The 576,716-nt window shown below is 39.6% G+C and overlaps 1 protein-coding gene across 2 annotated transcripts; it reads right to left on the reverse strand.

Moving 5' to 3' along the window:
* Positions 1-25,099: 25,099 nt before the first annotated feature.
* Positions 25,100-445,886, reverse strand: DSCAM (DS cell adhesion molecule). Of its 2 annotated transcripts, none has more exons than XM_086608220.1 (33): positions 445,829-445,886; positions 441,630-441,947; positions 437,143-437,289; positions 221,045-221,191; positions 214,937-215,215; positions 212,414-212,689; positions 209,606-209,902; positions 208,536-208,811; positions 195,453-195,731; positions 184,968-185,087; positions 180,421-180,594; positions 143,173-143,369; positions 140,001-140,097; positions 138,429-138,557; positions 133,282-133,449; positions 129,300-129,370; positions 121,583-121,823; positions 119,774-119,920; positions 117,877-118,032; positions 110,446-110,579; positions 89,308-89,461; positions 83,211-83,328; positions 82,221-82,384; positions 78,837-78,935; positions 78,074-78,262; positions 75,158-75,448; positions 69,204-69,380; positions 62,774-62,804; positions 57,080-57,195; positions 54,162-54,311; positions 50,233-50,430; positions 45,612-45,914; positions 25,100-25,440 (listed from the first exon to the last, which is right to left on the reverse strand). In XM_086608220.1, exons 3-33 carry the CDS (start codon positions 437,243-437,245, stop codon positions 25,100-25,102), a joined length of 5,622 nt encoding a protein of 1,873 aa, XP_086464346.1. In that variant the 5' UTR covers positions 437,246-437,289; positions 441,630-441,947; positions 445,829-445,886. The 2 variants fall into 2 exon arrangements, with proteins under 2 accessions (XP_086464346.1, XP_086464355.1); XM_086608229.1 differs by lacking the exon at positions 445,829-445,886 and adding an exon at positions 37,884-37,891 and having other exon boundaries at positions 25,100-25,378; positions 441,630-441,942.
* Between the last annotated feature and the right edge of the window lie 130,830 nt (positions 445,887-576,716).

A 576,716-nucleotide genomic window follows, 5' to 3' on the forward strand; every position in this document is an offset into this window, starting at 1 on the left:
GACTCAATTTGCACCAACTTCCAGTTATTAGCCATCCATTTATAAACATAGCTGCAGTGACATCTGATTGTTTTTTGATATGTCTGTTGCATCAAAAACAAAACCCAAACAAATTCTGCCTTGTTATATATCTGTATCTGTTAGCAGTTGTGCAAGATTGGCTTGCAAGGAGAGTTTTCAGAAAGAACCAGTGTTACGAAACAGGTATTTTCCTCACTGCTCTTTGAATTAATCTCAAACCTGCTCCGTGTCTTGAAAGCTCAGAGCGATGGTGCCTGTAATTCCTGGCAAACGCCACAGCACTGCTGAGGCACAGCTACTACAGACATCGTTTTCGGACTGCAAAGTGGAAGATGAATGGCAGGTGTCTGCGTTCACCAGGAGAAGAGCACAGCAGCCTGGTAACCTTCGTGCCTGCAACCGTGCTCCCGTCGGCTCCTTGCTGTCATCTCTGCCAGGTTAGAAGTGGCTGAGCTGGATGAGGGAAGGAACACGTCCTTCTCAGTTTCTGCACTGACATGGGACACATCTGCTCAGTCGAGTCCAGCTTTAAAGCCACGCTCTGTGGGGGCAGGACCTTTTCCTGGTGCCGAAATTGCGTTTTCCTGGAGGGCAAACCAAGCTGCCCCATTGCCTATTTAGGTCCTGCCATAGGCTGCGGCAGCTGCAGCAAGCCACCTTCGGACACTGCCTTGAGAGTATCCAGCCTCTTTCCCCATCGAGGAGCTCGCCTTGGTTTGGTGCTATGAAAAGAGCTCCTGCCTGAGATAGAGAGAAGTTTATCCCACTTCCAGATGGAGCTGATCCAATCCATTACTCCGAAATTATTTGTATTGCATCTACATTCATTACAGCAGTGCTTATGTTAGAAATGCTTATGTGATACCAGATGTAAATAGTTAATAGACTGAAGAGTCAGAGTTAATGGAGGCTTGGAAACACATCTAATAAAGCCCTCGACGACAGAGGCCAGGCGTTGGAGGTGGACTACTTGCAAACCAGTTTTTGCCAAACTTGGAAAAAATGAGAAATTAGTAAATGATACTGAAGGCATAACTTTTAATGAGGATATGAGACTGTTATTATATAACTCAGGATATTTATGACTTCACTTCATAGCAATTTAGGGATTTTCATTCTACAGTCAAAAATCAGTTGGAAATTGTCAATGAGGAATGGATAATTTTTACAGAATATTTTTTCCTCTAACCTGAAAAGAAAGAAGGAAAAGGAGCTCATTTCCTGACACTCTGCTTCTCTGATTAACCAGGACCAAATATTTTAGAGAAATCTGTTTCCCGCCTACATTTCATCAACCAAATTAATTGATCTAAGATAAATTTATTTCGAAATACCCTGTTCAGCAGGATATTATCTTCCAACTTGGTCCAACATGAGAGGCTCTGCATTCAGCTGAAGTTTTAGAAAAGTATTCAGCATCTCTACTACCTACCTTGGTAACAACTGCATTGCTAAAATAAGAAGCAAGTCACAGTTTCTGGGGTTAAAAGTTTTTTTTGGGGGTTGTTTTTTTTTTCTTTTTTTTTAGTGTCATTTCCAGAGTCATGTACAAAGCACTATTTCTCCTGGAAAAAATGAAGAGCCACCTTTTAAAACTTTGTTGACATGTTGATGGATGATTGTCTTTATACTTCAGTAATGGAACAATTTAAGTAGTTGGGATTTTTTTCTAGGTGCTGAGCTATAACCCTTGTCTTTTATCTTGGAACTGCTACACTTAGTGAAGTCAGAGTGAGGAGAAAAACAGGGGTAATACCTTTTCTTAGCTATGGTATTTAACTTCAGACCTTACAGGATTATCTAGTTAAGTTCATTAACTAAACTATCTGTCAGAGAACAGGTTATTTTCAGCTCTCTTCTGTGGACAAACAATCAATTGAAAAAGATGTGAGATATTTAGATATGAGGTGAGTTTCTGGCCAGTGCATCCAACTGTCACGTTTAGCTATGTATTGCCCATGTGGGTACAAATACCTGTACATTTTAAAAATTCTGGAAGACTAAAGCATTTAGATTCGATATTTTTATGTGTTCAAAATCTGTATTTCACGTAAGAGCTCTAATAGCTCCTCATGCGCAGGTGTTCAGTTCTTTCAGAAGTGCGTGCATGACCTTTAAAAGAAATTGCTCTTTGGAGAACCCTCCTGCGTGGGTTATTTCTGCTTTACAAATTAAGCTTAGTTCAAGGTCCAGGGGAAGGTAATGGGAAGTATATTCACCAAGCAGTCATTTTCTCTAATTGAATTCCTGGAGAGGAATAGCTAGAGGAACTAGTGACTGATCTGTTTGCCTTGGCATCTGGCTCAGGCGAAATGAGTGACAGAGATCTTTGGCAAGAGAGATCCTGCCTTTCTTGCATGAAAATAAGGGGTGACATGGAAAATAGGGGATCTTTTAGAGAACTACGTTTCCCTTAGCATCCCAGGATTTTTATCTAATTTTCCTATGGCTGTGACATAAAATTCAGTTATAAACTTTTACTTTGTTTTTTTTTAAAGTATTATGTAAGTTCAGTGTAACTGTAATGCATATTTGGTTTTCATAATAATTTCTTGAAACTTCTTTGCATGTGTGAGTGAAGCCTAAGCCTTAAGGGATCTAATATTGAGCATATTTCTGCAATATGGCAAGGTCATCTTTCTGCTGATATATTTAAGTTAGGAATTTACACAGCAAATGCCATAACTATTAAGTGTGAGAGAAAGCTAGAATTCTGAAAAATTAAGAGGCTTGAAAATAGAACCTGACCTTCTCTAATACAGGATTCCTGTTGTCCTCACCAAAATACATGCACGCTTTACTTAGTATTTCAGTTCACACATAGATGGTACAAACAAACATAAATCAATCAGAAGTTTCCCCCTTCTGCACACGTCTACAGTTTTCAAAGTCACCTCTTTCTTTCCTTCAGAAAATGTAGTTCAAATAGGGAATAAAAATTTTCTGCTTAGGAATCAGAATGTGAATTTGGCTATTTGAGAACTAATGTGTGGCAGTGAATTAAATCATTTTGCGTATTTTTTTTAGAGAAGATTTACTCTTATGAACAAGTAATCTGTCATCTGTTCTTTGTTGTAATTTAACCTTCAGCTAATGCATTATGTCAAATTTCAGCACATACAGGATGAGATTGTTCTAATTTTAAGACTGTCATAGTTTTTAGTATTAAAAAAGCAGCATTCACCTATCTGCATCTTCACTATCTTTAAAAGGTTTAAGAATTACAACTTAGCAAATATAAACTAATATTAAAAAGTCATTTGTTATATCTGCAGAACATTTTAAGTTTCTTTGTGCCTTCGTGCGCAGAGCTGAGTACTCTGTGCCTCAAAAATTCCTAGTTGTCAAGGCTGACATGAACAATCTGCTGGCAGAGAGGGAAATGTGCCGGAAACCTCCTGCCCTATAGGCTTTAAAGATAAACTGATGTCTCAGTGAGAGCATGCTTTGCTGTTTCTGCCGTGTATGAGCTAAACGAGCATTCAGTAATTCCTTTTCCTATTACTCTGAAGGCAGAGTGGTTTCTTCCAAAGTTAACTTCAGTATTACTAGCTACACATCATGATATGTTGTCAAACTACAGACAGTTTTATGGTACTATACTGATTATATTTATGAACACTGCTAGCAATTCACTTCAATCTTGAAAATATTTATGCAGACCTGTTCCCCTTTCAACTAATTGTATACCAAGAGACAAACTTTAGCAACACTTTGATATTGCTTTAGCTTGAGTCATCAGAAAAACAAGCTCCACTCTTTTCAACATGTCTTTGCTTACTTCCTCAGCTGAAAAAGGTGCTGATATATTGCTGATGTTGCATGAAATGCACTTGCTATCAATGTCCATCTTTTTAAGGCGTGAAAATTTTTGGAAAACAACCTTTTGTCATTGTCCAATTACAAATGAGAGCAAGCATGGACTATACCATGCTGTATTTTGATGCTACAACAGTCATATTGCCTTCTGTGTTCCCAGATTTCTAAGCAACAGAAATGGTTTTTAAATTGTTGTTCTCATAAGCTATGCTAGATCTGTATTGATGAACTGCTCTGCAGGCTGCCTTGCAATTAGCCCTTATGGTTCAGTACCATGCCGAGGAACTGGAAATGACTTCTGCTGAAGCTGTACTAAATCTCTTGGCTATTCTCTCCTCCACCATGCAAAATCGTCTACGTTCTCATTGCAGAAAGTGCATTGCCTTTTCTTCTTTTTGGAGGTGCAATTTGCCTTATGGATGGATCGTTACTACTGCGGTTACTTTTACAATCACAGTGCATGAAAGGATGTAGTTTGACCAGCTGACATAAATAAAACCTAGCCTCAAAATTAGACCATGGTCGTGCTGACTGTTCTGTTTCCCTTGTGTGTTAGACTAACAAATGGCTCCAGATGCTTTGCCACATACAGCTAGTATTTATTGCCTGAAAAATATTCATGGAATGAACTGATCATCGACCACTAAACTAGAGTAAAATAGCAGAGCAATCCTAGCCCAGCCTGCCAGGATAAAGCCTGCAGATATTTAAGTAAACTGCAGTCTTCTGGAACAGAATTAAATTTTTTGCTCTTAGGAGTTGCAGTTCTTGTGGTGCCTGAAGGCACATTCATATAAATGACGTGGAAAACTGAAGATCCTTTGGTAGTAAGGTGCACACGTGTAAACTTTTTGTGATGACATCTTAGTATTTGCTCTCCAGCAATGACATCATTTGGGGGAAATGAAGCAGCATGTGGCAGCCACTCAGGAGGCGGTGGCAGTGGAGGAAAGCTCTCACCATCACTCTCTGGTTAGTCCCAGGTCTCTGCCCTGCTCTGTCTGGTCTTCAAGTCCTCTGTCAGCTATGGGCTCAGCAGTAGGGCACAACAGAGATCCCAGCAGCTTGGTCTCTGCTCTTTGAGGTGGTGGAGCCTGGGTGACAGTCTACAAAGCTGTGGGCTGGACCTTTGCTGAAGAGTCCACTAGAAGAATGACACCATGGATGAAAGGCCAGGTCTTGGCATATAGTACAGGCTGAACCATTGCAGCAGGAAGTTGGTGGTTGATATGGTCTTCCTCTTGGTACATTAATAAAATAAAATGTGGTTCTTTAAAGCAAGGTAAGTGTAGTCACTCCATACAGAGCTCCTGGGAAAAATTCAGATTTTAAGTGTATTTTTTTTTTTTTTTGATGAGGAATTTCTGTTGACTAGGAGTGTTTTCCCACCATTTTGTCAAATGTGCCACCCACAGGCAACAGAGAGCCATAAACCCCATGAACCCTTTCACCTGCTCCCTTCCATTAGAGGATTTGTTGTCAGAAGCAAACTTACTTCCTGTTCATCTGAAATCAAATCTGGGACAGAAAATCTGCTTCGACCAGAGTAGAAACCAGCTCCCTTTCTCCATTACTCCTGGTGTGGGACTCCAATACACGGTTGCTGAGGGAGCATATAGTTCACCTATTGAAATAATAACATTTTGAGCTTTTATCCTACTACAATTCTTCTTTAGTTCCAATACTTGAAGTAATCCATGTTCCTCAAAAAAAAAAAAAAAAGACTAAACAAACAAAAAAGACAACACAATTTGACACAAAATGACAGCAATTCAACAGTTTTGACTTCCAGAAAGGTGAGATTTTTCTTTTTTCTCCTCTTGTCTCCCCTCATCAGACTCCATCTCAGCTCAGCTTTTGGCACCATTTTATGCTACTGGAGCAGCTCCCCCATCAATTCTGTGCGTGCTGCCAGCTCTGTGTTGTCCCTTTCCTTCCTGTGCCATCATTCAGTAAAGTCACGGCATTAATACCTGGGCGAAATAATGTTTGTCACCATGTTGGATAATTTTGAGAAGAGCCACTTTCAATCAGTAGCAAATAGTTTTCCATGGGGAGGACTGCTGGGTGCTCAGCACTTCTGAAAGTGTGACCACTTAATGTCCCTGCCTGTCTGTGGCTCTAGGAAACAAGCTTGAGGCAGCAGTCAAAATCATACTTCAGCTGTATTTTATATATGCAGCTCCAGGCACTTAAAAGCATTTTTGCTTTCAGCAGTGGTGGGAAGAGTAGGATGATATAAGAAAGCATAGGTACCTCTTCGGAATTTCACCAGAAATCCTAACAGAGATTGCCTCGCTCTCCCCACAGCCTGTGTTCCACATGAGCTGTTTGTTTGTTGAAGGACGACCGGAGGGAAAAACCTTTAATCACAACCCATGCCGGCTGGTTTTCAATCAGCAAACCTCCATCACTTCGATCGGTAGCCTAAGAGGGAGAGACACCGCGTTGCAGCTATCGAGCTACTCCTTCCACCGTCTTATTCAAAGCAAGCTGTCTTTGACATCCAGCCCCTGTTTTACCTTCCTTTGTTCTACTTCCCACCTTTAACCCTCTCTTGGAGGGTGAGATACGTTGTTATGACGGTGGTTAGGGTTCTCCAAACCCCGTCAGAAAAGGCAAGTGACGGTGTCTGAGGAGAAGCGGCAATCAGCCTTCAGCCATCAGAGCCCTTCTGTCCACATAAGCAGGAAACTTTTCACAATTCAAGTTTGTTTATTGCCTGAGCTAGCTAAAGGCCATGAAATGCTAATGTTAACGCTACGAGCGCATTACTGCCTCTTTAATTTATTTCAGCTAACTTCTGTTGATGGCATTTGGGTAAGCTAAACTGCCAGTTGAACTGAATTTGTTGTGCAGTTCGACGTAAAAACCATGCTGGAAATAGATCTGTATTCAGAGGCATCTAATTAAGAAAACATCATGATAGTCAATGCAAATGTTTTCCAAGGCACTGCATCTGTGCACCATGCATCAATTGCATACTGAGATCGCAATATCCATTTTCCAAGTCATAAAAGCCATCTAACGAGAAAAACATGCGCTTGGAACCTGCCTGTATGAAAGCAAGAGCAAACCTCAGGTTTTGGTGCTTGAGCCTCTGTGCATAAATTTCCTCAGTGAAAAAAAAAATAAGGAGGAAAAAAGGAAGGAAATGAGAAGGAAGATTTGCAGGGCAGGGTAAACCAAAAATCTGTGCCATGCCCATTTGCTAGAGTTGTGGTTTAGGAATGCCCGCTCCTATAGCATTAGGCTGCATATAAATACTGTTTGATATGCAAGGTGTCAACCCAAACAGATCAGTTTTGTTGTTCCAAGCATACTGACCTGGTGCAGGAATCAAGTGCTTGGGGTTCAATTTTTAGGTAGAGCAAAAATAAGGCTGAAAATGGACCAATTTATCTATCAGTTACATTATGCACAGTCTTTCTCACAAATCCGTGGTGTATTCATTTTTTTCCTTCTTTGACTTCACTGTGGAGAAAAATGAAGGCATTTGCTGTGCTAAGCATAATTCCAGATGTGAGATCAGCTCTTTGTGATCTGATCTCTTAGACGTGGTGCAAGTTACATGTGGGGTAGACTGAGCATGTTAGTAGTATGAGAGTCTCTCCTATGTATGTTACTTATTCCGTTACATACTTCTTCACTGTCTTTCTGCATCTTGCTACTGAAGGGGATAAACTGTCTACAAAAGATGAAAAAAATTGTTAGGAACATCATTAGCCATTAAAAACCTTATTGGAAAATAGAAAAAGAAAAAAAACCTGTGTTTTTTTTCTTATATATGCCAAAATTGGTAGCTACTGACATACAATAGAAATCAGCTAAACTATTTTGCGGTGTATTAAAGTGAAGTACCAGATTTTGCATAAAATAGCAAGAAAAAAATATTTCAGTAACTGGGTGAGTTTTAATATTCTTACAAGTATAACATTGTTTCTTGGCAAGATTTTGTGGAGTTTTTCATAAAGCATTTAAAATAGTTTGAAAGGATCAGAAGCGTGTAGAGTGTTTTTCCTGTGCTTCTAAAGTGTTATAAAAATCCTTAAGGATCTGTGCAAACTCTCTCTCTAAAAAAAAAAAAACTTGCTTCTAGTGACTAAACCTGACTAAAAATAACTAGTCCATCAAACTCAAAAGAACAAGCAATTTTATTCAAGTTCATTTGGGGATTTGATTATTCTTTTGAAAATGGTAAAGAACAGCAATTCTGAAAATCCAGGCAGAAAAACAGATTGATCTCCTAGGTCTGTGTAGTTGCTCTCCTTCAAGACAACAGATACCTCCCTTTTTCTTAGAGTAAATATGTCATTCCTGGCCTCTCACATCTGTAGAAAACTGCTTTTCCAGAAGAATTTATTTTTTAAAAATCACCACAAATCTATTTGTAGAACAAATGAGTCTTTAATGGTTCACAGTCTTACTTGAATATTCATGCCAATATGCATTTTTTACATTCAGGAAATAATTGTGTGGTATCTGCAAAGCGCGGTTCTCGTAGGAAACTAATTTACACTGATTCTTGACGAGATTGAGAAAACTACCATGTTTGTTAGCGAAATTAAAAGCACCATATGTTTTCATCCACCTGTCCTAGCTCTAGTCTATACAGCGTACCATTTACAGCTGTAGTGCCTTCCAAGTGCTTATAAAAGTTAAAAATCCTGACTGGCCATCATTCTTTAGACATGAACATAAAAGCAAAGCGGCCACTGCAGATCTCGCTACTTAATGCTATTCGAAACACTAGCAAAGTATAAGGGAAAATGAGGAAGAAAAGAAACAAAAATGGAGAATTTAAGCAGGTATTCTCACTTAACTGGTATGGTGTATTGTAATTCATACAAACTCAGTGCCTTTTTCACGACTAGGCTTACTGAAGTCAACAGTTCGCATTAAAGAAGGATGTTCTCACCGATGTCCTTGGTTACAGACACGTGCACATGCCCACCAAACACCTCATTTCACTACCTCCTGATGCTCCTTTAAAACAAACTTACCAGTAATTTCATGTTCCCAAATTCTGCAGTTACAGGGGTCAGCCCAGTGCCAACACTGACTGTGAGAGTATTCCACAGATGTTTTTTGGACCGTCCCGCTGGAAATTACAAGAAAAAAAAAAGTTTAACCAATGTTTGCGGTAATAGTTTTTGACAGAGCCCGTAGTCAGATATGAACTGATTGTGATTCTTTGCATAATGTACTTCTTTTCTAAAAGTACCAGTAATGCAAAACATATTGGAACTGTCTTCAGGGACTCTGTTTTTAAATTGTCTATTAAACAATTCAGTTATAAAGTGCATTTACAGATTTTTTTTCTCCAATTAATTGTTTTACAGGTAGCTATTATCTGCTGTCACATATTAAAGAACATAAGAAGGAAGGGAAAGAAAAGAGGAACCCTAAAGCATTTCTACATCATTATCCATTTATTAAAGCACTTAAGAGTGTGTGCTACGCATACATTTTTATGGGAGATCCATTACAAAAAGTACTGGCCATACTGAATTAACGGGAGCTTTGCCTTGGAGACTGAACTTCAGAGAGTGGTCTTTAGGCATAACTTCAGTTTGCTTGGTGATCTGGGACTTGTGGTTGCAAAAACTAGGAGTTAAAAGCCTTGCTGACAAAGCTAATAAGGCTGTGAGAAATTGAATTACACAGTATTGCGCCGAAGAACAATTGGAGAAAATAAAAATTCTGCTGGAAGAACTGAGAAAAATTGGAACGTTTGCAGGACTGGTATGTTAACTTCTGCTGTCTGTCTTTGCTGCCTTCTCATATTTTCATCTATTGTCTTCTTAGCTTGCTCCATAAAGAAAACAATTGTATGTAAGTGTTTCATTTAGTCTTTAATGAAGCGATTGATGAATATTCAAAATCCCTGGGTTATTGAACTTATTTATCCTGAAACCTGTGAACAGTGTGCTTGATGCTTTCCAGCTGCTGCATCCTAGCCCAAGTGAGAGGTGCAGTTGACATGTCCAAGGGATGAGATGCCATCCAGAGGGACCTGGAAAAGCTTGAGAAGTGGGCCCATGCGAACGTCATGAGGTTCAACAAGGACAAGTGCAAGGTCCTGCATGTGGGTCAGGAAAACCCCCTGTATCAACACAGGCTGGGGATGAAGGGATTGAGAGCATCCCTGCGGAGAACTTAGAGGTACTGGTAGATGAAAAGCTGGACATGAGCTGGCAATGTGCGCTGGCAGTCCAGAAAGCCAACTGTATTCTGGGCTGCATCCAAGGAAGCATGGCCAGCATGTGCGGGAGGGGATTCTACCCCTCTGCTCTGCTCTCCTGAGACCCCACCTGGAGTACTCCGTTCAGCTCTGGGGCCTCCAACATAAGAAGGACACAGAGCTGTTGGATTGAGTACAGAGGAGGGCCATGAAGATGATGCAAGGACTGGAGCACTTCTCCTACGAAGACATGCTGAGAGGGTTGGGACAGTTCAGCCTGGAGAAGAGAAGGCTCTGGGGACACCTTATTGCAGCCTTTCAGTACTTAAAGGGGACTTATAAGAAAGATGGGGACAAACATTTTGGTAGGGCCTGTTGTGATAGGATAAGGGGTAATGGTTTTAAATTAAAAGAAAGTTGATCTAGACTTGTCATAAGGAGAACATTTTTTACAATGAGGGTGGTGAGGTACAGGAACAGGTTACCCTGAGAAGCTGTGGATACCCCATTCCTGGAAGTGTTCAAGGTCAGATTGGACGAGGCTCTGAGCAACCTGATCTAGTTGATGATGTCCCTAGTAATTCAGGGGGAGTTGAACTGGATGACCTTTAAAGGTCTATTTCAACCCAAACTATTCTATGATTCTATGAAGTATACCATGCACGTTATTGCATAGTGAACTCTTAAGGCAGATGGTGAAATATGACTCATTGAAATACTGACCAGGGAAGAAGACGGGCAAAGGAGCTGGTGAATCATCTCTCCTGACTCGAGTGCAGAGATGACCTATGGTGGTTGGCTATACACACATACCTATATTGTCCCATATGTACATTTTCACCTATGTATAGAAGATACACATGATACCAGATGCAGACCCCTATGCCCCACAGACATTGGTATATCACAGGACTGTTAGAGCACATTTTTCTTTATTGACCCACTTAAAACTGAAGCATTGTATTTTTTTTTTTTTTGCACCAGGATCTCCAGTTAAGCTATTTTCCTTCTCCAAAGCTCATTTTGCTTTGTGTTAGATTTTCTCCAGCAGATATTTTTGCTGACAAACTTACATTGTTGTCCTCTAATAGGACACTTAGGAAAGTCAATAAAATTTGGGAAACCACTTTGCCCTGTCTGTACTTAAGCCAGATCACAGTGATGTTAAATGAACTCTTCTTAATAATTCATTGCAGCAGAATCTGGTTTACTTTTAGCTAGCTCTTACAGAAGAAAAAAGGCATTCGGCTTCTGAGCTTCATCTTGTAGAACTGATGAATTGCTCCAGGGCTGCTGTCCAGATGGTCCTCCAAACTGGACTGCCAGAGAAAAATTCCCCACATCTTCCCTCCCCTTTTCCTCCTGACGCCCAGAATACAATACCTCCATGCCTTGTGCCAGCAGCCCTGATACAGGAGGTGATAAATCGAAAAGGCAATTACCTGTGTATCTTCCCATTATAAAAGGAAGGGAAGTCTTTCACCTACTGATGGACAGATTTAATTAAGCCGTCTCTCCTCAGTCACCATGGACAGTAGCAGATCTCAAGCCCCCGTCTACTCACCGAACAAAGCAGCTGTGTTATGTATTGCAGCGTTTGGGATCGTGATCGGACAAACAATGCAAACACAACCTAGAAAAATAAGAGTGGTTTTCCACAGACAGCAAATGGGGACTGTTTCAGGCCTGGGAGGCGTGAGGTGTCCATGAGAAAGCTTTGAGAAAGCAGCAGTTTGTGTTCAGCTAACCCTGGCCCTGTTGTAGCTGGGAGGGGCTCAGGCAGCTAGGCAAAGCAAGGTTTTCAGGGAAGGATATAATTATTTGTTAGTGTAGCTGGTGTAAAAAAGGGAAGAAAGACAAGTTTGGGGTACATGAGACCTGAAAATGACCTGAAAAGAATTCATCTGCCTGAAAACATTTCTAGTTTTCCAGCCTTTGGTCTAACAAAAATTATAAAATTATTTGCCATTCACTTTACCTCAGTTATGTTTATGTATAAAGTAATGTATTACCTAATAACTGTATTTGAATTGAAGACATGCTGGTTATATTACAAGCATACACTTAATTAAACATGTTTGCATACATAAGTGCCTGCAACTTAAACTATGTGTTATACATAGAGATGCAAAACAATACCCACATCTGTAGACAGACATTGCCCCCTAAAAAAAAAAAAGAGAGACCAGTTTTGTTAGTAAATCAATATATCAATATAATGTCATCAGCTGGAAAAGGAATGGTATTCAATTTTACTAGCTGGGAATGTGGCCCACAGCATGAGTTCCCATTAAATGGGACCCAGGGAAATGAAGCAGTGATCCCTCTCTGCAGGAGCTGTTTGGTGAAACTTCTTGCAGAAGTTGTAGCTTCTTTGGAGGTTAACTTTAGGACAGAAAAGCTGTGAACAGCCCCCCTGAAGTGTAATGACAGTTAAAAAAAGCTTTCATAAAACATGGAAATTAGTGTCAATTATGATTAGTTTCAGGGAATATTCTCTCATGGTATATGATCAAATGGCTTTAAAAGCTGTACCTAACACCCTTGCTTTTGTAGTCCTACTGCTCTTCTATTTGTCAGTCAGGAGCTGGCTTTTGCCATCTGGCAGATGCTGTCTGGGTTGACTGGGGTCAAATTCAGCATTCAGAAGCACTTATGAGCAGCCACAGGAACACTGCCCAGGTCTCAAAGGTAGCCAAGACAAGAAAATAGAAGACTTCAGTAAACAGTTATTTAGATTACACTTCGGCTTCAATTTGTCAGCTGCCCCATCATCAGCAAGAAAAGAGAAATGGAAACATCACAAAAGATTGTAGCCTTTAAAATGTATGTGCATTTTGAAAAAAAAAGACCCCAAAGCCCTGCAGGAAAACGTGTGCCTGTGCCAGCCTGCAGCAGCGTTCTGAGCCTTCGGTGACTCCGCCGTTGCAGATCGCAGTCTTGCTGCTCTGCAGTGGGACCTGGCCTTGGGAGCCCAGGTGTGCAAGGCAGCGTCAGTCACTGCTCCTGGAGCGTCCCCAGAAGAGACCAGTGGGTGCCACCATGAGCGGGTTTGCACCACTGCCCTCGCCGTCATCGCTGGAGCACCCATCACAACCCACCCCGAACCTGTCAGCTCACAGCGTGATGATGCCATCAATTTTTAATGACAGAAGTTCATCATAAACACAGTTCTGTCTTTCCAACTGGAAGGCATTTTGGCTGCATACGTCAAAGAATTGTCTAGGTTTGTTCTTTGAATCTTCTTTTAAGGGAATTGCTCAACTGTTTGAAGAATTAAGGTTATACCTGACATCTTCTGATGTGGCCAGCACTCTCAGTTTGTGAAAATCCCGGGATGTTTTCTATCAATGTGAAAAAGCTGTTTTGAGAATTAAGAGTGCTGGAATAAAGGTGTCTTGGAGTAAAAACTACTGATGCTTTGGACATATTCAGACAGCATAGTTACCTGCATAAGGAAAATAATGTCTGTAGAAATCACGTAGTAAATACTGTAGTAGAAAAAGAGGGATAAATAGCAAGCTTTTGCTAAAAGTATAGGAAATATTTGAATTTCTTATAAATCAGTGAACTTTACAAGCTTTTCTTCAGAGCAGCATACTTTGTTATAAGCATTATCTTTTTAATTTTCTTGTTGTTTTTTTTTTTTTAAATATATATATATACACACATGTATTGATTCAGCAGATATTTTCAAGCACTCTGGGGAATGTTGAGATGTAATTGAGATTTTTCATTGCTTTTTTAAAATTGACACTTCTTCAGGCAGAATATATTTAGGTTTGGACCCAAGAGTACCCTGCTGGTTGAAAACATCAGCTATAAAGTTATCTGAAAGTCATTAAAATACCATAGATGCTCTTTTCAAACAAGGTCATTGGTTAGCAAAACATCAGGAATTTTCTGCACACTATCTAGCACATCAAAAATAACTAGGTTGCAAAGCCAACCATCTGAAGTTGGAAAATGCCAGAATTAGATACCCCTGCAGTACTAATGGAATTTGCTCTTCCCTGATGAAATGTGTTATGACACAGGTTTTGACTTCATAATCCTATATATCCTCTTTCCATCCCACTCCTCTTTATATGAATGGGAAATTACTCCTTATTTTCTTTTATGCAACCTATATTTTATTTATAATTCACTGTTCAGAGGCTGAACTGAATATAAAATTATTCGTTGGCTCCCTGGAGATTTCTTGAGTTTAATTTCATTTCATGAACACTGTCACCAGTGTCCAAGTGCTCTGCAAACATTTGTGAATTTCTCTGCACGAGGTCATGGTGAGGTGAAGTAGCAATTTCCTGCACTCTTTAGCACAAGAAACTAAGGTATAGGGAGATGGAGGACAAACTTTCACCTGATTTTTGGGACCATGCATTATGACTATGTTTGGAAAATATTTGTAGCATTACAGACATGCAAAGCTGAGGCAAAACTCGGTGGATGGCTGGATAGTAGCACGTGTTAAAGCTAAAGTCAGAAGTTTCCCCATGACCCCCAGCAAGGTGTGCAAGTGAAGAACCAGGGAAGAGGGATTTCTTTTTCAAATGTGGAAATATTTGTCTCCTTCCCAAGGGTCAGGAGAGAAAAAATTCAGTATTTTGCTATCAACACCAAGGAGGAGAGCAGGTCCTTACAAATGAGGCACTCCAAGTGCAATTCTGCTCCCACGGGAAATTCTCTTTTGAAATCACAGAGTAATTTAGTCCAGAGCAGGCCTCAGGGATTATCGCTCCCCTGCTCAGAGCAGGGCTAGCATAGCTCAGGTGACTCAGGTCTTGTCTGCTCGAATTTGGAGTACCTCCAAGGATGGAAACGCCACAGCATCTTTAGTCAACTTGCCACCGAGCCTAGTTCAGCACAATCGAGCCCTGCATGAAAACCAGTGAAGGCTGAAGTCTTGTGTCTACAGAATGACCTTGAAGAAAGCATCTCATCCCTGCAGCCTTCCCTTCCTCATAGGTATGATGGGGGGCGTATAAAGCGTTCAGGCTTCCGAGTTATTCGGTTACCCTCCTGATATGTGCTGTAGAAATGCCAATGAAAGACTACACCTGCAGCTTTTCCCCTATGAGATATACAGCTCCTGAGTCTGTAGTACTAGAAATGTTGTTGTACCCTATTCAGAGGGGAGAGTCCCATCTTCTCAGTGTGAATAAGATTAAACGAAAAACTCAGAGACATCTGACCTTAATATTCAGCCATCTTTGAGGCGACATCATGTCACTGTCAGAGCCACAATAATATTTGACACTGCTGCTGTTACTAAATGTTGAAGTTTTCAATTTTAATTAAAACTGCAAAAAGTAGAAACTGTACTATCAAGCATCATCTTGACACAGACATCAGCTGTGCGTAACTTTGTCTACATGTCAAGACCTCGTGAATTTAAAGTAGTAGCAAATTTTGCCAAGGTCTTAGCTCTTGGTCTCCATCATTGTTCTTCTCCAAAAGGTCCACTTATTTTCTTTATTACACACTTATCTGCCCTCTTCTTTTATCCTAAACACCTACTAAAATCGTTGGGACTTCAGTGATGTAAAAATAGGTAGGATTTTGTCCTGTCAGACCTGAGTGTGTATTTTACTGGGACTATGCAAACTTTGGAGATGAGTTTCTGTTATTGAACCATGTAAGAAACAAGCCAATATATTGCTAGGTAAATGGGCAAGACTTGCTCTTTTCTCATGTGGTGCAGGCTAATGTTCTTTATTGAGCTCTAAGAACTGCTTCAGAGCTCACATACTGGAAATTGTCTCATTTGCCTACAGGTAACGTGCTATATTCCTTCAGGAACTGAGCTTTTTGTTAGTGTGATTGGAAGTTGCCCCAGGGGCTGGGTTATACCCCGATTTCCATGGATCTTGAGCTCTCTGGTAAGTTCAGACACCTCAGCACCAGCTGATTGCTCTGCTGGTTCAGCTGCCTGGTTGGCTGAGCAGTCACTAATTTGCATGGTAAAATTTCAAGCCTCTTTCAGGCCCAGTACACACAGCTAAAGAAGTGCTTTATGGGAACCCTCAGTGAAGTGCCAGGCAAGTTGTTTTTACCCTGGGCTCAATATTGGCTAATTTCATCAAGCCTGCTGAGACCCAGTCCTTGTCCAGCCTTGTCCTGGCTGCTCTGTTTTTCAGACAATGAAGCACAGAGAAAACATGCCAATGTGATAATTAGACATGGCCAAAACCACTTTCTGTTCTTCAGATATCAATGTTGGAAACGTTTCCATTTACCTCCCAAGGCAGAGAAGGCAAATATGTAGCTTGCCAGGAGAACGGAATTCTGAAAGTTGTCTGCCTTTATTTTATAATGAAAAAAAAACAAATCCAAAGGTTTCCTTTCTGTTTCCAGCCTGTTATGGCTGTAGATGATGGCTTGGGCTTCTTCCAGGCAATTGAGGGAAGCTGCCAGCATCACCCAAAAAGTGTGGATCTGCTCTGGTGTTGGGAAGAGGCTCACCCAAAAAGTGTGGATCTGCTCTGGTGTTGGGAAGAGGCTCTCGAAGCTCCCAGCTAGTAGCTGAATCCCCACAAACCTCTGCTAGACCCTGAATCCAGGAGAAAGAGGCTACCAACATGTGGATGCCATGAGATGTCTAGGCCTGATTAGTAGATGGTTTGTTGGCTTCAGAGCCTCAGACTCCAGTAACTCTCATTTATCTAGGGCCAACCGATTGAACTGTCAGGAGACCAGCTTGGTTTTATGCTGTATTTGAAAGAGGCTTATGAGAGACTGTCATGAAAATATTGTGTCCACCAAGTGGTCTTTTCCAGTGAGAACTCTAATAATCAGGCTATGCTGAAACAAGTCTATTGAGAGTAATCATAATTAGTAGCAGTAGTATTTTGAACAAACATATTCTTCATTACATTGTCAGCTTCAGCATAAAGCTTTCTGCCTGTTACTGAGGAGGCAAACACTGACCATCTCCATATCTGCTCTGTGTGCCACCTATGGAAATGGATGTGGTTTTGCTGTGCTGTGTGAGGAGGGGATGGGACAGTGTTGAATATAGCTCCCAGGGACCTCCTGTGTGTGCATGAGTGTCTGAAAAGTGTTCCACAGCTGCAAAGGGGGATCATAGGCTTGCTATACTTTCAAGGTTGATGCAGAGAATGTTCTAGCACTCAGATTTCATCCAATTTTTTTCTTTTCTTCCAATCCTAGTCAATGTAAATGACACCCTTCATCTCGACCTGAGCGTCTGCCCCTAAAAACCTCTGACTTGTGTTCTTGTGCTGAATGGATTAAGAACCTCAACTTCCTGCTGTGAGGAGTAAAGAATAAAATATGAAGGTATAAAAATAACCAGGAGACTTTTTCTGCTGGATAGGACATTTGCTAAAGGACGGGCCATAAAAAGTTAAGATCTGTCTATGCACCCACGCACAGCTAAGACAAACACTTGAGACTGATGTGGCTGGAAGTGGCTGATTGCTGTGATTTCATGGTGCTATAGCATCTTTCCCTGCTCCCTTCCACCAAGTGCAATGCAGTGGTGTTGAAAGGGTTGTGATGATAGTTTTCACGTCAATTTTGACCTTCTCTGTGCAGATGACGAAGCGTGTGTGTGCGTATGGGTACACGCGTGCATGTCTGCACGCCGTAATCACAGATAAGTTACTCACGGTGCAGGTGGCAGCTGGCTCTGTAATACCAGACTGACCAGAAATAACCTGCAATCCCACCCATTTCCAGTGCACCAACTCTCTCCGTTTGGTCTGGCAAACCATGCTTAGTTGTGCTGTACTCCTGCCCTGGGCCAGTGAAGAGCAGCTTAAATCCCAAACACACCCTGCATGTTGCAAGCCACCCATGGGAGAAAATGCAAAATTGGGTGGTCACATCTACTCTTTTCAGCTGCTAAATTCCAAGTCTTCCTCAAAGGAAGTCTGCCCTGAAACTAGCTTTAACCTTTCTCTAGAGTTTTGTCTTGGCTCTCTTCGAAATGACGGGAAAACTGCACAGTTATTTTTAACAGCACCTCATCAGTTCTGTGTTGCCTATTGCTTTGCTTCATGGCTCCTCCACTTGAGGTGATTCTGCTTATAAATAGTGTAAAGGGTTCACCTTCAAGGATGATGATTTAATTAGAAGTGCAAAGAGCTATGACCCAACATGTCAGAGACTAATGGATGAGCTTTTGTGGTTGGTGGAGAGCAGCTTGCCAAGGTATCCATTCATTTCTGTACATGTAAGATGAAATGCAGCTGAAGCTGTTGGCATTTTAAAAGGAAAAACTTTAAATTAGATTGCAGGGAAGGATAGCAGAATAAAATAAATGGCTTTTGGTGCTTCATCTGTTTGTATGTAGGTTCAGGTGTGATTATGTAGTCTGCTATCAACTTTAATTAAGCTTTCCCTTTGATCCTGACCTTGGGGTTTAAATATAATTTGTTCTACAGGAAAGACAGGTCGTATGAGCTTGGTGTTTTAAAATTCAGATTGATTTAGGTTACATTTAATTTAAATTTCCTTATGGAAACATATAATTTTACTATTACTAATGTTGGAGTGATTACACAGAGGCGAAGAAGCTGGTATAGAGAAGAGCCTTACAACCCTCTAATGCTTGTCTTCATGAGCAAGAGTATCCCTGTCTTGTGCTTTTGGTATAACGTTATTTAAATCCAATGGAGTCCCAATGAGCTCCCACTTTCCTGCCAATCTCTGGCTGGCCAGACAGACAGAAGGTGACAGTTAGATATCAGTCACCAGCATGCTGGTGTGCAAAAGCACAGATGGGCTCCAGTAGACCTGCCCTCACCAGAGAATAGAGGTGAGGTCCTTAATGCTACCAGCCTATTCATCCTCTCCAGTATAACAGGAGCTCTTTTCTTGGCATGGGAGCGATGTGAGCCCCTTGGGAGGGCTGGGAGTTGCAGCCCTAGGTAAGGCAGGCTTGCTGGGTGACCTAGTCAGGACGGCCATTCAATTTCAAGCCCCCGGACTGAGCCTTATCCATTGGAGCTGAGCTGTCCATCCTTGACTCTCTGAGATGTTTGGGAATGGTGTGCCCCTGGTCCCACTTTTCTGGTTTTGCAGAAGTGGGGTGGTGGGCAACCCAGGAAGGGGCACATGCTCCATGGGTGCAAGAGCTCAGCATGAGGCAGCAGTGGTGGCTGGGGCAGCACAGAAGCCATGGCATGAGAGGGGCTGGGAGATGCCAGAGATGCTGCCAGCAGAGATGAAGTGAAGACGTTCCCTAGGATCCAGTGGCAGACACTGAATTTCTGCAGCGTTGAAAGCCTCTGAATATTTAGGGCCAGATGGGACAGGAAGAAAGCATGAGGCCTGCAGGGGGATGGGAAGAGAGGATTTTCAATCCCTCCAAGAACTTGGTGTGTTTTCTTTAGGGAAAAGCTGCAGGATCAACCATAGCCAGGCTCTAGCTGGTGGAACATCTATCACAATACATGTTTCAATGTGTACTTGGTATTTCTGAGCCCCTGGCTGCAAAGCTCCTTCCCTCCCCACACCACCCAAGGCCTCCATTGCACTACAAACAGCGCTGAAACCACTGTTTTCTCTATCAAACTGTTGAATCAGGTGAATTTTATTATCCCACTGGGACTGGAACTGTTAAAGAACACATACTGGAAAAACTTCAGGTGCAAAGATGCAGCTTAACTGAACTCAGGTAATATTGCAAAATCATATTACTGCATGTTACAGTTTTGATGACATTCCCTTTATAATGGCATTTCTGCAGGTTTTCCACCCTGTTTTCCCGTTGTGGTGTGGATTTGTCTACTACCTCACCATTATGTGATATCCTTTTATGAAACACCTGTCTTACTTGCTTTCAATTAAATAAAAAAGTGCAAAGGTTTGAACTGTGGAGGGTTTTTTTATGTTTTCAGACAGACTCAGACATTGAAAACTTGGCAGTTTCAGTGTAAAACCAGTAACTTCCACGATTTATCTTAAAGCAAGTATTTTTTTGTTTCAGTACTGTGAGAAATTGGTTTTGACATTACTCTTCCGTGGGCAAGAGTAGGGATGAGTTTCTTTCACACTCAGTCCCAGAGATTTTGAAATCTTTTATGTGTACATATTTCCCATTAAAAAAAAAAAAAAAAAAAGTCGCTGGCTAGAAATTCTGCGTGTATGTTTCTAGCCCAGTAGCGTCAGAACAAATACCTGCAGCAGCCTTCCTCCTGACAAGCACTTTGTAGAGAGACGGGTCTTCACTTTACACTCAAACGATTGCTCCAAAAGGCAGCAAAGCCTCTTCTCGCCGAGCCTGTGTCCGGCCAGTCAGGGTCATCCCTGATGCTTGTGCCCTCTCCTACCATCAGGCCTGGAAAGTATCAAGAACCTTCAGCAGGTACCTGCGAAGGGTAAAATCATTCACTTTGGAGGGCAGAGATGCCTAAAGCAGAGCCAGGAGGAGGTTGCTGCAGGGTGGAAAGCTGGTATACCAAATGCTCCTGTGCTGAAAACCAGCTGGGAAGTTTACAGGGCCCTTATCAACCCTCAAAATAGCTACAGATCCTTTTTATGTCAATTCTAGCATCTTCTTGTCCTGAAATCCTGAAACAAAGGAGCATAACATTCACTGTACAAAAAGGAAGAATAATTCAGAAAGTACAAAAAAACCCCAGGGAAGCACACTGTATGACCCACCCAGCAGTGTTAGCGGTGTGCGCTGGGCTGCAGCACATCCTGCAGAGGCATTTTCTTTCTGGGAGGTGGTGAGGTTCCCCTTGGGAGGCTCAGGCAAGCCCAGAGAAAATTAATGGTGAAAAGCACTCTCTTTTCTCTGCTGGAATGCCTCATAGTTGACCACGAGAGCCCATTAAGCAACTGCTGTGACCTAAAATAACCTAACACTAAAACTATGAACGGGCTGTCCAAACTAGATGCTTTTTTTTTTTTTTTCTTTTTTACCTTTCCTTTCTTTTAAAAGAGAGATCCCTTCTCTGGGAGAGCTTTTCATTCTACTCAGGAAAATGGTGTGCTGGCAGAGCACGCCTTTCCAGCTGCCCCCTTTATCCCACCTCTTTGCTGTTCATGTCTTCAGAAAACAAAAGACATCCCCCCAAAAAAAACCACCCAAGCCCAACCAACCAAAAAAACCCTCTTCATATATACCTGGCTGTGCAGGCAAAGGATGTTGGGCATCAAAGTCTGAAGACATTTACCTCAAATTACTTAACTTTAGGAATCAGGTAGAGATCTGTTGCCATTCACCCACCTGCAAGCCAGGGATGAGTCTTATCCCCCCAGCTCTCTGGGAAAGTGGGAAGTCTGGTTGCACGAAGCTCCTCTGGACTCTCCATTATGTCCCGGATAATAGTAGCCTAGAGTTGCCTTTTTTTGTTTTTCTATTATGCTATTTGGTGTAATAATACCTCACCTTGCTTATAGTTGTAACTCCTCTTAGCTACGGTAACACTGCTATGGAGCTCACCTGGTTAAAAAAGTAATCATCAAACAAAAGACAAGCTCCAACCTAAAAACAAGGAGAGGGAAAGACTGTGCTAAGATTAACATAATTGTGTTAATCAGACAATTTAAGCAAAGCAGTAATGGAATAAAGAAGGATAAATGGGTTCTTAGAAAAGGCAGGAGTGAGGGAGTTGCTAACTCATTTGAGACGAAAAGGGAGAGTTAATTACTATCTGTGAATCATTAAAGGGTTAGCTGACGTTGGGGCATGGGGAAAAGTATAATGTGAAAAGAATGAGTCTCTCTAAGGAGGAATGACTTTTAGTAGACAGAAGACAGGGAAGAATTTTATCTCTTAAATTCATCTTTTGAAGTAAAGTCTCCTATCACCCTCAGGAGCGAGCATGGAGTCACAGTTTTGTGCAAGATGTGCTTACATTGATATCTTGATGTTCTGGTACTTTAGGGCTTGTCTTCTGAGGTCTCATGCTCATGACATTAATATTTTCCAAGAAAGTATTTGGTGCAATGGGGGAAGTATATCGCATGCTGGGATGTAGACATATAGGATTCGTGGATTTTGATGGTTCTTTCACAGGGAAGAAAATGGTGCTGGTAGAGACACACCAGCACATTTTTGCTCATCTTGGTCCTGCGAACCAATGCATCCTGCATTGGGACTTGACTACTCCCAGCCGTATTGATCTGAGAAAAGAGGTTACTTCTACCTCCAAACCTTGACTAGATAAGAGTAGGACAGATGGTTCCTTAAAGCTTCTGTTACATGTCTAACTAGCTCTACTGCTCCAGCACTCTTTGGAAAATTAAAGGCCAATAAAACCCCCAAGCCAAGGGAACCATACACGTTTACAGTTAGGCGTACTGAAGAGCTGGCTGGATCCAGGGCGTGGAGCCAGACACCCTGCAGGTCTGAGCCTCTGTGTGTTAAGCAACAGCCTGGTTCCACTCTGATTTTAACCAGCAGGAGACTTGCCATGAATTTCTTTCAATATGGGGCCCCCAAAGGCGTCTTCACATCATAAGAAGGATGGATATTACCAGGCATATTGAATACAGATGAGGTGGAAGTCTTGTTAAGTCAAGGATGATTGGCACTTTCCAGATTGTCAGCCAAACATAGATTTAGGGAGATATTGGAATATTTCCACTGTCAGCAGTCACTGGGAGTTTAAAATGTGAATATTTCCCCCCTCATTACTGTCTGTCACTAAAGGCAAGTTTTAGTGGGGAGTGCTGCCACAGGACCCGCCATCCCTGTGCTTGAAGGCAGCCAAGAGCCACAGGAACAAATGGATCAAGCCTTGGTTTTGCCCAAAAGCTTTTCGCCTTTTTTCAGAGGACAGGAAGGAAACTGGAATGGAAGATGAAAGTGGCCTGGGACTCAAAGATCCTGAATGCTACTGAGAAAATCAATTTTTATTTGTAAATGCAGTACCAATGCCTCATCCAGCTCGAGCTGAAAACACCTCAAAGTCTCTTGTGGGAATCAAAAAGAATTGAATTGCCCAAAAATGCAATCTTCAGTAAAATTTTATTTTTCTGTGGAGTTTTTCAATCAGAAATAGTAAAAGAAATTTCTCTCTGTATGTTTAAATTAGATTCTTATTAGCAAAATGTTTCTCTATGGAAAAAAAAAACAAACAACACAACAAACCAAAGCAAATGAATAACTTAAATCTTTTTTCAACACATAGTTTTTAAATTCTGTTGAAAATACTTCATGGGTAAATCTTATTTATTTATTTATTGACTATGGAGGCAAAAGGTTTGGTGATGTTTGTTAGGGTCTTTTTGTTTTGGGGTCTTTTTGTTTTGGGGTTATTGGTGGTGTCTTTTTTTTTTTTCTAATGCACTTTATCACTATATTGGTCAAATAGGCGGACTAGATGGGAAATGATTCTTTACCTGCATGACATCTCTGCACTCCTCGATAGGTCGTTAAGAAGTACATACCTCAAGGATGTCTTCATTTGGCTTCTTCTGTAGGACTTTCCAGAACTTTAGCACTCAGGCTTGACAGAGCTAAGGATGCCAGTGCACCTTGATTCATTTCGAGACACTTAAGTACTTTGCTAACTTAGTGCCCTTATAACAGCACAATTACACTAACAATAGTAATGAAACAATTACACACAACTGCATTTTTCTATTTTAAAACAACTTGAATGGAGCATGGTGCAGAAATGTTTGAATCAGCAGTGCCCACGCTGTCACCAGCCAGTGAAATTGCAGGAGGTTCTCAGCCTGCCCGAGCGTATCAGGTTTTGTTGCTTCCAAACTCCAGTTGATGTTTCTAGTCAGCGCTGAACAGCATGTTTGTGTTAGCGCTGATCTGGGATGCTCTGCACCATGTTCTCCTGGTCAGGGCACGCAAAGGTAGCCAGAATACACACAGGAGGCACTTAGTGAGGCGGCTTGAATGTTGTTGCGTTAAACTCACCAACTGAAGTATTCAATAATTTATGCTTTGTATAAAACAAGCAATATTACTTCTCATGTAATCAAAAGATGCAACAAAGTAATACGAGCTGACAGTTCCCCCATAAAAAGATTTTTTCCTCTTAAGAAAGCCCTATTGATCTTAGACCTGGAATAACTCTTTCCTCCCCTTTCTCCTTTTTGAGAAAAGCTGGGGTTTTTTTCCCCCAGTCCTTACGTGAGCAACTAATTTTTGTGAGCACTGCTCCCAAATGGACTAACAATCCATTCCTAGAGAGTAAGTAAAGTAACATCAACACATTTCTTCTGATCCAAAAATAATGAAGCTGAACGAAAGCCTCTCGGTGGCAGATGAAGCAAATGCAGAGAGTCTCAGGTGAGTTTGATTCAGAGCACTTGGGACTTGTGCCATTCTGCCTCTCTGCCCCATGGTAGCAAAAAAGCTGTGGGTAAGTGAATCCCAATTTTTCCCAAAGGTATGACCCCCACTTTCCTTTTCTACCCAAGGCACAAGAAGACATTGTTCAGAGTACAGTACTGACACGGCTATTAGACTTAGGGACAGCCAAGTACAGCAGAAGGCAATGGAAGCAGACATCACAAATAAAGGCAGAAGACCCTTTTATTTCGCATAGACAAAATGCAAAGAGTGTCTCATTAAATTAATATTAAAAAAAAAACCAAATCCCCTCACTCCACTGACATCACTCATCCTAATTAACAACAAAAAAAGAACAATCAAGGACCCATTTTCTAATTAAAAAAAAAAGTGCAAACATGACAAAAGACTTTTTGTTTTTCCAAATCAATGTTCCTGTTGAATTCACAAATAGGGTGATTTATTTTTTTGTGTGTGTTTTTTTCCTTTTTAAATCTTGTCTGATGGAACTTCCAGTTAAAATGTTTTAGTTAAGTCTCCATGCACTTCGTAGAAAATCAGTAAAAACACAAACGCTTGTGAAGATCAGAAAACTGGACTCTTTTACCCAAAAATTCAGATGTCCAGTCAGATGAAGCTCACACTCAGACAGAAAAAAAGCAAGAGAGTCTTTGCACTGTCTGTCGTTCATATTATTATTTTTTTTTGTCAAATATTTTGGCAATCTTCTTCTTTAATTATAAATATTGGAATTCAATAAAAAAAAGGTAGCTTTCATTGGATTTTTTTTTTCAGTGTAAATATTTACAGCCACTGTCCAGCCATGCTCTTTTTTGTTATACCAGGGTGTAAGATTTTGCGTAGGGATTGTTTCCTTTCAAGTGGCCTCGGGAGTCCAGCAAGGATTCTTGGGAGCTGCTCATTTTTGCTGCCTGTCCCAGCTCCGCTCCTTCTCGCTGAGGTAACGTTGCCACAGCACCAGGTTGCCATGACTGTACTTCTCTTGTGGAGGATGTCTCCATGGGTATCGGCTCCAGGACGGTGGGGCGCTTCAAGGTTCGGCTTTTCTGCGGCTCCAAGCAGGCTTGCCCCAAACCCAGGTCTCTGCTCGTGCCCTGCACGCCGCGGTTCAATAAAAAGTCCATCCTAAGGTAGGGTGGCAAATGCATGAGATCACCTGGAGAGGAGAAAGTGACAAACAAGTCCTTACTTATGGTCATGCACCGTGCTAGACTTAGTGGGGGAGTCAAGCTGATGGATCTGGCCACCAAAGCAGAGTGTCTGTAATCAATCCAGCTGCAGCATTTATAATTGATATATTGGTTGTCAGCCATTTACTATGCTATGATCTTATAGAATTAAGGGTCAACAAATTCTTTTTGGGCAGATCCATAAGAACTCACTAGTAATATTTATTTTCGTAATGGAATGGCTAAGATGAGAGGTGCGAGGCGTTTTACATGCACTCACAGCATGAGGAAGATAAACTGAAAAGTTTTTCTCAAAACCCTAAATGAAAAGGTCTTGGTTTTCATTTGTCAAAACTTGAAAAATGTGGAGGCTAGGTAGATTTCCATTTCTTATTTTCCATTTTAAATGAAAACTTTCACAATCACAGTTCATGACCCCAATCTAGAGTAGAATGACTGAGTCATTTAAAATGGATGCATGAGTGTTAGTGCTATAGTTTTAAAGAGATTTCTGAATAAAGCGGAAAAGCATTCTTGTTCTAATACAGCAACGTTTACCTGCCATCCATCATCACTGTCTTTAAACCACTAATGATTTTCTACCACTATGGCCATCAATATGCTGCTGTTCTCTGGCAACAAAATGCACTGGGGCTGGCACTCTAGCTCTTGCATCAACCTTCCTCTGTGTTCTGTATTGTCGAGGAAACCTCTTATTTGTTATTTCCCCTGATTCCTTGGCATTTCTATGTGAGCCTGGTGATGGGAGCCTGCTCAGTCGAGAGGATTTGCCTTTGCAAAGCTACTGAGTTCAAACAGGTGCCTTGGACTTGCTGTCTGGAATTAGGCAGAGCAGAGCGCTACCTTCCACGTATCTGTACATGACTTAGACCTGCTGCAGAAATCGGATTGGCTTATTTATTCTAGCCCTGCCTGTTAGGCATTCATAAAGTCCCCTCAAGGAAATGAGAGGCAATCAGGCAATAATGACATTGCCTTCTAACAATATTTGATGGTGTAACTTCACATATATATTAAAAAAAAACACTGTTACAGGCACATTCAAGAATAGTATTTCCCCTTCTTTACAGTTCACTGCAGGTGCACAGCTTCTTTTTTATGACTGATATCAGAACCATAGTCTCATCTACAGATGGGATGCCTCCCGAATGTTTAAAGTAGAAGACTCTTGGCACTACTACACCTGTGTTTACATGAGCTATTTACAGCAGCAGAAATTTAGGCTGACCTGTGCCAACGGCGTAAACAGTAGACCAGGAAAGCACTTCTTCGTAATACAATAATATATAGCTATTTTTCCTAACCAAGCTAAAAGCTGCCCAGTGACCTAAAATAAAACAGGTCCTTTGCTTTCTCATATAAGTCAAGGCACTGCAAATCTTACCTAAAAGACAAACAGCATCTGGTCTATCCATAATTTCAGGTCACAGACAAAGACTTGCTGAGAAGTTACCTTTGGACAGAATCACTGTTTATTCCTATAGAAATCCCCTAGGCACTGTGTGACACCATATGTTTTATTCTAGCTACATGGTACACAGTATTTAACCCCTATAGAGTAAAAGATGTGCATATCTCAAGATTAGACTGACATATGCACCATGGCAACATTTATGTAAGGTTGGAGAGAGAAGGGGAGGTTTGCACTTGTAATCATACTGATTGCCACTTGAAAAACGAGTTGTGGTAACATTAATTGGTTTTACCCCTTTACCTTGTTTTCCTACAGTACCTTTCATGCCCCACACATTCAGGTATGAGACAGCAATGAACATGCTGCTGGAGTAAAGTCCGTCAGGATATGGACAGAGGAGGCAGCAGGCGCAGGCAGGTGCCGACTCACTCCACTGCACTACAGGCATCAAAGTGAGCTGCCTGCGGGTACCTCCGTGCTGCCCAACAGCTTCACTGCCCCCTTGGCACCCAGACCCCACTCCCTTGGCCACCCATGCTGCATCCCAGTTATTTTGCTTCTGGGTTCCCTTTTAGACTGAGTCCTTCCGAAACGCACTTGTGGGGGTAGTTTGCTCCAAAGACCATTCCCTGTGAGCTGCAGGGAGAAGACAGCCTGGATGGGAAATGCTTTTATTGCTTGCTCCCTGTGGCTGTATCTTTTGCCGCATCGCAGGATCCTAAATTAGAACCCCTACTTCTACCTGCTCCTCCCCAGTGGGGAGTGAGATGAGCACCTCCAGAGCGTGGCAGCAGGTGGTGCTGCCCTCACATACTCATCTCTGCTAATGAAGACCTGCTAACGAAGGTGGTGGGGGCCTTCGTTTGGCTGCTTTGGGTGTGGGTTATCACTGGGCAGACCCCAGCAAAGGCAGGCAGAAAAGCACACCTTGAGATTGCAATAGTTTCCGTAGGCAGGAAAACTTTGTGATTAATTATAGTATCAAAGTAGTACCTTCCCTCATGCCAGGGATGTTTAGAGAACGCTGGGGTCATAAAGTGAGGTTTCTCTTGTGCTCCCACAGTTGCCTCCCATGTGACATAGTGGGGTTTTGGTGTTGTGGTTTAACCCACCCAGCAACTAAATGCCATGCAGCTGCTTGTTCACCTTCCCCCACCCCTGGGGAATGGGTGAGAGAATTAAAAGGGAAAAGGGAAGGAGACTCATGGGTTGAGATAAGAACAATTTAATAACAGAAATAAAATAAAATGAAAAGTAATAATGATTAAAATAATAATATATGATAATATATAAAATGATAATAATATATACAAACAAGTGATGCACAGTATAATTGCTCATCACCCAGTGGCCAACATCCGGCCTTCCCCAGCTAATGATCCCAAAACAGGCAAGTCCTGACACCACAATCCCGGGAGAGGTGCGAAAAGAGAGTGAGAGAGAGAGCACTCCGAGAGTCCAATAGTCTGAGAGAGCCCCAGACTTCCTGGTCAACCCTCATCTATATACTGGGCACAACATTGCATGATATGGAATACTCCATTGGCCAATTTATCCTTCAGTCCTAAATCTAAGACCAAATCATAAGGGGAGTTGTGGAACCTCTGTCCTGGCCATGGTCCCCCCCAGCCTGTTGTGCTCCTGTACACTGGCAACAACACGGGAAGCTGAGAAGTCTTTGATGTCTCAGTGCCAACTATAAACATCAGTGCACTATCAGCATTCTTCTCACAACAAATCTCATACTAAATCCAAACCACAGCACTCTTCTACCTGCTAAAAAGAAAACTAACTCTGTCCTAGCCAAAACCAGGACACTCAGCCCAGACAGAAGACGACCAATTTTCTGCGCTGAACGCCCATCCCTGTTGGCTGCAACGACAGGCCTTTTCCCAAAGCTGTCTATCACCCTGACACCGGCCGTGATGGGCTGCTGCCAGGCGGCACAATGCCTGCTGCTTTCTTAAGACCAGTCAGGTTATTCCTCTCTTACTGCTTCATTTTCTCTTTTACAGCCAACTTTCCGGGAAGGAGCCGATGCAGAGCAGAAGCCGGAGCATGGCTCATTGGCAGTCCCCCGTGGTCGCCTTGGACAGCCGCTTCCGTATCTTAACATATTGCTGCTTCTTGAAAGCGACGGATATGCACCGACTATAAAAAAGATGAGTGCTGAACCTTACAGAGATGAAGGCTGGTTTTCAAGCTGCTGTCTAGACGTTTCTCAGGTGTATTAAAGAGCTCCAGGCTATGTAAAAAAGACCTTTTTTTCCTCCCTAAATCTACCTAAGAAAGCATAGTCAATAATCTGTGTAAGCAACATGCAGTCATTTTCCTGTAATTTTCTAGATGTCTGGGGGCGAAGTTCCAACAGGATTGCAGTAATGAGAAGCCAGAGAGTGTAACTTGTTCTCCAAAGCTGGATGCGCACTGCACGATCTCTGACATGGCTTACACAGAGCACTCATTATTTTATATGATGTACATTTTCCTGTCATAAAAAGTGCCACTGCTCCTTCTTATCTGCAAGAAGCATCTTTCTCTGCAACTGTTTATAAAACAAAGCAGATTATGCAAATCACTGGAAAAGTTTGGGGAATGTAACTTTTTCTTCATTGCTAGGATTGAAACAGTCTCACAGGATGAAAAAAGTCTTTGATTTCTCACAACTAATATGTTTATCTTAGAAACACAGTCTTTGAAATATAACCACAGGGGTTCACTTTTGCCATTCCTACATCAGTTCTGAAGGTATTTTTGAGAAGATTAAAAGCCTCTTGCCATATCTGTGGAGCTACTTGGAAAGACTTTTGTCTTCATCCTTCTGGACACAACAGTATAGACATTTTTTTGGTTTCTTGCTATTTAGCTGAATGTTATTTTTTTTTCAGGCAAAGCATTATGAAGTTTCAGGATGGTTCATTGCCTTTGATGCTCTAATTACCTCTTTTCAGCTCTGTGTGTGCCTTATTAGTAATGAAAGCAAACCTTTCAAGTGCATGAGGACTGCAAATGAGCGTGTTTAATAATTCATGCATTTTTGCTTAATCAGTACAAAAGATATTCTAAAACTATAGTTTTCTGATCCATTTTTTAAAAATGGAAATTTGCTGTATTTAGAAACACTGATTTCGTACACAAATAATAAACATCCAGTCAAATCTGAATGTGCCAATTTATACCAGATCTACCTCAGTCTTTTTTTCTCTGAGTGGCCAACCCTCTAATGAATTATTTAGTACACTACATTTAAGAAAATGTTAGCTTCAATAAATATTTGTAAACAAATGCTAAAAGTCACTTGCTATGTTATTTGCCATAAGCAACATATTCTACCAAAAAGACAGCATTTTCTGAGTTAATGCAGCACTGGACAAAAGTTATTTACCCTTATTTCAATACAACTAAGTTGATATAAAATGTTTTGCAAAAACGATAGATATTTTTATCCTTTTTCTGGAGGTCAGCTTCAGGTATGGAAAAGGTTGGGATGAATTTGACAGGCTACACAGAGGGAAAAATATCGCTGCTCAACTTTTCTGGGATTTTATTCAAGACAGCTATCTTGTTTGCAGAACTAAACCAAGCTGAGATGCACTCCTTTCTCCCCAAAGATTTACCTCATACCTCTTTCAAATGTCAGAGAGCTTGCATGTATTTTTGCTTTCAGAAAAATCTAAGGATTTGTTCTATATTCAATACAAGGATCATCACAGACTGCAAAAAAAGCTGCTCTTACCAGGTTGTCGCGTAATAGGTATATGTATTTTCTCATGAATTGTAACTTCCACTAAAATAAAAGCAATTTGTCTTCACAATGCTCCAACACAGATAAGCTCAGTGATGATCACTGCCCAATGCTTTTCAAGCTTTGGTTGCCACGTGAAGGAAATTCCATGCTATTTGAAAGATTATTTTAGAAAAGTTTGTAGAGTAAGGCTGGTGACTATGACAGGATATTTTGATTAACAAAGGTAAGAACAAGACTGGGTGAAGAGGGCATTCGCACAGCTTACTTCAATAGGTGAAGGGGTAAAAAAAAGCTCTTAAAGATCTCTCTGGCATGATCTTTCAGGATCAGAGATCATGCCAGAATTGAATCCATACAGCTCTGTTAGCATGGGTAAGGCGCCTTGCTGACGTAGTTATGTTGATTTGGGATGCAAGTATACAACTTTTCGTGACATTGTGGAGTGCTGGAGGGTGTACAAGAGCTGACAAAGACAGAGTGCCACTGTGTTGGGCAACTCTTGGCTTGTCCTGAGTTTGGAAGGAGAAACACTGATGGGATATTGGGTTTTTCTTTGAAAGGAAGCAAGAGAGACAGAGCTGTTGATGGACAGCTTTAAGTTCAGGTTTATGCTGATTAAAAAGTTTAGTGGGGTTTTCCAGCTCACTAGCACAGTAACTAAATCAGTGATTTGCTGATACTCACAGGCTCTTTTTTCAGGAAAAAGACTACCTATAGGAAAAGCTTATATTAGAAATGAGGAAAGGGTGGAGGGTCTGCAAGGCCAAGGTCATAGGTTTGATGAAAAAAAGAGCACAAGCGATGTCCAGAGGTCTTTGTCACTTCAAAAACAGATACATCATTAAAAGCTAGCAGGCCAAGCTTTCTTAGACAGAAGCAGCTTGATCTGAAGCTGGAATGATAGCTGCAATAACATTTCTTACAACTGCTGCTGTTACTGTTTAAAATCGGCTAGTGCTCTCTCACTGCCCGACTTCTGTCCCTGTATCCTGCAGATACACACAGACTGAACCCGCAGAACAGTCTGCACCATCTTCCCACGCCAGCAGGCTAAAAGTCAGACCCGCAAGGCTCTCAGCACACTGCAACATCAGATAGAAACATGCTTAATGAGCAATAAAGCCAGCTCTCTGGTTACTTTGGTCCTGTGTCCTGCTCAGGCAAGCAAGGGGCTAAAAAGGATCAGTCCTGCACCTCCTTGCTTGGCTGATACAGGTCTCAGCCTGATGGTGCCTCAGTGAAGAGGGCTCTGCCCTCCTGCCTTGTTAGCTGGGAAAAGTGGCCGGCTGCAAAGGGAACCAAAAGGATCCTTTCCAGATGCAGAGTCATTCCTGCCTTGAAGCGGGGAGGTGGACAGGCGCAGGGGTCAGCTGCTCCCAGCATTCATTTGAGCTTTGTGGTGCCTCCCTTGACTCAGCACCCAGCTGAAGGGTCAGGAGGACCCTTGGAGAACCTTGGAGGATGGAAACCTTGGACCTTGGAAACTTGGAGGATAATGAAATAAAGAGAATTGAAGCGATAGGCAGGCTTTACCTTATGCCTGTGTTTGTTTTATTTTTTTCCCTCAGGATCTGTTCAGTGTGGAACCGCCTTCTCAATGCTCTTTGTTTAATAATTATTATTTTCTTGTATATGTTGCAGTAAAATGCCACAACTGAACAATATAAGATTTCTGAAGGATGCTTTGAATAACAGGGCTCCACTCTCTAGAGCCAGTATTGATCAGCAATGGAAATGGAGGTGAAATTTCCCCATGCAAATTACTGACTGCTTGAATGAACGGGAACCTCAGCTTGCTCTCAGTCAACAGGAGCACACCATTAGCAAGTTCAGCAGCTCACAGACTCCTTCTGAGCCCTCTTTTTCAATACAACAACTGGATTTAATAATTCTGCAGCCCTCCAAGGTGAACCAGAATAAAAGGCAAAAGGTCCAAGCACTCTCTTAATTTAGAGGCTTAGCAAGCAGCCAAGCAGCAGAAGGGGAGAGGGAGGAGGGAGGCAGCAGGACACAGATTTCTCCTTAGCAAAGATGCTGCTGTGAGAGCAGGCAGGCATTCTTCCCTTCTTCAGAATAGCTTCAACCTCTGCTTAACTGCATTAAAAAAATGATCAATGTGGGGGACACTTTTAAAATGACTGAATGCATAACGTTGGATATGGCCAACGGGGTGTCTGGGTGTGATTCGGCTGCCAATCTGCCTGTCAGGTCCCATTTGCCATACAGGCAATGGCCACAGCTCTGCCCTCGGTGGCTTTGTGACTCGCATCGTTACATCTTTTGGGCAGTGTGTTTTGGCAGACAACATAAAATCACGTCTTTACACTATTCAAATTTGCGGCCACGTAGATAGGAAACAGCTAAAACACTTTACAAAGATATGCCAAGTTTCCCATTTCTAGATGGAGAAATCGGAATTCCCTATCAACCCTGCAAGGTTGTACTTTAAATGGGCAAGTTTAATCTTTCTTTCTCCATGAAAACTGTACCCTCATAGATAACTTCAAGATTTGTAACACTTACTCAAACGTTGCAGGTTGCAGTCTGCTAAAACTGGCATTTTCATAAAAGTATTAAAAATACCAGCTATATTTCATACAAAAAAATAAAAACAACAGTTGCTGATTTATACTTACTGAAGATTAGGTTTAAATGACTGAAAATATGGATTCCAACTAACGTGGATAATTTTTTTTAAAAGATGATTCATTTTGTTATTTAGATTTAAACTTCCTAATTCCAAGAAAAAGTCTGTAATCAATGTGTCTTAAAGCAAAAGGATGCCTGCTGCAGTGTAACTGAGATCATGCATCTGTACTACACCAACGTAACACACTGTGCATCTGTCTAACTGAATGCCAGGAGACTTGATTATCGCATTGTTGCCTACTCTTGAAAGGTCTAATGAAACAGAAATTGAAGCACATTTTTGATTTGTATTTCTCTAAGCAGAACTTTGGTCTTTCATACAGTGCTGCACTTTTAAAAAACCTTTCAGATGCTTTGTATCTTTCAGAAGTAACTTTAAGGAGAACTGACATATTTTTAAGAGCCTCTCTGCTACTGAGCTGGTGGTGTAAGGAAGACAAAAACTGGTTAAATCCAAGGGCCAGATAGGTTTAGATCCTATGGCAATGCCATGTGGATGTTCAACCTCACAGTGCTGGTGTGCCTGTAGAACTGAGGCCTTTCTGTTTCTATTTAATGAAACATCTAAGTTATAAAAACTTGCAAAAGGGACCTGACCATGTAAATCAATACCCACTCCAAAACTAAAGTCAGAAAAGCTGTCAATAAATAATGAAATGACGACAGAAGAGTAAAGTACTGGTGCTCTCCCTTTCTGTCTTCACTCTGTCACGCAAGCTGCTTCATACATTTTTAAGGATGCTTTGAGGCAGCACTCTCCTGCCCAGGGGCTGAGCTAGGGAAGCCGTGCTGAAGCCCTCGCTCAGGTGCCTGTAGTTAGCAATGTTGGAGTTTTAAGACTTCTTTGCTGATCCAGGGTGCAGTGAATGGAAACCGTTCAATTATACATCCGTTGAGGGTTAAATCAATTGTGACTCCATGGAAACTGGCATCCTTCATGGCTTTATTCCTGGGGCACCTTGGGATCCCAGATTCAGCACAGAGGCTGGAGAGGTGAGGTGAATTTGAACTGTACTTACGGTTCACTGAAATCAGTGGGAGCCACTCTGTCGACCTCAACGGGCTCTGTGAACCCATGAGTTCACAGCTAAACCTGTCTGTGCCGAGGCGACCGGTAAGCATAATGCTCTACTTATAGTTAACGGGGGAGGTCAGACTACAACAAGGAAACCTGTATCAGTGCTGCCCTGCTGCTCTGCTGAAAATATATTCATGGATGAATTATACCTTGGTCTCCACATTTCCATCAGTTTGAATCACCTGAGTGATGCTGACAAGGTACAACACTGCATTTTTGTTAATTAATCCGCTGGGACCAGAAGTTCAGCTCTCACCTTTAAATTCAGGATGCTGGCACGCAAAGGTGAACAATACTGCAATACAGCCATATGTACATACAGCTATGCTTTAAAGGGCAGCGTATAAAGAAGCTCTTACACGAATGGCAAAGACTATCACTACAGTCGGATTAAGAATGCATTGTTAAAACAAATGTTTGATTCCGTAGTGATATCAGCTGTCACTTTGCTTTCAGAAAATAGCACAAGTCTGGCCTTTCTTGCAGGTACGATTTGGTTTACGTTTTCAGATGCCTATAGATCTCCTATAGATCTCAAATTACATTGAGGTCGTGCGGCACAAGGGAAATTAGCAGAGCCTGGTGTGTGTGAAGTCAGTTAAAGTGACAACAGCTGTAAATGACCGCAAGGACCTTAAAGGTCAGTTCTTGCTAGTATGGAAACAACTGCTCCTGGTTACCTTGGGCTGACGGAAAGGCCACGCAAAAGTCACACACTATATCTCAACACTATCAAGTGAAATGCTTTGGCATTTTCAAAATTAAAATGGCATGAGCAGGCCAAATCTAGTTTTTGTAGAAGTGAAGTTTAAACTGCGGACTTTTAACAGAGCTGTTCTAAAAATCTATTATTTTAATTGAAGTGGATGCAGCGTCTTTGGTTTGATTTGGAACATTTCCTGATAGTTTCAGAAATTTAACATTGCAGTTTTGACTGTAAGAACATGAAAGTAGCTGAAAATTTACTGATAAATGTAATCCTTGCTTTAGGCATAAAACTCTTCACTAACCAGAGTTGAAACCAATGCATTGAAACCTACAGAAAACATGGGCAGTCTATTTTAATAATTGCACCTGATGAAAAAGAAGACCATGAAGCAAATAATCAGCTTTAGAAAAACTGAATTAAATTAAAATTTAAAAAAAATCTCACTTTTAATAAGAAATACTTTATTGGTGACAAAAAGATAAGAAATGGGCATTCTTGAAAGGAGTTGTCCCTTACCATGCAACTTTTAATCTAGAAGAAAGCAAAACAAGTCCAATAGTATTGCAAACCAGCACAGTTTGGGATACTGTATTTTTCTAAAGTCAATGTTAATTTTTTAAATCAAAATAACAAATAAATTAGATAAAAATAGGAAAAGATAATTGTGCTGCTACAAACTCCTAGTAGAGCCCTTGAGGAACTGGTACCAGTTGTTTCTCTCCTTTAATAAAAAAAATCAAATAAACCTTCCTAACAGCAGTATCACTGATTCATAGACGACAGTTGTAAAAATAAATTGCTTTTCTCATCAATGAATTGAATTTAGCTTTCAGACATCTGGCACACTACTTAAAATTGAATTTTCACATTACAATTAGGCAGAAACTTTATATTCGCAACCAAACAGCTGCCCTATTTAACCTCATGATTCACACTGATATAGTTTTCCTATAGAACCTGTTTTTATTGTACATTTTTATTGTACTGGAAAGGTTAAAAACTTTGCAGTGTGAACCTTCTTCTCTGTAAATCTACCAGAAAAGCAACATGAGACAATGATTTCAAGTATGTAGTCATGTCAAATTAAATACAGAATTAAATGGTTTTCATCCCTGCAGAACACTCAGCTTTTCACAGCAGAAGGAGAAAAAGCAGCTGATGTTCTGCAGAAGTAAAACCTGAGACAGGATAAAGGCAATTTACTCTCATCACTGATGTGCTTTTTCTATGATAAGAGGCAAACGGCACGGTCTGTCTCTTAGTGACATGTTCTTAGCTTTCCAACAGAGCAACAGAAAATAAAAGGAATGTGTTCCAGGCATAGGAGAATTTAATATGGAAACCTTAGAGATGCTCATCTAGGGGAGTAATTTCAGAATATGTAAGTAAGTATACATAAAAGTAAGTTAACATACATGTTAAGAATATTTACTACGGTTAAAAATGTAGTCAAGGAGTTACTTTTCCCACTTACAACTCTTCTGCCTATCTTGCTGTTTTCCCACCTGCCTAATTTGATTTGACTCCTTACGTAATTTTCTCAGAACTGGACCTTGGTCACCAGCTGTTGAGTCAGGATGATGATTTCTTCGTTCTGTATACACACTATATATGCTGTGTGTATATACACAAATATATTACATTGTATTTGAAAACAGACAGTGCAAGTGTGGAACTAAAAAAGAAAACAATCCATGTGCTATCCTTTTCTTACTTTGCTGCAAGATTTCTGAACAAAAAAGGTCAAATGTAGATTCCCCTGTGTCTTCAAGAAATTCAGTTTTGGATCTGGAAACTGTGGATCTGTACAATTCTACTTTCAGGCAATGCAGAATAATATAATAGGTACGGTAAAAGCAGGGAAAAGGAGGCCAAAGGTGAGCTGGACACCCTAAGTCAAGAGTCCCAGCCATTACTGAATCCCCAATGCCCGAATTTGTATCGGGTTCAGTTACTGCTGCAGCTTATAGAGCACTGTCAGCAACTTTTCAACAGAAAACAAGTCTCTAAATAGACTCCATCACTATGTCACACTTGTCTGCATCGCGTGGAAGAGGGAAATAGCTCCTTCACCTTTGATCAGTGGAAAACAGTTCACATCTTTTTATCTCAGGTTACAGGGCTGACATTGGAAATATACTGTGCTTTCTATTACTGCGTGCTTCATATTTTCCTTATTGTGCTAAGCAGCTTATTTTTAGCTGTAGTGACTGAATACTGGAAAAGAAGATTTGTTTCTTGACTTGGGTGTTTAAAACAACATTTATGCCCCGCAGGTGATGTCCATCCTCTATTTTAAGGGACTCTTGTAAAAAATTATTTAATAAAGTACTTGCATTCTGTAGCTTAAGGCTTGTCCACAAGCTAAGCCTTTGCCATTCAACTCTGCAGGATTAGTCAAAGCAGCAAGAAATTTGTAAATTGGGTCAAGAGTGCTAATTAAGGCATCTTAAATACTGAAAGAACTTGATCATTCAGCAAAGCTGGAGAGGTTAGACCAGTGTTGTCATCTCCTCTAGTAAATATGCGTAGGCTTAGGGCTGCACTCAGGCTGCTTGACTTAGGTGCCCAACTGTAAAAACCCAGACCAAAGACGTCTTGCTTACTGAGAGCCTGACTGAGAGCAGGCCTGACCTGTCCTCCTGCTGCTGCGAGAAGGTAGTGGCTGTTGGCCAAGTCTCCTCCTTTGGGATGAAGAGGCTGAGCAGGAGGGCTGGCAGACGGAGGATGGAGCTCTGCCCTTGCACATCAACCAACAGCGTAAAGACAGCAGGTGGAAAATGCTTCCAGTGGAGCAGGGGCTTAGCAAACTGGTGCTCCTGCTTTGTGCAAGCGTAAGAACCCAGGAAAGCACTCGGATTCCCTGTGGAAGAATGGAGTGTTCTTGCCATTTTCATGGCTATGAAATCAGTCTCTGGAAAATCTTTTTTTTCAGAGTCTGCCTGACTGCAACTGCCTTTTCTCCCCACCCACATGCCGGTTTCCTTCCAAACTGATTCCTTTCATCAGCTGAAAGTTTGTAGGGAAGATTCTGAGATATAGAATCTTGTGATGCTTTAAATGGATTTCAAAATCGCCTAGTCTGATAGACAGCGAATGACTTGTCTGGAAGCGTATCTGAGATGCTGTTAGTCCCTCAGGGTTTATATATTAATGTGATCTACAAAGAGGCAAGGAAGAGGGATTGTCAAAATGAGCTTGCGCTTGTTTTGTGACATCAGGTAGACAAATTTCTCCCTGGCCCAAGTCAAGCTAACCCATAAGGTTAATGTCATATATTTGAAGAGGTTCTTTTTTCGTGCTGATTAGCATCACAGCAAAATTTAATCTGAGGGGTCTCAGTTTTTCAGTACCCCCATGAAAGGGAGGTTTCTGCAAATAGCAAGAGACCTGATGAAAATTTTCTAGATATATCCTATTCCAGGCACCAGTCAGATAATATTTCTTTCAGGCATGAATTCCATTGCCAGAGGATGCAAGTAAGTTGTCTGTCCACAAAAAAAAGATATAAATAGCACTTGGGAAGCACAGAAATATCAAAATATTTCCCAGGTAATAGCTGTTCTTCTCAAGCACAATAACTTAGGACTAAAGAGAGGAAAAAACCCAAGAGGCTTCTTGGTTGAGGCTATTACCGAGATTTAAAATTATAATAACGGGAATCTATTTTTAATAAACTGCTACTGCAATGTTTATTGCAGTTAAGGATAATTGTTATGATAACTCAATTCGTGCTTAATATTTTTATAACAGAAAAGAGAAACTATAAAATGTCTAAAAACTATAAAAACCTCTACAATTATCTTCCATTTTTTTACATTACAGACTCTTCGATGGCACAGTGGGAGGAAGGAAGAGAATATATTTATTTCCCATTTCTGTCCCACCAGTTTCTGAATGCAAGATTTGAATGATGACTTCGGAGGATGAGGACTTGACTCATTGTTACCCAGGTAAACTTTGGGTAACAATTGTTGAAATTTCTGAATATTTATATGAAAAAGTGCCTCAGTCTTGATCTGGAAGGATCTAGTATACCATTGAGATGATAGACAGTATGCCAATTCCTTGAGGATCTGATTTTTCTAACCAAACTTCTGATTAGTGACAACTGTGGGGAGGAGAACAATAATCATAATCTCAAACTTCTGGGAGTTTTGATACTGAGAAAGATGAAATTCTAACAATATATTGACATCATTTTTATACCATGAAGAATATTAACACTACACAGAGGTTAGAAATTGAAGACCCGCTTTTTTAAAGGATGTGATTTATCCCACGTGTTTAAAATACTGCTGTGCTATCTCTACTGCTTCAATTTTCTCTTTTTATGTGTCTCCTGGGATACATGACCATTCCGATGTTGTTCTGGGAAATGTTACCATCTGCAGTGGGTCAGCTTCAAGGGCTGGACAGATTAGATCTGTCAGCTCTGTGAAATCCACAAAAAGCTATGTGCAAGTCTGCATCCATCCTTTCATTTTTCAGGAGCTATGCAGAAGCTGTTGTTAAGCAGAAATTTCAGTTTACTTGGTGGTTTTAAATGTGTTATTATAAAGGCAAAAATAATGATGTTATTGTTGATGCTGAAGCAAAACACACAAATCTCACCTTTTTCCAAAAATCTATCTGTGGAGTTGTAAAAATCAGAATGCAAGGATGCATAAGACATGCTTTCAAAACACCAAATATAGGAATTAATTTAAAAGTCTTCTCTGTTCCATTTCCTGTAGCTATGACTTTTGAAAAGTTTAAGAAAAATGCAACTCTTAAAATATTATTTTATTGAAGACTGTTTAATAACACCTTCTCTATATACTTGAAAGTTTTGGCCTGGTGTCAAGACGGTGATACTGCTGCTTGTACAGACAACTAGAAGTAGCCTCATGTCTAAGAAAGCTGATTGATATTCAAGGATTCCCTCCTCCACGCTCAAAGAGCAGAAACTTAGGCAAAAATGCCAGGAGGCCTGCATGGATGAACAAGGACCTCCTGGCCAAACTCAAATGCAAAGAGGGAGTACACAGAGGGTAGAAGCAGGTACAGGTAACCTGAAGGGAACGCAGAGACATTGTCCAAGCATGCAGAAATGTATTTAGGGAAGTCAAAGCCCAACTGGAGTTGAATCTGGCCAGGGATGACAAAGACAACAAGAAAGGCTTCTGTAAGTATATAGGTGACAAAAGGAAGGCCAGGGAAAATGTGGCCCCACTGCTGAATGGAGCAGGGAAACTAATTACACACAACATGGAAAAGGCTGAGGTGCTGAATGCCTTATTTGTCTCAGTCTTTACAAGCAAGACCAGCCTTCAGGAATCCCAGGTCCAAGAGATTAGTGAGAGAGTCTGGTGCAAGGAAGACTTAACCTTGGTGGACGAATATCAGGTCAGGGAATACTTAAGCAAACTGGACATATGTAAATCCATGGGCCTTAATGAGATGCAACTATAAGTACTGAGAGAACTAGCAGATGCCACTGTGAGGCCACTCTCCGTAATCTTTGATTGATCATGGTGGTTAAGAGAAGTGCCTGAAGACTGGAGAAAAGCAAATGTCACTCCTATCTTCAAGGATAAGAAGGAGGACCCAGGAACCTACAGGCCACTCAGCCTCATCTCCATCCTTGGGAAGGTGATGGAGCAGCAATCCTAGAAACCATTTCCAGGCACATGAAGAACAAGAAGGTGATCAGAAGCAGTCAGCGTGGATTCACCCAGGGCAAGTCATGCTTGATCAACTTGATAACCTTCTGTGATGAAATTACTGGCTTGGTAGATGAGTGGAAGTCAGTGGATATTGTCTATCTTGACTTCAGTAAGGCTTTCGACACTGCCTCTCATAAGATCCTCATGGAGGAGCTGATGAGTTATGGGCTGAACGAGCAGATGGTGAGGTGGACTGAAAACTGGCTGAACAGTTGGGTCTAGGGGATGGTGACCAGTGGAACAAAGTCTGGTTGGAGGCCAGTAACTAGTGGTGTACCCCAGGGGTCAATACTGGGTCCAATCCTGTCTAACAACTTCACTAATGATCTGAATGGTGGGGCAGAGCACAACCTCAGCAAGTTTACTGATGATGAAAACTAGGAGGAGTGGCTGGTACACCAGAGGATTGTGCTACCATCCAGAGGGACCTTGCCAGGCTCAAAAAATGGGCCAACACAAACCTCATGCAGATCGATAAAGGCAAGTGCAAAGTTCTACACTTATGGAGGAATAATCTCATGCATCAGTACATGCAGAGGGTCACCCAGCTTGAAAGCAGCTTTGCAGAAAAGGTCCTGGGCTTCTGGTCGACATCGAGTTGAATATGAAGCAGCAATATGCCATTATGACAAAGAAGGTGGCCAACTGTAACGTGAGTCGCAATAGGAGTGTTGGCAGCAGGTCAAGGGAGGTGATGCTTCCCTCAGCATTGGTGAGGCCATAACTGGAGTGCTGTGTCCAGGTCTTGGCTCACCAATACAAGAGAGATGTGTAGCTACTGGAGAGAATCCAGCTAAGGATTATTAAGATGGTCAAGGGACTGGAGCATCCCTCCTAAGAGGAAAGGTTGAGAGAGCTGTGACTGTTCAGCCTGGAGAAGAGAAGGCTTGGGGGGTATCTCATCAATGTATACGAATACCTGAACGAAGGGTGTGAAGAGGATAGAAGTAGACACTTCTCAGTGGTGCCCAGTGAAACAACCAGACGCAATAGGCACAAACTGAAACACAGAAGGCTCTGTCTGAACATCATGAAACATTTATTTACTGTGAAGGTGACTGAGCACTGGCACCCAGAGAGGTTGTGGAGCTTTCACCCTTGGAGATACTCAAAACCCAACTGGACATGGTCCTGGACAGCCTACTCTGTTTGGGTAGGGGGAGGTTAGACCAGATGACCTCCCGAGGTCCCTTCCAACCTCAACCATTTTGTGATTTTGCAATGCAATAAGTTCAGCTGAAATGTAGAGATGTGTACTACGCAATACGTTTGACAGTCTGAATGATAAAAGAATACCCATGCCAAATATCCAGATCGTTCTGAAGTCCTGATGCATGTCTCAGACTCAGTATGCCAAAATCACTTTGTTTCCTTATTTACTGTTTACTGTGACATTAGATATGATTGCTTTAATTTCCTTTATAAAATTATCATTATTGTTTCATGACAAAATCATTGAATTTTAAGCTCCCATGTCTGAGCCAACTTCATGAAACTGATTCTTGTTTCTATAAACTAAATGTCAGAAAAAAGGTGTAAAAATGCAGAAGTAAGAAGCAGTTTTGACAGCTGACCTGAATGTGTATGTGCAGCACCAGCTGACTGGAAGGGAAAAGGTCTATTAGAAGACTTACAAGGGTATTAGAACATAAGGCAATCAACTATGACGCATTATTAATTATGGAGTTAGAGTTGTACATAATGTGTAGAAGCTCAGAAAAGACAGTCCTAATTCATAGCTATAGTGCTAGAAATTATAAATTACTAAGCTTGCCTAGAGATCTGATGAGCCATCCAAATATAATTCAAGGTGATGGGGTGATTAAATGTTTTGTTTCAATTTCTGAATGGCAATGGTATGGAAGTTGGGAATAGCAGGGCGATGTCAGACCCCAGAATGCAAGTCACTGAATCTTGATGACCCCTTTTTATCCTCCAATGAAACAACATTCAGGTTCCCTACTCCTAATCATTAACTATCTCAGTTTGGAACAACCCGAGGTCTCAAATGCTGCCTGTTGATAAAACATGTTGTTTGATCAGCAGGCTTAACTATACAGGTGCAAGAGGTGCATCCTATGGGATGCTCAGGAAAAGCAAGGGAACAATCAATGACATGAGTCAGGAAACTCTCAGAAACCCACAGGAAGGTTTTCTGAAGCCAAGCCTCAGGTAGTCTAACATTTTGCTTGCTCATATCAAACACTTATGGTAGCAACAAACTAAGAAGTAGGAGCTGTAATAGCTCATTTATGGCTGACAAAAGTTTTCATCAATAAACTCTTTCGTTACCTTTCTTGAGTAAAGTTGCAGCCTTGCCAATGGGTAGATTCGTTGCAAAATGTCCCATTTATCAAAATAACTTTGTGTTACAGTCTTTCTGAGACTGTCTTATAGTTGTTGAGGATTATTTTGAAAAACAAATACTACTCATTGCAGACTCCTAAACCTTAATTGCAACCATAAAAGTTGCAGCAGGTAGCATTACAGGCAGTTTGAAGAGTGAGATCAGAAATTAGGAAGGAGGTGGCATAAGTTATTGAAAGTGACATTGTACACGAATGAGATGGAGTTGGAGAAGAAGAAAAGCAAAACACCATGAAAACAGGTAAAAGTTATCTTGAAATAAAAGATTGACTTTGAGGAAGAATAAAGATGTAGTAAAGAAGCACAGTCAGTGTTTCATCTCAGATGTCCTCATCTACTTAACCTAAATACTTTAACTTTTTTATTTTTTCTCCGTGTTCCCAAATGTAGCATTACTTTGATTAATTATATTTGAATTATTATTTCTGCAGAATTTCTGAAGTGATGGGTAAAAGAAAAAGGATGCCCCAAAGTCCTCTCCTCACTGATTTGAACACTAAAAATATTGGTCTGTCTGCTACTACTGAAAATTTTTTCTGCTCATATGTTTTGTTTAAAGCCCTTCATAAAGTAAACTTTAATAACATATCATTCAATATTGATGGGCCAATGTTCAAGTTGCTCCACTGGAACATTCCATTTTTTTCAAAGTATTGAAGCTAATTATTAATTTCATAACACATTTCATTTCCTTACTGCAAAGGAAAGCTAAAGCCAATCAATAAAAGCAGGAAGAAATTCAAGCCATTTAAACTAACAGAGCTAAAGATGGCTACAAGTCTACTAGTGGGGCTCTGATGATGTTCCAACCCTGGAAGCTTTTAACACAGGGACAAATTTTGGTGCTGTATAGCCTCAAGAAAATCAGCTTTATATAGAATATATTAGAATATTTCAAAATACTAAATATGCATAAATAATGTATTTGGAACATGAAAGGAAGAGAGTAAGCTATTTGCTATAGAAATGATAAAAAATGTTTGTTGACTGATTGGAAGGAGAGGACTGGAATTTTGATTTAGCTGTGAATGTAAATGCTTCCCTTTAGCAGAGTAAGTACAAATATTTATCTTACTTTTTTTCAAGTTAGAAATGAAAATTATTTCCATATTTATCTATTTCTACGGCTCCTGAGTTTGTGGTTCTGCTCTGTGACTACACAGAAACCAGTCATTTCTCTCACTATTTTATTTCCTACTTACCTTCCCTCTTATCTATTTGTATGATACACTAATTTCCTGCCTTGTCTGTTATAACTTCCTACCTTCTGCTTGGTCTTTTTCTTCCCATGTTCTTCTTTTAGTTTTCTCTTGCAAAATGCTTTATGCTTTTTTTTCAGTGTCAGGTCCTGCTTTTGAATAACATTCCTGATACCACTGGCTATCTTCCATTCCTCTGTCCTCACAAAAACTGCTTTTCCATTTATGGTGTATATTAAGAAAAGACTGTAGTTTATTCATTACTCTTTTTCACATAGATAAGCACTACTGACTACTTTCTGTGTATATAAGTAGCCCCACCCACACTGGCAAATGTATATACTAACTAAAATAAAATAAAATAACCCAGCATTTTCAGAGAGCACACAAATATAATTGTGCCTTTTTCCAATTCAAATCCTCCTCGAAGGTGTCACATCATGTATTCTGTAACAAAGACTGACAAATCTTCTGAGAAGACTTTATCATGTATTTGATCTCAGAATATCACAAATAATCTACCTATGCTATTGTGCATTAGGGTGTCACTAGAAACAACATTTCTTGTGAAGTGGAAATTTGATTAAGTGCGGTAGATGGATGTTCCTCAAGCACCTTCAGTCGGTAAGAATTTGGAGCAGGTTTAAATTCATCTGAAGCTAGAAGGTTCCATATCCCTTGAACTGTTGCACTATCTTAATATTCTCCGTTTTTAATTCTACCCCCTTTAGATAATCCTAGTTTGATATTAGGAGATGTCAAAGACAGAGTATAACAGCTCAAGAACCTCACTGAAGGGTTATGACAAGCTACAAGGCAGAAGGGATAGTACATCTTCTACAATCTGTCCTTATAAATGGGTCTGATTGATAGCAAACCTTTGCTCTCAAGCACAAAGCATTGCTGAAGACATGCTTTATTAGTGGGTGGTTTGAGTTGGAGTTGGGCATATGTACCCCATATGGTTTTGTTTATCCCAGAAAGATCTATTGCCTGATGGCTGCAGCCGTGTAGAGGAATGGATTTGATGGCCTAGATAGTCCCTGTCTGTTCCTAGATTTCCAAGTTCCTCATTTTTCTGTATGTGGGAGTATATACTCAAATGCTGTATTAGCTGAGATAAAAAGCAATTATCTCTGTAAGTAGTTACAGGCTATATTGTGCACCTTTTTTCTTCCTTGTGATATGGCCTCTCCCATTAACCAGACTAGGCACAGGCTGAAATGCTCCCCCTGAGGACCAAAATGTTACCTCTAATGTCTCACCTGGCCGATGTGCCTTTGGAACTGCCATGTTCATCACTCGCCCTCCATCCTGAGGTTTGGGGGGTGATGCGGTAAACCTGCAGATCCCCGACTCTGATGGCGTGCTTGAGGTCAGGCTGTCTGTGTAGTCATTAGTCCCTGCCGTGAGCTGCTCCGATGATGTATCTGATATGAAGCATTCTGTAATGGTGAACTTGGCATGTCTCAGCTGCTCTTCCATTTTTGCATGCTCATATGCTCTCGCTAGCTCTTCATACGTTGAGGAGGCACTTTCTGTGGAGACCATGCTGCTTCTTGCTCTATCTAAACATCAGAAATATAAATAATGGAGGAAAGAAAACTTCTGCACAATCCTTTCTGGAAGAAAAGCTATGAACATGATAATATTTCTTAATAAAATGCAGGACCCTTAAAATTATCAAGGAGATTTAAATGAGTCTGCTTTGCTATAAATGACTGCACAATTTTTAGTTTAGTCAGTTACTTGATAATTACAGATAATCTAAAGCGAAGTCTTATTCTGCTAGCAGCATTTTGTGGCGGCTTAGCATTAAATTCGTGGTTTAGAAGATATAACCTTTAATACATTAAAAAGGCTACTTTTATATTTTTTTACAAAAAATCATTTCTCTGAAAATTAAATGCCTTAAAAATGTTAGAAATCTACAAAAGAGATTTAACAAAATCTGAGGAACAGCTTCTTTATCTTTTTAATGCATCTCAGAAATATTTCTGTGAGGTGATGTCTAGGTGAGAAAGGATAGTCTTTCTGTAACTGTTTCAATCTTGCACCTTTTTTTTTGAGAAAGCCCTGAGGACTAAGGTCAAATACAAAGGCAGTGTCTCTCAGACATTGTCTCTGACTGTCTCAGACACCGGGTAAAATACTAACTCATTTCAAACGAACAAACATCTTAAGAAAGCAATATTGTTTGGTAGCTACCAGCCTGCAGCCATTCACGTGCTTTTTTCAATGATGGGGTCTTCATATTTGACACATAGGCTATTAGGATCTACAAGCTGTTCTTTTCTGCTCATAAGTTTCTGAGAATATCAATATTTCTTAAACAAGCACTATATTGAAGATGTAAATGCAGTGCTCATTTCTGTAGGGACAAATCACTGGTCTGTTGCACCCATCACACTTCTACCTCAGTGAGCTGGAGGAGTAGAGGCCTTTCAAAAGTTCCTTGGGCAGAAGTCATGTTTCATCACAAGATCTGCACAATTTCAGACATTGTCGGTGATGTTCAATAAACAGGAACAATGTAATTGCGAATTCATAAAAATGGGACTCCTATAGCAGCCAGAGGCAACTGTGTTTTTATTGCAAATCTTTATCTTTTTTATTGTGTGCTAGGATCCTTGCATCAGTTTTCATTGTGCGCAACGAACAACACTCCTGCCACTTGTAAACAGAACCATGCATTATTTCGTAGAATCATAGAATGGTTAGGGTTGGAAAGGACCTCAAAGATCATCTAGTTCCAACCCCCCTGCCATGGGCAGGGAAATCCTCCACTACACCAGGTTGCCCAAAGCCTCATCCAACCTGGCTTTGAACACTTCCAGGGATGGGGCATCCACAACTTCTCTGGGCAACCTGTTCCAGTACCTCACCACTCTCAATGTAAATAATTTCTTTCTTATATCTAACCTAAATCTGCCCTCTTTCAGTTTAAATCCATTGCCCCTTGTCCTATCACTACACACCCTTGTAAAAAGTCCCTCTCCAGCTTTCCTGTAGGCCCCCTTTAGGTACTGGAAAGCTGCTATAAGATGACCCCGGAGCCTTCTCTTCTCCAGGCTGAACAGCCCCAACTCTCTCAGCCTCTCTTCATAGCAGAGGTGCTCCAGCCCTCGGATCATCTTCGTGGCCCTCCTCTGGACTCGCTCCAGTAGCTCCATGTCCTTCTTGTGTTGGGGACTCCAGAGCTGAACACAGTATTCCAGGTGGGGTCTCACGAGAGCTGAGTAGAGGGGCAGAATCACTTCCCTCGACCTGCTGGCCACGCTCCTTTTGATACAGCCCAGGATACGGTTGGCTTTCTGGGCTGCCACCGCACATTGCCGGCTCATGTTGAGCTTCTCATCCACCAGCACTCTCAAGTCCTTTTCCTCAGGACTGCTCTCAATCCATTCTCTGCCCAGCCTGTACTTGTGCATGGGATTGCCCCGACCCACATGCAGGACCTTGCACTTGGCCTTGTTGAACTTCATGAGGTTCTCACAGGCCCATCTCTCCAGCCTGTCAAGGTCCCTCTGGATGGCATCCCTTCCCTCCAGCGTGTCCACAACACCACACAACTTGGTGTCATCTGCAAACTTGCTGAGGGTGCACTCAATCCCACTGTCCATGTGGGATTTCAAATGAGAAATAGTTCTACAATATGCTATAACTTACTTAAGATTTTGAGCTGGCTAGAACTTAAACAAGTTAGAGATGGTTTCTTTTCCCCAGGAGATATCATTCTGTTTTTCACATTTGATTTGTAAATCAGACCAAAACAATGTCTTTCCAAATTTCTGATCAACTGGAAACTCCTGGAAGGCTGCAGTTGCCCAGTGCCATAGAACAGTGTCTGTAAATATGATGGTCATAAAAATGCCACTCTGGCATGAAGGTCAGGACCTGCAACTTCCCATATCTCATGCCCTGGGGAGACTATTCCAGGAAGAATCTGCTTGAACATCTACTTTAGATTTGATGAAAATTCATCCAAGCCCAGAGTGAACTTCATGAAACCCAGATTCATCAGAAAATTTCTAATGACCTCTAGTTAGAACATTTAAACTTAGTTACAGCTATGAACTGCTGCAATACATTTCTCAAGCTTAAAAGTTACTGCTTCCAGTAAACCTGGAATTGTTTTGATATGAAGTGCTAAATTCTGCCAAATATCAATTGCATCAACTAGATTTAGAAATCTGAACTCCATATTGGAAAAGTGATCAAACGTACGTATTGTTCAATTGATTCTTGAACACATAATTTGGCTACATCTATTATAATGTTTATTTGGAAATCTTAACCTTCTAAAGGACTCACATTAAACGGAATCTATTTCTTTCCCACAAACCAAGTAGTGTAACAGAGCTACATTTTGACACAAGAAACCCTTTCTTGAGCACGATCTAAAGCTTGCTATCCCTTACATAAATGAATGTGTATTCAAGGGTAGACACAGAGCAGGAAAGCAGCCATGTTAAAACATAGACTACAAAGTCTGGTTACAAAATTGCATGTAGTTTGTCTATCAAACCACACAGCAAATTGAATTCTCTGCCCTTTGCCATGTTGGAAAATATCCTTGGGTGACAAAATGTTGGAACATATGCAAGTGCACCTGAAACATGGAATGTCTACAAAAAGGTTTTCTGAGATCACATTTGCTATTTATATTTATTAGATTTAATCCTTAAAGCCTCATGCTAATTCTGCCTGAAGAAATCAGAATGAAGTCTGTCAGCTGGCTAGAGGTATGTATTGAATGCCATTATCCTATGGAGACAACATAGGGGTCTGCAAGTTTAAGAGGATGAATTGGGAAAAGATGAGAACTTCAACCTATAAACGACTGGATGTAAGGGATGTCAGATGCTTGTTTACATAGAGAGAATAAAACTAGTCATCCTGATTTCATGGTGAAAGACCAGCTACACCTATCACTTTGTGGCTCTAACACAACACTTTTTCATGTGACAAACACTCTTCCCCTAAGATCAGGACAGAAGGAAGGCGATTCCTTCTGAGGAGGCCAGAGTAAGCCTGGAATAACTTCTGTCAGGCAGCCCTTTGAATAGTATTTTATCTTTCTTCATATTTAACCTTAGATTTGCTTCATGACTATTCTTCTGCTTAATTATTTACTCATGCATTTGTCCTTTTTTTATCACTTTTTCAGCATAGGGCAGAGAAGAAAGCTTTTTTTTTTTTAATTTTTTTTTTTTCAGTTACCATTACATTTATAATGTGAAGACACCTAGAAGAGATGAAGACTGCAGGCAGAATATGTGTTCAGCGTCTCCCCACTTATCATCTAGAGGAATAAAACTTAAGCTGTTTCTCAGGAAAATCAGAGCTAGCTGCTGCAGTATTCAGTGATATGAATGGATTTTGACTTGGACTCTGTTTCCAGATTTTTCCCTCTCGTTTTCTCAGCTTAGAATAAACGCTGTGAAAACATTACATGAATGGGAAAAGGAAAATGCTAACCTCAATGTAGCTCAAACCTTAAAATCATTCCACCCATGACTCAGGCATATTCTTGGTTGCTAATACTGCCCCTTCCTGGTCAACGCTATTTCATGCAGCAAATTCTCCTACTTTTTCCTTCAGATAAAGGAAGTACAACACTTCACCTACAGGAGAAATTACCGTCACATCTTTCAAAGGATTCCAGTACACGTGTCTAGCACAAGAAACCACGGGCACGATATTTGGCATCATTAGCACTATATGCATTTGTGGCACCTGTTATAAATAGCCTGCAGAAAAACACCCTAGCAAGGAAAAAATAATGACACCTAAGCACCAAATGAAGGACATGAAGGACTGAGAAGGTAACTGCAGCTACTGCTGTCCTGTTTTCACAGCGCAGCCCTGCAGAGAGCCCCGTACCTGTGTCTTGCGAGGGGCTGACGCTGTAGCTGTCGCTTTCCTTGTCCACCGATCCTGCTGGCCTGGGGGTGGGCAGCCTCCAGTCTGTGGTGAGGGTGTGAGCTGATATGGTAGGGTGAGGTCTGTTGAGGGTCCACTGACTAGCATAGCGGTTGCGGGCTGTGGGTCCGGTTTTGGCACTCCTCCTTGTGGTAGGATCTGTGATGGATAACAGAGAGGATCTTTGCCACAAGGCTCTTGAATTGGTAAGGAAATAAGCCCTGTCAGAATGAGATGGTCACTGAAATCCCACAAGTGGAAAAAAAAGCGAACCGTGAAAGTGCTGTTCATTACGAAACCGCTAATGTTTTTTCGAAATACTCTTTCTAATGAAACCATACATTTAAAAAAGGGTGCAGCTGAAGAGCTGAGAGCCCCACCAATCTCCCATTTATGCCTTCATTACCCCTTTACTCCAACATAAGCAGTTCTCCAGTACTAAAATCACTTTGAGTTGTGAAAGAGCACAAGGCAAGTGGATCTGGTCAGGGATTTCACACCATATCTCAAGTGAAGTCTAAGGCACATTATTAGCATAAATGTGCCTTCAGAAACACCCTACACCAGGTACCTGCCCTCAGTTTGTAAAAACATGTGCTTAGAAATGTGGTGATATAATTTCCTATTCTGGACATTTTACTAATACTTTCACTATATTACACTATTAATCAGCTACATATTCCCTATTTTTTTTAACAAGTAGCCAAGACATAAAATATAACCTGTAATAGTGCCATCAGATTTTCTGTAGGAACAGGTTCATAAAGATTTGACTGTTTTAAAAAACTTGGTAAATAAATTCTTAAACTTTAAAAATCATCTACTGCTTGTTTAAGGTCAGCAATGTTTTATTTTTTATTATCCTAGAGATAATCTGGTTACCAAGGGAGTAAAATCGAACTATCTGCCAAAACTGACCTCCTTAATTTTGTTAATAAACGGCTCTTCCGTAAAACTGAGGCTTGTACTCCCCAACAAAGCAAGTGGAATAGAAAAATCATTGTGTGGCAAATAGAAAGTGACTAAATCAGCACTGAAGGATTTCTCTTCAGAGCTTCTGAAAGGATATTACTAACAATAGAGAGAAAGGGTATTAGAAATGAAAAATTCAAATCTATTCAAATGTTCTTTGACATTCAAATGGTGAAGTTGTCAGTCTTTGAGGTAAGAGACTTTAGTAGATGCCATTTAAAGAAAAAAACAATACCCAGATAATGACTCTAAGCATTGCTTCTGCCTAAGCATTGGCAGTAAGAATTTGTATTCTGCTGCTTCAAAGAAACAAGGTATTTATTTACAAACACCAGCTATGGCCTGATCATTCTCCTGTTTCACATCTTCCCCTTACAGCAGTGGAAAAATACAAACCCAGTGCTATTGATAATTGATCCTCCTGGTAGCGCAACACACAGCCGCCTCACATGGATAACATCCAAAAATGCACTTGGCACGGCGTGACCAGCCTGTCAGTACAAACCACCGCTTATATCAGCTGTGGAAAGTTGGCATACGGCTCTCCTGTAGCCATAAGTGAGCCTCGTGCCTGCCTCGAGGGAAGACATGAAGGAGAGAAGAGTGCTGGTGGGAAAACTCTCGGCACGGTGCTGGGGCTGCTTGGTGTGTAGAAGGGAAGGATTGGGGGTATCTCATCAATGTATATAAATACCAGAAGGGAAGGTGCAAAGAGGACAGGGCCAGGCTCTTTTCAGTGGTGCCCAGTGACAGGACCAGAGGCAATGGCCACAAGGAGAAACATGGGAGCTTCCCTCCGAACATCAGGAAACACTTTACTGTGAGGGCGGCTGAGCACCAGCACAGGTTGCCCAGAGAAGTAATGGAGTCTCCATCCTTGGAGATATTCAAAAGTTCTCTGGGTCTGGCCCTGGGCAACCGGCTCTAGCTGACCTTGCTTTAGGCAGAGGGGTTGGACTAGCCAGTGCCCGGAGGTCCCTTCCAGCCTCAACTCTTCTCTGATCCCATGACTCAGTAGGCTTTCTTCAGTAATTTGAAGGGAGAGCCTGCTGCCAGCAGGCAGGAAGTCAGTGCTCGTCCTGCTGAGCATGTGCTGAGCAGCAGCTCTGCACCAGCTGCGCTGTGCCTGCATAAGGGACTCTGTAGCACAGACGCAGCGAGCTCCAGAGCTGCCGGTGTGACAGAAAACAGCGCACATCTGGTGCCCCGGTTATTAAGCCAGTTCTGCTGTCATATGCTGGAACAACTGTAGAGAGCTGAGGTCAGCAAGGCAAAGGTTCACAGAGCATACCTCTTTTATAAATAAATGCGAAAGAACTAGAGAACCACTTAAAAAGTGCTGTAAGGGAATATTTGCCGATCAGCGAGCATGAGTGTGCTCAGGCGGGAGGATCCACAACCTCTGAGCCACCCAGCTGGGCGCCGCTCCCTTCTTCAGACAGAAAGCTGTGGGTCTCAACAAAATCTCATAGCCTAGCCTCTATCAAAACGATATTAGTGTCTTAAATCCAGAGAACACAACCTAACAGTCTCTGACCAAGCCTTGTGCACTGCTGCAATCAGATCTTTACTGCATAATAAAAGTGATGGTGGATTTCTATTTCCAAAGCCTGGCTGGACATAGATCATACTGTTATAGATGAGTTAAACCCCGGGTTAATTTGAGAGAAGACTCTCTCTGACTTCAGTGGACTGGACCACATAATTGCACAAAAAAAGGGATTAGGAATGGAAGATGTTGATACTATAAAATGCTGTGGTGTGGTACAGGCAGGCAATTTTGGGGTGGTGCCTCTTTCCTTGTTTGAAAAGCCAGAGTTGGAAAACAATGGAGAGTCCACTGTTTACTCAGACGAACTTGATCTGCTAATGTGACAAAAATATTATGTATTTTGCTCTCTAGCCCGCATGTATGTGAACTAAAGAAACAAGATAAGAGTGGTACCAGAAAGAAAATAAATGTCATATCTTGACTCTTCTAATTCAAATGTCATGACTCTCCATAGATGAAAAATGGTGGTACTAAGCTAGTCCTCAAGAAATAACCATCCACAGCTTAACATTGTCAGAGTTAGAAAAGCAGCAAGGTCAGAACTAGAACAGCTATCATTTATAAAGACTGGGGTGGAAATTAAGGTGAAATGAAGATTTTTCAAATAATCTGCATTTTAGGTGATGCACAATTGAGCTTTCAGCATTTGTGTTCACCAAACACAAAGTAAACAAACTCTGAAATGATCATGGGATAGAAATAATACAAGAGATTTTTGAAACTGCACACTGCTAGCAAACTACACTTTGGTAATATTCCTAACTCATAAGTATTCCTTCAACCTAGTGATTTCCATTTACATAGATATAGAACATATTCATGAGATAAATTAAGAAGAATCGATTGCAGCAATATATTAATTTATGATAGTATTTTAATCACTATAAGAATAACTCAACATGAATATATCTGGGAAAAGTAATTTACCATAATAACTAAAACTGGAAATACAACTTTTTCAGAAAAGCAATAGAGAGAAATGTATTTCTTGCCTGATGGAGAGGTAAGGAGAAAAGATGTATTTTGAAATACGATAAAGACTGATCACCAAGGAAAAAAAAATTAGACACTAAAAGCCATTAAGCTAATTTATCCAATAAATTCTAGAAATTAAAATCTAGCATGCATTTGGTTTAATGAAAGCAAGGTATGAATTATTTCAAATTACACCTACATTTCAGATGCATATGCAATTTTTACCATATTGAATCACTAAAAGCAATTGTGTAAGAAATGTTCTCTAAATAGATTTCTCTCAACTTTCACATTGCAGAAGAAATCCCATGAGGATGCAAATGCTGGAGCACAGCATTAATTTTCTTATACCTTTCTCCTTTCCAGATAACATATTCTCTTATACGCTTACTTGTTCCTGGCCGGGCATCAGAAACATCCACCAGTGGTCCCGTAGCTTGTGACACAGACTGGTAATGTACTGTGTGGGTGACAGTCAGTGATTTCTGCTTAGATGTCTCTCCAAAGTCAGCATCAGTGAGAAGAACTGTTGATCTGTCATCTGTAAGTAAAAAAATCCCCATCAGATAATGATTAATGAATTTTGGGTTTGCCTTCATAAGAGCTTTTCAGCAATTCGCCAGACTTACTTTCAGCTGGACGCCACCACTGACAGTGGCATCTACTTCTTCTCTGCAGGAGAGAAGATGGCTTTGAAGTGTGTACCACAGCTTGGGAGCCTCTGGATTTAAACTCAAATTTCATGCAAAACTAAAGAATAAGTGTAATTTTCATGTCTGTTTTTCTGATTTCACCTTAGAGGTGTGCAATTGAGACAAACTATTAAGCATCCTTCCAAAAAGCTAATTTGTGTGTAATTGTATTTGGCACTAATTTCTTCTTTCCCATCTTTTGAACACTGCCCTTTCCCCCTTCATTTTCAGAGTTCAGCTGAGCTTTTCAACAACATATTCAATTTATTTCTTTTTATTAATATTATTAGTAATGTCCTCAGTGGAATCACTCATGTCTTCCCAAAAGGAGGTCATTAGGTAATGTTGCTAACTAAGCCTCTACCAGTCAACCTCTTCTTCAGAGACAAAATATTGCAGAAGGGATGTCCATGACTCAAGACTGTTCTTAAAGAGCTGCTTATTTTTAAGCACGTGAGTACCATAGTAAAGACAATGGAAATATCCTTGCAGGGCAGCTAAACATCCTTAAGTCCAGTGTTTCGCTGTTCTGGAAGTTAAGAGCTAAGACCTACCAGCTCTCTCTGCACCAAACCTCCCTACTGTAGGTTTGAAAAAGAAGCTTTGGAGAGCTTTAAGTGAATCATATAAGTTTCTCTCAACACAGTCAGTCTAGACAACTACAGGCTTTCCTGCAGCTGCGAAGAAGGGTGAGAGGTAAAGCCTGACCTTGGGAAGAACTGGAAGAAAAAGGCAAGCACTGACCTTTACTGCTGTATGGTTCTGCTGCCTATTGCTTCTCTATGAGGTATGATATATTTATCAAATTTCTACACAGACCTTGATCTCTGCAGAAATTCAGTGCTATACATCACACACTTTTTTTTTTTTTTTAGTTAAGATTTCTGTATTGTATTTCTTTCACTCCAAAGAAGAATCTGGTCCACTTGATCATGGAAGGTTTAACAGCAATAAATCTTCCACTGACTTTGTGCTTGCAGAACAACTATTTGCATGCTATCAGACTTTTTTGTTTTGCATTCTTTAAAGCCTTTATATCCATCCATAATAGTAATAAAAGCCAGAAGAAGTTCCTACTATGCTATGCTATATAGCTTTGTAAAGTATTTCTAAATGGACTGGCAGCAGTGAGGCTCTCGTACGTTTACCAGCCAGCAGAAGTCGATCTGCTTCTTCTAAGCATTCTTGTTTTTTGAGTTTTTTTTTAGCTTGACAAGACACCATTAAAGACAAACAGTTCTGCACAATAACATAACTAGCATTTTTTACCCAAAGAAGGCCATAAATAGAATGAGCATTATGAAATCAAATTACCCTGTCTCTGGCAAAAGATGAGCTCTTATTCAGGTTGGGAATAAAGCCTCTTGGCAGTAAACTATGTCAAAGACTGCCAAAGTGCCTGCTTATTCTGAGCGCTTTGCGGAGAGCTGACTATTACCAAGGCACTGATCGCGTTGCTACAGTTAAGGCACTAATGGTATTTCCACTGAAACTCACTATTGCTCAGCAACTGTAACTCAAAAGTAAAAGCTGTCTTTGGGATGAAGCTTGGCACAAAAGACTGCATCACAGAGGCAAACTTTCAGAAACTCAAATCAGGATTAAAAAAGTCTGTATTTCAGGTGAAGCACAGGTCTCCTTTTCAAATCTGCAGCACAAAATGTGAAATGTCCCCTGAGGCCACCTCCCCATGCCAGACTGACAGCAAGTGTGACAGGGTGCGGGGGCTAAAACAGTTTGTCCCTCCCCAGTGTGGGCACGGACAGGAGATGCAGAGACGCTGCTCCCAGCTTGCAGAGCTTTCCCCTCCAGTCATTCCGTCCCTGAGATGCAGTTACATTCTCAGACATCACAGGCTTCTTCTACACAGATTTTGATCCAAAAAAGGTAGAAGTCTAACAAGATCAGTCATTTTGGAGGGTCTTGCCACAGTGCGTACCCCTACGGTCACAAGATCAGGCTGTATTTTTATTCTGTTGAGATTTCAGACACCTCGTGTTTAAATTATTTGGAAAAAAACCCCTATGTCAAACAATTCTGTTTTTCATGACAGTTCAGCTATGTGCCAGCCACATGAGAAATCTGTTTTCTGTTTTGTGAAACAGTTTAGATTTGAATTTTGCATATACACACAAAAGCTGAAAATTGATCAAAATGTTAAAATATCATTTCCTATGAACAGGTGGAAACAATATGCAACATGTAAGTTTTAGAAGTTGTCTGTTGCAGATCTTTAAATACTGATATTGTAGTTTCAGAATTTCATTTTCCCTATAAGTAGTGCCAGTGATCCAACTGTCTAGTCAAAGCCAAAAGAGAAATCAAAATGAAAATCATAAAACTGTCAATCTTCATTTACATTTTCTTCAAGTGGCTCTTTCCACAAGCTTCATTTTCCTAATGTCCTGCATTATTTTAAATACGGTACTGAGATTACTTAAAGTGGGAAATGATTCAAAGGGGAGAAAAAAAAATCAATTCAGTTTTCAAATGCGGCAAATTACTTTGTAGCTCTTTTTTCTTGATGTGTGCAGTGGAGAGAAGTTGTGGAGTAAAGCAAGTCCACCTAAAGTGCCTGTTACATTAAGTAGTGAAAACAAGCCCAACAGAAGTTTACCAATGGTCTCCATCGTGTCCCTCTCCTCGATCAGAAGCTGTGCTCTGGGAATGTCTATGTGCATCCTCAGTGTTTGCTGCTGCTTATTAAGTGTATCTGATGTCCTGGTGTTCTTGCTAAAAAAAAAAAAAAGAGAAGTGAATACATTAACATTCAGCCTAAATGAAAAGATATTTGCAAAATTCCTCATTTTAAATCTGTCCAGCTGAAAAAATGATATAGCCATAATCAGCAAAACACTCATATATCTTATTTTCCCCTTTTCAGAACAAGTATATGGTATTAATTTTTTGCACCTGATAAGCACTTAGAGGAATGCACAGTGTTGAGTGATTTGGTCTATTCTTTATCAGTAGGAATCTCCTGAAAATGTCATATAGTTTTATTCAAGTGTTGTCGTATACTGAAATTAGTAAAAACACTTTCCAAGATGGACCTTTAATCTCATTCTTCATGAATATTAGTAAAGAGACATGCAGTTGATCAAACAGGTTGGTAGGAAAAGGATGTCTTGACTAATTTCTAATTATTATTTTTTTTTCCCTTTTCATTATTTTTATTAGATAAATTCCAAATATCACTAGAATTGATAAATGAAAAAGTAAATTAATAACTAGGGATTCCATTAATAAATTGCATAAAATAAATAAAGGGTTTAGTCCCATTGATGTTCCGAGACCAAAATTGCAAATCTTGTTTATGTTCATGGATTATTTCTAATTGATTGATGCAATATTCTAAAAAAGAGCATAAACCAATTATTCTATCATCATGTAAATTGAAACAATTTCATTTTGAAGTTTGTGTACCAGAAAATGACTTCTTAAATGAGCTGTCTACTAAAAGCAAATGAAAATAGATAGTAAAATTGAGTGCTGCGATCATTTCTAGTACAGAGCTTGCACCAAGAAACCTTCAGACTGCACTGAAAATCCAGGAACTTTTTGACCTTTTAGATTTAATTACTCTTTGGAAGAGAGGAAATATTTGCAAATACTTCTTTTTGCAGAGAGGCTGAGGAAAGTTAAGACAAATCAGCCAGTAGTGTGATCCACGTGCTCACACTTCAGAGAGATTTAAAATACAAGTGGAGGCGCATTTTCTAGTGCAAAATAGCTGTAGATCACTCTGTTTAATTCTCCTTTGGCAAAGAATTATTATTGTTGATGGAATCAACAGAGGACTATTAAGCTGCTTGATGATAAGCTCATTTCTGCCCTGAGTGTGGGCTTCTACACAGGAGACTAATGCATGTACTCACATCTCTAGACAACTTGCCTTAACTTCCTATTCTGTCTCCATGTGAGCAAGACCTAACTATTGCAGGCTTGGAGGTTCTTCTAGAGTCCTTTTCAGAAGGAATTTTCCTGTGACATGGTCAGTAATTCTGCTTCGAATGGAAGAGTGAGATCTGCAAGGCACATCTCTCTGGCTGATTCTCACCTTCTGGCTTTCCCTGCTCTTGTGGTCTCCAGCATTAACACTACCTGTGCATCTCAAACTTTAATGTCTTTGTCTTTACCTGGATGGTTAGGTGGTACTGTTGCCATCATGTACAGATGGATAGCTGAAATGCATTCAAACAGCCTACAACTAGTGCATTATGGAAGCAAAATACCAGGAGAGCTACTCAAGGGCTGCCAGACTTTTCTCCATATATAATCACTGGAGAATATCAGTCACGGCGTCTTATTAAGCAGATAAATTTTCAAAGACATTTAGGATCCTAAAATGCAGACTAATTCCACACTGACATTCTCGAAGTCTCAGTAAAGTCTCTGCATGGATTAGATGCCATTCTCCTACTGGTTTCCACTCAAGTTTCTGCAATGTTAAGAGAATCAAAGACCAATATATTATATGCATGCCAAATATGCTTGGATACATGCCCTTGAAAAGTTGGACTATTTTGGGCTTGTCCAAGATCGTAGACCAAACCTGTGATTGAGTAGGAAAATGAATGTCTGAGATCCAATTTCAATTAATAATCATTAATCCAGTAGTTATTGGATACATGCAATCATACACATATAGGATCTGTGCAATACATAATCCAGTCTAATAAATGCATCATTGCACCCCTCCTCTATTCATCAGGAATGCAGGAGACAAAGGGATCAAATCAGACATCTTCCTACTATCTCAAAGCACTCAACTGTACAGAATGTTATTGTTTGAAGCACAGGAAGGAGAAGGACAGTTCCCCAGGTTTTCAGTTATATTCCTCATCTGCCAAGAGAAAATTCTGAATCCCATTCTTAGCTCCAGGGATAGCTTTATGCAACATACATGGACGGTCCTTCAAGCCAGAACCGGAACCCAGACCTCTCTATATTCGGGAAAATTCCCTACTATGCTCAAGAGTTATGCCTTGTTTCGTGTGATCTCTCTCCTCTTTACTGGTCTAAATAATTCTCCTGTATGCAGCAGCACGGTGACATGGAGTGTCCAAACACAGAACAGGCAATTGGCAGTAGCAAGAGGGTTGATGTTGATTAGCATGCCATCTCTTCCCGGCTGAAGGAATTTTGAATTATTTTCTGCAGACCACAATATCTCAACTTTCAGGTTATAAAAACTTACAGTGCCAACAGCAATTAAATGCCTCTAGGACTTGGCAGTGAGGCAAAGATTTTTAGGACTGCAATTTTAAACTTGGGTGCACAAGTATTTTGCAACCTAGGAAAATTCAGGCATCAAAGTATTGTAATAGTCTGGTGGATGAGGAGTCCAATGATTAATTCTTTAAAGGGAGGAAGCGTATCTACCTATATTATGCTTAACCTACAGGTATAAAATTCCCAAACTTAAATATGTGCTATGGCTATTCTTTACCTGTCAGACCTTGTAAGGATCCGTATATACTACAATTCATTCCCTGTGGTTCAATGAATCTCTGAGCTCCTGATTGTTAGAGACTGGGAGCCTGTCTGGGAAACAGTATGCATTTGCTATAGTCTTTTATTCTACCAGGGTGTCTGCTTTGGCCACTATGAAAGAGAGATACTTGAGTACGTGGGCTTTTAAGTCTGATTAAGTACAGCTTTTACGTACAGTTTGTGGATAAATGGGCCTTTTTCCAGAGGAAGTACAACGTATAAGGTATTTTGAAAGAGTGTGCATAGTTAAAATAATACCCTCTTTTAAATAATCTTTCTGGATCTTTAATAAAAAAATACTTACTTAAGTGACTGAAAATTTCTGTATGCACAGGACACAGTTAAACCTATCAAGCTAGTTATGTAAAGGGATTAAATATGGTGCTCTGTAAACCCAGAGTCATTCTGGGTCCTTGGCAGAGAGTCAGGCCACCTCATGGTCTCCTGATGCCTAAGCTGGTTGTTGTAAATCTTGTAAGTAATCAGCCTGACAGAAGAATATGTGGGGAGAAAAGATTCCTCACCTTGTGTTCAAAATTAGAAAGCTCAGTCAGTTGCTATACTGACTCACAATGAACTGTTGCAAAAAAGTTGGCTGGACAGATGCTTTCACCCAGAAGAAACATAAAAAAGCTGTGATTGTGCAGCAGCAGGGATTTTTATTTGTGAGTTTAAGGCATCAGCAACAAGTTGTGCAGCTCCCATTAAACTGCTAACTACTGGGGCTTATCCCACTCCCCAGACATTTGACTTACACAGCCAAAGCCAGTGACTTTCAAAGCAAACACTAAAGCTCCATTCTTAATCCGCTCTACACACGCTCATAAAAATCTCCTCAAAGGGAAAGATACACAAAGTTCTCTCCATCCCTCACACCTTCCTACCAAGCAGGGAAACATCTTTTCTGCTTTCAGTTCAAAACTTAAACAGCAAGGCACAATCCACAGCATAGCCTCTTTCTTGATATTTGTATCATAGCAGATTTTGGTGAAATCTAAAAGATAGAAAGTATCAGGAGCTTTATATGTGACTTTGATTATTAACACGCCGAATCTTCAGGACCATCTAATGACGGCAGGTAGCTCAGGTTTCGGTTAGAGGTATTTCACGGATTTACCACAAATGACAGAGTATTTAGCCTGTAGAAAGTAGGCTGCCTAAACCAGCATCACTTTAGAGAGCTCCAAGTTATAAAGCATTTTCGAGATCTATATCCCCTATTTCCTCTAAAGTCTTGTTTTAATAGTCATTTACCTTTGTTCACATCTTTAGAAGAGAAATATAAAATATAAGTATTTAATAAAAACAAGATTATTTGTTAATAAATGAGATGAGAGAAACTGACCTGATCATATTTCAATGCTGGTGAAAGGAAAAGCAAAAAGAAATGGTGGCAGATGAGTTACCTAGAAATACAGCTCTAAACTAAAGGCTGGGAAGGGACCCAACTGCTCTCTGAGTGCATCAGATGGGGAGGGCGAAAGAAGCTCTTTAATTTGAAGGTTGACATCAGTAGAGGAAAAAATGGGATCAAACCAGGCACTTACGTTGGTAGTTTGATAGAGTTTTTTAAGCATCAGAGTAGAGAGACTCTGGAACGACCTTGCAGAGGCAGTGACAAGACTAGTGAAGCTAACCATAGGTAAGGCAGAGGTTTACCAGTTTTGCGGAGGTGTTATGCGTGGTTGTCACTGGGACTGAATATCTTCATCCAGGAGTCTCAGCCAGTCTGTGCTCAGTTTCTTTAGAGAACAGACTTGCTGCATATGCTAATCTGTGCTGTTTTCTGTGACATCAAAAAATATCACAGCATAGCTTCCTAAAGTTGCTTAAATCTGCAATCTGCTGCTAGCAGGGGTTTCTAACTGGCAAATAGGAAGGGTATGACCTGACCTACATGACTGGTCTTGTTAACATCAGTGGGACTATTCAGATGTATTTGCAGACTGACGGCGTAGAGCTGAGTTTACACTAAAACCATCTGTCACTATGTCTTTGGTAAGTATATTCTTACAATAGCAGGTGGAGTTTATCAAGAGTGAGGAAGTTTAGAGTACAGTTCATTTGTTAAAATATCTATGACATTCCCAAATTTGTTGCTTAAAAATAAGAAGATTTTCTAGCAAACCAAAACTCTTTTGAACCTAAAAATAATCCCTTGGTGATCCCATTTTCAAATATATGCAGCAGTTTTGAAGTTGAATATTTTCCCCAGACAAAACAATAAGCATCAATGATATGAAATTTCCATCTTTGAAAGAACTGTGGTGCTAGAACAGTCATTCTGTTGCAATTCAACAACTGAATTGGATTTCTGGATGCTGAACTGATGGAACAGAACTGAAAATAATAAATAGATTTACCTTCTCGTCTATGCCTTTGGGTATAAGCAGCTAGCAAAAGTAAATCACATAACTATAACTGTAAATATAGAGATATTCACATCCAGGCACTTAATGCCTTCAATCAGATGATCTCTGAAGAACAATTACTTTGGTACATATTATGAAAACTTTTTTCTGAATAGGAAAAATGTCCAAATGGACCTACATATCTTCTATAATTTAATCTACTAATACAAGAGTTCTCAGTTTTTTACCATTGTATTCCCTCACAGATACTATTCACAAATCGTCTTTTTTTTTCCCATTTCTAACCAACAATGTGTCCTAGCTCTTAAACAATCAAATGGAGTGTTTTGAAAATGATTTAAGAATAGAAGGTTTACTTCTCCATTTGTCGGTATAATAATTTTTAAATATGATGCCATAGTTGACAGACATTTTTCCATTAAAAACATTAAATCTATTCTTACCTCATAAGCATTTCAGCCAAACTTTTTGCATCTAGAAGAAAATAGAAGAAATGTTATCACAAATGAAAATCTATTTGACAGATGGATTATTAGGAAGTAAGTGATTTGAATCAGCCATGTATAAGACTACTGTTTCTCAGATGAGTGGCAAGCATAAAATCATCTCTATAAGTCCCTACTTTTGCTGAAACTGCATTTCACTGCATTACATCCTTCTGTCCCGGATGGCCCTGTGTAGTTCCTCAATAGCACCAAAAATGCTTAGAGAAGTACAAGGTACCATTGGCTTAACTAGAAAAAAATACATAAACTTATTAGAAGTAGAAAGAGTTTAACAAATTAACAGGGATCTCTGTTCCTTCATGCTACAGTTAGCAAATGAACAAGTGAGGAAGGAAGAAGAGGCAAGAAGACAGAAATATTGACATCCATCTCTGCCCAGGAGCCAAACCCAAGCTGGATGAGCAATTGCCAACTTGCCATTTGCAAACCAGACCTGGCTGCACGGAGGTCTGAGCAAGGGAGGTCTCCAAGGAGTCAACTTGTTTGGTTGCTCTCAAATATGAACGCGTTTCCACTAGCAATAATTCAAAACTACTACTAGGTCTTCTGAGGACTGTCTATGCACGAAACAGGAGGTAGCTTATTCCCACATGGATCAGCCCTGCAAAATGAGGTGCTGCTGAAGGAGAAATATTCCTCTTGTTGTTGTCATTGCTGTTATTATTAGAATAAAATCCTTTGGGGATATAATTTTTTCTGGTACGTATCAGACCAAAGGACAGCTGAAGATTGGTTCAGCCAGTATTCTTCAGGTAGCTTTCTGTAAAACTTTATCAACATAATAGAATAATTTCTGTATTATTATTCGGCAAAAATAGACAGCTATGCTTTGTTCTCCTTCAATCTGCTGCTAAACAAACTTACTTAAAAATGCTGACTCCAGAGTCCTTAAGTGTATCACACAGCAACAAAGCAGCCTTTTGTGCAAACAAGTGAAGCAAATCCAAGAAGAAAACAATTTCAAGTCTTCAGTGAACTCTCCTATTATGTGAAACTTTGAATTTCTTATCTCCTGCTTGTAAATTAACCAACACCTGCCAAGAAATTTACTGAATTTGTCTTTGCTTTCTCCACCTCACATCTGAAACCTTTTTTATTCCTTAATTACCTCTTGGCTCTCCTATACCTACAACAATTTCCTTTCTTGTGATCCTATTAAATATCCTGCATTTAAAATTCAGAGCATGCAGGCAGAAACAAACCACCATCTTAATGCATCACTCTGGCTACATTTGTATTCATTTTTAAAAGGGATGGACAAAGGACCCCTTCCATCCAGTTTCCACATTCTGTTTCTCTGACACTGTGGCAGAGTGCCTGTCTTGGGATTTAGTCCTCACCTGCTACTGGAGAAGCTGAAATTCTGTTTCCCCTAGGTCGGTTTGCTCCACTCCTTTATTTTTTTAACCTTCCTCTATCTCTTTTCAGCACAAAGTATGGCAGATTCCTGGTGGAGGGAAGGACTCTTCATTTGAGATATTCCATCTAATCCAATCAGTGCTCCATTTAGGCACTCAGAGTTTCTATTTTTCACTTTGCTTGGGACTGCCTTTTCCTGTTAACACTCTTGTATGTGGTACTAGATAGTAGCTGACAATGTCTTTACCATCAGTCATAAACCAAACTACCACTGCTGTTGCTCCTAAATGATGTCAGAGTTAGTTTTGTGACTAATTTCTAAGGATCCAGGACAGGACTCAGTTCTTTTGAAGAATACAAAAAAAGTTAAGCTCCGGTTCCAAGTCATGTCTTTTTTCAGCAAACTTTGTGATGCTTCTAGCACTAGGATCATGAGAGACTATGCACACATTCTCCCTCTGGCACACCAAATAAGAATGATTTAACATGCAAATATTGTTTTCATTCAGCCAGCAGCTTTTGTGAACTAATTGTTGCCTCTTTAAGTGAAGACTATGGATGCTTGTGCAAGTAATTCACAACTCAAGAAAAACTGAAGGGATAAAGTTGAATGTTGATTGACCCAGTGTCATTCAGTTTGCTTTTTAGATTTGTTTACCAGGATTCAATGACAAAGAACCTCCCTCACATGTTTTCAAGTGCTGCGCAGCATACCGCTGCGTTCCATGCTGCATCTGGAAAAAAAGTTGCCCTCTCAGCATTAAATGTACGTGGCACACATTCAAATGCATGTTAACATATATGCATTCTTGGTCAAGAAGGTGCAAAAGAGATTGTGCATCTTCAATCAAAAATAACATGAGATGTCATGCAAGATCATGTTACGTGTCAAAAGCTGAACGAGGAGGCACTGCAGAAAAAAGTAACTCCAGCAGCACAGTTTAAAACTACTAATTATTCAAGCAGATTGCTACAATAGTCAGCAGCGTTACTGCAGTTAATGATGGCTGTACTGGGCACACAGGTTAGTGTAGGACTGGACCAAAACAAATGTCCCAAGAAGATAAAGGTTCTTACACATCTGTCAAAGCAAAACCAAGAAACTTAAAAGCAACTGAATATGATAACATTGTGTCCAAAACATCAGCTACAAGAGAAAGCCTAGTTTCACAAACCAATGAGTAGAGACTACAGATTGTAATGTGTATTTCCCACATTACAGTTTTGATCAGTAAATTGAGAATACTTCATAAAATGAGTCAGTAACCCTGTCAGTGTTCTATCTCCTTGCTTTCAGGTGGAGAAAACAGGGCTCGGGGAGGCCATGAATGACAGAGTGAAGGGGGTGATCTCCTGCCCCAGTCAAGCATCACCCTGTGCCTTAGCCAAAAAGACAAGCTTCTCCTCACCGTGGGTGTGAGGCATGACGGCACCGACAGGCACCCACTGAGCGACAGCCCTCACTTCCATTTGTTGGGGCAGCTGTCTTTAAAATTCTGAGCACATTTGGCTCATCCCCTGGGAAATCAGAGGCCGTGGTACAGTTTTAAATTGCATGCTGCTCCTTTTGAACTATCACGCTGCGCCGATACTTTCTGCTTGGCCTAAGGTGAGTTGGATATAAAAACAAAGGGAAAATTATTACAGTAGAGGTGGAGATAGGTCAGTAGTAAGGAGAAAGAGTGGTAAATCGTCAGGTTTCTCTGTTATAATATATGCTGACCTACTGAATGGCTGCATGAATTCCAGCAGTCAATTGACCTTCTTGTGACCTGACCTGTGGAACCACTAAACCGGACAAAAATTAGGGCTTTCCTGAAAACTACGCTTTCTTTCTAAACAGAGTACTCCTGGAGAAATAAATCATACTGAGCATGACCCAGGAGGAAGACAAAGGTTCACCTGTCCCTGCATGGTAAAACAAGGAGTAAAAGGATTAAGAGTGGAGACACTGCTGTACTCATGCTACATTAGCCCCCCCAGAAACTGGAACCAAAAACCCATTGTTTGCATTGTAGAATGTATTGCAAATAAATCTGCAATTCCCACTCCTCTTTCTCAAGCAGGTTCAAAGAAAACACATATCCCTCAGTCACAGAAGTAAGAATTACATTTGGAACTTGCATAAATTCTTTTAGAAGGTCTCACTGTGGAAACTGCTATTTCTGATGTAGACTAGAGGAAAGTCGATGGTAGAATCATGATTTAGGAAAAACGAGTCCCACATCTCAAAGAAACCCCACCAGGTGACACATACCAAGTGATAACAACAGGATTTCAATTCCAAAACTAATTCAGATGAAAGTTGAACACAACAACTAGTAGAGGAAAACATTTTTTTTTAGTCAGGAGATCAGAAAAACTTGTACACAGGATTTTTTTAGAGAACTTACTACAGAGTTCTCTGGAAGAGCAATACTGATTTTTGGTAAGACTTTTAGAACATGAAGTAACCTCCAGAAGAGCAGAAAACGGCTAACACGGCATCAGACTTCAAAAAGAATGCACAAAAAAAAAAATCCGAATTACGGAAGTCCTATCAATCTGACCTTGGCAATGAGCAATATGACAAAAAAATGGAATGAATCTTGATTAAACAAATGAAAGGAGATGGAATAATTGAGGCCAATCAATATAGACTTGTGGTCAATCAGCCATGTCAAACAAAGTCAATTTTTTTAAAATGAGATTAAACTTCACTGATCATTGATGACGTTGAAAAAACTCTCACTGAGCTACAATTAAATAACATTAAATATTATATCTATATTTCTCTGGAGTAAAGGTTTGGTACATCAAAATATTTTAACAGCAAAATAGCATGATGCAAAAATTAACACAGCAGTCATTTTAAATGGGTTTCAGCATATTCAAAATACAACTTCAGGCAGAGAATAATTGTTTAGCATTTAATCATGCACCATGGGACATCACACTGTTGGTACTTTTCTCAGTGGTCTGGAGTAAATGAAATAATATCTGATAAAAGTCTGAAAATGACACAAGAATTAGGTAGCTAAAATATAATGAAAATGTCGGGTCACTAAGGCATAATGTACTGGATCATCAGGTAGGCTGGCCACAAGTTAGTAATGTATCTGTATTAGTATAAAGTCATATATCAAGAATACAAGCCATTGCTATGCAATGGAGGATGTTATGCTGTTGCACTGTAATCAGAGAATTGTCAGATGATCTCAATGGATAAGATGTTCAAAACAAACTCTTAAAATAATGCTGTATCTGAAAAGGTGATCCTTGCAGATAAAGGCAGAAAACCATAAAGGAAAAGAAAGGATATTGCCTCTCTATCTGATGTCGATATGTCTGTTGCTGGAATACTAGAATACACAGATGAGAAAAGCTACCTAAAGATTGTAAAGGGACCAGATAAAAGCCATGAAATTAATAAATGATGGGAAAACTACAGAGAAAAGTTAAAGAAGATTCATCTGTTTCATTTACCAATGAAAACATTAAGAAATTACTTAGTTACGACCATGTAAAAGGAATATCCTCAGAGACTGAAAATATGATGCAAAAAAAGAACTTCAGTCTCTGTACAGAAGACAAAAGTATAACAGGACCAGATGGCTGGGATGTTGAGCTGTAGCTTGACAAATTCAGATAAGAAGTGAGACACAACTTTTACAGAAATGGTAGTTAAATAGTGATGGCTTTTATCAAAAGTACTGATGAATTCTTTGTCACTGCCTATGTTCAAGCAAAGATCAGATATTTGTCTGAATTCCTGTATTCTTGGAGGAAATAATTCAGAGATGTCTTATGTTATGCAAAAGCCATACTGTGCAGTGATCATCAGCCTTCTTTAAGGGACTGTAACTCAAGAATCTATGAATACATGTAAATTAACCACGAAAAACTAGATGTGCACAGCCATCATTTCCTGGAGCCAAGAAGCTCAAAACGTCCTGCTCATTAACTGGATGGAATTCCACAGTATTTCTGAGAAGACAAGATAACACTTTCTTCACCCTTAACCCACCACTTTTTTGATGAAAAAAACTGTACAGAGGTAAATGACTTAAGAGATTTTCAATGTGAGTTATTATACAAGCTAAAGCATCCAGACGCTCCGATTTCCAGAGCTGTGTATGAACCATGAGGCTAGATGTCCTCTTTGATCTACAGATTTGCCCATGCCTAAAAGCCCTGTATCTCTGTACTTCTTTTTTGCAAAAACATTCAAAATATTGTTACAAAAGATAAAATGAGACCCAAAAGAGAAACGAGTAGATGCTAAGGTGAGATGGAATACACAAGGTTGGCCCGGGTTTTAATATATATCATGATCATATTTTGGTTAAAATACAAATAACTAAACAATTTGGCAGCTCTCAGAAATGATTAGACTTATTTTTGCAGATGACAAATTGCTCTAATGTTTATTCTGTCTGTGATTTGAAATGCTTTTTCCTAAATACCTTCAGCGTATGGTCTTGTGTTGTGTGCCAGTGCAAAATCTACAGGGCCAAGTTCTGTTATAACATATCATAGGGAAAAAGATGTGGTAACAAATTTGGTTGTATTTTCTAGCCTACTAACATGTGGCTACTTTCATCTTAAATTTTGTGAATCACGGTTTGCATCTGCTGGAAAACTGAAATCCTCCCATCTTCAGAACAACTTATTTTACTCTTACAAAAAACTACAACTTTAGGTTATCAAGAACATTCACAAGGGAAACAAACAACAACAAAAAAAAGGAAAACAAAAAACCCCACCAACACATGAGAATTATTTTCCTTTCCCCCATGCAAAATAATAACAATGGATACAAGAGTAATTTTTTAGAAACTTACTACCAAATGAAAAAGAAGGAATTTCTGTAGAAAACACATATGCTTTGCTGCCTCATGTCTGTTATGTATTGCAGGAAAATGACACCAACTGGGGATTGAACAGTTTGGTGACGTGCAGTCCCACTTCTACTTTCACGTTTGGGAGTATGCGCAGGTAGAAATAAGTGCCACAGCTCTCATCTTACCTCGCAGCCTCTTCAGTCTCTGCTCCCTCCTCCTCCTCCGCACGATGAGCAGCATCACAAAAAGCAGCAAGACTCCAACCAAGATACAGGAGATGGTCACCAGCATCTTCAGCCCTTCATTGGTTGCCAGCCCTTCCTCACTTTGCACAACTGACTTAATGAGTGGAGGGATTGTACCTGGAAACAGTGTCATGATATTAGATGCCTATTAACGAAGACAAAAGATTGCGTTCTCAGGGAATATGGCATGTAATATGCTTCGGCTGCATGCAGAACATTAAGAAGGACTTGTCATGTTCAGGGTGGATGCTATGTTTGCATGTGTAATGGCTTTGCACACATAGCCAGTCACGCTGGTAACAAGCTACTGACTGCAGAGACACAGATTATCAGAAATTGCTAGGAGGTGCATTCATTGACGAAAGAAAACCATGCCCATTACACAGTCAAATACTATGATTAATTTTAAGTCATATTAAATCATTACAAAGCTGTAAGAGATCTCAGAATTACTACCTATCTGTATTACTCCTTACGATGGGAAAATAGTACTGTTGGAACATATTCATACTCTCTGCTGGGCTTTCCTTTATAAGGAACGTATTTGACAAAGTTCTTTCTGTGCTACATACATTAGATGAATCCTTTGCACAGAAACATTCTTATATCATGTGTCTAAGGGGTGTAGCAGTGATATCGATCTAAAATTCTGATAGCTGATCTGATGCTAATTTGCTAAAGAGCATCTGACAGTATACTCATCAGTAAAACAGAAGAGTAACACTGGATAGAAACAATCAAATTTTGAGAGTGAAACGAGGGAAATGAATCTACAAACTACTGGCATCAGCAGGCAGCTCACTTTTTCATTTTGGGACGTATTTGCATTTTGAATATACCTGGCTTCCTGGTGATATATAATACTTGAACTTTTCAATTCTTTTTTTCTTTACTTCTAAAGGACGTGAGAAGAATGCAGCACTTTCTCTGGAAGGCTGTTTAGTCATGGAAGGCTTCTCACTCATTTCCTGATTACTATTAAGCTGCTGAATGCAAGCACAAATGAGGCTATAAAATGCAGATTTGTTTGAAATTAGTAGAAACACGCAAGTATTGTGAACTGTGATGACTTTCGATGGAAGCTATTAAATTTTAACCAGCTACTGAAACATAAAAGTGGCTACCTACTTGCTAAAAGGATAGGAGGGTGAGATAGAAAAACAGGCACATCCTTTTTTACATTTTAATTGCTGCATTGTGTGATAGCTATATCTGATTATGTACCATACAGTATCAGAAAAAAAAAATTGTGATACGATGCACCACAATGTGAGTGCTATAAACACAATGAAAATATAGAATTCTAAGCCACGTTTTTTCAGAAGAGCTATTTGAGTTGCATATGATGAGAAGAGTAGTTCCCCAAAGGGATGGAGATAAACAAAAAAGCTACAACCATCCAAACCTATATCAAGCACTTCAGAAAATTTATTTTCTTACAATCACATTTTGAATATTTTTCTACTGTTCCACTGCAGTTCTTCCCCATAGTTTTCCTTCTTTTTCTAATTTTCTGTTTCTTGGAATAGACACACAGCAGGATTTTTTTCATCTTGTCTTAACTGAGATATGCTCTTTGTACTACTCTAAAGGCAAAGAAAATGATTAGATGAAGAAATGGAAAGAACCTTGAGCTCCTGAAGGTAATGCTGAAGCTGTCTTTAACTCCTCCTAAACCCTCCTGAAACTAAAGGTCCAAATTTTGCTCTGAATTAAAGTCACACAGACCATTGTCTAAGGAATGTTGGGTTCAATATTATCTAAAATTACATCTTGCTCTCCTTAATACTTTGACACAAATCAGTTGAAAAGTGGTCTAAATTTTAGTTAAATCTTAAGTGTTTAGGTAAGTGATTATCATTTTCCATAGCTCTTCCAAGTAAAGTGTAAACGTCATAACATTATATACAGGCAGTACAAGCTTAATTAAAAAAAAACATACTGCAAATTTATATAGAATCATAGAATCATAGAATGGTTAGAGTTGGAAGGGACCTTAAAGATCATCTAGTTCCAATCCCCCTGCCATGGGCAGGGAAACCCTCCACTACACCAGGTTGCCCAAAGCCTCATCCAACCTGGCCTTGAACACTGCCAGGGATGGGGCATCCACAACTTCTCTGGGCAACCTGTTCCAGTGCCTCACCACCCTCAGAGTGAAAAATTTCTTCCTTATATCTAATCTAAATCTGCCCTCTTTCAGTTTAAAGCCATTTCCCCTTGTCCTATCACTACACAGCCTTGTAAAAAGTCCCTCCCCAGCTTTCCTGTAGGCCCCCTTTAAGTACTGGAAAGCTGCTATAAGATGATCCCAGAGCCTTCTCTTCTCCAGGCTGAACAGCTCCAACTCTCTCAGCCTGTCTTCATAGCAGAGGTGTTCCAGCCCTCGAGTCATCTTTATATCCTTCACAGTATCCATTCATAGATATCCAGCATCTGTATTGGAAATTACTGAAAACTAAACCTGCTATCCATTGAGAATATATCATTTCAACACTTGTTGTCATTCTAGGTGTTGGCTAGGTGTGCAACAGTCAAAAAGCTTTTCTCAGAACGAAGTCCCAGGCAAATTGTGAGGGTTGGTTTTTTTCCAGGTCAATTCACCATCGCTCTTGGTTAGCCTGCTTTATCGGTGCTTCATAGAACTTGTAATTTGAATGTCTCTGACTTTATTTTACCCTATGTTGCAGCCCTTCCTGAATCTCCCATTGCACTTTGTGACTTCAGGATTCCAAAGTGTTTTCCTGTGTCCTAACTGTACTTCACGGTAGGAAGTCCCCTGGTGGGCTAGAACCAATTAGCGTAGTTTAGAGCAGCTACCAAGCTGATCTGATTTAATGTCAGGGCTACTGAGTAGCTGATCTCTGAGTCAGGAAGCTGCTTTGCAGCACCACACACTACAGCTGCACATTGCTAAAAATATCTCCTTAAGTACTGAGCGCAAATGTTCTGAAAAACAAGGTGCGGGAAGGTCATAAAATCTGTAAGCTGAAAATGGTTAGCTGAAATATCTATGAACGGAAAGCAAAAAGTCGCACGTAGATCTGTCATTAACCTTTTGACCTAATTCACCATGAAGAGATTTAAGGTAAAGGATACTTAGCCATGATATTTCTCAGGAGCTCTATCACAGATAACAACCAGCTACTGCAGTCCAAACAAAATGACTGAAAGACCACAGAACTCAAGGATTTCTACAAAGTTTACAAAGGCTTTATCTTAAGACTGCTAAAGCTCCTAAGCTTGTTCTTAGCATTTGGTATCCTAGAACTTTCATACAGTATTATCTAATCTTCAAAGTACTGTCCTGTATCTGTTTTATCCTAAGGTCAGCTGTGACCCCTGGAAGCTGGAAGGCACTAATCTCACATCACAAGATGAATCAATGGTAGAGGTAGGGTTAGCACTCAAAAGCAGCGCTGGCCAAAAAGTTTCCACTGGCACGCTTTCTGTAAATGAAAAATTCACTCTCTATGAAAGCAAAAATTTCTGCTTGAAGCATTGATAGAAAATGTTGATTTCTAATCAACCTCCAGTTTCCAACTCTGAAGTGCCTTAAGCCTATGCAGCTTCCCAAGGAACAAATGAATGGGGAGCTTGGACTCTGTAGGGACAAGTTTTGCTTCAGAAGCACTGAAATAGTTCTTCTATGAAATGCCTATGTAGGAACAGACTATGTTAATTCTCATTAATGATAATAATAGTAACCAACTTATCATTTTAGTTTTGCATCAAATGTAACAAATTCAGAAAAGCTGAAAACTGAAATTTGCTTTTCCAGTCATGTTTTTATTTCTCAACCTTGGGGTCAGTATTTGAGATCATGTTGCCTCTCTAAGGTGCAACAGAATCCCAGTAAAGCATGCTTGCAAACAAAACCATCAATGCAATAAATGAAAAATTTTCTAGCTGACCACTAGCAGCGGCCCAGAAAATTTAATGCTACAAATATTTTACTGTTTCATTTCTCACTTTTAAAGATGTCATACAGCAATACACAAAATCAAATGGCATGCAGGTCACAGTATGTGAAACCAAGGTAAGCACCATCACCTAACCAAAAAGCAGAGTCTGACAACACTTCAAATCAGTTCATTGTAAGCGTACATTTGATTTCACTGCTATCAGTGGGAGTTTAAGGCTCTGGACCTGCATTTTCATGTCATCTCTTTTTAAGGTATGGCTTAAGACTGTTTGCCCCAGCCATATGTATGTTACAATAACTGTGGATGTGAAAAAAAAAAAAAGATCACTGAGAGTTGGATGCTATCTGTAGAAAAATACTGGAAAGAAAAGAGGATGGGCTAAGTGAAATGGCAAGAAATTAACTCACAATGCTTGAAACAGTTATTATTGACAGGTAAATAAATAACAGGTAAAAACAAGTGCTAAGTCTACCTGGCAAGACCTGGCAGTGTTTGTGCAGTAACTACTTAGATCTTGGTTTCCTGTAGGCCCTAAAGTGCTGAGGCAAAATCTTCCTCTTCATTTTTTAGACTGTCTGAAGTAACATGAGGACTGTGTGGCAGTTTACCAAAATGATATTTTCTAACAAAACCATGAGGGAATGTGCTTTGCAAATGGATGAGCCATAAGGGCATGTGTTGTTAATTATCTGCAAGAACTGATGAGTACCTAGCGCAAAGACTGGGATAGCATTAGAGGACATGTAAAATGCTGAGGTTTAAACCCTGCCTGATTCATATCCCACACTTCTTACTGGGAATTATCCCTATTGCTTGCTCTTCCCTGAGCCATACATGAGTATACTCTCCAGTATCCTGGAGAGTGCTAGTTTGAGTGGGACAAAACTGTGGCAAGGACATGCGTTACCAACACAGAGTTATGAATGATTAGCAATTTGGTGCTGTTGCTGGACAGTTATCAGTTTTTGTTTGAACTTGCTCACTAGTCCTGTTGTCTAATTTAACAGTACATATGTCGCCAAGTGGTTGCACAATACAGCACAATATCCCTGGCAACAGAACATAATTTTACACTGGATGTCTCCGGAAAAGCTCTGACAATTCACACTAGAGCAATTCAAAAGATTGCCATCTGGAGCCATCTGTACTGCCTTCTTGCCAGAAATGCAGCCATTTCCCACTGTAGAGCCAGCAGAAGCACACATGTGCCACCATCACTTTCAATAAACATGCCAGGATATGAGCTGGAGTGACTGACAAATTGGCAAGTTTGCTCTTGACCTCCTGTTCTGGCTTTTGCAGGGTGGGCAGTAACCCCTGGCAGAAGGGCAGGATACAACAATTCCTTCATCCTCTGTGCCCTGCTTCTGGGCATGACAGAGCCATCTGTCATGGCCGTTAGTTTCACTCTGCCCTTTCTGTAAATAGGGATAATAGCATCGTCATTGCTTTGCCCTTGGAGGATGTCGTCTGGAGGCTTTCCCTGAAGACAAGCTAGTTAGCTGCTCTGTTGTGTCATATAATGGGTTTTGAGCTATGTCACAAGGACATTGCACGGAATAGCAACAAGGCCAGTCATTGCTGTGAATGGATGCAGGAACCAATTGTATGTGAGACAAAAATTTCATGGAAGAGATGCATGAAATACTAGCAAGTGCTTCTGTGACCACTGGAACTAATGACATCTAGTGTCCTATGGTTACGTATCTCATGGTTGATTGACTTTGGTGCTAGAGCTTTTCCTCAGTGAGGACAAATAAACAATTCCTATTTTCTGCCTGGCAGCCCATCGTCATGAAATCAGTAGGCATTTTATGTCTTGGAGACTGTTACCCCTCTGTCAGCATGGCTAGCAGATTCAAAAAGGGTTTTATGGGGGAAAAAAGAAAGACAGACAAGCAAAAAAATCACATAAGAAACTAGAGTAAAAACAGTATCTCAGACCTGGAAATAAAAAGATATACTTACTGCCATCATAATTGAGTGTTGCAAATTTGGCTTGTTTCTCTGCACAGCCAGCGCTGTTGCATACTCTCATTTGCAGTTCATACCAGGTTGCTTCCTGGAGGTCATACAGAATGTAGGACTTTGACAGGGATGTCCGCTGAGCGGTTGTCCAGACTGTTGTCCCAAATGGCCGGTACTCCAGGGTGAAGGAGGTGATGGGGCAGCCACCATCATTCCAGCCTATCAGGTTCAGCCTCACTCTCGTGGTGTTGATACTAGCAAAGAGTTCCTGTTCCTTCGAAAACTGTGGCTCTAGATGCAACGATATATTTCAAGTGAAATGCTTAAGTATTACAGATACAGCACCCCAAAAATAAAAAATCAAGCGAATAATTTCTAGGACAATCATAACTTCATCTTAAACTTAATGTTTTTATATTCGACTTTTCCCTGCCATCCCTTAAATGTTTTTTTCACACTTTGTGCCAGACTCACAAACGTAGATTTTTAAATCCATATGTGAAATAAATATCCATACATCTCTGCATGGGCCTGAGTTGCTGGTTTGCATGGACTGGTATGAGACAACTTGTAAATCTCGTGCAGACACTTCATATCAGTAAATGCTTCTGCCCACTACTATGCAAAAAAGAAAGAGTTCAGAACACCATGTAGAAATACAACAGAAGACAAATACACTTGAAGATTGTCCACTGCTGCTCTAGTCTTCTTTTGAAGTGGAATTGAACACAATTTTGTTTGAGAGTACAGAGGCATTCATTTGCAGAAAATAACAATTTTGAAGAACTTGCTAGTAAAAATCATTTTTCTAAAAAAATATTACTACCTTGACATGGCATACAATACATTTGAAAACAATATATACTTTGAAATTTGCATTTGGGAGTCAAGATGTCTCCATTCAGAAAGAGGATGACATTTCTATTTACTTGTCCTGCTTTGGGATCAAATGTTGGTTTCTGTTGATATATACATTAAAGTTTTTTGTCAGTTCTGCATAATTCAGGAGTAGTAACTAAAAATGGCAACTTAGAATTGAAACAATGACAATAGGTGGGCAAGACAGGTCATCAATAAATGTTATTTATATTAAATATTACTGTAGAGCACTTAAAAGTATTATTGCTATTTGCTTAGCAGAAACAAAATATTTTTACTATTGGAAGTTTCACCTAATGTGATGAAAGTTATCTATAATGTGCTTTTTTATTCTATATAATAAAGGATAACTTATCCTATGAGAGTCTTTTTGCCATTCTTGTGCCTTGACAAGATACACTGAAATGTACTCTCTTTTCTAAATTCTACAGGAATCTAAAAGAAACTGGTGATTCCTGCCATGTATTATGAATTATTTCAACTGGCTCTGTTAATAGCTTTGGACAGAGATGCTTCTGGAGCTCTCATATGAATGAGAATGATCTAGGCATTCTAAATCACACAGTGTCTGGTTCAGTCAGTAAACGTAACACAGGTAGTTTCCTGGCATGTATATCAAGTCCCAGAGAAACTCCAAAGGTTGGGAGATCTGCTTTCTCCTGAACCATTCGCTGTTACCTAAAGCATCTGTAAATCTTACACTTCATGCAAAGAAAACCAGAACACTCATTTTCTCCTTCTCTAAATGTCCCTTTCTTTAAAGTCAGTAAATCATTCTCCCTGACTACTGATAATCTCAACATGTACACAGCTGATCTGCAGTCTCCCCTGAGCTTCAGCAAGTCATACTAATCACGTCTACTATATACCAGCTCTTCCCTATGCCACTGGGTGTCAAATGACATGTCCACCTTGCTATGAGGCTTGGGAGATTTGCAACAGCACAGGTGTGATGAATAGCATAAAGAAGGGCAGATGTACCTATCACAGTAAACTATCTTTATTATGAAATTGCTCCAAAATCAGAGTATTGCTTACAATCGGTGAAGAGATGCAAGATGAAGTGATCTTCCGAACATTATGCAAAGCTATTCCACTCTGTTGACTTAGAATCATAGAATCACAGGATTGTTTAAGTTGGAAATGACCTTTAAGATCATCTAGTCCAACCATTAACGTAGCACTGCCAAGTCCACCACTAAACTATGTCCCTAAGGATGGCATCTACACACGTTTTAAATACTCCCAGGGATGGCGACTCAACCACTTCCCTGGGCAGCCTGTTCCAAAGCTTGACAACCCTTTCGGTGAAGAAATTTTTCCTACTATCCAATCTAAACCTCCCCTGGCACAACTTGAGACCACTTCCTCTTGTCCTATCACTTGTTACTTGGGAGAAGAGACCGACACCCATCTTAGGGGTAAGACTTTCTAAAGTGTCTCTTTAAGTAGGTCTGTTGCAAAATCTGCTCATAATTCAGATACATACTGGCAATGTGGAACTACCCTCAGCAACTGGGACCATAGAACCCATTGCCGAATTAGCTAAGAATTCCACAAATGTTCACTGTTTGTCCTTGCAGAGCTTTAAGCAAACTTTTCCTTTATTTTTGACACTTATTCTTTCCAAAGAGTGCTACTTGTACAGCTCCTGCAATATCAGCTTGGGGCAGAAATAAGACATTGGCTCCATTTTCTCTAAACATAAATATACTCCTTATCTTTCGTCAACATGCAGACAAACAAAATCCTGAATTTTTACAACAGGAGAGGAAACAATCTCCTTATGGCAATAGCAGTAGCTGGAATTGCTATAGCCTATGATAGTAGACACACCCTCTTCCCAAGGAAGGAATGTCAGCTGGTACATTTTTCAGGTCCTGCAGTGACAGTCTCTTCTGTTGCGGCATGGACACAACTGGAAATGTTTCCAAAGCCAATAATATTAAAATACCTGAGCCTGTCTTCTCATCAAACCAAGATCCACAGGAGAATGCAACAACTTTAAACAAGCAAAAGGGATGGAAATCAACATACCTTTTCCAAGTGTTTTGGCCTCAATGATCTCGCTGATACGTCCTGGCCCCACTCCGTTCTGAGCAGTTAGAGTAAACTTGTACCAGGTGCCACATTTCAGCGTTTCTAAACGGTAGGACCTCTCACTAGGGCTGATGGGAAAACTACCCCACTGCTCACTGTTATCCTCCGAGTACTGCAAAATATAACCTGGAGGAAAAGCACAGATGGCAGTGATAAGCCAGACACAAACCTCAAATTCTGCGGGTAAAATTACAAGTCATTTTAAAGACTTAATAAAGCTAGAAAAATCCCATGCACAAGAAGACATACAGCTCTCCTCTGACTAAAAGATACCAGAAAATACATTTTGCCTACCCTTACAACAGCTTAAATACCACTTTTATGATCTTTTCAAAGGAAAAAAAAAAAGAGAGATATATTTCTAAATATCCTTCAATCAGCAGCAAAGACCAGAAGATGAACCTGAACCCTCAAAAATGAATGGTTAGAGATTACATGTCTGGAAAATCAGAAAGAGTAACTGTCATAACAGCTGAGGGTACGCTGGAAGAAAGTGATTAAATCTGTGATTAAACCACCACAAAGAGAAACTGCAATTTACAGAAAGCTGTTATCACCATGATGGTGCACATTAAGCACTGACAGCAGTATAGATTGCTTTGTTTTTCTTTTTTTTTTTGTAGCCATTCATAATTATATAATAATCCTATCAACATATGATAATTTAGGAAGTAGTTGCAATTAACCTGAATTATATTACCTCGGATAGAACTGCCACCATTGTCACCAGGTATCCAGGAAAGAGTGATAGAGGAAGATGTAGTTTTGGATACAGTGAGTCTTGGCTGGTCTGGTGGAACTAGATGGGAAACAGTTAAAAATAGAAAATAGATTCAAATGATTAGATGTGATCTTAATCTCTTCTAATAGTCATTTATCAAACAATTGTTTTGAGTTACAAAAAATGCAAATGATTTCTGTTAAAGTGTCTGTTTAGCTGACATCCTTGGTTAAGACAAGAGCAGACGAGCTCTCATTTTTCATATTTAATTTCCTACACTATTTTGTCTTTCAGTTCTTAATCCTTGCTTTTCTCTGATTTTTTCGTATATGTCCTATCAGATCTAAATGGCATCTGAGCTACCCAACCATTATTTTTCATTATTTTTTACATCTGCTTTAGGGAGAACTTGAATTTTTAGTGGTGGGAAACAGATGTCTACTTGCAAATGATGTTCTACTCATGTATGTGTCTGCAGGCTATTATGGTAAAAGCAAAAAAAAAAAATAGTGCTTAACAAGAGTTTCTGCAACTGTGAGTGTCAACTAGGTAGCATAGGTAGATTTGTGACTGGAGGAAGATCTATACCTCTTCCAGATCACACCATCTGACGCTATAAAGAAAACACAACTCTATCAGCAAAGGCTGAACAAACCTGGAAACCCTTCAGTTCTGCTCCTCCCCATAAACATTATGGCTGTGGGACACAAGAATCACATGGTTCTCAGGACCAGCTCCTGACTGAGAGCAGGAATAAGTCAGAGGTCTCACTTCCCATCCACTGCCCAATGTTCACTTTCCTTTGAAGCAAAATCTAACATGGAAGGGCAGAGAAGGAGCCATGCTACAGCCCAACAGGTTGTCCAGGGTAGGGAGAACTGGTACTGGGATTTAGGAAAGGGAATTGGAACTGGAAATGGGATTGGGAACTGGGATAGTTTAGCTTCAGCCTAAGTGACTCCAAATTGCAGCAGTGTATAGTGGTTGGGTTTCCAGAGCTCAACATTCAGGGGCAGAAAGTGGCAAAGTAGCCAGCTTTTTCTTCACCTTGACAAATCTATCATGAGTCTATCGTATAAAAGGTGTCTGCTGAGCCAGTATGATCATATCCTAGTTATAGTCTGGAGAGCTCATCTTTGAATTCTGCATGAATCATTTAGCTAGTCCTGATGTACAAGGGAGGTAACCAGTACCATGGCACAAAACCAGTAAGGCCGTGGAGGATAACGTTTGTTAAAATAGAGATGAATGGCAGGTGAAACTCCAAAGAGCTGGTCAAATTAGGACTAGAGCCCTGAAGGGTAAGTGTTTACTAACACTTCAACCAAGTGCTTTACATCTGCAATTCTAGGTTCAGAAAATGAAAGGAGGAGAAAGGGAAGTTCCTGTTTCAAATCCTTTGTACTGCTCTGGTCATGCACAGCAGCACTGTCTGGCTTGTCTTGCAGATTATTTTCTCAGCAAGTGTTACTAGAGGTTACTCCAAGCTCCTCAGAGACAGAAAATAAAGCTTTGCTGCCTCAAGAAGGAGTGAGACATGGACAATGTCTGTCATAGCAAGGGATCTGAGAAGCTGGGATGGAAAGTCAGGGAGAAGAGTTGTCAGAAAAGTCACACCTCCTCCGGTCACTGCCACTGCAGGAGTGGGAAGGGAGGGGTGGTGTCAGTGACTGCTGCTGCCAGGAGCTGCCATTTTCCTGCCGTAGTTACTGCTTGACAGACACCAGCCCATAAGCGAGGCAGTCCAGATGCTTCGTCGTGTCCCGCAGTCAGCTGCCAGAGGATGTTGCCTGCTTTGCCTGTGCCTAAGGGGTAGCTCTACCTGCAGAGGGAAACTCCAGGAAAAGCCCTCTGCTGCAGCTCACGTGCAAGTCATCAGATGACTGCAAAATAATAACTGCTGATATGAAGTGGAGGCTGCTGGTTTACAGCTGTGGACTAATTCAAAGGGAAGATGATTTTACTGCCCTCACAGGGCTAGAAAGTACTGAAGAAAACAAAAAAGACAGTTTATATTCTAAAGGAAAATTCCCTATGTGAGATGGATTTGTTCCATTATTCTGACTGACTTGGCTGATTCCATGGAGGGAGACTATACACACTACGCTGTGAAAGATTTAATGTAAAACCTTTCATCACAGCTTCACCCTACCTACAAAAGATGGTGGTCCCACACATTAAATGTCAGTCTTTTTCTGTCCCTCAGGGAAGCAATATTGATTTGCTTTTAGTTACTGCAGTTCAGTAACAGCAAGGATATGCAATTACAAATGTACCTAGTGAAATATAAATACAAGGTTTCCATTTGATAGGGTTTTCTCTCCCTACTTCCCGTTGTGGTCGTGATCCAAACATTGCAGAAGAGCATCTTTAGGATCTGTTGGATCGTAGGTAAGTTAATATACACTACAGCATTTGTTTCAGGGCTTAATGGAACAATTTATGCACAGAGAGATGGACTGCGGTTGAAACATTCTCTTTCTGTGTTCTCATACGTTTGCGCTAGGAATTTAGATTGCGTATCAGGGGACAGGAGAGTGACTGACCACAGCGTGGCCCATATTCCCAACTCAGATATTTGTTTCCCGCCAGTACAACAATGTACAGTCAACTGAAGCACTTGTAAGATCTGCTGTAGTGTAAGCAAGTAAGGAAATCTCCTGCACAGTGAATTCTTGGTGTGTGATACACATGCTTTGCTTCATGTTACTGTTAATTTGTATTCCTACGTTGTCATTGTTTTTATACATATCAATACCATAATGGATACATTATATACATTTCAACATGCATATAAAAAGTAGCTAGTAATATGCGCTAGTTGAGGGTGTACTGATGTTTCATTTTAAATGCTTCCTCATATTCTCCATTAATAAAATTCTGCTCTGATATAACAAAGTTTTTGTCCAAGGTCTCAAAACAGAGGCAGATTTCTGTTGATACCTTTTTCAGAAGCTAAAGTACAGGCCTTCACTCTTTCTGAATTTTTCAATATTTAAATGATACATGTAATATTTGTAAGGAGAAGGTGTAAGCTGTTATTTTCTCTGTGAAGAATTAGAAAATAACTGAATGCAAACATTCAGTTGTCAATCCTACAAAAGTTTACATAGAGATCCAATTGCAAGCGTGTGAATTGTTTCACCAAAAGGAAAACATTTGCTATATCATAAAATGTTGATGGCTGAGTCGAAATGACCTGCATAATATTTTAACTTATTAATTTGGAAGAATGAAATTTGTATCAATACACATTAATACTAATGTTTTACATACACCTGCAAACAGACATACCTACACATTACCAGCACATAGCAGTTAATAGCTGTGATAACAATTAGGAGGTAGATCAAATAGTCTTACCTTGTACCTGCAAATTCAAAATTATTTCGTCTGATCCCCAGTTGTTACTGGCCACACAACTGTAGTATCCAGAGTCTTCTGCCTTCACGGTGCGGATGACAAAGCTGCCATTGCTAAAGATGCTTCTTCGCCCATCAATCATCACTAGACTGGGTGTCCCGTTACTACCTCACAGGAAACAAAGTGCATACATTAAAGAAGTTACAATCAAAATTACTCAGAATTGGATTTTTTTTTTTGAAGCAACTAAGAATGGAAAGAAAGAAAAAGGGGGAGAGGGGTGTCCTCTTTAATGAAGACAGCAAAGGAATATTATCTGTTGGGAAACATCTGCCATTTGCTTAAAGAACGCACATATCCTGGCCTCAACTTGAGTGAAAATGGAAATTCACTCCTTCCTTAACTATCTGCTCTTTCATAAAACTGCCAGAATAAGAGTAAAGGCAGTTGCTGTCTACAAAGTCCATTTTTATAATAGCGATTTGTACCAATGCACAAGATGGTTTCATAGCACTGCAGTATCACTGCTTACACAGTGCTTGGATGAAAATTATTTTCCATGTGTGTTTCCAAGTGAGTCAAACTCTGAAACTAAAGATCAAAACACAATAATGTAAAACAAGATATGTGCAAGACAGGTACGCTGCACTCCACAGCATGATTCAATGCATCAGACATTTTGCTTTCTCTGGCTAAAACTGTTCTGCGTGCCTGAAGTTAAACAGAAAAGATCCCTAGGTTTTACATTTTGAAAGTTTACCTTTAGCCCTTCTTCATAACATTTCCTCTCTTTTGATACATTCTAATCACCACAGCCAATGAGTTTTAGTTCGAGGAATTTCTGAACTCCTTATTTACTGTGACTGTGTGCAGTTCCTGCAAACAGTCCTTCTCTTTCCTGACACAGTCACCCAGGATCACCCACATTGCAGCCCTCAGGATTTTAAACAAATGGGCTTTATTTGAGCTATACATTTAGTTGCTGGTTACCTATCCTTCATCCATTTGACTGTCGGAGCTGGGTCTCCCACAGCTTTGCAAGGGAGGACAATGTCCTTCATCCAGGGAGTTGTCACCGTGCCACTGAATGTCAAAATCCTGGCAGGAGCTGAGCAAGAGAGAGCAAGAAAGGCTGAAATGAGGTTTTTGCTCATACAGCCTTTGGAAGGGAAACACAGACATCCAGAATTAAATTTGGAAAACCAAACCAATCTGTTTCAAGCTGTTCTTTTAGGAAACTAATTCTTTTTAACTCATAGTATAAGCACTTACTCAAGCACAAATATTATAGTTTTAGCATCTGGAAGGCAAGTAGCTAAAAGAGAGATGAGGCAGAAGACTAGAAGAATCCTTGTGGAGAAAAAGAGCAAAACCAGTTATTGATAGTCTGTATCGATTTGTATATATTTCATACTAGAAATTATGGATTAAAATTATGTCCAAGGGATGCTTCTCTTCAAGTTTCCAGCAGGAAGTGTCCACAGTAGACAGGTATCTTACGAAAGCTAAATTACTGATACATCACTCTTACAATATTTGTGGTATTAAGCAAAATAAACCTCCATGTATGAATGCGTTAGTACATTGCAAAGAGACTATCTGAAGCCCACAAATACGAACAAACTCTTAAGTCAGTCTAGTTTGTGTCAGCTTTCATATCACTTAAATATATCAACAAAAATATCGCTCCTGTAGCTTCAGATTATAATATACAGGAATACTAGGGTTATGTTATAGCTTTATTTTATGTTATTACTCAAGAATAACCCTTGACAGAAATAGACTTCTTGTTGGACCCTAAATATACATTTCAAAGACACACACTGAATACAGATACATGAAATACTGTATTTTTAATTCTGATCTACTTCAGCCATGTACAGAGATCAGAATTTATATTTGCACCAATTAGAAAAGCATAAAATTGAGAGCCAGCATCAAATATAACTAGGACAGTTAATCTCAGAAAAAAAAATAATCATGCATTAAAGAACAGGCCTTGAAGAGTTAAGTGAAATTACTTGAGTAGGCTGCAGTGGGACTTGAGATATTTATAAAAAGAAAAGATTTCATAAATTATATGAGTAGTTTAGATGGTGTTGTCTATGTTATCTTCAAGTGTTGCTGAAGATTAAGCTTATAGAGGTATTTTTCTCTGGTCAAAATTTTAACTGAAAACACAAGAAGTAGCAGTTTAAAGACTTAGAGTAACGGGCAAAGTCAAGGTTAGGTACTCTTCAAAAAGCAGCAGGAGATGCTGTCAGCTGTGACTATCTAAGAAATACATCTGTACACATATGGACTGCTCCTAGTAGCTGCAATGCATTTTTAGCAATGGTGTTTAGAAACTCGAATTCTTGTTCCATGCAAAATTCCTTTTGTAACATGAAGCCTGAAAACTCATTTAAAATTAACTATTAATCCTTTTCTTCCTGGCTTTCCCACCTCTCCAGCACTTCTCGAAAAATTCAGCTATTTCCAACTGCTGCCAACTGCTTACTTTAGGTCAAAGCATATGTATTGCAGGAATCCTGCTGAAGCCTTCAGCATGACATGACACCACTGTTAGCAGATTTTCTGTGATAGACCTTTACTTTGAATAGTTATTTTGACAGTGAATTCTGCCTCCAGTCATAGGTTGGATATCAGATCTCCAAAGCCCAACCTTTATGTTGTAGCTCTTGGTTTTAAATATCCTGAGTGTCCCATTTTACAGTGATGTGTGGAAATAACATAAACCTCAAAGAAGCCTAAGCCAGTGGTAAGGTCACAGACCATAACACAGAAGTGCACATTACAAAAGCATACTGTACTATTTTGGGGAAAGTACCCGCAGCTTTCTATGCATTATCCTATTCCTTTCATGTACTGAGTGCTTTTAAAAGACATGGTAGAACAGCATGAAAATTCTTAACTCCAATTTTCTTTATAGGTTAACTTCTAAAAATGTTCTGAGAGTGCTAACAGGTACATGAACAAAAGAAAACTAGAAACAAAATAAATGTCTAGTGAAATTCATCTGAAAGCAGTAAGTTTGAAATGCTAACAGGCATTCATGAGGTTAAAATATCTTGAATCTCACAGACCTCTCCCTTTTGAGCCAAGGGAGTTTTATGAAGCATGTGGGCAATTCAGCTGCAGAGCTTACCTCTTTGTTACAGAAGCTATCCAGATGCTTACAGACTACCCACAAATTAGATGGCATGGCACTGGATTAGGACGTGTCTGTTCCTATTTTTCGCAAATTACCCAATAATTAATTGAAGATACAGAGGTGTCTTCACAGACCAGTACACTTTCTGATGCTAATGTGGTTTTCTGCATGTTTGTTTGTTTATATTTTGAATCCTATTAGCTACACTTACTACCATAGAATAAGAAACAGTCAGACATTCTTTGGTTCTTTTTTTTTTTTTTTTTTTTCTCTAGAGGACACACTGAATTTTAAAGGCAAAGTGTAAGGGGAAACTGAACAAGAGCTATGACAATTCACTACAGCTCAGTTTAACCTGAATACTAGAGCCATCAGTGAATATCCTGGGTCTGGAGCCTCTTTCATTTAGTTTCTCATAGAAGAATATTCTATGTATTCCAGTAAGATGAACCATTAAAGAAACAGACCAATGGGATGTATGTACTATCATGTGAACACCACTTGTTGTTTGAAAACATTAAACACACAAAGCAACATAGACTAGGATGCAAATCTGTTCAACTTTAGTGCTCAGGTAGTCCACAAGAACAGGGGAAAGTCAGCATTAAAGTCAGAGATTTCTTCCCAGAGGATCAGATTGTTATGGGTTTAGATCTGTTATCATCATGTTCCTGGCAAATGCCATTTTCCATCAGTCATGGTCAGGAAATAGGAGGAACAAGGTACATGCAAGGTTTTCTGTCTTTTAGATATATTTGATAGGCTAAACCCACAACTTCCAAGTCTGCAATGAAGCGTAATTTGGGGAGGGGGCACATAGCTTGTTTACATGGAGACTGACTTTGCATTGCCATGATTATTTTCTGTTTGTTGGGGTTGATTTTTTTTTGCTTATTTTTGTCAGTTAATTACAGAGAATGACAATCTGTTCTGAGAAACAGAGACACTGAAGAAAGAAATGTTAACTTGAATTAAGCTTTCATTTAAATTGGACTATCCATTTCACATCAAACCCCTATGTAGACATTCTCATTGTTCCCAGAGGAGTTCTTAAAGGGGTTATAATTAAGTTGACATAATTCAATTCAAAGTTAACTCTCATTAGCTGTCATGATGGTATCATTACTTGGACAGTTACTGTGAAATAAGTGGAGAAAAAAAGGAAGCAAACAACTTCATAAGAATGGCCTGTAGGATGTTCTTGCACTGGGAACTTGTGGCAAAATCAGGCAATAACTGCTTCTAACCCTCTGACTTGCTACTTGCTTCAGGCGTGCTGAAGGTGAGAAAGGTCTTCAAGGCCATTAGCTCTGCCCATCCTTCTTCTTTGTGCATCCACTGCCCCTATCACTGATCACCACTTTCCCTCAGCTCTCTAAAAGGCCCAGTGATGCTTTCATACAGGAAATCTTGCACACGATGCAATAATTTCTAACCTGGCTACATTCAAGTTCATAAAATTGCTCTCTATCAGCATTTCAAGTGTCCATCACAACCTCCACAAATGGAATATTCATCACTTTTTCAGTCCTAAGTGCATGTAAGAGAGGCTTGTACTGAGCATGATCTAATGCAGACTTTATATCGTAGTATCACTACTAGCTCTAACATTGACTGAATGCATTCTACCATCCTTCAAAATAAAGTCTTGTTCACACTGGCAGGTCTATTTTGAAGTAATTAATTATTTTTCCTTAAAGTCCCCTTGTCTTTTCATACAAGCTATTTTTAAGTTCACTTATTTGTCATCATGGATCATGTTAAATAAGCTTTGGAGGAGCAGAATTAATTCCAGTTTCTGGTAAGCTTGTTCAGTTGAAGCACATGTGAGTCAGTTTGTAATGTCTCTATTTTTAGTAAATTGAAAGCACTCACATACTACATTTCCTCATAACTAGAGGTTATGCATCTCGGTACCTACAAACTCTGCATTGTTCTGCGTACATGCATCTTTTCTGAACACGCCCCACTTTTTTAAATGCATAGGAGATGGAGAAAGAGAACTTCTAGTGTAATATGTGCAGAGGTCCCTCCACACTCCTGGCTTTGCCTGCATCCTCGATCTATTAGTATGGCACCACATTGTTATCTAATTGGTTTTGCTCTTATTCAAGCCTCAATGTTTATGTTTTCTTTTTCTTTTTTTGTTTTATTTTCATCATCACACATTCATTACCCACAGGTTACAGCTCGCCTAAAAGGAGGACCACACAAAAGCCTTTGTCCTGTTTCCCTGAGGGGTTTTTCATGGTCCTCCTTTGCAGATATCCTTTACACTTCTCATCCACCTTTTAAGATCTCAACTTTGGTCTCTTTGATGTTCAAAATGCGGTATGCAGTTATCCTACAAGAAATTCAACAATGGAAAAGCTCCAGGCTTTTCAGATCCTTCAGACCTTCATAGCCTTTCAGCCATCTTTCAGGTCACTCCTCTAACACTGTATAGTTACTAAGAGAAAAGTTCTGAAAGTCTGTACAAAAAATGCCAGAAAGAAGCAGAAAGTAAAGGTGACTCTTATCAGTTGACAGAAAAAAACTGTAAGCAATGGTATGGGGAGCAAGTATTTCCCTGCTTGTTCCAACCTATGCCTCCTTACCTTGCGAGACCCTCCCCGCATTTACAGTTAACTCTTCCATTATGAGCTACAATAGTAATGTAGTAGTTACTACAGGTTTCTCACAGTAATGTTGAAAAATATCTATCTTGTATGATAAAAACTTTAGCTTAGAGAAGGGTCAAAGAAAAGACATGCAAGTTCTCATCATAAGCCTGAGGAAACCTATTTGCAACTTCTACATCCTAGGAAGCTATGTCATGTGTTGAAATAGTACCCTTCAAACACCACCACTGCTGTTCATTGTTATAGCTCTGATAGTTAATCTACCATCATCAAACTGGTTATCTAGTACCTAGGTAGCTTCCCTATGGTGATGGTATATGCTCTTCCATGCAGGAAGTGTTTTCACGTTGGCATTTGACTGAAATTCTGCAAAGCTTTTTTAGAAAGCATCCATCATCATAAAGTCCTAGACACTTTATTTCACATTACTACATCATTAGCCACATGACTGAAGAATCAGAAGACTTGTGAAACTGTGAAGTCAACTAAATGTATATATCTTTGCATCTCTAGGGACCTGTGCAATACACCATTTATATTGGCACATTCTGTGATGTTACCAATTTGAGTGGAAAAAAAAATCAGTCTGAAGACCCCATGTAGATATTGAGTACTGATGGGACTCTTCTCACCTTGCTGTCTAAAATGTCAGGTCTCTGTTTCCAAGCTAAGGTGCCATAGTGTTAAAAGCATCATGTCTCACAGTACGGGTAAGGCAGAATTCATGGGCCCAAGTAATATCTTTTAATAGAACAATTAATACAGCTGGGAAAAAAATATGTAGGATTTGAGGCACATTATCCCTTCTTCATATCTGAAATAGAAGCAGTAAACTTCAAAGCTAATGCAAGTTGAGAACAATTGTTCAGAGTTTAGGTATGTTAATCAGACCATTTATACAGAAGATAGTACTTGTGAAGTACAAAAGAGGTATTACTAAGGAAGAGAATGATAAGTTATCTTGTGTGGCAAGAAAAAAAAAGAGACACATTCAGAAGGGGAGGGGGATCATGTGAAACCTTCTGTACCCAAAAAAGAAGATAAAAAATTGCTCCAAAAAGCAATTTATTTCCTTCTAAGGTAGGAGGGATGAATTACCCCCTAGAGAAGCACGTCATTCTATCTCTGCTGACTACAGCAAAGCTTGGGCAATTAGCTAAGAGTTGTCACCTAACTTTTGGAGAGAACTGAAGTTACTCCTGACAAATCCCACTCTCGGTAAGCAATGAGGCATAAAGAAGCCACGTGCCAATTATGACAGTAATTAGCATTGCAAAGTTCTGGATTGCTTTAAAAAGCACTGTCACCGTACCTTTAGCTAGTGGTTCCACAGTGATAATCTCGCTGCTGTTGCCTCTTCCCGCAGCAGTCACTGCTACCACCCAGACACTGTACTGGCGATTCCGGCTCAAGTTGGGGATTCTGTAGGAAAACGAGTCGGGAGAGGCTTCAAACTCGCTGATTACCTGTGATGGAAGAGACAAATGTTTCCAGACTAAAATCAACAGTATTTGGAGAAAGTCTGCTAAGCTGAGTGCTATCAAGCCTGTTACTTCAGAGTACTCGGAACGAGTATCAACTGCTCCAAACAGATGGCAGATGGTGATAAACAGCAGACACAATAACTTGTAGCAATCAATTTATATTCAGTGAATTTGAGCCTATATTTTGTTTACAAATTGTTTTTATTCAGATTAGGACTTTTATGCGTTGGTTTATTTTTAGGGTTGGAAGAGCAATTTAAGTGAACATATTTGACCAATTTTTACCACCAATAGTTCTGACAAACTGTCATGGTTTGATGTTGGGGGGTAGCTCCGGGTGGCAGAAGCTGCCCATCAGACTGGACTCCCATCCCCCTTGGGGTTTGAGCCAATCTGAGCCTCTGCGAATTGCCCTATTTATGTCGGGACAAAGGAACCGGAAAGGTGTGCCTTTGCCCAGGAGCAAGGAGAAGGGAGGGGGGCACGGCCCCGCTCCCGGTGCCCAGCTGGGCGGCAGCCGGTGCCGGGCCGTCCGCTGGTAATGGCCCCAACGGAGCTGCTTGGGTAACTTGGGGAGAGCTCTGCTCCCGGGGTGCCCACCGGGCCGAGTTTACCCAGAAAAGACTGAGATCTGAGACAAATGCCACACTGACACTAGGTAAGTGAAGATGGAACAGGACAACGTGTGCCGCAACTGAGTCCCCCTTGCAAGCGGCCCCTTTGCAACCAGTCCTCAGTGGAGCAAGCAGAGACCCACTCGCAGCCCGTGGAGGATCCACATCGAGAAGAGATGCCAGAGCCTGAGCATGGTAAGCATCTAGAGTCCGTGGGACAACCTCTGCCAATGGGGAGGTGCTTTGTTAAAGGAGATGCCTGAGCCTCAGACTATTGTGAATCATGGGCACAGGTCGAGGCGCATTTACGCATTTTAAGTCTGTATGGAGACGCATTTAAGGTCGATATGACGACCCACGCCAGAGCAAGTGGCAACAACTCCTTAAAAGTCCAGGACTGGTAAAGCTCACACTTGGGGCAATCCAATGGGGCAAGGATTGCCTCCCAGCGGGTAGGATTCACGCTTTTGCCATGAATAGGGGATCCACTGGATCAAGGGACAAATGGTGTAAGGACTCCTTCTCCTTTAAGAGAAGCGGCAGTAACAGCATGGAATGAACTGACCTGCACTCCCCCATTCCCTGCCCTCTGCGCCTCTGGGGGGAGGAGATAGAGCCGGGAAGAGAAGGCAAAGGGGGGGAGTGGTGTTGTTTTTTAAGACCTGGCCTTGTTTTCTTGTTATCCTCTCAAGTAACCGTTTTTGTGTGCTTTTCTCTTTGTAGGTAGCTGTTAATAAACTGTTTTGCTTTAAGAAAACAGCCTCTTTTGCCCAGGACCGTGGTTGGTGGGTGCTCCTCTGTTCCTGTCTCGACCCTCAGCTCTTTTATTGTATTTTTCTCCTCTCCATTTTACTGGAGTGGGAGAGCTGCGTGGGGTTTAGTTGCCGGATAGGCCTAACCCATGACACAAACCGATTTTATTTTACACAAAACTTTGCCAACAGAGGATTTGGTCCTGCATCTGCTGTGAAATCTGGAGTCTTCTACTCTAGATATACGTCTTTGGTCACTTAGAACGGTTGTGCTGGTGTTCCTTATCCCTGTGTTTGGTAGCTTATTCCTTCAGTAATGGAGTGAATCAAGAAATAAAAGTGTATTCTTTAATAGACTGTTCAAACTCCCCCCAAGTCTAGTTTTGTTTAATCACAAAATTACTTCCATTCAAAGATTTCCAGCAGAAGGTCATCTCAGCTATTTAGCCGCATTAGCCGGGAAGGACAAGCGCTGGAAGGAATGCCAGTTGAGACTATTCTTGCACTGTCACTCAAGCGCCTCGGCCGCGGGCTGCAGTGAAGCCGACCGGCTGCTAAGCAGTACTTGTTTATCTGTGAGACATTCCGTAGTCTGCTTGAAGTGACCTGTGCAAGGAAAGGTGCAGAGAAATACATAGATTCCTCCACGGGACATGGGCTTTGTGCATCTCCGCACATCCTTCACAGAAAGCTCAGCTCCTTGGTGGAGGCAAAGGGGAATCTCGTCAGCCCTGAACATGATTACGATGTTCAGCGTAGCCAGTTTTACTTATGACATGCACGGGCTTAGTGATTCTTGTACGTAAAAATAGAGGGATAATGAACCATTAGAATGAATAACAAAGATTCACTTCCCTGGGCTATACTGAGCATGGAAATGGCTAACTAACACTAGGCTAAAAATAATTAGAACGTTAATGACGTAGGGAAAATGATTTTACTAGGAATCAGCATTAAACATAATGCAGCAGTGTAATCTAAACTTGATTCAGACTGACAGAAGGTGTGCCAGGAATCTCTTTGATATACAAATATTCGCTGGTGGTAAAGGCCAATTTCATCTGATTAGCATATCAAAAGGCAGGTTGACCTGAAAGCATGGGAACATGTAGTCCTTCAAAGTGAATTTCAAATAAATAAGGGATGTTTCTGAGATACCATTAAACACCTTTCCAGTGTGAACTGGTAGCCAGTTTCAGCTATTGAATGGGTCACTGCATTTCTCTATTCTTGCGCTGCCATCTTCTATAGCCAGGGGAACAAGAGACTTCATTTCATCTCACTTTCAAAATCTAGAGTGAAGACATCTGTATTTAAGTCAGTCACCTTGACTCCCTTCAGAGACCATGCAAAGAAAAGGTAAATTCTAACGCAAGGTTCTTCTGGCCTATTTGAGACACATACATTGCAGTGGGATGAATCATGTCCTTGACATACCTACGTTTCCCCATCAACTATAGAAATGTCCATATAACTAGCCAAGGTATAGTTGTCTGTGCTGAAGGCATCTGAAGTTAATGAGCTTGTTAACTGAAATACTTAACCTCCTGGCTTTTATACAAATCTGTGCTTCTGTTAGCTTCTATAAAGATATATCCTACTTCCTCCATGGTGACTAACTTTTCTGGAGAGACTGGTTTGCTCCAGCTAACAATTGTCTAGGCTCAACACAAACCCAAATAGGGACCTTGCCATACTTTCTAGCCAATCTCATCCCTCCTGACAAAGTGCGAAGTCAGTCTGTCCCATTTAGCAAGCACTTGCCTGGGTTTCCACCTCTGATATGAAGAGGTCAGTGCAGGCAGACACTTCTATAATTACGTGAAATATTACAGCAGGTTTTGAGAACCAGCTGTCTTGGTATTTATACAAGAATATTGGGCAAATGCCCGTGGTTTGACAGGCTGGATCTTTGTGAGGTCATACATAAAATTAATGTATTGATCATGGCACAGGAGCCTGAATTTTAATATTCATGAGGCAGCATTTCCTAGGGTTAATTTGAAAGTCAAACAGGCTAGGCTGTCTCTGGCACTTAGACTCCACTCATTAATGCAGCTATCTAACAGAAGCTACTCTAAACCCTCTATTAACATGGGACGTGGATACAGCATTTAGGAACAGCTAACCATTACAGACTTCCTTATTGCTAAACTTTAATTCCAGCAAGCATTAATCCGCTTAAACATTCACTGCTATTTCCATGACTCCCATGGTTTATGAAAGGGGCATATGGCTGCCTTTAGAAGCCATTCCTAATACTGCAGATGTCCTGCTTGAAATGCCTTGCTGCTCTGCTCCCCTCTGCAATATGGGAATTGACTCCCTGGGACAGTCAGGCAGACATACACCCTGTATACAATTGATAAACACAGCTCAAATCTGGTTTGAGATTTTATGTTTGGGATAAGGTGAGTAGCTAAGCAGAAAAGGAAAACCTTAGGCTTAAAGCTATAGCACTGGCTCTGAGGATGAAAGTTAAATACAAAACTGAAAAAAACAAACAACCCTCCAAACTTCCTCCAGTTGTAATATGGTCAGATAGAAGAGCAGGCAAAATTGTCTCAAAACAGAGGAGCTCTCTCTCCCTGGAGCTCCAAAGATCACAGAATCATAGAATCATAGAAGGGTTTGGGTTGGAAGGGACCTCAAAGATCATCTAGTTCCAACCCCCCTGCCATGGGCAGGGAAACCCTCCACTACACCAGGTTGCCCAAAGCCTCATCCAGCCTGGCCTTGAACACTTCCAGCGATGGGGCATCTACAACTTCTCTGGGCAACCTGTTCCAGTGCCTCACCATCCTCTGAGTGAAAAATTTCTTCCTTATATCTTATCTAAATCTGCCCTCTTTCAGTTTAAAGCCATTGCCCCTTGTCCTATCACTACACGCCCTTGTAAAAAATCCCTCTCCAGCTTTCCTGTAGACCCCCTTTAAGTACTGGAAGGCTGCGATAATATCACCCCCGAGCCTTCTCTCCTCCAGGCTGAACAGCTCCAACTCTCTCAGTGTGTCTTCATAGCAGAGGTGTTCCAGCCCTCAGATCATCTTTGTGGCCCTCCTCTGGACCTGCTCCAGCAGCTCCATAATCACAGAATTAGCTTCTCTAATTTCTTTTAAAATGCCTTGTCTTCAATTCCGTTCTTTCACTCACAGAGAACCAACATCATTCACACATTTGCAACTGTAGCTATTCCAAATATTAATTCAATTATTCATGGAATTAATTTATTAATTGAATCTGGTAAACATATCTTCACTAAATTAATGATGTTTATTTTCTTAAAACAAACTGCTATAGTAACAGATTTTGGTTTCTAACTGGTTAACATACACCTTCTTTTTCCTCAGCTGACATTCCCTTTTAAACACTTGAGGATGCTCCAGTGACAAAGAATCGATTTTACTTTTAACTTTTGCCTGTCATTTCAATTAGACTAACATGCCAGAGTCTTTCATTACACAAGAAGAAAAAAGGGAGCTTTGTCAGCAAAGAGAAGATTAAACAACTGAAATAAGAAATATTTTAAAGGAACGTCACCTTGTCACATATTGGTCTTTGCATGTGCCAGTGTGAAACATATACTGCTGTTTTATCCCAAAAGCAGTAACATGCTTGCTCAAGGGACATTTTTTCTAACTGTTGTTTTTTTTTTTATTTGGCTGGGTTAATTTTTTTATTTGGCTGGGATGATGGGTTAATTTTTCTTCTGTCTTTAGCTCAGTCTCTAAGAAGCACAGATAGGGGCAAGTCTCTAAAAATCCAGTAAAGGCTGTGAAAAAATAAAATTAAATCAAAGTCCTTTATCAGCGTGCAGTCAGTCTACTTCCCAAACTATGCAACAGCAAGAGATGCTGAGGAACAGCCACTGCAGGGAGCATCATTTTCCTCTGAAGCATCTTCAGTTCTATTGGTGTACACTGCTTTGTACACTTTGCAGTATGCCGTCTCCTGGCATTTCTGACTCCTTTAAAAAGCAATTAGATAGGCAATGTGCATAAACTCTGAACCCCCTGGCTGTTTTTTTGTTTTGTTTGTTTCTTTGTTGTGTTCTTTAACCCAGCCTGGGAAAACTTCCAAAGGGTGCTCTTGAAGAAAAATATGTCTGTAACAGTTTTCCAAGCAATCAGGGAGATTCCCAAGCAGAGAGGTAAGGTAACAGGTAACGTTTACTGTGGATTGGAAGATTATTAAGTCAAAGCAAGCCTGTACTTTGCCTACAACAACTGCATCTAAACAACTTCTGATGTAAGATAGGTGAACTATCTCCTCGTTCTCTGCAAGTTGGGAGGAAAATTGGAGGTGAACTGAGAAAACCATATGGAGACTTTAAGGACATGAGTAAAAAGCAAGAAACATCCCAGGTTTGTGTGTCTGCTGTGAAGTAAGAGCATATACTAGTTGGATACCTGTATATTGGCTGCTTTATCTTGAAAAGCAAAAATACATATATATACTACCTAGAGTGGTATCTGTGTTTTCACTATGAATTTAAGTATACAATATGACCATAGCACCATCTAAAAACAGGGCTGGAAGGACCTTGAGAGTTTACCCAAGTCTATCCTTTTTCTTTAAACAAGGTTTAACTTTATTTGCACAATTTCAGACAGATGTTTGTCCAATCTGATTTTGAAGACTTACAATAAACAGAGATTTTGCAACTCCCTAGGGGGTAAGACCTATTCCATTGCTTAACCAGTCTCACTATTAGAAAGCTTTCTTGAAATCTAGCTGGAGTTTCTTGCTGCAGTTTAAACCCATAGCTTCTTTTCTAGTCTATTAGGAACATGGAGAATAGATTATTACCTTCATCTTTCTACCAGTCTTTCATCTACATGAAGTTTTATCATTCCTTTCCCCCTCAGTACTCTTATCTTTTTACAACTTAATAACCCTGATGCTTTCAACATTGCCTAGAAATCACATTTTCTCTGATGGTTTCTCTAATAATATCTGCTGTGATCCTTCGGACAGTCTAATGTTGGTCCACAGCCTTCTTGAATACAGTTTCCAAACCTGTATTCAACAATCCCACGGTACAGCATTTGGCTTTTCACAACAGGATTATAAAGGTAGCTAATATTCATCTTGAGATGCACAATAACCTCAAAATCCTTTTCTGAAGAATCTAGCCAATTGCTCTCTACCCAGTACTTTTGTAGTTGGTTATTCATAGTACCCATTTTCTTCCACTTACCCATACTAAATTTTATTCAACCTTTTCTGGACCAATTTCCCAGTTCATTAAGATCTGTCTGAATTCTAGTTCTGTCTCCAGTGTACTTGCAGTCCCTCCCAGCCTTATATCTCCTGCAAATTTAATAGGCACTCTTGCTATTTCATTATCCGGGTCACTAATGGAATCACTGAACAGAAGTGAACTCAGGAGAAATATCCATGCTTGTCCCTCCTGCCCACAACAATGAACCAACAGTTTCATAGTCTCCCACAGAACAGCGATCAGTTTTATATCTAGCCTGAGCTCTTTCAGTGAAACCATGCTTGCCTAGCTAGATTTCTTTCAATAAACATGCATCCTTTGGGCTCATCTCTACTGCTAAATGAGAGAGAGTCATGGAGTGTGTTGAGCACTTCACCCCGATGATCCACAGTGCTTTTTAACTTGGTCTCTTGCTCAGTTTTGTACTACTCTAAATAGCTCTCTTCAAACCAAATCTGATTCAGAGGGTCTAGTGCTAAGCAGTGTAGGCAGACGTCAGGCAACGTCACATACTCTTGCGGCCTGGTGCTGCTCCTTGGCCCTTGTTTAATGAGCACTGTCCAATTAGCACTGAGTCTCATCAGTAATTAAAGCAAGTTTTTAGTTCTGCAAGGCCAAACCACAAAGATCTCCATCTTTTTGCTCAACATATCACAGAATTTTCTACCCTGCTCCACCTCAGGCCCTTGTTGCTCCTGGAAATGAATTTTTAGAGACTCTTGGACTGATAAGTTATCCAGAAACGCGAGCTACGACAAGTTGTTTCTACCTGGGAGCAAGCTGGGTTAATATGAAATCAATACAAACTGTGTTTATAGAGAATGGACTTCAAGTTCTGAATCTCTGAACAGAATAGACAGACCACTGATGTGCCCTCTCAGTGAACTCCCTAAAGATGTGAAACTCTGCCCGAGGTGATGGACTAGGACTTTGCTACAGGATTTCTGGCTTTTGCCTTGCTTCCTTTCACAGACAGACAGACTGGCAGAGCTTCAAATAGCCACCAATCCTGGACCACGGTTTTCAGTAAGACTCTGGATACCACTTTGGTCATATTATGGATTCTGTTCAGGTCTTGCAATTTTGGCTCATGTTTTGAAACATGGCATCTGTTTTTCACTCAGTGTTATTGAAGATAACTGTTGCAAACAGAAGCTGTGCACAAAACAGAATACAACTTCTGTATAAAATTTTGTCTTTTTTTTTTTTCTTCTTTAAATGTGGAACTGAAATGTTACAAAGTGCAAAATGGGAATTTTGGAAACAAAAGAGGCAGCTCCCTGCCTTCTCACTTGCAGGAAAATCTTGTAAATTCATTTCTAGGAATTAAGCCTGGAAGACAGCCCACTGCCTGGACTTCCAGGTAGCCAAGGAATCTGTTTCTTGGGAGCCACTGAGGTGCACCACTTGCTTGCTCCTTTGCAGCAACTCACAGAGAGTCCATCAACCTCCTGGGGCTCATGATCAGGGAAGCAGCACGTGATATCAAGGACCGATGACCACAGGAGGGTCAGGAGACCACGTTCTGCGCTGCCAGGAGTTCTGCTGCCTCCTTTGGTGGCCCCAAAAAATCACCAGGTTTGTTCAGAGCATTTCAGTCATCTCACAAATTGTATGACACCGTCAGTTCCCAAGTGCTCTGTCCCCTGTATGATCCAGAAGGACTTGGGATGAATTCAAATCTGCTGAAATACACTGCAACTGACATCAAGGACTTATTATTAGACTATATTGATATACCTGTGTGTAAGACCAGGTAGTGCGACAAGACCAGAGTTTTATGAAAAAATCAATATCAAATTTGTTTTAGTAGGGCTTTGCAAGGAGACCTTTTAAAAATCATATAAAACAGCACATCATCAGAATTAATTTATACTCTGTCACCTCTTCCCTGAGATCTGCTCTATGACAAAAATAAGAAAAGCAAAAAAAAGGAAAGCTGATGAAGCCATTAAAAGAATGAATACACTATGTTTGAGAGCTGGAAACAAAGCTGTGAAATAGCTATGAAAAAGCTGTAAACATACGGTATATTAAAAAAAATGTATTTTAAATACCATTCAAAATAATTTTTTTAAAATAACCCCCAAATTATACACCACTTCTATACTATATAAAGAACAAGAATTAATAAACAAATATCTTCATGCTGTAAAAAGTACTGTACAGACATGGTGACAAATACTGCTTGTAGTACACAAATCAATGAACATACATTTTAAATTCAACCTTACAGATTCTGCTGACTCTAAATAAGCTTCCATTCAACAGTAACTTTCTCTACTTAGTCAACTTCTGTCAGTGACTTCTCCCCTCTCTTCAAGAGACTTTCAGCATCCTTTTAATTACTGAAGCCTCTACAGTGTGTAAGAGCAAATCACTACTGACTTACAATTGCTTTCGCTCTATTTTCCATGCCTTTTATTCAAGTCTTTAAACTGGAGAGGAACTGAGGGTCAGAGAGTATGATGTAAAGCCACCTCACACTGAGTTAGATTTTGGACTGATCCTATGTAAAATCAAATAAAACTTGCGTCTGTCTGAAAAAATTGTGTGGAAAATACCTGGATGCTGGGAATTTATGTCAGCTAATTCTGGTTCTTTATAGTTTAACATAATGGTGTGTACTTTCATATCATCTAGTTTAAGATGCATATCATCTGGTTTAAGATAACCACGTATACTTTCTCTAGAGTAAACAAAGAGAAGGGAAGCTTTTGGAAGAAGATTCATCCAGCTTCTTCCATACATCTAGCTTCTTTCCTTTAATGAAAGGAAAGTGAGAATGTTTCATTTCATTTTATTGCTTCGTTCTCTTTACAGATGAATGATCTGATGATTTTAAGACGAATGAATGTTCCATTCATTTTATTAACTTCATATTTCATTTCATTTCCTTTAATGAAAGGAAAGACTTGATGACCCCAGAATCAGCATAGGCATCTCTCTTCAAGATGTCTGGAGTCAGGTGAACTGAGTCGCCCCTTGAATCTATAAGTTACAGAGAAAGAGCAAAGATGACTCTCTTCTTTCACAGGGCAACCCTCAGAGTCTCCTGTGTATGCTTTTGATAGGATATCAGTAATACATGGGAAAGAGTATCCTCCAGGTGTTTTCTGGAAGATTCTGCATGTGTTTGTATTGAGGAATAGATCTCAAACATATAGGACATAAGAAATCAAGATATTTGGCCTAAGCGTTTTCCACTGGGACCTTTCAAAACTATGTGTTGGAAGGCTGCAGTCTATACATTTGTGGAAGAGAGGAAGGAAACTTGGAGAAAGAGTCTGATTCACATCACTTTTTCTACTGAACAGAAAAAAACTGCCTCTATAATACACTCTCACTTGGGAAACTGACTATAGTTTTTCCCTCAATACGGTGCTCTATAGATTGTCAGAAAAAGGTGTGTAGAAATTTGAGAAACAAATGAATAGTCTAGTCGCTACTGCGGCTGCTACTACTGCTGCTGGTGGTGGTTCTCTTATCACAAGACTGAACAGACAGAATGTACAGGGGAATAGTGTCTTGTGCAGACATCATATGCCTGTTTAATTTGACAGCAGGTTAAAACATGTAATCTTTTTTTTCCTCTTAGTGGGTTTAAACCAAAAGCAACAAATGAAACAAATGTAGAAGTCTAACAGGCTTAAGAGTACGTTTCTCACAGAAAAATAAGTATACCAAAAAAGATCAGTAACTGTCTGCCCCAAACAGTGCCAGATGTTGGTCAGTTTCCAATATCAATTCCATTTTCGAGTAAATTGACTTAGGTTTTGGCCAAATATAAGATCATTTCCTTCTTCTCCATCATTACTCCACATCTGTTCAGCTCCCTTCATCTTCCAAATCCAATTGTCTCACAGAAGTATTTCCAGGACAAGATGAATCTTGGCTGGGCTTTCAGCTTTTGTATCTTTCTAAACCCTTTGGAGAAGTCCAGAATTGCAGGTAACAGTTTTCAAAGATTCTTTCAGACACAGATCACTGCCAGTTACCTGGGGCTGACCGTAGGGTTTGCAGTATGAGAGGACTCTTATTCATCACCCCTATTTTGGCATTGGGGTCTGCCACATGTTGTGGATTGTCATCTAACTAACCCAGCTAATATAGTTATCATGACAGCATCATCTGGGATCTTTGCAGAAACATTCTCACTCCATTCATCTGGTTCAACAGCATCTTGCTCTGGAATTTCTTCTCCTTTTGGTCCTCAGGCTTCTGGACATTTGAGACTTCAGTCAAGGTGGGTTTTAAGGGAGAAATTGTATCTCTTAGCAGAATTCCACAGTTTGATCAACTAACATTTCAGAACTATTGCCAGGATTCAAGACCAGAGAATAAACTGGTTCTTCTTATGAGAAAAGTAGATTTTTAAATTTGTACCTGGATGGTTTGCAAGCTTCTTGTCATATTTACCAGTCTTCAGGTATTTGTGCTGGAAAATGAAATGCAATCTGAAGTCTCCCTCAAATAGAGTTTCACTGCAGATTTGAACACATTTTGATTCAGGGGCTTTGGGAAGCAGCTTCACAGAGGTACTGCTGCTCCACGGAAATTCACTTCATACTGCATGGTAAGAAATTTGGTGTCAAATAGAAAGAGCTTTAAAAAGTCTGACCGCTGAGCACTCAGAAAACTAGGATGGGTATGAAGCATTTAATCAAAGGCAAGGGAATTCACATTTAAGAATCACAATCCCTCTTGTAATGTGCTGAACAGTTATGGGTTTGGTTTGGCATTAACAACATGTTTATCAAACGTCATCCCCAAGAGAACCCAGCAAAAACTTTGAGCAGCACAGACAGCTTTTCGGAAGAAAGCAGCAGCAATTACTGTTTGGGTAATGCAGCTTTTCTGATGGAGAAACTGTACACTGCACACACACGTAGAGCTAAACAGAAATACACACCTTTGCAAAATGGAGAACATTGCCAACTACGGAGAAGCCAGTCCACTCTGCTTAGACAGGAACATGCTGCATCAGTGAAAATGTACCTCCAGAGTGGCAGACACCTGTGCCACATTTCTCTTTGTCGTGGTGTTGGTGTGGGAGGCAGGAGCATACGGTTATAACAGTGCTCACAAGCTAACAGATGAATACATGGATGAGGAAAGCTTGAGTGGGCTTATGTTCTTGCAAGAAGGGACCCATTCAGAGGTGGAGGAAGCCAGAGTGCTGCTGACTGGTAGAGCCATTGACACACCAGTTATCACAGCAAGTATGCAGAGAGGCCTGGTAACTCTGCTCAAGACTGCATGTGGTGATGAGAACCTAAGTCACATAATACAAAGAAGGAAGGACGGGAGAACATGCTCAAACTGGTAGTGGAAAGTGGCGGTCAGGATATTAGAAGGCTGAAAGTTGTGACTCCTGACAACAGGAAGAAGAGTCTTGATCCACTTGCAGATTTTACCACATCAATGATAAAAAGAGGACTACGGAAAATGTGGGCTATTTCCAGAAGAGAATTGGAGACCTGGTTACCCAGGATATGGAGAAAGCTGAGGTACTCAATGACTTCTTTGCCTTCACCTTCACTAGCAAGTGCTCTAACCACACCGCCCAAATCACAGAAGGCAAAGGCAGGGACTGGGAGAATGAAGAACTGCCCACCATACAAAAAGATCAGGTCAGAGACCATCTAAAGAACCTGAAAGTTCACAAGTCCACGGGACCTGATGAGATGCATCCAAGGGTCCTGAGGGAACTGGCGGATGAAGTTGCTAAGCCACTATCCATCATATCTGAGAAGTCATGGCAGTCCAGTGAAGTTCCCATTGACCGGAAAAGGGGAAGCATAGCCCCCATTTTAAAAATTGTAGAAAAGGAAGACCCAGGGAACTACAGGCCAGCCAGTCTCACCTCCATGCCCGGCAAGATCATGGAGCAGATCCTCCTGGAAACTATGCTAAGGCACATGGAAAAAAAGGAGGTGATTGGTGACAGCCAACATGGCTTTACTGAGGGCAAATCATGCCTGACAAATTTGGTGGCCTTCTATGATGGGGTTACAGCATTGGTGGATAAGAGAAAAGCAACTGACATCATCTATCTGGACTTGTGCAAAGCATTTGACTCTGTCCCGCATGACATCCTTGTCTCTAAATTGGAGAGACATGGATTTGACGGATAAGGAATTGGCTGGATGGGTTGCACTCAGAGTTACAGTCAACGGCTCGATGTCCAAGTGGAGGCCAGTGATGAGTGGTGTTCTTCAGGGGTCAGTATTAGGGCCGGTGCTGTTTAACATCTTTGTCAGCAACATGGACAGTGGGATCGAGTGCATGCTCAGCAAGTGTGGTGTAATCGACACTCTGGAGGGAAGGGATGCCATCCAGAGGGACCTTGACAGGCTTGAGAGGTGGGCCTGTGCGAACCTCATGAAGTTCAACAAGGGCTGGATGCTCTGGGGAGACCTTATAGCAGCTTTCCAGTACTTAAAAGGGGCCTACAAGAAAGCTGGGGAGGGACTTTTTACAAGGGCATTTAGTGATAGGACAAGGTGTAATGGCTTTAAACTGAAAGAGGGTAGTTTTTTATTAGATTTAAGGATGAAATTCTTCCCTTTGAGGGTGGTGAGGCACTGGAACAGGTTGCCCAGAGAAGTTGTGAATGCCCCATCCCTGGAAGTGTTCAAGGCCAGGTTGGATGAGGCTTTGAGGAACCTGATCTAGTGGAAGGTGTCCCATCCCATAGCTGGGGAATTGGAACTAGATGATCTTTAAGGTTTCTTCCAACCCAAACCATTCTATGATTCCATGATTCTATCTGCATATTCAGAACACATATAACGCCCTGTGCACCGGGGAGAACGAACAAGACCCATCAGAGGATTCATCAGAGCCATCTGAGCCTTAACTTAGTGTCTGCAAAAAAGGAAAAAGGCACGTGATAGTTATTGGAGACTCTCTCCTGCAAGGAATGGAAGCACCGATCTGCCAACTTGGTCTAATGTCTCGGGAAGTTTTTACTTGGTAGGCTTTAACATCTGAAATGTGTGGAGATATTGTCAAGGCTCATCCAGCCCTTGGACTATTTGCTGCTTTTCCACTTGGGCACCAACACTGGCAGGGGTGATATGAACCATATCAAGAGTCACAGTAGAGTTGGGGAGATTACAGTGAAGAGCAGGGGGCCCAGGTGATGTCTCCTCAAGTCTTTTGATGTGAGTCAAACCAGAAGTGAGTCAATTGACGTTGCAGGGTTGGTCTAGTAGGGCTTTGTGTTCTATGACTGCAGGACCTTGTGGAATGAGAGCTACTGAGTGGGATGGGATATATCTGGCAAACTGCAGCAAGACGATCTTTGCAAAAGGCTTTCTAATGTAGTGATGAGGGCTTTAAACTAGGTGTGGTTGGGAAGAGCTACCATAACAGAGAAGCAAGGGCACAAAGGGGCAAAGCAGATGTGTCTAGGAGACATTACAGAAGAGGATCTCACTTTTTCCCTGTTAGAGCAGCACGATTTAGGATCCATCTCAAATGCCTGTACAGCAATGCATGTAGCTTAAAGAACAGTAACTGGAAGTCTGTGTGCAGTTGCAGAGCTACAGCCTCATTGGGATTATGGTGACATGGTAGGATAGCACTTATGACTGGTGTTCTGCAATAGAGGGATGCAGTCTCTGCAAGAAAGATGTGTAGGAAGGTATGAAGGAGGGCTTGCACTTTGTGTAAGGAAGCTTCTTGAATACGTTGAGTGCTGCCCCGGGGAAAGTGAAAAAACATTTAAAGAGCTTGTGGGTAAGGATCAGAGGACAGATAAGTATTCGTAGTGTTGTAGTAGGTGTCTGCTACCAGGTTGGTAGCAGACCTGATCAAGAGGAGGAGGCAGATGAAGCCGTCTTTAAGCAGCTCAAGAAAGCCTCACAAGTGCACATCTTGGTACACATGGGTGACTTTTACCACACTGACAACTGTTGGAATGGCAGTAAGACTGGAAGCAAGCAACCTAGGAGATTTCTGGAGAGTACTGAAGACCATTTCTTGATGGAGGTGATCAATGAACTGACTATTGGAAATGCTCTTTTGAACCTGTTATCCACAAACAAGGAAAAACTGGTGAAGGCCTATGACAACTTCGGTTGCTGTGACCGTAAGACTGGAGTTAAAGATCCTGAGAGGAGTGATCTCATGGGAAACTGTCCCAAAGGGGATCAGAACAGCTGGCTAATCTTCAAGGATAACCTCCTCAGAGCACAAGACTGGTCTTTTGCAATATATGGGAAGTTGAGCAAGCACAACAGAATGCCAGCGTGGATGAATACATAGATCCTGGTTGAACTCAAACACAATTTTTTTTTTTTTGTGGAGGACAAAAGCAAGGAAGGTTTCTTTAAGTACATCAGCAGCAAAAGGAAGGCTAAGAGGAGTTTAGGCTCTTGGTTCAATGAAGCAGGATACTTAGTGAAAAGGAATTTGGAAAGAGCTAAGGTACTCAATGCCTTTTTTTGCCTCACTTTTTACTGGTAAGGGTTGCCCTCTGAATCTTCTTGAAGAGTATTTGGGAGTGAAGCTGTATTCACAGTAGAGGGAAATTGAATTAGGGAGCACTTAAGCATCACTTAATTAAACATACAGAAACCTATGGTACCAGATAGGATGCATCTGAGGATGCTGAAGGAGGTGGCTGATGTCATTGAGAGGCTAATCTTGGATGTATTTGAAAGGTGATGGCAATCAGGGCAGGCTTCTGATCACTGAAAAAAGACAAACGCCACACTCATCTTCAAGAAGGGCAAGGAGGATCTAGGTAACTACAAGCTGGCCAAATTGGTCTCAATAGTATGGGATGGTTATTGAGCAAATCCTACTAGATGCCATTTTTAAACACATGAAGGAGAGGAAGGAACAGTTGACAGGGATTTACCAAAGGTAAACCACGCTTGACCAGCCTTATTGCCTTCTATGGCAAGGTGACTGGCACTGTAGACAATGGGAGGGTGGTGGATATTTCTCTCAGCTTTAGCAAAGGCTTTGAACCAGAATTCCACAGTCTCATTGTTAACAGATTAGTGAAATATGGTCTAAATAAGTGAACAATAAAATGGATGGAAAATTGTCTGCACTGCTGGGCTCAGAGTTGTGATCAGTGGTGCAAAGTTCAGCTGCTGAAGAGCAGGGTTGTTGTTCAGGGGGACCTAGACAGGTTGGAGAAATGGTGTGACCAGAGTCTCACGAAGTGCAAAAAGAGCAAATACAAAGTCCTGCATCTGGGATAGAATAACCCCATGCACTAATACAGCTTGAGGGCCAACTGTCCAAGAGGCAGCTCTGCAGAAAAGCAGGTCTGGTATTAGCAACTCTACATTCACAAGAGTGTAGCCAGCAGGCCCAGAGAGGTAATCCTTCCCCTCTACTCAGCACTTGTGAGACTGCATCTAAGTACTCCATCCAGTCTTGCGCTCTCCAGTACAAAAAAAAAAAAAAAAAAGGACAGGCTGAGCCAGTTGTATCTGTCAGCCTTAAGAAGAGAAAGCTCAGGAGAGACTTTATTGCCACCTACATATACGTCATCAGATGATACACAGAAGATAGAGCCAAGCTCTTTTTGAAGCTGTAAGGAAGGAAAAGTTTCAACATGGGAAATTCTTATCAACTGGAGGGAAAAAGTTACCGTGAGACCATGGTCAAATATTGGAGCTGAGGCCCAGAGGAACTGTGGGAACTCCATGCATGGAAGTGTTCAAGATTTTACTAGACACATTCCTGAGCAACTTGATGCAATTAAAACTTGCTTTGAGCAGGATGTTGGACTAGGCGACCTCCAGAGGAACCTTCCAACCTAAATTCTATTATTCTATGGAAGTTTAAAAATGGAAATCCAGTTGGCCAAAATATGTATACAACAACTGAAACCAAACACTAGAAGAGTTAATGTGCAACTCTGAGAAAAAGAAACACATTAGATGGACATCAAGATGTTTCTTAAGTAAGACAGGGAAAAGGCTCCAATAAAACTTCTGTGACATTTTAGGCCATTGGCAGTACTGTATGTCTTTCACGTCTGAAGACTTTCTACGCACAGTTGCCCAAACAATTTCTGCTTTTAGCCTTCACTATTAGGAAATCAGAGAGTGATAGCGAGGTCATCTTATTCCACATCTTAATATGAGTGGAAAGAAGACAAGAACCAACTGACAATGTCCTGAAAAGGAAAATCGCCAAGAAGGAGAGCGGTCTCCGTTTATTATCCTTTTATAGTGCAGTTCTACTTACATGACTCCTTTCCATTAATCTCCAGGCATCCCATGGAGAAAGCAGGAGACTGATGCACAATTTAATGACCTGCTTTGTTGGAAACAGCAGGATAAGCCTGTTTAATATGTTTGCTCTTATTAGTGAAGACTGACCAACAGCTCACCCCCAACAAAACCCCAGCAGCAACAACAGCAATAATGACTGCACTTTTTTAATCAACAAAGCAAAAGAGATTCTAATCTGTGTATTTCTGATTGAGTGATGTCATATTGTTCATTGACACCCAAATGATATGTCTTCAGCTCTTAACATCTCTCTGCTTTCCCTGTCAGTTATAATGCTTTCTCAAGCCCTTCCTGTGCCGGGAAACCCTGCTGCTTAACATTCATTCTCCTGCCTTCTTTCTGTTTTGCTTTTTACCTGTTCTGAGATAACAGTTTCCCAGGCTGGCTAGCCATTGCTTGCTTTGTGTCACAATGACCTTTTCCGGGCACTTTCTGTCATCTAAATTTTATTTTATCTAATCTCATTGATTCCTCCTTATGTAGTGTACCGATCTGAATGCAACAAGACGTTGGTGGGTTGTTTTTTGTTTGAAATCACCTACATCTCATTTTCTCTTGGCCTTTTAAACGACCTGGCAGTACACATCTACAATCCAAGGCAGCAGGTGCTGGAGCAGCCACCTACAGCAGCACCCACCACAGTCTGGTAGGAACCGAACCACTCTAGCTTCGCTAGATTTCAAACCATGTGTGATGTCTATGGCACTGCTGGGAAAACCTACACTGACAGGATGGGATGGCAGCCTGTGCTGCAGCTGATAGAACTGCATGTTGTTTCTCTGAGGCCTGGGCAGAATGAAGGTGATGAGCATCCTGCTGGTATGCTGGGGATAAGCACACTTAGAAGGAAGGCAGCCAACATGGGACCACTACATGTGGTCTTGAGAAGTCAGCTCCTACAAGGAGTCAAGTAGGGTCAAGAACTGTAGGAATGTGGTCTGAGAGTTAGCAGAGAGGATAACTGTTTTAACTTAAATTTTGGTATGTTTTGTTTCTTATGTTTAAAGAATGAAGGACCCATTCAGTCATATTTCTGTATTTTTTTTTCTACATTTGCAGAATAAAAGAGAAAGTTCTGCCTAATAATGCATATACAATAATATGGGCACAACAATTTAACAGTATGATGTTGGATCCTTGTTTGCCCTTTATCTTGGCTAGAGAATAGATTGCAATAGAGAATAATTTTGTTTTTCACTCATGAATCATATTTGTGGCTTGAAACATCCCAGGCAAATACTGTCCTTAGGACTCAAAATATTTAAAAAGGAAACGTCTGCATCCTTCAGTACAGGGCCAGCAGAAGTTTTAACAGCTTCTGCCCTTGCAAAGCAAAATGAACTGTGCAAGAGGCAGCAAATCTTCATCTTATAATATCTCAGGGTCATATGAGGGTTGTGCTTTATAATAAAAATGTGCACAATACGATCAACAGAGTTAATTTGTTTTCCTGTTGGTGACCTAAACACCAAAGCAGTGTTCTTGTGTAAAGGGCTGTCTTGTTAGCCTATGCATCTAAAGTGTACTGTATTGACTTGTTCTCAGCATACACATACTGCTTGTAAAATGCAATATGCAAAGAATATAGCCTTCCCATAAATTTACCTTTACTGCTGTCCTTTCCTATTTCTCCTTATTGATGCTTAAAAACTGAGTTTGCCTTTCTGCTTAAATCGCAGACTTTTAGCAAAGTTATTTTGCAGCTAGGGGTTTGACTGAAGGAAGAAGTCTTTGGGAATTTTTTATGGCTCTATACCTCCAACTACAGTGCTTGCTACTTATGGTGGCAGAAGAGTTGATAAAGACATAGGTCTTCTGTTTATTCCTGTCCTCACTTTAATTTAAGATCACTTTCTCTGTCAACTACTTGTCTCTGCCAACAGTGAATCATACAAGAATTTCCTTGGGATATATAGACTGTATCTGCACTGGAGTGTTAGCATTGAGCACCTCTGCAGCAGACTCATTTCACTCCAAAGCTATCTCTGAATAAAATAACTTTTTATTTCACAATCCTTTTCAGGATTAAAGATAACAAAGCATTTTGTTAGAAATAAAGTTGGGGGAGTGTGTCCTATATTATGTGTCCTGAGGTTGAGCTTATTTAAAGATGCCCAACGTGGCTCCTGGAAACTGACCACTGAGTGCGATCATGGCCTCACTCACCACACTGGACTGATACGGAAGACCTGCTCAGTAAGCCACAACCCATGCTGATATGCAAAACACTAGCGAGAATGGTACAGGGACCATCCTCATAGATACATAATGTACATACATACACATGTATATGTATATGTATATGTATATTTGTATGTACACTCACACATACATCCCTTCATGCACACAGGTAACAGCAAGGTAAATATACGTGTACATACTAACAAATAACAGAAAACACAAACACCTCCAAGTGCCTCTACGCTGTGCTAATGTATACAGTGATACCCTCATGTCATGCCATAATGAACAACACAAAAATATAGCAGTAAAATTCAGTACAGGCCAAAACGAGCAAAAAGCTTAACTATTCTTGTCATTGTCCACCACTGAGGTACTCAAAAAGGCAGTCATGCAATAAGCAGTCTTAAAACCACAATTTTGTATATGAGAGAACTGCAGATTAGATAAAAAGAATTTTAGTCGAGGATGTTTATTTTCCTAGTGATGTGAACATACAAAAAATTGTTGCTAGCAAAGCCTCGGGAAGAACCACTGCAGCTTTGTGCATGGCAAGTATCTAGCAAGAGCCAGCAGCACCACCTGGTGTGTGCCATACAAACGTACAAACACGACGAAAAAATCTCTGGCTAGTTTCCATTTAAATGGTATGTTCAAGATAGTTTGATTTGCATGGCTACAGTTATTAAATTAATGGAGTTAGGAGTCTGGAGTCGTCTTAGAAATGAAGTAAAGATCTCCAACTCTTGGCTTTGGATGTGACTAATAAACCTTGCTTATAGTAGGATATATCAATTTAAGCACAGCCATCAATGGACATGTGTGTTTTGCCCTGTATCCCCTTGAGTACCCACAGAATCAGTTCACTTGCTGGAAGAGTGGGTTGAGCGAGGCTGTGTCGGCCCACAGGGTCCCGTTCAGACATACCTTCAGGCCTTCCTCTCTCTCAGCCAGCTTTGAAAACAAGCCTAAGGCACTTTCGGAAATTTCCCTGTCAAACTCCTCCCACTTCTGAAATAATTTTTTTCCTTGTTTGTTAAACTAAGATTACATTCTGCAATTTGCAATGCCACCTTTGATGGGAAGTCCTGCTTAAAACGAAATCAAAACCTTGGAGAAAACCTAAATAAGTACTTTTTCAATGTGTATTAAAATAAATATGCATGGGTGTTTACAAAGAGCAATTGGCCCTTGTGTTTAAAGACAGCTGGATTCCTTTGTGACTCAGAGAGAGAGAAAGATCCCTGATATTCACTTCTATTTTCCTCTAGTCGTTTTCTCAGCAAGTAATAGCATGTCGACCTAGAGTGGGCAAATACTCCAGGCACAAATAAGTTTATTTACAAGTAAATACATTCGTTCATAAGTCATTATGCTCCTTCACATATGAACACCCAAGCTAAAAAGGTAGGAACTTAGATGAAAACAGAAGTCAGATTCAGCAATTGGGCATGTAAACACATGCCTTTAGCTACAACAAGTCTCTACATAGCTTGCAGCCAGTCCTGTAAAAGGTCACTGAGTAAACTCTAAAAAAATCAATGCCTCAAAAGATACTCAACTTCAATCGTGAGTTTTGACATGATTTGTAAGTCAGCACATACTAAGTTTTAAGTACTGTAAAACTTTTATAGGTGGGAAAAACCAAAACCTACTCTCAATCACCCCTTAGCCCCAGAATCCCCCTTCACCTCTGCTTAGGGGAAAGACCAAATGGCAGCAAAGGAAGTGACAAGGAAAAGCATCAAGCACTGAGCATCTACAGACACAAAATTTCAGTCTCACGAGTCAGTGCTGCAGGCTTTGAGCAACCTGATCTAGTGGAAGGTGTCCCTGCCCATGGCAGGATAGTTGGAACTAGATGATCTTTAATGTCCCTTCCAACCCTAACCATTCTATGATTCTGTGGTTGCCCTGTGACACTTACTGTGGGGTAAGGGTGTGAGCAGAAGACCGTGTATTTCCGAATGATGCCGTTCAGCTTGAGGGGAGGGAGCCAGGACACGAAGACAGTGGAGGCCGAAGCTGCAGCTGCTTTAACACCAGCGGGAGGACCTGGAACTGTAAAAACAAGATGTGTTAGAGTGGTCCAAGGCAGGCACTCAGTTATCTGAGTGTAACATAGGAGCAAAAAAGAAAAGTGAAGCGTACTGCTTTGGTAACTGTGGACCAAGGTGGACAGCTTGTGTTAGGAAGCAACCTCCACGCTTCCCATGCCAGAGGAGAGGGTTTGGAGTGCTGTGCCCCCATCCCTAAGAGGGGAAAGGCTCTGCTTCAGAGGTCTTCGAGGCAGAAGCTACCTCTGACAGTTAAACTTTTGTGAAGCATAACCCTTAGCCTGCATGCATCAAAATACATTGGCTGTGGCCAGCGAAAATTGCCAAAAAATATTTTTATAAATTGTCAGTTTTGAAGGCATAACTCATGTCAAATGATTATTCGCTGTATAAATAATATGCATGTGAACAGTATAATTAACACACACGGTAGAGCTGTGAATTTAATGAAGTGGAGAGCAAATGAGCTGTAATCCCATGCAATTAGCACTGCCTGACATGACCCAGGTCTAGCCAGTGGTGTGACACATGAGCAGGCATATGGCCACACAGTCTCCTTTCCCCCAGCCTTGCCCTCAGCAACTCAGACTTCGTATCTGGAGCTGCAGCATTTGAACACATAACTATTTCTCTAATTACAGCAGCTATCTGCATAAGCCATCAAAAACTGTCACAGAAAAAGAGAAAAAAAAACTCCTTTCTAAAAACACATGGAAAAAACTTCAGCCAGGAAATGCTAAAATCTTGGTACATAATCCTAACTGTATCTCTTCACACACTTGCATTTTGAGAAAGACTTTAATTTCATGAGCATATGTTATTTTTCAAACACACGTTACACTGTACAATGTTCTCCAACTTTGGAAGCGCTCTTATACTAATGTGAAAAAATTCCTGCGTGCTAGAATATCACATTACACATAAACTGGTACTTAAACAAAATAGCAAGGGCTACAATTAACATTAGAGTAAATTGTTTTAAAGTTTCCTGAAAAAAACCCACCTCTTTTGTCAACAGGAAATTATTTAAAAATATTTTGTAATTATAAAAATAAGTAATTTGACATATATTTTTAGTACTGCATGTGCAGAATATTCATGTTAAATTATTAATATAGATATGTTGTACTGAAAATTACTACATATGGTATTAAAGACAAAATGAAACATTTTAATGGACTCTGCAGAATTTCTAGTTCATGAAGAATCTAATATTTTCGTCTAATTTCAAGCAAAATAATGAAAATGATAGAATTTCCAGTAAGACTACCACTCCAATGTTTCATTAGCTTTCTCTACTTTCACAGAAAACAGTTGTTGTGCAATACAAATGGAAAAACCCTTGTCCAGCAAGCTGATCTTTGTAGAAGGATCGTTAATTTTGTTTTTATCTCATTTAAGTAAGCAGATATTATGGTGGTAAATAACTTTGCCTATAAAGAGAAACCAGACAGCCTCGGGTCTAAATTTGCTTAGCTTTGTTGTCTAGCTACTTCAGGTTGTAAAAAGCAAACAAGGAGAACTTCAGTTTTATATCTATACAGGTAGTATTGGAAGATGTAAGAAAACTGACAGAGAGGCACCATTCAGTGCAACATTTCTATGCATTTTCTATTCAAAGTGTGTCGAGAAAGCTAATAAGGCATCAAGTGAGAATGTCATGATTATAATTGCATGCAAACCCAGCCCCTCGCTGCAAAGGGGCTAATTCAGTTAGCAGTGCTATCCAATGCAGAGTAAATATTGATGCTTGACAGCATTCAACTTGTTATTTATACCCTGCTCATTAGAAATGCTATTTGCTCCTGCTGCTGAGGAGTGAAAGCTGGCTCTCCAGGGTAATTACTCAACCCACGGGAGGATTCCTTGACGGTTAGTAATGTTTTCTGGAAATCACTGCAAATAGATGTATGAGGTTAAAGTAATTTATTGTTAAATTAGGGTGTGATCTATAGGGACAGGTTTTGATGGTAATTGGTCATGGCTGTCAACTGCTGAGGGATTAACTCAAAATTCATCTAGCATTTTCCAGTCAATGGACATATGTGGAAAAATATTACTTGTCATTGGGCTGCTGTATTTCTATCTAGCATACAGACCAGCAAAAAGAGGGGCTAGAAGGAAGTCAGGAAGTCATACAGTCAAATTTCTGAAGCTTTTCTAATCCAAAGACCTCTTCACCTTGTTGTGGAGTGGTTGGAATCAGGCAACAGTTTTTGCAGTGATGCCAAAATTATTCTGAATGTTCAATTCTCTTTTTGTCTTTGTTTGCTGGGTTGTGCACGTGAAAATGACTGTGTGTGGGGAAGTGTTTACATTTCCTTAGCAAGAACACTGCAGACTGTCATCTGATGCCTTACAGACCACCACTGTCCTCTGTCCAGAGGGTAAAGTCATTGTTCAAACTCATCTCCTGGGCCTAAACAAGATTATTATGAGTTAGCTCAGCATTAACCGAAACATTTGTTACTAAACATGGGTTCCTTGAGTATCTGAAAAAGTTGTGGTGGGGAAACGTGGTGCCTGCCTTATCTTGGAGAGGAAAGATCCCAGTCTTGCTACGCTGACTTAAAGTATTTCCTCTCATTGCCCTTGCATCCTGTAGCCTTACTAGCTTCAGTCGGTACAAGACAGCAGTATCAGAAGACCTGGTTCATCTTATTGAATTCTCCATGGATCGTTATTGAGCACACTGATTCCCACAGATTTCAGCAGACAATGTAAATGTGCATAATACCATAGCTTCTTTTTTTTCTATTGTCACCAGGGATAAAATAACGGCAAGAAGCTGGAGGACAACCAGGGCTGAGCACAGAGAAGCCGATGACTGCTTCCAGACAAGTTTGCAACCTTCTAAGGAGTAGATTTGGCAAATTTAAGATCAAAGATGGCCTCATTCTCCAGCTAGCAGGGCTTTGAAAGACATGGAAATAGCATGCTGCTTTCATGTGGAGGAGAACGCTTTGTATTCTTGACAGTGCAAGTGAAATGCTAACGCAGAGAAGGCAATTATACTGATAGGACTAGTCCGTGAAACAGCATTTAGATGTGCTAGATAATGGGGAGGAGCTCCAGGAAGTTTCTCATTCCCCTTTTCATAAGCAGAGAGATTATCACCATTTTTCTTCACAGTACTGAACAGCAGGGAAGCAAACGCACAGAGCGCAGTGCCATTCAGAGCAATATCACCAATTTATCAGAAAACTGAACCCTGCTCTATAATAGACTTCTAATTCTGCACCACACAAGACTATCTTATTGACTGTTACATTTATGAAAAACTAAACAAAATAAGCTCCTGACTGCTGCTGATAGTGCCTTTGTTCATGTAGATATCCCACCTACAGTTTAGATCTATGCCAGCCAAAATATATTCCAATGTGCTGTCCACCCCTCATTCACTCTGAACTCACCTGATATTAATCACACTATTTCTATCAAATCCTGTCAGTTTCACAAGGGGAACATTTATTATTCTGTACCTTTTTTGTTAGTCAAAAAGATAAAATTGGAGATCTCTGACGATAAAAAGAAATGATTAAGAGGGCATTAAGGGTAATTTTGATCATGGCACCCAGGTGATGAAGTGCACAACCGCCCCCACCAGCTGAACGAGCCCAAGCAGAGCTCTGTTCCAAAGAGTACTGAACATGCCCTTGATTGGATTTATGCTTACTCATTTTAGAATAAAGTTTCATCAGATGGTGTCTGTACATCTACCCCTCTCACACCAATCACCAGGAAGCTTGGTATCCAGAGAGAGAAAGAAGAGGAGGAAAATCTCTCTGGATTCAGGCAGAGTCTTACAAAGAGGCTGGCAAAGGGGTTTAGTGTTATTCCTCCTTGCCCCCCACAGCTAGTCCCTGCTCCTCCCTCACTGCAGCTTTCCACTTGCTCTGAATGCAGACCTCAATGGCAGAGGAGAGCTGGAAGGACAGCACTGCTGCACTGAGCAAAGTCTTCCGTGAATACACGAACAGCCTTCCATGCATAAGAATGCATTTTCTCAGAAGAAACAGATGCAAGAGAGAAACATGCATCCTTCTGCATCACAGAAACCCCAGAAGCAACCTCTTGCCAGACACTCAGTAAAAAGCAGGGTAGGGGACAAAACCACAATGAATTCTTAAAAATTAGGCATTTCTACTTGACTTATTTTTCTGCCAGGAGGAACTTCAAGAAGAGCAGTGTCTTCTTCTGAAGGCTAACTGGGGAAAGAAAAAAGCTAGACAAAACCCATAAATATGATCACATTGAAAGGAAAGCTCATTTCCTATTATTTGCTAGAGCTGTTCTCATTTCCTAAGTTGATCAGCAGCAATGTCTGACCTCTGGTGTCTAAAATCAGTATCAAACACTACAAGAAATCGAAGCATCAACTCCTTGCATCCAAGCTGATTGCTTCACTCCCTGGGTTACCCTTATTTTGCTATATTAGAGATTTCAAACCTGCTAGAGAAATTTTGGCCTGATATCTCTAGCTGAACACCAACAGAGAAGTCACAGGAGGCCAAGATCTGCCTTTCAACAGCAGCAGTGGAACACGCTGCACCATTGATTTTACAAAGAAAAGATTCTCCTAATGTAAAAGAAATGAAAAAAGAAAAATAAACTACTGATGTGATATGGCTTTAAAGTAATAACAATGTGGAGGGCTTGGCAGTCACTTAAAAATATCTCAGACATACCGATTTGGTGGAATATCTCGTGTCATAATTTTATCCAGAGAAAGTCTGGGAGCAGAATTAGAAGGCTTCCGTATCTAGGCTCTGTTAACATTTTAATTATTTGTATTTCACATGCTGACAGAGTGTTCAAACTAACTTTAGCGCAGGATCTTTTAGGTACACCGAAATTAGCCCTACTGAATAATCTTCTGCAGGATCCTCTTTTCCTTAGAAAATTACAGAAGAAATGTCTGTTCTTTCTGAGGAATGAGACACCTGTTAGATACATACAGTTTGACAATGTGAATGCTATTTTGCCATTTAACTTCCACAGTCTTAAGGATGTCTAGACCTGGGACTTCGGTTTTGGCTTACGTTTAACTGCAGTCCTTTATGTATTCCACTCCAAAGCTTTATTGTCTTTAATAAAAAGTTGTGAAGCTGAAGCAAAACATGAAACAATTGTATTTTCTGGAAACACCTTTCAGTTTAGTTTTCTGAACAAAAGATTTAATGAGTGGAACCACCGCGAGGCATCAGAAAACATCTGAAAATGTTAGTCACGCTGCCTCGGGGTGAATTATTGCTGAACTGCCAGGAGGATTAAAGATGAGAGACGAGCCTTTGCACAGCATCCAAACACAGTCAGAGTCTATGTGCTTCACAAATCTCAGGACCTGTCTGATCTCAGAAAAAGAGAGAGCAAAAGAGTCACCAAGAATTAGGAAGAAGCAAACTAAGATGAGGTGGGTTAACAAAAAAAAAAAAAAGACAAAAAACTGGAGGCTTCCGATGTTTCAGAACTGTGGCAAACTGGAGGCAGGTCACGGGAGATGGATGGATGTATGTGTCTGGGGAGGGAGCAGCAATGGGCACACTAACCCCTCAGACAGGAAACACTGTTAGAAAGCAGCAAGTTATCCATTGCTCTCCCTGGTCAGCAGGACAGAGGGAAGTACTCAACCCCCTCTGCGGCAAGAGAGAGCTTTATGATGGATTCTTAACTGGTACAAGATACCTAGGGAGGCTATGGAGTCCTCATCACTGCAAATTTTGGAGAAAAGGTTAGTAAATACCAGTGATGGCTGAGATGTATCTGATCCTATTTAGAGCAGGGGAATGGGCTTGGTGAAGTGTCAGTACACCATGTTTGTGTTGTCCACAATGAGAGACAGGGGTCCTGCTGGCACCACTTCTGCCATCTGATCAATTCCAAAAGCTGAAGGAACCTCACACAGAGACAAGATGTTATCTGCACCCAGATATGATGCAAGATCTCAGTGATGCCAACATCTAGCAAGTCCAGGAAGTAGACCTACATTAACCAACATTGTTATATGCCTAAATTTCCTCACATTTCCAGATATAAGGCATTCATTTAAATTTTTTGTTGTTAATTCAAGTTTGGTCAAAGTAATGGAAAGTATTAAGTACAGGAAAACAGAACAAGGAACAAGTAATAACTCACTTGATAATGTAAGAAAAAATTTTAGAAGTCCAATATTCATTTATACTGCATCCCGTGGATACAACTACAGTTGGGGCCAGGTGATCTTAAAATGTATGTAAATTTTAGAATGAGTCCCTTCATGTTTTATTGGAAAAAATTAATAACCTTTATTAAGCCATTTTTTTATTGGCAAAAAGGTCAAACATTTATCAAGTCAGTTAATCTACTGAACCTACTCTCTTGGTACTTTTGTAAATCTCATTACAAATAAAAAATTTGACAAATTTATATTTATGCATTCATGAATGATCAGTAAACTGGGTAAGTAATTAAAAAAAAAATCCATTGAAAAAATTTCTTGAAAAAATCTTGCATAACACACAGGAGAATTTACCAATCAAACATTATTCAAGTAACTTCATTGAAAGGACTCTGTGCATTTTTATTTCCACAAAAAAATTCTTGATCCAGATTTTCAAGTGTTTAGGGATCTAAAGATGGATTTATACATCTCATGGGATTTTCAAGGCCTTAAAAAGGTTAGGGACAAAACTGCCGCTGAATTTGAAATTCTAGTCGTTGAGAAATATGTGGCATCCTACTAAGGTAACCTGAAGTGATTTCCACAGTTAAAGACAGAAGAAAGTGATTATGAAATTTCATGTGTGTGTGTGTCTGTGTGTGCTTAGAAGTTTCTTAAAATGCTTAGTCTATGAACAAAGGCAAGACATTTTTGTTCTTCATTTTGCTTTTGAGGGAGGAGGTGTTCGGAGGAATTTTTTTTTTTTTTAATGTACTGAAAAAATTTTCTCAGAAGCATGTAAGTTATATAAGATTGTCCCACAACAGTCTCTCCTCCTTTCCCCATTTTCAATCACTTCAAAAGAATTAACTCAAGCCCTCTCAAAATTCTCAGATAAGATCCTGAAGTATTTGGGGAAAAGAAAAAAGAAAAAAAAAGTGAAACTTGCTCAGATCATTAGTGTTATCTACAAACTTCTAGCTTACCTGAACTGGAGTCTTGGAATCGGTCAGATTGTTTTCAAAGCTGTGTGCTCCTAACTCAATATCTTCAGACAGAAATCTCACTCTGCATATTTGTGTACAATATTTGCACTATTTTGAAAGTCTAAAACATACAAAAATTTTGTGGCAGTAGGAATGGAAAATATTTTACTCCTTACCATCTTCTTTAGTGCGGGTGAAAATTTGTTCACTTCTCACTCCATCTCCAGCTCTTGTAAAAGCCAACACCTGAATGCTGTAGTTGGTGTATTTTTCCAGGCCATCAAGCTCCAGTGATGGCTGTGTGGTAGTCACATTCTTTATCTCTCCTAGCTCTATAGAATAAAAAGGAAACTGAGTTATTGCCAAGTTCGGCCTTCTCCCAGCTATTAATACCAACTAGGGGAATCTTGGGGATTAGAGAGTGTACTGGAGAAGTAATGCTTTATTATTATAAAATAGTAATGAATTATAATAAATTAAAATAAATTCCTTTGTGTCCTCACTTCTTACCATTCAAAGCAGATCCAGTTTTAATTTTCAAACTTTTTTTTCGATATTTTTTAAATACAGGAAAAAGAATTGAAAATTTCTGCAAGTAATAATATTTTTCATAAAGAATAGATTATAAGAAGAGATTATTGGAAAATATTCCCTGAAGCAAAAATGAGAAAGTCAGTTGTCTTCATAAAGATTTTCTGGTTTTGAGAAAGACCATTTCTCATACGGAAAAATAAAAAAAATAAAGCCCCTTTATTTCAAAATATGTAGCAAATGCTGCTGCAAAGTACTTGATGGCAGTAATACCAACTAACAATAGATTTAAACACAGTAAAATCAGATTTATTTTGCAGAGAGACGATGCCCTTCATACGAACCTTTTTTTGCAGCAAGCTAAGAAGTACAACCCATACGGCAAAAAAGCTTTAAACATATTTAGGGCAGAAAATAAAGCTGAAGAAAATCCATGTTTAAGCACTGCATGAACGTCATCTGTTTTCATCAGGTTACAGGACATCACACAGGAGCTTAGATGTGCACTTACAATATTCACATAGGATTTGATCCAAAGACTACAGGTATCACTGAAAACATTTCATTTTATGTCTGTCATGTCTACATTCTTATGTATGCTTCTCATACATTTTTAATCTTTATTTTAAAATGTACAAAGGAATTGGTCGTTTATTTCCCAATATTTTCGACTCTTAACATATTAGCAGTAACAATGAGCCTCTGGGTTACAGTTCCACTCTGAGTTCCCCTTGCCACACTAACAGAGGCCGGGACTTGCAAAACAGTTACGTGTTAGAGTGAACTATGATTCTGATGGATGAAAGCAAAAGAAAGGAGACAGCTCGTTGCCCTAGAGCTGTGAAAATTCAGCAGGGCAAATAAGAATAAAAGCATGTGCATCTCAAAACTACTAATATTTAATTTAGAAGAAAGGACCATACGTAGAATTATCATCGTGATAAATTGCAGATTAGTAAGGTACCTCATTTCTCCTTTGATCATTTCACTCATTCTCTGCTCAGGAGTCTATTTCCCTAGGAATTATGCTAAAAGTACAAAACATAACCACAACAGAAGAGGCTGGCATGAAAATAACAAGGCTTTTCCAAAAACATTTCCTTCTTTTGCTTTCAGCTATGGAAATGAAACGCATCCTGTCAAAAAAACAAGCAATAACCTCTAGAGTAGGCAACTAGCTAAGCAAGCAGATAACCTACCAAACTAAAATAAAATACAGGACTGAGTAGGTATGTCCTAGGTTCAAATCATCATTCTTTATAAAAGAAGCCTGCTGGACTTTGTAACTGAAACAAAATTTGCTCAGGTCATTTTGGGTACTATGGCAGGTCTACAGAGTGTTGCTTCCCTGAGGGCCTCTCCAGGCAGCTTTGCAATGCCTACTGCCCTGTCAAAGCTCTATGGAAAACGGCTTCCTTCACAGGTAGATGAAGCTTTCTCTAAACTGAAGAGAAAAGGAAGTACAATGCCTTCACAGCAGAGAGTAAATGATATAAAGGCCACATAGGGCTTGTTACTTGGTAATAGCTTGATTTCTCTCACCTCCGTCCAAGAGATTGGCCCAGTAGATAACCCTGAATCCTTGCAGAATCCCATTCAGGGTTTCTTTCGCCAACGTTGACCAAGAAATAGAGATGGTTTCTGGTGATGTGGCAGTGGCATGCACATTCCCTGGAGGGCAACTGGGCACTGGAATAAGAAAGTCACCATTTTTAACTCGAATACAACTCAATGTTTACCCTTTGGCTACCTTTCAATTATCCTTGCTATCCCACTACTCGTTATTTAATTAGCAGTGACACACTGTTAACAATGCAAAACCTTTATTCTTGCAATCCACATGTTTGTGCAAGTGCAGCTGGTTTCCCTGGAATGACTTTTTATGTACTGCTTCCTCACTTGCTGACTAGTCTTTTAATAGGTTTTTTGTCATTTCTTGTGAAAGAGAAATGTGTCCTAAGGCTGAAATATGCAGAATATTCTGTAAGCAATTTAAATATACTTTTTAAAGTTTGCAGTCAAATTGCCATCTTTCTGGACAGTTCTAATGTCCCTTTAAATTTGGTGGTGGGGGAAAGCAGGCATTTCTTTAAAAAATATTGGAAAAAATGTTCATAAAATATTTTCACTGACTTTTAGAAAAATTGGAAAAAGTCAGCCAAATCTAAGGCATTTTCTGTTGGCCATTTAGTGTCAAAGCAGTACAGTAGTATTAGTATTTGGCATTGCTTTTTAGAGCTCATGACATCTTTAATTCTGAAAGGGATGCAAAATTGAGCAATGACAAAAAAAAAAATGTCAGGAAAAGTAAGCATGCTAGATTCTGAAGGAAAAAAAATACTATTTACTATAGCACAAAATATATGCATGTGTTAGTGTACTGCCTTCTGAAGTCTTTCCGTGATCTGTCTAGGTCTAGAAACATTTAGAGTGAATGAAAAAAAAACCAAAACAGCCTTCCGTGAAGCATATGCCTCAAAATTTATAGTTCTTGAGAATTTTAAATGTGTGCTACTTCATTTTGCCCATGTAAAAGGTCAGATTCTTAGCTGGCACTGACTTTAGTATACTGATGCCAATTTACAGTAGCTGAAAATCTGAACTACACTATCTTTTAGGATTATTATTTGCTTTTACACTCCTCTAAAATACTGAGCCTCTTTTTGGGTATGGAATCATTCTCTTTTTCCACTAGAGGACTCCCTCTCATTGTTTGATAAGTACTTTTTATGCAATTTGAAAAAAAAAAATAATCAAAATTGTTCCTTGGATTAGACAGGTTGAATTTTGTCTGAAATAACAAAGATTTTTCGCTTATTAGTTTGGATATCCTTGAAAAAAACCACACATCTTTCTTTTTGCTGACAAGATAAAGCACTGTGCAGTACAAGAGCACTAGATTTCACAGCAGATTCATTTGAAAACAAAAGAAAGTCAACAGAATTAACAGTATCACCTTTCAGAGTTTTACTTCTTAGCATCTCAAAACTATGATGAGACCACTATGAAGCTACGGTGAGATTACAAAATTTGCAAATGTGTAAACACCAGAGCAATAGGCTTCTTAATGAAACCTGTGATCTTAGTTAATATCATTCACAGCAGGATATATCACATTAGTAGAGTTAGATTTATTTACCTGGATGATTCTGCATCTCTTGCAATGAAAATTGCACATGCTCATTGGCCAGCCTCTTTCCATCCAGCTGTCTACCATATCTAACACTTGTAAAGTCTGGTCTTCTATTATCCCCACTATAAATATCACTAATCAAGCAATAAATGTAACAAGGTAAAAAGAAATAAAGAAATAATAATATGTCCCGTGAAAACTGTTTGCCTAGGACCTACCATCCTCAAGAGTAGTGGTGATGATTTCCTGAGAAGAAGGTCCTATTCCAGCCCGGTTACAAGCCTGGACTACCATGCCATACTGGGTGAATTTTTTCAGGTTATTCAGCGTATAAACTTCACTGTCCCCAGTGGTATCAATACTGATGATGTTGAACTGGAAATTGCCCCCTGCACTGTACTCCCGATAACCTATCTGGTATCCACGAATAATTCCATTTTGCAAGTGCTTCTTTGGAGCCTAAACAGAAAACGAAAGATTACATATTAAGCACATGTCTCCAAAGTCAAATTATTCCCCTTAGAATTTTTGAAATATACGCAAAGTCAGCATTTTTTTCCTACTGAATGCAAGTCTATTTCTAGGTAACAATTCAAAAAAACTCCCTGCACATGAAGTAGTAACTTTTTACCATGATATATAAATTTCAGGTGCAGTCTGTTCTAATTTATGCATTCATGTGCCAAAAGAAAGACCTTTAAATGCTCAGAGAAATCTGATGAGATATTCTTGATTTATGATATGAATTTAGAATGTTTTGTTCTCTTATCAGATGAATCAATCAAAGCTGAGTTGATAAGGGTATATTTGCATCACAGGCCTACCATTCACTACTGTGTTTTTGCCAGAAGCCTCTGCCATTCACTCGCTAAATCTTTAGTAAGGCATTTATTGATCTGCTGAAGGCAGTCACATAAGTTTATTCAGCTAGATGGATTAGGAAAATTTTACGCTGTCCTTTGAAATATGCTTCTGTTCATTCAGTGTGCAGTGTGGAAAGATGATTAGATAATGAGTGCTGAAGGCAATAATGAATTGGAAAGCAGGGATTTGCATACTGAATAGCTACTAAAACAAGGTGTACAATATCTGGCATTCAAGTATATGGACATTACAAAACGGTTGGCCATAATTATGTGCCATATTTCTCAGCCACAGTGAAAGATTCTCTGCACCTGACTACCGGAAGTAATTTCTGTACTCTGCAATATAAAATGTAGTCGAGAGTAAAACAAGGGTTGGTAACTCAGGGGAAAAGCCTGTTATTGATAGAAATACCTATTAAAATTCCATTTGAATAGTACTGGACTAATTTCCGCATGTGATAAAGTGCTTGTCTGATTTTCTACATATACGAGGTATAATTAGTATAAACATTTTAAGACACAGTTTATAGTCTATAGACAAAAAAGCTCTTTCAAATCCTCCAAATCTCTTTCAAATTCCGACCAGATGCCCATGAGCTCATCTGTTCCACTGACCCATTAAAAAGGTCTTTGTGATGCAGTTTATCAGCAGTGAGTTAAACCGGCAGAGGCAGCAATTTCTGCTGTTACTATATCCCATTAAATCTACTGAGGAACACATTCTCAAGAAGAATACTCTTTTCTGCTACAGGACCTGTCCGTTTCAGCAAGTTTACAGTCCACTGGACAAAAGTCTCACCGGAGCTAATAAAACCAGCATGGGGTTTGTCTTTCATCCACTACCAACAAACCACTGCTCTGCAAAAACCAGCACCCTTTCTGTATTTAAAATGTATCATTGGATGGATCTGACTGATTGAATTATGTCTTCAGAGGCTTTATTTTTTTGCTCCCTCCTGCCTTCAGAAGCAGAAACAAAACTTGAAGCAAGGATATAATTTCCACTGTAGCACTTCGCTTCCTCTGGTACCGACAAGCTCTGCAAGTATGGTGCTGTCTGTTCAGATGTAGATGACTGAATTAGGAGATTCAAGTCTTGAGCACCTTGTAAGGCACACTGCAGGGATTAGAACTGTCTTTCTGGAATCTAAGAGCATAATTGTCTCCTGTTTCCATACTCCTCTGCTTTGCTGCCAAAACCACCCCAACTTCTTTAGAAATATGTAGGTATTTTATTATCAAAACATTTTGTTTGCAAGCGCATTACCTGTTCTGAAGAACTGCATGGCTTCATGATTGTTAAATGATTGCAAATGGTGTTTTTTTTAAGCTGGACTGTGGAGTGGAAACTAAGGCCAGGTTATTTTTATTTTGTTTGAGATTCAGATATCTTCATAAGATAAACCGTTTCATTCCATCCGAGAAGAAAATAACTTTACCACATTTAAATAATTAAATCTTCCAGGGTGAAATTTTTATTAGTTGAAGGACTTCAAATTCTGTTACTAGCCATAGCATTTTGCATAGCTTATACATTTTATAGGCATTGCCAGTGTTGATGAGAAAGGGCAAAAAGACTGAACTCACATAATCTAAAAGTTTCAAACTGACTAAAGGACAGCTTGGAGAAAGCAGCAGACAGCTCAAAAAGGTGTTACTACAGGGAGGGCTGCTTTCAGGCAACGTTGCAGGTCACTGTCTCTTTCCTAAATGTGTATCAGTGTGGAGGCACCAGTTTAATCATGTCAGGACATCAGTTCTCTCCATCAGTGCTGGATTCCTTCACAGCTTGGCAAATCCTCAAGTCTGCGTGGAGGTTTCTTGTCTCAAACATTAGCACATACACTGCTGCACATCTCAAGCTCTAAAGCCTCTCCTAGGTATAGGCTGCAACTGGAACATTCCCATGAGTTACCACGGGTGGCTTTTGAACAAAAGTTGTTGCCACAAACACACATTGCACATTGAAAGCACAAGCAACATGCATGAAACACATACACCACATAATGTAGTGCAGTTATGGCTTTACGCATGGCACAGACTGCCTACTTCCACACACAGCACACATTAAGATGCTGTATGTATGTATACTATATACCATAAGGCACGCATTGTATACCAAGAAAAAGTGAGTATTCACCTTGTACATAATAGATCACAGAGCATATAGCACATATATTGGAACACATATCATACTGTAAAACAAATGGAACATAATGATGAAATCGAATCATACATTTACTACGCATTGAAATGCTCTCAGACCAGGACTATGGCCAGAATAGCCTCTTCACTGGGAATTCTGCAATTATATACTTTCTCGTTTTATAGAATTTGAATTGGAGTAAAACGGCAAATTTTGCAGTTTTCACGGAACTTTCACAGAATCTTTATAATTGCTTTAGGTCAAGGGAATTTTTTCTTTAAATGAAATATCAACATTTTAAGTTTGTTTTTTTTTCACTTTGAAACATTTTACAATATAAAACAAGATAAAAGTCACTTTGGAACAAAGCATTTGAATGTTCTGTTCCACAACACTTCAAATGTTCCTTGTTAGTACTATCTAAATGCTTCATTTTGGATTGACTTTTTTTCACAAATAAATCATATTTGATATATATGCCTTCTTGTGTATAGACACATTTTTTTTGTGGAAAATTCAGTGAAGTAAGATTTGTCCATGACTAAGTGTTCCTTGGGAAAAATGTTGTTAACCTTGTCAGTAGTCGTAGAACATTATGAAAAAGTAAGTTTCAGTCCATGATCTTACTGCTTATCTCATGAAATCCAATATTTGTAAAAAAGAGTATCAATAACTTTCGTAAAGCATGACATTTTTCAGTTGTGTGCATGTGTATATGCATAAAGAGAAGGAATATTTCCCATGCTTAAATTTAATGGGTTTTACCTTGTAAAGTATTACAAGAAAAAATATTAATATTTTCATGCTCTTTTCTAAATGAAAATTCCTGTTTCATTCCCATTCTCTCTGTACCATTTCAGACTACCAAAAAATGCTGAGTATTAGTTAAAAATTTAGTCTGAAGCCCGGAGTTCTATATGGACACATAGAAATGGGATTAAATAGATCACAGACCCATAAAACTTTGCTTAACTAGGATTTTCTAAAAGTGGGCTAAGAGAAACTTTAAAGGAAGATTAATGACTGTAGCAAACTGCAGAAATGGAACTTAATACAAGACGAAAGACAATAGATGTGCTATTCTTTGCTCCTTTTACTGTTATTGACACTGCCTGTACTTAAAGGAGGTTTGCCAACTTTAAATAAAACTATGCTTCTCAACACAATTCCTTTTGTACAATGTCATCATAGTTCTCATGGCAAAAGCTCCATACGCCTCCAAAATAAGTGACCAGATTATTACTGTGTTTATTTCCTTCCTTTTTTTTTGCCTCCATGACAGTTTGGGATTGATCTGATGGAGTATTTCCTTCTTCTTAAGTACTTTGCTTTGCACAATGCAATGAGTGCCTTCTGCACAGTGGTGCATCGTAGGCACCTACCCAGAAGTCAGGATTCATCATGTCTGTGGGACCATCTTAAAGTACCTTGTTGAGTAATGGACTAAAACTGCTCAGGCCAGGAGACAACTACAATAATTCAAGGGAAGTGAATGGCTCACTCCTGGTTTGGGACTTCTTAAGGGGACTTCTTAATCAGCTGTTAAAAATTGTCATTCAGGAAATAATTCTTCCAGTAAAGGCAGGACTATGCAAGCACTAGCTTTTCAGGAAGGAAGCTCAGTGACTTCACCTTTATCTGCAAAGTAGCTGCGAGGTTGAGGAAAACAATTAGGTTTCAACTAAGCCCAGCACCGCAGAGAAACTTAGCACCCATCAGATGAGCTAACCTACCAGCAGATAAAGCAATGACTGCAAATCAAGGCACAGAGTTTTCAAGCTGAGTGCACAGGGGCTTGACAGCACAAAGATCACACTGAGCAGAATTTCAGGGAGCGTCAGTGGTGCCTTCTGCTGTCCATCCCTTCTTAGGCAGACCTCCAGAGATTCTGCTGCTTACAAAACAGCACCTCATGGGATCTTGTGGCATGACAGGGCCACAGGCTACCTCTGGCTAGACCCAGCAGTGCCTTCCTAGCACTTTACTAGAGGACATGTTACTGGGAGAATCTCACAGAATCACAGAATGTTAGGGATTAGAAGGGACCTCAAAGGATCATCTAGTCCAATCCCCCTGCCAGAGCAAGACCACCTAGATTAGATCACACAAGAACACGTCCAGGTGCGTTTTGAACAGCTCCAGAGAAGGAGGCTCCACAAGCTCTCTGGGCAGCCTGTTCCAGTGTTCTGTTACCCTTACTGGGAAGAAGTTCTTCCTCATGTTTAAGCAGAACCTCCTGTGTTCCAGCTTATATCCATTTCCCCTTGTCCTATCATTGGATGCCAGTGAGAAGAGACTGGCTCCATCCTCATGACAGTCACCCTTTCCATATTTATAAACATTAATGAGGTCCCCCCTCAGTCTCCTCTTCTCCAAGCTAAAGAGACCCAGCTCCCTCAGCCTTTCCTCATAAGGGAGAGGCTCCACTCCCTTAATCATCTTTGTGGCCCTGCACTGGACTCTCTCAAGCAGTTCCTTGTCCTTCTTGAACTGAGAGGCCCAGAACTGGACACAATATTCCAGATGCGGCCTCACCAAGGCAGAGTAGAGGGGGACGAGAACCTCTCTCGACCTACTAACCACACCCCTTCTAATACACCCCAGGATGCCTTTGGCCTTCTTGGCCACAAGGGCACATTGCTGGCTCATGGTCATCCTGCCGTCCACCAGGACCCCCAGGTCCCTTTCCCCTGTGCTGTTCCCCAACAGTTCAGTCCCCAACTTGTACGGGTACATGGGGTTGTTCTTACCCAGATGCAAGACTCTACACTTGGCCTTGTTGTATTTCATTAAATTTCTCCCCGCCCAACTCTCCAGCCTGTCCAGGTCTCTCTGAATGGCAGCACAGCCCTCAGGTGTGTCAGCCACTCCTCCCAGTTTAGTGTCATCAGCAAACTTGCTGACCATGCACTCTTTTTGCATACACAAAAAATGACATACACATTTTTTGTCCTGTAGCTGCCTGCATTCATCTGCATTTATAAAATTTAATGGCAAATCTTCAGAATTGCAAATGACAGCTATAAACTCCAGCAGTGGACCAATGGTGCTTATCTTCTCTTGTTGCTTTTGAAAATAGCCCCCAAAGTGAACTTTAAAAAAACAAACAAAACCTTTCAATTTGCCTACCCATATATCCATAAAAACAAGTTCATGCATAGAAGCTTGGAGGTTATAGCTGACTAGATCGGATGGCAGTCACATTTCTTGAGTGCTTTAAAAAGAAACAACCCATTAAGCTTTTATTTCAGTTGTTGAGAATCACTGTACATCTGCATTGCTTCAGTAGGTACTTCCTTTGCTCTGCTGACTGTGTGCTGCATTTAATCCATGCTTCATGTATGCCTTTTATAAATACATTGTTGTGTTTCACTTCAACCAATAAGTAAGCCTATTGCTAGTGACCACAAGCCTTTGGGTTTTGGAAACCCTTTGATGAAAACCAACACTGATACAGGTTTAAGATGTGGACAAGGTCCGAGGATCAGCACTGTGTTTGTGACCTGTGCATAAGAGGTCTGATAAAGACTACTGCTTTTGAAGCTTAGTACTGAAATGTCTCATCAAAACAGAATATTTAATCCACCATTTTCAAACCATCATAGAGCTACTAAAAAAATCTTGGCAGCTGAGGTCCCTCTGTACTGGTTGGATATTCAGTAGTTATATGTCCACCTGCACTGTACAGAGATCATGCACTATAGAAACCTGTATTTTCAGTAACCAACTCAAAACTAACACAGGATCATGCTGGTTATTTATTGTATAAATAAAAAAAACCCAACCAATAAATAAGCAGCCCATAGTTATTAGCCCATAGTTAGCCCATCCATCCATCCATCCATCCATCCATCCATCCATCCATCCATCCATCCATCCATCCAGATTGGATGAGGCTTTGGGCAACCTGGTGTAGTGGAGGGTTTCCCTGCCCATGGCAGGGGGGTTGGAACTAGATGATCTTTGAGGTCCCTTCCAACCCTAACCATTCTATGATTCTATGATTTACATGGTTAATGAATAGCAGCTCACCGTTACTATCCTGACTTTCTGGATGGTTCATATCAGGATGCAAATAGACTTTATCCACATTTACAGGAGTAATTAATATCACTATAGAAATCAATGACTATTATGCCACCATCCTACTCCAGCACTTAATACTACATATTTAAGAATCTTAAGTATACGGAATTATCAATACAATTTGGAAACTGCCATTCATATTGAGATCACACTATGGTAATGAAACAGCATTTTTCTGTCCTTTACAATATACAAGCAGTATATAGCACAAACCCATTTAAAACTTGGATTAAGTACCTCTGATATCATACCAGAAGCATTTAAAATATTCTGTGGTTGCCAAAACACGGGACAAAACCTAGAAAAATTTACTTGAGTCACAAGACATGTCAGATTTTTAAATAAAATCAGTTGTTGATATCTTTAAATCAGTTGTTCTGATTCATTTATTCTCATGAACTATACTGAGACACTATATTGCTCTCTCTGTAAAGAAACGTCTTCATTAAGATTCTGTCCCAAAGTCCACTGAAACAGGAAAAAAATCCCATTGGGTCTAATGGTTTGGGAAAATTTTGCCCAAAACCACCGTGAAATTCTGTCAGTGTTTATTTTCCAAGCAAATAGCCTTATCTATGAAATTGGAAGGAAGTAGGAAATGTTATTGTCATCAATACAGGCAAGTGGCTGCTGCTATTATTCTCCAACAAAAGGTTCTTTCTTTGCACAATACACCAGTCTTAATCGTCAATATAAGTTTTGTCGACAAAGGTATCTGCAAGGTCTCTCCAAAATAAAATAACTGATCCACAGTTGTTATAATACTCTCATCAGTGGAATCTTTTTGAATACACAAAAACACTGTCAGACTCGGTATTCTTGACTGTGTGTATTTACCTTCCAGGTGACCCTAATGCTTTGGGAAGATATAGGTTCAAGCTGGACATCCTGAGGTGGACCATCAGGAGCTGCAAAGAGAGAAGAGACAGGGATCAAAATTGGCCTTCACAGCACAGAATTCAGCACGTCACGTGGTATATCACCATCTTAACACACCAGCATCACAAGGATTTGGGCTGAGTCAATGTCATAGGGAAAACTGAATATATCACTTTATTAAACAAAAGCGGAGCCTAGCATCTTCCTTATTCAGGTGTCCTCTCTGGCCAACAGTGAAATACAACTTAGCAACCTGACAAATAAGAGAAGAGTCAATAATAGTGACTTTTCTTTTTTAGTGACATGCTCACAATCATGTTTCTGTTTTGCATTTAGGCAAGACATATTTTCAGCAGTCAGAATCCCGTAGGTGATAGAAAGGCAGCAGAACCCATTTGAAAGCAGTGCAGACATGAGTTCCTCAGACAGCCTTCATCATGTTGCACACATTCCAGTGGGATTCCCTTTGTTCACAAGAGATTGAGTACATTCAGTCAAATATCAAATACTTTATACACAAAAACCTGCACACTTTACCCTTTCCCCCTCCCCAGTGTAAGTATCCCAGCCTGGAAATCAGGCAAAAAATAACTGCTGGATGGAAAAAGCGCACTGCAGCTCCTACCTGCATCAGAAGAAGTTTCATTTACTATTGATACACTGCCAAGGGTGTGCATGATGCTTTAAAGGTGAATGAAAAAAGAAGGCCCTAAGCCTAGGGGAACCTCTTGTCAGCTGGGCAGCTACAAAGCAGATCAAGAATTGGCTGGGACTGAATGGAGGGGTGTGAAGTAAATTGCTTGCTCAGTGAGGTAAATCACTGTAAAAGAAAGATCTGAAGAAAGGAACAGAGTAATCTCAAGCTGCTATAGAGAGTTCTCTTGATGCAGAATATGGCCTCAGTAAAAGGTATTAAATTAAGTTTAATAGCACGACAAAGGAAGTAAAGCAATAAAAGGGTGAGATGAGGCTGTTAAAGGTGGAGCAGTAGTAAATGACAGCTGCGGTGAAAGGAACTGGAACATTTTACTTCAACTGAGGAAAGCAGAGAGACCCAGAATACAGCCTATAATATGTTTAAGTTATTATATACGCCCTATTCTGTGCCATTCTTGACTGTCCTTCATATGGGAAATTTCCAAAGGTTGAAAGAACTTTATTTCCATTCCCCTTGCATTAATATACGAGAAGTCCACTGGCAAAAATGAAAACTCTATAAATTTTTTTAATCCTATCCTTGAGTCTGTCCCTCTGTTGACAAACATGAATGTCATTTCTCTGGGTACGTTATAATGTAGTGAAATTTGAGCAAAGCATTTGACTATAAAAGTAGGTTTTAAAATGTGCCCCTTAAAATCTTAACTTTTCCTTGAAAGACCCCAAAAGTTTTTACAGATCTGAGCAGTTAAATGTTTCCAGCATACCATTGTGAAATGTTAAATAAGTCATTTATTTTACATACTTAACGTCATACAGAGTTTGTGACAAAGACATAAAGAAAACCCAGATATCCCAGTTTCCACTATTGATGTCAGTATTAAGCAACAACCATAATGCTTTTGTTTTTCTGATAAGCATTATTGCAAGTGTGTACCTGCAGTCTGTTTTCCAACACAGGAGCTAACTGTGGTTGTATGGAGGGAAAGATGTGGTCTGTAAGCTTTGAAATCATGCCATACTCGACTATCCTTTTGTCACAGAGGCCCTTCACAGTTTGCTTTCTAATAACCAGTGCTGGGCAACTCAGGTCACTGTAATATGTGATAACACAATCTGCGTTCTCTTGCCAAGCATGGTTTGAGCTGTTCAGTTTTTATATTCTTCCTTGGATCTTTATTTTGCTCCCTTCTCATTACCTTCTCTCTCATTCCCTACACCCATGCTGTTCTCTATTTCCTGTTGTAAATCAGAGAACAGAAGTAAACAGTGATCAAAAACTGATGCTCCTGTACGTTGCACACCACCTGAAATCAAAACCCAAGAGACACACATGACACACTCTGACTAAGCCTGACCTCCTCTCTTCCAATTGTTCCCTAGGTAGATCAGTGACTTTTGAATACAGTTCCATACTGCTGGTCTTTTTCTCCAAAGAGATGGCTCCTTAAAAGAGAGCGACAAAAGAATCAATTATTCTGAAACTTGGTTACAAAGAATTGAACGAAACGTGATGTTAAGGTTCCACCCTTTTCATGGGGAAGCTGTTTTTTTGTTCCAAGGCCAGCTGCTGATCCTGACAACTTAATTACCAGGCAGGAAAATCTCAGCAAGTAAGAAATATTCCAAGCATGGTGAATAAGAGAGAGTGAGAGAGTAGATCCCAGACCCACCCCTCTGCTTTGATGTATATGCGCAAGGAAGGGTGGGCATTTTGGTGACAAAGATGATGCTGGCTGGAAGAATGGAGAGTTGGTTTTCTCTAGTCATTCACATTGAACAAAGGAAGAGAAAAACCCTGATCAAAGGATAAATATTTTGCAAACAAACTATTCACTGTTAGTAAAGCTATTCACTGAAGGCTTATAAAAATATGAATACTCTTCACTCCTTCCCTTCCACTAGCATGAAAAAAGATACCTGGTAAAAAAAAATGCAGCTCATGTTGTCTTCTGCTTACTCTGCTTTGCACTGAGAGCCCTTGTGTCCTGCTCTTATTCAAAAAGTCCCCCGGAATCAAAAACATGTTCTCCTGACAACAGGTATATTTTCACTGTAGTAAATGCACCCACAGAGAAAATGAGTGGGAATTACACAGTTGTATTCATATGAGCTGAATTGAAAATCGGTCACCTAGTGCTTAAAGTCTAGACCAACATGAATCTTGAAAAAGAAGTAGGGTTTTCACTGCCAGGACACCATCACGCAGATACTTGCATTACAGTTTTCCTCTCAAAATCCCCAGAGACGGAAGCATTGCTGACTTAGCATAAGATAACAGGAAAAATAAAATTAGCAAGATAAAATTGTGTTTTCAAATAGAAATAAGCAAGCTCATGTCTGGTCAAGACATTTCAGAGTAATTCCACCCAGTTTCATGGCTAAGGGTGTTGAAGCTGCTTGGGTTACTCTCAACTGTACACCTATGTACATTGCATATAATTGCAATGTATACCTGGTGGAAGTATTTATGACCATTCAGCATTTTCATCCTAATTGATGAAATAGAGAGCTGTAGCCCTCCATCTTTGACCCCTAAGTCTTTTCCACTGTCACAGGTAACGTGTAGGCCTTGGGACATGGTAGCATGCACAAGTTTGTGCTATCCTTATCCATCTGCCACTCCTGCTAGCTGAGAAATAACAATAAGACGGCACTGGAAGGCAGCGATTTGAGTGTATGAAAGAGTGGCTTCAGCTGTCATAGTGAAAAAGTCTGCATAGTCCTCCTGGTATAGAAACCTGTAGCGATGCAGAAGAATGCATGGAAACAAAGGACAGGGGATGACACTAACTAATGGCAGCCAACTGACTTGTACAGTATTCAGAAAACTAAATAGTGGGTGGGGTAGCAGATGGAATACCAAAGGAAGATATGATTCATGTAAATCAATGTTCTCAACTGGGGGTACCTTAAATTAGTTACTTATACTAATACCTGGGCATCTAAGAAAAGCCACAAGACCCATAGAGGAGGAAGCACCACTAAGAATAGAATGTTGTTGATTGAGTTGCCTAACTGTAGATATAGGTGTGCTATTTCCAGCACCTCAGGCTGAAAATATGTAGCTCAATGTCTTTTTTGACCACTAGATGCCACTGAACGGTTTTAATTACAGGCCTGCACAATGAAGTTGCAAAAGTCACAGTGTTTTATGGGAACAATTCCGTATTTCTTTCGGTGCAGCTGCAGCAACATAAGTAGCATTTCAAGCAAAGGTTCCTCACATCAAAAAGCAGTAATTCCCAGCACAATTTAGATGCTGCAAAACCAGAGAGCGTACCTGCTTCATCAGTAGTGATGGTGAGCTCATTGCTGGCCTCACTCTTGCCGATGCGATTCTTGGCATACATGCGAATGTTGTAAGTTGAGGAAGGGTGGAGGTCGATGATAGTGGCTTGGTTCAGCTGAGGGGAAACATCTTTGGTTCTCTGAACAGAATCCCAAGAGTCTATTTAAGAAGAGATTAAAATAAAACAGACAAATAAAAGATGACGTTAATGTCGCTAACACAAGCATGCAGTCAAACCATCTTGCAGAGTGGGATACTGCCATTGCTGAATTAACCCAGATAACGTCAGCTGCTACAAGCAAATCGTGTGGTCGCCTTCCTTGACAGCACTCTTGACTGCTCCAAGTGTGGTGCTGTGAACAACGGGAACTTGGCCTCAGGGTCACCAGCAAATCCAACAAAATAGCTATTTCTTTGTCTTTTATCAAGAGGGTGGTGAGAGCAGCTAAGATTTCCCAGCTTTGCGTGCATGCCTGTGTGTGTACATACAGTTTTTTTTACCACTGCTACATGGGAACAATGGTGAAAAAGGTGAGAGTTGCTGCCCCGCAGAAATCCTCACTCAGAGAGAAAGTTGGTTGTGCTCCAAAAAGGGGGGAAAGGGAGTTAATAAACAGAAATGGGGGGCTCCTAGACTAGCAGAGATCAGGTAGAAAGTTTGATCCCAAACTCCAGGAGCTCAGACCATAGGTGAACAGTGAGCATGAGCTTGGAGTATTTTGCTGGCTTAGTCGTGGGGCTCAGCACCCTCCAGGACTGATGTTATTTCTCTGACTCATGTTAGGCTACAGGAGCAGTTCAATACAAGGGGAATGTAGAACTCTTTTAGTTGTTTCCATGTATCTGTAAAAGGAGGAGCACATTGTTATTATTCATTCTAACTATTCATCTGCCTGTTATATTTTTAATGAATTCTCCAGATGTATAATAGGAAAAAGGATGGAAATTGGCTAAACATAGTCATCCAAGCATTCAATTGCTGCAAACAAAATAACAGGATCTATCTGTTTAAAGCATCTCTATGTCTTTTATGAACTGTCATCCTTCATTTCTTTCTTACTGCAGGCGATGTTCCTCCTTTAACCTCTGCAGCATCCTATGGGGGATGTCACTGAAGGCTCTACAGGAGTGTCTTACAGTATGGGTCACTGTAGGCAGGATTGCGGAAAGCTCAGCAGATAAGAAAGACTAGTTTAAAAATAGAAAGCTCACTCAGATACAAAATATTTGCACATACTGTGCATATTCTTTTCTACGAGCTTGCTAAAAGATGCACAAGTTGTCACAATGCCATCTGCAGCTTGGCTGGTTACAGGGCCTGTTTGCTTGTCTGTGTGGCTTCTTTTACTCAGAAAACATTTAGGAATCAGACGTTTAATTGCTAAACAAATTCTCTTGAATATATTTTTCCTTGGTAACTGAGTATGGCACAGCTTCCTCTGTAGGACACTTTCAGAAGCTCTAAAGGAGTTACCTGCAGGCAGTGCAGCTACAACTTGCTTTCAGTTTGCTACAACTTCACAGAATTTCTTAAACTTTACAAAATTCTAACCAGCAGTTACACTCCATTGTGTTAACTGTTATACAAGCACAGAAGGAGACTCTGTCTGTTCCAGTGTACCATGCCAACAGGAAAGGAAGTTTAAAAAAAGGCTCACTTGATATAGAGAATGTGTTGAATGTCACCTGATGAGGATAATAATTTCTTTTAATATAGTCTGTATGTTACTAAAATGCTTTCACTTGGTTGGTTGAAATATGACCTTTGAGTGGTAGGACTCTGTAGTACATATTAACTGCCAAAATAAAATAAACAAATTTGAAAAATTCTTGCGACTCTTAGTAGATTGAGTAATGACATACAATGGAGAAAGAGAGAGACGAAAACTCACAGTCTTCTGTGCTTCTAAATGTAGGTTTCAAGTGTTTATTTATGACTAATGCATGGACTTCAATAGTTTATTTTGAAACATGTATCCTCTTTTTGAAGGGGAAAACAAAACAACAAAAAAAATCTCTCCAAGCTGACCCAGTCCAGAGAGAAATGAATCAATTTATCTCCCAAACTGCTTTCAGTTTTGAAAAACTTAAGTCTTAATAAGAAAAAAAGAAAAAAAAACAGTTAATTTTGGTTTTATTTCAGCAAACCCTATAATTATTTGTTCACGTCCACATGGTAAGTAACTGAGTGAGGTATCGACTATTGGCTCTTCTGGTTTTTATTGTTGCTCCAGAGAGCTCTAAAATCTACTTATCCAGAAAGACTGAAAAAGCCACAGAAAACAAGCAGCAATGGGTTAGCAGAAAAAAAGAAAGAAACGTTAAGAGTGGAATTTTTAATGTGTTCTTTATTCCACTCATAAAACATTACTCTCAGGCACTTCTCAGTGTTATACATAATGATCTATGGAAAATTTACGGTTTTATGAAAACCAGCAGCTTTCTACCCGTTCCTAAAACAAAGGCTGAAGCTTCGGGGTCACCCTGCGGCAGACAATCGGGGCTCAGCCGCCCTTCGAGGCTGACCTGGGGGAAGGGCGGGCCGGTCGGTGCCAGGCCCGCGCCGCCGCTGCCATCCGGTGCCCGCTGCCGGTACTGCACCAGCCGCCGCTCCGGCGGCAGCTTTGGGGGAACAACCGCCTCCCCCCGGTTACTAAAAAAAAACGCCCCCATATAGCAAAGTCCGTGCATGATGTGTGGTCACCTGTGCATTCTCTGAAACGGAAAAGTTCTGCAGTTTTCCTTCTTGAAAAGTCTAGATGATGCATCCTGTCGTAAACCCAGTTCTGAGTCCTCAGGGCAAGTAACACGGGTGGAAAATTCTCACTGAGCACAACTGTGCAGTTTACAGCTTTACTTTCGCCTTGGCAGGATGTTTCCTGAGCTTACCACCTGGATTGTGAATCTTTTACCTATGTTTTCTTCTGTTCCTTTGATATCTGGAAACTGTGAGAAGTTTTCCTCATAGCCTCTTCTTTGTTTTCTTACTTTCCCATGTGAGTTCTTCAGTAACTGTTTTTGGCATTTCATCTTCTTCATGATTTAATGAATGACAAAAATTGTGTGCAAGAATTCAAAAACCTGATCCTAGTTTCTCCAAACACTCAGCCTCTGATTCTAAAAGAGGACGTTTCAGTTGTGAGGTGAAGATAATCTGCGCTTTTTAGGATGTGATCTCCAGTATTTGTCTTCACATACAGACAAAGAAATATTTTTTCCAACACCAATTTTGCCACTCGCTATTTTTAATTTCTTTCAAATTTTTAATCTTTATCATTATGTTGTGTCTGGATGCTTTTATACAACCTGATGGCGCTCCATTTGCTGTCTTGCTATGGATTTATCATTCCATCTTACTTAAGTTTGCAATGCAAGTTCAGAGTGATTACCACTTCGTCTTTGCCTGCATTCTGCATCATCACTTGAAAACATTGAAGTAAAACTAACAATGACGTTTGAGAGCTCTGAAGTTCCTTTCCACCACTGCTTCAATCAAAGGAAAGCAGCTCAGTCTTCCTAGACAGTTTTATGCTGAGTTACATGATTAGAAACACAAGTGACGTTTTAGGGCAAGAAAGGAACCTGTCAGGCAAGAATGACTTTCAAAAACTGTTCTGAAGCAGGTGGGTGGCTGGAAAGAAAGGAAAAGAATCAAAAAGAAAACAAAGCCCACAAACTTTTAGGTAAATATGTCCCTTGAAGGCATCCTTGCCTAGTCTACCTCTCCAAAGCTGCGACTCCGGGGCACAGCCACAGTGGAGCATTATTATTTGCAATCTTTCAGCTACCAGGCCCACCTGTTCATTACTAATTTCATTTAGAAAGCCAATGCAAAAACAGTGACTGATGATCTAACACTCTTGAAAATATTTTATCTAGCAATAAAAGCATCACACTATTTTTGCCTAAGTAAGTAAACCACAAGGGAAATCCACAATGTAGACAAATGGAAAACAGTAAAGATGAGTAGATTTTTTTTTTTAATTTGGTGAATTTCATTAACAAGTACATTTTTATATCTCAGAATTAAAGGGAGAAGACTAGAAATGTACTATAGCTGCTTTGATAGAATGTTTCGCTGATAACCACACATAGAACATTCCTATTAGTGGACTATGTCCCCTTACAAATACTGCAACAAACTCTTAACATAAAACAGTTCAACATAATTCTTCAATGTCTTTTTAATCACACTTAAACTATGGAAATATTGTTCCATTGTGATTTTCTATCTATCCTATCTATTTTCTTCTCAAAGCCTGACTCAGGGACAGTACTTGTCAATGCGCCTAATTTTAAGTATGATCTCACATCATAAACATAGTTCCAATAGACATTGAATGCTTTTAGATTTCAATAGGCAGTGAACCTTTTGGGGGCTCAATACATAACAGAATAGGACTATTTTCCTGACTTAGGGGGTTAACGTTTTTTTTTTTCCAAGCATTCACCTCATTCATCTAATAAGATGATCATTGATGTGATTATGTGGTGACCTAGCAGAAAGGTATCTGCTCCGCATTGGCCTGCCAATATGTGCCACTGGTCTTATCCTTCGGAGCAGTTCCAGTAAGTTACTGAAAACTCTCCATGGTACTTCAGCACACTACCACACAGCTTTCTTCATCTAGAAATTCTCATAACTACCCATTTTTATTGCTACCTCTCCAGGGTAGATGCCATGTACCTGTATATCAATAGAAAATACCTTCTAAAAATAAGCACAACAGGAAAAGATTATGTGCAAAGGGAGGTATTTTTCAACAGGGAAAAAGAAGAAAATGAAAAGAAAAAAATTCCAAATGAAGAAAAGAAAAAAGCAGGGACCAAGAATCAGCTAGCAAAACCATCATACCAGCTGCCACCTAGAATGGCTTGTTTTACAACAAAATTTGTCCCACTTATGTGTAGGTTTCTCTGGTAAAAGGGAAAAGCAGCAATTGCTAACCTTAATGTCCTTACCTAAAAAAAAAAAAAAAAAAAAGTAAACAAATGAAGATAAATCTTACCATGGAAGATTAAATAAACCATGGTAAAAATTTCCATCGGGCAGTTTCAATTTATGAATTACATTTCACAACACAACTTCAGTGACGAATGACCAGCGACGGGGATTACTTCAGAGGATTATTTCTTACCCGACTTGTTCTTGCACTCGATATCGTAGCCGGTGATTGGGCTGTTTCCATCGAATCCCATGGTCCATCTGAGGGCAATACTGCGCGCTCGCACCTCTCGGATTTCTATTTCAGGAGGGTCGGGGGGCTCTGAGTAAACACACACACATGGTTTTAGACAGAAGAAAGCCTGTACTCATAACGAGATAACATTAATGAGCGTGGCACTGACATAGCGTACTGGTGGTAAGCTCTCATGGCATTTTCTCTGGTCACTCATTAGTACCCTGAGCCAGTTAATCACCTGCTGAAGAATACTCAATAGAGGGAGGAAAGGTTACTTTTCATCTAGAAGTCACTGATGTAATCTTGAATACTGACTTCTGCTTAACCTTCTTATACGCAACATAACGTTGCATTTCCTTAAAAGCACTCCACATTGGACTACTCATGCTAGAAAAGATTTTTGCCTTGAACATCACATTTCTCTGATACTTCTACAGTTTTTACGCAAAAGGTGGTGGCAGAAATATGAACACTAAACCTAAAAGTGCTAAATTTTTTGGAGGAAGGCACTGAAATTTCTCTTTCAGTATGTTTAAAAGTCTTCATTTAATAAAAGAACAATTTGATAACAGTTTAAAATTACACTAAAGCCTCTTTCTGCCTCTAGAGTTAAGGATGTAAATAAACAGCATTTATATCGTTCTAATGCCCCTTAAATTGTCACAGCAGTTTAAATGAGCAGCGATGTAACTGAGAACCTGCCCCAAACTCCACCTGAGTTTTTCAACAGGGCTGCCTTAGGCATTCACTGACATCTTCAGTTACCTGAAATGAAGAGTGGGGAGAAAGAAATTTGCAAGTCCTAGAAATTTGTTGTGTGCATGCTGAAAGGCACCCAAGCATCAGAACAAGCACGGCAAAGAAATAAGCAGGGGCCAGTGGCTGAGCCCTGTCTATGCTCTGCATCTCAAATACTGTCACCTCAGCCACCCCAGGACTTGCTGCCCGTCTGGTGGAGCGACACCCTGCGGGAGGGGAACCTCAGCCCCAGGCAGCACAGGTTCCTAGAGTTTGCACTGTGCAAACTGATTACAATTTATTTTGACTGATTAAACTTGAACTATTTTGTTTAAAGATCCACACTAGATGTAACATTTCTTCAGAGATAAAGTCAGATCGCTTTTTCTTTATTTCAGACTTGGCTTTTAAGCACATTTGTTCCTTATAAACAAATGCAACCTTCTACCTGTCCCCCCTAAAAGTAACCCCCTCATATCCACTGTCCCAACTGAAGATGACAGTTTTAAGTTTCTTTAGTAGATTGGCAGCTAGTGTATTTAAGACAAATTCTCCTTATTAATTTGTACAGATCTAGAAAGACTCAAGCTTATCCTTAATTTTGACTGAATCTATGATGCTGGAAAATGAAAGACTGAGCATCTTAATGTGGCTCCTCATTTCTTTGACAATGAGGAATGCGTTTAATTAGGACTCAGAGCCTCCCTCCCCCAACACATCTCTGAGGACGGCATACACTTACTGTACTACAATAGCTGTGTTTTTTTCCTTATGTTGTCCTCTTCCTACCTTGCACAGTGAGCTGAATTATTCCACGATCCTCCCCATAAGAATTGATGGCATGGCAGGAAAAGAAGCCAGAATCTTCACGCACAGTTGGCAAAATCTATAGGTGGTTTGAAAAGAAGTGATTGATTGAACAGCATGCAGAGAAAATAAACCAACAGCTCTTCTGTATGGTGTAAGAAAAATTGTACAAACTGTTTTACTTGACAGTAATAAATAGATACTGCATGTTATACACATACATACATATGCATAGTAAAGCATCCAAGATACTGAGACTTATCCAAAACTAGTAACACCTGGGTTGAGGAAGCAGGCTATCAGCTCTGCATGTGTAGTCAGGAGTTGGAGCACCACCTACTCCTGCAGCTTCACATTAGGAATCTTGTTTCCTATTGCTCATAAGTTTGCCAAGTATTTAGCAGTTGGCTGAAATTTTCCATACAGAATGGGGCCTCCTGCTGCCTCCAATTTTTTCCAGTTATTTCTGAAAATAACTCAAGTGGCTGAAGTCTGTGTGGAGGAAATAAAGGTTCAAACACTGGTGGTGAACCCTGTAGTATTCAGCATGGTGCCTCATAATAAAATTTTAGGTGGTCTTTCTTTTCAATTTGTTATTTAATAACATGGAAAGTTATACATAGTCTTTACATACATGTTTATAATGATATTTTTCTACAGGACCACTGCTTCATTCAATGTACAACAGGGAGAGGTTTTTTTTAAATGAGCAGACATTCCAAATACCATTTTCTTCTCATTGTTCAGTGTGCTGCTCCACACTTTATTTACTGCACACAGTTCAAACTGTGCCCTGAAGACAGACTTATTCATTTTCTCACAGCCTTTACTGTGGTATTCACCTATGCAATACGCATTTCAGAAACATGAGTGAATTTATTTTCATAAACCCTGACATCATGAAGAGCATTACCACCACTTTGCATGGGAAATTAAGGAACCAGACATATGACAATGTTTGTGGCTGCTTGACAAGTTGCTGCCTATTAGCTGAGCCATGGTAACTCCACCTGCTCTTCATTCCTCAGCAAAGCCAAGGTAATATGAGCACAACTCTCATTCAGCACTGGTTCAGATAAATGGATTAATTTCCCATTCGCTACAAGGATATTGGAGAGTTATCCTCTGAGCTGTGGTAACTTGTCAAGCTGTGTTAAGTTGCGCATGTGGCTGGGCTTTAAGACAGAAAAACAAAAAAAATCAGAGCCCAATTTGATACATCTAGGGCCTTCTTTCCCCCCCTCAGAGTCCTTAGCAATAAATAGCATTTCATGTGTTCATAACAGCTTCCATTGAGTTAAGCTGCAGCTATGAGGGCTTAGTACTTCTGCAAATCAGACCCCAAGGGCTCAAGGCAAGTACCTAGAAAACAAAGAACACACAATTATTGGCCACCTGTGAAAAGTTTGGTTTCAATGATCAGCCTTGCATCACACAGTGTCTTTCATTACTCAACCCTAATTCAACTCCAGAGAAAACCAAGTCATGCCTGACTGAGGCAGGGGTCCTGCAGAAAAAATAAAAGCTGAGTATACAACTAAAGAGCACATCATCATGCACACATGCAAAAGCACTGAGTTAAAAGCTTCAGAGACAACCTTACTCCTGACATTTGCTATTTTGAGGGAATTTCATGTCTCAGAAGACAAAGGTTTTGTGTGTAACATACATATGGATGTAGAACACCACTACCGTACACAACTGCTTCAGAAGAGAATTCTCCAAGCAGGTCTCCAGCCTTCCAAAAAGAAATAATGCTGTGCATCCAGGAATTATCTTATTAAAGTCAATAGGACGAATGAGGGCAGAGAAGTCTAGAGGTCTATCCTATAATTAAATATTATTTGCAACACAAATATACCAATATGAATGAAGTCACACATAGAACTTAATTCATCCTCAAAGAAATAAATGACAAAGCTCCCTCATAGAGAGCAAAACCAGATTTTTAATGGGTATTATCCAACACAATTTTTGGCTAGTAAAGAAAGAGGTATACCTTAAGACTTACACTAGAATATAGACAATCACCAGAGAGTTAGAGAATTATTTCCTTGAGTCTGGTAAAAATGTTTTTAAGAAAGTGACTGAAAAATGGAAATAAAGATTTCTGAGAATCTATATGACTTCTTAAAAAATGATTTTAGATTTCATAAAGGCACATGTAAAAATATAAATAAACGGACTGATAACTTGCTCATGTTGGTAAATTTTAGATTTGAGTGGAAAAAGCTGCATCCTGGTATACTGAGGGCAACGTCATAGCCTCACCCATTGTAGGGGACACCAGAAGAGCAGGAGTTTCCTTTGTTTCCATGGCATCTTGGAGAAACTTAAGTCCCCAAAACAGCAGTGCCACTCATGTAGCCCCTCAATCTAACCCAGATCAGCCACTAAGGAGTTAGTGGAGTCCCACATACTGATTTGTCAGGCAAGTCAAGATGCATGACTCCCAAACCTTCAAACAGCTCTGTGCCACAGAAGCAGAAGTGAAGATGCAGACTTTAACTGTTTGCCAGGTGGCTTGGTGACTTCTGCTACTCTGTACAATAAGTGGCAAACACTACTGGCAGCAGTGGATATACTATTTACGTATCTACATGTACCTTTTCCTTCCATCTCACTTTCAATACGATGACTAGCCTGACTTTGTAAAACGGTCTCGCAAACCCCACAAAGTGAAAGGGAGGGAGAAAAAGTACTTCAAAAAACCAGCATTTTTATCTCCAAACAGTTCAATGATTTTGGTGAAAATAAGCCTGACACACATCAGAGCTAGGGGTCAGATATTCACTCAGTGCTTATCAGCAGCGTACTCAAAACTGAGCTGTGCTGCTAAGGCATGAGCCACGTTCCTCCTGAGACAGAAAGGACAGGGTGAGGAGGGGTGCTAGAGGGCAGGACCTGTGAGCCAGGCTCTATCTCTTGTTTCCTGTCGAGCATGGGAAGATGGAGACTAAATTCTCTAGGGGGTGGGATACAGAGGTTTCCTCTACCTGCTTTTGCTGTCATCTCTCCAGGGCTGCGCCATGGGTGGAGTGAGTGGTGGAGTTCTGACCTTGTAGGGCAGAGGTAGCCACGTGTCCCTACCACAACCAAATCAAGCAACATTCTCACACATGTAGATGAGTCATGGGTCACTTTGTTTTCTTACCTGCAGAGTAGAGATCACTTCATCTCCAACTTCCTTGGTGGAAACAAGGTAACGGGACATTTCAGGGTTAATGATTCGGTCTTCTTTTTCCCAACGGACTATGATGGGTTTCTCTCCATGTGCCGTGCAGCTCATTTCCTTCTTTTGACCTTGTGTTGCCAAGGTGGTATTTGGATAGGAGGTTATCATAGCTGGAACTAAAACCAGACAAAACAAAAAGAGATCATTCTTCAGTGAGTTGACTAGTCTGATGATGCAGGGTTGGCCCTTCAATCTGGATCTCATTCAGCTCGTTTGTATTTGACCAGGTGGCAAAAAATGTAAGAAATTATTTTACTTTCATGTCTGTGTAAGAGAATTTTCTTAAGATTGAAGATAGGCCTCAAAGGGAGCTTAGCAGAGAGAAGGTGGGACTGGACAGTGGGGCTGTAGAGACAGGAAGATGCAAATCCAAAGGAAGCCTGGCTCCATTTGTTTTGCTGCTCACAGGACAACTTGTAACATAATTAAAATATTCACAGTACATAAAGGTACTGTAAGTAATAAGCATTCAGATATAGCACCAATAAAGAACTAATAAAATATCTTATTCCTTCTGATGAGCTACTCTCTTATTTGCTGACAGATATATGCTCTACCATTTTATATGACAGTAATGACCTATCAAAATGAGGGCTCAATTAAACCAGAAGCTGTACAAAATTAAAAGAAAGGCTCTGCACCAAAGAGCTTACAGTCCACGTATGTGTTGAGTGCATAGTTAAACTGTACTGAACTCAAAGTATAATTAAACTGACAATAAAACTAGCTAGATTTGAGTTTTTATTGTATTCAGAATGTATTTGCAGAACTGTTTGGAGATAATTTTCAACTTCATTAATCATTCAGGTCTTCAAAAAATTTTAACGTTGAAAAAAGTACTCTCTTGCTAGCAAGAATAGGCTTAAACTCCAAGTGCTTTCACATTTTGGGATAAAAATCTTCTGGAAAAGGAAGAAAAAGTCCTCAGAGTGTTTTATTGCAAACTCCTCAAATCCTGTTGTTTTTGAAACAGGATGGTCTCTTTGGTGTCCTCAGCAGCCTGTCCTTTCCTTCCCACATGATTTGTCCACTAATGAATAGCATCTGGGCATTTATGAGTAGGAAGAATCAAAGCCCATGAGTCTGTCTTGCAGTTCTGGCCCTCTTCCTGCTCAGAAGAAGCTGGAAAGCCCTGGACAGCATGCAGTACTGCTCTCTTCCGAGTGAATCTGTCCACTTCTTTCAAAGTATATAAGGTTGCAGTAAAGAGTCCCTCCTCTAAGCTCTTGCACTCCAGGGCTGCCTCCTGTAATAGTCCCACTCTCCTTGTTTTTATGCATGAACACTTGTCTCTTCTTATCAGAACACCTCAGTCATTCCATCTGAACTTCTCTGGGTCTCTTTTTTAAGATGACATTGGACTGGGACCTGATTTGAGGCTTTCCTGGTCTTCTCTCTTGCATAGGTTGCATCTATTGCTACCAGACAGCAAAAAAAAAAGAAAAAAAAAAAAAGTAATCCTATTTAAATGAATTACTATAACTGCTATTCTGAAATGTTAATGCTTCATGGCACGACCTTTTCACATGCCAGAGTTGTTGGTGCTTGGATATGACAATATGTCAAGATGCAGCCCTTTTTGTTTGAAGGCTTCCTGAACCAAAACAAACCGATTTGAAAATTAACAGGGCCGTGGAGCTGTGAGTTAGAGATATGAATGGGATCTAATTACAGGAAGACCTCTTAGAAAGGTCTCATGCAAGACATGAGGCTCTTTAGGCACTGATACGTATTAGTGATGAAGTATGTCGTTTAACTGTTTGGATACTAAGTATCGACTAGTTTTGTCAAGGAGGAGCATTCAAATAGAAGAAATGATGAATAATCAGAACAGAAAATTACGACAAGTCTGATTCTGTCTTCCAGAGAATGAAAATATCTTCATTTTTATCTAGTGTCTGTTCAAGTACTAGTACGCACAAGGAGGTTACTTTCAGAAGGTCACTTTTTGTGGCCATCTGCTTGTTGCTTCCAAAGACAGAAGCTAGCGTACCAGGCCTGTGCAACTGCAGGCCCGTGGGCTGTGTATGCGCAGGTACGTGCACTTGAATGGATCTGCCCTCATCTGCAACACCTGAAATAGACCAATATATCCTTTTATGCATTTTGTTCATCAACAAGAGACTCAACTCAAATGAGTAAGGAGTCCACATTACCATCATTAGCTTGTGCCACCACCTTTCTTCCTTCCATAATCTTCCAAGCCTCCTACATGTCCCTTCCTTCATCATTTGATGCAAAACTCCACATCTCTGTCTTTTTACCTCGATGCAATACACTCCGGTCCCCTTCACCTCTCCCTCTCCTCTTCCTGCTGCAACTTCCTCAAGTTCTCATGTTCCCTAAGCCCTACAGCAATGTTTTCCTCCTCCAGCCTCACTTCCCATCCCTAATTAAATCATGCTGACCTCCCAAGTCACGTAAGTGATTTTCTCTACAGTTGCAGTCCTCCTTCTCATCAGTATCTCCTACTTCAAGTTTCTCTGGTGACAGAGGGAGCATGTATTTAGCCCACCCATGAGCTGAGGGGTGGTGTGTGCTTCCCCATGAGGTACCTGAGCTCCTGGGATGCCTCTGTCCCCAGGTGGGAGGTCTCTGTGTTTCGAGCAGGTGAGTCTTGCACTGGCAGGTCTACCCTCCTCCTGCTTCACAGGTAGGCGTACAGAGTGCGTACCCACAGAAAATGGGACTTTCAGATTTGGATTTAAATCCCACGGATCTCAAAGAGTCTGTCTCAGAGACGCCCTTCTCCCTTTCAGGTCTCCTAAAAAGTTGTCTACAAAGAGTCCCTGATAGCTGACAGTACCAAACCAAACACCGTGACTATCTTGCTTCCTTTTTAAAAACCAGAAGCTAGCTTATGAAGCTCAATTTTTTTCCCAACAAACTTTCTTAATAAGAGCAGCATAAAAACATGTAAAGAAAGACGACTTTATTCCTCAGATACCGCTTTATCCCTGCTTATCCTTCCCTTCCTCTCACATAATCTTCCACACGGATTCCTTATTGCCATAGCAATACCTCACAGCTAAGTATTTCCCTTTCCTCCAAAGCTGATTTTTTACTCTTCACAATTTATCTCCAATGATCCTAAACTATAAGCTCTTCTTTTTATCTTCCTCTGTGTCAAAAGATTTCTGATCACAAAGCCGCATTCCCAAGGATATTTTAGGCAAAGTATTTCTTCATCCTCCAACTGTCTTTAATCAAATTAGTGATGCAAATAACTGAGATAAATATGCTTGCTCTTTACTGACAAAATAATCTAGAAAACTGTAAATAAGCAAACTAAATCTGTACTATATATGCATGAGATATTATTTCAGGACGTCTTAAAAAAATGAAGGCATTTAGAAATATATCGAGATAATTCAAATGTCATATTAAGTGTGTGTGTCCTTTGTATCTCTTCAAATATACATGATATATACACACATATAATGATACGTATTTAGGTAAGAGAATTTTGGAAGGGAAGGACATGTTTCTGTGCGTGGTCAAGGAATGCATGGCGTGGTGTTCCAGGATTTTGGAGTAGGCTTCCCTATGGGACAAATTAATCCAGTTCTCTCTCCTCCGGGTTTCTCCATGTCTTTTTCTGAAGCACGCCATGTGATACTGGACATTGTTAAAGGTCTATTGGTCAAAATTGGACAAAATAAAAGCCACAGTTTATAGATTGTGGCAATTTCCATTTTCAAGGTACAAATATTGCTGCCAGCAGCATTAATCTAGGATATTTGTCTGTTTAATCTTTCGGAAAGCTGATCTGTTTATTCCTTTTCCTAGGTCAACCCATTGTTTTCTCCTTTCTTTGGCAACCCAGGAAGGAGTAATCTCATTGCTTTATAGTACTAACAACTTCATCATTAAAAATCAAAATGCAAAATTCAGTGTTCGAGGTTACTCTTAAGAATCATGGAACTGGCTCAGACAAAACAAGAACCGTGTGCCCCACTCTCAAAGAAAACTGAACCTGGACCTTTCCTGAGATTCAATAAAAATTAGTTAATCTGACTTTCTTTTCTCTGTGACTGCCCGAGTGTTTCATCAGGAACTGAATGGAAATAAAAATGAAAACATTTAATTACCTTGACAAAGACTAGTCTCATTATCCAGAATAAGGAGGTTATTGTAAGGTAAGTGAAGCTTCAGCAAAATAACAGAAACTTTTGAATCCTTTCAGAATAAACTTTCACAAATAACTAGAAAATCAAAATTCACATTCATTTTAAAAATTATGTAGGGAGTGGGGTGGGGGGATAACTGTTTTTTCTCTCTTTTAGCTCATAGACGGAAATAGCCATGTGGGGAGAAGGCAAATTAAAGAGCTCCCTATCTTTTAATTTGTAATTAAACAATAAATATCCTTGTAGCATCCTTAAATGATTCTAAGACTGACTGAAGTTCTCAGTATGTTTAAGAACTATATCTATTTGTAGCCTCCAAATGGTATTTTTCTAGCAACCTGCCTATGGTGAGAAGAGAGGAATATAACACAGCCAACACCACAATCGATGGGGAGATGCCGTGTGACACTGTTCAATGTGTTTTGAGCTGTTTTGAAAGACAGATTCTTGATCATAGCCAAAGATAAATGCAGATTCAAGTTGCTCTTGAGAAAGAGGATGGAAAAGATGCAGTGGATAAACAAGTCTCCTGACACAATGACCTAGAAATAATTGAACACAGTGAGAATTTAAGAGTCTGCTCGGTAAGAGACATATCCTGGACTCTGTCAATGATGTGACTCCTGACATATCAACTTGTCTCACCATGTCTCCACTTCTCTTGGTCTGAAGATCTCTGCTCCGGCAGAGTGTCATCCCATATAATTTGGCTCTTTCACTGGAGCATGGTCGAACTGGCCGGTTTGGGAATATCTGTTCCCGTAGTGGGATTCATCTTGCAAGCATCTATGCCAAGCTAGGCATCATAGACTTCCTCGATGGAAAGAAAGACACTTATAGAGTGCTGTTCATCTAACCAGATGAACTATGCCCTCAAAAGCCTCTTCTTTCACTGATCATTCAGGAACCTGCAATGCCTTGCTCAGTTGCAGAGATGTGCACATCAGTGCTGTAATGAGGGAAGATGAATGCCATCTGTTTTTCTTGTGCAGCTTCTAGAACAGAGGACAATGGCCCTTTGATGCAGTTTAAACAATTTTGCGTAAAAATAACATCATGAATGAGGATAGGAGTTGTGATAAGAGAAAACTGCATTAAAGTTGAAATTAATATATATTGACAAAATGAATTAAAATTCCAATTTAACATTTAAGCCAAATTCAACATGTCCTCTCGTGTTGGTCAGCTACAGTGAGAATACTCTCTGTCCATGACAAATGAGATTTTTCCACCTCACAATCACAGAATCACAGAATAACAGAATCACAGAATGTTAGGGATTAGAAGGGACCTCAAAGGATCATCTAGTCCAATCCCTCTGCCGGAGCAGGACCACCTAGATTAGATCACACAAGAATGCGCCCAGGTGGGTTTTGAACATCTCCAGAGAAGGAGACTCCACAACCTCTCTGGGCAGCCTGTTCCAGTGTTCTGTTACCCTTACTGGGAAGAAGTTCTTCCTCATGTTTAAGCAAAACCTCCTATGTTCCAGCTTATATCCATTTCCCCTCATCCTATCACTGGATGCCACTGAGAAGAGCCTGGCTCCATCCTCATGACAGTCACCTTTAACATATTTATAAACATTAATGAGGTCCCCCCTCAGTCTCCTCTTCTCCAAGCTAAAGAGACCCAGCTCCCTCAGCCTTTCCTCATAAGGGAGAGGCTCCACTCCCTTAATCATCTTTGTGGCCCTGCACTGGACTCTCTCAAGCAGTTCCTTGTCCTTCTTGAACTGAGAGGCCCAGAATTGGACACAATATTCCAGATGCGGCCTCACCAAGGCAGAGCAGAGGGGGACGAGAACCTCTCTCGACCTACTAACCACACCCCTTCTAATACACCCCAGGATGCCTTTGGCCTTCTTGGCCACAAGGGCACATTGCTGGCTCATGGTCATCCTGCTGTCCACCAGCACCTCCAGGTCCCTTTCCCCTGTGCTGTTCCCCAACAGTTCAGTCCCCAACTTGTACGGGTACATGGGGTTGTTCTTACCCAGATGCAAGACTCTACACTTGGCCTTGTTGTATTTCATTAAATTTCTCCCCGCCCAACTCTCCAGCCTGTCCAGGTCTCTCTGAATGGCAGCACAGCCTTCAGGTGTGTCAGCCACTCCTCCCAGTTTAGTGTCATCAGCAAACTTGCTGACCATGCACTCTATTCCCTCATCCAAGTCATTGATAAATATGTTGAACAATACTGGTCCCAGTACTGACCCGTGAGGGACTCCACTGGATACAGGCCTCCAACTGGACTCTGTCCCATTGACCACTACTCTCTGGCTTCTATCTTTTGGTTAAAATCTTATACTTCTGGCTACAATCAAATTCCCTCTTCCTCAGTCGACTTACACTTAGGCAAAGAAAGGCCATGCAAATATTTTATTTATATATAAGGGAGACCAGCTCTCACACTACAATTAGTTGATTTCTATTTGTTAATTTTTTCTTCAAATTTAGTAGACTTTGAGGAGTCAGTGAGTGTGCTGCTAAAATTCTTCCCTTAACTTCATTTTTCTGTTTCTGATAAATGACATTTTTGCTTAATTAAGTAGGATCTCTCCAGAACTCAAAAGGTGTCCTGAATCTAGCAGAGAATTTTAGACCGATAGGAATGCTCAAATACTTCAATTTAAGCACACAACTTCTTGGTAAACTGTGACCTCTCCAGCAGGTGAAAATAATGCTCTTAGTCCTCATACTCAAGAGATACCCAAGACTAGAAAACAAACTGCATGTCTCAAAGGGTGAAAGATATATGTTAACACAGAAATAAACATCCTATTTTTATGAATACGAGTTATTTTCCCCTAAATAATTGACATATAATTAATGACAACAATTTTCTATCAATATTCACTAATTTTGAAAATGAACTTGATGCTTGTGACCTCCTCATTTTAATCTGTTGTGAACGTTCTCAGAGACATGTACTTTTAGGATAAATATTTTAAAAAATCAATTTAAAATATTTCAGTATTTAATGAAAGTGAATTTTGAATGCAATACTTTATTGCTTGGAATTAGCAAAGAATTTGTTATGTAAACAATGCGACTCTCAAATAGAAACAATAAGGGGTGAATTACATAACTGAAGAGTATAGCATGAATTTCAAATTCAAAAAGCAAATGTTTTGAAATTAATTGCTGCTGAGGTTTCAGACTAGGAAAAATAATTTCAAACATGTAAATGTGAGAAATTTGAAGAGAGAAGTAAAAATTTGATGAATTAATATGACAGACTGAATTATTTACTCAGCTTTAGTTTTAGGAGTATACGGTTTATATTAAATATATTCAGACAATTTATTGATAAATTTATGCCTGAAAATATTTTTGAAACAAAGCAAACCAAATCAGATGATTACCGTCTACCCCCAATCTGCCCTAAAAGGTGGGCTAGTAGCTTTTTGTATGCTTCCATTAATAACTATTAGATGAATGGATTTTTTGGACAATAGGTAAGAGCTTCATAAGCAGTTCTATTAGCAACATAATTTTCTGACAGAACGGTATGAAAAAGAGCACTTCTGTAGAAAAGGAGACTGTGCAGAGCAGAAACTGCATCTTTATGTTTCTATTTAGAGAAGAGTGACATCCATGAGAATTATTATATATAAATAATAGAGAGAAATTAAACACAGACATGACTAGTCCATGTTCCAGCTAACTAAGTTTGCATGACAAATCCCATATCAAAACAAGAGACTCAGTGGTATGTAAAAACTGCATTATTAGGATATTAGGACATTCATACAAGGTAATCTTTGAAAAAAAAATCCAAAAAGTAATAAATCACTGAGTGGGAATGAATAAGGCTTCTGTAGACCCTAAAATACCACTTCAGCTAGACCCTAAAATACCACTTCAGCTAGCTATTCCACTGATATAAATGAAGTTACTTTGATTATAAGTATCATTCAAACATATGTTTCCAAGATAGAACAGGCCTTGTTTGATGCTAAGCTTTAATAAGAATGACAATGATGTCTTGAGCACTTGGCAGCTTCACCAGCGCCTCATGATCTGATTGAATATGTCAGGGTAAAGGCTGTGAACATTTAGGGTTCATATCTTATTCAGTCAGAAGCGGTTTCAGGTCACATTATAGGAAAAGAAGTTGATTTATTTTGCATGACAACTATGAATTTTAACCAAAAGACACATTAATAAAATAAAAAGGTCTTTTCTCTCAAATCACAAAGGCAATTCTTTCCTCTTCCTGAGGTCTTTTCTTGCATTAGTTTTATGTTTGTACAGTGAAAACCGCTATCTTCAAATAATACACATGAGACCAGCAGCTGCTTATATTTCTTGGTCTTTCCTTTGACTTTGACATGGTTCTGAAATGAATGTGACTTTCTTTTTCTTTGCCATGCAGCTTCAATTCCCATTTTGTCTAACTGCACTTCCTAATAACCAAGAGAAAGAAAATGGGAAATGATAAGCTGACAGCTTTGTTCCCTGCAGTCAGTTATAGTAAAAGCCTGTGGAAATTTGTGACAAACTATGGTAATCCACATGAGGCACTGGAAAATCAGTTTCTTCAAAGCTTGGCTAATTGTTAAAACAAAAATAAGTGATCAAAGATCTTTAAAAAATTACATTAGCGTGTATATAATGGTGATTTATGAAGACTTAGACAAAGGCCATCTTCCTATCTTCCTTCACAAGAAATTAAAGGACAATGTTAGCGTTACCATCATCGCCATTGTTGGAAAGTACAGATGCCTAAAAATTAGTAATAGAAACATGTATCTATTAAGGATAAATTTCTTGGACCACTTTCTTTTCCAAATCAATTATGATCTTTCATCACCCTGTATAAAAGTCAGGCTGGAAAGAGTGGGAATGCTAAATAGTTAAAACTAGCAATATATAATTTTAGATAATTTCTCCAATGCTTTGATCTTAAATTGAATTCAGTCTGCCATCAAGATGGCATCAAGTTTTAATGTTAAATGAGAGGGTTACTGCTATCATAATTGTAAAGTACAGCGCTTTAATTTTTGTGACTTACTGAATGCTAATCAGTAAAAAACAGAGACTAGAATCACATGGGAGAGCGCTCATTTTCTTACAAGTTGTTATGCTTTAAACTTTCCATTTGTGCCCTTTCCTTAAAAACACCCGAACAGTTTATAGGTTTAAAAGAAAAAAAAAAAGGGCAGAAAGTCACTGGAAAACACAAGCTTTAATCAGGATATATTTTACGACCCAGCAATTCCCATGGGTCTTTTAGATTTTGGAGGCTGTGAAGTGACATGTGTAAATGTCCCTCCCAGGGGAAAAGAAGCAAGCACTAATTGAGGTATTGACGAGTTTAAATGAAGCAGAAACACACTAAGAAACTCTGGCTGCAACAAAAATCAGTATTGGTGAGCAGTGCATGCTGGGACATTAATGGTTTTCATTCACTGTTCATTCATGCAAGTAAGTGTACTTTTAAGCACAGTGACTTGGGTCTGTAACAGCTCAGTTCTGAGCTAAAAAGCCATGAAATACTATCTGCCGATGTATAAGAGAGCTCTGGTAGAACTAGTCTTGTCTAACCTTCCAGAGTGAATGATGTTTTTATTGTCTAGATAGATGCAAAATGACCAATACCTTCTGATACTCTGATGATGGGAGCAGAACACAAATGTATTAAAATCAGCAAGATACAACTCTATATATTTTTGTAGGCCTTCTCTATATACATACATTAACACAGTATGCATATACTAACAGAAAGGCATTATTGCATTCTATATATACACAAAAGCATTCCCCTGTGCATGGAGGTACAGCACATTCACAGAACTAGTCAGTGGAATTCATCTCAATCTAACTTCAGGTGCCTAAAAATTAGTCATCCAAGCCTTCAGCTAGTCAAATGAGAACTTCTTCTGCAGCAGTCCTTGGAGGGAAACAAGAACTTCCAGAGGGCCATTCATTTTGCCTTAAAGATGATGAATGGTTTCTTACTGATGATAAAACGAGCTCAGGGTGAGCTGCTTAGACTTTTACAACCAAACTTTGGAAGTCTAGCTTAAAGTCAGGGGAAGCCAGTGCTAAGAGTCTAACCTTAAATTCTACGTTCTCTTAGCTGAGGAGATTCAGGATGCCAAAAAATGTTGCTATCTCAGGAAAGACAGGAAAGGAGATCCAGCTGGGGAGAATAAGATCCTAATAAAAAGCTCTGAAGACATTTATTTTAATGGACATCAATCTGGTTTCTCCAGTCAAAGTTCTAATATCTGCCCCTTGTCACAGACCATCTGGGAATGGTTTGGGAATGGTCTGACCGTCTACGGAGTATTAGCTCTGCTTGCTGCTGAAAAACAACAAAATTGATTCCTAACCTATTCTATCTTTTATTTTCCACTGTAAGGTCTATTTTCTACTTTTCTGCTCAGCATGCAAGCAGCTTCTGCAGGGAAAACAGATCTCTTATGTTGGTCAGTAAAAGGAGAACATTTCTAGAAGAGCAGAAAACCACTGTTAATGGCTGCATAGTCTAGGAAAAACTGGTAGTTAACTTGTGCATTTAACAATCTTTTCAATAGATGTCTTATGGAAGGAGGGAAATACTCGTAAAGCAAAGCAAAGAGGGCTTAGATAAACACAATATTTATAAAATAAAGATATTCACTATAATACTTCTGTGAGTTACATTTACCCATGAATAAGCAGCGGCTCTTACAGTAGAAAATCAGAAAAGAAAATTCTCATTTACTTTGATTAAATCTAAAATTAGGATCCCCTTGGGGATTTTTTTTGTGCCGTTTGCATTCATTGCTGTCATGTCATTGCAGTGTTTCATCAAATCTAAAGGCTAGGCCTTTCCACTGAACAATTAATAAAGGTTCCAGACATACACAATGGCTGACAATATGGCTCCAGTACCCAAATGCCTAAGGCCAAAGGAAGTGGACCCTAATTTGAACCCAGGTTATGGTTATTTTGACTTATTCAAAGCAGCCAATATGCCCATCCATCTGTGAGCCAGAGAAGAGACGAAAAGGAGTTTTAAAGCCAAATTTTACACTACTGTTCCTGATGTTTATAGTGTCCTGCTATAAAACTAGGGTCCTCCTATATAACTGGGGCCAAAGTATGTGTGTGTGCTTGCATGCATGCATATGCATGTGCGTGTGTGAGTCAAGAAAAGAAGGAAAAAAAAATGTTTCCCATGGAGTCAAATAAGGAGAATTATTTCATTACCTGGAAAAGAAGACAAAGCAATCCTCATTGCCTTCTTCCCTTGACCTTCAGCTGTCCTCTGGATTTCTCTTTTCAATACGCTCTTAAAAAAAATGTTTCTATTTCTCTGGAGACCGTTTTTACCCCTCGGCCAAGGAAAGGCATCGTCAATACTAGTGTTTCAGGCAGAAGTAAATTATAGCCATCCATCTCATGAACAAAGCACGTGGCACAGGGCTGCAGGTCTCTTTCCTCCACAACACCTTCTCACAGCACCAGTGTCATAAGGAGTTGAAAGGACTTGGTTTAGTTTTTTCTTTTAAATTGTGTTTCAAATGCATAGGAACTCCCATTCCCTCTTCCATATACAGAATGAACATTCAAAAGCAGAGGCCAAAATGGCAGCGGTGATAATGTAACCATCAGCAAAGTAAGGAGGAAGTCATGCTTCTAAGTATGATTTGACATATTGTATACGATGGATGTTGAATATGATAAATGAAGCAGCTAGCAACACAGTCAATATGAAAATACTTTTGATTTTTTTTAAACCAGATTGTCAAATGTTTCTTTTTTAATTACATGCTTAAAACACACACACACACACACACACACAGAGACGCATACATACACACATCTGTACTTAGATCTAAACTTGCCACCTAAATTATTAAAGTATCTTTATACAAAGAGTTTAGCTTTAAGAAATCCAGGAGTTCTAAGTGCTGATTTGGTGATTTTGGGTTTTGTTTTTATTTTTTAAAACTATATTCCATTATAAAAGGAATAATCACTTTACAATGGAATATTGTGGGTTTACACATTATATAACAACCTTATTAGTCACATACATACAGAGGTCAATTACTGGTCAAAAGATGAGAAAAAGAAACTACAAATACTCAGAGTAAGCAATATAATCAACGATCACTGCCTATATGAGGACACAACCTTACATTTAAATGCCGCAGACTCTCTCTCCCCATTTTCTGCTTTTCTAGCACGACAAACATTTCACCGTATACACATGCTTGGGTGAGGCCAACAACACAAAGGAAGTAAAACAAGACAGACTAAAACTGTTAGTTCATTATCTTCAATTACTTCAATTAATAACTGATTTTAGTTGAAAAATGAAATATTTCCTGTAACAGACTGAGAAATACTCATCTCAGTATAGCTTATAACTTGGCTGTAAGGGCATCAAGATGTAAGAATGGCCAAGCAAGGCTTTGAAATTAATTTCTCTGCATCACATCTACCCACTATTTCTTGGGATACCCTCTCACTTTTTATGACTACACAGAAAGAAAGGGTTCATTGGTCCCTGGTTATAGCACAGTGCTGCCCAGTAGACTGGGTGGGTGGCTCAGGCTTGGAGAGGTGTGGTCAGGACTTTCACATTCCCAGCTGTGAAAGTAGGGTGCCCTATATTTCCTTGGCTCCACAACAGGTGATCCGAAAATGGTGACAGCTACATTTGAAACAGGAGGCTCAGGATTTCCCAGCCCCCTGTGATGAAATTGAGGACCCTGAGTGTGCCTGTGGTTTCACACCATGGGTGGGATCAAGCTCTGAGCTCCACAGTTGCTGGTCCAGTTTTTACTATCATCTTCCTGAGACATCTGGGAGGATTTGTAGTCAGGCATGGCTGGTCTGGTCCCTCAGATCTTGGTTCCTGGGCAATAATTTATGTGTGAAATCTGCTGATTGGGAGCAAATGGATGGAACTTTCTGAATATTTCTAAGCATTTATTTTCAACTATTGTTTGTGCAAATATCTAACATTTTATTTTTCTGTCCATAAAAACATTGGAAATTATACAGAGAAGTGAAATAATTTTCAGCAAGCCGTCATTCATAATTACCACTTCCCTATGACAGGGAACTCTTCTGTTTATTTTATTCATAAACAAATGCAAGAGCTGTCAGCTGCTGTGCAAGCTTCCCTTCTTGTTAATCTGTCTCTGTTATGAAACTGGATTCAGAGTACCAAACACTTTTTAGACAGTAATGCTACTTCATTCACCATAAATCCAGACAGATTTCAAATTCTAAGAAGTAAAAGGCACTGCTTTCCATTATCAGCTTCACAGGCTCTTCAATTCCTTGTGTGACCTGACTAACTAAACACATAGTCAATGGCTTAACCAATTTGATAAACCTTGTTCACTTTTTAAAAAAAATTGTAGAAACTCTCTATTAAGCAATAGTTAGAGTGACTTATCTTATAAAAACTATGATATAAGCACAGAAATGGTACAGTTCGTTTCAAACCTCGGTACTATAGCTTCACTTACTCCAGGAGCTTTCATCAAATGACATCTCCTAGTTAGAGGTGATATAAAATGCTGAAAGCACGAGAAGAAAAAATGTGTATTACAGTTCTAAACTGTATACAAAAATCAGACCAATATGCTTACAAAAAATCTTCAGAATGCAAATTCTGACAGAAAAGGAAAGAAAATTAAGAAAAATTAAGAAAATTTATGAAAATTCTCAAAATGGAATCTTTTTTCTAGCCAAACAACACTAGTACAATTGCTCAAATTCATGAAGCTAAAATCACTCTAAGGGACATGGATTTCCTGGTGGTCACCTGAGAATACATTCCTGACTCTTTAATTCATTCAATGAGGAACTGAAAGCATAGTTTTGCCAAGTAAAATACAATGCAGAAGGTTATGGCATTATTGAATCAGAGGCAAAAAATCTCTTATTTACCATGAAGTAAAGTTATCACTAGTTTCTAGTCAGCTTCTTGTTTAATGAATTTCCCCATGGATAAATGTTTCTAGGTTTCTTACTAAAAACAGACTGCACGATTGATGGGTATACAACACACTCTAGTGTTGTATATCTATGCTATTTCTTCTCTGCAAATAACTACTCAAACCCAGCTCGTTTTTTGGTAGCTGCTTGTAATGAAAGATTTATCATATTACCTAAGTTCCTGTAGAAAACATCCTGAGATTTTATCCTTGCACTTCTGCTCTCTTAACTGATGGAAAATCTGGCTGTTCTTTAAAATTTGGCATGAAAAATCCCTTGTTGTTAAAGAAGTGCTACACCTTTATCCCACTGAATTTCACTGAGAATTCACAGTTGAAAGATGCTGGAAAATGACATAACTTCATGACTTTTTAATTTTCCTTACTAGTAAGATAAATTAAAATAATAACAATATCAGCATGATGCCAAACTAGTAGCTGAATATAAATGTTCTAAAAAGGTGCTGCCACTGTCAAAGCAGCTGCAACTACAACTCTAAACTGGGACAAAACCACCAGATTCATTCCCACGTTATCTCAACTACTTATGCAAGGAAAAGGGTGATAAAAGCAGGCAGCTTCTCCACCCCAGTTTATTTTCTGTTCTTTCTTTTCCCTCTAGTAAGTGGATCATTGATCACATTGGATACTTTCAGGACAGCTTGTGGAACAGATTTTTCCCCTCAATTCCTAGGAAAGAAAATGGGGGACTATTCAACCAGGCTGCTTTGTCCAAGTCTCCAGATCCAGCAATTGGCTCAGGGAGTTTGTTCCCTTTTCCATTAGTATTGAATCCTACAACCTGTATGATGGAAGTCTATTTTGAAGACTAAGTGTTCAGACACTACTGGCGGCAGACTTGAAATTATGTAAGAATGAAAGTATATACAGAACAGTAAAATATCCTTTCTGGATTAATCTTATATGGATTAAGAAAGAAACCTATTTCAAATGACAAATTCAAGCATCCAAAATTGCAATAAGCAAAATAACTGAAACTTCCAAACAATCTCCTATTTTTTTGTGATCATATTTGATAAGAAATTCTTTAGTTACACAAATGTTGTTTTCCCACAAGATAAGGTCTCCTTTAGTACAGGGGGTACACAGTTCTTAGCATTACGCAGTTAGTGAATGATGCTACTTCTCCTATTTCTGCCTTATTTTTGATCATGCACTTGGTTAGAAAATAGTAAATTAAGTGAAGCAAGAAAGATGACTGGTCTTTTGGCTAGACTTGCTGAATGCCACATAGGATACTCTCATTTTACTCCATTTTCTGTGGCAAAATGAAGGTTTCCTAGACAGTTACTTCCCACCTTCTTTGACAGATGTTATATTCCTTCCTTTATTTCTAGGTGTTCAAGTTGCTTTGCGAAATTACTGAACATCCCTGAACTCAACTGAAGTCTTCCTAAAAATACACCCTGATTACCTAGACAGTGAATTATTTCTACAGATATGTAGAATGTTTGCTATCTTTTGAGATAGTTACATAGCTAAAGGATAACTCATAAATTTCTTTAAAGTTTTGTAGTTCCTGAAATGTTCCTGTATTTATACTGTGTACTTGACTCAGTTGTTCTGTATGAGCAGCATCAACCAAGGAACAGAGTGCCCAGAACTAGTCTTACAACAAACAGCTCATTAAGAATCTGAACTCTAGTGAACTGAGAAAAAAAAAAAAAAAGCAATAATATTCGCAGCACTGAAGAAAGGAAAAGCCTTCTTAGCCCTATGTCAGTTAAATGCATTTTTAATACTGCTGCTAACAAATAATCCTTTTATTTTCTTTCCAAAAGCTTGCAAAGTTGCTCACAGCTCAAGTAACTCTTCCAGTTTCTATTGTCAGCTCTGCCAGTCTCTCATAAATCTCACTAGTCTCTTACACCTCTCTTTCCAGAGCTCATGTTCCTTGCCTCAGATTTTGCTGGAATAAATCCCTATAATGTCACACAGTTTTTCCACCCCCACTAAGTCTACCCTCCCGACTGAGCAGGCCCCTGTTGTGTTTTTTAATTAGATGGTGTCCTTTGCAGAGAATGGGACTTTGAGGCAAAGAGGTGAAAAAAGGGTCACTGGTGATTTATTGCATGTATCAGGGCTGCGCTAGCTGGTAACTGCAAGACAGTAAACTTGAATAATTAGTTTTGTAGGGAGCATTGGAAGATTCGGTACTCCAGTTCAGGTGGAAACAGAAAGGAAACTGAATCATTATCTTAATTTTATTGAAACCTCTCAGGAAGTGTAAAAACAGGGCATCTGTCAAGAATTCCTATGTCGTTATTACTGTTAAGAAAAGTTATCAAGAGCAGCCTCGCAGGTGGTTTTCTCTTTCTCTTTTGGGATCACCTAGAGCCAAAAATGTAAACTAAGATGTTGCTTTAGAGACTAGCCTTTCAACTTTAAATTTTCTAAAATATTTGCATGTCAGCTATCTTGGACTTGCTTCAGGGAGGCTGGTTTGCTCATATGTATTTTTCATATAAAGCAGCCTCAACACACTTTTTGAAATTCAATGGTTTGAGAAAGACAATGGAGGAATAAAGTTTGAGTGGCACCCTTCATCTACATTGTTACTGATGGCTAATTACTGCATGACTAAAGCATTATTACTGTTATCATCAGAGCATCTAAAAACAGTCATGTGGATTAAAAAAAGCACAGCTCTGCAAGATGATGATATTGTCAGCTCTTCTAGGGAGCTGTTCGTCAACAGGTCTCATGTAACCCTACAGAGGAGGCCGCATTAGGGAAGGAGAGCTCCTGGCAGCCCTGTAACAAGCACCTTGTGCGACCCAGGAAAACTGTTTAACCTTTCTTCAACTGGTGAACCCATAGCTCTTGGCAATTGTGCACAGTTCACTTCCAGAAGTACTTCAGTTCGGTAAAAGAAAAACAGGAAAATCAAAAATATATAGCTCAACAAACTGTCACTTCCATAGCTCAGAAGGAAAACTTTAAAAGATGGTAACAGCCAAAACTCATAGGTAACAAAAAGAAGTTCAGTCTTTCTTATTGAACTGGGCTGTGCAGAAGCAAAGCAGGGGAGGGTTTAGCAGTGAAGTGCTGTGGGACACCTGCCAGCCCCACTGCCTCACATAGTGGGAGCAGCTCTGTTCCTCTGACTGTCAACAGCAAAACCCACGTGCTGACCACGGGCTTGAAATTGTTGCTGTATCACCACCTCAGTTCAGGGGTGTAAGTGAGATCGTTCATACCTTTAGAGCTCAAAACGTAGGTGAAACTCTGGTGCTGTAGAAGGCCAGAGGAGCTTTGTCACTGACTTGTGCTCCGTCAAGGTTTCGGTTGCTGAAGTAAGAGTTATACTGGCAACTTTTCTACAATCCTACTATCCAGTCTTCATACAAGCTAAAAGAGAGGTGCTAAATGAGAACTAAATTGTAGAATATGAAAAAAATTAATTCCTTTCTGTTTATGTTTAATAAAAACACGAAAAAAGAATCTCACAAGGTCCTTAATATTGCCTATTACTATGCAGATCCTCAATTCATGACTAACGCATTTGAATTCAGTCACAGGGTATGCTTTAAACAATTCAGTGCTGCATTATGTGCTGCACTTGAGATGTTCAAGATCATAATTGTTTGTTCCCTTCAATATCCCTCACCCAAGAAGCTAATGAAAATTTAGTCATGATGATATTGTTTATGACATACATAGCTGTGACACATGATAATTTGACAATCATTTCAAGACACCATGTGGTTTCTTTTGACATTTTGTGACAGGCTGTGTTATCAAGCACAATTGTTTGCACAGGAAACAACTGTAACACGTGGTCTTTGGGACATTATGTTATCTCCTGATAATGATGTCATTAACATGTGTATACTATAATTAGTGACTACAAGAGTGATTCATTTGAGTAAGGCTTATGAATCCATTTCATCTAAAAAGGGAAAGAAAACCTATAATCATTTGGGCTCAGATCCTGAAAGCTACTTACTTGCAACCTGCTGCAGCTACACTGGGTGACCCATTAATTGAGGCATATTAACCAAGAAGCATTTATTTCTCAGTTATATTACAGAAGCTTGGATTAGAATCATTATCATAATGATTGTTCTCATAGAGATCAATGAGAGAAACAGGAACCTAGCAGTGCTCCAAAACCCTTTGTCACCCTACCTCCTACGAACGGTAGCCAGGAAATAATTACAGTTCATCAGTCTACACAGCTAAAATAAAGAAGCTGAAGACACATAGGCAGCAAATGCACTGCAGTTAATAGAAAGCAAACTGTCTTAAAGGCAGTTCAGACACGTGAAGCTTTCTTATGTAAGTGTGTCCTGGTTTTAGCTGGGACAGAGTTAGCTCTTCTTTTTAGCAGCTAGAAGAGCTCCGTGTTTTGGTTTTACTCAGAGGCTCGCTCTGAGAAGAATGCTGATAGCAAGTTGATGTTTGTGGTTGGATGTGAGACTCCAAGGACTTTTCAGTTTGCCGGAGTGCAGAAGCACGGCGGGATAAGGGGGGAGCATAGCTGGGACAAGGGGGACACGATTCCCCTTGTGATTTGTGGTGGAACTTAAGATTGAAGGCCAAACTGGCCAACTAGTATTCCATATCATGCAGCGTCATGCCCAGTATAAAAGTGAGGGTCAGCCGGAAAGAAGGGCTTTTGCGCTTTGGCTCTTTCGCCGCTTTTGCTCTTTTGCGCTTGCTGCGCTTTTGCTCTATTGCCTTTTTTTTTCCTCTTTCTTCCAGTACTCCCACTCTCAGAGTACTCTCTTTCTCTCTCTGCCCCTCTCTATTTCGAGGCCTCACGTTCGTCCGGGATTGCAGCTTCGGGATGAGACGGGCTTCAGATAAGAGGGGGTGGTGAGCATCTACACTGTGTATTACTTATCTGTATTAAATTGTTCTTATCTCAACCCATGGGTTTCCCGTTTCTCCTTTAATTCTCTCCCTCATTCCTGGGGGTGGGGGAGGGTGAGTGACCAGCTATGTGGGGAGGTCCAGTTGCTGGAGCAGCCTAACCCACGACAAAGTGTAATAGTTTCTGTCCCTCACTATTATAATGGGCATCCTCTTGATTATATATTGACTGCTTGATGTCCTGATGTTGGTCATATCATGGGTTTAGTATAATGTTTGTTGTGCTTTCACTTCAAACTCAATTCTGCTTTTCACTCCTTATAGCTTCCTGAAAAAAAAAAGATAAATTTAGATCCCTCTAAAATTTGTTTTCAAGCTTCATGTTTCACTCCTGTCCCTTAAGGCTCGGAAAATCCCACAGAGACTTTTTTGGTTTATTTGAATTTTCGGAAGGCTGTGTTTAGGCACACAAAATATTTTCATGGCAATATTTGCATTCAGAAACAGTCATAAAAAAATAGCTGGGAGTGAATGAAATTTCCAACCTGCCGCAGACATAGTCCTCAGGAAAACTGTCTACAATGTGTCTAAAGGGATTAGAATGAGACTGGATCTCTGTGAAGACATTTGAAAACAGACTGCTCACAGAAGCTACAACCGATGAAGGCTGGATCATGCTGAAACCTCCAGATAGAGAAAAAGAAGACAGGAGGGAGATGGGGAACTGTGAGCAGAGCTGTTCCTCCCAGCAGCCTCCAAAGCACAAATTTTGAATGGTGTTCAAAGATGCATGAAGCACTAGCTAGGCTTTTACAGAATAGGGGCAGTGGGATATGTTTCTGCAAAACAAAATCAATAAATGTTTTTCTGAGAGATACCACTGCCTTCTCTTGGTTTCTTCTCTCTTCCTGTGGCAACAGAGGAAAGTGGTTTGGGAGACTGAAGCATAACTCTCCTGTCCAACTGCTTCCTAACTACACAAGGTCAATCTCTTTGGCTTTTCTGTTGTCTCTTGCACATGGTTTCTACAGAGAGACAGTACAGATTATATGAGTATATTGCATAAATAATGATTTATATGCATCATTAACTTTGCTCTGAGGCTTGGAACACTAAATATGTACATACGTATCAGCCCTTCTCACTCTGTAACTCCAGAATAATCATCACTGCGTCTACTTTAGTGTGCACTATAATTTTTTAAGTTAAAATGAATAAAATAACAGTATCTATTTTCATGATGTAAGCTACAAAATATTTTAAAAGTCAACAAATGCAAAATCAGAATTTCTGGAACAATAAATTAGACCACCATTAACACCAGTTGACATGAGAGGCATAATAATGAATTTAACGTTCAGAAGTCATTCTCTCTACTTCATGAAGATGTTATATCTGTACACGTTTGTTCCATACTTGTACTGTTGCCTTTCAAAAATGTTGTGATTATATTAAAAATAAGCAAAGTATGATTGTTCCTCCTAAACAAAGCTCCTGATTCAGAACCAAGTGTGCTTTTCCTTCTATGCAAATCACAAGAATTGGAAAGTTCTCAGTCTTGAACTACAGAAATCTACTTTCAAAGTCTACAATTCACATAGTATTCATTTAACTTTTTAATTGCGGTATTTTTTTATAATTATTGATTATAACATCACACTGAAAGAAAATGCTTCCAAAAGGAGAAGTAAAATGTATATAGCCATACAAAACTAGCGAAGCTGTAGAAGCAATCAAGGAAGATATATTAAGCATTTCTATTGTAAGTGGATAATTTTCACATAGTCAAAACAGGAATGCCAGAGTTTACTGTAAATTTAGAACTCTGATTTGACTCACTAGTTTGAGGAAAATGTGCTGACAGAAGATTATTCCCAGTAAATAAGATTTATACCTTTTAAAAGCTATGCAGATTGGCTTAGCATTTAACACTGTAAAAAATTTAGCTGGAAAACATAGTTTTCTTCAAAATACTCAGTGAAAACAATATGAAGTTACTTTTGTATTCATTATTCATATTTGTGTAGTGCGTGCATATATATGTATATGTGCAGAGAGAATGCATGCATATATATGACTGCAAGAGACACAAACATACACATTTAAAAATTTGTTCACCCTCATACTTTGAGTAATCACGTTGGCCTTTTCCATACAAAGTCCTCTGAGGATTTACACATGTGGATTTTTTTCTCACCTGGCCTCCACAGAGACATAAAAGTGGGTTTCCAGTGTATAAAGAAAGAAAAGAAAAGAAAATAATATAAGACCTTTAATGGAGTTGTATGAATAAACCAGATTCAAAGCGAACAGGCAATTTTTGCTGGGAAAACATCACAAGGTACGTAGAGAGCATGCCAGGCTCAAAAACCCTTACATGACTTGCACAAAGGCTCTGCAAAGTCCTCACTCTCACTTACTATCTTGCTGAAACTCACAATGATGTAAAATACATGGATACAGAGTCCATATCTTAAACTTCTTTGGAGTATAAGAATTAATAAGCAACTCCCTCTAGATCATTGTCTCGACAATGACAAATACATCTGCCTATGTAACCAATGGTACATGGAGAAAACTCCCCACTATTGTTATGGGGAGAGACAAAAAAGAGCACCGATCCCCCCTGACTTGAACCAGTTAGATGGTTTATAACGCTTCATATAGTGCGACTCTCCCTTTTCCCTTTTCTGGGCACGAAAAAATGAAAATAAGTTACTCTGGTTGTAAGAGTATAACTCCTCGACGTCACTTGCATTTCAGCATATATGTAATGTTGCTGGGTTAGCTTACATCACACTTCATGAGAACCAGGTTAATGCACTGCTAAGTCAAGCTGTCTTGGTATAAGCAAGCTGGAAGTATGTGATGTATCCCCTAAAAAACCTCTTAACTCCTGTGTGTTCCAGGCAAAAGTATCCCTGGATGGCCGTAAGTTAAATCCCTGGTGCTTTCAAGCTCCTACATTCCACACACAGAGCTTGTGCATTCAAACACAGGAGTTAGAAGAGAAATTTGTTTCAGGTTTACGCTTTGGATTTCTCCTGTCTATTCATGTGTCCTCTGCTTTTGAAAGTAAATTTAACTAAGCTGCAAAAAGTCAACTTTTGCTACAGAAAATAGTCCGTGTGAGAAATGTATACTAATATAGCTGAGTAATATTGCTATTAGAATATGCTAGAATAATCAGCAAAACAGAAATAACCTTGATCGTGGACAAGATCTAAGGAACTTAACTGGGAATTGCAGAAGACAGCATGCATATACATTGGATACGCATATAAGCACATAAACACATAGTTTAATTGTAGCATCAGAAGAATTTACTGTGCATCAGCAAAGCCACGGTACTGCCCAGGTCCACATGCCTACCCCACAGCAAATGGAAGGAAATCTCATCTCTTTAATTGTCAGCTAATTACTTTGCATATCCCACATGCTAGGCAGACACATGGACACCTACCACAGCTCAGCAGATGCAAAGATCCCAGTTCGTCCATGCTCACTGGATTGTACATTTGAGTCCCTTCTTCCAGAAGGGAGGCTGATTTATTCTGCTACTGTACCTTAACAGGTGAAATAACTAGAGAGTGATGGTTAAAAGCACATGACAGCCAAAGAAGCAGCCCTCGTCATCCTAGCCAAACTAAACAGTGGATAGAGCCAGACTTCTTCTGGCCAGGTTGATCTCTCTCCTTTCTCACTTTTTGAACACCTTTTTAACTGTTTCGGGAGATCTACCAGTTTCACACTGAAGCGCCTAAGACCAAAAATGAGAGCGCTAGTACCTCTGTGCGACGAGTTATTCTGATGGGAATGCTGAAACAAAGTCAGTCCAGAAAGGCAAAGGTCAATGTAAGCAATCAAAACTCAGAAGTCCTTGTCCACCTCTGTCTCTCCACCAGTGAGTTCCCTGAAATACACCTGGAAACAGACACAGATGCTACATGGAGTCAGCAGAATTCCTGAGGTCACCCAGGATTTCTACGCACTCCTGTAACGGTCGTCTTCATCATTCAGATGCATGCCCATTTTCCTTAAAAGCTAGGAACTTCATTTAACTATTATTTAAATCTTAGAGATAGGCATTTAGCAAACTGTAATTGGATTTTCAACAACAATATGCAACCACTTAAGAAAAGTCTGTTCTTCCTTATTTCAGCTTGGCAAGTCACCACTTAAGGATCTGATAGCAGGAGATTTTCCTTGCTGAAAGTATGAGTTTATGTCCCTAAGTACATGGCAAAGAGCCAACTTGTACCAGTTGTAAATGCAACAGTTAACGCTGCATTGCAAAGTAAGACAAAAATAGCAGAGCATTGCCTTCTTATGGAGCACTTACAGTAATGGGCACTCATTTTAAAAGTCAGTTTTGAGATAAGACCACAGAAGTGAAATCCTGCGGCACTACTGTGTGTGTACATGTGTGCAATTACCAAAATCAATGACGTGTAATTAAAAGTCAGGAAAAATAATCCTCTAACAGATGCTCCTTCTACTGCTCTGAAGATTTGCAACAAAACGTACTTAAGTAATAGCTCTGTTGAGATATTCTTTTTTCTCTCTCTCATTTTGTGGTCACAAGTTTATAACAGCTAACTTTCAGAAAAAAAACATTTGATCCTTTGAAACCCTTTGTTCTTTGTGAGGAAAGAGATGGAAATGAGAGGAGAACAGGATTGTTTCTCAGGTATTTATCTCTCAACATGATACATTGATTAGTAGAAAAATGTTCTTGTTAGGTCACTGATGATATGATTTAGGAGTTTATTTTAACTAATACAAGAAAAGTTCAGAATGGGGAAATGGAGCTGAGAGAACTTGGAGTGCTGACTGAAAGCCAGACTACTGGCATCAATTGCTGTTTTGCTATTCGTTTCCAAAGACTTACAATATTTGTTGAAGCTTGATTGCATATATTTACAGAGTATGGCATACAATATATATGCAAAGACTTTTTCTTAAAAGTTCAAGCCAAATTTTAAAGTAACAACAACAAAACACAAACACAAACCAACTCCTAGCAACATACACTTAAATTCCTAAATAGCTATCTGCTTTGCTAAGCATCCTTCAGCATGTCACAGACTACATGAAAGACAATTGTATACATACTATTTTTATAAATCAGGGTTCTGCTTTAAGAATGAAGAAATGGCTTTAGAAACATAATGTTTAGGATGCATTTTTTGGAGAATGTAACTTTAGGGATTAAATTTAATGCAAAAAAAAATTAAGAGAATATCACAGACAAGAATTGTGTTTAATGAAGGCAGGATTCCCATCATAGCTCTAATTTTTTTTTTTCTGCTAAATAACTAATGTATAATTGGTTTTGCCACAAAAATTCGCTATCAGTCACCTCCATCTGATCAGCCACAGATCATTTCATGTGTCTCTGAAAGCTGCATTACAGCTAAGTAAACAGCGTAAGAAGTAAATTCAGGAAAACCCTATACCGTCTAACCACATCTGGATGGGTTTTGTTCCTTTTTGCATTCTTTCTTTTAGATGATCATCAAACAACACCTTTATGTATGAGTGCCCACATGTTCATGCACACATGTACATACAGATATTGGTAACTGAGGCCGTTGGTTGACTTACACAGATCAAACAGAGAAAGAGAACTCACAGGACTTTTACAGCATAATGGTAACACATGATATTTTGCAAAATTAAGTATATAAGCTTTTGGCACAAGAAGTTTCAATTGTTAGAGTGGGAAGTTCAAACAACAATGTCTCTGCCAATACCTGCTCACGCTGGGCCATTTCCTTGATCATCTAAGAACACATCAGCTTGCACAGGAAATAGGTCGGGGTGAAGACTCACAGCTACCTCAGCTAAAACAATTTCACAACAGCAATCACAGGGACCTACTTGTACCTGCACAGACGGCTCTGTTCTGGTGCTCTGATAAATGCAGACAGTGGGAAACTTTCCTAAACTTCTAAACCCTTAATGGCTACTGTTGCTTACTCTTTTGCAAAGTCATCGGGAGGGTTTGCACATTTCTAAACAAGACAACAATTTTAATGGAAAAATATCATTTCATAAGTCAAGAACTGTAGCTGGAACTGTAGCATTTATTTCGTCCCTGAAGAATCATTTCTTTTTTCTGAATTTGATTGTGTGTTCACCTACATCCACTCAGTTACATGACACTGTTTTCCCAGAGGCTACCAAGAACTTGCTAGATGGAAGCTAAGCACTGAATAAACGATGATAGAGAAGGTAAAATGAATGTCATGAAGATGTACATACTGCCTAGACAACACAATTCCTACAGGATCAAATATTCTAACTCAGTACAGAAAAGAAAACAAAAAGCGAGTGTAAGACTAATTATTCTATGGCCTGATGGAGACAGTTAAAAAAAAAAAATGGATCGGGTTGGATTAATCATAAGTAATTAGGCCAACAGTAAGAGCCCATTCTTTCATTAGCTGCTGGTTTGACAGACCAAATCGATTCCTTAACCCTGCAGGATCCTAACAAGATTTATCTACAAATGGAGCCATGCTTCTTTTGTTATCTATACCATGAAGACACTGAGAAATCAATTGTTGCGGCCATAAGAGGACACTTTCTTTTTTTTCCTTGGAAACATAAAAGCGACAAATTAAGATATGTTCAAGCATCACATACCAAACAAATATCGGAATGAATAACGTGGGTGGGAACTCACACGCTGATGCAGAGGTAGAATCTTAATGGTTAGGAACGCAATCCAAGGTGAAGGAAACCTGTTTCTCATAAAGTAAATATATCTACACTGCGAAAGAAAATCTGCATTTGCAAATCCTTCCTTCTGGTTATACCTGACATGCACAGCAGAACGGGGCATAGGAAGCAATGCCTTAAATTCTCCTGTATACAACGTCTTCACCCTTTACACAGCTCTTCTTCCTACTTTGCATTTTCTGTTCCTTTTGTATGCCTCCCAGATGTATGTTAAAATTTTGGTTTTATGTTGATTACCACAGAATCTGTGTACAACATTTATACTGAGTAATTTATACTGAGTACCATCATAGGATTTTCTGAGGATTATGAACAAAGCTACCATGTAATTCTTGAAAAGCTATTTTGAAGAGAAAAAGAAAGTACTACCAAAAATGACACTTTCTTCATATTTGAAGGCAAAATTGTTTGCTTTAAAAAAAGCTTAAAATTACACTGAAGGAATCAGTTGTAAAAGATTGTCTTTGGCTAATAAAGACATTTGATATAATATTTAAAAAGAAATAAACTCTTCTTATCCAAAGCATAAAATACTTGCATATAAACTACCTTTTTTGTATATTATTTTTTACTGCAGGAGAATTATACTGAAAAATGTATGCAACTGATTTGCTGTCTGTCACAGCTGAAACTCAAATGTAGTTCATAGATAAACATTTTTTAAGATATTGTAAATATTTTTTTTTTATTGTAACTCCATGGCTCTTTCCTGTTTTATGAAAAAATAAGGTTTTTACATCAAATTAAAGATAGAGATAAATAATCAGCCATAATAAATAAATAAACAAATAATTATAAAGAATCATAATGCAGGTCATATGACGGCATTCAATAATAAGAAATAGTGAATAAGCTTTTGAAACATAGGTGTTGTGCTGAGAAAGACTGTGCTGAAAAGATTCAAAGTGCAGAAGAATTCCCGATACGTAAGAAGAAATATTCTAATTTAAGACTGTCCACTATTTCAGATAGCATTCTACAAATCCTACTCATATGAGAATAATAATGGGGAGCTGTGAAATGAATAGATAGGAGAATGAATATGAGATATAAAAAACTTTAAAAAAAAAAGGAGGAAGTCATGGCAGAGATGTGAGATTTGCAGAACGGTAACAGCGAGGAAGAGGAAGAAGCACCACTGGGTGTGAAGGGAAAATGATGTGAGACATTAGAATACTGTCCTCTTTGAGCCTGAGGCTTTGTCCTATTGCAACATGGTTAGTATGTAAATGAGATGTACCTTAAAAACGGCATGACGAGACACAGAGAAAGGAGATGAGGGAAAAGGAAACATGAGAGTAGGATTGAGTGCACCCTCAGCAAGTTTGCTGAGGACACCAAGCTGTGTGGTGTAGTCAACACGCTGGAGGGAAGGGATGCCAGCCAGAGGAACCTTGACAGCCTGGAGAGGTGGGCCCATGTGAACCCCATGAAGTTTAACAAGGCCAAGTGCAAAGTCCTGCACCTGGGTCAGAACAATCTCAAGCACAAATACAGGCTGGGTGGAGAATGGATCCAGAGTAGCCCTAAGGAGGAGGACTTGGGGGTGCTGGTTGATAAGAAGCTCAACATGAGCTGGCAATGTACACTTGCAGCCCAGAAAGCCAACTGTATCCTGGGCTGCATCCAAACAAGTGTGCTCAGCAGGTTGAGGGAGGTGATTCTGCCCCTCTACTCTGCTCTCGTGAGACCCCACCTGGAATACTGCGTTCAGGTCTGGGGTCCCCGAACATAAGAAGGACATGGAGCAGCAGGAGAGGGTCCAGAGGAGGGCCACGAAGATGATCTGAGGACTGGAGCACCTCTCCTATGAAGACAGGCTGAGAGAGTTGGGGCTGTTCAACTCCTCTGGGGAGACCTTTTAGCAGCCTTCCAGTACCTAAAGAGGCCTTACAAGAAAGCTGGAGAGGGACTTTTTACAAGGACATTTAGTGATAGGACAAGGTGCAATGGCTTTAAACTGAAAGAGGGGAGATTCAGATTAGATATAAAGAAGAAACTCTTCCCTCTGAGGGTGGTGAGGCACTGGAACAGGTTGCCCAGAGAAGCTGTGGATGTCCCATCCCTGGCGATGTTCAAGGCCAGGTTGAATGAGGCTTTGAGCAACCTGATCTAGTGGAATATGTCCCTGCCCATGGCAGAGGGGTTGGAACTAGATGATCTTTGAAGGTCTCTTCCAACCCAAACCATTCTACGATTCTGTGATTCTATGAAAAGGAAAAGAGAAAGGGAAAAGCACAGTACTAGCTTTTCTGAAGTGGAAATATTCATGTGTACTGCACACACCTGTTAAATTAATTTACATCCCACTATTGCTTTACAATGCTCTCTTGATTAAGTTTATTTAATCTCAGTGAGATGTAGGCCCAACTCTTGATGACACTGCAAATATAAAAATAAGCAATGATAGATCATGCGTGTACTTCCTGCACTAGAAGCCAATGTTAAACTTAGCAAACACACTGCATACATCCCCTACCCTACAAATGAATCTAATATATTCACAGCAGCATCTGTATTTTAAAATGTTACTCAGGAATATTATTTGGCTTAACAAAACAGAAGCATGAAAATACACAGAGTTATATACACTATAAACATTAAATGCCCCTTAAGGTAAATATTAAAAAAAAATTATACTGTGTACCTATATACATGCTACATTTGAAATCAGTTTGACACTAGACAAACCAGTAAACATCACTACCGAATTATGGGCATGGTTATTGTTTAGTCATTACTCCTCTAACACATGGATTAAAGGAAAAAAGAATTAACCTAACAGAAGGATGTCTTAACACTATTTGTATTAAGATACAGTTTTGTGCAGCGAACTTTGAGATTTAGAACCATTTCATGATTTGCATAGTTTACTATTTTAAGAAAATATTTGAAAAAAAATTTAAAAGAACCTTTTTTGCTTAAGTGTGGTGTGTTCTGATGAGAATTTCTAGATGGACCAGTCGGTGGATAAGGAATTGGCTGGATGGTCACACTCAAAGAGTTGTGGTCAATGGTCCAATGTCCATGTGGAGGCCTGTGACGAGTGGTGTTCCTCAGGGGTCAGTACTGGGGCCAGTGCTATTTAACATCTTTATTGGAGACACGGACAGTGGGATCGAGTGCACCCTCAGCAAGTTTGCAGATGACACCAAGTTGTGTGGTGTTGTGGACACGCTGGAGGGAAGGGATGCCAGCCAGAGGGACCTTGACAGGCTGGAGAGGTGGACCTGTGAGAACCTCATGAAGTTCAATAAGGCCAAGTGCAAGGTCCTGCATATGGGTCGGGCCAATCCCAAGCACAAGTACAGGCTGGGCGGAGAATGGATTGAGAGCAGCCCTGAGGAAAAGGACTTGGGAGTGTTGCTGGATGAGAAGCTCAACATGAGCCGGCAATGTGCGCTGGCAGCCCAGAAAGCCAACCGTATCCTGGGCTGTATCAAAAGAACTGTGGCCAGCAGGTCGAGGGAAGTGATTCTGCCCCTCTACTCTGCTCTCATGAGACCCCACCTGGAATACTGTGTTCAGCTCTGGAGTCCCCAACTTAAGAAGGACATGGAGCTGCTGGAGCGGGTCCAGACGAGGGCCATGAAGATGATCCGAGGGCTGGAGCACCTCTGCTATGAAGACAGCTTGAGAGAGTTGGGGCTGTTCAGCCTGGAGAAGAGAAGGCTCTGGGGTGATATTATAGCAGCTTTCCAGTACCTAAAGGGGGCCTACAGGCCCTACAAGGGCGTGTAGTGATAGGACAAGGGTCAAATTGAAAGAGGGGAGATTTCGATTAGATATAAGGAAGAAATTTTTTACATTGAGGGTGGTGAGGCAGTGGAACAGGTTGCCCAGAGAAGTTGTGGCTGCCCCATTCCTGGAAGTGTTCAAGGCCAGGTTGGATGAGGCTTTGGGCAACCTGGTGTAGTGGAGGATTTCTCTGCCCATGGCAGGTGGTTTGGAACTAGATGATCTTTAAGGTCCCTTCCAACCCTAACCTTTCTATGATTCTATAAATGTTCAAATCTAATTACTGTGTCTACTGATTCCTCTCCCATCTTTGAGTTCCAGATTCATACGGTAAAGGTCATCACAGCCTCTAAATGCCATCACATCCAGCTTCAACCACTTAGTGCTGCATTGGTGTGCTCTGAATACGATGCTCTGAGTTTGCCTAGCAAAGCTGTTCCACTCGAAGGAGCCAGCTGAGCAGCTGCGAATCGAGCACTGGCTCACACCCTCGGGTGGTCTCTGCCTTCTCTCCGAAAAGAGGCTTGGAGTTGGCACAGTGCCCAGGAGGGGCACAGTGGCAGAGCTAAGAGCAGAGCTCTCAACCTTTTTGCAGCCTGAGGTGGAAAGGAAGACAACAATGAACATGAGAGTTTTGAGGATGTTCCACCTGTCCTATCAAACTAGGAGGAGTAATGTTTACTAAACTAAATCTAGTAGATGAGTAACTCTAAAATGAGTAATCCTGAAATTCTGGCTGTCAAGTGTCTTATGCTTACTGGCATGTATTTTCCTTAAAAGGTTATTGAGACATATTGTGTTCCAGAAGGGTATTCATTCACATTTCACATCAAGGCAAGTCTGAATATGAATAGTTATGTTTTAAATTCTCTTTCAAGAAAATGACCTTCCAAATTATCAGTAAGAATAATTTCCAGAATATTTCCTCCAAGATAACAACCTTTCAGGATTATCATTTATTATATCTTAGCACAGTAGGGTTTGCAGTATGGTGCCAAATACAATATTCTGAAATTTGTGGGCTTACTTTCTCGATGACGGCTATTATGAGTGGATTATCGATCTAGCTTGTATAAATCACTGCAACACCACCATCTCAACTGGAGGCGGAGAACGGGGCAGACACTATTTTCAAGTCTTGTTTGAGCAGCGTTCAGAGATAAGGGAGCTGTAATCTTTGATCTGAAATGACCTTTGTTGCTCAGAAGTCTACTGACCACAGCTGGCCAAACCTGGACACAGAGTTCATTGCAGTCTGAGCACCATGCAAAACATTCTCTGAATGAACTAGTACTTTAACAGGACACAAGAGGTATTAAGATTGAGAAAAGAGGACACACTGTTAAAATATCTGTGGTTTGGCTGTGTTTAAGTATTACAGATGTGTTCAGTAAAGGGAGAAAATAAAACAGCAGCTAGAGTACATAGCTTGTGAATCGTAACTCTTACAAGGCCTTCTAAGAAAAGTGAAGATGTGAAGGCGTTCAAAAGATGAAATCATCACAACTTTGTTAAACTGGTCAGTTTTCAGGAAAGCCTCAATATTCGGTATCCACTATGAAAATTTCAATAGAACGAAAGCTTCTGAAAACAAACCTCACCCATGCTTCCTTTTGAATGTTGCTATTTGGGCATCATAAAGCTGAGAGAGGCAACTGTTCTGAAGAATACACAATAAATATCATACTGTTGATAGAAATGGAAAAGATATAGCAGAGCCTATGTGCACCTTCTAGCTAGCTGGAGAGAAATCTATTTCACTTTCCTGCTAGAAACATTGCTGTGCAGCCAGCCTTGAAGAAAAGAAAAAGGACTGCTGTATTCTTTTTTTCCTTGCACTCGACTAGAAAATTTTCTTTTTTTTAAAAAAGTGAGAATTTCTTACCTCCCCTCTTTCACTTAAATGAGAGTATTGCAAAGATTTGCATACAAAAGCACTTGAGTATTTGTACTGCAGTACCTCTGGCAATTATCTTACAAGAAAAAGCATTCGTTTTAGCCAATTGCCACAGGCTTGGGATTACTGAGAGAAGTAGAAAGCATTCAAATGTACAGAAGAAAAGGGATATTCCAGCTTTCTACCAGCTACCTTGAACATACTTCACGTTTAATTTCACCCTGTTGCCACAGGCACTGTGTTGTTATGACAGCTGATCTGCCATTGAATAGCTGTAAAGGAAAATCAACAAAGGATCGCTTCAGCGATTTTCAGTGCAATTTATTGGAGCTTGTATCTTGCGGCTGCTGCCGCCTGTCGGGGTAATGACACATGATGGGTGATTAAAGTGCAAGTCCCTAAATCAAAGCTGTGCCAATGGTCTGAAGAGGCAGAAAACAGCACTCAGACCCTGTTCATTTCTCATAGTGGGAGGACCTCATTAGGAAAAAATTGGGCTGTTTTACTAACCAGAGAAAGTATTTGTGTCTAGGGAGAATTTTCATGTTTCTGAGATTTACCATAGTTTTCTTACAGCATCTTTTAGGCTGTGCATTTAATGAAAACAAATAAGTAATTAAAACAGATAGAGAGTATTACAATTCATCACCACTGACTCGAAATTTAAACTGAGCTGTACTGTAGTTTGTTCACATCCTCATATTCAACACAGTTTTTGCCTCTGTTTGCCAAGAAATAGGTGGTGAAAGAGAAAGCTGCCTGTCATGAGGGTAAGGGCAAAGATAGGCAGGGGCAGCTTGCCAGCTCATGAGAAAGGGTACTTTGGGATACATGAATAGTTTCAGTTCATCAAACTTATTTTTGGTTCTCTTTCCCTCTAATTTACTCTTTCATTCTGAGGAGATATGCAAGTAATCTAGATGTTTTTATGAATATTGGCCAAATTTGTTCATTGGACAAAAATGCACCCTACCTGAGGTGACCGCAAAAGATGAATGAAGAAGGAAGTAAGTAAAATCCTGATATGTTTAAAGATGGCAGAATGTCAGGAGAAGAAAGTGAAGCAGAGAACACAATCATACCAGGGGACTTGGTTTGCCACAGAAAACACTATTTACAGACTATGAGACTGTGAAAAATGGAGTAAGGACAGATTAAGAAATATCAAAATAGCTGGGCTCACATGAATTTGACATAGCATGACTGCTGTTCTTCCTACAAGCATTTTTTAAAGGTGTCAGAGATGGTGATTTTTACCTTCCTTTACAACATATAATTGGATAATCTACCTTTGTAAATACAGAACAGGCAATACCACCCTTACTGACACCTTGTGGGATATATGCATTTTTAATGAGAAATTGGACATAAACAAAAGGCTAGCATCTATGTATAAATGTTATTGTTTGCATACACAAGGAAAAGCAGCAATTGGACAGATTTTGACATTCCTCTATTCTCGACAAGAAATCATATTCCTAAAGACTAAAATGTGCATTTAGAGGCACCCTGGAGAGCAGAGCAGAGCGAGTTCTCCATCACAGCACGCTGGCTCTACTGCAGGTGTTGCAGCAAAGCGAACTCATTTGACTGGCCAGATGGGATGTGGGCCTTTATCCTGCCCAGATAAAGTTTCACTGAGGAAGCCAGGCATAGACTTCTATCCACTTTAATAAACAAACGCTGAAGTGCTTCAACTGTACAGTGGAACAACTGTTAGCTAGCAGTGGAGGAAACAGCTTCGCTAGATTCAGAATCCCCCTTCATAAGCATATTTTGGGCTTGTTTGTCTTTATAACTACTGTCATGTTTTATTTCTTTTGCAGTAGGAGCTAGTTATATGACTAAGGTCTCTCTGTTTCATGAGTTGTCTGAAGATGGAGAGAAACAAATCTTGCTTGGAAGAGGTCATGGTCAACGTGGATGAGGGGCACTATAAGGGAGGCACAGGTAGCAGAGGCAGAGGGTGGTGAATTACCACAGCCAAGACCCAGTGTAGCTGCAGGAACAGGGCACTAGACTCACTTTTACACTGTGACCAGGCTTCCTTTCCTAAACAACCTCTTTTTCTGTTATTCTACCAGCTCTTGACATAGATAGCAATTTTAGATTTTTTTTTTCAAAAAATATTTAAGTGGTGAAGCATTAGAAGTATTAGCTGGGATTAGTATGTTCCTGCTGGAAAGAGGTGTGGGTCTGACTGACAGGTTTAGGTTTATGTATTAAAACACATTACATATAATGCAAATAGTTGAGAAGCATATTTGACAGGAAAGTGAATGAAACAATTCTGTTTTCTTGGCAGACAGGACGTGTTAGAAATGTTTTGGTGATCAGATTCCACAGTTTCCACATTGACATGAAAATAAGAGATGGATTTAGGAAGGGGCAGGGCTAACATGATTGCCTCCAACAGATTATTTGCATAGGAACATCCATACCTTAAGGAAAGCTTGTTTCTCAGGAGGGAATTTTTTCACAATACTGTTCTATCGTGTTATATATAGCCCTTAAAGTGAAATTAGGAAGTGTGACGTTTATTCAGATGAAGGCAGGCAGTCAGTCCATTTTAAGCAGATATCTCTTCCCTTGTGACTCCCAGGCAACCTTTAAATAATTTTAGTTCTTCCCTTCATGTTAAAGGTTCATTAGCTTTTATAGAAATTCTTTAGAAGTCTTCTCATCCCAAGCACCAGGAATCATTTCTCAAGACAGCACTAGATTCCTTATTCCAGATCTCTCTCATAATTTTCTAATATTGTATGTCTTAGTGAATAACGAACTTGATAACTACTTATCCTTGGTTCAGAAGAAGAGAAAAAAAAATCACTGATCATGATTTTTATGTCTATTTCTTGAAAAGGAAGGGAGAAGGATAATAGTCTCTAAGTGAAGACTCTGCTTTCACAGCTGCCATTCTAGCCCTGTGGTTCCTGATTCAGCATCGACTCTGGCAGCTCGCTCTTTTCACATTTTTGTTAGTATTCCTGAAGCCTCTTTCATTTCCTCTCATCTTTTTTCCTTTGCACTCCCTCCTCATACAATCTCCTTTCAACTGAGAAGCTGGACCAGCTTCTCTGACGTGAAGGTGTCACACAATAAAAACACTGAAGCACTAAATATATGTGTTTCTGTTACCATTTCCTTCTTAGCATTAAGAGTCTTGTTTATAGCTGGAGCTGGCTTTTCGCTAAGGAAAAGTCTGTCAATTTTAGAGGTACTAAGTCATGGAAGTATATTAGGTCAGTGTTAATTCTGCCACTCCTGAACTACTGAAACAAAAATTTGTCTACCCTCTTTTGACATCAAAGGTCAATAGCTTTTCTGTTTACATACAGGTGACACCTGGAAACCCTGGAAGAGTAAAGCATTCTGTTGCATTTAAGAGATTTGTCAGAGGATCTATGAAAGGCAAAAATTTATCCAGAAATGTAACTAACAGAGTAGGTGGAAATTTTTATCAAGCCTGGAGGAGAAGAATCATCATCTGAGCAGAAGAGGAGGTTTTTTAAGTTCACAGTGGTGCTATAAATGGTTAACATCTGTATACACAAAGTATCTGTGGTACAAGGGACAGTTAAGAAACAGAGGAGGAGGAGGCTGTAAGGGCACTGCTCCCATGTCTTTCTTCTGAGAGGGAATTTAGTTTCACAATCAGTGACTAAATCCATCTAAGCCACTCTACTTTTTCTGTCAGGTGATTTGAGCTATGGCTTGTGGACAACCCACATATAGACTGAAGGAAGATGGGAAGCCAATTTGTCACAAGGAAGCCACAACAAAATGTACTGATGCTAATCTTTGCTTACATTTTGGAAGGCTGTTTCTTACCAACTTTTGTCACTCAGAAACAACTGCCTGGGCCAAATCTCACCTTCCGCCTCTGAGTAAAGAAGGTGTTTAGGGTGACATTGTGGAGCAGGATCAATTAATCAGTAACGTCCTGAGTTTCATGAAGGAAGCCCAAGGTGTTTATCTAGTAGTAGGGCTATCACTAAGGACTAGGGTCCAGGAACAGGCTTGTAGGAGAGAGGGAAAAGGAGCCAGAATAACTACAGAGAAGAATAAAACCAGGAATGACAAGACACGGTACCAGGCAGAATACAGGCAGATACAGGCCCTCACTTCGGAGTCACTCCACCTGACCAGTTGCAAGTATCATGTGCCATAACCACATCACCGGAAGCAGAGATCCAGCTGTACCTGAAGCCTACCATGGCACGTCTCCACTCAAGTCACTCCCCAAAGCAGCTTGTCCTCAATGTGTGCTTGATTAAAACTAAAGCTGTGCCTCTTCTACACACGCACCAACACGCTAACAGTGTTTGCTCTAACAGCCGTGCTGGATGCAGTACGTGTGTTAGTGTGGATGTGTGAAGGTGTGCAGACGTGCTTGCCTGCCATCTCAGAGCCGGAGGGGTTTTCATTAGATTCAAACAGCAACTGACTCTCCAGGGAAGCTCCTGCTCTTATTTGATAAGGGATGCTCTTTTATCACACATGAAACTGCATGCAGTGATCAGACAGGCAGTGTGCATAGCTGCCAACCAGAGGAAAGCTGTTCTTCTGTAGAGTATTACAGCAGTGCATTGCTACTACAGTTGAAGATTGGCCCCAAAATGGCCAGTTATGGAAGCCACAGAAGCTAGAACTTCTTCTGATCCACAGAAAAAGTATGCAATTAATATACTTGCTTGAGAGGTTGTGATATTGTTATTTTTCAGAAGACAAAACCAATATGATAAACCAGAGAGGAGAGAACATCTGAGGTACTGAGGCTTGCAAATCTAATAGTTGACACTCTTCCTTTCAAAGCACTTAGTTACACATTCTCGGACATTACAAGAAATGAACAACACTCCTAAACCTAAACATCAGTGGCCTAAAGTATAGGTTTCCAATGGAGAATAAGTTGGATTTTCCTTCCTTCCTTTCAGAAACCACCCCCCTATCTTTTTACGTTCAAGGGCAAAACTTTTTCCAGCTAATTGACATCTCGTAACTTCAAAGCACTCAGTCACTTTTCAAAAACCCTACAAATATGTGCATGGCTTGGTGATCTCCTTCCATAACGGTTTAACAGCTCATCCAGGAACGTTAGGCATGCTGAAGTGTCAACAGTCTTTTTTCTCTAGTGAGAAATTATATTATCTCTACAGCTTTTTTTTCATAATATTTCCTATTTATTCTCAGATATGTTTATGTTTGAAGGAGTTATAGCTAACATGCACCTAAAAACTAGATTGCTTTAGTCTCTTGTGCCTAGAAAGAGCAGATGGATTGAGTTTGTGTATGACCTCCAGATTCAACAGAAGCAGGTGCATCCTCTGAAAGTTATCTGCCAGTGGCTGAGTCAAAATGACTACTGTGGCTGTATCTATAATATCTTATAGTATGTTATAGCATCTTGTGGTATCTACTGTTAGTGTACCTATAGTATCCATCTATTGTATCTTGAAAACTGATTAAGGGACTTTTTAATCCATATTTTCTTCAACTTCTGAGATTTTTAAGAGTTGCTGTAGGTATTTCTCCTTTGTTATTGTTTTTTAACCTTGACCAAAGAATTTTCTCACTTCCCTTTCATTACTCAGCTGTAGCTCATAGATACGATTCAAATTTTTGAAATGAGATGTTAATCCTTTTCATCTTTAAGTCCCCGTTTCTCCCTCTACTAAACAAAGTTTTTTATTAACCATATTAACTTCCAGGTGCTACCACATACAGATAAACACCAACATTAAATGAAAACCAACAAAAAAACCCTCCCCCCTTCCTCCCTCCAAACTAAGTGTGCAGTAGAGAAGCCTATTTCACTCAGTGGCAATATCTGGATCACAGAGAAGTGTTTTAGTTCTTACTTTTAACAGTGAGGTACATGGACTTGCTGACGTCTGCTCCCACATCATTGCTGACCTTGCAGAGGTAGTATCCACTGTCTTCTTCCAGCACATGTTTAATCAGCAAAGAGCCATTTGTGAGAAGCTGGATACGACCATTCAATGCAATTGGCTGGAACTGAGGAACTCCGGCACCTAAAGCAGGACCCACATGGTAATAGGTTAGTTAGGGAGGAAAGCATGTCCCTTTTTTAAAAAAATAAGGCAGAAACTATAGTTTTCTGTTCTTAGAGGCTCAATTCAATTAAAATACGAATGGCTTCTGGCATCATCAGAACAAATGGAATGGTTCTTTGTCAAAACTGAATTTATTCAGTGAAATAAGAAAGACTTTTGGAATTTAATAGTAGAAATAATTTGCCCCTGTTAAAGGTAAAGGGGCAAAAGGAGCACGAAGCAGGAATGGAAGAACCAGAAAGGGGGGGAGAGAAAATGAAGGATTTTTTCAGACTGCTCAAGGGTAAAAAGGCACATTTGTTGTACATTTAGAGGCTGATAAATTATTGACAATTACAGCTGAACAGTCATACACATATGCATCCCTTATGCACACACCAAATGAATTTCTTATGACTAAGAGGGATGTCTGTTGTAGTAAACATGGCATACCCAAGGGACCTCTAGGACCTTGTTTATGAAACTCTGGATAACATGGAAAACCACATCAGTGACGCTGTTGCTTGTTTCCTGCTACAGCTGACTGATGATGACACATAAAATCTCTGTTCTGCCATGTTTGTAGCCAGCATTTATTCCAACTGTTAAAAAAAAAATACAAGGAAAGAAAGAAACATACAAAAAGCTCAGATCACTAATCAGGCACGAAGTACCGTGTTTGGTGGTAATGTGAAAATGGAAGGTCCATAAAAAGACAAGAAGCCAAAGATTTCTGTATCAACTTTGGTTTTAAGAAAGAACCCACTTTTCTTTGGAAATAAGACACTGGGTGATTTAGGGAATAGGGAACAGGATACTGCTATACTGTCAGGATGCCAAATTGTCTAGAAGCCCACCACAGTTTCAGGTTCCTCCAGCATTAAGGACTCTCTAAGTGTACAGTAAGATATGGTTCTTGTAACAAAGGGTTTTACAACCTGCTTTAGCAGCAGGGGATGGGATTTTTCAGGGAAATCATGAAGTAGTCTTCTTCAACGGAATTCTCCTATACCACTTTCAGTACACGAAGTTAATATCTGTCAGCATAAATTACTATACGCAGTTGGCTGAGTCAGCCCAGGAGGAAATACGATGAATAAATACTATGGGGAATGATTTAGGATAAAATAGCAAGCTATAAGAACCTATGAATACAACATCTAGAATATTAAAAAAGACCAGACATGCATACTAAAAGTCCGTCTAGTCCTAGAAGAGTTGCTTCAGGGACTTACAGTTACACTGAAGGTCTGGTGGCCAATACTGTGAAATTCGAAATGTTAAAGGGATAATGTTTTTACAAAAATCAGTTGCCACTGTGTTGATTTTTCAACTATTTCAGTCACATCCATATCCCACTTCCCCTTTTGCCTATTTTTTTCCTTTAATAAGCCATTTTTCCTGTCTTTTAGTTGGAAGGTACATTTAGGCTTCACTAACTCTACCTGTCTGCAATTGACTACTCAAGTAGATTGATGCAAGACCTCACTTTTTACATTTCTTTACAAGAAAAATTCTGGGGACATGTCACGGTTTGAAGTGGGGGGGGGGGGTAGGTGTTTTGTTAAAGCAGATGCCTGAGCCTGAGACTATTGTGAATCCTGGGCACAAGTCAAGGCGCATTTGCGCATTTTAAGTCTGTATGGAGATGCATTTAAGGTCGATATGACAACCCACGCCAGAGCGAGTGGCAACAACTCCTTAAAAGTCCAGGACTGGTAAAGCCCGCACTTGGGGCAATCCGATGGTGTAAGGATTGCCTCCCAGCAGGTAGGATTCACGCTTTTGCCGTGAGTAGAGGATCCACTGGATCAAGGGACAATGGTATAAGGACTCCTTCTCCTTTAAGAGAAGCAGCAGTAACAACATGGAATGAACTGACCTGCACTCCCCCATTCCCTGCCCCCCTGTGCTGCTGGGGGGAGGAGGTAGAGCCAGGAAGAGAAGGCAAAAGCGGGGGAGTGGTGGTGTTTTTAAAGATTTGGCCTTGTTTTCTTGTTATCCTCTCAAGTAACCGTTTTTGTGTGCTTTTCTCTTTGTAGGTAGCTGTTAATAAACTGTTTTGTGTTAAGAAAACAGCCTCTTTTGCCCGGGACCATGGTTGGTGGGTGCTCCTCTATTCCTGTCTCGACCCTCAGCTCTTTTATTGTATTTTTCTCCTCTCCATTTTACTGGAGTGGGAGAGCTGCGTGGGGTTTAGTTGCCAGATCAGCCTAACCCACGACAGGACAATATGATGTTCATAGAAGAGGAAGGGCTCACACTTCTGAAGAGAGCTACAACTGGGCAAAATTTTGCATAACAGTTTGCAAAGGCTTCTTACTCTTCACATGCACTGTCACTGCTATTACAGCCAAAAACCTTCCTGAGCAGTAACAGCAGTTTATCACACACAATTGCATGGATGAATGTGTAAGAAAACTGTGTGCTCATGAAGCACAGAATCACAGTCTGGTTGAGGTTGGCAGGGACCTCTGGAGAGGTATGTGGTCCAACTCTTTTGCTCAAGCAGGGCCACCTAAAGCTGGTTGCCCAGGATCATGACCTTTGAATATCTCCAAGGATGAGACTCCATAGCCTCTATGGGCAACCTATGCCAACCTGACCCAACTCAGTCACCCTCATAGTAAAAAAGTGTTGCCTTATACTCAGATGGAGCCTCCTGTGTTTCAGGGTGTGCCCACTGCCTCTTTAAGTCTGAAGGACTTAAAACAACAGACTTTTGCTGATTATGGGGTGTCTGTATTGATCAATGTCATTATTCTTTAGAGACAGCAAGTCTATTTCCATTACCTATCTATCCTGATGTACAAAAAAAGTGAACCCTTTTTTTCCATTTTTCATTGACACAAAAAGCCAATGACACTGACTTGTCTGCAGGTGTACATACACCCTTTCTACTCTGTTGTGGCACCTACAGATGAGCTATGATCTGATTGCTTTACTCCTGCTGGCCTCATCTCAGAAATTATTCCAGAATTTGGCACAAACTTTTCTCACAAACCAATTATATGATGTACCTTTTTAAAGGAAGACGTAGCATATGCTCTATAGACCTGTACAGCACCTTAGTTAGACTAGGTATTGAAATTGCAGTCATCTATTAGCAAAATACAGGCTTTTGTAAAAGTACTGATCTTTTCATCTAGAGTTATTTTGGCCAAAAAATGAAACTGCATTTGATGGCTTTACCTACATCACATATTTAATAAAATTTTCTTTGACTTAAAGACTTTGGAGCTTTTAATGGAAAACCTTTAAAACAGTCACTTGATGGTAAAGCGTCACTAAAATCAAACCACTATCCCTTTCTTCTTTACTGAGACAGGCTGCTTATCTCTTTGCAGTTAATTACAACTCAGCTAGCTTGGCATGGCCTCCTCCTTTAGCATACAAAACAGTAAAACAAAATTACTTCTTGTGACCTATATTCATAATTTAAAACCCATATACCATTGAGATTAATGACATTTGGAGCTCTGCACCCTTCTTGCCATGAAACAGAATTTATCAATAAAAGCAAAACAGGAAAATTGGTCTTTAACATGAACATTTCTCTTCCCCCATCCTTTTTCTTAAAATATAATTTAGACTTAGATCCTAAGGAAACCAAAAATGACACGGAGCATTACATAAGGATTTCTTTTCAATAGGACCTAGTTTTGTTTTTTAAAGAGTTAACCTATGTATATTGGATACAGAGTTTGGAGAGTTTGTTTTCTTGCTAAAACCAACCAGAAGACAACTGGCCAGAAGATCCAATCTAGCAGACAGCACATTTTAATTGAAAAGCAGTCAGTTTCCTATGGTTACTGAGGGTCAAGTGGGGCCAGTTTTAATGCTCTGTTACATGAGAAGAAAATGTTAAAGCATTATGTAAAGTGCATACTGAATTACTGCTTATGCTAATGCTACCTGACCTTTCTTCTTTGCTGAAAAGATATGATTGGCCATGTTATCATTGATTTTGAAGGGAGAAAAAAATCAGCCACATGCTGCTAGTGAACCTTGTTCTGAGGTTGTTTCAATTAAAGCAGTATCTCTTTTCTCTCAGCCGTCCATTTCATCCCTTGCCCGCTGAGGCCATCGCTAACACAGGCACATATTCACAGCTTCAGGATATCTCTAAGGTAGACCAAAAGTCCTTCTACCTCAGCCTTGCATCTGCAACAATGGCCAGCACTATGTGCTTAGGGAAATGATAGAACAACAGTATAAACATGACTAATACTTCCCTTATTGCACCCTGCCAGCCTCTGACAACACGAAGCTTAAACCAGTAACTTACAGGTGAGTAAACTGTTACTAAACTAGAATTAATCTGTCCCCAGTGATCACAGGAGGAATCCTACCTTTTGAGTACTTCCAGACAATGGTAGGAACAGGATAACCCTCTGCAGAGCAGTTGAGAATCACAGCTTTTCCATAGATCCCATCCTGGTCGCTGGGCTGAACCACAAACCTGGGGGGCACTGCGGAAGGAAGCAAAAGGAGCTGTGAGGATTTGTACAGCTTACCAGGTAGCTCAAAACGGTAGACCAGTCAAACAAAGAGGCATAACATTGTATAGTCGAAAGCAAAAATTAAAACGAGATTTTTGATGATCCAGTGACATAGCAAAATTGGGTTTACATGATTATTTCCTTTCTGCGCACAATCTCCATGTATTTCTTGCCAGGCACAACAAAAGAACTGGTCTTGATAAGATACAAAAATAAGTTCAAAATCACTTCACGGGAGAGATTATAAAATGGAATAACAGATATATCAAACTGTCATGGTCAGAAAAGAAATGCTTTCTAACAAAGGGAGAGGTTTGACAGTTGTCTAAGAACAACTGAAGTTTTCTGTGTTTGATTTTTTATAACAGTGAACTAGCAAGTTTTAGAAAAATAATTAAATTATGTAGCATAAATAACCTTAAAAAACAACAGTTTTTAACAATAACTTCATATTAAAACGAACCATAAATTCTAACAGGACTTTTCTTTCCAAACAGCCATAAAAAGGTTCAACACAATTTGCTTGCATTATGTTGAAGAGAAGTCTTATTCTAAGGAAGCATAAAACCACTGCAATGAGTCCTCCAGACATAGGCAAGTACATGTATATTTGTACACAAATAAGAGATGGTCATCTCAAGGAAAACCTCTACATGCTCCAAATACAGATACATGGTGGACAAAACAACTTGTGACAATGCTAGACCTACGGTTTACCATGAAGACCTGATGCTGGATGTCAATGTCTCAATAAAACCTGCAGATTTGACAAAAGTTTGCAAGAAAAGCTGAAAACTGTGAAGAATGTTGAAAGAGCCACAAAAGATACTGACAATTAAAGGTACTTGATGATCGTATTAAACTCAGTTGAAGTCATAGATTTTCATTGACTTCCTGTCCTTTGGCTCAGACCATGAAGAAGTAAATACCTGAGAAAAAGAGTAAATTATTTGTGCCCTTATCCCACACGTTATTCTTTTTTGTCATTTCTTACAGTGCTACAGAGAAAATATAGTAAGGTGACTGAGCCTGTGCCAGATTTTTTTTTTCTTCTCTTGAGTAGAGCAACACATTGAGATCTAATGCAGTAAAGGAGAAATCCTGACAGTTGCTTGCTTTCGTCGTCCCACTGCAGCATATGCACATGGGGGACACACATGCACTCTCATGGGTTCACAGCTCCTTAGGCCTAGCCAGTGTCAAGTTTGTCTGAACGTTGAGAGGGCAGAGCAGAGGGCCCAACCATTCCTCCTCGCTCTGACCCCACCTCGGTCTTCCCAAAGCCCCACTGGGCCCCACCACCTGACTCTCCAGAAGTGCTAAAAATTAAGAAAGGAAGTATGGGAGAGGGCTATAGCATGAGGAAATGTAAGGTAGCACAGAAGATGATCATCAGTGCAGTGATTATTTGCCCTGGGACCCGAAAAAGCTCGTAATGGCCATGAATGCAGCACTACTTATACATCAGAAAAAAACGCAGAAGCACAAAGAGGTAATATATTACTTTAACCTTTTTTTCAGTATATACACTCTCATAGTTTATGCAAATAGCATCTCCCATTATACCAGAGTCCCAAGTTTTCCTTAATGAGAAACTTGAGCTGCCAATGTTGGTATGGACAGGACTGCTAAAAGTTGGAGGTATCTAGAGATACTCTCTCCAGGTGCAGAGAACCCTCCTTCACAATGGCTTGAGCCTTCCTCGCTGTGCCTCTGTAATCCAGAGTCCTCTCCAGGTTTCTCTTTCCACCTTCATGGTTACAACTGTTTCTTTTGAAAGATGAGAACAATCTTACGAGAGCAAACAATCCCTTTAACTGGAACCTCCTGCTTACTGAATTCTATAACTATAAAGCAAAGCTGTTTATTGCCTAAATACGCACAAAGAAGCTCCACTTCTATTTAGAATGTGGCTAGAAGAAACAGAAGGAACTAACAGCAACACAGGCAAGAGACACCTTTGTACTAGAAGATGTATTTACTGCTGTCAAACATTTCAGCTTTCTGAACAGCTGCCACACTGACAAACATAAATCATATGTTAATTCACAATAGGTAAGCATCAAACATGAAATCCCAGCAACAGCGGCCCTGGGCAGTCACCCACCCTGTTCTAATTATCTACTCACAGAAGACATTTCCTTCAGTAGCTCTTTTCTCACTGTTCTATATTCATTTTATCACCAAGTACTTATTTTCCAAAGCAGGTGAAAAGTACAATTAGTTGCACAAATGTGTTTGATTTTATGCAACTCAGCACGGTGGCATCAGATTGTTTCATCTGGAGAACTGTAAGTAAATGTGTATTCACAACTTCTGAAAAATCAATTACAAGCTGCTTATCCATAAAGAGAGTAGACCAAAAAAAGAAAAACCCAAAACACAAAACCGCCTCAGTTGTATCAGTCTTATGGGTGAATGGTTACAAATGGTGCAATGGAGTGGTTGATAATTACTAGCCTCATCTACCACTGAAAACTGTGAAGAGCATAATGTATTTTAAAATCTCTCTTCCAATACAAAATTTTTGTAACTACTTTGTTTTATTTCCCTTCTTTTTGAAAAATATTTTCTTTATATTCTTCATTTGCTATGGATGACCCAAAAAGTGCTAAATTTTCAGGAAATAATTTATTATATTAAATGGGTAGGCATAAGCAGAAATTTCCAGAAAAGTTAAGCAAGATTGCCTATTATGGAATAAAGGCTAGCAATCTTTAAAATACTATTTGCATTAAAGCTATCTGTTAAAAAAAAATTTTGTCTAATCCCTTTGGGCATATAGAGATAAAAATGGATGGAAGCCAAGTGTAGCTGGTATTTGAGTATTTCTAAGGAAATGCATCCATAAACATCTTTAATGAACTCATGTAGATACTCGCAATGTGCTGTGCCTTTAACACGGACAAGCTCTGAACAGGCTTTTTATCATACCAATTTCACTCTATTTTGGGTATGCATATAAAATGTAATTTTTTCTCAGATATTCTTGGTATTCTCATTTTTAATCACTATTTTTAATATAGAATTTGATATCAGAATGGTAACCATGGAGATTAAATTTTGCTGTATAAGCTCCAGAACCAGGTATATGATTAGCAATCATACGGTTTCCTTATACTGCTCCATAAACAAAACACATTTCAACATTACTTGGCAAAAACTCTGCCCACACCCAGTAACAGAACCAATTTCTATATTTGGTAAACCTTTGGTCTTCCTTTAGGACTACTTATGAAAATGCCAACTACTGCTCTGATTTTGAATACATGAACCCTTGACACTTAGTCTTAAGATTGCCAATAGAAATCAGAAAAATGCTGCAGCAAAACAAAATTACTCATTCAATGACCTTTCAATTGTTTCGGTATTGCTGTCTAGGTAAAACCACAGGATATTTCTCCTCACAGAAAAGATTAAAAAGTAAACAGAGGAGACCTTTAAGTTTTTCTTCCTCACTGATAGTTTGCTTCTCAATTTTCTTTCAAATGAATAACTTGTTCAGTGCTACGTGCTACCATATTTTGGAAGACAATGCAGTTAACTACTTTATCTAAATTTTGATACTTAGCTTTAGATTACGAAGCTGCATTCACTTTTTCATTATCTTTCAGGAATTCATTAGCTCTTAAAGAAAATTTGCTTAGTAAGAACTTAACCACGTTAATTTGTCTAATATGATTAAGTAGAGTTAATGGAGAAAAGAAAGCAATTAGTTCTCCTCTCTCTAGCTGTAAAGTTGTGGGCCTCATCTGCCCCTTTAGATATGAAACACTTACAAATAGCTCACAAATATGACTGAAGAGTTCTACTTTTATTATCATCCTTGTTTCAGCAGCACAGTCCCTTGAGCCCGTAAAGGAGGGCATTTAAAACTGCTTTAAGAGTGAGTTTCTGTTAGGCTCTCTCATTTAATGCAGCCCACGGATCTGTGACGAGAAATGAGCTGTTGAATTGTTTAGTGCAAGAGCAATAAGTTGACAGATGCAAACTATTTAATGGCTGAACTCAAAGGACCTAAAAAAGGTGTTTTCCGTCAATATTATGACTAGCAGTCCCAGGCTCTCACAAAGGGAAAAAAAGAATGAGAGCAATCAGAATAGGATGTTGAAGATAACGTGAATGCTACAGTGCCGTTTTAAAAGAAGGAAAATGCTTTTGTTATCTCCTTGTGTGAAACAATCCTGATAAGAAGAGAAAGCAGAAGTTGCCCTAAGAAAATACCGCTTACCAGCGTCACCACTGCTTGCAATGATGGGCTTTACAAGCTACTAACTAAAACAAATTTATGAGTGCGCGCAAACATTCCCTGATTTAATTTTGCTTTATGTCAATCCAAGAATCCTTTCTGACTCTGCTTTATGCCAGGGTCCAGATGACAAACTCGCACAATCCATCCTGGACTTCAAATCTATGCAAGTGCTTCTGGCTCCAAAGTACAGCGATTAGTACATCACACTGGAGAGCAATTCTGAAGGCTTCTAACACGAACTCCTCTGGTGGGCTACTGGAGTGAGTTAAGAAATAATCTATGACATTGGCCCAGAATACAATGTTTCATTTTTACATGGAATATTTGTACTTTACATTTAGATCATACTGTCAAAATGATGGAAGAAATTTAATCAGCCAAAGCAACCATTGATGTATTAATGAATGAGATCATTAAACACTGTACTTTAGCAAAGATGAACAGTTATTAAATTTGGTCATTGGACCTAAGGGGTCGATTTAGCTGGTTTAGTGAAACCATTTGCTATGCAGTTCAAGAAAAAAGATGTACTTTTGCAAAATGAGACAGTGCCTAGTGGTTTGTGTTGATCAGGTTTGTCTAATGAGAACATTAAATAGGAAGTGAATTATTCAAGAATAATCTTCTAAGCCGCAGTGTAAACAGCAGCAAGGAAAGTAAATTAGTTTTGACACCAGCTGCAACCGTAAATCTTTTTCCCCTGCTTTTCTGTCACAAATGTATTTGCCGCATCACACCACCACCACCAAACATCAGAAAGCTGACAGATACTCACTTCCTATCTGGAAGATTCAAGGCTTGGGGACTCCTCATTGGGTGCCTAACTATCTAATGATATTCGACATTCTTGGCAAGTGCAAAATGAAAACACATTTACACTTAACATACTAAGTGCATTAAGGGGGTTATTAGGTATTTAAAGACCTTATCTCAATTTTATCTTATGATGTGTTCAGAAATAGGAATTTTAAAATTGTGATTTACGCACCCACTACTATCTTTGAATTCTCTTTTCTGGTAGTATCAGAAAACTTTTAAACTCATAATGCATTTATGATCTTTTTCTTTTTGGTTACTAATTAAAATCTTCTTCACTGCTTTTTACTTCATAATTACTTCATTCCCATTTTCAGAAACCTTACAGAAATGAATAACACATGATAAAGTGTATGTAGATTTTTAATCACTCTTTAGAACGCGGCCCTAATGAGTAAAGCCTTAATTAATTCCACATGATGAAATAAGTAGTTGACAAAGAAGGTATTTTCCTAATTTCTATGGATGGCTTTCATAACAGGATCCTATTCCTTCCTTTTTGTTAATAGCATGCCTAGTAAACCAGAAGTGTGACAAGAAATAAAATAATCAAAATAATAATGATTTATGAGTTTTTGAGAAACTCTCTGTCATGGTTTAACCCCAGCCAGCAACTAAGTCCAACCAAGCTGCTCGCTCACTTCCCACTGGTGGGATGGGGGAGAGAATTAGAAGGGTAAAAGTGAGAAAACTTGTGAGATGAGATACAGACAGTTTAATAGGGAAAGCAAAAGCCATAGGCAAGGAAAGCAAAACAAGGAATTCATTCACCACTTCCCATGGGCAAACAGGTGTTCAGCCATCTCCAGGAAAGCAGGGCTCCATCACATGTAACAGTTGCTTGGGAAGACAAACGCCATCACTCTAAACACATTCTCCTTCCTTCTTCCCCTGGCTTTATATGCTGAGCGTGATGTCATCTGGTATGGAATATCCCTTTGGTCAGCTGGGGTCACCTGTCCCAGCTGTGTCCCCTCCCAGCTTCTTGTGCACCCCCAGCCTACTCCCTGGTGAAGTGGTATGAGGAGCAGAAAAGCCCTCGACTCAGTATGAGCGCTGCTCAGCAATAACAACAACATCCCTACATTATTAACACTGTTTTCAGCACAAATCCAAAACATAGCTCCATAGTAGCTACTATGAAGAAAATTAACTCTATCCCAGCCAAAACCAGCACACCTTTCCAGCTTGCAAATTTTTGATGCATTTCCAGAGGAACTGCAGAATGGTATCTGTCTAAGCACAAGATTTTGAGAAGGAAAGCCCTGTTTTCACTCACCTGGACTGCTTAACCTGCAGTCCCTAGATGCAGTGAAGATGGCGGACTTCTCCAAGTGGCTAATTAATGAGCTTTTAAATGATATTCTGTAAACATTAGGACTAATCAAGCTTGCTTTTCTGTGAATTTGTGACTCGTGGTTGAGTACAGACCCCAGTTGGAACATTTCTTGTGTTTGCACAGGGGCTCGCCTGAGTAGATTCTCTGGTGTCTAGTATTACACTCAGTAAAGGTGTTTCTAATCAATCACCTCATTCCATTGAGTTTTTAGGCTTTCTGTTCCACTGGAGGCATTTTCTCCTCTTCCAATTTGTCTGATATTAGCCAATAAATGGTAGAGAGAAGTACTGACAGATATCTCTCCAGACCACGTGATTCTATCTCGTTTCCAGGTCCTCTCCAAGAAACCCATGGCAGAGAGAACTGGGATTGTCCTCAGGTCTTCTTACCCAGGGCTGCACCGCTGCTCAAAAGCTTTCTCCTCTCGCTTGCTTTCTCTCAGCAAGCTCCTACCATCTCCTATGTTATGCTCTGCAAGGAAGCTTTATGGAAGTTGGTTATCTTTCTCTGATATTTAAGCCATGGAAAATCCAGCCTTCTGGCCAAGTATTTTTAGGGTTCCTTATTGCCCCTTGGTTGCTTTTATGGAGCACAAAACAATGGGAACAGCAGTGAAAATTTACTATAAGGTGCCCACATATTTAAAGAGACCAGTGCTTGTTTTATTTTTGCCATTAATAGTTCTGGCAAAATAGCAGTGCAGCTTAGATATGAAAAATAATATTTGTAGGAAGAATATGGGAAACCTATTGAGCAGACTTACTTAAAACTTAAGAAAAAAATATGAATGCTAAAAAACAGCAGATACATGTGATCTAACAGAGAAAATACTGAGGAAAAAAATATCTCAGGTTGTAAAGCCAAAGAATCTATCTGGCTGTATGGATTCTGCAGAAGTTTGTGTATGCACTAGTAGTTCAAATGTAGCAACAAGCAGTTGGTCTGTGTTTCTTTATTCATCTTAAGAATGTACTGGATTTAGACTCTAATTCTAAGTCTACCCATGTATTGTAAAATGATATGGACCCCCACTAACTTTGGAAACGTGATAGCCTTCAATGTTTTTAAGTCTGCTTTTAAAATGAATACAAGGACAGCATAGATACAGGAAAAAGGAACTTTGTGGGGAACAGTCATATTTTCTTTTACTTTCCTTTCTTATTCACTGTCTACTCTCATATCAAAATGCACACACTTCATATAAATAACATATTCCCAGAATGCATCCCCTGACATTTAGGAAAGCCAACATGTAGGTTTAAAGCACACTGCTGAGAAACCATCATACAATGTGCATTAGAAACAAGAGGAGTTGAAGCATCATTTCTTCTCCCTGTATTTGGACAAAAAAACGCTAGTTGATTTAGAAAAATATCATGTTTCAGTTATACAGCATCTATGAACAAAAAGATGAGGAGGGATCAGAAAGCTTGGAGAAGAAACAGACAGCAGGAAATCAAGTATATACTTAATTGCATATAGGTCAGGTTGGATGCAAGCGAGCAGTGACCCACAGTGATCCTCTGATGCCTGTCTGTCTTCTGACCTACGTGGAATGAGACAGCTGAAGCAGTTCAGTATGAGGGAAAGAGGTCAGTCCAGGGTTTTGGCAGGAAATTCAGGTCAAACATCATGTTATATTTTCCCCTTTCCCTCTAAGTGAGAACTATTATCCCAGATGCATAAGCAAAACTGATTCAGATATCACCATTTAAATTGACATAGAGAGAGATGAGGAGAGGAGAGAGGCTTAAAGGAAGCTGCTGCAGAGCACTAGCTGGGCAGAAAAACAAGCAAGAGGGCAAGAATGAAGCAGACCTCACAGTCTCTTAAAAAGTTGCAGGACTAAGACTGCAGAGATTCCAAGCCTCTGGGTAAAACAGAATGAAAAGCTACCCTCTGTCATGTCCATGGGTTTATAAAGATGCCCTTCAGACATAGGCACCCAACAGCTGTCATCCCACCACCGGGGCAGAGCCCTCATTAGGAGGTGCAATCAAAGCAGCAACACGCAAGGGGAAAATGGAGGTGTTGGTCTCAGCAGTGTGAAAGGGGCGTGAAAGCAGGCTCCCCAGAATTTCTCCCCTGAACAAGGAGGGAAAGTGAATTCATGTCAAACAAGAGACCAAGAGGCAGACATGTCCAGGTAACAGAGGTCAGGCCAGTCAGGGGCTTTCCAGAAGAGGAACTGCCCACCAACGGCAGAAGGCAGGGATGCTGCAGACTGGGCAAGCAGGGTGAGCAGGGACACTTAGTGAAAGGCAGGGCTTGCCCCGATCAGTGGGGTACAGAGCAGAAATCCCTACACTTGGGCTCACTGGAGTGTAGAGAGTCAGTTTTCAGTGGTACTACCTGTGTCAACATTTTTTTTTTTTTTTTTCTGGAGATCATCCTACCATCGCTGTTTTGATGAAACCCTTTACAGAGTTGCTAAAGTGATTCATTCCCATCACTTCAAGCACTAAGTATAACTGCAAATCAGGAATGATCTCAGCCGTTACTACATGCAGCATTTCTGCATAGGGCAGACACAACATGTCTGTTGTGATGGGAGGTTGTCAACTTTCCCTTCTCCAGTAAAAGAGAAATGAGGAAAATCTTTTACTATTAGAATGACGGATAGGGTTAAAAAGCTAACAGAACAGCTCAGGAAAAGAATAATTAAATGCATGTAGTTAATTAAACCACTTAATTTAAGAATTACTGAATACATAGGGAAAGTAATAGGCATCTGCACTGAATAATACAAGATTAAAAGTAGTGGGTTTTTTTTAAATCATTAAAGTAATATTCATGTCAAAAGTAGTGAAAAAGCAAGGGACATATTAGTTGCTGAGTTTTAGTAATACTAGCATTAAAAAAATAAGCATATACATTCAGTAAGTGGAAAACTAGGGAACAATCCATTAAAGGTAGTTCTAGGACAGTGGGAAGATTTGGCTCAAAAGGAAGAGCTGTTCAGAAAGTTTTGCTTCAAATGAGTTTTTTGAGGGAGAAAAAAAGCCCGGAAAAGATGGCAAAAAACCCTGAATGGCTTTAAGATTTTTCTTGGTAAACTTACAGAAGGGGATACAAGAGGTAGTGATCTGCAACAGGCAGAAAAAAACGGTCATTTGCAGTATTACAGTATGTGCCCTCTTTCTCCGAGGAGTCTAATGGCTTGATAGCAAGAGGGAGATGGTGGAGAGGGAAGAGTATAACTGTCTTATTTTTAAAAATTGAAAATTTTAAACACTTTGAAAAACTTTCAAAAAGAAAAGGAAGCAATTTAGTTTTGTTGAAGTTTTGCACAGTAAGTTTGAAAAGGTATCACAAGGCATAATCTCTAGGGAACTTGGCTGAGGTGTGACTTGAAAGGTAAAAGGTGTTGAAGGCAAGGTATCTCTCTAAAAGGTCTCTTCCACATAAAATGTTTCATTACTGAAACTATATTGACCTCTATTTCAAGGCAAAATGTTATGAAGTCAGCATGAGCAAAACAATGGTGCTAATTGCATAATAAACCCAAATAAGAAAAAGAATAACACAGTAACAGAGGAGAGTCTTTTCCCCATGAAATCAACATCAATGCTTTGCTTTTTTACTGACCTAATGTTATATGAGAGGCTGATCTAAATAAAATATTAGAATAATCAGACTAAAACAATAAGAGAGGAATTTGATACCATTTCAAAGGCTTGATCCCAATGAATGGGCCTCACAAAATTTTTCAAGAAGTCAGTCCTGTGACTCCCCCATCCATCCTGTGCACTTTTAGATAGAAAAAGTCATATTAGTTTATGTGCTTCATTGCTCTATGTGCTCTCTGTTATGGAGAGGGATTACCATATTTTCCTCTTTTTTATACTTCCCATCAAACAGATGTCATCACAAAATACTGATGAATTCTGCTTAATTGGTGCCCTTCAAACTAATTACATCTACTTACCTCTCACAATTAATTGGCTTTGGTGCTCCACAGCTGCTGCATCATTTCTAGCTATACAGGTATAATTCCCATTGTGCATCAGCGAAAGATTAGAAATCCTTAAGGAGCTGGTGAAGTCGATGTTGTCAATCGTCACCCCAAGGCTGGCTGGGATTGGCCTGCCGTCCTTCTGCCAGGTGATTGTGATGGGCAAATCCCCGGAGACCACCACGCAGGGAATGAAGACCCGTTGCCCGATGGAGAAGCGTGGGAACTCAAAAGGCTGAATAAAAGGCGGAACTGAAACAAAAGAGAAGAGAGGAGCTATTACAGTTACAGTCTTGTTTCTGAAAATAACATAATGGAACAGATGTGCAGTGCTGAATATGTAAAATCAACACCTTTGACAGCCATAGAGCATTAAAAAATCACATCTTTTGCAAATACTTTTTTTTTTTCCTTGACTACCCAGTGCATAAGCAGAAATCACAAGCAGTGAAATCCCTGGCTTCTAGAGACATCAGACACCACTGGCAGATTCCTGCAGGAGTATTGAGCACCTCTTCAAGAAATCACACTGCCAGCTTATGACTCTCCAGCTCTTTCAGCAGAAGGATTGCCCGGACAGTCCAGGAAGAGCTCCGCAGCTTTCAGAATGTGGTACAAGAGTCTTGCTCAGAGTCACAGAATAAACCTGGAGGAGGTTCCAGCTTTATCTTTGGGATGTGATGAAAGGGAGTATAAGCTTCTCTAACTGTTCCTGGCACTTGTTCCTTAGTGTTTCAAGTCAAAATTTTCAATAAGATTGAGTGGATGTACAAAATGAAAGGCATATACTGTACTTGTAGGACAGCAAATTAAGTTAAAACTGATTTCTAAACAGAGGGCCAGTACAAGTCATAAACTCTCAAGCTGGTGTTTAACTCCTGCTAAGCATATTTTGCTTGGCAGATTTTATTTTTATTTTTTTTTACTTATTAGTCTGTAGCTGAACCAAAAAACATGAAAGAAATGCTCTTGCTTTCTATCATAGGGAAGAATTCCACTTCTTAGAAAACATTTTGTTTTCAGCTTTTTTTAATAAAAATGAGGGAAACGGTTGGATTCAATAAACAAAGCAGGAGTTAAAGGAGGTGTCTCATGTTCTCTGGGTTGTGGTTGGAATGTTTACTAACAATTTGGTAAACTGAGAATCAAATACCTACCCAGATAAAGGAACTGAAATCTTCTCCCCTTCTCGGGAGCATTCTAACAGCCAGGGCATTGATCTAAGATAGGTTTCTATCAGTCACTCCTGAAAAGACTATAAAACCAACATTGCAAGCAGTACTTAAACAGCCATTTATCAAGAGAAGGTTCCTAGAGGTTATGCACCTTACTTAGATATAGGAGTACATTTTCCTATTCTTGCCTGAGAGATTACTTCTATATACTCTGTAGTACACTTGAACATCTTTAACAGGAAAGATTGAAGGATACACACAGCAGAACATTTATACTGCTGTATATTGGCTAGCTTCAGAAGAAAATGGAGCTGGTGGCTTTATCTAATTGTATTTCTTTTGTCCTTTCTCCCTTAAGCAAATCTAAGGCTGTGTTTTCCCCAGAACTGAAGCAGGAGAGATGCAGAAAAACTCCTCAAAGTGGTTGCAGTGTATACCAGTCCGTCGACTTCCCCAGCACCATTTTTGCCACTGTCTTATTTCTGGGATGTGGGGATAGGTATTTGTGATCATTACTATGGTAGTTCAATGCATTTCTTTTGGTCATTACGTATGTTGGCTGCTCTTCCATCAGGAGTAAGTAAGTTTATCATTTAAGGGAGTGATACAAACCCTACAAAGAGCAAAGGCATCCTTCAAAGGCGTGTTCAAATGCTTGTGCATATGCACATAGTAGTGCATAAATCAGTATTTACTGTTTCTGGTATAGCCATTTTGCTGTTTGACGAGGAGAAGTTATGAGCATGCAGAGCTGCCACAGAGAGGTAACATCAGGCTCGGGGTACCACAACTCATCCTTATAGGCTTTCCCTGACTCCTTCCGAGAGCAGCTCGCTGTCTGCGGTTGTGAGAAGTGCCACTGCAATCCATTTTTCTCACACGCTGTAACGCCCATTCCTGACTGCCGTCTCTCAAATCACTAAAACCTGTCCTGTGGTGTTTTGAAAATCTGGTAGATCAGACATACTGAAAAAAGAAACTTGGTGTAAATTACTGTGTTTATTTAAACTCTGAGAGCTGGAAATTTACTGCTTTTTCACTTAGGGACCTGCTGTCACAAAGTGAGGCAAAACGTCTGCCTGGCTCTTCTAATTACCTTAGCGCAGCTAACTTGTTCACATGAGATATTTTGGATTCCTTTGTACATCAGCAGAAAAAGGCCAAATTTCTCTTAGCATTTATTGACAAGCAGTTTATAACAAGTGGGAATGCGAAATATTTAGAATGAGACTGCCAAAAGGTTTTGACATAACCTTTCCCCTTGATGAGTGCAAATATCTGCTAAATGCCAAGCACCTCCCTTACTGTGTTGGCTGGCACATTTCTGCCCAAACCCTTCTCTTAGTCTCAAGCATCATTACTGAGAGATATGCTAAAATTCACAACAGGGTGGCAAATTGCTTCTATATTTTCTGCTGAGTGTGTAACAAATTGGACCCAATCTTTCATGGACAAAATGATGCCAAAAGTCAGACAACATATTGCTCAAGGATTATTATGTGCATCTTCACTCTCGGTCTCCCTGATGAAGAAAACAGGGAGCAAGACCATTAGGTCACATTGCAGTATTTTTCAGAAAATATTGATTTGCAAGGTTGCATTTACCAACTCTAAAATTTAAGTAGCAGCCTGCAGAGCGTTTCAGAAATTGGCTAAAATATTTATAGACAGCACATTTTGCCTTTACTCAGGTTTTTAAGATACAGAGGAAACCAACATTTATTTCTGCTTCATAAAATATAATGTATATTCAACCTGCAGCAGCTTGCAGTTCTGACAAGGAGCTTATTTTAAAAACTAGTGTGTAATTTAAAATCAGTACTTTAAAAAAGTAAATAGTCTAGCGATAACTTTGAAGTATTGAAGAATGTTTCTTAGCTATAGTATTTATCAGTTTGGGCTGGTAAAGGCAGTTTCTGTTGACCTAATACAGCAGATAAATTTTCTTCCTGCTAGTTTGAAGAAGGAAACAATCACAAAAAATGACTTAATAAAAACATAGAATAAAGCATACCTGAAGTCAGGCAAATAATTTCTGAAATACAAAAGTTGTTATGTCTATCTATATCTATACCTATACCTATATCTATCTCTGCAGCAAAAAGTTGACATATATCCCTGACAGAAGAAAATATCCAGTTTGATTAGCTTGTATGTGAGTTGGTTTTTTTTTGTAAACTAAGCTGTATCATTACTAAAAAGCACTAAAAAGATACGAGAGACATGTACTACTTTGAGAGAGAAAAGTTGCAGTAGGACAGATGTAATTAAAATGTGTTTAAAATACTTGAAGGTGTGTTGAAGCACTTTCCTTCCCTATATGTAGCTTTAGTTCGACCATACTTCAGAGTTGTATTTGGGTTTTTTTGCTAAATTATGCTATTTTATATATAAGATGTTACATGCTAATTATATAGAGAAAGGGCTGTATGAGTATGTGTGTTTGTGTACCTGGAAGGGATGTTTCTTCCTCTATCAGCAATAGGTAAAAGTGAAAATCTCTGCTTTATGCAATGAAGCTCAATGTCTTGGGAATGCTTTATTGATGAGTGCTTGAATTAAGTGCCTATTTAAGAAGAGGAGCATGGGCCAGCCTCATTAGTGCTAATGCAGGAAGATTTAAATTATGTTTTTGTGCCCTAGCAAGGTCTTCTGTACCTCTGGGAGATTACTGTAAAGGAGGGCAAGGAGGGCTTCTACGCCGCTCTCCATTAGCACAGGAACATCCTTAATTTCTTGCCCTCCGTTCCATGGGAGTTAGGTTAGAAGAAACTGCTGAGATGATTCACTCAAAGAGAGTATCCTGCAGATAGCCTGCCTCCTGCAGCAGCCCTGTGAACATGGTGTTCCTCTTCTCTGGCTCTAGACAGTAAAACGAAAGTTGTCCTCTGCTTTATTATTAGAAATGGTTCCCTAACAGATTTTCTTGCAACAACACTGTTGCAGGAGCTGTGCCCACAATATAAAATACCTTTGGCAATGAATACTCACAATACAGGTCTGTTGAGTGATGCAAAGTAATAACCACCAAACTATGTAGCCTCTTAAGGCAGCTGTGTGACCCCAGATTTCATGTGCTGAGAGTGCAAAAGCCAAGACTGTTCTATCTCTGCACAAACCCTAGCCACGATCTAGTCATTTGTAAGTTTTCTCAGCCATCGACTGCTTCTCCTGAACAGCTCCATCCCTTGTGAGTGACAGTCTGAGCAATTGTACACAGTCGCTGAAGCACTGGATTTTTCTGCTTCTTTCTTGTATGTATTGGGCCTTATCAGTAGGGCACGCCATTCATCGCACTGTCTGTTAATAGCCTTTACTGAGCCAAGCCTCATACCTTGCTCCCTCGTTGTGTGCTAATGTATCCTGTCTTGAAAAGAGGCAATAACGTTATATTTTTCTGGCCTTTCCAGGTATGTGGATTAAAAAAAAAAAGAATCAAACTAATCCCTGTAAATGCCTCTGCTGTTGCAACACATTTTCCTCTACTTGCAGGATAATTAGTTACCAAAATTAACCCTGTGTTCAAACACTTTCAAAATCTTACCACAATAGGCTGCAGTATTTTATCAGGAACTGTCACTGAGCGCGGCAAAGCAAATGCTGTGGTGCGTGTTTCCCAGGGGAGCCTACGAGAGAGGCTTCACCCATCACATTAGTCCTCACTCCCCTTTCTTGCAATGCAACACTGGTAGCTGACAGGCTCCCTAATGCTGTTCTGGGAGCTCCTCCAAAATAAGAGAGGATGTAAAAAGTTGCATAGAAACGAGAGTGCTTTAATGTCATGTCTCATCCATCTATCCAACCACCTCCTTTCAGTTTCTACTGTAAGGGGAAAAGTGCGTGCCCTTATCATACGAAGCACCCTGCAAATCTAGGATGGTGGGAAGCTCAGTTCCCTGCCCAAGGGGATGCATTTGCTGTTTATTTTTTAAACGAGAAATCCTTCTTGATTTGAAGATAAGATAGCAGCTGCAAGAGTATCTTAACATGACAAGCAGTTGTTGTTTAACCTTCATTGTTAAAGCATCACCTGATGACCAGCCTCACTTGTAGGCTATTTATCCAGAAGCACTTACCAGTTATTTTCACTATGTTTTGGAACCTGGTCCAGAGCTACTGCCCTTATTTAGCCCCTACATGATCTAAAGTGATCTCTGTCTTCAGGTAACACTATGAAAAGTAGAAACCAACTAAATCACTAGACCCAAAAGTTCTGGATCTAGGTGAGAGACGACTTTAACGGAATGACCTCTGGCTCTGAAAATGATTCCCGTGAGTAGTTTGACTGGTTACACACTAGCTTCCCTTTCACCGTTATCCCAAGACTGTACATAAGCAGCTGATTTTACATCCCCTTTCTGTTACCACAGAGCTGATACTGTCTTTTTTTTTGCATGCTATGTGTTGTACACATTAATTTGAAAGCAGGCCAGCATACTCCAGACCACATTATCACGTGCACGCGCAGTCTCGCCTTCTGTATGTACTTACTATATGTACTTACACATGCACTGCTAATGACTCAGGCTATCTTGATGTAGTAAAGTGCTTAAAATGTTAAGAGCAATTTTAACAAATATATAAGAAAGTGTTTCAAATATGATCGACAAAACACATAAAAAGAGCAAGAACTTGCCTTCTTCCAAAACCAAAGTAAACAAAGCTGCATTGTAAGGGAGAGAGGAGGGCTAACTTTTGATAAACCCAAGCATAATATACAGATACTCTTGAACTTCTTAGCTGAGGATCTTATTCAGTATTAAGGCTCATTTCATATTGATTACATAATTAATATATAAATAAACACATCCATACATCAACTTAAATTGTGTTTGAAAGATATAAGATGATGTACAAAACCAGTGAGTTTTATTTTAGATTTAAGTGAAAACTTTTATATCTGTACATACTAATTCCTCATCATGAAGACTAGGATAGCAATGAAACAACTCTAACATACATTTTTGGGTGGCCATTTTCTGTAGTTTCAGAGATGAAGTCATTAGGAATATAGTATATTAGAAGTGTACTGCTACAAAATAAGGCACTTAACTGCAGCATCCACGTGACACTTGTGAGCTTTCAAAGAATTTAAGTCAGCTGTTTTACTCAAGGCTAACCTTGAGTTGTTGTATCTTGAATGGCAAAAAATTTACACAAACCTGTCACGTCTCACATATTAAATACCAGAATGTTTTTGTCTTTTCTTCAGGTACTTCTACAGGTTAGATGCCACGGTTCTCACATGGGAGATGTCACTATCAGAGTGCATGTTTCCTTAAATCAAACTACTGCCACTGCTTGCTCCGCTTAACAAGTCCCCATGCCCATTATGTGACTGGAGAATGACTTAAGTGTATTTTTGTAGGATCTTTTGCATGATTGGACATTCTAATCCATTCTAACCACATAGCCCTTGTGTGATTCCTGCATATTGCAACTCCAGTCACTTTGAGAGCTCTGAGTATTTCTTCCTGAAGAAGCTTGGAGGGATCCAAAAAGATACTGCATGGGAGAGTGAAAGAAAGGCAGAAAGTGATATAATGAAAGAAGTATCAGAAGGATGTCAAGGCCAGAAGTTTTTTCTGACTCAGATTATTGGCAAGGTTCAGTCAGTAGGACAGATAAGAAGTTACGCCTTAGATAAGTGCATGAAACTGAATTCACGCTTGTCATAATCCATGCTATAGACTGAAGCATAAACGGATTGGCAGATTGTTTGATGACAGCATGCACCATGGTCCCAAGAACCCCTGAAATATTTCCCCAGATGTTTTTTTCCCTTTTGTGCCTGCGTATTTTTCACTGTCTAAACCAGCCCTCCCTGAACTGTTCTGCAATGCAAATCCACCAATGACATTTTATATACTAGAAAAAGCTAGGTACTGCCCATGAAAGATGAGGAGAATCTATTTAACTAGTTGCAACAGGAAGTTATTTAGAAATAGCCCCTGTTTGGTTTGCTTGTTTTCTAAAAAGAAACAGGCTGGTACAATTCTTTTACGCAGTTCACAACAGGTGAAGTGCTATCACTTTGGCATAAGGCAATGAGAAGCCTTCTAAATCAATAAAATATAGAAGCTCTACAAGATCAGAAACAGTCCTTTTGAACACCGCGCTTTTTATTTTAATGATGCTGCACCCTTCCCTCTCAGGGGCTTCCTTTTCAATTAATTTATGTCGGAGAAGTGTGAATAGCAGCAGGCTGTTTACATGAGAAGTGTGTCCCATGAGACTGATGAAAAGAAAATCATCACTTACTACTGATGGCTTTTACTGTAGCGGAGAAAACTATTACTATAAATTACATAATAAAAGAAATGGAGATAATGACTCACTCCTGTTTTTAAAATGCTTTGAGATCTACTAAAACGCTGTAGAAGAGATGCTGCTATTATTATTTTACCATCTTGCCACTTGAAGGGTTGTTTTCCAACGGAAATATGAAACCTACAGATGGGGTGGGTAATATAACCTCTTTCTTTGTTTGCCAACACTCCTCATTATAAGACTATTTTTGTTGGCTTGCAGTTTGACTTTTGTTTGGATAGTATTTTTCCAGGCCAGGTGTCTGCCTCAGGCTGAGTCATTTCAGCTGGAAAGTTTCAGCTAAAATTGTTTGGCCATTTCCAATAATAAGGGGGTAGGGTGGAAAAATAGGGATGCAGTATATATTGATCCTGCCATAAATGCAAATAAAAAAGGCATTGTGAGAATCTGAGAAGTCCCACCTGCCTCATGGTTAGCAGCATGGATTTCAAGTTCAGCAGGCGATGGCCCTAGCATCAGATATTCTTACTGTGCCTGTGAAAAGCCATCACAAAGGCACTCAAATTTTGCAGTCTGAGCAAAAATAAGTAAATAAATAGACAAAAACCTCACAGTTACCGTATTCTGAGAAGACATTTTCCAGTGTCTCACAGCTAAGAGCTCCCAGGGTTCGAGCAGGACTGAACACATCCTAGCACTATCTTCAGTGGCTGAGTCAGTTCCAGCCACGTGGGTCAGATGCAGTCTGGTGAGACGTCAGACATCAAAGCAGACAGATTCGTCTCTCTAGTGCTCATACAGCTGCCTGTGTTGGGCCCAGGAAGCCTGAAAAAAGTGATGTCAATGCATAGAGAAAGAAAGGACATGTGGAGGCCAAGGGACCAGAGTGAGGAACTAATCTGCAATGCTGGACATGCGGCAGCAAGCAATGGAGCAGCAGCTCAAAGTGGTGTCCAGGATAATGAAAGAGAACTATGGCCTTGGATTTAGGGGCGGTGGGGGGAAGTCAGAAGTTAGGAGCAGGCTTGCAGTGGGATTGCTGAGGTGATGGGGATTGGTTAAGTAGAGTTGAGAAACTGGCTGGGGATGCGAGACTGAGACAAGGAAGCAGTGAGGTGAGGTACAGAACTGACAGTGAACCAAGATTCACATGAAGGACTGTAACTAGAGACTGGGAGAAAGGCTGGGAGCTCTGAAGTGGAAGACTAGTTTTGAGTCATGAGAACAAGGCATTGAGGAAATGAGGACTGAGGTGGAAAAGACATGGAGAACAGACCAGTTTTGGAACCCAGAGCAGAAGAGCCAGTACTTGGGCAAGGATGAACTGGAGAAGACTGAGGAGGACAGGTCATACTTAGGAGGAATGAAACAAAACCCTACATCTTATACAAAATATTCTTCTCCTTAGGATGTCTGATTTCAGTAGTCCTCTGCTGTTGGCAGATGTATATGAACCCCACTGGCAAACCACCAGAGCAGAGTAAGATTGGCCAAATGCAGAGTAAGAAACTAAGGTAGTTATTAATTCTGTTCTTGCCAAGGACCTATGCAGTATCCTTAGCAAGGCTAATCTTGATGATTACTTCTGAGGATGTCACTAACTACTGCTTCTGCTTTGCAGGAGGGAGAGGAAAGGGGGTTCAGTTTACTTTACAAAATATCTAAAAAGAAAAATTGCATATAACACAGGCCAAAGCAAAACATGTTGAAAGTGTATTATTACAGTTGCAAAGGCAAGTGGCTGACAGGCATAAAATACCAGAAATTAAACATGTAGAGTACAGTCGTAGTCTTCCCCCTGTTAGGTGTGCGTTACAGGGTTGGTATTTTCATGGCTTTTTGTCAGAACTCAGAACTGGCCAATTCATTTGTCTAAATATGAAAAAATAATGCCAAGATGGCTTGATTTCCAAAAAGCTCCATTAGGACTCAGGCTTAATTCCAACAGAGCCATGTCTGCCAAGCAAAAACCTGTGTATTTTCTTGTCAGCTTATTCACCCTATTCCCAGCAGACAGCTTATGGAACTGCTAGCTTCCAAGACCCAGATTTTGGGTCAGAGACAAGGGACAGGCAAGGGATGGTGGGAGTTGGCATGCCACATCTCTGTGGGATAGTTATTTGGAGTCTGCAGACCTCTGGGGTAGGCGGCTATGCAGACAAGGGCATCAGTTACTCCTAAAAAATGGGACAACTGATTTCATGTGGTGTCTAATTGATTCTTCTGATCAGTAATGCAAAGAAGTAGCTGGCCTAAGGTCGAATAAGTGCCCAGCTTCCAAGCTTTTGGCTTCCTGACAGCCTGCCAGGTGTGAGGCTGCACAGCAAGGCTCCATAAGCTCAACTCTTGGATTCTCTGGTAGCCAGGATTTCATTTTGAAGTTACTGTTGAGAAACTTTCTGTTCTCCTATCTGAGATCTTACAGTGTTTTCCGAGGAATGTCCTCAAGATTTTGCTTTCATTTGGATGTTTGTAAATCTCAAGATACGCTATACAGAATGGGCAACCCTCTTGTATTTGATTACATGCTCATGCTGTTGCATATCTTTATTTGGATGCTGCTTTTAGCAAGTGCTCATTCCAGACAGAATGAGGATGCTTCATGTACTGGAGAGTCTGGAAAGTGGGCAGTAAATGTGACAGATGACTGCAGAGAAGAAAGGCCAGTTATATGCATAATGCAGCTAAATGCTGCCCTGTAGAGCCCAATTCTGTATTCACCTTTGCCACAGATCTCTCAGATAATGCTAACTAAATGACTTAAATCTGTGTTCCCCAGGAGATGGCTAAGCTGGGTGACATGGCTGATCTGAAGAAGGAAAAAGAATTCTCAGAAGCAACTTCATTTCAATGGCAGCAGAGCTTTGAACATACAAATGCTATATAACAGCAAGCGAACTGGAAAAATAAAGCTGTAGGCTTCTGAAATTGAACATACAAAAATTTGTGGATACTTTTAAGTTCGGTCTATGCCTCAGTTGCCATTTGCCAAAGTGCTCTCGATCACCCAGGTAGGTTTTGAAAATGAATGCATTGTTTCTGAAACACTTAGATATCACAGTGATCATCATCTCAGAAAAGCTCATGAGGAAATTGATAATTATAACTTCAGAACAGAACATGGAGGAAACAAAATACCAAGTAACAGCTCATTAAGTATCATCTATTCTGAATCACCCTTCAGATGACTGGTTTGAGGTCATCAGGAAGCTTGTAGCAGAAATGAGAACAAACCAAAGGACCCATAATGTTGACGATGCGCAATAATTCTCCCACTGTTTCTCTAGAGAAGAAATAAGTATACTGATGATATAAGAAGTTGAACTATAAATAAGGAGATCTAGGCAGTCATACTAACCCTCTTTATAATGTCCTATTTCAGAATATTTTAAACTTATAGTATGCAAGCTAGGTAATATTTTGTATTTCTTGAAATCGAAAATAAGTGCCTGAAAACTTATCATACTAACTTTGGAATCTATAAAATCAGAAGACAGTCAAATCACTAATATTTTGAAGCAAGAGGTCACTTTTGACTCTCTGCTAACATGTTAGATAAAACCACTATGTAGTTACAGAAGAAAACAATACATTGCCATCTAAAAAACCAGTGTGGCAATGCTGACCTCCAGCTACAGTAGCAGCACCTTGAGAATTGTTCAGGTCAGACATACAAGGCTCACCTTTGACATTTCAGGCTTAGCATTTGAGGACAGGATATTAACCTTCTTCTAAATAACAATGTCTTGTCAAGGCCAGGCTATGCTGCTGTAGTAAGGGCACTTTGCAGCCAACTTTGGCAACTCCAGATCAATAGGTATGAGCCACACTGACATGTCTGCTTTGCATGTGCCATAGATCACTTTTCATACTGCAACTCACGCTGCTTCGATGCATTTGCCTTATGGAGTGCATGCAGGATGAGGCTGCATCACAGGTGCCGGGCAGCTCAGCCCACTGGCACTCTTCAAACATGCCACATGTTTATGCAAGTTATTCAGAGTACACAGAGTCCCTGTTTGAGATTTCTGATCAGCCAATGGCACTGGCAGCTGAATACTCAGAAATATAGTAGAATACCTTTAAGGAAGAAGTCAAATCATTGACAGAAGCTGCAGTTCAATCAGAGTTGACAGAGTTGGCAATCTGCTTTCTGGGGCAGGAAAAACCAGTACTGCACCTGAGGTACCAGCTAGCATTATCGGTGACTAGTAATGTTTTCATCTAAATGCCCGAGCTGTAAGGATAGACTGCTGGATATTTTTTTTGTCTGGCTACGCTCATTTTGATAGTCATTTGAAGAATGGTATCATTTCAGAGGCAGCATTCCCCTCAGATTTACCATGGTAAACTGTTAGTGCAGCAGCAACACAATTACTAATTTGGCATTCCGTTCCTAAACTGCATCAACAGATCCGTGATATTATGGTAATGTCAAGCAAAGTACTACATACATGAAAAGAAATGGTGACATCAGCTTTTTATGCCACAGCATGTGACCAGTGCCCCTGATGGTCTCAGGTGTGTGAGATGTCATGCCTTTCAGAATCCAAATTGCTAGTGGCTTAAAGCTAATCCTCTAACCTCTTGAAATAATTAGCAATTACATCACTCCAGACTGAAAACAAGAAAGAGCCAAACAAACAGAATAGAAAGAAGTTAAAAGATCAGGTGTCTGTAACAAAGTCATTTTACCTTACTGTTTCTCTGTATGTTATCTGAGAAAAGATACAGGAATCAACCTTCCTTCCTTCCTCTCCTCTCCCTCCCAAAAAAAAAGCCTAGGAAAAGTTTCTAAGAACTTCAGGAATAGTGAAATTATATCTCAGTTCCTCCTACAGGTTCACATGAAGTGCACTATTTAGTGGCCCCATTGCTCAAAACCAGGTGCTACTGCAATCAGGTTTTCTGTCTTTTGTGTCCTTGTGAATAGATCTGAACATTGCCACTGTCAGAATAGTCAGAACACAATGCTAAAAAATTCCTGTTCTCATCTATTGCTGAAGTCTCTCAGGGCCATCTGAACATCCTTGTTTGGGACTATTTGAATAGATTCTAAGCATCCTATTAGAATTTCAAGTCACATTTATTTACAGTGCTACCTTTCTAAGCATTAAGAACACTCAGAAAAGCACACTTAATGAGAGGAAAGCAAGGTTAATGCTTTTAGTTCCTGTCTCTGCTTATTGGCAGAAACACACACATTAAAACTCTCATCTTATTTTTTTAAAAACTAAAAAGTCACTGACTTTCACATGAAAATGTGAACTTTGTCATCCAGCAGAGAAACAGTCACCAGTGAAACCTAAATGACAAACCATTAATCTACTGACTTAGTTGTAGTGAAAACTGCTCATAGAAAGCTTGCTTCTGCAAGGCTTGCACTTAGAAAGCAATATTTTGCTAGCTGAATGAATGAGGCTAAAAGTGAAGAGACAACAAAACACAGTGACTGATTAACATCTATGTCATCATTAAAACCAAACACAAATCTGGATTAACCTTCTTAAGTGCTCATTAGCTAACTGCCAGGACAATCCTATGTGTGCAACTCTGTTTCTGTAAATGACACAGCCATTAGCTTGGCTCTAGTTTTCCAAATTAATCTCACCTTTTACTGTCACGTGCACGCTCTGGCTGGTGGAGAGCTGGGGTTGAACGAGGACGTTGCATGTGTATTCACCCTCATCTACTTCCTTCTGCACATCTGAAAGCTTCAGTGTCCCATTGTTCTCAAATGCCACTTGGCGATGGTTAAATGGTAGCAGGTTAGAGTTCTTGTACCACTTGATGGAGTAATACGGGTAGCCGATCACACGACAGTGGATGTAGGTGTCCCGTCCAGCTATTGCTGTGATGTTCTTCATTGGTCGAATGCTTGCTGGCCCTAGAAAGGTAAAAAGAAACTCTTGAAAACAATTTAAAGGCACATTTGCTTGAGGAAACATGCACATAATTTTTCTTAATATACAAATGTTAACGACATTTACAGATGCAGCTTGCACTACACTTCTTAACATTTGGCAGTTTTTGCTTTTAAGAGCTACTTAAGCAGTTTTGCTAATCTTTATATGCTCTAGTTTTTTCTAAGGGTATATGTTTGCATTATCCAACACTCGCCTGAGAAAAATCTTTGCTGCATTACAAATTAAAAGGTTGAGGATGATTTAATTAATATGAAATGCTAAAACTGATACAGAGCTAGAATTCTGTTACACATGAGAACACTGACAAAGTTACTTTTTTTTTTAGACATATATAAAGTATAATACCATGAGGATGGGTATTATGCCATGTAGAGCTAGAGAAGCAAGCTAAAGTACTGTATACATGAAAAATTACAATGAATGTTGGACAAGTAAAGGAGGAAAAGAAAAGAAAAAAAAAATCAACATGCACAACTCTACCGAGGTAAAGAAACTGTGAACTAATAGAGATGAAGTATAGGAAAAATAGACTATAGAACACAAGCCAAAGGGTTCTTCCAACATTTAACCATACCATACACTTTCTAGATGGGACTGGAGAGACAGGGTGGGAAAAGAGAGGGGGGGAAGAAAAGGAGAGGAAAAACGGTAAGTCGGTTTTGGCATTCCAAGACTCATTTCATCACATGCAACAATCTTCTTCTTCACTACAATGAGTTATGTGTGTTTTTTGAGGAGCTGATTTGACAAGCACCTCTTACGTTTATTCGAGCCTGGTACGGGACGACTCCAGCAGAGTTGTTGGCAGTACAGCGATAAACTCCACCATCTCGGACCTGAGTGTTAGAGATGTTCAGGTAACTGACCACGTTGCCTTCGGAGGTGATAATCTGGCTGATACGATGACTGCCATCCTTCACGATGGGATCTTCATCCAGAGTCCAAGTGATTGTAGGCAGAGGAGTCCCCTTCACGTTGCACATAAGAGAGACTGGCTCTCCCGGACTCACCACTTTCTCACTGAAGGCAGAAATGATTTTGGGAGTTCCGTCTGCCAAGGGAAAGAAAAGCAGGATAACAGTACTTATATAGTGTTCTCTCTAACCTGGAACCTATCACATGAGCCAAGATCTTTTTTTAGAAGCAATGCAAACAATTGAGTTCCAGGATGTAACTCTAATTAGTGAGAGAGGGAAACAAATTTTGGCAATGGAGTTCTTAAATGATCCTTTGCTTACTGCTGGTTTCTTTTGCATCTTCTGAGAAACCTGGTACTGACTCCGCAGAAGGAAAAACACTTGAATAGGTGGACCAGGGTCCTGAAAAGCTGTATGAACTGCTAGGTTTTGTGGAAAAGTGTTAAAGCCATACAAAGTTCATCACAAAAAACATACAGCAAAACTTCAACACATTTGGAATTTTTCTTCTCCTGGGTACATTTCAGCTCCTTGGAAAGCTAAGGGCGAATCCTGTTGGCAAGAGCCAGGCATAACTTGCATAGGCTAATTTCACACAGCTGTGCCAATGCAGTTTAGACCTGACCCCACAATACCGCACTTAGAAAAGTATTAAATTAAACTTTTCTGAATACAGATTGCCAGTAACAGTGATGCCAATTTCTCTCTGTGGTCATTTTGTGCTACAGATAAATATTCCTTTGAAATGAGAGCATTCAAATGCTTTCTCTTGTGATCTGTGTCATAATTTACTCAGCTTCTGCCCAGCAAGTGAATAAAGAGAATGGATGGAGACAGAAATTCTAAGATTCTAAGTAGGGAGCAGGATTAAATAACCACCTATCCAGAGAGTTCAGAGCAGGGTAACATTTAGGAGTGTCGACACTCTGCTATTAGTTAGGTAGTTCTTTCCGAGATCATGCAATGCGTGTTTGTTCTTCTCTGAAAATCATACTTTCAAAGCTGTATCTAGAAGGAATTTCAGTGTAATTGGGAGCAAAAGGCCACATGCCAAGAGCAGTATGCAGAACACGGGAAGCAATCCAGTCTGAAGTTCGGACAAGAGTGCTGCAGGCTACTGTCTGGTTTTAAGGAGCCAAGTGGCAAGAAAACTAACTTCAGTGTTCCTACGGTGTTAGTGCCTGCAAGAAACAGAAGGAAAAGGCACCTCGTTACCTAGAGAGAGGCCAAAGACACTTGAAAACTCAGCTTGTACACGAAGCCCTTTAGGGATGATGCCTTTCAGTTTTGCACACGACAAAGGATGTCAGGACAGCACCAACAAGTCTCAGGCTCTGTGCGATGCACTATTTGTTTGTGCACACTATGTACTGTCTCTGCATGTACACCCTGCTACGTATTACCTATATGTTTGAGAGGCTCAAACTGTGATGACTCCCCTGGAAATCACAATTCTTACATTACTATTTCAGTGCAACGTCACCCAGGAAACTGAAAGAACTGGTACGACGTGTGCAATACTCTCCACAAAACATGCTGAATCATAGCAGAATTAAAAACAGGGCTGCAAAATTCCCTTGCTTGCCACACAGTAAAAAACATAAGGCACTGCCACTCACAGGCTGCTGAAAGACATCAGCATCCCTGGAAGAGCATTTGATTTTACTTGATTTCAAAGTTTTCTCCTCTGCCCCTCTCTTTTTCCTTTCTATACCACTGGTTAGGTGACAGAATTCCGATTTATTTATTTATTTATTTTCATCTCTGACTTTCTTTCCTTTGCTGTGTATTAGATACTGTCATTCCTCAGAAAACAGAACAACAGCAGCAAAAAAAAGCTTTTTATCCTGAAAGAAAGCTGACACAGGACCAATAAATCCATGAGTGTGCACACTATGTACCTCTGCCACCACTCCTCCCCACCTTTTTTTTTTTTTTAATTCAAGTGACAGGCTTTTTTTTGGAGATGAAAGGAGACATTATTTTCCCAGTGAGACCTTAGTGTCTTTGAAATCTTTCCTGCTGTTGCTCTCTGATAATCTGCACTCTCTCGACATCATGATAGATTATCAATATGCTCTTTAGGCTTTCTTAGTCATGGGAGATGGTTGCCGAGGTAACTCAGTCCAGGCAGGTAATCGCTTCTTTTTCTATACTCTAAAAATAGCGTCCATGCCATGACTGCACTACAACCTCATTAGTGAACTGGCTTGGTACAAACAGATAACTTTCCTCACTTGATTGTCATGTAGAACATTGTGTCAGTTAGTTAAGAGGATCTCCAAGACTTCAGCCAGTATGTCTAATCAGAAAAGCCATTCCAGAAGATGCTTGGAGTTGAATAGAGACCTCATCTCTTGTGTCCTGCTGAAAATCTAATGCAAAAAATCAGCACCATCACCATCCATCCCCATTAAAAAAAAAAAAAAAAATTGACTGGAAGGACTGCTCGGGAGGGATTTTTGTTTCCAAATCAATTTTTTCATTCCATTAGCTTTTGCTCAGTGAGGCACAATAAACCCTACTGACAGTTCATAAGTATTCTCTTGTTTAGGATCCACTATCCCTCACTATATAATGATGGCATCGAAGACAACACATGTAGTATTACAGAGACCAGAATCACTAAACAGGTAGTGACTGACCTTCTAGTACCACCTGAACATAATCTTGAGCAGACATCTTGTCCTTGCGCACAAAGCACTGATAAGCCCCACCATCACTCTTGGCCATGCCATCCATAATCAGGTTCTCCCGATTGACACCAGTGATCCGGACATTGTTACCAGGGTTGATGATTTCGCCATTACGATACCAGGAGAGCTCCTGGTCCTCAGTTCCCGTCACGCTACAGGACAAGGACACTTGACTACCAACACTGCTTTTTACTTTCCGTGGGCTGATCGTGGCTTTTAGTGGTTCTGAAGATTTAAATCAAAATAAGGGAAAGGGAAATAGAGAACATTAAGTATACATGTGCATTTATATGTGAGTAAAAAATTAACTCTCAATTAAGAAGAAAACCAAAAATTACAGCTATAACCTTCTGAAAAAAAAAAAACCAAACAACAAAACCAACAGATGACTGTCTTTGCTCTAAACAAGCATATTTAGAGCAAATATAGATCTACAGGAATAACCTGTTTGACACATGATATATTACTCTCAACCGTGTCTAAATGAACAGTAGGAGAAGATTTACTGAGTAACACCATTGGTGCTGAGGGTCTAACAATGGTGCAACAAACGTTTTGGGAGGGTAGGATGCTACTTCACATTAGTTTAGTGTGGATCTTTGAATAGCTGCGTTAGGGGCATTCCTGAAGCTCATCTTCTGGTTTAATTTCCTGCATAAGGAACCCAGTTCATGTGTTCCAAAACCACTCCCTGATGTGAACAAGTGCAGGAAATGTCAATGACCAGGAGATTAGCTTTTAAGAGTGGAAGGTCCATGCTAAAATATTCACATAGGTGTACCAATAGATATCCATGGGATTTATCCACACGTAGCATTTCTGTGTGTGGGCTCACTAGATTTTCTGCTTCAACATGGGAAGACTACAATATTTTCAAGTCAGCTTTAAGAAACAGTAGGACATAGGTAATGCAAGTTTTATATTGTAAAAAAAGAAGATGAACAGTGCTGAAGAGAAGTCATAAACATAAGTGTAAGGAAAACAATCTTTATCCTGCCACCTAACAGCTATTGACTTTACTGAATGCAGATTTCATCTTACACTTTTTGTATATTGGTTTGACTTCCTTATAAAGATAAGAGACTACTATCACCACTGATATAATCTCTGATACTAAATACATACCATCCTATTTATTTTTTTACCACCTTGCATACATGCATACATAGACGTGTATACACACGCTTAATACATAAATATTTCCTCAGTTAATTCATTCATTTTACTGAACATTTCATAATGCACCTCTTGGTTGGAATAAATCTTTAGTGGCCCATTGGGAACAAAGGCCTGGAAAAAACCCACACAAGTCAGTGGTCTCAGTCATTCTGGATCACAGACTCTTATGGAACAGGCCTTTCCTCTACAGTGGTCCAGAGCAATAGTTCATCTGTGTTCATGTTCATGCATGTTACGAGTTACTGCATATCTCTATGTTTCCTATGCAAAAATTCACAAAGGCTCAAAACTGTCAATGACCCATTAAACAAACCAGACACACCCAAGTGTACCACCAATATCTCAGAGCCATGATGATGCAAGAAAGTGAACCACATCCTCCATTGCAGACAAGGGTAAACTCCTTCGCCCAAATTTTGCATCCTGTCAACTTGATCCAGAAGCTATCTACTGGCTGGTTGACCACTGAGTCAAGAAGTAAAATCCATCATCAGTCACTGAGGATACTTTCGGTATCACTGATGATACCATTACGTCATGTGTCTGGAAGTTTTGGCTTTGCATCATATAGACTGAATTCAACTAATTTTTATGAATATATTTAGAGGCAAAGCTCCTCCATTATAATTCACAAATTACTGATCTTTGATCTCAGTTTTATTTTGCCCAAATACATTACGTGTAATTATTTGTGAAGATATTTTTATAGCCTGAACTGTTCACAAACTTCTCTCTTTTCAGGTTCCTAGTCATGCTGTATAGGTGGAAACGCTAGTTCACAAAGCATTATTTCTATTCCAGGAAATATTTTTTTCTAACAATAGAAGAATAACAATTTTCCAGTGCAGTGCTTCTGAGTAATAATTATCTTTGAAGAATTTGTGAAACATTCAGAATATTCACACATGAATACTCAACTGAGGGGAGGTATGAGTATTCAATATTACTGAACAGCATGAGTCAAGGCAATGAGAGTTTGGCAGCTTTATTCATGAGAACATTTGCAATTTCTTTCTAAGCATCCAATTCAAGATTCTAAATTACATATCCTCCATGTAATAAATTATATAGCTACATTATAAATTGCATCAATTTGCACTTCTGATCGCTCAGTTGTCCAACTAACTCATCTCCACAGAGCCTACTTTCTGTTGCTCCACAACTTTGAGAAGTTTAAGCATTGCTAAGGTAAAGCAACAAAACAGAAGGTACAGCAAGATACAGCAACATCTTATCTGATGCAAGTGCCCAGGTCAGAAGTGGCCTGAGAGCTCCACTCAGTCCAGGACTTACGTTTCACATACAGTCGCCCTATCATCTCGGCAGTCCCATAGTTGTTCCACACCTCGCAGACGTAGTTGCCTGAGTCCGAGGGACGCGTGTTCTCAATCAGCAGACCTGTAACTGTCTGCCGAAACCTGCTGTCAGGCTCCCAGGGAACGTTGTCCTTCAGCCAACGATACTTTGGTGCGGGATGCCCTGATGCTTTGCAAGGCAGCTCCACTCGCTGTCCTGCCATGGCTTTACGGTGGTCAAACCCATCTAGAATAGATGGAGCTGAATTTGCTGGATCTGAAAGAACAAACAGCAGTTTTCAATGGGAGCATTAAAATCCTTTAATTCACTAACCAATATGCCAGTATTTATTCTCCTACATTTTTTTGACTCACTAGCCCAGTGTTTTATGTACTACAGTTTGCTACTGTGACCCAGTCATCAATTTGTAATATCTCAGTAGTGGTGGCTGGGATCCAGCAGCATGTACTACTGAAGCACCTCATGACAACTTGGAAATCCTCTCACTGGATTTTTTCCAGGTGGCAACCATTTTTCTGGTCATCCTTCATGCTCCCTATCAGAGGAATGAAGAGCCAGAAATGTGTTGCCTTAAAAATTATTACTGTTATCCCTGAACTACTTGACTAGAATGCAGCCAACATATTCTCCCCATGCTTCTTGGTGGTCTGAAGGCTTTGCATTAAAGAAGCAATTTATTTCCTTGTCAGGAGAGAAATGGGCAAAGACACAGGGATTCCCATCTGCAGTCTAACTGACAGATGAGCCTTTTCTTCTTCTCTGGAAAAAGAGCTTAACGTGACAAGACCAACATACAACTTAATACTTCAACTTTCTGTGCTCAACTAACTGAGAAAAGTAGCTCTCAGACCAACATACTTGTGTAGCATCTGGCATGTATTTGTGTATCTCACAGAATTCTGGCGGAGCACCTTCACCAGAGGTGCATGTACTCCAACAGAAATAGTACTCTCTTTGTGATCTCAGCTTTTTAAGTTTGAAAACTTTTAGAGGAAGAGGCTGATGTGTTTTACAGTTTTGTGCAGTATGCAGCATGATGGATGGAAGCCCATCCTGGAGCTGTTGCAACATAAATACTGAACAGTAAGTCAATAAATATTCATCTAAGTATTTTCTCATCACATGATCTCACTTTGCTAAGACTTCTGTCTCACAAAGAAACTTCACATGCTGATCAGCTCCTTTTACTTTTATCTGACACACACCTCTTCTTGGGTGTATCTACATCATAATTGCCTGGGTGTAGGTGTGATTGCAACCACTTTGACATTTTCAAGTGGTCTTCGACTTAGCTAGCTCAGGTACTGCCCACAGGGTAGCTGCAGCAGGTTCCTATTAGGAGATAAAGAGATTAAAGGAGCAGTCCATGCTGAATTCAAGCTACTCAAGTGATAGTGTAATCAGTACCTCAGTTAATTAGTTTAAAACTAGCTTAGATATATCTTCATAAACTGCAGCCACAGCTGGGAGGGTACACTTGAGAGCAAATAGCTAGAGGCACTACACAAGTTATACTATCAATCCAGAAACTAAAATTGTGATGGTAAACAAATGGGCTAAGTAAAATGTGTGAATATCTAGATAAAACCCTAAATGCCAAGTTCAGTGAAAGATTACCACAGAGGTTTTTTTCTGCACTCTAGGTGCTAGCAAAAAGTTGAGCCACTGTGCTGGATTTACATGATGGAATTTTGGTACCAGATGAGGGGCTGCAGAGATGGCCCCTGTAAGAAGCTGCGAGAAGCTTTCCCGGCTCCAAAAGCAGCTGGGCTGGTCTCTGGCCAGGTTGGACCCCCTTCTCCCCTGTGGGCAGGGCTGAGCCAAACAGTGACTCTGCGAATGTCCTATTTAAGAAGAGGACAAAGGAGCCTGAACTGGGCTGGACCTACGCTGGAGAGGGAAGGCAGGGGATGGAACCCCAGTGCTCTGCTTCCGGGGCGTCTGCTGGGCAGAGTTCGTCCTGCTGGGACTGCCAAGGTTTATTGGGCCAGCTGGGCCCGGTGCAGCAGCAGCAGAGAGAGGACTGAGATCTGAGAGAAATGACGATGCAGACACTAAGGTCAGTGAAGATGGAGCGGGAGGAGGTGCTGGAGCTGAGATTCCCCTGTAACCCGTGGTGAGATGGCAGGTGGCCTCCCTGCCGCCCGTCAGAGACACGGTGGAGCAGAAACCCACCTGCAGATTGTAGAGAGCCCCGAACTGGAGCAGAGCGCCTGTGCCTAAGGGAAGTCGTAGAGAGTGGTCTCCATGGATAGGGAAGGACCCCGCCACGCTGCTGGAGACTGACGATAAAGCAGAGATGTATCTGAGGTCCGTGGAGGACCCCATGCCGGAGCGGGTGGCAGCTCCCTAAGATGCTGTGACTTTGTGGGGAAGAAGCCTGCGCCAGAGCAATCTGAGGGGTAAGGGTTGCATCCTGCGAGAAGGACTCACATTGGAGAAGTCTGTGGACTATATTTCAATGTGAGGAGGGGATCCATTGGAGCAAGGGAGAAGAGTGTGAGGAGTCCTCCTCCTTTAAGAAAACAGCAGCAGAAACAATGTGTGACGAACTGACCTGCAACTCCCACTGTCCCCTCATAACCCCGTGCCACTCGGGGAGGATGCAGAGCTGGGAAGAAGGGAGGGGTGGGGGGAAGGTGTTTTCAAGATCTGGCTTTGTTTCTTGTTACCCTCTCAAGTAACTGATAATGAATGACATTGATTTGTCCCCAAGCCGAGTCTGTTTTGCACAGGGCCATGGTTGGTGGGTGCTCCCTCCCTGTTCTCATCTCGACCCTCCAGCCTTTTGTTCCATTTCTCTCCTCTTCACCTCACCGAGGGAGGAGTGAGCGAGCGGCATGGTGGTGGCTGAGCTGCCAGTTGGGCTGAACCACGACGGCCACTGAAGGCAAAACCCCTTTCAGTTTACAGCAGCTTACTGTCTCATTAGAAATGTGTTAGCCAACAGTTAAACAAACGATTTTGCATGCATCAGTAGCCTCAGGGTCCATATTTGGCATCAAGACGGGTTGTATATTTGAGCCTGCCATGCTGTTTATGTCTGGCTTAGTGAAAGCACACTCTGCCAGGATGCTACTGGGAAGGCCAATGTCAACTTGACTAATTGATTAGCCAGCTCCTTTCTCGCCTTTTGTATCATCAGTCATCTACGTTTCAGTGCACAGCTTCTATTGTGCAGCCTGAGGAATTAACTCTGTAAAAACGTAAGCATGCAAGAAATCACACGCAAAAGAAATCTCAGAGTTCATATGCAATCACCTGCAATGAGGTAAAGAGCAAAGTAACATATCTCGATTCCAATATGTGATATGGACTCTTTTGAGTAATTATTTCACTATGCTTTAACAGTCAGCTGCAAATGACTTTGAGCAAGAACCACAGTGGAAAAACTAAGGCAAAATACTGTTCAAAAATATTCTACTTTGCATCTCCTTTGAAGGACAGAGCAAGAAACTCATTATACTTTCAAAATAATAAGGATTTTTTGGAGAGTGAGTGTTAAAAAACAATAAAGACTTTGGGAGCTGGGATTCATGGCTGGACAAAATTATTTTTGAAAAAGTACACTATAATTGGCATTAGAGGAATATTTTGTAGCATGTTAATGGTCTTAGTTTTAATTTTATTTAGAAAAGACACAGGATTTCAAGGAGATGCGCTTATTCCAAATGAAATTTGGAAATTTGGTTTGGTCATAGACGTACTAATTTTTCATGTGTATTTGCTATTATATGCATATTACCTTTCTCACTCTTTCAAGCAATAATGAAGCTTAAATTATGTTAAAAGTGTGGCCAAGAGACTATAATCAATATTCACCACAAAATAGCTCATCCTCAAATAAGCAGAGTATTTATGCATGTAAAAAGTAGGCAAAAATGTAGGTTTCATGCAAGCAGACCTTTTACAACTATGCTAATGGATTCTCTGATCTCAGTTCTTAAAGGACTAACTATTTCAAAATATAAACCATTGTAAAGAAAAAATAAAAGGTTTTAGAGAAATATTAAGAGACAAACTGCCTATAATTGTTGCACTTGTTCAGTAGACTAACAGGACTGGAAATCAGAGCCCACTATAGCTCTAATAGAGAATAATTAACCCCATTGAATTAAAAAAGCCAGCTATTGCACACAGGTAGAATTTCCTATTTTGATTCGGTCTGAGAAGAACAGAAAAGGGAACTCCAGACAGAGCACATCTTTTAGGGTACTTGACCTGAATGACAAACAAGACAAAGCTTTCATTTTCCCCCTTTTGTTCAGTGAAATAACTAGAAATTTTCCTGTGGTAACCAAGATACAAGCCTGATTTTATTTATGTTACCACTGGCTCAGCCTTAGCATGATTTCATACGGAAGCAGACCATATTATGGAGGCAGCTAGAAGGATAGGACCCTACCTATCCTTACAAGACAAAAGCAGAAAGATTATTGTGCAGGAAAACTACTTCTTCATCTTGCTGGGAAAAGCAGAGGCAAGACTTTTACCCACAGGGGACATGTATCAAAGGAAGAAACTCCCGGATCTGACTGGTAAGTGATTCTAACTTGAACAATCACACTATTTCTTTATCACTAGTATATCTAAGTACTAACTTGTGTGTTTAGAGGGCTCCAGAATCCTCCAACAAAGACCATTTTGGAGGAGGGCAGGAAGTACGTTACTAATGCAAATCCTTGTGCCCACCTCTGTCTCCCTTGGGGCTCTTAAACAGAGGGTGGAGAGCTGAGATTTAATTGCTAGATTTTTTTTTTCTGATAAAAAGACCAGAAGACAAGAGGACAAGGTCAAAAGGAGAATGACCCTACTGACTGTTAGATTGTGAAGGTCACCATACCCTGATTGATTTTTACAGTTAGGATCTTCAGGGCAACTTAGCAACAGTGAAAAGGAAAAAAAGCTCTGTAGGGCTTTCAGAGGGATGATGGGCATGTCTTCTGTAAGGCAAGGATACAGGGAGAGAGAGTCTGGGACACAGTCTTACCTAACTCTATGGATATGGGAATACAATTACAGATTTGCTTACGTGCAAACACAGGTTGCAGTTACAGGCAACCAGAAAAAGAGGCAGAGGAATTAGAGATGGGGAAGAGCTAAACCTATACAGAGATGCTTGATAGCAAGTTCCAAATTAAGGCCTGGGATCTGCTCTTCCTTCTCACCTCACCCACAACTGGCACTTCCTCTCACTGAGACAAAATGGGGAGAAAGCAGGATTGAAGTAGCACTGTCCTGACAGCCCTAAGTGTGCGGTGTGTGTCTGTGGGGAACCCAACAGTCCATCACACACACAACAATCAGGAGATGATTTACAATTATGAGGTAAAGTTAAAATACTCCATTTACCCACCTGCTGCACAAGGCTATTGCCCTGTGACTCTTTGATCTGGCAAAGGAGCAGAGCTAACCCTCTTGTCTACCCGCAGCACCCTGGGTGGCCTAGGACAGGTCATGTACCCCTTCTGGCTGGAGATCCCTCCTGGAAACAGTGGAACACACTGTGTTCCCCAGGGAAGGAATGTGATGAATGAAAAGGAAGGCTGAAATGCACCTCAGCTAACCTGAGACTCCTGCAGAGGAAATATCTACAGCTGAGCTAAATGTCCTGAGCTTCTGCTATGGTTAACAGAGAGAAATAGGCATCATGGGACAATTCATCTCACCCTAAAGAGACAGCTTTGTCTACACTACCCTTAAAAGTGTTCCTCTCCTTTAGTTACAAAGGGAAGTTAAGGTGACTGGACACTTTCACTGCGCAAGTCTACTTTTGATGGGATGAATCCCATCCATAGTCCTTTATTATAAAGTACTCTAAACCTACAAAAAAATCACTGTACTAAATGCCAATGCACTCTACAGGTTCTCTGGAAATACCTAATAGGAGGTGAAAAAATGAAAAAGGATTTTAAAATGAGACATTTTATCTTGCAGCAGCAGCTCACAGCTGACCACTTCTACCTTCCATTTGATAGACAACTTGGTTGTTAGTGCATACAGGCACAAGAATCTGCCTTGTCAGTTCAATACACTAGAGAGGCATATACAATATTTAATTTAACATGATATATAAAGGAGCACCTGATACAAAAAGTCTTGCACTGTTGCTTTGTCGTGTTTCTCCAGTGTATCTGTGCCTTGTGATACATCGGTAGTTGTACAGTCCATCTTCATTCTGTACGTCTAAAATATACAAGGCTCCCGTGGATGTGATGAGAAATCTAGGTCCTGAAAGACACAAGAATTTGCAGTGTTTAAAATATCTGCAGGTTGTTCCTGTGTTCTGCTTGCTCACACCGGCAGATGGATGACACAGGCTGGAGGGTCCTGAAAGTATTTTTGCCACAGTCTAGAAGCTGCCATTATAAGTTTACTAAGTACTTGCTGCAAATGCATATAAAGATATTAATTCATGTGCACTTCTTATAAAAGAGGTAGAGAGCTGTAAGCAAAACGTGAGGAATGAAGGAAAGAAATGTGTCATATCATAATAAACAAACAATATCCAAGAGGCATCTGAAATAAAATACAGGGTAAAGAACAAATGCAGAATTTAATCCAGTTTAATTCAATACTGTAGAGTGATATGGTGGCAATTCACTAGCAGAGCTGCACATGTTAGACAGTTTGGAATGGCATGCATAATCAATATCCAAAGATTCTTTTTTTTTTTTTTTTTTCAATTCTGCACAGAAAGGTTTATTTCATGAAGAAAAATTAAGTCCAGCAAAGTGACTGCCCCCTAAAACTGAACAAGACTCATATGTTCATGGTCAGCATTTCTCCTAGTGTTCATTTAAATTGAAAATAATGTAGTTGAAATTCTCTTCAAATACATATTTTTTAACTGCAGAATATGCGGAAAACGTCATGGTACATATATACACATGTGCAGTTTTGATCATTTGACACCTGCACAGATGCCTCTGTTCTGTTGTAAATGCATGTTCTAAAAGCAAGGACACAAAAAAGCTAACACCTACATGGCATATGTTTACTCTAAAGCTTTTACCATATTACAATAAATGGAAGTAATGTGGTTAGAATGCACTGCAAACTTGAGCCTCATTCTGGCCATTCTTTCCATTTAAAAAATACTACAGTCTAAGCTAGGTATGCTTTTCTAAAACTTTTGCACTGGAGAAAATGTTAATATCTTTTATTTTTTTGTCTGCTATTTTTTTCTCCAGTAGCTGGTAGCTTGTACAATATACATACTTGAATCTATGTGTTATAAAATATACCTGGCTCACAAATTAGGGGAGAGAATATGCAAAGATGAAATCCATTGTGAACTAATATTCAGTAATATGCAGTAAGAAATATTTCCTTTTCTTTACAGCTCTGTTTGAGCAATGACTTTTTAATAATTAAGTGTAGTCAGGGTGCTTGCTCACAAATGCATCAGTGGGAAAGCAATCCAGCAGAGAAAAGACAGAAAGAAAATGCTATCGTTACAGAGGGCAATTTCCTTTAAAACACAATCTAAAAAAAAGCGGGGGGAAAAATTAACAACCATTTAATGTCACAGGACAGGATGACCCTTAAAGCAGAGAATATTGAATAAAACAACATCAGCCAACCTCTCTCATTCTTGTATGCGCACTGAATTATAGAATAACCACACTGGTGACTTGTCTTGGCTGACTCTGTTCTCCTGAAAGTCAAGGCACAGCATGGAAGCAGTTAGGTCACAACTTTGGAAGAGCATAAACCACACTGCACTTACCCTTCTGAAGCACCTTGTTTACCCAAATGACATGTATCATTGTTAAGAAGTATATTACCAACATAAATCCCCAGAATGGAGGCATATGAGATGTTGAGCTACTTGCCTGCTACTGAAGGAGATCTGGGCCAGGGAAGGTGTGAAGAAGGAGGGAGGACTGGATGGCAAGAGCACTTTCCTCAGCCATGAGCAACACCATATTCCAGCCTAGGGGGGTTTTACAAGCTAGGGAGGTTTCTTCTTATACAGAAGCCATATTGACTTCATATGCCTCCGAAAATTTAAGTGCTTCTGCATACTGAAGGCTTGTGTTTCAACACAAATTACTTATAAACAAATGTACTGTTGAGTGTAGTAGGAAAAGCACCTGAATAGGCAGTATTTTAGTTTCACAGCCAGGTGTCTGAAATACGGCATTGAAAAGGTTACATGAAAAAGGCAAAGCTATCTTGCATCTTCTATTTTAATACATTAGTTGTAATCTTTGGAGGAAATTATATAGACAGTTAATAAGTCCAACCAATGAAATATGCTTTACCTAGCTTGTCAATTACTGATAAGTTTTTTATTTGCTAAAAGTCACAAAATAGCTTGGCTTGACCAAACATGCTAATGAGGTTTTCTATAAATACCAGACAGCTAACAGCTGCTCACTAGGAGCCAGGAGCACAGTCTGCGAGTGCAAAGGCAATCATTCAGTGAACCCCATTAACAACCACAGGATTGTTCTTTACCTGCTGTCAGTCATATGGCCCAGCTCCAAAGCCGTGGCCAGAGGGATCCTACCACCTCTTAGGCAGGCAGGTTCATATTGATTCACAAACAAGAAATACTTCCTGCTGGTCAGACAATACTGGGTTTTTTTTCGGTTGATTCTTATGCTATAACTCCTACACGTTGTGCGATGTCCTCTGTTGAGCATTTCTTCCTTTTCCTTTCGGAGTCCCCAATTACTCCGACATAAACACTTGTCCCATTCCACCCTATCTCCTCATCATGTAGATACTCAAAATCTGTACCCTTTAACAACGCTTATCTTTACCTCTAATTCTGAGTTAGAAGGATATTTGGAATTTTGATGCAAAAATGATGGGATATTTGACTCCTGCGTCACATGCAGATTCTGCACTACTGAAATATTCATAAAGCAAATCGACCTTTGCCAAGAAATATGTTATAAGGACTACAGGTAATTAAAGCACAGTTGTCTCCCTTAGTCTGTAAGCAGGATAAAATGACAGCTTCAGGAGATGGGAATCACATTTAAGGACTTTCCCTGGAGTTAATGATGGGTATGCAGCAAAGGCAACCTCTTCTTGCTTTTGTTTCCAGCTGTGTGAGCATTAACCCGCTCTGTATTTCAGACAGCACAGCCAGTTCAGACGTGTGCTTCCCCACAGCAATGCCACTCCCAGGCTGCTGAACTAGCGCTGCGTGTACCGTGCAGCGTATACCATGTCCTCTGCAGCCTGATCAAGACTTAGATCAGACTTTTCAAATTGAGATGCAACTCCTTTACCAAATTGTGCTGGGAGAGATGTCAGTGGAGAGGCTGCTTAGCCGCTATCACATCACAGGACCAGGAACACATAAAAAGGTGCTAATGGGATGGTTGTGACCATTTTGATCCCTCCAGTAAATCTGCACATGCTGTGCATTTGTGTCAAGCAAGTGGAACCTAAACAGCTGAGAGGCAGAAATGTGTTCCTTGTACAACGGCTTTCTTTTTCTGGGATCCAGTTTCACCTTTGCTAAATATACATAATGCCATTTCTACAAAGAGTCACGCTGTTGGAGACTACTAGTATGCGCAAGTTTAAGACTATACAAATGTGTCCAAAATTCAAAATTTAATTCCTTTCTTTATGCTTTTCTAAAGCTCTCACTATTTTGAGATCCTCTGCGCAAGTTTTAGATATGGTCTATACAGGCCATCATTAATAATTAAATTTGTCTCTCTTCTTAGGGTAAGCACAGGTAACTGTCACAGAAATTAAGTTAGAAGATCAAATTCAGAGCTTCCCTTAAAACTGACGAAAGCTCACTTCCTCAGAATTTCTATCTTGTACATGTTATTACCGCTGATACTTGTGCCAGAATCGACACTGGGGAAACATCCAGAGTGGCTACTGCCAGGTTGAAAAAATATGTACAGATTTGTGGGCTATTTCCAGATCCCATAGTACTGACATATACTTGCAAGTGAAGCTTTCCCTCCTCAGTCTTGGAAGTGAGTTGCTTCAGATGCAGTTACACATCTGGGTCAATGAGAGTGGGAACACTTATTAAAAGTCTGCCACTTAATAAAAGAGGTTTGTGAAAGCTGTGCAAAGCCAAGAAATCATTCAGTGTTATCTTGCCATATTTTCTAGTGAAGTTATGAACATACTTAAGCTATCTAATATGGCTTAGATCATCTTCCTGTTGGAAATTACTCAGGCAATTGTATATTAAAACCTTCACTTAATGCATTATCTAGAGACTTTTGCCTCACCCTCTTTAAAGCTAACTAAAAGTAAATAGTTACTGCCACGCATCAGATGTTATCTCAGAGTATGCATTTCTCACCAACACACATTACGTATAATTGCAGGGCTAAAGCTTTTCCTTTTCTCTCTTCTTCTTAACATATTTTGCATACTTATGTAATACTTTAATAACCAACCCCTCCTTCTACTGTAAAAACGCAAGACAGAAAAGATGACAGAAAAATAAAAGAGGAAATGCATGTAATTTCTGTCATCTTCTAAACAGAGAGCATTTTCATTAAAACTGACAGGCTGTCAGCTGTGACAAAGCCAAAGTGTTGAGTGTTCTGCCTTTTATGCTTCAAAAAGTGTTTAGAAACGCACCAGGATGAGGATCGACAAGCTCTTATTGCCCTGTTGATCCAGGGAAGTGCTTTCTTCTTGAGGTGCATTTAATTTAATCACTCTTGCTTTGCTGTAACAAAGTTTAATTTTTTTGACTCACCTACTTAATATGTCAAACAAGAGGTTTTTTTAATGGAACATCCTTTCAGATAAACTGAAGCTTTTTGTTTGTTTGGCTGTTAGTAGGCTACAAGGGAGGAAGGCAGAAAAGCCTCCTTCACAACGATTAAAAAGAACGCTGTCAAAATATAGCTCATAATCCTCATTTATTATTCCTCCTCAGTAGTGTTTGTATTAATGCCTTGAAAATTTGATTATAATAATTTCGGCATCTGATTTTCAGAGACATTGAAAGCTTACATCTCTTTTGACTTTCAATGCTTGGTGGCTTTGAAAACCTGGCCCAATAGCTGTAGAAAGAATTTCATTCAAAGAGGTAAAAGGATGTTAGAAACTCTTACTGCCTTTTGCCTTGGTGAGGTGGGCAAGCATAGTAACATTTACTATTTAAAATGTAAATGTTTTACAGAGAAGCTTACTGAGATATGTGGATCAATGTACACAAGTCAGTGGAAAAACAAGGGATGGAACCCATAATTCTTTCTCCAACATCCAATCTGTCATTAATACATAACTTTGCCTCACTGTGAGACTGAAAAAAACCCAAAATATAGATCCAAGGACTAGAAAGACCATTAGAGTCATTTATTCTCACCTTTCATGCTTCACTCATTAACTCCTGCACCAAGTCCATACCTGCAAGTTAAGCTATAGCTTTTTTAAAAAGACATTAGTCATGATCAAAATGTTCTTCTAAGCGGAGAGCATGTGATACCCCCGAGTAAATTATTCTGATGGTTAATTATTCTCACTTTTGAAAGTTATTGTATTGTTTGTGGTCTATCTGGCTTTGACCTCATCTACTGGATCTTACTGTGCCTTCATTAAAGATTTCCTCTGCAGTCAGAAATCTTCTGACAATTTAAGTACTTACCGAACATGAGGAAATTACCTCTTAAACCATCTTTCTCCTTAATTAGTTATACAGATTGAACTTCCTAAATCATTTACCGTGAATTATTCATGTCTTGAAATATTCCTGTAGTTTTTGCCCAACACCTTAAAAACTTCTTGAAGTTCATTTTCAAGTTTAGATCATGCACATCAATTCAGTAATGGTTCTGATAATAGTGAATGCAAAACGTCACCACTCTCCTACTTACGCATCCAGGAATTACGAGTCCTCTTATCAATGCTAACTTGCTTCAGTTATTCATTGAAAATTGTGATCTCCTTTTCAAAGTCATGAACCTAAAGAACAGATTTCCCCCATTCTGTAGATACAACCTATTGTCTGTCTGTCTTGACACTAGAATTGGCTGTATGAAAAACTACATGTTCAAATTAGATCTCTTTATCACACAACCCAGTCTCCCTATGTAACTCAGCAAGGCATATCAACATTTGCCGTTACACTGATGTTTGAACTGTTTGTATACTTTATCGACATGTGCTTCCTAAAATTTCATTCATTAATAAAAAAAAAAAAAAAAAATTCTGTTTTCATCTGAGATATTACCAAATCACTTGTTTTGACGATGTATGTTTCAAAGTAGTAAGACTCTGAAAAGAACAAACAGGAAAGAGAGGGAAGAAACTGGGTCATACCTAGGCTTGACCAACCTGAACTAAAGGCCTCAAATCCCGAGACATTGTAGAAGTATACCTCTCATTTTACTATCTGCTGACTGGAGCCCTAAATAACCTAATGACTTCATCAAAGTTGAGCTGCATTAGCAAATTGTGTGTTCATTTTTGTAAGTGAGAAGAGGTCACATTAACAATTATGAAATTGCTCTTATATAAGGTTTTTAATGCTTTCCATTAGACTGTATAATATCAGAGATTAAAATAAAATTTTACAGGTCTGAGTAATAAGTTAAAATAATTCTGTTTAGGTATCTTATGTGAAATTGTTCTCATGTATAATTCATAAGAAAATGTGAGCACTTTCCTGTAGAATTAGTGCATAATATTCTTGTATCAAGATGAGAATATTTTAAAACTGTATCATTAATTATTCTTTCATCATGCCTTTTTCCCCCAGCATGCTGTTAGTCTTTAAATAGGGGTAATGTTACCTTCAAGATGGTTTAAAAAATCATATTTGATTTTCACTTTGTTGGAAACACATCTAACAGCATTATGTTATTGCAGTCTAAATTGAGTTGATAGAAATTAAGAGAACAGATGGCTGTTCTAATCATGTGCCAAATGATAATATAGAACAAATAAACTTTTATCAGCTGTACTTGTCACCTCCACTGGATAGAACTGCTTCTGCTAAGCAAGTTTCTAGCGTGACCTGTGCAGACAAGGGCAGAAACCTCCAGAAACCTCCCCACAGAGCCAAAGTAGAGAGTAACCTATAAGTCAAGTTTTCTAGCACTGCTACAACATTATTCTCAAAGCAAAACAATCTGCTATCTGCTGCTCTGGGCATGGAAGATGTGCTAGAAGCAGCCATGCTTAAACTGTGCCCTGAAGTCACAGTTCTGCGTATGATTTTGATACATGAACCGAAGATTAGATGAGGAGAGAGGTGGGTAAGGAAAGAGGAAGGCAAGGATTTCACTTTTTCAAGCACACTCACGTAATGTACTCAACCTACATGAGACACCTGGGGTGTTGCTCACAGTAGGTGGTGCAGATGGTCAAAACTCAACTACGCTCCTCTGAGAGCAAAGCCTCTCCCCTGGGGATGTAGCCAAGCTCACAGATCCCACTAACAGACCTTGCAGAGGATAAAATTAATTTTTTTAGCTCCTCATATTCCCTCAGCTCTGGGGTCTGCAAATTGCACCTTTGGAGTGTGTTGCCCACTGGCCCTCTCCCCATCTGGGACACAACCTGCAGCTGACTTCCAGGAGAACAGAAGCAGGAGGGAAGCCACAACACTGCCCTACAGCCCAAGGGCAATTAACTTCCTTAATCAATTACAATGAAATTAGCCCTCCCTTGTGTTACCACTTCCACCCTTCAGGCACACCTGTTGAGGAACCAAGTAAGTATTTGCATTACATGGCCTGGGCTTTGTTTTGATAAGTGGAGAGACCACCATAAGCATGACTCAATTTCTGGGAGAAGAATTCAGCATCGAAGCCTCTCAAGTGGCATCATAGTACCATGTTACTCATGAGAAATTAAGGTCTTGATCTTCCCATTTTTTACCTGATAGAAAGAAACAAGCATAAAAGGCATAGGAAGTTTTCTGAGGCAAGGGAGGCTGCTGCCATACTTGAGCTACTGTTCTAAGCTCCTCAAAGCTCACAGAGATGTATCTCTGTCATAAGACTGAGCTTGCAGGTCTGAAGTTTTCCTCAGTTCCCCATCAGCCAGTTTTCCCTTCTCCTTCTGTTTTTTTTGGTACTTGGTTTCCCAGAATTAAATTTGAGAATTTATAAAACAAACCAGCAGCCTCACATGAGGTATTTTTCTACTTTATGTAGGCAATAATCTGTTTTGAGTTCAATTAAAAATAACTGAGGTTATCTCTCTGCAAAGAGTTAAGGACATTTATAAACATTTCCAATCCTATGGCTTGATATTTCCACTTGTACCATAGATGGATTTTTAACTTTGCAAAATTTATGTAGAACTGATAGCTCAAAACTAAGACAGATTTTTTCTTACACTGTCACTCTTTACCCACCTCACCTCCTCTACCTCAGTCAGGTCCCTCCTCAAGAAACATCTGTTTTGGTAGCAGCTCCATCTGAATCAGGGGATGCAAGTAACTCTGTTACTCATGAACCACCCTGCCCCTCAGCTGGTGGAGATCAGAGCTGCTTAAAGTCTGGGGGCTCCAAGTAAACCATCATCACCATCTCTCTAAAGAGCAAGGTTGTGAAATATTTTCCACTTAATCCTTGCAAGCACAAAAAGCTTACAGAGGAAAACAGTTAACATAGAATTACTATTATTTTTGCTCTATATCTCTAAGGAATGTTAGAGACCAACCATGTCTACCTGCATCTCTTCAGAGAAAATGGATTTAGTGACATGTAGATACTGTGGTGTTTACTTCTCCATTCCAAAAAGGTTTAATGTCTCTTATGGCTTGAGATTTTGCCAGAGCTCTAGTTTCCAGATTTCCCTTAATGTTTTTCATGCAATATTACTATGCTAAGACAAGAAACCTGACTGTTTCTTGCATATAACACTGTAAGGTGAATAAAATTCAAGTGAGAAGAGAGAAAGAAACAAAAATAAAGAAAAAATAAGAAAAAAAGCGAAAAGGAAAGAAAAACAGGAGCAAGGCGGGGGAGGAGGCAAATGAATCTCCAGTTTTGACTTTACAAATTGAACTGAGAGAGATTATCTGCTGAGTCAATTACAGCATTACCATAGGAACAAGAGTTATGGTACCATGTTGAGTTTGCATTCAGACAGGATGAGACCTGAACACAATGCTCAAAAATCAAGCAGGTTGTGCAAGCAGGTTATGAAAGCCAGTGGTATCTGTATTCACGGCTTCAGCTGCTTTAAAATTCAACTGTAGCATGAGTTCATTTGTATTTCTGTAACCGTCGAATAAAGAAAGACACACGAGCGTTGGTGCTATTATATGTGCAGTGCTGCCATTTTCTGAGTAAGTTTGGATACTATGAAAATGGCCATTCTGAAAAGTATGAAATTAGAGAAATTGCACAAATCAGAACACATTTTGTTGCTCTCTCCATGTTTCTGAGACTCCAAAAATGTATTTCATGCCAATTGTGCATACCAATTTCACTTACATGATGTATGCAATATTCAAAGTTTTCTAAAGGAAGAATAAACGTGCTCTTTTTTTTTTTTTTTCAAAAACAGAAATAATTGCAAAAGCTATATTTTTGTATTCATAGACTAGGTTATGTTAATTGTTACTACTTTATGATTGGATAGTATAAACATGACTGATCACATAATGTTTATATTTAATTGTTCACCTCTTTAATCTTTTATTAATATATTAGGCATGAGCAGCTACAGTTCTCCACCCACTGTTGTTAACTGTTATTCCTCCAGGATAGTAAATAAAACTGTAAATACCACAGTTTTAGATGATTTGGGTCCTTGCACACATTGCTGTAGAAGCTGTTTTTCTTATTTCAGCTAGAAAGAAAGCAGATAATTTTAAATCACTAGCTAGTTTTAGGGGCTCTTATTAAAGAGGATTCAGCTTTGCCCATGATGTATGGAGCTGTCTGGAGGATTACAATTTCTTCTCTCAGGCTTTTGCTGGTGCATCCCAAGTAAATAAATAGCCTACAGCTGACCAGTGGCTTAGCGCAGATAAACTTATGCTTTACTCTTTGCAACATCAAAGAACACAACCCAACTCTCCTTCTATCTGCATGTAAATTTAAACACAAGCTTGTTGAGTAAAGGGTGACCCTCCATCTCCTCTGGCCTGAACAGCAGCTGGCTTATGTCAGCATCATCAAATGTGCATCTTAATAGTTTATAGCTTGGAAGTCATTGTATATGCAGAATACGTACTGTTATAGACAATATGATCAGAATAAATCACAGCCTCACACACACAGAATTACAAGTGCCGCCAGCAGCAGAATTATTTTGACTAACTGCAAATAATCAATACTATTCTACATCAATTAGAGCAGCTGCAGCTCTGTGGCCCCACATGCTTAACTACATTTATTCTGCGGATAACTGTGAAGGTAATGAAGCATCTCAACCTGAAGGAATAGTTTTATGAGAAATTTAGAACAGTACGCACTGCCCTTCATGAAAAAATCTCTTCAAAGAAGACATCTGAGTATTCAGAATTTTTATTTAAGGTATATGCAGTAACTAACAGACAAAACCTCATATTGTACATTCTAGTGTAGTATTTTCACCTAATAGATTTTGAGAGTGTAAAATTAGGGAAACCTAAACAGGTTAATTTGATTTTAGGGCAAGGACTTAGGAAGGAGTTATTATCTTCCTTGCTCAATTTGAAAACATAAGCCTCCGTTGTCTGGATAAAAAATTTTCAAAGTATTAACTGTGGGAGGAAGTAGCCCCACTAGGAATTAGAGCTAAATTAAATAATTTCCCCTGGAGATTCTTGGCCAGTCTCCTGGGGACAGAGTTCAGTGTTCAGTGAATAATTTTTAAAAGGAAGAAAAAAACAATTAATGATGTACAGTTCTATCTTTTTGAACAAGACGAGTGTTAAGTCTATCGAGTCACTTTTTAACAGCTCTTTAAAAATCATGATGCTTTTTAAAATTTCTGCTACTATTAGCTGCATACTACTTTTTCTCTACAAACTTGCCCTTTCTTATACACGCTGACTTCCACTCTGAACACATCCAGCTATGTAATATGATGGGAACCTACTTCTGTCACTTGTTTATCCTTCCACACAACACAGGTGAGGCACAGAACTCCATTTCATACATTTCGTGATGTTAACTTCTTTCAGTTCTGACTACCACTCATACGTTTACCATCTTTAAAAAATACTCTCCTGACAAGCTAGTCTCATCTTTTAGGACTTGATACACATTTTCCCCAGTATAGAAACATACAAAACCTTTTTTGGGTTCCTATACATCATAGCATCAGAATAACAGATGAAGCAGTGTTTTAAATAGAAGAGTATCAGGATGATCGTAGTAAAAACAGAAGTATGTAAAGAGTGTTCCATAATGTATAATGAAACAAAAGAACTCCTGCAGACCTTTATCCAATGAAATTACCCCATAAAGGAATACTAGAAAATTAGCAACTAAGTATTATACTAGGTAAGTCACAGATATAATAAACTTTGCTGGAAGAAAAAAAAAAAAACACACACCACAAAAACCAAAAAACACACCCTGATTTTAAATAGAAGTAACTGCAAGCAATTCCTGAGAATCTGATTGTAGACTATTTTGCATCAGCATACAGGGATTTAGCATAGCATGCATGCATGCCTCACTTTTTGTGGGTTATAAAGTTTTATAATTCTTACAACATTTTAATAATCAGAAACACTTTGAGTGTGAGTTATAGATGTTGTAAACAGATATGGTTATCATAATGTTTATTTTCTGTGCTTTGTCAAGTTAGGCTCTTTGCTGACATCTTTGGCAAACTAACTTTTTAACAATAAAAAAGGGTTCAGTAAATACAATTTTTCAGCATGGATTAAATTCATAGTGTGATTTGTGCTGAGCATCAACTCAAGATTATGGGGTATTTCAATTCAACTTAATTTCAAAAATGTATGTAAGATAAAACTAGGAAGTACGTTTAGTTCCAGACCTTCCCATAAAGATTACTTTGATTCTGCACAAAGGAAAATATCATTATAAGCACAACAGACATCATTCCTTTAGAATAAATGTAAGTATTTTAGGGGGTTTTATTGCCTTCTCTGAACTGCTTAGAGACTCATGACTTGGAAGCCTGTCCAGATATCAAGAATGTTACGTAAATATGTCCAAATACATTTCTCAGGTAATTTTCATCATTTGTATATTTTTATTTGATTGGGAAGTTGAGGAACAGTGAAACTAACTGATTTGCCTAACCTTATCTTGCATATTTGTGGCAAATTTGGGAATCCTGAATCCCAGTCCTGAGCTGTGAGCATAAAAGCATCCTTTCTCACTCCTCCACTGAGGTACACGCAGTACCTGAAGACCTGTCAGATGCTATTCAACCCTTTGTGTAGGCACACAACAAGGCCACAGTTTGGATATGTAAAGCTCTGTGTATGAGCTAAATGTTACTACTACTCTACTATTTCAATAGAGTGTTCGCATGCACACTGTACCTGTTTTTCTTGCACTGTTGCTCATTTTGAATGAAGATCTCAGAACAAATTATTTTGAAAATACAGCCTTTTGCCAGACTAATATTTCAGGCAAGCCTGTGTTAAACATCCTTCTGCTTTTCTTGAGCTTTTCCTGTACTTAAACATACAATTAGTTCTACAAATGACAAAAAGTATCTAAAGCTCTGCTTTAGAGTTGCATGGCACCATTTATTAAGCAATGAGAACCACTATAATGTGTTTTCTTGTATCTTTTAAATGATGAATGTTAAGAAAACAGAGATATTTTAGAACATGCTACTGCGAAGTCATATTCTAAATATTAGACTTTAAGCTGCAAGTCACGCAAAGCATTTTTTCCACTTCTAAAACTTATTTTTTGAAGAAGCATAGCATTAGATTAAAAAAACCCCAAATATATAAATGTCAAAGCAGACAGAGACCAGCATTGCCTGGACCCTAAGCAGTCTTCTTGAGCAGCAATTCTCTTTTTCTTTATCTCCAGAGGCCATTAAAGAATATGTTGAGTCACAGAGTGACCTTGCTTGTCAGCATCACAACATCAGCGCAGATAGCCTTGACCATGCTACTAACATTTATACATGAAGATCTATATAGTTGACTTGTCTTGCATTCCCAGAAAATGCAAGCAGCATAAAGTTGCCTAAACAGGATTGACTTGACAGAGATACCTGCACACATACAGCACATTCAGTCCATCCAAGACACGCAGACTCTAAAGTGCATGCTTTGCACTGATGATCAGTGTAGTACAGCTGTTGTGGCGTACGCAGTGTAAGTCAGTCACACCCATGACCTCTTCCACAACTGCAGATGTAGAACAACAATGGCCAATTGCACACACAGAATTTGTCTTTACCGGATTAGCACACTGGCATAAAATACACCTTTAAGTAGAGGAGCATTGGGAAACTTGTAAACCATATAAGTATGTCTCATTTAAGCCATCAGAATGTGGTTTAAAATGGATTTGAAGTCATGTATCAGTGGTTTGTTGTTCTTACTTGTGCATGAGAGTAGCCTCGAAAAAGTTATGACTGTACACAGTGCTTTAAATGCATAAGGTCTAAAGTACTCTTTTCTTTTCTTTTTTTTTTTTTTTGACAAATTCACCTAATGTAAGGATATTCACCCAATTTACTTCACTGTACTTCTTTTTGCTGAGAAAACATGGTGCAGTTTTGGGGACTTGACGTTTTACGTGAACATTCAAAAAATATTAGTGTCACTTAATTGAGAACATTTAAAAATAATTATCCCTATTTTTCAAAACCAGGCAGCAAACAAGTAATGAAGAAAAAGTTCTGAACTAAGACTATTTTTCTTCTCTTTTCTTGACATTCAACTTTAATCTGGGTATTCTCTTTAATGCAGCCAATGGCTTAGGGATGTGAACAGCCGTAAATGAATTTTATAAAAAGAAAATTAATGTAGTGAAATCTGACAGCTTTATGGCATTTATTCTAAGCAAATTCTGCATTGGTTCAATCTCTTGAGCAACTGCTATTTGGGTCAACATTATTGCTTTCTTTGTTCACAGTCTTTATCTCCCAGGAGAAAGCCAATTTTTCTTCACTCCAATCTCTTAGGAAGAGCCCCAAAGAGCTTATATCACTGACCCTAGGATTTGCATTCTACACCATGTCCACAGTCAAGACACAGTATCTCTCTCCCTAGAGCATTTTCATTAAAATGGTGGAACATATATGCAATCCCTGTAAATTGAGCCTTGCTGACTCTACCTTCTTTCTGGAGCAAAGGGAGCATTGTACAAAGCAGAGCACATTGCAGAGCAAAGAATACAGAAGACAGGAGAAAAATTAAGTAAATAATATTCAAAAGATTCAAAAGTCAATATACCATGTTTCATTACTTTTTCTTTCTGACAGTAGCATTGGCCTCAGAGTCTAGTAAGGAGTGATTCAATAATAACGATCTAAGGCTGGTCTTCAATACAGACTCCACAGCTGACAGCTCTTCTGTTAAAATTGACAAGAGCACAGAGAAAGACTTGAATAATTAATTGTAAATGGTTGGATGTGATCTGATCCTGTGACCAACCTGTTACACTGACTTGCTTTGACCTAATGATTCAAAATGAGATACTAAAGCTGAAACTCTTCTACAATATTTTCCTATTACCTGGCTAGCTCTTCTTCTGAGGCATAATCTGCAGAGTACACCCATGAGATGATAGGTGCCAAAGGAGAGACTTGATTTCACTTGGGTGACTAGGACTCTGCACTGTAGGCCTGCCTGGTCTCTACAAAAAGTGCTTTTAAATTCTACTATACAGTTGTAGCCATTAGAAAAAAAAAAAAAACAAAACAAAACAGGCATGGAGAAAGAAAGTGACGTTACTAAAGGTAAAAGGTATTCACTAATGAATTTATTCCTACCTTTAAAAGAGAAAAATAAAAAGCTACCCTTTCTCACATAATTTCTGAGATGCTTTTTAGCTAACATTTCCCAGAATAATTTCCCATTTAAACAGAAGCTGCAAGCAGCTGAACATTCAGAGGCAAGCTATGTGATTAATGCCATTTCAAACATAACCTGCACTTACTTTTTCTACAGACATATAGATATTAAAATGGAAGAATTCATCATAGTGTTGTCTTTTAGCTCAGATGCTGCGTTTACTGTATCAACTCTCAAGTGTTGGTGGCAGTACAAGCCTTTGGTTAGCCACTGTTCACCATACTTGGATGACAGAAACAGCAGTTACCCAAGACCTTCTGGTTGCTAAAGTTCATATAGATCTTCTAATATGAGAAAGAAAGATTGCTCTTTGAAGCTGGCTAAGGTCTGAGAATGTGTAGTTAAATGCTGATTCTGTGTTTTGAAGGAATATTTGCTATAGTTAGCAGCTAGTAAGCACTTGATACACTCTGTCTTGGCAAACAGATTTTTTCAGTGGTGAATAACAAATATTTTCTGTAAGACCCAGGCTTCTCTCTCCTTTTATTCAGACAAAATTTCCACTGAATTTTACTGTGCATGGGAAGGCTAACTGAGGAGTCCATATTTTAAAGCTTGTTTGATAGCTTGTCTTCTGAACAATGGATATCACTTCAATGAAAGACAATATGATTGTTGAGGACTGTCCTGGTCGTCTCACTGTATTCTAGTTCCAACTTAACACTGCACCATAGCATGTACTGTATGTAACTGAAATAGTCTACAGTGATTTATTATAAAAAAAAAAAATCCTGTCCCTTTTCATAATATGACTTATGTTTAAGGTCAATACTAGCTCTTCAAAGACAGTAAGTTTTGAAGAAATTGGAATATATGGAAGTAGACCATACGTTTAGTAAGATGATAAAATTTTTAATGATCTTAATTCTTCCTCGTATCTAAAATAATATTCTGCAGAGAGGCATCACTTGTTTCTTACCAGACTGTACCCTGTCATACGTATTAGTGATATTGAAAAAAGTATTTCCCAAAACTTTTAGGAGCAGTATTTGCTTAGACTATAACCTCACTTAATTATTTATACATTAATCTTTGGTCTTTATGTAAGAAAATATTCCATATATGCATGTGTGCACATGCATGTCCTCATGCAGGTGATAAATAATAGAAAGTCCCTTTTTATGATAAATTATAGATGAGATGTATAATACATGAACTAGAGTTAACAACAGGAAAAATCATTTACACACAAGAAGCTGGTGGTGGAACTCAGCGAAGTCCCACTACCTGCCAGAGGGAGGTGGCGTACAAACAAAATTATAGTTCAGAACAATAGATCTGAAGATTTCATAACCATGTAGCTTTCTCTGCTCTGTTTATGGAAATACTTTCTATAAAAGCAACTGGACAAAAAGAAATATGAAAAAAGTAAATCTCACTTCACTGAAATCATGTTGAAAATTTGGCAGGATTTAGGGAAGAGCTGCAAGAATGATTCAAGAACTGGAAGCCCAGGGTTTATTTTAATAGTGACCATAGGTTATGAAAAAGAAGCTTATAGAGCGACTTGATCACAGCCTGGGGGATGAGATATAAAACAGCTGATAGTAAAAAGATCTTTTAAATTGGCAGGTTAAGATTCATAGATTCATAGATTTCTAGGTTGGAAAAGACCTTAGAGATCATCGAGTCCAACCATCCCTAATCCCCATTAAACCATATCCTCAAGTAGATCATCCACCCTATTCTTAAACACATCCAGGGATGGGGACTCAACCACCTCCCTGGGCAGCCTATTAATAGATACAACAGATACAACAGCATACCCTATCATAAGGTGAAAACTAAATTGAAAGAGAACACATAGAAGACAGAAAATATAAGTAATAGCATATTCATAAAAAATACTACAGTTGATCCAGAAATTACAAAGTAGATATAGGAACTCTAGGGTAAATTCCAAACAGAAATGTGGAAGGTCAAAACAAGTTAAAAGATTGTGCAGAAAAAAGCAGAGCATGTGTCTTCCCTATGAGAATTTGTAGATGTGTAGGAATTAGACACTTCGCTGTGGCAGAATCAGAGTGAACTACTACTGAAACTCTGGTCCCATCACCTCCATCTGAGGAGCCCAGACCCTTTACTTGGGTGCCTGGAAGGCACCTGGGGAGCATAACGTTATGGGGGTTTCCTTTGGAGGTGTTCTCTTCTTCCTGTAAAGCCAGCTAATAATCTGAAGACACTTGTCTTTGGTTTCTAATTTGAATTAATCAAAATTTTATAATGGAATTACCTCTCTGCACATTGCTGGACACACTGTCCCCTTATGTGCTAAAAAGCCTGAGTAAAGAAACTCCTAGAATGCGTAAGTAACCGTTTGTCTAACTTGATCATTACTTCTGGGTTCCTGACCAGATCGAATGTATTGCATTCATGCAAAATATCAGAACAACTTATGCTAAAGTAAAGAGGTAGGGGCTGGAAAGAAGCAGGACCTTTCAGGAAATGAACAGAACAAATATAAAAACTGCACACAGAGGCAAATTTGCTCACACAGAACAAGAACTGGTCTTAACAGTTGCTGATAGCCTGATAATGTGAACCAACCATCAACCAAATTTCTTCTGAGACTTGGAGGAGTGGGGGTGAGGAACATATGTTAATTTTAGTTCCAGATCTTCTTTATAGTTGTCTTTCTAATTTCTGTAATTCTAGTTTCAGTCTGGATTATGAAATTAGTAGAGATATTTATGATTTCCTACTAATCATTCTTTCAGAATTGTGAAAGCATAAATTTTCTTCTCTTTTTCAACTTAAAAGACATTTTGATGTCAACCTGAAAGCCATGTTTTGCTCAGAAACCAACCCAATATTTTTCACATTGGTCTGATTCACATTTTTGTGGAGAGGTGATCACAGATGTCTCTTAAAGAATGTGTACAAAACTAAAATAAAAAAAATACTTTGTGCTTACTTTTTTTTCTCTCAAAAACATCCTTGATGTTTACTGTGAATATTAATTCCTAGCATTGGCATGTGGGGAAGCTTTATTTTGAAACTATGAAATCACTCATTTATTTTTGGTCCTTGTATAATAAACCTGATAATCAAACCATTTTGGAATACAATTTACAGGCCAGGATTTTTCTATAATCCAGACATTAAAATTAGACTGAAATTAAAAACTGAACATGTGGGCATTTAATTGCAGTCATTGGACTTGAAGTAATTCCTGTTAAATCTACGGAAGCAGCATGCAATCAGGAACAGAATCAGTTCTTCTTAACAATGCCAGGTATGCACACTGCAATTTTCTGCCCATAGTAACCACTTTATAAAAATGTCATAATCCCAAAAGGGAAGCATAAATATGCTACCATCTTTCTCAAATTTACTTACAAAGCCTGACAGGAGAATACACTGCATGAACTCACCCTCATCCACCTTGTTTGTGTTCCTTCCTCTCGGTTTTAAGAGCAGCACTATTTTTCTGTTCAATTTGAGGAAGACAAGAATATTTTTCAGGAAAAAAAGAGAAAGCTGAAAGTGGAGCAGGTAATTAATTATACAATGACCATTTTTTGAAATGAGATAGACGTCCATCAGTTTCAAGGGAGGAATAAAAAGAGGAAAATGAATGTATTGATGGATGATAGGACATCTGTGAGTTACCAGTAAAACGCAGCCATGAAACAACCTAATAGAATTCTAAGATTAAACAGGTGAGGAGTTTTGGTAGACACAGAGAAGCAGTAGCACCATTGAATCAGATGCAGGCAAGAGCTCATTTAGGATACCAACTGTAATACAAGTTGAGTTTGTTCACAAAGGACAGTGCAAATAAGAATAAAAAATGAGCAATATAAATGCTTAGGGAAAAAAAGAACCTATTATTTTAGAGAGAACTGTAAAAAGTTGATTTATTTATGTTACGAAAATAAAGGTAGTCATAAATGTGTCAATAATAATATTACAATAAATAACAAAATAAATACGTTTTAGGGTATGTATCAGGGGAAGAGAGAGAATTATTCAATTTAAAGAGCATTACTGGAATAAGATTTAATGGCTTTGAATTATCCATGAATAAAACTTAGTCTAGACATTTGGAGAAGATTAGAAGAAGATTTGGAGAAGATGGAGAGCCTCAAACAGAGCAGTAGGGAAATCTACTTGTTTCAAGAGGGAGCCTGAGGCAGAGATGGAAGTGATTGTGTAACACGATCTGGGAGCTCGGAAAGCTTGTGAAGGAAAGCTTTGGGCATTAAAATAAAGAAAAAATGGTATTTGATAATGTTTCTCAGTACGTATTTTGTCCTATTTTGTTGATTCATATCTTCTGAACATTATTTGTAGGGTTCAGAAAGATTTCTTCCCCCAGACTCTTCTTTGATGTACCGATTGTTTTTTGAGCACAAAGCAGGTTCCTTCCCTTTGCAGCAAGGTGATGGGCAGAAAACAACAACATTCTAAGTGGAAAGGCTTTGAAAAACCTGAAGTGCTTAACTGGCATCTGCTGTTTGCATGTTTAGGATTAAAGATAGTCTCCTAATTTGCGAACAATAAAGAATTATGACACTAACTAACCTGGCAAGATCCTCTGGGCTTTTCAATTTTCTCTGCGTTACCTGGGAGTTTTTCATGAGAGCTATCCTGCCACTGGAGGGTTGTAGGATATCACTTTTTCATCCCTCCTCTTCATTTTGTCATATTGTTTTGGGCTGTGTTTTGGAGGGTTTTTTTTGTAATTTTAGATTCTGTGCACCAAAGATTCTAAGATAATTTTAGGGAGAGCTTTTTGGTTTCTGTTTCTTTTAAGGACGTTAAGAATACATGTCCTGTGAACTCTTTAATATTGTGTATTTATGTTCATAGAACTGAACTTGATGACCCAGGTAATTCTTGTCCTAAATTCTAATGGAAGCCACAGTTAGTTTTTGCTTTTATGTCCCCATTTCAACTGAGTTTCTGACCATGGAAGGTTTCACAGCTGGGAATAAAGCAAAAGATCAATTTTCTTTTCTTGTGAGGTTTTTTTTCCCCTTTCCAGTTCTGTGCAAGGAATTACAAGGGCAAAACCCTTTTGGAACTTGGTTGAGGAGGTCCACTTTCTAACAGTAAAACTGAATGTCTAATTTGACATAGTTCTTGCAATTATTTGCAGTAAGTTAACAGTGATGCACCCTGAAAACAGAAAAATTAAGCCATCTGGTACTTCTTGCAAATAAGTTTAAGATCTTCACATGAAGATTATACTGTGAGGCGTATATACAAGGAGGATTATAATTAATATCTCTATTCATGCATTACATTATACTTAGCAAAACTACAGGATTTGTCAAGCCACCAAAGGACCCTGTACACTGTGAAAACCTTTGTTTTCTTTTTGAATTTACAGCTTGGATACTGTGGCTATTTTTGTCGCAGTGTCACTGAAAGAAATATACACCAGAATATTTCTATTGGACAGGTATTCTGCTCACTGTTCTTAGTGCAGTTGTCCTCATTTCCAGACACTTTTAAGGAGCAGTTGGAATAAAGAATATGAACCACAAGTTACACATATGTAAAAGAGACTAAGAATCATAGAAAGGTTTGGGTTGAAAGGGACCTCATCTAGTTCCAACCTAAGATCCAAGTTCCAGTCCAAGATGCTGGACTGGATATTAGCCATATTAAGCCATTATTCATCATATTTGAGGAATCGTAGTAGTCCGGTGAAGTTCCCACCGACTGAAAAAGAGAAAACAGCCTCCATTTTTAAAAAGGAAAAAAAGGAAGACCCAGGGAACTACAGGCCAGTCAGTCTCACCTCTGTGCCCTGCACGATCACGGAGCAGATACTCCTGGAAACTACGCTAAGGCACGTGGAAAAAAAAGAGGTGATTGGTGACAGTCAACATGGCTTCATTAAGGGCAAAACCATGCCTGACAAATTTTGTGGTCTTCTACGACAGGGTTACAGTGTTGGTGGATAAGGGAAGAGAACTGACGTCATCTACCTTGGCTTGTGGAAAGCATCTGGCACTGTCCCGCATGACATCCTTGGAGAGACATGGATTTGATGGATAGACCATTTGGTGGATAAGGAATTGGTTGGATGAGTTGCACTCAAAGAGTTGCAGTCAGAGGCTCAATGTTCAGGTGGAGACCAGGGACGAGTGGCATTCCTCAGGGGCTGGTGTTGGGACCCTTACTGTTTAATATCTTTGTTGGTGACATGGACAGTGGGACTGAGTGCACCCTCAGCAAGTTTGCCGACGACATCAAGCTGTGTGGTGTTGCGGACACGCTGGAGGGAAGGGATGCCATCCAGAGAGACCTTGACAGGCTGGAGAGGTGGGCCTGTGAGAACCTCATGAAGTTCAACAAGGCCAAGTACAAGGTCCTGCACGTGGGTCAGGGCAATCCCAAGCAAAAGTACAGCCTAGGTGGAGAACAGATTGAGAGCAGCCCTTAGGAGAAAGACTTGTGGGTGTTGGTTGACAAGAAGCTCAACATGAACCGGCAATGTGCACTGGCAGCTGTGCTGGGTTTACATGATGGGGTTTTGGTAGCAGCAGAGAGGCTGCAGAGATAGCTCCTGAAATATCTGTGGGAAAAAAGCTTCCCAGGCTCCAAAACCAGTCAGATCAGTCTCTGGCCAGGTTGGATCTCCCGTGCCCATCAGGCCAGGGCTGAGCCAATGAGTGCCTCTGTGAATGCTCTATTTAAGACAAAGACAAAGGAGCCTGAGCCAGACTGGACCTGCAGTGAAGAGAGGGGGGAGGTGGGGGGCTGCTCTCCATCTCCAGCCATCTGAGCAGGTGGCTGCCCGTGTTGGGCCACTGCCACCTGACTGGAGATGGCTGCAGTGATGCAGCTTGGAGCACGCTGTTCCCAGGGCTCCCGCTGGGCACAGTTTATCCTGCCAGGACTGCTGAGGTTCGTTGGGCTCAGTGCAGCTGCAGTGGAGAGAGGACTGAGATCTGAGAGAAATGGCTACACAGACACGGAGGTCAGTGAAGATGGAGCAGGAGGAGGTGCCGGCGCTGAGGTCCCCCTGCTGCCCGTGAGAGACACAGTGGAGCAGAGACCGATCTGCAGCCTGTGGAGAATCCCAGGCTGAAGCAGAGATGCCTGTGCCTGAAGAACGTCATAGAGGACTGTCTCCGTAGGTTGCGGGAGACTGACGATGAAGGAGAAGTGCATCTGAATTCCATGGAAAACCCCACACCGGAGCAGGTGGCAGCTCCGTAGGAAGCTGTGACTTTGTGGAAAAAGTCCGTACTGGAGCAATCTGATGGATAAGGATTGCATCCTGCAGGAAGGACTCACATTGAAGAAAGTCTGTGGACTGTCCTGTGAGGGGATCCATTGGAGCAGGAGAAAAGAGTGTAAGCAGTCCTCCCCCTTTAGTAGCAGCAGAAATAACGTGTGATGAACTGACCGGACACCCTCCCATTCCCAGACCTCCTGCGCTGCTGGCAGGGGGGAGATAGAGCTGAGAAGAAGGGAGAGGCGGAGGGAAGGTGTTTTTAAGACCTGGCTTTGTTTCTTGCTACTGTCTCAAGTAACCATTAACAAATCAAATTGATTTGTCCCCAAGCTGAGTCTGTTTTGCCAGGGCCATGGTTGGTGAGTGATCCCTCCCTGTTCTTATCTCAACTCTCATGTCTTTTGTTACAGTTTTCTCCTCTCCACTTCATCAGGGGGAGGAGTGAGCAAGCAGCAGTGTGGTAGCTTAGCTGCCAGCTGAGTTAAACCACAACAGCAGCCCAGAAAGCCAACAATGTGCTGGCCTGCATCAAAAGAAGTGTGGCCAGCAGGTCGAGGGAGGTGATTCTCCCCCTCTACTCCGGTCTCTTGAGACCCCACCTGCAGTACTGCATTCAGCTCTGGGGACCCCAACAGAAGAAGAACATGGATCTGTTGAAGCGAGTCCAGAGGCAGGCCACGAAGATGATTCAAGGGCTGGAGCACCTCTCCAATGAAGACAGGCTGAGAGAGTTGGGGTTGTTCAGCCTGGAGAAGAGAAGACTCCAGGGAGACCTCATAGGAGTCTTCCAGTACCTAAAGGGGGCCTACAAGAAAGCTGGAGAGGGACTTTTTACAAGAGCGTGTAGTGATAAGATGAGGAGCAATGGCTTTAAAATGAAAGAGGGCAGATTTCAATTAGATCTAAAGAAGAAATTTTTTCCTTGTGAAGGTGGTGAGGCACTGGAACAGGTTGCCCAGAGAAGTTGGAGATGCCTCATCCCTGGAAGAGTTCAAGGCCAGGTTGGACGAGGCTTTGAGCAACCTGGTCTAGTGGAAGGTGTCCCTGCCCATGTCAGGGGGGCTGGAACTAGATGATCTTTGAAGGTCCCTTTCAAATCAAACTATTCTAAGATTCTATGACTGTCCTTTAAAAAATGTAACAAATCAACAAATAAAAGAATTTACTCTTCAAACTGTTCCAAACATAGAAATCTGGAGTTTAATATTACTATTTTTATACCTACTAGTAACAACATCAACAAAACCACCAATAAGCTAACGGAAATCTCCCAAAGTTGAAGATGTAAGTCACATAAAATGAATATACACTGATGTGATGGGTTTACAGTTGTAAGGGACAATGAAGAATTGTGGAAAGTGAAAGGCAAGAATTTGCTAATTATTTTGTATCATAGGGTGGAAGGAAAATTCTGGGCAAGTGAGGAAGCAGCTATATTCCCAGAAGGCAGTAATAACATGGTGTAATGTAGTGTCAGTCTTAGGAGTAGGACAGTGCAAGTACAACTTTAACTGAAGATCTGCCTTTAGGGTAACAGGGAATAATTTGGTGAACGGTTGCTTGTACAAGTTTGGTCAGCAAGAAAACTCTAAGGGTTCTTTCTTCCCTGATTTTCATTAAAGTTGTCTCTCTATAAAACATCTCGCCAGAAAACAGTACCCAAACCACTGACTGAAGTCAACAGCCACAGTAACTTGCTCATGACCATAAGACCGACGCTTCAGGCTATTAAGAAATACAAATAATGAAAAACAAAACCAGTATTATTTTTTAAAAATGAGCTTTACCACCAAAGAAGGTTAAAGCATATTTCCAGTCTATTCACAACTCTTCTATTAACACCTATTGATTGGTAATAACTAATGCCACTGCATCTGCTGGAAATGCAGGTGAACATGAGATGAAGCAGAAGTCAATGCATCTCATCATCAACATGTAAACATGAACCTCAGGAAAATTCAAATACAACAAAACAAAGGCTTGATCTTCAAGTTTTCTTGGAGCTGCAGAGACATAAAATGTGCAAAAAACAGACTGTAAAATATCATATTTATCCAGTCAAACCAATAACATGAAGTGTTAACATGGGTGATTCTGAAGTTTTCTAAGGGATTCTTGGACAACATGCGTTGGTTTTGTCTTGCACTCAAAAAATATTCAGAATCAATTCCCTGAAAATAGAAATCTACAGTGGACCCTTCTTATTTAGCTTTTGAGAAAAAGACAATCTACTGGGGGCCTTTCCTCTGGAAGAAGACACTCTTCCACTCTCATAATCAGCAGAACAAAGCTATGCAAAAGGGATGACTATAAAAAGATTTGAGTCCTATGAGGTATTAGTCAAAATTAGTATGTAATGTCCCAGCAGTGCATCATCTAAATAAGTTTGTGACAATAACGACTCACAAAGCTAGATCGTCTCCTACTGATTTTTAAAGAAAGAGAATAAGCTCAGCAGTTCACAGGTGAGTAAGTAATCTACCTCATTCAATGGCAATACTCCAGTTTGCTAATTACTGCTACTTGGAAAAATCTGTACTTTCTATACATCAGAAATGAAAATGTAATAACATGTTGTATATAATATCATAGCTCCTTTGTGCTGAGAGCATTACAGTATTGTTTCCCAAACCATTCCCTACAGGTAATACCGTACCTGTAAGTCTCTCCAATGTTGCTCTTAGCAATGGGGAACTTAGAAAAACTGAGACTGTGAGAGCAAAGCATGATAGGAAATAGTAATCATGCATACAATTGAATCTCTATCTGATCTCCTGTTTAGCACTCTGACTTCTAAAAATCTTGTTTTGAGTGTTACAAGCCATCTTGAAGTGGAGACATTCAGAAATTATTAATATTTTAAATATCCCTGACCTTGGATCTTCTGGAGAAGTCACTGACCTAGTTCGGTTTGGATTTTCAGCTACTCCATTCTGAGTTTTGCTCAGAAAGTAACTGAATGCAAAAAGAGAAAAAGGTCTTCTCAGATCTCATGAGAGGGCACAGAGAGGGTATGGATTCTACTTTTAAGAGGTTATGGTCATTCACAAGCTCTACCACTTGCCCTTAAAGAATAAGGACACAGAAAGTCTTGCAAACACCCTTTTGCTGGGTAACACTGCTTTGATTGTGTCTTTTTTAATATTGGTCACGAATGAGGATTTAGCAGATTTTAAGTCTTACCACAGTGTAACTAGAAACAGAAAATAGATCCTAGAAGAATCCATTAGTAACATCCAAATCTTAAGTGAAAATTACAATTATTCCTTGTCTATATCAAGCTTATTCCTTAAATCTGACTTTATTTTTGTTTTGGGTTTTTTATGTGTTGTGTTTTTTGGGTGTTTTTTTTTCTTCTGGATACCGTGTTTATCTTGACTAAGTATGTAATTCTGTTCTTTCATTTGATTTTTTTTTTTTTCCTATGCTTTGAACATACTGGGAGGGGGAAAAGAATATTGGCATCTACAAAGCAATTGACTGTGCAGCCTGATCATTTGCCAAGCATTATTAAAAGCTCCCTGAAATCACTTCACTGCATTGCCCTTTACAAGCCATCAGTCATCAATTCAGACCGTCAAATGCGATTACCAGCACTCTTCCTGAAGCAACTTTCAAGCCATTAGTCTGATCAGAAAGCTGTGTCTTTTTTTTTTTTTTTCCCCAAATGCATGTAAATCTACCATACCAGTGCTTTTGTGTTTATCTCGTGATTCATTAGACTTTTGAATAGCATTTATGGTGTCAAATCTCCAAGACAAGTCAGAATTTGTTAAATTTTCACAAATCATCCTTATTTAAGGAAACTTTTCTAAAGATATGCTCACATTTACCTCTCTCTCCTCTGTACATCTATCCTTTATGTACCTCAAATGTACTTGTTCTGCTACTATGTGCAAAAGAGATTTACTGGCAGTTGCTTTGAACAGTACTATTAGACTGTAATCAAACTGTGCTACCAGTATCTACCAAACATCCTTCTTTTATGGAGTATATTGTGACTACTTTTGCACTTCTGTCTGATCAGGAGTGGATGAGATGAATACCAAACAACATTCACCCAGGGCCACGTGAAATATTTTGTAGACAAGTTGTAAACACTTTATATTTGCCACGCATTGATTCTGGGAAATCAAACTTCGCACGTGTATGATTTTCTGTACAGAATTATGATTGAACCTAGACGTTGACTCTACTTCCAGCCCAGCCTTCACTCTAAGAACACATAAAATTACAAACTCAAAATGCTCACACAGGAACATCGACAGGTATTGAGCTGAGGTAGTCAGGACTGGCTACCAAACATAAAATATGTTTTCTGGTTTCTTAATTATCAGATTAGTTACTCACTGGAACAGTCTCACCAGGAACATGGTAGAGTCTCTGTCACTGGAGGTTTTCAAGATGTGATTGGAAAGGGCGCTAGATAATCTCGTCTAGGCTCCCTTTCCCATAAAACGTTGGACCAGATGATCTTTTGAGGTCCTTTCCAATCTGAGGTATTCTATGAAGCAAACTATACACACAAGAAAAAAAAGCCGTTTTTCTTCCTTCTGCTAGGAAGAAAAAAAAAAAAGAGAAAGACATGGTCCTCCCTCTTCAAGAGCAGTAATGAAATACTACATCTTTGCTCCTCCCTCTCATAGTTCTTGGGAATCAAAATGGCCATTATCAGCACAGCTTCAGGGTAATCAGAGCATTCTGCTCTTCAAAAAGCATATTTCATTTAATCACACAATTTATGTATATTTCAGATGCACACACATTTATCAGCTTGTTAGAGCTTGTATTTCTTCACCATCCTGTATCAAACATGAACAAAGAGCAATCCTGCTGTACTCATAGTCCAGATGTAGAAAGATGATCCTTGGGATACTATGTGCTGTGTGCTGCTATCTAGATGCTGACATATGAACACATGGCTTTGAAGAGTGGAGTACTACAATTACCGTGGAAACTGTTTAAGCCCATCACTTCCAAAGTCATGAAGGAATGGATTTAGGTGCCTGACTTGGCTACCTGGGCTTGTAAATGCCACTGGATAACTCTCCTGCATGCACTGGCAGAACAATTCATGGAGTGGGGGCGGGGGGAGCTGAACAACTCCCACCTGCTTAGTTTCCTCTCGACTGAAAATGTAGGAAACAGAACATTTCATGAATATTCTTATAGAAATTCAGCTCTCAGCCCTGTTATCATCTCCTCCTATTGTACAATTGAGCAAATGACAAACTTTTCATTTATTTGTGTGGGCAATGTCTTTCATGTGGTTTTTCATTCTATAATTGGAACATAACATGCCAAGATTATTTACCTTCACCTGGTACAAAAATCAGAATAAATCCTCACAAAATGAAGAGGTCTTGTAGCAACAATAGCAGAAGAAATCATTATAAATGCAAGACAGCAAGACAGACAGGTAACTAGACGATGCACCATTCCCTGAAAATAATTTATAACAAATCATTTATTTATCCAATTTCACTGTTTTTTTTTTCTGATCACAATGCATTAGAAAGATCCTACAGTCCTAGAATTGACTCTTCACTTGAAATAATTCATGATTTTTCCCCTTTAAAGATAAAAAGGTTTCTCTTCTTTCGCTTTCAAAAAGATTTTTACCAGGTTTGAAAATGATGTAGAATTAGATTTAAGCTAGGCAACTTTATTTAAGCTTTAAAGTGCTGAAAACTTATCTAGATCTTTATTTTGTGTCATAGTTATTCTTATCTGTGTTTTTTTTTAAGGATACTTTTCCAAGCTATATGCTTCAGTAATCCTATGTAAGTATTTAAGATTTATTCCACTCTCTTTTCAACCAAATCAAATATCTAAGCCGCACGTATATCTAAGTAATAGTAAAAATATTGATCAGTGGGTATCTTCTATATTTATCTCTCCATTTAACGGTCTTCATTTATTCCTCTCCTCTCTGCTCATTAGTTTTCACTTTACCACAGAGCACATCCTATGTAAATGTGTGCATAGTGGATCACTTATAGAGCAAGCTCTTTGCCTTGACTTCCAGGCACAGCTCCTCTTGGGCTGGCTAAGCTCTAGCTCTGGGGGTACCAGCAGAACCTTCTTCCAGCATGGTCAAAGGTGTCTGTGAGATGCACCCTCAGCTTTTAACAACGCAGGTGGAAATAATCTCACTAAAAACACAAAGCTAAAAGTCAGAGACATGCTTTCCCTGTTACTGAGGCCTTTTGTATCTGTTTTGGTCAGAAGCTTCTCTTTACGGAACTTCTTTTCTACTGAGAATAATCATTGCTTTTGCATGTAAGCTTTTCCTTGCACAAAGAAATGCCTCTGAGAAACCCAAGAGTGGGACATCTTGCATTCTGAACTACTGCACAGACATTTTCCTAAAATGCAGTATTTCAAATAAGCATGAGTTGTTTCAGGGATCATTTGGAAGGACTGTGAACACTAACCACAGGGAGTACGGTTCCAAACTGTTACTCTGACATCAGGACATAGTGTCCTATTTGGGCAGTGTACCACAGGTGTCTAAATCAAGCAAAAGACCTACTTCTCTTCAGCTGGCTGCACAGAGAGCCACATTTCACCAGTCACCTATTGGTAACGTTCTTCAGCTGCTTAGTGTCAGTACCTAACTTATATGCTCGTAGTTACAACACCTGAATTAGGTAGTGCCATAATGCAGTATGGATACGGAATGCTGAAGTTTAGTATTTAAGAACTCACTTATTCAAACACATCCCTTTGTCTGAGCAGTTATCACAGCGAGACGGTGTCACGGAGCACAAAACCAGCAACGCAGAGCCTGAAACAAAAGGATCCTATTCTCTGAAGATCATCCTGAGAGCTACGCAGCAAGGGCTGAGGACCTTTCGCAAAGACTCAATCAGTAATTTCTTTTATAAAAGTGTTAAAAGTTGTTGCAATATTAATAATTCTTGTTCCCCAACAATAGAATATCTTTAATCATGCCTGTGGCATAAAATACTACTTCCAGCATTTTGACTTCCTGTATTAGAATACATATGAAAAGACATAAAATTAATGATATATTGCAAAATATATGAAGAGCACAAAACCATACGTATCAGCCATCTTGTCCATACAGATAACAGCATATTCAGACTAATATGTGGGTTTTCATTTTTTCAAGCTACTCTCAGTGCTTCCATTTTTCTACATCTACTAAGCTACATATATTTTACAAAATACATATTTGCTAAACAATATCTTCTCCCCAGAATCGCTGCCCATAAAGAGAATGTGCATGAAGTATATATTAAATTGACATGCTACAAAAGGGAAAGAGAAGAGGAAAAATAGCAGGTCTTCTAAATTTTTAGTCCTCCACAATTTTTTCAGCTATTAGATACCAAGACAATATAGGTTTATAAATAAATTAACCATTGCTACAATGGCTAAAACACACAAAGACCGTATTTTTGAGAACTGGTACCCCAAAAATCACTTATTTTTGTGTTGTCAAAGAACCATCAAGGTGCTGTACCCTAAAGTAAAGACTGTATCTGAAAATCAGCATCAAAGAAATGTAGCACGACTTGTTTTTACCTCATTCTACTACAAATACTGTCATATTCCAAGTAAACTAACTTGCAGACATAGACTAAAAATCTCAGAAAAAATCCAGTCTTAGGACTGCAAATAGTTAAGCAGGAATATATAAGAACTGTAAGACTGTGGGAACTTCAGAAGTTTAATATTTTAATTAGAGAAGGCTTAATTTTTGCTACAAACATTCCTGAAGCCATTGCACTGAAGACTGAAGGAATGTTTGCAAGGAAGACTGAAGCATTAACATTGCACAACTAAACAATTAATTTTGCTATTGAGATGAAAAATGAGTTAATTGATTAAATTTTGCAAAAGGTCAAGCTAGTATTTATACAGTTTTAATACTACGTTTCATATTAAAGTCATATTTCCAATCCAAGAATTTATGGGGAAATAGAAGAATTTGCTATTTCAGTGATTAACAGCTGGAATGATCTTCCTGTGGTTTTAAAACCAAAGGCTGTAGTATTTAGCTTACAGTACTTCTAAACTTCACATCTTTTCTTCCATTTTGTTACATGTTGGCTGATATTTTCCTCCACAGTGAGTCTTCAAACTACTAGTATAGTTATGAAGTGTTATTAAAACGGAATTTTCTTTTATACAGAAGGATTTATACCACAGGGCACCTCAAGCTATGATAAGAATATGCAGTAGGGGCATGCTATTTTACACTTCAAGATCCTAATGGAGCTTCTTTTTCAACTAAAGACCACTAGGGGCAAGTGGAAGGTGACAATTACAGGCACTTGGGTATCACCTTCATTTAGAGTCAGTACCACCAGGGCATGCATCTGGACACAGGAGCTCAGAAACGCTCTTGTCATCACAGTTTAAACATAACTTGAGAGTGTTTTCAAAAGCCAACACAATACAGATAATTGAATTTCAGCAATAAGCTGCAATAAACTAGTCCCTGTGTGAGCCATGGACAGGAAGAGATACCTTATGTGTTCTTGTGCATGCAGATGAGATGTCTGTATAAAAACACTTCTGGAGTATTTCATTTTTATATAAACCTAATCAGTCATTTATCTTTCAAAACTTTTGCCATCTTAAGGAAAGTCTTTCTTTCTAAGCCCAACTTTGGCATTACAAGGAAAAGTCAGAAGAATTTGAGATGTATGAGATGCATAAAACCTAAAACCCATGAGACAGTCCTATAGCAGAGCCCATCGATACACGGAGACAGTGCTGTTCAGCCCAGAGCTGCCTAAACACCAAGGTGACTAGGAAAAAACTTTTAATAGCAGCCCAGATACAGCAATGGGAAAGCATCGTGCTGTGTATGTATATGGTCTTCTAAGGAATAACACAGCAACCCTAAGGATTCCCTAAAGACAGGAGTAGCACTTCTCCACAGTTGTGTGGTGGTGTAAAAGTGGCTCTGGTTGTTATGTTTTGGTATAGAGTTCAAATACCTGAATCAAGCATAAGAGTTTAGACTTAAACTGAAGATCCTGAGAGAGTCAGGAGAAATACAGGAATCAGACTGTTCACTGCTATGAACTGGAAGGTGACTCTGGACATGTACACAATTAAATTGAGATGTTTAGAGAACTTCATGGGTGAAAAATTAGGTATCTTGCACACATAATGTAACTATAGAATTAATCAAGACAACTTTGCTCTACTTTCACTTTAGTCACCAAAATGCCTACAAGGAAAGCTGGAAAGCAAAGGGTTTGGGGTGGGGATATAGAATCACAGAATCATAGAATGGTTAGGGTTGGAAGGGACCTCAAAGATCATCTAGTTCCAACCCCCCTGCCATGGGCAGGGAAACACTCCACTACACCAGGTTGCCCAAAGCCTCATCCAACCTGGCCTTGAACACTTCCAGGGACGGGGCAGCCACAGCTTCTCTGGGCAACCTGTTCCACTGCCTCACCGCCCTCTGAGTGAAAAATTTCTTCCTTATATCTAATCTAAATCTCCCCTCTTTCAGTTTAAAGCCATTGCCCCTTGTCCTATCACTACATGCCTGTGTAAAAAGTCCCTCTCCAACTTTCCTGTAGGTCCCCTTTAAGTCCTTCTTGTGCTGGGAACTCCAGAGCTGAACACAGTACTCCAGGTGGGGTCTCACGAGAGCTGAGTAGAGGGGCAGAATCACCTCCCTCGACCTGCTGGCCACGCTTCTTTTGATGCAGCCCAGGATACAGTTGGCTTTCTGGGCTGCCAGTGCACATTGCCAGCTCATGTTGAGCTTCTCATCCACCAGCACTCCCAAGTCCTTTTCTTCAGGGCTGCTCTCAATCCATTCTCTGCCCAGCCTGTACTTTTGCTTGGGATTGCCCCGACCCACGTGCCGGACCTTGCACTTGGCCTTGTTGAACTTCATGAGGTTCTCACAGGCCCACCTCTCCAGCCTGTCAAGGTCCCTCTGGATGGCATCCCTTCCCTCCAGCGTGTCCGCAACACCACACAGCTTGGTATCATCTGCAAACTTGCTGAGGGTGCACTCGATCCCACTGTCCATGTCACCAACAAAGATGTTAAATAGCACTGGTCCCAGTACTGACCCCTGAGGAACACCACTCGTCACCGGCCTCCACTTGGACATTGAACCGTTGACCACAACTCTTTGAGTGCGACCATCCATCCAATTCCTTATCCACCAAGCGGTCCATCCATCAAAACCGTGTCTTTCCAGGTTAGAGACAAGGATGTCGTGTGGGACAGTATCAAATGCTTTGGATAAGTCCAGGTAGACAATGTCAGTTGCTCTTCCCCTATCCATCAATGCTGTAATCTCATCATAGAAGGCCACCAAATTAGTCAGGCAGGATTTGCCCCTAGTGAAGCCATGTTGGCTGTCACCAATCAGCTCCTTATTTTCTATGTGCCTTAGCATAGTCGCCAGGAGGATCTGCTCCATGATCTTGCCAGGCACAGAGGTAAGACTGACTGGCCTGTAGTTCCCTGGGTCTTCTTTTTTTTCCCCTTTTAAAAATGGAGGCTATGTTTCCCCTTTTCTGGTCAGCGGGAACTTCACCAGATTGCCACGACTTCTGAAATATGATGGATAGTGGCTTAGCAACTCTATCTGCCAGTTCCCTCAGGACCCGCGGATGCACCTCGTCTGGTCCCATGGACTTGTCCACCTTCAGGTTCTTCAGAAGGTCTCGAACCTGATCTTCTCCTACAGTGAGTGGTTTTTCATTCTCAGAGTGCCTGCCTTTGCCTTCTGTGACTTGGGCTGTGCAGCTGGAGCTCTTGCCAGTGAAGACTGAGGCAAAGAAGTCATTGAGAACCTCAGCCTTCTCTATATCCTGGGTAGCCAGGTCCCCCATTTCCTTCCGGAGAGGGCCTAAGTTTTCCCTAGATCTCTTTTTATCACTGACATATCTATAGAAGTTTTTCTTGTTGCCCTTGATGTCCCTGGCCAGATTTAACTCTTTTAGGGCTTTAGCTTTCCTAACCTGATCTCTGGTTACATATTTATTTATTTATTTATTTATTTATTTATTTTAATTGTCTAAGGCCTTGACAAAAATGCAGCTTTTTGGTTGAAATACAGATGCATGTTTCATATTTAAGGGGCATCAGAGGTGTATTTCAGTGCTGGGTCTGAAACACTAACCAACTAAATGATTTCAGGACCAGCATTCCTGCAGTTCATCTGCCTAGTCCGTGGCACATAGAAGTATTATCTATATTCTAAGGTATCTGGACTTCCACTCCCTTTGAACTAGTAGTTGTGTAATTTTGCTGAGCCTGGAGATGAAGTTTTGCTGAATGGTTAAGGATCTTAAATTAAACTCAGCATATGTGAACACAGTAAGTGGTTGGCTTCTGTACAAGAGCTAAATTGCATGCTGCCCAAAGCACAGAAAAAGCAAACTCTGGACTACATGAATGTCAATTTAGGCAAATATATATTAGTGTGTGTGTATATATATATATAAATAATATGTCCCTGAGGTCTTTTCTGCTCTAGCTAAGCTCCCCCTTTTCCCCACTGTGAGCTCTACCACAGGGAGGACTTTGGGATTCATTCATGTGAAATCAAGTCATTCAGGGTGTTGTAAGATACCCTAAAGAAGGTTGCTTTATTAGGCTACTTATACTATCTGAGTAAGTAAAGCTGCATAGCTCAGTTTCTCACACAACACATTTTTTGCATACTTTTAGGTTCATGCCACATTTTCATGATGAAAACAAGTTCTCTAAGCATGTACAAGCCTACACAAGACTGCATCTATTTAAATGTAACACTATATATGGCATTCCCTGTAATCTCATTCATAATTCTGGCTGACATAACTAGTGTTCCTAGGTTGATGTATTTCTGATTAATGAGGCATTAGTTCTATATCAGGTAGCAATTTCAGAATAGTCTATTTCCAATGACTTATGAATATGACTTGATTATTACCATTTGACCTACTCTTGTGCTGAGATGATTTGTGGCTGCATTTTCCCAGAGGACCGACCAAATGTCATTGCCTTGAAATACCACTGTTATGTTCCAGTAATTAAATGAAGATTAAAAAAAATTGTATGGTAGGCATGGAATCTGTGCTTGGTATTTGGCAATCTGAAACATTTGTACTTACAAGAGAACTTCCTTAACGTGAATGAAAATGAGCTACAATGAAAATTCTGAAAGTGTTGACCTAATACAAAACAGAGCTGCTTCTGTCTTCCAGACATTTGAAAACATCAAGTTCTCTCCCTTACCCCATTTACACCAATCTCTTGGCCTTTAAAGATTAACTCAATTGTCAGGCACAGTCAACATGAGATCACAAAGGGAAAGTCCTGTTTAACTAATTCAATATTCTTCTATGATGAGGTCACCCACGTAGCGGCTGTAGTTTTTTTTTAGGTTTTAGTAAGGCTTTGATACTGTCCCTTACAGCATCCTTCTGGACAAGTTGCCCAGCTGTGGGATAAGTGGGTTCCCAGTGTGCTGGATGAAGAACTGGTTGAACGGCAGAGCTAAAATGGTTGTAGCGAATGAGGCTACATCTGGCTGGTGACCAGTCACCACCTGTGTTCCTCAAGGTTCGATGCTAGAGCCAGTTCTGTTCAATATATTTATCATCGATCTGGTTACAGGAGCTGAACAAGCCATTTGCAAGTTTGATGATGATACCAAACTGGGAGGTGCTGTTGACTCTCTTGAGGGAGAAGAGGCCTTGCAGAGGGATCTAGATAGATTGGAGCATTGGGCAATGATTAATGAGATGAAATATAACAAGTCAAAATGCCAGATTCTGCGTCTAGGACAGAGTAATGCTGGGCACAAGTATAAATTGGGAGAGGAGTGGCTGGAGATCAGCCCTGCAGAATGGGATCTGGGGGTGCTGGTCGGCAGCAGGCTCAACAGGAGCCAGCAGTGTGCCCTGGCAGCCAAGAGGGCAAACTGCATCCTGGGGTGCATCAAACACAGCATAACTAGATGGTCAAAAAGGGTGATTATTCTACTGTATCCAGCACTGGTGCAGTTTCAGCTGGAGTGCTGTGTGCAGTTGTGGGCCTCACAATTTAAGAAAGATGTGAACGTCCTTGAATGTGTCCAGAGGAGGGCAACAAAGCTGGTGAAAGGGCTGCAAGGAATGTCCTGTGAGGAGCGGCTGAGGTCTTTGGCCTTGTGTAGTTTGGAGAAAAGGAGGCTGAGGGGTGACGTCATTGCTCTCTACAGCATCTTGAGGAAGCGGACTGGAGGGGGTGGTGCTGATCTCTTCTCCCTGGTATCCAGTGACAGGATGTGTGGGGATGGTTCAAAGTTGCACCAGGGGAAATTTAGACTAGATAGTAAGAAGTATTTCTTTACCAAAAGGGTGCTCAAACCCTGGAACAGGCCTCCTAGAGAGGTGGTCAATGCCTCAAGCCTGTCAGTGTTTAAGAGGCCTTTGGACAATGCCCTTAATAACACGCTTTAACTGTTGTTCAGCCCTGAATTGCTCAGGCAGTTGATGATCATCGTAGGTCTCTTCCAACTGAAATAGTCTATTCTAAGTCTATGAAATGAAAAAAGCCCAATGTAAACAAATAAAAAAAAAACAAACATAACCTCTTAACCTTTAAATGGCAATCAGACACAGATAAGTGATTGTCCTGAGACCATCTAAACACTTTCTAATTGTCCCAACTATAACTTTGCTAAAAGGACTCTGATAAAGGTTGAAATGAGCAGCAATGCACTTATCTGCACCCTGGAAATGAGTTCTTTCAGCATCTCCCACTTCTTGCTAGCCATGACATAAACTAGTGGCCACGATTTTAAATTTATTCATCTTCCTAATGACTTTCTCTGTTTTTTTCTAATAATAACGTGAATGGATTTGTTATTGTTTATTTACTATATAAGAATCAAATGAATATCTCCCTTAGTAGATATTCAGAATGATATAGGCTTGAAAAGCACAGAAATAGAAGTTTTGCAGTATTTGGTCAATTAAGAAGATGAACAAGCAATAGTACTAATAGTAATCTTGAATTTTTTGTATAATGCCAAGGTGATAACATTGTGAAAAATAATAGTTGCACACACATTGTCACATGACATCTGTAAAACAGAAGAACTTTTCCTTTTAAAAACAATGACAGAAATGAAGGACATCCTTATTTAAAATTCTCTTTGCCCTGTGACTTGCTGTATAACTTGTCACACTGTTCAGACTCATCTTCTTCAAAACAGTACCAGAATTTGAGCACCAACTTGGATGCTACTTAACTTCCTGTTCCCCGCAGTTTGTTCGCTCCACAACAAAAGGCCATCCTTTTCTAAAGGCTGCTTCTATTCACCAGTTTGTTTTTTTTCTGAAGCAGAAGGGCACTAAACTAAAATCTGCCATCCCAACTTTTGAAAACTCAAAAAGTGAACCTGCAAGCTAGAAAGAAACAATTGCATCAAACACCACCAAAGCGAGCAGGAAAACCACAATGCCAATTTAAATTCAAAAGTCTGCAAGGGTAAAGCACATCTTTTCAAATTTGTTTGTGACAAGGAGGGTCTTGATCTGTGTGTGGAGCTTCTTGATGCCCTGCAAATCACTGTCTTCTCTGCATAGGACTTTCCAGTCCCTTGCAGACTAGGGAGAGCTCTGTGTGGCTAGGAGCTGATGGAGGAAAATCATACATGTGATGCGAGCCTGTAGGTCAATGGCAGGGAGTAGCTTGCATCCTCTGGGTTTCCAGTCTATATTTCTCCTGCCTAGGTGATTTTCTGTACTTATTTCGCTGCAATTGATCTTTTGTTAAACGTGGAACATCAAGCAGCGCAACAAGAAGGTAACTGCAGCACGTGCTCTCCAATAAATGCAGTTAGCCTAACCTAAAGTTAGGCTACTTTCCACAAACACACAGACAAGTTCTTTTTGGTTTTGTAACAAAGACCATGCGGTTTCACACATATTTAAGAGTTTTGCTTCATGAGTTCTGAAGGTCTCACTCTAATTTTTCCATATATATTAAAATACACGAGCCAGACACAGCTTCCTACCCATCACCTACAGTGTGCGTGACCTAAGCAAAATGTCACTGGTTTTAGATGGGGAGTGGCCCTGAGGGCAGCCAAGTGCACCACCAAAAGTAGGGAAATGGGGAAAGTGATAAGCTTTGGCATGAGACGAGGCAATGAGTAAGGAGAGCTGTCATTTAATAAGGTCTGTTCTCAGTAATTACAGCGACACAATTTGATCAGCAAGGACTAAGTATCTTCATCTGAAGGGGATCGGATGAAATTAGTGCTGATGTAATAAGTACCATTTGTCACTATTAGGGAGAGAGGTGTTGACAGGTCCCTGCCGTTGCCATGACAACGTGGCAGCGCTGTTTCTCCCAGCATGGGCTTCAACTCTGCCAAGTTAGACAAGTCTGGGAGGCAGAGGATGCTCCATCAGGGTAATCCAGTTACCCTCTTCCCCAACTTGGGTCATGCAGGATTGCCTAACACTACCCACACTGGGATTCTTTGGGGCTCAATTTGGGGCAGTGGTCTAGACTGGGATGGATAGCTTGGGTGTGCCATTCCCCAGCCTCAAGCCTGCCTCGGTTTCCCTGCCGTCAGCGACCTTGAAACCACATCCTCGGGGATGCTTCACCCGGATCGCACGGGCTCTGGCACCTTGCTGCGAGCCCTCTTGCAGCCGGCTTCCACGCAGACGTCGCTGCAGGTAGGAAGTTCCTGCACTTTCTGGTTATTTTGACAGCATCTCTACACACCTGCTGGGTTGGCCACTTTCTCCCACACAACCTGAATGCAAGATTTAGAAGAGCTGAAGAGTCCATTTTGGTTGAACTAGACCTGAAAGGTGTCCTTCCAGGTGACTGCTTTCCACCAGGCAGCCCCATAAAGGAAATTTTCATTTAAGCAGAAGCGCAGCTCTCTCTGACAGTAAAACTCCAGTCACATGCAGAGAGGTTATTCACAGGTAGATTACATATTGTTACAATATTTTCCACTGACACATTCCATGATGTGAAATAAAAAGGCAAGATTTGCTGCCAGCAGAGTAAAATACTAAGTGTGAAATATCACATGAAAGAAAAAGTGAGATTCTCTTGATCAGATGCTCATAATCAACGCACATAGCCAAAACGCGATGTTAATTACTGTCAGTGGGTGGAAGTTTCCTGAATGTTAAATTACCTGCAGCAATTATGAACTACTGAGTAACCTGTTTACAGCTTCCTGAAATTATAATCACATAATTTGGCAATCTGCCATATTTTATTTCATTAAAAACTTAATGTACCATAACATAATAGCCATAATAAAGCTGTCAAGGGCCACTCATTGCTATTTACTTAGATATCATCTGTTTATTATCTTTCAAAAACAACAGCGAAACAGAACGGAAACCTGGAGACATGTTTCAGGTCACACGAGAAACGGGGAGTATGCAGAGCTCCCTCTTTCTGCTGTACGTGCCCAAAATCCGTATCTATCCTGTTTGTCTCACAGCCAAAATTATGCACAGAAAATACCTGATAACCTGTTTTTGAAGATCTTAACTGCTTGCTAAAGTATGATGCATTTAGACGGGACAAAACGTAACTTGCCAGAACCCAGTAAGAATTACAAGTATCTCACACTATATATGACATTAACAACACCAACGATTCTCATGATTTTCAAGCTATCATCTGGAAGAAGTGATTCTTCTGCCAGGATACCTTTAAAATAAAATACTGAAGCATTTGAAGAAATTGTAGTAGCTGGAACTGATGCAAAATCAAAAAATTAGCAACTATCACAAAACGCAAAGCTATCAGATGACTGGTTAATCCCTTCAATTAGGGCCCCACAGCATCAGCCAAAATGGGGTGAGCTTGTAGCTGCGCTCTTAGGAGGCACTGCTTTCTCAGAGGTTTCATTGCTCAGATGGAGTGTACATCTAGAAACACAGGAATTTAAGAGTCATCTATAAACCCAACTCTTCTACTTTCAGCAGAAGTGCTGATTTTCTTCAACAGCTACCTGTTCAAGTGCTGACATGCACCACGCCGGCTGAAGTTCTGAAGTAGATGAAGCGCTAAGAGATGAAGACTTTTGGAAGAAACAAGTGTGTGTTGCTACGTACAGGTGTAGGTGGAATAACAGTACCAACAACAGTATTAGATGTGAGCAGCAAGACAACTGCACTAACAGAGCTGAGATACTAGCAAAAAACCACACCCTGGTGCTTAGTGGATTTAATGTACTAATCTCTCCTCTATTACTGACAAATGCTGAAGTTGTTTAACATACTTATATGTATATTAAAAATAGACTTGCTGAGTAGCACATTAGGTAGTATATTTTGCCCACTTGAGATTTTTTTTGTTTATATATCAAGAAAATAGATAAATTACTTTACATTATGTTTTTGTGCATCACTGTTATTGAAATCACAATGACAGAGCATTTCATTTGCAAAACATTCAATGACAGTTTCACAAATGGGGCAAATAAACCAAGACACAATGCATTAAATTTTCAAGTAGTGAGGGATAAATTAACACTATGTTTCAGGGCTCATAGACAGCTAAAAGAAGCATTACTTGATATTGTTTAGGTAATTCATAGTTTTAATCTTCGAGCTTTCAAGTAAGGGAAGAACTAACTGCTGGATATACTCCACAGGCAGTATTTCTCTGAGTTTTAGATTAATGCATCAAATAGAAGACAACACATATGTATGTACTGAAGAAATCTGAAGGGAACCCATAGTAAAATAAAACCCTTTCAGAAAAAAAAAGCACTTTTCATTAAAACAATTCTGCTGACATCATTTTACCCCTGGGTTGGATATTAACCCTAAGAATGATTTACAATGAGCATTTCTTCTGGTTACAAGGGCTGAACAGATACATTAGTACACGTTTCCAAGGATAAGCAGGCAAACTAGTACGTTTTCCTCAGTTTCAGGCTAGGATCAACTGCTTATGTGGAATAATAGCTAAAAATGAAAAGCAAATACTAATTTGACTTTAAAATTCATATCTAGATATATCCCCTCAGACAAAATCTGTTACAACAGTTATATCAAAACCTCTGTCCTATTTCACATACACTATCAGATCCACACCAGTCATTTCCTGGAACAAGCGTGCAGATTTTCCCACTTTGCCTCTACGTGCAACTGGAAAGTGCAAAGGAAGTGAGAAGAGCAGAGGCTGTTGTCCTCTATTTGAAGCACTCCACAGAGAGACCTTAAAACCCAGCTCTCAACCAGAATCACTGGTGTTACCAGAACAACCTCAGACCACCCAAATGAGTTTGAAATAAGAAAATGTGCCTCGTTACACAAGTAGGAATTAGTCAGCGATACTACTTTATCACAGCTGAATCTAGTTACTAGCTGACAGTTTTGACCTAAAAAACATGCAAACATGAAACTTAGCTGGCATATTATAGAGGCTTGAATTCTGTCATTTCTTTTACTCTGTCTTTTGTCTAAATGGATCCATTTTGGTTAATGTGTTACTGCACCTCTAAAACCTGTCTTTACCTGATGTCTCCATCTGGTACAAAAGATTTCCTGGTTACAACGAGTGTGTTTTCACCACTCAGTATTCTGTCATGTCCCTGAACTCATCCAGATGTTGGAAAGAGTACTGAGCAAGAGAAGGATGGTAAATTAGTCCAGGCCAAGTGTCAAGCTCAGAAGGCTGTAACGCTTCCAGTATCTGGACAAGCTCGTCCATACATCACTGAACTGGGCACAGTAGACTCCCTGTTACAAGCTGCAATATTAGCAGTATTACTAGTGGCAGATCATTCAGCGAGCTGGCACTGGGCTCTATGTGTCATTAAGTAACCACATCCATCAAAGATCTTCAAGAAAGATGATTTACTAGCTGTGTGGGAAGGCACGCAGGCCTGTAAATGCCTGGGTGCCATCAGATATGCATGACAATTGTTGCCCCAATTTTAATTTCTCTGCTTTTTGTTTGCTATGGTAATGGTGCCATGAATAACTGAACTTCTGATAGGTTTTTTACCGCAACACTTTTTCAAGATTTGTTTTATTATTTTCAGCTAACATTTTTTTTTTTTTAACAAATGCTTTGTAACCAACTTATTAAAATGCATCCGCAGAGACAGTTGAGAAATGATTACATCATTCCGTCCTTCATGCTGCTATCATTAGAAGGGATGTGCTATCATTACTGCCTGAAATTTCTGAAAAGGCTTTAAAAAAAAAACACCACAAAAGCACATCAACACTTACGAACATGCTTTGGCAATAATTTCAGCTTTTACAAAGGCTTAATTTAATCTGAAACTTGTACTTAAAGGGAAAAGGCTCAAAATAGTAGCTGCTCACAGCACAGCAGATGGTCCAGACAATAAAAAAGGCAGAACTATTTGAGGAACGTGAGTTGTTCACTGATACAGATAGAGTCAGTTAGCAACTGTGCAATGAAAACGGTATTTCACTGGAATAAACTAATTCATAAAATAAACTTTGAAAGCTTGATATGGATTAATATTTACTTCATTTTCCTCCTTAAAAAAGGTATTCTAAACCTGTTTAAATGGCTCATTTTTAAACAGAAATTTGTGTGTCAAAATGCTATTTAATTTTAAAATCTAAAGTAACTGTAAGAACTTATTGTGGGGAGAAAATTTGGCATGACACACACATAAACCAACCCAGTGTAGACTCAGATACGTATCCTATAGACATCTTATTACAGGATGAGAGAAAAAACTTTAGATTGTAGTTTTTCTAGGACATAAAAATTATTTTCTATTTCAAATGAATATTTTACACAGCCAAGGAAAGAGGGAAAATAATCATGACAAAGACCAAAATACCTAACTGGGAAATCATAGTTAAATACTGAAGTTACCTGATTAATAACTTGGGGTTTTTTTTAAATACAAATCTATAATCCATGTCACTAAGTCCTTTAGAAAGCCACCTCAAGATGGAAACATTTAAGTGATAAATTTGCAATAGCTGTAGAGTTTATGTATTAAATAATGATATAATCTGCATGTATTGAGTTTCCAGCTCTTTTCATCTCTTTAAATAGTAATTTCTCTCTTGAACATATACCATGCTCTCTCTTGCAGTTAAAATAAAGAAAATGTGTTATTTAACCCGAAATAGCTTTTGGTCGTTACCGTACACTTTCATTCTGTTCACAAAACAGTCCTTTAAAGATCATTCAGAAGAAAATGGAAGCTGAAGGGACTTTATTGTGTAACCCTCGTGGTTTAGGCCCAGCGGGTAATGACGCACCATGCAGCCACGCACGCACTCCTGCCCCTTGGTGGGGTGGGAGAAGAAAATATAACGAAAGGCTCGTGGGTCGAAACAAGGACAGGGAGGGATTGCTCACCAATTATGGTCACAGGCAAAACAGACTTGACTTGGGGAAAAAAAATCAATTTAATTTGTTAATAATCAAGTCCGACTAGGATAATGAGAAATAAAACTAAACCTCAAAAGCACCTGCCCCCTACCTCTCCCTTCTTCCCAGGCTCAATTTTGCTGTCAATTTCTCTACTTCTTTTCCCCCAGCAGCGCAGGGGGACGGAGAACGGGGATTATGGTCAGTTCGTCACATGTTGTTTCAGCCGCTCCTTCCTCCTTAGGAGGAGGACTCCATACACTTTTCTCCTGCTCCATTGTGGGGTCCCTCCCATGGGAGATAGTCCTCCGCGAACTTGTCTGACCTGGATCCTTCCCACAGGCTGCAGTTCTTCATGAACTGCTCCAGTGTGAGTTTCTCCTGTGGGTGCAGTCCTTCAGGAACAGATTGCCCCAGCATGGGCTTCCCACAGAGTCATGGCCTTCTTTGGGTGCAGCCACCTGCTCTGGCGTGGGGTCCTCACCCACAGGCTGTGGGTGGCTCTCTGCTCCACCTTTAATCTCCAAGGGCAGCAGAGGGGCCGCCTGCCATCTCACCAAGGGCTGCAGGGGAATCTCAGCTCCGGCACACCTCCTCCCGCCCCATCTTCACTGACATTAGTGTCTGCGTAGTTGTTCTTCTCACATTCCCCTTCTCTCTCCACCGCGGGTTCCTCAGCAGTTGTTTTTTGGTGTTGTGTTTTTTTTTTTTTTTTCCTTCTGACATATATTATCCCAGAGGCACTACCACCATCGCTGATTGGCTTGGCCTTGGTCAGAGGCAGGTCTGACTTGGAGCCAAGGAAGCTTCCAGCTGCTTCTCACAGGAGTCAACCCCCTAGCCTTTCCCTCACTACCAAAACCCCACCACACAAACCCAATCTGGTAACCCATCTCTGCCTTCTGCTTTAGTAGACAAACACAACATATAATCTTTTCTATAGACCAAGGAAGTACCATACAGATCTCTTTCGCATCACGCTGCTTTCTCTTGAAAGGCTGTTTCAGAACTTTGCTTCTGCTGATGCCTGGAAGCTCGCTTCTAGTTTCCAGGCTAAATGCATTCGAGATCAATTTATATTGATGCTTTCCTTTAGCTTAAACAGCTTTTCACCCTCCCTGACATTTTCACAGTACTCTCTTTAGAGAAGGCAATGGTATTTCCCTCTTTCTTGACGTATTTATTCCAATTAATTAAACTAACTACATTTCTTTAGTATTGTTTCCTAAGAAATTTTCTTCATCACTAAGTCTTATTAATAGGCCTTTTCTACACTATTCCAAGGTGAATTTGCCTCTGTTGATGACCAGTCATAAAGACGATACACCAAACGAAATTGTACGTTGCTCTGCATAACAATACTTATACTTCCATCTTTCTTTTGGAAATAACAACTTTTACCAACTCCTCTCTGTGCTTTGGATGATGATCTATTGACTTTCTGGATGTCTAGCAATCTAGGCTATCTGATGTCTGGAATTCATGAGGAGTTAAAAAAAATAAAACTATTTTTACTGGAACATTATCCCTTACGGACTTGAATGGCCTTGTCCCTTCAGAAGCCTAGAAATTGTCTTCACTTCTCCCTAATGACTGCCTGTTAGCCACTGAAAAGCATTTTTACTCCTTCCGTAGGTCCAAATCCTATGACATAGAAATCACTAATTTGCATGATTTTAAAGGAAACCAGTATTCCATGGCTCCTAAGCTTTGGCTAGCAGTTAAAACACATAATAACTCTTACTGCTAATGAGAAAGCAATCACTGGGACAAGGAATTTCAGTGCTTCCGCATTAACAGTTACCATTATATGCTAATCACTTTTTAATTGCTAACCAGCCGCTACCAAAAAAGAACAGGCTACAAAAGCAGAAGATAAAATTCATGAAGCAGAAGTTCCAGTTTATCACTTCCTTTATGTTTAATTTCCATTAATTCCTATCTGACCTGCATATGTTTGAAAAGCATTAGGCTACAGAAGGCTCAGAGCCCTTGGGTCAGGTAATTCTATAAAAAATGAGGCTAATATTTCACTTTCCAGTGAGCCTAGGCCAAAACTTTAGATTTTCACACCCCCAATCACGTTGGGGAGGGTGTTGGGAGGGGTGGGTAAAAACTTTTCTTCCTTACTGCTCTCCACTTAAGTTACCCAAGCTTGCCTATGTCCAACCTGTGCTTGCTATTTCAGCTATACCACCAAATCAATGCCACTGCATATGTTCCAAGTCTAAGCCAGCATGGTGAAGCAGAGGCTTTTTCACGCTGGCACAGTACCAGTGTAAATCACCCAGCTGTGCATTTCCAGCAGTAAGGTAAGGAGCAGAAATTCACCTCTGTGCTTTGGAAAGCCAGTGAAATCCCCTCTGCCCAAGTAATGCTACAAAGGAAAGAAGTTTTCAGCAGAGCAAAGTAAAACAAAAAATGAAACAGCAACCCCATCCTTTCTAGACAGTTGCAAATTAGTTCTACTCAAATACAAACTAGAGAGAGAGAGAGATATACACTATATCTGAACACTTGAAAGCTCCTCTAGCCCAGAAAAGGCCTTGGAAAGGTTTTTGATTTCATGCACATCCATCCTGTTAGGAACTTCAAAAACCTTTTTTCTGTTTAAGTGCTGAATGGTGGAGAATGGTAATTAGTGGAGGGGCATGTGAGGAGCAAAGTCTTCTGGTCCCTCAGGAGAGGGAAAAAGCACTTCAGGGCAAAGGAGCCTTCAGGAGGAGGCTCGAGGAAGGTGGTGTAGGGCAAGACGTTAACCTCGCTGTAGGTACCTGAGGGCAGGTGGACCGTGGGTTCCTCATTGCCAACTACTTTAGAGTAAAAAGTAATAGAATAACTCAGATATTCCACAGGAAACAGGAACAGATTGGTAAAAGGCAATTGCAATCAGTACGTCTCTACCTTTGACCGCTGATTTTGCAATTTGTTATACATATCTGGTATGTATTCTAAATCTAACTGTTGCAACAGTTAGTAGTGCTAAAAATCACTTTCAAAGATACTCTTCTAGGGAGAGACAGAAGTTGAGCTATGAAATTTTAGCTAAGTTTCTAAATGTTCTATGATTTCTCAAAGTACATCTTAGCAGAAAAACTGAAACTAAGTCAACAGGAAAAATACCAAAACCTGAAGTTATTAAAGCTATTCTGATATGAAAGCACATCCTGTAAAAATACTGATGTCTCAAACTGTGAGCTTCTACAGCCTAATTAGCAGTTGCAGTAGTTCATAAATAATGGCTTTATGAACCATAGATGCAACATCTCTGCCTTGTAAACTTCCTTTGGCAATTGTCAGCAAATGGACATCTCACTTATTAATTGGGTGGAGTTTGAGTGAGTTTTCTAGCTTCCACAAAAGAAAAAGGAATTTTGTCCTCATCAACAATGGCCACATTATGACCAAGCAAAAAAAGTAGAAAAAACAGTTTATCACACATTTGGCTAGGAGAGAAACATGTACTAAACTATCAGGGGTCCGGCCAGAGCCTAGGAGAGGATGCTCCCTTCATCTTTCACTGACAGGGTGCTGCTTGCAAAAACAGCTTCAAGTTTGCATTTATATGTTGCATTTCCTATGGCATCTCCAGCTTCCAGGTTGTGCTGGAAGAGCACATAACCAATTGTCTCAGTCCTACATTAAAGGACTATTTTTTAATTTTACTTGCAAACTATCCATCCCTCTCTCTGATTTTTACTGGCATCTAGTGGTACAGTACTGTTTTTGTTAGAAATGCATCTTTACTGGTCAAAGCAGGAATCACCCAGTAATAAAATGCAGCTTCTGGATAACAGAGGGTTAAGAGAACTGGAATTAAGCCTGAGTTTATAGGTCTGATGGTGTCACTAGGCAACAAGTAACTTGCTACAGCCAGTTCTTTTCAACCTCCTTACTTCCTAATGAAGCCTGGTCTGCAGGCTGGTTTAGAGACAATGATAAAAGAAAGCATGTTTATTCCCTCTTCTTCTCGCTCCTCACCAGAACCTAAACCAAACTCCAAAATCCAAGAGTGATGCTGCAATTACAGGTGCACTGTTTTGGAAACAGTTAAAAAACACAGGTTTTGAAAGATGGAGACAACTGAGGAGTTCCTATGTTTTAAGAAAAGGGCTGTAGCTTTAAGTCCCAGGGAGAAAGAAAAAGGGAAAAGGGAAAAAAAGGAAAAGGGAAAAGGGAAAGTCTTTTAACTATTTTGAGTAATTTTGCACTTGTAGTTAAAAAACAGTGCTTTTTCTTTTTTCCAAGCCTTTTTAAATTGGAAATTTAGTCATGTTATGTTTCAGTGGCTCAACTAATTGTCTTGCATTCTTACCTGTTCTAAGGGGTTAAAACATGAGCCTGGTTTAAACAGCTAATTCTGTAAAGTTATCTTGTAGACATTGTATTATTTTCAGTAACACAGAAACATTAAAGACATTGTGATGAACTAAAGCAAATCTCATGATAGATTGTTTTGCAAACCATTTGTTTAACACACACAACTTCCTACAAACAAGAAAGAAACAAATGACCCTTAAATTACATGGGAATTTTGCAGAATTTGAATACAATGCAATGAGAATAAATCAGTGCTATGAAAACATTGTTTTCTGCATTTAAACAAAATAATACCACGTCTTTTATTTATGTGGTCCAAGAGATTACACGTTCTTGTATTCAATACTTCTAGTTCTTTATAATAAATGTGAATTCTGCTGTCATAAATTCTGCACCCCAGCATCTATACAATTAACATTTTTTACAAGCTAAGGTATTTATTTTATTTGAAGACAGGTCCTTGTACATCTGGTAAACTTAGTATCTCACGGCAAGTACAAAAATGCGAGTGTATTGCATTACATTTGTCAGAACAGCAGTCCTGTGTCGTTATGAATACACACAAGATGACCTGTGCCCTACTAGCTTGCAATTGCAGCACATCTTCCCCAGAGGTAAAATTCAAGCACAGTAAAGCTAATTTCACACTTCATGTAAAACTAGTCACTCTGTTGTGCTGGCTAAGATACAACATGATTCTTTTTGGTTTTTACAAAGCGTATTATAGATTTAATTAATATGGCCACTCTCAGAATAGAGATTGAAATCTATTTCCACTGAGGTCCTAATTCTGCACTCTGTTCAGTGTTTCCTGCAAGTTTTGCATCTCAGAGTAAGCTCAGCACTGCAGGGTCTTTACTGCAAGAATGTTTTCATTTTTGCAGACAATAAGCCTTATTTCCTCCTTTGAAATAACTTTTTAGCCAGCCTATTTTCATGCACCCTGTCTGTCAGGTTTAAAGCCCTCCCTTCTTATGCTGCGCAACCAGTGAGTTCTTAATCTTCATCTGTTCCATGCAACACTAGGTGCCCACGCACTCACTACAGCCTGGAAAAGCCGTAACAAAGGAGTAAGGAAGCAGCTGCCATGTTCAAGTAACAGTAGGTTCTGTGTTTGTGGAGCTGAAATGAATTTCAGCCACAAAGGAACATGTATTCTCAGTTTGTTATCTTTCTTTACAGCCAGAAAACAAGTAATCAGTTACACAGAGAATGAATAGTTACACTAACTTAGTAATGACGAGGTTACACACAGCTCTCCCATCTCTTTTTAAGATCAAGGGAGAACAGCAAGTCAAATCAGCAGGTTCTAGATCAGTCATACACCTAAAAATCCTGGACAACTCAAGTGCCATCTAGAACAGAAATCTAACCTTTCCTTGGAGGTACAGTTTGTAGTCAAGGCAGCTTGCCTCATACAAGAGGCAGGCCACTGATTTTCAGAGCAGCAGAAAGCCCCTCAGTGGCCACCAATAAATTTATGCCAAAGGACAGCATATCGTAAGAATACAATACGGTACAGTTGCAGTATTGTCAACTGGAGATGCTAAAGCTGCGCTTTACCGAGGAATAGTGACGACATCCCACAGGTCCACGCTAGATGGAAAGGTACTCGCTCTAGCAAGGACTACATCAGAGACCATGGAGACCCACTGTGTTTCAATCTCAGTGAGTTTGCCTCCCACTTGGACCTCCAGTTCGGGCAGCCATTAGGAAACCACAGAGTTAGCCTTTGGGTAAGGAAATCACAGGAAAAATAACATCGCTATGTCAACAGCTAAGCTTTCCGTTTTCCTCATCACATGTACCTACCCCATGAGAAGGAGGGATGGAACTCCTCATGCTTAATATACCAACTATACACAGCATGCAGAAACTGTCCTGATTTGAGGAAGGAACCTCCTTGGACAGAAAATTCATAGCATATGTGTCAGTCTCCTATTGAACACCAGTGCTTGCATCGCGAATGTTGCAAAGGAGGCTGATTGATAGTATGTTTTTAACTGCCTGCGACATAAGACATCTGTGACTATTCTTATATATTACACAGGGCTGACAATTTGCCAGATACAGCATCATCGCTCCATGTGAAGGAAGGATGGATCAGGGGAGTGTGCCACTAGGCCATTTCATTTTCTTCTCCAGCTCAATTAGGAAACAACTGTCTTTTCTTCTCAGCACATTCCTTTTATCTTGTCTTACTCTGAGTGATTTCTCCCCTGTACCCCTTCCCTCTCCCAGTTCAGCACCAGCTCTGAATGCTGATGAGACACTGTGTGCCACCCGAGGTAGTTATTTTGGTACTTCAGGTATTAAGATTACCTGACCCACAAACATTTAGGGACCAGTCAATCCTGTTATCTGAAACAGCCCCAGGTGCTATCTTGATGCTGTCTGGATCACAAAAACCTACGCACATGTACACAAACAAATACTACCCTTGTGCAGATGATGGCGAGGAACAAAACCAAAACCATATTTTTTAACAGAACAAAGATTAAGGAACGATATTTGCTTTTGAAATGTGATGTCTCTTGCTTGCCTCTCAGAGACCTACAGTAATTAAGGATAAATAGCAACTTAAATGTATTTTGGTTTATTTGCAACTCTGAAAGCTTCAATTTTCTTTCATTGAGGGGGAACAATGTGTTTCTTTCCAGTAGGAAGAAAATTGTTCTGTGATTATAAGGACATCATGCTGCCTCTCATGGATTGTTGCAAGTCTAAGAGCCTGAGAAAGAGGAAAGGCACATGAAGTACAATACAGCCTTTCAGCTGTTTAGGTAAAAATTCCTATACATATGCATGCACAAAAAGTAAGGAGTAAATGAACTTTCTTTTTCCCCCTTTGACTCTGAACTCACTTTCTCTTAGCCAGAACACTTTAAAAAATTCAGATTGGAAGAAATGCCTGAGATTTTTAGTTTGATTTTCCTCTGCAAAGTAGCAATAAGCAAAAACAAGGATCCAAGCATCAGAGAAAAACAAAAATCACAATAGCGTTCAAATTTCATCACCATATTTTTGTCACATTTTATATTAAAAAGCATTTGATTACTTACACTACAAGTTATGTTATAATGAATGAGAACTGTTTTCATGTCACGTTTAGAATTAAAACACTAAAGTGACAAAGCATGAATTTGTTTCCTGCGATTTGAGTCTGTGTCATGGAAAATTAGAATTTTTATATTCAACTATGCTTCATGGTTGAGCAACAATGTTAGTAAAGTCTATTTACATTTTAGAGTGTTTGAGACCAGGGTCATAATGTTCATATATTTTGGGTCCCCTTTAGCCTTAATGCAAAGCAGTGGCCGTTCATAACCTATGCTAAAGAATAATTGCCAGATGCTGTCAATCATCACGTTGGGGCATGCAGAGAGACTACTTGCAGGAGAACCGTGGCGGTTCACTGACCCTCCTCGTTCCTGCCCCCTCCCCTGCTGGAGGAGCAGGGACCCTCCGAGCTCATCTGCCCCTTCTTTCTACCACTAGTCACTTCTCGTGATTCAGGTCTCTCATCTTCAGGGCAGTGTTACCCAACAATAATGGGGTTAAAGTTTTGTGTAACAGTTTCATGAAGGGTTCAGTCGGCAGTAGGTGATTTCTGCTTGCTTTAATTCAATCCTGCTTGCTTTACTGACATGCCTAAAGCTTCCTCCAAGCTACACCAATACACAAAGGAGTGACTGCTTTGAGCTCTTTTTCCTAGGAGCCTAGCAGTCTTGTTGTCATTCTCAAACTTGGAGCATAAAACTCCCTTACCAAAGACTGAAGCAATACCTCAGCCACGAAGTCACTGCTGGATATCATTTCTCAAAACAACACTGCAGAAATCAGTGCATTTCTTCTTTGCACATCACTGTTATTTGGGAAATGCTTTTATTAGAGAGAGTGAAACAGTACATATGTATTTCATGAAACTCTGCTTATGCAGTACTAAAAAGGTTTCTTTCATGTCTGAAGTTTTAAGACTTGTAAGAAAAAGAGTCTTGTCAGGTAGTAGTCAAAATATTAGCCTGTCACTTGTGGATAGAGGAAAACAGATCCACAGAGATTTCCCCAGAGCATGGTACGGTTATTATTGACCAAAAAATGATTTTACATGACTCATAATTCAAATATATGCTATGTTTTTTTATTCTGATTTCTATTCCAAGTTTTACAACTGCACAGATTATCCTAGTAAGAATCCCAGGCATGCTGAAAGATACTATTTGAGAGCACTCTCATTCTCTAGCTCCTCCTTATCCGAACCCAGAAATCTGACAAGGAAAATCTGAGCTTTATAAATTGCAATGCCAATATATCAGTCTAACATTCAAACACTGAGAGAAGCTGAAAAATAGTCACTGATAACATCCTATCACCAATCTGCACCTCTTTATATTCAAAAGCCTTGCACACTTCAATGAACCGCAGCTGAGCTGGTATCACTGGGAGAGGGCAGTAACCCATCAAATCACCAAGAAACAAATGATTTAGCTATGAAACATGAGAAATGGTATAATCCAGAAACAGATGGGGACTGACACAAAAACTTGAAAAACTGGCATTGCATTTTCCCCACCTGGTAAATCACCAGCAAGCAGGAAGCTGTGACTCCAGCAGCCAGTTGAGTTCCCAAGTCCCGCTCAAGCAAAGTACAGTATCCAAGCCCTGAGGCAGACGAGACTTAGATGAGCACAGAAAAACTGAATTAAAAGGGAAAGTCGGACCCTTCTCACCAGACACAGGTGTGAGGACACCAGTCAGGCTGCATCTGCAACTGGTTCTTAAAAGAGCAGCCCAGGCTATAATCAAACCCTGAGCTTGCAAATCTAACACTCAAAGTGCTGCTGAACTTCTGCATAGAAGGTTATAAATACCTTTTTAGTACTGCTTTTGGCTGCCATTGATGTTGGGATTGACTGATTTAGTGCTTCATTTGCTCATCTTTCAAGGGCAAGTTTTCACTAAATTAGTGGTAATTGAAAACATAAGGTTTATTTAGCACCTGCTCTCAGGACCTGATGAAAATGAACAGGAAGAGTTATTGTTTGAACTCATTAATGTAAATACTCACTAATGTAAACACATATTTCTAAATGGTATTTCTGCAATCTGTCCTACAGATATCGATATTCAAAGCACGGCCATCTGCAAAGGGTGTGATAAAAATTTCCTGGAAGAGTTTCTTGGTGGTCCTGACAGGCATGAGATTCCATAATAAACCAGAGAGAACATACCTGTGGACACCTAAACTATTAAATTATATTAGCTTTTCTGTTCACTGTTGCCAGAGCAGGAAGAAAAAAAAAATCACCTCAAGAAGATATTCTTGACAATCACTACAACCAGTCTTTTCTCATCTGCAGCTCAGACTGGGCATCCAGTGGACTGAGATCAATCAGTCCTCTGAGATCTGTCTTCAGGATGCCAGAACATCTACTCCTGAAATCAAGTTTTTAAAAGCAGATCCTGCCTTCTGTGACTCCTTGCTGAACAGCTACCAAATAATTTCAATTTAGTGCAAATTTTTAAAGACACGATGTCTTTTCTGTTTCCCCAGAGCGTACCATTGATTTCAAAATAAAACAGAATTTATACTGAAATACAGATACCACAGGGAAAGTGCAAAAAAAACAAAGTACGTGGTTTAAAAACTGTATCTAGCCAAGCCTACTTCAAATAATGCCAATTACTCAACTCATGAAACTACACAAATGCACTATATTTCTGAGTTTTTCATTGTGAACTACCATATCAAAATTCAAATTCCAATCAAGATCATTAAACCTACTCTCTTTAAAGCCTGGAAATTGTTTGCTACACATGCAAATGGTTCTTTTTGGTGTTTTTTAAAGGTCCCATAGTCAGTTTGCTATGATTACAGGATGAATAAGGATAAACACGTAGGAAGGCACCCCTCCTTGCAAATCAGCTGGAAGCCAGTTGTTACGATTTTAAAACATTTCCATGCTTCTGGCCTGGCAATGTTTTAAGCATTTGTAAACATCCCAAAATGCTATGTAGGAAAGGAAGTGATAACAGATACAGGGAACCGAGAATGACAATTTCAGTTGAGGGTTGGACTAGATGATCTTTAAAAGTCCCTTCCAACTCAAACCATTCTATGATTCTGTGAAAATGGCATAACTGTGCACTTAGGAGGGATCGTTAGAAATTTTTGATGTTTTCACTCCCAGCTCTGATTATAAGTCGGTCATCATAACTTGGCAGATTAAAAACTGAAGGAATTCTTGCTCTTCTCAAAAGAAAAAAGGGTGTTATGTCTTTTTTTTAATAAAAATAATAATAAAATAAATTTCCCAATAGTATTTTGAACATAAAACAATGCTATATACAATTAATGTATTGAGCTAATATTGAACTTGATGATTCTATCCTTTTTGCTAGTTGCACACTCTATTTGTATTAACAATTGCTGGGCTCCAGTTTTTTCCTCTAGCTTCAAGATCATATGAGTCTGACTTCCACAAGCTTTAATTAAGACATATATCATCAGAGGGTTTTCCAAACAAACAAAACACAAAAGAAGTAGAATCAGAGGAAAGATAAATTACACACTAGCTTTATTTTTTTTGTTGTTGTTTTACCTCTGCTATTGGATCGGTCAGGAGCACTGAGGTAAAGAGACCATGTCCAGCTCCTCTGACGGTCTGCTTTATAAGCAGTTGCCACCCAGGTATTTCCTGCTCTCTGGGTTCCTCCGTTACTCAGAGACCTGAGTGGTGCATGGTTCTGGAAAGCGATGAGCAGCCGTCTCTGCCTCATTGTATGTTGCACAGTCGGGATAAGACACATCTTCTTGCTTTTATTCAAACCCACAGAAATGAAAGTCTGCTCTGCCTCTACCCTCAAAGAACATAACACCCTGAGGGCAGGGTTCCTACAACTACATAATTCTTTAAGGTACTTAGGGAACACAGACTTGAACTTTAACCGTTCCAGAGAAAAGATCAAGATCCAGATTTTCAATAAGTTGTTTCTGCTAAATTATCTGAGTATCTGGCCTTTCTGTCTTTAATGGAGAAAAAGAAGAAAAGTATGTTATACATGAAGTGGAAAATATACCCAGTCTCAGAGTTCACGATTTGTTACCTGAGCAGCAAAACTGGTGAAATTAATTTTCTTACTTGTGCTGGCCTCTCTGGTGCATCATAGAGCATCAGTGCTGACTGAAGCTTTCCCCACCACTGGGCTATTCACAACAACTGTCTCCCATTCAGGTCCTTGGGAGTCTAATGAGAGCTGAACCCAAAGTATATTCATCCCCTCAGCAGGAACACTGGGTCTGGCTTCTGCCCTTGTTTGTATTTCCTCAAAACTTATAGGGATGTATAACACGCTTGGGGTCATTTGTATTAGTCACATGTAGCAGAATCTAATGGTTGGCGGGTCAAAAGCTGCTGGGCCTGGGAGGAAGAGCTAGGAGGATACGGCACAAATGGAAATACCAGCAACAAGATCAGATAAGTCTTGTTTTCTTTGGAAACTAGTCTTTAAAAGTATTCCTTTTTTTTTTTTTTTTTTTTCAACATGAACAGGGCTGAGTTTTTGTCTTAGTGAGAGAAATTAATTTAATAGTACAAGTTAAGTTTAGAAAACAGCCGCAAACTATGTTAAGTATACTCTCTGCTATACGTGTTTATAACCAGACATTTGATAACACAAGTATAATATGCATCTGTCCATGAATTATGAACTACATTTACACTAATTAAACTGGTAATACATGTGGTATAGTAATCATGGATAAAAATTAACATCTGCCTGTACATTTAGAACTGGAAATATCTATTATAACTTATTAATTTTAACTGTATTCTGCTGTGCATTTACATTGAGGTGAATAACATGAGAAATTAAGTACCAAATCAAGAATCTTCTGCATACCTGTGCTGATTTTGGCTGGGGTAAAGTTACTTTTCTTCATAGTAGCAACTGTGGGGCTGTTTTGGATTTGTGTTGAGAACAGTGCTGATACTGCTCTGATGTTTTTACTTACTACTAAGCAGTAGAGCTCAATTTCTTCTTAGTAGCTGATATAGTGGTATGGTTTTGGATTCAGTACAAAAATAATACTGAGAAGACTTTCAGCTTCCCATGTTCTATCAGATGCATAAGAAGATGGGAGGGAGCATAGCCAGGAGAGATGACTCAAACTGACCAAAGGGATATTCCATACCATATGACCTCATGCTAAGCATATAAAGCTGGAGGAAAAGGAGGAAAGAGAGGATGTTCAGAGTTACAGCGTTTTGTCTTCCCAAGTAGCTGTTACACGTGACGGAGCCCTGCTTTCCTGGAGATGGCTGAACACCTGTCTGCCCATGTGAATTAATTCCTTGTTTGGCTTTGCTTGTGTGCCTGGCTTTTGTTTTATCAATTAAACTGTATTTATCTCAACCCACAAGTTTTCTCACTTTTTTCTGATTCTCTCCCGCATCCCACCTTCAGGCAGTGAGCAAGTGGTTGGGTGGGGTTTAGTTGCCGGCCAGGGTTAAACCACGACAATAAGATCGTTTCACTCCTACTATTTTAAATACAACAATGCAAAGATATGAAAAACCATAAATGGAGGGTTTTTTTAATCTGTGAATCTGTAATCTATTGAATGTCGATAGTGGGACCTATGAAACCTGATTTCCACATTTTATGATAAACTTAGCCATACTGTGTGTTTCTGAAAATGAATCTGTTATTTGCACAACCCATGTCCTCCTGCGTTCTCACAGTCACCAACCAAAAACTGGAGCTGGAATAGGGCATTTTCATTTAGTTTGTAGTTGTTAGATGTACAATGATAACTGCATGAAGCATCTGAGTGACATTCCAAACCAGCTCTGACATTTCAAGTTTGTTCTTGTCGCCTAATGTTAAAGCACCACAACTGTTTTGCCAGTTTATTTCAATTTTATAGTGTTTCTTTTTAAAAAAAAAAAATTATTACACACAAGCTGTTTTGCTATGTGACCTTTCTCTTTAGAGTGGTCATTGAATCATCAAGCAATGAGTATATCATACCTTTATCTTCTTTAGGATGCAAGCGCTTTTGAGAAGGTGAAGGGGAAATATTAGAAAAGCTTGGCTCCGTCCTGTCATGTTGTCTTAGTGTGACATAAAATTCTGTGACATGTGACATTAAAAAAGGTCACTTTGACAACCTGACTGCTAGAATGCCAGTGTATTTTTCCCTACTGCTGGCAAATGAATGGCAAACTATGCAATGTCTGCAACTAACAACAAAAATATTTTCTCATTTTTTGCATTTTATCGAGTTTTATGACTTCATGGAGCTTTAAAATATTACAAAGCTTCTTCAGCTTCTCTCCAGTTTTCTAATTTCTTCCCTGTAGAATTTTCTTAGTTGCAATGAGGTTTGTTTTGTTTATTTTTAAGGGCTTTATTTAATGTGTGAATGATTTCCCTATTCTTTCTTACTGTATTGGATAGAAAAAGAAATAAAATTGCATTTTAGTACTATTTTTTTATTTTAAAAGAGGAAGAATCCAAGAAAGAGGCATAAGACAGGCCCCAATATTGCCTTTGAAGAATAATCAGCATTTTTGTAGATCAGCGAGCAGCCTCCAGGTTCATTCTGATATGGCAGAGGTTTTAACTGATACTATAGCACTTAAATCCCCTTGAATTTAAGTTTTAACATTTAAAAAAGAAGGACATTCTTAAAGACTAAAGTGGCAGTTCTTAACCTACACTTAAAACTCACGGTAGAGGTGGAACAGGGGGTAAACCTGATGAAGCTTTGCCAGAGATCAAAACTGGCCTCTATTTTTATTGATTTTTTTTTTTTAAACATAATTTCAGTTGCCTAGTAATGTATGACTTAAAAAAAAAAAAAGACTGTGGTTCATATTTATGCTTTGGTTTCCTTGTACTTATCATGACACCTACCCGGGTCATTGTAGAATGGGTTCTGTCAGCTTTTTAAATTTTAAGTATTGTTCTCACGGGTGTATTATTTGTGTGTTCTATTAATACTTCACACAGCTGAGTTGCTGGGGTTTTGAAATGTCTTTTCAGCCTGCCAAGTGCCTGTTTAAAAGAGAAAGTCAAAAAAAAGGGGTTTATAAATGTTCTTCTTCTCTTGTACACAAAAAGATTGAATTTGGATAAATGAGAATTTGCAATTTAATGAAACGAGACAAGGGCTAGCCTCTATCAATACTGTAAAAATCAAAAAGCAAGCTCTTATTTTTCTTCTTCTCCCTGCTTTTTTTTTGGCTAATAACATAATATATCTCAGGTGTTGTGTAAATATGGTGGACCACTAATAATCTCTTTAGTCAGAGAATACCAATTTGGAGCGCGAATATACAGATGGTGTTTGTTTACTGAGTTGGCTATTGATGTGGGTTTCCAGATGGTGATCTATGAGGACTTTTCCTAAGACCATAGGTAGATCTTGCAGAAATTTGTCTGTTTAAATTGTATAGATTTCTTGGATGACCCTGTCCTTTACAACAGTAAAAACTCATAGCTCTAGAGCATTAGGAAAGTGGTTTTTACACGCATAGAAAAGATTCTAACTTTTAACAGAGGCTATAATGCTGTGTTGTTTAATCTCTCTTGATTTAAAACTTTTCAGATGGAGAAATTTTTAAAAACTATATAGAAAGGTAAATCTTTTGGAGTCAAAGAGAAAAGATGAGTTTTGGTTTCTTTTCCTTAAACACTAATTATGGAACTGGGCTTTGAATTACTTTCATTACTTTCTCGATTCCATGAAATCTGCACGTCATATTATATACAAATAGAGATTTCATAATCACAGTTGTTAACTCACTCTCTGAAGGACTATGGCATACTGTGTATATACTGTAGTATATGCTGAAACATCAGAAAATCCAAGATCACAACAGGCTGGAATCAGTAGTATGAAAGCATACATTAAAGTATTCTGAAAACCTAAATTCTGGGAAAACACAGTTCTCCCCTTCTAACGCCATTAAAAGAGCTTCTACAGATCTATGCTCCCAACTTGATCTTGAAAGATGGACAACAGATGACAATTAATCCTCTTAACACATGGTAGGAAGCTTGTGTGTCTTACCATTACATTCTCGTCCTGGGGATAACCTATATGTGGGTCCTGTACTCCACAGATGTATCTGTTCACATGACTAAGGAGAAGGCTAAGGATCTGCTAATTAACAGGACAGTAGAAAACAGGCTGGGATGAGACCAATGCACAGCTCTATGCCCACCAAAGGCAGGCTCGGGGAAAAAAGGATAGCATGAAATGGGCAATGGGAACCATCCAATATCATCTTTGCAGACAACTCACATTCGGTAGAGTCAGAAGCCATAAAACAAGCTAGCAAGCAACACAGAACTGCAACATGTTTAAGTCTTGTTCTAATTTCTTAGCTTCTAACAAGATAATCTTAACCAAACCAAAAAATTAAGGCTACATCCTCATCCTTCTCAACTCCACAGCTCTGTCCAAACCAATCACCCTTGCTCCTCTTCCTGTCATGTTGCTGTTCTTCAGTTCCATGGCTCCAAGCTCTCCTTCCCTTCCTACCTTTCTAATTTATTTTTCAGTGTGTCCTTTCATGATTCTCCTCTTCACCCAAATTCCGGGTTCTCATCATTTCATATAATAATTATTGCAGTTACTTTTTGTTGGCCTTGGCAAATATAACTTTGCCTTTCTCATATCTAACCAGAGTGCTACTGGGAGAAATCTTTTCCTTGTCTGCTGCTTTGGCTGTGGTGCTTTTCTCTCCCACTGGCTTCCCCTTTCTCAATCATATCAAACAGAAGTTATTTGTCACTCCCATCAAGGCACTCTATTTCCCATCCACGTGTTCCCCATCACCTCTCACTCCACCTCAGAAGGGTGATTTTGGTATCCACTTGCCCTGCAGTGCCAACTCCCTGCACCTCTTGCAAACTCACACCTGGGAGGATTTCCTCAGCCATCTCCAAACACCAGCCTCCTTCAGCCTTCCTCCTAAGGCTCCTTTCTGCCCTGATGCCCTTCAAAACTTAGCAGCAGTTAGCTTCTGCAGCATGCTGCACCCACCACGTTGACCATTACTGTCTCGCTGCTTCCTTGTTGCCCTCATCTATCTGTATCTATTGCAGTTTGTTCTGTCTTGTCTTATGTGCCTGTCCTGCTGCTCCGTGTTTGTACAGAGCCTCGGAGAAGCAAGGATTTTAAGGAAAGGTAATATCTTTTATTAGATCAACTGAAACAAATGGAAGAAACAGGGAAGCTTTTGCGTACTTCTTCAAGTCTATTGATTTTTTCATTTGGTCTAAAGAAAACCCCCACTTTGTCTCTTTACAAATATTGCCTCTCTTATACCCTTAAAGATAGACAGACGAAAAACTACCACTGTAACAGTACAGGGGTACGCAGCAAGTGAATATTCCCTTAGGCTGCAAATCCCACACAGCCAACAAAAAACAGGATTTCGCATCTGGAAAAAAATAGTGACATTTGCCTCTGAGAAAGAAGTAGGGGTTGGCAGGGTAGGGGAGGTAATAACTGGCCATTTTTAGGGTTCATTCTTTTAGGGTTCATTCTAATCATTCTTTTTTAGAGAAACATCTGTTATGGGCAAGGTCACCTCCTACCTTCAGTTTGTGAAAAGAATTAACATTATAAGAGAGGATGAATTTGGACTCTGCAACAGGACACAACAGTATCAGCTTATCCACAAAGAGAGGCCAGGATAGTTTCAGCAATTCTGGTATTCATACCTTAGGCTCCATGTTGCTGTTGATCCCAGCAAATATTTGAGCATGAGATAGGACTAGCAATTGCAGGGGAATTTTCTTGAAAGTTATGGAGTTGCCAGCAAAGTATTTTTACAGCCAAGAATCAATTTACTGTGTCATACAAAGTGTACTATCTTAGAAGATGCATGAATTATCGAAAGGTTGGAAAATAAAGAGACCGAACAGCTTAGATGACATCAGTAGCACTGAAATTAATACTGTAGCCATGGCTCACTACTTGCTCTTTGGGACAGTTAGAATATGCAATTACTGAATAGTTACTGTACAAAATGAAAAACACCTTTGATATTTTTATTTTTCTCATAAGGGCAATCATTTCTCAGTATCCTACTAGAGTCTATGCCAATCTTGCTTATTTACTACCTACAAGACATGTTGCTTGAGAGTTACATAAATTAACACCTTAATTATTACTTTAAATGTACTATTGTAATTTTTCCATCAGGAAGAAAAAAAGTACTACTTAACTATATCTAGAGATGACATGCAAGAGGAGAGATAAATGCAAAGAAACTCTTGCTGAACAAAGGGAAATAAGATCTTCAGATTTTCAAGCAGGAAAGCAGTTATCAGCACTTTGCTTAGCAGGTTCTGGATTGCTATTTTAGTCCATTACTTGAAGACAGCTAGTGACATTAAAATAAGAGTACAGTTGCACAATTGCACCTCTGCTATGAGGAAAGGCTTAGAACCTGGAGAAGAGAAAGCTCCAGAGAGACCTTATTGCGGCCTTTAGATATATAAAGGGAACTTACAAGAAAGACAGACTTTTTACAAGGCCATGTAGTGACAGGACAAGGGGCAGCAGTTTTCAACTGAAAGAGGGTAGACTTAGACTGGAGATAAGGAAGAAATTTTCTGGGATACAGGTAGTGAGATACTGGAACAGGTTGTCCAGAGAAGCTGTGGATGCCCCATCATTGGAATTGTTCAAGGCCAGGTTGGATGGGGCTTTGAGAAACCTAATCTAGTGAAATATGTTGGACTAGATGATCTTTGAGGGTCTCTTCCAACCCAAACTATTCTATGATTCTATGATTCCATAATTGACATTGTAATTTTGCCATGAACTTTACTGGAAGATCCTAAAACCCAGAGGATGTAGGGTCAGGCTGAAAAATAACTGTCCAGTTTTCACATCACAGGCATATCTTAAAGCTGTGCACAAGGTGATTACCAGACATTAGCACGAATGAAGAGTTGCATAATATTTGATATGCTCAAAATCAAAGTACCATAGATTTTTTTTATATTGCTCTTAAATATCTTAACTGATTTTTCAGAGATGTAGAGCTGAGAAAAACACTGATGCTCAGCTACCATTCTAGCCAATGAATGTAACAATCTCACTGTATCCCTTCTGTTCAGAAAGCAAACTGACCGAAGAGTTTGTACTGAGATATCTCCTGGAAGGGACATTCCTGAAAGAATTAAGCTAAATAGCTATGCAAATCCCAAAAGGAAAAAACTTGAATTCCAGAATCTGTTCTTCATGTTTATATTTAGCTCAATGCACCAGTGCATTTTTTTTCATTCCTTAAACTTTCACCAAGACAATTGATAATTGTTAACATAACTGCCTAAAGTCTTTTATGTGTAAATCAGTAAGCAATGAAGTGAGGTGGAAAAGTAGCTTCCCTCTGACAGATGCATGCTTGAAAATGAGGTGATAATAGGTAAAATGGTATTAAGAAGACTAACGACATACAATAACAAGGCTGTCTAATTGTGAAGATTTAATTAAAGCAGAGCTGCCGTGATGCTGATGTAATTATTAAAAGAATATCTGGCTTTCTGTGTCAGATCAAGCTGCTATTTCAAAATGATATCATCTAGACCTTTAAAAATGTCTAGATCATAGCAAGTCATATAAATATTTTAATCTACTTAATTACTTCAGGTTGAGAGTATATCAATGCAGTTGGGCAAAAAAACGGTATTTCTGAGATGTTTCAGAAGCACATTGCATGTTAAGTCCTTGCCATTTCGCAACACAGTGCCAGAGATTTTTGTAATAAACAAGATTGTATGAAAGATAAAAAAGCTGTATGAATGACAAACTGCAAAACACAAAACATTTTATTGTAAGGTTAGGTGGCTTGTGACACCTAAAAGTGCTATCAGCTCTTTCCCACTGAATTATATTTGCAACTGCAGCTAGTACCATATGCTATTTGGCCAAGATGTGTTAGAAACTAGAACTTGACTTCCAGGAGACTAATGCATGAAGCAGATTTCTCCTTAGGCTCCTTGCACCATCAGTGAAAAACTACATACTCTCTGCAGTTAGTAATTTAGAGATGGGAACTCACCTTATTTTAAGAAACCCTGATCTAGAAGCTTAAGTATCTGGTATGAATTCCTCATTGTTCCTCTTTCTAGTCTAGTCTCAACGTCCAGTCTTTCCTGGGTACTCAAATATAAGTCACATGTTTCGAAGGATACATATGTGGCTGGCATCAATCCCCAGAAATTTTTGCTTGAAAACTACTAGCTAACTCAAATGAATCATTTTTCTTGCATCTGCTATCACTTCAATAAATTTTCATGCTGTCCTGTACAAATACTTCAACACTTGCATTTTCTCCTTTTTGTTTGCTTTTCAATATCCGTTTACTGCTCTGCTTTCTACTTCACGGTGACCTTAATAACTGCAATGCTCAAGGAACTCGGTCAGCATCTCTCTTTGGAAAATGTTAGAGTGTATAAGATCTACTTGCTGTAATGTGACTCAGAAGTCCTAACATGACCCTTTCCTTTTGCTCCACTGATTTCCTTATTCATAAGGAGTAAATTTTTGCACTCTGTCTAATCCCATCAACACCTTCTTGCTGTGGGTGATTTTGACTGTCAATTAAATCCAGGTTTAAGATTATTCTGAAAAATCGACTCACCGGTTGTGCAGGAATGACGCAGACAGACAGCTCTGCACACCTCCACAGTAGGAGAGCCTAAGTGTACTTGGTATCTTACTATAGGTCCAAAAATCTCACGTCATCTGGTGAAAAAGCAAACATGCTACAGCGCACCCAACCACGTAATTTTTCTCTGTTTAATACTCTTAAATATGTTATGCTCACCTTGAGGTTGCTCTACAGACAGACTAGCAGCCAACAATACAGAGAGAAAACAGAATCATGGGGAACAACATGTCTGTGCTCACACTCAAGCCTCCTACTCACCTTGTAAGGCAGGGATATCTTCTCTGTCCTGCTTTCCAGTGTTGCCATTGAGTGGCTCAAAGGCTTTAAGGGTAAAATAGGGCTTTATAAAAGCAACTCAGATAAATTGATTTAAAATATCCCAAATGCAACTACTTAAGAGATATAACATAAATTCTATCATTGTGTAATTCAAATTAAGCAAAATTCACCAGTGGAGAGAAAGCTTCTTCTCCCTTGTGGCTGTACAAAGCCATAACAAAAATTAACAGCAGATGGTATGTGAACTATTAGTCATTTGGATAGTCATTCAAAGTCTATTTTAATGCTTTCACATGTGATTTTCATTCTTTTTCCTTCCAACCACTGTTGTATCTTTCCTAGCTATTTCAGCATTTCTCATTTCAGCTAATAACCAGAAATGAACAGATAGCTATGGTCCTGAATTTTACAGAAAGTTTGGTTCAAATTTGATGCTATGGATACTATAATATTTATAACCAAGGAGGGAAAGGGACAAAAATAGCATTTTACATAGGCCAGAGAAACAATGTAGAAGTGGTTTTCCAGACGGTAGCCTATAGGCAATGGGATTCATACTTCCTAATCACTAGATTGTCAGTGATTCCACCCCAACAAACTGCTTTGCTAGTTTCTGTTTACTCTGGGTTTTGGATTAATTGATCTAACACATTAGAAAGAACATCCCCCTAAGGTTTCCTCCATTTTCAGCTTGTCAAACACTGTTCTGCCTTCACGCTCTGTCTTTCAAACATACTTTCCTCACCCCTTCAACACTTTACATAGGACCTGTACATCCCAATTTATTCTAGCACTGTGTTATGTTAAGACATCTTGTTTTCAGCATCAGTAATGATAGCTCCGAGGAGAGTATGATTTAAACTCTGCTCGTGAGCATGAAAAGATTACACAAATTAAGTTTCGTGAGATTCAGAAAAACAGCGGAGAGTCTTATTATATATAAAATCATTTTTCAACAGTTGATTTAAATAGAAACGACAAAAAAAAGTCTTTAATTGCTCATGTTTTACAAAAATGTTACTTTTGCACTGCTTAGCATCTTTTGAACATGTACACTCTGAAGCTGAATGAAATCTCAATCTTTTCTGCCCCAAACTGTGTTTCTCCACCTTGCTTTTCATCTTTCCAGATCACTTGTTCTTACTTCTGAAAACAGAACTGAGAGGATTTGCTCTCAGTACATCCATTTGTTTTAAAAACTCATTCCAATTCTTTCTAGCTTGTTAAAGTCATGCAACAAATCTGTGGTGGCCTTTGAGCTCTAGTGATGGCCATATTTGTTCTGTTTTTACTGTGCCGTGTTAAATGCCACCACAATTGATAACGTATACTTGCTTGTGGAGTGAGCAAAAGATTAGGAACCAACATTGGTAAAGAACTTCTTGTAAGAAATTGACTTGATATGTCCCAGTTGAAGAAGGACTGAAAATTGTTGAGTAAAGATCAGCCAGAATTACCACTTTTGATAGGCTAGACAATATGGGCTCAGGGCAGTTCCTGTTTCCTGCCTGTTCTACCAATGGCATGAGATGAGAAGAGATGAGATACCAAAGACTTGCTCTAACACTGCCCTAGAATATTTGACACAGGCGGACTACTGCATGGGAAAGAAGGTGAAGAAGCTGTTTGCTTTTTTCTGGGGTCTATAGGTGAGTTGATGAAGAAATACACTTTGTAGTTTAAACTAAACACTGATTTCTTCTCCTCTAAGTACTTCTCTGCTAATCAAAGCCAGAATCTATTTGCTTTCCAGACCAAAAATATCATTGAAAATACTGAAAGTTATCAAAAGTCCCAGAAGACACCACTGGAAAAATATGAAGCTGCAAGGGACTTGTGGATTCACAAAGACTTTAAAACACATTTGACATCAGAGGTCATTACAAATTGCAGGACATCCGTAAATGGCAAGAAATTTTTTTCTCCCTTAAGAGTTGAGGAGGAGAGTCAGTCATAACTTGCTTAAGCAAAAGGGAAAGGTGGGGACTCTTAGAAAATCTCTAGGTTTACTCCTCTTGTATTTGCAAAAGGAAGATGTCTCAAAAATTTTTTTCTTCTAGGTAAAAATACAACAGAATTTAAAATTTCAGAAAGAAATCAGAATGATTTCTGTTTCAGACACTGGGAAAAAAAGTTCCTGTAGCTTTACCTCCTTGTTCCAAATGTAATTAGTTGTGTTTCAAGAAAATGAAAGGAAGGAATCACTTCCATACTGTTGGCAAGTACCTGCACTTCAGAAGGACAAATCTTCATCCAAAGTCTTACTGTTTTTCTCAGTATTCAACTGTGGTTAAGCTAATGGCTTGATCGTGCAAATTTTTAAGTGGATGAGCAACTATACTTGCTGCAAGATTTCTCACAGCTAAGTAACAGTCCCATCTGTAGTATTAGGAAACAAGTAGGCAAATGGCATCTTGGGGCAACATTACTATGGCAGCTGACTATCCTACACTTTTGTATCACTTGTGAGCTCTGCAATCTTAGTGCACTGACTGACGTTTGACCTGGAAGAATGCTCTGATCCAACAGGCAACCCAGAGGGATCTTGTGTAAGAGCAACGTCACTGTGTGCACGAAACGCAACAGAGGAGAGAAATCTTTGCTGCTTTCACAGCTTTCAGTTATGTCTCCAGGACTGAGAGTCAACTGGGATCTCTGCCAAGTGGCCAACAGAAAGCAAAATTCAAATTCAGATTCCTGTGAAACTTTCCAATGGCCCACGCCCTGACAAATGACTGGATTGACTGGGTGCCAATCCATGCTGGCCATTTTCAATCACCTTCTCACTTCTTGTACCCAGATATGTGTTCTGAGAGGACTCACCGATTTCCTGTAATCTAATGGATTTAGACTCTATAACATTAGCTTTAACATAAGCTTTTTCCTTGAGACACAAAGTTTATAGTGCCAGTTCATTGGTCACTTGTACCACTAGGAGTCCGTTGACTTCAGTGAAGTTACTCCTCAATTATGAAAAAAAAATTAATAACGGAGTAGTGCAGCACTGGACCAGGTTGCCCAAGAAGGTTATGAAATCCTAACATTCAATTATCAGCCATTTACAGATTTATTCCTTTGGAATAGTGTCCTTAGAGTTGTTTGTGGTAAGCACAATTAAAGAAAAAAATTCAGTTTCTTGTAAGTCTGTAAGATTCGCTTTTATGGCATAGAAAATCTCAATGTTCAAGAATCATTTTGTAGAGAAGTAATTTGCAATTATAATTTGTCCCCATATTGCCATATAAGATTGCACTTAGGAAGACAAATAGAACAGAATGAACTATAAATTTCCCTCCTTGTTATGAATGATCAGGATCCTGCAAAGACATTATGCCTAATATAAATACGTGAAATATAGCCTTTCACTAGTGAATTTAAGTAAGCTTGGTTTAATAAGAAGCAAGCTGAAAAAGTCTTTGTGATCATGGAAGATCTCAAGTCCTGCTGTGAGAGATAAAATGGCCAAGATGGCAAAAAAAAAAAGAGCAGTAGCATTTCTTGAGAGGTACTGACCAACTTGAGTCCTGAATGAATCAGAAACAAGCCGTACAAAGACAACTATATTTCACACTTGTTTATATTTCTACGTTTCTTTTCCTTTTTACTTCCTCAAATGAAGGGAAATAAAACATGCTACGAGAGCATTTACATTAACAAAAAAAAATTACAGCCTCTAAAACATTTTTAAATTGAGGTAATTGCTTTGTATGACCTGCTGCTAACTGATTCTGCTCATGTTTTGCTAATTTTTTTCTTCGAAATATTTTGTTACTCCATTATGGATTTTTTTTGGTTCAACAAACACGTCAAAAATATGAAGCAGTGTTATTTTATAAATACTGCAGCCTGCAGCCTGATAAAATTAATGTAACATTTTGTACTGGTGGATTTAAAATGTCTTCTGTACTATAGTATTTCCTATTATTAGTGTTCCAGCCCTGGTTCATTTTGAAAGCTCTGTTCACCTGAAAACAGAATAAAAGCTCTTATTTTCTGTAATTTAATGGACTTAGACACTGTACTGTCAGCTTTAACATAAATTTTTGTTTATACATAATGAAGCCAATATTTGCAGTGCCAGTTCTCCAGTCACTTGTACTGCTGCAACTCCATTGATTGCAGGGAAGTTATCCTTGAATTACAGAAGTGTAAATAGCAGAATCTCGTTACGCACTACAGTGTTACTCTATTGACCAAAGCACTAAGGTTTCCTGTGCAATAGGACAACCCAGAGTGCAACACTGCAGAACTCAGGAGAAATGGTATATGAACGTAACGCATTACATAAACTCCGTGTTTTTAAGTTTAGCGCTTTACTTCTCAAGGTGAGACTTTTCTATGGCTGTTTTGCCAATCACTTGCTGGGCTGGAATGTTATCATAATTAATACAAATACATAATCCTATTACTAAGATTGTGCCACCTCCACGACACTTTCTTTATTCAGTACTATAAAGTTAATCATGTATACAGAAGCTTATCTCGCCATTATTACTGAAGTAAGACTAGTGAAATATTGTTTTATCTCTTTCTTTTACGCAAAAATTGAAGCTGAGCAATTCGCGTCCCCTTCTTTCGCAAAAAGATATTCTGACAATGTTCCTTTCAAGGAGGACTCTCTGAGGTTCATATACATCAATTTAACAAGAACTTCACTTTGGACAAACAGTCCACAAATGTTTTCCAAAACAGACTTCAAAAACGTAACCTTTTCTTTATGGGTGTTTTGAAGATATGTTAGAGCGAGACATCTACACATTCTAGCTAAAACAACTGGGATTTTTTTTTCTAGTTGTACAAAGAAAGCCCAATAACCCCTTCTGTAAATACATGGCACAGTTTTGTCACTGACAAAACCACTCGACTTACTTATCTCTTCCAAATATCTCATCTGAAGACTGAGCTGTTGTACAATTCTAGCTTAACCGAAACTTATGCAAAGGAGGTTTGCTACCTGTATCAAGGAAGTCAGGATTTCATCACCAAGCAATAAGCAGAAATTATGAAATGAAGAAGAATTAAAACAACACAAAAGGCTGCAGAACTTTATGTAACATAGGGTACTAGGAGGCTTTATGCCCCCAGGTTCTCATATACCTGCAGATGCATCAAGTGATGCAAGTGAGCATGCCATGACCTTTAAGTCTGCCATGTGACAGTCCTTCTCTTTCTCTGCCTTGGGCATCATTAACCTTGGGCCTCAAGAAAACTACTTATTTTCTCATTTTTTACTGTGTCCATCACAATTTCACTGCAGCAGCTTTTTGGGAGAAAAAACTCAGCGCACGCTTACTTTTTTAAATGTTAAAAACATAAGAAACCAGAAAATCAGTATTTATAACAGCGTAACTCCTAGGCATTGCAGTGGATAAGTAGGATGTCATTATCATCCACACTGTATAAACACATACACAGCCTGTTAGAGAATTTTCTTCAGAGAGTTTGCAATTCAAATGGACAGGACAGAGAGGGAAATAGAGAGAAAACTGAATTACACACAAGACAGCTTGCCCAAGGTCACACTGCAGCTGTCTAAAGTCACTATGTTGACACGATGGAGCCAGTATTGGCAGCGCTACTATAAAGTCTCTGTATTTTTTAAGCTTTAGCCTACTGCTCTATCTGTGGGACCACGCTGCTAATCAACTTTCAAATACATTGAAAATAGCAACATAGGGTTCGTTAGTCATTGGAAGAGAAGATAGGAGGCCTCCTGCAATTTAAGTGTTATTACTCCAGTCTGACAAGTTACCAAACAAACAGGAGAAACAGCAAGCAGCTAAATGTTAAAGTGTAAAGTATAGTATTAACCTTCTCAGTACTCAGATTTACAAATGAATTTATTTCAAGCAGTAAGAAGGGTCTCCTGGAGTTGTTGCCAACACTAACAAAGTCTCATCAGTGGCTGCCTTATTCCTTATTACACCTTCATTCACAACTGCTCTGAAGAATGGTGCACTAGAACAAAAAGGGTAAGAATAAAGGAAAAGCAGCAGAAATATTCTTATCTCCAACACCTAACGGTCAAAACAGTGAAACATGCAAAACATCTCAATATGTTGCAAGAAAGCTGATAGCAATTCCAACATGAAAGTAAGATGCAGGATTGTATAAAATGGTTTATTGTTCTATTATTATAATCATGAAATGAGAGATTCAGAGCCCTGAACAAACCAGTTTTAGATGGAACATAATTTCTGGCAAAATACTGTTGCAAAAACGTTGAAATAACCACAATAATATGATATAAAATTGAGGACAATTAAACAGAGGAGAGGAACTAGAAATTCTTTGCTACAACAATAAAAATGTTACTTCAGAATAATTGCTTGTAACATATTCTACTATTTATCTAAGGAAGAAGATGGAAGTGTGGATTATAAAACACAATTTGTTCCCTGAAGTCTATATAACTAAGAGGAAAAAACATTGTCAGCTGAGTGCTTTTAGATAACACCACGCATGGGATGCATTAACAGATTGAGAAAGGGAAAAGAATTTTATCTGCTGTCTAGGAAAACTACCGCAAAAATAAAGATTCACATATATAACAGCAATAATTCCTTTAAGAATAGGTTTTTCTGTTACAGATCAACAGAATGAGCAGGGAGGGAAAACCATTTTATGGAATGTAGTAGGTAAGGATCGTATACATTTGCTGGCTTAAGATGAAGAATCCAAGCTCTTCATGAAAGCAGTGTCCTGTCTGATACAATTAGTTTCTAATAAATGATGTATATGCTTTGGAATATCCAAATCATGAATATTATCACTTCAGTTTCTGAAAAAGCTTCAACAATCTCATCTGTCTATCTGACTTCAAATCTACCATGTTTCTTTTCTGCATACTACACCCTATGTAGTAGAAATGCAACTTCACTTGAGAAGAGAAAGTAATATATTAAAAAGGGAATTGATGTTCATAATTATTTGCATTTCTCTAGGCTACTGAAATTGCAGTTTAGGCCAACTGCTGTATACGATTTTCAGAATGAATTAGAATTCACGAATGTCCTTTCACATAAAAAGTTATAACTGCAAATCATAGATAATTCAGAAGCTCCAGTCAATGGCAGTTATTTTCTAAAGAAACATCCTTTTCTCCCTAGGAGAACAGCAGCCCTGAATGAATAAATTCAAGCATCCTGAGAATGCAATGCAGATGTAGAGGTAATCATTTCAGCAACATATTAAACTATTGGAAAATTACTAGCGAAAATGACTTAATTTCAAACATAGTATGCAGAGCATATGGGAATAAAAACCAAGGTCAGCAATTAATAAGACAGGGCTGGCAGTCAAATGTGCCTCCTGCCAAACATAATGTCTATTTTGACACCTACTCTTCCACCATAACCCATAAGGAAATGAAGCATTTTGAATTTTAGGTGGTTATTTTCCCCTTTGGAACAGTGGACTGGTACTAAAGTACTCTTAATTTATATGGCTAGTCATTAGTTTCTTGCCAATATCCCTAAAATATGCTCGGTGGCGGAGCCACACATCTCAAAGTTCCTATCCTGTAAGCCCATTGTATGTGACAATCACATGCCCTTGTTTCCTCTCCTTCATTTTATATTCCACATCAGCCTTCACTACCTTCCTCTATCTCAGTCAAAATGACTTTTTAGATGCGTATGGGTAGATCCAAGCCCATCTGTCCATGTTTTCATCAGGCTGGTGTAGAACCAGGTACAGTTTGGAGGACATCTATCCATGTTAAGTGGAGAACTATGTTAAAAACAATCTGCCTTCCCTTTCAACAGAGCTTATTCCCTAGCTATAGAGATAAACCATCATGGCTACACAACTTCTGACTTGGGTCTAGCTTGCATGTAGTCTGTTCAAACCACAGACAGAAAAGCTCCCCCTCATAGACCTGCCGTTAGGCTCAGCTATACTGTGCCTCTCCTATGCTGATCTGAGAATGTATTTCACATAACTGAACATGACACATGTTGGAAAATAATGTAGTTTAAGAGAATGCATGTAGATACTGGAAACAAGAGGTTCTGGTTTCAAAACCGGACGCTGGCTTTCGGCACAGATCTCTTTAGCATGTGATCCAGTCTCAGTACAAAAGGTAAGCAGACTTTGAAGATGAAGCTGTGTCAAAGGAGAGTTTTGAAAAAACATCTCTGCAGCTCGTAAAAGGCACAGTGCTCAAGTCTAGGCTAATACAAACTACAGTGCTTCTCATTAGCTCTAGAATTTACAACAGCAGAGAATTTAGTCCACCTATAGCTATGTAAATATTGCAAATTGCTGAATTGTTACTCTTATTTATATTTCTTTGAATGTAGAGAGGTTTCTCACTTGTCACTGTGAAAAATAAGGTACTTCCAACAATAACCATGATTCTGAATATCTCAACATCTTTAATTAGAGCCACAAAGAATGAATTTAACTACAGTAACTTTTGTGTACGGCATAATATCCTCTACTATTTGTGCTACTCTGTTCCATTAAATGGTCACTTCAAGATCGCAATATTGTTCCTACCATCCATTGAGCCATGCCACATAAAAATTACTAGATAGTTTCCCAGAATTTCTTATGCAGGTATATGTCATCTTCTCAGTAGTGAATACTTAGTGCAGTACATCTCTATTAAGACAAGATCTTAAGCATAACTTATAAGGAAACATTGATTTTGCTTCTTAATCCTATGACCATATGTAAAAGCCAGATATTTCAAACATAAATTAAAACACCTCTTTTATCTTTATCCTCTTTCTACAACAGCCTAATGACTTCTTTGCATTGTTCCCTACTGCTGCGTGCTGTCTTGATTATTTCAATGACTTTTCCACAATAATCAACACTTCTTTCCTCATCGGTGTACTGGATGATTGGTTTCTTTTTCCCAGACTAATTATTTTACATATTTCTATACCACACTGTATTTACCATCTGTTGACCCAATTACCTAAATGATCCAAATCCTCTTCAGTCTGGTTGCAGTTTCTCATTATTTGCTTTAACTTCCATTTCAGTAACATCCATAAGCCACGAGGGCTTATTTTCCATTCTACATTCACCTATCAGTAGATCTTCAGACTGCAATATAGAGAGTCAGATCCCATTGAAGAATATTCTGAATCTGATGCACTGGACAATTATTTCTTCAAATGGTATAAAAGATTATACTAGCCTATATATATGTATATATATATGAAACTTATGGCTTACTTTCAAGTTTACATTCAAATGTTCATTCAGCAACTCAGCCTACTCCTCACTTTTAAGTGTTTCAGTGATATTTTCGAAGTATGGAGCTATCATTGCAGACACAAATCATTTGCTTCTCACCTTTTCTAGTTTTGTCTAACACTAACTAACTAACTAATAGGAAGAGGGCCAACACACAACTGACTACTCATGTATTCGGATGCTCCTGACGACATGAGTTGCTTTACTGATATGCTGTGAAGATTAAACATTTCTACAGATGAAAGTGAGTTTCCAAAGTATATTGTACGTTTCAAATGAGAATGGCTGTGATACTAACTCAAGATGCTAGCAAACTTCAGTAAGCAGTAGTGGCTTTGAATTTTACAAAAGAAGATACTAATACACCTTCTTTCTGAGAAAGATTAGGACAGAGGAGGGTTTCTAGGAGATGGTAAAAAGCCTTTTCTTACTGTGATTTTTATGTAAGTGGGAGAAATCAGAAGAGAATGGTATATGCACAGAGAGAGTTAAAAGGCTGGAGGGTTTTTAGGCCAAGGGATTTGCAGTTTGCTCTAATTGCCTGCTTATTCCTTCATTATGGTTGAAGGGTTCTGGTAATTCGCCATTATTAAATATTCAAGGACTGGTCCGGAGGAAGCATTCTTTGGGGATTGCTCTCATCACTCCAGTGCCAGTTGAAAATCCTGCTTTGTGCCTGTTCATGTGTGCAAATAGAGCTCTGGTTTTCCCTTTTTATTGACTTCCTTTACTAAAAAGTCTTCAAGCATTTTGGTAATGTGAGACTATTTGGGAAGTTAATGCTTGTGCATCTTTCATGGAACTTTCCTCATATTAACAAGAACAGTGTGTTTACTTTTTGGAAGCGGAGAGCAAAAATGTTCTTTTCTCCAAGTAGACCCTTTACATGTCCACACTCCCTCCACTCCCACCATGCTAATGCCTTCCCTACCTGAATTCTCCTCACCTACAGAACTCATAGCATGAACAGTTTGTTCTCTTAATCGCCTATTAAGGCAGACCAGTATAAAAGATATAATCATCAGTTACACAGTAGTTTCAAGTCACTTAAAGAACAAATTGTCAGTTATGCCAGGGAAATACTGCATAACTGGAAAGGCTCCATCAGTACCAGGACCCTGTCATAATAGGGAGTTTTTACATGTACAGTAATGGAGCACCTTTTCTCCAAGTCTTCAAAACAAAGACACACAAAATACCTTCTTCTGCAGAGTAAGGACGAACAGCACCTATGAAAACTGGAGAAGAGTGATTGGCTATCACGTAGTACATTGGCGTAGAGGTTAGTCTCATTTCTAGGTAAGTTTTTCACTGAGGTCTGAATTCTGAGGTCAGAGTAACAGCAAAAGTCCTTCAAATGATGCAGAGGGATCACAACTGTTACATTGGAGGAATTGGTTGTCAACAGCAAGCACTTTCTAAGAAGGCTTGAGAGCTACTTTTGGAATTACCATGACACAATTGTCTCATGTTTGTGCTTCAACGTCCAGTTCTACACATAAATGTTGGCTTTAGTTTAGCAGTTTATAAGAAGCATATAAAATACTTTCGAATTCAAATATTATGAGTTGCTACACGGAAAATTACAGAGTAATTACAGACCTCGGAGAGTCAAAGAAGCTATGGCTTGTGTCCTGGATTCTGTTGAGTTTTGTTCATCAAAAATTAAATTCACTTTATCTTTCACCTGAAGCCAAATTCTGCTTTCACCTCTATTTTGATCACCTAAGGAACCATCTGAAGAAAATGAAGTTGCAAAACTTTGCATTGATCATACATAAGCAAATAAAAAAACACTTAACAACCTGATGACAAAATTCAATCCATGGAATCAGTATTATAACTGGTAACATATAATTCTGTGGATTACTCACTCCCTTTGTTTACATCTTTCAAAATTTTAGATGCTAAGGAAATTTTCTGTGTTGTTGTTACAGCTTTACCAGAGTTTGACATAATTTTGTTTCGGAATTCCTGATGGAAATGGGGAAAACTTAGGTTTGCTTTCTAATCCTAATAAAATAAACAAGATTCATTCTTCCGGGAACCACTGAATAAGAAAATTCCAAATAGATTTAGGCAAGGATTTTCTGAAAATGCTATATCTACCAAAAAAAGCAATTTAGTCCGACTCAAGCTGGTTGCAAATTTGTCTGAAATTCACCAGAGATTTTCAACTAAGAGAAAAAAGTGTTAAAGGATGATTTTCACAAAACTATGGTTTAGTGGTCTGAGCACTTTGATACACAGATGATCAACTTCTTCTCTGACTGAAGAAACTCAAAAAACGAATCTGCTCCTCCTTGGAGTGTATCCTGACTAGCAGCCTGTAAGCATATTTTATTTTTTTTCTCTACTTTGCAAAACTGATAAAATGAAAGTGGTAACTCTCTCATATCTGCAATAAGCATCCTACCCATTGTCGTCAGTGGGGTTTTTCAGTGATTGTTTGGGTTTTTTTAAAGTGGCTCTTTCTTCACACTTGTCTTGAAATATTAAAGTAGTAACTGAAGCAGAGAGGGGGAGAGGGAGGGAGTGATTCTCTGGTCTGGTAGTTACAAAAATAATTTAGAAGAATTTCATGGTTCCAGAATTTGCGCTGCTGAACATTAACTTATTTCCATAACATGAAAGTGTCAACTGGAGAGACCGAGAATATACTATATTTTCCTCTGTACCTAAATAACCTTCAGCTATGTGACTGCTGTTTTTTTCCTGAATAGGTAGACAATATGGGTTCCATTACCTATTACCTTCTGACAGGGAAGATGTGGACCTACGTCTCCTATATGTTTTATATCTGATCTACTGTATAAAAGGGCACCTTTTTTTCAGTAGTTTTGCAAAAAAAAAAAACCAACTTACTTTTCAAAATAAAAGCCAAATTTTCTTAAAGAAAAAAAAAAAAAGGCAGCCAGGCTGGATCAGACCATCCAGTTTCTGATAGCAAAAGGAAGTGAATAGCCTAAAAAAGACTGTAAGAACAAGGCAAGCATATACAGCATATACTTATATTTCCTCAGAATATCTTCCCCTTTTCTAACAGTCTGTAACTTAGAGACCTCCAGAGCTTCTGATGGCATCTTTGTATTTAATAGTCCCTGATGGGATGTTTCCTGCCTTGAATTTGTCCAAACACTTTTTAAATCCATGTACATTTGTAGTATCTGTGACATCCTGTGCAATAAATTTCTCAGCTTAATTACGGGAGGTGTGAGGACGTACGTCCCATTGCTCACCCAAATCTACCACCAGATAATGCAATCTGATAACTTGTTCCTATGGGGAGAGAAAGAGGGAGGAGAGAGAAAGAGAATAATCATTTGCTACCCCATACTCCATCGCACCTGGGATTTTATAGTCTTCTGTTTTATGCACCATCAGCTGCCTTAATCCCAGACTGAAGTCTTACTTTAAATAATAATTCTACATGCATAAGCAGATCTGTACTAACCAACACTGTCACCTTTCTCTGAATCTGTCCTGAATCCACTGCCTCTTTCCTGAGGTGGAAGTGAACGAAATAGCACACAGCATTCAGGTACAGTATGGATTGATACACATACATACCACAGATTAACGGAACAGGATAATAACAGCTGCCTTGGAGTCTAGCCTTTTCTCAGCTCCTAAAATGTAGTTCATTTTTGACCTGCAAGAATGCCGAGCTGAGAGCTACCATAACCTCAGGTCTGACAACAGAATGTTAACAATTAGCTCATGGCCTGCTATACTGCACATACATACACCACTTTGTATTCACATTACTGAGTTTTGCCTGATGTTTTTGGTTGGTTTTTTTTTTTTGTGACACAGTTACTTAACTTCTCAGAGTCAGGCCTCACCTGTGTTTCTCAGAAAAACTGCATGCTGTCAGTAGCCTCTGTCACCTCATTCTTTACACCCTTCACATTCTTGCTGGTGACTTCCCAAAAGAAGTCTCTTAAAATTGCAACCTGCTTTTTAGACAGTTTTTATACTGGTGAGGAACTATCGTCTTCTTCCTCAACAGTTTTGGGTTTTCCTTGGTGTTTTTTTGGCACTTCTTATGTTATCTTGAGGTTTCTTGATATTTGAGTGCTTGTGAGTGTCTGGTGCTAGAAATTTGCTAACGTTTACTTTGCCTGTTTGTTCCATAGACCTCCTCTTTGGCAACTGATCTTTTATGGTTCTTTTGCTACAGCCTTATCTTCTCTTAGCAGTCCTTTGACACATTCCTAATCTATTGGCCCTCTGCATACTCTGGCAGAATTTCTGTTTCTGTTGTGTCTCTAAGTAGATGTATTCTTTTCTCAATAACTTTTCAAGTTGCTGCTAAAAATCTTTGCAGCCTGACATGTGATGTTTCCACTCAATAAAAACTGCCAGAGGTGAAGTTACGTCCTATTTTCCTCTTTTGGACATAACATTAAATTTCTGAAGGATGTCTTCTTCCTTCTGTTATCCTCCCTTACCCCCTTGTTTGACCATGGCAGCTTTTGATAGTCTTTCCATAGCCTTTGTAATAGATGACATTGTCTCCAATATGTGGTCTTTCAGTAGTCACCATGTCACCTGTAAAGATTTTGTGCTTTCAGGTTTCTCTTTTTAAGGTTCTTCCTCATTTTTCACGGAGCTCCCTTTTTACCATCAAGCATAAGCAAAGTGAATGCTGTCAATGCTGCAGGAACGCATGGAAGGGCCACATGGTCACTACTACGGAGCACCTCCATGTCCACAGTGCCTGTGCACGCTTCAGGTCCAAGGCAAGGCGTACGGTTCGTCTCCTGGATTTCCCTCCACGAACTAGTTGGCTGTGGCAGTGCAGACAGCAGGAAAGCCTTTCCATTTCCTTCCAGGCCTGAGATTTCAACCTTCAGTGCCTGTTGTTTCACTTTAATGTTGTAAATTAACTCTAAGCTTTCTCTATCGCTCATACCAAAAGGTCCTATTTTGTAATACTATGCTTCAAAGGGTTCAGGAAAGGCAGTGGCTCACTTTACTCTGGTACTCCAGTGTGTGCCCAAAAGATCAATTTTTGAGTTTAATTTCAATAGGGAATTGTGGGAGATACAAAAAAAAAAAAAATCAGAGCTAAACTTTTTTTTTTTCCTCTTCCAATTTCAAGTTTGCAGACAAGTCAAGAGACAACTACTCCCCAGCCCTAATTTCAGCAGTTTTCACAGAAGAAACACTGAAAATTTTCCTCATTTCAGTGTTTTTCCAGTTGACCGTTATTTATCGCTGTAAGTTAGATTTCACTATATTTGCATATCTGCATTTAACAGCTTAGAAAATGTAAATTAAAAGTTAATTACATTGAAATACGAGGGGAAATATAATTATTATCTCAACATTAATAGTGTCAAGGAAACATATTTCAATACTTGAGTTAAATTGTGTAGTTATCAAGATCTGCATTAAATTATATGGCTTATGCTATCATAAGGGCAAACTAGATTACCATTTATTCCTTCTGCCTCTACTATTTCTGAAAAATATATAGTCCTCTGACATATCGTAATATCTAATTGCTTTTATTTCTTTTTTTTTTTCCTTTCTTTTTTTGGCCCTGAAGGCTTACATCAGAACATCAGTAACTTACTACAGCAAGTTATTTTGACTTGATCTACCTCTGCGTTACTGCAGACACAGCAGCCTTTGCTGGGACTATAACTTTGACAGGCAAATTCCAGTTACTTTATTCATCAACCATTCTGAATTACTGAAGGAAAACTATTAACAAATTTTTGACATGAAAATACTGCCTCTTGTCATTGTCATATGATAACTAGAATAAGCAAGTAAGCAAGTGTTCATTTTCTCATTGAGCTGACATATGTCTTTAGTCTTACCCTCCCGAGCTTTGATACTTGGTGTGTCACATACCTACAAGAACTATGAAATTTAAAACAGAAAACTTTTCTAAAGAGAGTTCCAATTCAGTTTAAAACCCTGTGATGTGCTACACTTGCAGATGTACAAACGGCATTTGAAGGTTGCAGGCACCTAATAGGTGAAAACTGTAGGACAAGGAACCTTTTTTAGTTGAACCTCCTTTCCTTTACTTACGGCTCTAAAGCCTGAGGAAAATCAAAGCTTAAGACATTGCAAAGCTTGAGACATCACAAATCAAATAAAAACAATGTCAGTGGAAGAGCTTCCCCAATGACTTTTGCCCAGATACAGTGAAGTACCTCTATATTTGCCTAAGTTTATACATGCAGATAGTGCCACGGATGTCTGCTTTAAAAAATCGAACTCCTCTTAAGCCTAATTCAAGGACTTGATACTGTCCCACACGACATCCTTGTCTCTAAACTGGAAAGACATGTTTTTGATGGATGGACCACTCGGTGGATACGGAATTGGCTGGATGGTCGCACTCAAAGAGTTGTGGTCAACGGTTCAATGTCCACGTGGAGGCCAGTGACGCGTGGTGTTCCTCAGGGGTCAGTACTGGGACCAGTGCTACTTAACACCTTTGTTGGCGACATGGACGGTGGGATCGAGTGTACCCTCAGCAGGTTTGCAGATGACACCAAGTTGTGTGGTGTTGTGGACACGCTGGAGGGAAGGGATGCCATCCAGAGGGACCTTGACAGGCTGGAGAGGCGCGCCTGTGAGAACCTCATGAAGTTCAACAAGGCCAAGTGCAAGGTCCTGCACGTGGATTGGGGCAATCCCATGCACAAGTACAGGCTGGGCAGAGAATGGATTGAGAGCAGCTCTGAAGAAAAGGACTTGGGAGTGCTGGTGGATGAGAAGCTCAACAGGAGCTGGCAATGTGCACTGGCAGCCCAGAAAGCAAATCGTATCCTGGGCTGTATCAAAAGAAGTGTGGCCAGCAGGTTGAGGGAAGTGATTCTGCCCCTCTACTCAGCTCTTGTGAGACCCCACCTAGAATACTGCATTCAGCTCTGGAGTCCCCAACACAAGAAGGACATGGAGTTGGGGCTGTTCAGCCTGGAGAAGAGAAGGCTCCGGGGTGATCTTATTGCAGCTTTCCAGTACCTAAAGGGGGCCTACAGGAAAGCTGGAGAGGGACTTTTTACAAGGGCGTGTAGTGATAGGACAAGGGGCAATGGCTTTAAACTGAAAGAGGGGAGATTTCGATTAGATATAAGGAAGAAATTTTTTTACATTGAGGGTGATGAGACACTGGAACAGGTTGCCCAGAGAAGTTGTGGGTGCCCCATCCCTGGAAGTGTTCAAGGCCAGGTTGGATGAGGCTTTGGGCAACCTGGGGTAGTGGAGGATTTCTCTGCTCATGGCAGGGGGGTTGGAACTAGATGATCTTTAAGGTCCCTTCCAACCCAAACCATTCTATGATTCTATGACTTTGTATCACTGTGGGTGAATACCTAAATTAGGGAAGGCAAAGGCAGGCAGATGCTTCTTTTTAGTAATATGAGGATAGTCTGTCTGTCTTTCACTGTCTTTTTCAAATCTCCTTATCCCTAACTTCCAAAAGATGTCTCATTCATCCAGCTACAAACTAAAAGTACTTTCATATTACAGGAGAACTTTTTCTCTGTTGTGCCATGATGAATGTGATAGCAGTAAGTTGTATCTGGATGCACAGACATTCCCCAAATATCGTTACCAGTGATAGAGCTGATATGGTGATAATCCTGGTTGGATAATTTTATATCATCTGTAAACTCTAGGAAGACATCTGGAAAGAGGCCACAGTTTTCCTGTTCTAATTATTTTGAAAATACACTTTTATAGTGATATTCATTGATGATAAGTACAGATTTGAGTACGTAACACCAGTGATTGAATCATTCAGCATTCTTCCTGAAATGATCTTTTCAAATATTTCAAAATATTGTTTCACTGGCATTATATTTTTTTTACCTTCAAAACTAGGCAAAGGGGTTAGAATCAGCAAACCAATTCCCTTAGAAACCTTTGAAAACATCGAACTTCAATTAAAGTTCTCAGTTGCACTGTGGAGATATTCACCTATTCCGTCAGGCAATTTGGGAACAAAAGTTAGATTTCTTAAAGTTGCTTACTGTTACAATACCATGCATAAATCCTTTGGGCTGAGAGAAATGGTGGCTGTTTCCCAAATCTGTTAATGAATTTCACACTAAATACTTTGTAATCTTTAGAAACAAGGGACTTAACCTAAATTGCTTTTCCATCATTTTGAAAATATGGCAGTCTTCCCAATGGTAACATCTACTGTTTTTTTACTGGTGCTTAAATTCACAGCCATAAAATCTGACTATGGTAGCATTGTCCTAGTTGAGTTTCCTTCATTTCATACCTCCTTATAGTAATCACAGTAGCCTTTGCTGATAAGCAACCAGGTTAATGCACAGATGGTGGTCAGAGAGTAACTTTCAGTTTCAAGTACTCCAATTAAGCTATTCCGCTGGGACTCCCACTTGCAAAACAAGGTCACTTGGGGCCTGCCCAGTGACAGTGACAAATGGTGCATCTAATTAAAAAAACCCAAAACGCTGTTAGTGCTATTCGCAATTTCTCAGGGACTGGTGAGAAAAATATTTTCGCCTCACGCTTTGCTAATTATTATGAAATAAACATGTATTTGTAATTAATGAGGATAGGCAATAATAAACATTTGGTCTTGATTTTATTCATGTGTATGGTGACATAAGATGATGTAAATTAGGAGTACCAGTTACAGCCTCTCACAGTGAATGGAAACAACCGCACTCGGTGAACTTGTGCTGCCGCAGAGCGTCTTTACAGGCTGCTGCAGAAACATTCTTTACAACGTACCACACTCATGTTTCAATAATACATAAGCAATGCACAGAATTGCTCCGTTAATCTTAAAGACGGATGACTACTGTCAGGGCTTTGTTACAGACTTATCTCTACCACCAACACTTGTGTGCTGAGACAATAATAGTAACACTGCATTTGCTCTGAAGTAAGGGGGGAAAGAATGAATATTCCATGTAATTAAAGATACTGAATTTAAACAGTTGATCTTATTTTCCAGGAGCTGGTACTGTATGTTTCACTAATGAGTCATTGCAAGTACCAAACACCAGTGCTAACCTACAAATTTTTAACCTGCAGGAAAAGCAATTAATGATACTATGTGGCTGTGGGCTTTTAACCAGTTTCTTTAGCTTCTTCCTTTCAGCCAGAAACAAATCTGCATAAACTTCAAGAGATAAAAGGTCAAAAGTCAAGAAAGATTCAGACATAATTAACTTTTGACTGCATTGCTCTGCAGAGACTGGGCTTAACGGCCATGTTGATATGCTTAGATTTTATTTTTTTTTTCTTTTTTTTTGTTCAATTCCTGGTCAGATCAGATTAATGTGCACCTGAAGTGATGGCTCTGCAAAACAGCAAAATGGAAAATCTTGCAGACTGCATTTGAATTCTTGTGATCATCTTATCATACACGTGCACATGTCTGTTTTAGTCTCTATGAGCGAAATGACATTTCATAGTTCAGGATGGTCTGGGCAAACACCAAAATGGGCTACACTGAACCACATGGACAGCAAGTTCACTTAGATCCCCAAGCTTTCTCTGCTAACATGCTGGGACTGCAGGGAACTGAAAGCTTCAGGGAACACAGTATTTCCCAGTTTACAAGTCCAGCCTTGCATCGTAGTGAGCCAAAGTTATCAACCTCTCATAGATCGTTACCTAATAGCACAAATTTTAATGTGGGATGTGTGCCCACATCACATGAATGTGGTGACCATCCTGTTAACTAAGCATTTGGGCAATTTGTGGAATTAGTTCCAAGAAAGGCAGACTGCATTGTTTTATTAAGTCACAAATTACCGAGTCACATATTTTATAAAAGAAAGTGACCTTTCCATTTCCTGCAGTCAAAAAGAGCGGGAAAAATAGATTCCAAAGAAGTACTACTTCATTCTGTTAGGAAAATAATGACTATATTGGGAAGCGTATGGAACAGAAACATAACATTAAATCAGTAAAAAATCACATTTTATTCCTAAAAAGCCAATATATTACTGCAATTACTTTTTTAATACTTCCAAAAATGTCTGCTTTCTATTAATATTGAATGCTGTAGATCAATATGTTCTACTTCATCTTTTCTACGACCACTCTTTCTATGTTTAAATTAAACTGTGATCTTAATTGTTTGGCGAATATGTGTCATTACCATGAGTTTGTCACAATTATTTTATTAGATTCCATGGGAAAAATGTGTCATAGAAGTTTAGAAGATCCTAAGACCAATGCACTTAAATTTGCTATTAGTGATTATTAAGGCAAACATACTTAAATCTGCTACTTGGGTTTATTCCCTAAATTAATGGCACTGTTTCTGGGGCAGTTGCTCTTCATGGAACAACCTCGTATCTCTATAACTGTCCATTCTGTGTCTAATTTCTCATTACCTGGCATAAAATTATATTTTCATTTATTGCTAAATGTACCTCATTACTTAGCACTTAGGCCTCATTTCTAATCCATGAATGCCATTAAAACAATTTACATATTTTAAAGTACACTGATTTGAGATATTTTTTTTCTTGTGTGTATTTGGAGGAGACAGAAGAGCATAGAGGCAGAGAAACAAGGAGAGAAAAACGGCTTTGAAAAGTTGTAAGTTAAAGCTTAGAGAAATTCAGACAGACATTCTGCCTCGGAGAGGATGGGATCTGTAGCCTAGGGAGGGAGGATGAGATTACAGCCTTTAAGCCATGCTATGCAGGAAGATCCACAAGAAAATCTAGGTCAGTCTCTCACTAAAGATCTCAAACTGCTCAGTAGTAGTGGCAATCTATGTTCAGTGTTTGTGTGAGAGAGACAGGAGAAGATCCTCACTTGACCCCAAGCACAGTACCAGGCAAGAGGTGGTGGTGGGAGAACAGATGCAGACATAGTTTTAGGGTCTAAATCTCCATTAGGCACACCACTTCCAAGTAATTCAAATGCAAACTCCTTCAGACTGGTTTTCCCCTCATTTATTTCCTGTTTCTGGTAACTACAGAGAGTTCTTTTTTTGTATGCATTTTAATATCTGCAGTTGACTATTATTCTGAATTGCTTAAACATTTATAAAGAAAATTAACTATTTCCAGCACAATCCATGGATTTCCCCTGTTTCTTTCTTACGGCAAGGAACTCCTTCTTTTCCAAAGCATGCAAAATGTGGCCTGTGGGGGTATATTTTCCATTTGCAACCCTTCACGTCTTGGCCTCTTCCACTGCATCGCCAACAAACTTCTGCTCTTTGCTTTTAATACCTTTCCTTTACCATTCACCTTCACATAACACTATTAATTTATCAAGCTGTTCACCTCCAATTGCACTGTCAGATAGTCCCGGTTGCACCTATCTTCAAGTCTTCCCCACGTAAACTCTCAGGAATGAGAGGAAAGAGGGGAATCATAGAAGTTCACTCCTAGAAGAGAAATATGTCCCTCTCTAGTATACCTGTCAGTGGCTGCTTCTCTACACCAGTAAAGGGAATCTGGAGACATGGGCCTCCGTATAACAAAGCCAGCTTTTGTCTGTATCCCACAAAGTCTTGTCAAAAATTCAAGAAGTTGCCGTCTTAATTCCTACTGGTAAGCTGAGATAATGACTTTGTTAAATGACTTCTTCCATTCTTCCAAAACATTCACTCCTCATCCCCACAGCCCCTTGCTGTCGTGGGACTGCTTTGTTCAGTGGTGCAACCTTGTCTGCTGGCATGGCCCATGCTCTGTAGGACATGCTGGCCCTTCAAAATATACTTACCTGTACAGCATAGCATAAAGCTTTACTGAGATGCATATTATGCCAAAACGCTATCAGAGTGAAATTGTTGCAGATTAAATTATTTAATAACTCTGCTTAATTAGTTAGACCTCACTATAGGCAGGATGTGCTGATTATTGGCCCATCACTGCAGAGGACAGCTGGAGAGCATATCTGAGGTATCATGGCATGAGCTAGCATGGAGCATCACTCTGTCAGATTGCCTCCTGCTCTGTCAAACACAGCTCAAAAGAAAGCTTCTAAAGGCGGCACCTCTACGCTGCATCAAGGTCTGCAGCACCAGCATGTGACTGTGTGTGATGAAGTACTACCAACATTTCTCATTGGGTAAATGCAATGAAAGAGATGGAAAAAAACATGCAAGTGTGGATTAAGAAGACCTATAGGGGAATATCAAGGGGAATATCAAGACGTTAGTATGGTAAAGTGAGAATTAAGAGTTCAGCTTCTGACTGTACATATTCGCTCTTTTACCTCACTCTATGCTTCAGTTCCACATCTCTTAGAGAGTATGACGGCTCACCTCTACTTCCCAGAGCACTGGACTCAATACACAATATACAGTAAGTATATAAAATATAATATATAAATAAAATATAAAAGTTCCTATGGAAAACAGGAAAGAGACAGGTTGGAAAAATACAAAGATTCTGGTTTTGCAGAAAATAGAGAGTGAAGCTGTAATCTTTCTGAGTACTCTGTAGAATTCAAGTTACTTTTTCTTAACGAGTGAGATACCACTTTACTTGACAAGGATTTTTTTTCTCACAATGACCACAGAGGCAGTGCATCGTCTTTCCTAATGAAAGTGAGGTGAATGAATGGCCCTACTGTTTTCACTGTTATTCTTTTTTCTGCATTTTAATGGTGCATTACCAAAATGTGAACTGCCTTGTCTGACTTACTCCTGTATTTACAGATACTATTAAAAGCAGCCAGGTTGCACTGATGCGTGTTCTAATGGTCAATGGTAGCATCTAATGGTGTGAACAAGATGGGAAATACCTGATGTTCCTTTAAACGACAGAAGAGTGGTGTATAACAGGTCATGGAAGTAACGCAGACTGCCATCAATAAGGATCCTCTGGAAATGTTTATGCCTTCTTCACATATTATTCTCACATGCTGTGTTTGTGGATTTGATAAAAGCTAATCATCCTTGCCTAATGTGAAGAGTGTTCCAGGACTATTTATGTGGATTGCCCACTAGGTGTCATACTAGAAGGCCTGTGTTTAACACACACTTGAGAGTCACCTCCTGTTCAGATAAAGGACACGTCATACACCAACTGCCACAGAGGACACGCTAAAAAAAAATAATAATTTTTGAAAAGATGGTCACTGCATACACTAGCTCTTAAATCAAAATAAGAACACTAGTATTCCTGGATGCATTCCCAAGGCATACGTAAGAAGAGTTTCAAAAGCAGTATTCTGAAAGAAATACATTAACTGAAAGATATTCCAGTACAGAAGATTCCCCAGAGAATTCGATTATCTTTAGGTGGCAATAGTTGCACATTGCATCTTCAAACCATCAAAGTGGGGTTCTTACTGTTGGCTATGTTATAGGTAAAAGTTGAAATAGAAACAAATTGACCGAAAGTGAAGGAAATTACATAAATCATTACCACGAATGAAAAACTACATTATCAAAACCATCAAACATTATTAAAAATTATTTGGCCATTCAACAGTTAAGGTGAAAAACACAGAGTGAATATATTATTGTACTAAATGTCACTTGTAGTGGTTTAAAAACACTGTACAATATTGTAATATCATCCACCAGCAGCAATGAATACATAAAAAAGAAAAATAACATGGGGCTACATTTTTTATGCCTATGTGTAAACAATCTTTTCTTCTGCAGCTGTAGAAAATTTCAGTATTTGAATGTAGTCTTTTAACTACTTGAACATACTCGTGGTGGGCATGCTTAGAGTTTACAATGACGGCTCAGAATGATGTATAAATTTGCTAACACAGGCAGAGAGGTTTTAAAATCCTAATTCCAACATAACTTAAATCAGCCTGCTTCACGGGCCTAAATTGAACTTATACCCAAAACTAACTCATTTGGCAGGTCAACTACCTCCTGAAGCAGTAACCCACCAGTAAACTCTGGCTGTAAAATTGGCTGGCGGGTCTGCAGAGCTTTGGAGATAAATGAAGACAAAACCTCTCCAGAAGATACAATCGTTAATTTAAATTATTTGCTTTACAAATTTAAATTAGAAAGATTTTAACCGCTTTCCTTAAGGAATCCTTTTTTTTCTGTCTAGGTTTAAATGGTAAAATGCCCACTTTTTCTCTGGCAGGAGCTGATTTTCAGAACACTGCAGTCACTTTCCCAAGACTACCGTTAAAAAACACATCACACCAGCTCCTTCTTGATGATGGCCTATTTGCACAGATTTCTGAAAACACAGCTCAGGATTGTCTGTTCCAGTTTTAATTAAGTTAATCAGTTGTAATTACAAGTCTAAACACTACCTATGCACTTGCCAAAAAAAGCCTTACATTTTTTCTTACTGCCTCATATCGAATACTCCTATGAAGCACTCATACAACACCTGCTTCACATTAAGATCTGCTCAAGACAGGTAACAGTGATACCAATTTTAGCATCATGAGGTAATACCTAATTACTGACAGAACTTCATCATAAAATGGTTATAAAAGTAATAATTTTATGTCTCCCTCAGAAAACGTCACTAGAAAGTCCAAGTCTGACCAAGAGAAACTGATTTACTTCCATTAGAATTCATTTCAGGTAACTGCCTAGTTTTGCCACTGTAACTTCAAAAAATGCTAATTAATTCTAAATCAGAATGTATGTAATTACAATAGTTTTCCACTGGAAAGCAAATTTCTTGGTGCCTTTGGAGCAAACAGAAAGAAGATTTTTCATATTCCTTTCAACAGCACAAATATTTTACCTTTTATGCCGGGAAAGTAATGTGCCAACCACAAACATTCTTTTTTTCCCTCTCAAATGTTTAGAGGCTGTTTTCTTCCTCTTAGCATGAAGACACTAAACGAGTTGACAGTCTGCTTGCCAGTCAGTTTAATGTCGCTCTCTCGGTGGGTTTGTGGGAAAACTGTGGCATGCCAAGTTATTTTTGGCCAAACGTTACAACATAAAGAGCCTTCAGGAGCTTTCATTTAGTGAGTGGACTAACTGGCAGCTGTTGTACCTGCAGAATGTGAACCGATGTTGCCATGGAAATAGAATAACTTTTTGTTGTTGTTGTTCTGTCTTTGCATATTTGGATTTGCCCTAGTACAGGAGTCAGCTTGGGAGGAATCTACAAGAACTGAATGAAAGACAAGGAGAACTCCTCTTGGAGAGAGATCAAAAGTTATTTGCATCTATTTTAGATTAGGGTCTTTTATGAAGAAACTACTTGAGTTTCTCTTCCTAAGTGCGAAGTAGGTGAAAAATAAAAATCCTCATATCATCCTTGTCTGTTGTCAACTGACATATATTTTCCATTGCATTTTTCAAACTGACCTGACTTCGCAAAAACGTGCCTCTTTCAAAAGGCAGTAGAGTTCTGTTTGTTTTCTTTAACACAATTTGTATTATTAAAAAGCATAATAAATGCACATAAGTCTTACAAATTCGTAATAAAGGAATTTACACTTTTGCACACGATCCAAAGCCACAGAGCTATGCAAAAGGCAGACTCTCCGGCTGCATGACAACAGGAGCCCTAGAAGTGAAATTTATGTGCCTCGAGATGACGCAGTTCCAAGAGAGACCTCCCCACCCCAGCCTGTCTCCAGCTTTAGAAAAAGTCAAGAAGACATTTCCATCCAGTCATAAAATCATCATCATTTTATCAGATAGAACATTAACCTTGGACTCTTCATATCGTCTAAGTATGAAGTCACTGAAAGTATTGCAAATCATGTTTTTGTGGAGGGAGGATTTCAGAAAAGGGAAGTATTATTGACAGAGCCAGGAACATTTATTTTCTGTACTAGTCTAAAGACTTCAGCAAAATGCAAAGGAGCTGTAAACCTGAGAATTTACCTCATTTTGATACAAAGCCAAGAACTCATCATGTCTGCAGAGTACTACCGTGCTCATTGCAGACAGACAGACCATAGCAAGAAGTTAAAAATGCATGGCTTAAGAACAAGTGGTTGCCATATGATTTCTGCACCAAAAGGAATGGACATTTCTCTGGAGGCAGGGATGCTGGTGAAAGACAAATCCACAACAGGCTGAGATTTTCATCTGAACAGATTAGAAGCACGAGTCTTACCAGAAGCCAGTAAAGCTTGTGCCCTTCACATAAGAACTTAAAAACTGATAAGTACTTTGTGGCATAGTGTATAGGATTTGGAGGGGGGGAGAAGAATGGTCTGTTTTTTTCTTTTTTTAGTGTAGTTGAGATCCCACTGTTTTTCCTATTGTGGTAATTTTATCTCCCACTCAAATCTCAGGGGGGGAGGAAAGATCTTCCAATAAACTGGCTGTCAGCACAAACTTGTCAAGGAAGGAAAATGAAGCACTTTTTTGTTGCTGAAATATTCTTTAGATTTAGATAAATCTAAACACTATTGCCCCTCCAGGTCTTTGCATTTTCTTCACTTTTCCTCATTTAGTTCCACATCTACTTTAATAAATATTTAACTACATGCACCAGCACTTCCCATTTACTCTCCCCTTAGCTTAAAGATTAATGTAGATATCTGAAAAAACATCTTAGGTTAAAACCATGGAAAAATAATTTTGTTCATATATGCATTTAGACACGACCATGTTTACCTGATTTGCTTAATGGGATAGAAGATTTCGCAACTGCATATTAGCCTAAGAGTCAGAAAATATTGAAAGAAAGATGAGGAAAGGATATTTCTCTGAGAAAACTTCTTATGGATTCATTTGTGATTCTGATTGAAATTTTGTCACACTGGAATCAACAGGAAAACTGTCATGGTCTCCAGCAGGACAAGAATTTCATTCCTGTTTTGGTTATTGTTTTTATTTTTCCCCATAAATAATTCCATAATTTTCTGGAGTTCCATAATTTTCTTACATATTCTCAGAGCAAAGGACGAAACCACAGTACAATATGCAAACAAAGCCTAAATTTTCTATCGGATGCGTTAAGGACAAAGAAAGCAATGTACACACATCGACTATGCATAAACTAAAGCATGACTGCAGCATGCCTAAGCACATTTATTGCAGCTGTAACCCGTCTTGTTGGGGCACTGGCATCCATGAAACCCCAGGAGAATGCACAAACCTGTCTAAGACCTGCAATACTTAAGAATGAAGCTGTACATTTAGTCCTTGAGTAACTGAAGTCAGCTCAGGCATATCTGTAATTTAATACAAATTCAGCTTATTTATTTAACTGGAACGGTGTCTGTCTGGAGGTTATGCACTGGTACATACAAGTGCCATGACATATAAGTCTAACAAATCTATTCAAGTTATCTGCATATTGTGCTAGTTTAAAAATATATTTTTTAAAGCCACCAGAGCTGTTTTCTAATCTAGTAATGCAAATAAGACGTTTTGCTTTCTGAAAAGGCTAAGTAGCATATTTATAACTCACTGTCGATCAGATCTTCCAGGATCCTGGGCCATTTCGGCATGCTGTGTGTAAGAAGAAATTGCATTTATCACAGCTATGTAATATTCAGATTCTTTCAGGCCTTGACAGGAGCCATACTATCTCAGATTTATTTGTTGACAAGGTCACTCTTTCCCCAGATCAGCATAAATGTTTTTGCTTTGGTTCTAGAATTGTGACCCGTAAACTCGAGCTGACATTTACCAACACCCCTTATTGTTTTCAACTGATTCAGGGCCAAAGTAATCTTATGGTAAATTCATCACCTTCAGTGGAGTTCTGTGGTGATGAACTTGAATCCAAACTCCTGTACGTAATACGATTTTAACATGAAGGACTAGTGAACAGCAAGAAATCTCTAAGAGTAAACTGTATTTCAAATTTCCTACTTGTATTTAATGAGTTCTAGCACTGTATTTTAACATGGCACTATATTTAGGCTGTGGTATTGCATCCATAAATATAATGTAGTGCCAATAAATATTTCTCTGTTGACATGCAATGCAGAATTCTCACCGCAACCATACATCACACTTTTTGTCAACCTATCAGTCTGTCTGACTAGAAGCTAATACATCTGTTTCTGCTTCCATTTTTAACCTTAGAAAAGTCTAACTTGGGCTTTGCTTATTCTGCAGGAAATCTCTGGATCTTTCTGAAAATTTTCACAAATAACATTTTCTCTGGAATATTTATTAGCTAATGATATTTAATGTACGGAAATTTAAAATAAACAGTAACTCCAATTATGCCTTTTTTCTACTTTCGTTTCAGTTAACAACTCCCCATCTCCTTCTCTCACCCCATTTTGTTGTTAGTTCTCCTGTAGCCATCAGCCATGCTATGCCAAGTGCTTCAAGTCCTGTTGTGAAAAGAACAAGAACTATCTGGGATTAAAGCAAACCAAGTTTCAAATGTTCCTCATATACTGCAGAGGAAACAGGGGAAGAAGAAAAAAGAACAAAAACATCCATTTTTTAGAATCATAGAATCATAGAATGGTTAGGGCTGGAAGGGACCTTCAAAGGTCATCTAGTCCAACCCCCCTGCAAGGAACAGGGATATCTCCAACTAGATCAGGTTGCTCAGGGCCTTGTCCAACCTGGCCTTGAAAATACCTTTTTAGCTCCTTAAGATACGTCTAGAAATTTTGGACCACTGACAAATAAAGGTAGGTAGGTCTGCAGAAGCAGAGAAGAACACTCACTCCTACAGCTGTGGCCACCTGTCTGCACCTGTACACTCTGCTAATGCAACTTCACCGTGCACAAGCCTCCCTTGTCAGAAAAGCACAAAGACACAGCGACACAGCAAATGACTTCATCATTTCAAAAAGACTTCCCAAAATTAACTGATTTTCATACCCTTCATCTAGCAATTAATATCAAATAATTCTTTACACACCTTCAAGAGGATAGTTCTCCAATCCCATATAGTCTCACTAACACCTGACGCAGTCCCCTTAAGAAGTCTAGCAAAATAAACAATAATTGTGAATCGTAGATCCTTGAAAATTATTCCCTTTTGCTTAAAAAAAAACCCCACCACACGGAAAAGGAAAATTCTCTAAAATTTCATAAACGTGCAAATACCAATATTTCGGATTCATTTCTTGACTGTTATTCTTCCAAAAGTGTCTCTTCCTTTAGAAAGGATATACCATGTAATGCTTAAAGGGTATTTTTTTTTTTAACTCAGAAAGGCTGTTTCCCAAACCTCCTTGAACACAATTTTCCAACTAGCTTTCCCACCTGGTAGGGAATATCTAACACCATCCTACAGGCCTGATTCAAGGCCAGTGAAGTCAACACACAGCCACTGTTTCTGACGACCAGAGGCCCCTCTCTTTTGCAAGTCAGAGCGCTTTATTGTGCAAGAAGGTATCCAGACAGGGAGAATTAAAAAGCCATCATCTCCTGCTGAGACTAGACCAGACTCCAAACTGCAGTCATTTAAGTTTTTTTTGTGGCTGTACGTAGGCTTTGTAGATGAAATGCCAAAAGCAGAGAATTTGATTGCAGTGACCTCATTATTGCTGTAAAGATCCTTCAGTGGACAGTAAATGTGATGAGCTGCTAAATAATTGATTATTTCACGAACTTAATGCTGAGTGCTTTTCACGCATCAGTACAACATACTATTTTATAGGTGTTGGTGTGTCAGCAAAACTCTGAACCACTCACCTACAGTTCTCGCTGAGTAGAAAAAAAAGGGAAGAAGTGGGAGTTGGAGGCAGTTCCCTTGAAAGCTGAAAGCATGGCTTACCATCAGCTTCTTCAAAACCGAACTGCAATAACGTTTTGATTCAGCTCTTTGCACTTAAATGCAAACTTCTAATATCAGTATTGCTGAGGAGGAGATGTTATTTGTTTATGGCAATAAAGCAGCAAATTCTCATATGCTTGGAAGATTTTAATGGAAATTTTCCCAGCAGGTAGAAATCTTTACTCCACCCACACACAGCATATTGCTATGCGGCAACAGCTCTTGCTCCCGGCCGTGGGTAACATATAATGCAACATATCTTAAGTTTTTTCTTCTCAGATGACCTTGTAGCTTGCCAGATAAATAAAGGTTAAGAGAGGTGCCAAAAGTGTTAGGGAACAGGGCAGAAAGATTCCACAGTAGGAAACTGGAGATGGAAATGCTGCATTTAAGTAAGCACTTCTTTGTGCCCAGCTTTGGGCTCTCCAGTACCAAAATGATACTGACTTACTGGAGTGAGCTCAGTGGAGGTCAGGGGTCTGGAGAACATGATGCATGAGGAGAGGCTGAAAGAAGTGGGCCTATTCAGCTTGGAGAAGAGAAGATGAAAGGTAGATCTTACTGCTTTCAGGATCCCTCTGATTAGAAAATACACAGCCGTTTGAGCTATATGTTTTTGGAGGTGTACTGTGATAAGACAGTTGTGGGTTTTTTTGCCATGAGGATGGTTAAATTCTGGAACAGGGGCCCAGAGAAGTGTGGGACCTCTGTCCTTGGAGGTGTTCAAGATTTCATTAGCCATGGTCCTGAGAAATCTGATCTAATCAGACCTTTTCTGAACAGCAGGTTGAATTGGATTGGCTTCTGGAGGACCTCTTCAATGTAATTTATGATTCTATGAGACATGAGAAGGCAGGAAAGACTTGGCATCTCTAATCCAATTGCCAAATTAATATAAAATATTACCCATTCAAAAATATATGCACTTTGTCACTATGATAAACACTCTGGTTCAAAGTTCAAAGCTGTTATAAACATTAGCATTCCTAATAGGGACTTTTAATAAAACTGTGTTGAAGACTTAAACCAAATGAACAGAAATTCAAATAAAATCTGAATAAGAAAACAGGGAATAAATAAGTAATTGACATACTTGCGTTTTTTCCTCTATCCTTGGCCATGTTTAGCTGTACCAGATCTAAGGGAAATGTTCCCCTCCTCTGGAATAAGCTTTATTTTTCCTAAAATGCCATCATATCTGGAAGGCATTTAGCAACAAGCTTGACATTCTGAAACTGTACGCATTCACAAGTGAAAGGGAAACAAATAGCAGTGACAACCAAGCTGTGAATAGCTATTAACATCTTTGGAGGTTGTGATCTATCTACAGACGCGTCAGAAGGATAGTACGTTTTGTGTTTCAGTTCTTTAGTTCTCAATTTTCCAGAATTCTGGCAGTGTTTCACCCAAGTGGTATCACTTGACTCTGAATAAACTAAAGGTTTTAATTTGTACCTACAGCAAAATACATTGGTTTGGGCTCCTATTAAAAATAACATTTAAAACGGAAATCAGAGTTAAAGTGGATGCATGAGGTTATCTATTCAGAGTCTAATAAAAGCATCTTAGAGATCCAGGTGCAAAACTCAACCTCGGTGTGAATTAATTATCAAAGTTTACATGACAGATTTACTGATATGAATAATTTTCATTTTTAATGCCCCCTCCTGTCTAGTTTCTTTGACTCTCCTTCACTTGACATCCTTATTTATTTGATATGACTGGATGGCCCAAAATGATAGTTACTCTGACAACCAAAGAAAATCAGAACAGCATGACATCGGCAACAAGACGACAATGCAGGAAGAAAGAGACTAAAGTGGAGGAACATGAGATTTGGTCCAAATCACTTTCTCTTCTCTCTCTGACTTCCCTCTCTCTTATTTCTGCAGGATAATACATGCCTCTCACATATTCTCTTCATAAGTTCTGAAGTCGTAGATAACCCCAAGAAGACTGAACATTTGTGTATGTGCAAAAAGAAAGCAAGAAAATATTATTCAGTCTTTTTTTTTTAATATTTCTGTGTGCTCTGTACATGTCCTTACCGATACGCAAACAAGTATGTAGCAGCAGTGCCACAAGGAAACAAAAAAGATGGTCTTAGGATGTTGAAATACAGTAATAGGTTCTCTACAAATAGGAAAATTCAGTGTGAAAGAAAAAATATTTTACAACACAGTCACTTCTGGATTACTATTTACAATTATCCCTTTTTCCACAATAATAAAATGTGTGCTATTCTGTACTTAAGCCAAAATAGAAATATTTATGTTCAATAGAATTTAGTGGCAAAAGCTTCCAGTACTCGATTTGTAATCTGGGGGTAAACAGAGCAAGTCCTATGATGGCTTCTCCATGGAAGCAAGGTGTCAGCAGGTCAGATAGAGACCCCATCGTTTGTGTAACTGATATTCCCCTCTGCTTCCATCCTGGCAATGTGAAAGTATAGGGAAAAACAGCTGACTTGGATACAGAGGTCTGTAACAGAAGGACTCATAGCAGGTGGATTGCGTAAAGAGCACAATCAAAAGAAAAAGGACAAAATGCAGCAAAACCAGAAAAGAAACAGGGATAGAAAAGGTCTACAACCAGTGCAGGAAGGTCTTTCTCTGAACTTGCATGTATCTTGGGATTCCTCTCTGAAATCATTGGTACACAGAATTTTTTTAATGCCCAACTAGTTGCTGAAGACCTGTAAAGAAAAACACCCTTCTGCTCCCACCTTTTCCCACATAAGTCCTTCAAGGACAATGTTGTTGTGCAGTCAGATGTCCAAATCCCAACTGATAACTCACATGGGACCTGAAGTGGTGCATATGAGATAGTATTTAAGAATTTGGGCAACCTGGTGTAGGGGAGGGTTTCCCTGCCTATGGCAGGGGGGTTGGAACTAGATGATCTTTGAGGTCCCTTCCAACCCTAACCATTGTATGATTCTGTGAATTCTTTTCTGTGTAGGAAAATGCACTTAAAAACTTATATTGACATTTAATTTGGGTTACAAAAACAAGCAGGCAATCAGAAGCTGGACATCACCAGAGATTAAATAGCTGGTGTGATCTTGCTCTTTCCCTTTTCCTCACATTCTCATGTTCTTCATCACCATTAAATGCTGCTACACTTACATCCTGTCTTTGCCTTAAGCAATCTCCTTTTCATTGCACAGCAGGAATGGCACCAGCAGCTCTAGGTGAGACTGCAAAGAGATTTGACTGGATCTAGGAAGCATCAGCTGAAAAGCAATAGGGCACATATTATCTCTTGGAAGGATTGTTGCCAAAGTTGTAGGAAGGCCAAACACAACCAAAAAGCAAAAGCTGGAGGCAATCTGTAGCAAACTTGGCACAACACCTTATTATGACCATATCAGTGGTTTTCTCTGACACCTCTAACAAGTTGCAGGGAAACACCTGAGAGCATTGGCTGCAGACTGCAGAGCTTGGTGTGGTTGAGACATGTTCAGTGCAAACAGAAGGTTCTTATTTTCTTTTCACAGCAAATATCTAAGAAGCTCTGTGGAGAATAACATCTACTGCAAATGGCAAGTTTTATAGATACTGCAAATGGCAAGTTTTATAGATTATGGCTCAGCCAGTTTTGAACAGCCTTTCATTAAGACATCAGAAGGATCCTCTCTGATTTCAGGATTATCTCCTCGCCCCGCTACAAACGTGAAGACATCCCAAATATTCAAAACACAGTTAGATCTTTGTATACGTGACAGAAATTAGGTCTCCTTGCAACACACTGACGTTTTCCCAGAGACTGTATAAGCAGGTAACTGAACTGCACACTTGCTGGGATTTTCAGGAAATCACTGGGCATCACATTTCACAGAGCAATAAAAGCTCTTCAGTACTCAGTAATATTCACGTATTTCCCTCCACCACCTCCTATTTTCTCTAGCAGTTAGTGGCATGGCACATTTGGAAGTTGGTGTGTGGGTCCTGAGAATGTCTGCCTCATTTAAAGGGAAAAAAAGGACATGTTTTATGTTCTCTTTCTTTCATGTTAGTCGCACTGATTGATATGACCGTGGTCTTCATACTCTGTACTTTCTTTCCTTACCTCCCATAAGCAGTGGAACTCCATTTTAAAAAGCTCTGAGATAAGACCATGGTAACATTGTAAAGAATAAAAAATTTGCAAATAATATCCGAGCTCTGGGGAAAAGTTGGTGGGAGTTTTTTATTTCAGTGCAACTACTTGTTCAATCTGGTTCGGTCATTCCTGATAGTAATGATTATTCTGCTATACTCAAACTCTCGTCAATGTGAAACATAAAATAGATTGACTCTCATCTTTATGTGGAAATCCTGGATATTAGATAAAGTCAATAAGTTCATTACTGTTAAGAATAATATTAGGTATTATCAGTAAGATGAAATAATCAACGAAATTGGAATAAAAATATTTTTCTCCAGAAACACATTTAATTTCCCTCTTATATTATATATAAACTTATGTATATGCATAAAGCATATGTCTAGAACTCTTTTCTTTGATGGGTTCACTGAAAACTCAGGTGATTTCTGGCAAAGATCCAGAAAATCAGGGATTGATATACATACTTATCTGAGATTACAGATAACATTTTGCTATTGTAAAAGATTCTCTAATGCTTTTAAAAGACTTTTTGTATTCCTCTCTTCCCATAATCTTTATTATTCAAATTTGTTGCTTAAATGTTCTATATTTTTAGCATTTCATTTCATTTTGTGTTGAGGTGATCCCAAGAGATCTTGGCATTCTAATTCCAACACTTTTAAAACATCAACATTATTATGAAATGAAATGAAATTCCATTACCATGTAATGTGTGGAAATGCCAGGAATCAACTTTTATCTAAAACTGCACCAGTTTACAGACAATGTCAAAGACCCATCTCAAGCTTAGGTGGTCCATCAGGCAACTGTGGTTATGTCACAACAGTACTTGTGGTCATTCATACATAGAGACTTTTTCAAACAGGGCTTAAAATAGACATGAAATAAAAGGATCTCCGAACAGCAATGACAAGTTGGCAGATCTGTAAATGTCAGAGATATAAACAGATAAAACTCCATCAACCTACAAAGAAAGTTGAAAAAAACCCACATATATCCTCATACCTTCAATATCCTCCTGGGACCAAATGGGTTTATGAGTTTAGTATAGCAGGGTTTAAAAAAAAGACATGAAGTCAGAATTGATGGAAGAATATATTTGCTGTGTACAAAAAAAAAAGCATCAACCTCACCCCCCTCCCCTCTCCCCCCTAAAAAAAAAACCAAAACAAAACAAAAAACCCAAACGAAGTACAAACCAAAAAAACCCCAACCAACCAACCAACCAAGAAAGAAAAACAACAACAAAGAACTACAAAATAAGCAGAAACTACAAGTAAAAATGCTGATGGTTGATATTTGGAAATGGAAGAGAACTCTTTACTTCCTAAAGTTTCAAGGTCTCTTCCTTTACCTCTTTTTCACTCAGAAGGAACGTTTGGTTTTAAAGAGCAGAACTAGGAAGTGAAAAGACAAAAAATACTTGTCCTTTTTTGTTTTTGTTTTTGTTTTTTTTTTTTTACTTTTCCTGACTGGATACCATAATTCTGACTGTGGAGAATCACTCCAAAATATAATTATTTGGTATATATAAGGTATTACAAATCAAAGAGTAACGGCTCTTAGAACCAAATTTCCAAATGCAGGTACATACACTGGGCGTATAAAATGTTTCTGCACCCTGATTTGATAAGAACGCTTCAGACACTTGTTTGAAAATAGGATCGTAACTAAAAGCTAGATGAAAAACTGGCTCTACAATCTGACAGTAAAGAATATTTTTTAGTTACCACACCCCTGAGAAGCTCCAGTCCAGGACTGCTGCTCTGAAAGCTAATGGCCCGAAGCCTATCCAACTCAATGGGGGACTTTTCAGTGACTCCATTAAATTATTGGATTGGGCTCAAAAAGCTTAATTTAAAGGTCTTTCATGACAGAATTTCACTCCAGTGATGGCATTATCCCAAATTCTGCTGCTCCCAAAAGCAACAACACAATATTCATTTAAGCATCTGAGTTGATGTTAACTGCTACAAATCTCAACTTCAGAATACAGAGATTGTCCCACCTGCCAAATGTTGATTATTATATTATTCTCATCCCCAAATAAAAGCTCTATATATAGAAAGGCAAAACAGTTCTTTTCACACTGATTATTGAGTCACAGTAATTACATTTCATATGGGAAATATTTTATATCTAATTCAGTATGTGAACAATTATGTACACCATGCCAATTATTAGTGTGTGCATCAATTAGCATGTGCTCCTGATGTATCACATAGTTAATATAGACATATTTAAAATGAAAAAGAAAACGAAATCTCAAAAAATGTAGCCTGCTCCTGAAAGTAAGCAAAATACTGAATTTCCAGTTTATCAGAGATTATCACATTTCAGCATCTGTTAATGTTGTATAAGGGCTAAAACCTGATGCATCAATGTTCTTCACTGAACACGTGTTCATGGAAAAAAGGCTCCAGATTCTAAAATATGTGACTTTTGGGTCCTAATCAAAATTAAACATTTCAGTACTTCCAAAACTTTTTTTTAAACTTTTCTTTTTTGAATGATGCTAAACTCTTGTTTTCTGACGGTTCAAAAAATGAATCAGTATTATGGAAGCTGAGGTTCGGATGATCATTCCCACCTACAGACCAATTCCTTGAAGATTTGCCCTTCCCAGGGGTAATGTAGCTATCGTTGTAGGAGGGTCCATATGTTGCCTTGTGGGAACTAAAATCTGAGAGTTAAGTATTATTTCTTGTGCAGATCTTTCTAATCCAGCTGTATTTGCTGTAATCCAAACAGTTGGCCAAAATAAATCTCTGCTGTCTGCTGAGAAATATATTTGTCAAACAAGCCTGGCTTACGGTCAAGTATTCAAGCTGTAACTCCAATAAGGCAGAGCAGAGCTAGGGAACTGTGTTTTACTTAACTGTTTTGAAACACAAGATTTCTGGAAAAAAATGATAGAATTTAACTGAAAATTCTTTCAGTGGAACCAGCCTCAAAAGTCAAATCTGTACATAAAGGATTGGGGGGAGGGGGGAAGTCCTGAGATTTGCTGACATGCCATATCCATGATTTAGTCCAACAGTTAGGGCCATAATCATACCTCTAGGCTGTGGCAGAGCATGCTGTGCAGCTGAGAAATGCAAAAAATGAGAGAAAGCTCATCTTTATATTTCCTTTCCTTGGGCTAGTTTGCCAGTGTGAGTTAGATCATTCTCTGATGACAGATGGCCATAACCCCTGGAGGGCCAAGAACCCTAGCCAAAAGTTCACAAAAGTCCACATGAGGGTTTGCGCTGAGATGGCACGCTTTTGGTTTGGGCAGCTAAACGCCAGAGAGACACGGAGGGTGAAAGAGTTTGAAGGCAGCTTGAAAGAGTTCCAGGTTGCAGAACTGCCTTCTCTACTAGAGGTGCAAAGCACTTACCCAGCCTCCCAAAATCCAGTCTTATCACGAGCTCTAGCAATTTAGAAAAATTGCAGGCAACAATGAAAGAGGAAGATGGCCAAAGGAGAACTCATTTATTTCTACAGGCTACTGATTGCCACCCTGCAACCAAGTCTAGACCTACACATCAACTGATTCTAAAATATGTCTAAGTCTGGTATCTTACCAGGAAATGCTCTTTCCATCCTGTTCAGCTGAAGTTCTAGCAGTTTACAATACAAATGATTAAAAGTAAGAAAAACTAATGGCTTGCGGTAGCAGAAGTAGATTGCATAGGTTTGGGACACACCTGTCATGAAACAGAAAGATGTCCGCGAGTAGGATGCATGTTAAATACCTAGTTAGCTCATTGTTTCTGAAGGCTGTAGCAATTTTATTGCTACTGTTTCTAGTGGCAGTACTTATAATCTAACCCTGGCACAGTTATATCTGGCAGTGCTACCTGGCCAAAATCAACATCCGCACAGAAATACTCCTCTTAAAAAAACAATTACAGTGATGTATGGCAAAAATACCACTGCAGATAGGCAAGTAGGAAATACCTACAGTAATCAATTGGATCAACGATTTCTCCCGAGTCTCTTGCAAACGTATGCCAACTATACTATACAGGCCAATAACTAGATGGTGCTGAGAGAAATTGTCTTAAAATCTTATGTCTTAAAAGTACATAATTTCATTATTTTAAAAGATATGTGTATCAAAAGCAGTAGCTCAACAGAATATGCAGTGTAAACCTAATAAAAGAAAATCTCCTGACGTTGAAAACTCAGTGCAACACTGATGTAATTCTCATTTGCTTTTCAATATTGTACACTCATGTAAACACAGCATGTTCTTCGCCAAGTATAGAAGTATGTTGAGAATAAATGTACAACTGATTTCTTAATAAATTAGAAAAATATGGAACTCCTTTAGGAAAAAAAAAAAAATCAACAGAAAAAAGACCTTGCAGTCACTCTTAGATGTCAAATAGCATTAAATACAACTTTGTCTGTTGCTAGAGAAGATAAAAGCTGTATTTAAAAGCCTTGCCAAAAATGTCCTTTTCACTACTAATTAGCATCAATGGTCAAAGCCGCTAGAGCAAAAGAAGAACAGAGAGAGGGAGGACAAGAGAAATAAGTACCATCACTGACACTAACAGGATTTTTTTAAGCTTTGTCTCATGATACATTAAAGGATATTTTTCTTTTAATGTAATGTCCTCAGCTTACAAGCGCCATGAGCAGATGCCCTTCTCAATCTGCTCTACAATCAAGTCTAATAGCACACAAAGAAAAGCCACAGCAGAAACTGCCTCTTCCTTGAGTTTTCACAGAAAAGAAATTAGCAGTTCTACAGCAAAAAATGAAGCAGAAACCTCCTTGTCATGTTTGAGAGCACTTTTGGTTCCTGCTTTGGGAATGTTCAGCCCACGTCTCAGATCACAGGGAAAATATTAAAGTACGGTTAAAGAACCTTGCAAAGAGAATGAGTCCATATAACTCTGCGGTTTTGTCTTCACACTTTTCACAGTCACCTGAGTTTTATAGATTCACAAAATGGGGAATCTTCCTGTTGCAGCAATCATATTCGTTGGGAATTGCAATGGGTGTATTTTTGTTTGCTTGCTTTTTCCAGCTTTGACTGTGCAAAACAGACCCTTTTGCAGAGAAGTGAAAGCATTAGGGGTCACGAGATGCAGGTGTTTCTCATGTTTCAGAGTGGAAAGCAGGTTATCAGGTCTCTTCTACCATGTTGCAGAAAACAAGTTGATTTTATCTTTTGGAAGTGCTGACAGCCAGCCTGTGCACTTGTCTTCCTTTTCCCCGCTACCTCCAATCCACCTGGCACAGCTTAAAATAAACAAAAAACAAAATACAAAAAAAAACAACCAAACAAACAAAAAAAAACCCACCACCAAAAGCCACAACAAATCTTTTCACTTGCAACATTTCATTTTCATTCCTTTCCACAGTTTAGTTTCTTTTTAAAAATACAGTGCCTGCTAACTTCTCATTCACAGAGTTAAGTCCGGAGCAATTGCGGAAGCAGTGCAGTTTTATAGGTGTAATAAGATATGAAAATTTCTATATTTCGTAATTACTGCTAGCTGAAAATATGGGTCAGAGCCTAAAAACTGATTAGTCCCTTGAGCTTTTCATGTCTCTTCTTGTCATGAGTAGCATGACAGGGGAAGAAGAATAAACAAGCCTTCCCCCTCACACTCAGCATACAGGCAGCCTAGGGCACTGAAATCCTCTACACATAGGCTAGAAACAGCATTGGCATGATAGCTACACCAGCTTTCCCAGTCTAACCTGTCACTATGTTTCAGTCCTTTTTGTCAGGGGATCTGCTTTCACATTCCTTTCAGACTGACTTCATGCCCCAAATTCTCTGAATTAGTGCTAAACGCTTGAACCAAACTTCCCAAAGATGAGAGCTTAGTTTGTCCTCAGCATCCTGCCAGTATTTAGATTTCCTACTGGAACAATCATCAAGAGTACAACTCATGTAGTAGACCTGAGATACAGGCATCCTGTCATTATGGACAGGATCTCTATGTGATCATTTTGGACTGTGCACCTAGTCCTGAACAGACGGAAATGGTTTTACTCCCTATCTATCTTGTAAGAGAATCAAGGAGTTAATGATGAATATCAGACATCATTGTTCAACTACTGAGTCACACTGTGTTTGGCAATTCAACTGCATGGATGTTCACACAAATACAAAAGTGTTTTCCCTTGTATTCTGAAACGGGGTGTTCCAAAGGTCCAAGGGACTGGTTTAGGAAATTACTTTCAGTGTATGTAGTAGAATAAAGCCAGTTTCCTTCCATGTAACAAAAACTAGAAGAGACCAACATCAGTATTTCCACAGCGGATAAGCACAGAGAGGCACAGCACGTGAACAGGCACAAGTTTGCTAGGATACATCCCAACTAATTTGAGGTCTAGACTGAGTCACCCAGCAAGCCACCATTTGGACAGCATAGGTCTATATTAAAATATGTACAATGGCTGACAGATAGGGCACATTTTACAATAACGGCAGCAATCCTGAGTAAATAATTCCATGACTTCACAGGCTAATTTCTAGAATAGCCACCAGGATACCTTTTATGAAAAGAAGAGTTAAGAGAGTCTTGAATTTTACTACCTCTGTACATTCATTGAAAGAAACCCAATATAACCTGAAAGTGAAAACACTTCTACATTTTTTTTCAGTTCTGATGTACAGGTAGAACACTTATCTAGGATATAGAAATGTTACATTAAAATATGTTCTGAAGAGTTTGGTGTGTGCTTACATGCATGTACTACACATACTAATTAAATTTTCCACTCAACACCAGATATGAAAATCAAAATGCTAAGAAAGAAAGCCAGAGTTGTTTTGTTAAGGCAGAAAAAGTGGTTTTTTACCTCAAAACAAAAAATTGTCACTTGAAGAAAAGTTTCTGGTATTCTTTATTTCATCCATTTTAAGTAATTGAACTCTGCAACCAGTAGGCCAGGAAATAATATTATTGCTTGACGTTAATTTTCTCTTAATTATTAATATCATTCCATTGGGCATCCTCTCCTTGCCCCAGAAGGCACAGCTACAAGGAATTCAAACTGCTGTTAGGCAAAGCGAATGCCCCATCCAGATCTCCATGGAAATCAAGCTGGCTCATACCTCTCTATGGGGACTAGAGCCTCAAATTGCTGAAGGTTAGTCTGTATAAGCAAGTCCAATCCACATGGGATGACGAGGAGATGAAGGTCAGCAAAGAATACCTAGTTCTTTCTCTGTAAATGTGTTTTGCTTCACATCTAAAGTTGTGACTAGGAAGGGCTTGATGCAACACAAGAGGAAGAAATGGGAAGGCAACATGAGATCCTTTCCAGCATGTTTCATGCAGTCTCAGAAATGCTTTTTGACAGCACCTCATGTGTTGAAGAGGAATTCTTCAATGTGCAATCAGCAAGGGGGTCTCTGTAGACGTAGGTTGGCATATGGTATCTCAAATTTCTCAGTGACAAGTGGCATGTTAGCAGAGCAACAGCGTAGCAGGGAAAAAGACGTTTTGCTAATCACTCCCTGTTGCCCACACCCTCAGGCAGAATCATATTGCTTTATGCAGATGAGCTCATAACAGTTTCTTCAATTTAGCTTTTATATAAAAAAGTGCCAGCTCCTAACGCTATGTCAACAGGCACCCGAGGGCCTTCCACTTTACATTGCAAGTGTATTACTATTTAAAGATGAGCTTTTAGCTTAACATCATTGCTTGCCTTCAGAGTTTAATTACCGCCCTCCCCATGAGGCCCAATGAGCCATCCACTCCTCCCACGGGAGTTCTGCCTGGCAATGATCTTTAACTAAATAAGTAAATGCCAAATAAGCACTTCTTAAAGATGCACTGTCTTGTTTTCTGCCTGGCTTTGAAGCCTGCAGAAGCCAGGCTCTGATTTGCATCTCACTGGCAGCAAGCCATGTTGAATTTAGAGATCTCAGTTATAAATCTCATCTCTGATATAAACTAGAAAGAGGATTTAAAAAACGGAAAACTTCTTTCCTTTGCTGTTTCTTGTGCTCAATTATCCTACATCATTACCTATAGGCAGACATAAATCACTGAAACAAGTGCCTCTTGTACCCAGCTACACCATCTGTAAGTGTCTTACACAGCTACAGCACTCTAGACAGTCTGCATTTGCTACAATATTTCTCCAAATTATCTTCCCATATTTTTTTCAACTACCTCTGTCTGTAAGAGAATAGTAACATTACAAAACAATTAATTTCCTTGAAATAAATATCCAAGACTTAAAACAGGTCAACATTGACACACTTAATTCTGGAACAAGTCAAGCTACTGGGCAAGACATAGAGGCTAACAGACTCAACAGCGTCCATAGGAACAGGAATTTATACACACTTTTCTTTTAAAGAAGGATATTTAAAAAAAAAAATGGCACAACCAGATATTATTTCTGAGAGATGGCAGTATTACAAAGCAGCTCCAGACAGAAAAGATGATCCTAGTTCTTGGAATCCTATAGCCAAACACACAGTGACACCCAGCACACACAAAAAAGTCAGCGAGAGACGAATAAACAATAATCTAGGACCCAACAGACATCCTTACAACTGCCAGTCACTCAGCAAACCAAGAAACAAGGAGGAAATACAGCCCTGCCAAATAGCAAAGAGCTGTTGCAAACACTGTGAAGGAGACACGATGTATTCCCTCCTTGCACCATTTACACTTCAAAGCAGCATACACAGCTGTGACTGAGCTGGAAAGGAGCGGACCAGGTGATCTGCTTCACCTTACTTCCCTGCTAGCAGGAAAATAACCCACTTTTGGCATATTCTACAGGAGCAGTCATCGCAACACTTCATTGTTTCAAAAGGCCTGGGCACTGGCTGTGGTTTCTATGGTACTGTTCGGCACACGTTGCAAAGGATATTGTGAATGCCTCTCTGGGATTTGTGCCTGGCTTCAGAAAAAAAAATTCAGGCTCCACCATCAGAGTGGCTTTATTAAGAGTGGATCTGAACTTAAAATGAAACTTTTCAGCATATACCTGTATAAATATAATGATATTTTTTGTAACAGTTGATAGAAAGCACTTTCTTTCACTGTGTCACAGAATACAGAATCTCTAATCACAATATTCTGAACTAAATAAAAGTGCTTCCATTTAACATAGAGAGGGAACAATAATGTTTCGTTTCTGCATCATGTTGGAAAAACATGCAATCTTGCAAGCAAAAGGAGTTCACAACAGATTCACCATCTTCAGAAGAAAGTGAAAAGATACAGTTTCTTGCAGGCTCCCTATGAATTATGGATGTGTGGTTATTATGGTAGCAAGCCTCCAGCAACGTTTGGCTATAATGCTAATTCTCTTCTTTTTGATTTTCCTTTATTTGTATTTATAAGGAAAGTTATCAAGCATCAAAAAATCAGCAATGTCCATAAAATAGGTACTGGCTCTCTGAAGGTGTGAACTGTAGTTGAATAAAACCAGTTCTTCCTCATCTTTAAACTTTTATTTTTATATTGTGTTCCTCACCAGAGCACTGGAGCGTTATACGAACATGACCGTTCCTTCCTTTTAAAACACTAACTAAAATGAAAGCTAAACACGGATTTCTTCACCTGTCAACTCCCGGGTATGTTGCAGGGTTTGTTTGGTTACTGCGGCAAAGCAAAGCCAGGCAAGTGATGTGCTTTTTTTTTTTTTTCCTTAGACAAAATCATTCATGGTACTTTCAGTGGAATGACATGGCTACCTCTTTTTGTATGCAGTTTTAACTCTGAATCACCATCTTGAAACAACATAAATGTACAGGAATTGTATCCAAACATAGACTCTGTCCATCCCTTTGAGAAGATTCTTCACTGGCTCGACTAGGTCTGCAGAATGCCATCGTAACAGATGTTCTGCTGCCAGAACACTTCTTTGAACGAGACAGCTAATACCAACAAAGATATCCAGGTGTGCAGATCCTGGACACAGATCAGACATTGCTTCTGTTGTCCATGGCATGCAGCTTTTTAACACTGAATGAAAACAACAATAATTTTTAAAAAATTCCTCCTGAGCTAGGTTTCATTTAGGAACACTTCTATTTGATCGTGTTACCAAAGGGACTAATTTGCACAGGCTCTATCTCTGTCAGCCTGCCCATGGCTAAGCAGCCTGGCACCTCCTCTTTAAGCCTGCACTCCCAGTGCTGCAAGGGAGCCGGGTGAAAGGCTGGAAGAAACGCTGGAAGTGAGGAGCAAATAGATGCTCAGGATCTGCTTGTGGGGACAGAAGTGAGAGAGATCACTACTGCAATGATTATGAAGGGAAAGGTGACTTTCCTCACTTTGCGTGTGTTCATCCCTGGAGATAAGGGCAGGAACGCTGCAGCCGGCAGGAATGCCCAAAACGACGTGGAAGCCAGCAAGAGACCTTGAGCCAGCCAACCTAGAAGGGCAGTAAAGCAGAGAAAGACTACCACAACGGATGATTGCTACTGCAGAGCAGCAGTGAAAGCTTCCACATTTTCTAGACTTTAAGCACCTGTCAGTGTGGAGAGCTGCCAGGAGAGGGCAGGGAACGGGGATCCTCCAGCACAGCTTGTTCAGAATGGTCTTGGCTGGGTTGCTGTTCATCTGCGGACTATCCTCTGCTGACTCCTTCCCTAAGCAACTTCCTGCTCCTCTCATCCAGAAGCAGTCAAAGGGCTAATAAGGCCTCACATGTTATTAAATCACTGATTTCAAAGAATTTAGAACAGCATCAACAAAATTCCTCATATGTCAATGCTGCAAGTTAATAAAATCGAGTATATTCACGTCAACAAAATTCCTTAAATTTTGATATCCAAGCATTAAAGAATCAGACCTTCAATGAATATGAAACAACATTGCTCTCCTTAGCTAAAAAAGCACTATTTTGCTCCATCAGAAAAGACAGCCTTTAACACCTCTAATAAAGGGCAAGTACATATTTTATCAAAAGAACGTTTTGAACATGAGAACTAATTCAGCATCAGCTTCCACCATCTTACGTATTTTACACCTCCTCACGTGGTACCCATCAGGCCCAAGCAAAATAGAACCTCGAGCAAGCTGCATTGAACACGTATGCAGCATGTATGTAATGTCATACTAATACAGCAGGATTGGTGTGGTTCCTGCTGATGCAAAAGCTCTCATCTTGCCAGAAGCTAGAGAGGGCTTTGGGGTCAACACAGAAACAGTGACTGACACTGTACGGTTGCTGTAAAATATAGCCCCATCCATCAGGAATCACACAGAGGTGATTACTCACGTGTCTTTTAAAATGATCTGTCATGATGTTCTCCCTGTGTTTAGACAGTTACTTCACCAGGGACAGAAGCCACCTATACTGAGTATGCAACTCTGGGATCGTTTTCTGTTAGGAAAAAGTTGCCATATTCCACTACTTTATAGCAGCTGAAAATATAAATATTCACAGAACATAGTAAGATGTAACATGGATAAAAATACAGGAAGGTGGTTGCTTGGACCCTCACTTATTCCATTCCTCCTCCCTGCTAGCTTTAGATGGATAACATTGGGAATCACTGCCTTCAAGTATGATCGAAAAGCCAAAGGTACGCTCAAACTTCAGGACATTTTTTAGGTGGGGTGATTTCCTTGCTGGAAATGTTGTTTTCTCTCTATCAGCTCAGCTCCTGATGAGGAGAGCTGAGGCTCCAAGGCCAGAGCATAGGTTGAAAGTGGGTGCAGGGGGACAGGACTCTCTACAGTTAGAGGAGCAAGTAGTTAGGGAGTGGATTTATTTTAACAGCTTAAAATGTCTGTCTTACAGACTGATGGCAAAAATGATATTTGAAACCTATCAGGAGTTCCCATTTTGTGTCGAAATGGTTAAGTCTTAAGTCTTAAGACTTAAACGTTTGCTCCTGTCTGTGTTTTAGGAAGAGAAAGACAGAATTTCCTTAAAAGATGTTGGCAAGTGAATCATTCTTCGGCTATTTCTCCACATTAAATAATTACGCTGAAAAGTTTCCCACGTTACCCAATTTCTTGACAGCAGTATTCCAACCGTAAAATCAAACCTCCCCTGTGTCAGAAGACCCTTCTCGCATGGTTAAATGAAAGCAGCAAGTTATGCCACAAGTAACACAAACTGAATAGCTGGATGCTATTATACAGCCTTCTTACAGATTTACTTCTTCACTAAATATGATAATGGTATTATTTTGTATACTACTGTAATCACTGAAATATGTCAGCTATCTGTAAACGAGCATTAAAGATCAGATAAAACCAGATTTCTTATGTTTCAGACATGGATTATGGTTAAAATCCAAACCGGAAATTGAAGCAATCCTAAGCATCTTTTTTTTTTTTTATCAGCATTACAGCTTCAAACCATCTGTACTTAATTGTAAGACAACAAATTGTCTAAAAACCAGCTAGGATTAAGAGGACAAAGCTTCTTATGGATAGTTTATATTAGAGAAATTTAAAGGCTGCTAAGATCACAGTGCTTCTGTACTTGTGTTATTTCAGTCAAGTCCCTATATTTAACTTCTTCTAAAATGGAAATACATACAGCATGTTAATCGTTACCACAGCATCAGTAAGAGGTTTATCAGGGTCTTAAACTTTGATGAGAAATCCACTGCTAGCTTAAGAGCTTGCTGACATTTACTCCTAAAGTTCATGCCAGGCAAGAAGACCAACCGCTGACCTCCAGTGCTCCACTGACTCCCAGAACTGCAGAAACTGGGCCAGCAGGATGGGAGGCATTTTGCACACCATGCTTCACATATAGCAAAGCAAATAATTTCATTTACACAGAATGAAGAACAGAGATTTGGTTAAAGCTGGGCAGAAGGAGAGAAATGGAGACGTCAGTCACCAAATGGGTCACCCAAGCACAGACTCTTCAGCTTGAATGGCGTTATGTCAATCTCCTCCTGATGAATACCTGCAATACACTGAGCAGCTCCAAAATTTTTTCAAGCAATGCTTGCATTCTTTTTAATTTATTCTATTTGCTAGCCACGATTTGTTTTAATCACTGGATAGAAAGTAATACTATGCAATTAAATAACAATGCATGAGATGAATAACTAACATCTACCCATCAGTCAGCAGTTTGCCTACATGCCAACTGCAGTACTCTTCATTAAAACATCATTTAGTATATCTTCCAATGAAATCTGTATCTGCAGAAGAGAAACATTTCTACATCTGTCAACAGTAACTTCCTTTAGGGGCTCTTTGTTCATGTCTTTAAGCTCCTCTTTTAATTCTTTCATTCTCTTAAATCTCTATTTTTTTCTCTTTACAAGCTATATCCCTGCCTTTTTCAGATCCAACTATCTCAGCTGACCACAATACTTATCATCCTTGCTCCTGCTTACCTTCTCCCCATCTATTCTTTAATATTCTGTGTAATTGTTTTCATAAAAAGGAAATGTTGTAAAACTGAGAAAGAGAGCAGGAAATAGGCTGCAATAATCAAGACCTTTACAGAATCTTCCAAAGTTATTTCAAAGAGAATGTTATTTTGGAGAAAAAAAAGAAAATTCTTAGGAAAAAGGGAAATTCAAGCATTCTGTGACAGACATCAAAAACTCTGAAAAAGCTTTAAGTGGCATGTCTCCTGGGATCTCTTATGCAGTAAATGAAATGAATTTGCATTAAAAATAACTGGTAAAATATTTAAAGATCAGTAAGATGTTACAACTAAATAATCTACAACTTAAAATAAACATGCACATTTCTTAATATAGTAGTAAATAATTGTGTGCCTGGCATACAGGCTACTCTAAATGGTTTTCCAGTCTTACAAATGCTGTATACTATTGGCTGAGTCCAGATTACAAGTTTCTCTTCAATCCGTTTTCTTTTATGTGTTAATTTGTCACTTTTAACACAAAAAAGTTTAAACATCATCTAGGGCAGACAGCAAGCAACACCATCTCTGCATTTTCTCAGTTAAGAGTTATGTTTAAGATGGCTTTATTTGAGATTCATGCAAATGGTAGATGATATCCTTTTGAGTTTTTTTTAAACAAGCCTTTAAACAAAAAGCTTCTTCCCCCTCCTCAAAGGCTTTCATTACCAGCTGTTGCTAACATCTCTGTTTTCATTTTAGTTACATGCCTTTCAATAAATTAGCAATGGTTTCAAAAATAGAGAGGAACAATTTTTATTTCTTTCTTTATTTAAGCAAAGGTGGCTCTACAACCTTAAATTTAAAGAAAACTTTGGTTTACTTCTAATTTGAAAAGATGACCAAGGGAAGAGTTACAGTGAACCAGTTTCAGGTATAATAGCATAACCTCCCTGTTCATTGAGATGAAGATTGTTTCAGAATTAGTGCTGAGATTCAGCGTTCCGCTTAAGCACACTGCCTTACTAGCTATCTCAACTCATAGGTCCAATTAAGATTTCAGACTGCATTTTAAAAGCTAAAGTGTCAATGTGGAAAGCTGCAAAGCAGCACATCCTCTGGGTCAAATGTCTGTGGCCTCATAACCTCTTTGTCTCAAACAAAGGTGTTTAATTTGATTTTTAGTACTCTTTTTTTATCTATACACATGCCAAACTGTTCTACGAAGTAATCTTTTTAAGGCAAATTTGTATAGATATGCTAAAAATGTGCATTATGTTGATATCTCCTGGGCAAGATGGAGCTTCCTGAATGGGACAGTTCAGTAGAATCATGTTAATTTTTTTTTATGGCCACAATCCCGAATTTCTACTTACATGCTTGTAAACACGATCCTGTTTCAAAATTAATATAAAAGATGAAAATTATGTATCTAGCAGTATTTTGAAGAGACACATTTTTAAAATTATGTTTCTTCAGGAAACAAAATAAATAAAAAAACTTCCAATGCTCTGTAGGATATTTCTTCTAATAATGAATTTCATTTTTCATGACTGTTACACATTATTGCAAAACGAAACAGTGAATAATACAAAGTAATTTTTATTTAGGTATATTTTCAGTGCTAATTATTAGTTCCACTCTACACTGCTAACTGAACTTCACTGACTTTAGTTACGTAAGGAAAATCTTGTCAAAATGAAGGTCTGTTTTATCTATTTCTTAAAATATTTTTTCATCATTTTCTTACTTTTCTTTTTCATTTGGAATTATGAGAATGACTGTACGATTTAGTGTAAAAAAAAAAAAAAAGTTAGATACCAGTTTAATAAAACACAGCTCACAAATACATACAGCTGACATAAACCCAAACAGCAACTTCACTCTTGTCCATATGCTAAGGCATGTTCTACACAGGTCATACCAACTAATGCTATAGTTCCCATGTGTGTACACCATACATCTGTCAATGAAACTGTTGCAATCAACAGGAGGGCAGAAAAATGAAAAAGGGGGGAAAAAAGTGGGAGCCCCAACACCAAACTCAGTTTGGCTTCCAAGCCCTAACTGCTGAGATTCCTCTCAGCCCCTGAGGAGAAGTAATTAAAAATACCAGTAAACACATATCCTGCACATATTCATCTGTTCAGTTTACTCAAAGTCAAGGAACTTCCAAATTTTCTAGATCGCCTCAAGTGGGTCAGGAACTCCAGGAATAACTGATAACTTCCAGCTTCCACAATTTGTCTAGGATTCAGTGCAGATGCTAGTCACAGTGACGGTATTGAAAAATTATCATTTACTCTAGAGGAGCTACTCCAGGGCTTAAAACTCTCAAACTTCCATTGAAGCTCCTCAAAATAAAATATTTGCTCCATTTTCAATTAGAGAAAAAAGCCTAAGTGAACTGGAATATTTAGGCTTGTCAAAGCAAGGTGGTGAAGGCTTTGTTCAGGGCCTGTTTGAGCTGCACTGAGGCAGTTCAGCGTTCTTCATATCTCTTATTTCCCTTCCAAGCCAGGACCTGCAGTCCAGTCTGACTCATTGCAACAATTTTCCCCTCTGTGTTACAAAAGATGCTGCTCAGAGAGGAAAGCTGGTCCGCAAAGACAGACGTGACACTTTTAAAGGGTTAACCTATTACAGTTAAATCTTGTAATAACTAAGTATTTTTATAATCTTATAATCTTTATAATTACTAAGTATAGCCAGATCCTGTTCTGTGTTCTGCTTTACAAAGACACAGACACTCAAGGTCATAAAATGATTCATCTTGTGGACCCAGGTAGATAAAAAGACTACTCATGCATGGGAAACTAACAGAACAGAAGTAGAAAAATCATATAAAACTGTGAAATGTGACACAAACAGTGCAATATTTGTTATGATGGTCAAAATATTGCATAATAATGAAGGTTTTGCAGATATTGCTTAAGAGTAATATAATAACATGAATATTTATTTAATTATTAAACTTGTTTATATTGTATTCTTTGTAACCCTACCCCTTAGGTTCTGGAAATCAATGCAATCAAACAATTAAGTTGATCTTTATAAAAATTAAAAGATGAGAGGTCTCTTTCTATGGCTAGAAACTATTATAAAATAACACCTCCTCTGCACCAAAAAAAAAAAGAAAAGAAAAGAAAAAGCATAAACTGCACATCAGAAACATACTGTTCATCTTTTTAACAATTGTAAGAAACAACAATTCCAATTACCTGGTTATACTACTATTTCAGCGTAAACATCACCCCCAGCAGCTGTGATGAGCTCTTAATCTGAGTTTACAATCCTTAAATACTAGCTAGGATTTTTTCATGAGTCCTGACTCATTTCCTAATATCACCTCTGCCCTCACAGGAGAAAAAAAGGGGAGAAAATGGTTTCAGATTTATAAAAGTCATCATTATCTCCTGACTGGCTTAAAACAACACAATTAACCTAGGCATAAAACTGTCAGCCTGGAGGAAGCTAGAGCCTGGACATAATGCACCTGTCCCCTGCTCTCTAAATTGGCTTCATTCTGGATATCATGTCAAGTAAAAGAGTTCAGTCTGAACTTCAAGCTGCTTAATGATCAGCAGCTGGGATCCCTAAAAGATTGCCAAAAGCTTGAGGACTGCCTTTTCCTACTCTAACATCCTGATACTAAGGAGAATCAGAGACATCCACACTAGTGCTCTTGTCTAGGGAAGTTTTAACAGCATTTTGTCAAAACACTAAAATTCCGCAGTGCATGCAATGTTAATGCAGATTTCAAGTTATTGTAAAATGTTAGCATTAACTGCTCTATCAAATTAGAAAGTCACCTTATAATTTTATTATTTCTCCCTTCCATTTAGTATATGTTTTGGTGAGCCTTCCCTCACTTTTTAGAAGATACTTTACCCTCAGGTTAGTTTCTCCTAAATTTAAGCAATGATATCATTACCCATCAACTCTCCTTCTCCTCAGGGTGTTTCTCCTCCTTAAAACTGTTCCTTTCCTCAGTGGCTCATTCTGGTCTTGCTTACCTCAGATTTTGTTTTCCCACTTTTCCATTTTTCCAAAATCATCTTTTTGCATTCCTTTAAAACTCATCTACCACCATACCTTTTTGTCCTGCATTTTCTTCCAAGGCACTGAATTCCCTCCACCACATATATATATTCACAGTTGTGCTCCCAATAACTGTCTCTCCCTGACCCTGTCACATCTGTCAAACGAATTATATCATATTCCATGAATAGGATATAGATCTCTGAGCAGGGGACCAGCGTTGGTCTATTCTCCTCAAGAGCTGCTTGTTACTGAAATGGGGAAGCAGAGGGATAGCTGTTCTTCCCCATTCCTTTCCATCCACAAGCTGAGGAAATCACGTAACCAAAGAGATTGTTAATTTTCCTATCCAAAATGGAAGAAGAGACAGCCTACGTAACCAGCCTAAGCAATAACGAGGAGTGCCGGGGCATAGACCAACTGATGGGAAGCTCTGTTTGCTGACTCCGATAGTAGACCAAGGGCAACAAAAAAATTACTAGAGGAGCTGCACCAGATGAATAACCCCAGGAGGACAGCAGTCCAACTGGCCAAAATTCCTGGGCAATGGTTGTCCCATCAACACCAATCTAGGACCACACTACAGACTTGGAAAACATCGGAGCAGTGGTTCAGACCAAAGTCTTCAAACTATATTCTTGTATGCAGAGAACATCAGAGAACCACCTCAAAAACATGCAAATCTACAATGAGATTCACCTCATCCAATTTTGGCAGTCCGAGATGATCACGTGGGCAGAGAGTAAGACCTTTCCAAAAGGGGATGTATGTTGTTCTAAGGAAGGTGCCTTAGATCAGAAATTACTCACCAATCTCTATAGCTTATCAGAAAGGGGAGACCAAGATGGCTAGTTTTGGTTAGATCACTGGAGAAGATGGACCCTTTCCATGACAGACAGTGTGCCATTTCCTGCTGTGAAACACTACCCCAGTATAGCAAGTACTTCTACCTTCTCCACTGTTTCCAAGTGAAGCAACAAGTGGCTATCTAGGGTAGAAAAATATACCACAGAAAGCATTAGAAGAACTTTATCTGTTGTCTGGATGCAATAAAACTTCAGGTGATGACAACGAAGACTCTCTACACTTGATTTAAACTGTGGAGAGTCCTTTAAGACAATGAACTTCTAGAAAAAGTCAGCGCGATCTGACCACCTTTTAACTGCATCCTTAAAAAACATTGTGTTCTGAGTCAGAGCAATTCAGTTTTATGGAATCTGAATTGACACATTACTTAGAAAACTGATTTAGAGATGGTCATAACTGCTCCAGAAAAGTAGTTTCTCTGCTGCAATAAACCAGGTTTATTGAACAGTTGTCTAGCAATAAGTCTGCAGTATGATTATTATTATTTACTCTCACCTGACTTCACTCTTCATTTAGTAATGGTTGACAGATGAACAAAATTGCCAGAAGAGTTTCATCTGTCTTTCACAGTGAAAATATTTTCTAAAACACTTTGAGAAACATTGCATTTTCATGTACACACACATTTATTTATATACATATGCACACGTACACAATTTTATGTTTTGTTTCAGAAGATGTCGTAGAAGAGGAAAAGCTTAGATGCTTTGTCTTCTTTGGTTTAACTGTTTCAGTCAGCTCTTCTCTGTTAATTCTGATGCCTACAGTTGTTTGTTTCCTAATTCACCATGTGAGTGCCTCCTGGAAGTGATTTTAATACCTGATTGCTCTTGGCTTCAAGAAAAAGAACGTCCTTCATCAGGGACAACAAGATGGGGTTGGTGAGAATTTATGAGCCAATGGCTAGATGTGACTACTGGGTAGAAATCACTTTTATTATGTGCATAAAATGCTGTTTGGATTAAAGGACAACTACATTTCTCAAGATGACAACCAATCCAACACCTCAGACAAGAGAATAATGCCTGCAGTTTGGTGCTTGATTTTAGTGACTTTTATGTAGGTTTTCACTTTAACTTACCTAAGAATGTAAGGGATAACTGATACACAATGGATATTTAGGTTTTATGTTTCATAAAAAGGCATATTTGACAAAAATACTTTCTGTAAAATAAACATTAAAATCTAGTTAGATACTGAAGATAAGACCTTAAAATAACTCTAAAGCACATCAGTCACGGAAGTTTTCTTGATGACTTTCCTTCAATCACATTTCTGAGAGCAATCAAGGTAGTCTCAAAGGTGTTATTATTACAGGTTTCAATAAAGATAGCTGATATTTTCTACCAAAATGCATGCTGCTAGTAGCAATTAATACACCTTGCTGTTGCCTTAAAGGTATGGTTTGAGACGTCAGAACCTGATGGTTCTATCCTAAAATAACTCATTTAACTACTATAATTTTGTACATGTTGCTATATGAACCACCTCAGTCACAGGGGGTTTCCTGTAATAATTTTATAATAATGAAGTGAAGAACAGAGAGGAAAATAACTGTGAAGACTCATCACAAAATAACTTTCGCAAAGAAAAGGAGTTTGGGGAGATTTTAAGGAAAAACACAAACTCACCCAGCAGTAAGGGAGAAATAAGAGATGAACTGGAAGCTTGAAATGTTGCTACCACCTTCCTGCCAGAAGACATAAAATGTCTTTTTTACATTACAGTTCCTCTGTTGGTAGATCTAGTTTAGAAGATCCTCCCTATCAGAAGGTTTTACACTCTCTCTGTCATGTCCTTGATGGGTTCTACTGAGTATCACATCCCAAAGCAAACGAAGACCAAAACAACTCTTCTTCACTATCGCTTAAAAGGGAACAATTCATATTCAGAGCCTCCCCGTGCAAAGCTGATCGCACAACAGAGTGGGCCATACCCTCCTGCAAAGTGAAAGGAGTGATCAGCTGAGAGAAGAAACCCAACCTGGAGGTACAGCTCTAGATATGTTAACAAGTCATTTTGCTATTCAGATATTAATGCACTGAGCTAAACCAGCTGAGACAATCCTGCAGTGGGACAGGAAACTCGGAGACCCAAGGAGACATTTAAAGCTAGGACTCCCTTGCTCGTCAATTAGACTCCTCTGCTGCACTGACCTGAGCGCGTGAGTGCAGTTGCGCTGCAAAATGACACTCCAGTAACAAGCAGTGATTTGTTTAGAGGGCACAGCGGCAGGATTAGCATTTGATGAGCTATGGTCATCTGGAGTTTCTCTGTTCTTGCTTTGTTATCAACTTTGGTTGAGCAGCCTTTCACCACGTAGCAAATAACCTCCTTTTCCTGAAGTACCCAGCTATTCAAAAGAAATTATTTATGTCAGGTGGAATCTGACTCAGGGCAAGTCTGAAGTGTAGTCTGAACCTAAATATTTATTGAGGGCAAGAACAGCAACGTGGAGATGTACTCTGAGAAGATTAGATTGGCTGCAATTGTTTCATAGTCCTACCAGTGAGTGCTTTCCTTTCATATACAGCTCAGTTTTTCACGCTTCTCTGAAGAGTTGAAGGACCATACAAAAGGAGTTGTGGTGTTTTTTTTTTCACAAGAAAAGTCTGCTCAAAGTGTCCACCTGAAAACTAACAGTCTGTGCTTAGGAAACAACTGGGAACAGAGGGAAGCAGAACAAAGTGTCATATTTGTAGAGGTATCGAGATATCAAAGATACAGTTGAGTAAGACAGAGTGAAGTATTTCTGAAAATATCACTATGCTCAAGGCATCTACACACCTCCACAAATCCCTCCCACAGTCTCAGTGGTGCTAAGAATTCACTTGAGAACAGTGTCTATATCAGAGTTGCAGAATCCTCCTGCCACAAGGGTGTATAATATGTGTTTTAGAACAGGTAGAAAGGTCGTGACGTGACTAAGAGATACCTGCTGGTTATTTTTAAGTTCATGGACTTTCTTGTCTTCTCATTGTAGCTGTTTGCGAATAGCTTCAAAGAAAGAAATAAAATGAGTCCAGTGTAAAAAGAAATGTGCCAGGGAGAACAAAATTATGCCAGCTGGTCTTTGCCTTATGTTCTTCTGCTATGAGACCTGAGGTTTTTGAAACCAAATATTCATATCATAATTATTCAGTTGTGGTCTTGGAACAGATTTTGTACTGATTCTATTTAGACACAGTTAAGAAAATATTTCTTGACTGCTTTTTTTCAGCTCTCATAGAAAAGCCACCTCATGATTTATTTTCCTCATATTTTTTGCCACAGATACATTTTAGTATAGTAAATTTCCTCATCATGGGTAATCAGACACATTCTGCTCCAATAGAAGGTACTATACTTTCTTCCCTTGCTAATGCTGTTTCCCTCCTAGACCTTATTTCCCAGGAATTTAAATATTGTTTAACTGCTGGTCCCTTAAGTCAGTACTGCTATTTCTATCTGATTAAATAAAACTGTAGTTGAACATTAATATTATTATACATTTCCCTCCTTCCTTCAGTCGATAATCCCTCACAGGTTATGTGCTTCAGACAGGAAAGTTGCCGCAGATTTCAAAGAAAACTTTCCTTGAAAGTTCCAAAGATGCCATTTGATAGGATTTCCGGTTCTCCTATAAAACTTAATTTTTCTCCCTTCAACAGATATTTTGCTTTGGAAAGACAAAGAACATGGAAAGGTGGAACACGGTGAGAGGATGCATAATATTGGATTTACATTCCTTGCTGTTTCTCGACAGGCAACACAAAAAAAAAAAAGATGAAATCTGACCAGGAAGCTGACACTGTATGAGAACTCGTCAAAGGTGCAAAACTTCAGTTAAATCTCTAATGGATTTGCTATTCAAGATGGAAAATAACCCAGTCTGTAACTATAAGGATCTACTGATTTAAAGTCAGCATAAACTAGATTGCAGAGGACGTTTAATTGTCAGCTTTTTTTGGCCTCTGTCTAGCGGTAAAGGTATAAACACTTCCTTGAAGTGTTTCAGGAAAGCTGGAGAGGGACTTTTTACAAGGGCAAGTAGTGATAAGTCAAGGGGTAAACTGAAAGAGGGGAGATTTAGATTAGATATAAGGAAGAAATTCTTCCCTCTGAGAGTGGTGAGGCACTGCAACAGGTTGCCCAGAGAAGTTGTGGATGCCCCATCCCTGGAAGTGTTCAAGGCCAGGCTGGATGAGGCTTTGAGCAGCCTGGTGTAGTGGAGGGTGTCCCTGCGCATGGCAGGGGGGTTGAAACTAGATGATCTTTGAGGTCCCTTCCAACCCTAACCATTTATGATTCTATGAAAGTTCATTAACAAAAATCCAACTTAAGTTTATACAGTGTACTTTCCTCTGACACATACATTGAACCACAAGCCTTAAAAAGAATAATATCCTGCATTTATTCTTCAAGAATAGTAACCATATGCTGAAATACCTGCCTGAGCACCAGCATTCATTTTCATAAAAAAAATTGCACGAAGGTAACTGAACTAATTTACTCATTCTTTTACCAACTTCACATCATGGCAAACCGTATCTCATCACTGTTTAAAAAATGAAACATCATAAAAATTCAAAAGAAAACACACTATTTAAAAAAGAAGTCTAGGGATGCATAAGTACATTCCTTCCATAAGAATATCAGCTTTAAATTCTGATTTAAATCCCCTAAAATTAATTTGTTCAATAAGTGTATCAGAGATATTAATAAAACAGGATTTCTGCAAAGCAAACACCTTTTAATTTTACAGCTCTATTCATTGTTAAAGAGCTCTCAACATTTCTACCATTTTATATGCTATGTCCAATCTACCTCTCCCTCAATTTGAGGAGTTTGCAATTATCCTGCATTTTTTTTGTCTAATTTATGATGGTTAAGCTTTATTGAGCATATAACACAAATACAAGCTATATGTATCTTAAAGTTACAATGCACCTATTAGTAACAATGCAGAAAACCTGAACTGTGCTGCCTGCTTATTTGGCCAGCGTGGCACAGTTCTAATTCTCTGGCTCTATAGTGTGCTAGTAATGTTGTAGATTCTGTCAAAGCAACGAGAGACTTGGGAACGCTTTCCTGCAGAGACATTGGCTTACCTAACCTATCTAGTAAGTGAAGAAGAGAATAGCAATGTGTCAATATCATGAAACGGAGATATTGTCTTTTTCAGTTTTGCATAACCTTAGACCAAAACACTAGATACATTTAATTCATTTGTGTATGTATTCCATATTCCTCCACGTGAAGATACTTCTTAAAGTGCTTACTTTGCTTAAATATCTAAAAACATCAGCATTTTACCTCTTTCATTTATTAATGAAACTATTTTCAGTTCAGTCTTTATTTTTTCTCTGGCATGCTTACCATATGATGCGATTGATTCTTATTCTGTAGGATATACTTCTGTATTTATAGCTTTCTAGAATGTAGTGATTTTTCTTTGATCTTTTTTTTCCTTTTGATCTTTTTTCCCACCAATAAGAGCTGTTCTTCTATACTCCATTTTTCCCACATAAGACTTAAAAACCATTCCTTTCTGTTTTGTTTTCATCACATTTCTTTATTTCTTGCCTGCTTTATCTTTGATTTCACAACAGCACTTCATAAAGTTACTGTATTACTCACTGTTCTTTGAATTTTTCTTCTATAGTAACACCAGTGACTAAACTGCAGAGTGCTCTAGGTTGCTTTCTCTCCACTACATCGCACACACTTCCTATACTCATTCATTTCTGTCTATTCAAATTCTTGAAAACTTATACTATTCTGCCGTGGTACTGTATTCAGTCTTGCTTAGTGCACTGCATTTAATAAACTTAGAGCTATTGTCATTAAAATTTTAAATTTCTAACCAGATCTTCTATCAATAATTTGCACATCCAAGATGATTCCCCACCTCTGCTTGAAATCTGTGGGGTTTGGGTCATGATATAACCCCTCTCTAAGCCTAAATGAAAGTCGGATTTCCCACATTTAAGTCATCCAACAAGTGGTCATGCATTGTAAAACCCCATTTATAGTTATCTATGGTTCCCACTTAATTGTAGGAAATCTGAGCATGTGAAACTCTATTTTAACTGTAGATCTGTAGAAAAAACAAGTCTTTCCTCACACTTTGACTTATATCACTTTCCACATTTTTTTTTTCTTCTATCACTAGCTAGGCTCAAGGTGATTCTTTTCAAAAGGTATTTAAAGGAAGCAGATGATAGGAGCACAGGATACTTCAGGTAGAAAGGAACCTCTGGAAGTCTCTAGTCCTACCTTACACTGAGAGCAAGGTTGGCTTTGAGGCAGGTTGCTCCAGTTGAGTCTTGAAAACCTCCAAGGACAGAGACAGCACAACCTCTCTGGGCAACCTGCTCCAGCACCCCATTGTTCTCATGGGGAAAACGGTTTTCCTCACACCTAGGCTGAAGCTCTCATTTCTTGTTGTTGCCCATTCTCCTGCCATGAACCTAAGAGTGGCCAGCTGTAGGTTCCGCCTGCCGCCAGGACATGCTGTGGCCTCCTGTCCAGCTTGTTGTCCCAACCCCGCAGAGCTGCTCCCCAGCCAGGCAGTCGCCAGCCTGTGCCCTGCCAGGAACTTGGTCCGTCCCAGGCCAGGGAAAGGAAGGTAAGTTCACGAGGATGAAGCTCCTACTTGTCAGAGACAGCAGAATTGTACAGACACTATGCATACAGATGAGGCAGCAAATCACTGCCCCCTTCACAAGCACCCACTCTCTTATTCTCTTATTTATTATAGGTTTCAATAAAAATATTTTTTAAAAATTAAAAAAAAAAAAGCAGCAAGGTTTTGATTTCTGAGTTTGCAGCTTCCATTCTTAAAGAAAAAGACACGGACAGAAGAGATCCCTGAGTGTGGCATCTTTAGGATTTGCCACTGAGCTCCAGTCCCACACTGAGGCAGACCGAAGCTCACTAATCACGGTGTTTTCCAGCCAAGAATAGCACTGTTATCAGCCACATGCAGGCTTTGACCCCCGAAGGCTGCCTATTGTGCAGCAGGCCAGCAGCATCTTGGGCCGCCAGCAAGGACAATAGATTGACCTGCTCAGCCTTTGCAAATCGAAATTGCCTGGAAAAAAAAAAAAAGCAGGTTTAATACCACTAGCTATCTGAGAAAGAAAAAAAAAAAAGAAAAACCACAACCAACACAAAAACATCAGGAATCTTCAACTGTCACTGGCAGAAGCAGATACACGCAATGAATCTGATCTAGAGAGAAAAGAATAGTGTTTCAGGACAGAACAATTGAACATATTTAGCCAATTAAGAATGCTGCAGGTTTAGATCACATATTTGATCTTCAAATAAATAGAAAGATGAGACGATAAACAACAGAAACATTGGAATGAACAGAGGTACTGCAATTAATAGGCAGCAAAATGTAAAAATAAGAGAAAATCTAAATCACAATCGAAGAAATGAAAAAATAGTTCTTTTTTTTAAGGCTATCAGTGAAAGAAGAAAAAAAAAGGCAAAAAAGCATTAATCGCAAGGAGATTCACTTTGAACAAGGACATTTCCTTGCAGAGACAGTATGGCTTTCTGGGGTGTCCTAACTGTTAAATAGGTTAAAATATTAACAGTACTAAAGACAAATTTTCAACAACACTGAAGCTAAATGTTTTCTACTGGGCTATGAACTCCATTCCTGTTGGGTTTGCAATAAGGGGTCTGTTTATACTTTTCTAGCACACATACACACACACAAAAAGAAGGCAATTATACATATACAGAGAACAGACTATACAATAAGCAAAAGGTAAGAGCACTAATTTAATTTCTACCCAGAAAAATATCCCTCTCATTTTTCATGTTTAATGATAAATTGCGTTATGCTGACAAACCGGTATTTGAGCCTGATTAAATTAATTAGCAAATAATAATTAAAAAAATCATTCCTGCATACAGGTGAATCCATCCCTGCACAAGGAAAACTGCAGCCAACTTCATTGCCCAATTGTCCAGTTTATCTCTATGTATTTAAATGACCTGGCACAGAATTGCAGTTGGAGAGGAACCTTTCTGGCCTGCAACATATATATTATTTCTTTACCATCTTTTCTTACACTAACCACAGGAAAATATCTTGACTAATTATAGCAAGATTCTAAAACAAAGCAAATATTCCTTTTCTCAAATTAAACCAGCACATTCCACAGACTTCAAAGTAATAGAAATAAATACGCCCAAAACACTTTTTCAGGTAAAAATTAGTGCCAATCAAAATTCTCAACCCTTTCCAGACTCCTTTGTATCACAGAGTTAGTGACTTTGGAAAAATGGTGAGTCATGTCGTGCCTAAAATGCAGCCAGACCTGTGACTTTGCATTCAAATCATCCCTTCTAAACCTCATGTGAAACATATGCAGTTAACAGAAAAAAATCTTTATGTAATAATTATATTCCTGATATTGCAAAATCAACTTTCAAAAGGTGTAATACTTTCATTTAAGCAACATTATACACTGCAGATTTCAAAGTTATACAGCATTTTGTTGCTCATTCAAACAGAAAGATCTTTACTGTAGAACTTAAAATCCAGTTCACTATTCTATCATAATATATGAAAAAAAAAAAAACAGAAAAAAAAGGCACATTTCAGGTTGTTACACTTTGTACTGATAATTACCTGATTCTGTATCCCAGAATTTAACTATCGTGCACTCGTCTTCCTTTCTGGGACTTACCTGGGTAGTTACATTCAAAAGTAGTCACTGTGGTTTATGAGGATCAATTTTTGACAGGTCACCATCAGTGGCAATTAAAAGCAGCTGCTTCTAGCAGTTGAGGTTACACTGCACTAGTTTAATGCAAATTATACAATCAATCCATAATGTAAATATCTTTTGAGGACTGAATTGATGTTTGATTGAATGAACTCAGACATTTTACAAGCCAGAGCCAGCGAAATACTTACAGTCATCAGACAAATACTAATTTAAATAATGGCAGGGGTGTGAGTACAAAAGCTGAAATAAGGTGGGAGTAGGAAACAAAGGGTGGCACGATTGTCTTCAGCTTACATCAAATTTCCCTTTTTAAACGAAAAGCCCCCACAAGTAGATGGTAGCAGAGAGAAGAAACAGCAGCACATTGCTGCTCAGTCCCTGGTAGCGAGGAGGTGAAGGCTGGGCAGCTGCCAAGCCACGCTCGTGCTGGGCTGCCCTCAGCCCTCTGCTCTGGGCCACCGGGGACCCAGCACTCCAGCTGCCAGAGCTGGGGCTGGCTGAAAGGCTACAGCAAAGCTGGGTTTGCAGATCTACCAGGCTGTAGGGAAAGGGGTTTCTTCATGGCTCCCAGTACGGTGCCTCGACCTCCCTCTGCTCCCTTTGACCTGTGCACCAGGATCAGGGAGCGATGTGAGGACAGTGTAGGGTGCTGGTGGCATCACCTTGGGTGGGGTGCAGAGGATGGCCCACCTCTCCTGTACATATCTGGGGCTGCCTCCTCCCCTTAATATAAGAAACCCAGTAAAACCACTGCAACATAATCTACAAAATGCCACAAAAAGCACAGAATAAAATCAAGGGCCCTTTTCCTCCAGCTACTGATCCTGGCTCATGTCTTTGTGTTTACCACGCTACAAAATCCATGGAAGTGGATCAGGTTCATGATATAGCAAAAAACTCACAAAAATGAAACCTGATAACTGAACTGAAAATGGTTCATTCTACTTCACACAATACAGTCAAAACAGGAATAGTCCATTCTCCAACTCAATCTGCCACCATACCAGACTCTTGGTATCACTAATTAGCAAGGTGCCTAGATTATTGCTTGACCTCAATTCTGAAGTTTAAAGTACTGTGTGTTACAGTCTGGAATACTGGTATATAACATTTCAGTTTATATTTCACAAACACGTTGCCTCCAGTATAAAATTTGACAGGCTGACTACAATTTTGAAAAGGGACCTCAATATCAGGATTTGAATCACGGCGCTAATTTGAGAACTGAAATCTTTTAATTAAACACATAGAAAAGACGATGTTAAAAGTTGAAACTTAAAAATAAGAGCTGACAATTTAGTTTCATGACCAAGGCATAACCAGCGTTTGCTCCCCAAAGACAAGCTAGCAGAAATCATTTTTGAATGCAGACAGATCTGCAAGAGTTAAACATCACAACCCTGTAGCTGTGGTGGCAGAGGCCTACTTTGTATAAATTTGTCTCAAGAAAAAAATGATTTGCCATAGAGCTTGTTTGAGGGAATAGTTAAAACAGCCAAAGAGCTTCTTCCTGGCTGGACCTGCATCACTTTGGTAGGACGTATGTGATGGAGTAGTTAGATCCACACAAAGACTTTACCTGGCCCCTGGAGGTCTATTAAGATAAACCACAAATCAAGATAAATATAACCTTTCTTGGCAGATGTGATCAAAAGGGCCTGTTGGGAAAGCATGTGAGCCTAGGATATGCTTCACTGTGGTGAGAGCAAGAAGTTGTACCGCGTGCCCTGTGATCTGAGCTTCCTCCACTGCAACCACTTCTCTAGGAGACTTGCAGCAAGCACCACTGGGCGCCTGCAGATCTTGGTCTTGCTCAGAGCCTGGTGTGGCTGGGAAAGACCTTTCATAAATAGAGGAAACTTCAGCCATCCAAGGGAAAAAGTTTGCCTAAAAACCCCGTATGTCAGCAAACTCCTTAGATAAAGGCAAGCCCTCAGTCTGCTTCCCCAGTCTCGACCACCTGGGCTGGTAACACCAGCTGCTCTTTCAGAGGATGGAAGGTGTAGGGACACAACTGAAAAACAATACGCATTCACCTTCATTAATGTTTCACCACTTTCCTCAGGCAGCTGAAATTTAGTAAATAATCAGATTTGGTGTAGATCCCTCAAACTTGTAGTGCTGGAGTGCATTTGATTTTAATCCAAGCTAGATCACCTAACCTTAATAAAGGATTTAGGTTTGAGGAAGGAGACTGTGCATGATTTAGGCAGAACTGGATATAGACTGACACGTTAATCTGTTGTCTGTATCAGGTACATTTGGATTTACCTGTGATCTGTGCCCTTTCTCCTCTAGTAAGGAAAGATACAAGACAGGAGGCCGTTCAGATTCAAACTGTCTCATATAGTTCTCCGAACAAAATTAACTGGCTCTGGCATTTTGTGCAAGGGCATCCAAAAATGACGCAAAGTCAAGAGTATATTTTCACACCAGTGCTGGGCACCTGATGCCAGAAATATCGAGCAAGAGGCATAAGAGATCCTGCAAAAAACGCCAGTGTCACAGGCCCTCTTTCTTCCAGCTTTTGCTTATCTAAATCACAATCCTCATATTCCTGAAGGAAACGAGATAGGGTAAGACAGAAGGGAAAAAAAGTCTTATTTGTAGAAGAAAACTTCATCTTCATATGCAATATCTGAAAAATTATTTCCACCAGGTACCACAGCAAATTTGAGATGAGTATGGCACCTTAGTTGAAATAAATTTGTATCATTGTTATTGCACACGTAGTTTGGATAAAATATAAATACATTAGAGTTATGGTAAGTGCGGTTTAGACATATGAAACTATTACATTTCTACATCAGTAATTCACCAATCATCATCCTTACTGACAACCCTGAAAGACAAACTTCTCTGAATGTAGACATGGAGGTAGAAAGTCATCTTTTTTTCTTATACCTACAAGTGTTTGCTTATACTTGGGGTTGATTTCATGAGACATACAGAGAGATTTAAGTCCACTGATTCATGAATCATCCTTGGCCTGAGACTAACAGTGTTTGTAGCCAGTGTTCCAGCAACTCAGCAAGAAGTGAATGTAATCAGAAAATGTGGAGGAGGGAGGAGAGAAAAAAAATCCAGCCTCAGTAATATGAAAAGCACGTGCAGATATACAAGGTGCATTATTCACTTGTTACTAACTGTTAAAACCTAAACAAGGTGTTGATGAGCACAATTTGAATGGAAAAATAAAAGAAGATTTGTTCCTACTGTGGCTCCAAAGGATTTGTCAACATAAAGGTTGTTAAATGTTCAGGACTACTAAAATCAGAAATCCTTCAGAATTTTAAGTATTTATGTGTATATATTTATGTTAAAAAGAAAGAAATAACAGGAAAAAGAGATTAGTTAGTAGCCTATATTGCAGAGAGAAACAATGAAAATAGTGTGTGTTTTGCTACGTTAAAATGCTCCTGCGTCATACAGGATTAATGGCAATAGCCTCACTGAAACAAGCAAAACTTTCATCTGTAAAAGCCTTTTTGTGCAATTTTTGTGGGGGTTTCATTGTTTTTTATATGCAGTATACAACCACCTGCTCTGAGCACTAGCAATTTTTCAAAGCTGTATTTATTTTTAGGCTGTTTGCAACAGCTAGCTGTCCAACCCCGAAAGCAAAAGCATCACTTTAGTCAGATTCCCTTCTATGGATACATTACAGACATCTTCAAGTCACAGCATATTTTAAAATCCTCCATTCATCCCCCTGATCCAGTGCTTAAGGGGTCTTTCATACAGAGTCTACTGTATGTTTCGTTTAAATTCTAGTGCCGTCATCTAGGCCAAGAATCTCAGCTTTGGGATTCTTTGCCCGTCACCTTCAATATGCGTTACTATGGGTACTGGAAAGCCTATTACTGTACACAGAGAAGAGCCACAAGAAAGAAAAGGCACGTAGGTTTGTAGCACTAACAAAAAAAAGGCAAAGGGGAAGAAAATTCCCAGCCACTAGTAGGTTATAATTTTGTACAATGTCTTTCACTTAGAAAAGCTGAAAATCTTAATGCAGTCAGAACCAAAGAAAAATTGAAGGAGAGATCGGCGTTTCCTACCCTGTAATGTCACATAGAACATATATTGCACGCTGTGCCTTTCCTTTACTTCTCACTTCTGTTGGAATACTATAGGAAGTAAATATCATTCACACAAGAACAGCAGTCTGTCAACAAGTCTTTTTTACCACTGAAATAATCAATGAAGAAACAGCAATCTGCCCTGCAGCCTTCTGCACTCTCCAACGTCTACAATAAGATTTCTACATGTTGGCAGTCAATACAGTTCAATTAATGTTTAATTCATGTTTTCTTCCTGAAGCAAGATGAAAAGACAGAACATTTATCAATAGGAGAGCTAGAGCAAAACCAAACACTTTTTGTTCCAATATTACCACCTTTTTGAGATGCAAGGCACTATATCCGAGAAAAACCTAAATGTCACCTGCCATTTATTTTTCAGAGCTGGAGCAAGTTCTGCAGATGATTAAATAAAATATCAGTGTAAAAATACGTGGTGAAGGGAATTCTTCAGTGAATGCAACAGTCAAACTGAAGCAGAACATAGTCATTTTTTTTATTTTCAGTGAAGATATTCTGGAAGCTATACACAATCCCATCATATTTAAGCGCACGTCAGCTGAAAACTCAGTCTCACTAATAATCTTTTCTTTTCTGTTCTGCTTATTTCTGGTTATCAGCTAGATTGCTGGTCATCGAAGTGGATGCTGACTGCTCCTAAGAGGCTGGCAAAGAACTCCCTGCTGAACTACCATGATCCCTCTCTCGACAACAAGCATCTGTCTTGCTGAAGATACTGAGTGTTTTATCTTTGTGGCAGGCTTGACTCAAACATCCAAGGCTCTAAAAATAAGAGTTTAAAATCTAATTCAAGTCTATGGCCCACCTAATCACCCAGCAGGCTTCAGTAAATGCTTTTTCATTGTTTCCTTTTTAGCTTCCTCTGCTAAACTGGCAGATAGAGTTATTTACAGTGCGGTTACGCATTAACCACTTAGAGCCCAACATGAATCCCAGTCATTCGCCAGCAAAGACTGGTGAAAAGAGTGAGCCAATCAGGGCTACCTTATATAATGAACATCTTCAATATTTTCATCAGCTGTGATAATTTAGTACAAAACATGCTCCACCCATGATCTTGAGCTTCTCATATCAAAATGTAGGAGATTTCAAAGAGGCAGAATGAAAAATGCTTTGTATTAGGTGCTGGACCAGTGGGAATGACAAAAGAGAGGCAGGCAATATTTTTATATGCTTCTCGGACTACCAAAGTATTTCACACAAAGATCATCATTCTGTACTGAAGACATAGTCTACAGCACATGTCAAGAAACCAAAATGCTACTGACCAAATGTTGATTAGAGCAGGAGATAGCATGTGAAGTTTTGCTTGGTTACCATCATCCTGGAAAGAAAACAGTTTTATAGCAGCATAGCAGCATGGCAGCAGCAGTTCTGTGCTGAAATACACAACAAGTGCAAGAAACAGCATTCAGAAACTTTCATGACAGGGTTTGGAAACCCCACCAGAGACAACTGCAGACATTAACAAGCACAATGATCTTTTTCCTCTCTTCCTGAAGACATATCTAAATTTGGGCAGGTATTATGAAAATTTTTTAGCAAAATGCTGAGAGTACTGACCTGGATGAACAAGTAGCTAATATATCAAGCAGGACATGTTCTTCTGGATGCAACTAATTTCTGATGTTTTCAACATCAGAAAACAAGACACAGGAGGAAAGAATGAAGGAGTGGATGTTGTTTAGTCTAAATAAGAAAATACTTTGAAAGAGAAAATAGGTGTCTTCAAACACACTAAATGTGTAAAAGGCAGGTAGAAAGTGGAAGAGAGAAGTTTTGCTTCATCCACCACTGGTTTGACAAGGTGAATTTAGGTTCAGTTCAACAATTTAATTGGGAGTAAGATGGATAGGGAAAGGAAGAGTTGATCTGAAGATCTGTCTTTCACTTTAACAAGTTGGTCCACGATCTCTCAGAAATGGCATAGACATCAGGTGATCCTACCGTCAGGCAAGGAGATAGGCCAGGCGACCTGTGAAAATCCTTTCCAGACTACTCTAACTGTAGGATTACAGAGACCATTAGCAAGAACAGATGACATCGAGTGTAGACATCCATCCATTGATGACATCTACAGTGTACATCCTACCCAGAGGGGCCCCTGGATAATGAAGCACTTGGTGTAGGCTAAAGAGCACAGGGTTCAGTACATTGTCTGGATAATTAGAACAAATCTATCAATAGAAGGGAAAACATTGAGGGAAATAGCTGTATGTGCAAAGAGCATGATCATATATGACTGATTTACCAGGGGCGAGTCACATGCCTAAAAGCCTGTTCCCTATGGAATGGGGTGGATGACCATGCATCAACCTTTCACATGCAAAAGCATGAACCTGGCATGTCAGGCCACATGCTAAGGGACACAGCCATAATACTTGGCTGGTCCTCACGGTCCTTGGCCCACCAGACAGTGTGGGAGACAGGATAAATGAGATCACAGCCAAACTTGTTTTAAAAATAATCCTATTCCAAGGAAAATGCTTGAAAGGAAATATCCTTTTTCTAAAAAAAAAACCAAAAAACAGCCCATGTGCAAAAAGGTAGCAATGCCTAGAAGACCACTGTCTCCACACCAAACAGTATGGGGTACCTCTCATCTGGAGGGAAAAGACCAGCCAGACTCAAGCAAAAATCTCCTAAGGCAAAGCCTGTCTTGGCAGCTGCAAAACTGAGAGCTCAATAAGGCGGTAAATGATAACTTCTCCACATCAGGTGATGGATTTTGATTCTTTCACTTTTATCAGATTATGCTGAGTACATGAGAAAATAAAAGCAGAAATGATGTTTCTTGTCTCATAAGCACAGTTCAGATAAGGATAAGAAGGAAAGTTGCGCTTCCCTTTCAAAAGGCAATGGACTGAGGAGGTATTGTTATTCAGCTGCCAAGAGCTCTCTCCCTTATGTATAGACATCAGTGTTTTCTCTGAAATATTGTCTGATATCTTAATTGGAGGCTACCTTTCACATAAGCCCATAGAGAAGTGAGGCGCTGATTCACTTTCTTGCAGGGAGAAAGGCTGCCGTGGGCCCTGGCAGAGCTGATACTCTCTGGAAGGGGGTGCCACCGCCTTAATACACACAGCCTCACACGCTGATGGGCTGCGCTTCAAAGAGTTTTCTTTATACTATCCTGGATTGTTAGAGCGTGAAAATTAGCCCCTGTTCCAAGGGAAGCCCAGTGCAACTTCCACCTCTTGGGATTTCTTAGATCAGAAGGGCTTGCACAAGCTGGAGGAGTCAAACCTGCCAAAGTGATGAGAGAATAAAACAAACCTAAAAGAATCCCACTGAATTGTGAGCAGATAAGTATGTCTAGTAACTCCCCAGTAAAGTATCACACAGAAAAAAAGAGAAGAGTCCTATACTCATCTACTGTAAAAATGGTCGCTGCAGTTCTATCTTTTTTTTATGCTATATCTACGATCCTAAAACTATCCAGCTCTACTTACGGCAAAATTAAAGGATTTTGTGTTAACTGTGAACTTGTTGTCTCTAACTTACTCTCTAACCCCATCGTCTCACTTTTGCCTTTCTGCATGCTTTTCTGTAAAGATATTTTTAAAAAAATAATAATTTAAAAACAGTATTTTTATGGCTCTAACAAACAGCTCATCTGTACAGGAAACTTTCAACGAAAATCAGTTGGGATTGAGGAGGGACAAGAGCCATGATTGGAGAGATATGATTTAGAATATTTCTTCTACCTGTGTCCACGTCTATACTTATTTAACTTGTGATGTGGGCATCTTATAATGTCAGTCAGCTGAAATGACTCAAACATTTGGCTTCTAGAAGCACTGTGAGATCCTGCACAAGAAGAAAGCGCCCATCATAAACTTCACTTCCACCCTGGCAGACAGCTATACAAGCAAGCGTGCATTTAAACCAATAGTGTTAGCATAGGATTCACTAGGCAAATTAAAATCCCAATAAGTACTCAAGAGTTTTATCAACAGTTCTGTAATAGTAGTCAGGTAAACCTGCCAGGATCCAACATTTTGCCGTATCACTTCTCTTTAAATTGATTAATTACTAAGTTTAGAGTAGTTATTCTTGTGTCTGTCTGCTTTTTTCCCTGAAGGGTGTAAAACGACATTTGTAATTGTTGCAGATGGAGAATGAGACTTTTATAAAGGAAAAAATTGCTGTAGAAAAGATGATCAAGAGAAAAATTTGCTGTTTTCTTTCACTTTTAATAAAACAAAATAATCCTATTTGCCTTCAGTCTTGACCAACCAAATGGCTGTTAAACACCTGCTAGGTGAAATGCTTTTTCCCCATCATAAGGAAAGGATTTCAACACTTAGCTCACCAATTTAGCTAATGTTTAATTCATTTCCTTGTCTGTCAGCTAGATTAAAAGAAAGAACATTTGTCAACAGGAGGGAGGCAGCAAAAATCCAGCTTTGCACTCCAATCCTAATTTACAAGAGTACAAAGTTCCAATTTCTAGATAAAAGATGTCTTAGGAGGGAGGCCGAAGTTGAGATTGCAAACCATAAAGAAACTACTGGGACATAGACATCACTGATGATCAATCCTCCAGGCAAAGTCAGATTTATGATCTAGTTAAAATGGAATATCCTGGCATCTAATGTCATCACAGCACTAATAGGATATATCTGTTGCAACAAACTGCCTTCTCCTGTAAAATACATTATTTTCTTTATTTCTTGTTTCTTGGCTTGCCTCTAGTTTTATGCTAGGCAGGGAGCACTAACCAAGCATACTGCAGTTGAGATTTTTTTCCCCAGGTGCTTTGTAGCATTTGTGCATTCACTACCACTGTAAAATGGCACCGGCATTAAGTATCAGAAAACACAGTACTGACAAAAACTGCAGACTTGTATGTTCTGCAAAGACCTGAAGAGAAAGGGGAAGTGTAGAGGAAAACACCTTTTATTTTTCAGACTTTTGTATTTCTTTTTGAGCCATGAGAAAAGCAGTGATTAATCATAGCCAAGTGTCATGGAACAAGACACATACTGCAACGTATATGTGAAAGGTAGACATTATCAGCGGAATGACAAATCCCACCTTTCCTAATTGGAGATCTCCTTCTACCAAAATGAAGAGTATACTAAATATGCTCATTTTAAGACCCATGACTTCTATCATAATAATTCAGAGCTCTGACAGCACTATGAGAAGCTGAGAATCCCCAGATTCTGGTTTATTCCCCGTATGTCTACCCTTTCCAAAAATACATTGATTTTTTATAGGTATGACAAGCTGGTTCAATTCATCTCTATGTGAAGCAATCTTTCATATCTGTACATGAATACTAGAAGATATTTTGAGCACACCAGAAAGGGTAACAAATGCAAACTGCTGTAGGCTCACATATCTGGCAGGATGACATCTAGAAAACTGTAGAACTGCTGCAATTTCTACAATATAATGACACTGCTGCAGATAATATACTACCTGATGGAAACTGCTGAAAAACATATAAAGGAAGCATAAGGAGGGAGAGAAAAAAAAACAAATGTGTGCAGGAATAAATACAACTACTGACCTTCTGTTTGTTTTCCTCTATTCCCCCTACCCTATCTGCTTTGATTTTAGTGTAGTGTAGTCTTTGTTGATATTGCAGGATGAAAATGAAAGGGGAGGAGGGAATTAACCCTAAGAGGAAAGAGAAACCTTTGCAGATTACATTTATTCCTAGTTCTTCAAACTAATCCATTTGCAAGTCAATCTTATCAAAAAGGAGATAGGCTCCTTATTGCAATGTTCCAGGGGAAAGAAAAAAAAACCCTAAACTAGCTCACATTGAAGAATCTCTATAGCCAGACGAATTCAAATACAGAGATTTTTCTCTCTGCATCCCCCACAGCACAATTACTAGTTGCAGCCTGTGCACCATTCATTTCCAGAAGAACATTTCAGTTCAACTAAACACTAAACATTTGAGCATTAAAGAAAAGAGAAGCCTGTGCATCCACCTAGGTTCAAGCCCTAACAGAAGCATGGAAGACAAATGAAGGAGTTCTTTTTAGCCTCTGGACTATACATCAATTCCTACACATCTATGCTTCCCAAAAATTTAGCATAAGCTCAAAATGTTGCACGTTCTGACCCCACACTTGCAGAATTTGCTGCTGAATCTTTCCCCTACAGCAGTACTGCCTCTAAATCTAAAGATTCACTATTTAATTATTTTCTAACCTGTGAACACAGCCTCAAAAATGAAATGTGACTAGAAATTCAGGCAGTGTCATTTCCGAGCCTACAGAAGAATTTAGAAACAAGGCCCAAATTTTATAGCTAATACAGAAAATAATAGTGAAATTGTAAAGTCCATATGCTAACACGAATCTCGATCCTCTCAGTTTGTATTGCATTATTATGCATAGCCATATTGACTATTTGTTCCCTTCATTGAGGTGCTAAATCTAAACAGGAAGGATGATAGTGAAACGTGAGCTTTGCTAGAGCATCACTGATAACCTGTTTTCACAAAAGCACAGGAAAGTGGTTTTTCAGGTCTTTTCCTTTATTGAAATCCCTAACTTCCCCATCTCCAGATTTCTCTCATGGTTTTATAGGAGTCAGCTATGCATTCTCAACAGACAAAAATCATTAGAGTGTTGAGACTTGAAATTATGAAATAATAATACCAAGACTGGAACTGAGCAAACAGGGTACCTCATGGGACTGCAGGCAAGATGTTGCTGCTCGCTTTCCTATACAATTCCCCTCCACTCTCCATTTTATTTAAGGTAAAATAAACTGCTGGCAAAATTCCACAGCTGAAAACCACACAATACAGACATTTTTATGCAGGTCTTAGGTCCAGCTTGCCGTGTGCCAGAGAAACTGCTTTCTCTCCATTGCTGTCGGGATGCAACAGCATTAAAAACAATGGCTAATAGGGTTGGTATTCCACTGCCATCCAAGAAGGTCTTAATTGCAGCAAGGGCAGTTTCTGACAGCTTTTCACAACTAAGCCTTCTTCTGCCAACTTCATTAAGCTTATTTTTAATGCATCATTCCCCTGTTTACCATCAGCTCTTCCTGTAATGAAACACCCACCTGAATATTGGCTCATCAAAGAACATTAAGGGTATCCATACACAATACCACTGTATTGTCAATAGTTCTGAAAAGTTATAAATATCAGGAGGTGTTCTTGATCACCCAAAGCGGCTTTTTACTTGGGTTCAGTTCCAGCTCTTTCTTCTTCTCATTCAAGAGAGGATGATGAAGGTTCTTTTGAAATATATTAATAAATAAACTTGAGGAGGAAAGGCTGAGCATACAACTGATTTACTAGTGTCTACTGATGCTGTAAAAAGGTAGTAAACCATGGGTAGCTTTTTCTGTCAAAGCTCAGGTTTTTTCTTGTATTTTGTAAGCACCGACCTTGTACCATTTTGAACGATACTCTTTTTTGTCTCTTTTTCCCTCCAATCTAATATCTGTCACAATCATCACACAACCGAGAGCTTTCTCATAGGCTTTAGTTAACCCATTGATCCATGGAAAAGCAGAATCTGGAGCCAGCAGAAGTGTTCGCTTACTGAAACCTATATTTGGTTATAGTTTGTCTATAAAAACCTATGTCTGTGTATAATTTTTATTCTTTACTCGCTTTATACCTTTTGATGAAGAAAACAGTGGAGTACAAGCTCAGCTGAGGTGGTGGGTTAACATCTAAATTTTAACAGTGTTGCGTGATAAGATATCCCTGGAGATTTGAGAGGGCGGGAGGGAGGACTCAAAAGCATATCAAATTAAACATCTTCGAGTCCTCAGGGGCAGAGTCAGAGGGGGAAGGGAAAAACTGTCATCTCATTTCTCCAGTCAGTACTGCCTGCAGATGCAGGTTAGGAAACAGTCCTCCTGAGAAGAACACAGATCCATTTCTTAAAATGCTCTTCCCCCCATATTCATCTCCTCTCTCTTTCTTAGTGACCTTCATCAATATTTCTTCCATTTTTATAATAAGACTAATGTTTTGTGCGTTTTCTTCTTTTTTAAATGAAGTCTGCTGAAATATTCATCCAAATGCATCGCAAAAAAGATCCTGAACTACATGCTTAATTAAGGAAAGCTTTTTTCATTCCTTCTTTTTTTCAAATAAACCATTGCATTCCACCAATAATGAATTAAAATTAAATTTTAAAAATAAAAGCAAGGGAGGCATCACAATCTATCAATAATTAATTAAGGAATTAAACTGGTCAGCCAGGGGTAGTATGTGTGGCAGCACAGGTGTCCTACACCGGTGATTTGTCACACACTCTGATACCTCACATCACGTGTTGGAAGGTGTCTGAAGGTTGAAACATACAGGTTCTGCTCTCAATTATGGGTCTGTAAGAAAGCTACAGGCTATAGATTGGCTGGTTGTTAATTAAGTGGCAAAATTCAATTTCTGCCTCTTCCTCCCACCTTTGTACAGGATGACCTTCCTTTTTCCTCCCTCTTTGGAAAATAAAATTAGTTCCCCTGGCAAGTGACATTGTTCACCTCTTCTAGGTTCTTCCCCTTAATTTGATACAGTGTTTTCTGCTACAGTATGACCACCATCCATAACTTTCAGTAAAAAAATCATAACACAACTGATTTTTTTTTTTTTTAAGACACAGAATGCAATGAAGTTTCCCGATATTTTCAGTTGCTATAAGCTGCGTTACTATCTGCATCAACACCAGTAACACACCCTATCAAGCCATGATGTCCCTGGCTGTAACCCTCCCTAGGGGTGTGCAAAACGCAACACGACAGCAATCCTAGTCTTCTCCAAGTACCCAACAGGCTTACAGCTAGCACATCGGGAATGATGGTATTCCTAGAGAGCCCGGCTTTGTGCAGAGAAGCCTTAAGTACAATTGGGAAAAACGAAAAAGGCAGATAAAATTAACATCCCTTAACATCTGCTCTGTTGCATGGTCTCCGACAAGCCCATGGCAGCTTGCCACCTTGCTCTGGCTTAACACAGTGCCGGAGCACAAACCTGCAGCGCTTGCCACAGCCGAGGGACTGTGATTCAGTCATGTTGGGAGCCGCGGTTGTGGTGGCAGTGGTGAGCAGAAGAGACAGAGGGGAGGGTGAAAGCTGAAGGATTTTTGAGTAGACCTCAGAGGGGAGCTTCAGAGGTTGGATTTCTGACTTTTCCAATTGTGATTTTGGACCAGCGCTGGGCGATGAGTCAGTGTTTGTCACTAACGGGGTACTATAATGGGGAAATCTACAGTGGTGTGACAGCCTGTCACCACCAGCAAAGATGGCACTGCAGAGTTAATAAGCCAGGGAGACTGTAAACACAAAGAAACCACAAACAGAGTAAGGAGGAACATAAAGACATAAACAACAGATTATACAGGACTCCATGCACAAAAATAGTGTTTCTGCACATGGAACTGGCTTTTTTTGTTTGTTTTTAAATTTTACAACTCTATATTCTAGGAAAGCAGCTTTAAATTGCTCTCAGCCACCCAAAATCTAAGTATAACCACACACATAGCCCAATGGTGTGATGCACTCACTCATACCTATGCCAACACTCAGACTTACAAAGTAGTTTGTGCAACCTGCTAACAGCATTGTACATCCCACATGCTGGCATTCTCCTGCCCAGAGATGGAGAGACTCCTGCATAGACAGTGATGCCCTTACAGTGTGCCTGTAGTCTATCTGGAAGGGGCACGGGTTCTGTTTGGCTCACAGTACAGAGGAAAAGGGCACTCCTGGCTGGCTGCTGGGTGAGATGGCCAAAGTATGAACAGGTAAACAAAATCAAGTAGAAAGCCCTGGAAGAAAGCTGGTTCTCTCCTCTTGATAAGTAAACTGGTATCGTTATGAATAAGATGAGGGAGGACAGATCACGTGAAGGTCAGTAGGGCAGGATGTTGCAATAAGGGCATCACTGCAGGAATGAAACAAGCAAGCAGACTTTGGTAAGAGACGGAAACTAGGAACTCTCCTGACATCCTGGATTCTCTATGGCCACCTGCTCTGTTGAGCTGGGCATCCCTGATGTACATCACAGACTGAAAGTGACATTAACCGTACCATGTGCTGCCAACAGCTGGTACTGATCCCAGCTCAGAGGCCAGGCTGCACACATGGTCTGCTCCCTTAGGCAGCCTGGGCCTTCAGAGCCTTCCTTAAGTCTTCCAGAAGCACAGCGAGCATCACACGCCATGTTCCTGGGTTTTATAATAGCGGAGTCCATCACATTCTTGGCAGGATATTAGCATTTTATTATTGGTTTTCTTATAGCACAGAACTAGGTGAATGTGAAAACATGGCAAATACTGAAAAGGGAATTGTCTGATATTTCAAACATTTTTTTCTAGCACTATGTGTCTATTTAAGGGTTCAAGACAAGTAAAAAGCCTCTATTTAATCAGTAAATCAGAATGCATCATTTGGCCCTTCGCAAAAAGATACAGTTTGAATGCTTAGTCTATGTGTTCTCAGTTTCCTACTGACTCCTCTGCAACTAAATGCACACAGATGCAGCATCTCTTCCCTCCCTTCTTTCCCCAAACTTGGCTTCTAACCCAGTAACCTCTTTTCTTCTTACTTTGCCTGCCTCCACGGCTGGATCCTTTTTAATTTTGAACACATCCAAGTTCTAGGGATGTCCAGCAAAAAATAGCCAGTTAAGTCATCCAAAGCCCTGGGCATAGTTAATATTCATTTACAGTATGAAAAGAGCAAAACATCTTCCTGGTGCTTGCCAATTACGTGATATTTCAGCCAAATGTATTCAATCGTGCCAGAACAAAGATTTCAAAGTGTGCGTTACGTTCATTTCTAAACCCTGTTAACTTAATTAACTCTCAGTTAAATGTGCACTGATCTTAGACCTAAAGCATGTTTGATGAGGTAGTTTTCATTAGGAAAAAGAAAGAATCGGAAATGTGCAAACCATTTGTAACAACACAGAAGACTGCCTTCATAAAATGGTATACAATGCACACCCAGTTTATGCTCAGTGAAGGTTTATATTCTATTTGAACTTTGTTATGCTCTTGTCAGTTTTACTTGGCTCACAGAACATCACTTAAGCAATAGGATCCACCAAACATGAAAGATAATATTCTGCATTGTCAGTACCATTTAAAATGCAGGACTAAGTAATATGAAAAATGATTAAACCACCTAATAATGGCTGTATTTAACCTGTGTTGCCACTGCTAAATTCACGTGCCGAGTGGCTGGTTGGTGAAATTATTAGAGGCATAAGTCCAGATACTCAGATCCTGTAATCGGTGGGCATACAGCCATTTCTAAAAATAAATTAAGAAAAGCAGGGAAGGGACTTATTATTCTCAGCAGGGCTGTAGCATTTTTTAATGAACCCAGACACACACCAGAAATAACTAGAAGATGATGCCTTTTACTAGTTGCTGATAACTTTGTTACTTGAAAGTTCATTATCACCTCAGAATGCTTTGCCATTTTTCCAGAAATAAAACCTCATACCTGGATGTGACACATACTAAGGCAGAGGTTACAGTTGGCAATAGGAAAGTAATCTGGCTACCTCCCAAAGCAGGTGCCATAAAACCAAATTGTTATTACCAGAGGGAACAGGCACGCCTGGCTGTCAGGGCAGGTAGTTAAATGGGGTAATGACTCTCTGCTCTGTCCTAGAATTGCGGCTGCAGGAAGTTTGCTCCCCACAGCATCCTGTGTGAACCATAAGAGGCAGCTTCTAAAAATCACAGCTGGATGAGTCTGTCCTCCTTTCTCTGCACAAAGTGAATTCTGAAGCACAGCTGAAGAAGCAAATCGCCGCATTAAACCCATGTCACCCACATTGTGCATCCCTCACCTATTGCTTCAAAATAAAACACAAGTGAATAGCACTCATGTACAGGCACAGAGAGGTGTATCTGGCACAGAGGATGTTACACTGACATACTGAAGCACACGCATACAGGGCACTCTGTAGCCATTCTTCTGTCATTAGGTACGTTAAAGCACAAGAAGAGGCAGATACCCTGACAGGTCCAAAACCAACTCCACTGAGTTAAACAGAGTTGGGATCTGTGACTGTGGGCTGTATTTCCTATGGTCAGTCGGTTGCCAGCATGGCAAGACTTCCCAGCGTTCCTGAATGTTAAACTGAGACTAAATACTTCCCTGTCACTCTCAGAGTAGAAACAGACTCCAGAAGGTTATACCATCTCTGTCTTTTAGCATGAGCAGGTCCAGAAAAACCCCATAGAGCATTTTGATTTCTGTTTTTTCTTTGTGATTTAAGAGGTGAGCAGAGAGGTGGATAGAATCATAGAATCATTTAGGTTGGAAGATACCTTTAAGATCATCGAGTCCAACCTTTATCTTAACACTATCAAGTCCACCACTAAACCATGTCCCTAAGTGCCACATCTACATGTCTTTTAAATACCTTCAGGGATGCTGACTCAATCACTTCCCTGGGCAGCCTGTTCCAAGGCTTGGCAAGCTCCTGTGCTTATTTCTGCTGTGGTTTCCTTTGATGTACAATTTGCCCCATCCCATCCCTGACTTCATCTCCCCATTTCTCACTCATGAAGCTCCTGTGTGCTTAGGATTTCCCATGTGCCTGAACGACCACAGCAAGTTTATGCAGTGCTTTCTGAATACAGAGCTCCTCTCACCACACAAGGTAAAGTGCTACCTCTGCTGCTTATACAATTCTGCTCCTTTTGTTAATGCCCTCTAGCTATCAACATTTCTGGTGTCGTTACTCTGTAGATATATTTGAACATTTTAAATCAGCATCTGGTTATCTTGTTAAAAGTTACTCATATTTGCTTCTTAATAAAATATATCAACATATCCTACCTTCCCTGCAACTTGGCACCAGCAGATGTTTGTTCCTTACTCACTCGCTGCGATTTCCATTCATATAATACACAGTACTTCAAAGTAACCCTTTGAACCTGAATAGGACTACAACCCTCATACATACAGCTTAATTTTGCCTACTAGTAGATGCTTGGTTTAGCATGAAGCCCATTTGCATACTGATAGATCTCTTTCCCTTCCAGTCACAATATCAAAAGTTAACACATTGCTATAATTCAGTGTACTTCGAATCTGATTTCTTTTGATGCATTCAGCCACCTACTGCCGCTTTCATGCATTTTCCTGGCACGTGCACGCACACTGCTTCATGTGAAAACGTTTATGTTGGCACTCAATTCAATTAATTTTTTTCTCAAAGTTGAAAAATTCAGACAGAGATGCATTCACCTCTTCAAAAGAATTAAGATTTTTCAAATTAAGGGAGAAAAAGGAAATATTCAATTTCTCCAACATTTGAGTCCGCAATAGTTTTGCACTGAAGCTGCAAAGTTAATCAGCCATTTCTTTGTTCATCTCGTGTTAGCATCTACTCAACATGGGGAAAAGCACACAGCTCCTCAAAATTTACCATAGAAAGAATAAGACCAAGAGAAAGAAACACAAAGGTGTGGCAAGTACCCAGGCCATTTAGCAGGGCAAGGGAACTCTGCTCATTCACCTTTAGTAGGAAACAATGAGAGTACAGAGTCAGAAAGAAAAGTGGCACTGGGGGGAAAAAATTCACACACAGGTGCTTGATGTTTATATGCCATATTTTCCAGTCTCATAACCAACAAGTCACTACCGTTATTTTCTGTAGGAAGTTAAGAGGGGAAATTTATATGCATCAAAAGACTTCTTTGACTTTTTACAAAGATATGCTTTAATCTTTATGGAATTTAACAGGTTAACTTGCCAACACCATTTTCTTCTTTCTCACACAAATTACTTGGTGTGTTTGCTTGCTATTAAGTGCTGTGTTTACAGTACTGTCATACAGACTATGTTTACAGTCTGCCATTTAACTACTTGCAGTTCTTCAATATCCCTGTTACTACCTGATGACTTCTTGGCAGCAGCCATGCTTTACTATACAGGTGCATGAAACTGCATTACTGCTCACATAAAGGTTATTTGTAACAGGAAGATTTTCAAAAAGTTGTTCATGTGTATCACATACGAGTCTTCCCACTTCGCAACTCTCTGAATACACATATGTGCTGTATACACACATGTATGATATGCTCTTCCAAATCACTTGCATAGCAAAAAAAAAAAAACCACACAAAAGCAAAAATAAAACATTAAAAAAATCAATAAAACTGAGAAAAAAGAGGAAAGGAATAAGATGTTAAGAGTGCTGCCACTTTATTTCACTGATCCTTCAAGGTATTAAGCACAGAGGCTGTTGTCCTCCTTTTACAAAGCTTGTGACACTGTACAGCCAGATAAACTAGCACTGAGAATTCTGTTTATCCAGATCTGTTTCCAGTGATTGCAGAACATGGGAAAAGAGCTGGCAAAGACACAACATGCTCTTTCCAATTTTGTCTCCCTACTGGTGTTATCATTAAGGCTGAACCTGTAAGCAGAGAACACCATCCATGCTAGCAGTGCTCAGAGGTCTGTCAGATTCACTGTCACTGACTCACTGATTGATTTTGTTTCTCCCATTTCTGGGTCAGTGAATTCTTCCATGTGGCTGTTTTCCAGGCAAGTATTAACTGCAGCAGAACACTGACTATTAATCCAGTGTGCTACAACTTGGAGAATGAAAAAAAAAAATTGGTACAGAGTCTTTGTCATTAGCATACATTTGTGCACGTGCACAGGTACTCAACTTCCAAAATTTCACCTTGGATGAGGAAATATTCCCTTGGAGACAGAAAGAGTTAGGAAGTACAAAACATCTCCTCATTATGATACTGACAGGTTTCTGGGCTTGAGCTCTATTCTTTATTTCCATTAAGTGTTTCTTATGAGTTTGAAAGGCAGAAGTAAATTAAGTGTACAATATATTTGTGTGTGAAAAGAATGTGTGAAAATGGAGTTAAAAAATGGAATTGTCTCAGGATTTAACACATCCATTAATAAAAACTCTTCCCCAACAGAGAAAGCCTGTATGGAATAGTGAAATTGTATCAGATTCCCTGAGTCACAGTTTTAGTTTATTTCTTCTGGGATTTCTTTGAGAGTCTTTTTAACATTTTAAATGAGGCATTTCAGCTTCACCACTTGTCAAAAGCATGAATTTAGACAAGACCTCATATGCCTTAAAAGAGTAATCACAGACATAATTGCAGTCTTTTGTTAAGTTACTTCTGTGACTGAAAAAGGGGCAGCAACTCCATTGCTCGCTGCTCCATTGCTTGCTCAATTCTGCTGTTTACAGAAATGGTGTATTTTGCCTTTTTGCTTTAGTGTTCATTTCTAGAAAACCTACTTCAGATGGAAAAAAGGCCAAAACAAAGAGAATTATATTGAAATTGCTATAAGATAGATATTAACAGTGCCACGCGACCCAAGAACATGCTAAACTGACTGTAGGTAACTCCTTTGAGTCATCAGGTTGCTCTCCCTGAAGATGTATTTGTTTAAACTTCCATCCTTTCTCTAGTTCTTACCTGGCGAGGAATGACTCCACAAGGAAATAAAGCAGGAACAACGCTGAACAAACACAAATATGCTATTTGCCTGTCTGCTTCCTGAACTGGTAAAGGCACCTCTATCAAAACGCCAACAGGCACGCAGAGTCTGAAAATTTCACAGCACCGGACCGATGCACTTGCAGAGCTGCAGCACTGCAGCACTTCAAGCAAGTGGAATAAACAGCCTTTTTTCAGGTAGCACGAGCAGCTGAGCACACACACCACGCTCCTGCAGGACTGAAGCGCTGCCCTTGTGCCGTGTTACATACTGAGGAGAGGTAGGGTCCAGCTGCTTGAGGGAAAGCTGCCTTTAAGAAAGCAAACTATGCGTTCCCTGCAACAGCGCAGTCTCGCCCCTTCATTAGGAGCATCAGCTGCCAGTGCACAACCCACCTGGTAACAAAGAGATATTTGAAGAATCACTCTATGAAGCACCAAACTGAGCCAAGGATCATGGAACGAGATGGAACATACAAACCTTACTTTGCCAAGGCCCCAGCTATCAGCAAGAGGCTTAGAAAACAAGTCATTTTGGTCATGAAATTGCACAGAAATGACAGAACATGGAAAACAGCATTGAAATACAAATAAAGAATACACTGGCCCCTTCAAGCCTCTGGACAGCTTCAGTGTTAAAATGCAGCACTGCTGGTATATTTATAGTCCATCAGTAGGACATAGTAAGGTTCACAAAGCAAACCACTGCTATACCGCCCACCAGCAGCTTTCCACCTGTCCTGGTGGCCATAATTAAACATGCTTCCTATCAAAATAATGCATGATCTTCTTTTTTTTTTTTTGGAACCTTTTTCAATAATCCATTTTACTATTTAGGTAATACATGATAAATGGAATTCAGTGAAACAAATGTAAAATAGAATTTCTCACGTACTTTCTGAGTAGCATCAGAGGTCCACCAGTTCCAATGCCATCCACGCACAGGTGATGGCAGGGTAAGATGGTGGGAGCCATTCCTGGTGCAGTCTTGTCCATACTACTTGCTTGGGAAGTACATGGTCTCCTCTGAGCCATAGTATCTGGCTGGCACTGGCCAAAGTCATGCCCAAGAACCCACTAACAACTAGGCAGTGTTTGCACAACCAGCACTGGACAATCTGGCACTCCAGCTCACTGCCTACTCCTGTTTTATTTATCATCAGAAATGTAGCCACTGAGCCCTATCTAACAACCACTTAAGCTAGCTGCAATCATTCTGTTCACTCTAATGCAGCTGTGGTTACTTTAAGCAAACTGGAAAAAGGCCAGGTGGAGTAAGAAACATTCTCACGCTTGTTTTAAGAAAGAGATTAATCTACAGAAGAACTTTGCTCAGGAACATTATCAACATCTAAACTCATTCCTCCTATCACATGGCACAGAGATTTTGCCTTGGTGATTTCTGCATTCCCTATGGTACCTCTTAGCTGTCCCAAATTTACCTTTTAGAAGGCCATCCAAGGAGTGGACCGAAAGACAACAGAATAAGGAAATGACCACAATATTTCACCATGTGTTCCAATGGTTAAATCACACAAGGCTACCTTTGAGCTAAGAGATACTCTAAAAATGAACAAATGCAAACACTCTAACATTAAAGTCCATAGTTTCTGGATTTTATTGCACTTCAATGAAATCAGCAGAATTTCTCCCTGAATATATACTTATGTTACAGTAAAATCATTCTTGAAAGGTAAACATTGTCCTTGGTAAGCAAAATAAATAACGCTTTTTAAGTTACTCACAGTAAGGTGCCTTTTCAAGACGTCATATTATTTGGGAACTTTTCTTAGAGCTTTTATCTGAGCTCTAATTTTCAACCTTCTTTTTAGCATAAAGACTAAGATGCAATTACAGCCAAGGTCTCATCAGTGCTACTTGTAGACTATTGCTGTTTGATATACCTAGGAACAGTTCAAGAACAATAACAGTTCCTTCTGTCACAGGTTTGCAATAGAAATGCACACTTCATATAGATCAAGAAAACCTTTTTCTTGTGGAAGAAATCAGTAGGAGAGACTTACAGAATCTCCTGAGGGAGGTGATTCTGCCTCTCTATTCTGCTCTGGTGAGTACTCCACCTGCAGTACTGCGTTCAGCTCTGGAGTCCTCAATACCAGAAAGACACGGACCTGTTGGAGCGCATCCAGAGAAAGGCCACAAAAATGATTCAAGGGATGGAGCACCTCTCCTATGAGGAAAGGCTGAGACAGTTGGGGTTGTACGTTGGAGAAGAGAAGGCTCCAGTGAGATCTTAATGCAGCCTTTCAATACTTAAATGGGGGCTTAAAAGAAAGATGGGGGCAGACTTTTAAATAGGGCCTGTAGTGTTAGGAAAAGGGGTAATGTTTTTAAACTAAAAGGAGGTAGATTAAGACTAGACATAAGGAAGACATTTTCTTATGATGAGGCTGGTGAAACTCTGGAACAGGTTGCCCAGAGAGGTTGCAGATGTCCCATCCCTGCAAATATTCAAGGTCAGGCTGGACGGGGCTCTGAGCAACCTGACCTAGTTGAAGATGTCCCTGCTTATTGTAGGGAGGTTGGACCAGGTGACCTTTAAAGGTCTCTTTCAAATCAAACCATTCTATGATTCTGAGTCTGAGAATGACAACAAAGTCCCCAGTTAAACCACCACCATGCACTCAGTGCCATTTGATTCCTCATCTCCTCCTGAGCACTCAGAGCTTTGCAACCATTAAGATTCAGGCCTTTTGGGGGCTGTGAGGGCATTGCTGATCATGCCACCTTCCAGCTTCTTAGCAATCACCACACATCAGTTAGAGCAGCTAAATTTTCCTTGCACTCTTCCTCCCTTCCTCCTTCTCTCTATCAATTAACATACAGACTTGAAACTCTACTTAGCATTCCTATTGTATTTCCAAGCCACAGCACACATTCATAAACAGACCTCAGTGTTTGTAACCTGATCAGACACATCACAATGTTCAGCTGTTAGAACAAAAACGACAGTAGTTTTAACAAAAAAAAAAAAAGATGGCCTTACCCCATTTCTAATTCCAATAGGAAATGCACAGCATTTCCAGCGTAATTCAAGGAGTGAAGGGAATAAACAAGATGATGAAGTAGCAGTAGTAAAAAATATTAAAGGAAATAACAATAAAGAACTAGATCATGAGTATTGTTTGGCCTCAGAATGCAGTGGTCCATTCATTATATACTGGATAAGTTCATTTCCAAAGCTAATGAACCCCTCTGCTTTGAAGTACTGGTTCAAAAATTTCTTCCCAGTGTGGGCATTACCCAGTGCATGCAAGAGAAAGAGAGATTGTGTCTTGGGTCATTAATCCCACCTCAGCACCAAATACTTCCCCTTACACTTATGACACACCTGTTGCAAGAAAAGCAATTGTTTACATGGAAAAGTAACACTAATAACATTGTATGTATTTAAAAATATATTAATATATTTTTATATGCTTAATGAATCATAGCAACAGAGAGAAAAGCTTGCAACATGGGGCTGAAGTTCTATGCAGTCCATTAGGCATTCAAAGGACTCAATGGTCTAAAAAGAAATGCAGGGAAATGCGACTGACAGCAGATCAAAGGGTAAAAATATTAATTATGAAAGTGGTGCTTCAGTCTCTGAAAGGTGAAAGAGTACAAACAGATCTACTGCTCAAAACATGATAGGTATACCATGCATTTTTAAAAAGTACACTCATCAGACGAATAACTTTCTCATAAACTATCCTGGCTTAGTATAAATATTCAGGAAAGTAGTTATTAAAACTGAACGTGAGTTTGGGGTTTTTTTGTTTGCTTTTTTTGTTTATTTTTTTTTATTTTTGTATGAAAGTTGACCTAGAAACTACCTTGATCATAAGATGATGAGCAATACATTGGACTAAGTTAGACAGATGGGTATCTACAGTGTAAAAGAATAGGCAGCATTTTCAGCGTAAGTATTTGAGAGTCTTTGAGAGACATTTCAGTGACTGCCAAGGGTTAAACAGATTCTAAAAACCATACCACTTTCTTAAAATATTAAGGAAAATATTAAGGAATAAACAATTATTAAATAATTATCTCAAGATCAATACTGATTTGGTAGAACTAAATTACTAGTAAGCACATGTAGGATTAGTCTGAGTGATTTCTATCTTCTGTTTGATGCCTCTACATTTCCTTCTCACCTACTGACAAACATGGCAGCTGTCTAAAGCACTTACCACTGTTCGCACACAAAAATCACGTCCACTTTGTCTCCCTTACATATGTCTTATCAAGCTAATCACAGGAATAGGTGTCTTCAATGAAAAGAGAGGAAGACAAACCCTCCTGTTCAAAAGCAATATCAACACAGGCTTTCAGTACATCAACAGAAGTGCAGGTTATACACAACACACAGGACTGAGTCTGTCCATTTGTTGAATAATTTCTTTCTCCATATACTGAGGAGGTCATTTCCTGCTAATCATTGGCCAAAGCAGTCCAGTAAACCATGGCATGTTACTCCACCGCTTTGCCAAACAGGCACATCCAAACATGTGTCATCTTTCTGTAGGTGTGGGTTATACGACAGAGGGATTTCTCACTTCAAGACTCAAATTTGCATTCCATCCTAGAAGGGAGTAGAGTCATCTGCAGAGATATGGAATCAGTTAACAAGATGCCCTTCTCTGCTATCTTTGCATCATCAAGAGGGTGAACTTCAAAGACCGACTAGCAAAAAGCCATTCATTAGCCCAAAAGATTAATCTTAAATTTTCCTAAGTGCTTTAAAATACAACTCCTGAGATCAGGAGAAGTTACATGCTGTCAAATGAAGAAAAATTCTAACACTTTAAAAGCTGCCACAAGTCCAGAAAAAAAATCCCTGCCTCAGAAACAAAAGTGATTTTCTTCATTCTGTCTATACATTTAAGTCTAGTTAACTAAAGGAGCATCCTAGAAGAAAACAGATCTTAATTATTTTTAGAAGAAAAAGAATAAACAACAGGACAGAAATTGGCAATATTTTTCCATGAAATATATTCATTTTCCTATGACAAATACTGATTTGTTGACATCAAAATGCTCTGGGATTGCACTCATCAGGCTAGATTTTCTGCAAATTAAAGAATAAACAAACAACCAATTTTAAAATTGTAAAAATTTTAGTAAGTCATTATTAATCTAAAAACTTTAATAGTTAAGATTTCACAAATTAAAGACATAAAGCATCAAGCTCAGTCCTGTATTGCTCACTACGCTTTATCAAGAATTGAGAACAATGTTTTATTTTCTAACTGGATTTGTTTCAATTTTGCCAATGAAATAAAGTAAAAAAAGCAGCTGTCCAATAAGCTTTAAGACTGATCCTCCATCTTTTCCAAGGTCAGATACCAAATATTCATAGCATTAGATTGAGAAAGGGAAGATTTGCGAGCCGTGCTTTGGGCAGGGAATTGGACCAGAAGAACTCTAAAGGTCCCTTACACCCTTAATGATTCTGGGAGTCTATGAATAAAACTCCTGCCTCTTCAGACATTCTTCCCAGCTATCTTAGTTGGGCATATGGTATCAATTATCATAATACTCCAGTCCTTTGCAATCTTTAATATATTTATTTTCACAATCCTTTCAAGAGGCAAGAAAGTCTATTATCCCTATTTCATAGATAGAGGACTCAGGTACTGAAATTTAAATTTTTTTTTTGTTAAATATTTCTATTCTATTCCTCATGCTCAAGGTTCCTTGGATGCTGCATATATGTGCACATTTATGCACAAAATACTGAAAATATGCTTAAGTCCTTCTGAGTAATTTCATTTTCATAATTTCATACCTGATAACTTCAATAACTTCACAAAATTAGAAAGCCTCAGTTAGGGTATTTTAATTTAACCACCTGAAAAAAACTTAAAACTCATGTCAAGACAGCATCTTCTGGCTTGATAGCCTACCCCTGGCCACAGTCACAGCCAAGCACTTAAATAAGTAGCATGATCATTTGAATAGCTTGGTAAATAAGTAGTCAAGGTGAAGACTATATTTCATAGACATCATGGGGGTGTAAAAGCTCACTGCTAACACTACCATCATATGGATATGAAATACAGGTTAGCAACTCTACTCAGAGCGAGGATAAGAAGTGTGAGTGTTCTTAGCCAGGAAATCAGAACCGAATCACAACACAGCAGTTCAAATGGTTCCTTAAGATTTCCATTCACAAGGCTCATCTAAATAATTCAAGGATGGCTCCTCAGGTTTGTGATCACAAAAGGATACTAGGAGGTTAGTAAACCAAACTAAAACAAGAAAAAAAAAAGAATATCTTAAAACTTTATCAAACAGAAATTTTGATCCACACTTCAATGGAATAACCTACTTCTAAAACTGTGATCTAAGAGAGATCCAAGGCCTGCAAAGCCCATGACATTTAATTTTAACTCCAGGTACTTTTACATAGTTCTAGAAATTTATATGTAGAAGCATTTGTTTCACTTTAACACTTACAATGTCTCAAACTTTTACTGCTAATACATCATAAAAACAACAAAGTGGAAATAGTAAATCTGGATAGGTTAGCAGGAAAAAATATCTGCATTGAGCCTGTACAAGCATAGTAATATTTTCTCATCCAGACTTAGTGAAATCTTAATCACAACCCTTCACTATGTTTATGTCCCTGGGAGCCATATTCTTTTGCTTTAGTGTATGCTGTTCTCTTTGTGGCAGATTGTTTTAAAAATATTTTAAAGGAGACGCTCAGCGTGCAGCTAAGACTCTTTCTATCAAAGGTTGAACAACAGAGTTCTTCACAGAAAGGGTTCACTCCATTTCGTGTTCAATCTCCTGAGTAGTGTGAATTTATTAACTACTTTGAAGTAGTAAAAATGTGATGTGTGTGTGTGTACAGATGATCCAAACAGTATAAAAACCAGCCAGGAAATCAATAAAGCAGCTTTTTAACAAATGCATTTCCAACCGATCAAAAGAATAGCCTAACGGCTACATACCGCTGATCTAACACTCATTACATTATCATTTCAAGGAAACATCTTTTGCAACTGAAAGGTGAAGTCTTTCTGTAATGAGCTCCTTCTGAGTCAGCAACAAGACCCTTTTTTATAGTGCTGAGACAAAATAAATATGTGGCAAACACCGGGGAGGAATTATTCTCTGCAAACAAATGCTTTTCTGCATGCGAGGGCTCTTGCTTTGAATTGGTTTGCTGCTTAAAAGGGAGGAAACACAGAGAGAATAGGGTCTTCAGTGTAGGACCTTTTCATTAAAGGAGGAAAGATGTAACTCATGGGTGGTTGCCTCTGAGGGATGGGTAAGGGGGAAAATGTATTCTGTCTGGCATTAGAAGATTCAAATATATTCTGAATGCAGAACAGGATTTGAGCTGGCCCTGGAGAAGTTCTCTGATGTTTTTCACAGGTCTCACACTTGGAGGAACGTTTCAAAGCTGAATACATTTTGCAAATTAAGGAGATGTTAAATTTGAAATAAAAGGCTTTGTTTAGATTTTAAGAGGCTATAAAAAGTGCAGGTCACATCCTCACATAGCGTAAATTTCCAAAGGTCTGTCAAGCCACAGGTTACACAAATTGATGGATTGGCCCTAACTATACTAGTGTATATTTTTGTTTGTTTGTGCGCTGTTTTGTTTAGAATAACTGGTAGGAAAGTAAGAAGCAAAGGTGGTTCATTTCTGTAGTAGGCATTTAGCTGGTTGACTCAGAAATAACTGACAGCAATGACAGATTAGGACACAGGACGTCCTTTTTCTCCCCTCCTTTACTCAAAAGATTTTCTTACAAACAAAATCATGTCCTAAAAATTACTGCTAAGGAAACAAGCAGCTGTTATGAATAGCCACAGTGCATTAGAAATTTTCTAAGAATTGGACTTTTTTGTTTTTAAAGTAATAATAGCGACTTGGGGCCACCACACTGCCCTGTAGTTTGTTATCCTCATAATTCAGCATCCTAAAAATGTCTTTGGATTACACAATCAAATTACACTTCCAAAGGAAAGTGCTGGCTCACAAAGTATCCCTGTCTCTACCCTTATCAGTTAAAATCACCTGTAGCCATTATCGAAACCCACACGATCAGGGTAGACTTGTGCATCTCCAAGCAAGACTGCGATATGGGAAAAGAAAATATTTTTCCACAGCATTCGTTAGGGGACTATTAATAAAGCAAGTTATTGATGTAAGACCAGGCAGGCTGAGGCTGACTCCTCTGTTTTCCACAGCGCCTTGTTTGTCTGAAGTCACTTATTTTGCCACATAAATCTTATTGGCACGAGTGCACAGGAGGGATCCCACAGGGACCAGAAAGAGAATTGGAAATTCTTGTCCCTTTATCTGCTCCAACGACGCTTCAAGGAGTGTCAGGAGATCCCTTCTTCATCTGGTAATCACCATCCCTCAGAACTAAACACAAAACCAGGGTTCATACCCTCTAATGTTACACGTCTTCTCTGTTAATGTCTACATCTGAATCTCTTCAGTCCAGGCTTGCCTGAACCAAATGGACAAAACCAGATTCTTTTAGGGCTTGATTTCTCTAACCAAACAGAAATGACTTACTTTTGAAAAGATAAATCATGGCCTAGAAATGTCTGTTTCTCTTGTCTTTTAATGAGAGGATAAGGTGGTTAGCTCAGAGATAGGCATTTACGCTACAGATGTCTACACGTGATGAGCTAAATCCCACACTGACAGTCCAGAGAGGTATCCTGCTTTGCAAATTGCTGTATTTTGGTGACGTGACATCTGCACACGAGCTTCTGCAGTTCTCTGTAGAATCTAACAGCTTCAAAAGGAAAAGGAAATAGCATCCTTCTCATGGAATTTGTAAATCAGGAAGGAAAAAGAAGACTCTTCAAATCTGTTCTTTTTTCTTCCCTTGTCTCTCTGAAAACTGGCTTTTTGCTTCATGTGGCACGTCTGGGTTTGTGTACACGCACGCTTTTCTGTACTAAACTTCCCATCAGCTTCCAGTAGGAACTGGATACTGTTTTCTGCTCTAGTAATATCAAACTTCATGCTTTTTTTGACATGTTGACATGGTAGGCCAGCTTATGGGTTTATTTCTTTTTTTCATCATCCCTTTTGAACCTTTCTTACACACTCCTTTTTCTTTTTCTCTATTGCTTCCTTTTTACCATTAGCCTTCAGTTGCCTTAAAGGGTTTCAGAAGATGCTGGAGGAAGAAAGCAGTAGAAAAAAAATGTGGAGAGGTAGAGGGAGGAGGAAAAAAGTGACAGTTTTATATTGTTGCTGTCCCTAAGGCACAAGGCTGTCCTTTTACCTTTCCCTAGAGGTTTGAAGCATTTCTGTTTCTTTAACCAGCTGTATACTGCAAAAATAAAGCAAACAAACCAAGCAAGAAGTTGGAAATTTCCTCACATTCATAATAGAAAATTAATGTCGAGGGCACAAATTGTGCATGAGGTTTGCTGTGGATCACACGAAGCAGAGAAAGATCCTTTTGCCACCAGATGTTTTGCTGCAAAATAGAAGCATTCCTTCTGCACTCACAAGGCAAAAAGCTTTCACTTCTAATATTCACAAGCAGAGGATCAACCACTAAGGTGATGCAGGCCCTGTGCTTTCCTTCCATAATTTATTTCTTTGTTGAAGGCTTTGATATAGGAATACATCCTCTTTCCAAGACGCCAGTTCAGATTATTCTAAATGGGGTTACGTATCAGTACTGAAAATTGCAATTTAAGTGCTACAACGTGCGCAGCTGGTAACTTTTCCATGAAGTGGATGACATTTCTCCTGTTCTCCTTGCTTGCAACATGAGCTGCTGAAGTAGACGTTTTTTCATCTTCACATTTCATACTCCTAATTGTTGCATTCATATTATTCTTGCCTTGCTACAAAAAAGATTGTACCTTTTAATGTTCTGTAATTTATAGCATGGCTCTGCAGTGGCCAAGTATCTACTAGATTTTTATTCTTGACCTCTCACTGAGGCATTTGAATATGCCTCAATAGGAATATTTACACACTCATTTTCTGCTACAGATGATAGCTAATGTTAAAATGTTAACAACTGAATGACATAACCAATTTGACCCTCCAACTCCACCCTTCTGAAAAACATAGCTAATTTATATCATAATTAAAAGGAAATTGGAAAATTTTGAGTTTCCCTGAAAGAATCTATGAGATGAAAATATCAGCTAATACAATTTTTGCAAGGACTGGAACCATAACCAGTCTATTTTAAAATATTTTATTTTGGTTGCAATGGTGCTTTCTGTGGGTTTAGTAACCTAAGTTATATGAGTGTGTTAAAATATTCAATGTACAACAATAACTCTTACAATAGTAAAGAAATTCTCAAGATACAGATTAAGCTGCATGATTTGAAGGGTAAGACAAGTTGGTGATAAACATTGACTTACTTCTACATAAAAATATAAGAGCAGTATGAAAGAAATAGATCATTAATAAAGAACACTGTGTTCTCACCCTGTTTTTTCTCCTGTTATGCTGATTTTCTGCAAAGTGGACTTTTTTTTTATTCGATGTTATAAATCAATAGCCACACAGAGTCTCACGTCTTCCCTTCCAGTCAAGTTTTTAAGACCGAAACTTTCTGAGCACATCTGCTGTTGACAAACACCAAGGAAAGTAAAGCAAACACAACTGAAAGGTTCTACTTGCTGCTCCTGCTGCTACGAGTATTTGCTCTCCCCTCACAGATCACCTGCCATCTTACTTTCTGCAGATGGCACCCCACCTGCTATGTGACCAGTCAAAAAAGGTCAGTTTACACACAGCTCAACAGGTAACATATTGCCAGCACAGCAGAAAATGCATCTTCTCCTTCAGCTCTAAGATAAGGGTCCTTGGACTGGCTCAATACGAACTGCATGTTGAACTCTTTCTATAAAACCCCTTGTCTCAAGTCAATATAAATTTTCCAGGTGACCATTTTCATCCTATACTCATTTCCCATTCATTACCTTAAAGAAGTAATTAAACTGCATTTTAAAAGTGTCTATTCACACATGGCTTGCATGCGCCCTCCATGTGATTTGTGTGTCATTATCTCACATGCAGTTGGCACTGGCAGCTGCAGGGAAAAGCTTTATATTTGGTGCTTAACAGTGCAGCATAGTGATCAATGTATGATCAAAATCAGTCAGGGGGAAGAGAGGAGAGCAGAGAAGGGGCAGAACACAGCCAAATTTTCCTTCTGTGTTTGCAGGGGGCACTCCCAAGCAAATTTCAGTCTTTCCGGTGAATGGAAAGACAGGTCATGGACAGCAGAGGCAGCACTGACAGGTGCCCTCCTCAAAGCAGAGTACCAGAGGCATGTAAATACAGCCCAGTTGTGGGTGTTTTCTTGACCTTGGCTCCTTGACTGTGAAATTCAGGAATAACCCTGGACCCTGGGATCTCAAGGAGTGTGGGTCAGCAATTCCTCCAAGGGCACCAAGCTCCCAGATGGCTCTTGGGTCAGAAAGGGAAGATGACTCATGTTCTCCAGCAATGCTCACCTGGCAATACTAAACTATCAGCGAACTCCTGACAACCCAGGCAGATCAGCTCTTCTGGCCTCACATGATTTATTTAGTAACAGTGCCGTGCGTATTTGTTATTTTCTTTTTTTTTTTTTTGAGGGGTATGAGCATTGGTGTCAGGTGAAACTACCTCGGGGGGGGGGGATGGGGCGTGGGGAGGTGTCACACCGCACCACCTGTATTTCTCAGGTATCGCAAATTGAAGAAAACCTTGCTCCACTGCTAGCTGCACTTGGGGTAACTACACTAAATCAACAGATATGAGGAAATATATACTGAGATCACTGCTTTGTTTTGTAGCGTTGGCAGAACCCCAGACCAACAGTAAAATGAATACAGACTTTGAATGTTAAGAGAAAGACCATCTCTCATGTATTCTGTTACAAGACTGCAATTTAGAAAAACAAAGACTTCTGTCTTCATAAAATCCTTCTCTAATTTTATTTTTTTTCCATTAGAATAAGCAAAAAATTGGGTGTGATGTTGAGAACTGGTACTTCAAAAATATCATTTTGTCTAACATAGGAAATTTGCTCTTTACTATAAAAATTTCCTGTTTTACCTAGCAAAAATGAGATCACGAGGATGTTTCTAGATAGAACTCACTCACAGTTAATCAGAATAAAAAATGAATATGTGAGTGTATTTTTCAGCAATAAGAGATGCCTAGAGATTTAGAGAAACATAAACAAGAAAAGTTGCAAGATACAGATATTGTAAAGAGTTTTCTAGAAGACAATTCTCCATTTATTTATTAGATAAAGCAGTTAATAAAGGTTAATGCTTATGTACTATATATATTTCATAATTCTTTGCATTACTTTGAGATAAAATTAATATGTTTCTGGAAATCTGCTTTGAACAAAGGAAAAATTAATAGAGACTTCATCAACAACAGGTGAATTATCTCTTCCAAGGAAATTTTAGAGTTTAGAAAGGTGATAGACAGAAGCTAAACTATAAAAATAACGTTCTCAGAATGAAAACTATTTAATCTTTCTTTCATATAGGGCTGTAAAAAGTAAATACCACCAAAACATGAATCTCAAAATGCCTACAGGTTGTTCCAAGCCAAGATCTCATTTGTGCACGAGTGGTGTTGCTCCCACCAACACCAGGCCATCCTATTTTCCAATACTAACCTCCAATCATATGAATTTCCAAAGGTATATATGCAGTCCACACTATTTCTGAATGAGTTTTGTGCAAGCAAACTCTATGTCCAGTACAGACAGGTATAAGGCTTGATAAATAGACACGTAACTGTCAGCAAGTGCTAACTTTGAGTGTACAGATCATTTTTTGAATATTTAACATTTACCTAAGCAACCAACGTAGCACACCTCTGACAATGCCTAAAGCTGCAGCTCTCATTACAACTTTGAATTATATACCACGTAAGGCTCATTCAACAGTACAGTTTTCCCTCAAACTTGCAGCTGCCATAGCAATACACCTGTAATAGTGGTAAGGTAAGTCATCTGAAGTGTCGGCTGCATCTTCACTGGCTTCTGCTGTCAGTTGGAGACATTAGGTATTACCTTAGCTACTGCAGGTTTATGGCACTGAGCTGGGGGGAGCTCGGAAACTGAGAATAATGTTCTATAATTTCATAGTAACCATGCCACCATCGGCCAGTATTTCTGTCATATCCTCATAACTCAAGATTTCAGGTGAGAGTATCAGAAATGTTTTCAACAGTGGCTCCATCATTCAGGAGAAAATTTGGGCAGAGTGACTTATTGTCCTATTAAGTGTGACAAGAGGAGGAACATTTATCAGTACTCTTCCCATGAAGACGACAATGAGGAGGAGGAAGGTGGCAACATCTTCTGCCTATGACAGAATAACAACTGCACAAGGTGCACAAATCAGGCAAGGTTATCGTTTCAGGTGATTCTCACCACCAGTTGGGCTGGGACAACAGACACTGAGAATATTTTATTGTCAACAGGATGGTTCACCGCAAGCATACAGGGAGATCTATTGTTTTCTCAAGTATGCTTCAATGACGTATGTATGGTCATTTAATTCAAAGACAAGCAACAACTCTCAATGATGGAAGAAAGAGTAAAAAATCTACTCTATGCTCAAAACATTTACTTTATGCAAAGTAAATTATTTTCTTAAATTCCAAGGGCAAATCCTGCCTGACTAATTTGGTGGCCTTTTATGATGAGGTTACAGCATTGATGGATAGGGGAAGAGCAACTGACATCCTCTACCTGGACTTATCCAAAGCATTTGATACTGTCCCACACGACATCCTTGTCTCTAAACTGGAAAGACATGATTTTGATGGATGGACCACTCGGTGGATAAGGAATTGGCTGGATGGTCACACTCAATGAGTTGTGGTCAATGGTTCAATGTCCAAGTGGAGGCCAGTGACGAGTGGTGTTCCTCAGGGGTCAGTACTGGGGCCAGTGCTATTTAATATCTTTGTTGGTGACATGGACAGCGGGATCAAGTGCACCCTCAGCAAGTTTGCAGATGACACCAAGTTGTGTGGTGTTGTGGACACGCTGGAGGGAAGGGATGCCATCCAGAGGGACCTTGACAGGCTGGAGAGGTGGGCCTGTGAGAACCTCATGAAGTTCAACAAGGCCAAGTGCAAGGTCCTGCACGTGGGTTGAGGCAATCCCAAGCACAAGTACAGGTGGAGAATGGATTGAGAACAGCCCTGAGGAAAAGGACTTGGGAGTGTTGGTGGATGAGAAGCTCAACATGAGCCAGCAATGTGCACTGGCAGCCCAGAAAGCCAGCCATATCCTGGGCTGCATCAAAAGAAGCCTGGCCAGCAGGTCGAGGGAAGTGATTCTGCCACTCTACTCAACTCTTGTGAGACCTCACCTGGAATACTGCATTCAGCTCTGGAGTCCCCAACACAAGAAGGACATTGAGTTGCTGAAGCAGGTCCAGAGAAGGGCCATAAAGATGATCCAAGGGCTGGAGCACCTCTGCTATGAAGACAGGCTGAGAGAGTTGGGGCTGTTCAGCCTGGAGAAGAGAAGGTTCCGGGGTCATCTTATTGCAGCCTTCCAATACTTAAAGGGGGCCTACAGGAAAGCTGGAGAGGGGCTTTTTACAAGGGCATGTAGTGATAGGACAAGGGGCAATGGATTTAAACTGAAAGAGGGAAGATTTAGATTAGATATAAGGAAGATATTTTTCACTCTGAGGGTGGTGTAGCAGTGGAACAGGTTGCCCAGAGAAGTTGTGGGTGCCCCATGCCTGGAAGTGTTCAAAGCCAGGTTGGATGAGGCTTTGAGCAACCTGGTGTAGTGGAGGGTTTCCCAGCCCATGGCAGGGGGGTTGGAACTAGATGATCTTTGAGGTTCCTTACAAATCTAACCATTCTACGATTCTATGAAAAGAAAGCAAAAAAAAAAAACAAAACCCCACCCAAACCAACCCCTAAGTAGTCATCTTCTTTTTCATGTCTCCAACTTGTTTATCAAACTATGGTCAAGTAGAAATTACTGATTTTGTCACACTGCTTCTCATCAGTATGTAAAAAAGCCCAACAGGCAGACTTTCAAAAGGATTAGTTCTGGCTATATAATCCATTCTGCTCTGCAATAAAAGACTGATTAAAATGGTAGGCATGCAGGACTGTACAAAGATGCTCATTGCGCAACTGTTTTGAAACCTCTGAAACAATGATACATCATAATGGCCTGGCATTATTTCTTTAATTCTTTTGCTCTGGGTCCCTGCTGGGCCCACGTTCATTTTGCTGGAAGCTACTCCTTCATATGCCCTACATAGCCTATACAACAGCTACTTATCTGCAGCAATCCAGCTCAGAGTTTTTCTGGATTTTATGACAGAGCTGCTTCAGATTAACTGCTCCCAATTTTTCTATGAGCCAGTTAATCACTGTACTGCTTGTTCTATTACTGCGTAATCAAAAAATTAACAGCAATCATCCTATAATGGCAATTCTGTGGCATTACATTAGTCAACTTCCTCTGTCCCAAGCTGCTCTTACTCCTTTTTTAATAATTTAATCTATTTTTTATACTCTGAAGTCTCTCTCACATTTTGATCCTGACCTATAATAATTAGTTCAGGTAAATTATTTTTACAGCTATTCACGTTAAAAAAAATATTCTCATATCTGAAGTGGTTTCTTCTACATAGACAATTTGATTCTTATTAAAACTTTGGTTTGGGCACCCAGGTGCTCTTTTTGGTAATTAATAATTTTTGCTTTACACAAAATAGTCTCAAGCACTCTTAAACCAGCGGTACGGAGATTACATTGTAGAGCTTCTTTTGCACACAGTTAAGTCAGCAATGACAAACTTTCCATTGCAGACAAGACACTTTACATCAGAATTTCTAAAAAGTTGCAGCTAATTATATGGCAGGGCCCCAATAGAACCATACAGTGACCTTTTCTATATAGTAAGTAGATGCTTACAGACCTACAATTTACTTCAAACAAAAGTTAAAGAAGCCCACTGACATGAGAGCTTTCTCCCCATATACAGGCACACTCCACCTCTCTTCAGATGTCTCAGACAAATTCTATGCATGACATACTGATACCCATCCTTATATCTTTGTCCAAGTCACCAACTAAAGTCTTATGTTATACTAATAAGAGAGTCAGAGAAACCTTTTGTGGACACCACCCAATAGAGCAGATCCTTCATTGGTGGCTCCAGACTCTTCCACAGCACACATGAACGAAAAAGTCACACTCAGGTTTCCCACCATCAGGAAAAAAAAACCAAAATCCAGTAGTTCAATAGCTGATTTGGTGATGCTGAAGCACTATAAGAGTCCTCTATACAGTAAGTAGTACGAGTACTTCTGTGTCTCTTTCCACTGACATAAACAAATGATCAAAGGGCAACTTCTGCATGCTGTATATAGGGAGTTTCAGATCATAATAGAAACAGAAGAGGAAAATCTCTGCCTGCAACAGCACCAGAGTGCCAGAGCCTTTAGACACTAGAAAGGATGGACCCAAAGACATATTCTTGTACAAAAACCTCTTTAGTTTCCAAGTGGTATTGAAAGTCAAAGATACAAATCTATTCTGGTTTTGAAACTCCGCACTCTGCAAACGATCAGCTCAGCACCAAGTCAGGGGACCCTGGAACTGCCAGGTTGCCAGTGGGCACAGTATCTGCACTCTGCACCGGAGAGGTTTCAGATCCTCACAGCAGCCGAAGGTTCTCCCACTGCCAGGGCTCAGCTTGTGCAAGCAGTGGCCTCCATGCACCAAGACCAACACTGGCACCGCGCTGGGGGTAGGAGGCTTTGCAGTGCAGCACCCCTCAGAAACCAGTAATGAAAAACCAAAGCAGATGGCTTTGCCACACAAGCAGCACTGAATGGCTCTATACTGCCAGTAGTCCTCACAAGCCTGGTTCAAAATATGTCTGCTCTCTTAAAACTTTTTCTGTGAGGTACCTATCAGTACTTACCAAATACTCAGAATAAGCACTCATTAGACCAGCTGGATAAGGTCAGTGAGCATCCATAGGATACAGAAAATAGGGAATTTCATATCCTCCACTAGACACCAGAAAAAAAAACTAATACCTTAAAGTAAACATACATGTTTGGCCACCTTATCCTAGATGTTCTTTCCACTGTAAAAAGAAGGAATTAGGCTGTTGCACATCAGCAGACACCTCTAATTCACCTATGACATTAAGATGCACCCCAAACGAAGGGAAAAGTTTCAGTTAAACGCAGCGTACACTAAAATCACACTTCAAGAGTGCATCTAAACAGTCAGAATCTCTGCTAATGAGCTCTCTAAAAATGTAAATCAATATTACAACTACAGACGTTATTGAATGTAACAATGGTTATTCTCCTCTACTGTTTCACCTTGTTTAGAAAAGTGTATGGTGTGTTCTTCAAAAAATTCGTTGCATTGCGGTATGTATTGTAGCTTTTCCACTACTTTGTGAATTAAGTAAGTGAAGTATCCAGTCAACATGAAGTTGATTTGCTTCTAAGTCTCACTCAAGATATGTTCATGTGTCTATTAGCAGAAACAGAGAACAGTTGTTAAGCACAATATAGCAACGCGACTGAGCATTTTAAGACAGACATGTCTTGGAAACTTGGAGAAAAGAAGGGACTTAAAGAAAAACATTTCTATGCTGTTCATTTTCATCACGAGTAACATTAAACCACCATAAACTGAAGAAAATATGCTTTAACTCTTGACAAAAGTGCTTACTTCACTACTCAGTTTCTTATTAAAGATGCGGAGTAGATGAAAGTATTTGCAATCACTCATAGAAGTGAAGCTGAACTAAAGAACGAAGGCTCCAGTGCAGAAAGGCCTTTAAGCATGTACTTAGTGGTCTGCAGTGGCTAGGGCTGCTTCCCTTAATCAGATTCTGTCTTGAATAGCAGCGCGCTTTTTTTTTTCCTACTTAATGCCTACAAGTATTCTGCGTAGCCAGAGAACACAGATCCCGCTGTATACCTGACAGCCATTTCCAAATTGCATTTAATGATGTGACAAGCAGTGTGTAATATCTGTGAGAATGATGTTAAGGGTTTGCTTTGTACTTCCATTATCTTGATTAGGGTTCTGTTATAAGCACCTTTTTAAAATCTTATTTTCTTCTGGTTTTTCCTTTGTAGTTTCATTGCTTTCACTTATTCTGAATTGAATTGCATGCATCATCTTTCTGCCAGAGCCTCCTACTTTATTCTAGTAATTTTGAATGTTATTGTCCCCTTGCCATCACCAGATGTGTACTTGCAGATTTCACTGCCTTGTTGGATATGCTTTCCCCTAGGTCGTTGTTGCATAAGGACAGATTCACTGCAGGAATAAAATGGACACATTCTAGCTCTTCCAGTCTTAAAAAAAAAAAAAAAAAAAAAAAAGTGATCTATCTACGGTCAAGTGCAAAAATAAAGTTAAATTAAGAGGTATATTTCTAGTGATAGTCTGTAAGAATAGGTTTGATCCTTCCTTCTTAAACCCCCTTGGTAGGGATTAGTCTCTACTTCTGTTGAAGCCAGGTAATGCATAGACGCATATCATTGTGTACCATACTTCTGAGAAATTGTGAAATCACGCAGGACCTTGAGAGCTTACGAGTCTGCCTCTGAAGGATCCTGACAGGAGCAGGTACATGCCGACTGCTGTACACACAGTGACAGAAAAAAACTAGAGTTTAAGCACAGAAGTTATTTTGGCAAGATGGTCAGTGGAGCCTCCGTAAGAACACTGTGACCTGGAAAGAGACACGATAATCTTCCTGCTGAGTGCATCAGAGGTGGAATGACTGCCTTACAATTGGACAGGTACACATCTGTGAGCACAACTACACCATACTCACGGCATTTCTCTCATTTTAAGGAAAGGGGGAAAAACCAGACACACTGTTTTCAATATACTGGCAAAATATCCCCCGTTCCAGAACCCTATTTCACAATTACAAAGGAGATCCATATTCTTATCCCTGAATTTAGTTTGCATCTTGGGTAGAATCATAGAATCATAGAATCGTTAGGGCTGGAAGGGACCTTCAAAGGTCATCTAGTCCAACCCCCCTGCAAGGAACAGGGATATCTCCAACTAGATCAGGTTGCTCAGGGCCTCATCCAAGCATTAACATTGTTACAAGGGTAACAACATTTGGTCCAGAAGGCAGGACTCATCACAATGATGGGCACTAGTGAATTGCTGTAGTGACCAGGGTGGGGAGCAGTGGGAGAACAAAAATATCAGCTTACGTCAACTGATGGAATCACACCACGGGACTTTCAAAAGACAGCAAATAATTCCTCCAACAAAGCTTCATGCACGAGGACCCTGAGCAAGCACTCAACAGTTCTTCTGAGGACACGTGTTGGTGGCCATGCCCAGGACTACGAGGTACAACAAGAAAAATGGGGGAGGTGGATGAGGTGGGAAGAGACAAACCACCAGAGGGAACTGTCCCAGAAACTCTCAGGCTGCCATACATGTCTGTGGTTATTTAAGATGCCATAAATGAACAGAGAGGTAAATCTGCATCACATACAGCAAGGAAACGCTTGCCATCATTTTAACTACCTAAATGGTTATTTGTATGATTTTATCTTAGTTACTGAGATATTAAAATTTGGAGAAAATACATGGACATGCCAACATAATCCCTCACAGTAGAGATTCAGCCATTGTGTAACACAGACACGATTTTCAGCTGTTCTCCTACTGAGAGCAATGAACAGTGACTCTTTGGAAAAAATGTGATCTGTTACTTGGGGTCTCTTCAAGTGCCAAGCTCTTCTGGGAAATCTAGTCCACAGTGTCTAGTTTTCAGGGGAGAACCACTACATGCTTTTCAATAGTAGTTACTTTTTGAAACTGAGTTTACTGAAAGTGGAAATATTCAAAAGAAACACAAAATTAAAAATCACCTATAGGTCTACTAATCCCAAAGTAGCATGTCCTGAAAATCTCACTCTTTCTGAAGCACACAGCCTCAGAGAGCTCAGAAAGATGATGTTTCTAAGTTACACACAACTTCCCAAGAGTGGTTTACATTACGACCAAGTCAGCAGTTGAGAGGCAGATGACCTTTCGACTATAACCACGGCTCCCCAAACGAGTAATTTCTCCAGAGCTATATTTCTCTGCTTTATCTTAGCAGATGATACTATTGCTGCTGCCAATGCTACTCTAAAATTCCTTTTATCTATTTTCAAGCTGTTATGTGCCTAATAATTATAATGTAAATGTGCTTTTGCAGCTACTGGGCAATTCTTGTTTTTTTCTCTCTTCATAATAAATTACTCATATTAAATTACAAACAGCAGCCTGAGGCTACAGATTTGATACCCAGAGGCTATTAAAAACTTTCAACCTCATATCTGACAACTGGGGGATTAAACAAACATCCTCACATATGTTACCCTTACAATAAAAGTGATAGTTATCTTTGTATTATAAAGGATGTTAACTATCCCACTCATTTATTTTTCTTAAAATTTTATGAGGACACAAAGCTACATTTTAGAGCTTTTATTACTGTTTTAGATACTGTATGGTTTATAACACCATCTCAGAAGCCTGAAATTAACAAATTTGGTTTTGGTTTGATTTGGTTTGGGTTTTTTTAATGTTGGCAAAGAAATATTCATTACCTCTAAACTCCTCACTCTTACTCAGTCTCCAATAGTGTTGAAAGCACTGCCATAGTTATTTTCAAGATTTGCTTCTTAGTGGATGATATCATCATAGAATTCTACTATTATTTTTATTATTTCATACTGGCTTATTTAAACCAATGCAAGGATTAAGAGGTTACACACAAGACTCATTTTTTTGGTTTTATTTCAAGTGATAAAGAATCTCTTAAAATTAAAACAAAAATAAACACATTTCAAATGGTCTTAAACACCAGTCAAACCAATTGGGGTAAAAATGCTTGATGTTAAGATAAGTGTAACTTTCTTAGGCAAACAAAATTACAACCTATGAACAGATTAACTGTGGCAAACTAAGTGGGTGTAAGAAAGCTGTAGAGCCTATGATGTAGCTCTGAGAGCAAGAAAGGGCTACTCTGATGGAGATGAGTAAAACAATCCTGTCATGGTTCCAAGCACCTTCTTTGCAATGCGTGAGGAGCTCCTTTGCACACAAATGCTGCAGTGCCACTTACACCAGATCTGTGCGTTCAGCTCCAGCTTTCCATTTAAATGTCCATGGCTGCAAAGCCATAGATACGAAATGGATTTAATTTGTGAAAGTAGAATGGTTTGAAAGGAGATCTATTCTGATGGCAAATGATACTTTATGAATGGTCAAATCAGCTTTAGTCACTTGTAGCAGTCTTTTTAAAGGAATGAATTTAACAGCTGTTAAAGAGTTGTTCAACTCGGAACATACAGAGATGATTTAAAAGCACCTATCAGCCCTTTTTATTCTTATTTTCAAGGGAATCTACAAATATAATGCCACAATATAATATTCATGTGCATCACAGTTTAAAGTGGAGGTGTTATGTGGAAAGCTGTGCAAAATATTGTGTCCTTATTTATCAATGATACATTTATCAGTGCATCAGAAAGTGTTTTAACTCTTTCTTATTAAAAAAATATATTTTTTTTAATTTCTCTCTTATTAAAAAAAAAAACTGAGATCCATGTAAGTTTTGATTTTGTATTGGACATTTACACTGCTGTACTGGACATTTATAGTGTAAATATTGGATATTTACATTGCAAGCACAAAAATACACACTAAACATTAGAAAATGTGTTGTGGTGTTTTTTTTTTTCTTTTCTGGAAAAACAGCTGTTCTCTGTAGCTCTGACCCAAAACTACACAGGGATCTGAATATCTCAGACAAAAATATCCACCTCTCATCTGTGACTTAATTTTCATCTCAATTGCTGAGAAGAAGGAGGGGGGAAAAAAGACAAGACAGCATGGAACAGAATGATGTTTGAGATAGACAACAAAAACAAAGACCTTTACACAAACAGACCTTACTATATGAAAGTAGACTAGCTAAATATTGTGGAGATTACATGTCTGTGTAATGTTCACATGGTCCTGTTTTCCGTCAGATTCGGCAGAGACACAGGTATTCTTTTCTAGATAAAACAACGCAAACAGTTCGACAAAGAACAAAAGGTCACATATACTGAGTGGAAAAGAAACAATATCTGGAAGCACAATATCTATGGTAAAATAAGTTGCTGTGAGCTCATTTTGCAGAAAAACTTTCATCTTTCCCTGTTCTGCAGGAGGAGAATGAACCTACTGTATTTAAAATAGGAGTCATTCTTCTGAAATAAAATGTTCTTAAAATGAGTATAAAGCAGTTTAAATCTGATAGACCAAGAGAGAAAAATCAAAATGCGTATGGTCAGAAGGAAAAGGGGGCATTTTTTCCCTTAATATTTCCCTAATAGATTATTCCAAACATGTTAAGCTGCTTTCAAGAAATCTAGGTGACTCTAGAAAGATTATGCAAATAATTATTTCATTTCTGCTCTTTTTTGGTGAAGTATCTCCACCATTTTTAATGCAGCAAAGTCCCAGCAGCCCCTATCTCTACCTCACAGCTGGCAAGCATATCTAAAGGATTATGCATAATATGCATGTGAGCCCATGAAGCAAATACGTTTATTCAGAACTGAAAAGAAGTAGGAAAGCTTCAGTTCTCTAACCAAAGAGCAAAAATGTTTAAATAAATTTTTATTTTTCTTCCATCCTTTTCCTCAAATCCCAACCTCCTGCTACCTACACCTCCATTCTCATGGCAAGGTTAAAGCATCCCCAAAACCACCCTGCCCGCTGCCAAAACAGAGCATACTTGAAAAGGCTTTGGTTTTTTGGGGGTGTTGGGAGGTCTGGATGCTTTTTTTCTTGAAACTAGATGGATGTACAGAATCTTTTCTTTCCTCCTCCTTAGATAAGCATTTGTCACCGACATTTGTGAGAGTTACAGACGTCCAACAAGAAAAAGCTGCTGTGCATACACATCTGGCAGTATCCAAGAGAATAATTCACTCTCCTCAAACTTACTCCTGGGCAAGAAAACGTGCAAATGCTAGAGCTGAAGCAAAAAAAGCTGCTGGCTTTTTGCTGGCTGCTTGTCCCAAGCAATTAATACCTTGCATCATTCATCACTGTTTTAAACATACTATTACCACAGCTAGGACAATGCCTCAAATATAGCACCCAAACTCCAACTTTTTTATGATCTGCAGTTTCGCCTAAGCATTTCACTTCATTGTCAAAAGTCCTCAGTGAACATGAATGTAGGAGGGTACGTCCCCCTTCACTCCCTCTTTGGAAACGGATGGCTTGTTTTGAAAGATAAGAACTGAAAACTCTGCAAGCAATCTTGTATTGAGGCACAGCAGCTCGTTGGATTTTTGCCATATTTTATACTGTTTGGATTCCCCACAGAGTTTAGCTCACACCTTGTGCACTAGCAATAAAACTATCTAGAGAAAGACAATTAGGGTGGATGAACTACTTAGGGATATGGTTTAATGGGGATTAGGGATGGTTGGACTGGATGATCTCTAAGGTCTTTTCCAACCTAGAAATCTATGAATCTATGAATGAATCTATGAATCTATGAATTTTTGATTTTATAGGCAAATCCAAGCAGAAAGCTTCAAACTGAGGGGTTCGTGTGCTGATAGCAATCAGGTTGAGACAACGTGAAGCCTACACACCTCCTCAGCTTCCAGAAGCAGTTTTGCCATCTACATTGAAGTCCATGCTGCTACAACTAGGATATCACTGGTGTCCAAGTGGGCTCAGAACATCCTAACTTCTCTTCAGTTACTGGCAATTCACTCAGAGGCACAGCTGGTAGGACTAAGCGCTGAGCTTCTGAAGTGGGATATTTCCCCATCTGAGCCATACCAGCACAGAGCTCACACAGAGAAACGAATGTTACTGTTACGCTTCTGCATCAGATTTTTCTAGTGTCTTATTTTGTAATTTGCACCTTGGCTTTGTCCTGCTTCCCAATACCCAAAAAGGACAGCAAGTGACTAAAGGTTTGCTACAAGAGCCTAGAATACGGCCTTTCAATCTTTGCCCATTTGTGAATCCCTAAATATCCCTCAGTAAAAGCGTGGATCCCATGCTGTGAATTCCAGTCTACAGGCTAATAAGTCTGCCTTCCTTTGCCATCCGGCTCAGAACCCCCTGAGGTATGATCCCAGAAACTACTAGGATGACAGCTCTGTCGTTCCAGCTTTCTGAATCTTTCTCAGTCCTCTTGCTATTCTCATTCTGTATTTTCTGCCATTATTTTTAAGAATCAAAACCACATGCACCAACAGTATCTCCAGGCTTTTGAAAATGAACAAACCGGGTCTGTTCTCTGTCCTTCACTTCTCATATTGAACTGTCCACAAACAAGGTAAGTGAACCCTCATGGACTTCAAAGCCCCTGTGGCGGAATGGATTCTGACATCTGACAGAGGCAAAGGTGGCCCAGGATTGCGTGGCCACATCTCTGTCACCACAGGCACAGCCTGGCTCTCACAGAGTTAGCCCAGGGAGAGCAGATAAAGGTGGCTTAGCTATCTTGGTGCTAAAGAGCAGGCTGAAGCATAGACATACCCTCATCTGACCTACTTTGAGATAATCAGATAAAGAAAAAGAAGCACAAAGTGAAAAAAGTATTACTAACTCGTGGTTATCGTAACCTTTGCCTGCTCATTGGAATTACTTCCCTTGACCTACCATCCATTTCAGAGCACTCTTTAATCTTTCTGAAATTAGAAATTAAAATGTAGGCTTGAAAAAAGAAGAGAAAAAGAGAGAGGTGATTATTCCACTGAGAGACAAATCTTCAGCTGATAGAACTAGGCACTGTTATCTGTCAGCCAAGGATCTGACCTGGGAGGCCAAAACAGAAAAGATGCTCTTACCAGAGGGGTTAATTCAGACAACTCTTTTAAAATGCAAATTTTCTGCTTTTCGCTTTTCTTGATTTCAAGCACAGCAAAGCAGGGGCTATAATTAGAGAATGGGTAGTCGGCACTGTTCACCAGTTGTGCGTAAGCTTTAAACTAATAACTCAGCAATTAGAAGAAAAATGAGCAGTAATTACACACATTTTACTCACTGCTAGACAGATGGAACATTTTCTGCTCGTTATTGGCAAACTGTCACTGCGTTTATTTCATTTTTAGTGTTTACTGTTTGTTGTAGTTTGATTAGGAATAATTACAGGCTAGGAAAAATATGAAAGAAACGAACAGCCTTTTCATTTTTACATCTTTAAAGCAATACAACCATTTCTTCCCCCAGTTTCTCCAAGATGAACATACCTTCTTTTTAAACCTTTATTGAAATCAGGCAGCACCTTATGGAGCTTGGTGAGAAAGCAGAGTAAGACAGTGAAGGAAAGGCCACCTTCTCCAGAACGGCTGGCTCAAACACGGATGGGCTCACAGTCAGCTTCCCTAGTTGGCACTGCTCCATATTGCTAAGCTATTGCACAAATTGGTTTATATTGGTTTATATTTATTGCAGCTACTAGGCTTTAGTCAAAAGTAACACCTTAGCCGGATCACAGCTTGCTGGCGGGGAGCTGCGGAGAACGGTCGGTGCTTTTAACCCAGGCAAGCAGGTATGGAAAACATAAGAGGCTGGAGGCAAGACCTTCTTTATGCTGAGTTGGAGTTTGCTTCCAAATCTAACTCTGGTTTTCTGAGCCTTTAGGTTACACAAATCATGCCTTATTCCCAGTCTTTGGGGATAGTGTGTGGGAAGGGAGCGGGTGGGTGTCGTTTGTAGATAGACTGAGCTGCAGAGCAAAGTATCCAGAGAGAAAACCAGGCACTTGGAGAGATTTCGAAGCATTGTCATCCCTGGTGCAAAGCATCAACTTCCTATTTTAGTTCTGTGCACGAGAAGATTTTCTAAGACCTTAGCTTCACATCCAGAAAACCACACTGAAGTGTCCTGGTCACAGCTCGCTTGCTTTCTCACACAGTCCCAACACCACTGAGATGCTTGCACAGTCCTTGCCTGCCCTGCACCAGTCTCCTGGATATTGCTAATAATGATGGGGTTTTTATAGAGCAGTGGATGGGGAGAAAAGCAATACAAATGTTCATATCAATATATCCTTCTGACATTATAGGCTTAACACATCTTGTAACAAGGTGCTAGAGAGTATGAGGTAGATCAAGCCAGCTTTGCCTCAGGAATGTATTCAGTGATTTAATAGGTCTAAAAGCCAAGGTCCAAACAACCACTTATGTGAAGACATCCTCTGTTTCCCTTCAGCTATTTCCAACACAATTTTCTTCATCAACCCTCTAACTATCCCCTCCATCTTTAAATTTTTTTTTTTTTTTCAACTAAAGGGTAAAAGCACCAAGCCCGAAAAACAGGCTGATGAATTTCCGAGCAATTAACATGGGATTTGAATGGTGGGGATGAGATGCATCACTGATAAACTGATTTAAATTCACTGGTACTAACACATACAACCCTCCACTATTGAACGAATTAGGATGCCAATGAAATTCTAAGAAAATCTGAACTGGTCTCATTACAAAATATGGATGCTAATTTTACATGAAGCAGCAGCCGATAACATCCCATTTACTTTAGATATGTAATGTCTCAGAAAAATTTTCTCTTTATGTTAACATCTTTAAATAACAAAACTTTGACATGACTGGTAAACTCAGTATTAGCTAGATGGCATGGAAAATGTTATAGTTGGCAAGGTTTTCCTACTGTCAGCCCTTTTGCTTAGTTCAAAGCTTCTAGGCATTGTTATCTACCTCTCCCTCTCACAATTCATAGCCAGTGGTTTTCTCAGCAACTGAGAAAGTAAGTGGATTCTCTATCATGACATAGGAGTAAACTGAGCATGAATAAACTCTACATCACGCGGCATCACATGAAGCAGCATATGCAAGGCCTGAAACATATGGTCACCATGAGACAGATTTCCCCCCAAAAAAGTGAGACTAACTTTGAATGCATGTTATTTGTCTTTTCTCTTCCGAGTACCCATTCGTTGTATCTTCAAGTCCTCCTCCAGAGTAATGAGCACTCGCTACATGCGTTCTTCTATACTGCCATCAGAAAGACCAAACAGAGACTCTAAACACCCTAGAGGCAGAGAGAGTACAGAAAACAAGCCAACACTGCATAAGTTGTAACGTCACTACAGCAATGAGGCAGAGCCGTAACTTGCTCTGGCCAGAGAAAGCAACAAAATAGGAATGGCAAAGAAATGGAAAGCATGAAGAGCGGCTGAAAGAGGAAAGCCTGTGCAATAACAGAGGACTTCAAATGATATAGCAAGATCGTAACTTGCACTGGCGCCTTCGAGTATTTAGGCAAGTGCTATGCATGCGGCTATTACGAAAATTTCTAAAAGAAGTGTAGCATGAAGATTATATTTATTCAGTCTTATGACGAAAAGCTGTTTTAACCAGGTGGGGAACTAGAAGCTAACTGTCCCTTATTTCTGCAGTTGGAACCAATGTGATCCAACAGAGCTGAGACATCACATCAAGTCAAGCTTCTGCCCAGCAAACAGCAACTGGAAATCGTCCTTGCAATATTCCTTGCTACTTGAACACTTGGGAGCACACTTCTGCCAATCACAAGGTATAACGTCAAGGTCAGGGTGCTGTATATTTTTTTATATTAAATTCATAACTGCAGTTGATATTTCACTTTAGCTGTGCTCTAAAACGAATAAAACAAAACTACTAGCAGTTTCACTTTTCTCATTTTCAATGAAATTTGGAAAAAAGCATTTCTCTCTTAGTAACAGAAGAAGAAGAATTTCTGTCTAGTTGTAAAGCTGTGCTCTCAATGATATTTAATTACACACGCTTAATTACACCTGGCACTCTCTGTCTTTGGCTCCTAAGGATTTTCCTAGTCAGATGATTAATGTGCATGTAAGTGTGGAAAATTTCAAAGCCAGGGCTTTGAGAGTTGCTTAACCTTGGTACAAATGTATGGCAAACTTGGGCATCTGTACATCTATCTTCATTTCTTTATTGTACTGTATCAGTATAACGGTATGTTGATAACACATACACATTACACAGAGTGGTAAAAAGAGCTCTAATTACTTTTGTGTCCTGTGACATTTGCTTCAAGTTCTTAATGTTTTTTCCTAATTAAGGTTTTGCTCCAGGACTCCAAGGTGAAGCACAGATTTCAGACACTATTCATTAGATCTACACAGAGACAGTTTAATAAAAAATAGCAATTTTTATAAACATGCTATAAAAATTGAGTGCTACAAGCAGCATTCAATAAGCTTCAAGTAAGTACAACAAATTTCTTATTAGCTGGCAGACCCCAAAGACACCTCTTTTAACTATGTTTTCAGGTTTTAACTCTCTAATTTCTATTCTGCTCCAGTATGTAGTAATTTTGCAGAGATGCTCAGAGCATCAAAACTTTGTTTCATCAGGGCCTCCACAGGAGCCTGCATTATTAATTATATGCTATATAATGTTTGAACAGTATTTCTGAATGTTTTTCAAAGCAATTTTTAGAATATCCCACTTCTGTCCTAGAGGATAAACTTGAATTTTAGAAGCCCATAACAAGTGACCTGTTTTAACCAGAGGCTTTTGTTTTAAAGATAGTACTAGTGGGACGAAAAAGTTGTTTGCAGCAATAGCACTGGGTCATATAACAGAAAGTTGAAATCAGAGTAAGGATTTCGTTTGAGTTGCGTGAGATTTGTGAAGCTCAAGTCTTGCATCTGGGTTGCATGAGATAAAATGAAATCTACATTTAGTGTCGCAGTCCGCCAAATAACATAGTATGTTTTATAGAGATAATTTTATGCATATTTTGAAACAAAAAGGTACCTAAAACTACTTTGTTCTGCTTCCATCTACACCTGTAGCAGCAGTCACAGAATCCCACTGGCTAGGGGAAAAAAAAGAAAACAAACACACACTAACAAAATGCAAACAAACACCCAAACTCAGTTGACATAATCTGTTCAATAAATAAACCATCTGGGAAATAAGCAGCCACCATCTGGTTCCTTCACAAGAATTTCAACAACATACAATGTACTTCAGCTTACAAAAGTGGAAAACCCCTCACTTTCACTTTCATTAGAAAAGTTATAGAGAGACAGTTTATAGTCACACCACAACAAAGAGTGCTACGAGGCAAACAACCTTCAAGAAACCAAAATTATTCCTTGGCAGATAGACTGCCAAGCCATGGCACACAAATTGAAACTTTAGGTTATTATGCAAAGCAAGGGTTTTTTTTATTATTTTAAGCACAAGAAATGCAAAACAAAGCTAATGCATGGATAAATTATGGATGAAGATAAGTAGTTAAAAAGTTGCTTTACAATAAAACAGAATCCTTTGCTAGATGTTTAATGATAGCTTATTTAGAGACCATTTTAAGACAGTTTAGTTGACCTTTTCAAATTGAAACATTTATACAGATACAGCATTTATAAAGCCTAAATCCAGCCAACCTAACCCAAACTATTGAAATGTGACTGCTTATCTCAATTTTGAATATGTGAAAAAGTGCTCAAATAACACGAAAACTTGAAAAAATAGCAGTTTGTTAGGGAGAAAAACAAGACCAGAGAAAACAAGAGGTCACCAACAGAGTAACGTTTACAAAGAAGGTTTACTTCAGTGGAAGCACAGCACAGTTAAATTTCCCATTACTCTTTTAAGCAAAACTCACACGGGCTCAGCACAAGTATTTATGAACTGGTTACTGCTGACTGTGCTAGAACACCAACTTCTTTGCTGAGCAAACTAAACAATTTTTTCCTCCAATATTAAAGCATATATTCCCTTCCTCAGTTCTGAATGAGCTTTGAGTGAAATAATTTTTCTGATAATTAAAGAGGTAGACAACCAATGTAATTTCACTGTTAACTTCTCTTCTTTTTGAAAGAAGACTGATCCAAGGTAACATCATTAATGGTTTGTTTTATTAATGTGCCTTGTCGACTGTAATTATTAGCCATTATCCATGAAGACTGTCTTCTAAGGGTATTTAAGTTAAATGGTATTCAAGTTTCCCTCTTAAAGTTAGAATGAAGTGAATGAGAGGAAAAGCATCCCATAGTTACTTCTGCATTCACTAAATGAAGGTGATTATTAAAAACTTTTGGTAGATCCAATAAATTCAAGCTCAACTCTCTTTCCTGGGTGCCAAGGCACCTTGGGTTGGTGGGATTTGCTTAGCTTCATCCCATTTACATAACTTGGAGATACTGGTGGATGAAAAACTGGACGTGAGCCTGCAACATGCACTTCCAACCCAGGAAGCCAATTGTATCCTGGGCGGCATAAAAGGAAGCGTGACCAGCAGGTCATGAGAGATGATTCTGCCCCTCTACTCCACTCTTATGAGACAGTATCTGGAGTATTGCGTTCAGTTCTGGAGTTTCCAGTACAATAAAGGCATGGACCTGTTGGAGCGGGTCCAGAGGAGAGCCACAAAACTGATCAGAGGGAGGGAACATCTCTCCTATAAGGACCGGCTGAGACAGTTGGGGTTGTTCAGCCTGGAGAAGAGAAGGCTCCAGAGAGACCTTATTGCAGCTTATCAATGTATAAAGGAGGCTTACAAGAAAGAAGGAGAGAGACTTTTTACCATGGCCTGTAGTACCAGGACAAGGGGCAATAATTTTAAACTGAAAGAGGTTAGACTGAGATTGTACATAAGGGAGAATTTTTTCATGATAAGAGTGATGAGATAGTGCAACAGGTTGCTCAGAGAAGTTGTGGATGTCTTATCGTTGGAGGTGTTCAAGATCAGGTTGGATGGGGCTTTGAGCAACCTGATCTAGTTGAGCAATCTGTTTGAGCAATCTGCTCATGGCAGGGGGGTTGGACTATATGAATTTTAAATGTCCCTTCCAACTTAAACCAACAACATTTAATTATCAACAATATAAAAGAATATAAATCCTTCTTGAAGAAATTCATGTGGTCCTAAAAGATCTGGATAATGCTCTGGTATGACTTACTGGTTGAGGAGACTATCATTCTTCTATATTTGTTTCTCCCATTTTATGCTGAAGGATTAGAGTAAAGAAAAATCTTTTGGAACCTGTACATAACTGCTAGTGCTACAATGAGCTATTTAGCAGGTTTACAGACAAACTAGGGTCGTTATTGCTAGTCTTAACTTTCAAATTCTGTTGATCATCCCAAATCGAAGTCCTAGCCTTAAATATTTCATCATGCAGTTAAGAAGGTGGTTTGTAAAGGGTTTCAACAGCTTTAAGCTCAGACTGCTGTACATGTGTCTGCAGCAGTTCTTGCACTAATACATCTAAATACATCTGTTGTATTTAAAAAGAGTGTTAATATCAGCAACATAGTTTGCTGGAAGCTGAAGGGGAAAGATGGTTGAGCCCAATCCTGTTTGCCACTCCAGATGGATTTATTTTTTTTTCCCCCTCAAGGAAGCCAACTCATTTCAGTTGAAATGTATGTATGAAAGAAGGGCACAACTAGCACAGAGAGTTTCCAGGGTTCAAGTGTAAGTGACCTCCTTGTGAATCAATAGCAGTGTTTAACTAACAAAAGCAGGATGGAATTATATCCCCACTGAAGTCAAAGGACATTTATAACTTGCTTCCATATCCACACTCAGAAATAAAACGCACTTGCCTGCTATGCTGAGCTGATATAACTCCTTTTCCCTCATACCTCCTTATGTAACGTTCTCTCTTACACTACATAGAGAAACACTGGGGGGGGTTTGCCTGTTCCGGTGGTCCCTTCCCTTGAGCACTGACCATTGCAGACCCTCACTCCAGCTGAAGAGCGAGCAGGAAGGGGCACTTCTAACTCCTCACACCCACTTGCTGTCTGACTAGTTATACTGAGTCCATGTCGATTACTTAGCGTAGCCTCATCAGTGGGCTCCAGTTTTTACTACCACGAAGAACCAAAGGAAAATCTTTGCCAGCCTGTTCTGCAGCTTCTTTAGAAAATGCACATTTAGAAATGCACAGAGTGAAGTGAAGCCAAGAGAAAAAACAAAGCAAAAAAAGAGTTTTACCGAGATCATGTTACCACTGTGGGAGGAGGAAGGTTAGCAAAGGAAAGCTGCCTTTTTAACTCAATTTGTTTAATATTGGAAGAGTTTCTGATAGAATTGACAAACGTAAAACAGATGTTCTCCAAGTATAACCACTTCATGGCCTTTCCTTCACAAAGAATTAATCTGCTTGCTTCCCTTGCCTGTTTGAATATTTGCTCCCCTTTTTGTCTTTCACGTAGAGCTTTGGTGATGGTCAAGAGAGGTGCTAAACAATGGCTAAGACAGCAACAAATGTATTTGCTTTTATGGCCTGCAAAAATTGATGCATGGGTAAATTTTGAAACAGGTACAGGTTATAATAATAAGCGACACATAAAAAATTATGTGGAGGGGCAGGAGGAAAAATTACTTTTAAAAAATAAAATGAGTGATAATTTTACCAGCTAGACAACTGGATGAAGGTGAATGTTAAACTGAACAGATGCTGACTTGCCAGCTGACTCTTGTAATAGCTGCTCTAAACCAGACACCAGTATAACAGCTAATATAAAGTTATTGATGTTACTAATTGTACTGTGTCACATATTGTACCGTTGTTCTGTCAGGTTCCTGAAGAAATTTCTGACAAATACAGTACTTACACTTTTCAGCCAGCTAGCAGCATTTTAACATGCCATTCTCTGGAAAAATTGTCAAAATCTAAGGTATTTTGAAAAACTCGCTTCATTATGAACTAGTCCACTGTCACACATAAGCATTTCATTCCCCTGTCTGCTATCAGCAAAGAAAAAGAAATAATTAGACACAGGAAAAAAACGTAGAACAGAGGTATTTTTCATTCCACTTCTTAGTAGCTAGTACACGCATGACAGGAGCAGACAGAAATCCCAAAGAGAAATCAGCCACATGGTGGTGGCCAACACTTTCAGAACCATTATCCTATTTTGCACCTAGAGATACAGGCTGGCATCCAGCAAGGTTTTCAAAATAGCTGGAGGGCAGTTAGGCAGTTGTGTCCCATTTATTTAACTGTCTACCTAAAGGTTATAGAGAAGACCAATGGAAAAGTTGTGAACGGAACTCAGATTTTCTGAGTTGTTCTAAAGCAGATGATGACTCTTTGTACATTTTCCCTGCGATCAGCATTTCACGCTATTCACTGCTATGAACTATAGCTGAGTATTAAAGGTCATTTTATTTTTTTTGGTGGGATTATAAGCAGAAGTGTTCTTAGATAAAGAAAAGCAACTAACTACTTTTACCCTAGAGTACAAAAAGCAACCCAAGAAGAGAGCTTTCTGGCACAACTAAATAAAATAAGGTTTTTTGTCAAAGGTGCAGTATCTATTCCAGGAAGATCTGAAAATGGTTTCTGCTGATTCACTTGCTGCCTATCCAAACTGAATTATGAGCCCTGTCTCAGAAAAGCAAAAGAAATTATCATCAGATGTTTTTTTCATGGAAATTTTTTCATGAAAATATATATATATATATATTTGGCTTATTTTCTCTTCAAGGTTAAAACAGAGCAATAGTGAATGAACATGTAGCTTCCCTGGCAAGTACAAACAGAATTTTAGTCACACTTTCTGTGCAAAAGAGTTGAAAGGCAAAGTCAGAGTCATGCTCAAATTAAGATCTAATCTTTGATTTCATAGTGCCTTCCTCTAAATAGGAGTGCATTAGAAACGTTTACAGTCATAGCTTTTGTTGGCTGGCTTCACAGCCTTGTTGCCAAAACTCATCCATACAAGCACCTTACCACTGACCAACTGTCACAGGACAGCTTGTTTGGGGGACAAGCAGAAAAACACGAAAGACGCTTCTACATAGGTTATGTTCCTTGCAATTGATTTGGTAAGGCTGCAGTGAAAAAAAAAAAGGCAATAAAATTTAGTAGCACAGATCAGATCTAAAGCAGATAAAGAAGTGAGATATCACACCTTTTTTAGACTTTATCAAAAAAACAAAAGCAAGGTAGTATTCCTGAATCAGCAAAACCACACAATAGCTATTTATCTGTTATTTCTGAATGACTCACAGCATTCTCTGTCCATTTGGAAACTGGTGTTTTAATGTTTTACCTGGTAAATATCGCATGTCTGGGCATAAGATGGTGTTGTATTAATTAGTCAGGATAATTACTAATATATCCCTGAAGAATATAAAGATGGCAAAACTAAACAAAGTCCATTTTAACAGGCAAAGTGTATTTCATATTTTGCACAGGGCTGTAGGTAAGTAGAAAGGTTGATATTAGATAAAGATGCAAAACTGGGAAAGGATTCTTAGCTTCAAAGGCAATGAGTGCCTGGGAAATTGAACACGGAGACTGGATTATATAGCTGAGGACTCAGCTGAGCAGTCCACAGAATTGGAAAATTGTCTTTCTTTTGATTATTGATGTACATGGCTGATTTAATAAAAAGAATCTGGATGATGCATAGAATTGAAGCCTCTGTGTACTCCCTACCCAGTACAGAATAAATCAGTTTTCAAATATACTTCATATGGAAAGAGTTGAGTAAGACGGACAAGGTTAACTGGGGGAAAAAAAGGCTGACTATCAGGTAAATAATGTGCACTGACTGAACTGATGGCAGAAAATAAGTGTGTTGTGGATTTATGAGTGAATTTATGTAAGTATTTGTCAGCGAGAGTGAATCTAGTTGACTTCCCAGGACTACCAAAGTACAAATAGGAGATCTGTTAAACTAGTCTGCTAACATTAATATCCCATCAGGGACAATTATTTGTGATACCATTATCCAGGCACAGGAAAAAGAAAAATAGAAAAGACCAAGTAACACGTATGTATACACCAGAACAGCCAAGGCACTACCTCTGGAAGATGTTTCAAAATTTTATCTGACAGAGTCAACTCTCTCTGCACCTTCCTGCCATATCATCCCAAGAGTCCCAAACCACACCCTTCGCCCAATGCACCTTACCCTCTTGCCACTGCGCACCAACACTGCATCGCTCCAAAGCAGGACCTCAGCCCCAGGATACTATCTCCTACCTGTCTGTTATATCTCCTGGAGCCAAGGACCCCTGCCTTCCCACCCTTGGTCTCTCCTCTTTCACCCTTTGCCATCCTAAAATCACCTCAGTGCCAGACGCTCAACTCCAGCAAAGAGCAGCCACACGCTAACTACTACCCCACATTTCAGTGGCTCATGAGCCATTGCCCCCACCCCTGCCCAGCCCAGGGTGTTTGGCATAATACAGCTCACCCAGGCACCAATGACAAAGTTTGTTGTCTTGAATGATAAAGAACCAGCCTTATGAAGCTCAGCTAACATTAACAACTCAGCATACATCAGTTACTTCTAGAAGAGTGCAGGCATTTATTCCCTACAATAAAGTCTGAGGAAAGTGAAGTATACCTGAAGCAACTATAAATACTGAAAAATTCTTCACCTCCCTGTGGCAGATGCTACATTTTCAAACAATTGCATTTTGTTCAGGCAGTTGCTATGAGCCAAGCTTTTTCAATACCATCAGACTTTTTCTATCAACACTGTATCTTACCAAGAACATTGTAAGACATCAGACAGAGTTATGGTTCCAGTGGTGGTCATTTGAAGAACAGGTAGAGATGTCATTTAAGCCTCTCAGTTAAATGCTACTGAACCCCCACCAGCATGCAGATAAGATTTTATACTTTTATTTAAGCTATTATATGAGAACATCTGCAGGTTCAGGGACAAAAGTTTAAATACCATTCTATAATCAAATCTAAAGCTCATATCACTTTAGTGACCTCATGTATTTAACTGGTAATGCAATGACAAAAAGACTTTGCATTGTGCATATAAACTATCATTTCCAGCAAAGAATGAGGATCCATTTTGTTTAGAGACTGTGCAGCATTTGTAGATTTTTAGGGAGTAATTATGCATTCCTAACACTGAGCACTGCAAAATGTTCTTTAATGCACTTCAGAGATTTTTTTGGGTTGTAACCAGATCATAGGAGTTATGCAATTTAAAACTCCATGGTAATGTGTTGAGAACGTGTCAGAGAGGAAGTATGGTTAGGAATGAACTGAAAGGAAAGTGGTTTTTGCTGCCTGATCAGAGGTATTGCAAAATATCTATAAAAGCTCTCTAGTCCTAACTACATAGATTTCAAATACATGAGAAAATTCCACTAGAATAAGATCTGCTTTTGGTTTGTGAGGTATTCCTATCCAGTCTAAGTCTTATTTTTATAAAAACTAAGCTATCTCCACACTGTATCAAGCCTTCTCATCCAACTCTTCCATTTTGATGGAATATTTAGGTCTATATGACTAAACTTTGCCCCTTTCCATCCAAGCAAGAAGGAAAATAACATCAGTTATTTATCCAAGGTGACACAAACTGTCACATTCACACATTAGTTCTTGCAATAGAACTCAGTGCACATTTGCATGCTGAGTTTAATAAATAACATGAAGTCAGGAAAGTTCTGGACCTAAACTACCTTGTTGGCCTAAACAGTTAGCCTGAACAATAACATCTCTTGAAAGAATTCATTCAAAATTCTAGTACTGCAATTTGCAGCAATCACTTTTAAATTTAGTTCTATATTCTTTTCAGGTAAAATGTCTGCTTTCTTTAAACCCTCACCCCATACCTGCAACATAAGGAAAATATGTTCATTAAGCTGTAGATTCATAAGATCAGCAGCTATGAAGTCAGCCTATCATTTTATTTATATATTTTACTGCTATTCTGAACTGTATCCACAATATCTAAATCAGTTAGATCAAACTTGCGCCACTACATCATGTCCTCATGCTGTTGGTCACCTGCAACCAAGAACAATCATTATTTTTGTTTTAATTACTTTTGGATTCGTTGTTTCACAGGCTTAATTCTACTTGTCCCATTTATCTCCTAGTGACACCACCAGTCCCTTCAGCTCCCCAACCCACTTGACACCACTGCATTTCCATCTATTTTCAGAAAGTTTCTAGGCGCTCCCTGGTGTGCACTGAGCAAAAAGCTATTTTCACTTACCCTATCAGTCACTGGTCTGTCAAACAAGCTTGAGGTACATTATTTTTTAAATACATCCTCAAGCTGACAAGATTGAACTAAATTGCATTATTATGTACTTCAGCACAAAAAGACGGCCTGAACAATTCCTGCAGTTTCCTACACTCACTTTTTCAGAGAACAGGGCAGTTTATTTTTACAATATCACTACCATCAATTGCCTGTATCTTTCTTCCAGCATGATTGATTCAGGAAAGCTAATTGTAATATTAAATACGGGTTTTCTGCCTGTCTGTCCTCAGGGAAAAGAAAAGTCGAGAATGAAGCATGGTATTACAATCAAGTCTGATATATGTACAGTGCACGACCTTCTCTATGCTCCCAGATATTGTGACTTCTCAAGCCAAAGAGAGAGAGCAAAGTTAAAAGGCAAATACAAGCAGTACAGAATATGCTTGATGTATGATCACAACTCAGTGAAAGAACTTTTTCTTACATTTTTTTTTCTGAAAAGAAAAAAATTATTACTTTCCCAAGAAGGCAAGGCAAATTAGCTGCAGGACTGCAGAATGCTTGTAGTCTGTAACATTCTGCAGAGTTCATTCTGCAATTCAACTTGCATGCAGAAAGTACTGTCTGAAAAGGATCTTTTCAGAGGTAGCAGCACTTCTGAAATCCAGTTTAGAATTTACTTTCAGAAGAGCAGAATGAGTGGGAGAGCCTCAGCTCTACCCCTTCAGAACACTGGTGTGCATCACAAGAAAAACTACTTTTAATACAGTGTGGCAGATTGGACGATCTCTTCTCTACAAAAATTTCTTTAAAGCTGACATGGATAATATATCAAAATCAGCCATTGAGAAGTTGTTCACTCTAAGACAGAAATAAGGCTATTATTTTGAAATTAATTTTTGCACAATTTATGCATCTTTCCATGCTTGGCCAACGAATAGGCCAACGGTTACACAGAAGCAAATCTACTAACCCATGGAGGAAGGCAGGGGGGTGGGGAAGAGTGGGGCATGTCTCGCAACAAACAAAACATTTACAGAAGTACAGCCACTCACATTTTTCGGTGTGCACTTGTCCTGTATTAAACTGATGTTGGATTTTAAGTTTTTGAACAACATTTTCCCGTTGCATGACAAAAAAGGCTCTCGTGTTCAGTACCCTGGACAGCGCACGCACAACACCAGGTTTCTGTTTCATTTCCTTTGAGGGACCCCCAGTGCTCGGAAGAACGGAAATAATCATCTGACTCAGCACAGCTCATAGCTTCATCTCAGTGATTCAAGCTCATAATTTCTGTTTGTGCTAGATCCCGTCTTTCTGCAAGCCATTCCACCTTGAGATAAACGTTAATTGTTAAGAGTTGTCTTCATTGTTAAAACCTTGCATTTATTCTTACTGTTGTTGTAACTAGCTTCAGCTTTTGCATTTTATCATCACATACCTTCTAGTCATTGCCAATACTCACCAGCTGTGAATAACTAATTTCTGCCTAGATGATCAGTAAGAAGCTGATGAGTGACCTCCTTCAGTCTCTCATTTTGGGATAGCTTTTCTCAGAATCCAGACCATTTTCTGAACTCTCTCAGACATTTCATCATTCAGAATACAGAATTCATCTGCATGTTTCACCAAACTAAAACCAAAAATATTATCATCTCCTCAATTCTACTCAACATTCACTTAATTCCATGGCAGCTTAATTGTTTCAGTGCACCACTGCAGGGCAGGCTGCATACTCACTACCCTAGAGCACCTTCCAAGTGAGACACTATTCCAGACTACATGCTTGACGTACATTCTTTGTCCCTAACAGCATGATCTTGTGTTCAGTTATGTTAAAGCAGCCAAAGTATTCAGAGAAACCTATTTTATTGAGATGAACATACTACTTCTGTGTAATTTGGATCACCATTGGTGGTCAGTTCGATGGCTGGTAGCATGGCAAATCCTCACTAGTTTCCATTCATAGGGCCATCCTAAGACATGGAGCAGAAAGCAGACACCTAAGGTCTACCTCTCCCTACTTGACCATTAAGGTTGTCCTCACAGACGAAGGAATATTTTAATACCCTCTAACCCTACCTTGGAGCTAGTGTTACCTTTCTTTTAGAGTAATGCCTGTGCACAGCGTGTCTTATGTTATTAAGTGCCACCCTCTCAGGACAAGAACTCCCTTCTTCACTGAGTAGCATGCAGGCCCTCACGTTGTCTTGAACCTCAACTTGCCAAGAACCACTTCATGTTTTCTTCTAGATGGTAGACAAAAAAATATCGACAGGCACTAAGAAGAGACTCACAGAACATATTACTTTTGAGGTATGTCGTGTGACCCGGGGGTTGTTTTTTTAATCGGTTTAATAAAGTTCTGTGTAGTTTCTGTATGCTGATAAATGGTTTTAATTACTTCTATGACAGTAAGTCAATTACTTAATGTTACAGTCCATTATCACAGTACTCCTTTTCTAGCATATTTTTGAATCTTAAAAAAAAGAAAAAAAAAAAAAAAAGGAGCAAGATCAATTTTTCTGACAAGACCTAGTTTCCATAAAACTGAAAATAATGTTGCTATCTTTCAGGGTTTGTGGTTGTTTTGTTTTGGTTTTTTTTTTCTCATTTTAAATCCCAGATCAGCCCTTCTGTGATTTGGAATGGAATTGGCACTTGGCTAATACATTTTGAAGTAGCATGAAATTAATGTTCTTTACTATATTTTAAGGGAATAAGTAAATCTGATTAGTATGAGACCTCCCTATCACACACTGCAATTGCACTTTGCTGAAAGCTAGAATATATCTGGAATATAAACTAGCTGAAACTTATGAAAGTGATCAGCAAGTCATGCAGAACTATACATAATCATCTGTTAACTAGTTATAGCAATATTTTGAGTCAGAAATATTATTGAAGAAAAAAATATTCTGTTGGCTCAAGGGTGGGAAAGGTTGCCTATTCCTACTCTAGTTAACTTTGGAGGGTTGAAAGCAATTGCTGAAGGTCAAATTTTGAAGTCACTAAGTGTACCTGGAAAAGCAGAATAAAAAGTAATTTATAGCTATGCATATCTGAATTTTAAAAATGCTACACTGTTCCTTCACTTTTACATGATACAATATTTTGAGAGTATTTCTCAACCTCTTTCTTCTTTCTTGCTATATTTTCATTGAAAGCTTGGTACAGAGAAAACATTTTTTTCCTTATATTAAAATGATACCAAAGCAGGCTTTTGCCTGGGGTTTGATCCGCTCCTGTTTGGAGGATAAATTTATGCTTGACATATTCAGAAATGTCCCAGGATCTAACTGAAGGAATCTCACTCTCAGTAAAATGAATAAAACTGGGCTTTGGTCACATAAGTCACTTGCTTTATAAAAGTTTAAATTCCATTCTTAATACATGGTCCAGGTTTCAGCCAACTTTAATGTGAAGATCATTTTCCAAAGAACCAAGTATTGCAGAGATTTAATATTCAAGCCAGAGCTCACAATAATCACTAATACATTACAAGGAGACTAAACTGCAAAGCAAACAGTTATAGTGGCAAACAAATAGAGCAAAGAACAATGATAATCCTATATTTTACCATCAACAAGAGTCCAGTGAGATTCTTGTTGGAACTCAGAGGTCTTCAGTCAACTTTAAGCACTGTGTCCAGTATGCTTAGATTTATTTCTCTTTATTCTTCCACTGCAATCAATGAACTAATAACCACTCTATCATTTAGGAAACAAAAATTCACTTTTACAAACATACTTTTGAGTTTTCCAATATTATCAATATATGCATGACATTACTGCCTAAAAGCTAGCTGAGATTGGAGTCCTTTGTACTGCATGCTGTACACACATGTAACGAAAGGTGGTACCTGCTCTGAAAATCTTATATTCTTTAAAAAGAAAAAAGAAGGAAAAAAAAATAGAGGGGAAATATAGAAAGAGAGCAAGGTGGAACCAAGGTGTGTTGGGTTCTTGTGATGGAGGTTTTGGTAGCAGAGGAGGGACTACAGGGATGGCTCCTGTGAGAAGCTGCTAGAAGCTTCGCTGGCTCCAAGTCGGATCCGCCTCTGGCCAGGGCAGAGCCAATCAGCACCTCTGCGAATAACGTGTTTAAGAAGGGACAAAGAAACCTGCACCATGAGGGACCTGCAGTGACTAGAGGTAGAAGACACGGGTGGCTGTCTGCACTGGGCTGCCCTCACCTCGCCCAGTGGCACAGGAGTGGGGCAGAGGCCAAGGCTTGGAGCACTCCAAAGCTCCCTGCTCGCAGAGAGTCTGCTAGGTGGAACTCGTTCCGCTGGGGCCACTGAAGTTCATTGGGCCGGTTGGGCCCCATGCAGCTGCAGCAGAGAGAGGAGTGAGATGTGAGAGAAACAACTATGCAGACACCAAGGTCAGTGAAGATGGAGTGGGAATAGGTGTGCCAAAGCAGAGATTCCCCTCCAGCCCATGGTGAGATGGCAGGCGGCCCTCCTGCCACCCGTGGAGATTAATGGTAGAGTGGTCTGTGAAGACCTGCAGCTGTGGAGGATCCCACGCTGGAGCAGGTGGCTGCGCCCAAAGAAGCTGTGACTCCATGGGAGTAGGCTTCCATGCTGGAGCAGTCTGTTGCTGAAGGACTGCAGTCCTGTGGGAGGGACTCACACTGGAGCAGTTCATGAAGAATTTCAGCCCATGGAAAGGACTTACATTGGAGAAGATCATAGAGAACTGTCTCTCGTGGGAAGAGACCCCACGTTGGCGCAGAGGAAGAGTGTGAGGAGTCATCCCCGTGAGGAGGAAGGAGCAGCAGAAACAACATGTAACAAACTGACCTGCAACCAACCCATTCCCCATCCACCTGTGTCGTGGGTTAGGCTGACCCTCCCACACAGCCGGTCACTCCCCCTCCCCCACCCCCAGGGATGAGGGAGAGAATTAAAGAAGAAACGGGAAACCCATGGGTTGAGATAAGAACAATTTAATACAGATGATTTAATACACAGTGTAGGTGCTCACCACCCCCTTGTATGTGAAGCCCATCTCGTCTCGAAGCTGCAATCCCGGACGAACGTGAGGCCCCAAAACAGAGAGGGACAGAGAGGGAGAGAAAAAGAAAGAAAAAACAATAGAGCAACAGCGCAGCAAGCGCAAAAGAGCAAAAGCGGCGAAAGAGCCAAAGCGCAAAAGCCCTTCTGTCCGGCTGCCCCTCACTTTTATACTGGGCATGACGCTGCATGATATGGAATACTAATTGGCCAGTTTGGCCCTCAATCTTAAGTTCCACCACAAATCACAAGGGGAATCGTGGCCCCCTTGTCCCAACTATGCTCCCCCCTTATCCCGCCGTGCTTCTGCACTCCGGCACACTGAAAAGTCCTTGGAGTTTCACATCCAACCACAAACATCAACTTGCTATCAGCATTCTTCTCAGAGCGAGCCTCTGAGTAAAACCAAAACACGGAGCTCTTCTAGCTGCTAAAAAGAAGAGCTAACCCGGTCCCAGCTAAAACCAGGACAGCCTGAGCCACACGGCGGGAGAACGTAGAGCTGGGAAGAAGAGAGGGGTGGGGGGAAGGTGTTTTTAAGATCTGGCTTTGTTTCTCATTATCCTCTCTGATGGGAACAGTAACAAATTAAATTGATTTTTCCTCAAGTCGAGTCTGTTTTGCCCGTGATCATAATTGGTGAGTGATCCCTCCCTGTTCTTGTCTCGACCCTTGAGCTTTTTATCATATTTTCTCCTCCCCATCCCACCATGGGAGGAGGAGTGAGTGAGCAGCTGCGTGGTGCTTAGTTGCCAGGTGGGCTAAGCAACGACACAAATCCAAAGGCAAAGAGACATAAAGGTCCTCTCCTCAAAATACGCACACAGAAAGCCAGAGGTAGTCCTAAAAGTGTAATCAAGTCTCAAAACTTGCAGTCAATGGCTTTGTTCAGTAAACTGCACTATCTACCATTACAGGTTTTATTACATTCCAAACTCATGATAAATTTGCAAATCAAATGACTAAGATTTTCATCAACCATTTTTCCCCTTCTCTCCCCCAGCAAACTTCTCTCCCAACTGTCCAGCAAGCAATCATCGCAGTCCATCTACCTAGGCTTAAAAATAAAACCAAAAACTAGCAAGTACATACTCTGCATTTCTTGAGAATCAATATGGTGTTATAATTTAGCAAAAGTGACACGATAATGGGTTACAGTGAGATGAGAAAAAATCCTATTGCTAAACCTAACTGTAGGACACCATGGGAATACTACATGAATCTTCATATTCATGAAGCTTAATTATAGCAAAATAGCCAATCTGTAAAATACAGCTACATTCAAGTACTGATTTCAAGACTAAAACATGAACAAAGAGAAGATGTTTCCCAGGAGATGCCTCTACAAGATGTGCAGAGGCACAAATGTAAGCAAAAATCAAAAAAGACAGATCAACAGATAATGTAACATGGAAGAACTAGAGCAGCAGTCAAGGAAAGAATTAACATGCATTTGGGAATTAAAAGAGTTTAAAATATAGTGTAACTGCATAGAATAAAAAGGCCTACAGCAGCTGCACTGCATGTTACCTGGATATCACAAAAAACACCAAGTAAAGCACAAAACAGAAAGATCGTAAAGCATTAGGGGTCAAAGAACACAAGTTTCTTTGCCAGGAAAAATAGCAAGTGGGCACATGCTTCTCATGAGTCAATTTTTCTAAAACATTGGTCATACAGGGCATATTATGCCATTCATGGTTATGCATCAGTTTTTGACATTGCTTCAGATGCTGTCAGTGTTAGCCACGACATAGGCATTAACATGAAAGGGACAATAGGAAAGTCCCAGACTGGATGCATTATTTCAGCCAGAAGACAGAACAATTAAACCAGGAGTGCTGATACACTGCCAGTATATATTATGGGAGGGTGGGAGCAAAAAGTCTATATGACACTCATTTGCCACTGAAGATGCTGGAAAGGCAGCAAAGTGTAGGCTGGAGACTCGCTAGGGGACAGCTTTAAGAGTAACACACTTTCATGTGAACCTGCAATTGTGAAGGGCAGAAAGCTCAGTCTGGGATCCAGGCACCGGATCTGAAGTAAATAACTCAGTGAAAGAGGAAGTTGAGAGATAAATGGTGACATGAGCTAAATCAGTGTGACCAAAGGTGGCAAAACTTTGGTGGTATTGAAGAGCACTTGAATATGTAAATTTAATCTGCGAAAAATTCACTGGATAAAGACAGATAATAACCAAATATCCTGAAGACTAGTTGTAGGAAGAAGGCTGAGGGAAGAGAGCAGAGGAAGGAGTGAGTAGATCCATGAGACTTCTTCCTTTGACCCACTACTGTATGATAGCCTAGGAGGATGCCAAGAAAGAATAATCCTCTAGCAGCACCCTCTCTCTTTCAGATGGAACAGAAAAACATTGTCACTATAGAAGTGATTTCAACGAAAACTCACTCGGTGAGGATGCACAATTATCTGCCAGCGTTGGCAACTGGCCATAGTCCAAAAGGTTTAGGCTCTATTTCTCCACAGTAACCAGTAAAAATGTTATATCCAGTCCTAACTCCATGACTCATACTTCTCCAGACATGAAATGCTTTTAAGTAGTAAATACCTAAATAATCTCTTTGAGACATTTCAGCTTCTAGAAAGGGACAGGGACTGTAAGATTTGAATCTGCATTTCATTAACCTGTGGTTATCAAACTGAATTTGTTGTTCCCCTAAGGGACTATTTCCACCTTAGTTGTTTTGAAACACGCTGTTCTCTACTCACCTTCCCAAGCAAATCCTTCAGGTAGATTAACATAAAAAGTGACTGACTGTAGAAAAACAAAGAAACATTTAGAACTACTTTTCTATTCCTATGAATATCACTCAAGTCTTCTCATTTAGAATGTAACTAACAAACTATTCCCTACATTATCACAAATAAGGCAATTTCAGAAAAGAATTACATACCAGATCACACCTTTGAATGAATAAAAAGTCCCAAGAAATGTCTATACATCAGAGAGATGACTTGCAAGAACTAGCCATAAATCCTGTAATTTCAGAAAGGACCGACACTAAGTCCAGTAAGTTTTAGCTTCTGGCAAGGTGTCTGTGAGGTGCATCCTTGCACTCTTCTATTTCAAAAAGCACATCAACAGGGACAAGAAAATAGGCTAGTACAGGGGAAAAAAATGGAGAAGAAAACCAATCTTTCCTTGGGGATTATTTGTTCTACAAGTTTAAAATACAAAACACACACCATGTTATCAGTAATTCTTAAAATATAACGGTAGCAGTGCAAGGGAGAAAAATAATGGGTGTTGTCTCAATGTTAGCTCTAGTAGGAGTGGAAGAATGGTTCCACAAGGCAAAATGAGGGATCTCAATCTTTAATCCTCTACAGAGCACTGAGCTTTTTCATAAACCTTGCTTTCTACTGTGCATGATTAATTTCTTCTTAATGAACCATGGCTCCTTTCAGCCTTCCTACACACATACACAAAAAAAATGTTGCTTCCTAGCTCCAGAGAGCTTTTGTTGCACAAAGAGCGTAAGAACTGCTTTCACTAAAAATTCAGAGATGTAAAAGCTCAAATGTGTTTATATATTTCTTGGCTTATATTTGCACTTAGTAGTAAACATAAGCCAGGAGCAATGTTTGTTTCCACGAACATTTCTGAAGATACAAATTTCAATGTAGGAACAACCCTTCAGAAAAGTCTATCAATTTAAGTCTGTATGTACTCTCCTTGGTGTCTGTACCTGTACACTGTTTTTTTTGTCACTATCTCCATCAAAACAAACAAAATTGATATGCTTTGACATCAGCATTTTGTTTTAAAAGGAGGTTTGCCTTAAGGTCATTCTGCATTACTAACCTTTGCACATCTATTTTACAGTGGTGATCCTACCATAGCATTGTACTTACCTCTCAACGCTCTAATTCTGAACACAGAAGCAAGAATTTCCTAAGTCAGAAATGAGGGATTGACTAATTGTCTACAACCGCTGCAGTGTAGAAGGGGTTTTACAAAGCATAGAAAACACTGAATTTTGTGAAGGTAAGATAACTAAAACTTTATTTTTCTTATGTTGAAAACAGTAAAATATCCACATTCTGCCCATCCGCTCTGCATGGGAGCATACCGAGCGCACCCTCAGCAAGTTTGCAGAAGACACGAAGCTATGTGGTGTTGTGGACACGCTGGGGGGAAGGGATGTCATCCAGAGGGACCTTGACAGGCTGGAGAGGTGGGCCTGTGAGAACCTTATGAAGTTCAACAAGGCCAAGTGCAAGGTCCTGCACATGGATCGGGGCAATCCCAAGCATAAGTACAGGCTGGGCAGAGAATGGATTGAGAGCAGCCCTGAGGAAAAGGACTTGGGAGTGCTGGTGGATGAGAAGCTCAACATGAGCCGGCAATGTATGCTTGCAGCCCAGAAAGCCAGCCATATCCTGGGCTGCATCAAAAGGAGTGTGGCCAGCAGGTCGAGGGAGGTGATTCTGCCTCTCTACCTCTGCTCTCATGAGACCTCACCTGGAATACTGCATTCAGGTCTGGAGTCCCCAGCAAAAGAAGGACATGAAGCTGCTGGAGTGAGTCCAGAGGAGGGCCACAAAGATGATCCGAGGGCTGGAGCACCTCTGCTATGAAGACAGGCTGAGAGAGTTGGGGCTGTTCAGCTTGGAGAAGAGAAGGCTCCGGGGTGATCTTATTGCAGCCTTCCAGTACTTAAAGTGGCCCTACAGGAAAGCTGGAGAGGGACTTTTTACAAGGGCATGTAGCGAGGGCAATGGATTTAAACTGAAAGAGGAGAGATTTAGATTAGAGATAAAGAAGATATTTTTCACTCAGAGGGTGGTGAGGCACTGGAAGAGATTGCCCAGAGAAGTTGTGGATGCCTCATCCCTGGAAGTGTTCAAAGCCAGGTTGGACGAGGCTTTGAGCAACCTGGTGTAGTGGAGGGTGTCTCTGCCCATGGCAGGGGGGTTGTAACTAGATGATCTTTGAGGTCCCTTCCAACTTTAACCATTCTATGATTCTATAAGCTCACCTTTTAAAAATTACAGTCAATTACCTGTAGCCCCTTCACACCACTTATCATTTTAGTAAACTCCACAATCCAGTGGTCTCTCCATCTGGAGACCTTTTCATCCCAAAGCTCTCCAAATGCATTGTTTAAAGACATGGCTGTAGTTCCCCTCTTCCTGTCCTGACACCAGACACCTTCCCTGCTACCTTCTCATCTTGCATCCAACTGAACCTTCTCTGATGAGTGTCCAGCAACACCCCTTATTCAAAGCTCACAGCTAATACTCTTTCTTGCTTCAGGGAAGAGGGTAGATTTAGATTAGATTTAAGGAAGAAATTCTTCACACTGAGGGTGGTGAGGCACTGGAACAGGTTGCCCAAAGAAGTTGTGGATGGCTCATCCCTGGAAGTGTTCAAGACCAGGTTGGATGAGGCTTTGAGCACCTTTGGAAGGTGTCCCTGTCTGTGGCAGAGGGTTTGGAACTAGATGATCTTTCTGGTCCTTTCCAACCAGAATCATTCTATGATTCAGCTTTCTTTCCCTACCAGATACCTTCAAGTCAAACACCATGATCATCTTTGCAAGAGTCTTGTCCTCCCTTGGGCGTTGTAATCCTTTTTACCCTAATCCCTGCTTCCCTGTGTCCTTCAGAGACTCCTCCTCAGCCTGACACACAAAGACGTTCACACAAAATTCTACTTTGGGAGATGATGTGCTCTTCTTTCTAAGCTGCAACTGCAACGCTTGAACTGACTTATTTAAGGCAAGATGGCATCAGGTACTTACACAGTGCTAAAGCTGATCCATGGTTTGAGGAAAGACCTTCCTTCCTACTGAGTATGTCACCATTCAGTGTCTCTGAGCGCTGATCTCAGTTAAAGGAATCCAGGACTGCTCCGGCATGCGAAGCATATGCTTGCACAGCCAGGAGACTTGTAAGGTTCAGGGACCTTTTTTTGGTCCTGGAGGTTCCAGCTTTTACTTCAATTACTGAAACAAAATACTGAGTTGCAGCTGTTGTGGTAATTAGTTGTGCATTTGTAACAACTTAATGGCACTACTTAACTATGAAGCACCTCTAAGCTCTTTTGTATGTATTACAAGCACACTAGACACTGCTATTTTCAAGTTCATAGAAAAGTAGCTAGATATTCATAGACTCACAGAGTCATTTAGGTTGGAACAGATCATTGAGATCAATGGTTAAGGTAATAGTGCCAAGCCCACCATTAAATCATGTCCCTAAGCACCACATCTACATGTCTTTTAAATACCTCCAGAGATGGTGACTCCACCGCTTCTCTGGGCGACCTGTTCCAGTGCTTGTCAACCACTTCAGTCAAGAAATTTTTCCTAATATCCAACCTAAATCTCCCCTGGTGCAACTTGAGGCTGTTTCCTCTTGTCCCAACACTTGCTACTTGGGAGAAGAGATCGACACCCACCTCGCTACAACCTCTTTCAGGGAGTTACAGAGCGCGATAAGATCTCCTCTCAGCCTCCTTTTCTCCAGGCTAAACAACACCAGTTCCCTCAGCTGCTTCTCATAAGATTTGTACTCTGAACCCTTCACCAGCTTCGTTGCTCTTCTTTGGACACATATTAGTAGCTTGCAAACTACTTTTGATTAAATAAGTAACAGAAGTCATAAAAATATTTGCCTTTGGAAGTGAGAGATTTTTACTTTATTCAGAAGCTCTCCACTTTCAAATATCGAACTACAACGTCTGTCTTAGAGTGACTTGGAGTTTGCAGGTTCCTAAGAAGTAAATGGAATTTTGCTTGCAAGTCATTTAATTTAATCCATGAGGTATTACTTGGGGCTAAATTTTATTTACAATTATATGACCTCTCCAATGGCATATCTTTATGGTTTTCACTTTTTTTTTTTTCAGCTGGAGGAGTTTTATCTTCACTCATGTGTAAATCCATTATTTTTTTAGAAGTCCTCTAAAACTGCCTACCAACAACCACACACACATCTAGATTCCACTATTTATTTCAGCATGAACTTTTTCCACTTTATTAACATCCAGAGCAATGAAAAACTGTACTTTTAGCAGCTTAAACCTGAAAGTGAGTGTGAACTACATATATTTTGAAATATTGTGTTACGAAAATAATTCTTCTTTCACAAAATATGAGTCCCAAAGCCTATGAGTTCATTACCTACACAGTGCAGTAATGTTTTCAGATTCTTCCAATACCTGTTTTCTAACCTTCGATATTTTAGTTCTGTAACTTTAAACATTGGAAAAAAAGGAAAGCCCAGCTTCCCAAGCAACAGCATCTGTTCTTGAAATCCTAATTTTCATTTAAATATAAAAGAAATAATAACATTTGCATTTAAACTGCAGTGATTAAGCTCTGAAGGGCCAGAAATTAAGTTACTTATCTTTTAGAGGGATTTTATAAATCCCTGTCTCAGTAGCAAGTGCTGAATAGAAACAAAATAGACTCTCATCCTTGCTTATTATAAATTTTACATCTGCAGAATAGCAGACCATAGTATTTGTGACTACAAAACTGTTCCCATAGCAGACAGTGCTAGGTGCTCACTACAAGTGGAAAAGTATGAATTGTTCCATCAGTGCTATAAAAAATAGAGGGGGGAAAAAAAAATAGACGGACATCTGCCTAAAGAGCTTGCCATCTAGTGCAGAGAAACCAAACTAGATGTATGGTTCAAAATAACATTAGGTTTCAAAATGGATCTGTGGCAAAAGAAGAAGTGCAATTCTGAAGAATATAATATACAGTAATACCTTCTGTGTCTTAGATACCAAGATAAATCAGTTGTGTTCAAATTTAATCCTTTGTAGTTTATTGCTTCAGCTAAAAATAAGCTGATAGGGCAAACAAAGGTTTTCCTTCAGTGTGAATTAAATAGTTTATGCTACTCACAGGAAGCATTCTGTCTTTTCCATCCCCCAGCCAAGAGAAAAACTGGAAAAAGCCAATTTTGATTCATATCATAAAAACAAATAATAATAAAAATAAAATAAAAGTATTGATTTGGCTTTGTAACCAAACTGAAAAGAAAGTTTTATTATTCATGCAGTTGCAATAAAAGCCCCAGTTACAGACTTGTTTTACCTGCTGCTACAGAACCAAATCAGTCATTGCCATAGCCAGTTCTGTTAAATACACCAGTACAAACTTGTATTTGGCCTTTCCACCAGGATATAGACAGACAGAAAACAAATTTTAGCTGTAAAAAACTGAGTTACCTTTAAACAAGAAGATCTTCAAAAATGCATCTGTCATGAGCTATACAGGTTCGGCACTGAAAGTTTTAGCTTCAGAAGAAAATGTTTACTTACATACACAGGCTTTTACAGCTAAAATTCAACAATAAAATCTCTCTTAAAACAATGACATCCATCTGTGATGCAATCTTCCACAAAACTGAGCACAATAGATTTTCCATGCTGGCAGTCCCTCGCCCCGATATGAACTGCCCACAGAGGAGCTATACGCAAGTCATTTGCCCACATGGCATACTTGACTCTATCTCTAACCAAACATCACTTTGCAGGGAAAGTTCCTTCTTGATTTCAGTAATTCCAGTAAGTATATCAGGAGAATGATTTCTGATACTCCCTTACCTATACAGCATAGGCATTCTGCACAATAACATGGAAAGCACAGGACTTTTCCAGAGCAACAGTATTGCAAATTTCTTGGGTTTCAATCTAAGGTAGGTGACAAAATGAAACATATTTCACATATTTACACCTTTTCATTCAATCCACAAAGATAGCAAGAGTTGGCCTGGTGGCAATTTTCTGAGTGGAACTGACCTCTCATTTTCCCTTACCAGAAAGGTTCCTAGATGAGCAAATCCAGTTATCATTTGCTGATGGAGCAAGAGACACCATGGCTGCCCAACAGCCGCAGCTCTGCACAAGTACAATTTGATATTCTTCTCTGGTGGCACCACAAATGGTGTGGTAGGTGTTGCCCCAAGTCGTCTTCTGACCTTTGAGATGGGTGGTGGCTAGTGTTTTCAGGTCCTGACCCTCACAGATGATAAGGGTATAGAGCTTGGGCTTAACCATTAGGATAACTATTCTAACTCTGATCCATGACAAGCAGGACCTCCAATGGCAGAACCATTTTAGGTCTATTAATAATTCATATCATCTTAAAAGCAAAGGACAGGGAAAAAAAAAAAAACTCACCACTTCCCACTTTCTTCTTTTGAAGGATCAATTTCTTTCTGCTGTTCATCTTCATAAAAATAACTTCTCATATATTTTTACTCTCTCAAATCTTTTATCCCAACAGTAAATCTACTTTAATTTTCCTCAAATATTTTGTTCAGATTTCAGGTACAAAAATCAAAGTTACTACTTCAAGTTTAATAATTGAAAAAATATAGAATTTTGAATCTCTAAATGAAAAATTCCACTTATGTATATTCATTATTTATCAGAGTTGGAAAGTGATAAAATGAGATTTTAGAGATTACAACAAAGCCACCTCCTTATTTGCCCAAATTTCAGTTACTCATACCTATACCACAATAATTTGATCCACTCTCTGGTCACCGGAGGTACCTTATAGACAAGTACGAGCCTATAATCAAAAAAAGGATCAAAGAAAATTATCAGCTGTTCTTCATATACTAAACAGATTTTCTTTCCAGAAGGTCTCTTTCAAACAAGGTACACAAAACAGACTGTAAAAAGCAACTCCATAAAATAAAACACAACCATTCAAAGATACTTAAATACAAAACCAGAAAGTCTGTTCCAAAAGTACTCTTCATTTGAAAAGAAAACAGCCAGACAACAAGCAACTTCCTTGGTGTCAAAAGCCAACTTTAAAAGGGGTGTAACGAACATAAACTGAAAGAAATCTCACAGCATAGTACATTACCTGAATATTTTGTGAAGAAAAATGAAAAAAAAAAAAGAAAACAAAACAACCAAATCAGAAAAAAAGACTACTCAATATCCATTTTCCATTTTAAAACATTTGGAAATCTATATGAACTAATTGCATAGGAAATATTCAGAAAGCTAGAAAAGCATATATTTTAGTAATGCACAATACTATTTAAGAACTATGAACTATTTTTTAATTCTCAATTGTTCTCATTGTCATTGGGATTAGCAACATGGTATGAATCTTGCGAATCAATCAATAATATAGTAGCCACTATGAAACATTAGCAAGCCAGATTGCCATCCTGACCCATGCTCAAATCTAGGGGAGCATTCTCAATATCTTTAAGTGTAAGTAAAAGAGTTTTATCTTTCAGGATATTTTTTTAATCTTAACGAGAACGAACTTCTCACTTAAAGAATTCTCTGTAACTTAAAATTGAATAATATTAAAAAATAAAGTTCAAACATTCTTAATGTTCAAATCATTTTAATTTAATACTGTATTTTGGGAACTGCAACATGATCATCTTTGTGGGTAGCATCCACAAACAGTGAATACAGTAAATACAATCAAAAGTGATTCGGGGTGGGGGAGAGAAAAGAAAACCAACAACTCCAGCTCCTACGTTTTGCTAACACAATCCGCTGTCTCTCCTCTCCTCCCTCCCCCTCCCAAAACAGACATGTCAAACTTGAATATCTCTTGCTCTAGGCGATAGACTGATGGATGGTATAACCAGATGTCCTTTGCTTATCATTAGACGAGACACATATTTCTCTGACCTCCACACTGAAATATGCTCCAAATTTTGCGTGCTTTGTTTAAAAGCAAAATTCAAAGATAACTGTGTTATATGAAGACACCTTTGTATATGTTCTGTCTGCATAAAAACAGCCAGCATCTCTTTTTTAAATATGGATACACAAGAGGGAGATTTTCCATTTTTAGACAATTGCTTGGAAGGCACAACCTTCTGCTTACAAGCAGGACATGGTAGTGACAGTAAACCACAGCCGGAAGGCAAAAATCCATTTACAAAGGGCAACATAAAGACCACATTGTCTCCATTCATATTCTGGTGCAATCACCTATTGCTGAAGCATCTCTCCAAGTAGACTTTTTTCAGCAAGGAGGAGCAGGAGCAATTAATAGGAACACTCTCCCATTCATCTTTCTCTCCTCTGCATTCCCTTTACCTGTATGTGTATACACACGCACGCATGCACAGGTCACAGTCCCATGGTGCTCAATCTTTATTAAGGAACGCTAGGTAATTTTTCTCAAGGTCTGCTCAGTAGAGAGCAATACAACAAATCCCTTCCCAAAGGGCAGGCAGTTGCTGAGCTGAGACACGCGGCAGCAAGCTGTGTTTGCTCCTTAGAGGTAGTAAAAAGAAATACAAGATTCCTAGAGGAACTGCAGAAGATAAAACGTCTGAGACCTCAGTGGAGTCCAGAAAAATTTCTTTTATGGTCCTGATCCGGATCATCCTGTCATGCTGCAACACCTCGAGCGATCGCAGTTACGATACGCGATAAAGAGTGAAAATGTGCATTGCAGATCCCTGCTGCTAGACATGATGGTGGAATACAAACTGTTGCTAACCCCTCCCAAGGCTCACTCGTGCTGTGGGAAAACAGAGAGTCTGGCCAAGGACATTTAGGCCCTTCTGGCAGTCTCTGCCCTAGGCAGTTGCCTCATTTGCTGAAGCCTAGAGACTGACTTGTCTCATCAGGATACTGTGGTGAATAATAATACATGTCCCCACGCTTACTACAGGAAGAAAATACTTGTGGAATTATTTTTATTGCACAACAAAATTATCGAGAAGCTTTGCAAAATGAGGTCATTCTATTCGTTTTCACTCTGATTAATAACCATGGTTTTAACACAAACGTTAAGCACCTCAGGAGGTTTTACAATAGATCTTTTTAGATGAAATTAAGTGAAACAAAAATAAGTAACCTGACTTTTTCACAGGAAAAAATGTTTGACATTTCCAGTAAGAACGGGGCTATATGGGCTTGGTCATCAAGGTTATATATTAGCATGACATTGCACTCAGATAAGTGAGGTACTTGTCTGCTACAATGTTCAGTATAAGTAATCCTATTGTTCTTTTCAGCTCTCCTCTTCCCTCTTGTATGCAACTAATGTGAATTTTCCTATCAATGTGAAGTCTGGTTGTGCACAAACTAAAATATACTGTAAAAAGGGAGGAAGGTACACATTTGTGAAAGAGGAAGTGGAAGCGGCAGCTCTAAATCTGGGTGATTCAGTCTTTCCAACACAAAACGATTACGGAGGTCAAGTGTATCTTTTCCTTTTAAAACAGAAATTATCCACCCTTTGAGTCAAAAGAAAAGAACTAAGCCTTTGCATAAAATAGGAACTCTACAATAACTACTTTGGTTCACAATAGGAAAGTCAGCTAGCATATTGTGTAACAGCTACAACATTTTTCCAAACTTTCATCGTTTCAATTTTTTTTAACTATCATTCTTCAGAATAAGTAATGTTTTTTTTTAAATGTATAATAATTGAACACAATAGAGCAGTCAGTCGTGACAGTCCAATGTAAAGAGGGTTCCATTAAAGAGCAACTCGCTTTTCAAAGCATCCATAGATAGCAGAATATCTAGCTGCTTTGTATCAGCAGCCTTCAATATGCTTTTTCAGTGACCTCTGACATATACTAGGGTACTTACTTTCCTCTGTTTTCAGTCTTAATCAGCTCTGTCAACAGGTATGATATTACAGTGCTTTTTACAATCCTGTCTAGTCAAAATATTTTCAGAGATTAGGTGTTAAATCAAGACGACTAGATCTGTTAGATTAGGAACACTATAGACAAAAATGTAAAAATGTCAGGTTCCCTAACTGACATCAGCAGAGTTTCTCTAAAAGCTTTACCAAACAAAGGTAACACAAAACCCACAGTTAAGCAAACATAGTGCCATTTATGACTTCCCACATGCATGAACTAGCAGTATTACTTGAGTAATAATAAACTGCCTACTGCTAAGTTGAGGCCTACTTTTCTTTCTCTCTTCCCTATTCCACATCTTTTATTTTCGTAAGGAAACGATATTCTTTCCTCAGAGAGCAGAACCCTTTTTTTTGGAGCATTCCATACAGATAGTCAACTTAGAACAAGGTATACAAAGAACAAAATCCAACTCAACCGGAAAATTTTCTTCACCACAGCTTCCTGATCTAGGTGCTTTCTACTTGAAAGAAATAAGACAGATTTCAGAATTTCACTTCACAGAAATGAGTTTCATCTGTCATCATAGGAATTTCTGAGGAAGAGTCTTGTCTATAGGGACTCATTTTGACCTCAGTTAACGCAAGTATCCCCCAAAGGCTCCTTATTCTTCACTGAAGTAACATAGTGCTTTTCCTCAATAGGCAAGTAAACATAAAAAAATAGAAGCCACATGCCCCAAAGCAAGAAGCTATGTCATCCATTTAGAATAGGAGGGCCAAAACCAAACAGCTATAGCAGTAAAAATTATCATTTGCTGATCTATGCATTGCTAGATCTTCAACCTGTAGCCAGGGTAGCTCTATATAGGATGTTTAACAGGTGGAAGGCTAATCGAAAGATCTGATTTATTGTAATTATTTACAGGCTAAGGCTCTTCCAATGGCATCTATAGTCTAATAATTTCATCTAAACTGGATGCCACTATTCATGTCATCTATAAGGTCAAGAAACATGTAACACCATTTACTAAAAAAAGAAAAAGCCATCGACACCGAATGTTTACCATCTTGCAAAAAGTTTAAATCATAACTTTCTGCTTCTGCTGCAGCTCTTTCAATTAGTATTGTAAAGTGTTTGTTTTCATAAATGCAAGTCATTTAAGTCCCTTAAATCACCAGTGTCTGTGTCTTTCACAGGTCCTCCTTCTCTACATCATAAAGAATCAATTCAAAAGGTCAGTGGTGATTAAAAAAATTTACATATAGGGACGTTTGTTAGCATGAAAGTGTGTAAGGAGGAGCTTCCTGTCAAAAGTCCAATTTCAAATCCTTAAATGGTTTCAAGCTCGGTTCTGTCAGTGTACCCCTTTCCTAGAACAGGTTTTAGGCTACAGTCAAATCGAGCTATTAGAAGCAAGTGGTTATTCACCTTTAGAGAGTGCACTCCTGACAAAAAATAAACCCTTTGCCTTAAGAAGCTCACGATTTTTCTACAGTGTCCACAAAACTTTGAAATGTAGATTTAAGTTTGACATTCCTCAAGTCAAACAAGAAAATGGAAAAAATTAGTATACATCCATTTTTCCCTTAATTTGCCCACTTCCTCCTCCCCTCAGTTAAGCCTCCATTGTTTTAATTCCTTGATTTGCTTGTATTGCATTTTGCAACATTTAGGTAGATTGATAAATATTATAAGAATTTATAAGTGGGAGCAAACGAGTATGAATATAAAATGGGTGATTTCTTACTTTATCGTGTCTTAAAGTATTCAAAGCAAAATCCCAAAATAGCCAAAATCAAGAGAGCTCTATAGAATTAAACATAAACCACAAACTTGGTGAGAAAAACATTTTGAACATGTGGCCTGACATTTGTATAATGGAGGCCAGGATGATGCCTACATACAGAACTTTAAATCTAGCAAAAGCTTTGAGGCAGATTTGATGTTTTCCCCATGCTCATGCGGTGTCCCAGTTTCTGTACGTGCAAAATGGAGATGCCACTTACTGAATTACTACTTACTGCATAAAAAGAGATTTACGTAGGAAAAGTGTAAAGCCTTATGTGAGAGATAAATATCATTAATTGTTCACTGCAGTACAGCAATATTCTGATTTTCCTAATTCCTAGACATAATTATCTGTTTTCTCCATAGTTTGCAAAGTGTATCCTCAAAGACAGGAATAAAGAGTGAGGATGCTGATTTGCTTCACTGTGACATTTTAATATCCTTTGAGCCACTGAAAGATGCTTGTGATTTATCAAAACAACATTTTCATGTTTCTGCAAATTCAACATTTTATACATCCAAGGATTTATCTACACTGTTGTCCAAGGGAGAAGAGGAAGGGGACCAAGTACTTTTTTATCTTTTTGAAGTTTTCTAAAATAACTTTACAGCCACTCTTTTAATTACAGCAGATCAAATGAAAAAGTTTGCTTGTTTTTTAGAAAAACTGAATCATGCCCACTGCTATTACATGGGGCCCAAGAGTGGAAGCATCTGAGACAGCTCGCTCAACATGAAAACAGCCCCAGAGTTAGTGGCCCCGTGTTTATTCTGGATCTTGACAAGGGCCCAAGAAAAACAGGCATGGGAGCTGAACGTTTTAGCCAATGCAGGCCACTTGAGGGCCATGATAGTTGTTGCTTAATTGAGCTAAATTTGGTCCATTGCAGGGCTCTTCAGCCAACTGGGCCTTCTGTCACTAGCACTGGCAAACCTCTTCATTGAAATTTAGTCTATTGCTTTGTTCTCCATATTATAGAGACATTTCCCCAAGTTTAGCCAGATGTTCAGAGATGCATGCTTCAACTGAACCCATCAGCAAGAAATCAATGAAAAAGATTCCTTCAAAACAACTTGGTATTTATAGATGCAGCTCCATTTAACACCAAGGTAAGAAAAAGCCATAGGGCACGATAGCAAGAAGCAAGTAGCCAGCTGCATCAGATGCCAAACTAAGTCCAGCTCTACCTGCTTTTTCCATCCCCGCCTGTGGTTGTTAGAGGAGCTCTAGAGGGGCTGTGTCACAGATAAACACTCCTCCAAGGATGATACACCCTTCTCAAGGCTTCAGAATAAATGTCATGTTACCATCCATAAACTATCTCCATATTCAAGTTTAACACTCTTCAACATAGGCACTATCCTAGATAGCAAATTGGAATGCAAACCCTATATTTTATCAAGGTGCCAGGCCCATAAGGACAGCAGGCCATAAACTTTTTGGGAGTGAGCTCTTTGCAGTCACTTCAGCTCCCTGCCTGCAAGAGCCGAAATTTGCCTGAGTAAACAAACATAAATCAGTAAACAGTTCTGCAGAGGGCCTGAGCCCTATGTACTGCTTGTGACCACGTGAGACGTGTGGTTTCTGGTTGGGGTCCTGGACCTCACATTTCCAAAGGGCCAAACCTTCCGCTGTCAGTAGGCAGCTAAATACACCTTTTGGACAACAAGTGGGGACACTCCTGTGTCCTTTCTGAAGGGTGTGGGAGCAAATGGGCTTGAAGAAGAACACAGTGGAGTGATAGTTAGAACTCGCTTTTATCTCGCTGTTGGTTCTTGGTTTACAGTGATCAATAGGGAGAGCTTCGCATGGGCATCTGCAACATTTCTTATACTTAACAATGTTAAATGCCCTAAACGCTAACGATGATTTCCAATGCCTGGGTAATTAGAGCCCTATGAATAGCAGTACTAGTGTTACCAACTCTCTCCAAGTGGTAGGGGTAATAATGACTAGGGGAAGATCAAACCAGCACATTTTATAAGTTTGAGCCCTATTGATGAAATACGTTGATGCAACAGAGCAGTATGTAACAAAGCTTTGAATCAGCTTTTTACAGTGCTTTAACACAGCTCATGACTCAACCACTTGAGTCTATGATATTTAAGCAACGCCGTGTTTTGAGGGAATGCACTAGTTTCAGCATTTTTTAACCGAATTTCATTATTTTAGGAATTTTTACATACACGCATGCTGATTGCTTTGAGTGAGAAGGTGCCAAAAGACGGAATAGAACCTCATGTTTAGCTCCTCTTTTCCATTCCATGCTGATTGGGGATGGCATCCTAATCCCATTGCCTATGAATTCTAACATAGGTGTGGAAGTCAAAGATTTCCCAAATGATAAAACCAAAAAAGCACAAACTGACACCATCAAGCAACAGCACAGGGCTACCAGAGTTCAGTAAAGAACATAATTCACAGAAAGCTCTCCTCAGCCATTTTCTAGCATTGTTCCTTACTGTCTGTCCCCCAGCTGCAACACACACACACAGGAGGAGATAATTTGGATAACATGGTGATTTTTTCCCAACTTTCTGTACAGGTTTCAGTTACTGAACGCAACAGAACATGTGTGCAGTTTCTTCTTCCCACTCCTTCTCCTTCACAACTTCTCTCTTCTCATTTGCAGACATTATGCAATTTCTTAAAATTTCTTTAGTTAGGAAGTGTAAGGTGGTATTACAACGAATAACTTAGTTTAAATTCAGTCTTTTACACTAAAAAAATGGTGCATGATATTGTAGGAGAGTAGAGAAAAAGGAAATGTTGAGTGTTTTTTTTAAAAAACGTGTGAAAATGCAAAATGTTAAACAAAAATGTTTTCAATGAAAAGTTTTTAACTGAAAGACAACTCTATTTGAATCTCCTGCTCCTCCAATCCCCCAACAGTCACAGTTTGACCTCTCCCCTGATGTTTTCGAAGTGGAGAGAAACATCCTCTCTTCTTTTGGGAACAGATGGACACATTTGGACTGTGTCAGAGGCAGCTGGTTATGCCGAGACCTGGCCTAATAATTTTCTCCTCAGTATCTTCCCAATGCTTTTAGGGTGATATTACAGAAAACTAATGAGATGATACCTATCGCAGTGTGAGAAACAAAAAGTTGCTTTATTTTTGCTGGCAGTATATTGGCTTGTATCTCTTCTACACATTTTCCTACTGTTCCGTTCTGAACTTGATTGCTCTATTCCTTGTTCTAAAACGCTGCTTCCCAAATCAGAATAACACTAAACCACTTTTTCTTCCCCTGCTCTTCTAGTTTCCCGCTCTGTTCTATTCACATGGTATACACGCATCCAGTCAGTCTTTCCTAGACTGCTTTGGAGTTCCCATCCCTGTTAACTTTAAGGCCAGTAAATCTTCAATGACCTAATAGATTGTTCATCGTTTCAATTAAAATCATTTGGAGCCAAGTTTCAACCGAGAATTTGTTTCTATGGGCTTCTATGAACTCCAGAAGTCAAGAATTCCGAACATAAGTATTAAAAGCTGTTCCACAATAACTGTCAAGTAGGTGAAGAGATACTGGGTCGAGTATTAGAGAGGGAAGGGCTTAAATTATCCTTTAGATTAGAATCTTGATGTGACACAGTGCATCAAAGTACTTCCAAATCCAGGAACCAAGATACCCAGACACAGGATCGTGTATTTGAATGCTCCTGATTAATATACTGGATTGAATTCAGTCCTGACTTGCCCCTGCAATGTGTCTGAGGTTAAAAATGCCTATGTACTTAGCTTAATAGGTTGCCATTAGGGAAATGCAAAAATTGCATTGATTTTATTTAAAAAGAGCATCTCAGACAAATGGTGTCATTAAATGACTATACACATTTTTTTTTCTGAACTCTGGCAATTCTGTTTCACAGAAAGTATCCTATGTGGATGTTATGGAGGAGTTTTTCAGCATCCATATGTCACTTTAATTAACCCAATTATTCACTACTCCTTTTCCCAAAACAGGAATTCATGGAGAAAAGTGAAAAACAAGCAGCACATTAAAAACACTGCTAAGATTGATAACGAAACTAAGCAATCAACCAAAAATCATACAACTTTTTATCCTAGGATTTTTTTTTCCCATAGAAAAATACATGGGTAGTTCTCAGACAGTTTTCACTTTTAAATGAAACCAGGAAAATATGAAATTTTGAAAATATCAAAAAGGAAAAGTTCTGGATTTTTCTGCATATTTTGCAGGCTTTTATTTCTTTGTTTTGGCTGAAATATTACTTTTTCAAAAGGAAGACACCATTTTTAGCCAATGCAAGTATACATTTTTCCTAACAAATTAATTGACAAAAAATGCTTAGCTAACTCCTTAAATTCCACAAGTCTCCTGCAAAGGACATAAATCATGAGAGAAAAAAAAAAAAAATCTACTTTGAGCCAGGAAGGAGGAATATGTTTCCAATTCTAAATACAATTAATTTTCATTTATTAAAGCCACACAAAGTTGTTGGGTTTGGTTTTTTGTTTGTTTGTTTAGGGGGTTTTGGTTTATTTTTTTGTTGTGGTTTTTTTTTTTCCACAAATTCAGGGTATTTACATTTATGGTCCTATGTTGCTGTGGTTTCCTTTCAATAATTTATTATCAATATCAATTGTAGTAAGATAATACATTTAATTTAAAAGTGACACAGCAAAGGCAAAGAATTTCATCTTCTTTTAGCTTACTATGTTTTATAAGCAATGCTTTCCAAATCCACCTCTTCCACTGAGCTTCATATTGTACATCCTCGAGCTGAGAGCTCCAGTCCAAGGCAACAAGAAGTCCACAAACAGAAATGTGAAGCACTGAGTACATACAGTATTTGGTTTGTTAATGAGAATATAAAACATTCCCACTGAATTATCAAGGGTTCTTAAACCTCCATCACATTTAACCCATGTCTTTTGCTATTCTAGAACTTGGGAAGAAATAGGAAGCATGGATTCAAGTAAAGGAGTCTTCTTTAGGAGGTCCTACCTGAGGTTTACAGCAGTCTCCATCAGAAACATAAGAAATCTTGAAGCTTCTTTTTTTTTTTTTTCTTCAGATGAGAAAAATTCTTTTTTTTTCATTTTTTACATACATCCTCTATGTAAAATTAGGATAGTAATTCTAATTAACTCAAAGGGGCTTTGGGTTTGTGGTAAAAGAAAAGAGATGTCAAAATAGGCAGGAATAAAGGTTTCCCTGATTTTCTACAGGGCTTGAGATACCTAATTTCTTTAACCCTTAAGAAAACCATCAGCTCCAGAAAGTGCTATGAATAACCACTGATAAGGATGCAAAGATATACTAACGATAAACAGAGCTCATGTAAAAAAGGAGAAGATGTATGAAAGAGAAGGAAAACAAATTCCAGTGAATAACCTCTTTTATCTTAAATCCCTTTTGAAAATGCACACAGTATCTCACAAAATTTTCTTAGACCACTGACATTTAGAAGGGTTCTCTTTTTCTCACTCATTCTATATAAGTGCTGAATAGATGTTGTGACACAGCACGCATTATCCTATGTCTTCTTATTTACGGGTGCACTTTTGCTTCCTAGCCCTGAAATTGCTTTTCAGCAAGTCACAAACATCCACTTCGAAACGAAGATCAGTTTTGCTTCTCTTGTTCTAACTGAATATTTCCAAGAAAAATCTATGTCTTGTTTTCAGCAAAAAAGATTTCAAGATATCCGGCACATTTATGAATTCAAAAAACATTGAAGCAGAACAAAAAGGATTACGTAGATGATTAATCCCCTTATTTCTCTGGATTCTTCCACAAGACTTCCACATTTAAATACAATACAACGTTAAGATTTGGGATTTTCCTATTTTTTTCCACTATTTTCTTTTTCCTGACCTCTCCCCTCACATCAGCAGCTGCTTCCATATTTTATTATAATTCAGCATGAATTGAAAAAGGTTTCAGATAAAAACATTATAAGCTCATAATCTTTTAAATTATGTTGCAGATACATGCAAAAACTGTTATGCTTGTTGGGACACTTGCACTCTCGTGAAGTTTCATATCTGCAATTTATTTTACAGAAATGTTTTGCTTTCTGAACACGCTGACTATAATGAGTATTTCTTTGCATAGAATATATCTATATAGCTTTATTTTTTTAAGTCTGCATACTATTTTGTACATTTAAGGGATCAATTTTACTTACAGTATAGTCATATATTTCCATATAGTGATTTCAGTTGGTGCTATTTTTTTTTCATCCTCAAAATAATTTTCAGCTTTTAAACAAATGCCTTTCTTGTCAACATTGTGAGAAAAACAGTTATAAATGGGAAGAGAAAAAGAAGTATATGGAAGGATTCTCAGTCTTTAGTACAGACAAAACTGTCTTACAGGCACAAACCAAATTTAAGTCTAAAAAACAAAGAGAAAGATTTTTTTCCATCATCACTCAGGTATTGCCTGTGGAATCACTTGCAAGAAAAACATCAGAAGAAAAAGATGTTACTTTTGTATGGATTTTGTCTCTTTAAAGAGACAGAAAAACATGGCTTTACGAAACCATGGTATTTAACTAGATACAGTTGGACAGGACGTTTTACCAAGGGAGGGCAGTAAAAAACGTTCTCTGCCACTAGAAAATTCCAGTCTATTTGTCTCTCTGTTATTTCAAAAATTTAAAAATATCAGCTCCACAGCTGAACCCAAATGTATTTTCCGAGTGTGTCAGGAATTTGGTTCTCTCTTTTAATGGAGAAGGAGGAAAAATATTTAGGAAAAAAAAAAAAATCCCTAGGCATGCAATTGAAAAATAAGAGTGCTGTATGTCATCTCTGTTTTCCCTGCTGGAATACATAATCCCTGAACAGCGCTTGCCCTGACCTTCCACAAGTAGCAGGGTAATTGTTCTCGGGGATTTTGTGAATATCACTATCTATTTGAAAAGAAAGTCATGGATAAAAAAAGAAAAATGAATTTGGATTTGCAACGAAAGTGAGCATTCAGTACTGGGCTGTTCCCCAACTGGAAGAAAGCCAGACTCGATCCCTGGGCAGAGAGCCAAGGAGACATGCTTGCCGCGGTGCACAACCAAGTTCTGCAGCTGGAGAGTTAAGCTGGGCACAGAGGAGGGACCTCTGCATTGTCTTCAGAGCAGATGAAGATTTAAAGACACTGAGGCATTAATTTTACCATCCTTCCTCGCTACCAGACCCAGAAGCAGGGCAGCAGTAAAACACTCAAGTTTTGCATGGAGAAGCTATACAGAACAATCCCTCCAGGGCACAGCAATGAAGGCTAAATCATTCAGAGGAGAAAGAGAGAGCATAACCAAAGCATAGAGCTGAAACAGCATAGAGCTGAAACAGCAAAGATATACACAGGATGCGTCTCTTAATTCATAATTCCTCTCCGTCCTCTCAAGCATGTCTGCACTGTTGAATTACTCCCTCTTGAGTTGCCCTTTTAGTTCTCCATGGTTGCATCCGACTGCTGTCCAGCTTGAGGAGAGCAGGGTGTGAAACGCTCCCTCTTGGTAATGATGTTTATTGACCACAGCTCCCTGCCAGGCAGAGATGGAAGCTGGCCCCAGGGATGGGGCGCTGGCCCACATTGAGGGGGATTTAGCCCTGTCCAGGTCAAAGCTCATCCCCCAACTGTGCTGCTGCAGAAGGGCTCAACAAGGACGGCCGCTCACCTGAGACGTTGGCAGCGTTGGCATGAATTTTTAACTCCCCTGTTCACCGAAGCAGCAGTTGCTTTCGGTCCAATTCACTGCACAAGATGTGCGATCTTGGTTTTACACGGAGGTGAAATCCCTGTATTAATTCATATTGAGTGCGCACAACAGTCAGTGAGAACAGCGGCAGTGCGGAGGGGGATTTCTGTGATCCGTATTGAATTAGTTGCTTTAAAATGAACGGTGAGTATTCCATGAACGTATCCGAATAAACACAGAGCTGTTCAGAGGGCAGTAGGGGAAAGAAAACTTGCAAGCACAGAAAAGAAAAGGACACAATGAGATAGGAAAGAATAAGTTGCCATAGATATATACCTACATACTTCATTTCATGCACCCATAATTCTCTCTGGCAGCTGCATGATTAATTCAAAGATTTATTGATTTTTATTTTTTTTTTCCTTGCTCAATCCTGCTGACCTGCTTTTGTTGACAGGTCTGTGTGGATCACACTCCTCTGCCAGTTGAAAGCGTGGCATCATGTCGGTCTCCACGGCCTGCAGTAAACACTTCAGCTCATCCAATGCTGACAGTGTTCGAGTGCATGGTAAAAACATGCAGAACTTAGTTCATGTTTGTTCGATTTGAAATAACAAACTGGTAGGCTATTTTCGCAGTGAAAAATATCTGTAATTGCAATTATAGTGCAATTTTGATGGTGGGAGAGAACATCTAAGCGGTTCAATCTTTCTTCTCTCACTTTTATAGGAAATCTGCTTGCTTTAAGTTTTGTAGTAAAACTAAAGACTTTTTGGTACATCAACTGCTTACAACATAAAATGCTTAGCCTTTGCATCTACCACCTTTCTGCAGCAGGACAGAGCATTTGCCCCTGTGTGGTTAGTTACACAGCTCAAGCTCACACACCAGATCACAGGCTTTAAAAATTCACTTGATTCTGACCAAAAGATCACCTGACCTTCATTGTAATCTTCCTCCAAAAAGAGAAAACATACATGCAATTAAAATATGTCTTTACAATTTAGCAACCCAGGTGAAGCAACAGAGATATGACACTGATGTCACAGCAAATGAATAGAAGCCCTACCAAATAGGTACTTCCAATTCTTTCTAATGAGTCATTCTTCTAATGAGGCTTTCAATTAGAATTGGACTCTTGACAGGGAAGACAAACCAAATGAGCATCTGTACAGCCATCTACAGCCCTAAAAATTTGTGGGTTTATCTACTTAATAGCTCTGTAGTTCACAATGATGTTTTAGTTGAAATTAGTCACATAGTACAACACACAACACTGGAAAATACTGTTTCTATCTGTTCCAGATGTCACCTGTACGTATCTCCTAGATTTATTAAAAATAACAAAAAAAAAAAAAAATCACAGATGGTGGCAGTTTGGGCACTATACTCCTCTCAGAGTGCAGCTAAACCACATACACAGGCAAAAGCTGTTTGGTATAAAGCATTCTGGTTAGTAAGGCACACACTCATTAAAATCAATCTCATGCATCAATTTTGTCCCCTCGTATCAAAACTGTCAGAGCTCATTGGCTGTTTGCTCAGGTTCAACAGAGTTTTGATGGAAAACCCCAAGCATGCAGTGCTTAATGTGGTCATCTACTTACCCACTGCCATTCAAGAAGGTGACAAGATCACAAGCCACGAGTAAAACAGATTTTAAGGAAGAAAATGATGCTACGATCACTATTTCAAAAAGCAAAAATGAAAATAATAAAATTAGACTTAAAACCAGCACACTGCTTCACTCAAGTATGTTCTTCCTCCTAGCCTTTTCATACCACACCTGATAGCACTGAGCCTTGCTGTCTACAAATCGCACCCCCAAAAATCCTGCATATCAAATCAAAGCAATAAAAATATTGCTTCAAATAGTCAATTCAAGAAAAATTATATGAACCAAGAACTGCTTGAAGAATTGTAAACAAAGAGTAAAGACAAAATGGAAAAATGTTGAGTGAACATCTGCGAAGGTTAGCAGTCTGCTCTTATTTCACCTTTAATAAAGATCAGGTAAACATCAAGTTAATTAAAATGCAGGCCATGTTTATTTGAAGGTTTTACAAACCCCAGAGAGAATTAATATTACTGGAACTGAGGGGGCTAGAAAAAGCTGGCCAGATGATAAAATGGGATTCACCCCAGGAAAATGAAAGACATTTCGAGTACATCTGGAGAGAAAATAACGTGACACAAATATTTCCAGTGAGAGACTAACTGTGCCACTGAATTCAACCGTGCTGAAAGAAACCTCTTCATGGCTGGCAACAACAATAACAAGGTGGTAAAACAGAACAGTTAGGGCATCAGGTTGGATAATGTTATGCATGGTCCAACAGACCCTCAGGCCTGTAGAGAGACGTGATAGGTGCATGCGTGTGTGTGTGTGTGTGTATATCTGTATGCATACACTCATAGATGCAGAAAGGGAAAGAGAGAGAAAAGCATATATTTAAAAAAATCCAAATATTTTAAGCCTTAACACAGAAAGAAGAATTATGACCTCCCTCTCTCTCTCTAGTTCACAAGAGTGCAAGAAGCAATTCTGCACCCAGTCAAGATTTTCATTCACTTTAATTGTATAAGGAGAGAGAGAAAAAAATTAAAGGGTTTAGAAAAAAAAATAAAGAGGATTGAGGTGTTGGGGTGGGGCGAGGGAGGGAGGGAGGAGTTGTTTGGTTTTAAAGTGTGTAGATGGAAAAGATCTCTCCAATTTTGGAAATGGAGGGCTATCCAAAACGAAGCAGCAATGGGGTGGGGGCAAATTGCTATACACTTGTCTCCTAGACACACTTCATTATGAAACACCAAAAACGTTGCTATTTGTGAACCCTGTTAGTATTAAAATTGCTGGACATAGTGAGACAGAGCAAATTTTTCCCCTCCATCTCTCATAAACAGCCACCAATACTCTACACCTTCAGAGCAGCCACGACATCCAGCCACACTAAGGAAAATCTGCATGTTCCCTCTACAGGAAAGCAAGTGTTTCTGATATTAACATCTCCCTTTCTCATGGATGCTTCCCTGTGATAATTAAATGATCAGAAACCGCTCCTTTGCCTACAATCACACTGCTCACTTTCCTCTGTGTTATCAAAATGTGATTGACATGTGCATCAGACACTTTCCATCTTCATCCCTCCAAGTCACTCTAAACACCTGCCTCTCACAAAGCTGTTGAAGTCCTTGCACCCAATCCTACCGATCCCACAGCCATAATTTTGGAATGATTCACCTGATCAAAACACTCCAGAGTAACGGAGTAGGAAGCAAACACGGAGCACAGGTTGCAGAGTAGCCAGAGGAAATGTCCTCCAATGAACAGTTGTAAGCAAGTTGCCTTGTTCAGTCACAATTTTAGTTTACAGTGAGTCAAAGGAGGATGTGAAAAATGTTTGCACAAGCTGGAAATGCTACATTTTTACCGTCTCCACTTTCTAGAATTATAAGACACTTTCCTCTTGAAAGAACAGTGCTGTCAGGAAAAATGCAGATAACTAGACTTTTCTTAAATAATGTAGTAAATTACTTTTTTCCTGAGTCCCTTAGGAAAATAACCTTGTTGAAGGAGAAAGTGGGGAAGCAATATATTGTCTTTAGAGATGAACAAGTGCACTTCACATGTCTTCAAGAAACTCAGAAAACACATTACTGTAACAGCAAACCTACAGCCTGACCTGAGCATTGCTGAACACTACTCACATGAGCTTTCCAGGGAGTCAAGGAAGCTCAGCAGATGTAGGGGTGTGACTGCTTTACTTTCTGTTTCTTATCACAACTTTGAACAGCAAAATTAAATCTCATTGGGATATTTCTGGTAGAAGGTCATTTACGTTCAGAATTTTTTAATTTTACGTATGTTGCTAATATTTAAGCGCAAAAAAAAAAAAAAAAAAAAGTACTTTTCATTCCACTCCACCTGAAACCAGAAAAAAATCTTGCTTCTAGAGCATTCAGTGGCATAGGTTAAGTGTCTGATGAATGCTTGCTGGTTGGCAACAATGATTAAGCCCTGACATCAAACCAAAATAAGAAAGATCACAGCTCATCTCTACTAGACACAGCCTCAATCAAATGGCTGGACTTAATCCCCATGATCATCAGCAGTAATCTAATTCTGAACATGGGATTCTGTACACAGGACCACTCTTCATAAAGAGACAGAGATTTTTTTTCTCCGCTATGAACAAATCTCATGGCTGAAAAAAAACAGTGATCACTCTATGTAAACTGAACCACTGCTGTAATCTCCAAACCCCAGCACAAACGAAAACTGCAGTGCTGTATTTTAGATGCCACCACGTGATAACTACTGGCAAACATTGACTGCTTACTGTCAACCACAGCAGTTCAGAAAAGCCCTTTGTGTAGAAAGAGATTCAAGAGCCCCTGAGCCTTTTAAAGACAAGACTTGAGGAACTGTGTGTAAATAAATAATGCAATTCATTACACCAAATGTAGGTCATTGTACACCAGTGACACTTCTCAAGCCGTGGTCCAGCGTGTCTAATTTCTGGCCGATGAAAAGCGTGCTGGCTGGAAGGCTCATCGGCTGTCATCTGCACGTCAATCACAGCCCTTCAGGGAACCGCGTTCCATTCATGCACACACCTTTCCCTCAAAGCTGCTATTCCTTCTGTGCCAATTTAAATATGTTGTTGTGCACAGTCGTTATCATCTGTCTCTCTCCTTTTCTACCTTTTTTAAGCAGTCGTGCTCAATGTATAAATCGGACAGATTCTTGCATGGTATGTCATTAGACAGGAAAATGGGAATTCAGAAAGGTCAGGGCATGAACCTATTCATGATCCTGCTCTTGGCACTGAGCTATTCAGATACATGGAAAAACTCAAAATCCCTCGTAGTTATCAGCATCATGATAGAAGGCATTCGAAACAGAAATGTGGCGACAGATCAAATTTATTACTTCAGCCTTTCTCTTTGTTTCCGTCTGCTCTTTATTCTCCTCTTTTCTGTCTCTTGGCTGATCCCTTATAGTGACCTTTATTTTTAATAATCTCTTTCTGCCCTCCTTCCCCTATAACCACACCCATCCTTTGCTCTCTCTGGGGCTAATTAACACATGAACAGACTCTGCTCTTTGCTTTCACCCAGAGCAGAATTAGCAGTTATTTTGTCTTTACCTTCCGGTCCAGCTTCACTGTTCTGCACGTGAAGAATAAATACTACCAGCCAAGCACTAGTCTCCCGTCTGCCTCACGGTTGCTCAACAGCAGCAGAAGCACAATCTGCACTATGACATGTTTCAATACTATCGTTCCTTGGTTTTATGGCTGTTGTTACAAAAACATACTTTGCTGCAGTCTTTGGTCCCACAGGGCCTAGGCTGTTTTCAATGGTTACAAGGTCAACACAAAGCTGATTCCAAAAGTCTCTTTCTTTGGGAATGGTTTGTGAAGGAAAGCAGTAAGGAGGAAAGGAAACTTGACCTTTGAGCAAGCTGTATGCAGCTATCAGTCATACAACATTCTAGGACTATTTAAGCTTTTGTGCTTAGTGTCATCTAATGAAAATGCATAAGAGCTGGTTACTGATACAAGAGAAAACTGCACATCATTACGCAACTTATTACAATTCAAATGAATTTCAGACTCAGCTTCAAGTCAACTGACAGTATACAATCCTTCAGGAAAGAAGGATCTTCCGAAAAGATCCTGAAGTTACAGCTGTAGAGCTTGGCACAGCCATAACGTGCACTTCATGAACCCCTTAAGACTTCTCAGAGTTACCATTGGTCCTTCTATTTTGCCAATATCTCAGAGATTGTTAGGCAAGGCACACACCACTGGAAAGCTTGATTGCTTTTACTAGAAGACACAGATGGGAAAATAAGATACAGTTTATGCGTTTGTAGCAGATTGACAACTGCTGAGGTCTGCTGCTGTCCTCCTCTATGGTGAGAGTTTGTAACACAGCTGTAGCTAGTGGAGATGGATGAATACTTCATCTAACAACTATTATCCACAATGGATCTTTCCAGTATGAAAAAAAGTTCTGTGTCTTTGTTGTTGGAAGTTGAGGTTTGCTACTTTTCCCTGGAACAGATTCATCCAAATAACTGGTTTTGCCTTGCTTTAAAACATCTTTTTCCTTGCTACCTTGGCCCCTAGAGGACATCCGGAAAAAGATTTTCGGCCTCAGATTTGCTGTCACATTGAAAGATGAAATGTAGGAGTAAAACCCCAATTATTTAGCTATTCCCCTGACAGACAAGCACATGCACACCTTTTCAGTCCACAGCTATCCTTGCACATCGAAACTTCATAGAAATCAGTGTTCCTGGCTCCATACATGGACACCTTCCCCTTTGTCGTACAAAGAGCCTGACCTATCTGGACACTCCTTGGAAACACTGTAGCAATATGTCTTAATATGTTTCAACTCCCAATTACTTTACAATAACCGGGAGGCATGACATAAAATTGCAGCCAGGAAACAGAAGATGCTTTTGCCCGGCCAGATTTATTACACACTTTGATTACTACGGACATCACCGTGCTCTTTGAGAACTAAGCATACAGACAAAAGCAGATATGTCCAAGATAGTACACTGTTACAAGAGTAAAAAAAAAATATCTAACCATCTTAATCAAGGAATATGCCTCAAACATTTTTTCTAAAGAAAAATAGTGTGGGGTGGTTTTTTTTTACATTCTAAAAGTAAAAAAAACTTAGCTTTTTTTTTTGTTTAAAATGCTGAATTTACATAAACAGAGAACTGATATCTAAGATAGTAAGGAACAGCTGATCCAGTTCATCTACAGATCTGTATCCTAGTAGTCAGAATAGGACTACAGATAGACAGGTACATGAAATATTTATTCTAAATTGTACTTGGAAGTATTGCATCAGAGTTTAAGACTTTTAGGAAAAAAGAAAAAAAAAAAAGCTTCTCTGTTGGACTGCTTGCATAGAGAGTTTCCCCACTGAAAAGCTGCCCTGTTTTCCATCATAGGGGATCTCCTATTCCATCCTGTAAGTCCTGGGCTACGTGTCTTCTATTTGAAATTGATTCATCTGAGTGAAAACATTCTTTTGATCTTTTTCCTCTCTCTCTCCCCCCCTTACTTTTTCTCTTTTTCTTTCTTTTCAAGTAAACACTACACAGTTTTCCCACAAAAGCCTTGTCTACCTCAAACCATGATAATCATCACTCTGTGTGTATCTTTTTATATTCTTGCTCTTCCACTATAGAGGCTCCCCCTCAAGATGCCTCTCATCTCTGCTAATGTTAATGAGTAACCAATAAATAAGCCATATTAAGAAACAAGAACAAAACAAATCATAACTTGATGTTTTCCAATATTAAATGATAAAAAGATAAAAAGCATACCAATGAATGTGGTCTAGTATACAGAAAAAAAAAAAAAACAACACTGTGCAGTGGCTGTATAAGCAAACATATGCATTTCCTCAGAATATTGATCATTAGTAGAAAAAATCTCAACAGTCGTGTTATACCTTGCATCCTATTCATCAGCACTGGCATTCTAAGAAGTCAGGCCTGATCAATATCTACCATTTGAGTTCATGGCCAGATTATTGAAAAATTGATTATGGGTAAAACTCAAGGCAATTGTTTTATGAAACACGTGTGGTTTCTGGTTTTTAAATGCTCTCACTATTAAGCCGCAGTTAAAGAGTATAAATGGTGAATAAACAAATCTCGCAATCATTGTGGTTACACTGGAGCAATGTTTTCCTGCCTCACTTTTGCCATTGCATGACAGATAGCATCGACCTATAATCTAACCTGTGATTTCATCTCTGAAACAATCTTTTCTGTGATGTGATCTAATATGATAAACTGAGATTTTTAACAGCATCAGTTTTAATGAATTCTGTCTTATTTCCATTTAGATTTCTAACTGTCGAATTAAAGGATTGTGAGATTATTAGAAACTGCAGTTTTAGTGTTGAAATTTAAAATAGCTTTTTAATGATTGTAGCCTAGTCAACCACAGTCAGAAGTTGCATTAAGGAAAAAAAAAAATTAATTCACGTCCATATAGTTAAATATTATTACACAATTTAATCCCCCAGAAGTTTGGGGTTAAAAATCAATATAGACTAACCAAAATAAAATTAACTTAAAATAGCAGCCATGATGGTCTTTAGAAATACCACGCTTCCTTCCCTAAAGACGGAGTTACAGAAACCTGTGTGCCCTACTTCTGATTCCAGGGTGAAAGACAGGATTGAGCCACTCAAAGGTACCACATAGGTACTAATGCTTAAATCAAAAACAAAACCATATTGAGAGGACACAATATAAGTTCACAGAGAAAATATGCATGTTTTCTTATAACACAGAATGAATAAACATTAAAACATATTATGGTAGTTAACCATGCAGGTATACATGCTCTTTTCCTCCAGCCAATACTCACAGATATGGATGTACGTGCATCAGGTAGTAGCCTATTTTAAGATTAAGCAAAGTAAACACATCCATCCACTGTTGCATTATCTAATCTTAAACATAGTTTAGATAATCTTATGGCATAGTTCTATATCATTATATATGGAAAAATGGAAAGCTTATTTGCATATTTAAATACAACTCTGACCTGGCTATATTGGATGAAGTGTTGGTGAGTCCTACAGTTCAGATATTACAGACCTCTTTGTGGAAACACACTCGCTTTCAATTGCTCAATGACAAAAACAACATGCCATATCAAAATCCAAGAGCATAACAAGGAAGCGGATTTACCAAGATTAAACAGTGCACAGGAGTATAGGACAACTGATCATCACTACCAAATCCTTAGAAAGATATTTGAAATATATTTAAAATTAAAAAAAAAAAAAACCACAACAACGACAAACAAGCTTATATAAGGAATCGATAAAACACAGAGAGAAATAAAATATCTAATAAGTCATATAGAAACATAGATACTTCTATCAATGCCACATTTGTCAGAAAGAGAAGATTATTAATATACTGAGAAGTACAATAACATTTCCACATGTTGTAGGATCATAAACACACACACCTTCTTAAATACACTCTGCAGCAACATTTAACTGATACTGGGTTTTTTTTTTCCATTCTGCGTTACCCTGGAAGAATATATTTCAAATTTCTGCACACATAAATCATTCGTATGTGTAACAACAGCTACACTGTGTGTAATATATAATTTAAACATGTGCTATACTGAAAATATTTTTCCCACATATACTTTCTCCCATGAATTTCTTACGATGTTTATGCTTTAAAACGTTGGGTATTCTTTGTCTGAATTCCCTGTACTTCCTGAACAATGCCTCATATTTCCTCACTTTGTCGGTAAATAGATTAATGCATATAATTGCTTTAGAATAGACTGTTTCACTTCAATATGTTGAGCTTACAGCACAGTTTACTGTGCCTTAAGCCTCCACTGTTACCAGTGAAGATATTTGAGATTAAAACGTTATGAAAGTATACATATCGATTACATACTTCATTTAAACATAACCAAACAAATTTAGACTCGGGATTTCTTCTAATCCATGAGTAACATTACTACTGAAAAACAATTACAACCCAACACATGCTTTATGACACTCAAATTTCTTTGGCACATAGGAGTTCCTTATCAAAGTTAAAACGTGAACCCATTGCCACAGCACCAGGGAGCTGGTTTTATGTCTGGTATAAAACAAAAAACATGTTATTTTCCCCTCAAGCATGCTAGAAAAAGCAGGGCTGTCTAAAACCTTCATGTCACACACAGTCACAGGGATGCAGCAATGCTAATGTGAAATACGTTACTGGAAGGATGACATACCGCTCAGCTATAATTGACTCAAAGTAAACATCAGGCATTTGAGGGGGAAAAAAAAAAAAACAAGAACCATAGCTGCCATAGATAATTGGAAAAGAAAGCCATAACAGCCTACCTGAGACAAGCGAGACTGTGTCTTTCTCCCATGAGACAACAGTGATGTATGCCTCCACAGAGGAGGGGATAATGCACTTGAACACTGCTACATTGCCTCTCATGGCTTTCTGGTCCTCCACACGGACTGTATAGGGTTCCCGTAAAACTGAAGACAGAAGAGGAGGTTTCGTTAAACAAGTTATAATCACACATCCCATCCACTTCCTTGGTTAACCTTGCAAAGTTCCCCCAAGAAGGTTACTCAGATTGCGAATTCTTTTGCCTCAGTAAATGATACAGTTTTGAAAGGCTGATTGCAAATTAATACAAAACCATTCACAGATCCTTTTGTTTCCTCAAAATCTGCATTTCGCCATATTTCTGTGTTCTTCCCCTACCTAATTCTGAGGGCAAAGAGAAAGACTTTTGTAAAAACCGCATAATATGCGTTTTTATATGCGTAAATGGTGTTATGTCTTCTGTTGCTCATCTAGTTTCCCATCAGAAATTGTTTTCCACTCTATCAAAGGGTACAAAGTACATGCAAGTACTGTGTGTGAATTAGACATCCAGAGGGTAGAAGAGAAGGTCAGTGTCATTCAGGATTTTGAAGAAGTGAGAACCGAAGGAGAAAATCAATGGAGGTGACAGCCAGAGAAAAAGCTCAGACACACAGAGGAATGATAGTAGGCAAGGTAAGAGCTACATTCGATTGACCAACACTGAAAGAAATAGGTTAATGGTAAGAAAACAGAAACTATGATTCAGAGTTGTACTAAAATCAGCATGAGGGGATCCAGGATATGATTTGTCTAGCATCTGGAAGAAGTGATTTAATGAACAAAGAGAAAAGAACAACTGGACATATCCTTCACACCAAACTAATATTGCTGAGATGAAGTTGCACTGGGTAGGAGAATGGAACAAAGGAAAATCCTGGCACTGAAACAGTTCAATGGGGAATGAGGGGTGAAAAATCCGGTGAGCACCAGTTAATGGAGAAGATGGTGAAGCAGAGAAGAAACAGATGTTGTCTACTACAAGAAGTAAACAGTAAGAAAGGAAGGACAAGCAGGAACATAGACTTTCCACAGGACCATAAGGTCAAGGTGCAAAAAAGGAAATCACCACAGCCAACTTAGTTACATATCTTGGGGCAGCAAAGCAAGTTATATATCTTGAAATGACAAAGAGTTTCAATGAAAATAAAGATGAACGTATTGGAAAATGACATCTGTGTCTGAGGCATGTATACGCCTGAGGGTAAGAACAACCCCGGTGCAGCAGCGTAACCAATTCAGCAATGCTGAACTGCAGCATTATAGTGACATTTCTTGCCTATATATCCTGCCCAGAAACATATACAAAGCTCTACCAATTACATTTAAGCATACTGATTCTAGATTTAAGAGTCAACAAATCCTTTGCAGAGTTTACAAAAGTATTTCTATACACCAAGAGCACTGGAATTTCTAAATGTCAGCCCCACTTATAGCGTATATCAAGGAAAAAAGGCAGAGTACTGAAACATAACTGTAGTTTTCACAAATGCAAAGAGCATCAATTTTCAGGTCCAGTGCTACCACTGCATAAAGGAAGACTGAAGTTCTCCATCCCAAACACGACTGTCGAAATACAACAGTTAAGAACTCTAACCAAAAGTACATAAATCTATAAAGTAAACAGCTTTTTAAAAATCAAAACAAATCCATCTTATAATAGAAGACAGACATGATTACTTCAAAAAAAATCAATAATTTATTTTTAAACAAAGGTTAAGTTTCTTAACCTTGTTATAAGTGCTGAACTGATATTATAAGCACCTTCAATGCAGTGACTTTACAACACTAGCTGCGCTTTGATGAAGCAGCCCCCTAATCTTGTTCTACACTGGAGGCAACGGCACATACATCATCTTAATGAGGCTGACTTTTGTCTAATGCTTGTGCACCAACCATCATTTACAGAAAAGGCTTAGCAGCAATATCTTAACGCACTGCTAAAGGTATTTGTATTTTTTCAGAACAGTTGGCCATTTTTAAAATCTATCCAGTTGATTATTTCAGTAAAAGCAAACACAGAAACCATATGTGAGGCACAAAAAAATGGAAAGAGGATTATTCATTTCCTTGCTTAAAAAGTTTATGTTATTCTGGTTTCAGAGGCCTCTCAGTTATTTCCAGATCATAGTTTTGCCAGTTCCATTGAATGACTTGCTGATTTACTTTTTTTTTTTTAAATCCCAAGTCCCCAAGTCATGAATTTATATGAGAATTTCAGACATTGCTAAAAAGATATATTCTTCTCTGCCATGATTACACAGGAAAGCCTACAGATGAAATAGAGATATGCACCTTTACTCCCACCATGTGGGACTGGCTTGGAAGAAGATTGAGTTTGGATGTCTGGGTGTGGGAGCTATGGTTTTGGGGGGGCTGGGGATGTGTGTTGCATTATATGCAAAATTACATGCAAAACCACAATTGTAATCATCTGTAAGCTGGAACCCTTATATCTGCTACCTATATTTCTGAGGAAGCAGGTAAACGAGCTTCAGACTTCTTCAAGCTGACTGTGAGAGTGGGCAGAGCTACATCAATCTTAATATGACTGTGCTATGATTACTTCTGTATTCCTATGAAACTCTATTGGTGTTGGAGGGCACTGGCAGAAGGAGGAGAAAAAAGAGATTAGAAAAGACCCCCCAAAAATTGTGCTAATTAGGGCCAATCTGAAAGTGTGTACAGATTTCACATGAACAGAAATGTAATTTTAAGTAATATACAAACAAATGAAGTTTATCGCTTCATATCTGAGCAACACAGGGTTTTTTATCTGAACATAAAATACACTTGCTGCCATGCACAGAAGACTCAAAATTGTATTTTCCTATGATTGGGAGATTACACAAGCCTTTGGAAAAGATACTCTCTAATAGCTATTGTCTGTCATAAAGCACAATGACAGCTCTGACACACGGTATCAGTTCATAGGAAGGAAGGGGACTTGTTTAACTTGTTTTCCAAACCTCAGATTAACTGAAAAATTGAATCATATTGAGAAATGAATGGATCCAAGATAAAAGGCTAAAATGAGAAGGAAAAGGGACATTTCTGACTTGGTCAAAAAGAGTTGTTAGCTTATGAGCAAAGCCTTTTTTTCAGATGCTTCTTTCATCTGCAAGGTTTATTTCTCAAACAGAAGAGAAAGACTTCTTTTGGGGTTTCATAGATAAATATAAAAATTATATTATGTTCTCTCTAAATATAATTCTACCAGACAACTTGTCCACAAACCTCTTAAAGTAAAACCAAAAGCACAAAAACCAGAACCAAGTTCCAAACATAAAGCTGGTTACTATGTATTTTTATGAATCTTTAGTTTTCAAACTTTTTTTGATCTGTGGACAGCTAAGTGTTTTCAGAAGAAGCATAGAACACTACAGAAACTCCACATGTACGTACGTAACAAGTGAACTTGCTTCTACTAGTCACTTCTTGTGCAAGAAATCCCACTTTTCTAGACTAAAATTTTAACAAGACACATGAATTTCATGGAAACTTGCTTTTTATTCTTGCCTTCTAATTGTCTACAAACTACAGATCTCTGTATGTTAATTTATCATTAAGAAGAGGAGAATACATTCGCTTATTTAAAGAAAGTCACAGACAAATCTATTTGCTAACCATCTAGAGTTTTCCCTACACAATTCCTGTGAAGGCATATCTCCAAAGGAAAGATACTTCTGAGAAGAGACTAGCATAGCTTCAACGACAACAAAGAAGTTATGAGGATTTGCAGTAGCCAAGGGTCGGCTCTCAGACTAGCTTTTGTTTGTTTGTTTGAATATTTTAATTAACTGAAGTGGGTAGACAAAACCTTCAAAAACTATGCAATCATGTGTTTATGTGTTGTAACAAAAGGCCTGATTTTGATCCCACTCTAATTCTCCTCTTGCTGACCCAGTCTGCAAACAGTCAGTATAGAAAACAGACGCAAAACTATTATGCTCATTTGCATCTTTTAGTTTAAAGAACTGCCTATGGACCAACATCGGTTGCTGAATCCTTACACAGGAAACAAGTTTCTCTCTCAAAACAAATCACAACTGAATACAAGCAAATGAGAAGAGATGCAATTAGGCAAGCATTTCTCTTTTCTTCCAGCCCCTACACAAAATCCAAAGACTGCATCTTTTTCTCTCACAGCTCTTTAATGAGTAAGCATGATCTGATTAATTATTTCATTATCAGTTCATTTTTCCTTATGCTTGTGCAGAAGCTTAACTGGTTATGATCTTCGGAAAACTAACTTTTCACCACCAGAATAAATCAAATCAAGGAGGAGAGGGAAGAAATCACTATTTTTCTTAATATTTTGAAGAGACCAGAGGTTACACTTCTGGTCGATCTCCTTTGACTCACAGCTGCTGCTACTCTTTGTCTGAAACGCCCGAGTTTCCTCCCTCCTCAAGCTCATTTGAACCCAACAAAAGATTGTACTTACCAGCCTTAATGTGAACATCCTGACTTCTGATTTTCCCTGAAGGATTTTCAGCTGTGCAATAGTAAGTGTTATCATGGATTAAGTTATTAAAGCTTGAAGGAGGGAAGGGGAAAATTTGGAGAGTGCCATTGGGGTGGACGTGGCGGATCCCTGGGACATCGTAGATCTCCTCGCCCGTTGCTAGATACCATCTGAGCGTCACAGGGGGAATCCCTGCTGCTGGACAGGGTACCAATGTCCCTGTGGTGCTAGCGAACACTACCTCTTGCAGAGATGCATTGACAAAATATAGACTGGCGTGTAGATCTTCACTGAAAACTACAAGACAAAAAAGAAAAAGAACAGACTGTAAAAACCTAAGAAATTTCAGCTACACACAAAACAATTTTGACTGTTACTTGCCACAAAATCAAACGCAACGCCTAGGGAAGGTAGTCAAAACATTTGGATCCTAATGCAAGCTCTGATAAAATATTTCTCATTTTAAAAGAAAATATCAGCAGATTAAACACAGTAAGTGGTTTACATCCGAAAGTAAAATGGGAAATCCCTTTCTTTGTAGTGTAAACTGAAACAGATCTGATCGCTTTTACGTTTTCTGATGCAATGTTCTTTGTAAGGCCAGTAAAAATCCAGCAGTAATCTATTTCCATGAAATTTCTAGCAACTAAATTTCTGCCTGGAACATAGGCAGTTTCTGTTAGCATTTATAAATTCATATTTATGGTCTTTCCATGGCAAAATGATTTATAAAGTAATAAAAAGAACTGAGCAAACAATGAAAAAAACCACCAGAATTCCTTAATAATAACACATACCTATACTTAATACAGATAGAACTTTGTGAATACATTATGTAAGTTGGTCAGGTCTTTCTAACAAAGACCTATAAACTCATGTACAAAGAACAATTATGGCAATCTCGATTCTGCCGTCCATGCGACTGTAGTCCCCCTCTCAACCTTAAACCACAGATTATCTAACACTGAAAAAAGTCAGTATTGGTCAAGCGCAAGATTAGCCCTCATTCTCCTGAATGTTTCTGCCATGGGCTATTCAGCTGTTATCTGAAGGCCTTGAAGGTTCCCCAACGTTTCACCCAATATGCCTTCCTAACCCTCTCTATCTGAGAGCATTTCAGCATAAAGCACGATTTTTGTTTTCCAAGAAATGGTAGGAGACATTACTAATATCACCACTCTGCTGTACATTTGCATATACTGTTCACTTGTAAAAAAAACTTGCCAGTTTCGCTTGACGTAGACACAGAAACTTGCATATTTCACTATATCTTGAATGCAGTAGACTCCACATGATTTTCTAAAGCAAGCCTGGTAAGGATTGGCTTTTGAAAAGGTGCCCATAGTGCATCAGGCCTACAAGAGCATTGATGAGACAGATTTCAAGGTTAGCCTTCATTTGTGCAAGATGGGTGCTACTGTCCTGCAGAAACAGCTTGCGATTCCAACGCTAAGTCATGAAGTGCCTTGTCTGCCTCTGCCAGAACCTTATGGTAGCTTGGAGCAGAAAATGGACTATTTTTTCCTTCTCTCTTTTGACATCTTGAGAAGATAGAAGAGAATTATCTTTCCACCTTCTAAATACCATATTGGTATTGACCATCAGGAGAGACCACCTCAGAAGAGAGTGGAACTGGCTCTGGGAATCCCTAGAAAGAAAAAAGTAAGAGAGACTCTCCCAAAGCAATGGGGAAAGACACCTGGCATGCAAGAGGCAGCCAAATAACGGGCATCGCAGAGCAGGATAAAAGGCACTTGGCGATTCAGAAAGAAGAAATTTCAAGCTCTGGAGCTGACAAGTCCCTGCATACAGATGAGACAGGTGCTAGTACAGAATAAAGTCCCTTGCAAGAAACAAATTCTTCCTAGTTGGCACAGCCCGAGTTGAAACCTGGGTATCTGGAAAGCAAAAATAGGCATAATAGGACTAAACATAGGAAGAAGCAGGGCTGAATAAGATGGTGCCACTTTTACATAATCACATTTCTAATTATAGTCGTACTTTGAAGCAGAGAATGGTATTGTCGCTAACATAATAGAGAACCAAAAAAAAGAAATTGGCATTGTTCATCTGCTGTACAAGCTATTCTCTACAAATACAAGTGAAACAATCAACAGGGCATTTTAATTTCCATTGGCCAACAAGACATTCACATAGAAGTAATAATACAGTTCGCATTTGCCAACTTTTATTATGCTATACTGCTTCTTAACAGACATTCACATAAAAATAGTAGATTTTCTGGCCAAGATTAAAGAGGTGAATAACAAATTGCAAATAACATAAAAATAGAGAATATCAGGAACTACGCTTGACATTTTCATAGAATCTAACTTTCTAATCAAAATGCAGCACAGCTGAACTAGAGACTCATACTAGCAGCACATAACAACAAATTTTTCCAGCTGCTTTGTATCCCCTGTAGAAACTTGCACTACTTTTGACAAACTTTCCATCCATCAGCCTGTACAATAGTGCTTTATTTTATTTTAAAACAGCATCTGGTACCCATTCATCTTAATGGCAGACACAAACACACTAAGATCCCTGGAAAATAATTGCAGTGCTGTAACACACACACACACAATGCTGACAATCCAGATGCGTTTTGTGGTGGAAAACAATGTGTAAGCTACTTAGATACATTCAACCACAGAAACGGAATTTCAGAATCTTTTATTATCTCTGCAACCTTCCATAGGAGGAAAACGATTAGCTGAACAACAGAACAAGTGATATATTAAAATCTAATGGAAACTGAGACAAGCCAAAGATGATATGTAAGTATACGTTACTTAATGGTAAAATAGTGATCCAACTAAATACTATCTTTTACAGTAAGCAGAAGCAAGCTCAGACTAAAAACTGCAAGGGAGAGCAGTAGGCAAAGTTGATGAAAGTTATAGATACAAAAGTGTGTAGAGAAATACTTGAAGAATTAAAATGAAAAAATAAAAAAATGTAAGAATAGAAGGGGGGGGGGAGGGAGGGGAAATCAGGTAGGTTCTACCAGCTGCCTAAATACTATTCAGAAAATAAGGCTTTTGGACTATTTTGTCATCAGAACAATGGCTAAAAATTGCAAGGCCTGCTCTACATGAATGGACCTCTACAACGCCTGTAAGCCAGAGCTGAAAGGGCTCACAGTTGAATCTGACTCCACTTGGCCTGGACAGAGAGAGAACACCAGCATTTTCAAAGAGATGACATCAGCTAGTAGTCCAAGGGAAAGAAAGTCAAAGATTCCTCCTGAATAAGGTTTATCACTGAAATCAATAATACCTGGGGGAAACAAGAGGAAGCCTGTGCCTCAGCAGCACTCAGTGGACACCCCAACTGAAAGGACAGGGTGACAGTCTGCACCTGCAAGCGCTTCAGGGCAAGGAGGCAAAGACCTGTGCCCTTACCTGTGTGGTTGAAGGAGCACATGAACAGTTTATCAGATCAAGACATAGGATGAGATACACTCCTTGAATTTCAGGTTAAATAGATACCATTATCTTACTCATACAAGAAGAATGAGAAGGAAGGATACATTTTTTGCAAGTTTAGTCAAAATTACTTAGACTCAAATACTTGAAGCGATAAGGAGAACTGACAAAGTACAATAGCCAAGGAAATTTCTCCTGCTTTTCAGGGCAGACAGCGCTGCCGCATTGTGCCTAGCAAAGTACTGAATATGTCAGCCAGATACAAAATTTCTTTTAGCACTTGAGAAATCTCCTGTCAAGTAAACTGGCTTATCTCACGACAAGCTGGTCGGTGGGGCTGCGAGTCGATCACACTCAGAAAGAGAAAGCGAGACTGAGCGCTGTATAACCAGTCTGAGTAGATATAACCAGACTGGATAGAGATGGCTAAAAAGATCTGGGCTTGGCTTTGCATATGCTATACCCATACCTATTGGCATAGCTAAGACTGGATTGGGTTTTTCAGTTTGTACAGAGGTGATTGTCAGTCTCTTCTGGCATGTCACTCCTTCCTCCAGGTCTCCAGAGTGCTGCAGCTCCTACATATGTACATGCTGTGCACTTGAAGGTCTTCTATAAGGGCCTAGCCAATAACTCTTCTGATATCTCTGCCTATCAGGATTGTGCTTCACAAGCCTTCTTTTCTTTTTAACAGGCAGAAGGAGGTGTCACTAAGACATACGTGAGAAGATGCCACATGTAAACTACCATACTGGATCAGGCTTGGGCTTGCTCTGTGTAGGATCTCATGTCCTGGAGGGATCAGCATCAGCTCTAACAAAGAGACGAAAGAAGGCATGCAACAGTAAACCGTGAAACTGCCTGTTCAAGGGAGATCCTCTTCTTCCCTTCCTCCACTGTTCTCTATGTCCCTCTTCAGACTGCTTCACCTCTAAGAACCTTTACCGTAATGATACCAAAAGTGAAAACTTTCACAGAGTTTGCATGTAACATAAGAAAAATTTACATCTGTTCAACTCGGTGCCAGAATACAATGCAGAGGCTTGGTGTAGTGCATCTCCTTCATCATGTTCTCTTTCTTGTTTTAGTAAGGTTAAATAACACATTTGTGATTTTTGAAGCTAGCTTTTTGTGCCTCACATTCTTCCAAAGCCCTCTTTCCATATTCTGCAATTGACCACTTAAAGCCCCAGTTTTCTCTTCTGTTCTAGAAAGAACTGAAATACCTTTGGGCAACAGACAACTGAACATATTCAAAAACATTAATAAAATGTCTCTGAACAATTAATTGATACTTATATTTAAATTACATTCTCTGTCCTTTTCAAAGGCTAATACTATGCCTATAATGCTTATGAGAGGGGAAAGTTTAGTCCTAAATGAATAACAATTTCAAAACAAAGGGGAAATTATTTCTCATCTCTTTGATTAATCAAATCCAGGATGAAATATTTATCTAGATAAAATAAAATATATGAATCAAAGGGAAAGTCTGGAGTAGAGACCACTGAGATTATTTAGACAAAATAAAAATCAGTAGAAAAGTAGAAAATATAAATTATGTAATTAAGCAGTTGACAGCTCCTGCTCTACAGCAGGCTTATAGCAACAGCCTTAACTGTCTTAGTGAAATGCCAGCTTTGCCACAGCCCTGAACACTAATATTTCCACTCCTTTTCTTCTCAGTGACGTTGCGATTGATGAACTGGGCAACAATCAAGTGTTTTCTTTAGATTTAATTAGTCATATAAGGTGTCACCTTAAAATTAAAGAATTTCTCACTGCTAAATATCAGCAACATAAACACCAGAAAACTAGAAGCAAACCCAAGGAGTATAATAAAACATAAAAATTAAAAAAAGGACAGTATAGAATGAAGTCTAAACTTTGCCTCTGACTGAAATCAGTGATCCAAGAACACCCCTTTTTAAGAAAGCTCCTTCCTGGTGTGGACTCTTGCAGTCTGTGTTTGGAATGGTAGACACCTGGGACCACTTTGTACCACGATGGGACAACACACTCCAGCAAAAGCTGACAGTTGGGAAAATCTGCTGCAGGCATCTTCTCAGCCATATAAAGCAGGTGCAAAGCAGGATGAGACACTCTCTTGAGCAGTTAAGTGACTAGGAACCCAAAGAGTCTCATCAATGCATCAAACTCCAATTGAATGTTAAGAAAACCAAAAAAATATCAACAGTCTGTGTGCCTTCCCAAGGATGCCTTTTCTTGAGAGACTCCAGGCATGGTGCAGCTTTTTTGAGCCTTCTGCACAGCTAATGCAGGATGACAAGCACAGCCTAAAGGCAGTTTAAACCCCACTTTGGTAGGGTAAATTACTCATTCCACTTGGTCCTTCATCTCCACCCATTAGAGAGAGATTAGGACAACTCTCCATGGTTCTTGAAGACCTCAGTTAATTGGAGAAGGCTAGCACAGCTGCCCAAATATTTTTAGCTTCTGGAATGATGTTTTTTTGTCTATAGTTACAGACCCTTCTACTAGAATTCCAGTCTGTCTGTCACATGCATTAGCCTAAAAGCATCATATCCTTTGCCAGTCCTCACACCAGCAATTCCACAATACATCTCCAGGTTTCAGAAGATTTTAATTAATTTATTTTTTTGTGGCTTTGTTTTCGTGGGGGAGGTGGCACGTGAAAAGGAATAGTAGAATCATAGTAAAAAAGGACAAAGATGTTCCCCTTCACCCCTAAGAGAGGGCAGTGAGGGAGGCAGGGGGGAGAGGAGGAAAGAAGCAGAAAAGGGAGATTATCTGCCAAAATGGAAGGAAAAGGAAAGAAAAAGCTAACAAGATTGGTGGAAGTCAGCAGGATGCTACCACTCAAGTAGGAATTTTTGAAGGAACTCCTCAGGATCCCGTATCTCATGAGATCTGGTATCAGCAAGACAACTCCTTCACTGGCCTGAAATCAGAGTAGGAAGCAGGCAAGAAAACATCATCTTGCTCACAACCCTTAAAAACATATAGCTATTAGTTTATCTTTCCTTTGAATGCCTTTGCATCTTGTTTTATCTAAAGTTAAGAAAAAAGTATACACATCTATAGGAGAATGTTCAACTTGGCATTACTAAAATATCCATTTGCTTTTTAGAGTTTGAACTTCTCTGTGAAATTATGAGACCCAAATATAACAAAAGAATGGAGAAATTTAAAGAACAGAATTTAAGCTCCATTTTCCATATGGTCAGTGAAAAATATTGAAATCCTCATTACCAGAGGAAAATAAAATATTGATTTTTCGCTGTAAGGTAAAAGTCAAATATTCTCTATGACAATGTAATAGAATTCATGTAAAAAGCAATCAAAAAAAGAAACAAAAACATTTGTAAGAAAACATCTGAAGACATCTAAACAATAAATTATGTTTAAGAAAACTGAATTAACAGAAACATACTGCAGGTTAATTACTCTGTCAACACCCAAACAATATAGCATGCTAGGATAATCTTTTTTGCATAAACACACACAGAGAACTGATAAATGAAACATTTCAGAGTGCATTGCTGTGCCTTTCAAACCAGTAGTAGAAGCATTACAAATGCAATCACAAATATGCAGATTACTCAATGCAGAACACAGTCAGAGATAGACAGTCTGGGTGGGTGGTAGGGTGAAATGCTAGCAAGCTGCATCACTATTTAGGATGAATTTTTTTTTTTTTCAAGATTCTATGATGTATCACCATGACTGGTATTTTTTTTTAATTTAAAAAAAGGCTAGATGGGCCTTTTCTCCTTTCCTTCAATACGTCTCCCCTTGCCAAATTAAAAAAAAAGCCCGTATTTTAAAAGATGAAAAAACTGATTAGACACCTACAAACAATAATGCGACTATCACTACCCAATTATCAAGTAACAGGCTATGCAAAGTGACCTAGAGAAATTACTTCAGCTATTGTGAAAAGATCAGAGTGATGAGGCATTACAATAATCCGTCTGTGATCATGTCTCCCTCTAGGGGTTTTATCTAATGACTAACATAAAATTTATAATGTTTATCAACCTCATATTAGAGTGAGGGTAGAATAAATGTCTTTTTACAATTTTGGCTTTGATCCTGACTCCAGACAGGAATTTCATATGCCCCTGTAAATCAATAAGGATTGAATATTCCTCACTATTTGAGGGGAGGGAGAGTAAAACACATCGCACACAACGAATAATTTTCAAATGAAGGTAAGACAGGCATCTTCAAGAAAACAGAACAGGAAAACAGCACTGGATGAAGATGCTCTGACCAGTCTCCAAAGTCAGTCTTATTAAAAGGCACTAAAAAAATGAAGACAAGAGAAAACAACACTAAAGAAAAATGATGAGAGAATGCTAAAATCAACACAAAATAGCTTTAATATGGAAAACGTAATGAAATCAATTGTACAAGCTGATTTGAGATTACAAATATAATTAACAGAGATGAGTACATTAAACTACTACACCAGTAAAAATAAATACAAAAGCACCAATTAAACACCACTACCCACAACAGTTTTAAGTCAAGTCAACAATGGAGTTGAGGGAAAAACATTTGTTTGCTATCAGCCAGTTTGATCTCCTTGATCAATTTTACTTTCTGGTAAACTGCTGAGAAAAGCGAAAAAGAAAAGCTCAATTTTTTGTCTGCAGTTGTCACCTCCTACAAAAAGGAAAATAACTCTGCACTGGTCAGATCACAGGTGTTCGTGCAAACAATGGACAGAAAAACCTTTTTTTTATTTCCCTTGGAAAAAAAAGATCTTCCAGTAGCAAATGCTGAAGCGTCCATTACTTTGACAAAACAAATTTTTCTGATGCTGCTTTCAGAGGCCTCTTAAACAGTGAACAAACAAAAGAGTGAAGAATCTTTTTCACCCATTGTTCAATTAGAAAACATTAACTTGTCCAAATGTGAGCTTCGCATGGGTGAGTTGCTAGTTGTCCTTGACAGGGGAAGGGCAGAGACCTCCTGCACCCGAGAGCAGTACTTTGGAACCCAAAATCTCTGAATTTGACCAAAACGCTCCTTGCTTTCTCTTTGTGCTGGCTATCAGAGACCCAGATGAAGCCAGATGACAGTGTGAATCCTGACTGCTCCCAGTCAGGCATTCCTCCCAGACTTGACATCCAGGTGTAGTGACAGAGCATGCCCCAGGAGAGAGGTGAAGGGGAAGATGGTGTCCAGCAATAAAGAAATGAGGGGCAGTTGCAGACAGAGGTCTTCCCTCTGCCCCTGGACCTCCTCCTCCTCCCACTTTCTCAGGGGAGAGCACGAGGGAACAAGAAAGGGTTGGCAACATGGATGGGATGGAGAGCCTAGAGAAAGCCTGGAACAGGCCTGTTATCAGTTACTTTTGTCTTCCTCGTGGGAAGAAAGGCTCTGAGGGAATCAAAAGACTTAATTTGCAGAATATAACATTCCAAATTTGTCCTGTACAAAGCAAATGAGTTATTCACTAACTTCACGCTAGTAGGTGCCAACTTTGAGTGGTCATCCAAGAGACTTGGCTTAACATGGTAAAAAAAACCTTTGAGGTAAAAAGCATTCATCGGATGTTTGACTTTTTGATGTCAAAGCAGTCTAGTAAATTGCTACTGCAGTACAAAGCAATGAGAAAAAAATCAAAAGAAGAATATAGTCTATGGCAAGTATGGATGAGCTGGTTAGTTTTTGCACTGTTTTAATGTATATGATTGTGTAATTGGTATCATTCAGAAAGCCAAAATTCTTTCCACAGTATTTAATCTCCCAATGCAGAAATGCTTCCCATGTAGGGTATTGGGTAATGGTAGCCAGTATTTTAGAGCTAAACAGTATAAAATTACAGTGTGCCCACCAAAAGGAACAACAACAACAAAAATTATGCTTTTTCAAATTGCTACTCTGATTCAATGTGCCAGTGCTCAACTTTTTATTCCAAAGGGATATTTATTTGAATCAGTTTCAAAATCAGAACCACTAATGAGGATAATTAAGTACGCAATTGTTTTTGCCTACAAAAAATGATCACTACATAAAAAACGCACGCAGTGTTACATTATCATTCTCACAGGACAGAAACTTCCATTAAATCAAAGCAGGCTTCTACAATTAAAAGAAAAGGTCCTTAGGTGAAACCATAAAAAGAAGCAGAACTCACAAACGAGTTGCATCTCTGGAAGGGGGAGAAGAGTGGGCTTTGGTGGAGTGCGCGGTAGAGACCTGAGTGCACAGTCAAATGCTGAGTAGCAAATGCAATAGATGCAAGTGATGGGAGCCTTTAATCAGCTAAAAAGGAATCATCCATTCGTGATTTAAATGCTCACTTTTAATTGTGTGTTCAATAATGGATTGAATGAAAGGGTAGATATTCCTGTGGGATAGGTGTTCCAGTTTGGGCTACAAACTGTCAGAGTAAGGTGTGTAGGTGAGGTTCTTTTCCCTTATTTAAGAGAACAAAGAGACTGAAAAACAAGACATAAACAATTGTCAACTTGGGGGCAAAAAAAATATGCATCTTTGCTTCTTTAAGCAAGAGCCGATGCATAACCTCAACTCCACTCATTCATATCATAAAGAATACATCATGAGAACACCAAAAGCAACCAGACAGAAATGAGATAAGAGCCTTGGATATATTTTTTCTCACAAAAAATATTTTATGAGCAAGAGAAATAATCAGCTGTGTCATAGAATTCTGAAAAATTAATCAATATTTGTATAATTTTGTAAATCGGTCAAAAGAAAAGTTATCACTTTTTCCATAAACAGAGTCATTACTTAGAAGGATTTATTGGCTAAGATCTAACAGCTTTCAGTCTGAGGCTTGTCTGCAAATGTTGCAGCTGACTTAATGCTTTCTTACAGTGTCCTGCTGGCCACCTATATTATGTCCTAATAGAACAACGGAGTTCCACAACTGAACAGGAAAGGTTAGCGTACTTCTCATTGGACCTGTGCAGAAGAGTCAAAATTTCAAAACAGATCTTTTCCACACAAAGATGAAATTAAAACAGATCAAAATTTTCAGTGAAAGTAATTAAGTGGCAAAATGCTTCACAAAATTATATGAGGGTATATTTTAGATCAGAGCAGTCAGCTACATTATGAGTCCCACAGTCTGGTCACTTCTCTGTCATCTTTCCCACATCCCAGATGAATATTCTAATACTCCTGCAAAAATCTTTCATCTGGATGCAGAAAACAGCCAGGACACCCTCCTGGGATGGGTTCTTATTCTTTGATTTTTCATGTGGGTGACCTCCTCTTGCAGTGAGTGAGTGAGCGAGCCCTACGGTCCCCTAGGTAGTCTCCCATCAGACCAAGTAAGCCTTCCAATCACCAAGCTATAGGAAACTAGAGAAGGAAAAAAAAAAATCAAAATGTCAAGAGATTTGCAAACCCTGACCTCTCAGTCCCATTACTCCACATCACGGTTATTACCACATATCCTCAAAAGTGGCCCTCAAAGGCTAAGCCAGCTAATTCCTCTCATGATCTCAAGCAGACTTCAGCTCCTCTCGGTAGTAATGATTACAAGTTCAGCAGGCTTCTGCATCTACAACCTAGAAGCAATGTTTGTTATCACAGCTGAAAGTTGACTCTGTTAAAAGTTTCTGTAAATCTAAAGCAGAGTTGAACATGGAGCACAGAAAGCTCTATCCCAAAACTATGAGAAAAGAAGGAGAAGGAAAACAAAAGGAAATATCTGGATTACGCCTATCTGTATCCCACTCCCTCTCCATGATCAGCCACTTGGGGGCAAAAGTATGTTCTCCTTGGATGGACTCAGCATTGGGAGAAACTACATTGCCCCGAAAAAAAGATAAGAATGGAGGTCTGGGGTTTGGCTGAGCCTGAGCAGATTCTACCAGACACCATCAGTGAGCTCATTCACTGAGTACAAGCATAAGAATCTGAAACACATGCTGACAGGCATCAGCATATGAAGCACAAGGTTTTACTGCAAGAAATCACACAGAAACATTGCTAAATACCTTGGCGTTAAAAGAAAATACAGAAAAAAATTGAGTCAAAGCTTTGGCGGTACATTATTTCCAACACAGATAATATTTTGCTCACTTGTTAGTCTCTGCTAAAGGAAAATACAGAATCTACCCACCAGGGCCATGAGGATAAGAGCAACATGAGGACAAGCAGAGCAACCTCTGCAGCACTGCCTGAAAAACAGAGTTCTTCCAGACATTACTAAAGAGACTAGGAGTACTGAACTCTACTGTGTTTCCTAATTAGCAAATATTGAACAAAACTTGTAGTCTTAACAGTCCCAACTCACCACCATCACCACTAGCACACCAAGGATGAAATATAATATTAGTGTGGTGCATCATTTGCATCACCCATCAAATAATATTGTGGCATAAAAGCATTTCCACTCAGGAAACATAAGTTTTCTACCCCCTACATCCCTTTCCATGATGCTTTTCTTTTCATCTCAAGCTTAACTGCAAGTGATTTAACCAAGAAAGAGTCCTTATTCCACAACTTATTCCACAACTCTGCAGAAACAGAACAGGTCAGGGCACCAGTAAAACATAGGAGTGAAAAAAATTCCTGAATCACAGGCAAGACAATACATGCCCTTGGGAATGACTCTGAAGGGAGCAAACTCCTGAGCTCTAGAAATGACTCTGTGGAGAAAACTCTTGCCCAGACTAGAAACCCTTCCAAGAGCACAGACACTTGGCATTTGGATTTCCTGGTCTGCTGTATGTTTTCAACACCTCTGTAGAACATGCAGCACATCTTAAGCGTTTTGCTGCACTAACGCTACTTCACAACCGTGGTAGATTTTTCCACCCATGCAGACAAGTTCTCAATTTGACTGTATTCTTTCTGACAGTTTGCCTGTCATATTAGAAGATTCTGGCTTGGGCTGAGCCACAGAAACAGCCCAACTGCAGAGCAAGAGCAGCCCTTCCTTGCACCTTCTTTGCAGAAAATCTCGTAGGTTTTATAACATCATTAGATAAAGTAATATGTGCCATAGCTTAACTTCTAAATATCTACCAGTCCGCTATGTAACGTTATCATCTTTACATTGTAGACTCAGCTTTAACACGTATATCTCTTCTCCCATTATATACACTAGAACAGCTGGTCTACAGAAGCTTTCTGATAAATGTATCCAAAGGTATAGTAAGTAACTTCAATGACTTATGATGAGAGATTGACTCAAGTGAAATATTTTGTAAAACTTACACCGCTAAAATAACAGCAATATGTAGCTCTCACTACATTGTTGTAAGTTCAGTCTAAACAAATCTGTTCCCTTCCAGCTTTCCTAGCAGAATACTTTACAAAGACCATGCCTTAAGAATAGCTGCATAAACTCATTTATTTTGTTATCACTTTTGGCAGTAGGATGACAATGTTCTACATAAATCTTAGTGAAAGGAAAAAGAATTCTTCAGTCTTCAATTTATTAAAAAAAAAAAAATCTCAATACTGTTTTCTGCGTAACAGTAGAACAGGATGTTGTACCAAATGTCCATATACCCATCATCTGTGCTCCAACAGTGGCTGATAAAGGATGTTTAGGGAAGAGTGCCATAATCCTTTCCTAGTGGTGACAGCTAATTTAAAGTCCAGTCTTACACAACTAACTAGAATTACCTTTACTGTTTGCAGTGTTCTGCACTCATTTTCTTCCCCCACATGCCATTTCCCATTATTGCATGAGCTTTCCAACTCTACTTAAGTGCTAGTTGAGCTATCTTGAATACTGCTCCATCAGAAAACTTTAATATTTATAACCTTCTTCAGTTCACTTATGCATACATTGAACAACCCATAAACCAGCACAGATCCCTGACAGTGTTTACTCTCCAGCACGGAAATCAGTTATTTGTTTCCCATTTTTTTTCTAGCCTAACCCCTCTTACCCCATGGCATCTTTCTTTCATACTATTCGATATGACATTTTGATGAACTCTTTTTAGAGATTAAGTTATGTTATATGACTACAGTCTCCTTGCCCAGCTGCTTCAATTCCTTCAAAAAAATTGTGATAATTTGCAAGGCATGTCTTTCCTTTGCTAAGGCTGTGTCACACTTCTTTCCCCAGTACATTACATTTACCTACGTGTTCCAAAAACTTTGTTCACTCTTAAGACCTGCCAGCCTATAGCTCTCTACCTTAGTCCTTTAAAACAACAAAGCCCTCTGTCATTAACTACTGGGAAAAAAAACCCAAACAATTCTAAATCAATATAAGCACAGGGTTACGGCATTCACCATTTCTCCAGGTAATTATACATCTGTTTTTATTTATAACCCTTGAAAGAATCTCATCCATGGCTGGGGATTCATTGGCATTCAATGGATTAGTTCCTTCTAGAATTTCTTACACTTGCAATGACCCTTGAGACGCAATGTGCACAGAGTGATTGGGTTTTGTTGCCCAATTGCAGCAAAATCTAGCACACTCATCCCAGCAATGAACTGAAAAATTGCTCCTGTGAAACCTACCCATTTACAGGCAGTTCAGGTCTTGAGGACCACCAGTGCAGGCAGATCATGCAACTCAAGTGCAGTAGGCGTAACATGTCTAGTTTTGGATCTTTCAAGGCCAGACTGGATCTTTGAGCAACCTGATCTAGTGGAAGGTGTCCCTGCCCATGGCAGGGGAGTTGGAACTAGATGTTCTTTGATTCTATGATCTTCTTTACACTACCTCTGGGACCACAGAGCAACCAGAGACTGACAACCCTGACCTTAAAATGTCTCTGCTAGTGGGAATATCATAACTGAGAAAGTCAAGGAGAAGGTCAGTGCAGAGAATTCATGTGGCTTTTCTGCAACAGCTTTACCTTTCTAAATACTTCCTTTGCTCTTTTATCAGGTTCACCTAATCTTATATGCATAAGATGAGCTACTTCAATATCTGTTTTGTCTGTTCACAGTGAAGAAGATCATTTCACTTGGTAAGGTTTAACAACGTTTTTCTTGCATGTTGGGACACCACATGCCTTGAGAAGGATGCTTATAATACCTCTGTGTACTCTACTGCTTAACCATATTCAGATGGAGTGTACAGGAAAAAATACATCTAATGTCTGGCCCTTTTAGGTGTTTTTAAAGTTATTTTAAATTAATTTTCTAGCATCAATTCCTTAGAGATTTAATTACTTTGTCCTAAATGCCCATTTTCAAATACTTGGGCTAATTGTGAATTTTTTAGGTTCACTCTTTCACCTTGACTTTATCACCATTTGTCCAAGATTGAAGGATTGAACATGGACATTCTTCAAGATTTTAGTCCAAAGACAATTTCTCACTAACCATGTGTTCTTTGACTCCTGTCAACTCCCTCTGTATTTAAGTTTCAAATCATCTGTTTCCTTGTCCTGTTTTGGTTTGTGTCATGCTCCCACTTATCATTAGAGATTTCCGTTTCCTCCCACAAATCTTACAACTTCCTTTCAACACCATTTTATTTTTCAGTTCAGTTATGGAGGCTGGGCAGATGATACAAGAGCCTGCAAGAAAAGGCTAAGTATAAAGGTTCAGCCTTTTATTGAAACAGTCTCTTTCAGCAAGTCTTTCCCTATTGTTTCCTGTGTTGCTGGCATTTCTTATAATGTTACAGCTGCAGGTCCTACACCCTACGCCAGACCAGGGCAAGAGCAGTGAGGAAGCACTTTACCTGGAAGCTCCTAACCACAGCATGTACCTTCACCCATCTGCTTCATGGACAGCATTCAAATTGGCGAGACCAAGCTAATCCTAACAAGCTGCAAATGCACCTTTTCTTTCATCAGCCACATTAAATCATAATATTTAAGGCTTAATAAAATGACTGTATGTGGCAAAATAGCTTCTCCCACGCATACTCCTGCTCCTAATCAGTGCTAATTAAGTATCTGCATCATATAAATTGACAGCAATGTAGATTCTGAAGCAGAGTTTAAAGTGTAAATAATGATGAGATAAAAGAGATCTTTTGAGCAAAATCAAAGTATCAAGTAGTCATTATGTGTAATCACTATCACAATTTAATGACATTTTGTGCTAGAACAGGAATTAAAATGCCTAATATATGACGACTTCTTTTTTTTTTAAGCCATATGTTTTTCCCAACTGCTTAACAAAACATCAGCCTTCACTTGTATCTTCAGCAGGTCAGTCTGGTGCAAACACAATATCCAAACCAACTGCAGTGGCAATGTACATGAGATATGAGGAGGCCATGTTGTGACAAAGACTGTAATATATGTCCTTTTAAAGTTGCTGTATCTGTAAGTAACGAGTTTAAGACGAAAGCCACAATGGGAATCTGCTATCCCACCACACAAACAAATCTACACCTAATATACACAAGTAACCACAAGTAGATGTGACAGAGTAACATAGAAACACTGATTAAAAGGGTAAAGGGGAGGCAGATGAAGGAAGAATAAGACTCCTTTGCTCCCATAAACCTGATAAGCAGTAAATCACGATTGAGTAGAAGAAAGCAAGGAGAAAGTCTATCTGCTTTTTAACTTCCTACATATTTGTAGATGCTTTTATCTTATGACCAGTTCAGAGGATAATTAAAATAGGAATCCAATTTGTCCAGCATCACAACCTTAGCAGGCAGTACATTTGCAACTAAGTTGCAAGTTTATTGACTTGAATAGGTTTCTTGATAGCAAGTATTTATAAGACTAGCATTTTTCAGGGGATCAAGTCCTGGAAGTGGTGTTACTAATATTTCAGTACAGCATCAAGAAAACAACATGAGAAGACCAAAATAAATAAAAGAGAAGGCCGGGAAAACTCAATGACAAAAAATAAAAAAAAATAATTCCAAGTTAGCATTTCACCCAAAACTTTACATGAAGGAGATAGAACACAAAGGACATGTTATTCAGAAAACACCTCATGTAATCTTTAGAAATCCCAGACTCTACAGCAGCATCAGTTGAGTTCAGAGCACAGACTAATACCACAAGTATCCCTAGGGCCTGTTCGAATGTCCTAATAGAGAGCTCTTGATATATAAGAACACGAGTCAGTCACCAAAATTTTGAGGGTCAACCCACAGAATTTTTTTTCATACATCTATTTCTCTCCTTTCTTCCTCCAGATTTTTCAGAAGTTCCCTCTTTTCTGCATGAGAGAGTCGAATAATTGGAATATCTTTTTCTCCCTCCAAAATCCATGCTTCTTGAAACAGACAGACAATATCTCTATTCCACCATTCTGGGAATGGTAATGTGAGTGGTGGGAAAAACGGCCCTGGGGAGCGCAGCGACCCGGAGCGCTGCGACCAGGAGCGGGCAAACAGGGGCGTGGCGCGGCAGAACTAGGGGCGCGGCAGTTTGCGCGGCAGTTCGCGCAGGCAGGGCGCGTCAGGGAGGGCGCCGACCCGGGACGTTTGCTGTTCCTGGTTCTCAGGATAACATGGCCAACACCCGCCTTAGAGCAAGGGCTGCAGCTTCGGCCGCGAGGTCTGCACCGGCTCCCCCCGCGGCAGTCGATGCCTCCGTGCAGACGGAACAGCCAAGGGGAGAGGCGGCGGTGCAGACCCTGGGCTGCAGGCAGTGCCTGGATCCTACTTCTGGGGCAGGCACCAGCCCTGACTGCAGAAGGTGCATCCAGGTGGAGGAGCTCCTGCGGCAGGTGGCTCAACTGCAAGAGGCTGTCAGGAGGCTGAGGGACATCAGGGAGGCTGAAAGGGAGCTGGATGCTTGGTTCCAGGCGCAGTCTGCACCCGAACCGCAGCAACCAGTGCACCAACCAGAAACCCCTCCTCTGACACATAAGGTAAGTAATGCTTCTATAGGTATGTAGGGGACAAAAGGAAGTCCAAAGAGAATGTAGGCCCCCTCCGGAAGGATACTGGTGCTCTGGTTACCCGGGACATAGAGAAGGCTGAGGTACTCAATGAATTTTTTGCCTCAGTCTTCAATGGTAAAGCCTCTTGTCTTACCACCCAAGCAGTGGAAAGAACTAGCAGGGACTGTGAGGATGAACCACCGCCCACTGTACTTGAAGACCAGGTTCGAGAACATCTGAGGAACTTGAAGGTGCACAAGTCCATGGGACCTGATGAGATCCATCCGCGGGTCCTGAAGGAACTGGCGGATGAAGTTGCCAAGCCACTGGCTATTGTATTCGAGAAGTCGTGGCGGTCTGGCGAGGTCCCCGATGACTGGAAGAGAGGGAACATAACCCCCATTTTTAAAAAGGGGAACAAGGAGGACCCGGGCAACTACAGACCGGTCAGCCTCACCTCTGTGCCTGGCAAGGTCATGGAGCAGATTCTCCTGGGAACCATGCTAAGGCACATGGAGAGCAAGGAGGTGGTGGGTGACAGCCAACATGGCTTCACCAAAGGCAGATCGTGCCTGACCAACTTGGTGGCCTTTTACGATGGGGTGACAGCATCGGTGGACAAGGGTCGACCAATGGATGTCATCTACCTGGACTTGTGCAAAGCTTTTGACACTGTCCCGCACGACATTCTTCTCTCTAAATTAGAGAGTCATGGGTTTGATGGATGGACCACTCGGTGGATAAGGAATTGGCTCAATGGCCGCACTCAGAGAGTAGTGGTCAACGGCTCAATGTCCAAGTGGAGACCGGTCACAAGTGGCGTCCCTCAGGGGTCCGTGTTGGGCCCGGCCCTCTTCAACATCTTTGTCGGTGACGTGGACAGTGGCATGGAGTGCACCCTCAGCAAGTTCGCCGATGACACCAAGCTGTGTGGTGCCGTCGACACGCTGGAAGGGAGGGATGCCATCCAGAGGGACCTTGACAGGCTGGAGAGGTGGGCCCGTACCAACCTCATGAAGTTTAACCAGGCCAAATGCAAGGTCCTACATCTGGGTCATGGCAATCCCAGGCATAAATACAGACTGGGTGGTGATTGGATCGAGAGCAGCCCTGAGGAGAAGGACTTGGGAGTACTGGTGGACGAGAAGCTCAATATGAGCCGGCAATGTGCTCTTGCGGCCCAGAAGGCCAACCGCGTCCTGGGCTGCATCAAGAGGAGCGTGGCCAGCAGGTCGAGGGAGGTGATTCTCCCCCTCTACTCTGCCCTCGTGAGACCTCACTTGGAGTACTGCGTCCAGTTCTGGAGTCCCCAACATAAGAAGGACCATGGACCAGTTGGAGAGGGTCCAGAGGAGGGCCACGAAGATGATAAGAGGGCTGGAGCACCTTTCCTATGAGGACAGGCTGAAAGAGTTGGGGCTGTTCAGCCTGGAGAAGAGGAGGCTCCGGGGTGACCTTATAGCGGTCTTCCAGTACCTCAAGGGGGCCTACAGGAAAGATGGGGAGAGGCTGTTCAGGAGGGCCAGTTATGATAGGACAAGGGGTAATGGTTTTAAAATAGAGGGAGGTAGGTTCAGGTTGGATATTAGGAAAAAATTTTTTACTATGAGAGTTGTAGAACACTGGAACAGGTTGCCCAGAGAGGTGGTGGATGCTCCATCCCTGGAGACGTTCAAGGCCAGGTTGGACAAGACCCTGAGCAACCTGATCTAGTTGGAGATATCCCTGTTCCTTGCAGGGGGGTTGGACTAGATGACCTTTGAAGGTCCCTTCCAGCCCTAACCATTCTATGATTCTATGATTCTATGATTGGTTATGATCACCTTAAGCCACTTCCTCGTATGAACTGAGCACACAGATAAGAAGAACTGATTGGTAAATAAAGAAAGGAAGAAATCATAATATTCTCCCTTAGAGAAAGAGTTGTTGAGGAAAGAGTTAAAGAAAACCTCAAGGGAACAAAGTACAAATACTTAAATTTTCTCATCAAAAATTCTGGAATTTTTCACTTTGCTGTATCACCTGCAAAGGCGTATGCTCCAAATACCTGTTACATTAAAACAGACAAATTAATGGCCAAATGTATGATGTTTGGTAACATAAGGATTATTTTGCTAGATCAAAATAATGGCCCACCCACAGTGCTGCATGGCTGGATATGACAGTGCAAGAAGTCACAGACATAGGGGTTTATAATCATTACTTCCCCACAAAGGCCTTAACCCTATTTTCTTCTCTGTAGTTAAACCACAGGAGAATTGATAGTTTATATTCCCTCCATAATCTGTTTGCAGTAGTCACAACTTGGGATATTCTGGCTACCAGTAGAGATTTTCATTCCCCCTTTGGTTGTTCTAAAGTTCTCAGATTTAAAATAAAAAATAAGATAAGATAAAAATCAAATGCCACCCAACCAAACCACCCCATCCCATAACCTAAATACTTCACATCCAGATTCGTTCAATTAAAAATACCCTCAATTAAACATTTCCAGCTAAATTGTCAGGCTCTATAGCATACAAACAGCTAGTTTAACAATATTTTCAGCAAAATTCTGAACATTTTGGTTTGCTTTATTATTTCATGGTGAAACTGAACACTTGGCTTAAGCCTGTACCTATTTTTAATGGCCTGTTTTTACTCTCCCATTGATCTGTTGTCATGTTTAATCAAGATGACAAAAAAAGAGTAGCAAGTAGGGTAAGCTTCAAGAACTGCACATTTAATTACATGAAGGACTCGGTGGGGAGGAAGGGGATAAATTGACCTTTGTATCAGTTTTCATGAGCTTAGGTGTCCTTTTTAGCCTCACCAGAATGTTAACTCTTGAAGGGGGGAAATACAGTGATTCTATGTTTGAATAAAATGAAAGGCCGCCCTGGGGAACGGTCTTATTTTTGCATATGATTTTCTTTGGAATATTATTATCTAATAAAACATAGAATAAAAATTTGAGAATACAGGTGAGTGCAAAAGAGTAGAACAAGAACAACAGTGCTGAGCAGGTATTTTTAGTTTTTTTTCTAGTGAATGATTCACCAGTACAGCACTTCCCCATCCCACAAACACAAGAATTATTTTTTCACATTATTTAAAACGATGACAGAACAGTAGGATGTATCATACCGTGCAGATATACTGCATATAGAAACCTGATGCTTTCATTGTTCAGCAGATACGACAGTTTCAATGGGGATTTTAAAAGGGTCTTAAATTCTATATTTCTTATCCTTAAGCAGCTTGGAAATAACTTCTTTCTTCCATATTCAGGCCCTTGAGATCTTTATTCTGTGTGTATATTTCTGACTAATAAACAAATGTGATTGATCTGGTGGGAAAAAGACAAGCAAATCATGCTACACAGATTACAAGCACTTCACCGAACTCAGTATTTTAACCAAATGCTGTTGTTAAAGGCATAATTAGTTTCTCTCTTTTTAAAATGCATGAATGAAATATCAGATAACTACCAGAACTGCTTTGGGGAATGTATGTGAGCCCCAATTTGTAGTTCCCAGCAATCTATCCTCAGATGATGTCATGCATCTTCTTCATCTGAAAAGTTAAACTTGCAAAATAGATCTCAGATGTGACAAACTAAAAATGATCAGAAAGAAGATAGTCCGAATTTCCCAGTGAGATGTGTGCAAGCAGGAAAAGCTCTTTAAGTTATCTATGTTTTGTTGGCACGTACATACAGTTTTACAATACACAATAATGATCATTGGTATTGTTTACATGGCTGAAATTTGGTTTTATCCTGACAGGAAGCACAGGTAACATTCATTACAGAAAGCAAGAGTATACCTAAAAAACTTGTGTGGATTTCAGAATATTAATAAAACAGGAGATATAGCAACTACATTCTGCCAACCCTCTGTAAATGCTAGAATTTTATACAGACTTTCTGCAAAGCATATGTGTGTCAACTTCCAATAGAATGGCAGGATGATTCATTAACCATTTAAAGGATAAGGAAATATTTCATGTTAAAACTGCGGACAAAATGAGACGAATACATAAAAAAGTCTTGATCTCAGTTGGTTTCCTATAGACTTCTTTTATAAAGAAAACATATCTTTACAGAACAATTTTTTATTACAGCACAGTGTTTATTACAATTGCGACTGTATGTTTAAATCACATGAGAGGAAGGCTTCCCTATGGAGTATGAAGACCCACTCAGAAATCAACTTTCTGCAGTAAACACCAGAAAGTTCCTTCACAAGAAGCAGTCTGAGAGCAATTATTTAAATGGAAAAAAACCACCAAACCCCAAACTCAGAAGCAACACTGTTTTCAGTCTACATAAAGACTCTAGAGTTGGTATAAAGGAGAGGAAGGGAGGCAGACAGGCAAAAACTGTATGAATTGTCTGAGGATTTACTGGAAGGACTAAGCTAGCTGCAAACTCCACTACAGCCACTGCCCAGTCTGACAAAGGAACACATCTCTAGTCATGCAAAAGAATAAAGAGGTACAGCTCTCCTCTCCGGAGATCAGGTCTGCATCAGCCTTTGCAAAGCACAGGAGCAGCACAGCTGGGTACCTACCCTGCAGTCGCTGCTGCCCCAGCAGCTTTATACGGGCCCACAAAAAACTCATTTTAAACCATCTCACATAGCAGCAGGAGATTTGCTGCAGCACAACCATGTGTGCAGCATGCTTTGATGTTCAAGCAGGTTTAGCTGCTTGGAGCTCCCCTATGCTACTCTGAAACCACTGAGCCATTCTGCTACCAAGTAAACTGTTTTAAAGTTTACTTTGCAATGCCTACACTGAATTACCTCCTAACTTCAGGTTTACCTTTGCTCCAGGAAGCTCAGTCGCTGGTGGCAAACCATCCACCATCAAGGCTCTGGTGCCACCCTTCTGGAGGCAAATCATACAAGATCGATCTTGCTGACCAAGTGCTAAAATAAGACTCTTCTTCTCATTCTGCACTAATCAAAAAAAAATGCACACCACACCAAACATTTTGCCTCAGTGCATAACTGCGGTGCTGATGTTCTTGACTTCCTTTTCTGAGTATACCCAAACACACACTTTTTCCTGGTCCTCACTGGATATAGCTTCCTCAGTCCTATTGGGCATAATAAGAAGAAAATGCTTCAAAACCAAATGAGGGGAAGAAAATAAGAAGGCTACACACATTATGTTTTTACCAACTTTAACAGCAATTAGGCAAAGAACTGATCTGCCTAGGGAGGGAATTGAGGGACTGTCATTAGATGTGTTAAGAATATGATCAATACAATACTTGAGGGACCAAAACAAGATGAGTTGGGGCCACAGGGAAAAAAAAGAAGAGAAAAAACACAACACATTTCTGGCTTCACTTAAAGCATAGACCAAATGACCCAGGAGGTGGAGAGCAGAATCTAGGCCCAGAACCTAAAAATATAAAGCAGCATTTTTAACTTGCTATAGGAAAAAACAAATACGAAGCCAAAAAACAGTCTTCTTTTTTTAAACACTGAAGCTCACCTAGTTTTAAAGGCAGAAAGCAGCAGCTCTTTTTCTGTTTCTAAACCCCCTTAATGCATTTTCTAGTGGTTCATCTTCAAGCAGTTTGCTTTTCGTGCACTGAACTTCAAGTGACTCCACTTAAATAATAAGGTCTTTGAACTGACCTTGTAAAAGTCTTCCCTTAGAAATGCACAGATAGAAATGAACTTTAAAGGTCAGCCTTATAGGGGAGAAAAAAAAAATCTGGTTTCCAAGCTGCAGCTTATACATGCAGGTAAGGGGTGACTGCAATGCTTTCAAATGAGAACTATAAAATAGAAGCAGACTGATTTTCATTTTAGTTAAGGAAACTTAAAGTCCTAATAGACTCTTTATCCCTTTTCCACAAACAGACTTTACTAGATAAATAGCCCACTGGAAGTGCACTTTTCAGCCAAATTAGTCATTTCAGATACACGTGCAGAGCCATTGTAGATTTAATGAGAGGATAGCAAATGTACCTTCCCTTGTACGACCTGCATCCTGTCCCACACAGCATCACTCAAGGAGTCGCCTATAGCAATGCCTTTGCCAAACTTTTCCATGGTCAAAAGGGATCATTTCCACAGAGCGGTGCTAGAAATGGACAGTACCAAAAAAAGGGTTTCAGCACAACTACACTGCTTTTCTCCTACTGGCTACAGATTGTGCATAAGGGAGAGGTACAGGTGCCTTTCCGTGCCTCATGGTGCAGCCGGCGGTGGGATCACCACCGGCACAGAGGGTGCCAATGCCACGGCTGGGAAGACGGAGGACCACCACAGCCTCTCCGCACCTTCCCCATCCAGTGCCACATTCTTCCTCCTCTCAAATGTCATTGGCCCAATTGAGGAGGAAAAATAATTAGTTTCACTCTACTTCCTGCTAATTACAGAGTGTATAATCTGCCAAACGATGTACATGCTCATGTTGGCTGTGGCCTGCTGCCTCCCCCTGCTATCACAGGCACTCACTCCGAGGCAGGCAGCGAATGGCTTACCAGTGACAGCTGGCAGACCAGCCTCTGGGAATAAAACATTTTAGCACTTCATAAATTTCTAACAAGGTTTCAAATTGCTTCAGTTTCCCTCCTCTCAGCTCTGTCAGCCTAGCAAAGGAGTTGAGGGGAGGAAGGAGGTGAACACTAATTAAATCTGCAGCAGAAAAGTACAACTAGTAGGATAGTTCATTATTTTTAATAAGCAGCAATTAGACCACAACTCCAAGGAAAGTTGGATTCTTCCTGCGATCCATTGGCAGCAGGGGAAAACCAAAACATACTCTTCTGCCTCAAATATTTAGCATAGGAACAAGTAAAACGCTTTAAAGTGCAGCTGCATTACATGTTTAAACTTAATGGAAGGTGACACACAACGCACTAAAAACTTGAAGAGAACATGTAGCATAGTTGACGTTAGTGTTAAGGTTTCATATCACTACTCAGATAACAAATGGTTTCCAAATTCCTCCATGAAGCTGCCATCAGGATAAAAAGCTGTATTATCATTATTATTATTGATTAGACAACATACTACACTAAACTGAATCTAACATCCTGTCCATAGGAGTACAGCTAGAACAAAAATAACAGGATACAAATGACTATTGATCATATTTATGGCACAATACCTCACAGGTGTAAGCCAGCAACTCTACTTTCAATACGAATATAAAAAACAGAGGGACTGATTTAGAGGTCAAAATCCCCAGAAAACCAAATATTTATGCATTTGGCAGTAGAGAAAAGTTGTAAAAGTTAGAGATTTTACATGGAAAATAGGATTACGGGAAAGAGGTGAGTAGAAAGGGGTACCAGAAGAAAATAGAATAAATGTGTTTGTGTTTAATAAGAAATAAACACCACAGTAGAATAATAGTGCCACATTGTCAGAGGTAGACTTCTCCTTTGGCCAAAATTGACCCTTAGTACACGTGTCCTCATTTTACTTGTAGTGGAAACAGAAAGCCAGCATCTGTGAATAGATTGATTTGGTTTTATTATATTTAGATCACAAAGAATGATGTTGCTTTCAACTTGAGAGAGAAAAAAAGAGCAGAAGAGGCAGAAAGGTACCAAATCTGGGCTGTGCCACACAAGAGTGTTCCAGTACAGTGCAAAATCCTGCAGGAGGGAACTGAAGACAAAAAAATACCCAAACCCAAAATGAATGTACAGTAGAGCAGATGCTTTTCTTTTACAAGAAGAAAGAATTTGCCATCAGGACCACCACTTGCTGTGTCCTCTTTTCAGCAGAATGTCTAAACACAGATGTCTCTGCCTTTCTTTACTTTTAAAGGAAAGTTGAATATCAACAGAAACAGGCATGCTGTCAAATATTTGGACAACTTCATTAGAAAAGGCTGAGGCACTGAATGCCTTCTTTGCCTCAGTCTTAACTAGCAAGACCAGCATTTAGGAATTCCAGGCCTCAGAGACCAAGGAAAAAGGCTGGAGCAAGGAAGACGTGCCCTTGGTGGAAGAAGATCAGGTCAGGGAATACTTCAGCAAATCTGGCGTACATAAACCCACGGTCCCTGATGGGGTGTTATCCATGAGTGCTGAGGCGGCTGGCTGGCACCGCATTGTGAGACCGCAGTTGATAACCTTTGACAGGTCACAGCAATTGGGAATCATAACTGAGGACTAGAGGAAAGCGAACATGGCTCCTGTCCTCATGAAGGGCAAGGAGGAGGACGCAGGGAACTACAGGCTACTTAGCCGTATCTCTATCCCTGGGAAGGTGATTGAGCAGCTAATCCTGGAAATCAACTCCAGACACAGAGGACAAGGTGATCAGGAATCGTCAGCATGGATTTACCAAGGGGAAGTCATGCTTGACCAGCCTGATAACCTACAGTAAAATAACTGGTCTGGTAGACAAGAGCAGAACAACGGATATTGTCTGCTTAGACTTCAGTGGGGCTTTCAACACACTCTGCCATAAGATTCTCAAAAAGAAACCGATGCAATATGGACTGGATGAGCACACAATGAGTTGGATTTAAAACTGGCTGAACGACTGCACCCAGTGGTGATCAGTGGCACAAAATCTAGTTGGAAGCCAGTAACTAGTGGTGTACTCCAGGGGTTAATACTGGTCCAGTCCTGTTCAAGGCCTTCAGCAGTGATCCGTATGGTGGGGCAGGGCATACCCTCTGCAAATTTGCTGATGACAAAACTGGAGGAGTGGCTGATACACCAGCGGGTCATGCTGCCATCCAGACCTTGACAGGCTGGAGAAACGGGCTGACAGAAGCCTTGCAAAGTTCAGCAAGGGGAAATGCAAAGTCCTGTACCTGGGGAGATACAATCCCTGTGCTGGGGACTGGCCAGGTGGAAAGCAGCTTTGTGTCTTCACTACATACAGTATCAGAGCCCACTTTTGGAAGAAGCAGACAGCAGTGCAGAAATTCAACTAGCTTAGGTCACGTATTGCAAAGAGTTTTGACTGAGGAAAAACTTATCCTCCCCATAAGTTCAAGCCAGTTGGCCTCAAGTTTAAGACAATATTCAAATTAAATTTCATTATTATGTTTCATTTGTAAACTCTTGTTTTTCCCCTCTTTTAATTTCCCCTCTTTTCCCTTAACTCAGAAGTTCATCTACAGAAACTAAACAAACTTCTCTTCCCCATTTCTAACACTGAGTTTACTATCAGGAAGTCGCAATTCATCAAATTTTATTCTGTTTCTGCTTTATCAGAGATAGATACAAGCAGAAGGGTTGTTAACAAGCAGAGAAGAGACAGGGAAGGTGAAAGATATAAGAGGAAGAAAGGGAGGAAAAGAAGAGGATGAAAATAGAGTGGGGGAAAGTAGAAACAAAAATGGGGCAAGAAAGTAGCTGTTAAGAAAATATATTCAGCATTTCTATCAGATTTTAATTCTAAACAAGATCAGAATTCCAGATTTAGGCCAACTGAACTAAATCCAAAACCTTTACTTCACTGCCATTTCTCAAGCATAGACAGAAGAGTCTTCAAAAAGACACCTTCTGAAAAACAAGACTACCACCAAGCATGTCCTCATTGCTTTGCTGTGAAAACAAATGGCAAGTATATTGTAATCACACTTTCGCTTTTAGTTTGTCATCTTATCCAAGAGACTGCTCGAGGAATAAATACGGAGACATTCAGTGCTAAGTTGTGATAGAGACCTGGCTGCTGCACTGTACGTTTTCTAGCTGTAGGATTTCAAGTAAAGGAGGTGGTAGTCATTTCAGCCATAGTACTGAAACGGCAAGTCAGCAAAATTCAAGCAAGAAATAAGATGCACTTAAAACAAACAGACAAAACCGAGAATAATTAACCACTGGGACAGTGCACCAAACTGGTTACCAAATTGCTAATCACTTGGAGTCTTTAAATCAAGAATGGCTGCCTATGTAAGTTGGGCCACTAATAATCAAGCATTACTAGTGATATATATTATATATATATAATATATTTATAATATATTAGCATTATATAGTCTGGAGGGGGAAAAAAACTTAGGGAAAAAAACACAACACTATAAAAAAGATGTTCAGGAGACTTGGAACTGCTCAGGAAATAAATCTTCTGTGTTATTAAATAATGGAAGAGGCAATAACAATTTTAAAAAATGATCCCTTCTCCCCAGATGAGGCTATAAAAGAAAAAACTTTATTTTGCTCACAAGCAAAAAACACCCCAAAACAATCATACAGAACATTTTTATTCTGAACTAAAAAAATAAGAATTAAAAATGAAGTTTTCTGGCATTTGTGTCACGAAGGAATCTGCTAACTTCAATCTTAAATCATACGTAAGAGTTCATCTGTAATCATTTTTGTCAGACTTTCAAAAGAAGTGATATAAAAAAAACAGTGCAACTTTACTGAATATATTGTTTAATTAGAACTATGTTTTTAATGTGGAAAACTATTTTGACAAAGTTTTGACAAGTAGCACCTGGAGTAAGCTTCAATAGCAAATACAGTTAAGAAAAGAAAGTGATCATGTATTAGCAAGGGACAGAAAAGGACATTTTGAGTTTGCTCCAATAAGACAACATTTTCCTCAATTTTTGCAGTTGCTAACCTAAAAAAAAAAACAACCCAAAACCCACAAACCACCAAAAAAACCCCGCCCCACACAAACACACACCTGAAAGACAAACCACCTCACATCATGAAAATGACCACACCAAGGTGCTCCTACAAGGTTCATCAATGAGTTTTGAGGAGGCAAATCCAAACTCTGTCTTCTTGAGAACCACAAACCATGGGAAGGGACAACTGCAACATCAGCACTGGCAGTAACTTCCACGTGTGTGAAGGGGTGGAGGGAGTTCTCATCCTTTCTCCTTATGACAAAAGTCCATGTCCTTATGCTCTCAGAAGGGCCACCCAACCCAACTACTCCACAGACACCCAACTCAAAGCCCAGCCCACCAAGATGCCTCCACATACCCGTGCATGCCTACACCACCACTCCAATTTAGGACTCCACCTCTATGCACATCCCACATCATCATCAGCCTCTGAGCATGGAAGGTGGACACCCAGGCACCTCTCCTCATCCATCATTCCCCCTCTATCCAGCTTCACCCCCCTGCAGCCCATTATGCTGGCACATCATGGGCCAGAGACATGGATCTGGGCTTAGCAAATCCCACAGGGAGGCTGGAACACTGTGCAGCATTGAGTTCAGTTCACCACACTGCCAGCTCTGACGCCCTTACCTGTATGTTACTGGGTAAGGAGCTGTCACCCCATATCACTGTGGGCTCTAGTGGGGTGCATGCACCACTTTGGCACCTTTAACTTCATCCAAGGGCACATGCTACATGCATTGTTACAGCTTGCATTGCCTTCTCTCTGTATTAAAATGAACAGGCACGCAAATTGGTAACATTTTCGTTTCAGCCTATAGAATTTCCATTTTAGAAACAAGAAATTTTGCTCTGGAGAGTTTGTCCTCTTACTGATTAGAGCAAAGTCTCTTTTTGCAAGTAAGAAGTCAGTAGAGACATTACAGGTTACCATCAGCCAAAGTTCACCTTTACCTAAATTCTCCTATTGCTGGATAAGGTCACAATAAACTATTTCTGGGTCAATCCAAAGCTTTTTCTTTATCCTGGAACACATGCTGCTTCTAATCCCTGGTCTCATTATAGCCAACAACACATACATAGGCTTAAGTAACCTGCATTACATAATCAGAGTGATACTGTCCTAATAATTTCCTGCAGAAGCACCAAGGAAACCTATCTATTAAGAATGAGAAACACACAATCACCTCATCGTCAGTGCAAGTTAAATAGCAGGACAAATGTGTAATTGGCAATATTTTGTGTAGAACAGCCAGAACAAAAACGTAATTGTGTCACTCTTGCCTAATCTTCCCAGGGCAAGCAGCAATCTTCTCTAGCACAAGCCCCGTACGCATGAGAATGACCCGAGCCTGGCAGCTCTCCCGCAGCAAGTTTGACTTTCATCTCCGACGGGCAGCAAGGCTGAACAGATTAACAACAGGTCTGTCTACAGGCTGCCTGCTTGCTGCTGCTGCCTGCACGCGAGTGCTGGCTCACGGGGGTGCCTATCCACCCTGCATCCCCTCTTCCCTCCACCCCTTTACTCTCTTCTCCCAGAGTGGTGTATGACCAAGCCATGTGGCCAGCAATAGCCCAAAACTCAGACCAGGCCCATCTTGTCCCTCAGCCCTGTCAGGTTCCATCCAGCCCTTAATGCCTCTAGACACTCAGATACAACACAGCACAACTGTGTCCCTTGGTGCCACAGCCCCACACAACAGAAGTCATGGGGTGAAAAGGGGCAGGTGAAAGGCAGGGATAGCCCCAACACCTGTCACGTGCGCTTACGGGCAAGTAAGACCAGAGTTCAGCACAGGTTAGTACCTCAGCTCTGGTTTTACGTATACAAATCGAATTGCTCACCAGGATAGGAAAATACCGGCAGAGGAAAGCAGTATGCCTGGGACCAGTGCATAACAGCAACACGTACTACAGGTGCAGTTCCGAGATCAGTTATTTGTACCTACAAGGCAGAAACAAAGACTGAAGGTATCTCGTGCTTGCTTTGAGTGGGAACCAGTTGCTTTCCTGGTCCTGGCTTTTTAATGCCAAAACCCATATTCACTCTTTCCCTGGGTGCTCTGCCTTTCCTATGCCCTGTCCTGAAAGAAATTCTTCTTCACTGCATAATGTGGTATTCCATCTGGTTTTTATTACTTATAATACTCTTAATTCCTTGACCTTTCCTTAACCCAAATTTTCCAGATCCCAAATCTAATTTCTTACAAATCATTATCTTAGAAAATCAAAGTACATTCCCATCAAAAATACTACCAGATCTTGCTGCTAGCTGTTAAAAACACAGCAAACCCTTCTTCAGCATGCAGATTTAGGCAACAAGCTAACATCTGTACAGATTCTCACAAAGTTTTGCCAAACCATTAAAAAAAAAAATCCTAACTTTTTCTTATATTATTCACTAAATGAAATACAAGGCTTTCATCTCACACCAGCATTGCCTACAAGTATGCAATGGAGTATATTTTCATCAGGTTGAGTCCATTTATGGGCAGTCTCCTTCTAAGGGACACATTTGCCTCATCTCCCCAGCTTTTACACCTACCAAACTTTGGCTAAAGGATAGAGACCAAGAATGTTTAGGTCCAGATGAACCATTTGTGCGTTCCATAAATCTACATACGTAGGGCTTTCACCATGCCATCAAATATTAATAAATGCTTTTAGGTTATTCCAAGCGCAGAGACAACGATTTAGAAGTATAAAACTGCTAAAAGATGTTCATTTAAAGAAGCTTTCATTCCAAATCTTTTATTCCACATGAATTCTTGCCACTGGGAAGGACTCAGGATTGAAATACTGTATGCTTATCTAGAACAGAAAACTGGGCAACCTTAAAATTATATGCTTTGTTAGTGCCTTCAAACTCCACAGGCAATCCCAGCAAAGAACAGGCCCATGGACGAACATGGCAGATGTACAGTGACATAAATATGATTACCAAGGAGAAGGAAATGTATATAGGTCAACCAGAATCTCATATACCACCAGAAATATTCATACAGACCAAAAAAGCATCTACTCGTTCAGTTTACATACAGAGGTTAGAAGAAACGTTACATATCTTACTATGATTTACAAAATATTATTATACCATTACGCTGTTGCGTTATGAAGGTGAGATAAGTGTTACATTATGATACAATGAGTATGTTATGCCTAACATCTTAACAGAGAATTTTAAGCACATCCATTACTTTCAATGCTCAAGTTTCACTAATCATAGAATTAACAGCAAAATTTATCAGAAATTTAGCTTCAGTTTAATGCAGGATGTGGACAAAAATTGCTGGAGCTACAAAACACCAGAAAAGAATATACACAGGTGGCTTGTCTTAAAAGACTATTACAGCTTTTAGTATTTGTTTTAAGTAGAACTTACTCATTTTTTCCTGATGTTAACGCTCAGTGCTAGCAATGTTTTAGGGTACTGTATTTTACCCTGATGAACACATATATTAAGGATTGATTTTAAGGGAAATATTAACATCACGTTTACTGCTATTTTAAAACCAAAGTTGAGACACAGGAGAATGGAGAAGGATGGGGACATGTTTTCAAGATGTAGAATGATCTTAGCAGGACAGCTTTTGAATGATAATTTTATGACATAATTTTAACACCTAATTTTGTATCTTCAAGAACATTTCCACAGTCTCCTGCAGCATCTGTGTCCTTTATAGGATGCAAGGAGAAGGCAGGCAGAGGCTGTTGCAGGTTGACTCAGTGTATAACGAATGGTCATATCAGGGAAAGCACAACTACGAAACAATCAAGGGCTTATAAGGGAACTAATGCAGCCATAAAACTGGGAATATTTTCGGGTAAAAATCAACCACTACCTTAACACGCACTGATGAACTGCTTATGTGATTAGAATGTCAGACCATACAGTGATATAGGCAAATTTTCCACCCTATTTCCTGAGGTTATATATTCGTTCCTGCACTAAAAAGGTAAGCCCTAATGCCAGAATAATCGTTGGGATCATTACAAGGGCACTGACAGATACCTTTGTAAAACAAAATGGTATATTTACATACTACTAAATGAAATGGATGTTCGCCCTTGCTTTTTGAAACGGCTGTTTAAAGAGAGATATTAATACTTATAAACACAAACAAAGGGAGTTGATCCTTTTCAAAGGTATGATTGAAAGAAAGCAGAGAACTGTGTTTATCAAACACTTCTCATGTATTTCAATATCATATTTAAAAAAACTAAATTAAGTGTCAAAAGGTGCCAGGCAAATCCCACACAGAACTAAAATAAAACGCTCAATTCATTTTTACTCTGTGACACTCTTTGGAAAAAAAATGTATCTAATTTCGATCAACTATGTTTATATTTGATTTCTAACACACAGAAGTCAATGGAGAGATACAAATACTGTCCTCCTCCAAGCACAATTACATCAGTGATGTGCACACTGAAGTTGAAGCATAATATTGGTAGAGCAAAGCCGGCTGTGAAAATATTTGGGGTGGAAATGAGAGGACTATTTTAAAGCCAAAATAAAGCAAGTTCTCTCCGTGCACCTTAAAGGGACAAACAACCCAAGCAGTTGCCCCGCTTCAGCCCAGCCGGCGGCTGAGCCACCACGAGGCCGTTCACTCCTCCCCCTTGGTGGGGTGGAGAGGAGAGAAATGGAACAAAAGGCCGGAGGGTCAGATGAGAGCAGGGAGGGAGCAGCCACCAACCATGGCCCCGGGCAAAACAGGTCTTACCACCGTTTACAGGGAAATCCCACCTCCGGCATACCTCCTCCCGTTCCATCTTCACTGACCTGGGGTCTGTATGGCCGTTTCTCGCAGATCTCAGTCCTCCCTGGATGTACTCAGCCCAGCAGGCACCCCGGGAGCCGGGCGCTTCCGAGCTCCATGCCGCCGCGGCCATCTCCAGCTGGTGGCGCTGGCCTGGCGTGGGCAGCCACCGCCCGGGAGGTGGGGAGGGGGCAGCCCCCGCCTCCCCCCTCCCTTCACTGCAGGTCCGGAGCACCTTTCCGGCTCCTTTGTCCCCGACCTAAATAGAACATTCGCAGAGGTGCTGGTTGGCTCGACCCTGGTGCTGAGGGGATGGAGGGTCCGACCTGGGCAGAGACGGGTCCGACCGGTGTTGAAGCCCAGGAAGTTACAGGGGGTGAATCCCCTCTCCGGCTACCAGAACCGTTTCACACAAACCCAGCACACCAGTAATTTCAAGAGGAAGATGACATGATGATGATAAGATTGTCTGCTGTCAGGGAAGGCAGGAGTTGAAGAAACAGGAGTTATCCCCAGTTTCGTGTTCTCACAAATATCACACAAGAACACACCACCAGTGTTGCAAGTGAAACAACCACACAAAAGCTAACTTCTACATTTACTTCAAACTAAAGGAACCCTTTTAAAATTCAGTAAGCTCAAGGAGGAAATGTTTTGGACATAGGGATGACATCCATACTACTCTGTGTACCAAGTAAGCTAGATTCAAACATTTCAGTACCAGAAGAACTAAACCATGAGTACACTGACATACTTCTCTGAAGGGAAACAAAGCAAACGAACAAACAAAAGGAAATGGGCAAGGAATGCATTTCATCTCCAAGATCCCCAAAGGTTAATGGGGTCTGGCCTATCCTGAACTTATTTCTGAATAGGTAATAGCATGCAATCAATATACAACGATCTCCTAGGCTGCAGCTAGAACCTGCACAACCACTTGCCAGAAATCTGCCAGACATGTAACAGCCTCACATCAAAGCTGTGAATAAAATTACTGGAGAGGCATTAGGAGCTCCGTTCACTGCCTATGGAAGATCCCCAAGACAGAAAAACAAAAATAACCTTTCCAAGAGTTTATGCTGCTGCAGGGCCCAAGGTCAAGCACAGAAGGACTAACATACCAATCTTCGGTAGTATTTAGCAGATAAGCATCTATTTTTCAATGGAGCATGAAGCAGAAATCTTGGCTATGATTTAGAGTTTTTCTTCCATGCAGTAATACAATCTGCTTTGCTATTAGCAATCAACTCCCTCCCTTCAGTCCAGCAGCTCCTGTGGATGCAACAGAGAATATTCACCTTCACTGCTTAGAAAAAAGTCCAATTCAATACAATTTTACCATAGTACTCAGAGGTCATCTCGCCTCTGTATAAACAGAAGATGGTTTTAAGAAAACAAACAAACAAAAAAAACCCCACACATCATGGGGATGGAAGATATAGCAGTGATTAGAAGCTTGGTTATAGACTTTAACAAAGATCTCCAATATCTCCAGGCGTTCAAGATTTTCTTTACACCATGCTTGAACTACACTAAACAGATAAGGTAAGAAAAAAAAAAAGGTAAAATGTTCTTGTTAGTCATTTCTTTCTGAACTTCTGAAATCTTCGCATCATTCTATTTATTCCTATACCCATCCTCATTTTCCCCCAGTGCTTTGATTTAATTTGCTCAAATCTTGAACCATTCTTATTTTCTCCATTCTGTTTAATGTTTCTTATAGAAAAAAATTTCGCTTAGACTACTCAGTTAGTACACTTTCCTCGGAACATTTTTGTCTGTTTTGGTTTTCCATCCTCACTTTGAAGTTGCTGTTTCAAGTCCAGTAGAGAGACGAAAAAATCCACAGGAGATTATTCTGACTCCTGTCCTGATCTGTCAGTCTATCCCAGTGTAACCAGCACTACTGTTTCTCTTTCAGTCTGCTGGAAGATCCTCCTATGAAATTTAGCAATATCACAGTGTTTCTTATTCCTAGCAGGATTTCAACGTACAGCTACAAATCACCAGTTACACGACATTTTGAAAATATTCCACTTGGAGACGCACCATATTAGATCTACTTGACTAGATTTGCAAGACTGATGAATGTTAGTTTGTGTAAACTACCAGTTGAACCTCATTTTCATATAGAGCTAATCAGAAATTATTATTGAACCCAAGAGTGAAGAGATCAGCTCTGTAACTGGGGTCCTCGCTAGGGTTGCAAACAACCCCTAGTCAGTACAAATTCATAACAAACAGTTCAACTACATGATTTTGTATCCTATGTAAGTTATCCTTCACTAAAGATCTCTCTCTTTTATTTTTCCTCATTAACTAACATCTCCAAAAAAAAAAAACCCTCACTCTATCAACCCTTCCCATCATACAACCAGAAGAGTTATTTTACGAGGGGAAAACTAGTCCCCAGACAGTTTATCGCACAATAAAAACAGCATCACTGTGCAGCCTGTTGATACCCGAGCCCTTAAACAGATGACCTGAAGTGGTGCTACCGCTCAAGAGATGCTTTTGCAGCTTCTCATGCACTAGTTAGTAATAGGGGCAGAGGACATTAAAGCAGCTGTTGAACTAGATAAACATACAAGGTGACTTACCATAAGTGGCATTTGTTCTATTAACCACAAAACAAAATATTTGTATAATTAACACATGATCCGTGAGTCTATAATATGGCCTTGGGAAAAATGCTAAAATCTCAGACCTTCAAGTAACAAAATAAGCCCTTGGAATTAAAAGCTTCAACAGATCAGGTAAGAGCTGAAGGAAACCTATCAGAAAAGAGCTTTTATTCTTTAGTACTTCTCCTCCAGTACAGCTCTAGCTTCAACTTAATTCTAAAACCTTGGTGGGTGTGGGTGTGTGTCCCATTTCCTGTCTGATTCTTTTGTAAGCTGAAAATTAGGCTTTCCAGATCTACACAAAAACATACTCTAAATGAAGGAGGGAGATCACAATGCTTTTCCATCAAATGCTTCATCAGAAATGCATACTCACAAGCTCTTCTCAGGAAATTCAGAATAGAAGGTGGAAGAGGCTTATCAAATCATTAAACATAGATGTGCACATCTGCCCTGTTAAGCTTCAAGACTTCCATGTACCATAAAGAGATAGTACAAGACTTAATTCAAATGGAAACTGGAATTAGCTCTCCAGTACAGGTACCGAGAGATGCAGCTGACTTCTTTGAGATGGGGGAAGAGAGAAGGACAGATGGGGAAAGAACTCAGCTGTCTAAAGGTCATCGTCTAGTGCTCTTTAAGACACCTACACAGAGCTGGCAGGTAACTACAGAATGTGCAGGAGGACTCATCCCTTCCAGGACAGCTGCTCGTGGCCGGGTGGGATATGGCACAGAACTCAAAGGGACACTAACCATCTAGGTTTAGTCAGCTGAATCTCCAACATGAGGTCTACCTCAGAATGGACTGCATAGTTCTCTGGTCTGCACTGGCTATAATGGCTGTCTGTCTGCAGACTACAGAGTCTGTCACCTAACCGACTAGCAAATGGACAGTCAAGATAGACAGACACCTAGATGTCTTAATTTTTATCTCAGACTGACTCTCACCCCTTCCTTACTGTAGGTTTCATCTAATCAAACTACTGTATCACCAAACAGCCTACAGAACCTGTTATCTAACTTTTAAAACGTGTGATCTTAAATAAAAGATGTAAATGAAAATAGCCAAATCAGTCACCCTATAGGAAACATCAGGAAAGAAATGTCCACCCCTCTGGAAAGCATTAGAAAAACTGCTGCCTATTTATCTGGTGCTAAAATTTCACCTGAAGCACACATCTGTATGCTAATCACTCCCTGCCCTTAAGACAGTTGCATAAATAGCTTCATCTTGCTTTCCTAGGTATCATAGCTGTGCATGCCTTCCTGTTCAATAACGGTCACCGGATGCTGCTGCTCTGATTCCATCTCTACTAATTTTAGTCTGCTCTTGGCATTATTCCAATCAAGTTCTAATAAAATCTTTCTTTCAAACCACATTCAATATATCTCACTTGCAACCGTCCACAGATGTAAGCATATATGTATTTTGCATATACTATAGTGATAGTTCCCAGTGAACAGGAAAATTGCATAGCGGAAACCGAGAAACAAAACAGGAGACTATTTACTGAAAGGAAAAGTAGTAATTTGAAGCAATTAGGCCATATTTTGTGCTTGAGAAGAGAGTGATAGGCATACAGATACTACATATACCTCTTTAAACTTGAGGAAAATACATAGAAAGGCATAAAGACATATCTATGGAGAAATAAATATAGTCCTAACTGTAGCCCCCTTGAAATTATTAAAAGCAAGACATGGGAGTAGAGGGGGTAAAAAATCAGCATCAGGGATATCAGCATCATCAATTATTTTTATAGTTACAGACAACAGACATATTGTACAAGATACAAGACCTTCCAGTAGAGCCAAGTGAGGTCAAGTATGTTTGAGTATTAAGAGCGGTACGTAAGGTGGGATCACTGAGCAGAGGGGACACAAGCCTGCTAGTTCTATGCTCTTGCCCTTAATCTGCCCAGTTCCCACTGCATTCATCATGACTGCGTCCAACATAAATAGTTTCACAAGGTCAAAAATGAATGGAAAAAACCCTCATCAGTAATATCAAGGAGCCAGTTAGGGCCAGAGGAGAGGAATGAATCATCTTTCGTTACTCTTGAGGAAATGGGATACTATAATTAATGGGAAAAACTGCATCTATTTCATGCATATAACATGAATGCTAAGGGAACCAAGACATTTTTGACAAATTGGACATCGCACACAACATACTTATTAATTCATAAATTAAAAATACATTCTGTTACCCTATCAAAGGAAACTTTGCTTGTTTTTGACTCTCTCATCATTTTCTTTTTTCCTTTTTCTTTTTTTATCATCCAAGCCAGAAAAAAACCCATCACATTTTTGAAAGAAAAATCATAAAGGACTTCACATCCATCTTGAACCATCATGACTCTCTGCATTTCAGATTGAGTTGAAATTTCTAATTGAAATGATTTTTCATGAGTTAAACTATAAAGGAGAAATAAGTGATACATTTAAATTATTTATTCATCTTATTTATAATTAATTAGGTTTTTCTCTGTGCACAGTCAGGCTATACTAGAGTGTTTGATTTTTAAAACCTTCTCTATCATCAGGAAACAATGGATGACTGCTTTTCTCATGTCACTCTTGTTTTAGTTTTCTCTAGAGGTTCAGACAACTCCCATTCACATCTTGGTCAGCTTTAATGCATTAACCCTCTCAAGCCACAAGCAACAACTAGAATCTTTTCATTGAGAGACATTAGGCAGAGCTGTGTGCCAGATTACATGTGTACCTTCTCTAGGTGTAGAGGTGAGGAGGGCAAGGTTGGGATCAATCTCAGTTGAACTCAAGTCTTTCCTCCTCCTCTCCGCTGAAGGACAAGAGGAGAAAGTTGTGCCTAGGTGAACAGACCCCAGGATGCTTCTGGTTTTGAGCAAGGCGAGCAATTTCTTTTCTTCACCCGAAAAGCAAGAATGAAGGAAAGAGGAGGGACTGCTTACAAAAGCACAGGAGGCAAGAACTTCTGAAAGAAAATAGGAATAAGATCTTCCAGATCATTATTCTTCCAAGACAGCAGTCTGGGGACGGCTCCATCCCACACCACACGTGATGAGAGAAGTAGCAGAACTTCCCCGCATGGTGTGGACAGGCAATGCTAGGAGCTGCTCTTCACTGCTGCCTGCACCAGGCCACCCTCAGCACAGCCCGGGTACTAGATACCACACTTGATGTCTTACCATGTCTGTCGTAGCTGGAAGAAAATAGGGAGAAAGGGGTTTATTGCACAGTGGTGTTGAGAGAATTAAGGGGCGGAGGAGGGGGAAGGAATTTTATCCCAGGAAGGCCATCTCCAAAAAAAAAAAAAAAAAAAAGAATTGTAAAAGGCTTACAGTTTTATCTTTTACCTCCAGTTAAAAAAATTAGCTTTAAAATCCTAATTAAAAATACCAAGTATTTTACACTTAAAAACAAGAGACCATGTTTTTAAGCTTTGCTCCCTGATCTCAAAGGTCAGAAACATCCCTCTCTTTAAACAAAGGTTGACAGGCATATGTAATCACAGCGCTCCATACACAGGTGGGCCTTTTCAAGGAAAACAAAAGTATTATGCTGTGCAATAAAATCCAAGGCAGTTTAAAAAGGTGGGGTTTTTTGTAATAGACAAATAGAAAGTGCTGCACTTGCAGAACAAGAGAAATATTAAAAAAAAATACACATCAAAAAACACACACAAAAAACCCCACACCACCGTCATCCAAGAAACTTAGGACTGGATAATTTTCACAAATGTATCATTTTTAATGAATAGTTTAGAAATTTTTAAACCTCTTTTTTTCCCCAAGGCGTCTAGTAACAGTGCAACAAAAGCTGCATTTCTCCTACATAAATCACTAAACTAAGAATCTGAGGTTTCAAGAAAGTGGCAAGTGCTGCAAAGTTGGTAAGATCTCAGCATGCAGTAAAACCCTGGTTTTCATATAGAGTTAAAGATTTCCTAACATTTATAAATCCATGCCTAAATTTTACAGTTCACTTAAAACCAATAAGACTTTGATGTGAAGAATAATGGAAAGGTGTATTACGATCTATGCCATTGAATTGGGGGGGAGAGGAAATCAGGATTTTATGATAACCTTTAAAAAACTATAATGAAGATATCCATGTCCTATAGAAGCTAAACAAGAATATCTCTCCAGAAAGACCAAGTTTTGGAAAACAGCACGAGGAGCTCACGCTACAGCAAAGAGAGGATGAGCAGGGAGGGGCAGTGAAGCTGCATGGGTCCAACGGTGCTCACTGGGCAGGCACCTGCTATTTCCCTTTTTGCACCAGGAGTTGAACCACGCACGTTACTGCTCTGAGAAAATAAGCCTACCCGTCATGTAGGACTAACGCAAAATTAACGCCCGGGGCACAATGGAAGGTGCAATAGCCTCTGCTGTAAGCACACCATGAAGGGTTAGGCTGGCACGACAGCTGTATGTACCCAGCCAGTGAAGGCAACGGTGCACAGAAGGATGCTTGTGCTGCTGGAAGGAAAGGGAGGAGGGCATGGAGCTTCTTGATCCCAAGCCAGCTGGAGCAGAGGGGAAAGTGGCAGCATCCTCATACAAACCCAGCTCTGCCTCTCGCTCGGGGCAGGTCCCCCAGTGCAGCTGGAAGATGTCTTTCATGTACCCAAATGGCACGCTGAGCTCCAGAGGACAGTGCTTCACGCTTTAGGTCTGGAAATCAGAGTTCAGCTTAGGGGGCTCAGCTTCACATTCACCCAGCTGGCAGCCAGCCCAGAGGGACCTCAGCAGCATAAACCCAGAAAACAGCCCCAATAGCCCGAGCAGTCCCTACAGCATCCTTCCGGTCCCCTCAAATCACTCTGTCCTGTGACACACGCGCAGCTTTTTCATCTGCCGGATTCAAGTGTTAGCTGCCCAGGTGCACCACTTCTGTGCTGGTTCCACAAGACCATACATACCCAGTCCCCATTCCTGTCACATCTGATGTCATTCGTGCAAGACAGCCGTGGCCCCGGGACCTGAACTGATAGGAAACATTTCACAGCAAACCTCCTGCAGCTTCCTCCCTTGCTGCTTGCCCTGCTCCTCACCGCAGCTCACGAGCACATCAGAGCTTGTGCAGGTGCTCTCCATGGGAGCTCAAAGCCCCTCAGCACTAGGGATCACTGGGTCCTCATGAGGTTTGAAGCCCTGGCTGTTGCTGCCCACAAAGGCTCACTGCACCATTACCTCACACGCAGGAAAAAAAATTACAAATCTCATCCCTCCCCAAAACACAGAGAAAGAAAGCTCAGCTATACACCTACCATACCAAATACCATCATCACCTTTTTAATATAGCTCCCAAACACATCCTGTGAGTGGAGTGAATCAGTCGAGTGTCAGGACGCTAAAGGTCAGCAGACAAACCAAATACAAAGTGAAGTACAATGAAAACAGATTTGGGGGGCCAGCTTTTCTCTGCAGCATATGTTTTACAGTCACAGCTAGCTCAGAATTTTTAGCAACTATGAAAACATGAGGGACACAGTTCTGTGGGACACGGCTAGGTCTGAACCCAAGGTGAGCGATATGCCATATTGCCATATCTGAAACACAAGAATGATTCAATCCTTTTAAAAAAATGAGTTTCAGCACTTGTATGCAAAGCTGCTGTATCGCACTGTCTATTTCTAATGTGAAAGTTATATAGAATTGCATGCAGTTCTTCCTCCCCTTAGGGGGGCTCTATTTCACCTTTTGATGTAATCTTGTTTGATGTTTCCTTCACCATATTAGAAATGTTTTCAAAGCAGACAATCTCCTATTGAATCTTCCTCCTAAAATAAAGGCTTATTACAGTTGATGCTTTATGTAGGTCAAGAATAGTTTTACAGATCCTCATGTAAATAAGGCTTGAAGCAGACAACCCATAGGGATTCCCGTGCCCTCAGGTACTACAATGTTTTAATTTGGTTGGTTACACAAACCCTACCTTTCCAAAAACAATTTTTGTTTTTCTTTGTTAGAAGCACAAACTTTCTTGTTCCATGGCCTAAGGGCTTCTTTTGTTTGTTTGTTTAGTTAAAAAGATGTGGTTTTGGCAGTCTGCCTGGTGGTGGTGTACAGCGCTGGAGGGATTTCAAGCGTTCTCCTATCACTTGCAGGTATTTTTGCTGTCAGAGATTTAGCATTTGATTCTGAATCCCACGTTCTATCAGCAGCTGCAGGAGCCACGCTGAAACAATGAAGAGCACTCCTTGTTGGGGGAGAAGACTTATGCTTCCCTTCTCACAGTGACTCCCTGGCAAGTAGCTCTATATAGTGGATTAAGGTTTTACATCAACTTGCACACGACACGTGTAATCCTGTTGGTTACAAGGCAACAACTCGAGGTGATGGGCCTCCTGTCTTTGGCCTGAATTTAAAAAAGGGAAGGGGTGGAGGGCAGGATGGAAAGAAAGGAAAAGAAACAACTTCTGTGATATTCGTATCTGACTTCAGCTGATACCACATTACACTTCTCAGCTTTTAAAAGACACTTTTAAACAGAAATAGACTAAAATAACACCATGCAACGCAACAGTCAAACACCTGGAGACCCCCTGTAGAACACCTTTTAGCATCCAAATCAGTGAATGGCACCTTGGAAACTCAGAAAGCACCCAAGCAAAATGTGCATTAACAGCTGGGGCAAGAAAAAGTAGTGTCCAATGCTAATGCTAGTCCAGTGGATTGCTACTGAAATCCTGCTGAATTTTGAGGAATGATGAAACAGATAAACGCAATAATTAATAGAATTGTGTAAATCATACCGGAAAGAAAAAAATAAATCTTACATAACAGAGTTTATTTCTGCTAGACAGCTTACTATTTAAAAGTCTTGAAGATGATGTTGCGGAATTGAGTCACCGTATCTGAACATACCAAAAAAAAAAGATAATATTCCTTGGGTAACAGGAGCAGGGATGGAAGTCCATGTCCTTTTTGCCTGAAGAGAAAGGCTTCAGTATCATTAGTATGATATCATAATATCATATGATATCATTAGCTTTTTTGTTTATGGAACAAAATTTTCAGAACGCAGTCCAATGCTATTAAGAAACAAAAGCACCTGTAGAAAGGATGAGGTGGCTCCCTTATGTCTGGACACCTTCACTAGAGAAGTTTAGAGGAAAAAGTCTTTTTGTTTGTTTGCAGTTTGTGTTAATTAGATCATACAGTTGACCTGGAGAACAAAATGATACAGATGGGACCACAACTTGCAGTTTTTAAGTCTTCTCACTGATTTTTAAGTGCTGTAAAAAAAAGGAGATCCTTCATACTAGCTCAAATTCTATGGTTATATGAAAAGGAGAGGAAAGCACCGGAGGAAGACAAGGAAATCCACTCTCCAACAAAAGTCAGTATCTCTTCAGATCCTTCCTCCCAAGTATATTCAAAATATCACAACACTGCAATCAGCGTTTTTCTTTTCTTTTACTTAAGAGCTCAAATCTCCATTGTTTTACAGTCCAACACCAACAGTTAAAGCAAACCAGTGAAGCTTCCTTTGGAGAGATGAAGTATTTGCAAGCACCTATGATGCAATCTTACAAGTGACACCAAATGCCTAGCCTGGTCAAGAGCCAGATTACGTGGTGAAAAGAGGTATTTTTTTCATCACCAGGGACAACTTCCCACTTGTCTTGTTGTTTAGGATGCATCCACGAAGGCACACAACCTACAGGCTAGGTGAAGACCGTGAATAAGAATGCAGAGCACTGACTTTCCATCGCACAGTAACAACTGCGGGTTACTAAGAGTCACTGTTACAAAGAATTAATTGGTAGCATATTACAGGCTTCAGAAAAATCCTCCATCTCTCATCCACCCTGTTGTTTCGTCATGATACTCTACAAATCACGTAATGTATATTTAAAACATTAAACTATTTAGATGTATAAAACAGAGCCTATTCTTCCACTGATAAATACATTTAGCTCATCAACATTAACAGGAGCTCCAGGCAGCGTAATTGTAGAACATATATAATTTGGATTAGTTAACAGAAGAGCTACTATGAATCAAAAGTGCAGTTTAGTTTTGCCTCCTCTTCTCTCTGCAGTCATCCACATACACCTTTTTTGAGACTGGGAAGCTGTGAAGATTTTTTTACTGATATAACTTAAGCATATTTTAGTTTTAGTTTTTTTTTAAAAGTATAACATCATCAGCATTTTAGAAAAATACATCATTTTGTTAAAATGATATAAGTACTTCAAATCATTTTTTCCTAGTCTACCAAAACACTTGTCAGAAACAAGAGTCACACGCAGGAATGTGCCACCAGAAACAGTGCATACTTTTGAGACATTCACATTAAAACACAAGCATATTAAAAAAATGCGTGGAATGATTTAGTTGTGTCCGTGTTAATACCAGGCAGATGAAAGGTTGGAAGATGATGTTGCATGCAAGCAATAGCACAGAGTTTTGCTGATGGTAGCCATGGCTGCAATGTCCTATCTAGCTGGGAGCAGTCCCACTGTGGTTTGTATCTCACAAGAGCAGTGAGTGGCCCACCGATGCGGTCCACCTTCTCCTTCACAGCAGTACCAGCCTGTGTGCTGGGGCTGGGTCATCACCAAATAACCTGGTAACCCTGATCAGACGAGTCAGCTGACCAGCAGACATCAGAGCATGCATGACTCCCACTTCCCAGAGCTGATAAGCGGGTCAGTTCTACATTTGCTGCTTAGGTGACGAGTATGTGGGTACAAGTTATATTGGTTTTTTAGGTCAAAGTCGATGACAGAATCGTACAGCTGTAGTTGCAGAGGAGGACAGAGTTAAGGAATCAAAACAACGGTACTTTCTGAATCTGTGCCTGTTAAGGCTGTGAATCACCACCTCTCATCCTCTTGAGGCTGAGAAGTATTATGGCTTCAAGTTCACGATGGAGCCTTTCTAACTCTGAAGACTACTTTTGCCCATTTCTACCAATATATAAACAAAATTTTCATCTTGTTTGCTTTTTAGCTCATTCAGTAGCCTCGAATTCCACACGAGTGTCCCCTTTGTCTTCAAGGCTTTTTTTTTTTCTCCAGGGAAGAGGGGAGAGGTCAAAAGTAAGGGAACACAAGGAAAGAAGGAAAATGATTCTTTTGATAAAGAACAGAATTTGTAAGAGAGAGTTTAGAACACAGAACTCTGTACTTCAAAGAATAAAATCTAGTTTTATTGGAAATGTAAATGTCCTGAAACTAAAACTTGAAGTATAGTAACTGTCAGCTCAATTACAATTGTTTACAACAGCTGACAAGCAAGCAAAATTAATCAGTAATAGATAAAATTGCCCAGCCCTTGCATAAGGCACAGAACACCTGAGGACTTCCATGCAAGTTGAAAAATGAGGATTAGCCTTTTTTTTTTTTGGATAAAATGTTCCAGCAAGAAATAGATTCTGAAACCTATTTGAAAATACAGATTTCTCCTCTACTTTGTCGTAGCAGTTGTCTGCGTAAGTAGTGCATCCAGATATTTTATTATCTGAAAAACAGCTTTCCCCTCTTTATTTCCCCATGTTAAAAATGTTTTGCTTAACTTGGCAAACGGGACATGACCAAACGTATTTGGCAAAGGTACTAATTTTCCGTCTCCTAAATTCTTCTACCTTTTTGACTAAATAAACTGTGGAGCTATGTTAAGATGTATCAGGGGCTCCCATGCTCGTAGGCTGATGCTACTGAATTAATGATGTTAAACACAAATACACATTAACTGCACAGGTGATAACTCAGAAAGGGGATAAATCTTGGTACCAAACAATGTTTCTGTGCAAAGGAAGATCTAGCTTCTGTAAACAGTTTATAAACCTCAATAAATGGCATTGGCTTCAGACTTGACAGACCACCAAGCGCAAGTGAACCATGAATTCTCTCATTGTCAAATTTAATAGAATCTCAGCAATGAGAGAATCCTCATTCTGTGCTGCAAACATTCAAAGTCACAGCCTACTGCTCATTTCTTAATTATGTAAAAACCTATTTAACGCTTATGCTCAGCATACCATTTTCATCTGACTAAAACTAAAACTAAGTAAGTATTCTTAAAACGGAGGGAGATCGTTCTCAGGAATCAGCAACAACTGGAGGCTTTATTTTGCACACAAAGAAAAATTTTCAATTAAATGAAAAGAAAAAGTGCCAGAAATTGTCCAAATTAGTTGCCTTTCTCTTTTTTTTTTTAAAGGCAAGTTCTGTGAAAATATTTGTTTAATCAAAAAGAATTGAATAGAGCTTTTTCTTCCTTCCCCACTTCTAGTCACACACTCATGTTTTGCTCGGTATAAGCAGATTCTGAAACAAAGCTATTTGTCATGAAGTAATCAAGCAACAAGAATTCACAGAAACTTAATTTTTCCCTAGCTGATTAAAAACAAACAAACAAAACAAGAAAACAGGTAAACAGAAAAAAAAAGTAAGAAATCTATGTAAAAAACACAAGAAATCTTACTCAATTTTTACAATGGAAAAGGCTAGTTCACCAAGTTGAGAAAGTCGTAAGGGTTAAATCTGATTCTTGGTATGTCATTTAATATTTGGCTGCTACTCACTGCTCTCTCCATTGCCAGCCTGAATACCACACAGAAGTAATAGCTTAACATTCCATGTTAGCATTCAGCCTAAATACTATGGAAGAGATTTTTTTCTAGTATATATTTCTACTGAATTTTGTAATAACAATACAGGTCACCCAGCACTAGAAACACGTCGTGCCTCATTATGCATTTTAACTCTCTTTTCTTCTTTTCTCTTTTGATGCACAGAGAAAAAAAATATATTGTGTAGGCTTATTCTTTTTTAGATATACTCTACAAAACTACAGCATTTTTACCAAGCCATGATGCCATAAAACATTTATAAGGACAAACAAAAACAGCATAGCTCTTTGTAAAACCATTTATTACCATCAGCTTTCTTCAACTCCTACAGAAGTTGATTGAAAGAAACCCCCGAGTTCAATAGGACCGAGACCAAACTAACAAGCTACATGTGCTGAACATGCTCAAATTTGAGTAAGCAGCACGACAGCACAACCTCATTGTTCTCTCTTCTCAAATCTCCTTACAGTCTAAAAAATATGTCTAAACAGCAGGGGCACAGCGAAGAGGGAACCATCTAGCAAGATTTTTTTCTCTGGCATCAACATTGCCTTTGTTTCACCTGGTAGTACCTGAGAACAAAAAGGATTTAAGTTTTGTATGGGACACATTCAGAAACCTCAGGCTAAACAAAGTATGTCAGAATTGAGCAATCTTGTGTGGAAGTTGCTAAAAAGTAATGAACATCACTCCTGTTAAGAGGAAGAGTGGAAGAGAATTCATCCTGGTGACAGCAGACATTTTAGACTACAGTGTTGTCTAGAATCTTCCCATCTATGAATATCGCTGCATTTGCATTCGAAGATGGGTTTTGAGCTGAGTGTACAGATGTGTCAAAAAACCTGGCTACTCATAAAGCCCAAGATAAAGTGTCATTGGATTTAAATGTGCTCTTTAGTTATTAGAAAGGAACCACCAAAAAAAAACCCAAACAAACAACAAAAAAACACCAAAACACCAGAATCCATTTTTCAGAATTAGAAGATGGGAAAAGGAGGAGTAAGAAGAATAAATCTCTTTGGCAACTACTACAAAGAAAAGGAAAACACGGAAAGCTTTGGTTTCCATGCCTCCCAAAGTTAGGGATAGGGAGCAGAAGCTGGATGAATTTTGCAGCCATATCATTGGCCTAGCTTTCCCATATAACATCTCTGCAGCGTTCTCTTCACTCAAAGAAATTTGCCCGTCCTTCACTAACGTAGAGATCAATGGCCACAGGATCCCTCTTCTCACCCACAGGAATGCAGGACAAGGTCCTGTAGCGGGGATGAGCAGAGCAGGTTCTGCTTGGCCTCAGACAAGCAATCCTGGCATTTTCTTCTCTTTTTGGACCTCACAAAATATCCTCTGGCATTCTTGGAAGAAATAGAATAGTTTCTTCCCTTTTGCTCTTGTATTTCTGGTCTTCCACAGAAGAAGGTTCGCTGGGCATGTCCACCAGGCCAGGCTAAGTCACATCCATCATGGCTAAACCCAGCACACCTCTCCAACTTGATCAGCAGGTAGTTCACTATGGCAGAAGAGAAAACCCATCCTAGGGCACATGAAGGTTTTGGCAACAACCAGAACTACTATCTGTGCCTTCTGGCAGTACACTGGTTTTGAACAGCAAGGAAACAGTGCAGAAGGGACCAGAAGCAATGTAACAGTTAAAATCTTGTTTCTGATTTTTTTCCTTCAACTATGAGCATGCTCTCTTTTTGAAGATATCTCTGAGAAACTGTGGCATAACACTGACAGATGGGGGAGATAGAGCGAGAAGGGGAAGAGCAGTAGAGTTGAACAAAACAAAGCCATATTTCTATATCCTGTTGTTTACTCCATATTCTCTACTCCTATTTCCTTTTCTTCTCCTTCAGTATACAGGAGTTTCAATGAGAAGACTGTAGAGCAATCAGAAGTTTAAACAAAGATCTTCTGTGAAACTAAGGGCATATCAACACAAAGGAAGGTAAGGACAGAGCAAGCGGCACATGGTAGGGAACTTCAATAGGACAACTAAGTAGAGATCCTATACGGAGAATGTAGAGCAGGGTTATGAATGAAGGCTTTAAAGGCTTATATTTAGCGAAATAAATGGAGATGGAAAGAAAGCATCATCATTCATGACCCAGCAGTGAGGTGGAAGTTGCCAAGAGTTCAACACATAAGCTGCCAGACAAATGCTCTTCCACACATCCTAGACAGAGAATAGAGCTCTTACTGATTGAAAATACATGAGAGGAAAATAAAAAAAGAGGACATGAGGCCTATAAGCAGACAGTAAAGACAGCTAGTCTTTACTAGCTGTCTAGGGACAGTAAAGGTCCCTGCGAGGAAGGAAACCGAAGGATTTTATGTCTAAATCTACTGCAGAGCAACGATGCTAAAACATAACACCAAGGACGTTACTATTGTTGCATTCAGTTTGGGCAGTATGAGGCAGGGCAGAGGAGATACAATCATCATTCTGTAAACAAAATGTTGGAAAAAAAAAAAAAATCTGGGAATAGTGAATATAAAAAAAAGAACAACCCAAATTCACTTTACTATCTCATGGCAAACCCTCTACACCATACCCACCAGTTTCAGCCTGAAGGTAGATTTCTGTTCCCAGCTGCAGAGCATGAGGTACCACTGCTGAGCTGCAGCCCTTCCTCAGATACTGGCACTCAGTTTCACAGCTTAAGCTTGGTCAGGGAAGATGACGCCATCCTCACGCTGACATAACGCGTTTCTCAGCAGCTGCCTACATGGCACCAAAGCAACCTTTAAAACAGCATGTGTAGCGGGAGAAGGGAACAGGGTTTTCTTCCTTTGAAAAAAATAAAATAAAATCATAGTGCAACTACCAGCCAATTAATTCTGGTTTATTGGGTGGAGGTGGACACAGATTTAAGAGTTTCCTGATAAGCATCTCAGGAAACAAATGCAATTGCCAGTTGTCTGTGGGTCACCGATAGGTATCAACTTTTATGTCCACAATGACACTGAAATTTCATTTCCCCAACCCTCCAATATGAAATATTGTATTCTAGGTGCCTTCTGGGGAAGTACAGTAATTTATTTTTTTTCCCTTCTCTCAAATCCACTACCTGCTGTGACTCCTTAAATATCTATTCAGCCTTTCTCCCTTAATTTTTACAGGATGCAGCCTAGGCAATATCTATGACTATTAAAAAAATAGGCTTTATTAAAGAAATAAACGCACAATTCTCCTCTTCATTCTGCTTCTACCTGTGCAAAACCTAAATATCATGTTGATTTCAAGGGAAAAGCAAACGTTTACTTGGCAGGGAGAGGGATGAAGAAAAAGCAGCTCTAGCACTGAGCCTATTGTATCCCATCAGCACTTTAATCAGTCCCACTACCAACATCTTTTTCAGTAATGTGCATGCCTGAGTGGGAAAAACAAGGCAAGGAAAGCAAATTCTGAGCATCAGTAGTAATTTTCAGGTTGTTTCAATGGAAGCAGGGTCGAACAGTCCCAGGTTTGAGACAGCAACACCCACATTCTATCATTCTTAGTTTTTAACACGCGAGTTTGTTATCCAGTTTACAAGGAGGGCACCTTGAAAAAAAGGTGACTTTCCCTTGATGACTACCTGGCAGCTAATTATTAGTATGCTTCCAAGCGCCTTTTAAGTTTGCTTATCGTCTCGTTTCCAAGTAAGGCAGTACTGAAATTCCTTAGAAACAGAATATGACATCATAAGAAGGTCTTGCAGAAGCTCTCCCTGTATGTCCAGTTGTATTAGTCTCATCATCCATAACAAGTGTTTAAAAAGCAGAAAAACAACCATGATGCATAATGCATTGTGTCATGATGCATAATAATTAAAACCCCTCCCTCGGCTCCTGAGGTTTAAAATCTTTCCAAGTAAGCATTTCAGCGTAAAGGCTTTGACAAAAATGCCATTTAGGGACTTTCAAATTTACAGCTATGCAATTTGTCATCATTTATATTAGCAAGAAGGTTTAAAATAAAAACACGAGGAAAGGAAGATAATAGAATGCAATTCTGCACTTGATGAATCTCCTGTTGACTAAAAACCCCTATGCCTGGCAGACAGAAAAGTTATTAACCTGCCAAATTACAGATGGAATTGGTGTATTTTTCCCCCAGAATTCTTTAAGCAGAAGAACATAGAGTATCCCATGTTCAAGTATTAGCAAAGGTTACTTGCCTTTGGAATATTGATTAGCACAACCCTTGTGGGAATTATTTCACTTTTCCAAAGCAAATTAAAGATCTGAAAAGCAATTCTCAACTTAACTTCAAATGTAGTTATTTAAAAATGGATGATTAACACAATTACTGCCTGGCACAGGGAGCACGGCTTTCCAGAGGCAGCCAGCGGAATTCACGGTTAATGCTGAAATCAGATTACCTTGAAAGAGCTTCCTTGATCCAGGCAAGAAAAAATAAAATTGATACCTGGGAGCTTATTTCTCACCTGAATAACACATATTTCCATCTAAACCATGAAGTGTATTGCAGTTAGACATGCATATACTCTAGTTTGGGTTTTCTAAGGTTTTTCAGACTAAACTACACAGGAACAATTTATTTACTTGCATCTCCATGACTCATTCTTCATTAACCTCCAAGGTTTCCAAAGTATCTGCTGAACAACTCTAATACTGCTTAAAAGAAGCATTTCTGCAGGCTGTTTTCTTTAGTAGTCATTCACTCAACAGTAAATTAATTTGTTTTTCTTTCAGACTTCCATATAGTAACCAACAGCATGGAGTATACATGTCATGTTCCTGAGCAGCACAATTACACTAACATCTTTTGATGAAGAACATCATCTTTTTTAACTAGTGAGGAACCAGTATCCATACAAGCCAAGTAAATTTCTGACATCGCATCCAAAAACACATAGCAAAGGAGGGGTGTGAGCTTGGATCTTCTAAGCTCTAACACCTAGCCACCTAACACTTCTTCTGCCATTAAGATCAAATACAGTTTCAAAATCAGTGCAGAAATATTTCCACTGAAACTTCATGTCAACCACTACTCAGTTTTAAAACAGCAGTACATACTTCTGCTAAAATAAGGATTTGATAACACTAGTAATACACATTTCAGAGGTAATTATTTTAGTCACATTTTTTCCTATTTCGGATTCTAAAAATACACCAGTTTTAAATCTTTATCAGATAGTATAAGTGATAATGAGCTGTAAATCCACAGAACTAAAACATTGCTGGGAGCAGTACTTATGTCTTTCAATCTGTATGCGTAAAAGTATATCAGTAGTCAATAAAGTGGTTGAGTTTTTTCTTCAGTCATATAAATTAAACCACAAACTATCAACTCAAAATTCCAAGATCTTATATGCTTTCTTTTTAATAGTTCTATGAAATGGTCCTATAACAACATTTTTGTTTATTAACCAAATGTGATGACTTAATGATCACTTTATTCTTTTCTGAATGAAGAGAAGGGTAGGCTAGCAAGTGTGAGCCATCATTTAATACTATATTATGTGGTGTTTTGTATTCCAATCAATTTCTCAATTAATTAGGCAACTGTGTATTGGCAAATGCAATTGCTAGCCTGACTCAAAAACAATGAGCTACAGTACAGAACAAGCAATTCCTTGTTACGTCTACTAGAATACTTAGGGAATTCTGTAAGATGACAATGCACAAAATCAAGTACCTCTATTAACGTTTATTACTTCGTAAGATCTCGAGAGGCTAGAATGCTGCTTCAGTCTTCTTTCCTGGGTTCTGGAGCAGCACAGCTTTCTGTGACATAGAACAGACTATGTATCGCCCATTCCAGCAGAAAGAATTTTGGCTTATGACAGGTCAACATTGAAAATTCACATACAAAGAGGACTTGAAAACCATTTCCAACTACATTTATTGCTTAAGGAAAAAAAATAAGCAAACGAAAACCACCACACTCGCGTATATAAAGAGAGGCCTCTTTCCAGAAGTGTGAACTCATGTCCTTTATGTGTTAATATTTCCCATAGCATCATCCAGAAAGGGGTCTTGATTTTGAAACAGTATTTAGAGTTTATTAATTGTGGTTATAACATTTTTATCCTCGAAAAAATTCCAAAAGACCACTCACACACATTAAAAAGCGTACACTAGATCACCACCAACTGCTCATATCCAATACATACAAAGTAATTGTGTTAAGCCTGAATGGCCATGATGGAGGAGGACAGACAGAGTTTTTTAGGAGCCAATTCCTCGTATGGTTTAGGTGAAATTGTGCAGGGTTTGAGGACTAATACAGCCACTTTTAATTAGATATCATAAACTGATCAGGGTTTCATAAATGGGAGGATTAAAATGGTTTGGGTACACTGACAAGGAAAAATAATTCAAGCAGGAGGTACATTTTCACTATTTTACTAATGCATCGCTGTTGACACAAATTGTCCCTCGAGACCTTCAGTTGTGAAAGGACATGTTTTCTCAAATGTGCACATCATGATCATGTACCACAGCACAACTAATTAGACACCACTTTGCTAAGACCTTCAAGTTCATTACAGCCTGTTACAATCAAAAGTTATTCATGTTAATCACTTTATAGAGGTACATATATTCATTTTGAAACTGCATGCCACACTTTGTTCTTGAGGTTTTACAAAATTATTTTTCTATGGTATTTTCTCAAAGAAGTTTACTTGCTAGAGTTGCCAGTAAAACATAACTGGTCCCAGATGTAAGATTTCTAGTTGATAAAATTAAATCACTTCAATTCTCTTTTCTGTGGAAATTTCATTGATCTGATCTGTGATCTCTTTCTTTGCCAGAAAGCATTTTTCTGAATATTCTTTCTAACCATTCTCCCACATACACACTCCAAGCTGATGAAAGCACAGGCAGAACTTGAAAGAAATATTGACTTTGTAGAAGCACATTTATTTTCATTAAGTCAGTTTTTCCAAGAGGGAATAAAAGTCAGTCACTCCAGGTGTTTGAATCTAAGCTTCTTTCTGGCAGAGCTAAAGTAAAATTTTTTATTCAATTTTAGTCATCTCTGAGGATGGATCATTCCCGAATATTTACATTTCTGGTGTGACTGGAGAAGGACAGAAAGGGGAATGGTAGGAGAAAAATAAGTGAAAACACAGATGAATCCCTGTCTTAACTTTCAAACCAATTTGTTGGGACTGACAAGTGCTATGAGGTGGCACCAGAGACAGCCCTGGGCGGTAGAGGGGAGGACAGCAGAAGGAAGCAGACTTTCCTCCTGAGGTCAGAGCTAGTACTGCACTAGCTGTTGTTAATGCAAGAGGAAAAGGCAAAAGACAGGACAAATAAAATTTCTGTGCCCTCCAGCCAAGAAAATCTCCCCCACACGGGCAGCCCAGAGTGTAAGTGCATACAATAGCTAAACGGTTTTGAATCACTATTTCCACTTTGAAAATCTAGCACGTGAGTTATCCAGTGTTTTTTGTTGATTTTTTTCCCCTCTCCCCAGATGATCTTATTTCTGCTCTGTTTAGTTGTTGTTTCTAGGCATTACTAATTGTCATTCATGGCAAATGTAGTCAGCTGCTCATGGACCCAAATCCAAGAACGAGTTGCAGGCTTTCACCACCCCCGCCCCCCCTCTTTTTTTTTTTTAAAGAAAATATCCAGGTTTGTGTCAGAGGACCATTTTGTCACTCTAACACCCTTCTGCCCCTCTCTCTGTCTTGAGATATACAGAGAATAGTTATTGCAAACAGCAGAGAACTGAGACACCTGCAAGGTACAGGAGGTTTTCAGAGAGCGAGACTGGACAGAACTCTTAACTACATGTACTTCTTCCAGCCTATGCATTCACAGGAGCTGGGGGCAGCCTGAAGCTGCACTTGATAAAAGCCATACTTGCAAGCAAAAACAAGACAAAAAAAGGGTTGATAACATTTTCATAAGCATGCCACATGCCTCACTGTCCAACACATGAGCAGCAAATTCTGGGGAGAAAAAAAAAGTTTTTGGCAGTCAAAGGTGCAAACTAGATACACAAGCAGGCTGGCGAGTGGGATAAGGGTACCAAAAGAAACCTTGAGGTGATGATCCCCCCAGTGCTGATGCAAGCTTCAAGTCTCATGAGAGACAAGGGGTTGTCCCAGCCTCTGGATCTGTTCTTTCTCTTCTCCCCACTTCCAGGTACAACAATGTGCAGCCCTGACCACCCTAGCACAACTCCAGCAGCTATGAGGAACAACCTGATCTGAAGCCACCGAGCTGATACTAACTTTAAATCAGCACGCTCAAATATAATCAAACAAACCAGCCAACCCCAAATACATTGAGAAAGTGCGAAGGTCAGCGCAAGAAACGGAGAGTGTGAGAGAGAAAGTTTTATATCCATTAAAACCAGTCAAGGAAGCGTGACTGTTTCCCAGAAAGGACAATACACACGTCAGGCAGAACACCAACGTGTCTGACAAATTTGCTAGTACTAAGAGTTGTTTCAGCGTGTGCCTGCAACAAAGAATATTGAAACCTTCAATGCCAAGTTTAAAAAGGAAGAGAAAGTTCATCAAGTTTCTGTGCAAGACTTAGGAGACTTTAACTCAGGTCAGAACTGCATGTCGTCCCGTGCATGTGTCTCCTGAAGACAGACCCTCTTCAGAATCCCTCTTTAAATGTTTGCAGCTACATGAACGTGGAAAGTCTGGCTAACTACAGTTGAGAGAAATTTGAAGCAGAGCTCAATATATGTAGGAAGATGTTATATGCCTAAGGTGTCATCCCATCCATTGTTACCGGTTTTTATATGAAGACATCACAGGAAAACACCACTTGAGCAGGTGATGCCAGTAGCAGAGTGCTGCATTTTTGTAGACAGTAGGTTTGGCGAGGTTGTCTCTTCCTTCTTAACTTAGGTTTGCTTCTCCAATGCAAATCAGTACTGACCTCTGCTGCTAGATTATCAGCATGTGTGCTTACTAGGGAAAGAGCAAGGACTATGCAATAACACAGAGATGGCATTTTCAAAAGGGCATTCATGCTGCAGAATATGAATTCCTCTACATCTAGAAGTTCAGAGTTCTAAGAATATTTATATTCATCCAAAAGAGTGCTTGCCAGGTAGGCATATAAAGTCTCCCCGTTACACAGACAGGGAAGCAAGTTAAAGACTTGAAATAGTGTGGAGTACCTCGTCCTCCACAGCCATTTTACTAGTTTCCTACCTGGATATCCCCCCTCCGAGATCACTTTTAGAAAGCTGTCCTCTGTCTGCTATGGAAGATCACACAGACAACATTTGCCATAAAGCAACAGAGCAGGCATACAATTTGTTCACGTGGAATATCTAATCAACTTCTCACACACAGTTTAGCTTATTTTGCAGTAGCATGTTCAGGTCACAAGCTTAAGTAGCTTACTCAAGGCTAGGCAGAGTCTGAGGACCTGTCCACATGGGGATACTCAGGAAATGAATCTGAAATTAAACTTTAAAAAAGAATGAGCTAAACAGCATCCTAAGCTAGCACTTTCATTTAGAATTAGAGCCTTAATTCAGCTTAGCCTAATTCTTTCAGTTCTAAAATGGGGACGTTGACACAAGCCTTCTTCTACATCTATTTATCTGAAATGGTTGAAGGCATTACTCCCTCCAGCTAGTCGTCACTGCTTTCCAGATGGAGGTATCTACCCCACACAACTATGACAGTGGAGTGATTCATGTGAGCGGTCCTGCTTACAGGCAGCTATATCAGCTGCAGTTAAAACAGGTTTGCATTTATCTGGCCTCTTCCTGAAAGGGACCAGGGATCACTCACACAAATCACTGCTCTTGGGGTTTACCTGCAGGGCCAATAATCTCTCCCAGCCACATAACAGCATAGCAGTACACAGCCATAGGTTGTAACTTCTTAAATCTGCACAGATGTTTACAGAAAAAATGTGTGCCCACAATCTCATTGAAGGGCGTAAGCAATTGAGACAACTGCCCGAGATACCCGCTCAACTAACCAAAGCAAAAATGTAAATTGGTGAGCCAAGAGTGAGAGCGAGACTCAAAGGGTAGGGTCCCCAACAAACGATGAGGCTGAATTCATTAACGAGGCATAGATTTTCTTAAAACTATGAGCTTAATGAGATCTCAATATTCAATCACTGCTACACAACTGCACTTTAAAGACCAATAGCATGAAGGTGCTTTCAGCCTCTGTGACCTTAATTATGGAGACTTATTTACCCCATGCTATTTTATAACTAGTAATAGATTGTAGCATGCCAGTCACCTCACAGGTAAAATTGTTTCCTAGACAGTCTGAAAGGAGCGGAATAAGATGTTATAGGAGCTCTGACAGCTTTTAAGGTAAACAAAGGGAGGCAGAGGGAAGAGAAAACATCCTTTACATCCCTATTCCCTTGCTCTACCTTCCCACATCTAGGGTACAGAAAAGCAAAATCCCCCTAGACAGGTCTTGGCAACCCTGTGTTCAATCTGTCTCACATTTCCCCTGAGATAAATTCAGGAGAGGAAGAGAGAGGGAGAGAGAAGGAGGTTGCTCCATGATGGAATTTTTTGCACTGTAGAATGGAAACAAACCAAAAGATTTAAATTTAGCATCCTCTTGCTGACCTCAGGCCACTCATTACTATTAAATAGTCTCTGACAGAGGAAGACGATAGTGTCTACCCCCACAAAAATAGAGAAGTCCGTTAATACATCTGGCTATGTAACATCTGTTTATACTTCATATTCAAAGCCAAAGTACCTCCTCTTTAAAAGTTTGTTGGGTTTTTTCTATTGCTGTTTTTCTTTTTCTCCAATATGTAGAACCTAGTCACATAAAATTAGATAACCTAAAAATGAAAGACCCCAAAGACAAAGAAAACAGTGCTGCAGCTAAGCATTAATCTCTTAGCAGCACCAAGGTTATAAATTCAGTGTGTTCTCCATTCTACACCCTTGCTGGAGATTAGCTCCTACAGATGACATGCAAAACCAAACCTGGATGAAAAGGGAGGTGAAAGCAGGTAGCAGGAAGAAAAACAACCTTCTTTCTCTCTCTCTGTTTCTCACATACACGCAGAAAACAATTTGTTCTGTAAAGAGGAGAATCTTCTGGATCAAAATATATTTCAGCTTTGAAAAAGCGAGAATTATTTGGGGAAAATACCACTCAAAATGGATACAGATAAAAGATTTTGCCATACCACAGTTTTTTGCCTTGGTAAGTTGTGAATGCGATGTGAGGTGTGTGTATACTAACAGAAAAAACTTGTATTCTTTTTTTTCACCTCATTTTTTTAATCCCTAGGAACATTCAGATCATCTAGGGGGAACTTACATATTTCTGGTTCTGTTCAGTAGAGTTGGAAAACAAAAAGCCCTTTCTTTTGTTTCCCAACGTCAAAAGGAACCGTAGTGATTTTAATATAGAAAATCCATTAGGTACAGGAAAAGGCAAGAGCCTCATATCAAGCTGCAAACAGGAACGCTTAAGCACAAGGCATTCAGGCGATGGAAATGCATTCAGAGCGTTTAGCACATAGGATTAATCGAATTATAATTTAATCATCTGATCAAACACTAATTAGCATAATCACTTGAGGGGAAAAGCTGCTAGAGGAACAGACGAAGAAACACCTTGGGCACCCAGCACATTTTAATGACGCAAGATCATGCACAGATTTTTTTTTTTACTTTTTTTTTTTTTCCCCCTTAATAAAACACATCTGAGATCGAGGACCGTAGTGCTGAAGAAGCAGTTTAAATGTTTCAGTCCTAGATCACATACAATTCTCCAGCATGGAAGATGTTGAAGCTGGGTCTGCAAGCTATAGTTTATTCAAATTTAAGGAAGAGCTGTAAAACCACAGGAACACTACACTACCCTGGTTTGCCATATGAAGACTTGAGCGTGAGCACACACTTTAGCCCACGGTGTTTCCACTATAATCATCCCTTACTGTTTCCCCCCGAGTCTCCCACATGAATGTTTAGCTATAGATGACCTTCAGGGATACAGCAAAGTATCAGTGTCCTTTTACAAACTGCGTTTGAAGTAATTAGTCTATATCAGCCGAGTTTTTTGGCTCATGGCAGGGGAGAATGGGAAAGCAAGAGATAGTAAGGGAGTTTTCTGTGTAAGATTGTCTAGCTTTCCTGGCAAAATCATGCCACTTTTCAAAAACAGAAACCTAGAGAGACCAGAAAATCACCCCTGATGTTTACCCATACAATCAAATGACACTTATGTGTAGAGAGTAGGCAAGAAGAAATATATGGACAGAAGTAAGCCTGGAAGATTGTATGGGAAGGAAGAAGGGGAGAAGGATCTTAGGAGGTGTCCTTTGTTTGACTTTTTGCACAAAATAATGTAATGAAATTATTCTTAATAAGGGTTTAGCTTTTCAAATGAATAATTCTTCTGGACACCAAAAACATTTAAGTGTTATGAACTACAACATTTATAGATAAGGCTAGACTTGGAAAAAGTTTCCTACATTATTACTTAAGGAAGGAACAAAAGGATGAGCTGCTCACCTACATTTTAAAGACACCAGATCGTACAGGCTCAACTGTGAGCTAATTTAAATTGATTTAATCTCACTTACAGAGCTATTACTAATAATCTTTTTGGCTTCTCGGAATGACTGTACATTAGTAACATAAGGTAACCAGTTACAGCATAGGGCCAGTTTACCCCAGGATTTCTCCATGCTGGGCATCCTGCTATGCACAATCGCTATGCGCAATCTGGAAACTCTCACAAGTGACTCTACTGCAAGTGATGATTCCAGAAAACATCCCAGCAACAAAGAGCTGTATATCACTTTAAGGTATTATCACACTTTTAATAAGAAAAGTGACTGATAGATGCACCAATGAAAGGCAATAAATTAGTTTCTCACTGGCATAAAGGTAGAATCACCATACTGCATGCATTCCTGGCTCAAAGAGAGAGAACATATACCAGCATACATGGAGTTCACTTAATTAAAAAACAAAAGAAATTTTATTAAAAAGTTACATTTTTAAAAATACGTTAGGCTGGTTTACATTCTTGCTTGTTCCTTTCCAAGCAAAAACTTAAAAGCAAAGCCAGGAGATGTTGCATCACCTCACAAAAACAGCAATATGGCAAAGCGAGAGAGGAGAGACATAGAGCTGGTAACACTACTTGAGATTGCACCACAGTCAGAGAGAGGCTGGGACACAAGACAACAACCAACATCCCCCCAGTCCACCCAAAATCTCTTTTCTCTTTCTGCCCTCTAAGAGGGCAGCAGTCCTGAGCCAAATGGCAGCATCTCCTGCTGCTATCAGAAGTGCAGCTCCCCGTATCTTCCGCTTTCTAACCTCATGAGAGTACCAGCACTGTGCTATGTCATAATGCCTTCATTTTCCACTTGCTAGGTATTTAACACACGCTACTTACTTTAAATAAAATTCTCGAAGCACAAGGCCAAATGCACATGTCCTAGGAAATGCCAAGGCTGAGGTGATTAGCCAGCCTTAATCCCTTACTCCAATGTCCATCCACACCAGGGACTGCAAGTAGCAGAGACAATGTGAGGAAGAAGAGTAACTGCACTACATCATAGCCAAACAGGGCTGCTGTCTTTGAACACGGCCAAGACAGAAGCGAAGTGCACTGATCAAAAAAGTTCTCGAAACTTGAAATTAAGTAGCAGTCAAACTACTATTATCAAGCTGTGGAAAATGTTTTTTAAAAAGTCATTAGCTTCTTTTGTAATTACTAAAAAAAAAAAAATCAGCATTCTTTTCTTCTATAGAAATGCATTTTGAGATGTGGTAAGAATATTGTAATTGCTTTTATCCACTAAGGACTAACATTTGAACATAATAAATAGGCATTGAACTGCTATAGCTACAGTGACTTCAGATGGGCATTTCTTTTGCTCAGCATTGCCTTCATGTGTGCCACCAGTTAAGACATTGAAAAAGGCCTCCAGCTCTGTCACTAGTGAAACAAACACAGCTTGAGCGTGTGTAGCACTTTAACAGGACAGTCACATCTCTCTGAAGTTGCACTGCTCCTTCTCAAGCATGAAGGCACTAGCTAAAGGCAAAAAACAGCGAAGCAAGGAGGGAGTTTGGACAGGATTTTTACTCTACACCAGCATAGAAAAGCTAAAACCTAAACCTTCCATTTTTCCCCAGGAAAAATATAAAATAAAAATCCACATTCCCAACTCCAGGCTGTGTTCCCATCATATCTCTATAGTCTTCCTAAGCAAGCAGTTCTCCAATTGATTGTAGAGACAAAGAGTAGCTCTCCAGTGGGGCAGCAACCTGGTGCATTGGAGGTGTCCTCCTCCACCCAGCAGTGCTCTCAGGAGGCCACATCCAGAGACGGCCCCAGGAGCACGGCGGGGTGTTCAGACACAGGTGCTGAGCAGACCCCATTGCACCAGACCTGCCAGCTCCCAACAGCTGAACAACAAATCACAACTGCCAGTGCTTCTCTGAAAGCCTGACAGCTCGGCCTCTTTTTCCAAGGATTAATTATCTCCCTCATGCCCAATAAAGGAGCTCAGCTCCTTCCTTCTTCACTCAAACAAGGGACTCACGCGTCCTACTCTACAGCTGCACTGACATTCATAAGATTGCTTTCTGTCCTTGATCCCCCTCACTCCCCTAAATCCATTTGTTGCCTCAGGGGAAAAGCTTTTGGGGACAGAAGAGATACTTTTTCTACCAAAATAAATAGAAATAACTAAGAATAGATGGAGAGGGGAGGCGGCCTCAAATTAAGCCTATATCACAGATCAGACAGCATGAGCAGACACAAATGAAAGAAAAATCTGAATACAGGCAAGTGAAGGACAAGGACAGCTGGGAGTTTGAGCCCCCCCCACCTCTAGGCACAGCAGGATCCATGGAGAGCACCAGCTTCCTCTCTGGCACAGACCAGCAGCTAAGATGGATTCACGGGGATCAGCACTGGGGAGTCCCAAAGCCACGTGCTGTTTTGTTCTCCACCCACGGCTCCTGCTCACAAGGGAACAGGTTCAACCTTGCCTTCCCCACTGCAAACTGAAGCCGAGACTTCAGAGACTCCTACCATAAGATGTTGAGCTCAGACTTGACCTTCAGAGACTGCCCTCCCACTGTCCCACAGGGCTTCATGCTCTTTGGGTGCCCTTCCTCTTCTTATCATAACTTGCAATGCTGTCTAGATACTCATTTTGTTTCCAAGCTTGTCTTTTTTCTTCCCTTACCCTCCCCACTAAAAATCCTGTTTGTACCCCCTTCCCTCCCTCTAACCTAAGCATCCATTTTGTATTTTTTGAAATATTTATTTACAGAAAGCTGAGAACAAAAAGCTTCAGCCACAGCTGACACAACAAAAAACATGGCAAGCATGGCCCATCACTCAGGTCCCATAGTGAGATGAACCTTATTCTCTGTAATTCTCTTTTCCCTTGAAGTTATAAAAATCTGGTTTCTAGAACCCCTACACTACAGGGCTGTGGAAAAGTTTGTCATGGTGGAAAAGACACCTTCAGGCCACATAACAAAGCTAAGAAGGAAAGCTTCCTTAATATATACAGCTAAGAGCATGAACAAGTATAATGCAAATCATTACTCTAAATATTTTGGTATCACTTTACTATGCCAAGAAAACTCTACGTTAAAGGTCTACAGACATATCTAGAGAACTGTCGCTTCAGTGATAGTCTCCAAAATTACCTTCTCCTTATCACAACATAACAAATGACTCACTTTATGTTTTACAACTGCAGTTGCAACCCAAACTATGATTGACCTGTCCAGAAATAATACGTGAACTGGCTTTTAAATAGCCCCACAGAAAAGCCACCTAATAGGAGGAAAAGACTCAACTGGAGAATGTGCAGTGTGTGCAGAGCCTTCTGGATGGTGAACCACAGGAGGCCTTTTCTGTTTAAACCTAAAGCCTGGTTTGCTCAAATAACAGTTTTACCACCAAGATCCCACTCCAGGGACATCATAATCTACTATTCATAACAAAAAGGACTTTGTCAAGGACTTCCTCTGTCTGTAGCTCAAGCCAGAAGTGGTCTAACTGCATGTCTCATGCTCACCTCTTAGTTTTCAAGAGTCTGACTTTATGCATTCATGGTGTTTTCCTGAGTCAGGTCTAAAATTCCAAATAGCAACATTCCCACAGAAAACCCCCAAAGACTTCAGAAGGCAATAACATAAAACAAAAGCAATCAAAAAACCCAACACACCATGATTTCTGATAGAAAAAAAAAAAAAAGATAATTTAGGAAAAGCCAGACCCTACAATTTATGCATTACCTTTCCATGGTCTAGGAAAGAGCAACCAACTAGCGTTTTGATGCACTCAAACAAACCCTACCATGCGATTCATGAAGTCCAGTACACACTGTAGTAACAACACACGGGTTCTTCCAAGCCTGCACGTTTCAGTATCCTAGCTAGCCTTCTCTGTCAGTTTAAGCAAGAGGCACATGTCAAAGACTTTGTCTTTGAACTTTTGTAATTTGAACTCCATACTAACTACTAAACCTCTAGGAAACTCTACTGAACAGCAACATATCATCACAGAGATGCTTCTAAAGAACAGAACTGAAAATAAATGTTTCCTTCAAGTCCCTTAATTCTGCGGCACCTATAAACTGAGGCCATGGAGAGCTGCCACTTTAAAATGCTGAGAGACAAACACCCTTATTGTACAAGCTTAGCATAAGCCGCTCATTTGCAAAACCACATAGGAGGATTTCACACCAACAGATATTTATATAGGCAGAGCAACCTTACAATCTCATCTATAGAATCACTGTGAGTAGATTATGTAGGTAGGCAAGTATTCCCAACTATAATGCAACATAATTATATCCTAATTGTATTGAAAGATCTCCAGTCCTTTCAAGAATCATGTTTTTGATATCCTTAAAACATTGGAGGACTCCCCAGAATTTACTCAAAAAATTACTTTGGATGACAGAAGGTTACTAAGAATAATTTTTAGCCTAGTGCAAACATAAATCTTAATCCATAAATCTTCTGCATGGGATTACCATGTAATTAATTGGAAGAAAATAGCATCAGTATACTTGGACAGCGAAGCAAGTGCCAGATTTTCCATACACAGTAGCTTTTAAGCAATTACAAGCTCTATTTATATATGTGTGTGTATAAATTCATATATATATTTTTTTAAATCTCAGAAGGAACTGTACCCCTGACATACTAGATTGAGCCATACGAGCAGGATGGTTGGTCTTCAGCTTGCATGGCGGCATGCATAAAGAGGCTTTGAATATTAACCGGGCAGAAAACTCAGGTGGTCCTTGTACATGCCTTTGTATCTGCCACATTGACATGTACCAGGTTGCTATTTTCAGATGTGCTCTTGGGCTGCCCTGTGCTCCTGAGCTCGTACAGGGTCTATCCTTCTGGAAGCTTCAGCAGAGGCACATCAGTGATTCAGCTCGGGTCGTTGGGCTGCTCTCTCCCTCAATTACTAGGAAGCTCCAGGGAGGCTGGTGTTTAGTATGGAGGTGACTCTCTTTCTCAAAGCCTTTGCATTTAAAAATGGCTTTCTATAAATAGGATTGCTGGCTCACTCTTAAATCTTACTCTCGGCCTTCTAAGTAAAAATAGCTTAGATAGGGATGCTGGGAAGACTTGTTAATCTCTGTCATACTGTCTGTCCATCCATTTGCCTTTCTTTCTTTTCTCAGTATGTATCATAACATTTGTTGCCCACTCCTCTGTGAAAGGTATATATTGGTATACACTAGTTTCTCTTTTTCGGATGAGTAGTCCAATGCTCTAATGGAAAAAAAAATACTTATGAGGTAATAAGAGTTCTTTAGCAAATGGCAGTATAAAAAGAAATGCAATAGCAAGAAAAGCCCACAGTGCTAACAAGTATCTGAGGAATCTGTGACTTGTTCTTAAAGAGGTTCTCTTCAGTGATCCAAAATATTATGCTGCAAAAGGTTCTTATGAAATATCTCCCATTTTATGTTATTTTAGTTTTGAAAATATCAATTGTTTGAGGAAATGCTTTTAAGAGACAGGGAGGTGAAGACTGAGGAGATAGGGTTTCTTTTGAAGAATAACATAATTTGAAATCTTATTTTCATTGATTTCATAAAAGGTTAAAGGAAAAGGCAGTGTTGATTAAAAAGAATTGTGGAATAGCTCAAACTATATTTTGAAACAAGTAGTTTAACTGCGTACACCTACACATTCACCTTGAAATTAAATATTCTGATCTACAGACCCATATTGCTTAAATGGATTTTTTTAGTACTTTTAGAGTTTCAATTACTCAAAAGAAATAACATTTAAAAAAAAAAAAATCATTGTACCTTAGAATAATTAAGTTGAATATAATGTTTTTTCTGCCTTCTCCAGGTTTTAGAGCAAAAGCTGGAATTAGTGTCTTTCCCACTGGGAATGTGAAAGAATCCTAGACAGAGAGATTGATAAATAGCATACTTAATTAAAATCAAAGGCTAAATGAGTGGTATGTTTAAACAGGCCTTGACCCTACATATATCTTTACCTGTTAACTAGAGTAAACTTTAAGGGGGAAAGGAAAAAGCTCCATCTATTTTGCTCCTCAATCTACTACCCCGAGCCTTCCCCCCCTCACCCCTCCATGTCTACTTTCATTGCATTTTGCTTTTTTTGTCACTTCAATGTTTATGAAATAGATAAAGCAGATTTTTTTCCCACCCCAAACAACCCTCACACCTGAGAGAGCAACATATGAGTGTCAAGACACTCATATAAGCAAAGACCCAAAAAGTTGAGGTCCAACTTGAATCCAGCTGCCCCTGCAACAAGAGCCTTGCACAGGTCATGAGCTGGAGGAACCTTCTGGATAAGCTACCCAAAGCCTACAAGATTTTCCCAACTAATTCAATTTATTGGTATATTACATAATGAAAGTTGACTCAAGAACAAAGCAAATTAAGCCAACTTCTAAACTTTTCCAGATGCAGAAGCACTGAAGAGGTGCCGCTGAAATCACAGCGCAGAGCTGCAAGCTACTTAACAGAGTTTATGGGTTTGGTTTTACTGTTCGTGGAAATCAAGTGTTCTTTAAATCATGACCGAAGATGGCTTCACTGTCACACAGAGCTGTTATTCAAGCGCTACAGAAAGAAGATGCAGCGTCCACCAGTTTTAAAGTTTAGTGACCATCGAGAGACAAACGCCGACAAAACACCTCCTTCGGGCACCGTCTATTCCCACAGCTTTTCCGAAACGTTGCCAGAGCCGTGTGGTTTGCTGCCCACTAGTGTCGCATGGCCCCAGCCGCCGCGCAGCGCTGCCCACGTTGGAGAGAGACCACCACAGCCGGCCAGCCCCGAAGCCTGGGCATCAGTACACCCTGAGCCGAGGAGAAACACTTCTTCTGAAACCTAAATAGGTATCTCCAGCAAACTCCGGCTGCCAAGCAGTAACGATTTTTCTCTGTTTGGCATTTGGTTGGTGATTAATTAATAGCTATTTATAGCTTGAGTAGCACCCGATTAAAAACACCATCAGCTGTACTGTGCCGTCCACAAACATATACAAACATATGTCAAGCTAAATGCTTTCTGCACATGCATTGAACTTTCTAAGGTAAGGATTCGGTTACACAATTCCAGCTAAGCTATGCAAGTATTGCAGCGTGTTTCTACAGAGAGCCATTGATCCTTTCCTTAAACGTGTCATGTCCAACACTGAGAGTCACCATTTTCTTTGGAGAGTGTCATTAGTACCACCGTTGCTTTAACTACTCATTCTCCAGCTTAACCCCTGCTCCCACAGTTCAGTGTGATCCTTCTCATTTTTCTAAGATGCTGTTAAAACCCATGTTGATAGATACAGGGCAGGGAAAGGATTCAAACAGGAAATAATTCTAATGGAAGTTTATTTTTAGTGTCATCTGTACCGTATTGGGTGCCTCCTGATGCTCCATTGATTTCAGCAGAACATCAATGGACAACAGGCATGTAAGAAATACAGCCAGAGAGAAGCCTGAATATGGGTTCAGCATGCCTGCGCCAGGAGTTAAATGATTCTAAAAGGTAGTTTCTGAAAACAGCATCCTAATTCTGAACTAACTTTCTCACAGTAATTACATTAAAGAGCAAGGAGGATTTTTTAAGGAGGTCATTCTCCCCTCACAGCCTCCCCATCCTTCTCCCTCCTCCTCTCCCTGTGATTAATGAAATGCCCCCTTACTAATTATGACCAGGCTACAGCAGACTCTTGCTGTTGATTTTACATGCTTGCTTCTGGAATACTTGGGTATAGTAACATGGAAGGTAGTATCAATATAGTAACCCTGAAGGTAACTCAAAAATACTGCTCAGGATTGTAACTGCATGACTCAGGATTTCGAAGTGGTGAATTTAGCTGCATAGCTCCCACCGATGCCTATATCGTCCCACGCACTTCCTAAGGCTGCAATGTATTTATGGTTATTAGTTACCTGTATTTTTAAGAAACTCGCAGCATGAGAGTTTAAAGGCTTACGAAAATCTAAAAACTTCAACCAGATATTTGAAAAGGTTTTGTTTCAGGCTTCAGAAATACTAATTGGATGTAACAGAATGTCAGTGTTTTATTATCCCCAGAAGGAAGCTATTTCACAAACATAAAGCCTACCCAGTGACACTGCTCATATCTGATTTGACAAAATGTATTTGTGCTGAGTGACCGTAGGGAAATACAGAGGCCAACCTTGCTATTGTTATTCAGATGTTTTCCATTATCTTCAACAGAAATTTAGCCCAAGACAACAGCTACGGAATTAAATGGGGGGGGGGGGGGGGGGGGGGGGGGGGGGGAGGGGGGGAGGGATGCGGGGAGGTGTTTGTAAGCTATTTCTCTTCTCAAAAAGAAAAAAAAAATCCACACCCCCAAAAACCCCAAAAACAACAACAAAGTAAAAGGAACATGAACATAAACATGAACAGTCTTACACTTTTTGAAGCTAAAATTAGAATGAAGTGTAACACAATTGAAAAAAACAAGCACATGTATGAGTGGTTTAAGTAAATGAAGTATGGTTCCATAAGGGGTTCAGAAAAGGCAATGGCAGAAGCCAAGCAACCTTAACACCCCCCCCCTCCCCGTGATATGGTCATAAAAGAATACCATCTCTCATGTTCAGATGTAGTTATAGACAAAATAATGAAAATAAACATGTATGTGACATATCTATTTATATACACAGTCTTTTCCTTCAAAGAGATACATATCTGATGCGACACTGCATTGAAATCTGAAGTCCTTTAAAAATATTATCCTCTGACTCTTGACTCTGATGTGATAGTCCAAATAAGCATTACTAATAAACAAAACCAGGTTGGTCAGTCTTAACATGAATGTAGGCGCCATTTTCAAAAATTTCCTTTAAAAAGATCCTAAATACACGTGCATTTTGACATCAGGTATGATGTCAAAAACACACACTTCTTAAGTGGCAAAGAATCACTGAAGCATCCATTACATATTTCTACAATGCTTTCATCTTAAAATATTTTATACACAAAACCATTTTATTTTAGTAATCTAGATTCACAAATGAACAAACGTTGCTCTGTGGCAGTATAGAATATATGCAGATGCATCTATCATTTAGATGTTATACTATTAAAGCTAGAAAAATCTTTGGGATACAAATTCACATTTGACTGTGATCCAAAAACACATGGATACTGAAAGTGAAATTGCTACCGACTTCATAGATCAAGGAATAAATGAAGGCGATTTTCTTAGTATCTCAACCTCATAAAGCAAAAATTGTTCTATTCTTCAAAAACCCCTGGAAGGGGGACTAACTAACTTAGAACATAGAATTTATAGCATCAGTACAGAAGACAAGAATATATGCCTCTTCTCCTTTTAAGAGACAGAAGATTTCTTGACAGAAACAGTATTCTTTCCTATCCAAATCTAGTTTTAAATTAATAGCGCCAGTAAGAGCATAGATTTTAAGGTTGATTCTGTCTGTCTTATTGACAGCACATCTCTCCTACCCAGGTATCTGGCTGAAGAGGGAAGAGAGAAAGGCAGAACACTGCCTGTCAATAAATAAATAAATAAATTTATTTCTTAATGTTAGAACTTGTTGCGGTTGTCTTACTGCTAGAAGAAATGCAGAATTTTTAAGTTTACGATTTGGGGGGTTTCAATCATTTTGCGTTCTGTGGCATTCAGAAGATGAAAATGTTTTAAGATAGCTCTAAATACACACTTAAGATTCACCTGATTTATGATCTGTCTGGCTATTCACACTGGACTGGCCATGCCTGTCAATGTATTTTCACATCTAGCTTATACTTGAGTAGATGTGAAGGCACCCTCATCCAGCATTCATCCCTCACCCTCTGCTAGAGGTTCAATTATTTCTATCTTCCAGGAAACCTTACACTTTGCTCTGTACTTCTCTCACATTCTTTCAATACAAGAAACATTTTCCTGTTCTACCTCCTTTGCCTGTTTTGAGAATCGTGTGTTTAACCTTTCTGGTTTAACTGTCAGGATGCGATGCATTACAGGCAACGCTACGTTCACAAATCTGAGAAGGAGGAGGCAACGTATATTGCTAGAATAGCTAGAATCCCAGACTACAGAGTAATTTGCTTTCTGTCCTTAAAATTGCAATGCAAAACCAGTATGCATTTTAACAAAAGTTATGCAATTTAAACGTATTTTCACATACCGTATGTTTTTCAATCACTTATATCCAAATGTTCCATAATACCCCCATCCACTATTAAAAAAAATCCATTAACTACAAATAAATGTTTGTCAGTCAAGGAGTTTGCAAAATGAAAAGAAAAAAAAAAAAAGAGAGAGAGAACAGTTTTACCCTTATTCTATCACTATTCTAATTTCCTCTTCTTAACTTTATAATTGACTGAAAGTCTTCAACATTTTCAGATGATGTAATGCTTATCCGTGCATATTTTTACATAAATGAGTGAGGAGAAAAAAAAAAAATCAGAGCAGGTACCTCTTTTTTGAAATGATGAAAGGGAAATAATTTTAAAATATTACTTCTTAAATATATTTTTTTAAAACAGCAAGCACAGAGCGATTAAAAGCAAAAAAAAAAAAAAAAAAACCACACGTAAAAGGAAGCAATATCTCGACGCAAACGCTTGGGATGAAAGCCCTTCAAATTATCCCCGTGTGCTCGGACGGATTTATACAGCACTTAGCAAAATTCCGTACTTTCCCAGCTGAGGAAGAAAGAAAAAGCACCTCTATCCCTGCCTCTCCAAGCACCGTCTTCTTCTGAAGGAGGCAGACATACAGCACCGTGGCGAGGTTACGCGCTGTCACTTTGCTAGGTAAGCTAGTTTAAATGATTACAGAGCAATTTCGCCCTTCTCCTCACGGCTGCCAACAGCCAGCGCGACGCTCGAAACACAAAAGGCACGACCGCGACCCGCTCCCCTTCCCGGGCAGGGAAAAGGGAAGGGGAAGGAGCCCCGAGGCGGGGACCGGCAGCGCTCACCATGCGAGATGCTGTGGAGCAAGGCGACGGCCAACATCCACATGCCCCCGCCGCTCCCCCGCTCCCCGCTCCGGGCTGGGGCTCGGGCTCGCCCTCGCCCGCCGCGCCCACGGCCGGGCCGGAGCTGCCAGGCAGCGCAGCGCGCAGCGGGTCCGGCCGCCGCCTCCCTCGGCTGCTGGTGGCTGCTCGGAGCCTGCGGGGCCGCTCGTCCGCCCAGCGAGCGCTCAGCCCCGCCTGCAGCCCCGCGGCTCCGCCGACACTCGCCGCCCGGCTCTCGGGCGGGGGAAGAGGCAGCCGGCGGCGGGGGCGGGGGGCGGGTGCGCGGCGCCCAGGTGCGTCCTCGGCTCAGGGAGGCGCCGGCAGGTTGGCGGAGGCAGGGCCACAGGTGACAAAATCCTCCGGCGCAGGCACGGGCGCAGGAGCATCCCCGGCAGCGGCCGGCCCCGAGCCGCGGCGAGCCGGCTCCTCACACCCCTCCCTTCGGGCCGGCGGCGGGCGGGCGAGCGGGCGGGCGCATCGTTCCTCTCCTGCAGCTCTAATCGCGTTGATCCCTCTGCTAACCTCCCCTGCCTCCCGGCACGGCGGAGGGCAGCGCTAACCCCAGCCCTCCGCAGTCTTAAAGCACCACAAAGTCTCCACAGTGGAAAAAACCCAAGACCAATAGAAGAAGGCAGCAGAATATCCTGCCTCTCAATAGTTGGCTGAACTGCGTCCGTTTGGCATCAGCTGAGTTGTATATGACTAATGTGTTGACAAGTCGTGTGGGGGGACTGGAGGAGGGGGCCCTTCTGGAAGGTCACAGCCCAGACAGGCAAGTGCATCAAATAATTGACTAGGAAACCGAAAGAAGAAGAATAAATATATATAGATCTCTCTCTCTCTCCACATTTCCCAGTGCTTACACAGCTCCAGATACTGTTTGGCCTTTCATGTGTTTCTTTTTCCGTGGTAACAATTTTTTTTTCCCTGTAGTGAAAGAGTAAATTACAGTCTCTCTAACTAAAAGCAATTTCTGCATCTATTCTTTCTTCACATTTATGATGTGAAGGTTGGTCTAAAAAGAAAACGGAAAAAAAAAAGAAAAAGGGAAAAATATTAAATGAAGACAGCTAAAAAAAAATCAATATTGTGAAATACATAACAGCATTAGGGCAACTCTGAATTTAAGCTGTAAGATGAAAAGCAAACACAACAAAGCAATAAGAAATTTCGATGTGCAGAATCCCCAGTGTATTACCAAACAGGATCACTTTACATTTGGGAGTTTTCACAGGACAATTTTTTTTTTTTTTTAATTGCTTTATAGCACCAGACCTTGCCATGCTGCCAACACTCAGTCTTATGCACTGTAATGAAACTTGAGAAAGGATGTCCCCCAAAAAGACATTAGGATGAACATGTGCAGAAAGCTCATCAATGCAGCTGGACAGGGAAGAATAGCTGTCTGGAGATGTTTCTAAAGCCATACAAAACAGACCAAAACTCACTCCGGAAGCATTGTATGAGGCCCTTCATTCTGATTCTTGAGAAAACCGAAGTCGCAACTGAAGCACCGTGAAAGCCATCATGCAAGTGCTTAGCTCCCCGCATCCCATTTTCACTGGGCTATCAGCCAGGAGAGACTGATGCCCTGAAGTGAAAGTAGAAGAGATGAGACCAATATTGGTCAGGGACTAGCTGCTCATTGTTGCCCTTAAGAAAAAGATGTGGGTAACCAGGGAAATTGTTCAGCAGAAAATGGTGTTTGATGATATTAAAGAAAAATTCAAGAGAGGAGTACAAATGTCTTGAGGGAGTGCCAAAAAAAAAAAAAAAAGAGTTTGTTTTTATTGGGAATGAAGTTCTGTTAAAAATGACAATACGTTAATCTCTGCTTAGAAGAGAGCTAGTGACTAGCAGAAACGCGCAAGTATTCATTTGAGAACATTTCGGCGTTCACGACAGATTTGTTCAGGCAGCTCTTTCAGAATTGCTTTGTTTCCCATTTTGAAGCGCAAAACATATTTGGGCCTTAAGAGATACAATGCTATACCACATAGAATAAATATACCATGTTCTTAGACCTTTCTATCTCCTTTACTCATCTACATAACTGTGGTAGCTCTTGACAAATTTCAGTTTCATGTAAAAGCAGCATCAAGCAAGTTTCTATGCATTTCAGTTTATTTAAACCAACAACAGCAGTTGCAAACTAAAAGAGTAAGTCTTAAATTTGTTCTTCTGTGGCACCAAAAGGCAAGGGACCAACTTTCAACAGGTAAATAACCTTTTTTAGCAACAGCCAGCCAACTAGGCAGTGTAATCATAGTCCTGAGCTGGGTTTAAGGGAGGGAAAGGCAGGTCACAGTTTTGCATGAAAGCAGGGTTCACTGGTTCTGCTGCTCGGGGAATAACCTGACTGAAACTCAAATTAAACAATCTGTCAAAGTGCAGAAACAAGACTATATGATAACTTCCACCCAAAGTACATGAAATCAGTCACAATGCTACTTTTCAAGTCTGAAAAATCAAGTACGACCAAGTTTCAACTGTGATCAAGGCTAGTTAAGGTCATCAACCAAGAAGAATCTCCTTTTATGCGTTTTTGTTTATTTTATTAAAATAGAACATTCTAGTTTAAGTACCCAGAAATTATTTAATTCTTCCTAAACCAAATTCAATCATTGTGCAGCAAGACATCTCAATTAGAATTTGCATGTAATTATATCCTCTCTGGTAAAAAAAAAAAAAATGCAATCACATCCTGTGTGATTAATGGTCAGAAGTCTTAAACTGGGCTTAAGTTAAGTTCTTAAACTGCGTTTAGATTTTGTACTGAATGACTGTATCAGGTTGATCATCCTTACTTTCTAGCTTTCTGCAGCTACCACACACCCCCTGTGAGGAATATCTCTTGAAGTTAACAGAGATGTAGCAACAGTATACACCAGCTGACCATCACCCTAGATTTATCTCAAACACTTAGCATTTCACTGCAGAAAGCACAAGCAGAAGACTTCTCTGTCAGGACCTCACTGAAACCTAAATGCATTTGAGCCACCTGATTCCAAAGGAGCATCCAGAACATCAATATACTTTCTGACAGTTCTGGCCACACACATTCAAGTTGTCCCCTGAGCCACCAGCATGGAGCACATACAATCAGTCTGACAACAACCCGCCCAGCCACTGGCTTTCAGTTGAGCTCACAAGGATTAAATGGCAAGGTCTGCAAACCAATTTTGCAATCCATGTACATCATATTCTCATATTAAGTGAGAAGACACACAAGAAATGACCACAGCAGTCCAATACCCTCGACAAAAGATGGATGCAAAGTGCCTCTGTGAAAATTAAGTAGGTTACAAGGATCCAACCGGTTGAGTATTTCACATTCCCATATTGGAAGATAATGTATCTGGTCTATAACTTTTGTAACCAGTCTTGCAGGAAAATTCTTTTCTCAAAGAATAAGATAAAATGGCCTGTCTACAGTAAGTCTACATTGATATGAACTTTAAAAAACAAAGGAATCTTCCAAGGAGAGACTGGGCTGGGAGCAGCAGCAGTAATTGGTTCTATTCAGATCGTGGATGGTTTCATAGGCTTTGGGCTTTAGGGAACTCAGTCAAATATCTGCCATTGAAGCATTCAACTATTCAAACAGAGCCCTTCATTGTCATTCAAGACGCAAAAATCTCATTTGCAATTTCAGCTTTGAAAAGGGTTTAAAAAGTACCTGAGGGAAGAAAGAATGGGAGGGAAGCAGAGAGGAAGTGAAGAGAAAGCATGGTGAGAGAGGAAGTTCTCAACAGTCAGAAGACCTGGGGGGGGGGGAAAAAAATAAATAAATGAACATGAGTGAAACCAGAATCTAAAGGACTGATCAGCCCAGTTTCTGGAAGAGATGGTACCTTGGCTCAGTCATCCCTCAGTTGCTAAATTGTTCCGTGTCCTCTTGTTATTGACCGCTTTCCCTGACTATAGTCTTCTTGACTACATTCATTCAGCGTAGTTATTTGAAAGAAAAATATTGGTTATTAGCTTGGAGACTAGGTAAAGATAACTGCTAGGGGCTATCATCTAAGTAAACCGACTTTGGTTGTACATTTAGTTATGATTTTTATTTTAATAACATTTAACAATGTTTTCAGTTCTACTGAGAAGGGAGTTGTAGTCCCAGTTAGCTTAAAAACAAAACCAAAGCAGAAGCATACTACCCTGAGATAATAACAGTAAAGAAACAAAAACCTGGAATATTTCAGTAAGCAATTATTTTTTCCTCCTTTTAATGAAAATATGCAAAGAGGAGTCATGCAAAGGATTTGTGAATATTTGGCTGAAATAAATACCAGTCCAAAGCATTCAGATCTCAAGACTTCCAAATCAAATCTTTTCAATCTTCTTTCTGAATCAAATTGTTTTAAAGCTGAAGATTACATGTCTGAACAACTCTTCTCCAAATTTTTGGGTAGACTAAAGCTTTGTCACTGTAGCCATAATGAAGGAAGATAAATTCAAAGAATGATAAAGGGGCTACTGGTTAAGAAGGGAAGAGAAGCAGAAGTGGGAAAGCTTTTCAGTAGTTTTCCATCAGTCTGGAAACAGGAGAATCAAAAGCCTTGTGAGAACAGGTTTTCCTCACAAGAATTCATGCCCGATTTGATACTGGGAAGATTCAGATAAATGTTGAATGCTGTCAAAACCAATCGCTAAACCTTCTGATATTCACTGGCTATCAAGCTAAATGCTTATATCTATAAGCTCACAGTCAGCCATTTTTATCAGAAAAAGCTGCAAAAATTAAATATTTTCCATAAGATACTTAAGAATTTAAAAGCAATTTCTAGTTCTGTAAGTACCATTATGAAGACATGAGTTGAAATGCTCTGTTTATTACTGTGAAGCTGGTAATACTCAAGATGGACAAACAAAATCTAAACATCTGCATGCAATTACCTGTAAAAACATCTATACTACTGATACCTATCTAGTCCACCTCCAAAATACAAGGAATAAGTACCATTTGCTTTCTATACTTCATCTGAAGCCATCGACTACTCTAAGCTGTTAAAGTGCAAGAATATTGTTATCTGGCAAAAAATGTGCTCTCTCGCATGACCTGTCCTTACAGTATACACACAATTAACCATTCAGTCTTGATATGCTCATGAATTAAAGCAGCAGCTTTTAAAACAGTGTAGATGGTTTAATATACACCAACCTTGAAAGCATAAAATGGATACTATATTTTTTCCCCCGCTTCCTGAAGTTACTCTTTCCTTCTGCAGCTGGATTTTCAGTAACACCTGGAAGACATGAACAAGCAAGCTTACCCCATCAGGTGGTTCTGTGAGCACAGGACCAGTGGAAAAAAGAATTTCCTCTGGATATTTGGTCAGAAGACTGAAGACCTAAGTCTTCAGGTGTCTGTTACTTTTTCCAATGGTTGAAAGAACTTGGAGTGGGATTTGTCTCTCTCTCCTCTGTCCGAGTGAATGTTTATACACTTTTATGCACGTAAACACAATGACTTAGCTATATTCTACTTACAACCACCTAATTGATTGAAACTGGCCAGCAGGTTCAAAAGTTATTAGAGACAAGAAGAAGAGGAGCTGACAAAGATGTTTCTTAGTAAACCACGCTAGAGTAAGGCATGGAAAAAAACAGTCTGTGGGAAGGATTTTAAAACCTTGTGTATGATTCATATTTTCTTGAGAGAATACCAGATTTTTCTATTTAAGACAACATCATCAGAACATAGGGCAGTGATTTTTCTTTTTTTTTTGTGCCATAGACTTTCTTTTCGGTGCTTTGCAAGCGAACAGAAAAAGTAAGATTCTTGGCTGTTTAAAGAACAGACAGTCAACTAAAGGAAAAATATTCCCTTTCAGAGAAGAAAAACCAGGAGAAATAATTTTTTAATTTTCACTTCTTCATACAAATAAGTGTTCCTATCACATAAAAGACTGGGGGGGGGTCCTGTAAAATAGCTTAAGATGAAGGCTAGAAACAATGCATACAACAGATCAGAAGACTGTATTGGGTGAAAATCTGAGCTCATAGAGGGGCAGAAAGGCTTCTCTTGGTGCTAATTGGTTCTCATAAGAGAAAGTAGCATAACGTGACATACAACCATTATGGCACTAAAGATATCCGTTTAAAAGTCTCCAAATAAAAATGAATTCAATCCCTTTGAGTGTCTGATGTATGTATAAAGACAAGACAAGACATTAAAGACCACAGCATTAAATGATTTTAATGCCAAGATATGATGGAATGAATTACGTATATTAAAATTATAGGCACAGCTATGCCACACAGTACATATCATAATGTTGTAGCATAAAAAGGCTGAGTCAAGAGAACTGTTTCATTTCAAAATCTGATTTTCCATTATTTGGATTAGGAGTCAGAGCCTTTTAACAAGAGAGCTAGGGCTACTCTGGTTTTGGGTATAGGCACATATGCATACGCATAGCTGCTTCTTTTTTAATAAGAAGTGGTGGGAAAAAAGGAAATTTGAAGGAGTATCACAGCTTCAACAAGGCTTTTTTGAAAAATGAATGGTGGTTTCAAAGCTCTGCAGACCTCTCTTTAATAATTGTTACAGTGCAATCCATTAGGTACTGTAATTATGTGGGAAGAAGGCTATCCCTGGTCCTGAGCCAAATTCTGCTCTCTATTACCTGCCCAGGATGCCAGTGGCTTACACGGAATAGCAACCACATAAACAAAAGAAGAATTGAACTATTGGAAGACAATACCCGTCTGACTAAAGTCAATACGTAGAAGGCAACAGGACAAGAAGAGCTCGCCATGCCTCAGACAGTGCACAGTGTCCTCTGCATTCTCGTCTTCCTCACGCAGCTCCCACCTGCTTCCAAGCACTGATGAAGAGACAATATCTCTGCTCGCAGATTGCTGGAAGCACGTGCGAGCATGGCCCTTCCCAACCCCAGTGCAAAAGAGCAAGCCTAGGGGAGCAGCAGAACTACAGAGCATCAGTGGAGCAAAGGAGAAGGGTTGCCAAGCAACAGCCTACGGGGCAGGTGGGGGTTAAAACGGGGAAAGAAAACAGGCATAAATTGCATTTGCTCGTGTGGGACAATGATAGCCTTTCCATCTGCTTTTCTTCCTGCTTCCATTGAGTTATGAGCGTGGATTTCATGAGAGGATCTGGCCACAAGCGTTTCTTGCATCATGAGCTCCAGTCAGCTCCTCAAGGAGGTTGCATCAGGGAGAACTGTAAGGAATACTTTTTTTGCCAACATGTTGTCATGGATAATACAGGAAGAAGAGCAGCAGACTGTCGTAGGTTCTCCAGACAGCCTTTCCCAAGACTGAGGAATACAAAGTAAAACCAGACCTTCCCTGTTCACAGATCTGCATCAGTGATGTTCCTTCTGGTACACCATTGTTTGCCTTAGAGAGAAACATGCACAATGTAGAGGAGATTTTTTTCCTTCATACCATGTAGTCTTCCTATGTGACAAGCAGAGCCTCTGTATTATTTACATATAAAGTTCTTGTTTCTATTCTGTGAGGCCATAAACATTTGGTGGTATGGCATGGCATCAGAGGAGGAGACCTTGCCAAAAGCTTCAGGCAAGAGGTATTCTGGTGAAGAGGGACCACTTAGGAGAAGAGATAGAATATACGAAAATAAAAACTCCTGGCAGCTCATGGGACCAGACCACATATACTGGAAAGATTTTCACAGAGGCTGACCTCAGGTATCTCGAGCCCCTCCCTGCAAGGACAATCTACCACTAAGTCAGCTCTTCATGGCCGTGCACCACATTACAGCTCTCACCAAATCTGGCAACTGGTTCCAGTTGGAAAGCCTTGCAGCGCTCTGCCTCTTCCCTGGTGCAACTGAATGTTTTCAAGTGTAGTCACAAAAACTAATTGTGATCCCTCTTTTATTTGTTAACCCTTTCTTGCCTGTCCACGTTCTATACACATTATCACAGATCACCAAGAATCTCTGTGCTTACACACCACTGTGCAAATAATTTTGACTTCATATTGCATTTTCTATAACCTATCATTCTTCACATTTACAAAGGAAACAACAAACTATGAAGGAAACTGCATTTGCATTTGAGCACAGAACATAAATTTCACTAATGTAAATTGTTCACAGATAAGATAGATATATTCTTCATGCCCTTCAAGTCATGAAGTCATCCAGAGAAACACAAAAGGTTATAAAGCAGACACTCCTCTCTCTCTCAGCCAGGTATCTAGGTCCCCTTTAATAGTCAAAACAGAGGAGTAAGCACATTTAAGACACACTTAAACATTTAAGTAAGCACATCATTTCTCCCATCTTAAAGTGCTTGTCCAAAGTAGAACAGAAGTTGCACCCTGGAAGTCCCTGTTCCTCTCTCTCCATTTATTATGTGGAGAAGCTACAGTGACTCGCACCGTAAACACTTCAAATTAAGCGAGATGAGCAATGTTCATAGCAGCCAACTGTTGCCGAGTTTTTAAATAGCAACAAGCCCACAGGCAGGATTTGAAGGCAGCTAATAGAGATCTTGTCTTTTGGGAAGGTGATTCTTATACAAGACCAGAAAAGTACTTGACTGTAAGTCTGGCAAACAAGTGGAAATGGATATACTGGTTGGAGATGGAAAATTACTCCAGGTACTTCATGAGACAAGTTTGGAAGGGCAGTGCCATGAAGGACTTTAGCAGTAGAGAGCAGCCACATGCAACAGAGAAGCAATGAGATATTCTGTCCAGTGGAGGGTTTTCACAGTAAAATGAAAGGCTGGCTAAACAAGAGCAGCAGCAGTATGTTGGGTTGGTAGCAAAGGGGAAAAAATCACAGTTGTCATGTCATCACTTGTGACATGACATCTGGAGCATTGTGTACTAGTTCTGGACTCCTCAGTCCAACAAAGATGCAGACATACTGGAGTGAGTCTAATGAAGGACCTCAAAGATGGTTTAGGAATTACAGAATCTGATGCATAAGGAAAGTCTGAGAGAGCTGGGACCATTTAGCCTGGAGAAGAGAAGGCTCAGGAGGATCTTAATAATGCATAAAAATATCTGATGGGATGGTGTAAAGAAGATGCAGCCTGACTCTTCTCAATGGTATCTAGTGAACAGACAAAGGGCAATAGACACAAACAGAAAACAAGCTCCACGTAAACATAAGATTCATATATACATATATATATAAAATGTATTAATTTTTACAGTGAGGGTGGTCTAACACTGACACAGGTTGCCCACAGAGTTCGTGGAGTCTCCATCCTTGGAGATATTCAAAACCTGACAGGTCACAGTCCTGAGCAACCTGCCGTAGTAGTTAACTCTCCTTTGGGCAGTGAGGCTGGACTAGATGTCCCAAAGTCAACCTCATAGATTCTGTTGCAAAACCATTGACTTCATTCTCCACAGAGAAGCTGATCTGGGCCCACTGAAGACTGGTGGTGTGGTACTTTGGTTCATTTTCCTTGGTGGTTGTTTTGGTTTTGTTGTTTGTGGTTTTTTTTTTTAAATATAGCCACCTGTCAATAGTGGTCTCTTCACCACCACTACTTATTTTTAGAAAATGATGGGTCATTTAGAAAACCTACATTTACTACAGTTACCACAGTTGGTTTTTTTCTGAGTTTAAGTGTTTATAAGGTGACTGCTACTAAGTAAACAGCATAAATATAATCTCTGCAAGCAACAAAACAGACAAGTAAAAAAAGCTCGCCTGCTTTACCTGGAAAAGATTGCAGTTAGTGGAGTGGGAAGCAGGCTGAAAATGCATTTTCTCCACTACTCTGGAACAGTTCTTCCAAAACTATAGACCAAAAAAAAAAAAATCCCCACCTGCCACTCCACACCTCAAGATACAGATGTGGCATGCAGGCCACAGTCATGTGGGGGGGAGGACATTAGTGTTTGACACATGGCTCAGAGTGCCAATGTTTGTCTCCACAGCAAATAGGGATGTACCTTTTATACATCCTGGTTTATACACAGTTATCACATCCTTGCTAATTCACCTCTTCCTTAAGCATACTACATCCTCTCTCCCCACCATATATTCCCCTCACATAGAATTCCTTCCTACTTCTGTCACTTCTGTCGCATATATCTGCATCCTGTCTGTTTCTGCTATCTCTTTCTTTGAAGTGATATGGCCTGAACACAATGGACTTCAAGCATTTTTTAACTGAATGTTAAGCTAGAAGTCTTAAAAAGATACACCTGTCTCGCACAACATCTCCTGTCTTTCTTACACAGCAATGTTGAGAGAATAACTTCCTACTATTTTGGTCTCCCTGCGTTTGCCCAAGACATGGATATAAAAAAACGAAGTTATGCTTAATCGGTTACCAGTCAATAAACAGATTGATATTTTCTACCAAAATAGGTTTATTTTAAAAAAATAAATCAAAGAAAATGCTTAATGCTTAGGCAAGAAAATACTCCTCAGGGGCAAGGATTGCATCAATACTCGATATGATATGATATAAAACAAGTATTTGATTTCACTTTATAGAACACTGTATTATTTGCCTGATCTGCTAGCCCTCATTTCAGTTACTGTTGCAAAGGTATTTCAAAGCTGATTCACTGAATTTCACCAACTTTCGTATTTAGGTATAAGTTTAAGGCTGATCAAAAGAGTTAATCAACAAAATATCTTCTTTTTGGAAAAAGCTGAATTCAGTACCTTTGAAACATTCTGCTGTATAAGTCCAGAATTTCAATACAGTTTCTTGACTAGTATTTTCAAATTACAATAAAAAACCACAATTGTTAGAGAATAAGAAACCATCACAATCTGAATATTTTTTTTCCATATGAAGTTCAGGTTTACTATCAGTTTAGAACTAAAGAAAATAATAGCATGTTAGCATTTGCCATTTAGTTCAAACTCTGTTTTTCAAATTGTTTTAATTTGCATGCCAAGATCTTCGTCTAGCACTATAAGGACAGGTTTCTTAAGTTTTCATTTCTGTGTTTAGTTTCTCTTCTGGATACATACAAAAAAAAAAGTCTGGGTATCCCACTTCAAGCTCTAACAGATAATTGTCATGGCACACACATATCTCTGCACTCAGAGTTTTCAAAACTGATCAGCAGCTGTTTCAGGTCATGACTGATGGGAGTTGGCAAAACTTTGTGGGAAAATGGCAAACTGCCTACATGTATATGCCCAGCTGAAGTGCTATAGACTTTTCACATAAATAATAATCATATTCCCCTAAACAAGCTTTACAAGACAGGGGTAGAGAGAGTAAGGAAATTTGTCTTCAATAGTTAATATTAATGATGAAGTCTCAAGAAGTCAATACTTCCTAATCATGTAACTCAATTTTCCTCCATGCTTTGGAAGTCTGCCCCAATCGTTTCTTGTACCCAGTATGCTTCCACAAGTGCAATAAATATCTTCAAAGCCTATTTCTAAATTCAGTTTCGTGGATGATATACTTATATAAGGATTAATAGGAAACCATTAGACGGAATCCGCCGGAAACAACACGGACAGCTACCACGTATAACCTTTTAAACACATAGGAGAGCACAAACTAAAACCTTCCAAACACTATATACATTAGTTTTCTTTCCTATACCGGGTGACGAATGGCATGGAGTTGGCTATTTCTCCTGTTTCAGATGTTCTTAATCACATCGGAGGAGGGAGGTGAGGGATAGGGGAAAGAAACGTCCTTAGCGTCAGCCTCCCGCGAAGGTTGCTCCGATGTTTGCAGAAACAGCGTTAAGTTACGGGCTGCCACTTTACCAGGTAATCTGGTTTCAACGATTACAGAGCAGTTTCGCCCTTCTCCTCACGGCTGCCAACAGCCGCCACGACGCGTTCAACCCGACAGGCACGACCGCGACCCGCTCCCCTTCCCGGGCAGGGAAAAGGGAAGGGGAAGGAGCCCCGAGGCGGGGACCGGCAGCGCTCACCATGCGAGATGCTGTGGAGCAAGGCGACGGCCAACATCCACATGCCCCCGCCGCTCCCCCGCTCCCCGCTCCGGGCTGGGGCTCGGGCTCGCCCTCGCCCGCCGCGCCCACGGCCGGGCCGGAGCTGCCAGGCAGCGCAGCGCGCAGCGGGTCCGGCCGCCGCCTCCCTCGGCTGCTGGTGGCTGCTCGGAGCCTGCGGGGCCGCTCGTCCGCCCAGCGAGCGCTCAGCCCCGCCTGCAGCCCCGCGGCTCCGCCGACACTCGCCGCCCGGCTCTCGGGCGGGGGAAGAGGCAGCCGGCGGCGGGGGCGGGGGGCGGGTGCGCGGCGCCCAGGTGCGTCCTCGGCTCAGGGAGGCGCCGGCAGGTTGGCGGAGGCAGGGCCACAGGTGACAAAATCCTCCGGCGCAGGCACGGGCGCAGGAGCATCCCCGGCAGCGGCCGGCCCCGAGCCGCGGCGAGCCGGCTCCTCACACCCCTCCCTTCGGGCCGGCGGCGGGCGGGCGAGCGGGCGGGCGCATCGTTCCTCTCCTGCAGCTCTAATCGCGTTGATCCCTCTGCTAACCTCCCCTGCCTCCCGGCACGGCGGAGGGCAGCGCTAACCCCAGCCCCCCGCAGTCTTAAAGCACCACAAAGTCTCCGCAACGGGAGGGAAAGCAGGACCGAAAAGGAAAAATAATTGCAACCTGTTTTGCGGTGATGCGTAAGGCTGTTAGCAGTGCCGACTGTATGTGCACACAAAGTGCGTGCTTCATCATGATCAAGCGTTCTAGACGGCACTCTGGAGGGACCTGCCTCAAAAAGTATTAGATGAGATTATATGTAGGGCCGTATTTACTTGTTTTCAAGGAAGTTTGATCAGTCGTACAAAATTTTTTTTTTAAATGAAATATACTGACTGTTGACCTTTCTTACTTGCCATACCCTTGCAGTGTTGTAAATCTTTCAGCGAATGGAATAGCTTGATTTCCCACTTATACATGAGTGAATGAGAGAGTGTGTTAGAACTCTCCGGTACGTAATATTTTCTCCTGACAGGCGACAGCCGTAGTTTGACTTGAGATCTAGACTACAGATCGTAGGCCTGGACCTCACAGACATTTAGCTCATTCTCTGCATGGGAAAAGTGAAACATCTCTCTAGGTGCTCACACAGCTGAGCAGGAGGTTAAGGTAAAGGGATGCTAGGAGTTGTTTTCCCTAGAAGGGCACCGTAGTCACACTAGCAGCAAAGCAGAAACAGGCCTTTAAGGTGGACTCAAAGGTAAAATGAGGATAGGTGTTGGGAACATCCTGATATGCGGAAGAGGCTGTATGCAAGAATACCTGAAGTGATTATATATGTAGCTGAACAAGAGACTGCACCAAAAGCATAAAACTCAGCAATAAAGCAACAACAACAAAGATGAATGATGTAGTACTTGAAACAGTGAGTAAGACAGGATAGTAGATTCAAAGTTCCTGAAGCTTTTAAAGTATGGAATTAGTTATGGTTTTAACTTTTATACTGGAAAGGATCTGGGGTATATTTATCAAGAAATACGTCAGTATGTGTATACTTGGATGACCAGAGAGTAAGCTCTGACAGTGATAGAAATATCTGCAGTGGAGAACAGGACACATGATGTGTTTGGGGGGCGGGGGGGGGGAATGGCAGATATTGCTTATGCTGAGTAAAAAGCAGCAAGTTTTGGATACGTAAGGTGTGAAAGAGAGAGCTGTCAAAAGCATACTCCAAAGTAAGGCTCAGAGTAGCTGTAAGGATGGAAATGTTGTTGGCAGAGAAAGGGGAGGGAAAATAGAGACAACTGAAAAGACAGATATGGTCTTGGTGTCAATATGATTAGCTTCTCAACAAGATATTTAGAGATGTAGGTAAATGATTTATATATACTCTCTATACATGTCATAGGCATATCTGGTAGGTCTTGGGTAGCAGGGGGCTGCACTGTGCCCTGTGTGGGTGCAGATCAGGAACTACCCTGTGCTGGTGACCAGGTCCAGACGGCTGGGTCCACACAGCTCAGAAACGGGTAGTGCTGACCCATCGTGCACCGGTACTGCAGCCAGTCAGAGCAGCTTACAGTTTCATCTCTTTGGGCAGGTTTAAGAGTGGTAACAGCTGGGGCAGGACATGCAAAAAGGAGATGCAGGACACACAAAAGGAGATACAAGAGGAGGTATGTCTCTGAGGAGGCTGTGGCCAGCAGATCCGTCACACCAGGGCAGGGACTGCCCTGAGGGGACTGCAGCCCATGGAGGGATCTCTGTCAGAGCAGAGGAAATGAGTAAGAAGAGAGGAGCCATGAAAAAAAAAAAGCATAAGAAACAAGGAGTGGCAAAAAATCATGTTACACACTGACCCCAGCCTCCTGCGCTGCCCATTGCACCACTGAAGGGACTGAGTGCAACCATCTGCAAAACAAGGGGAAGAGAGATTACAAAAGGGGAGGAGAAGTGTCTGGACTGAACTTGAACCTTGGGAAGGAGAAGAAAGGTGTTTCTCGAAGTTTTTGTTTAATTGATTGTCTTCTTTGTTTCTCAATACCAAGATCAGTAATTTAAAGTTTATTTTCAGTGGCAATGAATTAAAGTAAGTGGCATTGCCTGCGTTGAGTCTTCCTCTGACAATATATTAGATAGCCCTGTGAGCAAATGTAACGCCTCATAGTACCTGCTAAAGAACTGTCAGAAAGAGAAGAAGAAAAGGAAAAGAAAAATCATCAATTTTTAAATTAGGGCAAACTGCAAAAACACTGAATTACTTATTTGCAAGATTCTAAACATGGACTTGGCTTCCTCTTGCTTCTTACATAAATTAAATTAACAAAAGTATCAGCAAGCCTTCTATAGAACAATACCGTTTTCTTTATTTTAGAATGGATAGCAGTAATCTTGTATCCAGAAACATTTTGCTTGGTATTTTACATATAATTTCCTCTAAAAGAAATAATGATCGGTTGTGATCATTATTGTGACAAATATTCTTCTCTTGATATGAAATTATCAAAATGGCTTGTTAAACCAGCAAAAGGAAAAGAAAAAAAGTTGACAGGTGATTTCATTGTTGGTTCTTACATTAAACATTTGCTGTTGATTTCCTAATTGTATAACTTAGAAGTTCCACTGCAAATGCTTTCATGCAGACAAGTAGTGAATGTCTCGTAGTGCTAAAACATTATGATTCTGCATAGTTGTTTTGTTTGTTTGTTTGTTTTTTTTTAATAAGGAGAGGATCCTTCCAAGTTCTCAATGTCTTCATGCCCATCATTTTTGTTGGGAGAGACTTCCCACTGGTTCTTGCTGATGTGCAGTCTGACTCTGCAAAAAGCATTCTTGAAAATCTCATGCTGATTGAGTAACACTTGAAAAAGTGGAATCCAGTTGCACAGGCAGTGCTTTGGGCTTCCTCAGGGTGGGCAGACAACAGTCATACTTCTGTTAGGAAGAGATGTGATCCAGAATCTTCCTCATGACTTACTTTAGCTACTTCTATTGCCTTCTCAGGACTACATCTCAACTCTTGAAAACTTTTGTGCATTTATCTTGCACAGCATCTCTGTGAGTTTGGAACGTGTTGCTATTCCTATATCAAAGAAGAACTGAAGCACAGGGAAGCCAAGGACTAATTCACTAAGGGATTCAGGTATTAAAATAGTCAGTCATATAGAAGACTTAGGTACTGCAGAATGAGATTCAAGGAAAATAAGTGGAGAGGCACGTCAACTGATGGGAAACACCTGTAAGAGAGATGCCCTAACATTCACTGGGCAGTGGCCCAAAGGTTAGTGACTGAGTGCTGACACCACATCAATTCTCTCTCAGGAGAAGCAGAAGAAGAGACAATTGACTTCTGCACTTGTTCTACACCCAAGAGAGAGAGAACTGGCTTCAAATTATACTTTGACAAATACTAAAGAAAAGGTTGACCCTAGTTATCTTATCTTCTTTGTGATAGTTCAATTGCCTGGGAGACTTACACTCTGAACTTACTTTTTTCCAAGGGCCACTTAAAAGATGTCATATAATGCCATAGTAACTTCATCTGCTCTGAAGCAAAAGAGTTGGAGTCCTTCTCTAAAGCAAGCAGGGGTGCACTGGAACATGGATCTCCCACTTTCAAAGCTAGCACTCTCAGTAGTTGAGCATGGTGTGACAAATGGAGGCAAGAGGAAGGATACTTACGCTACTCCATTTCTGTACTTCTGTTGGCAAAAGTGCAGCAGACTAGTATTCTCTGGGGAACAAGTCAGGGTTTTCACGTCTCCAGCACCCTCAGACACAAGCATTTTCATGCATGCTCTGGGGCAAGAAAAGCCAGGAGGTGACTGTAGGCATATCTAGTCCTACAGTGATACTCTGCTGCTGAAATATTTTTTTTACAAAACATAGAGCAAGTTATATAACTTGAGAATTTATAGACATTCTTCCATTCCCTGTGATTTTCTTAACATAATTTTCAATTTCTAATTCATGAAAACCTGCTCGTAGTTTGTTCTCAAGTCCTTCTGTCGTCTGCCTAGCACCTTTTTTTTTCTGAAAGTATCCAAGTCATTACAAATGCAAGTACAACTATATATATCTCTCTAATACTATATATATTGTTATGGAGATAGTTCTAAGAGATAACATTATGAAGGATCTTATGAAAGATCTTATCTTCATGTGAAAGCTATTTTAATACTTTACCAAAGGTAACAGGGGATCAGTTCTGCCCTCTGTAATTACCTAAAATTACCTCAACCTTCTCTTCAGGCTGGATGAACAACTTGCACTACTGTTATCTCAGTATTTTTGGTTTTAAATCTACACATGTTAAAAGAACGAAATGTGGGGAGCTGGGAAGAGGGGAAGAAAGAAGACAATAGAGAAGGAAGGATAGTCCATACCCAGCTAATTCTTCCCAGTGTCTGCATGTATTACAACACATTTTAGTCATCTACTTACAGTTATTACCCAGGATCCTTTCTCATAGAGATTTATGCCATAATTCCTGGATTCAAGTCCTCTTCAGAAGGATAGGAACATATGAAACTTGTAGCCAGCTGGAACAAAAGCTAATTCAGCAGGTGAACAAGGCCCCTTCCCATTCGCAAATGAGTATATTTTCAGCTCATGCCCAAGGCTGTCATCTTTCCCCCTCTCCCTAGAGCATCTGGGTATAGTTAAACGCGTCTGAGCATGTGACAGGTTATGCCAGCCTCTCTTCTCACATTCAGGCCAGATGAAGTTCCAAAAAGTCTCATGTTGAGCACTGCCATCCCATGCTCAGAAAAAAAATGGTTGCACAGATGATAAAACACAATCTTGTCAACAGCTTCTAACTAAACATGCAAAAGAAGCAGGTGTAATTTTAGAAAGACCTGAGTTATAGACCTGAACAGCAAGTGGCAGGTGCACACTCTCAGTTGAGGATGCTGATATAATTTCTGCTAAATCTTCCAGTTGTTTCACTCTGTCTTCATCAGACAGAGGATCTGCAAGCTGGCATTTATCCAAGCCCTCGTCTCACTTAGGCTCCAACCAAATTGCACATTCTGAGTATCAGAGTTGGATTAGATGAACATCAAAGCTAGGTGCTGTAAGTAAGCTTAAGGTAACACAGCCTGTGCTTTTTTTTTTTTTTTTTTTTTTTTAACTCACCACCTCAGCTGCCTTAGTTGCACATTAAACATAGAGGGTGGGGGGATCACTTCAGACCTGTGACTTCTCATCAAGCAGAGCCTCAGGGCAGGTGAGGAACTGCATGGTATAATTCCCTGTGATGTCACAAAGCAGCAATGTGATTTTTGCTAGCTCCTTCTAAATAAATAATAAAAAAAAGGCTGCATCAGCTATACCAAGCTGGGCCAAGAAGTCTAAAAAAACACCAAAGCCAAACAAAAATCCCTCACTGTCATCTCCACCTCATCACTGCTGATATACACAGCTCAGTTTCAGGCTTTACCCCAGCCTGTGTCTTTCATAGTGCTATCAATGACATGGGAAGGTTATCTCAGACCAGGCAGCATTAGGTGTTTTGTCACAAGGAACTGCTGCTGAGGTGCTCTCAGTGCTATAAATTAAAGCACAGAGTTGATTTTCTGAGCATGCCTCAGCTCCACTTCCCTTTATCATCTCAGATAACTCCTCAGGTTTTGAGAGCTGTGTCTTACCACAGATGATCTATGGAAAAGAGAAAGAAAGAAAGAATCAAAAATAGGGCGAGATATTCTGGACAGAAGACAACTTCTTGACCAGGTGTTTAAATAAATGTTTTCTAACAAAAGGCAGGCCTCATTCTCCTGAAGTAAAGCACTATCCCTATCAACTACAAGCAGATGCAGAGGATTTTATAGTGATTCTCAGCAACTGGAAACAGAAGATGACACCAATAAGGAAACAGCATGATTAAGCTTCTAATTTCATTTGACAAGGTAATAACCTCAAACAAATCTGCTTTCTCTTCAAAGAGGCAAAACTCAAGACAGTACTGCACGTGGGGGACCCTTAACTGGGGTCAGTCGTTTCATGTTCCGGTTTCATATCAAAAAAATCAACATGAGAAGACTCCACTTAGTAGCTCAAGTAATAAATTTCTGGTGGATCAGTACCTGATTCATGAATGAGATCTGTCTTTATTGACATTACCTTTTTTACTATGATGGTCTTAGTGTACAGAGTTTTTTAAGGGAATACAAAGGAATTTGTATCACTCAAGAGAACTCGTTTCTCCATGGACAAATTGCTTTCAGGCTTCTATTTCAGCTCCATCTGCCTTTACCTTCTTGGTAGTGCCTTGTAGTTAAGTGGGCTGTGAGCTCACTTTCTCTTGGTCAGGTGGCTTCAGAAGTAAACTGTTGAGTAAACAGGCATCTCAAACTGATGAGCAAATAGTCAAAGTGTTTAAAAACAGAAATGCACACACATACACAAGCAAACCACAAAGGAAAACAATGCCATGGGTCAACATCAGATGAATACTCTCTTTAGTTGACTGGCAAAAATATTGCAGGCAGGATGCCAGTCAGAACAATAGCTAGTTTCTAATGGCTATTGCCTGACCACTTCATAATATTTTATTGTGCCTGAACATGCCTAGGCAAGAAAGTACCTGCTGGCATGTCTTTACCATCTGGCATCCCATGATGGATGTGAGGGACCTTGCCTCTTATTTGATTCCAGTGGTGTAACTGATACTGTAATTTCAGTCACTGTGTACCCCACAGAGATATGTTTGAGCATCTGAACCCTACTGCAATGCTATTTACTGACAAGGGAAAGGAGTCTAACTACCAAAACCGCTTCAGTGAGTAGTAGGGGACCAAAGCCCTAGGAGAGGTTGGAACTAGTGCCCTCAGCCACATATTTCATGTCTCTCTACCTCAGTGACTCTGTTTGCAGAGCTGAAGGAGAAAAACATTTCATTCTTTGCAAAACAACAGAGCTCTCCTGATAGAAAGGCCATGGGGATCTGGGACATGGCACAAGCTGACACACACTGAAGAGAAGAATGAGAGAAGGAAGCCTGCTGAGATCAGGTGATTGCTCAGGCAGGCAAAGCTTGCTGATGAATGTGCCAAGAACATGCTTGTCTTTCAGTTTTGTATGAACTCAAGAAAAGGTTTCTCTGGGGGATTTATAAGCTTAGGTTTTGAGAAGCAATGAAGATGAAGGTCATGATCAATAACTCTGAAAATTTGTAAAACAACATAAAACTTAATGTGCGAAATACAGAAATTTCATAAAGGTTCACCCCAGAACGTGGAACTTGCTCCTCAAGAAGTACTGATGCAGACTTTGCCACCTTCCCCTCTAAGTATAGGGTAGATTTCTTTGGCTCTATCTTACCTGAAGTGAAAACAAAGCAACAAGCAGATATATGCATGACACAAACTTGTAATACAGAGGAAGTGAATTAACAGCCCATAACAGATACTAGTCGTGCCAAAACAGCACTGATTCCAACAACAGGCATGGCCATGAGGATGCAGACTCCAAGAGGCTTTCTGTTGTGCGGGAGCACAGGTATAAACTACAGAAATGGAAGTTTTGACCTGTGATGTGCAAAAAATACTGAAGTACATTAAATAAGTGGGTTTAACCATCTCAGCTGATGTAGTTTCTTGGCTGCAAGAGGACCGTGCTTTTTTTACGTTATTTATTTTACTGGCCTCCTCAGTAAATAGCTGTTGGAAAGTCCTTTTCCCTGACCTAATTAGGCAAAATTAGGTCTTCATATCTGCTGCTCTTGCATGGCTCAGATTTCTAGGTGTCCTGTTAAGACCCACAGTAGTAACATTGTTTTAAAGTATCATCCAAGACTGAAATTTGCCTCAGCAATAACATCCATGGAGAGGGACAGCTATTTCTTTTTTCTATTGCCTAATTGGAGAAAAACAGATTATTAACCCTTATGGAATTACTGATTTACAAACACTGCCGCTGCGATGTGCATTCATTGCTCCAGTTAGAAAGTAATACCTTAAAAATGTATTGGTTAATAAATTAGCAACAGATTTTAATATTAATTGCCCCTTTGAAACTGATTCTCACCAAATATCATAGTTAGTGGCTGCTTTGCTAACATGTTAATGGGTCATTAACTAAAACCAGTCATTAACTGCTGCCGTTATAGTTTCCATAAGGATTTATTAAGGCAACTTCCTGTATCAGTAAAAAGAAAGTTTGTGGTTCTAATGTTCTGAAACTTTGTTTCCCTCAGGCTTTCACTGACATTGCTTCAAAGGTAGAAACGTTTGCCAAACCCATAATTGTGTTGCTCAATCCAGTTCTATTCTTTAAAATTATACTTCTTGCTCTTAAAATTCCCTTTTCCCATGTTCTCCATTCTCAAGAAGAAAGTGGCTGTATATAAAAGATATGCAAACGTGTGAAAGTATTCTTTTTTTAAAAAAGAATAGCTTTTTTACCTTTCATAGCTATTGAACCGAAAGGAGGTGGGCCTGATATAACAAAAGAGAAGAAAGACTTGAAAAGCTGGGTCTGTGGCTACGATTAAAACTATTAAGAGGAAATTCTTCTTCACACAACTTGGTACTAAATCATGAAACCCATTCCCACTAGAAGTCACTAAAACCAAGACTATATGAAGATTCACCATACAGTTCAAACTTTACATGGACTTCAGGAGTCTTAAGCCTCACACTCCCATAATTGGAGTCACTTAGAATTGTCTTAATGACTTCTTGTAGTAGTTAATTCCACAGTCTAAATAAAATCTGTAATTATTAGAAGTCAGGGTGACAGACTGTCTTAGTTTCGGCTGGGACAGAGTTAGTTCTTTTTAGCAGCTAGAAGAGCTGGTCTTAGGTTTTAGTCTGGGATGCCTTATGAGAAGAATGTTGATAGTGCACTGATGTTTATAGTTGGCACTGAGACATCAAGGACTTTTTGGCTTCCCATGTTGTTGCCAGTGTGCAGGAGCATAACAGGCTAGGGGCAGAATGGCTGGGACAAAGAGTCCACAACTTCCCCTATGATTTGGATTTAGGCTTGGGGTTGAGGGCTAAATTGGCCAATGAAGTGTTCCGTATCATGCAGTGTCATGCCCAGTATAAAAATGAGAGTTGACTGGAAAGAAGGGCCTTTGCTCTTCCAGAGGCTTTCACTCTCGGTCTCTCCGAGTGCTCTCTCTACCCCTCTCTCTCTTTTTGAGCCTCTCACTCATCTGGGATTGCGGTGTTGGGATTTATCTGTTTCAGGATCGTTAGTCTGGGATGCGACAGGCGTTGCTCACTGGGTGGTGAGCAATTACACTGTGCATTGCTTGTTTGCTTGTTTGCATATATTATTATCATTATATATATTCGTATGTTAGTAGTAGTAGTATTAAATTGTTCTTATCTCAATCCATGAGTCTCTTTCCTTTTTCCCCTTTAATTCTTTTCCCCATCCCCTGAGAGTGGGGGAGTTAGAGCAAGTGACTGTGTGGAGTTTAGTTGCTGGCTGGCCTAAACCATCACACATACTTACAGTGAAAGTCTTATATTGGCACTTTATATGGTTCTTCCAATGGACAATGGATGAAGTTAAGGTCAATCCAATACGAGAAGGCTCACACTCCCTTACACTCCTGTATTTTCCTGACTTCATCTCTCTTGTTTTTGCTTTTTTTTTTTCTTAAGTGGAGAGATATCAGAAATTAAGAGTTTCACACTTACAGCTCATCACATTCCTAGTGTTCTACCAAGAATTTTAAATATGCCACATGGACAGTTTCCATGTGGTGACATGAGGGGAAAAAAATGCTTTCTTTCCAGCCCATAAAATCTGACAGAGGTCCACAATCAGCTCTGTGTTACCTTACTCCATGTCCTTGAGCACAATTGCTTTGACTTAATCAGACTCCTGCTAAAAGATGCAAAGGTGCAGGGAAGAAAGCAGAGGGACAAAAGCCTTTGCCTCACCTAAGTGCGCTGTAAGAGCTGAGCTTTTGTGGCTTCAGTTAACTCTTCAAAGAATTTCACTAATTGTTGTATGTTGGACAGTGCATGAGTGCAGGCTGTTGGCACTGAGAAGTATTGAACATTCAGATTCCTTCAACAATATAGGTTTAAAAATTATATTTTCACAAAAATTGGCAGATTTTATTCACCGTCAGTTTATGTGAACCCAAACAAATCAAGCCATCAAACCACTGTAATTTACATTGCTATGAAAAATAAAACTGATTTACAGGCTGCTAAAGATTTGTAACCTGGTATTAAATGGTTCAAATTACATCCTGTATTGTTATCCGTGGATAAACTGATATTATTTATGAAGGCAGGGTTTTCTCCAAATGGCCTGGATTTATTTCGTCTCTGCAAGGCAATGTTGTAGAGATTCATCTACGAGTGTTGCAGTGATAGTGTCTTAATTTATATCTCTTGGGGAAAAACAGAGAAACACCAGGCTTGTGAATGATATCTGATGATAAAAACTTCATGACTTCCCGTTTTTGAGAAATCATCTGTGAAATGTTCTTGTATATTAAAAAAGAAAAATTTTCAGTGCTATCCCTAGAGTACCTTTTCCCACTGAGGTTCCTATACTGATTCATGGAAAGCCTGGTTTTGTACTTGTTTAATTATAACATCTATAGCAAGAGCTGCACTGCTTTTTTTTTATTAGCGACTGCTAGTTAACTGAATAACTGGTTGCTCTCAAAATGCACTGTACCTTTGAAAAGCAAGAATTCATCTACAATAAGGAAGTGAAAGTGTGGTGTATACAACTGCTAAACTCATGTGCAACTACTTTTACATAAGCCAATGTGTTTCTAGTGATAAAAATCACAGTCGTCCAGATCCAAATGAATACTGTAAATCAGGAAGACTTGTGTTTCATCATTAGAAATACCTTCTAGCCTCGCAAGATACATAGATTTCTTTCTCAGCAGAGATGTCCTGGATCTAAAGGCTTGAAAAAATTCTGAAAACATGAGCTGAAGATCACTTTTAACAAAGATGAAATTTACCATCTAGTATATTATGGAAACAAAAAAATTACCTCTGAATGCATTTGACTAAGTGAAATAATATCTCACATAGAATATATGAAAAAATGCCAAGATTCATGACATAAAATAGCCCTCAAGTGAACCTTTCAGTACTGTGCTCCAACAGAAGCCCTTTTTGTTTAAGTTCATTCATAACTCTTTCACACATAAAAAACCCCTCAAAATCCCTCCTTTCCATTTCCACTAAGAACCCTGAATATGAACCCATGTTCTCACTTCCTGTTAGCAAACCACCAACTGCTAGTTTTCATGTTCCCCAAGTCTTCTTCATCCATATATGATATCATATACCTGTATTATTATTCTCATGCTCTCCTTTGTATGGAAGGAAGAACATCCTTCAAGATTTAAGAAAACCATCCTCTGCTCAATTTGTTCTCACGTCCTCTCTTTGTCACAATACCTTGATAATGTCGTGATGATGTCATTCATTAGTTAGGAAAGAGATGGTTTGTAACTTTTACTGAATTCTTTTCTGAACATTCCTTTGCCTTTCCAAAACACCCTAATCTATTTAATCTCTCCTGTGATCCAAGAGGAACGGGTCAAGGATCTGCTTCATCGGCTGGATGCCCACAAGTCTATGGGGCCTGATGGTATCCACCTGAGAGTCCTGAGAGAGCTGGCGGATGTCATTGCCAAAACCCTGTCCATTATCTTTGGGCAGTCTTGGCTCACTGGGGAAGTTCCACTGGACTGGAGGCTGGCGGATGTTACCCCCATTTACAAAAAAGGGTGGAAGGAGGATCCGGGGAACTACAGGCCTGTCAGTTTGACCTCGGTGGCGGGCAAAGTCATGGAACAGGTTATCGTGAGTGCTATTAATGAGCACATACAGGTTAACCGGGTGATCAGGCCCAGTCAACATGGGTTTATGAAAGGCAGGTCTTGCCAATCAAACCTGATCACCTTCTATGACAGGGTGACCCGCCTGGTTGACGAGGGAAGGGCTGTGGATGTAGTTTTCCTTGACCTCAGTAAAGCCTTTGATACAGTTTCTCATAATGTTCTGGTTGAGAAACTGATAACTGCTGGCCTGGATAGGCACACCCTCCTTTGTGTTAAAAACTGGCTGGATGGCCCGGCCCAAAGAGTGGTGGTAAATGGAGCAAAATCCGTCTGGAGGCCGGTCACCAGTGGGGTTCCCCAGGGCTCAGTGCTGGGTCCAGTTCTGTTTAACATCTTTATCAATGACCTGGATGAGGGGATTGAATGTACCCTCAGTAAATTTGCGGACAACACCAAGCTGGGAGGCTGTGTCGATCTGCTCGAGGGTAGGGAGGCCCTTCAGAGGGATTTGAACAGACTGGATCGTTGGGCTGAGGCCAATGGCATGAGCTTTAATAAGGCCAAGTGCAGAGTCCTTCACTTGGGGGCGTAAAAACCCCAAGCATCGCTATAGGCTCGGGGAGGAGTGGCTGGAGAGCTGCCTGGCGGAGAAGGACCTGGGGATGTTGGTTGACTACTGGCTTGATATGAGCGAGCAGTGTGCCCAGGTGGCCAAGAAGGCCAATGGGACACTGGCATGTATCAAGAATAGTGTAACCAGCAGGAACAGGGAAGTGATCCTGCCCCTGTACTCGGCACTGGTGAGGCCACACCTGGAATATTGTGTCCAGTTTTGGGCCCCTCGCTTTAAGAGAGATATTGAGCTCCTGGAGTGAGTCCAAAGAAGGGCAACTAAACTGGTCAAGGGGCTGGAAAATAAAACTTATGGGGAGCGGCTGAGGGAGTTGGAGCTGTTTAGCCTGGAGAAGAGGAGGCTGAGGGGAGACCTGATTACAGCCTACAAATACTTGAGAGGGATGGTGGGGAGGTAGGGGAAGGGCTCTTTACGTTAGTGATGGGTGATAGAACAAGAGGAAATGGGCATAAGCTTAGTCAGGGGAGATTCAGGTTGGATGTTAGGAAGTGTTTCTTCTCTGAAAGGGTTGTCAGCCACTGGAATAGGCTGCCCAGGGAGGTGGTTGAGTCCCCATCCCTGGATGTGTTTAAGAATAGGGTGGATGATCTACTTAGGGATATGGTTTAATGGGGATTAGGGACGGTTGGACTCGATGATCTCTAAGGTCTTTTCCAACCTAGAAATCTATGAATCTATGAATCTTGTGCCTGCCAGTCTTGCTCTGTCTGAAACATATTGTGTGCTCTCTGCAATTGAGAATATCTTTTTTTCCTTTAGTTTTCTCTAATAAGCCTAGTACAACATGTATCTACCTCTTAGTTAGGGTTCAAATGATAGAGTAAATGATTATAAGCCTACAGGAACGTACCTATACTTATGTGGCTTTCAATTATTCTGGTAATGACGAAAGAAAATAAGAATGAGTGATCAATATGAAAAACCTACATTATTAGCTCCTCTTGCACAGCAAAAGCACATCTGATGCCTTTTGCATAGGTAAGAACCTATTCCATCCTATATTACTTTGTTTTTAAAACAATGGCAATTTCAGACCCCAGTGGATCCGGAGGAATAGCTAACAGAATATGAACTTTTTCATGAGACCCTTACATTGACTCCAATGCATTGTACATGTAGAGTAAACTTGATTTAGCTCAATGCCACCAGTCTAACCATACGGGGACAATCTTCACTACTTCATATCTTGTATAGGTCATTTTCTCTGAAGCAATGTGAATACTGACCATTTTCTCTCATTCTGCAAAGAGGCTAAAGATGGAAGATGAGGACAAAACCCAGCTCTTCTACATTACTGTTTTGTAACCATCTCTCTGAGTAACAAATCAAAGGAGGAAAAAAAAGGTGGAAAATTAGGAAAAGTCACAAGGCTAAATCACGACATACCAATTTATCATTCAGGGGTTCACTACTAGATGATAAAATAAGAACACTAAACCACATGTATCGTTATGCCCAAGAGTGAAAAAAAGTTCAGTTAACAAAATCACTGCCCTTTCTCAAACGATGAGGATGTTAGCAGGGGTATTCTGCTTTTATTCATTATCCAGACTGTATTACCACCTAAAAGACTCAATTGTAATCAATGACCCAATATCACAGTAACCAAATATCTTTCCCCTAAATTATTTATATTAGGAGGAAGACCTATCTACACAGCCACGTGCAGACAGTTCAGTGTTAATTCTACCTATCCTCTGAGCTGGCCAGGTATGAGTCAGCTTCAGTCCAAAAGCCATAAAGCCCTATTGATGAGGCACTGAGAGACAGGTCTTATCACCGTGGGCTAATTACTGCACTAACAAGGCCAGGCTTTGATTCACTCTGGCAAGCTTTGAGTCTGGGTGAAGTTAGGCCTGTCTGTAGCAAGGAAGAGGTGTGAGAAACTCTATTAATGCTACTAGGACTAATCAAGCTTTTTGTTGGAATTGGTTCTTTGCAGAAAAATGTCATGGTAACAAAAATGTAAATTTCACAGAAAACTTTCACTTATGACAAAATTCAGAAGACTTTGAGATTGTAGAGCAAGCACAGCCTGGGCTGCATTAGGAAGATCATTGCCAGCAGATTGAGTGAGACGATCCTTCCCCTCTACTCAGGACTGGTTGAGACACACCTGGAGTGCTGTGTCCAGTTCTGGGCTCTCCATTATGAGAGACATGGACCTGCTGGAGAGTCTAGTGAAGGATGACGAAGGCAATTAATGGACTGAAGAATATGAGGAAAGGCTGAGAGAGCTGGGACTATTTAGCCTGGAGAAAAGAAGGTTCAAGAGGTCTTATCAAAGTGTAAAAACACCTGACAGGAGGTGTAAAGAAGACGGAGGCACTTGGTGCTGCCCAGTGAAAGGGCAAGAGGAAATGGGCACAGGATTAAATACATGAAATTCCGTTTTAACATAATAACTACCTTTTTTTACTGTAAGGGTCATCAAACCCTGGGAACAAATTTCCCAGGGAGACTGCTGATTCTTCATGCTTGGAGATACTGAAAGTCTGACTGGGCATGGTCCTAAGAAATCCGCTGTAGATGACCCTGCTTTGAATAGAGGGACTGGACTCAACAATCTCAAGAGCTTCTGTCTAACCTCAATTATCCTCTGATTCTGTAAGTCTGTAATTTCTTCAAAATAAAAACATTTAAACAAAAATAAAAATAATTTATAGAAAAATTTTAGTCACTGGAGAAGAAGATTCATTCTATTCTAAGACAGAAATGAGGCTGATAACATTAGGTCCACCTTTTCTCTCCAATGCAAAGAAAACTCAGCCAGCTCCCACTTCAACATCCAAAATTAGATGAGATGAATTCCAGCCTTCTTCACCAAATCATAATCAGCACCCACGTTGCTGACAAGGGGTGAAACACACAGCAATTAAAGACATGCTATGTGGCACAATATAGTGCCATATATGCAGAGCTAATTGGAGGAGCAACATACTGACAAAGTAACATTGCTTCTGAAACACAAGCTAATTCACTTCTGTCTCTATGACAGTGGGTTTTGCTGAGCAGCTATGTTCGTAGTGGTTTGCTCTGGTCTGTCACAAGCCAGGAGATGATTTTCAATCTACACATTACCACAACAGAAGCTAAACCAGAAGACTGGTACTTCTTCCTGAATACAAAGACTCAGTGATATATTACTATGAGGCATGAAACACTCAGTGGCAGCAAAACCTAACGCCGGATCTACATCTCAGCCCTGTGTTTAAGGAGCTGATGTTCTGAAAAGAGAGGAAACAGATCACTGAAGAGCTCACCTTGCAAGACTCTTCACAACAAAATCCTAACTTGACTGTTAGTGGAAAATAGATGATCACATTATCCACCGGCATGAGGAATCACACATAGCAAAATCTGCAACAGTTAGAATGCAGCTATACAGCTACTCATGCTTGCATAATCATATTAAACATCTTCATTCATTTCTGCTTGTTAAAGTAATATGATGACTTCCTCCAGTTTCAAACATGCAATGAAAGGAAGCTTTACTTTCCTCAGCCTGCCGTGCAGCTTTAGTGCCAAAGGCAACTGCTTTTTAATCCAAAGCAAGAGTTACAGATGAAATACACTTACCAGCACAGGGGAAAAAAAGAGAAATGAAAGAGGGAAATGGGCCCTTCTCACCTGCCCATGTATAGCTATGTGAGCTAAATTAAAAACACACATTGTCAGCTGGAAACTCATTTGCATGAAGAACCGTTGGCAGGTTTTGACAGTGTACGAGTAGAGCTGTGTTACAGAGCTGTGTATCTTTCCTTCCTCTTGGCTGCTCAGTAGTACCAAAGTGAGAGTCGAGGAGCAATTTTTACCGCAAGGCCAAGACAGCTTTTATGAAGGTAAGTCACAGGATTCAAAGGACAGTGTATAAAGCAAAGATTCTGCTTTGGAGTCCATTTATAACCCAGAGCAGGACAGAACTGGACGTGGAACGGAAGCCTGTGGCTCGCCCTCAGGGACTTGCTACACAATGAAGGAGATGCCAATTTTGAAACCCAAAGATGGAAATGCAGCAATCGTGAAAGTGCTGGCATCTTCTCCTCCAGTCCACTCAATCCTCTGTCATTTCAATGGACAGAAAAGAGTAACAGCAGTTTGTTCCCCAGTGCTGCCAGCTTTACACGGAGCGTGCAGCTACGCATGAGGAGTGTTAAAGGTTTAAAAGTGAACAGACAACCATCAATGCACCTTAGTTCAGTGCTACCAAAGTTAAAGAGGTTTTTACCCAGTGACTTCAATGGAAGCAGAACTACTGCCTGAATAACCATGCTTTAGGTCTTATTCCTTTACTATCATCTATAAACAATATTTAAAGAGGTTTCAGACCTAATTACAGTTTTTAATTCACCTGGTCAGCTCAGTCTCACTGGTGACACAATAATTTCAGTTTTTCTCTCCTCACTACTGTGGCAGTACCTGCATCCACCTGTCATGTGAGTCTCTCAGGCAAGCAGAAATTGCAGAACCATTTTCAAAGACAGTAAAAGGCAGCTTGGCCCTTCTCTCACAAGGCACTTCTACTTATTGCTACTTAGTCAAACAGGTAGCCTTCACCTTTCTGCGATTAAACTACTGAAATGAGAAAGGGCTGTTACTCACATTGAATAGATAACATTCTCTGATGCTTTCAGTGGCTTTCAGGAATGGAGAGTTATGCAGGATCCGTCAGTGACTATTCCTGTATCCTGCATATGCTTCCAGTACCTTGTCATACTGGCATTTCCTATAGCTTCTCAAACTGTTTCTTACAGATGTCTGGCAATCATCTGCATAGGTTGCTAATCCTCTCTCTCATGACCATTCTTAACTCAACTTCATGAGTTTTTTTCTTTTTTAATTTTTCCTTTTTTTTTTTTTTTTTTGTTTTAGTTTCCTAGAATAACGAAATCAGAACATATATTAGCTGCTTATTTTCCTGGAAGTATTTTTAGACAGAAACTGAAAGAAGATTAACTTAATTTTAGTTTATTTCAGTTAATTACTCTCCCTTTGCATGTGCTGTTCCAACTGTCAATTTGAATTGTGTATTGCTGTCTATTTGCAAGTCATTATCAGGCCGATAAATCAAGCAGAACTCATAGTTGTAGGGTATATTTAGCGAATAGGTAGGCATGCTCAGGTTTGTTGAGGATCATTTGAGGAAATTATTTTCTCCCAATGAATTTTTCATTTTTTTTCTTTCCCTAAAAATGTCAGCCTTCTCTGGGATGTAGTGCCTGCTCTTGTAGTTCTCCTCAGCTATTTAGTTTAAGACTTCAGTGAATATCTGATTAGAAGCTATGATTTCTTTGTGTAAGGACAGAGCGGAGAAAAGAATCATGGTAAAACCAGGAATGACTTATGGAAGCAGAAAAACTGCCAATAAGGGACCTGAATTGATTCTTTAGATTGTTTTTTAGCAACGGCTTATTTAAATTTGTGTAGGTATAGATGTTAGTATTTTAGAGAACAGAAATACATAATCTCTTAGGTCTTTATGCCTTCTCAGAGATTGCAAATAAAATTTACACAGTTAATTTTAATATAATATATATAAAAACATTTAACATATCCACATACTGAAAAGATATGCAACAATATTCTATCTCAAAACCAATATGTCACTTTTATTTTACTGAAGAAAATGAGAATCTCCACTTGATTTACAAAGCACTTTAGGAAATCTACATGTGAATTGCTGTGTAAGAGGCAGGTATTACATAGTACTATTGTTGGTAATACTGTTTAAGGATGTCAGTGATACAATAGGAGAAGTGAATAGACTATGAACATAGTCATGGACGTCATCAAATAAGAAGCATTTTTTGGTTTAGAAACCAGGACAATTACATATTTGTCTTCTAGTTCCCAGGTAAACTTGCCTTTCCATTCCTTCTGTCACATTATCAGCCTTATGTAGTGGTGTACACCAAGATCAAAGCTGATAGCTGAAAGCCATTCAACTCTTCATAACAATCTGCAGAACAACTGCGAAATAACTGCAGATTGCCATGGAAAGAACAATGGCAACATACCCTTATACTACCCCTCTTTCACACTCTTCCTTTCCCCACCATTTCTCCCAATTTCCTTACAACATAATAAGATGCTCATAGAAATAGCCAACATTAATTTGAGGGGATGGAGAATATTATTCTCAGACTTGCAAAAATGTCAGTGATGTTCAGAACGGTTTAGTATAAATATAGTCCTGTTATTAATGAGAAAAAGCTAAGTTGTGTCTTGCAGCTGCAACTGTTAGTTGACTGCTTGTGCAATTAATTGCTTTCCAGAAAATTCAAGTCAGTATTTGTGACAGGAATATTTATTGGTAATCACTCAGTAAGAAAGCGGTCACCCACAACTGACCAACATACAAACACATAGTCTCCAAAATGCCTGAATGTTTTGACTTGACACATTTTTGTAAGATGGTGTGGCAGAAGGCAAAGCTGAACAAGTTAAAACCAGGAACATATACTCTAGCAAACAACGGAAAACTGTGCCTATGCCTCCGTGTAGTAACCCTCTTTCTTCTTTTCTTGTTTTTTAAAAGCATTAAAATCAATACACCAATAACTGCTGAACTACTTGGCTAGTCCTAACTCTATCCCTTTTCTCCTAATGCCTAGGTTCTTTTCTTTATTTGTGTGCTTAACTCAGAGGAGTAAGATCACATATGTACACAAAGATTTAAAGGAACCGAGCTATCAGATTTTACATGTTTATAGGTAGGATACAGGAGTTAGAGATGCCACTATGTGGAATAATTTTTGCACTGCTGCTTCATTCCAAAAGGATCAGACTACAGCTTGACCTCAGAGGGGTTACAGCAGCCAAGAAGAGGCAGCAGTGGGTTTTTACAGTTAGTCTAAAAAGTTAACTCAAGCTCACAGGATTTGCCTGGGCAGTACAAACCAAACACAAAGATGCTTTGAGTTCTTGTGGTCTTTTCTATCCACAAGTGAAAATCTTACTTAAGCACCTAATAAGTGGAATGTGTGGTCTATTCAAGGACCACCATGTACATCAAGTTCAAAGACTCATACAGAAAACTCCAAAACTAAAAGCAGCAGTATTTGCAGCTTCGGCTGATGAACTGAGCCCTCAAATTGAGGTCTATGACAGCTGACTGCATGACACATAGCATGTACTGATCAGTGTTTGCATATGTGAACTAGACAAAAAGCTTGCTCTGAGATCCGAGATAAACTGTTGTTCAAGTCCCAGAAGATTCCTCATACACATTATAGTTCCCATTTAGACTCAACCTTAGCTGAAAAATCAGTACACATCTCTCTGTCAGAGGAAACATTCAGTATACACCCACACCAATATTTGGAGTTAATCTCGCAGACACCCTCAGCCAGCTCCAGTGAAATGAGCTACCCTTTCTTCATCAGATCTGAGATGGAAAGTGGTATTAAGGTGGGAGATTAAGGTTGATCCTACCTATCAAAGCAGGTATTGACAAACATGGTGCTTCCTATCTTCTCAATTTATGTTACGTCTCCTTCCTGAGACTGTAGTGTATCTGAGGAGCTTGTGAATAGAAGACAAAATGTGTTTACCCTGCCATGTGTACCTTTATGTTCCTCCAAGGAGTCAAAACAAGCCTGGTATTTCAAAGACTGAACAAGGGGCATTATACTTAAAGTTAACTAAAAGCTCCAGCTGAATGTGAGGTTGGACTCAAAGGTTCTGCAGTCAGGCACAAAGGAGGGATCCTAGCACTCATTGACGTGTGAATGACAGAAACCCATTTCCAAGAGTGACAGTGGTGTTAGGTATCTTATAATCACCGGCTGCACTTGCAACATCACTCCTTCTAGAGGTTCCAAAGGAAGCAGTGAAGCTCAAATCTGAGTCTCTTATGGAAACAGTGAAAATAACACAAATCTTTCCCCTACATCCTCCACATGAGGAGGAAATCATAGTTATTATAAATGTCTTGATTCAATCTATACTGCATTCTTCATAGCAAAAGTGAGTTAGGTTGGATATTCCCTTTTTGGTCAGGTTTCCATTAGTGTAAGTGAATGGCTGATGGGAAGGTCTTCATGGAAGGCTGTAGTGAAATTACCAGTGGCATAAGAAGTTCAAGATGAGAACTTGAACTTAGGAAGACCGTACATGAACACTGACATCATATTACTTACTGTGTGTATTTAAAAAAAAAAAAAAGATCTGCAATGGTACACAGACAGTAGTCATATTATTGCAGTAGAAGAAACTAGAAACAAATGCAAGTCAAGAAGTCTTGCCCCAGTCTCCAGCCCTGTTCGAATTTGGAGTTAAAGTTTGCAGTCTCTCCAGATGTAAAGTTGTGATTTAGTTGGGTATTCTAAACAAAGGTTTTCTAATTTTCTCTTCTTTAAAATAAACAGATTCTCAAGAAAGAATAATTATTTCTACTTTAGCACATTGTAAAATGGAATCTTCCAAAAGTTGTAATATCTTGAACATTTTTTTATTGAACCAGTACAGGTTAATTCAACTAGAAACTGTTTTGTTGTTTATGTCTCCTTCTAAAATAGACTCTTTTTATAGTTCACTTTTTTTTCTTTATAACAATAGGCTTGCGCACTGAGATTCTTTTTTTATACTATCTGAAACCAAGCAGAGAATTTTTCATCGCTAATCCAAAAAAAAACCAAACCCGAAACAAAATAAAACAAAACAAAACAAAAAATCCAAAGCATGATGTTGGAGAAATTTGAAAAATATTTAAGCAATACCCAGAGAATTTGGAAATTAACTCACAGTTACCTGCTAATTTATACTTCCATGTTGATATCATCTGAAAAACTCATTTTTCATAATAGAGATATGAAAATAGTTGACATTTATCTTATTTTGACAAAGTTCCCGCTGGAGTTCAAGAGTTTGCATGGATTAGAACTCTGTAAAGTGATGGGAAGGAGAAGATACATGAACTTCAGCGAAATCAATATTGCTTAGTGCAATAGTCCGTTCAGTAACTGCTTTGCAAATTTTTACATTCTATTTGTTCTCTTTTTAAATTTTATAGAAAAATACTCAAAAACATTTTCTACAATAGAATACAATTTCACTGAAAGAAATAGAGCATACAAAAAAGTATTAACACAAGATCAGAAAGATGTGCATCTTTACAAAATAAAAGCAAAGCTATGTTTTCCTGAAAGGGAAAAGTCTAATGCTTCTTCAAGGAATGACAAGGAAAAAAGTCAAGAGACAGTATTATGCATTTATACTGAATATACCAAAGAAGAATATTTTGTTTAACAATAGGGATAGAAATAGTACCTCTCTTCATGACAAGAAGACTACACAGTTGAAGATGACTCTGTTGCCTGATATGCAAATCTGTTCTCAATACTTCGAACGCATACATACTCACACACACAAATGCACACATGTGCATATAACTTCATATACCAGAGAGAAAGGAAATAAAAGAAGTCCAGAAGTGCAACTAAACATGACAAAGGAGGAAAGATACAAAAAAAATCTCGGAATATTAGGGTAATTCATTTTATGATCACACTTTTCGCAAGAGATTTTTCTACGACTAAAAACAAGTAAACGCTGAAATGTGTTTTGAAATTTAGCAGCCACACAAACCAAACAGATCAAGTTGTCTGCGTTCTTCACTGTGGCAAAGTACATTTTCACCAAAATTCCCCAGGCACAGTCTACCGATTTTACTCTAAACTTTTGTAAATCCGGACGACTCCATAAGGGACAAAGTAAATGGAATCACTCTGTCATAAACCTGCAGTAATTCAGAGGAAGCTCAGACCCAAGAGATGAAAGATTATGTGCGAAAAACCCTGGGTAATGGGCTGCAGTATTCATATGACAACATTAAAAAAATCAGAAATATATACACTGTAAAGATTTTGTATCAAAACTCACCAATCTACCATTGAGATAATTTGGTTTTGCTGATTTTGATGAGTGTATTTTTGAATAAGTGTATTTGAATAAGTGTGTTTTTAACATCCATACAATTAGTTTATATGCAGGTCTGATTTCTGAAATAATAGTACATTTATTTTTTTCACAGTACTTAGCAAAGTCCAGTGATTACAGGCATTAGTAAACAACACTCAGAGAGTCAAAATAACATAAGTAAATGATGGGAAAAGTAAAAGAAAAATATTTGAGAGTAAAATTGCACACATTTTCTCAATAACTTCATGACTATAGAGCTGTGAAAAATTGCTGATAGTAGAATTACAATGAAATGTTGATACCCCTTTTTCTGAAAAAATAGATATCTTTTTATCTGGCTGATGTAGTGTGAAATATACCAGCAACGTACAAACCTGTTAGAAAACCAGGATAGAAATGTATCTCATCTCTATCTTGAGACACTGTGTGCCTTATTTAAGGATAAATTGTTTCTGTCCTAGGACATTGAATGCTATACTTCTTATTTAAGAGTATTCATTTATGTTCTTAATTTCCTTAAATCAGATTTTACAATGGTAGCAAAACCTGAACTTTTCCTACATTGTATGAAATGACTGTCCTTAAGGATTTGAACTCTCAATAATTTTACTATAGGTTCTAGGGAGTTATCTCTTATGGAACTCAGAATGCATGTTAGAAGCAAGTCAGCAATTTAGTTTACCTTAAATATATATTACGTGAATTTGTCATCAGTTTTTTTACCTTGAGCTATGAAAGACTACTTCCTTGAGTAGCATGCTTTATATTCCAATTAGCTTATTTGTCATTGCCAAGACAACTCTAATATTAGCAAATCATTGAATTTACCGTCTTGGTTGTTTTGTTAATCTTGAAACATTCTCAGAAAGCTACTCAGGATCAAGTTATGTCAAAACAACGTCTAAGGAAGGAAGCCCTTGCACATTACAGCTCCATTTATATGCTCAAGAGATTCCTGAAGGTCAGCTGCAAAACTCTGAAAAACAAGCACTCTTGAGATGCCAGGACAGTCAGGGGGCTGTGTGAGTTGCTTTAAAACTGTGCATTAATGTATTTTTAGTGCTTTTGAAATCTTGCATCCTAACATCTCAGGAGACAGAAGCTCTCTAGCTAGATAATAACACGGGCAGCGTGAACCCCTCCACATTAGTATACCAGCGTCCTGCAGAGAGCCATAAGCAGACCCAGTGATGTTCATATTTTGGCCAAGAATATCAATATATGAAAAGTAGAACTTTTCTTGAGTTTCTTTCGGGACTATGGGAAAAATATTCTACATAATAACCTGCTAAGTAGTGGATTAAACTCTGCTTCCAACGAGGATACAGGGAAAAGTCTCATTTCCTTCAAGGACAACAAAGTTTGGCCAAATTTGAGAGTAAATGAAAATCGCACCCTACAGACTGCACTGAGCATCCCTCACTTTCTATTAGAGCAAACACATTTTATGCTGAAGTGTTTGAAAATCTCAGTATATTTTACATTTATCTGCCTTGACTTAATTTAAGAGGGTTTAATTTCTCTCCTTAGAGATAATGACTTCATGAACTTCTAAATCAACCTTTCAAGCAGCTGATGAAACATTGTGAAAAACCGCAAGAATTCTGAAGTTCAGGGAAGAGAAAGAAGCGCTAGCCTTGAAAATACAGTTTTAGGCAACAGGTTAAGTCAGAAACATTTTACTCCACAGATGTCACTATTTAATGATCAAAATGTTTGAAATATCTCTTGGAAATACACATTTTTAGGAAAACCTTAATTCATACACCTGCAAACAAATCCCACCAAAAAAAAAAAGAAAAACCCTGACCAAGACTGATTTCTTCTAGCACCATTTTTTGAGCAACAACAAGGATGCAGGAAGAAAGGCTTCTGTTTCTGACCACAGAGTTGAAAGGGCAGCTGGCTTCAACAGCTGTTATGACTCCTCTAAAAATCCTGGGACAGTGTTCAGTAGCCACAAAATATCAAAGATTACCAGCTGAGCGCACGCTTTCTCACATTTTCCCCATGATTCTTGCCCAGTTTTATGGATGATCTCTCAGTCACCTCATACCACTGAATGTCATAGGGAGGACTGAGAAAACAATTGTCCCAGTCTTTTTCTCCTCCTTCCTTCTCTGGGATTTGGCTGCTCATGCTTCCATGGCATTCACACCAGAGGAAGCAGGATATTCTCCTGATTGATTCTCACATTGTAATAAATCAAAATGCATTTGCATTATCAAAATTCAAGCAAGATTGTTCACCTAGCCCAAAAGATTCCTTTTTTTTTTCCAGGAGACTGAGGTTGCTGGGTCCAGCATAATGATGAATTGCAAGCTGCTCTGCAAGCAGAGCTTTTCTGATTAATATATTGTGTGCAACAATACACAGCGAGTAAGTCACCTTGGGTCTGCCTTCATTGGGGTTATTAACTATGTCAGAATACGTTAGCTAAGATGATCATAATTTCTGCTACCGATTGGACACAGCTACATGTTCTGACGTGACTGAGTACAGGTTTAAAAGTTGCCTGCTTCAGGCCTCAAAAGGCAAAGGAATTCACTTCTGAGGCGTACAGCAAATTTATACTTTCTCTTAAGCATGCTGTGGTTCAAAGCATCTTCTCCATTAGTTTTCTCCCTGTGGGTTGGGTAAAAAACTTCAACAGCCAGCTGCTCTAAAGGGACTTCCAAACAAAGACCGTCCTCAGAAATTAGCCTGCATATCTGTGCTCTGTCCCCTGATGATACAACAACTCCAAAAAAGTCCTTGGTTCAAGCTGTCCCTCCCACACCACTACACCTTTGTTCTCTATAGGTAGCTTTAAGAAAAATATGACATTCAGGCAGAGTAAGTTGCTTTTTCCTCCTTCTCGGCATGGGCTAGCTAAAAGGGAATTGAAATAACCTTATAAAGAGAAGAAATATTTTTTTTCGTAGGAAATGCCAAAGCTTTGCTTTCCTTTTTCCCCATTCCAAGAAGAAATGAAAAAAAAACAAAAGATAGAAATTGCCCTGCAGAGCAAGATCAGAAAATATATTGCGTGATATTGATCCACATGTAATAAAAATAAGGCACTAGAATGATAAACAATATTTAAGATGAAAGTTTTTTCTATCTTGATCTCTTCTGCTAAGATCAGTAAGATGTGCTTTGGTCAATTGACCATGAAGTTAGCAAAGGAGCCTGCTTTGTTTTTACTCTAGAAATGACATTTATTATAATTATTTCTACAAAAGTCTCAGTTTTCAATGAACAAGGAAACTAACCCATGAGAACACCTCTCACCATCACTAATTATGAACTTTCTACTACTTTTAAGTTATTTTAAGTTTTCTAGAGTCTCAAACTTTTACATCAAGACGTCTGATATCCAAACGCCACTGATAAAACCATGTAATGTGCTTGTTCCACAGCAAAATGTTCAGTGATTTACAGACTGTTACTGCACAGACCTTCCCATTAGTTCTATACAACCAATTTCTGCTCTTATCACAGAAAACATTTAAAAGAGCATCTTAGAGAACAGAGAATCATGCAAAATCCCTTGCAGATGAATTTATCTACAGACTAGCTAAAAGGGCTACAAGTATTATAGGTTCTGGATATGAATAAGATATATCTGTCCAGTAGAAATTATTTTTTTATACAGTAACAACTAAAAAATTTCTGATTATGAAAGATGGCATATTAATAAAACACAAAAAGGCCTTCTTTCACTCTTTTTGTGAAATCTCAGAACAGTCACCGCACAGTGAGTGTCATTCTTTATTTTGTGCATTACAGGAAGAACTACTTAGTAAGACCAGGGCCCTGGGCTGAACCAAAAGTCCTGTCTAGGAAAGTGATCTGCAGCAGATGCAGAAAGCAAGCCATGCATTAATCCAGGATTCTCTGTATACCAAAGCCTACTCCTGACAATCCGTAGCTGAAAGACTTCCTGCACTGGAAATCACCTCTGGACCCTTCCATTACACTAAAAAATGTCAGGTCAGTAAACCCCCTGCTGAATGACAGAGATGTCTCTGACCTCTGGCTCTAGCTTCTGTATTAGACAGCGAAAAGGGCATTCTGAAAGAAAACGCCTTCTATGAGATTGTTGAGATTTGGATTCCAGAAAGATGCATCTCAGGTTGCTCCTATTGCCACCCTCAAGATGTAGTTATTCAATGCAGGGTCACATCCCAAAGCCCTAGCACACCTAGACTGCAGACCACTCTCCTTGACTGTCTGAAAAACACTTCTAAGTAAGTTTTATTACTTGTAACTCCCTTTGATAAAAGAATTTTGGAAAAGCTTCTGACTTAATCCATTCATTCCCAAAATTTATGACAAGGTTTTCATTCTGCAGTTGCCCCAGATTTTCTCTTGTCTGCTGGTTCAATGGCTCAGAACATCTCCACTCGTAATGGATCAGGTCTATCTTGGTCTCTTTCTTCCACAATATTTAATAAGGAGATATAGTCCTGCATTTGAAGCAGACAAACAGACACAGTTACAAAATTTATTCACAGCATTCACAAGGTCAGGACCACATCGAAGAACATGAAAGACGTGAAAAATTACAAAATTACTAAAATTAGCATATAGGAACTGTTTGTCTTTGGTACAAAAAAGAGAAATGCTAAATATTTCTTCTGCAGTACAACCAAAAAGACATAGAAATGTGGACACCTAGGGTTTTTCAAGTCCACCTCTGTTTATTTTCTCAAGAACAGCTTCACAAGCTAGTGACTGTCAATGGCAAAGAGTGACCGACCAGCTGCCATTTTCTGGGTCTGTTGCTTACCTTTCCGATGCAACATCTCCACCACCACCTCCTTTCTGCACAGAACTGAGGCTTGTCCTCTACTTATATCATTTTCACATAAATAATTCTTCCTCTCAATTCATGGGTTAAATGAATCAACAGTCTAACAGGTCAAAGGACAGATTTTGCTTGCAGTGGGACACACGTGCTTCCTCAGGGATTTGTATCCACCTTGTAGGTCTAAATCTCATCATAACCATGTTCATTTTGAGAAATGTTGCGTATCTGGCATAGTCAGAAGGAACTTGGACATTAAGAGACGGCACAAGAATTACTGTATATGTAAAATGGGGGAATAGCAGAGATGTGGTTTGTGCCAGAGCATGAAACAACAGCTGTAACAAAGGAAATTTTTGGGCGGGGGGGTTCGAGAGTCAGAAGGTGTTTAGCTTTGGCCTAACCAAGCCACTTAACAAACTGAACAAACGACATAAGGCAGGAGAAAGTTGAAAAACTGTCATGGCACTAAAGAAGCATGTTCTGGAGGAGTGTCCAGTTGGCAGCCTGGGTATTGTGGCAGCCCCAGCTGTAATTGGGAAGCACAAGGAACTTTACACTGTCAGAGGAGAGGCATTACCATAGGGAAACTATGTAATCAAGATACAAGTGAGGGCTTGGCTATGCACTGAAGAGAACTGTTACCTGAATAAGCTAATCAATCAGCTGACCATGAAGTCAATTTTCCGAATCATGATCTTAGTCTCTTAAGAAAATTCTCTGCTTTGATAGACAAAATTAATTTGGCCTGTTTTACAGCCAGAAGTCTCAGAACTTCAACTCAAAATCAGGGATGCCAAAAAGTATTGCTAAACCAGTTTCATAAAATAGCAGAATTTCCTCAAGTCAAAGAGGTAATACCAAATTTTTGGGCTCCTGTTCACAATAGAGAATTCAGGATACTTTGATTTCTTTGATCTGCAGAGTTATAAACTGAGTTCCTCCCTCAGTTTCCTCCCATTAGAGACAATGTCCTTTAATCCAGCGGAAAGGCTATTCTTCATGAATCTTCTTTCTCGGCAGATTTAGTATATTTTGATATGATCAGTTCTCACAGCATCAAAAAAAAAAAAGTAATTCAGTGAAATACTTATTTAGTTGCAATGATGAAAAGGTCAAAACATTTTATAAAGTTCAATAATTAGATATATACTCAAGAACATGGCCAGCTGTATTAAGTTGGTTAATGTTGTTTGAGGCTTCACTGAGAATAAAACATTTACTGTCTTGAGTCAGGTCAATCTAGAGAATACCCCTGGATTAAATTCCAGTTTATTTAGAGACTTATCTCCCTGTTTCCTCTTCATTGTAACAAAAATGAATTTCATGAGCATTTGCAGATAATGACTTGTATCTCTCAGTTGATCATCTCCGTCCTGGGTCAGATAAGCTGCATAAGTGTTATTTATGATATTTTGTGCTGTTATTTTATGGCTTTTTGCATTTTATTGTTGTATGTGACAGCATGATTATATATAATTGATAGATAGTTTCATATTGCACAGAAAGAGCTCGATTGGTGACACATAACCCAAACCATTTTTGTTTCTTTGGGTCTTATTTTTAAGCCATCTCAACCAGGTATTATTTTGAAAGACCACTTACATTTTTCTCAATGCATGTGTCTCATTAAATATATGCCTTAACTAATTTATTATGGAAATAATTTTTCAACAAAGCAAATATCATGCATAGCAAAGCAGATTAATTTCCTCAACTACTATTTTCTACTGTAGCATGAAGGAACAAGGCACAAGATATTGATCTCCCTATATAGCTTATGTGTAGAAATACTCAGACCTCAGGGCTCAGAATTTGCTGTAGATAAGTGTTGACTGCACAAGGCACACATTTCTTCACAAAATATGATTTAGAGCTAGGATCAAACTAGGGACATTTAAATGAGAGGTTTCATGCCTTCAATGGGGATCCCAAGCCTAGCTCCTGACATACTGCTAAGCATTTCTTAATCTGAAAATATGTTTAAAGGAGGGAATCAAGGTATGAAAGACAAGCCAAAGACCTCCCTCTGTGACTATAGATTTGCTATGTGAATATTTATCTCTGTTTCCAAGTCAGGTAAATGAGAACAGGTAGTCTCTGCTAAACTAGACCAAAATTTTCAGCCTGCTTTCATCTTACTTCAACCTCAGGCACCTACTTGAGGTGTCTAAGTCAGGAGAATATTCGCCCTAGGCTCCTGCTAAAGTCAATGACAAGATATAGGATAAATTGCCAGCTGGAAGTACCTATCTGTCTGTGACAATCTTTGACAATCAAAGATATCTAAACTCCTAACTCTACATCTTCTACATAGTTAAGTAAGTGTCTTATGTTAGTTGGGAGGAATCCAGACTTCCAGTCGTAAGGAAAAAGTGAAAAGAAAGAAATGTCAGTGTCTGATTCATCCAACTTCTCCCCACTGTGCAGATCAATCCTTAATTATACTATCTGCTTGAGAACAATTTCAAGTCTCTGCCTCAGGGCAACTTTCCTGAAAATAAAAATGTATTTCTTTGAGAGGGATAATAAAAAAAAGCAGTCATGATCCTATATAATTCATAGATGGTTAGCAGTTATGATAGATACAATTCGGAAATACAAACACAACTGGTAATATCTCTACTATTTTCAGTAACGGTTAATTATTTTTAATCAAAAACATGGATTCTACATATTTTAATACACTTTGCTAATTTCTTTGTGTTCCATTTCTGAGACTTATGAAAAACAAAAATATCACTGGACAGGTTTTTCTGCAGTCTTCTCCATTATAAGAAAGTGCATGTTCTTTTAAGTCTCAGAAACAATTAACGTTTTGCAGCATTTGAACATACAGAGCCACACAGTCTTACTATTGAAAAGCAAATTCATTTGTGTTAGTCAGCAACTTTTGAATCTTTGGAGAAACCTGGGTCTCCTCTAACGTATCTCCTACTGAAGCAATTAACAGCATGCTGCGCTGAGAGGGGCCGAGCTTGAATCTAACACTGTCCTTCACACGATGAGCAAAAGAAACAGAGAGTACTGCTGATTTCATAGCAGGGAAAATGGGCTGTATCCTGGTCTTTCCTACACTGAGTGACTCCACTTAAACCAACACCAAGAAAAAATGGGATCATAGTCAGTGAAATGATGTTTACTCACAGCCTGAAAAGAAAGTCAGCCTAATGCAGCTCATCATGGAGACAGAGGAGGAAGAATTATATTCCATGATGCTACTGAATATGGGAATAAATACTATAGATACAGTTGCATTGTATAGAGCAATGACTATCAAATGACTATGCTTGCGAATTATCTTTCTAGACACCATTTTTTTCTGAGAGTCCTTTAAATTTGAGAGGTATCTGTGATTCCGCTGGGGAGTAAGGTTATAATTGCTTGGTCCCAGGCTCTCAAAATGTAATAACAACATATTTTATAATGATAAATTATTACCCAACCAGCCACAATCATATACTAACAAAACAGCCTGATTTGCTAGGATGTATTGTTTATGCCTTTTTCTCTTTCACTTTGAATTAGTTTACATTAAAACATATAACAGCTATATTTGTCAGAAACAGGGAATGCAAGTGAACCTGTTAGCCGAGCTCCTTCACAGTCCCTGGACAATAGCCAGGGGACACTTCAGTAAAATCTTCTGCAGTTGGTGGGATAACTGTCTCCTTGCCTCAGGGAACCTCAGCATTAAAGTTATTAAATAAAACAGCCAGCCTGGCAGTTGGCTATGAGAAGCAATTTATACCATTGTAAATGGATTAGCAAAATGTAATTTCTTTTAACGTTTCCATTTCAATTATTTCAAATAGATGTGCAGTTATAAATGTTAAGGAATTGTTTAAATGTTTCTCACAATGGAAAAAGTAAATATAGGTTAGCGCTTTCGTCTCCCAGGTGACTTTTCTATGTTTTTCTGTTTTCTTTATGTTAAGGCTTTTCACGTACTGCTGTAAAAGTTGCCCATTTGGAGACTAGAAGAAAAAATATTTGTGCTCCTGATGAAACAGGGTATTATACTAATCAGGAAAGTATAGATTTGAAATGTCTTGAGGACCAGAGGAAAGCCTACGGCTGTTCTTATCCTACATTCTCAGCTGGTATATTTTGACATCAAGAGCCTGGAGCAGTGTGTGAGATACCAAGAGAGAGACTATACCACATATCTGTTTGTGTGAGAAGCGGGGGGAATCTCTCTTGAAAGTACATCTCTGCAGATATTCTCTGAGAAGGGTTAATTAATATACATAGCTAGCAGCTCAGAAACTATCGTACTTTCTTACGATTATTTCAGCAATATCTCACCTGATCGCTATTTTTATCTTTTTTTTTTCTTTTTTTCTTTTTTTTTTGATATGGTGTTGCAATTAAGCAATAAGATATAACAAGAAATATGACTACTGGCATGGGATAATCATGTCTTTGGGGTGTGATCAAGCACCGAGAATAAACAAGTGCTTCTAATCCCCCATGGGTGTGATTATCTCGTGATAGCCATATCCACTGAGAAACTGCATTGCTACCATGAATTGTTCGCTTTTGTATTTGAATGCATTATCCAGGCAAGTGATCGTGTTCTTCTCAAGCTGCCATTTTGTGCCAGATCACGTAGAAGGGGTGCAGGCTGGTTGCAACCAGCCCCCTCGACGCCCTGCCAATGCTGGGCACCAGAGCAAGGAAATTTCCACCAGAGATTCAGCTGGGTGCGCAAACCTCCTGCCTTTCAAAACAGCTCTCCATAACAGCCACGCTTGTAAGCTGAATTAAAGTTGCTGTAGACTTTAAAAGAGGGGGTGGTGAGGGGCAAAAGTAGGGCAGCAAGAAATAACGGATGAGGCTTGCTCAGTTGAAAGCAGCGTGGAGAAGCCTGAGGGCTAAGATGGCAGTCATCATCGATTCAAGGGAAGGGAGATGTCAAGGACAGGGAATGTCAAGCAGGAACAACAATAAGGCATCATAAGGGTGTTTAGCAGTGCCAAGTCTTCCAAAACCAGCACAAATAAAGCTACTGGACTGTTGTGATTGGTCTATTTGCTGCTTGATATCACAAGAAAAATGTAAAAAAAATGATACGTTTACAATGTACGTGTGTCCTCTCCCTCCTGCCTACACAAAACTAATTAAAAATATTCTCTCTCTCTTCCTCTCACGCCCCCATCTCCACTGACATCATCTTGAAATAGTCTTTGCAAACAAAGTTATATACAAGCAAATGCTCTATATGGAACCAATCTTGTCAATATATAGATAGCAGTAGCAACACACCGGCTCTGAACAAATAATCAAATGCTAAAGGAAAAGCTACAGGAGCACAAACACACTGCAGGTTTCTGCAGTCTGCAACACTATCTACAGTATGTATGTATTCCTGAAGCATTAACACCTGCTTTTGCACGTGATAGAATTTTATGGCACAAAATGTATTTATCCAATAGGTTTTTACACATACTTTACTGCAGCTTCTCACATAGGTGACAGAATGAATTATGTTTCTGTTGGTGCTCACACACCAAACATGCTGATATCTTCAGGTGAGTGTGCACACACATGCTTACAAATACACACACACACAGAGCAGCTTTGAAGGTGCGTTGAAAACCAGCTTACCACAAATTGGACCACCGAGTCTGTTGCTGAATAAATGACAGTACCACAAGAAAATAACAAACAAACTTTTTAAGACATTGAATGGATAGTAAATATTTTCAATGGTTTCAAAATTTGATTCTGTTTCATATTGAAAAATTTTTAAATTATCCATAAGAGAGAAATAATCCTCAGCACTTAGGTCATTGACCTGTACTGGAATCATATAAGCCCTTAAATCCCTTACTACAGGGGAAGTCATGGATCTGGGACTATAAAAATGCTGACTTTCAAGGCACAATTACAGAGGGAAGCCAAAAGCCCCCTACATGTATGTTGCATAGAGTTATAAATCACTGCAGGAAACTAACACAACTTCAAAATCTGTTATTTTGAATCTACCACATTGCCTCTGAAACCAAAATGCCTTTGTTCAACTGCAACTTCAGTGAATGCACCTTCTAGTAGATTATTTCCAACTCAACTGAGGAACTCTTCTCCTCTTGCCACCCAAAAGATATATAGAATGCTCTTGACATATTGAATGTTCTTCAGCAGAAATGACATAATGAAGTTATATATTCCTAATGTACAAGTCTTTTTTTCTTCTTTTCAATTTTCAATGTGTTAAAATTTATGATACTTTCAAGGGAGAAAAACACATTCTTTTGTAGAATAGCTCATTTGCAACCCTTCTAAGAAGAGTAATTCTTTTTTACAGTAAGTATAACACAATATTCACCCAACATTTGCACTTACCTGGGACCTCCGTGACATTACTCATTACTGTGACATCTGGCATTTCATTGCAATAAACTGAAACCAAGGAAAACCCTCCTTTTCCGCTTACTGTTCTACCATGCATTTTATCTTCTGCATATCTAGAAAAAAGAAGATATTTCTATCTGAACGAATTAGTTTTCTTAGTAAGGTGTTTTCCATATACACAAAGAAATATTATCCTTATTGCCCCTGGTCTTCCAGTTTGAAGGGAAAAAAACAGGATGGAAAAGTGAAACACAAGGGAACACTTGATCACGTTGTTTCTTTCAATCAGTGACCCTTTATGTAGCTATTACAAGAGATTAGTTTGAGTATTCGTTGGCTGGAATTGGACTGGCTTAATAAACAAAACAGTCATATTCCTCAAAGGCTTTTGGCCTCCCGTGTCAGAGCTAGAGTCTGTCAATCAAACTCCCACACCAGATTAGAGGTTAGAACTTCGGCAGCCCACACTTAGGGCAGCCAAGAGAGAGGAGAAGGGTTCATGGAGCCTCCTTTTACCTTAGGGATGGCAAGGAAAGAGAAGGCTGCTGCAGCGTGGGCTGAGGTGGCTTTGAAGAATGGCGCTATCGACAAAGACAAAGGCAGGCAGAAGCTGCAGTTTGTTCATCGCCTTTTGATGTGTACTTTGGAGGATGTTTCTGCCTGAAGCGTGTCCTCACAGACGTAAGGAGAGATGCAAAGGCAAGCAGCACAGCTGGGCACAGCAGCAGTGGAAGAAGAAGCAGTTGTGGTTACAAAGGAAGAGAGTGGGGGAATTTCGAGTCACGACTTAGGAATTTTAAGCATCGGTTTAAGCACCTGTGTGACCACTCGAGCTCTGTTACTGTGTGGAAAAGGGAGGCTGAGTGTCAAGGGGCAGCACAAGCTGTGGGTCTCCTGTGGGTGGTAGGGCTGAGCGTGACAGCCAGGTATCGGCCGAGCCTCTGGTGATGAGGCAGGGGCTGAGTATGACCCTGGTCCCCTCCACAGGCCTGTTTCTGACCCCACTCATGGGACAACTTTCTGTCCCCAGAGAGGTGCCCAATGCCCATGGCTGAGGCTGTCCCCTAGTGTCTCCTAGCTGCCTTACTTCTGGCTGGTGGGGTGGGACAGGCTCTGGGTGCCAAGTCCTGACCTGCCACCCTCCATGGGGAGCACCTGATGCTCCTGGTCCCAGCCATCAGAGCATCCTGGCAGGGGCAACCCTCAGCCACACTATGTGCAAACTGGCCCTGAGCCCCAGCAGACAAACCTCCAGGAGGAGGAGATGCTTGCAGGGACTTTACACTAAGTCCAGCCAGTGGAAATGAAATAAAGCTGAGGACCAGGCTTACTGCACTAGGCTAGTTCTGCTGTCCGTCCACACTAGGAAAAATTTAGCTGGACTATTCCAGGACCAAAACATCCTCTGGGATACCAATGCACACCTCTCTACAGAAATGAAATTTCATCTTTAACATATATCTAGGGCATTTTGTGACAGAGTAGGCTTTCCCTCCTATTTTCTTTCCACATATTATTTCTATAGTTACTTGCGCACACCTCTTGCTGCCAACCAGCCTGTAATGCTGCCGACATGGTCCTCTGATGGATCTTGTTCTCCATGGCCTGTTTTGGCAGAGTGTTGTGCACCCTCACGTCTCCTCACTGCACTGAGAGTTGAATAAACTTCACTTCTCACAACATCAGGACCACAATTCCCAGTACATTCTATTAAAATCTCATCCTAACTTTTGTTTTGCATCTACATAGACATTCATTCATCTTGCTAGAACTAAGCAAGTAGAAAGCTCTGCAGGGCTGACTTGTCTGGAGGCTGTTCATCTTCTCTGTAAAGCTGTAGGCAAGCATCTGTAAAGTTTCAATATTTGCTCTAAATGAAATGTCTTTTAGCTAGAACTTCATTTCATGTAGTATTGCTGGTGTGGACAAGATGTGCCCCATAAACAGAAAAAGAAAGCCCCTTGGGACATTGGTGCTACTAGTAACAAAGGTGATAATTGCTCTTCCTTGGCCTAGTTTTAGATTACGTATGTTTCATCTTTGTTGTTATTAACATATATTCTTACCTTATGCTTTAAACTGTCACCATAATCTATCTTAGAGATAGATCAGTCATTCTCAGATATACTGGACATTTTTTTAACTATTGTGTGAATATTAGGGATTAGGAAAGCACAGCTGTGGACAGAGATGACCTTGAATCATAGGAAAACACATCTTTAAACGAATATGAAAGGTAATCCAGTTGGTTGTCCCTATCCCAAAATAGGGTCACGGTTAATATCTTGTTACTACTGATAAAAAGCAGTTTAATTTGTTCTTACAGATCTCCATAGATGAGCATGTTGCAACTTTTGCAGCCATTCCATTTCTGTGTGTCATCACAGTATTGTGCCTGTATTATGTGTGCCAACATGAATATTTCTTATGACAACATTAACTTGCTGTTTCTTACCTTCTCCAGTGTGGACATCGACCAAGTACCATTTCAGTACTTCACCTGCTTAGATGGATGGCATCGTCTCCTCTTTAGCCTCAAACAGCCCTAGTGTCGCGTGTTCAGACATAGAGCAGAGATTGCACAAGCCTTGGCAAATACCACTGAAGTATTCAGATGCTTCCTGGAAGAGTAATATCTAAGAGAGATTTCTGTTTTTACTTTAAGTTCAAATTTGCAAGTCCATGAGCTGTACAATCAAATACAGTAGGAAACCTTAACCTCTTGTACGGCAACCAGCAGAAAAATCTTACATTTTCTACAGAAACATACAGGAAAATAGAGAAACTGCTACACAGCTATATAGAAAGGGTAACAACTTTCAACTCTAAACCCAGGCATGATCTGACACAGAAGTCAAAATCTTTCTTTTTCACTAACAAATCCCTGAGCAAAATACATTTAATCTCACATTAACTAGAAGTAACTGAAACTCGTTATGTTGGTTGGGTTTCCAAAGCCTCTTTTCTCATGTTGCAATTTAAAGTATTGGATTGGGAAGGAGGATTTTAATCACTTAATTACATAATGAAATTATTTTCAGTTTTTTAAATGCATCATAATAGCCACATTTACCATTCCATTATCATCAGTGCTTCAGGACATCTTTCATTTAGTTACTTAGAGATTTTTACATAGAACTCCCAGAGGTAAAAGTCATCATCTTGCTAAGTTTGAAAGTTTTCTTTTCCAGCATCTTATTGCTCATTCTCAAAGCCCTGACACTTTTTAAACTCTTGGCATTCTCTTCAGTAACAAGGTTGAAATTTGAATGTGCTACATCAGTTTGGCTTTGGTTTGATGGCTCACCGAGGCACAGCCTGGCTGAGAAGAGAGAAAAAATGAATATGAATGCCAACCATCTATTGGGATAACAAAGTAAAAAATCGGCAGGTCTCAAGCTGTAACTGAGAAGGAGCACTACCCCATAAGTGAGAACTAATTTATTTTGCATGAAGTGATAGAAATATAAATTGCCAGTGATATAACGAAGTTATATAAATTTAGCAACATCAGTTGCTCACTATACTTTTAAGGACATAGAATGATTTCATGAACTGATTTAATAGTTAAACAAATATTCAGTCCTGAGAGGTAAAAAAACCCATACAAACCTAAGGTTAATGGAGACTGGTCCCAATGGATGCCTTTTATCCCTTGATGCTGTCTTTTAGGCTTCAAATGTTCTTGTGCTTCTATGCAAATGAGCTGCTTACAAAACCGAACTCTTTCAAGTATGTTCTAAGCACTACTGTCTATGTCATTTTACAGTAAACACATTTTTGTTGCATAGCAATATGTTTCTTTTAGAAGATGGGTAAATATGCAAAATGTTTCTGTAACTATTTGTCAGATAGTCAAACAGATTTTTTGTCTATCCTCAGGCCTCTTTTATGTGCACTCTCTGTGAACATATGCGACAAGAGCTCTCCCAACACGAACACTTGAAGGAATCAAATTGCAAGCTCTTTTTCTACCAGCATTTGCACAAAAAATATGAACAGAAGAGTATATTTTACCATGTAATGAAGTAGAAACACCTTGTGAATTGTGACCAGCTCTTATAGCTCCTGATTTCACAGGAACCTGTAAAATTTTGTTGATCCTCATGCTGGTACTATTCAGCAATATAAAGATCTCAGGAAGGAAAGTGAGAAATGAAAGCCAAAGTCCTTGTTAATATGTCAGCAACCAGATGTAAATGAGACTATCTCCCAGTTTCTTTGGAGTCACTCCAGATGCAATACATGAAAAAATGAGCACCTGCTCAAATCATAGCACAGGCAAAGCTAATATGCTGCGGAAAGAAGACAGGCATGCCAAAAGACTTGCCTCTTCTGCAACATGTGCTGTTATTGAGGACACTTGTTCAGAGATCGGTTGATTTGCAGTTTCAAAGACTCTTCGCACTTACTGCACTGGTAAAGTCAGGTTCCCTAGTTTCTTGAGCCAGTGACAAGCCACAGGCTGTAGCGGGCACACACCTCAATAACTAGCTCACCAGACTTATTTAAACCACAAATGCCCTGGGGAAAGATGGTATTTTATCACAAGTCTGGAATGGAATCCTGCCTGGACGCAGCTTTGCCTGAAGCCTATAAGGTCAGTCTGCCTGCATCATATTTCATCATTGCTATTCTCGTGATATCTCCATGGGCAGAGGTTTCAGTCTACCCAATGGCCAGGATGCAGAATGGGTATGGCCTATGAAGCCATTGGAAAAATACATCTCAAGAGCTGTGAAAATGCTATTATATGAGGTCCTGTGATGTCACTTGTATAGAAGCTTTTGAGGAATATGAGTTTTGTCATTCTCCATGTCAAAAAAAAAAAATGAACTAGCTATATTAGGAAACAACTGGATCTAAATCATAAAATCATAGAATCATAGAAGCATAAAATGGTTTGTGTTGGAAAGGACCTTAAAGATCATCGGTCCCAAATCCTCTGCCATGGACAGGGACATCTTCCACTAGATCAGGTTTCTCAAAGCCCCATCCAATCTAGCTTTGAACACTTCCAGGGATGGGGCAATCATGTATGCCTCTACCAAACTGAATCCCATACACAACTGTCCTTTTCACATTAATGTTAGTATTACGTTTTTTATTATTTTGGGTTTTTTGCAACCTAAGCTAAAGCCCTTAGACCTCTGAAAATCTTTTCTATGAGAAAAATAGATTGTTGTTGTTGATTGCAGATAATCTCTTTAAAATGTTCCAGAAGACAGAAAAGAAAGGACAGTTTTTCACTCTTCCACTTTTCTTTCCATGCCTAAATTTCAGCTTTTGCTGTTTAGGTTATTGTGTTGCTTCATTAATACTCCAATAAGATATAATGAAGCAAAGATTCAACCATAATTATTCTTAAAGTACAACTTCAACAGCATCTTTTCAAGAGTTGTATAAAGAATGCTTTGATTCAAGCTTCTATGTACCAAAATGAATGAGACCTTTTATGATGAGTGCTTACAAATGCACCCAGGAAGCCACAAATGATGTGACCGGCTACAGGCACGCCTCCAAGCTGCTAGGAATTGCTAAAACAAACAGTCATTCTACTTTATCTGGGGGAAAGTTTTTCACTTTATGAACTAATCGACTAGTCTGAGGCTTTCCCTGTGATTCAAAACACGTGCAAGGAAGTGCTACTTCCACAGAAGTTCCCAGATTTTGAGATTAGTGTGGTAAACACTCAAGCATTTTTCTGTTCTACAATCACACAACTGTAGAAGCATAACGGTTTTTTGTATCAAGAGACCAACGAATGCTTTCAGATTCTTACCCTATAAGAACTATAAATTTATGTAAAGCTCCACGATGTAGTATTGCTAGAAATCCTGCAAGCTGTATACATTATTCTTATCAATTTTACAAAAACACATATGTGATTAAGCAGGGGATACAAACTTAGAGCATGAAGATATCTTGCTATGGGCAGAGTCTCATTTTTATATCCAGTTCCACTTCCCACAGCATTCTCCTAGAGAAACCGGTCGCTCATGGCTTGGATGGGTGTACTTTTCACCGGGTAAAAAATTAGCTAAACAGTCAGGCTCAAAGAGTTGTGATGAATGAAGTTAAATCCAGTTGGTGGCTGGTCACAAGTGGTATTCCTCAAAGCTTAGTATTGGAGCCAGTTCTGTCTAATAACTTTATCAGTGATCTGGACGAGGGAATTGAGTGCATCCTCAGTAAGTCTGCAGACAACATCAATTTGGGTGGGAGCATTGATCTACTTGAGAGTAGACAGGCTCTACAGAGGGATCTGGACAGGCTGGATCAATGGGCCAAGGCCAATTGTGTGAGTCTCAACAAGTCTGAGTGCTGGGTCCTGCACTTGGGTCACAACAACTCCATGCAATGCTGCAGGCTTAAGGGAGACTGACTGGAAATCTGCCTGGTGGAAAAAGACCTGGAGGTCTTTTTTGAGGAGCCGGCTGAATATGAGCCAGCAGTGTGCCCAGGCAGTCAAGAAGGCCAACAGCATCCTGACTTGTATCAGAAATAGTGTGGCCAGCAGGACTAGGGAAGTGATCAACCCATGTACTTCGCATTGGTGAGGCCACACCTCTAATATTGTGATCACTTTTGGCCCCTCACTATAAGAAAGACACTGAGGTGCTGGAGTATGTCCAAAAAAGAGCAACGAAGCTATTAAAGGGTCTAGCATATGGACCTTGTTCTCACCAACAAAGAAGGGCTGGTGGGAAACGTGACACTCAAGGACAGCCTTGGCTGCAGTGATCATGAAATGGTGGAATTCAAGATTATAGGGAAGCAAGGAGGGTGCACAGCAAGCTCACTACCTTGGATTTCAAGAGAGCAGACTTTGGCCTTTTCAGGGATCTCCTCGGTAGAGCACAACAGAATGAAGCCCTGGAGGGAAGAGGGGCCCAAGAAAGCTGGTTAATATTCAAGGGTCACCTCCTCGAAGCTCAGGAGCAGTGCATCCCAACAAAGAGAAAGTCAAGTAAGAACACCAGGAGGCCTGCATGGATGAACAAAGAGGTCCTGGACCAGCTCGGACACAAAAAGAAGGCCTACAGAGGGTGGAAGAAAGGACAGGTAGCCTGGGAAGAATACAGAGCGATTGTCCTGTTGCTCACCAGCCCAGGCTGCGGCTCCAAGGATGTGGTTGCATCTTCCACAGCCAGGAGGAAATGGCCCGCCTTTTGTAGGCAGGGTCTAAACCTTAATTAGGAAATTCAATCAATTCAATCCAGCTGGGCAATCTGGGCAATAGCCACAGTTGCAATAGCCATATTGTCCGAGCAACCAGAGATAGGTTAGGAAAGCTAAAGCCCTAAAAGAGTTAAATCTGGCCAGGGACATCAAGGGCAACAAGAAAAACTTCTATAGATATGTCAGTGATAAAAAGAGATCTAGGGAAAACGTAGGCCCTCTCCGGAAGGAAACAGGGGACCTGGCTACCCGGGATATAGAGAAGGCTGAGGTTCTCAATGACTTCTTTGCCTCAGTCTTCACTGGCAAGAGCTCCGGCTGCACAGCCCAAGTCACAGAAGGCAAAGGCAGGCACTCTGAGAATGAAGAACCACTCACTGTAGGAGAAGATCAGGTTCGAGACCATCTAAAGAACCTGAAGGTGGATAAGTCCATGGGACCTGATGAGGTGCATCCGCGGGTCTTGAGGGAACTGGCAGATGAAGTTGCTAAGTCACTATCCATCATATTTCAGAAGTCATGGAAATCTGGTGAAGTTCCCAATGACTGGAAAAGCGGAAACATAGCACCCATCTTTAAAAAGGGGAAAAAAGAAGACCTAGGGAACTACAGGCCAGTCAGTCTCACATCTGTGCCCGGCAAGATCATGGAGCAGATCCTCCTGGCGACTATGCTAAGGCACATAGAAAATAAGGACATGATTGGTGACAGCCAACATGACTTCACTAAGGGCAAATCCTGCCTGACTAATTTGGTGACCTTCTATGATGAGGTTACAGCATTGATGGATAGGGGAAGAGCAACTGACGTCATCTACCTGGACTTATCCAAAGCATTTGATACTGTCCCACATGACATCCTTGTCTCTAAACTGGAAAGGCATGGTTTGATGGATGGACCACTCAGTGGATAAGGAATTGGCTGGATGGTTGCACTCAAAGAGTTGTGGTCAACGGTTCAATGTCCACGTGGAGGCCAGTGACAAGTGCTGTTCCTCAGGGGTCAGTACTGGGACCAGTGCTATTTAACATCTTTGTTGGTGACATGGACAGTGGGATCAAGTGCACCCTCAGCAAGTTTGCAGATGACACCAAGTTGTGTGGTGTTGTGGACACACTGGAGGGAAGGGATGCCATCCAGAGGGACCTTGACAGGCTGGAGCGGTGGGCCTGTGCGAACCTCATGAAGTTCAACAAGACCAAGTGCAAGGTCCTGCACGTGGGTCGGGGCAATATCAAGCACAAATACAGGCTGGGCGGAGAATGGATTGAGAGCAGCCCTGAGGAAAAGGACTTGGGTGTGCTGGTGGATGAGAAGCTCAACATGAGCTGGTAATGTGCGCTTGCAGCCCAGAATGCCAACCGTATCCTGGGCTGCATCCAAAGAAATGTGGCCAGAAGGTCGAGGGAGATGATTCTGCCCCTCTACTCTGCTCTCATGAGACCCCACCTGGAATATTGTGTTCAGCTCTGGAGTCCCCAGCAAAAGAAGGACATGGGGCTGCTGGAGCGGGTCCAGAGGAGGGCCACGAAGATGATCCGAGGGCTGGAGCACCTCTGCTATGAAGACAGGTTGAGAGAGTTCAGCCTGCAGAAGAGAAGGCTCCAGGGTGATCTTATTGCAGCCTTCCAGTACTTAAAGGGGGCCTGCAGGAAAGCTGGGAGAGACTTTTTACAAGGGCATGTAGTGATAGGACAAGGGGAAATGGCTTTAAACTGAAAGAGGGCAGATTTAGATTAGATATAAGGAAGAAATTTTTCCCTCAGAGGGTGGTGAGGCAGTGGAACAGGTTGCCCAGAGAAGTTGTGGATGCCCCATCCCTGGAAGTGCTCAAGGCCAGGTTTGATGAGGCTTTGGGCAACCCAGTGTAGTGGAGGATTTCCCTGCCCATGGCAGGGGGGTTGTAACTAGATGATCTTTGAGGTCCCTTCCAACCCTAACCATTCTATGATTCTATGATTCTATGACTTATCAGGAGCGGATGAGGAAACCGGGGTTGTTTGGTCTGGAGAAAAGTAGGCTCAGGGGAGACCTTATTGCTCTCTACAACTACTTGAAAGGAGGTTGTAATGAGGTGGATGTCAGTCTCTTTTCCCAGGTAAGAAGTGATAAGACGAGGAAATGGCCTCAAGTTGCACCAGGGGAGGTTTAGATTGGATATTTGGAAAAAATTTCTTCACTGTAGGGATTGTCAAACATTAGAACAGGCTGCCTAGGGAAGTGGTTGAGTCAGCATCCTTGGAGGTATTTAAAAGATGGGTAGATGTAGCACTTAGGGACACGGTTTAGTGGTGGAATTGGCAGTGTTAGATAAATGGTGGGACTCGATGATCATAGATGTCTTTTCCATTCTATGATTCTGAGTAAGTGGAATACTAATTTTTATAGTAAATTGTGAAGTTTTTCTTTGATACTGGAATTAGTTTGTGGAATTAAGTCCTTCTGCATTTATGTCAAAGTGGGATGTGCTGCCCCAAATAAAAGCTAGGTATAAACTTAAAAAACGCTAGAATTTTAAGAAATTATTATGTTATACTATCAGAGTCAAATTTTCCCTTAGAAAAAATAATACCCGAACACTACTTTAATCCTGATAAAATTTAATTAACAATATTAAATTAGATTTAAAAACATTATCACGAAAAGAGTAATGCATAAAAAGTTTAACTTTTCTGAAAGTTAGATGCCACCTAATGGATGGGTAGGTAATATGCAGAGCCACCTACACTGTGGACTCGTTATCCAGAATCAAAACTGGGTTCATTGTTAAAGAAAATTTAAAAGTGCCAGTATAAAAAGGCTGAAGGAAGAACTATGTATTGATACCACTGGGTAGAATTCTGATCAGTTTTAAAAGTGATCCAAGAACAGATGGATATACCCAATTTCATCACCTAAAGGTCAAAAGGTATTGAGGTCAGAAGTGTCCTGACTCAACAATGTGCTTGAATTGCTACTGAATACAAATACAAAGTGTTTATTCCTTTGACACTCTTCTCGTAAGGAAAAGACACTTTCTTCAAAACCTATTAGGACTCCGACTAACAGTTAGTGACTTTGTTGCTTTCCTGACAACCAGAGGTACCGACATAAACTGACAACCATATGACAAAATGCAAGAACAGCTAAGGGAGGGACTATTGCAGTTTACTCTAAAGGACAGAGAGAAGATGAATCAATATTTATTACTAAAAGATTCCATTGGGACTTTCTACACTTCGAAGGAAGTAAAATTTGTCCTTGAAGACTGAAGAAAACTTATTTTCTAGAACAGTGACCTGACTAGAATCCAAATCCTTGTTCCAAAAATTAAGACTCCTGCCAGGCTCTGATTTTGGGAATATCTAAAATCAATACCCTGAGCATGCCTCCACAGATTTCTGTGCAGAATTCTCATTCCATGTATTAACTGAGAAGACTATGCTAGAAGCAAAAGAGAAAAGAGACTACTCCAAAGCAGTCTCCAGATTTTTAAATTGTTCTCTTGAAAGCAACAATCAGTCTGGATTATTGGATTTACATCTGATATCTGAGACCAATTTGCCTTGGTAACTAATTTAATTGTCTCTGTTACACATACAATGCACATGGAGTGTATTGCAACCATAAGAAGATATGATTTACATTTTATGTTTTAAGCTGAATTTAATCATAACATAATTTACTAAGTTACCTTTTTCACTGGTCTTATTATTGGTAAAGTACAAAGAGGTCTTAATTCTTGCAGTGGATTTGCCTGGCAATAATATACAGTGTATGAGCCTTAGAGTAGCATGTATTATGTCGTATCTTTCTGAGTTTATTGTCTTAGGGTTACCTTTCTTTCTAAAGGTCACAGAATGGTCAGGACACTGAATTAGCCATACTGAAGCCATATTACTAAGCCATAGTACCATCATACCGCTGCGACATTAGCCATACTAAGACTAATTACTAATTTAAACACAGCTGAGGGTTTACTAGCACTATCAGCACTGTTGTTTTCCTGCAAGTTCAGCTTAGCTCTTTCTCCGCTGTCCTGTGTTTGCACATCAAGTAACATGCAAAAGAAAAAAATCTAGCCCTCTCCCTTTTATATAGCTATCATCTGTGTGCTTGAGGGGCAAAAAAAGGAGAATTTTCTCATAACTCCTAGTCTTGCTTAAACCTTCGTGCTGGTGTTGAATAAAAAGTAGAATCCATTTTTACATCCATTTTCAATATGTTCTATGTTTCTATTTATGGAAGCCATTCAATGTGTGCAAATACCACATTCTTTTGAATTCTGTTATATTTCCATTCTGGCTCAGTAATTAAAACAGATAGTGATTACCCTAACTAAATATCAAAAACTCAGAGTTTTGTATCTTTTTTTTTGCTTTCTGTACCTTAAATTGGTCAGTATTTATTCCTTTTTGCCATATGGGCTTTGCATTTGACAATGTTTTGAGAGAGCATCTCTAATCTCCAAAATAACACAAGCAGTACAAACACTTCACTGCACTTACTGTAAGAATTTAATCAATCTTCACATTAATTAATTTCAACTTTCTCCTTGTATGGTACTTAACTGGACTGATTTTTCACCTTCCACTATTTTTAACACTACTCCTATAGTAAACTGGAGCTCCTCTAGCCACTTTGACATTCATACAATATAGAGTTATTGTAACTCGATCCTCTTGAAAATTATTCTACCTTCACTGGAATATACACATAAGGATGCTGTATGACCTTGAGCAGTAACTGGAAAATGACCTTGGATATTCTTTCTAAATCTTATACTTTGATCTAATAAGAACATTTCTTAAGAGAAACTATTTACTAATTTAACCATATTGTACTATCCAATCTACTTATTTTTATTTTGTTTCTTTATTTTTAAGGATCTTTGGTATTAATTAGACAATAATATTGTTTGAGACAGGTTTTCTTCACTAAATAAACATATATTACTGAATTATCCCTTTAAGTCTGATCACTAAATTGTGTTAATAATGATCTACTCTTGTCTTGCAACTATGGAATAAAAATATGCTTTGAAGTTTTCTGTGTTCTTAGTAATAGGCTAAGCAATGCCACGATGGAATCTTATTTCTTATTGAAGACATTGGGTTCCACATTACTCATTATTTCTTTTACTAATGCATTGCTAATTACTGCAGTGCCCAAGAGACTTTGTCATAGACCAGAATGCTCTTCGTTATATGAATATTGAAAAAACAACAGTTTATTCTTTCAAATGAAAATGGAAATACTGCTAAAACTAGTGACAACCATATTTCAAGAACATTTACACTTTCACTCATTTACCTTTCATTTCATGAAGTGGTCTTCATCTGTATATTTTTAGAAGTTGCTGGGTTTAACCATTATTTTAATAAACATTTCTTTATTCAAAGTGTAGTTCTATTTTCCTATTTCAGCAATCTCAGTAAATACCGGAAATGGGATAGGAATGGAGTATTAATCTCATGAACACCATTTGTCAATAATTCCATTTGTTTATGAATTAGGTTGTTGAGAAACAATCAGTTAATCCCATCCTACTATTGATCTTGATAATATGACTTGTTTTCTTTTCTTTCTGGTACAATTGACTTGAAAATTAACTACTGAATAGTACTTTGAGGAATTACTCTCTTCCCTGTGATTTCCAATTTGTAGAGACAACATCAGATCACAGACGTTTGTAAGGTTACTCCACCAAAGTCTCTAGCTTGATGGTTGCTAGCCCTTCCCTTGCCATAGACTCCTCAGCCCCATATAAAACCCTGTCCTACGGAGCATTAACGTGAGAAGAGACTGCAGCGCCCAGTCATCATCACTTTAAAATCTATATGCAAAGATGTTGGATTTTGTGCATGTTTTCCTCACCCACCCTGTAGTGAAATCGTGAAGGCCACAGAATACAAGTATTGAGAGAGTATCGAGATGTCATTCTTTGTCCTCTGGTCCCAAACCGTCGTATTTACACCACTTCTGTCAAACAGCTGAAGGAAATATCTTTATTTCTAACTATCATAGCCAGGGAAAAAAAAAACCTTGAGACAGTAGCAAGCCATTTTACACCACATATGCTTAGCTTAAAGAGAAAGAGCAATGGCAACACACAGATTTAAAAACAATAAAGAATTCTACAAAGCAATGCAAGTAACAAAGCAAAGATTAAGTGGTTTTAATGAAAAAAGATAATGAAGTAGGTTAAAAGACCAAACAGAATCAAGAAAATTCAGATTTTATGCAGCAGAAGAGAATATTCCAATACATTTTTGTTTATTTAATCTTTCTTCTGCTTTAATTGATCCTGCGGCGTTTTGCATTTCACAGACACATGTTATTACTCCTTTGACACACCAAGTTGTTGACCATATGCTTAACAGAATGGGGTACTACTCACAAGAAATCTTGTCTTCTGATAAAACTATTGTTGACAGATTTGAAAGTTGTTTTTTTTCCCTCTAGAGAGACATTTTGTACAAGTAACTGCACTGAGTTGCATGTTTATTGTCTTGCAGTCACGCACAGATCCAGCCCACTCGGCTTACAGAGAGATTTGTTCTGACTGTCACCTATCGCATGCTGAGCGTCAAGTTTGCAGATTCTAGCATGAGCATCACACCAATAAACCTGGCAACCAAAATTTGTTACATGGAAAACCAACTGAGGTGTAAAAGTCTCTTTGGACATTATTTGAGGTGAAGATTCTGCAAACAAAATTTAGTTCATAATTCCTCAGCTAAGAGGCAAGTAAGAGTAGAGACCCACTGGCTCTCTGCTGCCTGTATTCCCTCCACAGCATTAGCAGACATGGAAAGTAATTCAAAAAATATTGTCAGAAAATTTATAGATCATGCTCAGGAAGGAAAGCAGAGATGGGAGGTGGGGGAGAGAATTATGAATCACATGTGACTAATAATGTTTCTTCCAACTGAAGCAAAAAGCAGTTATGTAATAGAGAGAAAAGTGAAAACAATCAAACCTGTACCAAATATTCATGTGCAATGTTTTCTGTTTTTCTTTTTACTTGAAGATCTGGGAACTGAGAAAAGTAATTAAGAAAATATGGAAGCATACACGTCAAAATTAGATATGAAACATTTTCTTATGGAGTACTTGATTTGATCGAAATCTCACCCCCAAGGAAGCTAGTGCAGATTCCCAATAATTAAAGCTTTGGGGAGTTTATCTGGGTCTCTAAATCACAGGATAATGACAAGGCAAGGCAATGGTATGCTGCAAACAGAGAACGAGTTGCCTTTTCCCCAATAGATTTTGCTTTACTTTTTAAAAAGAATTTCTACAATCATTGCCTTACGAAGCTCTTGAGCTTGTTCTATAACCCATGAATGGAAACAGGCCCAACACAGCCGCATAAAGTAGGGAGCGAGGGCTGTTCTTCATGCACAGATGCTAGGCAAAGAGTATTTTGACCCCATGGACCGGCATAGCTTCCTCACAGAGCCTCCATACGGCGGGATGTGAATCCATTACAGCTCCCATTTCTTCTGCCAGAAGCATGCTCTCTCCGCATCTGACCAAGACCTCTGTGCATAGGCAGAGCTCGTATGTATGTCCTGGGCCAGAATATTGTGAAGGGCATAGATTTATCCTGCAGATAAATAACCTCTTGTCGGTTTAATGCTTTGGATAGATCCTAGCATGCAAGTCCCTCAAGACTTCGCTCACTGCGCAGGTGTAGGCCTGTGCTGTAAAAGAAAACTCCTCTTTTGGTATTGTATTGAGAGAAGCTCAATTCCAGATCTAATTCCTTCCTTGTATTTGCTGTAGCAACTCTTAGATAACATGTAAGAAACAAAAGGCATGTTGTTGTACCAGGATTTTTAAGAAGTTATTCATTGCTATACTTTAGTTGAGATCTGTGAAGAAACACATGCAGCATATTTTGAGAATGTGCTATGCCAGGTTACCCTAAGTCACAGTGTGTTTAAACAACCACTTTATTCTACCATCTGGTACATGATAGGTTTCTGATAAATACGTGCCTGTGCTTTGACTGTGGGATGCACACAAGTATGGGGGCTGGATTTTTCCAAGACGTTTGCCTAAGTCTCAGACAAACAACTTAGGCAACTTGCAGCAGCTTTCTGCAGGTGCAACAGTAATTCTCCTCCTTAATTTCCCTCCCTGCAGCCCCACCACCGACCCCCAAAATAGTGCCAGGACAGTGTAAGGTGAGCTCAGACTATTGCTGTAAGTGGAAGAAGTGACTGTAGCTTAAAGAAATGTAACCAAATACGAGGCTAGATTTGTGTATACACAAACTCAGCATTTGCCTAAGGCAGCTGACTACTGAGCACTCCAGGGTCCCTGCTTTGGAGCAACAGAGGAGAGAGAAGGTCTGGTGTTTGAGCAACACATTGTGCTAACACTCCAAGTTCAATCTCCAAAGTCCTCTGCTGCTGCTCTCCTGTCTGGCTTCTCCCCATCCACTTATGTTTGCCCCTTCTCTGCCACAGGAGAAGGCCTTGACCCTACCCTGTCCCCTTCCCTCACTCTCACACAGCAGCAACAGCTCAGGTGAGCAAACGCTCCCAAGGCAGCAGTAGGAGGACCCTACTGCAGAAGTGAGAAGGGACTTTTGGCAGAAATGCACAGGTGACGTGGTCACCTGGAGCAGGAGGAAGAAACTCCAATATCAGATAGGAAGCAATCGCAAGTAAAGAAACATGAGGTTTTCTTCCAGAAAATGATAGGCTGATACAATAAGAGAGAAATAAATAGTCCCGGGAGCACTGACAGACCTCCAAAGTCTCCACAAGTCTCCACAAGCCCCACAGTCCTCTTCCAGGGCCACAGGAACCCCAAGAACCCCTCAAGCACTCCTTCTTATATCTAAAGTCCTGAAACTGTGGACCCCTTCTAGCTTTCATCATCCAATTGTCCTCATTGATTCACCTCAACCTTCCTCCACTCTTTCCTGTCATCAGAATTGATCCTCTTCTCCCGAAGGATGTCTTCATTCAACTTTGCCCAAACCACTGAGAAACCTTCAGCTGTCTCCAACCTTGGTTTATTTTTCATAGATTGGTGTTCCCACCATAAGAGAGACATAGATTTGTTGGAGCGTGTTCAGAGGAGGGCCACAAAGATGATCCAGGGGCTGGAGCACCTCTGCTATGAGGACAGGTTGTGGGAGCTGGGATCGTTCAGCCTTGAAAAGAGAAGACTTCGGGGGGACCTAATAGCTGCCTTCCAATACCTGAAGGGAACCTACTGGAAGGCTGGGAAGGAACTTCTTACAAGAGTGTCCACTGATAGGACAAAGGGAAATGGGTTTAAGCTGAAGGAGAACAGATTTAGATTAGATCTTAGGAAGAAATTCTTCAGTACGAGGGTGGTAAGACTTTGGAATAGATTGCCCACAGAGGTTGTGGATGCCCCCTCCCTGGAGGTGTTCAAGGCCAGGTTGGATGGAGCCTTGAGTAGCCTGATCTAGTTGAGAGGCATCCCTGCCCATGACAGGGAGGCTGGATTAGATGATCTCGAAGGTCCCTTCCAGCCTATGCCATTCTATGATTCTACGATTCTATGATTATGGCAATGTCGCTGCAGTAACATGTTGCTCAGTGCAGTCTGCAAAGCTTGCACACAAACCTGGTAAATGCTCAGATTTTTAAGCTGTGAAAAGATGCAGCTGTGAGATCAGCTGTGCAACACCTCCCTTGTTTGTGGGCAGCAGTCCTGGTAAATTTATGTTGAGCAACTAAGTGTCTTTCTGGTCAGTGATGGTATCATTAGATAACACTTTAGAGAATATTCTATTGAGAATAACTCCATGGAATGCAGAATGGATCAGACAGCTGGGGTCTGATCCTAACTCTACCTCTTTTATTGTTCTTTTTACTTAAATTTCAGACAATAAGAATTTGCCTTCTGAGTCTTGCTCTATATTTCAGTCTCAACTCAGTACATGAAGCTTCCTGAAAACATGACCTCTTCATACTTCATCAATGATGTGGTTGACAAGCATATTAGATAAAATATGATAGGAAGAACCCAAACCCACTGCTCTCTAGTTTTCAGGAAAATTGCCATATCTGATCAAGCTGGTGTCACATGTTGTCAGACATGTCACCAGTGTTGGTCAGTGTCTGACAGGGCTTTAGAGAGAGGTAAAAAGTGCAAGCAATAAATACTCTTATGACTAAGATGAAAGTTAATTTGTGTTCCCACTTAATTAGTTCTTAATTTATATCCTGAAATGCAAGGATTGAGCTCATAAAACTGTGTCCCGCTCTCATAAAACTGTGTCCTTTGGAAAATAAGTAAGTGCTTCCATTTTTCATACTCTACTGCAGTTCTTTTCGCTACTATCAGCAGGTTACTTTAATAATATCTTGTAGCAGTAAGTTCCATCAGTTTTTTTTTATGCTGAAGAACATAAGGGAAAAGAGCCTAATAGAAGTTTTTTTAAGAGGTTATTTACGTAGCACTCTTCAGCTACCCAGTGCATTAGTGCATAATAACAAAGTAAATAGAAGAGTCCAGTCCAATGCCTTGTCAAACTTTCTCTTACAGACCCATCTCTTAGAAACATGTTGTGCTTCCTGTTATACATTCAAGGAATGAGCCACTTTTACCTTGTTTAATCTTCTCTTTCAAGAAACTCTTTTCATTGTCACTTCTGGTCTTTCCTACTTCTTCCTCCTTACTGAGGTGAGACAAGTAAAACCGAGCAGTAGTTGAGGTTAGCACATTGCACCCTCCATTATTGTTCACCGAATGTTGCTATCTGACCTTGGGAGAGCGCTACGTTGTTCAGGTTTGTACTTCTGTTGCTTCCTTAAGTAGTTACAGCTATTTGTGAACACAAAACCACGGAGTTGTTCTCCCCGGCACACACTGCCTCGCTTTGCTGAAGGGAACATCTTGAACTCCTCACATACATTGACTCATTATGACGGACAAAGTAGGATGTGACATCCCACTTACAGTTTCTCAGCATAAACAGTTGAAACATAATAAGAGCTCCCATCTGCTTCACTCCTTTGCTCCCCTAAAACTGAAAGCAAGATGAAGAACCAAAGTCATTCACATCTTCATTCAGAGAACAATTATATTAGAAAGCAAGAACATTCACATTTTTAAGCAGATATCAATGCTGAAGTTATGTTATTATTATACCAAACAACAGCAAAATTCTTACTAGATTTGGAGAAAAATATACGCAAAGGGGATTTGTTCCTGGTATAATTTTATGTCTACCTGAAGAAATTTTGCCCACAGGCTGGCTTAGGTTACAATTTTCCACACCGCATACTGGTATCTGACAGCGCAAACTGAAATTTGTCTAAAGTGAAAAGTTGAAGTATGCTATTTCTTAGCACAACATGAGTGTAACAGGAATATAATAATCTCTGGGGCTGAAATCCGTTTCTTGACCTGATTTTCTTCTGTAATTAATGAACAGCATAACTGTTCACCGAAAGTCTCAATAGGACTGTGGTGTATACAAACGTTTTCACAGGTACCCCACTATAACAGAATAAACTGTAATTTTTCTATTTCATGTAGCTACTTGCAGATAGTGAATGCCACCCAGGACTTCAGCTACCAGCAATGGAAAAGTAATTCATGCCCAAAGCAACAGGGGAAAAAAGTTTGTAAAAACGAACTTGAAAAAATACCATTTTATGGTCATACATTTTAGGAAAAAAGCTTCCAAAACCCAACTGAGATTTAAGCCACAGAAGTCCAAAGTACTTTGAGAGCTTTGATGGAAAAGATGTAAAGCATTATTTAAAATCAAATTCAACCTCTATATAGTTCTACAGGAATTTGACCTATTACCCTTCATTTTATTACCACTACTTGATAGGTCAGGGAAATTTCTAAGTTATAATAACTAGAAAGCTTACGTACCTTCACTTAAATAAAATTATTGACATAATTTATTTTTTAAATATTTTTTAAATTTTAAAAATTACTGAAATAATTTATTTCTACAAGTCCATTGCTAAATAAAACACTAAAATGAATTAAACGTTTTTTTTATTTAGTGGGAAACTTACCCTCAGAGAACAATTAGATATGTATTTTGGACATTGTCTATGTCTACAGAGAGCCATCAGCATAGAAATTGAGGCTAGTTCTGTAGAAATGGAGCGTGGGAATTGTGTTAGTGAAGTATTTTCCCCAGCCTATTTAGCTTTGTTGAGACAAACACATTCACCTGCATAGAGCAACACTCTATCTCCATCTCATCACATCAAAGGGTTTATTAAAATAGCTCTATGGGACCAGATTAAAAGCACATGTGACAGGAAAGGTCACTTAGAGCAGTAGATGCCCCAGGAAAGAACACTGAGCAGTCCTCTCCTGATGTACTGTCCCACCAAACCAAGCAGGTCCTCAGCCACAACTGCTTCTGAACATATTCAGCAGCCCTTAATGAAGGTGTGTCCATGAATTTGCTGAATTCTATTTTCAAACCACTTAACGTTTTTTGAAGACAGCTATATTTTAAACTCTACAACATCTTGTGGCGATGAATTCTACAACTTCAGTTAAACAGTGAGTGAAAAATCTGGGGGTTTTTGGTTTTCTGATCTTAAACATACTACATAATCATCTCATTGGATATCCCCTAGTTTTGGTACTATAAGAAACGGCAAAACTTATTCCCTATTCACACTGTTCACAGCATTCTTGTTCTGTTACCCTTGTTAGTGTTTATTTCCTTTCTGAGATAAAACATAATGTACTTTGACTATTCTTACTCAGTAGGCAAGTTATTCTGTATCCTTGGCCATCTTTCTTTTCCTTCTCTGTACCTTTTTTTGTTCACTGAATTTTTTTCTGAGGTACCATGAGCAGAATTGTA

The sequence above is a fragment of the Tauraco erythrolophus genome, chromosome 1 (assembly GCF_009769465.1).
Source record: "Tauraco erythrolophus isolate bTauEry1 chromosome 1, bTauEry1.pri, whole genome shotgun sequence".
NCBI lineage: Eukaryota > Metazoa > Chordata > Aves > Musophagiformes > Musophagidae > Tauraco > Tauraco erythrolophus.

Bases quoted from the DNA above. Each gene is read 5' to 3' on its own strand.
- DSCAM (XM_086608220.1), bottom strand. From the start codon at position 437,245: ATGAGAGGCAATGTAGCAGTGTTCAAGTGCATTATCCCCTCCTCTGTG. The intron at 75,449-78,073 runs GTATGTTGATTT...CGTTGCATCTAG, and splicing joins GGCCAAAACACTTGGAAAAG to AGCCACAGTTTTCGAAGGAA. The intron at 57,196-62,773 runs GTAAGAATAGAT...TTTTTTTTTTAG, and splicing joins TTGGCTGAAATGCTTATGAG to CAAGAACACCAGGACATCAG.